This window comes from Ambystoma mexicanum, chromosome 4p (genome assembly GCF_040938575.1).
Source record: "Ambystoma mexicanum isolate Mex_15411 chromosome 4p, UKY_AmexF1_1, whole genome shotgun sequence".
In the NCBI taxonomy this organism is placed as follows: Eukaryota; Metazoa; Chordata; class Amphibia; order Caudata; family Ambystomatidae; genus Ambystoma; species Ambystoma mexicanum.
In genome coordinates, this window is record NC_090927.1 from 820,996,455 (window position 1) to 821,569,801 (window position 573,347).

A 573,347-nucleotide genomic window follows, 5' to 3' on the forward strand; every position below is an offset into this window, starting at 1 on the left:
TCAGCTAAGCAGACTATTTTTAGAAGAGGGCTCCACGAGGATATAAAGGAAGAATTAGCCCGAGTAGCATGACCTCCATCGTTCCAAGATCTTATGACACTTTCCTTACAGATCGAATTTCGTCTATCCGAATGCAGACAAGAGAGACGAAGACCTCGTCCATTCCCTCCATCTCCTAACCCTGCTCCTCCACCATCCAAAGAAGCTCCAACTACGGAGGAACCAATGCAGATAGGAGCCACCCGTGAACCCTTAACACCTGATGAACGACAGAGGCGTAGAGACTCGGGTCTCTGTATGTATTGTGGCTTCTCCACACATCTGCTCAGAAATTGCCCTGAGGTTCCTCCACGATGGAAGGAAAACTACAGCCCCCGGTCCTATGCAAGGGAGTTGTCCGGGGATCAGCCTGCAATCCTTGCTATTCCACAAGACCAATCGAAGTAAAGGAGGACAACACTTTGATGGTGTTTCGTGTCAGACTGTGGAATACAGGTCCTAAACCAATTAAGGTATTGGCTATGTTAGATTGTGGAGCTGCGGGCAACTTCATGGATGTCAATTGGGCCAGAGAAAATCGAGTGCCTGTACAACATAAAGAGAAGCTGATACCAGTAGAAGGAGTTGATGGAACTCCGTTGTCTTCAGGACCCATAAGCATGGAGTCCTTACATTTACGGATGGCATTAGGTGAACACCAAGAACTGATGGTATTTGATTTAATCCGAGGAGCACATTTTCATCTGGTAATCGGAATACCGTGGTTGAGGAAGCATAACCACCACATCGATTGGGCTTTCAACCGAGTAAGTTTTGACTCCTCCTTTTGCAAGGCTCATTGCATGGCTACTCCTCAGAACAAGGAGGAGATCGTGGAGAGCAGATATTCCAACTCCAGGATAATATCCTCCATCCCTCTTCAATACCAAGAGTATGCGGAAGTATTTAAAGACACCATACCCAGACTTTTACCCCCGCACAGAACAGAAGACTGTGCCATCGAACTATTACCAGGGTCAGTCGTTCCTTTTGGAAGAATGCACCCATTATCGCTATCAGAGAGACAGGCGCTAAGGGACCATTTAGATGCTAATCTACAGAATGGACTCATCCAAGAATCAAGGTCTTCCGGTCGGGCTTCATTGTTCTTCATCCCCAAGAAGGATTAATCAGAATTACGGCCCTGTATTGATTACAAAGGACTCAATCAGATCACCACCCAGGACCGTTACCCTATGCCATTGATAAGAGACAATTTGGAAGCTGTTAAAGGGGCCATTTATTTCACCAAACCTGACCTCAGAGGAGCATACCATCTCCTGAGAATAAGAAATGGGGATGAATGGAAGACCGCATTTTGAACCCCGTTTGGGTTGTTCGAATACAAGGTGATGCTGTTTGGTCTAGTAAATTCCCCAGCCATTTTTCAAAGATTTATAGACAAGGGCCCTCATTACGACCCTGGCGGAAATCGAAAAACGATGGCGGAAATGCAATACCGCCATCGAATAGCGCTCGGTGCGATTATGACCCGTCACCGTAAAGTACGATGCCATTAGCGACACCGTAGTGAACGCCAACGCTAACTGCACCAAGTACGCGCACGCGCGCCATGCCAAACCGTAATTACCACCATGGCGCAACGGTACGCGAATTCTGACCCTAGCGGACATGTGCCTAACGCCATCAAGCATGGCGTAAAGTACCATTCCGCCATGGTGAGAAGTACGGCATCGCGAACCAACCGTAAACGGCCCTACTGAGTGCCTGTACACCACTCCCTGGCCACATTGCACAACTCCTCGTAGGTGCAATGAAGTCACACAATGCAACCAGTGAAATGTACAAGTCACCCATGCATGCCAACCAACAAATGAATCTAGGGGCTCCAAGTGCCTTGTGAGTGGCCATCCATATTTGCCATGTCACCATTGCCGTACTGATGCAGCACAGGCATGTGAAGGTCCAAGTACAGCAATATGAACTGAAATATGAGACAAAACAACAACAGGCCCCCATCGCTTGACACCAGTGTAAGGCAACATTCAAAGCAGTATCCTGAGGGAGACTGCACCAGCCCTGTACTCCTGCCAGTAAACAAACCAACCATCAGCATAAGCATGTACCACACAAGTTGGCAGAGTGACTGAGCAGCCAGGCTCATCTCAAGAGGGGCCAATGGGAGCTGCAGGGCACAGATGGCACGAATACAGAAGCTATTCCAATGGACATGACCTCAGTCTCCCTCCAAGAAACGCACGCAAACACAGGCACCTGTGACCAGCCATATTCTGATAATCACATCATTCCACCAATCCACCTGGCTGACCGGCATCTGTTACACAAAAGCTAATCCCCCGCCCCTGAGCATGACATCATTAAAACAGTCATAATGGTAGCCCCTATCCCTGACCACACTGGGCTTCGTAGGCAAACGCGGCCAGTACAGTACCACGCAACTATACTCAGAAGCCGGAACCCAATACAGATCTTCTCACAATACATCGCACCACAAATAGGAATATGCTACATTACTTGCAAAGAAGAACGCTACACGGTTAATATCAGAATAGAAATTTAATGCACAACAAAATCACCAAGCCCATACAGCCATTAGGTCATGAACTCCAAAATATATTCCATTATTGTGGGCTGCATCCGCAATAAATGACCAGCTTCTTCTTGTGTGACGCCCTGTTCCTTCATGGTACACAGGGGCTACATTCACGTTCAAAAAGGCAACATGGAAGCGCCTAGAACCGCAGGGCCGTCCCATTAGGTAGGCACTAGTCCAGCTGAAAGGTCGATATGTTGCTCCTAGCCACTAGTACTGCGTAAGGGCATGTGGCCCATTGGCGATCGTCCCATAAGATCGTAATGGTGCTCCACTGATTAACACGAAGCAGCAGGTGTCGGGAGTAAAAGCCATCTGCAGGAGTGGCATACAGATGGCAGCGGCAAAAGGGGAGGAGATACCTGTCACCCAAATGAAATGAAAAAGAATAGTATGGGCATCAGAACTTCATTTGAATTACTCACTTCAATGATCACACTAAATCCACAGCCATATGCATGCTAGCCCACTCAAAAGGATTATTCCCACCCAAAAATCACTTGCGAATCATAACTATAAAAATCGAGGTGAAAACACTATTACAAACGAGTGTTTGTGTGCATGCGTCTGTCAAAACAGAATCCATTAGATGGGATTAGTAACATGCATAGACACAAGTGTTTGAAGGCGCGTCGAGACAGGGAGGGTTCAACAAGGGCAGATAGACGATGGTCCCACTATGGCAGCTCTGCATCACATAGCGCAGGGGAGGTGGATAGATTCCAAAAAGCCCTGTACATGGCAAACTCTCCATTAAATCATCTGTCCATGCATCCATACATCATTCCCTCATCCCGGAATGAAAACGCCTGATTATTTACTCACATAACATGTGAAATTTCCATTGAGTCTGTGCGTAATGCAGTCTGCAAAATCCACTGTGCTCCAGCCCGGAATTCTAGTGTTGTGAAGTAACATGTATTTGGGAACGTCCTGCCTTATCGTCCACTACGCTATTGTGCATCCCATACTATTCATATCAATCATTGCATTCTCGCCATGGCCCCTGTCCCAAGGACATTAAACAATAGAACGTTATATTTGCAGTCAGACCTGTGGGCGTCTCCTCGCCGCTAGCTGAAAACCGAAAGCGCTGTCCTTCGAATTCCTCATTTGCAACATCACGTCGAAAAGGCATCTGTGACCGCTTGAAATCACAAATTCATCCATGTAGTGCGGCAGTGTGTGAAAATGGCAACTGGCTTCACTCACAAATGGGACGCCCCGCCCGTCGGTGAACCTCGGTACAGTGCTGCATGAGGGTCCACCGTTAATCGAGTACTACATTCCACTGACCCTACACAAGTTTGTTCGCGACTGCAAAGATAGTATGTGAAACAATGGGACCATAGCAGAATGAACATATGAACCAATATTTCACTGCCATCGGGATCAAATACATGATTGTAATAGCAAGATGCCATGCGTCGAATTGCAGCGTTGTGTGCGTGACGTGCTCGCCCAAAGGGGATTGCAGCTTGCACAGGTGGAATGAATCACCACAGGTGGAGGCTATACAGCCTGAAAACACATAAATTGCACACCCAACCCCCTCCCACAACCACACCCACTCCAAAATGCTACCGGCAGGACTAGCGATGTTGGCCCTGGGGGACCTGATAGCACTGCAAGTACTACAACTTCAAGAAGAAGACGAACACCAACTACTACAACAACCGGCCGCACAGAGGAGACGCAGGAGGAGGAGGAGGGCAAGGCAGGGCCAGCAAGGCCCGCCAGCACAGCCACTACCACCACGCAGGCAGCCCGCAATCCCACGCCTCCGAGCACATCCGTTCAACCTCACGGATGAGCAGATCCACACCCTCTACCGTTTGGACCGGGACACCATAACCGCCATTGTGGACATGACACAGGCTGACCTTGTCAGCATGATAGATAGCCCAACCGCCATCCCACCCCTACTGAAGGTGGTGTCTGTACTCCACTTCCTGGCCACAGGCACCTACCAGCACACAGTCGGACAGTTGCATGGCATTTCACAGCCACTGTTCTCACGGACACTATTGCAAGTGCTCCATGCCCTCCTGAAGCACGCAGACGACTACATCTCTCTACCACGCTCGGAGCAGGAAATTACGAACACAAAAGTGGGATTCCATGCACTTGGCGGCATACCGGGTTGCATTGGTGCCATCGACTGCACCCATGTGGAATTGGTCGTCCCACATGCCATGGAGGCCCAGTACCGCAACCGAAAACAATTTCATTCTCTTAATGTACAAATGGTGTGTGACTCCAACAGGATCATTACACATTGTTGTGCCCGATTTCCCGGATCAACCCATGATTCTATGGTCTTGAGGAACTCTACAATACCAGGCTACATGGAGCGACACGCAGGGAACAGATCCTGGCTACTCGGTGAGTCTCATTTCATGCATGATAATGTGGGGTATGTGATGCGGCAATGACCTGGCAGGAAGGGGGGGGGTGCGTACGTAGCAATGTCATTCCACAAACATCCTTTATTGTCCACATACAGGTGATGCCGGGTATCCACTGAAGAGATGGCTCCTTACACCACTCCGGAACCCACAGAACCAGCATGAGGAGGACTACAACCATGCCCACTCACGTACCCGTGTAGTCATAGAACAGGCATTCGGCCTACTGAAGGGTCGTTTCCGCTGCCTCAGCAGGTCTGGCGGGGCACTCCTGTACCGCCATGAGAAGGTTGCAAGAAGGTTGCAAAGATGGTCATGGCATGTGTCATGCTACACAACATGTGCGTACGTAGAAATGTGCCCATGCCCCCTGACGCAGAACTGCAAGCACCTGAAGATGGTCATGATGAGGGTGGGGATGTGGCAGCACCTCAAGGAGTCCGCGAGGCACAGGAGGGCCGTGACATTCGTCAGATTCTCATAGATTCATGCTTCTAGCACTCAGGCCTGGTGGCTGATACATGGACACGGGACTTGTGGCACTGTGTGTGTCTGGAACATGCACAATATGGACTGTACGCCTATAAAGGCCTCGTACACAAAGATCAATGTCCACACATCTCATTGGATGATCGTGCATTGTTTATAGCATATGTGAAATTATGTTACACACCCCATCGACCCGCCACCCAAGTGAGCCCAACACACCCCCTCCACCCTCCTACCTCCCCCCCGAACACCAGTGTCCAAAGATGCTCATTGTCAGTGGGCAGACGCTATTGCAAGCCCCCTCTCCGGGTATCAGGGGCACCCCTGCCTGTGGAGCGCAGGTTCCTCCCAGATCTACGTTGGGGGCTGCCCTGGACGGAACTTGCAACGGATGATGTCTCTGCCTGCTCACGTCCATGCATGTCCCTAAGGGTTTGTGAGAGCTCAGTGAGCACACGGCGCACAGCGGCAAGTTCAGCACATACGTCTTTGGACGTCGCATGCAGTTCCCCCCTCAGGCTCTCGGTGCTTCTCTCCATTTGTACTCTCAGGCTCTCGGTGCTTCTCTCCATTTGTGCCCTTAGTGTCTCTGTACTTCTCTCCATTTCTGCCCTAAGTGTCTCAGTTGATGTTTCTATGGCTGCCTTAGTACCCCCACATTCATCAGCATGGTCCTTGAGGAGCGTGGCCAGTTGCTGCTGTTGCACGATCACCTGGTCGAGGGACTGTTGCCTCTGCTGTGCCATGGCCATTTGCGGTGGTGTCACAGAGGGGCTGGTCACCTCATGTTGCCTTGCCACAGGGCTTGTGGGGGATGGCCAGTCGTCGTCTTGTGGGTGCCCTTGCGTGGTATCCTCATGGTGTATGGGATGAAACAAACAGGGGGATTGAGACAGGTCATGGATGGATCCTACATCGACATCCCCGTTTTCTGTGTCAGAGCATGCTGCCATTAATGCAGTGTCACCTATGGTGCTGCTGCCACCAGAAGCAGTGCCTTCCGTGGCATCCATTGGGGGGACCTGTGGTGGTGCTGTTGTGGGCATGCTGGCTGCTGGGGTGCCTGTTGATGTTCCCTCCTATGTGCTGCCACTTGATTTGTGCTGCTGCCGTGTCTTGATCCGTGCAGCTGAGGTGGAGGGTCTTTGGCCGTTGGTCTTGGCCCTCTTTGCAGGTGTGCTGGTAGGGGTGTCCTGGAGCTCGTCGTTTGAATCGGCCCCTATGGTGGAGTAAAGGAGGGCGAGCGTTATTAATGGGTCTGTGGAAATTGGAATGGCAATGTATCACATGCATTGGGGTGGTACCTGAGGGTGATTTGGGTCAGGGCCTTGGAGGTGGTTTCATTTTTGTGTGGATTGAGGATGCAGTTGTTTTGCAGCCTGCAGTTAGGGTGTGCCTGCTGCACGTGTAGAGGGTGTTTTTAGGATTTTTAATTATTTATGTATTTAATGTGAGTTTTAAAGTGCGCTATCAGGCCAATGTATGTGGACGTTCTCCTGGACATGTGTTACTGTTGCACTATGTGGACACATGGTACTTCACATGATTGGACATTGTGGATTTAGCATTGTTTTATTTGGCCCACCTACCTGATTCTTCGGATGTCTGCACTCCTTTCTCCATCCCTCCGACTCCCTCTATACTCTCCATTCCAATGGTGGAGGCACAGATTTCTTCCCAGGGGGTCAACTTGATGGGTGATTCCGATCCTCCCCCGGTAGCTGTGGCAATGTTACGGTTGGCGGATAGTATGCTCCGTACGCGTATCCGCAAGTCGTCCCATCGCTTTCTGCATTGCTGTGGGTTGCGGGGTGCGGTCCCCACCGCACATACCCGCTGTGCCACCAGGGCCCATATGGCCTTCTTGTTCGCAAGTGCCGTCCTGGTCATTTGCGTCGAGAAGACGACGGCAGCATTCTCCTGGAGGGTCTCTGTGAGCACGGTGAGTTCCTCACGGGAGAAGTGGACCTGCCGCTTGCGGTCGCATGCTTTTTTCGCTACTTTTCCCATTTTTATTGCTTTCACTAGGGTGGATGACGGGTTGGGATGTGTCTCAGGGTAGTATTTTTTATGGTTGTGTGGGAATTCTGATTTTATAGGTGTACGGCGTGCTGTTTCCCGTTCCGGGACCATGTTTTTACTTCCGTTTCCGTATATTTACGGTCACCGTACTTTCCAATTGCCGCTCATTACGGTGACCGCTAAGATGGGTGGCGGAATTGCACCTAGGGCGCCGTACGACGGCGGTGAGGGGCGTTTTGGGGACATTTCCGCCATCGCGGACTTTGCACTTCCGCCATGGCGTAGTGCTCGTGCCCGATGGGTCGGAATTAGCCGCACTTTGCTCCGTCGTGCAATGGCGGAAACGCTATTTACGCTATGGCGGTCAGGTCAGTCACTTTCCGCCAGGGTCGTAATGAGGGCCAAGGTATTCTAAGATATGTTGTTTATATCAGTAGTTGTCTACTTGGACGATATTCTTATATTTTCTCGAGACTTCCAGGATCATCGCCATCAAGTCAAGAAGGTTCTACATCGTCTCCTAACAAACCAACTCCTTGTGAAACCAGAGAAATGCCAATTCGAGTTCACATCAGTCTCGTATTTGGGGTTTATCCTTTCAAAGGATGGAATAGAGATGGACCCCAGTAAGATTAAGGCAATACTGGAATGGAAGGAACCAAAGTGCGTCAAGGACATACAAAGATTTCTGGGTCTGGCAAATTTTTATCGCCAATTTATTCCCAACTTTTCAAGTCTAATGCTACCCATCACAGAGTTGCGCAAAAAGGGGGTAGGGTTCCAATTCGGCCAAGAACAGAAGAAAGCCTTTTCTCGTCTCAAGAATTTGTTTACTTCCGCGCCAATATTGGTGCAACCTGATCAAGATAAACCTTTCATACTTGAAACTGACGCTTCTGGAGGAGCCGTCGATGCTGTTCTATTACAAGAAGCTGATGACGGCCTAACACACCCTGTCGCATACTATTCCAAGATCCTGTCTAAGAGTGAACGCAATTACTCCATTCTAGAAAGAGAACTTTTAGCCATTAAGCTAGCCTGTCAGGAATGGCGACATCTACTTCAGGGGGCGGCACACAGATTCCTTATTCGGACTGATCACAGAAATCTACATGTGTTACAACAGATGGAATGCACTAATGCCCGACATGCCAGATGGGCTTATTTCTTCTCCCAATTTGATTTCCAACATATATACCAGGATCAGAAAACAAGATGGCTGATGCCCTCTCACGCAGTCAAGGAGATGAGACAGGTTTCTACCAAGGCCATGACCTATTGTTTCCAGAGTTAAAGGTGATGGCAAATGTGTTGCCTTTTCTTCACGAACTCATAACTCAGTATGCTCAACAACCCAGCTTTCCGGTTACAGTTACCCAAGGCTGCAATGACCTCTATTACCACCATACGGCTCTGTACCTTCCTTCCGAGAAGCTTCAAGAACAGGTCCTCTCTTGGTGCCATGATTCTCCCCTCTCCGGACACCCGGGTGTCAAGAAGACCTATGATCTGATTAGTCGTCGCTTCTGGTGGCCCGACTTACGCAAGGATGTCGACAAATATGTGTCTTCATGCCCAGTTTGTGCCGCAAATAAATATAGAACAGGCAAACCCCTCAGGCTGCTACAGCAGCCTCAGTTACCCGGTCGCCCATGGAAACACATATCAATGGATTTTATAGTCGACCTGTCCAGCTCTAGCAGTATGACTGTCATGAACCATCGCCTATGTCCCTTTTGGACCTTGTGGTCCCTGACCCATGGAGCACTAAATTCAGTAAACCTCCCACATGGCCCTCGCATTCGAAACGCAGCTTGCCAGCCTTTACGTTCCACCCTCGGAGCACTACTAAACAGACACACCCCTGCAGCTCTGCACGTCTCAACGCTACTGTTCGCCGTAGCTGGACGTGTGCTGTCAGAGTTCGCTCGTGGCTATTTTCCTGATCTCTCTATTCCCGGTTCCTTGATTCCTCCTCCTTTCCTTTAATCCCTCAAACATACCGAACTTTCCTGGATTTTCTCCCGCGCTCGAGTCACGGTTTCCGTGCCTCCGCGCGCGGACATTGTTCCTTCCTGGTTCCGTCCTGGACAATCTGAACGAAGCACGCTGGAATCCGAAGACCCGCGCGCGGGCTTATATAAATCCTGGACCATGTGGAAGAAGTCACAAAAGAAGGTTGCAAGCAAACAGGAAAGACAGGTGAGAAGGGGAGAGACTTGTGACAATGACGGCCACTATGGTCACAAGTGACTCCTACAGCAAATTGGCTCATTTTTCGGCTTTATCTCATCTACCTTCGGCTCCTGAGACTGCTTCCATTTTTCTCCGAGACGTGGTACGTCTCCACGGACTACCCCGTACCATAGTCTCCGACAGAGGCACTCAATTCACTTCAAAATTCTGGTCCACGTTATGTCAACAATTGGGAATTCACAGGTCTCTATCTTCTGGCTATCATCCACAAAGTAACGGACAAACTGAAAGACTCAACGCTAGCCTCAAGCAATATTTGAGATGATTTTGCAGCAGCAAACAAGAAAGATGGGCTTCTTTCCTCCCTCAAGCAGAATTCTCATATAACAACTCATATCATACTTCCATCAAAATGAGTCTATTCTATTGCACTTATGGGTACCATCCGCAACAGACAGGTGTACAATCTACAATACACCAGCCATTGACAACATGTTAACTGAACTCAAGAAGGGCACTAGAGAACAGTCAACAGATCCACAAGAAGTGGGCAGATCGGAAGAGGCTAGCCAATCTGGACAGGAACCCAGGACAATTGGTCAGGCTGTCCACAAAATTTCTACCTCGATGGGTCCATGCTGGCAAGTTTTCCTCCCCGATATTTGGGACCTATTTGGGACCTTTTCCCATTCTAGCCCGAGTCAACCCAGTAGTGTTCAGGCTACGTTTACCCAAGAGTCTTCAAAGGGTACACCCTGTGTTCCATACCTCCTTGCTCAAGGAATATTAGAAGGATCCATATCAACGGGGTACTCAGAAGGTGAGAACACCCGCTATACAGGAGCCACAGCAGTACGAGGTGGAGTATTTGGTGGACTCTCGTTATCATAGAGGCAGAGTCCAGTACTTGGTCCACTGGAAGGGTTACTCAGCGGAAGAAAGAACATGGGAACCCAGACATCACATACACTCTCCTAGATTGTTGAGATGCTTCCCTTTGAGACACCCTGGAAAACCGGGGGGTTTCTGGAGGGGAAGGGGATATACTGTCAGGATTCGACCTTGGAGACTCTGGCATTACTGGAAACGTAGTGCCATTTAGAGTTCCTGGGATCGGTCTAGTCCTCACCTATCATGGCCACCGCGTGTATAATACCAAGCTCCGCCCATCGCCTGGTGTGTTGTATCTGTGCTTCGATACTATCGCTCCGCAGCTAACCTCGTTTAGCAGCCCTCCATTGCCTTCTTTGTTAATTTTCAGCCTCCCTCTCTTCCGCCGTCTCGGCCAGCTCCCTTGCCGTGATCCTTCCTTGAGCTTGTGTTTCTTTTTCTTTTTGACGCTCGGACGCTACCTTTTTCCTCACTTTACTTACCTGTCGGCATTCTCCGCCATTCTAGCTTTCGGGTCCGTTTTTCGGGTCTGCCTCCTTCCACGGTCCTCTGTGCACCATCCTGTTTCCTTTGTGGTATCTATCTATATCTGGTAAGTGGACCCTTTACTCTTTGCTTCCTTGCATATCTATACTTTACCTGCTTTTCATAGACCTCTGTATATCTATCCTACTCTCTTCCTACCTGCAAGACCATACCTCTCCGGCCACTCGACTGCAGCGTTCCGTTGCTTCTTTATCACTTTACAAGACCAGCTCCTTGTATTCACTCAGCAGCAGAATACCTCTTCACCTTCGCCATCTTGTAAGACCTACATCCCAGTGTGTTTTCTCCTAATCTACTTCAAGACTCAACATATTTTCTGCTTGGGACACTATCCTCCAGTGCTGTGAATCCTCTTCGCGAGGCGGACATAAGACACTACATCAGGGTTTTTTGGTGCCTTCCGGCTTTTCCCCTGAATTTTGGGGTTTGGCTCCTCGTGGTCCTCAAAGACAGGTCCCAATACCTGTCAAGGTGGCCTCCGAGGGAACCAGACCCTATTTGCATGATGGGAGATCAAAAGAAAGACCACTAAGAGAAACCCAAAGACCCCGGAAGAAGTCGTCATCCTACTCCAAGGACAACGAACCTGAAGGACTAGGTGAGGAGCAGGGGGAGGGCAGAGCATGTTCTGGCAATAATAAAGATAATTGTGCTTTTTACTATGCCATTCTGTTTTAAAATGAATTGTAAAGAAAGTCAAATATGTGACTGAAGTTACTAGAAAGTGCTGCAGGAGTGTTTTGTGTGCCTTGAACTGCTTGTTAGTTCGTTTGGATTCATCTCAGTGTTTTTTCACTGCCTATGAATCAGAGGCGGAGCTACATTTACTTACACTATTAGTGAGGCGAAGTGCAGCTGAGTGCTGCAGGAGTGTTCCTTTGTGTTCACTTGTGCAAGCAATGCAAGCAGGGAGCCCCTCATCTTTTCAACCACGTTTTGTAACACCAAAAGGAGTTTATGACCCATTTCTTTTCGCTTCTGCTGTTGACATCGCTCTGCGTTTAAGACTCGCTACGTGCATTGAGCCGGTAAATTCGCCATTTGATGTCTGGATTGTAAACCATAGAGTGATTGCCACTAATTGACACTCTGTGTTAGCAGACGCAGATGCGGTAATCTGCAAGTCTGTGCTGCCTCCCATTTCACTCAACCTCCATTGTTTAATGAACTCTGCTTCTGCTATTGCAAATAATCTCTAACTTGGAAACAGTCTGCTTTATTTGTTTTTCTGCAAACTTGACTAAGTGGCCATTACCTGCTTACAGCTGCTCCATCAAATCTGTGTAAGGTATTTGCTATAAAAGCTGCAATAACACTTTGCCTAATTTGAACACCTGATACACTTGGAAGTAGAACTGTGCATGGATCTGTGAACGCCAAGTTATTTCTGATATGGAACACCGTGGGTGACTGTGGAGGAATGAATCTTCTTTGAGCCATGCTGTGTTTCCCAACCTTGTACTGAACAATCCAATTTGGTTCCCTCATTCATTCATTGAATAATGCTTTGTGCCTTGTCAACTCGATATCTCTGCAAACTAGTGCTGGTGTCTGTGGAGGGTTTATACTCTCTTTGAGCCACACTGCGTTCAAGAGTACACAACAAGTCTAAACTACAGAGTTACTTACTGTTTGGGAACTGTACCAAGATACAGCATTCAGTTGCTAGACCAGTGCGGGTGACTGTGGAGGGTAATACCCTCTTTGAACCATGCCTGGTCCCTTTTATGCCCTAGTGTCTCACTTGGATTGTCTCAATTACGGAATTCTTCTACCAAACAAGGTGATTCCCCAGACATGAGAATTTAAGCTAGCACTGTTGGTGTGATTCCCCCTTGAAAGCGCTGCTGACTTTGTAATAGACCACGTGCTTGATAGAGAAAACTTCTGATTGAAACTGTGATCTGTGAAAATAAGTTGCTGTATGCAGTGTGGGTGACTGGTGAGGTTAAATATCTTTTTCCCCACGCAGATTTCCTTGTAACACCATTCCACTTTCTGATGTCGTTGTCCCTACTCTAGTCAGTGTGACTCGTGGGGCTGACCTCTAAGAGCACAATCCTACGAAACCTTGGAGGTCCTGGCTGGTTGGTTTACTTACCCGTTGCTATATTTTCTTCTTGTGCCTGGGGAAGCTCCCGCTAGTTGTCAACTTGCCATGCTGTTGGTCCGAGTATCTCCCGGTCAACTCCCTGTGGTATTTGGTGCTAGCTGATAATCCGTGCTGCAATACCATGTCAATGTAGCCAAGCCCATCCTCAAGTAAACTCGGATGTTAAAAACACTATTGCTGAAATTAAAATATGTGTAAATGAATTGGTTGTAAGTACAGTACCAAATAATGCTGACTTGTGCAATCAGAATGAAGAACAAGTTGTAGCAGCTTTACATCATAATCTTGAAACACCCCACTCACGAATACACCTGACCCCCAATGTAAAGGGCTGTCCTGCTAGATCTTATCTAAAGTTTTGCACAAAGTGAGGGGTGAACAATCCCACAGACGGGTGTGTTGGTACTTTCACTACTTGTTCACCGATATCCGGCCAGTGCATCTTTGATTAGTTCCCACAATTGATAAGGACAAGCACAGAGATTAAATCTACTACCGCTATCAAGAAAATCGCTACTATTGGGATGAACACAAATGCAGAGTCTAAACGACTTGAGGTTGAGTCAATTTGTTGATTACTTGGCGCGCCCATTGCCCTTTGTGAACGTTGAGAACGTAACCTAACAGACCTGTGATGCGTCACGCATCAGTTCTCCGACTGAACATACTAATGACCTCTCTAAAGAAAGGCGATGATGTCTTTCAGTCTTCTCCCCAAATTATTCCACCCAACCCAGTGATGGTGCAATACATCATACACTAGGAGAGGCCGATGACTGTGTGAGGTGCATTTATAGGCCCTAACAGAAGTCCCTGTCATCTGAAAAACGACCTTAAACATTGCCCCAAAAAACGGTTGTGCATTGTTCCCTGGCACATGTGTGGCAAGCATTTGAACCCTGGATTGAAAAACGACTCTGTGTTTGCTTCTCTTTCATCTGCATAACAAGAAGTTATGCACTGCATTGAAGTAGGGCCCTGTGTTTGCTGTATTTCAGCTGAATGTTTGCTTCTCTTTCATCGGAATACTAAGAAGTTATGCACTACATTGAGAAATGACCCTGCATTTACTTTATTTCATCTGCATCACACAAAGGGCCTCATTACACGGAAGGTGGTAAGGGTTAACGGTCACCGGTAAGGGTACCGGTGACCGTTAACCCTTACCGCCTTACTACGAGGTCCCTTTGCGGGACCCGACCTTAACGCCTGGTGTAGATCAGCCGTTAAAGTTGGGTCCCGCAAAGGGATCTTGGTGCTAATTGCGGTACCGCAATTTACTGTACCGTAATTAGCTCCTTCCCAATTCCCATTATGCCCTATGGTGCAAAAATGCGAATGGGGAAGGGCCATGGAGAAAGGGGGAATTACAGCCCGCCAACCTTGGAATGGGGTGGTAATTCCCCTTTTCTCCATGGTGGTGCCGGTATGGTACTGGCGGCAACCATGGTGCTAATGGCACCATGGTTTACCGCCTTCCGTGTAATGAGGCCCAAAGTTATGTACTGCATTGAAGAATGGCCCTCCGTTTGCTTTTCTTGCATCTAAATAACAAAAAGTATGCACTACACCCAAAACACCCTTGTCTGACTGTTAATTCACTTGAGGGGCAAGGATTTCATCAAAATGCAACCCAACACGGCTTTTGTTTTCCCTTTCAACTAAACCGCAGCGCTCAAAACACTGCAAATGGAAAAAAAACTGCTTGGCTTTTCCTTTTTATATCATGGCACATCAAAGAACCCTTTGCCGTACCCCTCGGTGTCCATGAACCAACTGTAATTGCAAACCCACTCAAAAGGACACATTACAAGAAAATCCCATGACCTACAGAACCGCATTTCAAACATTAAATGAAATACGGCTTGCACACATGTGAAAGAAAATAAGGAAAAATTACATTTAAACGCCAATGTGAGACAGTAGCTTTTGCTTTCACAGAAATGTCAGTGTGTGAATGGGGGGTTGGCTACACAATGTACATCATGTTTGTCCCCACAAGATTGCAGTCACCCTGGAAAAAGACCCAGAATAGCGATAAAACCAGTTTTTGGGCTCAGGCATAAAACTGCATTGAAAGCCAGGCCTCCAACTGGAAGTCGCATTAATAAGTGAACCATTCCACAATGACATGTGATGTGGAGGAGGGCGTGATGACCCTCTGCTCTGCCAGACTAGAAGAAGGTACTGAAAGGAAAGACAAAAAAAGCAAGTGTGGCCAGTGCTTCACCAAGAAGTATGAGTTCCTTTTGCCCCCACTCCCAAGGACAAACTGACAAACTTCAAAGGGAGCAATAAAAGCCTTTTGTTGCAAGCTGAACCAGGAGGAGACATTTGGCTGTGGGGGAGGAAGCACCACCCTCCCATGCGTGACAGATCCTCCAGATTGACATTAAAGGAGTTATTCATTTTAAGCATTTTTCCCAGCACTCAGAATAAGGAATACTTTTGTTTTATTATATTTTTCCATGTGATTTCCAGGCTGATTTTTAGAGACTAAGTGAATGTTTCTAGGACTTTGTGAACTGAAATGGCCAGTCAAGACTCGTTTCTGGCTGATTTTAAAATGGGACAAATATGACAGTTGGTAGAAAGATGGAGATGTACATTATGAATATGCTTAAACATTTGCAGAGTGATAACTATTATACATTTCATGAAAAGGACAGAAAGATACCAAGGGGCCATGCTACCTCGCACAGAGTCAGCGATCAGCTTGCCTAATTCCCTATGGCCCCCTGAAACCACCTATCTATTTCTTATGGTGGTGTCTAGTATAGGTTTTAAGTTATGATACATAACTCAGTTTTGCTAAAATGTTGACTGGAGAACAAAGGACTATGATAAATGACAAACAGACCAATGATACTCTCTCCCCTTGAACCAATGACACCAGGGAGCGGAGGGAATAATGGTAGGCTGTCCTATCCCAGGGTAGGAAAAATTTGAGGGTACATCCCCCAGATTGTAAAATAAATGATGTCATTTGGGCTATATAAGGTGGAACTCTACTAGACAGACACACACAAGAATCCAGGGAGACATGAGAAAGAGGACAGAGAGGAGGCAGCTGATCCCATCCAAGAGAGTGCAGAGACCAGACCCTTGACTAGCTATAACGCTTACCTTGTTCCTGTAGGAGCGTGAATGGTCTGGTTCCCTGGTGATCTGGCAATACTGGAAAAAAAGATTTTCCCCTGTCACAAATGAGAGAAAAAATAGGAGGGGTACTGGATTCAATATTATGTGGTTACTATACTATTGCTCACCCCTTTCCCTACCTAGCTGAGTCCCTTATTGTTTCTATGTGCACCGTTCTCCTCCTCACCTGTGTTTTGATATTAGGGAGCTCTCCATCCTGCTTTCATGCAGGGGGGTGCATTGGTGGCGAGGCTCAAGAAGATCTCAGGCTGGAAAAAGTTGAAAAGGCCTCTGAAGAGAAGTGTCTGGATTCTTGGAGGGATCTTTTGTTTTTAGGCAGAGGGGTGTGGAAGTCTTTGAGAGAAAAAAGGTTCTATGGTGAGAGAGCTCTCTCTTGATGTAGATTTAACAACCCTCTCTTTCTTTTGCAGGTTCGCTGAAGAGAATAGTTTCACTTGAAGAGCACGGATGTCGTCGAAGAAAAAACATCAAGTCTTCTCTTGAGGTAAGTATGCACGCGAAGTTTGGGAAGGCGCACAGCATTACGTGCCTTCGTTACCAAGCTATGGTGCCTTCTCAGTGAGGAAAGGTTTTACAATGCTTGGAAATACTTGTCGGAGCTTCAGGTATGTAAGCGCATAGTATTACTTTCACTTGGTTCAATGTCTTAAATGTTCTTTCATTAACTGTTGTGCCTTGTCTTTGCAGGTTTTCGGAGGTCAGAAGATTCCACAAAGAAGCCGCGGCTGTTACGCTCACCTCCACAGGGGCGCCGAACGGAGATGGATGATCTGGTGGTGTCTTGTACTCGCCTCCGATACGAAAGCAGGCTTGCCTAGAAAGGTACATCACAGGTTACCCAACCATGTGGATGAGGGCGACTCTCGCATCCAGTGGCGTCCTCTTGCACCCCCCCGCTATATCTCACCATTGAGTTACGAATATAGGGCTCTCCGTCCTGCCACTGTTCGCAGGGGTGCGTCGTAGTCCTAGGATCTAGTTACTTCACTGATCCTATTGAAAGTTCCAGACAACTGTGACTGTATGGTAAGTCTTATTCCAAAGATATGGATAGCTAAGAGTTCAAGTTGAAAAAGTTCACTCTGTACCTTTCTTTACAGATTCCCTCTTCGTGCATACGATGGAGCGAGGTTCTTGGTAGCTGGCTTCCCAAGGTAAGATTTGCGCCAGTGCTATGCAAAAGTCTTTCCACCCGATACTGTTTTTCTGCACAACTAACCTGCTGCTTTTATGTTCTGCAGGTGCGAAATCTCCTGAACAAAGGCTGCATGATGAAGAACTGTGAGCCCGTGAGGATTGCTGCCTTCAGGTGAGAGCTGCCTCGTGCAGGATTATAAGTCAGAATGAGGCCTTCCCACTGCTTTGCTAACCTGATGTCTTCTTTCTGTTTTACAGATGCGGCAGTCCCGGAGCGGCAATCGGAAGATGAAGCGGAGATCGAGTGATGACGTTCTGATGGTTCGTTGGTAAGTATTAGTGCGGCGCTGAACTGCGATGAAGAGCGTGTGGTCTGCAAGGCTAATCTATGTTCTTTCTTTTTCAGTTCTGAAGAAGCGTGGACTCCCGAGCGGCCGCGATGAAGAGACTGGTAAGTATCTTGTTGTGCTGTTCTTTCTCACTCTTCTTTGCAGGTAACTCAAGACAACTGGACGGGCGTGGCTGATGGCTGGCCTGGAGCTGCAGACACGGTGAGCGTTACGCTGCAGGAGTGCAGAATAACGCGAAGCGTGTTCTGTATGAAGGGTGTGGTTTATATAGTCTTCTGAAAGTCGTTTTCAGGTAAAGTAGTTCCAGCAACCACACCCAAGCAAATAGTCCCACAGCAAATAATCCCTTCACCCTGCCTCATATTGGTTCGCACGTGCCTCTCTGGGTCTGAAACGGGCCATGTTGCTGATGGCAGTATGAGCCTGGCACCAATGGCGCCGGGACCAAGTCCAGGAAGCCCCTGCAATATTCCTTGGGGCCTTCAAGGCCCCCATGGGACCCAACGCCTTGGGCAGGGTGGTCTGTACCTGATGTTTGGGGGTATGGACCGTGACAGCGGCTGTGGAAGAAGATTGCTGACGGAACTGCAGAACTATGGAAAATGAAGTCACCTGTCGGAGGACTGCTGCTGCGGAAACTTCTTGTCAGGTACGTAGAAAACTTAGATCTGTGGTACTTCTGTTAACTTAACAAGTTCATAACATGACTTTCTCTATTGTCTTACAGGTCTGTGAGCTGAGCGCCGGTAGTGTTACACCGCTGTCAGCGAAACTAATACACAGCGTGTGTTACTGCGGGGGCAGGGCTTCTATAGTCCTCCCTGCACTCTCAATGCTTCTTAGTCAGTGACCTGCAGGACGGCCATCTTAAGGGGAATGGTAAACCATTGGATCTCTATGGGAGCCCATTGTAACTTTGGTACTGAGGAATGTGAGAACACAGGGTTTGCCATGCTAATACCCATCTAGCCCCCACAGATCTACACCAATACCCCTTCCTGCCCTGAATACCTGATCCCAACTCTGCAACTCTGAGGTGATCATGACAGTAGCTGATCCCATCCAAGAGAGTGCAGAGACCAGACCCTTGCCTAGCTGTCCAGAGAGTCCTGAGATCCAGCCTGGCTGTCCAGAATCCCATCCAGGGGAGTGCAGAGACCAGACCCCTTGCCTAGCTGTCCAGAGTATCCTGAGTTCCAGCTCACTGTACAGAATCCCAAACCAAGGCTTACTTTGTAAGTAGCAAAGAACCCAGTCCCAAACTGCATAAACCTCTCCTTTTATAACATAAATCCCATAGAAATCCCATAGAAAATCCCATTAAAAATCCCATTGAAAGTCCTAAATTGCCAGTATAATTCATTCACCTTCCCACAGTAGAATCTGTATTAGCCTGTGTATGTTAGCATATTCCTTTGATAAATCTCTTAGTTGTCTGTATAAATCCTAAGCATTATTTTGAAGTAAATCAATCAATTCCCCTATAAGGAAATTCACGGTGTAAGTTGGTTAAAATTCGAATTTAACCACCTTGTGCCGAGTGTCTTTCTTTAATAACTATAGTCATTAAAGTATAGCCTCAACAGAATCAGTCTCTTGTCACTGAAAACCGAATTTGTCCGTGTGTTGTGTGCATTCCGTACGAATTCCTATTTGCATCTGTCCCATTGAAAAAACCCAAACCGTAGCCCCATTGAGAGCAATCCATTGTGCCTAGAATCCTATCTGTTATGTGCCTCTGTCCTTGTCCTTAAAACCAATTTCCGATTTTGACAGCTAATCCCTTTCCTTAGCTACCCGTCATTATAAATCCTGTGTAAAACGAATTTCCATTTGCTGTGTGTCTTTTCTTTTGCATTTGCCTTCTCCCCAAAATTGATTTTCCTACCTTGTTTCCACCTTGCCCTGGTGTGCTGATTAGTAGTCTTTAGGCTTCCTTATCTCCTCAAATGTAGCAACACACATTTCCTTTCTAGCTGTCCCACCGCAGTTTTGAGTTGCTGTGCGAGTAATCATCCAAACCGATTCTGCCGTTTTGCTCTAAAAACAGGTTTTCATTTTCTTTTCTGACTTCCCATCTTGGGCTGGTGGGCTGTGTTCCAAATCCGATTTTTCTCTCTTTATCCTTACTCCTTGCCACTGCCTTCCACCCAAAGGGAATTAAGTTTTCTCATTAAAGATCCATTTGAACTGTGTTAGGATTTTTAACCAATTGTTTTGCAGGAATCATTGCATTTGTGTTGCCACAACATTGGTGGCTGTTGTAAAATTGTATTTTGAATATTTTTCCTTTTCTATTAAATCATAAATTAATAAATATCATATTGATACACACCGGCCTGTTTCTAGTCCATTGTGACATGGGGTGTTTGTAAAGGTGGGTGCGAGACGGGTTGGAGGCCTACTCAAAACAATTCTGTGGTTTATTAAAGATAGAAAGTTTTTTTATTGTTTACCACGTTCATTGTTGGGAAGGAGTCCCTGGCTGCAGTGTGCCGTGTTATAAAACTGTGACAACTGTATTAAACTGTCTATCTGCCTTAAACATGGCACTCAGTTCATTTGATAATCTATACAATAACATCTGGGAGGAGGTCGAAGTACATTCTACAATGTTGTCCACACCAAATATATACACAAAGGTCGAGGACCTTGAGATGTGTGTTGGTATTTTAGCAGCAAAAAATATGCCAGGCATTAAACATCTCTTTACAAGCGTGGCAGGTGATAATTTACCTAATTCAGATAATTTAGAACCAGGTATAGTCGAGGTGCCTATGATTCCTGTTGCCTGTGAGGTCTAAAGGAGCCCTGAAACGTTGATTCAGTCTGCTGTAGCCATAGAAACTGGTATTCGCCCTGAAGGCTCCCCATTGCTCCACGGCAACACAAACTACACCTTCTGACTCACCTGTGGGGAGAGTTGCAAAAAGGAAAAAAACTAAGAACCAAAAAGCAATAAAGAGAAAAAATAATTCTTCCCTAAAATGGTTAAGAAATGGTTCTATCCTTGAGTCTCTGCAATGCCATAATAACCAAACCAAACATGCTGCACCTGTTTTGACACCTTTACAAGAAGAACGCGGTTCTGATATGCCAACCAATACACTTATTCCTTCTTGTCATGTCTCATGTCCGGGTACTCTGAAATCTGGCCACATCCCGCCCCTAAAAATGCATTTGGTTTTTTGTGAAGCCTCCTAACCGCTCATAACAGCTCATGATTAATATACATGTGAGCAAAATGGAGGATGAGGGTTTTGCAATTGAGTGTCCGAAGATATGTGTAGAGAAGTTTGCTCCAATAATGTTTAGCAGGGACGCATGCATCCAGACTACCCCCTCTTTTGAATGCATGAATTCCCTGCCTGCATTTTCTACGTGTCTGCCTACCATTATATAATCTGCACTTGACAAAGGGTCATTACATGCTGTGCTGCGACCCCGATTTTGGACCAACATAAGTGCCTGAGTGGACACAAACAAACACCTCATTCTACCATTTTTGGAATAGATAGACCTAAAGATTTAGGAATCCAAGATACAAAACTCACCATAAGTGCTTTAGATTGTGTCAATAAGGCGCTGCCCGATAGCCTTAGCTGTGTGAAACCTAACTTTACTATGTTGGACCCGCTGACTCAGGGTAACACTGTTAGTGAGATTATGCAAATTTCACACCTACTCACTTGTACGCCTGAAACGAAAGTCACCATTCTGCCGCACCAACCTTGTGTACCATATGTAGAAAGTAGTGTTACTGCAGATGAGGACCATAACAGACATTACAATCTTGGGGCCCTTTAAGGTAAACTTTACATATCTTCTGAGCATCACCATGCGACGGTTGGCAACTATGCAGAAGCCAATTATGATTGCATACAACCTATTTTTTAGCCACCTACTGGTCACCTTTGTGACTGCGCTCACGGTTATTCAAGATCTAGCAATGACACAACTCTAGCTAGAACTGACAAACATAGCCCCCTCCGGCCCAGTGCAACCACTGGATACTGTACCGGGGTTATTATGTCCAAATGAGGTCAACTTAAGGCCAGCACAACAAAGTCGTCAACATCGATACCGATATGCCTAAATCGCATGAATATTTACTAATCTTAGCAGAGGTACCAACATTGAATGCTATGTCCTCTGCAGACATTGAAAGGGTCGCTTTTCCTGAAATAATGGATGTATCAAGTGTACACATCCATCTTCGTTCAAAATTGGTGCTTGATTTAATCTTGGCTGAAAGAACTACACTCCTGAATTTGGGCTTTTCAGTGGCCCAACATAGGGTAGAATATGAAGGAGTTGACCCTATACCCGAGATAACCAACCCTTTCACCAATTACCTTAAATGGTGGAAGGAAGGAAACCAACATTTGGGCACATAACTGGAAAGAGCCAGCTCAATTCGCGGGCCTATTTCAACCAGCAATTCGAGGTTTCAACATTGAAACTGGCAGCTCCCTGCCCATAAAGCAAATAGGAAATTAAGGTTTATCTTGTGGAACACCAGGGGGCACTCATACCTTTTAATAGCACATAAAACCACCAACCTACCCTATGGTATCTTGGCAGTAGAGCTGGAGTGCCCGAGAAATGACTTACGAATCGTACTGTTGAACACCTATTGGCATCCAGGAGTGGACAAACATGATGATTTCCTTTTGTCCATTGTCAAATTCGTATGTGATTGGAGGGCTCGAAATGGGGTCCGCTGTGTTTTGCTTACTGGAGATTTGAATAGCAAATGTTTTACTGTTTCAGCTGAAGACACCTTAGACAACCTTAGATCTGGCATTTGTGCTAAGCAATTAAACAATGACTTGGACTGGAGCACAACCATCTCCTCTTTGAACCTAAATTCCCTACATGACCAATTCTGAGAAAAGGACTCAATTGAATAGACGGTTTAGAGGTTCTAGCCAAAGTATGATTGACTACATCTTTGTTGACCGTGTGCAGATGGAACTGTCCTCAGATTTTCACATAACTCGGACAGATTGGAGTGATCATTGCATGTTACATGCCTCTTTGCATTTCCTCTCCCCAATATACGACAGTGGAGCTTTGGGCCCTACCAATTTAAAAATCTGCTCAGGTGACACTTCGCCCTTTGGCACTGGCTTCATGCTTACGATCTACAGCTGGCACAAACCAAATCCCTAATGAGGAGAACAATACGAGATATAAAGTGTCAATCCATCTCATATGATTCAAAAATCATTCTGGTGAAACTTGTAAATCAAAAATACAGGCAATTCTGTAAACAATGGCATGCTGCGCTGCTACAGCGAGATGCTGAATTGGTTCTCGAATCTTTGGCTAAAAAAGATTGTGGACTCTTCTGGACTCTGATAAATGGCCTTGAATTATCTACATGTAACACACAGATAAATGCTGTCTCTGAAGCAACATGGGCAGAGTATTTTTCAAATACACATGCAGCAGGTTCTGTTAAGCCATTTTCTGAGCCACTTAAGCAACAGAGTACTCCCGTAGATTCTGCGGCCATTGAAATTAGTTGGGGAAAATGTTTACAACCTCATACAAAAAAGTAAACTTTCTAGATCAGCAGCACCTAACGGGTTGTCAAATGCCATTTTTTTTGGGATAAAACATTTTATTGGTTTGAGACAAACAAACAAACAACATAAGCACACTGTCAATACAGGTCATTGATTGTTTCCCACCGTTATTACAGCCAACATTTCAAAATTGAGTTAATTGCCCCTTCACAGGAGCTACATTCGATTTCCCCGCTTTATTGGTACCCTGGATGTCGAGGGGCGCCACATTCTCTTTTCCTATTTGCTCATACAGAGTCACCTTTCAGTGGGCGTCTTCCCATTTTTGCCATACCTTTTGCTCCTTGGCCGGACATCCTCTGGCCTTGTATACCCTGTGCTCCATTGCAACACAGATGTCTACGTCTGTCGTCCATTGTCCATAGCTCGGAGTCACCTCCGATCCCCATTTCTGAGCAATGTTTCTTTTGATAAGTGCGGTAGTGGTGAACACAAACAGTTTTTCATATTTTGACAGGTCGACTTCATCGTCTATTCCCAACAGTAGCAGCTTAGGGTCTCTGGGGATCTCCTTACATAGGACTATAGATAGTTCGTTGCAACATGCGTCCCAGAACTGCTGAATGTGTGTGCATGTCCAGAGTATATGAAAGAAGGTACCTTCCTCTGTCTTGCATCGCAGGCAGGTTGGGTCATTTATCCTTCCCCATTTGTAGAGAGCCACTCTAGGATAGTATACTCTATGTAGTATCTTTAACTGTATCAGCCTGAGCCTCGACGATATGGCTACCTCCCTAGGAAACATCAGAGCTATGACCCATTCTTCCGGCAGTATTGTACCCACATCAGTCTCCCATTTGGTCTGTAGAGCTCGCAATTCTGTCGTGCCAAAGGAGGTTATGGCACTATACAGGACTGACGTCACTTTCTGAGTGATTCGCTCCGGGAATAGGTTCCTTTCTATTGGGGTGAATTCCGGCAATGCGGTCATATCAGGGAGATTGCCTTGTAGTGCGTGTTGCAACTGAGTATAATGATATTGTTCAGTTTGGGGAAGTGTAAGGTTGAGCGCCAGCTCCGAGAATGGAATTACGATGCCCTCTCTCACGACATCACCCATTGTTAGTGTTCCATGTTGGGACCAGAGCGGCCATTTGGGGAGATTGTATACACCCGGGAGATTTCTGTTGTTCCACAGTGGTTGGGCTAGCGACAGCTTGTTGCCCCATCCCACAAATTTGTGTGCGTCCGTCCAGATTTGGGTTAGGTGTGTCCGCATATTGGAGATGTTTGGACGGGCCCTTTTCCTATAAAGATATTGCATGAGAGGGTTTTCAGGAGTGTCAATTTCTAATGCGCGGTCATGCGGCGTGGATTTGTCCCCGTGCAATTGGTCATTTACGATTGTCAGTTGGCTGGCCCAATAGTATATCTGTATCCAGGGAAGCCCTATTCCGCCCTCCCAAATGGATCTTTGGAGCGTGGCAAGTGCTATGCGGGGGGGGGGGCATCATTCCACAGCAACTTTCGGATTGATTGATCTATTTTCCCGAATACGTTCGGGGGGACGTGAAGTGGGGCATTTTGTAATATGTATAGGAGTCGGGGCAGGGACATCATTTTGAAGAGCGCTGCTCTGCCTAGTAGCGTCAGGAGGAGGGATGCCCATTGTTGGGAATCTTCCGCGAGTCTCGACATCACTGGGTGTAAGTTTCTGGGGACATAGTCATTGAGATTATTTGTGACGAGTATACCCAGGTACTTGAATTGTTCCCTTTCAACCTGATAGGGGCATTGTGGGGATATCGCCTGTTCTACATGCCCCAGCGGGAACAGGATGGATTTAGCCCAGTTGACCTGTAGGCTGCTGAAGGTGCCGTATTTTTGTAGCACTCCGGTCACTATGGGACAGGATCTTACTGGATCGTACAGATATACAAGCAAGTCATCAGCATACAGGGACACCCTGTCTTCCCAGCTTTCCGACCAGCGGAAGCCCTTCCATGTCTCATTGCCTCCCAATAGTATCGCGAGTGGCTCGATTGCCATCGCGAATATCATGGCTGACAGAGGGCATCCTTGCCTGGTTCCCTTTCCTATTTCAAAGGGGTTTGATGTATAACCGTTCACCTTTGTGACTGCTGTTGGTGCTTTATACAGTAGTTTGACCCAGCTCATGAATTGGGGCCCAAATCCCATTCTTTGCATTATCTCCCAGATCGCTTCCCAGTGTACCGAATCGAGCGCCTTTTCAAAATCTACCGCCAACAGGGCTAGTGGGCCCTGAATGGTGGGAGCGTTTTCTATCGCCGTATGTAATCAATGTGTGTTCATGCGCGTGGATCTTTGTGGCATGAATCCACATTGATCCGGGTGAATCAAGGAGGATATAATTGGCTGGAGTCGATTAGCTAGTGTTTTCGCTCGGATTTTGGTTTCGGTGTTGATGAGAGAAATCGGTCTGTAAGAACTGCATCTATCCGGGGGGTTGTCTGTTTTGGGTATTACCACTATAGTGGCTTGTCTCAGGTCTCATGAGAGGAATCCCTCGCTGTGGGAAGTTTCATACATTTTTAATAGATGTGGTGTAATTATGTTTGTACCCATTTTTTTCCACACCTCTACCGGGAAGCCGTTGGGCCCCAGGGTTTTCCCAGGTTGGAGGTCCGCTATGGCTGCGGACAATTCGTCCTCCGTGATATTCGTGTCTAGGAGGGCAGTTTGTTCGGGTGTTAGAGAGGGAAGGGTAACTTCCACTAGGATTGTGGTATTAATGGGGGAGGTCGGTGCTTTGTAGAGCTCCCTATAATAGGAGGCGAACCCCTACGCGATGTCCCGGTCTGCTGTTAAGAGTGTGTCCCCCTGTGTCCTAATCGCCCTGACATGTCTGAGCCCTTCATCTCGCTTCTCCAGCCATGCCAGCATTTTGCCCGCTTTATCCCCAGTTTCGTACACTCTAGCCCGCATTGCTGTGTGCGCCTGTTTGGCGTTTGGAGGGTGATGTTCTGTAGTTGTTTTTGTGCTAGTTGCAATGCCCGGAGAGATTCCGGTTGGCCTTGGGATATATGGGTTGCCTCTGCCCTCTGCACTCACAATTCCGCTTCCTGGATTGATTTAGCTTGTTTTTTCTTATGGGCCGCAATCCAGGAGATAAATTCCCCCCTTAATACCAGTTTATATGCTTCCCATACAGTTGTTGGGCTGCCTACAGAGTGTTCGTTCACTTCAAAGTACAATTCTGTAGTTTTTTGTACATGCTCCAACAGTTCTGGGAAACCCAGGTAGTAACTGTTCAGCCGCCAGGTAGTTGGGGTGGTCGGTCTATCGGTGTTGATTTCTATCATGAGTGGGGAGTGGTTTGATATGCCCCTGGGTAGGAATTGCGCTGCACTTACTAGGTGTATTTCAGATGTTGGCAGAAAGAAGTAGTCAAGCCTTGATAATGAGGCATGTGCCCCAGATAGGAACGAGTATTCCCTCGTGTCAGGGTGTAGGTGCCTCCACACATCTTTCAGTCCCATGGCATCCGTAAATGTGGCTAATTTAGTGCACGTGGAGGGGTTTCTCGCGCGGACATGTGTGCGATCAAGCTCCAGGTTCATTACCTCATTGAAGTCTCCCCTCACTATCACCAAGCTCGAGGGATCTGCAGTGATTACAAGTCTATTGTGCTAAGCCGGTGTAAGATTGTCCTCAGTAGGACAGTGTAAGTAACTGGCATATACATAATTTATGTGAGGGGAGGCTAGCTGATGGTAAGAATACCATATAGATTAGTTAAGGAGAGCCAGCAAGGAGTGAGTTGGGCAAGAGGTAACTGAAATCAGAATAGGTGCTCCTGACAAAATTTAGGGTAAGCGTATGATTGATGACAGTACATCACAAGAGCTATAAGGCTAAGCATAAAATAGACAAAGCTGGCACAATGGTCACAAGAATCACAGACTAAGTATATAGCGGGCACTTTGACACAGAGGTCACAGGAGTAGCAGGCTGAGCGTAATATGGGCAATGCTGGCAAAATGGACACAAAATTCACAGGCTGAGCATGATATGGGCAATGCTGGAAAAGTAGAAACAGGAGTCACAGGCTGAGCGTGATATAGGCAGAGCTGACAAAATGGACACAGGAGTCACAGGCTCAGCATGACATGGGCAGAGCTAGCGAAATGGTCAAAAAAGGCAAAGGCTGAGCGTGAATATGGGCAGTGCTGGTGGTCGCAGAGATCACAGCCAGACTTAATGTAAGTATATTAACTACAGCGTGGGCATAGACTAAGATGAGCGTGGGCGCAGATGACTGGGATCGATAATGCAGGCACGTATCTCTAGAACATGCATCAGTCAGCCGGGTCAGAGCAGCAGGGGCGCTATGCAAAAGGGATAGATACCACAAGGAGCTAGATGGTAGTGGACAAGTGCTAGTGCAAATATTGCAGGCAAGTCAAAGTGACCGACACACTAAGGCTAGGCTAATTAACAAAGTGCATTACTGTGAGGCTATTGACTAGGACTTAGATCCCGAGGCGGATACACGTGAAGCAAATTACACATATGGTCAAGTGGTGTTACCGAACGCAATCTGCGTGGTAAAGATTCGAACAGATAGTCTCGGTCATGACCAATAGTTGATTGCAGAGTTGTTCTTACCAGATAGCTGGATACTGGCGCCAACAATCGGGAACCAAATGGATGCGGTGCAAAATGAGCAGAGTTCCTGGCCCTGGCCTCTGTCAACTCTGGACAGGCTCAGGACAGGCACCAGCCTTGATGGGTGTGCCTTTGTTGGTGGGCCGGCTTGTTGCCTGCCGGCAAGGGATTGGCTATAAGAAGAAGCAGGCAGCCAATCTCGTGCCGAGGCAGGTCCAAAGTGTAGATTAGGGTCAGGTTTGCCCAAGAGAAGTGCGGGCGGCCATCTTGAAGCAGCAGCACCTCGTGGGCTGCAATGGAGGCAAATGTAATTATCAGCGAATATTAGCGAAGTTGGCAAAATGAGCAGGCTGTTCCAGCTTGCAGGTGGGACACTGGCTAATAGTGAATATTACCAGCTGATCCTTCGGTGAAAAGCATAGTTGGAGGTACAGGCGCAAATATGATGCGGATTGAGCTCTGGGTCCTACATTGCACCTGAAAGAGCTTTGAAAGGAACGGTCTGAGTGTTTGAAACGGTTGTAATGCACGGAACAGTCAGAGTACATGGAACGGATGAAGTTCATGGGACTATTGGAGTGGACGCGATCTCGAGCACCTACAGTAAACCACCATATTCACTTCTCCACGCTTACTCTCTTCTTTACACCACCACTCAAATAGAACACAGCGATACTATGACACCATTCGGCATAGCTGTTCTCATACCAACATCTGCCTCAAACTCCCCATCACTCTAAACACTGCTGGTTACACACCCCCCAGCCAGGCGTTCTCCTCAGGCCCAACGCAGCCACAATCGGTCTGGATAAATCCTGCCAGAACGAACACATACTATTGACCTCTCAACCACCACACCTACCGCTAAGAAGCAGCTATTTCACGAATGCCACACCAGCTGCACACATATCCGGTGCGCACACGCACCTTTGACTCTCTCTACTCTCTCTACTGACTTGAACTTCGGTTCCCAAGGGCGTTCAACCTACCAGCGCCTTCAGACCATACCAATGGTACATAAGGTGCTATATAAATGCAAATTAACATAACATAACATAACATTACGGGTGTTAAGTCATCGATTAGGTAGGCAAATAAGGTTGGTGGGGCATAAATGGCTAACATGGATATGGAGCGCCCCCCAGAGAGTCCTGGTTATATGTACATATCTGCCTCCCGTGTCCTGTGCAACGGTTAACAGTTTGAAGGGCAATCGCTTGTGTATTAGGATCAGGACTCCCCAGGCCCCCATGGAAAAGCCTGAGTGCAATGCTAGGCGGTAATTTGATTGCTTGAAAAGGTTGCAGTTCGTGCCTGCTAGGTGGGTTTCCGTTAGGAAGGCTGCGTCTGGCGCATGTCGATTTAGTTGTTGTAAAACAAGGCGCCTCTTAATGTTCCTGCCCAGCCCGTTCACATTCCAGGTCATAATCTTAATGGACTTGGTGTTATTCCTGTTGTTGGATTCCATCATATCAGATAGGCATTGGGCGTGGCGGGTTGTGCTGTGTGTGTCGTGTGGTAGTGAACTTTATCTCTCCGGTGGGAGCCAGATCCCGACCTATAGTGTGCTGTAACTTCTGTGCCCGAGTGGAGCCACGGGCCATTTCAAAATAAGGAACTAAAAAATAACTTCTGATGCAATTTCAAACTCCCCTACTGCCTCCCCATACTCCGCCCCAACATGAAGTATCTGTCGCCCGAACATCAGTCCGAACTCGCCAATGGTTTGCTCGGACAACAGTTGACAACCCCTACAACTTCTACAACTGTTCCCACGTAACTAGGGGGGGGAACTATTGTTTCCATCGGATGCCGATTTTCCGTCGTGGGTCCCGCCATTTTGGGTGATCGCTGGTGCTTTGTCTCCCGCCTCAGCCCTCCCCCACAAGTGGTGGCATAATGTTATCACGATTCGGTGGCTGGTCCGGGGGGGTCTCTGGCTGGAGGATTTCCAGGATGCACGGGTCTGCTTCTTCGATTCGGTCTCCAGTCGCCATCTATGTATAGTTCTGCCCACCTCCATGCCTCTTTAGAGTCAGTGAAGTGGACCGTTGTCCCTTTATGGAAAATTTTCAGTTGGGCCGGAAAGATTAGGCCATATTTGACATTTAGAGAGCGCAGCTGTCTTTTGATTTGCTCAAATGATTGCTTCGCCTTTTGCACTTCTCTTGTATAGTCCGGAAATATGGCAATTCTGGAGCCATTATGGGTGATCGAGCCCCTCATGCGTGCCATTTGCAACAATGCGTCCCGATCTCTGTAATTCATGAACCGTGCCACCACCGTGCGTGGCGGGGATCCAGGCGGGGGACGCCCATGCGGGCACTCAGTGAGCTCATTCTATATAGAAGAATTTGGAGAAGCTCTTTTTGTCAAACAGGTCGATGAGCCATTGTTCCAGGAACAGTTCCATGCAGTCACCTTCGGCCTTCTCAGGCAAGCCTAGGATGCGTACATTGTTCCGTCTCGACCTGCACTCTCTTTCGTCTACTCTCGCTTCCAGTACCTTCAGGCGGGCCGTGGTTCTGTGGAGTTGCTGCTCCAGGCTCCTTAGTCCATCCTCCGTCTCAGATATACGCTGCTCGGCCTCACCGGTGTGGGACGTCAATTTCTGGAGATCATTGCGTAACAGCGAGACATCCACTCTTATCCCATCGATTTTCTGTTCCATGGAGGCACGGGAATCGGCGATCGCCGCCATAATGTCCTTCAGAGAGATTGCTCCTGTTTCCTCCACCATTGTTTCACTGCAGTCCTGCTCTACCGGTGCATTCGCTGCAGCAGTGGTGAATTGATCAATTTTGCTTTGAGCACCAGTTTTCCTGGATTTTTCTTTTCCCATGTCAGAGGTCTTTACACGGGAGTTTCTGCGTAACATGTTCTGCCAGTGAGTCCGATGTCCGATGAACACCTTTCGATTTGGGCGGCTGTGTGCTGGGGGCCAGTTAGACAGGTCTTGGTTTGAGGCGCCTCAGGCTCTTCTTTTGCAGGCTTCTCACTTAGACTCATGCGGTGGCGCAACCGTAATCACTGCCCCTTCGACCGGGCCCGTCCTCGTGTGCGTCCTCTTCAGGCATAACACTTTCTGTCGGACGAGCGGGAAGCCTGCCACCCCCCTCAGCGGGATGGGCGTCGGGGTGGAGGCGAGGCGGCCTTCCTCTCACGGGCAACCCCGACGTAGCCCCGCTCCGTGCCTCACCGCCTGTTACTGTCCACCCGCACCCCCTCCGCGTCGGGGGACGCCCCAGGTCCGCTCTCCGCACCTCTCGTCTCCTTTAGCCGGCGTCCGTTCACAATCTCGTATCTTTGCTGCGTAAGCAGGTTTACATCAGCATGTAGCCCAGTGCCATCTTGGAATCGCTCCCTCGGGACACTTCGGGGAGATCTCTGTCCTCCGGACGCCTCGCCGTCGCACTTTTCGCTACGATTTTCTCACGAAAATTCGCAGCAGCCGTTCCCCTCGCCGATGGTGTGATTAATAATTGTCGTTCGACACGGTTAGCAGGCGATTTAAGCAGGATGTATGTAGCGGGGGCGGGAGCTCGCAGGCTCACGTCCCTATCGTTCGGTAGCTGGCCACGCCCTCAAACGCCATTTTTAAATCTGAACCAAGGCATTGGACTAATGTTCTGACAATCCTATTCCAAAGTGTAACATCGTCCAAGACTTTTCCGATCTCTTTGCAAACAGCGCATATTGTACCGATTTTCAAAAGAGGTCTGAGGACCGAACCATCCAACTATAGACCGATCTCGCTACTCGACACTGATAGAAAGATCTTCTCTGCAATACTTCTTCAACACCTGGCGAAATGGGCTGTGCCATCTGCAAGAATATCCAAATACCAGACCGGCTTCTGTAAAGGGTTTTCTACATCTCTGAATGGCCTAATCCTTAGATATATTCAACAGTCAACTTGGGATACCCCCGACTCGTGCACCTTTGTGGCATCAATCGACCTATCTGCCGCCTTAAGGTTGTGCGGTAAGCTTAAGAGTTGGGGATCCCAAATAGCCTTCTGGGACTCATTATTGGCCTCCATACCAACTCCTCTGTAAAGATAAGGTTAAACAAAGATAGGGTCATGTCCTGAAGCATTCCAACTGAGTACGGACTTCACCAAGGGTGTACGCTAGCGGCATGTTTATTTAACCTATACGTGTCTGATGCTGGAGACTACCTAACCCCTGCCGTGTTAATAGCCCCCAAGGTGGATCTCCAACATTTGTCCTGGATCACTTACGCAGATGATTTTCTTCTCTTTCGACAAATCACGCGTCGGATTGAGATGCCTATTAAAAGCATTTTCAACATGTGCTTCTGACAACGGGTTTAAGATTAACTAAAAAGAAAAACACGAATGTTGGTTGTATCAAGAAGCCCAAAAAAGCTATTACAAACATGGCTATGGGACGATACAAGCATTATCCCTTCCTCCCGTATGATATATGATATACCTGGGATATATGATATCTGCAACCCCCGGCATTACCAACGTGAAGAACGTGCTATATCAGAGATCAACAATGTTGATTTTCCAGGCTTTGGCAATAGATAATAAAATATGGCTCCTATTACATTCTACCTGTCTTACAATTTTATTTAGGCAAAGCAGTCCCAAAATTAATCTATGGTCAGGAACTGTTCTACAATTCAACTATGAAATACAAATACCTAGAAGCCTGGAAAGCAAATTTGTGGAGGTCGGTATTAGCAGTTCCAAACTGTGTTCCGCTTCCAGCCATACGATTAGAATTAGGCCTATCCTCCATTGCTGTTAGGGTGGAGTGGAACTTGCTCTCCTTATTTAGGAAATACTCTTGTCGTCCAATGACTGTCTGTATGTGAATTGGTATGAATCCATGCAGACAACTAGTGACAGGACAAAACATAATGTTGTAATGTCAATTGGAACGCATTGTGCAAGAATTCTTGGCCAAATGAATTTGAATATTGACATTTTAGTTTCAAATCCAAATAAAGTAAAATATAAATTACTCGATTTTGGGTCACATACAAGTCATGAACACAAAAAACATGGTGAGATTGCTCCATACCATGGCAAATTCCCTGACAAACATCATAGGCACATTTGTATGCAAGTGCGTTGGAACCTATTGTACACGAAAGAAATTCCTGCACGGTGCAGCATAATTGACCCTAAGTACTTGGTATGTCGATTCTGTAACCAAGATGGATTTGTTCAGTCAACAAGACACTTCCTCTAATTTTGTAAGAAATTTAATACAAAACGGGAATGCTACTTTGCAAAACTGTATCCAAACCATGAATGGGCTAACGAACAACAAATATGGCATTGTTGTTTAAGTAGATGTAATACTTCTGAGACTCTGGCTGTAGCTTCCTTTTTTAAATCTTTAAATCTAAACAAAGGGTACTTCAACACTAGTACTCTGTTGGATATGGTTGCGTTATAGTATGATCTAATAACTCTTTATGTTTTAAAAATACATTTGATTCTCTCTGATGCTCAAAGTTTTTAATACTTGATACATATGTTTTGGTTATTTTAATTTTCTCTTAATTAGTTGTTTTATGTGGTTCACACTGATTTATGAACATTTTGAACTCAGTCAATTTGGTTAAACTTATGTTTGATCCTTTTACTTTATTCCTTTAATTTGTTGTGGAAAAATTGTAAAGGTTTTTTATAAGAAACAATTTAAAAAAGTAATTACGTACTTTACTGTAGCTTAGGATAAATCCACATGGATGTGTTAATATGTGTTCCATGGAAAAGAAGCAAAAAGACACCAAAATTATATGAATGAAAACACTTACGATATACACATACTGTTTTTAAATGTCTGTGTTACCTGCAAAAGTACTTTTAAATCAATGATGTCTTCAATTGTTTAAATCAGATGAAGAAGTGATTCAAGTATATAAAGGGATTAAGCAATAGCCACCTGAGGAATTCCCTACAATAATGGATAGTTTAAAACAAATGAAAGACATTTTAATGAATCCTCAAAATGATATAGAATCAGTGGAAATGGACATAAAAGAACGGAAACAAAAATAAATAGTAAAAATGCAGACAATTGGGCTGATGAAGATCTAATATGCGTAAAAACGAAAAGAAAAAGAAATCCCACACCCACTTCCCCCCAAATAAATGTTTATATGAAATATTGTTTACAGATATTTTATTTTTTTTAAAACACGGCTGTGAGACATAACATTGCATAACATAACATAGCATAACATTCATTGTAGCCGCGGCTATAATAAAAAACATAAACAAATGTGCTTTTTTTTTAAACACATACTGATATTAAAAGGACCAATTAAGGATTATTTATCCATGTATACAGGTTGTGTTTTTTATTGTCTACTTTTATAACTGAAAACCTGGCCCTGAAAAGGACTTTTTGGGGGGAGAGGGAAGGAGGAGGGTGGAACTGGGAAGGGAAGAACATTAGGGTTTGAAACATCTAACAATGTGAAAAGGAAAGGGCCCATATTTCTTTGGGATTGTCCTTGTTTTTGTGTTTATACTTACATTTTTTCATAAAAAAGGCGAAAGGAATTACCACATTAAAAAGATGCCTATTGGTGGCAGTGAACCTGGTATTTAGAAATGATTCTTACACATCCAGGTAGGGTGGCATCTCCTACCACAGCCCAATTATGACATATGCACCACATAACTTTGTACTGCGTCAGATTGTAGTCGGCAGCAGTGAAAAGGTTCAGTAGTAGTTCTTGATGATGGTGTACCAGCTGAGGATGCACTTGTTCCTGGTGGTGATATAGCTAGAAAAACAGAAGATGCTGTAGGGACAGAGGTGGAAGAGCTCATAATATATTGCTGTACCGACTGGTGTCCATGGGCCTTTAGTTTATGTTTAAAATGAGCTAGCCGGTATGGCTCATCAACGTCATTCCAGTGAACTCTCACTAGGTGCTGAATGAGCGCTGAAGTCCCCAGACTTTGAGACAGTGCTGATGCTGGACCCCTCTGTAGTGTTTTTTGGCACATGACATTCTCTATCTCCTTCCAGCTACGGTGTTGTTGCACCATAACATATTTCCAGCTGTCCACTGTTGTCTTCATCCGGCACTGCTTCTTGCAGGGAAGTAAAGCAGTAGAGAGCCAAACCACCTCTTTGTCACTGCTGTGGTCGGACAACATGTCAAACAAGGACCACAAAAAAAAGACTTTGCACCTGAAAATGAAAACACTTTTAAGAAAAAAGAATATAATAAAGTAAAATAATGAACATAGACAAACCACAAAACACAAGACAAAAGAAAGAGGTTTAGGAGCAAGGGTGGGCAAAAAGCGTTGGAAAAATAAGTTTGCAAGTTTGGAAAGTTCTTGGAGAATTACACAGATGTGTCAGGGATAAAGATCCAAAAAGCAATGAGGAAATGTAAAGTGGCTTCCTGAAAATATAGAGGGTATCCGCGGTTACGCCCACAAAGAAATCATTGTTTGCTTTTCGTAGCCGAGGTTATGACAAAATTTGCACTTGCGGCATTGACCAATCAGAAAGCGTGCTGTACTGCACGGGTACACATGGCATATATCCGTGTCAACAACTTCAACCAATGATGGCGTGAGTTGTGTAGACGTGGGTTACGCCCACGCGGTATGACGAAATCCACGTGTGCGGCATTGACCAATCAGAACACGCACTATGGCTGCACAGGTACACATGACATATATCCGCATCAATAACTTCAACCAATGGCAGCACGATCTGCATAGAGGTGCCTACTGGTTGCACATGTGTGGTAGCCACAAAGACGTTCCCTGCTGCCTGATTGGACTGGGATATCCGTAGCTACGGATATTCACCACACCCATAGCAAATCACTTAATACTTTTCATTGCTTTCAGTCTTTGCTAGTGAACATGTGTTCTGAGTTACTGCAATAACTTTTGGCTCCTTATACCTTATTTTTCCATCCTTTTTACCCACATTGTACCTAACTCTCATTTCCCTTGTCTTGTTATTTGTTCTGTTTGACAATTCTTTCTATTAATATATATATTTTTTTTAATTCTTTTTTGTGGCATTGTCCTTTTTGTGTTGTCATTTATTGTTGTTTAACATTTTCTTCCCCTGTCAGACTTTTAGCATCATTTCTGACACAAGTGACAGCAGAAAGGACAATGTGGTTTGGGTTCCAAGTCAGTCCCTGATACAGAAGAGGCCTACTGGAATGAAGACTTGTTTAGATAGTTCGAGATACTTCTGTGTCGAGAAACACTGTTCCGGAAAGGAGGATGAAGACGTGCAATGCAACTTGTGCCAAAAGCAGCCAGGAAGAGACCCTTCAACTGTTCTGTGGAAATCGATATAATATTGTGACCCCAATCGCATTGTTTAAATGTATGTTGGCCTACGCCAAGCTGTCTAAAGAATACCATGTACATAGGTTCCGCGGCAAGGTCTTGACCTTAATGTATTGTGTAAGCCGCCATCTTGGATCTAGCCGCCATTTTAGGTACTCTTGCAGTGTGGAAGTCACCCTGAATCACAAAATGGAGGCCGAACGACATTTTGAGTAAGACTCCGGCCATGGTGACCTCCGCACACGTGAATAAATAATATGTCCGCAGGCCACTTGTTAGGGTCACGAACTAAGACCTTGTCCTCTCTTTAACCTGTGTGTAAATATGTAACTGTATCAGCGGAACTGATCAAATTATGTAAATTGTGTGTTCGACCTGGCTACGAACCCTAGCCACGGTTCCAAGAATGGTTAACTTGCGAGAGGGCTGGCCAATGCAGGACAAAACGTATAAAAACCCAAGCATCCCGATGATCGCTCTCTCCCACTTTCAGTGCGAACCTTACGTTGAAGGTTCGCGTGTTAGTCAGAGGGCCGAATAGCTATCCGTATGTCAATTGACTTTGGTAACTTTGTAACTTTGAAATAAAGCGCTTTGTATGTCCTTTGTAACCTGTGTTGGTGTGTTTCCTTTTGGGCTTCCCGGCCTGATATCAATTTCTCTGTTTCCACAGTTGGCGCCCGAATAGGGACCCTCAAGATTGATGCCGGATCATTGAAGGTTGACGCAGACTATCGAATCGGGATCGGACGGTGTGATTCTGCGTGCCCGACCGATCGAGACGCTATACCTTGGCAGCGCTGCACGATCCGATCCTTGGGCGATAGTCGTGCGGTCTGACACGGCATCTTGACGAGGGTCCAATTCCGAGGCGGGCAGATTTGCCGAAACCACCGAACGCAGGTAAAAATTCGTTAGTTGAAGTCCTTTGTAAACCGTACGGTCCTCCTTAGGTTTGGTCAGGTGCAGTCGTGACCCGGCTCTTAATTTAATCCTGACAATTTGAATTTGGCGTATTGTATCTGCAGACACAATTATTGGACCAGGTAACACCAATTCTTTGAGAAATGCCTGGGAAATTGTCTAGCTGCTTTAGGGCTCTGTTACGCAGCGATCGACAATCTTTGGAATTTAGCCGTCCGGCACCACAGGAGGGGTCGCCGGCGTGTACTATGTACTGTAAGTATGGCATTGGTAGTATTGTATTTAATGACATTTGGCACAGACAGACCAGAAATGCCTCCGAATTTCAGTGGCCAATCAATGGTAGTTTTGAAATCCCCCGTATTGAATACTTAGAATCGATCTTGCTCAAGAAGAAGGCTAGGCCAGCAGCCTTTGATGTGTTACAAAATTGGAAAAAGGAAGCATTGCAGCAGCTTAAAAGTAGGGATAAACATGCACGTCGTCATAAAACAAATGCCGAAAAGGCATTGTTGTATGACAAGGAAAAACGATTAGAAGAAACCCAGAAAATGGATAGAGCTTTCTCGCTCGGGGTCCAGAAAATGTACCCCTCTAAAGATTTCCATGTTTCCGAGGAGTTTATTGAGAAAATATTGAACGAACGGAGGCCTGATTCTTCAGCGCCACCTCCGTATGCTCCTGTTATGGGCACCTTGCCCGTTCCTGCTATTGTTCCCATTGCTATTCCTACTCCTCCTGCGCAGCCTACTGCTCCTAGTTCTTTGGTTGTCGCTCCTCTGTCTATTACACTGCCTCTCTCCCCTGCACCCTTGTTAAGCCCACCTACACTTTCGATTCCAGGGAGTCCCGTGTTCGTTAAAATAGATCCCGGTGCAGGGTCAACAATTGTGACTCGTAGTACTGTTCCTGCGGGCAGGAAACAGGAACTATTTGCTTGGGCTAAGCAATGCATGGAAAAAGGTGATCAAACTGATGTATTTTCAACATTATCTAATTTGCACGATTTTCCCGAGAAAAATGTTTTTATTGAAGGACTGGGGATTCACTTAGGTGTAATGTGGGGTAGATTGCAGACTTCGGATCTCCCACAAGGGGTGAGAGATCTGAATGCTTTGGCACTTTCGAGGGATACAGAGCAGAAAGTATATGGACATGTTGATAGATTGTTTGAGTTTAGGAGGGATTTTGAAAGGTTACAAAACGAGGATGATGAGGACGATAGGATATTTGTACAGAAACGGTTCCTTTCGTGCCGAAGATCAGCACCTGAGGAAGTACGAATTTGTACCAAAGACGTGATTCGATGGATCTCGGATTCATCGATACCGCCAGATGAGGTGTATGACACATATAGTCAATACACGGTAGAGATGCAAAGAAAGGTAATCCAAGTGATGGTACAGCACTTACAGGAGGAATGTATAAGGAAGAAGGTTGGTTGCCCCATAGAGTTATTGGGTATTTGTAAAAGAGCTTTTTCGCCCGACACTTCTACAGCTGCTTTAGCGCTCGATTTGGCCCTATTGCTCAGTAAGCGGTCGGAGGTCCCTATATCTCAGTTGCCTATGAGAGAGGTCCCTCCGACCCTTGTCCCAAAAGTAGAAATCCCCGCCGACGCGGCAGCTGGTACTCCCGCGACGGACATCCCTGCACATTACGTATCGCAGTTTGTTCACGTCCCGTTCTCTCGACAGGAAGTGAACACGATTAGACAATCAGTCCCTGATATTAGGAAAAACCCGACAGGGTTTTATAAAGAAATAGAATCCGTCTTGCAGTCTTCTGTGTTCACCTTAAGTGACATGGACTTATTGTTTCCAGTGCTTTTGCCAGTTGATGTATGGAAGCAGGTACGGACAGTAGATGATGTGCCGGGGCTAGGGGATACATGGGTAAATCTGATTAGAATAGATGGGGAACGACCAGCTGGTGAGAAACCACCCCAGGTAATACTTACCTTACCCGATAGAATAGTTGCTAAACTAAAAACTATAATCCCAGAAAAAAGGATTATTTGGGACAAGTTTACGGCCTGCGTCCAAGGGAAAACTGAAGGTACTACTGAATTCTTTAATAGATTTGAACAGGTGTTCTCTGACTTCAGTGGACAGGATTTGGGCACAGAGTCGGGGAAGAGGTTGTTTGTGGACAAATTTGTACGTGGATTGTTGCCCGACATCCAGTCACAAATTATGTCCTCAGAGAGCGCTTGGCAGGCAAAATCTCAGTCAGAGGTTTTGCATATGGCTCAGTATTATGAGAATCGGGTTAATAATGAAAAAGAGAAAATCGAAAAAAGAAGGGGTGACTTAAAGACTAAGGTATTGTTGCAGCAAATTGTCAGAAACCCCAGAGGAGGTACGACACAGACTAGAGGTCAGTACATTCCAAGAGGAAATACTCCTCCAAATTCTATAAATATTAATCAGTGTGCTTATTGCCGCCAGGAAGGTCACTGGCGAGCACAGTGCCCTGCCCTTTGTCAGAGGTCAGGAGGCACATTTGGAGGTATGGGTAGGCAACCAAGGGGCCGCCCCGGAGCAGGGGGCCCTGATAGGGGTCAGCTTCTACAAGATCCCCAGCAACCTTTTTCACGGGAAAATCAGACTCCGAGTATGGACTCGAGAAATATATTCGATCACCCTTCTGCTGCCTATCTTTCTGAAGAACTTCCCTTTGACGAAGTTCTGCCTTACTAGGATTGCCCGAAGCAGCGTTTGGAACCTTTACCTATTCCCGTTATTCAGAAGGGCCCCTACGTTGAATTATTGGTGGGGAATAGGAAACATCAGTTCTTGATCGACACTGGAGCACAAAAGTGCTCCATTGACCATTCTAGGGTTCCAAACATCCCACTGTCAGGGCAAACAAACGTTTCTATAGGGTTCTCTGGTATACCAACTGTTTGTCCGGTTTCTGCGCCGGTATCTGTTTCTTTGGGTCCTTTCACAAACCAGTGCCCTTTTCTTCTTACTTCAAACTGTGGAGAAAATTTTCTAGGGTTGAATTTGTTAAAGAAACTGAATGCAGTGATTCATTGTTCCCCTGACGGAATAAGATTAACAGTTTCAGCACAGCAACCTTTTAACTCCCAGTACTTGACCCGACCTCTACCTCCCGAGTTTGACATTGTCCCGGAATGTTTGTGGGCAATAGACGACAATGATGTTGGGATATTGCACATCGAGCCTGTTAAGATAGTCTTGAAACATGGGGTTAAGCTACCGCGCATTCCGCAATATAAAATTTCAATTGAAGGTGAGCGTGCTCTGAAATGCATTGTCTCCGATTTTGTACATCGTGGAGTGATCGAAGAGATAACAGGTAGCTTATGTAATAGCCCGATCTTGCCAGTATATAAGAAAGGCGACAATGCAATTCCGTACCGGTTTATAATAGATCTTCGTGCTATTAACCGAGTGGTAGCCCCACAATTTCCAATAGTGCCTGATGTAACTACGATCGTAACAATGATCCCTGCTACGGCTACACACTTTAGTGTCGTAGATTTGAAAAACGCCTTCTTTAGTATCCCGATACATGAGGAGAGCAGGTATTTGTTTGCGTTCACCTTGGGGGGACGCTCGTTTACATTCACAAGGGCACCTCAAGGGTATACTGAAAGTCCTAGTATCTATAGTAGAGCCTTAAAGGAGCAGCTCGACACCCTTGAATTGCCACCTACTTGCACGCTGCTTCAATATGTAGACGATTTGCTCCTGGCTGCAGACTCTGAGAAAGCTTGTAAAGAAGGCACTATATTGTTGCTTGTTCATCTAGCTGAAAATGGTCACAAAGCTTCGCTTAAAAAATTTCAATATTGTTGCCAGGAGGTTGCCTATTTAGGCTACCTCCTGTCAAAGGAGGGGAGAAGATTGACACCTGAACGAATAAAACACATTTCTGGCATGTCTGTCCCAAAAACACAGAAGGAAGTCAGAGCCCTGATAGGGATGGCGTCCTACTGTAGACTGTGGATCCCGAACTTTGCACTAGTGGTAAAACCGATGTTGGCTTTGACGAAGAAGGGCATTTCTCTGCCATTGCCATGGGAATCGGAACATCAACGATCATTTGAGCTTCTCAAAACCGCGCTATGTTCAGCACCGGTTCTGGGTACACCAAATTACGATAAGGCCTTTGTGTTGTTTGTGCATGAATGTGATGGATGTGCTTTGTCTGTGTTAACACAGGAACATGGAGGGAAGAATAGGCCGTGCGGCTATTATTCCTCCGCCCTCGATCCTGTTGCATGCGCTTTGCCGCGATGTCTGCGCGCTGTTGCTTCTGCCGCTGCGTCTGTAAAACAGAATGAGGGGATGGTCCTAGGCCACGATTTAATCTTGATGGTACCTCACTCTGTTGATATTCTATTGAATAAAACTCAAACGCAACACCTTACCTCTGCCCGGTTGACAAGGTACGAATTAGTCCTATTTGCTCCTCATATCCAAATTAAAAAGTGTTGTGTTCTCAATCCGGCTGAACTCCTACCTCTCCCGCAAAATATTGTTTGCGGTGATGAAGGATCACATGACTGCCTATATGCCACCGAACAAGAAACAAAGGGCAGGATAGACCTCTCAGATACTCCTTTGGAGAATGCGGAAGGGGAGCTGTTTTTTGATGGCTCCTGCTTCAAACTTCCGAATGGCACATCTACAGCTGCTTATGCAGTTACTGCTTTGAACAAGATTGTTGAAACTAAAAGGATTCCGCATAACTCCGCGCAAGCCGCGGAGATTATAGCGTTGACTCGCGCTTGTGAGCTCTCCCAAGGGCATAGAGTCAATATTTATACGGATAGCCAGTACGCCTTTGGGGTGGCTCACAACTTCGGAAAACTGTGGTCGGAAAGAGGGTTTCTGACCTCACATGGGACCAAGATTCAGCATGGTCCCTTAATAGTACAACTACTTTCAGCGCTCTTGCTTCCTGAACAATTAGCGATCATGAAATGTGCAGCACATCGCAAGGTCATAGACAATGTGGGCAGAGGAAATGCTTTTGCAGATTTGATAGCTAGACAAACAGCCACAGACCTTAGCACAGACATATACACCTCGAGGGAAGTGAGAGATGTTTGTATAATAGATGAAGGCATTGGGTCTGTGCGAGATATGCAGACTGATGCCTCAGTTGAAGAGTCTAGGAAGTGGGCTGAAGGCATGGGAAAATTGGATGATGAAGGGTGTTGGGTGGACGCATCCGACGGGAAATGGTTGCTTCCTGATTCTTATGTGTTAGCAATGGTTACAATGGCACACGGTCCAACACATGTGTGTGCCCAGCAAATTACGAAGATATTACAGCAGGTTTGGGTGAATGATAAAATTTTGGAAACTGCAAAGAGACATGTTCAGAATTGCATGATTTGCCTGCAGCACAATGTGGGTAAAGGGACAGTGACTCCAAGGGGAAGTTTCGGGCCCCCCTCTGTCCCCTTTGAAACCATTCACCTTGATTTTATTGAAATGGAGCGTTGTAATAACTTGGTGAGAAAAACAGTTTCCCAAAAAACAAGCTACCTATTGGTGTCACACACTTAGGCTCAAGGTCTAGACAAGGATTTGGCACATCTTGGAAACAATCTTGTGTTGAAGCAAATATCACAAGATATAACACATAGGCTAGTATTTTACCACAAATATATTAAATGTTATTAATCATCATAAAATATTGAGCCCAGTGGGTCCAATTATTAAAAGAACACACAGAACAATGGAGATCAATCACAATCCTGTTAAACAGCATGAAATATTCATGTAGAGATGATTATGTGAGTCAACTTGCTTCATCCTGATCCTCTATCAAAAACACTATTGTTTTATCAAGGTGGTGTTAGTAATTCTATAGGTGACTTTATCAACATGAATATTTTCATAGTGAAGCTATTGCCAAAGTCCCCAGTTGGTACAGTATGTGGGCATAAGCCCATCTATATAAAGTGTCGACAGGATGGCTCTGTTTCCAGCCTTATAAGCACAAAAAACGTTTTTTTTAGCATTTATAGATGACTGTTGTCCATTCGGCAAGTATAGGACCAAATAAGGCTTTCATCAGGACACGATAGAGAGGTGTTTTTGACCCAGACCACAAGGTCTTCACAATGGGTTTCGAATGTTGACTGGTATATCTCTTATAGTGTAGCTGAAGTTTGATATTCTTCAAAAAGGTTATTTCGAGGTCTTAAAATCCCTCCTGCATTTCTGTAACAACGGAATGTGTCAAGAACTTGCCTTACGTGGGCAGTGGATACGCTGCCGTCGGCGAAGAGTTAGTTAGTGAACGATCGGCGTGATGCAGAAATGATGACATCTGTTTCAGACGCCGTTAAAGGAACTCCCCGTGTATTGCGAGGAGAACGGGACTGCTACTTCTCTCCCTCAGACGATCGCGTTGTCTGTACGGCTTTTTGGGAAACTGTTTTTCTCACCATGTTCTGACCACATCCCACAAGCCCCTATCAAAAAAGTGGTCTTTTGCTCATTAAATATCCCGCGTTGTAATAACTTGAAATATGTTCTTGTCATCATTTGTGCTTTTAGCAAATGGGTCGAGGCTTTCCCTGTCAAAGATGCTACCGCCATGACTACCGCAAAGATCCTGGTGAAAGAGTACTTCCCTCGATTTGGGCTCCCGAGGATAATTTGGTCGGACAACGGCCCCCATTTCATCGCAGCCGTAATGTTGCAAATATGTGTTGCCCTAGGGATTGAGAAACGTTTTCATTCAGCTAGGCACCCTCAAAGTGCGGGGTTGGTAGAGAGACACAACGGTATTTTGAAAAACAAACTTGCAAAAACATGTGCCGACACTAAACTAAAATGGCCCGACGCTTTACCTATTGTGTTGTTAGCTATGCGCACCACACCCCAGACTAGAACTGGGCTCTCTCCGTTCGAGGTGGTAATGGGAAGGCCTGCTAGTATCTGGGGTCTCCCTAAACCTAAAGCCCTGAGGGATGTGGATAATGTATTGCTCATAGATTACTGTAATCAATTGACTAAAAATCTGTATTTCATTTACCACCAGGTGAATGCTGCCTTACCTGTACGGTTTACGGGCCCAGGACACGATATACTGCCCGGTAGCTGGATCCTGGTGAAGGCCTACGAGAGGTCTTCCTGTCTTGCGCCTCGCTGGCGCGGACCCTACCAGGTATTATTGGTCACCAGGACGGCAGTGCGGGTGGCAGGAAAGAAGAACTGGATACATGCAACGCATGTTAAGAAGATCCCTCACCCGACGCCACACGCTACAGAAGAAACAGAACCCCTCGCTGGTGCTACAATCTCTGATCTCGGAGTAGCAGGCAGCGTTGTGAGTGCGTCGGAGAAGTTCTCTGAGCCTGAGGAGCTCGGGGAGCCGGCCATTTTGTCTCCGCACTCTCTTGATCAATCGCTTCCGGAAAATCTTGTTTCGAGCTCTGCGACTTCCGTCGCCACCGACACGACGCTCCTCTCAGGGAGTGACGATACTTTGCTTTTGGATTCAACAAACTTGGGTACCATCAGGTACAACCTTCGACCACGGAAATAAAATTACCGCACGAGTGTCGTGCATCTGGAAGGAAAAGAGTGATTGAAGTACTGTTCTCTTTCCCTTTTTTTTTTTTTTTTTTTTGAACAAAGAAAAGGAGGGTTCTGTTGGCTAGGGTTGGAAGGACTAAGAAATCGCGCGGCCGAAGTGCCGCCAGCAACGACGAACATTGGGGCCGTCGATCGGGATGACCATGATGCCTGCCGCCTTCACCGCTGCTCCCCGTATTGAACTATTAGACAAGGAGGTGACCAAATCGAACAATGAACAATGTGCCTGGGCCCCGAAAACGTACTGTTGTGTTCTCGTTCTGATTATTGTTATTTTTGCAACTGCTGCCGTGGGACTTTGGTATTTTGAAGAAATTTATCCTTTGAAGCCTCTGTTACCGACCAAAATCGTACCAACTGTTTTGACTCCCTCTGTACACCTTCAAACTCTGTCCCCTAGGGACTCTTGGCATAGACAGAAATATCATAATAACACTTTGATGATAGTGATGAATGCTACACATGCTATTTTTAATAAGAGTAATTGTTGGATCTGCACGCACTTACCACAACATGGGAACAAGGGACTGGGATGGTATATACATCCCTTACCTTTAACAACTTCTTGCGATGCCTCTCTTAGAGCACTCTTCTTTGGCCGATGGAATGATAGCATCTCAGGGAACTTCGATGGGACGAATTTGAATGAATTTGAAAAACGTGAATTGACTCCCCTGGGATGCTCGCTTTTCGCAAATAGAAGTAAACCTAACGTCGCTTCTATTAGGCCGTCTGATAAACTTTCTTTTCCTTTTCAAAATCTAGTTTCTTTTAAGATGGCTCCGATAGGAAAAAAGGATGCCATGCCTCCTTCTTATTCTGTGAATCATAGTCCTGATTCAGTTCCTTTCTGTGTACAAAGAAATGGCACTAGGCCAATGGGAGACTTCGAGCCTTGTGTAAATACTGTAAACTTGACTGGGGAAAATAGGCCTTTGTATGTAGGGGGACCCGTTTATTTTGTTTGTGGTAGTTTAGCTTTTCCCTGGTTGCCCAAGGATTGGCAGGGGACTTGTTATTTAGGGATATTGTTACCAGGTGTATTTATAGCCAGTACCTAAGAGGTATCTAAGGCTCGGCCACGACGGGATAGTAATGGAGACACCCCTGGACAAGTGTTCGGGGATATAGCCAAATCGGTAGTGCCCTTTTGGGGACAAATAGCAAATTCAGAAAACATTAGGGGATTAGCAAGGGTGTTGGAGAAAACGATCAACCAGACCACGGACATACTTTACAATATGACCTTAGAGCAAAAGGCGATAAGATTGGTAGCACTTCAAAATCGAATGGCATTAGATGTCATTTTAGCCGAACGAGGTGGAGTATGTAAATTAGTGGGGTCCGCTTGTTGTGTTTTCGTACCAGATTCTTCACCAACAATTTTTAAAGCAATTCAGAATTTACACACTCTCAGTTCTGAAGTCCATATCCCTGTAGGAGACTGGAACCTTAGTACTTGGTTTTGGGATTCTTTACGATCTTGGGGGTGGAAGGTGCTTTCTGTCATTTTAGGTATTTTAGGGATTCTGTTATTTCTTTGCTGTTGTTTTCAATGCCTCCCGAGTATATGTGGAATGATGGGGGGATGTTGTGCTCAGGTAATGAGCGCAATAGGGCATAAGATATACACCCCGAAGACAGCATCTAAAGAGTTCATGTTGCAAGAAGTTCTTATGAACAACTTTATGGCTATTGACATTTCGGACAATGATGCGGAACCTATGGATGATAATGCCTTCAGTTATTTTCGAAAGTATTAGGAAATAATGTATTAGCACTTGGCATAGGCCAAAAGGAGGGTCTGTGGAAATCGATATAATATTGTGACCCCAATCGCATTGTTTAAATGTATGTTGGCCTACGCCAAGCTGTCTAAAGAATACCATGTACATAGGTTCCGCGGCAAGGTCTTGACCTTAATGTATTGTGTAAGCCGCCATCTTGGATCTAGCCGCCATTTTAGGTACTCTTGCAGTGTGGAAGTCACCCTGAATCACAAAATGGAGGCCGAACGACATTTTGAGTAAGACTCCGGCCATGGTGACCTCCGCACACGTGAATAAATAATATGTCCTCAGGCCACTTGTTAGGGTCACGAACTAAGACCTTGTCCTCTCTTTAACCTGTGTGTAAATATGTAACTGTATCAGCGGAACTGATCAAATTATGTAAATTGTGTGTTCGACCTGGCTACGAACCCTAGCCACGGTTCCAAGAATGGTTAACTTGCGAGAGGGCTGGCCAATGCAGGACAAAACGTATAAAAACCCAAGCATCCCGATGATCGCTCTCTCCCACTTTCAGTGCGAACCTTACGTTGAAGGTTCGCGTGTTAGTCAGAGGGCCGAATAGCTATCCGTATGTCAATTGACTTTGGTAACTTTGTAACTTTGAAATAAAGCGCTTTGTATGTCCTTTGTAACCTGTGTTGGTGTGTTTCCTTTTGGGCTTCCCGGCCTCATATCAATTTCTCTGTTTCCACAGTTCCATCACCAAGCTTGGGCACATCTGTGCTTATCAATCATGCTGATGATGCATACAGAAAGGGCCATGAGCACCACAAAGTCAGGATGCATGTGTAATAATTCAAGACTGACCTGTCTCATGCAGCAATTAGCGAGGCAAGTGGGGAGTCCCCTGAAGCCCCTAACACCTCCCCTCCCTTTCCAAAAGGAGAAGGGGTTGTGCGAGGGGTCCCAGGGAAACCCTCTGTCCTCTGGATGCTGCTCCTCAGGATGAAAGGACTCACAGGTTCTCGTCACGGAATCCCGACGAAGTCCGGATACTAAATAAACAAACCTGGAATGAGCAGTGGAAGGGAAATACAATGAGTGTCAGAAGCAGATGGGTCGGAATGTACCTAGCGTGTCTGGAAGGGAAGCCAAACAGAGCTTGTTGGAGGGTCGTGGATAACAGGTGTAGGTGGCTGAACAGAAACGCAAGGCTGCGGGGAAGAAAAGAAGGAAAAGGGTAAGTACAGGAAAGAATCTGGAATATCATGCACCCTAGCTGCGAACTCACGTTGTGTCTGGGAAGAGAAGTGACGCACAGAGCCTCTGATCTGCTGTGCCATATCTGGATTCCCTGGTACAACGTGATGACGTCAGAGGACGTCCAACATCCAAACAAGAAAACACTGCACCGCGTCTTTGGAGAGAAGGAGCCATTTTGGGAGAAGGCAGAAGGGAAAACACTTGCAACCTCCAGCGTTGCCAGAGAGAATGGCGGCGCCAGAGAGCCGTGACAGTATGCCCCCTCCTGAGGGCAACCCTCCCCGGCTTGCCCGGGTGACACCGGTGAAAACGGCGAACAAGCAAGGGAGCGTGGACTGCGGAGGCCGGTTCCCATGAACGATCATCCACTGAGTAACCCTTCCAATGGATCAGATAATGAAGCCGACGGCGATGATATCGGGAATCACAGATACCAGAGACTTCGAACTCGGGTCCATCCATAGTAGACACCGGAGGAGGACAAGCCACCGAAGAATGACCAAATTGATCTGGAACATGGAGCTTGAGTTGAGAAACATGGAACACCAGGTGGATCCTGGACCACGAGGGTGGAAGTCGCAACTCAAAAGCCAAAGGACCCTTTGCACCCAACACCATAAAAGGCCCAAAAAACTTCAGAGACAGTTTAGCCGGAATCAGGTGCCTGAGAAGAAATCTTGAAGAGAGCCAGACCAAGTCCCCCGGAACAATCACCGGAGTCAGCGAGCGATGCAGATCCGCATAGCATTTAGCACGCTCTTGAGCATCCATCAATGCGGTCCTGGCTAAAAGATGTCCCTGTTGAATGTCGCCCATCAAAGCGTCCACATCGGGAAAGGCTGAAGACTTGAGAAGTGAGGAAGGATAGCAGGAGGGGTCATACCCATAACTACAATGAAATGGACTGGTATTGATAGAGGCATGGGGACGTTATCATAGGCAAACTCAGCCAAAGGCAACGGATCCTTCCAATTGTCCTGCGCAGCAGACACGAAACAGCGCAGGTAACCTTCCAGGGTTTGATTTAAGCATTCGGTCTGCCCGTACGTCTGAGGATGGTATCCCGAACTCAGGGCCCTTTTAATGCCTAAAGCGGAGCAGACTTGTTTCCAATACCGGGACACATATTGGGGACCCCGATCTGACACTATGCTGTCTGGGAGACCGTGATGTGAGAATATGGAATCTATAAAATGTCTTGCCATCTGTGGGACTGTCCGTACTTAGGGTAACGCCAGAAAATGAGCCAATTTGGTGAAATAATCGACTGTTACCATGATGGTGGTATGACCTTTGGACACAGGTAAATCGACGATAAAGTCTGTGGAGATCAGTTGCCTAGAACGGGTAGGTATACAGACTAGTGCCAATTTTCCCAACAGATGTCTGCGAGGGACTATGGTTTGAAGACAGACAACGCAGGAGGAGACATAGTCGGTCACGTCCCTTTTTAGGATTTCCCACCAAAAGTGTCTCAGTATGAGTTCTTGAGTAGAGTACTCGCAATTCCTCGATGTCCGGCCACGACAGAGTCATGGCACATGTGCATAACTTCAGTCCGGAGCTGGAGTGAGGGGATGTACACACGATGATCTCAGTAGAAACATCCATCTTTGAAATATAGGCCAAATTAATCCGCTTGAGGTCTGATGGGGTCCATTAGCATTTGAGTTTGATCTGAAACAGAGTGAAGGAAGTCCTGAACCACTGCTATAAATGTTGCATGAGGAAACAATCTTTTGGTCTGAAAACCAGGCTTGCAACTGGGATCTCTTTGTGATAAAGCGTCAGCCTGCAGATTTGTTTTTCCCGGAATTATAGTGAAAGTAATGTTGTATGGAGAGAAAAGGTGCGCCCATCTTGCTTGCCGGCTGTTGCGTGTTTCGGCGTATTCCAAACTCTTGAGGTTCTGATGATCTGTGCGTACCTCTATGGGATGTTGGGAACCCAAAAGGAGATGCCTCCATTCCTGAAACGCTCGTTTTATAGCCAACAGTTCTTTCTCCAACATAGTGTAGTTGATTTCTGAGGGAGAAAAGGTTTTGGAAAGATAAGCCACAGGATGCTCCGGTCCCTGCAGGAGAGCTTGTTTGAGCACGGCTCCCAAAGCAAAGTGAGAGGCATCTGTTTCGACTATAAAGGGCACACTCTGATCTGGAGTCTGCAAGAGTGGAGCCGAAGTAAAAAGGGCTTTCAAAGTATTAAAGGCTGATTGGGCATTATCTGTCCATTCGAATGTCCTTCCTTTTTTGAGTAAACTTGTCAGTGGCTGTACAATAGAGGAAAACCCTACTATAAATTTCCTATAAAAGTTAAAAAAAACCCCAGAAAACTTTGAAGCTCTTTGATGGAATGAGGAGGGGACCATTCCAGAATAGCTGCAACCTTACGTGGATCCATGGAAATTCCAGTAGAGGACAGGATGAACCCCAAGTACGTCACAGTGGATTGATGGAATTTGCACTTCTCTTGTTTACAGAGTGGTTACTCCCTAATCGGTGTAAAACCTGGCACACGTGTTGGTGATGCTCTTTAGGATTTCTAGAAAATGTCAATATGTCGTCAAGATAGACCACTATCGTATGAAGGAGGTCGGAAAAGATATGGTCAATGAACCTTTGGAAAACTGCGGGGACATTTGAGAGACTAACAGGCATTACCCGGTATTCGAAATGCCCGAATGGTGTACGAAATGCAGTTTTCCATTCATCTCCCTCTTTGATTCTGATGAGGTGATAAGCTCCTCTGAGGTCCAATTTTGTGTATATTGTAGCCCCCTTAACTGCTTCCAGGATATCCGGGATAAGGGGCATTGGATAGCGATCGGGAATGGTGATCTTGTTAAGTCCCCGATAATCCATCCAGGGCCGTAATTCGTCTGTGTCCTTCTTTGCTATGAAAAATAATGACGCCCCTGCGGGGGAGGTTGATTCAGTAATCAGCCCACTCCTAAAATAGGTATCTAAATACTGTCGTAAGGCTAACTTTTCTTTTTCAGAAAGGATGTACATCTTACCGAATGGAATTGGCTGTGAAGACTCAAGACGAATGGAACAATCATCTCTTCGGTGAGGCGGAAGTTCAGAGAACTGAGAAGAGGAGAAGATATCCTGGAATTCCTCATTCTCTGAAGGTATAAGACTGATCAGATCCACTATTTTCCGGGAGGCGTCAGGATCTGAAGGAGGAGTACAGAATCCGACTGCTCTTTCAGCAAGACAGTGTTGAACACAATGTTCTGATCCTAAAAAGATGGAACCGGCTGCCCAGTTTATGAAAGGGTTATGTAGTCTTAACCACGGAAAGCCGGGGATGATGGGATAATGAGCGGCTTTTATGATATCGAAGACTGCTTCTTCCCTGTGGGATCCGATGAACATTTTCAAGGCAAGAGTCTGTTCTCGAATTGGTCCCGAAACTAGTGGTGTACCATCCAGGCCTTCTACGGGTATTGCTATTGCTTAAGGAGAACGAGGAATATTCTGTGATCTCGCCCATAGATCATCTATGAACATGCCAGCCGCCACACAGTCCACCAAGGCTGGTACAGTAACATTAGTCTTGTCTGGTAGAGAAAAAGTGACACGCAGGACTACCATGTCCAGAGATGGAGGCAACATTGTAGGAGAGTGGAAACCTGTACCAGTTACCCCGGCCGTGGTCCCCTCTACAGCTGGGATCTGGGGTTTCCCGAACGGAATGGCCGTCTGGGAGGAGCTACCGGACATTCGTGAAACGTATGAGCAGAAGAGCCGCAATACATGCATAGCCCCTGATTTCTCCTGCAGGTTCGTTCCTCTTGAGTTAGAGGACCCTGTGTAATGCTCACCTGCATGGGTTCATCCGGAGCAGAGGTTTTAGGGGAGGATACTAATTCTGGCCCAGAGCAATGACTTCTCCCCTTCTTCCTTTCTGTGTGTCTTTCTTGCAGCCGATAATCCAACTGCATGGTTAGAGAGACTAATTCAGCTAAGGTAGTTGGCCTAAGAACCCGTGCAAGTTCATCCTTCAAGTCGTCATTAAGGCCTCTTCTGAACAACGTGATTAGTGCATCATTGGCCCAGGCTGTACCTAAGGCCATTTGTTTAAATCGAGTAATGAATTCTAGTACGTCTAAAGACCCTTGCTTGAAATCTAGGAGTTTCTCTTGGGAGGAAACATTGTACTCCCTTCATGCAAACATAGCTTTCAGGCTCACAGTGAAAGCTGGCAAAGAATCTAGAATTGCATTGTTAGAAGTCACAATAGGTGTGGCCCAGGCAAAAGCAGGACCCTTTAGAAGAGAAATCATGTAACCCACTCTATCTCTATAAGATGGGAAAAATGACGTTTTAAATGCAAATTGCACTGTGCACGCGTCCAAGAATTCTCTTAGGGAGTGAGGGTTTCCATCGTATTTCCCACCTGGTAATGGACCAGGAGGAATCTCAGAACTAGTAGGTGACTTCATTAGCATTTGTTGTTTAAGGATTGCATTTTCATGCTTCAAGGCTTGTACCTCATGGGACAATCCATGCACTGCTGTCGCCAATTGCTGCACTTGATCTAAAGCAGCCTGCAAGGTAGTCATGTTGCAATTCCCTCTTATTATTTGGGCGTCGCTTGCTGTAATAATTCAAGACTGACCTGTCTCATGCAGCAATTAGCGAGTCCCCTTAAGCCCCTAACACCTCCCCTCCCTTTCCAAAAGGAGAATGGGTTGTGCGAGGGGTCCCAGGGAAACCCTCTGGGGGAATAAAACCCTGTTGGAACGTAAGAGGAGCCGGATGGAACAAGTCGTCCTCTGGATGCTGCTCCTCAGGATGAAAAGACTCACAGGTTCTCGTCACAGAATCCCGACAAAGTCTGGATACTAAATAAACAAACCTGGAAGGAGCAGTGGAAGGGAAATACGATGAGTGTCAGAAGCAGATGGGTCGGAATGTACCTAGCGTGTCTGGAAGGGAATCCTAACAGAGCTTGTTGGAGGATCGTAGATAACTGGTGTAGGTGGCTGAACAGAAACGCAAGGCTGCGGGGAAGAAAAGAAGGAAAAGGGTAAGTACAGGAAAGAATCTGGGATATCATGCACCCTAGCTGCGAACTCACGTAGCGTCTGGGAAGAGAAGCGACACACAGAGCCTCGGATCTGCTGTGCCATATCCGGATTGCCTGGTACAACGTGATGATGTCAGAGGACGTCTAACATCCAAACAAGAAAACACTGCACCGTGTCTTTGGAGAGGAGGAGCCATGTTGGGAGAAGGGAGAAGGGAAAACACTCGCAACCTCCAATTGTTGCCAGAGAGAACGGCAGCGCCAACGAGCCGTGACAGCATGGGCCTCATTTGTTACATCAGCGAGTATCTGCACCTCCATCATCAGCACCTCAATCCACCATTGCAGCATCTCCAACCAACATCGAAACCACAACTTCTCCTAGTGGTGCCTAAAATCCACCTGTTGCCATTCTACCGGCACCCACTTTTTCAGTGGTGAAAATCCAATGCACTATATGCCACAACTGGGTTGTCCTGGGAAGTGCCACGCTAGAGGAGTGGCAAAAGACTGTCTCTGAACATCAAATTCATTCCCATCTCTAGTTTTTGTTTTAAAGTGCCAATTTCTTTCCCCTTTTTTAGAAAAAAAAGTACCAAACATAAATATATGTTCCTTTTTTAAATCCCTTTGTTACATGTTTGATCCTAATGTGTTTTCCTTCGCTGTTCCACCCCCCTATCTCCATTCCCCAAAATGGCCCTTCCAGGGGCCACACTCTAAATAGATGAAATGAAACACAAACTGCAAAAATAGATCATGTCTTCTGTTATCTATTTTAAGCGGATAGCTGTGGCTAAAATGCATATAGTCCCATTGGTCTGAAGATAGCCATACCTAGAAGTGTGCCAAGAAGATAGCCGCAACTGAGTGTTTTGCGCTGTGATTGGCACTTTCGTAGCTGTGGAAACGACCTCCAGTCTTTGCTGCAATTACTCCACCTCCAAAGCCTGGCATCTCGTTGGCTGCTGCAGTAGCCTCGGTTATGAATGTATGTTTTAAAAAAGATATTTATTTAATCTATAGTTTCAAGTTTAGTGAGGTTTCGTGCAGGGCGGGAAAAGTTATTGGGGGGGTTCCAATTTATTTTTTCTTTTCCATAGACTGAATGGGCAAAACCTTTTTGCACGGCTACAGCCCAAACAGCTGGACGGATTTGCACTAAATTTGCAGCAGGAGCGGGGGCTTGGGTCTGAAAGTGTGCTTTTGTGTGTTTGGTGGGAATCCGATCAGTACTTATGCTGCAAACAACTGAGATGTATGTCTCTAAAAATTAATGATATCTGTGTCTGCTCTGCAGACCCATTTCCCTGTTCGCTCCGCGGACAGAAGTGTCACTGGCTTGCAGTATGGCGTGCTGTCGGAGAACTTTGGACACGGCCGGTGGTTGACTGGAGGGAAGCGTGCTGTGCATCAACATTTTTTGGCTAACGCCGCCATGGTGTATCTGACGACAGTGCGCCGGCGGAAGGGTCTGGAAAATATAGCATACACCGTGGGCCTCATTCCGAGTATGGAGGTAATCATGGCGCTATTTGCGCCATGACTACCTCCCATACCGGTACCGAGTCCGCCCTGGTTCAATGGGGACTTACCGGTCCATTCCGACCTTGGAGGGACCGGTAAGTCCCCATTGAAAAAAACATTCCCCATTCCCATTTCAGCCCTCATAGGGCTCGATGGGAATGGGGAAGTAGCTAATAATGGTACCGCAATTTGCGGTACCGTTATTAGCTCTAAAGTCCCTGAACGGGTCCCGTCCTTAACACCTGGTCAGACCAGGCATTAAGGAAGGGGCCCGCTAAGGGAACTTGGAATAGGGCGCAAAGGGATTACCGGCACCGGTGTCCTTACCGGTGCCGGTAATCCCTTTGCGCCCAACTAGTAATGAGGCCCCGTGTTGGCGGCAAGAAGGGAGGGAAAGTGTGGGGGAGTGAGAAGTGGTTCATGTGACATATGTAAATAGGTGGAAGAAGACGGAGGTGTGCCACCAGTATTCGTGCATATTGCACCATTTTGCGTGTACCTAGACAAGCAACTACTTTGTGTGGTGATTGGAGGCAGCTGTCATAAAGGCCCAATAGCTTGTGCTGCGACCTTTTTGCGGCAACCTCTTTCCGTGGTGAGTGGTGGCAGGTGAATTTCAGAAGGGGAGTGAATTGCACATGACATAGGTTGGGTGGGAGCGCAAGTGTCTGTGGTTTGCGGATGGATTGCGGTAGTTGGGCACATGGTGGCATGCATGGGTGCATGAAGTGGCGGTGGGTCTGATGAAGGATTAGACTATTGGGTCCACTGCAGCAATGCATGTCTGACTCTGCATCCGGTGGAGGGCAGTGCTTGCATAGTGTGGTGTGTGCAGATTGGTGGGAGTAGGGCGAATGTACTGAACAGTACGTGGGTAGGTTGGCAGTGACACAGTACTTTGTGAATGGAAGTGGGTACGTGTGAATGAAAGTGTACAGGGGTGCAGGAGACGGTGTTTATTTTCTACATTATGGTAACTGATGCAATGTTTTGCTGCATAGCTCCATGGCGGTGCGCAGTTTGGGTAGGAGTGCTGGTGGCAGTGGTGTGTATGTGGATTGTCGTAGTTGATGACATGGTGACATGCATGGTAGCATTACATTGCAGTGGGTGTGTTCAAGGCCTAAACTATTGGGTGCATGGCCGAAGGCCGTAGGCCATGCACTCAAGAGCCTAGGGCTTGAGCAAACCCAAGGCAGTAATGCATTTTTGACTTTGCATCAGTTAGAGGGTGGTGACTTGTACGGACTGGTTGTGGAGCACATTTCCGATGCATTACAGCAGCAGAAGTGAGCTGCCATGCGTGTATGGTTGGTTTCGCAGGTGAGGTCACTGTTAGAACATAGTAAAGTTTTTCATGTGTGGTTGGAGATGGTGCAGTGAAAAGTCACGCAGTGTGGGCACTAGGTGCAGTGTTTGCATACTGTCATTATGGAAGAGGGTATGTTTGAAGTGCAGCTTATATGTACTTGGACAGTGTGCTGTGTGCAGGTTGCTTGGAGTAGCGGCAATGTTCTGAACATTTTGTGGTTAGGTTGGCAGTGACACAATACTTTCTGAGTGGAAGTGGGTAAGACCATAGTATGTGAATGAAATGGCGCAGGGGTGCCAGAGACAGTTTAATGTTTGTAGATTATGGTAACTGTTGCATTTTACACTGTATAGCTCCATTGCGGTGCAGAGGTTGAGTAGGAGTGCTGGTGCCAGTGGTGCATATGTGCATAGTGGTAGTTGGTGACATGCTGACATGCATGGTTGCATTATGGTGCGGGGAATGTGTGCAGGGACAACACCCATTGCAGCAATGCAGGTTTGACAGTGCATCAAGCACAGGGTGGTGATCTTTGGAGAATGGGTGTGGAGCACATTGTAGACATGCTACAGCAGCACAAGTGAGTTGAAAAGCGTGCATTGTGTGTTTCATGGTTGTGGTGATAGTTGCAACATGCTACAGTATTTGGTGTATGGCAGGAGATGGTGCAGTGAGAAGTTCTGCAGTGTGGCCACAGGGTGCAGTGTTTATATAATGTGAGTATGGAAGAGGGTATGGTTGAAGTGCAACTTATATGTGCTTGGTTACTCTGCTGTGTGCAGATTTATTGACGTAGCCCCAATGTTGTGAAGATGTTGTGCTTAGGTTGCCAGTGACACAATACTTTATGAATGGCATTGGGTAGGGGTGGTGCAGGCTCTGGTATGTTTGTAGATTCTGCTAATTGTGACACGTTTTCATGAATGGGTGTTTTATGGTGTGGGGGAGTTGGGTAGAAGTGCGGCTACGTATGTTACATTTGTGCATAATGTTAGCTGCCCACATGGTCGCATGCATGTATCCATAGTGTTGTGGTGGGTGTGTGCATGGCCAAAGGTGGGCTGGGTGCGCCTCAGGATCTTTGTGGATGCTGCAATCGTGCATTCTTTAGCAGAAGTTTCTGGTGGAGGGGCTTTGGAATCAAACGGAATGTGCACTAAGAGTGTTTAACGGTAAATATGGAGTGGTGTACAGAAATGATAGTGTGCAATGCAGAGGTTTTGTATGTGATTGCTGCATGTGTGTTTGAAAATTTGACAGCACCCAATGAGGAAGTGCTGCAAAAATGTCAGTGCAAAGGGAAGAAGTATTGTGTCTGCTTTACTGGGCCGTGGCCATCACTGTAGATGGGAAAGTGCACATGCTACATCCTGCCATTATGAGCATGGTGGCCATGGAAATGGAATTGTGGGGAATAGGCAATTAGGTGTTTAGGGTGTGGTTGACAGGAAGGGGCAGTACCATTTCTTCCCAATACTGTGTCGTGAGGTTGGTCGAGATGGAGAGACGCACATTGCTTATCGTCTGTGATACTTTTGTGCGCCATCTACACAGATGTTGTTTGCAAAAAGGCGTTGCTGGTAATTTCAGGTTCGAATGTGTGGATGCTTTCTGGGGCTGTCAGAGTGATTGCAGTTTCGGCAGGATGGTTCACCTTTGCAGTTATGTGGCCTCCGTCACGAACGTTGACTTAGTCGTTGTGCACTATGGAAGTCTACATTTGGGTTACATGTCGTGTGGACATTTAATCCGTCACCCAAACAGGTTGCTGAACGCTGTGATGCAGATTTTTCCTACTGCCAAGGTCGTTTTCTCATGCATAACACCAAGAGGAGTATGGGCCCATGTCGGTGTAATTTATCCCCAGCCAGAGGTCAGAAGGTGTGTTATAAACAGAAGCATGCGTGAATTTATGCAGACTGCTGGCATGTTCTCCACCCACTATGAGATCATGAGGTCTTAAAATATGCAGTGGTTCTGTAGAAATGGCATTTATTTGAGCACCATTGTCAATGCCATTTTCTTTTACACTGTGCAAGAAGCATTGACCAGAATGTGGTAAAAATGTGAGGAGAGGCAAACAGAAACGCATATAAAGAGAAAAACAAAAAAAGTTGCTCGCACGCACATAAAACAAAGAATCTGTATACATCTACGATGGAAGACCCAATCCCCTACCCAGCTCGATATTGCTTCCCCCGCCACCCCGCCCCTCACTATCACGAAAAGGTATCGGATTCTGCTGTACTTTCAGGATTACACGTGCCACATCCTGGGTGGCCATGTGGATGTATGTGGATGGAGAAATCGTGCATACTTTTACTGAACTTTGTAGTGGATGTGCTTTGGAATGGCACGACGCTTGTACTGTAAATGTGTAACAGTACATTTGAAGTGTTGTACAGGAGTGACAATGTTGGATGATGGCGGTTTCAATGCGAATGGTGGATGTCTGTGTGCCTATTTATGCATAACCCAATGAGGTAGTGCTTCAGAGAAGATAGTGCAAAGGGAAGAAGGACTGCTCCAGCTTTACAGGGGTGTGGCCCTCACAGCACTTTGGGAAGGGCACATGCTTCAATCTGCCCTTCGCACCATGTTGCCCAAATGACATGGTACTGTGGGGATTTTCCAATCAGGTACTGTGGGTGTGGTTCACAGGAAGGGGCGGTCAAACTGTTGTACATTATACTCTGCATACTGAGGGTTGCTGACATGGTGAAACGCATTGTGTTGACTGTATGTGATCCCTTTGTCATAGATCTGCACAACTATGCCCTGGAAAGACACTTTGATGGCAATTTCGGTTTGGAAGGAGTTGACGCATTGTGGAACGCTGTGTATGAGTGCAATCTTGCCAATATGCATGCACTTTGCAAAGACCTGGCCACTTTTGCTGCTGTGGATGTTATCATCCACTACGGCGGCATGCATATGGGTTATGTGGCTTGCTTAGATTTGTTCTGTCGACTGAGGAGATTGCTTGATGTCGTGAAGATGCTTTTTCCCACTGCCAAGGTGCTTCTCTCATCCATAATACCACGAAGAGTATGGGCCACTTCTCAGGGATGTTGTTCTGAGTCAGATGCAGGAAGGTGTCTCATCAACAGAAGCATGCATACTTTTTTGTCCACTCGTGGGATGCTCTTCTGCAACAATGACCTCATTAGTTGTGGAAATGCAGAGTTTTTCCAAGAAAATGACATTTTGTTGTCACCCATTGGCAATGCAGTTTTGTTTGCCCATCTACAGGATGTGGTGAAGAGTTTACTGTAATAATGTGAGCACAAGAAAACACAAAAGCAAATAAAAACTGAAAAAAGGTGTTTCTCTAGAAGCATCTAAAAAAAAGGCTCTTTTATGAGTCGCCCCTTACCACGAACTAGCCCCACCCTGGTTGAAAGTTATTCCCCCATGCCCGCACGCAGCACAAAAGCCACGTCCAGGGATGTTCAGGATGGCGGCCATGGAAATGGGACTGGGGGGATAGTCAAATCAGGTGATTAGGGTGTGCAGCAATAGGAAGAAGGATTCCTGCTTCAGTTGGGCCTGGCCCTCGCGATACTCGGGGATGCGCACGTGCCACATTCTGCACTTTTCACCATGCTGGCCTATGGAAATGGGACTGTAGGGATTGTCCTATCAGGTGTTTAGGGTGTGAGTCACAGGAAAGCGAGCCAATACGAAGAAGGAATCCTCCTGCTTTAATGGGGCATGGCCCTCATGGTACTTGGGAAAGCGCACATGTCACAATCTGCGCTTTTCACCATGCTGGCCAATGGAAATGGGACTGTGGGGATTGTCAAATCAGGTGCTCAGGGTGTGCATCACAGGAAAGGGCAGCAATACATTTTCCCATTATTCTTTGAGCTGACGGTAGCAGGCAGAGATGGAGTGACGCACTGTCTTGATAATCTGTGATGCCTTTGTGGAAAATCTGTTCAAGTAGGTTGTCGAAAAAGGCTTTTATGGCAATTTCAATTTAGAGGGAGTGACGGCTTTGTGGTGCTGTGGCGATCTGTGCAGCTTTGACGCTGTGCTTGCAGTATGTCGATGAGTGGCCACTTTAGCTACTGCACATAGTGTGGGCATGCACTTTGGAGCGTTGCATTTGGGTTCCATGCCTTGTTCCCGTCTGTACCGTCAACTGAAGAAGGTGATGAAAGTAGTGCAGCGTATTTTTCCCACTGCCAAGGTGCTTTCTTTGTCATGTATACCACCAAGATTACTATGCAACTATTCCAATGATTGCTGTCGCCAGCTAGAGGTCGGAAGGGGTCTCATCAACAGAAGCATGTACACTTTTTTTGTCCATCCGTGGGATGTTCTTCTGCAACAATGGCCCCATCAGTTATGGAAATGCAGAGTTGTTCCAAGCAAATGGCATTTTGTTATTGTCCATTGGTAATGCAGTTTTCTTTGCTCATGTACAGGATGCGCTGAAGAGTTTACTGTAATAATGTGAGCACAAAAAAACACAAAATAACATACAAACCGAAACAAAAAGGTGTTTCTCTAGAAGCACCTACAAAAAAAAGCTCTTTTCAGAACTGCCCCTTTCAATAAACTCCCCCTACCCTGGTTGCTATTTATTCCCCCACGCCCGCACGCAGCATGAAAGCCACATCCGGGGATTTTCAGGATGGCGGTAATGGAAATGGGACTGCAGGCAGAGGTATTGCACAATAACGTTTCTGGCCGTGGTGTGTATGCAGAGGACTGTTGTACAGAACGGATATTGTTACATGGGGATCTCTTCAATGTTATGGGTGGATGTGTGTGGAAGTTTTTAAGAGTATACAATGACGGTGTGCTGGAAAGAAGACTGTAGAAAGGGAAGAAGGAATGTTTCTGTTTTATTGGGGCACGGCCCTCGCCGTCCTTGTTAAAATGCACGTGCACATACTCCCGGTTTCAGCTTGCTACTAATGACATTGGGACAGTGAGGACTATCACACCTGCGGGTGTGTGTCACAGGAAGGGCCGTTCTTAATTTTCTACATTACTGTGCACTCAGAGCCGGACTGATATGGTTGCAATTACTTGCAAACGCAATGTAGCACAGCCCATTTGGTCCAACATCACTTACACGCCACTTACATGCCAAACCTATGTGGCCTGCTACTGCGTTCTGAAAAGCTGCAAACAGATTGCAGAGCAGCTCTGGGGTGTGGCCTTTTGTAGGGCTGCTGTGGAGAACTTGCACCCGGAAAACAGGCCTACATCGTTCAAAAACCTGCATATATGTACAAGGGCCCATTTTGGCGTGTTTCCAAAAAACACTCCCTACGTTCCTCAACACTGTACTTTGCCGCTGTACAAGGGTCTGGATCGTGTCACCAAAATAATAATAATAACGAAGCATAGGTGCAGTCGCATGGTGATGTTGCCACTGCTCTCCTTTCGAACTGCTGTCTGCAGGACGCATTTTGGGTGGAATATGTTGTGCGCATGTGCACACCGTTGCTAGTTCTATACTGAATATTAGGGCGCCATACGTGTGCTGAGCATTTTGGGAGATGCTGGCTGTTTATAGGGTATAACAGGTGGGATGTTTATCTGTATGGGTACCTGTAGGCCATGGTTGGACGCCGCAACCTAATTAACGTTCGTTCGCATATGCTTCACAGTGGCAGTGTTACCAGGACACAGAGGAACAGATACACATGCGTGTACTTGCACAACAACCAAATGTCCCCTCCCACACATCATCATAGGTGGAGGACAACATGCGGACATGCAGAGCGTGCTGGCGTCATACAGATACCTCCATTGTCATTGTGGATAGGCCGGGCAACTGCGGTGTCCGTAGGACACCTACCTTTTCCTTAATTGTGGCCATTCCAACAAGGACTGTGCGCCGCTGAGTGAGAACGGCATTTCATTAAAAAACCATATCACATATACACTCAACAACCTTTCACTTATTAACGTTTACTTTTACACATTCATACACCCCATTAGAAAAGGGAAGGGGTAGCATAAGTGGATACTTATTGTGGGGAGTTGGGGATTTCCTCAAGTTGGTTGTGAGGGGAGGAAGACATTGAGTTCTCACCTTAACGTCTCCCATTACAAGGATTTTGATGGGATGGCACCCTTTGACATGGGGAAGGGGTACACGTGCAGGTCTGCTATAGCTGTTTCATTTTGTCAATCCTACACCCTTGTACACAACCTTTTAGCCGGCACAATTGTTCACCAATTTTTCCACTTTGTCTTCCAGCCTGTCCTTTTTGCTATGCACAGAGTTTCTTTCCTTTGCTATGGCCATATGCTGTTGTTGAAGGGTTGCCGCTTGTGCTGCCTTGCTTTCCTTTCCAATATGTTCTCTCACAGAAATGAAAAAGTGTTTGGTGTACATATATGCTATAAATACAATAACCATCCCTTGTGGAGGCTTTCCATGAAAACTAAATGCACATGTGATCTCATCAGTGATGTCATCAATGAGATCTATGATGACATCGTTGATGTCATGGGTGTTAGTCCTTGGAGTGCACACTGGTGGTGTGATTTATGGTTGCTTAGCTTACCATAACTGGCGAAGTTTGGTTTTTTTCAGTTTTACCTGTAAACATAACGTCCCTGTAACAATGTTTTTCCATTGAATTTCATAGGTTTTTGCTAGTGCAACTTAACCATAACGTTGCTTTAACAATGTTTTTGTTAGTGAATATATATATATATATATATATATATATATATATATATATATATATATATACACATATATATGTGTGTGTATACAGTAGCCCTTGCAAGTTGTATTTTGAAATATATACAGTGTAAAAGAGGGTGGCAATAGGGAGCAGAAGCATGAATAGGTTTTGTGGTGGTGGGGTGGGTGGGTAGGGGTCAAGAGGATGGGGATATTGTTTATCGATAAGGGAAGAGACGGTGGGGGTACGATGAATGTAGAAAAGGTGTCAGTAGGATGAGTGGGTGGGGGTAGTTGGGGTTAGATAAGCTGGGTGAGGATAAGCAAAGGGGAGTATGGTAGGTTGTTGGGGTAGAGAGGGTAGGGGTAGGTTCGGTGGATGTAGAGAAGGTGGGATACAGTAGATGCGCAAAAGTAGAGATACTAGTCTTGGCCACAGTAATCATGTCATAATTTACAAAATTCCAGTGCATGGGCACATCTGTGCTGATAAATCACCTAGTTCTTGTGCACTAGGACGATGTTGATGATGACTACAGGAAGGCGCATTAACACCTTAAGGTGTGGATGCATGGGTCTTATTACCTTCATCGACACGCACCTGCTGCTCCTCCATCAACACCTCCCATCACCATTGAAAGTACAACCTCTGCCAGTGGAGCACCAAACCCACCTGCTGCCATTTTACCAGCACCTGATTTTTCTGTACTTAAAAAAAATATTTTCACTGCATGCCACACACTGTGTTCTATATGAGCAAAAGTACTTATAGTTGGGAGTACTTCCTTCTGAAGGAGCACCGTTCCCAAAAGGAAGCTTAAGAGGTGAGGAGGTGTCGGTGCAGTGCTGATTGGAAAGTAACCATGTTTCACCATCACAATTACAGAGAAGGTTTAGGACAAGTACAGGCAAATACACCTTTAACCGTCGATGTGATCCCAGAAGAAGCTCTGTGCCATAAAAAAAACTTCATACAGTTAGAAATTCTTTCTTATGAAGGGACACCATACTTCGAAGGAGGTAAAGGAAGTGCGGTGCACCTTTTGCAAAAAGTCTTCTGCAATGTGGACCATCAACCATCGTATTAAAGAGCTTAGGCCCCTCTGTATTAATTAACTATATAGTACACATACATTTGGATGACGTGCATCTCAACTACAGAAAAGCCCATTAACACTACAAAGTGAAAATGCATAGGGCACATTCACTATGTCTGCATCCGCGGCTATCAGAAAGTTGTAAACTCAGTCTTTATACCCCTCCAACTCTCAAATTTCACTTGCTGTCCTCTGCCATCCCCCACCTCTAACTTGATGGCATTTGTATGTTTTTGACCTGCAACTGGCTTTTCTTCTGCATTTCATTTTCCGATACCCTCGGGTAATGCTGCGGCTATCTCTAGCACTGAGAGAAAAACAATATGGCAGCTGTTTCATTTATAAACATCTAATTTCTTGTTAGTTTACCTGAGAGATACATATCTATTTTGGAGAACAGAGCTTCCCCTTCTCCATCAAATATTTAAAAAACTACTAGACAGAATAACCCAAAACCATAAAAAGGACTCAAGTTAACGTTTTGTGCCCAAGTTGTTTCACACCTGGTCTGAATCCATCCAGCGGTCTGGGCTGTGCGGTCCAACACCAACTGACCTCTTTTGTCCATGGGAAAAATAATAGGGACTAGGCCACAACTTTGGTTTTTCTTTTTTCAATAACTTTTTTATTTTATGATGAATCATTCCCAAATGTTGCAGTTTGGGTCGTGGGGGGAGGGTTTTCTTCACAGTTTTGACCAAATCCGTCACACGAGGCAAAGTTATTAGCAATTAATTTGTTCTGGTTTCCTGTGGGAGTCCATCTCACCTTAACCATAGGGCAGCATATATCTTGAGCAAAAACCTTTACTTGAGATAGAGTTAAATAGTCCTGTGGCCCATAACCCCTCACTAATAAATAACCAGATCACATGGACCATGTAGTCACAGTTTATTACACGGCACACGCCAGCCAGGTAACTCCTTCCCCTACACTGAATGTGGCGCGCAACAAAACACATTTATTTTTAGTATACTACGAATTCTTTTTTGAGTAGGCCTCCAATCCATCTCGCACCCAACCTCCACCAGCACCCTGTGTCACAATGGACTAGGAACCAGGCTGGTGTGTATTAATAAGATATTTTATTAATGTATTATTCAATGTAAATGGGGATAATCAAAATACAACAGCCCCCAAAATTGTGGCAACACAAATGCAATATCTTTTCTCTAGCGACCAAGTTGAAACGGACTGTTACACTCAATTTTGGTTTAGTGACAAAACAGGAAAATAGCAATTCCACACAAAGCGATATCACCTACAGTTAAGCACTCCCCCCTGCAACACTCACCCCCAAACATCAATTGGACTTGATTCCTTTGAATGGAAGGCAGTGGCAAGGAGTAGGAATATGGAGGGAAAATGGTTTTGGGGTGAAGCCCACCACCACAATATGTGAAGCCAGGAAAGAAAGGGAAAATCAGTTTTTGGAGCAAAATGGAAGGATGGGGTTTGGATTATTTCTCACAACTGCTAGGGGACAGAATACAAGAACATTCGCACTGCTTACACTTAGGAGACAGGTAAAGTTTTAGAGAATACTAATCAGCACACCAGGGAAAATAGAAATAAAGTAGGAAAATCGGTTTTTGGGAGCTAGCAAATGCAAAGGGAAAATACAGTGGCAAATGGAAATTTGTTAACACTGAGGCTATAATGACAGGTAGGCTCTGGAAAAGGGGTTTAACTCACACAAAAAAATCGGTTTTTGCTTCAGGCTGACAGATGCAAAGAGGAATGACACTGGCAAATTAAAATTCGCTTAGCAGGGCATCATTTAAACACAGTGACAAATTCATTTTTCAGCTCACAAGGGTATTGATTCTTTTGGGCAATGCTTTAATGACTATAACAATTAACAAAAACACTGGGGAAAAGATTGTTGGTTTTCAAACGCCAATCAATCCTGATCCTGTGAAATTCAACGGGGGAATTAATTGATTTACTTACAAAAATACTAAGGATTTACACAGACAAATCAGGGTTTTTTCAAAGGGATATGCTAACATACACAGGCAAACAAGAGATTCTTCTATGGGGAGATGACTGAACTCCACTGGCAAATGGGGTTTTCAATGGGGAAATATTGGATCCACTGCTACAAAATGAAGGGCTCATGCAATTTAGGGCTGGGGTTATTGCTACTTACATAGCAAGCCTTTGTTTAAGTTTCAGGAAAGCCAGCTGCATCTCAGGACACTCTGGAAAGATAGGGCAGGGTGTCTGGTCACTCCACTCTCAAGGATGGTAAGTTTCAGCAGCCTTCTCTCCGTCCTTCTTTTCCTTTCTCCCTGGTTTTTGTGTGTCTGTCTTGAGCCCTAGTACAGTCCCCCTTATATAGCAGAAATGACATTACTAATTTTACAATCTAGAGGACGTACCCTGCAATAATCCCTGCCACTAGGATTGGTCAGTTACCCTCTCTCTCTCGCCCCCAGTCAGGAGTGGTTTAGGGGTTATGAGCACCATCTGTCTTTTTCCATTTGTCACTCTCCTTTGTTCTCTTTCCAAATTTTTGGCAAAAATGAGTTATGTATCACAGCTTCATAATTGTACTAGCAACTGCCATACAAACTATATATTCTGTTTTAGCTGATCATATGGAATTAGATAAGCCGGCCTCAAAATCCGTACGATGTAGCATGGCCATGTCTCCCATTTTTGTCATTTTCATAAAATGTACAATAATTATGAATATGTAAGTTATCAAGCATATTGCTAATTTCACTTTCCACCTGTTCACCCATTCTCACATCTGTAACATGTCCAGATCAGCCAGAAACCTAGTCTAATTGGCCATTACAGTTCCCAGAGTAACAGGTAGATGCATTTTATAACCCCAAAACTGCCTGGAAATTACATGAAAAATGGCATAAAAACAAAATCAAACCTCTGTCTGATTGCTGCGTAAAATGCCTCAAAATGAAAGAGTCTTTTATATTAATGATGAGTGTTTCTGTCAGCAAATGGGAGGGCTGCTTCATCCCCCACAGTCATCGCTTCCCCTCTGTCAGCCCGTGACCAGAGATTTTTATGAGTCTATTTGAAGTTAGTCTGGGCTTTTTGAAATGGGTGCAACAAGGATTCACACCTTTTAGTCATGCTTCAGCCAAGGATGGCATTCTCTTGAAGTCCCTGCTTTCCTGCCAGCCAGTCTGTAGAATAGAGATTTTTGACGCCTTCAGCAGCATCAAATTTTATTGCAGGGTTATTAGATGGGAGGTGTGACATCCAGCTGGAGTGGGGCTTTTCATTGTGAAGTTTTGCACCCAGCCAGAACAGGTTTTTCCTAAAGTAAGTGTCTCTTCAAATGTCATTGGAGTTTTGTGGGTGAACCATAATATACATTGCTTTGGTCAGCCCACACATCATGTTCTGCTTTCCTGATATTTTTCTGTGAGCAGTGATTATACCTAGTTCTCTTAAGAGTTTTCACCATATCCGTCACACGAGTCAAAATTTATTAGCAATTCATGTTTTCTGGTTTCCTGTGGGAGTCCAACTCACCTTAACTATAGGGCAGCATATATCTTGAGCAAAAACCTTTAGCTGAGATAGAGTTAAGATAGTCCTGTGGCCCATAACCCCCTCCCTAATAAATAACCAATTCACACAGACCATGTACTTCAGCCATGACAACTGTCCCTGAATGCATCAATGAGGCAAGGAGAACGTCAACCATTGACAGACGGACTCGCCCATGGGAGTCGAGGCTGAGGTTTCGAGCTGCCAAAGGTATGGTCTAGATTTAGGACCTTAGCGCCCCCCATAATAAAGACCGTTCCTTTTTGAACAGCCAGATACCCACAAACAAGCTCCCTAAATCCTTCAGAATATGGTTGATTTAGTGGGGTCTTCAAGAGGCCAAGTTAGGACTCTCAGGAGGGGCAGCCGATGAGGGGGGAGCAAGAAGTGAAACATCCTGTGATTTGTACTATGAGGGGCACAAGGTATGGCCAACAAATTTAGACCTGCGACGGTGAGGCATGATGGGGGCACCCAGGCCTCTGGGATCAAGAGATGCTCTTATTTATTCTAAAGGGTCAATTTGACCTCAAGAGTATCCACTGAGCTCATGTTAACAACCAGGTTCACGCCATGTGACTATGCCCGCAGGGAGGGTAACATATTGTCATGATGCCTGCCCCCGGAGCACCAGGCCAGGCCCAGCACCCCCGGAAGCAGGCATCATGCCCTCGGGTAAAAGCCCAGCGGCCCCTTATAGGGGCTCTTTGGACTCAGTCCTGGCGCCTTTGGCGCCAGGCTCATGTTGGACATCAGTCCTGGCGCCATAGGCGCCAGGCTCATAAAGGGAGGTGTTTGGTGCACTTACCTGATGCAGACCATGCTGCACACTTCAGGCCTCCCTGAGACCTGAAAGGGACTATTTTTTCATAGGGACTATTTTTTCACTCGGGCGTGGCCAGGGAAGGATACATACCTACTTGGGGAAGGATACATACCTGGGACTTCTTTGGAGGCTATTTAAGCCACGCCCAGACAGCAGCTCATGCTTCGTGTTGTTCTGCATTCCAGCAGCTGAACGCTCACCGTGTCTGCTCCTGCTCCTGGACTCCAGCCACGCCCGCCTCGAACCTGGAACTCCTGTTAGGAAAGAAGAGAAGAGAAAGGTGAAAACCACGAACTATTTCAAACTTCTTACCTGCATCCGGAATCTTCACTCCAGCATCCCTGAAGAAGGACTTCCATTTAAAAGCATCGCGTTGCTCGCTGCAGCGCGCTCTTCACTCACCTGTCCTCGAGACATCTCCTGGCTCCATCGCGGCTGTCAGCACATGTCGCCACATCTCTGCGCCTAGGGAAGAGAAGAAGAGACAAAAGGTGAGCAAAGGGAACACCGGAGGAAAGCCTAATTTACAGCCATAATACTTACCAGCTTTTCTTGGTGTCATCCCATATTTCGGGTCGGCGCCGCTCCGTTGGCAGGTACCGCACCCCGGCCCCTATGGGGAAAGGACTAAAGACATTATTGGGAAATGATAAAGACATTTAGAGGAATCGCCCTCACTAACTCACCTGAGTTTACCATCGGCAATTAACCCCTTCAACGCATCGTCTTCATTCTGCATCTGAAATAAAGGACAGATCACAAGTTAGGAAGACAACATAAAAGGGGGCTCACTCTTGAACTTTTGAATCTTCATACTTACGGCGTTTCATTCAGAAAAGTCAAGAGGATTTTGCCAGCGCCATTCTGAAAACCAGTGAAGTAACTGGACTAACGTGCGCCCCTGCACCAGACGCAGGATGGAGAGTTCATCCTCCCAAACCATAAGGTGAGCTTAAACCGGGGGTTTGGAGGAGGAAGTTAGAGGAGAATGAAGGGGAACAAGGGGGGAATCAAACACACTATTCTGCAGACGGTTAATTCCCTTTCTCATCTGCAGAAGGATATTCCTACGGGCCAGTCAAGCAAGACTTGGGGAACCAGTTCAATCGGTGTTCCGGGCTCTGCGCATCACGCTTGAAGAGGCCACAGCAATCCAGACTAGACCTGCGCCTCTGTGGGAACCAGGTGAGCGTTACACATATCACGTAACCCTCCAATCAAGTAGCAGGGAACCAAGGTGATGAAGAAGAAAACTACATGTTAGAGGGCCGGGGTAGTTTTAGAGGTAGCCAATCTGTCAAGGGACTATAGGAGACAGGTAGTATGTATATAGGTGGTAGCCAATAACGGTGATGGGATAACACTGTGTACTGTTGCATCATGAGTAAGGCTTCTTGTTTTCTGTTTTTACTGATGTTTACACATAAATACAGACGGAAATCAATCTGCTTTTGGTTTGTATTTATGTATAAAAATGAAAAAAAATGAAAAACAGGCCTTTCTGTTTGGTTCTCTGTGATGTCACTCATACATCACAGGCCAATCACATAGCAGATTGGTAGTATGGAGAATGTAAAAGTTGTGTATAAATAGCGTTAAAGTTCTTCAAACTGCTCACAACATATATCTTAAGGCAGCAGGAGTCACAGGAGTAACCGTTTGTTGTTATGGAAAAAATTGAGCTAGAATTTCTGTCCTAAATGGCTGCATGTGTGCTTTAATAAATGCATTTTTTATTAGAATAAATACAGGAAAATACTGGTTGTGAATTATCTTTTATATGACAAAAAATAAATGTGAATAAATGCAGAAAAAAAGCCCCAAAAACAAATATGGATAAATACAGATGGAAATAACAGAAAAATAAATACCATAAAACCAGAAGCCTTAGTCAGGAGTGGAGATTATTTTCTATTTAACTACTTGCATTCAGAGAACTAACCCAGATAGCAAGCTCAGTGGCAGTTGGGTTCTACGGCTAGATATACAGCACCTTTTGAATTTTAATATTCTGTCAGTGAACAAAACCAAGTAGGCCAGATATGTGATGTCATCAGTGATATCATCAATGACCTTTGTGATGTCATGTGTTAGTCTTAGCAGTGCACGGTGATGGCGCGAGTTATGGTTTCTTATACCATAACTGACGAATTTCTGAGGTTTTTTCAGTTTTACTTGTAACCATAACGTCCCTTTGACAACGTTTTTTCATTGAGTTTCATAGGTTTTTATTAGTGCAACTAAACCATAACGTCCCTTTAAGAAAGTGTTTTCATTGAATATATACATAGATAGCCATCAAGTCCATAGATTTAAATCGTAAGCCGCGTATGCCTCATCTACGTCACTGCAGCAATACAAATGGGCATATTACATCTCCAGCAGCGGGTGGAAGCCGAACCTACGTATAAACTCCTGCGCATGCAGAAGGAATCGCCGCCATGTTGCGCTTCCTGGCCCGTGTGAACGCGCCGTGTCAGGGGTGTGCTGCGTGAGGCCAGCAGCAGAGCTGCCTCTGTGGAGAGCGAACCCTGACCAGCTGTGCGGGGCACACAGAACGCGGGTGGGATATTAAGCCGGCCTTTGAATAGTAATTACGCTTCTATGGGAATCCCACCAGATGACATGATGGCAATTTGGCGATGCTATTCTTGCCTGCCAGCCCCGCCCGGGATCAGCCGCCGCCGCCGCCGCCGCTTGTGGGCAGCCAGCGGAGCCTGAAAGAGCGTCCCCTTTGAGGGGGCTGTGAAAGTGCTCGCGAGGCCTCTTCTAAGTGACGCAGCCCTCAGATCTCTCGGTTGACGAGGTGCGCATAAAAGTGGGCCGGCCCTGCGCTGAATGGCAGTGTTTCCGAGCACTTTGTAAATTCATAGCCCTTCTCCTCGCAGAGGGCCCCTTGGCCGGCCCATTCTCCCTGCTCTGCCGCTGAAGTTCATTTCTAGGCAGATGCATTCAGGGGCCAGCGTCGCTGAATGCGACCGTGTGTCAGCCGCCCCTAATTGGCGTTAAAGCACTTGGGAGCATATGCGGGGAGGGACAGAGGTTCCCAAGTCCCATTGTGCCCGGTCCACGCCCGCTGGACCCTCCCCCTAGACTAGAGGGGGGCCGAGAGGGTGGGTGACAGCAGGGACGGGCAGGGAGAGCCAAGCCTCCAAAACAGAACAGAGGGAAGGCGTCACCGACTCCCTCATACTCTCTAAGGGGCAGGCGTTCACCCACCTCTGCAACTCACTGGGGCTCATGCAGAGATAACTCCCGCCTCTGCACCTCACCAGGTCTGGAGAGAGGGTGTCGCCTGCCTCTGCACCTCTGGATAAACCGTGAGGGCCAAAGTGAGGGAGCTACCTGTGTCCAAACCACGGGGTACCTCGTGAGGACCAAAAAGAGGGGTCACCTGCCTCTGCACCTCACCAGGTCAGGCGAGAGGGAGTCACCTGCCTCTGCACCTCACCAGGTCTGGCGAGAGGGAGTCGCCTGCCTCTGCACCTCTGGATAATTTATGAGGACCAAATAGAGTGAGTCACCAGTCTATGCACCTAAGTACCGCATGAGTACCAAAAAGAGGGAGTCACCGGTCTCTGCACCTCTCAGTAACTCCTGAGGGCAAAGAGGGGGAGTCACCTGCCTCTGTACCTCTGAGTACCTCATTAGGACCAAAGAGAGGGAGTCACCTGTCTCTGCACCTCTGAGTACCACATGAGGACCGAAGAGAGTGAGTCACCTGTCTCTACATCTCTGAGTACCCCATGATGACCAAAGAGAGGGCGTCGTCTGCCTCTGCGCCTTTGGAAACCTTGTGAGGACCAAAGGGACGGAGTCACCAGCCTCTACATCTCTGAGTCCCTGCACTGCTTTTTATTCCCACAAAAAGGGGGTGAAGTGTTTTTATTTACACCTAGGGAAGGGCATTGTCAGTGGTTTTGCAAAGGCGTGTGTGTAAGCAGATCGACCTGCTTAGTGTATGCACAGAGCATTGACACAAATGCAGGCGCTTCTCACTAGAGCAGAGAACCTCTTTAGTGTCATTTAGAGGTGCAGAGCGCATGCGCAGATCTTTGTGGATACTGTGCTGTATAATGTGGGGGGAGGGTGGAGGTGTGTGTGAGAGAGAGAGAGAGAGAGAGAGAGAGACTGAGACAGAGAGGCGGGGAAATGCAAGGGAAAGAAAGATGACAGGACAGACACACAATTTCCAATGTATTATTATTATTATTATTATTATTATTGTATTTATTGAGCGCAGGCCTACCTTTGAGAAGCAATGGGGCACTTTACAGAGGTATACAACAATACAGATACATAACAGAGCACTTTACAGAAGTATGCAACAATACAGATACATAATGGAGCACTTTACAGAGGGATGCAACAATACAGATACATAACAGAGCACTTTACAGAAGTATGCAACAATACAGATACATAATGGAGCACTTTACAGAGGGATGCAACAATACAGATACATAACAGAGCACTTTACAGAAGTATGCAACAATACAGATACATAATGGAGCACTTTACAGAGGGATGCAACAATACAGATACATAACAGAGCACTTTACAGAAGTATGCAACAATACAGATACATAATGGAGCACTTTACAGAGGGATGCAACAATACAGATACATAACGGAGCACTTTACAGAAGTATGCAACAATACAGATACATAATGGAGCACTTTACAGAGGGATGCAACAATACAGATACATAACGGAGCACTTTACAGAAGTATGCAACAATACAGATACATAATGGAGCACTTTACAGAGGGATGCAACAATACAGATACATAACGGAGCGCTTTACAGAAGTATGCAACAATACAGATACATAATGGAGCACTTTACAGAGGGATGCAACAATACAGATGCATAACGGAGCGCTATACAGAGGTATGCAACAAAACAGATACATAATGGAGCACTTTACAGCGGGATGCAACAATACAGATACATAACGGAGCACTTTACAGAGGTATGCAACAATACAGATACATAATGGAGCACTTGACAGAGGTATGCAACAATACAGATACACAACGGAATACTTTACAGAGGTATGCAACAACAGAGATACATAATGGAGCGCTTTACAGAGGTATACAACAATACAGATACACAATGGAGAACTTTACAGAGGTATGCAACAATACAGATACATAGTGGAGCACTTTACAGAGGGATGTAACAATACAGATGCATAACGGAGCGCTATACAGAGGTATGCAACAATACAGATACATAACGGAGCACTTTACAGAAGTATGCAACAATACAGATACATAACGGAGCACTTTACAGAGGTATACAACAATACAGATACATAACGGAACACTTTACAGAGGTATGCAACAATACAGATACATAACGGAGCACTTTACAGAGGTATACAACAATACAGATACATAATGGAGCACTTTACAGAGGGATGCAACAGTACAGATACATAACGGAGCGCTATACAGAGGTATGCAACATTACAGATGCATAACAGAGCACTTTACAGAAGTATGCAAGAATACAGATACATACCGGAGCACTTTACAGAGGTATGCAACAATACAGATGCATAACAGAGCACTTTACAGAAGTATGCAACAAAACAGATACATACTGGAGCACTTTACAGAGGTATGCAACAATACAGATGCATGACGGAGCGCTATACAGAGGTATGCAACAAAACAGATACATAATGGAGCACTTTACAGAGGTATGCAACAATACAGATGCATGACGGAGCGCTATACAGAGGTATGCAACATTACAGATGCATAACAGAGCTCTATACAGAGGTATGCAACAATATAGATACATAGCGGAGTGCTTTACAGAGGTACGCAACAACAAAGATACATAACGGAGCCCTTTAGTGGTATGCAACAGTACAGATGCATAACGGAGTGCTTTACAGAGGTACACAAGAATATAGATACATAACGGAGCACTTTACAGAGGTATACAACAATACAGATACATAATGGAGAACTTTACAGAGGTATGCAACAATACAGATACATAATGGAGCGCTTTACAGAGGTATGCAACAATAAAGATACATAATGGAGCGCTTTACAGAGGTATACAACAATACAGATACATAATGGAGCACTTTACAGAGGTATGCAACAATACAGATACATAATGGAGTGCTTTACAGAGGTATGCAACAATACAGATGCATAATGGAGCGCTTTACAGAGGTATGCAACAGTACAGATACATAACTGAGCGCTATACAGAGGTATGCAACATTACAGATGCATAACAGAGCACTTTACAGAAGTATGCAACAATACAGATACATACCGGAGCACTTTACAGAGGTATGCAACAATACAGATGCATGATGGAGCGCTATACAGAGGTATGCAACAAAACAGATACATAATGGAGCACTTTACAGAGGTATGCAACAATACAGATACATAATGGAGCGCTTTACAGAGGTATGCAACAATAAAGATACATAATGGAGCGCTTTACAGAGGTATACAACAATACAGATACATAATGGAGCACTTTACAGAATTATGCAACAATACAGATACATAACGTCGCACTTTACAGAGGGATGCAACAATACAGATGCATAATGGAGCGCTATACAGAGGTATGCAACAAAACAGGTACATAACAGAGCACTTTACAGAGGGATGAAACAGTACAGATGCATAACGGAGCGCTATACAGAGGTATGCAACAATACAGATACATAACAGAGCACTTTACAGAGGGATGCAACAATACAGATGCATAACGGAGTGCTATACAGAGGTATGCAACAAAACAGATACATAATGGAGCACTTTACAGAGGTATGCAACAATTCAGATACATAACAGAGCACTTTACAGAAGTATGCAACAATACAGATACATAGCGGAGCACTTTACAGAGGGATGCAACAATACAGATGCATAACGGAGCGCTATACAGAGGTATGCAACAATACAGATATATAACAGAGCAGTTTACAGACGTATGCAACAATACAGATACATAATGGAGCACTTTACAGAGGGATGCAACAATACAGATGCATAACGGAGCGCTATACAGAGGTATGCAACAAAACAGATACATAATGGAGCACTTTACAGAGGCATGCAACAATTCAGATACATAACAGAGCACTTTACAGAAGTATGCAACAATACAGATACATAACGGAGCACTTTACAGAGGAATGCAACAGTACAGATACATAACGGAGCGCTATACAGAGATATGCAACATTACAGATGCATAACAGAGCACTTTACAGAAGTATGCAACAATACAGATACATACCGGAGCACTTTACAGAGGTATGCAACAATACAGATGCATAACGGAGCGCTATACAGAGGTATGCAACAAAACAGATACATAATGGAGCACTTTAAAGAGGGATGCAACAATACAGATGCATAACAGAGCACTTTACAGAGGTATGCAACAATTCAGATACATAAAAGAGCACTTTACAGAAGTATGCAACAATACAGATACATACCGGAACACTTTATAGAGGGCTGCAGCAATACAGATGCATAACGGAGCGCTATACAGAGGTATGCAACAATACAGATACATACCGGAGCACTTTACAGAGGGATGCAACAATACAGATGCATAACAGAGCACTTTACAGAGGTATGCAACAATTCAGATACATAATGGAGCACTTTACAGAAGTATGCAACAATACAGGTACATACCAGAGCACTTTACAGAGGGATGCAACAATACAGATGCATAACGTAGCACTTTACAGAGGTATGCAACAATTCAGATACATAAAAGAGCACTTTACAGAGGGATGCAACAAAACAGATGCATAACGGAGCATTATACAGAGGTATGCAACAATACAGATACATAACAGAGCACTTTACAGAAGTATGCAACAATACAGATACATAATGGAGCACTTTACAGAGGGATGCAACAATACAGATGCATAACGGAGCGCTATACAGAGGTATGCAACAAAACAGATACATAATAGAGCACTTTACAGAGGTATGCAACAATTCAGATACATAACAGAGCACTTTACAGAAGTATGCAACAATACAGATACATACCGGAGCACTTTACATGGGATGCAACAATACAGATGCATAATGGAGCGCTATACAGAGGTATGCAACAATACAGATACATAATGGAGCGCTTTACAGAGGTATACAACAATACAGATACATAATGGAGCACTTTACAGAGGTATGCAACAATACAGATACATAACGTCGCACTTTACAGAGGGATGCAACAATACAGATGCATAATGGAGCGCTATACAGAGGTATGCAACAAAACAGGTACATAACAGAGCACTTTACAGAGGGATGAAACAATACAGATGCATAACGGAGCGCTATACAGAGGTATGCAACAATACAGATACATAACAGAGCACTTTACAGAAGTATGGAAAAAATACAGATACATAATGGAGCACTTTACAGAGGGATGCAACAATACAGATGCATAACGGAGTGCTATACAGAGGTATACAACAAAACAGATACATAATGGAGCACTTTACAGAGGTATGCAACAATTCAGATACATAACAGAGCACTTTACAGAAGTATGTAACAATACAGATACATAGCGGAGCACTTTACAGAGGGATGCAACAATACAGATGCATAACGGAGTGCTATACAGAGGTATGCAACAATACAGATATATAACAGAGCAGTTTACAGGCGTATGCAACAATACAGATACATAATGGAGCACTTTACAGAGGGATGCAACAATACAGATGCATAACGGAGCGCTATACAGAGGTATGCAACAAAACAGATACATAATGGAGCACTTTACAGAGGCATGCAACAATTCAGATACATAACAGAGCACTTTACAGAAGTATGCAACAATACAGATACATAACGGAGCACTTTACAGAGGGATGCAAAAGTACAGATACATAACGGAGCGCTATACAGAGATATGCAACATTACAGATGCATAACAGAGCACTTTACAGAAGTATGCAACAATACAGATACATACCGGAGCACTTTACAGAGGTATGCAACAATACAGATGCATAACGGAGCGCTATACAGAGGTATGCAACAAAACAGATACATAATGGAGCACTTTAAAGAGGGATGCAACAATACAGATGCATAATGGAGCACTTTACAGAGGTATGCAACAATTCAGATACATAAAAGAGCACTTTACAGAAGTATGCAACAATACAGATACATACCGGAACACTTTATAGAGGGATGCAGCAATACAGATGCATAACGGAGCGCTATACAGAGGTATGCAACAATACAGATACATACCGGAGCACTTTACAGAGGGATGCAACAATACAGATGCATAACAGAGCACTTTACAGAGGTATGCAACAATTCAAATACATAATGGAGCACTTTACAGAAGTATGCAACAATACAGATACAAACCAGAGCACTTTACAGAGGTATGCAACAATACAGATGCATAACGGAGCGCTAGACAGAGGTATGCAACAAAACATATACATAATGGAGCACTTTACAGAGGGATGCAACAATACACATGCATAACGTAGCACTTTACAGAGGTATGCAACAATTCAGATACATAAAAGAGCACTTTACAGAGGGATGCAACAATACAGATGCATAACGGAGCACTATACAGAGGTATGCAATAATACAGATACATAACAGAGCACTTTACAGAAGTATGCAACAATACAGATACATAATGGAGCACTTTACAGAGGGATGCAACAATACAGATGCATAACGGAGCGCTATACAGAGGTATGCAACAAAACAGATACATAATAGAGCACTTTACAGAGGTATGCAACAATTCAGATACATAACAGAGCACTTTACAGAAGTATGCAACAATACAGATACATACCGGAGCACTTTACAGAGGGATGCAACAATACAGATGCATAACGGAGCGCTATACAGAGGTATGCAACAATACAGATACATAACAGAGCACTTTACAGAAGTATGTAACAATACAGATACATAATGGAGCACTTTACAGAGGGATGCAACAATGCAGATGCATAACAGAGCACTTTACAGAGGTATGCAACAATTCAGATACATAACAGAGCACTTTACAGAAGTATGCAACAATACAGATACATACCAGAGCACTTTACAGAGGTATGCAACAATACAGATGCATAACGGAGCGTTAGACAGAGGTATGCAACAAAACATATACATAATGGAGCACTTTACAGAGGGATGCAACAATACAGATGCATAACGAGCACTTTACAGAGGTATGCAACAATTCAGATACATAAAAGAGCACTTTACAGAGGGATGCAACAATACAGATGCATAACGGAGCACTATACAGAGGTATGCAACAATACAGATACATAACAGAGCACTTTACAGAAGTATGCAACAATACAGATACAAAATGGAGTACTTTACAGAGGGATGCAACAATACATATACATAATGGAGCGCTTTACAGAGGTATGCAACAATAAAGATACATAATGGAGCGCTTTACAGAGGTATACAACAATACAGATACATAATGGAGCACTTTAAAGAGGTATGCAACAATACAGATGCATAACAGAGCTTTATACAGAGGTATGCAGCAATACAGATACATAGCGGAGTGCTTTACAGAGGTACACAACAACACAGATACATAACGGAGCCCTTTAGTGGTATGCAACAGTACAGATGCATAATGGAGTGCTTTACAGAGGTACACAACAATATAGATACATAACGAAGCGCTTTACAGAGCTATGCAACAATACAGATACATAATGGAGCACTTTACAGAGGGATGCAACAATACAGATGCATAATAGAGCACTTTACAGAGGTATGCAACAATTCAGATACATAACAGAGCACTTTACAGATGTATGCAAGAATACAGGTACATACCGGAGCACTTTACAGAGGGATGCAACAATACAGATGCATAACGGAGCGCTATACAGAGGTATGCAACAATACAGATACATACCGGAGTACTTTACAGAGGGATGCAACAATACAGATGCATAACGGAGCACTATACAGAGGTATGCAACAATACAGATGCATAACAAAGCGCTTTACAGAGGTATGCAACAATACAGATACATACTGGAGCCCTTTACAGAGGTATGCAACAATACAGATACATAACAGAGCGTTTTACAGAGGTATGCAACAGTACAGATGCATAACAGAGTGCTTTACAGAGGTATGCAGCTATTCAGATACATAACAGAGCACTTTACAGAAGTATGCAACAATACAGATACATACCGGAGCACTTTACAGAGGGATGCAACAATACAAATGCATCACAGAGCGCCATACAGAGGTATACAACAATACAGATGCATAACAGAGCACTTTACAGAGGTATGCAACAATACAGATACATAACGGAGTGCTTTAAAGAGGTACGCAACAGCACAGATACATAAAGGAGCGCTTTAGAGGTATGCAACAGTACAGATGCATAACAGAGTGCTTTACAGAGGTACACAACAATACAGATACATAACGGAGTGCTTTACAGAGCCATGCAACAATACAGATACATAATGAGCACTTTACAGAGGTATGAAACAGTACATATGCATAACAGAGCACTTTACAGAGGTATACAACAGCACAGATGCATAACATAGCGCTTTCCAGAGGTCACAAAATAGGCATTTGCGGGTCCCAATCCCTCAGTTCTTTGGAAGGCAATAGCGATTTGTCTGTTTTCCTTAATTGTTCAATCATTATGAGAGCAGCACTTTAACAGAAGAATCTGTTGCAAAAATCATACAAGGCATTTTCTGTGTTATTTTTACCTTCAGAGTAACCCTAAGGAAAACATGGTTTGACAGAGTGCAGGTTGAAAAAGAATCAAGTTTGGAACGCTTTCAAAAACAGGGTTTATATAGAGAAAGGAGAACTTGGACATGACCTGATTACAAAAATACAATACTGGGGAAAGAATGCTTATACTGGACGGATGTGGGATAACCGACTCGAAACTACACAGAGTAAGGACTCTGCTAAATTCTGGAAATTCATTGCAGACCCCAATAGCAATCCTGATAGATCCCTCCAAGGGAATATCCCTGAAAATTGTTTGTACGCACATTTTTGTGAGATGTACAAATAATCAAGAGTCTTCCCTGTTCTGACAATGATGCCCTACCCCATGATACATTACCGCTAGATCCTTTTGTCTTTACATTTAACGACATATTGGAGTCTATTATGGCCCAGTAATCGAATAAGGCTCCTGCCCCTGATCTGATCCCGTGCGATTCATTCAAATCCGAAAATCTAATTTGGTTTGGTTATCTCCATTGTCTCTTTTATTAAGAGTTAATCAGGCGCAAAAATCATGGTAACCCGCAGAAATCGTCCTTATATAAAACTAAAGGTGGTTGTGATTCACCTGGTAACTCCCGTCCAATCTCACTTTTCGATTTCACCGGCAACATTTTTGCAAGAGTCATTCGTGGACACCTAAAGGAATGTTCTCAAAATGTGCCCCTGATCAATCACTGACAGACAGGATTTAGTGAGAGGGTATGCGCCCTAGATCAGGATTATAGGGTAATCTTAATAATCAACAAGTATTTCACCTTGAGAAACGTAAATGTATTTGTGTTGTTTGTTGGTTTGCGTTCGGCCTTCGATACAGTACCCCTTTATTAAGCTATGGGAAATGTCAAGAGGCCTTGCAATCCTTCTCCCCCTCCTCGCAGCAATACTCTTACTGTACAATGGCAACTATGCTGTCGTGAGGTGGGATTTGGGAGGGGAGACCTCTGCCCCCTTTAAGGTAGAACAATTAGTGAGACAAAGGATGTGTGCTGGACCCGACCTTGTTCTTACTATACATTAATGGTCTCATAGAATGACCCCATTGAACAGATAACTTCCTATGATTACCTGGGAATGAGGTTCTCAAGCTCCTGTAAATGGGACGATTAATTGGCAAGAGCAGGAGCCTCACTTGCTAGATATTGAGGTGCGATCACAAAGTTCTTGCATGAGTATGGGGATGGTGTCATGGGACCCCCCCCGGGGGCTTAAAAAAACCAAGCCAGACGGGCCACCCTCTACGGGCCTGAAATCTGGGGTCATGTAGAATGTGTGAACCTCAGTGTGCTCGAATCGGCGTTCCTCATGAAAAATATAGGTCTCACCAAATAGTGCATCCACTGTGAAGATTCACCAGGTGACAGGCCTGCCACATATGACACATGGTACTGCCCTGAGACCCGTACTTTACTAGATCAGATTGTGGTCCATACCTGAACCGCAAAAGTATGGGGAAGCAACTGCGGATGTCCTTGGCCAAGAGGGCAGGTTGTCTCTCCCTTGGTGGGTGCACATGAAGAATATCCTTATCGGGATAGGACATGGGGAAGTCTAGTCTAACTCAGGGAATATTATGAGCACTGTAAAAGGAACACCATTGAGGCTTATATAGATAAAGGTTGCCGTGACATAGTTGACTTGAGCCCTAGATCAAACTCGTCGAGGACATACCGGGTGCATAAAGATACCCTAGGCTACGAATTATACCTTGATTTTATGAAGCCTAGATTCTTGTGTTCTTTGGTCACACAATTGAGATTTAATGTATTACCATTATCCTGTAGGCTGAATAGGTGGGTTAGCAATGTGTCGAATGAATGCTTGAATTTCACAATCAATCCCGAAACTGATGAGCACCTCTTTCTGTTTTGTCCGCTTTATAAGAACGGTAGGCGAATGTACCTGAGACCAATGCTCCAGTCACATGAGATTACATCCACCATAGAGGCAATGGGCCTGATTCATGGAATGTTTAGCGTGGTGCAAAGTGACTTTGCACTTCAAAAGTACTCTTTGCACCGCTCTGTGAATCAGGGTATTTGTTGGGCATAGAAAGTCACTTTGCACCATGCTAGAAATTCCACGAATCAGGCCCAATATCTAATTGTAGAAATTATGATAATACAGTATGGGCCTGATTCGTGGAATTTTTTGCATGGTGCAAAGTGACTTTTCACTTGTGCAAAGTGTCTTTGCATCGCCAACAAACACACTGATTCATGGAACAGTGCAACGTGTATTTTGGGCGGGGGGATAAGAGCTGGTGGGCTTGGGGGCAGGAAGTGCCAAGGAGAGTCAGAGAGGGGGCCTCCAGCTAAGTGCTAGGGCGGATGAGGAGGGATGTGCAGTCACCGGGAAGGGAGCCCACTGGGGCAGTGCCGTGTGGATGGAGGGTGCAGGGAAGAGGGCCTGGAATCCTGGACGAATAATAAAGAGGTGATTAGCAAGGAAGGGAAGAAGGGAAAGAGGTAGCGAAAAACAGCGTTTTTAGACGTTTTCGTAACTTAACGAGGTCCAGCTCAAGTCTGAGAGGGGCAGGAAGGCTGTTCCAGGGGGAGGCACCAGGCGAAGAGAGAGACCTGCACCCACATTCTCTGATTGAAGAAGCCTTTGACCAGCAGAGAGTTGGAATTAGAGGAGAGGAGAGCTCTAGCAGGGGAAAATTTAGGGAAGGAAAGTTGGAGATAGTGTGGTCTCAAGCCCCAGAAAGCCTTGTGGATGACGCAGAGGGTCTTGACTTTGATCCTTGCGGCCACCAGGAGCCAGTGGAGAGATTTTAGGGCTGGAGAGATATGGTCCCTGGACTTGAGACCAAGGATAAGTCTTGCAGCCCTATTCTGGATTAGCTGAAGGGGGCGTAGAGAGGAAAGGGGGAGACTGAGGAAGAGGCAGTTGCAGTAGTCCAGCCTGGAGAGGACCAGAACTCTGGAGAAATTGAGCTTCTGGGGGAAGGTGAGGAAAGGGAGAATACCTGTAAGCTGGAATGGGCCTTCTTGGCAAGGTCCAAGATGTGAGGAGAGAAGGAGAGAGCAGAGCCGAAGATGTCCCTGAGGTTTTTGGCCTCACAGGATGGAGAAGGAAGAGGGCCAATGGAGGGTGGCCAGAGGGTAGGAAGAAAATAGGGCACAGGTGTCCCAATGAGAAGGATCTTCGGCTTGCTGGCATTGAGACAGAGATCATCAGCCACACACCATGCCTTGATGGCGGTCAGACAATTAGGGATGAGAGAGTAGGAAGAGGAAGTAGTAGAGGTAAGTTTGAAGGAAAGCTGTGTGTCATAAGCATCACAATGGAAATGAGGAGAAAAGGTGATCAGGTGAGCAAGAGGGGTGAGATAGATATTGAAGAGCCATGGCGATAGGATAGAGGGGATGCCACAGGTAGAAAGTGTGGTGGTGGAGCAGAAAGGGCCCAGTTGCTGCTGGGAAGGGCGAATAATAAGGAAGGAAGTCAGCCAATCCAGTGCCCGGTCCGTGATCCCGAGGGTATCACAGGGTAATTTTATGAGGTCAGAATGGTTGACTGTGTCAAAGGCAGAGGGGAGATTGTGGAGAATGAAAACAGCAGGAGAGTTAGAGTCAAGATTTGCGAGCATGTCATCACAGGTGTTCAGGAGAGCATTTTCCATGCCTCTGGATGCGCAGAATCCAGATTGATGGTCATGGAGGCAGGAAACCAACAAGTTCAGTGTGGACGGTCAGTTGGGGAGGGCCAACTTCTCCAGGAGTTTACCCAGGAAGGGGGTAGTAGTGGTCATAGGGTGATAGTTACCCGGGCAGGAGCAGTCAGCAGATGGGTTTTTTAAGAGAGGGTGCACAATGGAGTGCTTGAGGGAGGGAGGGAAAGAGTCGGTGGTGAAGGAGTAGTTACAGAAGTCAGCTAGAGCCACGTTGAGAGAGGAAATGTTGTCCTTAATATTTGTGGAAGAGCAGAGAAGCACCTGTTTGGAGGAGACCTTCATAAAGTGGACAACTTCAGAGACCTCGTCCGATGCTATGGGCAGGAGGGAGGAGAGTGCGGGGGGAGGGTCAAGAGAGGCAAGGGAGTAGAGCAAGAGAGGAGATGGGGTCAGAGAGAGTGAGGACATGATGTCCTGGGTTTTAGGGGTGAAATGGCAGGCCAAAGGATTGCAGAGAGTCTGTGAAGGAAGGGGAGAGGTGGCGACTGCAGTTGGATTGGCCATTTCCTTGTAGATTTTGAAGACTTCAGCCGTGTTGCTATTGGCTCCAGAGATGTGGGCTTGGATGTGGGCCCTCTTCTTGGACGAGACAGAAGAAAGATATTGCCTTTGGAGCAGGCGGCAGGCCAGTTTATCAGAGGATGAACCTGAGGTCTGCCACTTCCTTTCAGCATCTCTGCACTAATGTTTCAGGGATGCTAGATCTTAATCATACCAGCCATTGCGATTGGAGGCAAGTTTTACGCGGATCCTCATGACAGGGCCAAGGATATCGAGTGTGTTAGAGATGGAGAGGTGCATATTAGCAAGTACAGTGTCAGAGGCAGGGGTGGGGGGATGAAAGTGGAAGCGAAGGCAGCGATTGACACTCGCTTCATCGGTCACATGCCGGCGAAGGAGGCTGGCAGTGCTGGGGATGGCTCAGATATAGGGTAAAGGGGCCCCAAGCGGGAGGAGAGGAGAGAGTGGTCAGACCAGGAGAGGGGGGTGGTGAACAGGTTAGAGATAGGGATGTCCCCAGTGTCGAGGGCATCCAGAGTGCGTCCGGCAGAGTGGGTCGGCCCGGAAAGAAGAAAAGTGAGAGAAAGGGAGTCACAGAGGACACAGAACTGTGAAGTGGCTGATCCAAGGGAGTCGATGTGAATGTTGAAAGCACCAAGGAGGAGGGGTTTGGAGGAAGAGGTTGAGAGGAAGAGGTTGAGAGGAAGGAGGCAAGGTGGGCCGTGGGTGAGACCATGAGCATGCAGATGAGGCAGTCAAAAGAAGATTAGGATTGAGTAGATACGATAGTGGCAGGGACCCACTCAGGGAAAATCAGCGCCACTCCACCTCTGGGTCTGTTGGGTCTGGGTTTTGAGAGGATTTTGTAGCCCTCAGGAAGGAGAGTGTGTGACAGAGCTGGCATTGAACCTGGCTGCATGGGTAAGAGGCCAGGAGAGCTCTTTTACATGTTTTTCTACCAGACTTCGAGAGGGAGGCAGGATAGGTGACAGAGTAGCAGTTAGAATAGATAGGGGAGACAGAGAGTGCCATGGGAGTAGTTGAGGAGAGAGAAGACAGAAATGGGGGCTGCACAATGCACAAATAGCTCACCAGGTGGCCTAGCAGCCGGGCAGGTAAAGATGAAGGAGGTGCGCAATTGAACACAATCAAAGCACAGATTTTAAAAGCACACCTACATTCGATTTTCAAGCAAGGCACTGAGATGCTGCAGAAAAACAATTGATGTATGGGTGAAAGCAAAGCAAGAACAACATTTGTGGTGCAGAATTACAGTCGAAAGGCATAAGTAGCCCAAGGCAGGCCGACAGCCACCAGAGCACCAAAAGGCAGAACGTGAGCACTTAAGAGCGGGGCACAAGTAACACATGCTGTGGTCAAGGAGGGCGACCTGAAGTACGCTATCCTGGGGATAAGCAGCCAACTTAGCCAGTCAGGGTTTGCAAATGGAAGGCAGCTGCAGAGGCACCAAAGTGGATAGGTGGAAATTAGGTGCAGTGCATAAAGATCGGATCGTAGCCGGGAGAAGGCGAGGCAGGGTCGGGCGAGCGAGTGCCAGTGAAGCCGTGGACCTGAAATTGAATCAAGGCATCAAGACTGAGAGAAACAGATGCCTGACCGGAACGCGAGTGCGCGAAGACACTAATAGGGGTTCGTGCGTTATGAGGTTGGAATGATGATAGGGGCCCTCGCGGCCCTGCCAGGCCCGGACAGGGCCAGACAGACGTGGACAAGACCCTTTCAGGTGGCCCTTTGAGGGATCGCCTGCCGGCTCCGCTTCCTGAAGGGGCGTGTAGAAGGGGCCAGCCAATAACGGCGAGCCTCCCCCTGGAGCCCCGGAAGCACAATCAGCTGCCGTGGGGGGCGTCCATGTTGAAAGAGGTCCCTCGCCGGCTCAGTGAAAGTGGCTGCACCGCGTGGTGTGAGGTGCAGGAGAGGGGCAGCCTCAGAAAGTAGAGAAAGAAGTTCTCATGTTTCTGATATGAAATGGCACTTAATGGGCATGGGCGTGTTTCTACCCTCTATCCTTAGTGAATGATGTGGTGTTTTTAGACTTATTTAAATCTATACATGGAATGCACATTTAGCATACATGGATGGCATACTTGCAAGAATGTTCTGCATTGTCACTTTACCTTGCGAGCCTGCGTTATTGAACTGAAAATGTAATTTTTTTCTGACCTATGTGTATTAATTGAATATTTTATCGTACGCACTTTTATGGCTTTAAACCGAAAAAACGTTTTTTGACGGATTGACCTTCAGAGTCGAACGCCGAATTGAGAAACCTGATGCTGTGACTAAACAAGGAGAACAGCGGCATCTACAGGACAAGGGCAGTATTGTCACCCGTCAAGTGGTTTTGCGGAAATCAAGTCTGGTCCTAGCTAGCTGGTTAACACATTTTTGACTCTGCCCGCACCCCCACTTAATACCCTGGCGTACATTGGTAATGTGCTCGGAGTACGCGCTCCCCCGCGCCCTCTGGCTGCCGTTTTATTTCTGTTTTTGATCCTGCAGAGGGCGTTCTTCTGGATGCACATAGTCAAGGGATGTGGAATCGCGGCTGCGTGCATTCTTTCTTTAGTCATCTTTGGAAATCGTGCATTCAGCAATTGTGTTCAGTATATGCCCATGTCCCCTTTTTACTTCGTAGTTTATAACTGAATAGTCCTGGAAAACAAAGTCATTTCTTTTTTTCGTGACGTGAGAGTTTGATTCTGTAGCTACGGGTCTTGCTAAAAAAAAAAGAGATCAAGCTTTCCAGGGCGGGAGTTACTAATCCGGGGAGATTTTTTAAAATGTAAAAGTCCCCTGGTTTTCTTGCTTATAAAATCGGCATAGCCACGTTCTTGCAAAACGAGTTCTACTCGCCGTCGATTCTGCCTGGAAGGCTGCTGAGGGGTGGGGCGGTCTCCGCAACAAACATATGCCAGAAGAACAGTGTTGACCTTTTTTTTACGACAAGCCATGGTGATCTCACATGAGCCAGGCGGGCTTTTGCGTGCTGCGTGTAACATGTTAATAAATCGCCCCTCCTTACTAACAGCATGTATTCCCGCACGCGCCGCCTCCCGTTTGAAGATGACCGCCCGCTCCAAGGTCTATCCCCTGTCACCTGTGAGGGGTGTTGCGTCACGCGGTGGCGACGTTCTGTGTTTCACGTTACGCAACGTCACCGCAAGCCGTGATATGGTTCACTGTTCACCTTCAATAATGAAATGAAGGGAGCCAAAGGACTCCCTACAACGAGAACAAAAAGCAGATTAAAAAAAAAAAATCCAGAGAAAAAATCTACACAGAAAAGTGCACCTTACTAGCAGCCACGAGTAGGGACAATGTTGCGCATCTTGAAGCCGTGGGCGGGGCGTGCAAATCTCCAGCCACACTCTGGGAAATTACCCCCCATCCCCCACACTCACTTTAAAGTTGTACACATGCTCGTCGCCATTTTTATAAAGCACCCCCTTTCCTTGTATCAACATTCATTTGAAACACCCTTTATTCCCTAAATCAAGGAGTCCGTAAACTATTACGACACCCTGATGCTTGAAAATGTCTTATCTACATAGCACAACCAGACAGCTGTGTGTATTGCCCCACTTGCCTTTGCACCACAGAATTGTGTCACGCAAGGCTCTTCTGAATAGAAGGTGTGTGTATTGCATGGCTTCGGGCTTATGCGCGCAGGCATTTACTGTGGCGACTACACGCAATGAGGGGCTTTGGCATGGCAGTGGCCCTTTCCAGGTGAGCTGTGACCTGTCAGGAAAAGGGGCCAGTAGCACTCTCCTTTCCACACTTGCGTCTGCTCCAGCCCAACCACAAACAAGACATCAAAGAAACAGGCTTGGGGATTGGCCTGGGGCCTGTGAAGCCCAGCCGTTGCTTTTTACCATCACAGTACTTCAAAGCCCTGGTTAGTGCTGACCTGCAGTATGCAAAAATAAAATGACTCTTTTCTTACGTTTTCAAGGAGGCCGATCTCTGCGTTTACACTTTTAAAAAAAGCACCCTTTTCCACATTTTTGGGGACGAGGATGCGTACCACAGAGTGCCATCACTCAGACATCCCATTTGTGTTGAGTAAAGCGCCTTTCACATAGCGAGCCATATCTACTCGGAGAGCCAGAGGCTGCACATATAGGTTACTGTCACACATGTCTGCACACGCAGTAGCCCAGGTCGCGGTGAGAAACGGTATGGCAGCCTATACGAGGGGTTCTTATAGCACATTAACCTGTTCTCAAAATGACCACTTCAAAAAGGGCTAAACGTCCCACACTCACGTTTGTGGCTTCATCCAGACACCCCGGTATGTATTCACTGACTAATCCCATGCAGGTGTGGGTCTGCTGTCAGCAGCAGCAACGGGCAAATGATTTAACCGGAAGGCATACATATTTGCCACACATATGTGAGTGCAACCGAGCCCTGTGAGGGAGCTAGAGGAGTTCGGGGGGGATTCTCCCAACGAGAAAATGTTTTGAATTATGGGTTAAATGGTACATTGTACAGCACACTTTCTCTGAAAAATTGGGTAAATGCCAGTTTGTAATCGGTTTTGTAGGATTACTCATAAAAAAAACAAGAGATGCCAGTCACCAAAAGTACACAGAAGCATTTTCCAATGCATTTTCATGATGCATGTCCCCAAAATATGTGTCAGTATAAAAAACATGTTCACACTCTCTGTGCCCATACATGTCCATGCTGGCTGCACCAATATATGCCAGTATTCCATATCAAAACATACAAGTTTGCTTTGTGCATAATGCCAGTAATTATAACACAGGAAACCATGTCCAAGCTGCCTCTGCCAATATATGCCAGTATCCCCACATAAGAACACACTCCTGTTGCCTTTGCTATTAAAAATGCAATGGCACAATAAGAAAACATGTCCAAACTGGCTACACCAATGTAGGCCAGTCTAAACACGTAATAACACTTAAGTTTGCTTATCATAGATTCCCAGTAAAACATGGCACAGTTCCTGCACAGTCTCAGCATGTGCAGGAACTGTGCATGGGGACGTGATGGACAGTGGAACCGATGCAGTGGGTGAATGTGGTCTCTAAAAACTTTCCCCTCTCTTCAAGAATTCACACCTTCAGAAACACGCTGGGTCTGAGTCACAAAGCGTTTTGCAATTGGTGCATCCCATTGAAAAACGCATTGTGGAGCAGTCCACTGTGTTCCCACTTGAAGCGGTCATAGTCACTGCTTATAAACAGAGTGCTATCGCTTTCCATTGGGAATTGGAGCCCTCACGAAAGCTGCACCGGAGGAATTGCGGCACCACGGACAGCTACCCGTGTTGTAGCACCCTCCGCGAACATCACGCCCGTGCCATTGGCTGCATTTCCTGCGAGGTGCAACAGCGCCGCGTGACAGCACCCACGGCCAGGCGGCTTTTGTTTTAGCGATATCTGTGTAATAATGGTCCCAATATAACCCACACTACAACGGAGAGTTGAGAGTGCAAAATCAGTCAGTTGGGCATTCGTTCCAGTTCACAATAACAGGAGTATTGTACGCTCATGCCACTCGCCAGAAAGAGAGAGACGGGTTATTTTGACACCTGAACTAGGCGCATTTTGTAAAACGTGCGTGCCTGCCTGCACCGCGCAACGCGACGGTGTCCATTCCTCGCTGGGCCGGCTTTTCACGCTCACATTAACCGAACCACAAGGACATGCGCGCTCCTAGGCACGCGCGTGTATCTCTTTTAATGCGAGCCGAAACGGACCCCGTCCAAATATTTTCATATAAGGAACAGTTAACGATTGAAAAAAAAATGCAATGCACATCTTTCCGTTTATTTCCAAAAACATAACGTTACCTTTTGTAATAATGCTTTTACCGCCTGAAAACGGGTGGTACCATGACAATATTGTGGCCACCAAAAGGCATTAAAAAAAAAGGCGCCGCAGACGTCAAACTGCTGTGTAAATAGCAATATGTCTCTGCAGCACACGGCGCCGTGGGAAGAGCGGGGCTGTAGACAGCTCTCAGTCGAAGGACTGCCTGCCTGCCTGCCACGTGCTAGCAATTCTTTTTCTAATTCAAAATGTACGCAAAAGTATGTACTATCATATATAATATATATATGTATATATATATATACAATAGAATATACCATACGCGCATATGTAAATATACACATTGACACATATTTACACATACATTAGCCATCATTATTGTTTCTGTGTGTTTTCTACATTTGTATGTATATGTGTATATTAACTATTTTACTGTCTCGGCACGTTTATAGAAATGCGTCTTGTTAGTCATTAAACACGTTTCCCGCCCCCCACCGAAGCCTATCGTTGCGACAAACCGTAGATGTTACGTACTTTCAATGTTCTCTATAACTGCTTCGTATTGCATACAGTCAGCGAAGATTTTGCACAATTGCTGATCTGCGTAAACTGCCAAACGTATAACATATGTGTGTCCGTGTTCAGGCAGCGCCAGAAAGACGTGGGTGTTGTTGGAGATTGTCCAGCGTTGTGCTGTTGCACTCGCTGCTATTTCCTGCCCCCTCATGATTCTGGACAGACGCGCGTGCAAACACACGCCCTTTCCACTGGGTGGCGCAGGGGTCGCAGGGCTGAAATGAGAAGCCACTGTAAAACACCCCTCAAAGACGCACTCAAAATAGAAACACGGGCGCGCACCAGGAATATGCAAAAAAGGCAATAATATGAAAGAGGACCAAGAACAGTTTTGCATTTCGCTATGTTCAGAGCATGCACGAAATGAGTGCAAGATATTGAAAAATGTGCAGTTGATTCTATAGTGTTTTCCGAATAAGTTCAACCATGTATACGCACACTTTTTCCATGATTCATTAACGTGTCCCTCCATTTTGTTTTTAGTGGAAAAACCCATCCAGTTAATTGCATTGAAATGGCCGCCATGGTACACACAAATAAGTGCACCCTTAAGATGTGTATGGCAATAGGTGCTGCTACTTCTGGGCAGTGCGGGTCCACCAGGGCAAGCTTATTTCCATACCCATCCCAGACCAAGAGACTACAGCTTGCTGCGTACATCCGACTGCCCAGCATCCACGCCCCTAGTGTCAGCGCGCATTGTGCCCCACAGGAGAGAACACCCCTCCCCACAATTACACCGACGACCATAAAAACGTACACTGTGCCCCCACCGCAGACAACATGTTTTGAATAATAACCCCCGGCTGGCCCGGCTGCGGAGAGTGGGCCTCCACGCACTTTCTCCACTCCCGGTTTGCTGCCAGTGCCGTCACGAATTCTGCCGGGCGCTGCGCATGGCTACTGGCCCGGAGCTCTGGGGCTCGCCTGGAGTGGGGCGATGAGCCCGCGCGGCGGCCGCCGCCGCCCCCTGCACTTGTTGAACGGCAGCGTTCAGGGCCCATTGTGCGCCGCTCGCAGGCACTTGTCTCCATGTGAGCAGCCATCCTCTTCAGCACCACAGACAGCTCCTTCTGCCTTGGTTCTGCTGCGCGGTGCCCGCGCCCTTCACACGCGCCTCTCTTCTGCCAGTGCATTCAGTAGGAAAGAAAACGACCCTGTCTCCAGTGGCGTCGCTCGAGGGTGTTGGGGGCTGGCGGGCCGTGCCCCCCCTCCTGTGAAATCCTGCGCACCCCCTTTTGCCCCCTCCACCTAAAGCGAGCAGTGACCGTGTTCTCTGTTCATGGTGTTATTTGTGACACTAAGGCAAATGTCTGCAGATCACACAGCAAATACTCTCCCTTTGTCTCAAAGCTAGCAGTGATCTTGGTATGCATTCTGGCCTCAGCATGAACATGAGCATGAGCCACTTCTTAGGTGTCCCTGCTAGGCTTCTGCACAGCGACCCACATAGTGTGCAGAGCAGCTTGCAGCCCCTCCCATCAGAATGTAGCCACGAAACTGCTCGGGATGGGCCATTAGTAACTGAATGGTTTCCTGCCTGCATTCTAATGGGGGGGCAGGGGGGGGTGCAGTCAGGTGTGGGTAGTTGGTGTGCACGAAAGCCTCGGCCCTACTTTTGTCTGACCCCCCCACTTTTGACTTTGCCCCCCTCTATGCCCTTCCCAAATTTGATTCCTGGCGACACCACTGCCTTTCTCTACGTAATAACTTTATTGAATAGGAAAGAAAATGACCCTGTCTGTATCGTAATACCACATGTGTTATCGTGTTACAATGCTGGCAGATAAATCATAGCAGGGGGAGCCAGAGTGCAGCCTCTAAGAGCCAAACATGAGCTGCGCTAGAAATGACCTATAGCTGGTCTCTTGTCTACCCACCCCAAAAACACAAAAAGCTATAGTTAGCGTCTTGACAGTGCCGGACCCAGGTCTCCCAGCGCCCTGTGCTGGATTTTTCAATGCGCCCACACCCCCTCCACCCTCCAATGGCCTACCCCACCCTCCCCAACATTCTGATAGGGCCGACCCCAACCTCACTGAACCTTGCCTGAGACTCCCCTTCGAATCATCAGAAGTCAATGGGCCTCATTATGCCGCCACTATAATTTTTTCCCCGGCGGCCGGGAATGGGCAATTACTGGGGCATTACGGCCCCGCCGGACCCAGTAATTGCCCATTCCCAGGCTCTGGAAAAAATGACTCCCCTTTCCCATTTGGGTCCCATTCGACTCAATGGGAGTGGGGAGGCCGGATGCACCGGCACCATTCATGAATGGTGCCGGTGCATCCCACATGGTCTGCTTGCGAGTGCCGATCTGCCCACCAAGTCATACCTGGTGGGCGGAATGGCACCCGCGAGTAGACCTTGTAGTTTGCCGGTACGATAACAACAGTACCAGCAAGCTTACCGGTACCGCTGTTACCTTACCGGCAAACTCATAATGAAGCCCAAAGTGTATGAATGTATAGGCAATTAGAACTGCGATGAGACATTTACAAATGAAAGCCCCGCAGAGCCCCAGTTACCTCCCAAATATGTGCTTAAATTCCTATCAAGAACGAACAAGTATCAGCTGGACAACATAACTGAGCCCCCCTACTGTTCTTGTAAAGCATAGTTAAGGGCGCGGCGTGATTCTTTGGTAGGTGTTGGGCCAGACTGATACTGAAGTTACTGAGCTGGAGGCAACAAAAAAAAGCAAACAATACAAAAATAATACATACTTCTTTACAATAGTGTTGTTAAAATACAGGATGTTAAAATATTTGTCACATATTATCCATTCATCTATATAAATAAAAATGTAAATGTTCGTTTGTTCAAAATCTTAAATCTCTGAAAGTTCTTCACCGATTGCTTTGAAATTTTGACACAACGTTTCATTCGAATAGGCGCATGTTTTTATATACCTACTATACATAGATGTCACACCTGTGACAGGTAAAAACATGTTTTTTCTGAAAAACAGCATCATCTGTTGGACGTAAAAGCAACACACACTATACTAAATATGTTACTGAAAAACAGTGCCATCTGTTGGACGTAAAAGCAACACACGCTATAATAAATAATTTCCTGAAAAACAGCGCCATCTGTTGGACGTAAAAGCAACACACGCTATACTAAATATTTTACGAGAGTGACTCAAATACGTGCCGAGGAAGCAGCAGAGCGACGTGCAGCCAGACTTCAGGATGCACGGTTGCGAGCACGGTGACCGCGTTCTGCAGCTTCAGATCTGTTTAGTTCTCAACAGAATGAACGGGCCAGGCTGAGAGTGACTGAGAGACATCAACGAGAAACAGCTGACTCCGTGCTCAGCAATCACGCAATTACAATCACCTTGCATTCGGTACAAATCTGCAGGGCGTCCCTTACTGTGAGAACGCAATGCCGCTGAAACAAGGGTTTCAAATACCTAGCTCGGAGTACCTTCAAATGCATGGTCGGACTGGGACAAGAAATCGGCATGGACACCCAAATAAAATTGGTCCACCCCTTGCCTCAAAAAAGTGGCCCACCCGTCGCCTCAAAAAAGTGGCCCTCAAACCATCATCCGTGAATCGCGTATATTACCAACCTTACAGAAAATACCTGGGTAAATTGCCCCTTGCAACTGTGAGAGACTATTGTATGCCCCAGCCTGACCCTTGTCAAACATTTGTCAACTCCTTTAATGATGGCTGCCCTATTACAAACATCAGAGATTCTGTCTGCAGCAGCAGGAAGTTCCATTTTCATATTAGACAAAACGCTGCCTCCATTCTGTTTGGAGGCTGATTCACAAAAGTGAATCTGCCATTGCAAAATGGTTTAGTGTGGGCAGATTCGCTTTTCTGAATCTTCCCACCTCTCCAATGTGGAGCCTAAGAGCTGACCATCTGCAACCTACCGGAAACTCACCTGGCTTCCCAGATGCCGCTCTGCACTGATGTTTTTGCTGAACGCACATGGTGATTAAACACTCGCCATAATGAAAAACGCATTGTACCAACCACAACCCCTGCTCCGTGGCACCACGCTGGAAGGTCCAAGTTCCTTCACAGTACCGCAGGTCCCACCCGGCGCTGTCAATGTTCCGTCCCATGCCCTACTGGGAAGATGCGCCCTGGGCATGTGAACATGACCCCCATTACACCACCCAAAAGCTGGGAAATGTCATTAACATTGCCTTAGGAATTTATCAAAACTACAATGGATGCATGTTGCACCATCTCAACCCCCGTTAAGGATATTAAATCACTCGAAACTGCCATGCCACAAAGCATGCAACCCGCAACCGGACCGCGTATTGCACCCATTTTAGGCGCTTGCCATCACAACATTCCCACACTCTCTCGACAAACTACCCTAAACATATGTACATCAATAAAGGCATGGTTTGCCACTAGCACAAATGGAGACCACATCTCCCATAATGCACAGCTAATTACACGCCCCTTACTCACAAGCACTGTTAAAAACATGCCTGTGCCTTCACATCTGCCAATTAAGATAACTCGTGTGATTACAGGAATTAACCCAGCCACTGAAGCAAGAAAAATACTGCGCGCCTCACCCCCCTTTTGTTTTTACATGTAGTTTGTGGAGATCCGGACTCCAGAGGCTGCAGCACCGGGGATATTTTGCCCTAGAGTGGAGAACCATAGTTATGGGTTTCCCCCCTCCCCCTGCTAAGGGTAAGATGTGTGCTCCTGGAGGGGAGTCGTTCCTTGGTCACCTGAATTGAACAAATTATTTCACTATAACTCCCATAATCCTCAGAGACTGCATTAGCAAATTAATTGGATTCACCTAAAAAGAAACTCAACACAGCCTCCCTGAAGAGTGTTGGAACACGAAAGCGCTAGGAGGAGAAGAACAGCAGTACAAATGCAGCAGAACGGATCCAACCCTGTGAACATTTTTTGCAACATTTGAGATCTAACCCAGTGAATTGGACACTTTGGTATTTAACCCAGTTATTTGGGTTACCCAGTTATTTTTTCAGGTAGTATATTGGCCAGGACTTGACGTGCGCGCCTCACCCCCCCTTTTGTTTTTACAAGAAATATACAATCTGGCAAAGTGGGGGTTAAGGAAGGCCTAAGATCACACAATGTCTAGGAAGCAGGGAGGCTTGCTGGCCTCCAAAATCAGCAATACAGCCACTAAAACAGATTTCCACAATCATCCCCTCTCCCGCTGCAGAGCTGTCTTTTCCAATCGCTTCCTCCACTGTCTTCGCCAGGGTCCTCCAGATGGATTTAGGGAACATCAGCATGGATACTACACTACTACAATATGTAGACGACTTACTAGTGTGCAGAACCACAGAAGAACGGTGCAGAAAGGACACAATACAACTCTTGACAATACTAGCAGAAAAAGGATACAAGGTGGACAGAGACAAATTGCAATACTGTCAGAAAAAGAGGCAGATCATATCCACAACAGGAGTAAGGATCAGACCAGACAGAGCCAAAGCAGTGAGAAACACTACACAGCCAAACACAATCTGAGCGATGCAGCAGTTGTTAGGATTGTGCGTCTATTGCCACACATGGGTGTTTGATTATTGTACACATGTAGACCCCTATTGCAGGTACTCAAGGAAGTCCAGAAGATGAAGGGTACAAATGCACGGACAGAGGAAATGCCAGACAGCTATGAAGATCTCAAAGTAGCAAAAAGCAGTGCACCTGTACTAGCAACACCAGATTACAAAAAACAGTTTTTCCTATTTCACATTCCAATGGCCAAGTCATGACAGCAGTACTGACTCAAACATCATTACAGAAAGACAAACCTTTGGCATTTTATAGCGGCCTCCTAGAAACAGTAATGCAAGGCTATTTTCCATGTGAACAAGCATTAGTAGCATACATTCGCAGTATAGAAATCTGACACAATTGTCATGAGATGTCCACTCACTTTGTTCGTCGAGCATGCAGTCTTTTCCATTTATAACAGAAACAAACCCATACTCACTGCACAAAGAGCAAGTGGATATGAAGTCATTCTGAGAAATCCAGCCATCACCACAGTGAGGTGTCACACAGTTAACCCAGCAACTTACATTGTCAAGCCAGTAGGACCAGAAGACACATTTCATGATTGTGCACTATGTGAGGGGGAGCCAGATGAGTTCAGCCGGATCAGTGAAGACCCCCTTGATGCAGGAAAATCACTTTATGTAGATGTTTCATTGAGCATAGGAAAGGAAAAGTGGACAAAGGCACACGGGTGCAGCAGTAGTGAAATATGTGAAGGACCAGGAGGAAGAATTTCAGATAATCATGCAGCAGAGTTTGCCCTCACATTATTCAGCACAAGCAGCAGAACTCATCGAAAACATTAGAAATATCAGTATATGAGGATGTTACCATCTACACTGATTCTGCATACATGACATCTACAGTACACTCAGGTTTATTGGGATGAAAGAGAAGGGGATATAGAATAGGAGATGGATCCCCAGTTCAGCATTCAGTTCTATTAGGAAGATTAATTGACGCACTAAAAGGCCCTGTTCATGTAGCAATTATGAAGTGCACAGCGCACTCCAGATGAACAGACTTAGTGTCACGCTGTCAAAAGGCACAGCCAGATCACCACTCAATAAACAATATGCAAAAAAGGCACCAACCTGGAGCAAGCACAGCAGTCTGGTTGAATAGAGAATCCACCTGGTCACCCTCCTCTTCCGAAGTTGTGAACTGTCGGGAAGAACAGGGCTTCCAGGGAAACCCTGAAGGGGAAGAAAAGCCTTTTCCTGTTTTGCGTTTTCTCAAGATGTAAGAGTTGAAGCCGTCTCTCATGCGATGCGAAGCCGTGAGATATTCTGGGTTACACTGTAATACTAAGGGAAATGTTAAAGGAGGGTTGAGGTGGAAACTGCCTTCCTTGATAATGATTAGTAATATTACCCTTTTTAGGTGGACTGAGGCTGGAGCTGATTGAAGACTGCAAGTGTTTCACTGGAAAGCGAGCAGGGAGTGGTTTGTGAAGGATTCTGCTTACTAGAATGAGAGATGGTATGAGAAACGAGAAAATTGATGTGTCTGAAAAGAATGTGTTGTATGAATTGTCTCCTACCGTGAATAACAAGCTGAGAAGCTGCGCAGGGTGTTACTGCAGCTGCGATAGAAGTAGAGAGAGACTGCACGCTCCTGGGTGGATAACAAATGTGTCTGTTTGCAGCGAACACGAAGGAGTCCTCAGCAGCACCTACTGGTCTAGCGTGGTGACAGAAAGAGGGAGAAAGACACATACTGTCTATCGGAAGAATTCTTGGGAAGGCGCAAGAAGGGTGGAGCTGAAGGTGTGTTTCGGAAAGCCGCAGAGAGCGAGGAGGGGCTGCTGCAAGCAAAAAAAAGAAACATGGGATGGAAAACCTGTAAACTCCTACAAGTAACAAGCTGAACTCTAAGGGATTGATGAACTTACAAAACGGGGCCACTAAAGGAGTATCAACACAATGTTGCACCATCTGGGACCCTATAAGTACACACACAGAAGCCCGGGGTGGAGTCAGCACAGCTGATCCACCAAGGATGCCTGGAATGCTACCTTTCGTATGGAGCGCCATATTGTGAGGACCGCAGTGAACCACAGCAAGGCGCCGCCAACGGCGCCACACAGACCATCTGTGCCTATGGGATGTTACAGTATGCCCCCCCTGAAGGGAAAAGGCACCCAGCTTACCTGGGTGCCAAAGATGAAAGTGTTGTATCAGATGGGGGGCATGAACTGCCAATGCAGGTTCCCAGGTGTGTTCTGCAGAGAAGTACCCCTTCCAGTGAACCAGATACTGTAACATACCCCATCTGTAGTGAGAATCACAAATACCAGCCACTACATATTGAGGACCAGTAGGGGTAAGAACAGATGGTAGCTTTGTGGTTACCTTCCAATAAAACCATATGCGAATGTTTGGCTTGAGTTGAGACACGTGAAAGATTGGATGAATTCTAGCCCATGAGGGGGTTAGTTGGAAATGAAAAGCTGCCATTGTAAAGACGCCGGAGGGGGTGTCTGTACTTCCGCTCTCTATATGGTAGAGGAGAGGCACAGAGGACCCCAGCCAAGATTCTCTATTGTGGTAGCAATGGACGCGCAATCAAGGCCTAGCTTCTCAGGAGGTGATGCAGGCTGGTTCTTAAGTACAGTGTAGTCCCTAGGCACCCACAAAGGAATGTCTGCACACTGTATCGGTTAAAACACAGTCTTTATATAATTAATATTCAAAGGTATATGCAATATAACGATAACGCACTGTGTGCTCAGAAAATCAACAATGGTAAATATATACAGTTCTAAAGTGGTACCACAACGATTATTAGATCTCATTAAATTGCATCAACTATACGGTCAAAATGTCACACAGATCAATAAAGAGGAAACAAGCAGTAGAGAGAGGAAGGAAAGCAAGATGGTTGAACAATTGGCAGAATACTGGTCACTTCCGTTAACACAGCTCTGTGTGGAGATCCCCCCACCTTGGCAAGCTGTAGAATAAAGATACAAGCCCAGTCCATATATTGTTCACACTAGACTTCCCAATAGTTCTGCAACCCCAAGGTACCTGGTGTTGTAGCGTTCCTCGTCGGGGAATCGACAGCCCTTCTTGAGTGCCCTCCCTTTAAGGCACGAGTCACGGGTCATCGAACATCAGACGGAGAACAGGTTGAACTACGACGGTGAAGTGGCAGCTTCGTTCCTAGCAGAGCTCGTTGACGGGGAAGCGTAAACGTCCTGCAAGGAAGAGGCATGCGGGGCACCTCGGTGTTGACAGTTCTGGACCGCAAAGAGTTTGAAGAATTGTGGCCCAGCAAGGGCGTCGTGTCGTTGGCGTCTCTGTGGTCTTTGGGTGGCGGGAAACCCACCGGCGGATGCTCCTCGGTGCATCAACGGTCAGGCCTTCTCCAGCAGAATATAGCGGCTACGATGCGGATGAGAGCGTCCTTGGATCAATGAAGTTCTTAGGCAAACAGGAACACGGTGGCTCCAGTTGGCGATGGCAGTCATCAACCGTGGTGGACAACAGTCCGGGCGATTCTCCTTGTGATTCCGCAGCCGTCCCCTTCTCGGGCCGGCAGCCTGTCGAAGATCTGTCTACCAGGGAGCTTTGGCAAAGATCTGCTGGTGCACGATGGTCCCTCGTAGCTCGGGAAGAGGGCACCTTACCAGGTCCTCTCTGGGTCAGTCCATGGAGGCACAGCAGCTTTCAGATTGTGAAGGAGAGCCACAGCAATTCCTCTCGTCCAGCAGGGCTTCAAGGTCAAGCTTCAGTTACTCCAGTTACTCGTCGTAGTGGACTTTAGCTTCTGAACACGATTCCTAGCAGTGAGAGGTCCCCAGATATACTGTTTATCTCCCATTCATTCCGCTGGGTCATACTAAAGCATCCAATCACGACTAAGGGCATTCATGCCGGCTGGCAGCCAATCAGGTGCACAGTGCATTCAGTCCATTCACTTCTCTCCAGACACTCACAACAAGTTATGTGTATTGGGACAAGTACCAAGCCATTCAACACTCTACACTGCATTCATACCGGTTTCGGGCAGGGCTGTCTCAGTCATTGTGTCAACCACCAGATACTAGACACCCACAACATAGAATGCGTCTTCGTCACACACTCCATTCACCCAGGTCCCACCCACAGGCGTACCAACAACATACGGTCGTTGAGAAGGCTCCAGCCAGTCTGGTCAGCACTTCTCCACACTACCATATATAGAACTCCCACCCAACAGCCAGTCAGGAAGAAGGGACAGAGGAAGGGGTTCCCGGGACTTCAGGAAGATCAAGGTAACAGGCGATGGAAGACAAGAGGCCATGGGGGCCATTTTGTCTCCATCAGGAATCTACTGATTACAATGACAGGGCCTGGGCATCCCAAAATGGAGGACGCTCAGGGCACCAGTCAATTCAGCATGGAGCTGCCACCAGCCCGTACCCTGTTCTGTGGGTGACACGCAGGTGCCCAAAAACATACACTAGGGGCACATGATTGCACCCCTACCCATGGGTGCCATAAGGGTATCCCATGGGTCTGTTCACCAAAACCAAAGGAGAGAGCTGCACCGCCAGGAGTTCCACATGAAGTCCTGTGCAGAAAACACGACAGAACACACGATAAAAAGCAGTAAAGGACAAGGATACAGAGGCTCTGTCCCTCCGATGCATTTCCAGCATCACAGTCACCCCCCCCCGACTGAGGTTAGGGTGCCTAATCTCCCACGAGATAGACACCCTCATCCAGACGGTCAACATACCAGCTGGAAAGGCCATCTGCATTATCGTGACTCTTCCCTGGTCTATGCTCAATGGTGAAGCCTAATGGACCACCTGAGCAGTTTCGGGTTCTCACCCTTCATCTGCATAAGCCACTTCGGGGGCTTATGATCGGTTTGGACCTTGAAGGTAGACCCGGTAAGGTAGGGTCTAAAATGCCTAAGGCTTCAAACTATACTAAAACATTCCTTTTCAACAGTAGCCCACCTAAGTTCCCTACCCTTAAGTTGTCTACTGATGAATATGATCGGATGTTCTCCACCTTTGTCATCTAACTGGGACAAGACAGCTCCAATTCCGGTGTTGCAGGCGTCAGTTTGAACGATAAAGGGCTTGCTGTAATCGGGCGCAAACATAACAGGAGCCCTACACAGACTTCCTTTCAAGCCATCAAAGGCCCTCTGACAGTCTTCAGTCCAATTAACCTCCCTAGGCTGTTTGGGTGAAGTCAGAGCTGTCAGGGGAACAGCTATGGTTCCATAGTCTGCCATGAAATTGCGATAATATCCAGTGAGGCCCAAAAAGGCTCTCCCCTGGGTTTGAGTAGTGGGAGTCTCCCAGTCCTGTACATCCTGTACCTTACTGGGGAGAGGTTGGATTTGACCCTCTCCTACCTCATGATCAAGATACGTGACTTTCCCCTGAGCTATCTGGCACTTGGTGGCCTTGATAGTGAGGTTAGCCCTTTTCAGGGCCTGCAATACTTTATCCAGATTTGTCAGGTGGAACTGTAGATGGCAACGTTATCTAAGTAAGCCACACAAAAGGCTTCCAGCCCACTGAGTGCATGGTTGACCAATCTTTGGAAAGTGGCAGGGGCATTCTTCAACCCAAAAGGCATGACCCTAAACTGGTAGAGTCCCTCTGGTGTTGAGAACGCTGTCTTTTCCTTGGCATGGTCCGTCAGAGCTATTTGCCAATAGCCTGAGGTAAGGTCGAAGGTGATCACAAATTTGGCAGCACCTATGGTGTCCATAAGCTCATCAGCCCTGGGCAAAGGGTGCGCGTCAGTTTTGGTGACGGCATTGACTCCTCTGTAGTCTACACAGAACCTCTAATCCTTGGTACCTGCATGGGAACTTGCCTTTGGGACAAGGACCACAGGACTGGACCAGGGACTGGTTGAGGGTTCAATAACACCCAGATCCAACATCTTGGCGACCTCAGCCTGGATGTGGTTCTTAACTGTATATGACATACGGTAGCACCTGCTTTTGACAGGCACACTGTCACCAGTGTCAATCTTGTGCCTACACCACTGTGTAAGGCCTGGTGTCAGTGAGAACAGAAAGGAGTACTGCCGGAGCAAAGTCCTGCAGGCCTTCTGCTGATCTGTCGTCAGATCGGGAGAGAGATGTACTCCCTCCACGGAGCCATCCTGAGGGTTGCTATGCAGCAAATCAGGAAGGGGCTCACTCTCATCCTCGTCTTGCTCTGAAGCTAGCAAGAGACATGAGACTTTGGCTCGTCTGTGGAAAGGCTTGAGCCTATTAACGTGGAATATCTGAGGGGTGTTATGGAATATACATGCACGAGGTTCTAAAGAGACTCGTGCATGTATTACCATGTAGAACAACCCCACACACCACCACAAACATAGAGCCCTTCACCCTCATGCGAGGTAGGGTTGCAACCAACCGATTTAGACCGGCGTGGATGTTCTTATACACGGGAGAAGCAAGGGTGAACATGGATCTACTTCAAAAGACAGTAAGAGAAAAACAAGCAAAATACAAAAGACAATACGACTCCAGACATGGAGTAAAAGAGATGATGGTTCGTGAAGGAGACTGGGTATGTGTCAAAGAACCGAAGAAAACTCTCAAGGGTGAATCCATCTTCAGACCTCCACAAGGGGCTACCCCAGAGGCTCCCATGTCAACCAGATAATTGACCTCGCCCATCTTGGAGATTATCCTGAAGGGTCCAGTCCATTTATCTGCCAAAGCCCGAGGCTTGGTAGGCTCCATCACAAGGACCTCCTGTCCCGGAATAAAATCCACTTGCGATGCTTTAAGGTCATGCCAGTACTTATTCAATTGATGGCTGGCCTTGAGATTCGCTGTTGCCTGACCCATCATCTGTGCCATCCTCCGTCTGAGGCCTAACACATAGTCCCCCACTTGCTTGGTGGGACCTGGAGGGGCGGCCTCCAAACGTTCTCTGATTAAGGCAAGGGGCCCCCTCATGGGATGTCCAAAGAGTAACTCAAAAGGGCTGAAACCAACACCCTCTTGAGGTACCTCCCTGTAAGCAAACAGCAGGCACGGCAGGAGAAGATCCCACTTCTTCCTGAGGGGCTCTTCTAAAGCCCCTAGCATGCCCTTGAGAGTTTTATTAAATCTCTCGACCAGACTGTTGGTCTGGGGTGGTAAGAGGTGGAGAACTTGTAGGTTACCCCGCACTCCTTCCACATGGTTTTCATGTAACTAAACGTGAAGTTGGATCCTCTGTCAGAGAAAACCTCCTTAGGGAATCCAACATGGGTGAAAATGCTCAGGAGAGCCCTGGCAACCACCTTGGCAGTAATAGTCCGAAGGGGTATAGCCTCAGGGTACCTGGTGGCATGATCGACCAAGACCAGGATGAACCGATGTCCACCTGAAGTGGGAGGGTCAAGGGGACCGACGATGTCGATGCCCACCCTCTCAAATGGTACGCAGACCACTGGCAATGGTTGCAGTGGGGCAATGACACTGCCTCCAGTCTTGCCAGACAACTGACAAGTTGAGCAGGTCCTGCAGTGGGACTCCACTTCTACTCCCATCCGGGGCCAGTGGAAATGGGCAGAGAGCCTCTGCTTAGTCTTCTTGGTACCAAGATGACCAGCCAAGGGCACCTCATGCACCAACTGCAGCAGGAAGGGCCTGTAAACCTGGGGTACCACCAACCTCTTGAGGCCAGCAGGTTCAGGCTTAGTGAGCTCACTAACAAGGAGCTCACCCTCCCAATAGATCTGGAATGTCCTAGGCACTTCTCCTTGAGCCTGGGACAGGGCCTGTTTCCTCAGACCCTCGAGAGAGTGGCACTCTCTCTGTCCCTTACAGAAGTCTGCCTGGGAGGGTCCCCCTTTGGCTAACAAGCATTGAAGGTCAGGATGATCCTCCGGGTTCAGAGCCTCTCCCACACGAAAGTCTTCTGGCTCTTCTCCCACAGGAGTCGAGACGGGATTCACCACTGGACCCAGCCCGTCCGGAGCATGGATCCCAATGGGCGCTGTCGGAACAGCAGGAAGAACAGGGGCTTTCTCCACAGAGGTGGCCTTCTTACTCATCCGTTTCCTTCGTGCCTTGGGTTTCCCCATCAGCAAGGATACCGGGCTCGCAGACGGACCCTTTGTGACCTGCTATTGGGTGACCGCCATAGCAGCCATGGGTAGACCATCCGTGATCATCCCCAACTCGACCAAATCGTTTCCCAACAAAATGTTCGCAGGCACGTTGTCCTGCTGTCTTGTCCCCAATCGTAATGTTCACTAAGGCTACAGGCGATCATTTGGGAGGCCTACCAGCTAACCTGGTGGTTCTCAGAGGAGCACCTACATAGTCCTCTGGCTTGAGCAGGGTCCTGTCCACCACTGTAATGCTTGCCCCAGTGTCTCTCAAACCAGTAGAAGGCTAGCCATTCAAAAGGACACTTCTCAAAACAAGTGTTCTGTGGGATAGTCGCCAGTACTTCTGTGTACTGGTCCCAGGCCCCAAGGGACACTAAGGAAATCTCTACAGGGGCCCCAAAGGTGATCCCAGTAGAGGAGGGGAGGACAGTGGCCTCCCCTCCTCTACTGGGATAGGTCAGGCTCACAGCCTGGACTCCAATTGCCTTACCCTTACACTTGGGGTCACCCCTTTGGTGATCCAGAGCCCCACAATCCCAACAAGTGCCGGGAGTGCGGGGTGCGGTACTGGAACCACTGGGACCCTGCTTTGCAGCAGGTGGACCACTACTCTTACTCCCACCCACAACAGACTTATCCCCACTAGGTTTGTGGGTCTTAGGAGAGGAAGGTTTTGGTTTACCCAACTGTGATTGCTTCTGGGACTCCTCAACTTTCTGAGAGGTTCCCTTTTCTTCGTCCTTGTCCTTCCCACTGGAGTCTTAGAGGACACCCGGTGGGAGACCCACTTGTCAGCCAACTTAGCCAGCTTAAAGGAGTCAAAAATATTCTGGTCAGCAACATGCTGATGCAGCTCCGGTGAACAGGCTTCCGAAAAATGCTCAAAAAACAAGAGGTGGGACAATTCAACAAATGTTTTCACTTTGTAACCATCAATCCACCCCATCATGTTCATGTGCGCAGCACTCACCCAGTCAATCCAAGACACATTCTCTTGTTTCTTAAAATCCCTGAACCGTTTAAGGTATTGGGTAGGCGTCTTGCCAAACTTGGCAATTAAAGCAGACTTCATGCACTCATACTGACCCCTTTCTTCCACACTCAGTTTCAGAATAGTCATATCCAGTTTGAGGCACTCTGCTTAACAAACACCTAGCCCAATCTATCTTATCAACATCGTGAATTGCACAAGCCATTTCAAATGCTTCAATCCATTGGAGGATATCAGAACCCTCCGCATACACACCAACCAAATCTTTCATAAACTTGGTTGCTGGGGACATGACACGCTCAACTGGTTTAGCTGAAGTCTCCACTCGAGCTTTCTCCAACTAGATTCGCTGACATTCAGTGTCCTTGTCTTTGAGTTCAAGATCCCTATTTTTGAGTTCCACTTGCTGTGCCAACTCCTCTTTCTTAAGCTCAGCATCTATTTCCAAGGCCAATTTCATCCTTAATAACTCAAGCTCCAAGGAAGTGCTGGGGTTTGGAACAGAGGTGGCAGGAATGTTGGCGTTCCCAGAATCAGATTCAGCGACAACCCTCAGGGTAGAGTCCTCATTGGTTCCATCACCCCGTTCAAGAGCTTGAAAATCAGTCTGGTAGTCCACCAGGGCAGCTATCAGCTCATCCCTAGACTTATCCACAAAGTCTAACTCCCTGGCCTCACAAGCACTCTGGAGAGCCTCTAAACTCATCCGAGTCAATTTACCATTCGCAATAGATTCCATTGCTTGTAATGCAGTTATCTTGTACACAACTAAGCCTTAATTTAACAAAGTGCAGATATCCTTTGTAAGTGGCACGGTTATACACTGATTCTTAAAACCATAAGCATCCCACCGCTGCCACCAGTGTAAAGACGCCGGAGGGGGGTGTCTGTATGTCCGCTCTCTATATGGTAGAGGAGAGGCCCCCAGCCAAGATTCTCTATTGTGGTAGCAATGGACGAGCAATCAAGGCCTAGCTTCTCAGGAGGTGATGCAGGCTGGTTCTTAAGTACAGTGTAGCGCCCAAACACCCACAAAGGAATGTCCGCACACTGTATCGGTTAAAACACAGTCTTTATATAATTAATATTCAAAGGCATATACAATATCACGATGACGCACTGTGTGCTCGGAAAATCAACAATGGTAAATATATACAGTTCTAAAGTGGTACCACAACGATTATTAAATCTCATTAAAGTGCATCAACTATACGGTCAAAATGTCACACAGATCAATAAAGAGGAAACCAGCAGTAGAGAGAGGAAGGAAAGCAAGATGGTTGAACAATTGGCAGAAAACTGGTCGCTACCGCTAAATACAGCTCTGTGTGGAGATCTAACCACATGGGCAACATGTAGAATAAAGATACAAGCCCAGTCCATATATTTTTCACACTAGACTTCCCAATAGTTCTGCAACCCCAAGGTACCTGGCATTGTAGCGTTCCTCGTCGGGGAATCAACGGCCCTTCTTGAGTGCCCTCCCTTTAAGGCAGGAGTCACGGGTCATCGAACGTCTGACGGAGAACAGGTTGAGCTATAATGGTGAGGTGGCAGCTTCGTTCCTAGCGGTGCTTGTTGACGGGAAAGCGTAAACATCCTGCAAGGAAGAGGTGTGCGGGGCACCTTGGTGTCGATAGTTCTGGGCCGCAAAGAGTTTGAAGAACTGTGGCCCAGCAAGGGCGTTGCGTCGTTGGCGTCTCTGTGGTCTTTGGGTGGCGGGAAACCCACCAGCGGATGCTCCTCGGCGCATCGACGGTCAGGCCTTCTCCAGCAGGATACAGCGGCGACGATGCAGACGAGAGCGTCCTTGGTTCAATGAAGTTCTTAGGCAAACGGGAGCATGGCGGCTCCAGTCAGCGACAGCAGTTGTCGACAGTGACGGACAACAGTCCAGGCACTTCTCCTTGTGATTCCGCGGCGGTCCCCTTCTCGGGTCGGCAGCCTGTCGAAGGTCTGTCTACCAGGGAGCTTTGGCAAAGTTCTGCTGGTGCACAATAGTCCCTCGTAGCTCGGGAAGAGGGTGCCTTACCGGGTCCTCTCTGGGTCAGTCCTTGAAGGGACAGCAGCTTTCAGATTGTGAAGGAGAGCCACAGCAATTCTTCTCGTCCAGCAGGGCTTCAAGGTCAAGCTTCAGTTACTCCAGTTACTTGTCATAGTGGACTTCAGCTTCTGAACACGTTTCCTAGCAGTGAGAGGTCCCCAGATATACTGTTGATCTCCCATTCATTCCGCTGGGTCATACTCAAGCATCCAATCACGACTAATGGCATTCATGCAGACCGGCAGACAATCAGGCACACGGTGCATTCAGGCCAATCACTTCTCTCCAGACACTCACAACAAGTTATGTGTATTGGGACAAGTACCAAGCCATTCAACACTCCACACTGCATTCATACCGGTTTCGGGCAGGGCTATATCAGTCATTGTGTCAACCACCAGATACTAGACACCCACAACATAGAATGTGTATTCGTCACACACTCCATTCACCCAGGTCCCACCCACAGGCATACCCACAACATACGGTAGTTGGGAAGGCTCCAGCCAGTCTGGTCAGCACTTCTCCACACTACCATATATGGAACTCCCACCCAACAGCCAGTCTGGGGGGAAGGGACAGAGGCAGGTCTTCCTGGGACTTCGGGAAGATCAAGGTAACAGGCGATGGAAGGCATAAGGCCATGGGTCCATTTTGTCTCCATCAGGAATCTACCGATTCCAATGACAGGGCCTTGGCATCCCAAAATGGAGGACGCTCAGGGCACGAGTCAATTCAGCACAGAGCTGCCACCAGCCAGTATCCTGCTCTGTGGGTCACACACAGGTGCCCAAAAACATACACTAGGGGCACAGGGTTGCACCCCTACCCATGGGTGCCATAAGGGTATTCCATGGGTCTCTTCACCAAAACCAAAGGAGAGAGCTGCACCGCCAGGAGTTCCACATGAAGTCCTGTGCAGAAAACACAACAGAACACACGATAAAAAGCAGTAAAGGACAAGGATAAGTAGGCCCTGTCCCTCCGATGCGTTTCCAGCATCACAGTCGTCCCTCACCGTCCTAGGATAGGGAAGGGACCGAAGTACCGGGAAGACAATTTGTACAGGACCAAATGACGAGGGAGAAACCGAGAGGCCAACCACACTCTTTCCCCTATTTCGATCTTAGGAGCAGGGGTCCAATGCCCATCCGTAAATCATTTTTTAATCTTTCTTGTGCCTCTTGCAAGGCGATTCGGGCCAATTTATGACCTTGCTGGATGTCTGCTACTAATACGTCTATATCCGGAAAGGATGAGGCAGGTGGTACCAAGGTCAGAAAGACTGCAGAGTGAAACCTGTATGTGCAGTGGAAGGGGCTGGTCTTGAGTGCGGTGTGGGATGCGTTATTCTAAGCGAATTCCCCTAAAGGAAGTAGCTTCATACAGTTATCCTGAGCAGAGGCGATGTAGCACCTAAGGTATCCTTCCAAGGTCTGATTCAAACGTTCCGTCTGCCCTTTGGTCTGTGGGTAAAACCTGGAACCTAATGCCCTTTTGATGTTGAGAATGGAGCAAACCTGCTTCCAATATCTAGAGGTGTATTGTGAACCCATATCAGAGATGATTGTATCTGGGAGACCATGGAGGGAAAATATATATGGTTGATGAAAATGCATGCCATCTGAGCTGCTGATGGCACCCCAGGTAAGAGGATAAAGTGGGCCAGCTTAGTAAAGGAGTCTATTGCGACCATAACAGTGGTGCACCCAAGTGAGGAAGGTAAATCCACTATAAAGTCTGTGTATATTGTTTGCCAAGGTCTGTCTGGTAAAGGCATCTGGTTCCCGCTCTCCTACAGATGGGTTGAAAGGAACTTTAGTCTGCAGACATATTACACAAGACGAAACATATTCTTGTAAATCCGACCATAGAGATGGCCACCAAAAATGTCTCTGGATCAGTTCTGTAGTGTTGATGACCCCTTAGTGTCCTGCAGCGTGTGAGTCATAGCAGGGAGGGAGGACCCAGAGGGCCATTGTTGGAACATATACCTCTTGGTCTTGAAAGAAACATCTGTTCCCCTTGGTGAGCTAGTATCTTGCAATGATTTGGGGACACTCTGATTCTAGGCCCTGAGATTGCTCTTTAATCTTGTTTACAAAATCTGTGACCACATGTACAAAGGCGGCTTTAGGGAAGACAGGTTCTGAATGGAAGTGAGAGAATCGCATTGGTTCTTTCCTGGACAGGGCGTCTGCCAGGAGATTAACTTTCCTTGGAATGAATGTGAAAATTACACTGTATGGGGAAGTGAATTTGCCCATCGCGCTTGGTGGCTGTTTCAGGTCTGGGCGTATTGGAGGGCTCAGAGATTGTGGTGGTCCGTCCAAACCTCCACTGGGAACTTAGCTCCAAGAAGGATATGGCGCCACTCTTCGAAGGATTTTTGTGGCAAGGAGTTATTTTTCCAATATGTTATAATTCAGTTCCGCTGTAGATAGGGTCTTAGATGGATATGCCACTGGACATTCCCTTCCTTGGTTATTGATCTGTAAGAGGACGGCTCCCAAAGCATGATGGGATGCATCTGATTCAACAATGAATTTCTTGTTCTGATCTGGAGTGATTAATATATGGGAGCAGTGGTAAAGAGATTCTTTTAAATGTTCGAAAGCCTGTTTGGCCTCTGTTGACCAGAGGAAAGAAACCCTTTTTTCAGAAGGGCAGTAATGGGACGAGTTATGGCCGAACAGCATGGTATAAAGCCTCTATAGAAGTTAGCAAAGCCAAGAAAATGTTGGATACCTTTCACTGTAGAAGGGGAGGGCCACTCCACCACTGCTGACACCTTCTCCGGATCCATGGCGATTCCTGCACTGACAAGATGTAACCCAAATACGCAAATTTGTGTTGATCAAATTCACACTTTTCTAGCTTGCAGAAGTGGTGGTTTTGGTGTAATCTACGCAGGGCATCCTGAACATGTTGTACGTGTTACGAAGCTGAGGATGAGAAAACCAATATATCGTCTAGGTAGACTATGACATAACGCAGAAGGATATCTGCAAAAATGTGGTCCATAAAGCGCTAGAAGACGGCCAGTGCATTGGATGAACTGAAAGGCATAAAACGATATTGAAAGTGCCCAAATGAAGTATGGAAGGCCATCTTCCATTTGTCACCGTGCCACCATAAGGTGGTACGCCCTTTGCAGATCCAGTTTGGTGTACAATACAGTTCCTTTCACTGCCTCTAGGATGTCCAGAATGAGTGGCATTGGATAGTGATCAGGTATTATGATTTTATTAAGTCCGCAGAAGTCTATAAAGGGGCGGAGTTCTGAGGTGTTTTTCTTAAGAATAAAAAATAAAGAGGCAGCTGCAGGAGAGGTGAATTCTGTTATTAGGCCATTTTTGAGATTGTCTTGGAGATATTCTTCGAGCACTTCTTTCTCCCTGGCTGATAGTTTGTACATTCTGCCAAATGTTAAAGGGCTATTAGGAACAAGGTCAATTGCGCAGTCATCACTTCTAAGGGGAGGTAGCGCTGAATATTCTGACGTGGAAAATACTTCCTGAAACTGTTGGTAAGGCTCGGGAATTCCTTGCACGTGATTCAGTATTGTGGTGTTTGTAGGGCTGATACGGGAGTTGACCGAGGGAAGGAGTCCCATTAACGCTTGAGATAGACAGTGTTATAAACAATATTCAGAGCCCAGGAAGAAAGTGCCCAACGACCAGGTCACAAACAGGTTATGTACCCGTAGCCACTGTAATCCGAGAATATCCAGATAGTGGGCAGCCTTTATGATGTCCAAGACTACTTCTTCTTTGTGCAAAGAGATTTTCATTTGGAGGGGCCTGGTTTGTTCCTTGATGGGGCCAGAGATAAGCGGGCTCCCATCAACACGTTTAACCGGAATGGAGACGGATTTGACTGAATGGGGGATACCATGTTCTCCTGCCTAGCAGTCATCAATAAAGTATCCGGCAGCCCCACTGTCTATTAAGGCCGGGATGTAGCTAACCTACAAAGTACCCCAAGAGAAAGTGATAAATAGGACCAGCATGGGGGATTCTGGGATTTCAGAACAAAGAGAGGGCTGATAAACTACAGGGGAACCATTGAGGCTTTCCCAAACTTTGGTTCCCCCTATGGCCAGGCATTGGCATTTCCCTGCTTTCTTGGGGGTGCAATGGGGCACTCTCTAACAAGGTGATTGTTAGCCCCACAGTACATGCAGAGACCCATTGTTTTTCAGCGATTTCATTCTTCAGCAGATAAAGGGCCCCGGGCCACCCCCAGTTGCATAGGTTCCTCTGAGGACGGGGACTTGCCCGATGAGACAATAAACTCAGGGGGATTCCTAGGACGCCATCCTCTTCTTTTCTCAGAGTGTCTCTCCTGTAAACTGTAGTCTAACTGCATTGTTATTGATATTAATTCTGCCAGATTAGGTGGTCAGAGGATCCGAGAAGCCTCCTCTTTAAGTTCCTCTGATAAGCCTCTGCAAAAAATCGTGATAAGGGCATCATCAGGCCAGGCAGTACCCGCTGCCATCTGCTTGAAACATGTTATATATGTTGATAAATGCTGACTGCCTTGCTTGAAATCGAGGCTATGTTCCTGAGAAGCTATGGTAATCTCTTGTCTGTCAAACATTCTTCTGAGACTGTTACAGAATGCTGGATATGAGTCCAAGATAGGATTATTAGTTCTGACCAAAGGAGTAACCCAGGCCAGAGCTGCCCCAGTTAAATGGGAAATTAAGTGACCAACTTTGTCCCTGTCTGTGGGAAAAAAAGGCAGCTTTGAAAGCAAACTGCACCATGCAGCCTTCCAAAAACTCCTTTATCTTGTGGGGGTTTCCATCGAACCGTCCACCTGGTAAGGGGGCTGGGGGTATTTCGGAACTTTGGGAGGAACGTTCTATTTTCTGCCTTAGTGCAGCATTCTCCTGTTTGAGATGCTGGACTTCGGCAGTCAATGACTGCACAGCAGCCACCAACTGCTGAACCTGATCCATGCTGGTAAACAGGCGTTGCTATCTGTCAAAAGCCACAGCCAGATCACCACTCAAAAAACAATTTTCAAAAAAGGCACCAAACTGGAGCAGCCACAGCAGTCTGGCTGAATAGAGAATCCACCTGGTCACCCTCCTCTTCCCAAGTTGTGAACTATCGGGAAGAACAGGGCTTGCAGGGAAACCCTCAAGGGTAAAAAAAAAACTTTTCTTGTTGCGCATGTTCTCAAGATGTAAAAGTTGAAGCAGTCCCTCATGCGATGTGAATCCGTGGGATAATCTGGGTTACACTGTAATACAAAGGGAAATGTTAAAGGAGGGTTGACGTGGAAACTGCCTTCCTTGATAATGATTAGTAATATTACCCTTTGTAGGTGGACTGAGGCTGGAGCTGCTTGAACACTGCAAGTGTTTCACTCGAAAAAGAGCAGTAGTGGTTTGTGAAGGATTCTGCTTGCTAGAATGAGAGATGGTATGAGAAAAGAGAAAACGGACATGTCTGAAGAGAATGTGATGTACGCATTGTCTCCTACCATGAATGACAAGCTGAGAAGCTGCACAGGGTGTTACCGCAGCTGCGATAGAAGGAGAGAGAGACTGCACACACCTGGACAGATAACAAATGTGTCTGTTTGCAGGTGACACGAAGGAGTCCTTGGCAACGCCTAAGACAGAGGAAAGAGGTGAGTGTGAGTCTACGCTGGTCTAGCGTGGTGACAGAAAGAGGGAAAAAGACACGTATCAGCTGTCGGAACAATTCCTGGGAAGGCGCAAGAAGGGTGGAGCTGAAGGTGTGTTTCGGAAAGCCACAGAGAGCGAGGAGGGGCTGCTACAAGCAGAAAAAAGAAATATGGGATGGTAAGCCTGTAAACTCCTACAAGTAACAAGCTGAACTCTAAAGGATTGATGAACTTACGAAACAAGGCCACGAAAGCAGTAGAAAAGCGATGTTGCACCGTCTGAGACCCAATAAGTTAACACACAGAAGCTGGGGGCGGAGTCAGCACAGCTGATCCATTGATGATGCCTGGAATGCTACCTTTCGTACGCAGCACCATCTTGCGAGGACCGCAATGAACCACAGCAAAGCGCCACCAACAGCGCCACACAGACCATCCATGCCTATGGGATGTTACACATGCAGAAATAGAGCTGCAGACGCAGCTGCAAAAGAGGCAGTTTATATGCCCTTTCTGGAAGAAAGCAAAATACCTCTTACCGCAGCCTAACAGAGAGGGTTACCAGAAGCATACAGTGCATTATCAAAAGAGCATGTAGCATTGAATTTCAGGAAATAGCCCCAGCAGAGGAAAAATTGTTATGGGTAAAACGAGGAATGCATCCTAACATCTACTGACATTGTGTGGAGACAAAGCAGCACAGGTAAAGCAGTCATGCCTTTGGAGTTGTTAAACATTGCAGTAGAGCAGCTCCATTACCCCACGCATGTATCTAAGCAGTGCATTGCTACTGACATAAGTGAGGACTCGTTTTTGCCAAATCTGGCTGAAAGCTGGCTGAACATGTCGACACATTTGTTGCTAACTGTACTACATGTCACACATTGTATGCAGGGCACACACTCAAGACATTGAAGGGAACTCTACCTCACCCTACAGGGCCATTCAAAGAGCTCCACATAGATTTTTACGATATGGTGAATCGTTGCAAAACATGCAGGTATGTACTAGTGGTAGTTTGCCCATACTCCCACTGGATAGAGGCAGGGCCCTGTGTCAATGCAGATGCTAAATATGCTGCAAGGGTTTTAGTTGGGGAAGTGTTCCCAGATGGGGTATCTGTGAGACACTGAGGTCTGATAATGGCCCTCATTTTCTAAATGAATTTCCAGCAGAGGTTACTCAATTATTAGAAATCAGGCACAAGCTGTGTATAGCGTACCACCCACAAGCAAATGGAGCGGTACGGATACTAAATTGTCTCCTGAAATCAAACCTGTCCAAATTATGTGACACTCTCAAAGGGAGCTGACTTCACTTCCTGCAACTAGCCCTTTATAGCTTCAGAAATCAGCCCAGTAAGGGACACCACCTCACACCTCATGAGATGGTGACAGGCAGGAGGATGTTTTCCCCAGCAGTACCCTCACAAACAGTCTCAGATGCTCATTGCAGTGCAGAACTGCTAGGAAGTGAGTTTGATGTGTATCTCAATAACTTGTCAACCTGTGCGAAGTTAATATCTTTACAGATGAACCAAGGTGCCACGACAGTGGTACCTCTTCAACTACAACGAGGTGACAGAGTCTTCAGAAGGCCGCACATTCGCAAGTGGCACGAACCTACATTTGTGGGTCCACATGAAGTGGAACAAGTGACCCCAACCGCAGCTAAGCCCAACAATCATTGTACCTGGAGACATCTCACCAACTTGAGCAAAGATACAAGCACAGCACCTCAACTCTGATGAACAGCAGTCGTCAGCTTCAAAACCAGCCACGAAAGTTGAGTTCACTAAGTAACTTTTAAAACCAACATAAGATGCAAATGAGGCCCTTTGGGCATAGCAGAAGAAGCGCTACAGTTGATATACAAGAAGCTAAAGAAAATTGTCATAGAAATATGAAAAATATGTTTATAGAGATATGTTGTTTATTTTTCTCTCTTCTTTCTATCCTTTTAACAGAGCTATTGAGATTAGAGCATAGAGGTACTAAGAAAAATGATACACAAGTAGAAAATGTATTTGCACTTAAGTATAATGTTATTTTTAGACATAGAAGACTAGTAAACACAGAATCAAGTGAAATGATAGATGCGCAGCACTCAGATGGAGTAAATAATAGTATAATTTGATGAACATTTTTAGCAGGAGTTTAGCAAACGAGTTTAGCAAATGAGTCGTCTTATATTTGTGGATTAATCCCACAAGCGGTTGGCAACCCCAGACTATTCTTATCACAGGAAGCGTCGACTTTGGAGGCGCAGTGCTTAGCACCTTTAGTAACTTTCAAAGTTGCAGGCCAGTTTCAGGGACACACAGGGCCTCATTACGAATCAGGCGTTAAGGGGTTAACGGCGCCGTAAACGGCGCCGACCCTTAACGCCTGATTCCGAGGTCCCTTTGCGCCATGGTGAGTTTAACGCCTGCTTTTTGCAGGCGTTAAAATCCATGGCGCTAAGGGACCATGGTGCTAATTACGCCACCGTAATTTACGGTGGCGTAATTAGCACCTTTCCCACTCCCATTATGCCCTATGGGGCAAAAATGGGAATGGGGAAGGGTAAAATGGGAAATGGGGATTTACCGCCCCACTCACTTTGGAATGGGGCGGTAAATCCTCCATCCACCATGGTGTAAACGTAGTTTACACCATGGTGGTAAGGGTACGACCCAGGCGGTAACTTACCGCCTGGGTCGTAATGAGGCCCACAGTGTATATTAGAATGGAGAACATATCAGCAGAAGAATGTACATAACTGGGAAAGCAAGAAGGTACATAGTGTCCAGGAAAACGATTGGAAGTGATAGAAGGTTCCACATTTTGGAACAAGAGCAAGCAGTATACAATGCTGAGGGACTGATGGGATTTACAGAAGCAGAAATAAAATGAACAGATGAACTTTGTAGAAACATATGGGCATCACATGTGAACAGCATGACAAGTTTGCATCAACATGAACAACCTGTTAAAGTACAGAAATTCACTCGATCTTCTTTCTATTTCAGAGGCAAAGGCAATGTGCCTGTTGGCACCATGCCAGCATTGGATGAAGGCACCACAACACTTATGGACATCCTCGGGCAGTGTGGCAACCAAGCCTATCATTATTTGACACCATCTTGCAGCAGCCTTTGCTCCCTTGTTACCCTGCAAGCACCAGCAATGATAATCCCTGTGAAGCATGTGCTATTGCCCAACAAGGAATTAGAGTCCCCTGAACAGCCACCAACAAAGGTAGGACACCTAGACTCACTGAGGGTGAATAGAAAGAAAATGAGTGGATATTTATCACAGGACACTGATGAGGCACTGAACAAGATACCGCCTCAATTTCCTCTATTTACCAAAACCAAGGTCTTTTTTACCTCATTCCTTGAACTGGGAACATAAGTCATCACCAATTCCAAGTGGCTCCAGCTATTCAGGTGGAACTTGATGGAGCTAACCAATGCAAATGAGCACAGATTGAATGCAGTACATGAGGAGCTCAGAGCACTCTGGCTCGTGGCACTCCAAAATTGCATGGTTTTGGACCTTATTACAACGATGTAGGGAGGAGTCTGCAGAAAAATCGGCAGCTCTTGCTGCACCAACACCCCTCCAAACGACGCAAAGAATGGAAAACGTACTGTAGCCATCAAGCAAATGGCCACATTGACAATGGAAATGAAAAGCAACAGAGGAATTGCCAAAGAAGATGACTGGCTAGCATTGCTTCCATCATGGATGACCCGGTAGCTAAAAGATTTTTGTCAAGTTTTGTTCCCTATTCTTATCCTCTTGATATTGTTTTGTGTACCTGCAAGTTAATTATAACCTGCTGTGTGTCCCATATAATCAAACCCACTTTCTTTGCAATAATGATAGGTAATGCAACTCCTGAGTGGAAAGATGTAAACTGTCAAACAGATTTGCAACCACAGGAAGGAAAATGCAGGAGTAGGTACCCTACAAACACACGCAGTTACCCTGACAATGCCCTTTGGTCCCCACCAATTACCCTACGGATTACCTTGAATGTTACATCAGTACCACTCTAGAAATGCCCCACAGCTACTTGCAATGTACTTCATAGGATTATATCATGTATGGTGGGGATCTAGGAGATGTAGGGAAAATATGGATACCCAGAAGTGTTTATGAGTGGCCAGATGAAGAAGATGAAAGCTATGATGGAGAAGTCAGAGAAACATTCATCCCTTAAGGGATAAAAGAGGGGAATCTAAGAGAATATGTAAATATGGCAACATCTATTCAGCACTCTAAACCTGCACAAAAATACAACCTGCGAAAATCCCTCTAAAACTGACACAGAAGAAAAGTGAAAAAAAATAAACAGCCCATTCAGTGAAAGGCATTACACATAGCAGACTATACACATGAAAAAGCCTTCCGGTATACACAAGAGGGCTACATCCCTAATCAACAATATGATGGAGCCCAAAGAACAGCTAAGAAAAATGTCCATTTTGCCAATACATCCTATAGCTCACATAGCTCAGATGACGACGGCTTTCAACAAGATTCTAATTATAGATCCCAAAGACGCGGTCCAGGTCGAGATAGGGGCATTGGTAATAATAGACGAAGAGCCCAGAACTTCCATTCCACACATCGAGGACGAGGTTCCTCCACTGGTTTTTTAGACCAGGACTTGCCAACATGGGACTACGAGCCCAGGGTGACAAGGAGCAACACAGCTTACTAATCAATCTTTCCACGTATACACCGACCAATGTGGAAACTTCGGTGCTGGAAAAGGGGTTGGGGTTTGTACCCACGGCCACTTATGACAAGTTTAATACACGTCTTGAAGTACACAATCTCTTCAGAAAAATACATCTGAAACAATATTTCAAAGATAACCCGCTTGATTTGGAACAGGTTAATAGTGGACTTCACAACCCTTCTACTTTTCGTGCCCTGAGTTCTAGCCATAGTGCAGAGTCTGTGGTCTTCGAACGGAGAGTCAAGTCAGAATTAGACAAGTTAGATGTCACAGCTATGACACACACTTATCAGAATTGCTCTCATTCACAACGCCAAGCGATTAATGATCTTAAAAATAACAAATCAGTTGTTATTCGCAGTGCTGATAATGGGGGTGCCATTGTTTTACTTGATCGTGTTGGTTATATATCTGAATGCGATAGACAGTTGGCCGATACCAGTTTCTACAAACCATTGAGCATTGAGCATACTACCCGCCTTAAAACCATAATTACAACTAAGGTAGAGAAGGCAAGGGATAGGAAATGGATTACTAACAAGGAGGCGGCATACTTGGTCAAAAGTGACCAGAGAGTACCAGAATTTTATATTCTACCCAAGGTCCATAAGACTTTAGTCAATCCGCCCGGAAGACCAATAGTTTCAGGTACTAACTCCCTTTTAGAACCTCTGGCTAAGTTTGCTGATTCCTTTTTGAAAGGTTATGTGCCAGAGATGCAATCGTTCATACAAGATTCTACAAGTGTTATTAATTTGATTGAACATTTTCCCTTTAACAGCAGTGAAGATATATTGGTGACGTTGGACTATTTCAAATTCAACAATAATTTTTTCCAACAGATCCATGGGACAGCCATGGGCTCGGCTGTGGCTCCGACCCTAGCTAATCTGTATGTGAACTCAGTAGAACTTCAAAGCATCTACAGTGAGACCAACATTTTTCGTCAACATCAGACCTTATGGAAAAGGTATATTGATGACGTGTTGATGATCTGGCATGGAAATTAACACCAACTATTGGCCTTTTTTGACTGGCTCAATGGCATCAATCCTTTCCTGCAGTTCACGATCCATCATGACAGACACAAAATTGACTTTTTAGATCTTACAAATGAAGTAAATACCATCAATAACACGTTACAAGTTAAACCGTTTCACAAACCCACTGACCGTAACTCGTTATTAAGGTATGACAGTTTCCATCCTAAAACACTTCGTCATAACCTTCCTTTTGGTCAATTTCTGAGGTTGAAGAGGAATAGTACCAATCTCGATACATTCTACGAAGAAGCAGCCAATTTGAGTGAGAATCTCATTCAAAGAGGTTACCCTCGTAAAATTGTAAAACGTTCTCTTAAAAGGGCTTCCAATAACCATCGACAAGCCCTTTTAGAGTATAAGAACAAATCTGTCGCACCAGATCCTGATGGTCTGGTGTTTGTCAGTACTTACAGTCCTCTGTCCCACAAGATTGTGAGTATAGCTAGGAAGAACTGGCATCTCTTATCTAAGTGCGAAAACCCCATTTCTGCACCTAGATGTGCGTTTAAACGTGGTCGCAATCTTAAAGAACTTTTAACCAGGAATGATATTAGCAACCAGTCTGAACCACAACTTACCATCACTGAACAATGGGGTCTTACTAGACCTAGTGGCCATACTCCGTGTGGACACTGCAAATGCTGTTAATCAACTAAATGTACCACATCTGTGGATATTGGTTTTAGGACACCCTGGCAACAACATGCCTTCACTAATTGCAACACCAGTGGAGTAATATATGCAATTTGGTGCTCTTGTCGGAAATTGTATATTGGACAAACTGAACGTAAAGTGAAGACTCGCATCACTGAACATAAGAGCTGTATTAGGAACAAAACCATTTCAGCTCCCATGGTCGGTCATTTTTTGATTAACAATCATGACTGCGAAGATCTACAATGGACAATCTTAAAGAAGATACGCACTACAAATGGTTGTATTACCAGCAGAAGTATCTTGATGAAAGAAGAAATGAGGTTAATATTTTTAACCAAAAGCTACTTGATTGGTCTGAACGAACAAGTAGACCTGGTACTGTGATTCTTGTTTTTGGGTTGTGATTATATTACAACATGAACTTTTCATGTTCATCGTCACTCCGTGTTCTGTTGTTTATTTTGGAGGTTTATAATTATGGGCACGGGGAAAGATGTGCCCAATCTCCGCATTTATTTTGAATTTATTTTGAATTTAATTTGGTTCATTTGACTATGCATATAATTGTGTTGGTGCCTTACATCTTTTCACCAGGATACTGTTTGTATACAGTGTTTTGCTTTCCGTGTCCTTTAATTGCCTCTGTTACCACTTAACAGTGCGTCCTACTTCACCTTTTCGTAATGGCCGCCCGTACTTCACTCGGTTTTGTGGTTTCATTCGATCGATACCATGATGCTGTGCGGCTTATATTGAGCCGGCGCATTGTATCTTATCAGTCCCTCTTTTATTTCAGAGAGGTTGTTTTCATTCGTGGAACATACGGGAGTCGGATGCTAGTTTTCGGTAAGGACATGACTTTACAATGATTTTTTATGGTATGTTTCAACTGCTTACGGTGTCACAGTGGCCACGCATTTGTTTCTTGCAGGATTGTTCCATGGGTACTTGGGCATATGTTCCTTTGTTTGTGTTTCGAATTACCGTGTCACATGTTACATGGTCCACCTTTCACATGGGTTTACGACTTCTGTCTCCAACATTACGGTGTAGCAGCTCCTTCAAAGCATGAGTTTTATTATTACTTTCATTTGTCGACATCTGCTGATACGGTAACTACACACAGCCTTGCTGGCGACAGGGATTGCATGATGTCACTTTCTGTTCTTTTGTTGTTTTGTGCTACTGATTGTTCAATCTAGTGATGGCAGTTTTGCCCATGGGTTTATTGATTTATCAGGCATGGTGAACAGTCAGAGGTGACATACGTTTAAAGCAGCGTCTCTCTTCTACATGACATTTCCCTTCAACTATGGGATTGGATATATTACGGTTCAACTTTATACTACGCTTCTGTTGATACCGATTTAGCCAGTAAGTGTTCTTTATCTTCATCATTCTTCATGTGATATTAATGACATTCTGGGCGTCACCATTTTTTGGTCCCATTATGATGCTTGACACTAGTTTGTGGTATTGCACTTGGATACCGCATACATTTAACATCAACATTTCTTTTGTTTGTTGTCGTGCTCTCTTCATTTGTAGGGCAATCCTTTTCAGGTACTGCGCTTGGTTTTACAGGGCATTGTTCATCACTACACGACCGACCCACTGTCTTGTACAGTTGTTCCCGGCCCACAGCATAGTAAGTGCAATTCGGCGGTATCTCCACTCTGCTTTGATGGCCATTTAGATTTATTGCACTCTTTGTAGACGGTTTATATGCCTGCCCCTTCTTAGTTTATAGTATCATTTTGATACTCCTCCTTTTCCTACGGAGGGCTCGGGGTTTGGTTCTATTGATAAACCGATATCCATTTTTATTGTGCCCTCTATGTTTTGACCGGATCAGTATGAATGCAATTTAAGCCATTTATTTCTATTCTACGAGTTTAGGTACTATTACATTGCGTTCGAGTAGTGGTAGATTTGAGCCCGGTGTTATACCAATATTCTCCAGATCACTTATGGGATATTTTTAATTGTTTCTTGCTCTCTTATAATGCACATTGGGCCTGAATTATATTAATTTGATTCCTATGCCCTGAAGGTCTGCTCATTACTTGCATTTGACTGTTTGTAGGTGAATTTTTTCTTATAAAGGTCATTTCTTGCACTTATGCCCATTGATAGAGCATAACACATGCAGTTACTGAACTCATTGAATGGATTGATATGAGATTAGTAATTTTTTGTTCCTTTGTTTGGGTGTTAGGCCAAGACTGGTATACAGAGTTGTGTAACTGCCCAGTACCATTCACCACTGAAGACTTCAGACCTCAATTTACCCTGATGAATTTCCACTGAACTATTTCAACTATGAAGATGGAAAGAAACATGTCGGTTTTATGATTGGTCTTCTTTTGTGTCGATCCTATTGTCAATTAAGATGACATATTAAGGTCTCCTATTTTCGGACACTTGATTTTCTAGTAGTACAGTACTTGTTACTAACTATAATTCATCTATGGTACTAGAATATTTTGTGCAAATAGTTTGCTGATGTTGGTGCACTTTTCGTGCACTTTTGAGATTATTATTGTTTTTTTGAAGTATGCACTCTAGTTTTGTATGAGTTTAGTATGGATGGAGTGATTGGTGATGTGATTGAGTCTGGTTGTGTTGCACATTAATTTGAATGAATACCATTTGATACATATGTAGTAGTATGTTTTGAAATGTATTTTATTATCTTTATGTTTTTGATATATCATGAGATTTTATAACCCTTACGATATATTTTATTCAATTAATAAATCAATTTTTCAATGATGTATAGGATGTGACTTGAATTTTTTCACCTCCCAGCGTGTGATGTGTTTTATGTGGATTTAATTGTATTAGTAACTAAATGTTTGAACTTTATCCAGTCTTGTCCCTTTACCCAAACTAGGTTTCATATCCCGGCCTCTTAGTTGGTCTATTTTCACATGCTTTTTCCAGGCACGGCCATGGGTAATTCTTTTGCTTGGAATCCCTCTGTTGTTTTTTGTGTTCATTACACATGGGGCCAACAGGAAATGACAGCTACATATTTATTAAGCTATAACATATCTTTTATAGGCAAGCAGACATGTGCTTTTAACCCAGCATAGCAGCAGTTTACATCAGTTTGAGAATGTAGAAACAGTATTTGTATTTGATCGCCATTATTTTACATTTAGCTAAATGCAGCACACATAGGCCAGAATTAAGTTAGCTTTTCTTGAAAGCACAAAACCCTACTCTCAGAACAGAATGTTATACTTCACAGAAAATCACATGAATCCCAAGATGTCAGTAGGCCACACAGCCAGCGTTGAAGGCCATGCACTGATCATTTTCCGCAAGGAGAATGGAAGTGGTTCTCAGGAGTTTTAGCCTATGCTAGTGAGTCATACAAAATGCAACATAAATGATGATACAGATTCTGGAGCGTTTAGGAACAAGACAATTGTACACTGATTGATCAAACTACGTAAGGTTTGCTGAAGTTCCCAGAGCCAAGTCCCAGAGAAAATATCAGCTTTAAACTTACTGAATGTTAAACTTGGTAGGAGGCAAGCAGCTAGAGATGGTAAAGCATGTTTAGAGATAGAATGAATGCAGCACAACTCTGCCACTTGTGGACTAAATAGCATATTCAGAGCTCTTTTGCAAGCAAATTCTTATTCAGAAACCATAATTCACAGCTCAGCTCTTTTTAAGAAGTAGTGAAAACACAGACATTTCCACATGAATGCCTCATTAATAAAAGACAACTTGTGAAGCCACACCACACATGAACAATATTACTTATAACGTAGCATTAACCAGGAGCCTGAGGTCAGTACAGTAATTCATATCTGAGTCACACTGCTTGAATGCACTCTGAAAATACATTTATATTTTAATATTTATTTTATTGTTGGATGTTGCAGTTAATTGCTTTGTAATTTGGATATAAATGAAACGTTTGTAATAAAACTATATCATTTAAATAAAAAAATTAAAAAAATTAAACATTGACTTTACTTACCTTTTGTAGGATCAGCACACATCATCTTATGTGGAGTACTGGGGGTTACTTAGTAGCCCCTTATCCTACATTCTCATGTAAAAAAATGTATGTTAAACTCACTACTTTAAATGGCTCGTGGGCACCGGTGGGTGACCATTTTTGTCAAAATGGCCCCGGTCTTCTTTTTTCACCATTTTATGTTTGTGAGGTCTTTCTTGGGTTTTACTGAGCCCTTTGTTCATTGTGCCTTTGGCGGGCTTCAGCCACCCTGCTGTGTGATTGACAGCCTAGGCTGTGTATGAATGGGAGAAACCTGCTTAAAAGGTGAGGGTTTTGGGACTAGAGGCAGGGTCAACCACTGGGAGAAACACCCGATGAAGAAACCGTGAACAAATCTTCAAGCATCCTCCTGGACATTTGAATTGCCCGGTGAAGCCCTGCTGCTTTGCTGAAACTCCTTTTTCTGATTGACAAGAAAGGCTCCGGAAGGGACAACGTCTTCCCTTGAGTTAGAGGGACCAACTGTAGTGCTTACCTGGACTCCTCGGGAGCTTAATACCGCTTCAGCCTGTAGACCTGCTACCTGCAAGCCTTTAGGATTCATTTTCTGTTAGGACAGACAGATAACAACAATGGATATGCTACAAAAGACTATTAACTGTGGTAACTACTAGAAGGGGTGTGTATAAACACCTAATAACTTACTCCCCCCTTCTAACTCTAGTGCTAAATTCCCTTCTCACCTGTGTTTGGTAATTGTGGAGCTCTCCATCCTTTTTTCAACAGGGGCACGTTGAGATGGTGAGACAATTTGTCATGATCTCTGCTTCCAAAAGGTCAGGGTTTTCCCAACTCCCTTGGAAGCAGATCCATAACCCAGGTTCCGAGTGCCAACCAGTCCCAATTGGGACCTTTTGGACCCAGTCCTGGCGCCAGTGGCACCAGGCTCATAAATATGCCCAGTCCCAGCGCTGGAAGCGCCGGGCTCATAATGCTTGGGTGGACTTACCTTCAGCAGACCATGCTGCTTACTTGCCTGCCAGTTGAGCCTCTGATCCTCTTCTGTTTGGAACTACTTTTCCTGTTGGGTGGGGCTGGAGCCACTCCCTAGATTCAGAACACTGGAACTCTTCTGGAAGGCAGGAACTCTTTTCTTACTTAGGCGTGGCTGTGGAAGGAGACACCTAAGCACTACAGGAGGCTATTTAAACCACACCCGGTGGATGAATCTTGCTTTGCGTTATTCTGCAACCTCTGCAGCAGAACGCTCATCGTGTCTTCTGCATCCGGTCCTGGGCCTAAGGAAAAAGGCTTACCATCCTGAATCCAGTCTTCAGCAACACCTATAAAGACAAGAAAGAACAGGTTAGCATTCCGGCATCTGAAAGGCAAAGGCTTACCATCCTGAATCCAGTCTTCAGCAACACCTATAAAGACAAGAAAGAACAGGTTAGCATTCCGGCATCTGAAAGACAAAAGTTTACCAACTCTTTGCACGCTCCGGAGGCCTTCGGCGCTGCATCCCGCATCTGAAAGACAAAACAAGGTGCGTTTAAAGACATTGGGGAACTTTAATACTCACGTGCCATTACTCCTTTCCACATCTAATCCAGTGGGTATTCCGGCACCCTGCAGCCGCTCCGAACTCGTACCTGCAAAATAAAAAGACAGTTAGAGCGCATAGTGAAGCAGGCAACAAGCGCTTACTTACGTGCTTCCAGGCGCTTCTATTCATCACACGGGCTCCATCTTTAACTCACTTCAGCCCGTCATCCGCCATCGCCGGAACCCTGCAAAACAAGAGACATCATTACTAAAGACTTTAAAGACATTTGAATGACTCGAAACTTACCGTTCGTGCAGTAAACGACGGACAGCAGTCCTCTGAAGTCAAGAGGCCTGCGCTACCTATCCAGTGAAGAAACTGGTTACAGCACCCTGCCCCGAGGCAGATGGAGAGCTCGGCATTCACTTACCTAAGGTGAGAGCGTTAACCTTTGGGGGTCTACAGGAGAGGAGAAGAGGAAAGAGATAGGGACACCCCAATAACCCCAGTTCATTAACCCCATATTTTCTATCTGCAGACATCTTACTCTACACGTCAGGCATACAGTGCACAGAGGTCCAGCCCAAAGAGCCAACCGGGTGCTACACATCACCTTTGAAGATACGGTAGTCACCCAGTCAAGACCGGCGCCTCTGCGAGAATCAGGTGAGCGTTACAGAACGCAAAGCCTACCGCAAAACTCTCGCCCAGGCGCTATGGAAACCTCGGATATTAACCCCCTAGCCCGGTTACTTGGGGAACTAAGGGCAGAAGTGCATGCAGCTCGTCAGGAAACGAATGCTCTAAGAAGGGAACTAATTATTTCCAAGGAGAGAACAGACAATCTTGCTAGACAAGTGCTACAGTCACAAGCCGGACAGACCCCGTTACCCGCATCAGGGGTAAATCTTCCTTCAACATCCTCTATGAATCCAGTGCAGATCAACCTACCTGGGAATGTACCTCTGGCTCCGCCCGAACGATTTTCTGGTGACCCAAAGAGGTTTGCAGTATTTATCAATCAGTGCCGGTTGCACTTCTTATGCCGGCCAGCAGCCTTTCCAACTGATCAAGCAAAAGTAGCTTTTGTACTTTCGTACCTTAGTGGCAATGCGGCAGACTGGTCGATCCCTCTAGTTAATCAAGATGATCCGGTTCTCCATGATTTTCAAGCCTTTCAGCTTAGAATGGAAAAACTGTTCGCAAGACATTCACAGGGCAGGCCTTGGACAATGAGCTTCTTTCGTTGCGACAGGGTAATCAAGACCTTTTGGCTTATATTGCATCTTTCAATAGACTAATAGTGGAAACTCAATGGCCTGAGGACAAAAGGATTACGCTGTTTTATAGAGGTCTACGTGGAGAGCTCAAAGACGTTTTAGCCCAAGTAGTGAATCCCCCACAAGACTGTTCGGATTATATAGACTTGGTCGTTCAAATAGATCACAGGCTGCAGAACAGGAAGGCCGATCGTTCCAAGTTTGATGCTCGAGTATTTTCCAAACCGCCAACTCCTTCCAAAGGAGTAGACTCCGGGGAACCCATGCAAATAGGGGGTCTGAAAGGTCCTCTAACACAAAGGGAGCGGGAAAGGAGGAAACAGTTGCAATTATGCCTATATTGCGGAAACTCAGGGCACTTTCTTCGAGACTGTCTGGTGAAACCTGCCAGGAAGGCAGTAGGAGCTGCAGTTACCAAAGTTACAAACTCTGAGCAGGGAAACGACCTCGCCCGACAAGAATAGAGGTCCTCTTGCCGAGCGTGAAAACCAGTTCCGTGACCTCGCATTTCGTGATACCTATGGTCCTCATTAGCCCTGATAATCCGGATCGATTACATGCAATTGAAGCTTACGTCGACAGCGGTGCCATCGGCAATTATGTGGATCATGAAATGGTTTTGAGGATGAATCTAACTCTTTGTCCCAAGGCTGTAAAGGACGTCATTACTACGGTGGATGGTACGGAGATAGCCTCCGGGCCAGTAACGCATACCACTCAAGAGGTGACGCTAGTAAGTCAAGATGGACACCATGAGAAGATCGTGTTCGATGTGATCAAGGCCCCTCAGTTTCAGATTATTCTAGGAATACCTTGGTTAGAGAAACACAATCCTCTGATCGATTGGCGAGCAAGAACGGTCCAGTTTCCAGAATGTGTCTCTACTTGTCACCCTCCACCTGGTGTTGCACTGGCCGCAATTTCTTCAGAGACTCCCCAGTTACCTCCCGAATACCTAGAATACCAAGATGTTTTCCGGAAGGATCAGGCTAACTCTCTACCTCCTCATAGGTCTTATGACTGCCAGATAGACCTGATACCTGGATCTACTCCTCCTTGTAGTAGAATTTATGCCCTCACCGAGCCTGAGAACCTTCACCTTCGACAATACCTGGATCAATACCTGGCAAATGGGTTTATTCGTCCTTCCAAGTCCCCTGCTTCTTCAGCTTTGTTCTTCGTTCCAAAAAAGGAAGGAGACCTTAGAACTTGTATCGATTATCGCTCCCTGAACCAGATCACTGTTAAGAATAGATATCCGTTACCTTTGATCCCTGAACTCCTGGACCAAGTCAGAAAAGCATGCATATATACAAAGCTGGATCTTAGAGGAGCTTACCACTTGGTACGAGTAAAAGAGGGCGATGAATGGAAGACGGCCTTCCGCACCAAGTATGGGCTATTTGAATATCAGGTCATGCCCTTCGGACTTTGCAATGCCCCGGCCGCCTTTCAATATTTTATGAACGATGTCCTCAGAGAGCTCATAGATGTATGTGTTGTTGTTTACATTGACGACATCCTCGTTTATTCTTCATCGGAATCTGAACATCGGAAACACGTGAAAATGGTCCTCGAAAGATTGCGTCAACACAAACTTTTCGCTAAGTTGGAAAAATGTGTTTTCAACGTGACTGAAGTTGAATTCTTGGGATTCATATTATCACCTGGCGGAATGCGTATGGATTCAAAGAAGGTCGATGCAGTTCTCAAATGGCCATCACCATCCTCCGTAAAAGGTGTGCAAAGCATGTTAGGCTTCGCTAACTTTTACCGCAGGTTTATCCCCAAATTCTCTCGAATAGTCCAGCCCATCACTGCCTTGTTAAAGAAAAACAAACGTTTTGAATGGTCTACCGAGGCGGAACAAGCTTTCCAGGATTTGAAGACTAAATTTATCTCTGCACCAATCTTAAAACACCCTCGCCCCGAACTCCCCTACATCGTGGAAACTGATGCTTCAAGCCTTGCCATGGGGGCAGTTCTATCACAAAAGGACCCGGTAACCAATCAGTTGCATCCCGTGGCATTTTGGTCCCACAAATTCTCGCCTCCTGAAATCAATTACACGATTACTGACAAGGAACTTCTGGCTATCAAGTCTGCCTTTAAGGCTTGGCGGCATTATCTGCTGGGGGCCCGACACACCGTTACTGTGATTACGGATCACCGAAACCTGCAATATTTGAAGACCGCAAAAGCCCAATCCTCTAGACAACTCCGTTGGGCATTATTCTTTGCCGAGTTTGACTTCATAATTACCTATCGACCTGGTACAAAGAACGGTAAAGCCGATGCCCTTTCTCGGATGGGAGTGGAAGAACACTTGGTCAACCCTAAACCTGTACCAATCATTCCCGAACAAAGAATTCTGGGTGTAATCGCCACAGAATCCATAGAGGAAGTTAAGGATAAAGCCAGGCAACTTGTAACTCCAGCAGACATACAGAATTGGCATCTGCAGGGAAAGGACTTTGCAGTAAAGGACAACTTATTGTATTTCCAAGAACGATTATACCTACCCAGCACAGATTTACAGAAAAAAATAATCTCTTGTTATCACGACTCTTTAATGGAAGGTCATCCCGGTATAGCCAAGACCTCAGAAAAGATCAAGCGCTACTTCTGGTGGCCGTCTTGGAAAAAAGATATCAGAGACTTTATAATGTCCTGTGGAGTATGCGCCCAAAACAAGAGTCAAAAGGAAAGACCAGCAGGCCTCTTACGCCCTATTTACATCCCACCTCGCCCTTGGCATACGCTTTCTATGGACTTCATCACCGATCTACCTCCATGCTCCGGATACAATACGATTCTAGTAATCGTGGACTTATTCTCCAAGATGGCGCATTTCATTCCGCTCAAAGGCTTGCCAACAGCAGCAACTCTGGCCCGAGAATTTCTCGAAAACATCGTCCGACTGCACGGTTTTCCTTCGGTTCTAATTTCGGATCGAGGTAGTCAATTTATTTCTCATTTTTGGCGAAGTTGCTGTCGGTCGGCTCAAATTGATGTGAGACTATCGACCAGTCACCACCCTCAGACCGACGGACAAACCGAGAGGACCAATCAAACTCTGGAACAGTATTTACGCTGCATGCTGCAACAAACTGAAAAAACTTGGAAAGATATCCTTTGGATAGCCGAGTATGCCTACAATAACTCTGTCCATTCGGGAACTGGGAAAACCCCGTTTTTTCTTTTGTACGGCAGTCACCCTCGAACCTCGGAGTTGGATCCCCTCCAAGATCTTGAAACACCAGCAGTAGACTACCTGCATTCTACAATCACCCAAGCCTTTAAGGAAGCTGTTTCTCACCTTCAAAGGGCTAAAGAACAATACAAGAAAGGAGCAGATCAACATCGGAAGGAAGCCCCTCACTATCAAGTAGGGGATCAAGTCTGGTTATCCACCAAATATCTATCTCTAAAAGGGCCACGCACATTCAACCCAAGATACCTTGGTCCCTATTCCATCACTACCATAGTAAACCCAGTAGCGGTCAAGTTGGACTTGCCCCCGCACATGAAGATACATCCGGTCTTCCACGTCTCTCTATTAAAACCCGTGCAACCTCAAACCCGACTAACCAAATCTCCAAAACCTATCCTAGTGGATGGAGAACTCGAGTTTGAAGTCAAAAGCATTCTGGACTCCAAGATCTCCAAATCTAAACTATTCTACCTAATTGACTGGAAAGGCTACGGCCCCCAAGAGAGATCCTGGGAACCTGCTGAATATGTCCACGCTCCTCGCCTAATCAAAAGATTTCACCGAACATTTCCTGACAAGCCAAAACCCCCGGAGAAGCCCGGTTTGGGAGGGGCCTTGAGGGGGGGTACTGTCATGATCTCTGCTTCCAAAAGGTCAGGGTTTTCCCAACTCCCTTGGAAGCAGATCCATAACCCAGGTTCCGAGTGCCAACCAGTCCCAATTGGGACCTTTTGGACCCAGTCCTGGCGCCAGTGGCACCAGGCTCATAAATATGCCCAGTCCCAGCGCTGGAAGCGCCGGGCTCATAATGCTTGGGTGGACTTACCTTCAGCAGACCATGCTGCTTACTTGCCTGCCAGTTGAGCCTCTGATCCTCTTCTGTTTGGAACTACTTTTCCTGTTGGGTGGGGCTGGAGCCACTCCCTAGATTCAGAACACTGGAACTCTTCTGGAAGGCAGGAACTCTTTTCTTACCAGGAACTCTTTTCTTACTTAGGCGTGGCTGTGGAAGGAGACACCTAAGCACTACAGGAGGCTATTTAAACCACACCCGGTGGATGAATCTTGCTTTGCGTTATTCTGCAACCTCTGCAGCAGAACGCTCATCGTGTCTTCTGCATCCGGTCCTGGGCCTAAGGAAAAAGGCTTACCATCCTGAATCCAGTCTTCAGCAACACCTATAAAGACAAGAAAGAACAGGTTAGCATTCCGGCATCTGAAAGGCAAAGGCTTACCATCCTGAATCCAGTCTTCAGCAACACCTATAAAGACAAGAAAGAACAGGTTAGCATTCCGGCATCTGAAAGACAAAAGTTTACCAACTCTTTGCACGCTCCGGAGGCCTTCGGCGCTGCATCCCGCATCTGAAAGACAAAACAAGGTGCGTTTAAAGACATTGGGGAACTTTAATACTCACGTGCCATTACTCCTTTCCACATCTAATCCAGTGGGTATTCCGGCACCCTGCAGCCGCTCCGAACTCGTACCTGCAAAATAAAAAGACAGTTAGAGCGCATAGTGAAGCAGGCAACAAGCGCTTACTTACGTGCTTCCAGGCGCTTCTATTCATCACACGGGCTCCATCTTTAACTCACTTCAGCCCGTCATCCGCCATCGCCGGAACCCTGCAAAACAAGAGACATCATTACTAAAGACTTTAAAGACATTTGAATGACTCGAAACTTACCGTTCGTGCAGTAAACGACGGACAGCAGTCCTCTGAAGTCAAGAGGCCTGCGCTACCTATCCAGTGAAGAAACTGGTTACAGCACCCTGCCCCGAGGCAGATGGAGAGCTCGGCATTCACTTACCTAAGGTGAGAGCGTTAACCTTTGGGGGTCTACAGGAGAGGAGAAGAGGAAAGAGATAGGGACACCCCAATAACCCCAGTTCATTAACCCCATATTTTCTATCTGCAGACATCTTACTCTACACGTCAGGCATACAGTGCACAGAGGTCCAGCCCAAAGAGCCAACCGGGTGCTACACATCACCTTTGAAGATACGGTAGTCACCCAGTCAAGAAAGGCGCCTCTGCGAGAATCAGGTGAGCGTTACACAATTGCTGAACTTGGCATACTGAAGAACTCAATAATTCTTTGAAGGAGAGTGTCTATCTTTTAAAGAATGAGTCTTTAGGTACGTAAGCAGATGAAGACACTGTAGTCCGTAAGACTTTTAAATGATTCCTACCTTGGAGAGATCTCTCATGCTGATTACTTTGGTCTTTTCCCCTTTTTGCAGGTTCTAGGGATTTGGAGCGATGATTGCAAATGATGCGCACTTTAAAAGATGAGGTTTTCTTTACGAAGAAGGAACTATGGATGTGGGATGGTTGCAAAGTTACTCAGGATGAGAAAGCGTTAAAACGTTGGTTCCAAAATTCAGAGTAACTGCAACCTTCAAAAGTGGAGCGCGGTAACAACTGTGAGGTGATAACTTGACGAAACTTCAGGTACGAAACCACATTAAATAACGTCTTCTCTTTTAGTCTGTTAAGTTCGTTTTTATCATTAAATACCTTTTGTGTTTTCTGCAGGGTTTAGGAACGCTGAGGGAAGACCTTCGGAAGATGCTGCGGCTGCGAGTGAAAACCTCTGACTGAGGAGGCTGAGACTCTGAGTAAAACTTCTGACTGAGGAGATGCTGCGAACAAACAAATATTCTTCAACAAAAATGACTGCGGCGGAGGAAAACGTGTGTCACGTAAGTCTTATCTGTGTTCTGTGATGCTGTGTAATTGTCGCAAGAACTAATATTTCTCTTATCTTTGGTTTCTTTAGATTATCTGAGGAGAAACACTGGTAGCGTTACACCGCTGTCAGCGGAGCAGACAGGAAGTGCGCATTCCAGCGGTGACGGGGGTTAAGTAGCTCCCTAAAACAAATGAATAGTCCTGTGCTGCTGCTTGTGAATGGATCCATACGGCGGCTATTTTAAGAGTATGGAATTACTATTGAAACACATGGAAGTCTATGGGATTGGATTCTGTGAATGGTGTAAATGCCATATGTGCCAGGCTAACACCCACCTTTGACCTGCTGATTGCTGCAATGTGTTCTGCCTAGCCTGAATGACTGAGTGAAGACTACGTTTCCTGATGGGGATCATGAGACAAACTCCATTGGACCATCTCCCGTGATTGGCTGTAAGTCTTTTCTGCTGCAAGAACTGAGTGCCAGGGGTCGAGAAATACGTAGTCGAGTGCAATGTCTGCAAGCCGGCCAGAAGCTCCAGGAGTCTCCTAAGGACCCTCCAGAAGCAGGACAACCAGGGTTTGAAGCCCCACCGGTATCCGAGATCCACTGTGGTGCTGTTTACTGAGCGCTGAAACCGCAAAGTGCTGCTCACCCGAAAAGAGCCGCAGCTGCCGACGAGTTCTAAATTGCTGCCGCAGGAGTCCTCCAGACGTCCTCCCTCTTGTCTCTACGACTGAGGCTCAGGAACCCAGGATCCACATTGCTGCAACAGGACAGAATCCAGCTGGACAATTCTCTGAGACTGGCAGTAGCTTAACCTTACAGTTGATTCCAACTCTGCTTTTTACAGGCTTAACAGCTTGTGACCCTACAAGTGATTTCTACAAAACTCTCTAACTTTGTGCAAGACTTTAATTAACTAAGAAGTGACTCTGCTCCATAGTTTCCACTGAGTGAAGTTACAGTATGTACTGATAACATAGATCTTAATAGTGAAGAATGGTGTTTTGGTGCCAAACCGCAGAGCAGTCCGGACAGAGCATGTCATCACACCACTATGATTTGAATGTCTGTGGATATTTCCCTGCCAAGGCAGTTTGCAATACAGTTTTGATTTTTCTTGTACCCTGTGCATTGCATTTTGTGACTCTTGGAGTACCTTTATTGCCAGAAGAAGGGGCCAGCCATACAGGGGTTCTTCTCATGATTCACAGAGTTACGAAATCAGTTCCTTTTTATTGTTTTATAGACTTTCAGTCTGGGTTTATTGCCCAGTTATCAGTGAATTCATTTAACATCTGGCAAGTTTCTTAGGGTGATTTCTTCCATGTTTTTGATTGGGAGCAGTTGAAGCTGGCCAAGTTATAGGGAAATGTACAACTGCATTTAAAACATTATGTGCATTGCAATGAGTTGTTCTTTGGTTTATGCCACGGCGCCGTGTTTGTTGGGCTGTTAGTAAAGGGTGGGCCCATTTTCTCTTATATGCCTCTCAGTTACAGGGGAAGCCCTCAGTAGATAGTGGCTTCCTGAGTGGTCCAGGCAGTGACTTTAAGGGCATCTTCGGCTCCTGGTTGTTTCCAGCACTGCTAAAGGCACAAGTTGCATTTTTAGAGGTATTAGCACAGTGTATTGGCGTTGCTGTTGTATTTTATGGTAAATTGCCAGGCTCCCAAAACATGACTGTCATAGAATAAAAACAACATGTTTGTCTTTTAGTTACAACCCTGGAAGGATACAAGTACTGGGTTAGGGTATGCTCCTTGAGTAAGGACTGTGATAAGGAAGATGAACAAGTAGATAATGGCTCCAAGTGCAAGTGTTCCTAGTCATAGTCCACCAATCAATCAATCAAAAACACTTTATTTCAGGTGAAAGCCCATAAAGGTATATAATAACTATTTGGAAAATTCAACATCGTACAAATACAAGAACTACAAACAGACAGTTAATCGAAAGATTTAAAAAAATACAAATTGACCATACACAACATCAAATCTCATAAATACACAGTGATATAAAAAGTACTAAACTCCAGAACATTTTAAAATCAATTATCTTTGTTGGGGCTTAAGGCAATTTACATTTTGTCCCAATCCACTATGCTTTAGATAAAAAAAAACGAAAAACTGCAAATATCACAACCTCATTAGATGTCATTTTGCATAGTACATAGGAATCAGTTGCAGAGCAGATCTGATATTTATAAACAATGTGGAATAATATAGCCACCTCATCCTCAGCTGTAGGTACTTTGGGCAGTTTATTAATAGGTGTAGGTCGGACTCTACTTCTGATGGGCAAAACAAACAAAACTTTGAAGAGTCAAGGGACCATCTGCTTATATACCATGCCTAAATTGTATGTAGGGGGCCTCATTTTGAGGTGGAAACATATTGTTAAGGTATGGCTCTTGGGTTAGATTAGCTTTGAACAGTAAGTATTCTGTGAATCTTGCTTGTTTAACATAATCAAAATTAACTTTCCAGGCAAAGAATGTTAAGTTTGTTCTTAACCTCATTTGTTATCTCATTGGTAACCACTGTACCTTCATTCAAGCCATAAATTATGCCTATGTTAAGCAGAAGGGCGGCTATGTGATCAAACCCCTTTGAGGATTGCCCACCTGGAGACGTTGCAATGTCCCAGTACATCTCATTACAAAGTTTCAAATTGGCCAATTTGCTTAATCTTAGCCAGTAAAGTAGCAGCTTTGAAAAAGCTTCAAATTTAACTGACTTGCCTCTGATTTCAATGAGTAGTGAAATTGTTGGGGTACTTTTGGGTAAACTGAAGTTTTGTTTAAGAAATGTGTTTTCAACTACAGTTAAGTAGGCCAAGTCTGCAAAGCCCCAGCGCTCACTAGCATATAATGCAGCTGACAAAGCTTGAGCTTTGTAAACCTCTAAAGCATTTACAGGGAGCTGGTTACCAAGCTAACATTCAGGGAATAAACTACACCTGAGCATCTTTTTAAGATTAATTCACTTATTTAGTTGAGAGATCTGATTACTTGCCGATAATCTTCATTACTCCAAATCCAAGTGTTCTTAGTCACAGTCATTGCAACGCCTGCCTGCTGATATTCAGTGTGGTTTTAAACCACCTGGTAAGTAATCAGGAAGCCTTGGTAAGCCATATGTATTTGTATACCCAGTTGAAGGGAGGGGTTCTGGCTAAAGACAAGAAAATATTGGAGGAGCAAAATGTTTTTGGGGCTTGTGACGCACCAGCCTACCAGTATGGCCCCACCTCAGAGGAAGCACTATGATGAGAAATTCATGGACTAAAGAAGATTAACAGTAAGTAATCAGCCCATTACCTCGCATCCCACCTTCCTCTTCACAGCCTTTACAAATTGAATATGTACCGAACAATAGATATGAGAACATCAGCCTGGACATTAGAACAAGATAAAGCAAAAGAGACCCAGATATCTTTCACACATGCAGAAAATGTTCACATATCAAAGGTATCACACCATTAATTATATTATTGATTATATATGTGTATGTACAATTACATTTTCTAAAGAATTTACAGTATTATCATTACATATTATTGTATTGTAGATATTTGATTTGCACCTGATGAAGGGAGTGATTCCCGAAACCCGTTGTGCATCCTAAATTTGAATATAAAGGAAGATTTGAAAATCCAACATTCTCGTTATCATCATTTTCCAAAGCATTTCCAAGAGTTTCAACGTGCAATTTATATGTAAATGTACTTTACATGTATTTGAATTACTTTCGGCTGATTTTTTCAGCAAAAAGGTGTGCAGGGGACAGGAGTGCCCGTCATTACGGACACCATCTGCTTTGCCATTTTCTTCCAACCTCATGTCAAGGTTGGTTTATCTCCTCTGCACCCAAGTTTCTATAAATGTTTTTCTACATCGATACACATTTTCTTTATTACTTGTTGGTGTGCACTAATACCATTTGTACACAATAGCCTGATGGAGGGTGTTACCCGTGAAAAAAGTTCAAAGAAGAGGCATGCCCATTCAGGTTCCAGTTCCAGATACATCATGTAGGAGATGATGAGCAAAAATCTCAAACGTGATGAGCCTTTTATAGATATTGGGGGTCATTCTGAGTTGGGCGGTAAGGGTTTACGGGCACCGATAGGATGCTGATGCCGGTAAACCCTTACCGCCCTATTCCGAGGTCCCTTAGCGGGTCCCAACAGGAACGGCTGGTCTATTATCAGGGCCCGTTATTAGCTCCAAGGTCCCTTAACGGGGACCCCCAATTTGCGGGCCTGTTATTAGCGCCTTCCCCATTCCCATTTAGCCCTATGGGGGCTCAAATGGGAATGGGGAATGGTTTACTGAATGGGGACTTACTGGGTCCTCCAAGGTCGGAATGACCCGATAAGTCCCCCTTCAGTGAGACCGGAACCGGGTTTGGAGGCAGCCATGGTGCTAATAGCACCATGGCTGCCTCCAAACTCGGAATGACCCCCATTGTCTTTACATCTCTGGATGCTGCGTGGGAAAAATTCACTGATCTTGAATTTATTATATGTGGTGATTTAAATTTACATCTGTTTTATCATAATGAGAAGAATCCCTTTTGAGAAACTACCCACTAGAGTGCAAAGGTGGTCGAAAGAACTATCTAAACAAAATTTGTTACTTCTTGATGGACCACTAAGTGATAAGAACCCGTCCAAACCTACATGAACAAGAGGCACTTCAACTGCTATCCTTGATTACATTTATATTTCCCAGGGAACAAAGGATAACATTCTCCAAACAGACAATAGCCCTTCAGTAAATAGTGACCACCACAACATTTCTGTTACCTGGTCTTCTTTTATTTAATCTCAGAACAAAGTAGACCTTCCCTGTCTGGAGCTTAACACTAGAATGAACAGACTTTGTATAAATAACAACGAGCTTGAAGGTCTAAAAGAAACATTCCTTAATTCGTCTCGCATAGGAACAGAGAAATTGGAGTATGAATGGATGCTGATTCCATTTAAACAGCATAATAGGCACATAATAGGCAGAGAAGAAATTCAAGAAGGAATCATGTGCACAGCTACAATATCCAAATTGTGGGAAAAAAAGAGAATTTATGAACCAACTAAAAACAGCAGCAAAGCTGGGACAAGAGGAGCAATCAAAAATCTCTAAAACATTAAAACAACAGTACAGAAACATGGATAAAAATAACAAAAATGATGATAATCCAGCATGATGCTGAGAATATATTAAAAGTGATGAAAGTGAGGAAACCTACTAAATGACAAATTCTACCAACAAGAATGTCTTATACCTGAGGTTCAAGAGGTAGAGTGGACAGTATATTTCTCAGAGCTATACAAAACAAGAAATGAAACCTGGAATAAATCCCTTGACGAAGATAACTTGAAATGGAAGTTTGACTGGGATTTTGAAGAAGTACTGACACACATTAAAAACTTGAATCCATCTCGGGCCCCCGGCCCTGATGGCTTAAGTAATGCATACTTAAAACCAAACCCGGAAATTTGGGCGAATTCGTGTGTTCAGATTTTTGCAATCATCTCAGAATATAACAGGATACCATTGACATGGAAAACTGCCGTATTAATGTCTATTTTCAAACATGGCAAGAGGAAATTACTGGCCAATTACCGCCCCATAACCTTATTGGACCCTCTCCGAAAGGTCTTTGCGTTGTTACTTTTGCGGAGACTTCTAGATTGGGCAAAAGCTAACCAATGACAAGATCGAAGGCAAACAGGGTTTGTGAAAAATGTCACCACTAACATCAATTTGATCCTCTTGAACATCTGAAAACAGGAATCTATAAAGCATAAAACACCAATCTATGGGGCCTTCATTGATTTTCAACTTGCATTTGATGCAGTAAATAGGTCAAAACTATGGGACAACTTATCGAAATGGAAGTGCCCAAAAGAGATACTAGAACCCATCAAGGAATTGTATACGAACACGTCAATCAAAATAAGATTGTCTCAAGATGTTGCATTGTCTAACCAGATTCAGACTTGGAATGGATTGAAATAGGGCTGCCCCCTAGCGGCGACCCTTTTTAATCTACACACATCAGACATTGCAGAGTGCCAATAACTTATGATAGCCAACCCGCCAGAAATCAATGCAATTACTCTGCCGTACATCATGAATGCCGATGATATTGTAATTTTGGATAAAACAAAAATGAGACCATTTATGATAATCTTTGTTTTAGTACGTGTGGGCATATCTTAAATTCAACCAGCCTCTGTGCTGCAGAGACTTGGCTGTCCCTGATGCTGCAAAATGGGCAACTGGGACCTCTGAACCTGCTCTGTGCCACTGGTAGAGCAGGCATTACAAATCAGGATACCAATGCAGCAAGGCACAAATACACACAATGCTTTTGGCATGGAGTTTAAGAATAGATGCCCGACTGTTTGCTTTCAAAAGTTGAATCTATGACAATCATTGTTTCTCCGTTGGTAACATCAAGATCGATATCTGAGATGTCTTCGCAAGAGAGTTCCACTCCTTGACTATGAGTGGTATGGCCCTCTTGATATTCATCCAGAATAATAAGTGAGGCATCTTCTTCGCTGATATTTTCTTCTATTAGGGAATACTGTTTTTCTTCCATATACACCAATAAGTTCATCAGAATTTCATGCTGGAACTTTTCCTCTATTATTTGATTTCGTCCACGTTCTTTCGGAGAAGGAATATGCTCTACTCGTCTTGATTGGTCTGTTTTTTGTATCGGAATAACATCCAGTTTTTGTTGATGTTTTGCTTGGGTAGAAGCAGGTAAGGTAAGATTTCTCAAAAAGGCCCTAGAGCCATTTTTCCCTTATTTTGTTTTCTTTGTTGCTTTTAGCCTTGGTTTGACAGATTGTTGTTAAGTTTCCCCAGAGAACTGGATACATCTTGTTCATTCCGTACAAAGATGGAAAAAGATTCAGTTCCTTGAACCGGAGGCACAGTGTTTTTAGGCTTGTTTTGGGATATTATTTGTTTAGTTTTATTTATCTGATTAGAGCTCAAAAGAGAAGTTTGAGATGGAAGATGGTTTCTCATGGGTAAGTTTGGTGGTTTCCCTTGATTTCCAACCAGCACGTTTCCATCATCTATAATAACTATCTCCTCAGTGATTGGCTTTGTTAGTTGTTGCACGACACTTTGAGTTATTCTTGTGTTGTGAATATGGTGGGGCAAACTAGGCTCTTCATTCATGTTAATTATTCAATTTTTATCAGGATGGATGGTAGCAAGCATCTTTATCATCGCTGTTGTCATTTGGGCTTTGTCTGCCGGATCACTCCTAGCAATGTCGAATAGTCTAGTTTGCCATTGGTTTGAAGCTTCTGCTTCCACTTCCAAACTACTTTGAATTTTATTTACAAAAGAAGCCTCTAAATACATCTGCTTCGAATGAATCAGTGTCAGCAAGGTTGCCTGATCTTTCATCATGTCTGTAGTTGTTTCTTGTAATTTCAGAATTGGCACGAGGGCTTGTCTTGCTGCTTCCATCAGCAGATTCTGTTAGTCCACCATTGTCATTGGTATGACTTCTTGCTGGTCTCCTCTGAGAGGAGCACAATGGCATTTGTTTAGTAAAATATCCTTTTGTATATTTCTCACCATCCCTTGTGGGTTCCATGTATCTGAGGTATCAGTTTTCAATTTTCCTCTTGGTCTTTCCGCGTGTGTCAGATTTCCAAGTGAGGCAATTTGCGTACTAAAGTTTGGAATGGGGTGAATAGGGGTCGAAGTTGTAGCAGATTCTAGTCTCTTAATTTTATCCGGCTTACCAAAAACTTCTTCCCTCTTTTCACCGTTACTCATTAATAGTTCAATCTCAGTAATGTGTGAAGATAAGCACGCGAGGCGCGGAATATCCTTTGGTGGCATCACTGACATATTAGGTAACAACTTAATTTCTTGTTCAAATTATTTTCTCCACAGGCGCTTAGCCAGAATGGCTCTATTTTTCTGGGACGAGTCTGTAGTTGGCAAAGCTCATAATCAGACTGCCCGCAATCAATGGCCTTCATGGCTCGTTCTTGTTTGCAAGGATTCCACAAGGCCCCTTAAGGAAGAGTCTCCTTATTTGTCTCCACACATGTTATTTCAGTGAGATTTCCGTGGTGGGTAGCAGAGACCCTGTTTCTCAATATCAATTGTGACTCAGTATTATTAATCCTGGGAGGTTTAGCCGTACACAGCAGTGGAGGGGTACAATTTCAGTGCTTATTATCTCTATGTGACAAACTTTCCTCCCACCCCTCATCCTCTATGAACACATCATCACCAGTTACATCGCTAGGGGAGAGGGGAGGAACACTCACCTGCGATAGGACTGGCGCATCTTCATTCCTAGTGGCATTCGAATCCGTTTACATTGTGACAGGAGTGGATCCAATAATGAGAGTTAGACGGGCGGGGGAGGCGAGTCCGCTATCGAGTTTTTGCACAGTGTCTCATTAGAGGACCAGTAGAGGCTACCATGATATTTGGGGGACGCAGTCCAATAGGTCCTAGGGGGAACAACATGGGGGGTAGAACAGGGACTGCCGCCACCTCCTCTCAGCCTCCCTAAGACTCCACAAGACTCAGCTGACTCTGAGCTGCTCCGCGGGTCAGCTGGGTTCTTATGGGTGAAGCTCCTCCTCTCAGCAGCAACGCGATGAGTGGCTGCAAAATCCAAAGGCTCACAGGACACCAGGAAAACAATCAGAGAGCTCGCCTTATCACCCTCTCCACAAGACTCAGCTGACTCCTTACTTTACTATTCTTTGGAACAGTAGTTCACACAAGAAAAGGTACTTAAACCTTACGAGAAATCTAAAATGATTTCTCTGTGACACTGCACTGAAGGTGCTCTGTGTGTCACCATACAAAAAGTAGATGCCTATGGAGTTTGTCAGACTCCAAAAACAGTAGAAACATACAATCCAAATGAGGTCAACACAACACCCATGAGAGAGTGAGAAAAAGGTCTCACCCTCTCCAGGGTTAAAATGAAACAGTCCTTAAGTCCAGCAAAAGAACTAGGGGTCTCTAAGGTTGAAGGGAATTAGCACAGTAATGGGAATTCTCCCTAACACTGTGCGGATAACCAAGTGGGTTACTAAGTGTTCTGGTGTCGTCCGGCGAGATGGCGGAGAGAGAGCGGTCCTACTCTACACGTGGAAGTCTGTGTGCTGTTGAGGTAAGCCCTAGTGCTGAACTCGCTTTTTTCTTGAGTATTGTGAGCATTGTGCTCTGAGTCTACCTAAATCACTGGAAAAGCCACAACAAAGTCGAGAGTTGATAATTTACGTAAATCTAAGCCTTATGGAAAAATCAATGGCTACAAAAGGGCTCCTCCTAATACGTCCGAGTTGGTTGACACAGAGGGTGAGGGAGAAGCTATGATTAAATCCACGCGGCATCCTCCCAGGACAACAACATATTATCGGCCGGACGGGGAAAGAGTCTTAAGGATGCCGAATGTTGCTGTAGCACTTACCCAAAAAGATCCATCAATGCTAATGGAAGCAGCCCGGCAGGAAAATATGAATAATTCTTTGGACGACATAGACAGTAATTCCCTCCTGGAACTGTGCCACTCCCTCTACAATGCCCCTCAGCCATCCATGAGTGCAAGAAGTTTAATGAGGCGGGATCATTTAAATTACAGATCATTTATGACAGTATGACATTGCAATCAAATCATCTAACATTTACACAGCAACGTCTTTCAGCTTCACCGAATTTATGTTTTGATCCATTGCAGCAATTAGACTTAGACCGAGTGGTCAACAACAGTGAGAACCGAAAACGTAATTCTACGGCTGGTTCAATAAATCAGGTGTGCCCGCCAACAATGTAGTATTACACTTTGCGGTTAAAATTATGTTAAAACTGTGTGGGCAAATATATGAGGACCTCATGAGGCAAGAAGACGTTTTAAGCCAGTTGTTCTCTATGTTGCTGCTCAAAAACACAGAGTGCGACGGGCAAAGGGAAGCCCAGCTAACTGACAAGGGGCCTAATCACGAGTTGGGCGGTAACCCGACTGGGAAATTTGCATTACCGCCCACCCGTCTGGCGGTATTACAGCCGGATCACGGGTTGGGCACAAACTGTTACTCCCCATTCCCCATTGGGTCCTTTGGACCCAATGGGCTCCAAAGCTTTGAGCTGGGGGTAAACATGCCAGATTTGAGATTGGGAGGATCAGTAAATTCAGCAGTAATACCATTACCGCCGCATTTAAGGGCTACCGCCCAACTCGTGATGAGGCCCAAAGTGGAAAGAGCTGTAACGTTAACAGACCGCTCAAGTGAGAATGTAGCCAAAATAATTCCTGATTCTATGGAGCTGCCACTTCCTTCTCCATTGTTACCCTACGCGAAGAGTGAGGCGAAGCAAGAAACGTTTACAGCGAGTGGTGTTGGCAGTCACAAGTAAAGCTCCACCTTCACCTCAGGTTGTGAACAGTCCGCCTTTAAACTCCATAATGGTATCAATAGATCAAACAAAAAATGGCCATGGGTAGCTAAGGAAGAAAGCCAATCAGAGGAAAAAACATTTGCAGCAATCTGTAGGAACTGTAACTAGCTGGCTGCGTAAAGTGAAATTGAAGTTGGTGAAGCGTCCGATAATGACAGCATTGTGGCTAATTGTCCGCAGGGGGATGTACAAGTTTCACAAATCTTGCCACAGAACTACCACAGGCACTTGGTAGAAAGAGGGGTAGCGCGATGAGCAAGGAGAATAACGAGCTGAACTGCGTGAGCAGAGTGCCTCTGGACTCCCGTAAATTGACTGTTGCAGTGAAATCAGCGGAAACAAACAGAGCTCATTTGAATCCTTCACTTCTTTTGAAACTCTTTGACAAAATTCAATCTTTGCACATTTTAGATACCAGTGACTTTGATTTTGTCAAACCCTCGGGTGCGAAGTCTGAATACATGACTAGAATACATTGCACATTACCTGAAAGGGCAACAATGATAAGGGGCCTCATTACGAGATGGGCAGTAGCCATGGTGCTAATAGCACCATGGTTGCCTCCCCTACCGTGTCCGAGTCCGGTCTTGTTCAATGGGGACTTAACGGTGCATTCCAACCCTTGCGGGACCGGTAAGTCCCCATTGAACAAACCATTTCCCATTTGAGCCCCCATAGGTCTCAATGGGAACGGGGAGGACGCTAATAACGGGCTCGCGAATGGTAAGCCCGTTATTAGCGCCCTGGTCCCTTAGCGGGACCCGTAAGGGACGTGTGGTCAGACCACACGTTCCTTACGGTTCCCTCCAAGGGACCTCGGAATCGGGTGGTAAGGGATTACCAGCACCGGTCTCCTTACCGGCACCCAGTATCCCTTACTGCCCAACTCGTAATGACCCCCAAAGGGCTCAGCTGGAATCACTTTCCTATTTAGAGTACGAGCTGGAAAGGAAAGTTCATGAACTGATTCTAGCGCTCTGTTTCAATGTAATGGAAACGCAACAAAATCAGTAGCACAGCCCTCTACTAAAGTTGCGTTGAGTAGAATTGCGGGGGTAGGACACTGTGGGGGGTTGAGATGGTTAAAAAGCATTATCCCGAGTTTGGGTCCCCTTCAAGTATGAAAGTGCAGGGTGACCAGCTGAAATACCAGAGGCCACACGCACTTCTGTGCTGACCGGACCTCATTGAGCTTGTTAGTGGGCTTCCAAGTATTGACGTTGCAGGAAACTTGGATGCGGTCCCCATACCACCTAGATGGGTACAACATCTTCCAGCTCCGTGCAAGTAAAGGGCCACGAGGCCGTCCCTCGAGTGGGTTAATGATTGGGATAAGTTTGGACTGGCCCGCTGAACAAATGTTTCCGTTGGACGATAAAGGAAATGTTCTGGCAGCTTAGACTTTTTGTGATAATCCTATAGTAGGCCAGCAAATGTTAGTACTAAATATATACGATGCTCCTGGTGTTAGTAAAACTGCTGAAATGTTTGAATGCATTGATTCAATTATTGACACCTGGGGGCGTCCCCGGCATGCAAAATCATTCTGTTTGGAGGTGACTTTGAGTCCCCACCAATTGCAGTATATCAGCATGTTGCTGCAAGAAGTGCTATCATGCACAAAACACCTGCCTTGAGAGCGGAAGAATCATACTGGATCTTCCGCAAAGCCCTGAAAACTTGGCTGTTCACTTAATCGACTGCTCCTAGCACTTCATTCCTGTTTTGTTTCTACCAATGCACGATGATGCATGATTGTAAGCTCATTATGGCAACACCTGTACCTATGCTTTGGTCGTCACAATTGTTAAAATGAACCTATGCCTCACCATGGGCCCCATGTAACTGATAAAGGTTCCCTGATGCCTACGGGTTTGTGCCAGCTCTACAAATGGAAAATAAATAAAATAAAATAAACCAATTAAGGGGCTTGCAGTGGATTGAATTTATTCAGGAATGGGAACTAACATTCATAAATGGGAGAACTGGACGAGACTTCCTGGGGTAACCTACCTGGCATAGTGGAATTAAGCATGCCACCATTGACTATCTGTGGGTAAATAATGCATTATTGGAATGCGTGTTTGACTTTGAAGTTTTGCCAAACCAGTATAGCGACCATGCTCTACTCAGTTTAGAACTGATTGTGGGTCAAGCAAGGATGCAGGTTCGGGGAATAGGGGAGGCGGAAGTTAGTCATGGGGGTAACCGAATCGAGTGGTCGTACTCTAACATACGAACAGCATGTCTGGCTATGCGGAAGGTGACCCTTGGTGCCTCTACAATTTTAAACAAAGCCACAGCCCCCTTGATATGAAGGTGGATTCATGATATGGCCCATCAAATCAGGATTCTGAAAGGAAGGTTGATTGTGAGCACATAAAAACAGAAATCACAAATAGTTCATCCTGAAATTCGACTTGCAAAATCTTAAATTAAGGGGAAACCTGAGACAAATTAAATTGGCCTCTGGTTCTCCTAAAATAATCCTTGAGGAATCAAAAAAGGTTAAGAACAAATATTGCAGTTGGCTGAAGAGACATAAAGCTATGGGGCATAATAAGGACTGGCAATGGGTGATTGGAGCCATTTTTAGCAGGAATCCACACACGATGTGGCAAGTTTTGACATTGGCTAGGAGCACTAAGGGTGTCGCCACGATAAACCGGATAGTGCAACATGAATGGATGGAGAACATTCAGGGGAAAATGTGCACAAGCGATTCTCAGTCAGCTTATAAACTGGGATCAAGTGAAGCCTGTTGTAAGTGGACTCTGAGGCTGAATAGGAAGAACTTGCACAAGCGTATAGGAAAGCTGAAATGCTCGGGGGCTCCTGGCCCCAATGGCTTAGCAGCGGTAGTCTTAAAGAACGATTCTAAGATTTGGACAGCCCTGTTGATACAACTGTTTAAAAAGGTCTGCATCGAAAGGGCCTTTCCAGATTCTAGAACCAAATCCATCTTGGTCCCTGTGTTTAAATCTGGAGACAGACTGTGGCCTGAGAATTATCAATTATTGTCTATGTTAAACGTCTCAAGCAAGTTCATTGCTTCATACATGTTGGCAGAATTCCAATCCTGGGCCCAAAATAATCACATATTGGGGTCTTTTCAGACTGGATTTTGCCCAGATGCTAGCACAACCCATGATATAAGATTTTTAGATGCTCTTATATCAAGATCCAAATGTAAGCAGAGCACTCCTTCTAACTATCGCCCTATTTCATTGCTTCCATTCTTCATGAAACCTCTTGAATCTTTGGTCTCTCCTTTGCTTTCTGCTTTTATGGAATCCATAGGCCTTTTTGATTCTGCTCAATCTGGGTTCAGGCCGGGACGAGGGACAGAGAGCGTCTTGGTCTCTGTCCATGACATGGCCAGGCTGGTTGATGTTGAAGGGGTTGAGGGCCTGATTTTACTAGATCTTTCAAGGCCATTTGACACCATAGACCACCCTCTCCTGATCACCCGCCTGGCACAAGCTGGTATTTCAGGCCAGTTGCTGACTTGGTTTGCCTCGTTGCTGGCCAACAGAACCCAAAATCTTTCTCTTCCTCCATTTCTTTCTGCTTTATTCTCTCTCTGCCGTGGTGTCCTTCAGGAATCTGCCTTGTCTCCTGTTCTCTTCAACTTTTATATCTGGCCTCTTGTGTGTCTTATCAGCTCCTTCGGCATCAGGTGCTATTCATATGCCGACGACACACAGATCCTGATCCGGTTAGATCGGGATCAGGCTAAGGTGTCGTCCTGCTTGTCACAGTGCCTGACTGCCGCGGGGGCCTGGATGAGCCACAATTGGCTGAAGTTGAATGGAGACAAGACAGAGGTACTGGTGGTGGGTTCTCCCCCTGACCCTTCACTTTGGGTGTCTTCTTTTTGGCCTTCCTCTCTTTGTTCCCTTCCGGTCCCTTCTGAGAAGGTGAATAATCTTGGTGTTGTGATGGCCGGGTCTCTTTCTATGGACTCACAGGTGGCGGCAGTTTGTCAGTCAGGCCACTGCCACCTAAAAATTCTAAAAAAGTCTTGCCATTTATCCTTTCTCACCTTCACCTTCCGGTAGTGGCAGCCTTAGCGTTAAGTCGGCTGGACTACTATAACTCTTTATATCTGGCCCAACCTAAGAGCTTAGTCCAGCAGCTTCAGCAGGTGCAGAACATGGCTGCCTGGGTGGAAATTGGCTCCCCTTATGGAGCTCATATTTCCCCGGTTCTGCGTTCACTCCATTGGCTGCCTGTCAAACAGTGCATTGCATTCGACGCCCCTTGCTTGGTGCATCGCGCATTACATGACCTAGGGGCTGAGTATCTCTGTGACAAGTTCAGTCGTTACTGCCCGACATGACCTTTAAGATCAGCAGCTGCTAGTCTGCTTGTAGTCCTTTCCTTCTGGCGCACTCGCATCAGAGGTCGGGCTTTTTCAGTTGCCTCGGCACCGCTGTGGAACAGTCTCCCGCTGTCCATGAAGACTCTCTCTAATCATCTGGCTTTTAGAAAGGCATTGAAAATATATCTGTTTGGCTAACCTTTGTTTGGGATACTGCCTCTTCCTCCCTTTAGCGCCATGATGTCCTCGAGTGACGCGCTCTCTAAAAGTGCTTTTACCATAACATAACATAACTCCACTTTCTATAACCTTTGTGAACCATAGCTAAGGACAATTAACTATTTGGAGTTAAATAAGGACGTCTTTGGAACTTTGAACTAGACACCTGATCTTAGTCAGAAAATTGGACAGATTGGACTGGAGTAGCAACTACGATCATCTAGTAAAATTAAGGTGTTATGCTCCAGTAGAAATGGTCACTCACACATATAGGAAGTCCCAAACATATCTTATCCAAAGTCCTTACCCAGCAATTCGACAGTTGCGTCTCTTGATGCGTACTAATGTACTCCCATTACAAACTATTTGGGGATCTAGATAGCAACTCGCTCAAGAGGATAGATACTGTCATATTTGTGTCTGTCCTGATAACGCTGAAACAATACGACATGTTTCACTGAATGTCCTAAACTGGGTTCTCTTTACATGACCACACTTGGCAACGTGGTGCACAACTACGAGTCGATAAAAAACAAGTACTTCTGGAGCTACTGTTTGAATACCAATTCAGTCTTTACACACTTGGCACATTTGGTCAGAAATGTTGCAGAATTTGATAGGAAATTAATTTTACGATTGACAATATGTTATTTTAGATTGCTTCATTTGTTATTTGTGTGATTAATATTTATAGATTTTTTTCTTTTTTTTATTTTGATTGTGATTGTGAGAATGTTGTTGATTTGTGAACATTTCATAGTGAACTAAAACACAAATAAGTAAATACCATATAATGTGGTGCAGCGTGCCTTCTGTATCTGCAGTGGTGTTTGTGTCTGGATGCTTTAGATGAAGTACACAAAGAGAAGTGCAATACATTCATACACTTCTCGAAGTGTATTCGCAACAGCAGAGTCCAAATAATTTTAGCTTCATGCTCTCTGACTTCTGAGGGCAAAAACAAATTGAGTGTCAGGCTACTATCATCTTGCCAGCTTGGAATGCTCCTGAAGTGCCTTTGGGGTCCAGTCACCATCTGGTTATGGCCCTGAACTGGTCAAGGGTCCTGGCCCCACTCTAAATGCCTACAATATGAATTCCGGAGTATATTCTATTCCAGAATGCAGTTCCAGATCCTGTAGAGCCAGAATGGTCCATTGTGGTCCTTGCCTTAAGGAAATCTTGAAACATCTGCCCCTCGTAGCATCCCTTTGTACAGAGATGGCCAAAAATAAGGGACAGTCCTGGATGCCTTACAACCTGTTATAAACCAGGAGTAGGGTGCAGGGCCTATTTAGGAGGTTACTGTCAGTTAAAGAGTTGATGTACCATGACTCTTTGCTTTTGCAACGAGGCAGCAACTTGAGAATTCACACCTGTATGAAGTTTCTTTTTGGCACACATAGCAACAGCATTAGAGTTCCCTTTGATTTGAGCAAGTACTACTTCACTAGGCACATTGGCACCTTGCAGATATCTGGTGGTGCGAGTGAGCACCTCCTTGGTATCCACAGCGGCATGTGGAGAAATTGGTGAGGTACTGGTAATGTGGGCCTTTTTTGCAGAGACTGAAGAGCTTTATCTTGTAAACATTAGCAGGACCATCTGTTTTTGAAAGCATTGGTGCAGGCGGGCAAAACATCTTAGTGTCTGCCTCTGGAAGTGCTGACACATGGGTGAAAGGAATACAAGTCTCTTTTGTGACTGCATAACTTTCAACAGCAAGGAATAGACTTCCATTAATTTACTGGTTATCTGAATTGTAAGACTTTTTGTAAAAAAAAACAAGTTCTCTAACTAGAGTTTCACTGGGACTTTTCTTGGCAACAGAACACATATTAGGACTATCCTTAATACTATCAGTATTGTAACTGCGTTGAGATGTTCCATTAAAATCCTCTTTAGGTTTAATTTTCTGATAAGCCGGTGGATGCGCCTAACCTACATTTGTGCTTTTATGTGAGTTGCATGTGGTCCTTGGGGTAGAGTTATATGACTGCCTAGCGGAATCAGCAAATGTGTGGAGTACTATTTATGTACAGTTTTACAATTAGTAAGTGATCTTGCATCAGTGGAACTGTGAGAGCAACAAGCGGACAACACAGAATTCCTTTCTGTTCTTTTGGAACAATTGTGGTCCTTGGGGTAGAGTTATATGACTGCCTAGCGGAATCAGCAAATGGGTGGAGTACTATTTATGTACAGTTTTACAATTAGTAAGTGATCTTGCATCAGTGGAACTGTGAGAGCAACAAGCGGACAACACAGAATTCCTTTCTGTTCTTTTGGAACAATTGTGGTCCTTGGGGTAGAGTTATATGACTGCCTAGCGGAATCAGCAAATGTGTGGAGTACTATTTATGTACAGTTTTACAATTAGTAAATGATCTTGCATCAGTGGAACTGTGAGAGCAACAAGCGGATAACACAGAATTCCTTTCTGTTCTTTTGGAACAATTGTGGTCCTTGGGGTAGAGTTATATGACTGCCTAGTGGAATCAGCAAATGTGTGGAGTACTATTTATGTACAGTTTTACAATTAGTAAGTGATCTTGCATCAGTGGAACTGTGAGAGCAACAAGCGGACAACACAGAATTCCTTTCTCTTCTTTTGGAACAATTGTTGGGAGGTGCGCTCCTGAGGTAATGGTACCTAGAACAGAGAGGTTGAAACAATGGAGTGCATTTTAAAATTCTGATGGAGGTATAAAGCATGTTCCCTTTTGGCTCCTAATAAGATCTCAAGGAATTACTTGTGATCTTGCACTTCGCTGGCTGGCACCAGGTATTCATTAGAATCACACTCTGAATCATAATCTATCCTGGATGGGTCTAAAATCAAATAGGAGTAGAATTTGTCGCCTCAAATGTTCATTTACGCTCCTAAGTGTCTCGGTACTCGACTTTGTAACTGTCAGTACAGAACGATCAGACTTTAGTAATGTGGACATTATTCCCGCTAAATAATTGATTCTATGGTTCCAGTGATCTGTTTTGACCCACAAGGCAAAAACGGGCTAGAGGGCGCTCCGCATCAAACTTTAACACTGGAATTTGGGAGGGGTGATAGCTTAGCATATACAAGAATTAGGTCACTACTAGCAGAGCAATAAGGACGTGGGCAGGGTAGTGTATCAAGACAGGGCAATACCTGTGCAATGGACTGAGATAAGAATAGGACTGGAATACTTGACTAGAACCAGATGAATCAGGAGGGTAAAGAATACAGGAAGAGGAAATATACATACAACTATTACATTTTAATGGCAATGTCAGCGTAGCATAAAGACAGAAATAATGGGCAAAAGCCAACATACAAAGCAGAAGATAAGAGCATAGACAAAAAACAAAAGAACATCTGAAAGGTGGAATTATGAAGAGCAGGTGAGACACACCACCATGAAGAAATGATAGCTTTTCGGCTATATGAATGTGACGTACTGACACTTGCAGAGAGGTAACCAAATCGTATTGCAGCCATAACTCTTACATAGTGAACCAGTATCTCGATGGGGAAAGAGAGCTAAGGTTATTTCCCTGTAGGACAGGCACTTAGAATTGCCCGCTCACTGGCACCTTTGGTAAAAGATAAGCAACACCTTGAAACCAGTGGCGGCCGGAGACTTTGTTAAGTGGAGGGGCGTAAATTTGAGCCAAAGTCAGTGGCGCAACCGAGCGCAGCGAGGAAAGCCAAATAAATGAAGGGGCATCTAAGGGATTCTCCCACCAGAGACATGTTTGTAAAAAAATGGGTTAAAATGGTGCATTTCACATAATTACTTTAATGAAAATTTGTGTAACAAGTAATCCAATACACAATCAGTTCTGTAGGGGAGCACATGAAACGTGCACGTGCCACGCACCAGTCACCCAAAATAAACTATTCAGGAGCAGCTCACAACACATTTTAATGCTGACCGTGGCGGGTGTGCAGAAAGAACATTGTCACTGTAAAGCATGTGCTCATGATGTTTATTCCTTCAGTTTTGTTCCAGGCCATGTGTCTTGCCCCCTGCCCAGTTGTACCCTGTGTGGCTCACCCTGCCCCTGTAACGCCTGGCTTATGTTCGGTGTGTGGGTGAGGCGCAGTCTGGCTTTCAGTGTTTCATTCTGCCCCTATTCGGCTCCCAGAGCCGCACTCGCGCCTTTGCATCCTGCTGCTTGAAACGGATCTCTGTTGCCTCACTGGGCCGGGGCTCAACAGCACTGTGGCAGAGACTAGCATATTGGTAAAAAGAGAGTAAAGATCCTTTTGAAAACAATATTTATTCCAGAAACCAACAAAACACATGTTTTCTGAAAAAAGGTATTCAAGCATCCAGATTTGGCAAATGCCAAGCTATGGTACAGAAATGTTGCCCGCCGATCCTTGCCATGTGGAAACATTTCAATAGCTTTCTTGTCGATGTCAGGAATGTTTTTAATTCGTTTTCTTTCTATTGACAACATGGCCAATGCCCTTAAGCGTTCTTCGGTCATTCTGTTTCGTAAGAACGTCTGTATCCTTTTCGGAGTAGAGCAACATCCCTCTGACCCAGCAGTTGTCCTGGGGGTAGTGATGAGAATCCGCAGTAACTTCACAGTCTCTGAAAATGCACCCTGTAGAGTGGTATCAAGAAACAAGGTAAACAGCGCAACAGCACCTGAAGCACACTGGAATGCTAACATTTTGTACATCGCTGGGAGCTCAGTGCGCAATCTTTTTTTATTTGGCATCACCTAACTTTGTACAGTTTTTGTCGTTGCTTCAGAAGGAAATAATGACTCATGTTTTTTTAAAAGCTCACTTTGTAATAAAGTGGCAATCACCAAATGTCCTGTGAATGCAAAGCGTACTTTTGCATTTACAATGCTGATGTCATATGCCTCTTTCGCAGCTCGTGGCAAGTTCTCCATTTTAGATCAGTGGTTTGCAAACACAATTTCTGGCGGCAACCCTGAATTCAAAGTGTCAATTGTGTCCCTCATCTTTTTGATGCCCCTAACAAAGTCAACAGTAGTCTTTTGTGTGTAGACTGTATCGATCGATGTCTCGCTTCTACAGTTGCATATATAGTATGTCCACATGGGGCATTATGTCATGAAAAACACAAAAAAAGCAAACTACCGGCCTTCCAGTGCTCGCTCATGTCCATCAACCTCGCTTACTGAAGCAGCCAACCCTGTTACTAGTAGCAATGGTGTTCAAGCATTTGGTGATATCTTCTCTAAACTCGTAGATGATATTGGCCCTCATTACAACCCTGGCGGAGTGGGTTTACGCCAGCGTTATTCGCGGCGGACCCGTCCGCCCTACTACGAGTTCCCGTAGCGCCATGGAACGATTTCCGCCTGGTTTTTCCGGGCGGAGAAATCCATGGCGCTACGGGACCTTGATGTTAATTACGCCACCGTATTTTGCGGTGGCGCAATTAACGCCTTCCCCACTCCCATTATACCCTATGGGGCAAAAATGGGAATGGGGAAGGGTAAAATGGGGATTGGGGATTTACCGCCCCGCCAAGGTCGGCATGGGGCGGGAAATCCGCCAACCTCCATGGCGCTATCGGCAGCTTTCCGCCGTGCTCCGCGGTGCATTTAGCACCGCGATTTCCGCCAGGGTCGTAATGAGGGCCATTGACTGTTCTAATATTGAAGTTCCAGTGAGTTGGTGCCCCATGTGATAGCCTCCTAGCCACTAGTTCTTGCAGAACATCAGTCCTTTTGGGAGAAAGGGAAATTCTTGTGGGTAGTCCAGACAACTCAGACAAGAACACTTGCATGTGAGTTATTTTTAATACGGCTTGCTGCAATATTAGATTGAGTTGCTGGGCATAGCAATGGATGTAATATGCATTGGGGTGCACATCCCTGACTTGATTTGGGACCGCGCCAGATTCTACCCTCGTTACACTGGCTTTAAGCTTTAAGAGCTTTAAGCAATGATTATTTTCTTTGTCACAGCAGAATAGAAGGTACATTTCTTCCATTAAAGTTGTGGACATTGTTCCGACAGTTGAGTCTTTCAAATGATTGAAACCATAACATCTTTCAAAACCTTTTCTTTTCCCAGCTATATAACGATTGATGAGCACTGACTGAGCCATAGAGGCCACATCAGTTTCATCAGCCTGGATAGCTACGTAGTCAGTAATTTTTAGCTGCTGTATAATCACATGTCTTGTAACATCCAGCATACAGCCCTGAAGCTCGTTCTGGATTGTTTTTGAGGTGCCCTTAAATACGTTTGCAGTGTGCAAATGCACTTCCATTGCTGTATCAATGCTCGAAACAAAATCAACAAGGCCTCTAAATATTGCTGGATTCGCCGAATCTTCAGTTTCGTCATGGCCACGCAATGCCAATTCAAAGGCACCACAAAAACGCACAGAGTCAATTAATTTTGATAAAATGTACCCGTTTATCATCAACTTGCTCATTGTGCTTCCTTGCTCCTATGCAATACGCCTTCATGCAATTGTGTTGCAATATTCACACCTCAGAGCAAGCCAGTTGTAATTACGTTTCCATATGGGACTAACACATGTCATGTTTTCTGTTTTTTTCAGACAGGTGTTTTAAGTCGTTCTCTCCTGTTTTTGTCTGTGCTACATCACCACAATAAAGCAAACAGGGAAAGTCGAACAATGCATTTTTAGAAGTGCTTCCCGTCAGCCACTCCATCTTACTGTAGCATGTTACTGTAAACTTGCGGGTATAACTCTTACACCTATCTTTTACAGATTGTTACATTTTTAATGCAGGCAGATCACGTCCTAAATATTTCACCTGAAGTTTTTCTTCATTCATTAGTCCCAGGAATGGCGTTAAGAGCAATTGGTCAATGGTGTTCATTTTTCAAACTACGTATAAATTGCACTGCACAACTAAAGTTCTGAAGCTGTGTTCATATTGTGTGAAAATTCAATGAAATGTATATCATTCCCTTTTGCTGTGTTGTGTCACTTGTGTGGCCTGATATTTTGGACTGAGGTGGGCCCTCTCTGATAAGCAAAATAAAATGTAAGTTTAAAAAGTTGTTGATAGCACACACTGAAGTCACAGTGAGTCACTATATAAGAAAATAAATCTAGTTTGTAGCAATAGCACAATGCATCTTTTGACTTTTCCACTAAGTAAAGTACCCTTGTGCTCCTCGGGGCATCTGGCTGGTGCCTCACACCTTCAGGCTGCCCACCCTTCCCTTGCTGGAGTGATACTCCAGTTCCAGACATTGAAAGGCACAAGGGAACTTTCAGTGCTATGGCAGCTTACAGAAGGAGCATCATGATTGCAGCTCCTCTGCTGTCCTGATCCGGAGATCAAACAGGAAACGTGTCTACATATTCCAGGCCCAACCTTCAACTTTACCAGGCACTGCCTGCTGCCTTTCATTTATGGATAGGGAATATAAAGCTACAATCACAGTCCTTTTGCTCAAGATGTTTCTGTAACAATGTATACTTGGCCAGGTTGGTCATTATGTGATTTGGGAACTTTTAAAGGTGTTTCCAAAAAGCTAAATATTATTTTAGCCCCAGATGTTACGCTGACCTGGTTCCCACAGGGGCGTCGATCGGACCCGGACAGCTGCGGTCTCCGAGATGACTGTCTGGACTGGCCCGCATAATCTCATCTGCTTGATCCGTAGAAGTATTCTCCTGCAAGTGGAGAAAGGGATTTAGCCACCCATGGATATGAGTGATAGCCCCCTCCCACTGTTCTCGTTCTCCCTTCTTGTCACCTCCGATATCCCCTTTTAGGAGCCTCACCTTATGTTTTTAAATGATGAGCTCTCCATCCTGCGTGGATTGCAGGGGCACGTTGATGCCTGTTACTTCACTGGTTTGAAGGCGTGGGAGAGTTCCGGAGAGTATTGACTCTGAGGTTCCTGGCAAGGTTCGGTAAGTATCAAGTTCATAGGGTTCAATATGTCCGATGATTCACTCTTGTCCCCCTCTTCCTTCCTTGTCTTGCAACTAAGATCGTGAGAAGATACCCCTCATGGCAGTTGGTGGCACTCAGGTAAGAGTCTGCATTACCCGACGCCGTCTGGTAAATGTTGCTGGTGTTTAACGCGTTGTTTTCTCTCTCTGTGCAGGTGCGGCACATGAAGATGTGGAGAGTTATAGAATAATGCCTGCGGTGGTAATCAGGTAAGTCTATGATGATAAGTGTTTTATTTGTTGATTTTCTCGGCTCACCTTGTTGTTTTCTTTTGTCCCTCAGGTGGCGGAGTTCGGCAAAGAAATGATGGAGGCAGCGCCGAATCGAAAGTTGCTGCGAGGACTGGTGAGTATGGCGCGGCGCTGCAGCTGGAGATGCGACGCGTACTGAAATGATGTTCTTTCCAGGTCCGGAGGCGAGATGGATCCGAAATCAGGTGAGGAATTCGAAATAGTTTGTTTTCTAATCTTGTCCTTTTCTTTCCTCTTGGTTTTAGGAGCTCCAGATTCGAGGCGGGCGTGGCAGAAGACTGGATGCAGACTACAGGCACGGTGAGCGTTACGCTGCTGGATGCAGAATAACGCGAAGCGTGTGCTGTTGTTCGGGCGTGGTTTAAATAGCCTCCAAAGTAGTTCCAGGTAAGAAGTTCCCTAGAACCACGCCCGAGTAAAAAATAGTCCCTGTAGAAAAATAGTCCCATCCAGCGCTCACGTTGGCTTGGACTCACTAGCAGCATGGTCTGCATCAGGTAAGTAAAGTCTATGAGCCTGGTGCCTATGGTGCCAGGACTGATTTCCATGATGAGCCTGGCGCCTAAGGCGCCAGGACTGAACCCAAACAGCCCCCAGCCAGGGCTGTTGGGGTTTTAGTAAGTATCTGGATGCCTGCTTCCGGAGCTGATGGGCTTGGTCCTGGGGTAGGCATCATGACACCAGAAAGCTAACCAGTAGCATATATCAGTACCATTTAAAGCTGGTTAGATATTAGATCAAGTGCCAAAATTTTGGACTGGAATCAAATCCTGACTTCCCCAATTAACCGAAGTGTGTGATCTTGGGCAATCGTTTAATCGCACTGCCTTAAATGAAAAACATTGGAGTCCCTAAAAGTGATTCAGTTCCAAATGCACCCGATAGTATAAACTATGATTTAGAATTGGCACAAAGCCAAAGATTGTGGCTTGTGAAAAGTGAAACTACTTTCTTTGTTGAACCCTATTCAAACTTAGGGAATTCATTCTTGTATTACTTAAAAATTAGAGCAAAATGGTCAAAAATAAAGATAAGACAGTGCAAAGGACACTTTGAGGCTATTAAAAACCTAGAAAAGCAATTACTAATTGATAAAAACCAGCCAAACAGCGGGAAAAGGATGATATATGGGTGTGATGTTTTCATAAATTGAAGCTGTTTATTTTATAGTTTCGGGTTGGGGGTTGCACACTACACTGCCTACAAACAGTAACAGTCAAGGAAATCTTGCCCCTTTCCTTTGGCTAAAACACCCTTAAAAGGTCTTCGCCCCAACAACAACAAAAAAGATGGTGTTTTTGTGTGGCTAAGGTAATTGTACAGAGGTCAAATATAGTCCATCCCCTTGCATAATGCCTGTAAGGTAGCTCAGGCGGTTGATCGCTCTCTGCTGCGAGCTGAGCGTGATCTTCAGATCACAAGTTCGAATCCTGTCAAGACCAACTCAGCCTTTCATTCTCCTGAGTTTGATAAATGAGTACAAACTTTGGTTGGGTGATACTGGTATGTAAATACGTCTTCTGTGCAGTGCTTTGGCAAAAGCGCCATATAAATAACTCATAGCAACATTATACATTCCATTCAAGAGACACTAGTCTAATCCTGGCTTCAATGTTGCATTCTGATGCTTACGGTCCTGGACTTCCTCATTACAGAGTCAGGACGACACGTCCCACCCAGAATGCAAAGTTAAAACTAGGAAAGGACAAAAACCTCCCGAATGAATGTCAGTGTGTATGTTAGAGTGCACTGGTATACTACAGGGGTCTGAAACCTTTGGCTCTCCAGATGTTTTTGACTACAACTCCCATCAACCCTGGTCAGCATAGTCAATGTTGAGGGATCATGGGAGAAGTAGTTCAAAACATCTGGCGAGCCACAGGTTGCAGACCCCTTATTTACATGTTAGAAGTTATTTTACAATGCCGGGAGACACAGTAACTGCAGGATTTACAACACAGACGCACTGGTGTGAATGCAGAGGAGGTTGCAGATTCACAACTCAAGAATTCTCAGTGGGATGGGGGGCACTGTTGCGCGACTAGCTAAGATGGCCGCTGCCTAAGAGGCTCTGTTCGAGGTTTTGATATCCTTTTAATAATCCTCCTCTGAATATGCCCATATACTTTTAACTTGGACTACCTGTTTTGCTGCCACTCCTGGGGCACCGGCTGCACTAATTCTGTGCCCGATTGGGAGACCGGGCGAGGTGAACCACCGAGACCCGTTGCAGTGGCCTCGTTGGATGTCTTGAAGTGGCGGTGGGGGTGCTCACCCGGTGCCTGGTGGCGTTCCGCTGGCGGCCCCTGGTCCAATTGTGCACAGCTGCGAGTGCTCCCTCTCTGGCCCGCACGCTGGTGGACTGTGAGCCGGGGGTGGCACGTGGTCCGCGCCGCTGTGGGCGTTGCGGTTGCCCCGAGCCCGTGCCGGCGATGTCTGTGGCCTTGAGATTCCGCCCTGCTTGTTGCATCCGCTGGGGCCCATCTGCCCTGGGGCATCCTGCACTGACCTGGCCTGCGGGGAGCGGTGGAAGCAGCGGGACCTGGCGAACTGAACTGCAGCCGATTCTGGATGGGCCTGATGCCGGCGCTGTCTCCTTTTAGTGCTGGAAGCCGGGCGGCTTTGCGCTGGTCCCCGGTGTTGTGCTCCACCCCGCTCGGCTGGGACTAGCTGAGGGGCCTCTTCTTGGGACGCCGGCTCTTCCGTGGGGAACAGTGAACAGTGAGGCCGAATGAGTGGGTGTGCCTTGGCGGGAAGCCCCGGAGACATCTGCGGGAGTGTCCGCTCAGATCAGCGCGGGGACACAACTGCCCGTGAGGCTTGAAGGAAGAGTGGCAAAGGTTGGGGTTCCCTCATGTCCCAGACCCCCTGAGGTGAGGCTGTATGTGGTGGTCGTGGGGGGGGGGAACGAGAGCGGGCCCGGCGTTGACTCGTCGCCAGGTGCCTGTCCGCTAGGTGTGCTGCTCAGGAGATCGCCGGAGCTGCTGCTGAGACCGTCTGATTACTGGGCCAGAGAAGTGGTGAGGAGAGAAGATGCAATTTGGGTCCCGCTCCCGGTCGAGGGATAGAGGCACATCTGGGAGGCCGACTGGCGCTGGAGGAGACCCGAAGAACCATATCTTGAAATCCAGGCAAAGAAGCGCAGGTCAACTGAGAGTCAGAGGGGATTTCATATTTACCTACAAGCTGATCAACCTGGACTGGGCCCTGGGACCCCCGTTGCAGGCACCCTCTTCTTCAGTCAACGTCCCTGGTTCCTACGTACATCTGCTCCTACCTGGTGTCTCCGTGCTTTCGCAGTACTGCAGTTCGAGAACGAGTCCAGTGACCCTCCTATGTGTTTTAGTACTGGTGGCCCCTGTTGGAAGGAGTTGCTTAGAACCCGAGGCCTGTTCTCCCATCCTCACCCCCTCCTTTTTTTTTTCAATGAACTGTGCCTGAGCTGATCACTGGTGCAGGGACCTCTGGCCTCCTACCCGTGCCAAGCTAATCTGAAATACAACTGCAGTCCCCCTTGGTGTTTTTTTTTTCTTTCTTTTTCTTCCATACTAGAACTCACGCCACCACTGCAGCTACCAACTTCGGAATGAACTGCAGCGGTGCAGGACCGGGGATTAAGGGGAGACCTCTGCCGCTCCAACTAGAGAATTTACTCGGCTTACTCACTTGATATCCTGAATCGGGAGAACAGAGCTACCAACTTCTACATTTGTGTACCCCTTCTCAGTGTGGTGCATCGCTTCCCTCACTCTGGCTCACGTGCATACTGTGCCTCGCCACAGGCTCAATACCCTCAGCATGGGGAACTAAAAAAAGCAAGTCAAGATGGATCAATTTTCCCGGTCCGACCAGTCTTCCTCGCCCTCCCCCTCAGGCCAGGAGACCATCCAGGTTGATGCTACTGCCCTGAATCAAACGCTGTTAGCCTTAAAGAGCAGTACTGATAGTCTCGGGGTTAAAATAGATGCATTGACATGCAAGGTTGACACCTCAGCTATACACATTGATAAGCAATGCGGTCGCATGGCCGAGGCGGAACAGCGAATCGGGGAGAACGAGGACAAGGTTGACACGCTACAGCGGGAGATGACAGACCTTCAGCAAGCAGTGAAGAAAGTAATGGCCAAAAACGATGATTTGGAGGGGCGGTCCAGGTGGAACAATATTTGCATACTTGGTGTTCCAGAATCGACAGCTATCGAGAACATGGATAAGTTCATGGAGTCCCTCCTGGTGGATATCCTACACCGACCTCCAGTAACAACTATGTTTATGGTAGAAAGGGCTCATCAGGCACTAGGGTTGAGGCCCCCCCCCCCCCCGGTGCCCCTGAGCACCCAATTATAGCTAAGATTTTCAATTACCGGGACTGGAACATTATTCTCCAGGCTGCCAGGGAAAAGGAAGAGCTGCAATGGGGGCCCTCCATTTTTCGCCTGTTCCCCGATTTTCAGCCCAGCGGTTCAGGAACAACGAAAAACATTTCATTCCATCAAAAACACCCTTAGAATGAAGGGGGTTAGATATGCCATGCTCTACCCGGCTAAGCTCCGAGTGCAGTAGAACGGATCCGCTGTTTTCTTCACATCACCAGAGGCTGCGGAGTGCTTTGTCTCAAACCTCCCGGCCCCAGGGGGCTCCCCAAGGTGCTCACCACAACACCCTTAGGGTCTAAGCAGCCTGATGACCCCAGCGGTTACAATCATACAATTCTGTGACGGTATACCCAGTCTTTAGAATCGGCTTCAGAGAGAAAGTATCCTGTGGCCTCGACCATTAGGAGCAGATTGGCCGCCTTTAGCGCTCCAGGTTCCGCAGTCACTGCGGTTTGTTTTATTGAGGTTATGGATCTGGTTGGTTTGGGGGGTGGGTAGAGGGAGCCGGTAGGTTGTAGTTTCTGGCGTGGGTGGGATTGGGTGGGGGGTAACTAAGTTGAGGGTTGCTTTGTTTGATGTCAACAAGTACACAGACGCTCCAAGAGCCCAGGTTAATATGCGCAGTCCATAATGGGCCAACTCCCACAACTGCACCGCAACGTTCGTCCCATGCTGGTATGAACCAGAATATTCTCACTGCCACTAAAGTACCGCCAATACCATGGCTGCACACAAGTTAGGGGATTCATATTGCTAGCAGGGGAACTGCTCGGCGCCAAACTCCTTCTGATAAACGTATATGCTCCCAATGCTGACTCCCCAGAGTTATTTCACCAATGTGCCAGGCATATACACATGTTCCCCGGGTATGGGATTATATGGTCCAGTGATTTCAACATGGCCCTCACACTTGACATGGACAGATCTACTACCTGTCAATTATCCTTACCGGCCGCGGCAAACGCTTGGTCTTCCAAATCCCGGTATCACGATCTGGGCGATGTATGGCGCTCTCAACACCCAGGGGTCAGGGAATATATCTTTTTCTCGGGAGTACACGGCAGCTCGTCTAGGATTGACTACATAATGGCCTCCCCCTCTATAATCTGAGCTGCAACGGAGACAGCCATATTCCCACGCACACTGTCTGACCATTCCCCTGTTCTCCTCCGATTCACTCCCGCGCAGAGCCCACCATCTTGCCTCCGCTGGAGATTCAGGGCAGCTGCCCTAGAGGATGTGGCTTTTAGGTCGGAGATAGGCCAGGACATACAAACTTACTTCACTGCTAATGTTGGCTCAGTCCCAGACCAGGGAACAATATTGGAGGTTTTCAAGACTTATCTCAGGGGGTGCTGTATCTCTAGAGAGGGAGGGGTGCTTAAAACTATCCCTAGATCCATGCGCATACTGGAAGATAAGATCAGGGACAGAGAAAATAAGCAGGGCTCAGCAGATAGCGATGCAGTCCGGCGCGACTTACAATCTCTGCGGGCAGAACTCTATCATATGGCCATGTGTGAGGAACGATATATGGGAGATCCAATCATAGCAGTACGATATGAGGAGGGGGGACCATCCAAGCAGAACCCTAGCATGGGCTATCAAGAAAGAGCAGCAGCCAACGGGCATTGCCGAGATTGAGCGCCCTGACGGGACCCTGGTTAGAAACTTGCAGGTGATTAACGACAAATTCTGAACATATTACAGCAGATTATATATGCGGCGCCCCAGCCCTGACACGACAAATTAATACGGTACCTAGATGAAGTTGCCCTGGGCTGGTTGGACCCGGACCACGGAGGCTCCAAAAATGACCCTATCACTGAAGAGGAAATAAGGGAAGCTATACAATCACTCCCTAATGGGAAAGCACCCGGACCAGACGGGATAACAGCTGAATTCTATAAGGCATATGCGGAAATGGTGGTACCCCACCTTCTGACTATGTATGAGCACGCCTTTTCCAGTGGTTCTCTCCTGGAAACTACCAGATCGGCCCTTGTGTCTGTGCTCCTTAAACCGGGGAAAGACCCTCGGCAATTATCCTCTTAAAGGTCGTTGTGCCTCATCAATACCGACAATAAGATACTAGCCAAAATTTTCACTGCACGTATCCCTCCCACATGCCGGCTCTAGTTTTGCCGGACCAAGCTGGGTTCATCTCTGGTCGCTGTACCCAGCATAATCTGTGGCGTCTCTTCACTCTCATACATAATGTAAACCCAGCTGTGCCAATAGCGGTGGCCGCTCTCGATGCGGAGAAGGCCTTCGATTCGGTTGAATGGCCTTTTCTCTTCAAGGTCCTCAGACGATCCGGGTTTGGCTTAGCATATATACGGTGGGTTAAAATACTGTATACCGCCCCTAGAGCGGCTATATACACCAATGGCGTGACTTCTGAACACATCTATCCCCCCCGCGGCACACATCAGGGTTGTCCTTTCTCCCAGGTCTTATTTGCCCTAGCCATGGAGCCTCTCACCTGTCACATCTGAGACTTACACACACATAGAGGCGTTCTTTTGGGTGCACACCTTGCCATTGTGTCCTTGTACGCAGATGACATACTGCTGTATGTTAAGCATCCGCGAAAGAATCTCACTCCCCTAACACACGAAGTGGTCAGATTTGGGGAGCTGTCGGGGCTCAGAATCAATTGGTCCAAGTCCGAAGTACTTCCCATAACTCCTCGTGTAAAACAGATTGATGTGGGTAATGAGTTCCGATGGTGCCCCCAGAAGATACGATACTTGGGTATTGTAATATCCACCATACAAGAAATCCTGTACAGGGGCAACTATATACATCTATTGGAGACCCTAGAACAGAAGGTGGAGTCATGGTCACTGCTTCCTATATATCAGGCAGCTCGCATCGCACTAGCGAAGATGGTAATTTTCCCTAAACTTCTTTATATATTTAGCAACATGCCCCTGTGGCCCTCTGTACAATGCTGGTCCCGGGTCTGGAAGAGGATGACAAGGTTAGTCTGGGCCGGGAAACAGCCCAGAATAGCTTACACCACCCTTACGAGGCCCTATGATCAAGGTGGCCTTGAGTACCCGGACATGTATCTCTACTATCTAGCCGCCCAGACACAATACATTGCAGGGTGGGCTGCCCCGAGTCCTGAATTGCCTCACTCTCTTTGGACAGAGCTATAAGTGGCCTGGATGACTTGATGGGCCTATTATGGGGTACCCGAGAGAGCACCCCCAGGGGAGAGATTCAACCATTGGCTATAACCTGCAGAGCTTGGGTTGAGATAGGGTGCCTGTTAGACTCCTCCCCTTACTTTCTACCCACATTTCCATTTTACAACATTGTCGGGACCCCGCTGACATATGAAAAATCCTTCAAGACACACTCCTGGGCACTGGGGGTACGATCCCTGGGCGATGTGGTTCGGGACTCCCTTTTTGTGACCTGGGAGGAACTCAGGATGAATGGTGAACACAACGGCCTGACCCTGCCCTGCTGTACTACTATAGGGTAGGGGTATTTTGAAAAATAAGTGGCCTGAGTTCCCGCGCACCCCCACCACTCACCCTGCCCAGTGCTATATTGTGCAGCCTCTGTCCCCCTGGAAGCTAGTATGCACAATTTATAAGCTGATTAGAAACGGTCGGAGCATTGGGGCAAGTAGATACAAAGAAGTTTGGGAAGCAGATCTGGGGGAATCATTGAGTGATGACCAGTGGAAATCCATCTGCATCCAGTCCCGCTACATATCTCTAAACTCCCAATATAGGTTGATCCACTACAAATTCCTTCATCAGATTTACTACTCTCCTGCGGCCCTAAGTAAATTCTTCCCTGATAGTTCCCTGAGCTGCCGGAGGTGTGGGATGCAAGCGGCTAATTTCTTCCATGTTGCCTGGTGCTGCCACGCATTAGGCCTTTTTGGAAAGGGGTGGAAGATGCAATGATAAGTATGCTGTCCTCACCGGGAGAATACTCCCCAAAGCTTTGGCTCTTAGCCCTGATTGAAGGAAACAACCGCACCGAAAAAAGGCTGTTGGGTATGGCTTCAGTGGTGGCCAGATATTTAGTAGCCAGAACTTGGGGGAGATCCAACCCCCCCACACTCCTGAAGTGGCTGGAAATCATGACTCAGTCTGAACAGAAAGAGACTAGATATGCCTCTACCCTCCCCCCCCCCCCGCCAGCCGCCCATTTGACTACTGGCCCCCTTTCAGACAATACCAGATGGATAATGCCTCGACTTCCCAAACCCCTGCATCCACCCCAGAGCATATATAGGAGGGCTTACCTCTATTCTTCTTCACCCCATGGATGTGTATAAAGGTAAATTCAGTGGCCCTTAGCTAGAGTACCTGAAATGGTTTTATTTTGAACTCTCACTTGCTGTGCGAAGCACGGACCAACTGCAGCGGAACGTGTGAACTTGGTTGTAATGATGCGACTTTTGACTAAGGGGGAGGTGGGATGGGCTCTTGTTAGTCTATGTTAATAGGGGTGTTATGTGTACTTATCTGTTGAAATTCAATAAAGAAAGTTTGAAAAAAAAAAGAATTCCCAGGGGGACAGTGATTGGCCTCACAGGCTTCACTCAATTAATCTCAGAAGTGGCAAAGGCAGGCCCTTTTGAAAGGCCTCTGCTTTCTTGGGATAAAGGGCACTAAAGTAATCAGTGTCATCGGAGACACGACTTTAGGAGCAGGACTACGTTAATCCTTTTACATTTAAGTAAGACATTTTAATTACGAAGTCAAATGAATATTAATGTAATGGTGCATAGAAACATAGTATGCTAGCTGTGCTTTTGTGAATCCATACAGAAGAGATGAAACTTTCATCATTTTTTTACGGATTGATGAAGGTACAATGTGTAACTGGAGCACTGTCTAGTGCACAAAGGTTTGAGCCAGAGTCAATCTTGAAACCACTAAAACCATCCCTAGGTAGAAGCACACCCTGTCCCTATCAGGGGATGCTGTGCCAAGGGTGACAGTGATGCGCCGCCTGTCTAGAAAAAAAGAGGGAGGAATCCATCCCTAGTCTCCTAAAAACCCTCACTAGTGGTAACTCATTCAGGAAATAGAACACCACTGCCTCAACTTTTTCATGCAGTAAACATTACTAAGGGGAATTTCCTATATGGCTAATGAAGCCCTTGTTTAATCACCAACAGAGCAATATGTTAATTAAGCATTTGTACTGGTTTCCAGAGGGTATCTAAACATCCTTGCAATGTGCAGGGACAGAGCAGAGTTTATGATGCTCAGGACACCTGTTTACCAAAAAGGTGTTGGTTTTTACAAAACGTGTATCCTATTTGCTTTAGTCGATATCATGCAAAGAAAAGGGCAGCCATCTCATGACCTAGGGAAAGGGGGAAGAAAGATAAGCCGAATCAGCTGTATCTTCTAAGGGGATACGTTCAGTAACTACCAACCAATCAATGTTAATGCAATTTATTACAGAGAGCAATATGCCATAATTTAAGGCTCTAAAAACAACTCCGTCTGGAGGTGTCTACGTGGAACACTCCCATTAATCATGTATCAATTATTGTCATAGTTGTAATACACTACAGAGTGCTACAGCAATCTGTATAACCATTAACTCAGTTCCGTGTGATGGCAGAAAAGGGTGGAATCATGAGGGCAGGACGTTGTGTGCTTGCCGGGCAGAACGTTGTGTGCTTGCCCGGCTGCAAATCACGAGGCATTTGCGTATTCTCTACAAATCCAATGGAGATATCAATAAATAAATATCCGACTGCGGGTCGGTTTTTGATCTTTAGAAGGCAGAGAAAAAACAGGCACAGATGTTAAGTGGCGCAGCGTTTCGCAGAGAGTAGTAACAGCAGTTGCATTGCCTTACTATTTATGAGCAGTTTCGCTTTCTCAGTGTGGATCCTGTGCCGTGTTGTTTGCTGGCCGCGAGGAGAGTCGATTAGCTGTGGTCAACTGGCTCAAACTGTTGTGCACTAGACAGAGCTCCAAACCCCGTTTTTGTGTGTTGCAAGACGTTGGATATATGACGGTGGAATTAAGCTGTTGTAAACTGTAAATCAGTCAATGCCTCCAGGAAGGGGCAGGATTAGAAGGCCGCTGCTCTTGTCCTAATAGGAAGAAGGCTTACATGCAAACTGCATGTTGGCAGCCCAAAAGGGAAGGAGGATTCAAGTCCTACTCAATGGGCCCACTGTTACGGGGGACTGGTGGCTCCAGCCCCTGAAATTGTGGTAGTGTCCCTCCTGGTGGGGTGGCTCAATGGGCCCATGCTTCATGTTGGACACAGTGTGGCAAGGAAACACACCAACACGGCTTTCAGTGTCCAACTGGCGAACGGGAGACCGCTCAGCTCTTTTAGTAGAGTGCGCCACGTGTCTGGACACGTGACCCCAACATGTGAATTGGCACGAGCCACAGTGCTCGTGCGACATCACAACATCCCATGCCAAGGGTAAAGACAAACAAATGATTCAACAATTTACAATGGCATATGTTACAACAACCACTGAACTCACTCCAACCTCATTGGTTGCTTGGAAACATTACTATGCACATATATACATTGGTACATTACTATGCACACGTTCACATTGGACTAGCTAAGCTTTTAATAACTGAGCTCTAAAGATCCTTTAGAGCTCAGTTATTAAAAGCTTAGCTAGTCCAATGTGAACGTGGGGATCGCCCCACTGGCAGTGGGGCCACATCAGCAGATGATCACAGGGAACTCCCTCTTTGTCCATTCGCCCAGGGTGGGGTACGCTCCACTAGCCGGCAAAACCGTGCCCGGAAATACTGGGGGCTACATCGGCTGTTGTCTTGCCAGCAAATCTCTGGCTCGTCTGCTGTAGGGTGGTTCTCCAGCTGGCCTGGGTGGTCTTTGTACCTTGTGGCAGACCATAGTGTGGAGTCTTTTGGGCCCCCTCCCCACATGAGGATATGGGCAAGGCGAGGACACTCTCCTTGCACCCTCATCAGGTGAGGCACCCCTAATCGGCAGCAGGCAGGGTGGGAGTTCTTCCTTGCTACCGCAGTGGAGGCAGCCCCATCCTATTGAGGTTCCCTGCTGCAGGAATTGCCACGTGCTGCAATCGAGGCCACACAGTGCTCAGGTCTTCCCTCTGCTTGTCAGATTGAACTTGCGTTGATACGGCAGCAGCCACGCCATGGCCAGGTTCCCCCAGACAGGAGTTATTTCTGGCTACCCTCTTGTCTGGCCGCACGAACACTCTCTTCGGCGAGAGCTGCGGCTTGGCTAGGCTGTTGCAGCCTTGTTCTCTCCCCCATGTGGGAGGTCACTGTGGTGGGCTCTGGTGTACGGTCACTGCGGGGGCGGATCTTGCTGAACCGCTCTTCTTGTGTTGGTGGTGGCAGAGACATACCCCACTGCGTGACCTGCTCCTGGCCCTTTGGCCGCAAGGATCAGTATAGTCACAGTCGCAATGGTGTCTTTCACGAAAGAATGGCAGGATTGGCTGTTGCCACGCCATTCTTATCTCCCAGGCAGGGGCTGACGGCTGCCTGTTTTGTCTAGGCTTTCTTTCATGCTCAAGATCTTCCTGACTGCACAAGCTCTCTCCCCAGGGAGAACCGCGGTCATGCCACCAGGGATTTATTGTGCTTGGGTGCAGGATGGGCAGCAGTCTGCAAGCTCCCTTCCAGGCGGGAGTGGCTTCATGTAATGAGCTGCAAGATAGGCAGCAATCCAGGTTGCGCCATCTGCAGGCTCCCTTCTAGGCGGGAGGTCACTGTCATGGGCTCCGGGGGAAAAGCAACTGCGGCAGGGGTACTTGCCACGCCGCTCTTCTCCCATTGAGTGTTGGGGTCGTACCCCAATGCATGACCTGCTCCTGGCACTTTGGGTACAAGGATAGGCATAATCACAGTGGTGGCTTCCTTTCGAAAGCCACTGCAGTGCTAGTTCTTCCGGAGCCACACTTCTCCACCAGGATTCTCCCGCAGGCAGGAGTACCCAGTGCTGTAGCGGCAGGGTCCGCTCTTCTGCCACTAGGCCTCTCCCTCAGGCAGGAGCTGCTTTAGGCAGTCCATCTCTCCCCCAGATGGGAGTGCCTCTACTTGAGGCAGTGCACATCTCTCCCAGACAGGAGTACCTGTATGATGTGTCTAAAAGGGCAGGGTGCTACTCTGTCTTCTGCCCCTGGCACTGTACTTCCATTCCAGAACACAGCTATTGTCGCCTTGAGTGGTAGTGTACCACTTCAACTCTTCCCCAGTCAGGAATGCTGAAAGTTATTGTGGCGGCATTGGGCCGCCTGCTCTCCCCCAGGCAGGAGTACAGAAAGTTATTGTGGTGGTATGTGCCGCCTCCTGTCCCCAGGCAGGAGTTAAGCTAGTTATTCTAGCTGTGGCATGTGCCGCCTCTTTCCCTCCAGGTAGGAGCACACCCCATTGGTGGAGCAGCATTGACTGCTCTTCTCCCCCAGGCAGGAGCATTGTTCCATTGTTGGGGCTGCATGAGCTGTTTTTCTTCCCCCAGGCAGGAGCATGCCATTCGTGCAGCAGCTTTGGCTGCTCTTCTCTTTCTCACTGGGCAGGTGCGAAACTTTGTTTTCTTCTTGGCCGCAGTCCAGGCTGGGCTTGCACTCCCTCCCCAAGGCAGGAGACAAACATGTGACCTGTGCGTGCGGCTTCCCTCGCTGCTTCACACTCCCCCAGGTAGGACCACCTGATGCTCCCTTCCCCGGGCAGGAGAATTCTAGAATTGTAGATTTGTTTCCACACAGCGCAAGCCACGCTGCTCACTCCCTGAGGCATGAGCACTGAGCAGTCATTGGACCCGGCCTCGCTGCTTCTCTCTCCCAGGCGGGGGATGGACTGGTGTCCTGTTTGCAGCAACGCATCGCATCTTTGCTCCTCCTCCCGGAGCCCTGGAGGCCGGCATCATCTTCCAGATCTGCCAGTGGCCGCTCCCTCTAACGGGATCCTAGGGGGCCGAGTGCCGCCAGCAGTGGCTCCTGCGTCACGCTGAGCCTAGCACGGCCCCCCCTGCGGGGTGCACAGACACTGCGTCCGGCTTCTGCACTTTTCTTGATATTATTTTTCTCTCTGCAACACGTGGGGCCGGAGACCAAGTCGCCAGTTTTTATGGGGGACTGGGTGTGATGTCACATGCCACGGGAGACCGGGTCACGTGTCAGGGGGCGGTAGCCATAAATAAAGGAATCAATGGAGCCATAATGGTTGAGTGTTTTATTTCCCCTGCACTGCGACCTGTAGGCCCAAGCAGGTCTGTGCACCCATCCGGGCCTCCGCACCAATGGATCCTCCGAAATCACACTGGCGATGAGGATGGCGCTTTTCATCACACGCGCCCGTCATCTCCAACATTCATCGACCAACCAAAAACTGCTCGACGGCACCGGTATACCAGAAACTGAGGCCACAGCAGTGCATTCCAATAAGGATGATCAACGTGGAACGGGGCTGCAAGTGAAAGCAGGTGCAGAGAGTCCAGCGAAGAGCAGACAACTTACCGGCACACGCTACGCGAAGAATCTGGCCTCCATGAACGTTCCGTCAATGCACAGAAGCACGCAAGCCTCGCTTTCAGGCACCCAACATTCTACGGCACAGTCCATCAACATGCAGAAGCACGCAAGCCTCGCTTTCAGGCCCCCAACGTTCTATGGCACAGTCATCGCACGTTCCTGGAAGCACGTGAGCCACAGTCTCAAGCCCCCAACGTTCCATCTGACCTTTAACGACTTCTCATTGCGTGCATGCAATGCCCTAAAACAACAACGTTCCACACACTCTGTGAACGCTTCATCATCTCGCCTTGACACAACAACGTTCCACACGCTCGGTGAAAGTTCCACCATCTCGCTATTCCAGCATCAAGAGCACACAGAAACCCACTAGCTACGTTGCAGAAAAAAACGGGTGAGAGGAGCCTGCTCTCTACATCCCCCACGTGCCACCAAGGGGGTACTCCAACATCTCACCACCCATAAGAGAAGGGAGACCGTACAGCATGTGCTCACATGTGCGCCGGAGGGCGCAAACCTTAATTTCCCGCGCACGGTCATACACCAACCAAGTAGCACCACTGCTCAAGCATGTCCAGCACGAATGCAAGCTCTTCTAGGGCAAGTGCAAGCCATTCAGACAGGAGACGCATTAACCCAGACCACCCAGACCCAGCACTTACCACCCTCATGGTGCCTTTTGACCCATTTGCCACAGGGGCGGCCATTCACTGGGGAATCTGGTTACAACAATTTGAGATGCATATGGATGCCAGAGAGATGCAGACAGGAAAAATTGCACATTCCTCCTGTTCAACATCGGAGCGGTGGCGATACGCCTTTTCAACACTCTCCCAAACAATGGGGATGCAAATTACTACAACACGGCAAAGAATGCACTCACAAACAAGTTTAAACTTGACCTCAATCCGGACTACGAGCAAATCCACTTTTGTATGGCTAGGCAACGTGAGAGTGAGAAAGTGGACAATTTCCATGTCCGCCTATGAGAGATGGCGGTAGGGTACGGGTTTCCTAAAAAGGAATTAGCCATCCGGCTCCAAGTAATCAATGGGATCTTGTTGGAAAAGCTGAGGAGAGCTATCCTGTCAGAAAAGAACATAGCATTATCTCGAATACTTGAGATGGGGCGTTTTCGTGAATTCACAGACAACCAGGTGGCAGTAATCGAGGTCGCAATCCAACGTCTACTGCTGGATAACCCGAAGAAATGCGAGGAAGTTGCGGCCATCCAGAGACGACAGAACAGCCGAGAACAAGGAGGTAGAGGCTCAAACCCGGCCAGATCCTGTATGCCTCCAGGACGAGAGAACTCCTGCAAATGGTGTGGCGGCCAACCGCCAGCCGAGCAGAAGAGGGAGGGCGAGAGCCGTAGACCACGCGCAAAGATCACCAGACAATAGTGAAAGCAAAGAAAGCAAAGATAGCACATCACCCAACAGACGGGACAAAGAACGGGAAAAGAAGTCCAGCAAGAGAGTACACCGTGTACATCTCATATCAGTAGTAGAACCTCAGAGGTCCAAACAACAGAAGAGGCCCTCCTGCACAGTCATCTCAGACAGAAAGCCAATAAAAGTGGTCATTGACACAGGAGCGACCGTCAATGTGATGCCAGTATCTGCTTTTGACAAGCTCAACCCAAGGCCAGTGCTCCAGGACAGAAAGGTACGACTCTTCGCATACGGTTGCAAGAAACCACTACCGGTGCAAGGATCCTTCAAATCTGATATATCACACAACAACACTGCCTGCCAAGCAAGGATCTACGTAGTTCATGCCGGCTGTGAGACTCTCCTAAGCTGCAGAACAGCAGAAAAACTGCGGCTGATCCACTGCCAAGTGTTCCAAGGCATCGGCTGCCTAAAAGGCAGGTCCATCAAGCTACACATAGACCCCACCATTGAACCAAAGGCAGTGCGACATTGCTGGGTACCCTTCCACATGAGGGAGGCCGTGGAGAAAGAACTTGAGAAACTGGAAATGGCAGGCAACATAGAGAAAACCTCGGGGCCAACCCCGTGGGTGTCTCCCATGCTAGTGGCACAGAAGCCCAAACAACCAAATGCAGTGGGAATTTGCATTGACATGAGGCTCCCGAATACAGCCATCGGGAGGGAGCGACATATCACGCCAACTATCAATGAACTCATCGTCGATCTGACGGGTGTGACAATATTTAGCAAACTGAACCTCAGGTCATGATATCACCAACCCAAGCTAGCAAAAGAGTTGAGGTATATCACCACCTTCTCCTCCCACCCCGGCCTGAGGAGATACAAACATCTGAATTTTGGGCTATCTTCAGCCGCTGAAGTGTTTCAGCATGAAATCCGAAAAGTCCTGAACGGCCTAGAAGGGACAACAAACATCAGTGATGATATCATTATATATGGAACAAACAACAAAGAACACCACAAACGCCTGGCAGCAGTAATGCAATGGCTTGAAGACGCAGGACTAACATTGAACGCAGAAAAATGTGAGTTTGGCAAGGAAGAACTCTGTTTCTTTTGGCTACATTTTCAATTCAAGGGAGTATCACTGGACCCAGCGAAGGTGAATGACATCAAAAGCACCAGAGCCCCACAATCCACCACTGAAGTGAGGAGTTTGATGGGCATGGCGACGTACTGCACGAGTTTTATCCCAGACCTTGTTACTCTAGCGTGCCCCCTAAGCGAACTCACGAAGAAGGACCAGAAGTGGGAATGGTCGCCCATTCACCAGCAGGTCTTCCAACAGATCAACGACTCGCTATCTGCATCCACGACCATGGCGTTCTTTGACATTGAAAGAAACACAGAACTCCTTGTCGACACAAGCCCGGTGGGCCTGGGAGCCATGCTTACCCAAATCAACAAAGAAGGCAACGTACACCCCATCTCGTTTGCCAGCCGCGCATTGACCAAACCTATGCACATATTGAAAAAGAGGCCTTAGCAATCCTCTGGGGGTGTAGACATTTCAAAGTTTATCTACTGGGAAAGCAAGCAAGGGTGTTCTCTGACCACAAACCCCTCATCCCCATCTTCAAGCGCTCAGCACCACAACCCCGGGCACGTATCGAGAAGTGGATGCTACAACTTCAGCCCTACAATATCAAGGTAGAGTATCGGGCCGGAGCAGATAACCCGGCGGATTATCTATCCCACCACCCACAGCCCACTACAGACCAAGAAAAGCAACACACTACAGAAACAGATGAACACGTATGTTACGTGGTCGCATGTGCCCGGCTGCGGGCCTTCACCCTGCAAGAAGTAGCTGAAGAGACTAAGGCTAACACCATTTTAACAGAAACCACTCAAGCTATAAAATCAGGGAACTGGAAGAACTTTCTAGCCACAACGGCCCAGCGCATACAGTCGGCCCAGGAGAAGCTGCAAGCCATCTTCGGAATCCGCCACAAACGTATCCTTGCCCCTGAAGGAGTGATACTTAAAGGACACCAAATTGTGCTACCAACTGCACTAGAAGAAAGAGAGTGCTCAAGCTGGCCCACAGTGGGCACCAGGGAATTGTAAAGACAACTTCATACCTGAAAATCGGTAATGGGATGCCCCACATGCAACAGCGAGTGATGGACCTCATGGAATCCTGCGCAGCATGCCAGGCCACAAGGAGAGCGGAAACCCCAGAACCCATCATCAGTGCCCCAAGGAGTATCAAAAGGTGGGAGTCCATCAGCATAAACTACTGCACCATCACAGGAGTTGGCTACTTACTAGTTCTGGCGGACGAACTCAGCTGATACCCGGAGGTCGAATATGTGGCGTCCACCAACGCAGAGACAATGATCCTAGCACTTGAGAAGATATTTGAGATACACGGCATCTCGTCCAAAATCAAAGTCAAGAACTTCGGCAGTTCTTCCAAGACCTCAACATACGGCACAAAAGGATCATCCCAGGCTGGCCACAAGCCAACGGTGACACCGAATGATTTATGGGATCACTCAACAGGATAATCTGCATCGCAAAAGAACAAGACCATTCCTGGCTGACTGCCGTGTACCGATTTCTGAGGACTCACCGACAGACCCCGCACTCTTCAACCGGGATCAGCCCCGCAGCCCTCATGTTCGGGGTGCCGATCCAAGCCGAACTCCCCATACACCGCAACTGGGTAGCACCCACCTGATACAGATATCCCTGTCATAGAGGCAAGACGAGTCAAGTGGAATGAACAAGAGAGCCGCACTCGCCGCGCCAGCCACTGAGAGTTGCAGCCAGGAGACACTGTGATAGTCAAGGACCGGGCTCCGCCGAAGAAGATGTCACTAAACTTCGAGTTTAGACCATGGACAGTCAGCGCCACAAACCATAGCATGATCACGGCCACCAGAGGAAGTGAAACAGTGACCACGAACATATCCCACTTCCGGAAAGTCTCGGCGGCAATGTGGGAAGAACGCCAAGGAGCCCGAGAGAAGACCCTAGATCACCTGATCGACCAGAAACTCCATGACCGTCAGAAGGACACGACACACCCCAAGAATCTCAAGAACTAACACCATGCATAGGTGAGACACGATCGGAGACCCCTCCAGTGGAAGAGGCAGAGAGGACTCACCCCCACTACCATCTGAGAGAGAGAAGCTGCAACCGTCATCCCGCCTCCAAGGGTACGTTATACAAGGTGTCTACCACCGATCGAGCATGGCCAGGCTGCGCTCCTAAGAGATTAGAATAGACTACACAAATGCCAAATGTCACTGTTGCTGACTGGGGGAAAAGCATTCTAAGTTTGTCAGGAATGTGATGTCACGTGTCATGGGAGACCGGGTCACGTGTCAGGGTGCGGGAGCCGGAAATAAAGGAATCACCGGAACTGGCAGTTTGGCGCCAGTCCGGGTTTATGCACCAGCCATAGTGGTTGTGTGTTTTATTTCCCCTGCGCTGCGACCCGTAGGCCTAAGCAGGTCTGCGCACCCCTCTGGGCCTCTGCACCAACGGAGCCCCCGACATCACACTGGGTCTGTGGCCCCCGCCATTGTGGTAGTGCCCCTCCATGCTCTGTGCTTGACATAGTGCAGCAAGGAAACATACAGGCATGACTTTCAGTGTCCAACTGCCGAGCGGGAGACAGCTCAGATCTTTTGTTAGAGCGGGCCGCGTGTAATGCACACATGGCCCCAACATGTTAGTAGGCACGAGCCACAGCACTTGAGCTGATGTCACAACACCCACCAACAATGCTCAGGCCTCTCTAGGCTGGTCGCAGTACAGGCGCCCACCTTAGCTCGGTATCAAGGTAACATCAGCCACCAATTTTCCCATCTTCATTTACACTTGCTTAGCTCTGATTGGCTAATCAGGTGTGTGGGATTTCACAGCACGCACCCTTCCCAGACCTATCCTGCCCTGTCTCAGCTTGGAAAGTTGTGTGTGTCGGTCTGTTGACACATTACAGGCTGCACCTTTCCCCCCACAGCCCACCCCTCCGAGGTCTCCACACGCAGCAGAGCCTTGAACTGACGTGATTGTTTTTATGCTCTGGCTGGCATGATTTTTAAGCACCTCATTTTAATCGCAGGGGGTTTCTTTCCCCCTGTGAGTAGTTGGGGAGTAGGCTGCTGGCAGCTTTAATTTAGTTGAGGCTTTGCCACATGAGCAGTCATTTGTACTGCTTTGGTAGCCCAAAGTAACAGTATTGTAGCCACTGGGATACTAAATCATTTTTTAAGAAATTTTGTTTTGGGGTATGTCTTTGCCTGTGGGAACATTGAGACAGACCTAAATGGGACATCATTTTGCAGATGTGGGTTCACTTCCCAGTACAGATTCAATGAGATTTAGCCTGCAATGCTACAATCTCCAGCACCATTGGGCTTGCACCAATCAGCACTGTTAGAAAATCCAAGATGGGGGGCCAGCTTCCTAAAGCTGAAGGCCTGCTGGCACCCAGAAAACAAAGTGAACGCTAAGGAGACTGAGGACGAGAAGAAGAAGAGACACGAGTGGGTAGCAGGAGGGAACATATCAAGATGTTTGGAGTTATAGCTCTAGAGTTGGTAGAAGTGATACAACATGAGGTGGTTGGCAACACATCAGGAGGAGGTTGCAGGAAGATTTCAAGACGTTTTTGGAGAAAGATATCAGGAGCAGGTTGGGAGCCTGGAGAGAACCTGATGTCTAGTGAGGTGGAAGCTAGCTATTGGGCACATATAGCCCAGGGCAGGGGAAGGGATAGGACCGCAATATGTAGGGTTTAAGCTCATGGAGGGAGGAGGAACTAAAATTTGGCATGGCTTCGAGGATAGTGTGGACCAGGAGTAGAGAGGTGATACGGAGGACAAAAATCAATACCCTACACAAGAAAGATGATAATGTCCTCTTAAGTGCCTCTCTAGATACCAGGGCCTATAAACTCAATTTGCTCTGCCTGCCAGTGGAAGAGAAACTGCAACTGTATATGTGTCTTGTGGCAGACATTCAGCAACATCTACAGAACCAGCAGGGAGATCAGAGGTTCTCATCTTCCACCACCAAGAAGAGACCAGCTGGAGGATTTTTGGAAGAAGAAGCAGAGTGACCGTTAGTGGGAGTGGTGGGAAGGTGCCCCAAAGTCTTGTGAACTGTAGAAGGAATCACTTGAACTGATAGAACTGTTGACAGCAGATTGTCAATGTATTCTTACACATTTCTAAAATAAATGACAACTATACATTACATACATAATCAAGATGCACATTCCATTTATTACAAATATAAAATATTCATTATCATAGTAATAAAGACCAGAAAACTGAACTCAGAGGTTTTTAGACAGATCTGTGTTTACAGCTACAATTCTTAACACTCTTGCCTGTATCAATGTCCATAGAGGTTTCTTCCATTAGGGCCAAACCGACATATGGGCACGTATGTTTCAGTTGTAATCACACCCCAACTCTCATCAGAGCGATAGATTCCTACAGAATCGTATTAAATTGTCCCAAGTTAACTTCTCATCTTGTCTAGCAAAGCAACTATAAATAAAACATGCAAATAATCTATTTTATATATACATATATATATATATGTTTATTTAATAAATAAATACATGCATATAATCAATTTTATCGCAAATCACAAATTATATAAACAATCCATTCTACATTCAGAGGTAGTTGGAAACAATCAAATACCCCACCAAACCACAACAGACATATTTAATATACCACATTGGCTTCCCCATTTTTAGGCTATACAGGTAATGAGCTTCGACCATATACTGCAGAGGAGCCCAGAGGAACTCCTGGCAGCAGCAGGATTCCACTTTTAAAAAAAAATGATATATGACAATGCATTACTTACCGTAAAAGCATTTCTGATGGTTGTATCTGCTTAGATTCACATGCTGTGCATAGGTCCGACATCCAGTGGTCACTGCGGAGTATTGCATTTTGTTTTTCGTAGTCGAAAAGGGGACGTCGACAAGGCGTGTCTGTAACACTATCCCTATAGTGACGTGCGTTGTACCCACAATCCCTCACGCGTCGAGGTCCCTCTGTTTGTATTTTTCTGCCCTGAGGGAGCCTTCTAGACGTGAGTGAGTACAGAAAAGAGAGAAATATAGGAAAGGATGTCTATGTTCCTTCCATCCGAGCGGGGAGGAAGGGCGGGCGCATGTGAATCTAAGCAGATACAACCATCAGAAATGCTTTTACGGTAAGTAATGCATTGTCTTCTGATGTTTGTTAATCTGCTTAGAATCACATGCTGTGCATAGACTAGCGAGCAGTACCCGGAGTTGGCGGTGGGTTATGAGAAGGAACAGTAGAGAAAAGATGTCTTAATACTGCCTGTCCCACCTGGGAGTCAGATCTAGAGTGTGCATCTAGACAGTAGTGTTTTGTAAAGGTGTGCACAGAACTCCAGGTAGCCGCTTTGCAGATGGACTCAAGGGGAACATTTGCAATGAATGCTATGGAAGCCCCAGTGCCTCGAGTGGAATGTGCTTGAAGGGTAGTTCTCTCTTAGCAAGAGTGTAACAGAGAGTGATGCATTGTACAATCCATCTAGATATAGTGGACTTAGAAACTGCATCTCCTTCTCTTCCTGCTGCCACCGAGACAAAGAACTGATTAGTCTTTCTCACTGTTCTGGTTCTTTCCATGTAGAACATGACAGCTCTGCGTACATCTAGTGTATGCAGACTTTTTTCTCCCAAGCTGGAAGGGTTTTGAAAGAACGTTGGTAGTTCTATAGACTGGTTTACATGAAATTTCGAGATGAATTTTGGTGCAAACCTTGGGTGTGTGCGTAGAACCACCTTATCCTTGTGAACTGTTACGAAGGGGTCTAGTACAGAAAGAGCCTGTAGTTCACTTACTCTTCTAATGGAGGTGATAGCTATTAGGAAAGCAGTCTTAAGAGTGAGGTATTTAAGAGTTGCCTTGTGCATGGGTTCAAAAGGAGTGCCCATGAGTCTAGAAAGTACCACGTTTAAGTCCCATCCGGGAGCTGGGTTAGCTATCGGAGGGTGTATTCTCTTTACCCCTCCATGAAGGCCTTGATAACTGGTATCTTCCACCACGACACTTTAAGTTGGGAAGTGGTGTATGCAGAAAGTGCCGCTAGGTGGACTTTAATGGAATTAAACACTAGACCTGAATCCAGTAAATGGGTCAAGTACAGAATAATGTTAGTGGCAGAGCAGTCAACCGGGTTGATGTTCTTACCTCTACACCAGATGACAAATCTTTTCCACTTGCTGGAATAGCAGTGGCGAGTATTAGGTTTTCTGGCTTCCCTGAGGATGTCCATACATCTCTGTGGGAGATGTAAATGTCCAAATTCTATGATCTCAGGAGCCAGGCTGCTAAGTTCATGGTCTGAGGGCATGGATGCAGAGTCCTGCCCTTGTCTTGTGACAGCATGTTGTACGGGCAGGGAAGTTTCATTGGGGGAGATAGGGACATCTCCATCAAGTGAGCGAACCATGGCTGCCGGGCCCACATTGGGGCCACTAGTATCATGGTAACCTGCTCCTGGTGCATCTTGTGCACCACCTTGTTGAGGAGGGGAGTCGGGGGAAAGGCGTAAACAAATTTCCCTGACCATTGAATCGACAGACCGTTCCCCTTGGACTGGTTCTGGGGGTACCTGGAGGCGTAACTTTGGCATTGTGAGTTCTCCAGGGTTGTGAACAGGTCTATTTCCGGGAATCCCCATTGCGTGAAGACGTCTAAGACGATGTCTTCGTGCAATTGCCATTCGTACTCTTTGGGCAGGGGGAAGTCTCTGCTGAGTTTGTCTGCTAGCAGATTGAGTTCCCCTGGTACATGTTGTGATAGTAGGAACATGTTGTGTTTGAGAGCCCACTTCCATATATTCTGGGACAGCTTGGACAGTCCTGGAGAGTGAGTGCCCCCTTGCTTGTTGAGGTAGTACATGGCTGTGGTGCTGTCTGTGAGGACCATCACTGTCTTTCCTTGTAAGTGTTCCTGAAAGGCTTTCAGTGCTTTGAACACCGCTAGTAGTTCCAGCAGGTTTATATGCTTGGATGCTAAGCTCGGAGTCCACACTCCGTGAGCAGTCTGATGGGATAGGTGAGCCCCCCATCCTGTAAGGGATGCGTCTGTGGTTAGAGTGGCTTCCACTGCGGGTGTGGCAAAAGTTTTCCCCAATAACAGGTTTTCCTTTGTCCACCACCGTAGCGAGAGAACCAAGGCCTGCGAGACCACCACTAGATCGTCCCATTGTCCGCTCGCCTGACACCACTGGCTGTAAAGCCACTCTTGCATTGGGCGCATGCGCAGGCGCGCGTGAGGTACCAAATAAATACATGACGCCATCATCCCTAGCAAGCGCATTGCTTTGCGTACCGTCACCTCTCGACCTGCCACATAACTGGGGATCTGAAACAACATGTTTTGGACCCTCTCGTTGGAGGGGAAGACGAGGCCGTCCTTTGTTCGAATTAGAGCCCGTAGGAATTGTTTGATTTGGCTGGGGTCTAAGCTGGACTTCTTTTCGTTGATGGAGAAGCCCAGTTGGGACAAAAGGTCTACGGTCTTTTGGGTATTGGAGAAGCATGTTTCGTAAGAATCCCCTGTTATGAGCCATTCGTCGAGGTAAGGGTATACCGGGATGGATAACCTGCGCAGGTGGGCCGCTGCCACTGCCAGTACTTTCGTGAATACCCTTGGTGCAGATGCTATCCCGAAGGGTAGTACTCTGAACTGGTAGTGTTTGTCCTCTATCTTGAACCTGAGGTATTTTCTGTGCGCTGGCAACATTAAAATATGAAAGTATGCATCTTTCATGTCTAGTGTTGTCATGTAATCCCCCTGTGATAACAGTGGGATTACTTCCTGCAAGGTTACCATACGAAACTTTTGGGGTTTGACAAACTTGTTCGCTGGGCGCAGATCTAATACAGGGCGCATGGTTAAATCCTTTTTGGGTACAAGGAAGTACACTGAATAAATACCTTCTGTTACCTGAGATAGGGGGACAGCCTCTATAGCTTCTTTTTTCAGTAGCCCTTCTACTTCTTGAAGAAGAATAGTGAGGTGTTCCGGTGTCATGCGTCGGTTCCGTGGGGGTCTGTATTTCGGGGAACCGTTGAATTCGATGCAGTATCTGTGGGCTATGGTGGATAATACCCAGCGGTCTGACGTTATTCCCTCCCATGCTGAAAGGAACGATGTTAGCCGGCCCCCGACCGGTGATGCATGGGAGGGGACCCGAATCTTCGGGTCATTTGTTGGTATTGGGCGTGGGGCCTTTGGGACTGGAGCCGCGACCTCTTCCTTTGCCACGACGTTGGCCTCTTTGACTGAACTGGGTGCTTTGGTTAGAGGGCCAGTTGGTAGCAGAGTAAAATTGCTGTTGGCTTTGCTGCTGGCGTTGGCCACGAAAGGAGCGTCTATTGCCATAGCTACGTCTGTTAGGTGGCCTAGAAATTTGGTCAAGAGTCTTGATGGTATCAAACTCTTTCTTCGCATGTTCTAGGGCTTCATCAACTGCTTTCCCAAACAGATGTGTTTGTTCTATGGGCTTATTTATCAGGGAAGCCTGGGTTTCCGGCTTAAATCCCGAATTGCACAACCAGACATGGCGTTTGAGAAGTATTCCCTGAACCAGGGAACGGCCAGCCGTCTCTGCGGCATCTAAGGAGTTCTTTACGATGCCCTGGTTTACAAGAGTTCCCTCTGAGATTATAGCCAGCAGGCGCGAACGCAGGGGTTCTGGTGCGTCCTCTGCTTCGCTGCGCAGCTTGCTCCACTGTGCATCTGCGTAGCTAGCTAGTAGGGAATTGTTATTTGCAATCCTAGTTGAGAAGGCGGCAGAGGTCGTGATTCTCTTCCCAAGTGCATAGAGCTTCTTGCCCTCTTTGTCAGGTGGTGCCTCACTAGTGGATAGTGGTACCCCCGCTCTTTTTCTTGTATTAGTAACTACAAGGGAGTCCGGAATAGAATGTCCCCTGATGTACAAAGGGTCAGAGGACGAAGGGCTGAAGAGCTTTTCTATCCGAGGGTTTACCCCTCTGACTAAGGCCGGATTGGAAAGGGAAGGAGTTATTCTTCTCCTTATAGAAGCCAGGAGCGGAATAGATTGACTAACCGGGGCTTTTTCTTTAATAACTTTTTCTACAAAGTCTATGTCCGGAAGAGTCTCCCCTGTGTCTATTTCAAAATGCGCTGCTGCCTTGCGCAATAGTGCATTAAGTGAAGGTTGGTCATCTATGGGGGATGTGTTTCCAATAGGTGAGTCCTTGGGAGGAGAAGGGTGAAAGACATCAGGGTCTGAGCGCACTGATGGGGATTGCCAAGGCTGCACTGATGGGGATTGCCAGGGCTGTGAGGTAGCTGTATCTTCTTCAAAAGCTCCTGCACTAGTGTAAGGGTCTTCTTCAAACCCCTCTTCCTCATGTACTTCCTCTCCACCCAAACACTCCTCATCTTCCTGGAGGTATTGCTCCTCTTCAGTGAGGTCATATGCGTCTGTAGAAGGGGGAAACAGCTTAGGAATCTTGACCCTAGGGTCATCCTGGGTCCATTCTCTTGGTCTTTTGGGTGTGGGTGGGTTTTGGCTACCCAAAAACCTTTCCATTTTTTCCATACAAGAATGGAGTCTTTCAAGGGTCTCATGGGGAACCCCTGAATAGTTTAGAGGGGGGAAATCAGTGTTTTCACCTTCAAAACGCTTCGAACGCTCCCACAACGTCGACGAAAGGTTTCCGTCGCCCTCGGAAAAGCCCTCCGGTAGTTCAGAAGTGCCCTTAGATGAAGGGGGCAGTTCCTGGCTGCTCTTGTGCTTTTTCGGCATTTCTATATCTTTTGGTGCGGTATTCGACGTCTGTTTCGTCGTCCGCTTACGCTTGTCTTCGGAAACAATTCTCGCCAGGCTCTCGACAACAAGTTTGTCAGTAGAGGGTTCTGGAGTCGACGTTGCCTGCGTTACGCGTTGTTTCTCGACGGCCGCTCTATGGAGCGTTACGTCGGATGTTTTTGAGGTAGCGCCCGTGTTAGATAAAAGCCCAATCGCTGGTCGCGGCTGCATTTGCGGGTGGGGCTTGAGACCCTTACGGTCTGAGGTAGACGCCGGAGTGCCCTGCGTCCCCTTCGGCGCTGATGGATCCTTCGTCCTCGACGAAGAAGAGCCGTGGGTTCTGTGCTTAGGCCTATGGGGTCTGTGTGCGTCCTTGTCGCCGGGGTGTTCATCCCCATAAGCAGGGCGTGAGCCGAGCCCGTCGGGGCCGGGGACGGACGTTGAGGAGCGCGAGCACTCCTTCTGGGGGTTAATGACTTCCGTAACTGACGTCGAGTTATCACCCTCCTCGTCACTTTCTGTAACAGCGGCGGCGGGTGAGGAAACTGACTTCGACATAGCGTAGTCCGCCCACCTCTTAACTTTTCGTTCTTTAAGAGTTCTTGGTTTCAAGAGCTTACAGGCTGCGCAGCTGTTCTCTTTCTGATCGAGGGGCAAGCAACGATTACAGAGCTTGTGTTTGTCCTTCCAGGTGTATTTGCCCCTACAGCGTGGGCAAAACTTAAAAGGTGTCCTCTCCATAGCTGAGGCAATAAAAACTGGTGATAACCCCAAGGGAAAGATAGGGGAGAAAGAAAGACATTCTCGACGAGAAGATAAAAGTTCGAACCCCCACTCTCTCTACTGTATGTTGGCCGGCGAGGCCTGGCCACGTGTTCGGCAGCGCCGAAGGATCTCCTCCGTCTCTTCCCCTCCGTCGAAAACTTGCTCGGCGGAGAAACAGCTTCACAGCTAACGTCGAGGGGAGGGATCTTTAACAATAAGTATAAATTAAGGACCGAGGTCCGTAGTAAGTGTTTTGCAATGTCTCTCTAGGAGCTCCGCGTAAGGCGACCATAAGCTGGGCGGAAAAAAACAATCTGAGGGACCTCGACGCGTGAGGGATTGTGGGTACAACGCACGTCACTATAGGGATAGTGTTACAGACACGCCTTGTCGACGTCCCCTTTTCGACTACGAAAAACAAAATGCAATACTCCGCAGTGACCACTGGATGTCGGACCTATGCACAGCATGTGATTCTAAGCAGATTAACAAACATCAGAAAGTTTGTTACAAACTTTAAAATATTGTACAAAAATCGTTCCATTTTCACCATGAATCATCAAAAAGTTACGTACTAATGCCACAGTGAATCCACAAACAAAAATATGTAGACGATTCATGTAGTATTAACAGTGTCCAGGGTACCGTATATTGCTTTCCATTATGAGCATGGTATCCTCTGCTCAGCTTTCTTGGCCAGTTTATCTATTTTCTAATTGCTCTAAATAAAATCTTAATGCGAAAGTTAGCTTTTTATAATTTCCATCAGCTATCAAACTCCACCATTCTTCTCCTTATAGATGAGGTCTTTTGGCCATCTCACTCCCCAAATATACAGTTCGCAGATCTCATAACTTATTGCAGTATAGCACAAGGTGTTTCAGTGTTTCATTCATCACGTCCCAGAACCTGCAACAGTCGTCCACCTCTGTTCCTCTACTTCTCAAGTTTACAATCTCTTTTGTTTGAAATAGGTTTACACAGAACTTCATAAAGATTTTCCTCTTACTACTACACAGAAATATTTCCAGGTACTTAGGCAGTGTGTTCACAGCTCTTGATTCGGGTGCAGCCTGACTCATACATCTGTGCAGAGTTCTTTGTTCAGATGTTTCACACCAGTCTTGTTCCCACAACTTTTTCCTCACAGCATTTGGATTTTGAATCAGGATCTCTTTATTCACATTTAGTTGGACCAGAAGAAATTCACACGTTTGTTTCCATTTGCCAAGAATTGTGTCACATGCTTCACTTGTAGGTGTATTCAATATCTTGAATTGCGGGAGCTCATCAGTGCCTATCACTTTCCTATATAATGCTAGCATGTTCCACATAACCCTTGCATTTATTGAAATCAGCCCTAACTCATACGAATGCAGGTAATCAGAGTTCCTCTTGGCAATTGTAGGACTTTACACCAATAGGTGTTTTCGCACCAAGACCATGTTGAGTGTGCACAGCCCAGCATTGCTTCACCACCAAATATCAGGGTAGGTATGACCTTGGCTTTGGAGAACTCAATGGTTGGTTTCAAGGTGAATTTTCCAATTGTTTTATTTATTGTCACACCTTGCGCCGCTAAAAGTTTACATTTTCTTTCAAATTTTGCACCATTCGTTCGTCAGTTATGTGTGAATTAATTAACACACCTAGGTATTGTGTCTGGTTTGTGCATTCTATTGCTTCTTGACCAATTGACCATGTGAATTTTTTCCTTTTGATCCTATTCGGTTTTGCATAACTAGGATCTCCGTTTTGGCTGCGTTTATTACCAAACCGTTTCTTTCTGTGTAAAGTTTCAAGGCAGACAACTTCCGTTATAGGCCAATCAGCGTTACGTCTAACAAGATGATATCATCCGCATACAGCATATTCCTGTTGATCTTCGGTGAAAAAGCTCTTAATTCGTCTATTTCTCTTCCCACATCTGCGATGAACAAGTTAAACAAGGTTGCTCCCAATAGGCAACCTTACTTTACCACTCTCGAGGTTCTTATTGCGGCTGAAAGAGATCCCTTTTAATCAAGCCTGATTCTAATTTCAGTGTTGGAATAGAGCCCTTGAATTGCGCACATTAGGCTTGTGGGGCATTTTCGTAGCACCAGTTTTGTCCGCAGTAACTCGCGGTCAACACTGTCGAAGGCATGTGCCAAGTCGACAAAGGCTAAGTATATTTTTGTTCTTTTCTTAATAGCCTCCATTTTTATCAGGTTGATCAGGAGTAGGTTGAGCCCACAGCCGACTCCTTTCATGAAGCCTGTTTGGCGAATGTCTGTGGTTTCTGTTTGTTTGATCCACTTTGTTAGTTGGTTTAACAGTTGTGTCGCAAAGAGCTTCCCAATTTTGTCCAAGAGTGCTATTGGCCTATAGTTTTTTGGATCCGATCTTAATCCCTTTTTGAAAATTGGTACAATTATAGCACTCTTCCACGATGTCGGCAGTCTTTGTTCTATCAGAATATTTTTGAATAAATTATCAAAGAACTCGGCCCACTCTTGTGGATTCTGTTTAAGTATTAAGTTAGTCAAACCATCTGGTCCAGGAGCGCTTAAAGTACTGAGGCTATTAATCTTCTCTAGTATACCCTCTTTAGTAATCTCAATTTTCCAAGGTTCCTAAACTTCTGGGTGAAGAAATTTAGTTTGTCCTTGTTTCTTGAACAGCTCCCTGTAGTGGTAAATCCATTGAGCCTCCGAAACCATGTTTCATTGGATTGCTTCTTGAGGCGCTTCAACGTTGTTTATAATTGCCCAGAACCTTCTCAGATTCTTCTGTGCCATTAGCTTCAGCATTCCTTCCGCGTCTCTCTGCAGCATGATATTTTTGTGAGATTGTAACCAGCACTTATAGTGCGATTTGGCTCTTTTCAGTTTGTTTGTTCGATCGTTTGTTTCGATGTTCTTGATCTCTCTAATGAGTTTTCTTAGCTCATGTTTTTTGGCGACAATATCAGGGTCGCAGACATGTTGGCGTTTGAAGCCTGCCTTGTTACACCAATCTTGTGTTTGAGTGTATTGTTGTAGTAGTACAGGATATTCAATCGAGTCAATTTCTTCAGTGTTCCTTCAACTATTTAATAGCTGGATTCAAGTCAATTTCAAAGCCTACTGCACATGGTAGAGATTGTTGCCAGGTTTCTTTTAGGCAAATTATATCTAGCGTGGTCATGTGGATTGGAATATTACCGAACAGATGGCCAAAGCCTTGCGTATTCCACAAGCCCATCTGTATTGCAGCTTCTTCCTTGTTTTTTTGGCATTAGCTCTCACTTTGCAAATTTAAGGCGCCAGCGAGACAACTCCACTTTCCATGCTCATTCACAGAGCTCACAGCGTAACTCTCCTTCCTGGGCACATTTGCTGCTTTGTCTTTACACTCAACAGTAACTTAAATTTATTTTTTTGGACTCACAATCACTTCAGGCAACCGATCAGTTCCTAGATCATGTTCGTCAATTCTCTCTATTACCATTGATCGTGTTTTTATAGGCTTATCCATGCGTGTTTGTTCTCGTTTTTGTTCGAATTTTGTTGCCAATATGCTCTCCTCCAGGTGTTTAGGATCATGCATGAGTTTAGAAGGAGGATCTTCCAATCGGAGCTCCTTTATATCAAAGCCTAGAGAGTTCAAATCTGTAATGTTGTTTATAATGATGTCTCTGATTATTCTCGAGTAAATGTGTAGTAGAACTCTCTCAATAGTTGTTTCTTTTATAAATTCAACTGTTTTAATATCATCAGATGATATTGATCTCAGTTGGGAAATATGCTTGAATAGTTGCAGAACATTGTAGCTGTTCAGGATTATCTGATCATCGGACTGAAAAAATCTTTCCAACAAAAGGCAATAGTTCGAATCTATTTTTTGCCTTTTGATTGCATTCTTTCGTGAGACCGTTGAAGACTGTCTCCTGTCTTCTCTCCAGTGCTCTTCCAGTTTGGTTTTGTTATCATCATTTCACTTAGTAACTTTACTGACAGTATTAGAGTTTGTAAGCTTCAAATCCTGACTGTTATCAACTGCCAGCAAGGATTGTCCAAATATTTCAGTCAGTGAGTTGCTTTTTGAGGCTGTCTTAGTTATAGTAAATGATCTGCGCTCATCAAGTGTTAGAAATCTGTTATGGTCTACACCCTGTTCATTCTCCTGTGGATTTCATTTTTTTTGTTTATTCTGCGTAATCAAGATAGAGCAGGTTTGTTTAGTACGTTTGGCAGTCAAATCTTTTATTTCCACAAACGGAGCCATCTGTTACTCACATTCTGATTCAGAGTCAAGTATGATGTGATCTTCTGCCTCTCCCGCCTCATCTTCAGCATCCTCTTCTATATCTATCTCATACGTTTATAGATTTGCTAATTCATCTATTAATTTCACATCCTCAGGTTTTAGCTCTTCCGGCACTATAGACCTCACCTCTTTCTCCAGGTTTTTCTTGTTCGATACCTCTTGAAGAGGACAATTACCTCCATTGCACGACATCAACAGATCCTTTGTTGCGTCAGTCTGGATCGTCACGTTTAAGGATTTGATGTTCTGTAAAAATGTGCAAGAATTTTTGGCATGCACGTTCTTACGGTTAGGCATGTTTTTCGTTTTCTTTGTCTGTTTCTCACGGTTTTTTACTTCCTTTTCTTATCGTAAGTCCTCATTTTGTTTTATCGAAGATAGAGAAGTTTTCATTCTCTATTGTGGTGAATATTGACCTCTGTATGCTCAACACTGATGGCATTATAATGAGTCCTTCTGCATTTGCGGATGTAGAGGGGACATAGGCCAGTAGTTCATCTTTTTGGGCCGTTACTACCCAGACTGGGTTTATGGCACATGAACTACCTTCAATCAAGCTATACGGTGTGGCATCCCTCAATGCCATTTCAATAGCTACTGGCCGGGTCTTTGGTGTTCTGTACATTGAGTGGTTCTGCCTCTTTTCGCCCGGCCTCATCCATGCCCAAGCAAACAGCTATTCTTTCCTTTAATACATTATCTTGTTCTTCACGATTGTGCTGTTGTCTCTTTAAAATCATTAAAGCTTCTCTCTACTTCAGCTAGCAGTCGCTTATCATCTGCGTTGTCTTTTAGTTGATCTCTAAATAGATTGTTTAGAATTTCATTTTTTTTATGTCATTGGCCGCTTGTAGCCACATTTCCTGCTGCACTATTTCCATGTTTATCATTTTTGAGTTTGCTAGCGCAATTAAGGTGTTTTGGTCTTTGCAATTCTCATTGAGTTGTTCATATAGTTTTATAAGAGGCGCAACTGTGATGGTCAATGCTGAGATTATATTTGGTCGCAATTCATTTATCACTTGTTCCACCATCTCGAAACAGTCCGGTACGGCCTTTAAAGGTACAGAGTTTTTACTTTTATTTATCATTGGTATCGATCTTCGTACTTTAGGCAACTCCTTTTCGACAAAGAGTCAGACGATGTTTCTTCGTAAGCGTCGGAAGTGTTGCTTGTCTGTGAGATCCTCACTTGATTCCTTTTTACATTATTTCTCGGATTATACTGTCCATTCTTTCCATGGATCTCCAAAAGTGGACCAGTTCTTTTTTGGGAACAGGAGACACTCGATCTGGGGCTCGAGTCAATTCTTCTACATTTATGAGGCTGGTAAGATTGATTTTGTGCAGCTGGAGCTTTTTGTCCTAATTGCTTGTCATTACGTTGTCCTTTATAATTGAGGTTTGTTTTTGAAGAATTATCCCCAGGTTGCAGCTTTCTCCGTTTATTTGGTGTCTCCAAAATTGAATGGTTCCATGCCAATGTGGCATTCATTTTGATCAGATCTTTAATTAATTGATCAGCAACCGCTATGGAGTTGCGTCTTTCGTGTCTCGTCTCCATCTCCAAGTCACGGATTTCTCCTTCTTGTGGGTCGTTTGTCTCGAGCTCTCACCGGATTGCAGATAGAAACACTTCATCTTGGTTTCCTTGAGGTGAAAAGTCAACAAGTGCTAATTTACTTAAGAACATTGGAAACGCACCCATAGACCCGTGCCCCAATCTACACCTTTCATCAACACCACTTTGCAGCGCCAAATACGCCCTATTGTTATTATTTATTTTTGTCCAATTCACAATGTGCCATGCCAATACTCTCAGGGGAGGTACGGCAGTATTCAGCTTACACAGTTCTTTAAGTGACATCCTTGATTAGTCAAGTGGTGATGATTGGCTTGACATCCACACAAAGACATTTTCATCATATGAGAAGTGCGAGCATTTATAGTTACATTGTGAGTTAACAGCTGCTTGCTCTCCCATTCTTTCCAGTTTGAACGAGTCACTACTACAGCCACGGGCTGAGAGCTGCAACTCGTTGTTGCACTTGTTGAACTTGAGGCGGTATCTTGACCACCTGTTTGTGTATTTGTTCAAGGCACAGCTGTGCTGCTGTGACCTCCCAGGTCAGCACACTCAGAGAAATCACCCCAAGTAGATTGTGCATTCTTTGCAAACCAAGTTAATTAATGGATTACACATTACATAAGAGTTCCCGGCTAACTCTTCACTTATGTATACAGTTTCAGCACTGGTTAATATTAGGGCGCCTGGTGGGGTCCTGATATACCCAGGTGGGTATACGTATAAATATCAAAAAATCAGGATGAGCGATCCTACAAGTGGCTGCGTGGTTCTGAACATATACATTTATTTCAAAACACAAAGTTTTTTTTGAAGATGAATTCTCAATTATTTTACAAAACTTTCGATAAGCACGAAAGTGACAACGGACCGATGTGATTATATGCAGTGGACATACAGGTAAGTATCAACCTCTATAATGTTGAGGTAAAAACTCCAAAAGGGCACAGTCACATATGACAGTAGGGTACACCTACAGTTGAACAAAGTGCACCCAGGATGGAAAATGGTCCAAGGCGTGATTAACACAAGGGTGTACACAACAGTATCTACAGAACATACACAAAAGGGGTTTATACAGTTGTGTCACAGGAGATTGACACAGGAGTGTTTCGGCCATAGAGGGCTGGATTGGAGCCTGTCACCAAGGGATCCACAGCATGAACTGGTTTCTCTCTTTAAAAAAAAGTAAAAAGGCATATGAGTTCTGTTAAGGTTGATTCTATGAATGTAGTCTTTACCCTTCCCGCCCAGCCCTGTGCTTTTCACAGGAGGAAATTCCAGGGACACTGAAGGACAAAAGAACTACTTTTTCAATCTGTCACTTCTTTTGGGAGTAAACTTATCTTAGGCACCGGTTCACCAAGCTATGCCTTTTACAAAGAAGGCTTTCATCTATAAATAATGCAGAACTTTACATTATCTTCAAAGAGTGCATCTGGAACTCCTTGCAGAATGATCAAGAAAAGCAGGATGAACATGATTGCCTGACTGTTAAAAAATTTTAAACGAAAGATGGGAAGCGAACAACCTGTTGCATTTCAGTTCCCTGAGTGTGTCAGTCATTAGCTAGAAGTAATTCTACCACTAGTTCATAGTTCTGTTTCTGCTCCCACACGTTTTAGCCAAAACAGCAGTGGATTTTTCTAAATTATTGTAAAAAGTATTATTTTTAACATCTTGTAGAACATATCTACGAAAGATTATGTGCTTGTAAGATCTGAAGAGGAATAACATCTAGTAATAGGCTAACAAACTGCAACTCTCATGAGTTGTGCTGCAATCAACCTTAACAGAACTCATATGCCTTTTTACTTTTTTTTTTTTAAAGAGTGTCTTTCCCTGTGAGACCTCAACAGTGTTCTTATCTCTGTTTTAGTTTTAGGCTGGGATGTTGTTGTTGGGTTGGATGAAAAGAACGTCAGACCAATTGTGTGCCGAGACATTAAACTTACTAACACGTGGTTATCAAATGTCGGTGGTGTTATCTAGAGCTATAATTTTGATGGCAAGCCGCTGAAAACAAATACTGATTGACATACTTTGTGACACAGACATTCAGATGCACTTCTTTTAGCCAATTAATTCCTGGCACAGGAGTTCCAATTAAAACATCCATCTAGAAAATATATTTTATCAGCATGTTCTCTGGTACAATCATTTTGAGAGCCATTATTTCTCATGGCTCATAATTCATGAAGGGTATCATTTTTCCATGGGTTTGGGTTATGATGAGGGAAATATGTTCTTTGGCACAGAGTTTCCTTTGAGCATGGTTGTCCCGGTGGCACAACACATGTACTGTAGTACCTCTGAACACTGTGTCCCACTCTTCAAAAGAATTGGAATCCTTACAATCCTAAACCAATTATTTATATTGAGTACTGAAGGCTTCTGAAAGGGTACATACCGGATTGGTTCTCTGCACAACCGTAATGCTTCAAGGTACTATGGCAGCAACAATGTCATGGTACTAGCACAAGCCCCAGTTACGTCACATAGAGGAGACCTGGATCAGATGTTTGCGGGATTACAACCAACGTTCAGCGGTCCTGAAGATAAGATGGAGTTGAAGCAGCTATCAATAAACACCCAAGAAGCACAGTGCAATGGGAGCATGTCTCCTCTATCTGGTGGGTTCTGGCTCACAGTTGTGGCGGTGCTACCCTGATAAAGCACCATAGCGTACATGCCTAACACTGTGCCAAGTGAAGACACCAGCAAGGTTCGAAACATGCAGAGAGCTGGAGCTGTCAGCAAGGGTCAAAACATTCAGGAAGGCGGAGAGTGTGGGACGTAACATTAGAGACCCAGAAATAAGTGCATACACTTGCTTAGACTGTCAGAACCCCAGATGGGTCGTGAAACCTGGTATCACCATTGCTACTGCCCCTCCCATGTCTAAAATGGATTCATTAGCATCAGCTCTACCCTGGTGACAGAAAGAGTCGTCCTACTGGTGGGAACTAAGAACCACACTTCCCACCCCAGGCGTGGCCTGTCCATAATTGGTCAGAGGGCGCAGACCCACTGAAACCCTTGCCTTCAATGGAGGCACTACGCCAGCCCAGTTCAAAAACAGAGTGCTCCCTCAGCTGCTTGCTGAAGGTGAGGGAGCAATCCTGAGCTGCCTTAAACTATCAAAGAGAAATGTGCAGAAAAAACGTCATGTCCTTGTTTTTAATAGGATGATTTGTGCAATTACATGGCCAAAACAAGCCTGTTAAGTGTTATTATGTGGCTAGACTGGCATTTTGGGGGCAGTCAGTCTAGCCATTTCGTACTGTGGTATGAATTTTATTTTACTGGACATCTATGATAATGCAAGCATGTTAAGTGTTATTACATGGCTGGACTAGCATTCTGGGGCAGGGAGGCTAACCATTACTTACTGTGGCATGACATTTTATTTTGCCGGGGGGAAATTCTGCCGGGGTCGGCCGGGCCGTCCGCAGACCTCCGGGCAGGGAGGCCCCAACTCCTCCCGTATATCCCAGATGAGACAGAGTATGAGACACACGCAAGAAGCAAGGTGACTCTGCTGTTTATTAGACAAAAACGGCAGGGATGGGTCAAGGAGCGTACGCGTCCGTCCTGACACACACACAATCGTAGGGCTCGCAGGCCCTTTTTACCTTGATATGACGCGCTACTTGCGTCACATTAAAAAGTTAGTAAAAAACCTATCGCCACTCTTAATTGGTTACTCGAGTGGTAGGGTTAGTATAGCACACGTATAGAGAATAATATGAGTGGATGAAGGTTAGTCAGGTGATATATCTGGGTTGTCCCTACAATTAGATACATGAGAATTGTTACATGGGGACCCCTGATGATTGGTTAAAGCTAATGGCGTCAGTGATAGGAGCCCCATGTTCTGATTGGTGCGCCCGCGAGCTTCCCAGCCTGGGACCATCGCTGTTCCCAGCTCTCGGTGTACCTGCAATTTGCAACAATGTTTCACTATGGGTACATGCAGACAATGTGAGGATTTATTCATAGCTGGAGGGCTGGCTGCTCCCACTGTCGGAGATGTCCATTGAGCCTTTTTAGTTGTATCTGCTTATGTCTTGTAACGAGAGATCCAGACGCTTTCTTTCTCCTGGGCTTGGCATCATGTCAGGTTCGGCTTGGTCACGTGAGGAGAGACCGTGTTTGAGGCATAATTCTGCACAATTAATATTGTTTTTCCACTGTGTGTCTGGTTTAATTTGTAGGTGTGACTTTAACGTTGGTGCGCGGCGTGCGAGGTTGCAACATCGTGCCCTTGATGATTGGCTTTTGGAATGTGAGTTTGCAACATTGCGACCTTGGCTGGTTGCTTCGCCGGGCTCATTCTGCAGGATCAGCAACCTGACTCTTGTTTTGTTAATGTCCACGGGAGCTCTTGCTTGCGGCCTACTTAGGCCTAGTGTATAAGTGGGTCCGTCTGGTGCACAGGTGCTTTAGGTTACCGTACCATATAGTTTCAAGACCAGTATCATGTCTTCATTATATTTCTTATGGTGGCAACTGGTTTTAAGAGAAGCGTGAGCAAGCTTTTTAGATGAGTTCATGACGCGTCTTGCGTTTCTGCATTTTGAAAGCCTATGTAGAAAATAATAAAGATGCACGTCCGTGAGTATGTCTGTCGCCTACGTCATAGCACTGGGTATATTCTTCGTGTAGATTGGTGCGGGAGTGTCCAGTGTGTAGATTTGCACAGGTGTGCTTAACCGTTGGCTAGGTCATCATGGCATCTCTAACGACGTGTAGATTTTAGTCTAGTTGGTCCGTGCCGCAGGTGTTGGCATGGCTAGTGCGGGCTGCTGGGCAGGCAGATGGACACATCCGTATGTTCCTGTACCAGGGTATCTGGTCGTCTGGTAAATGGACAAACTCTTCTCGTGGCGGGTGTCTGGGTCGTGACCCTTTAGGCCAAGCGCGAGAGGTGAAGGACGGGAGCCTGGTCTTCCATTCTCCCACTTCAGTCCCCCCTCTGGTCGACTTGTCGACCACAAACATATCCTTTTTTTTATCTCCTCTTACTCGCCATATCTTAGTTATTCCTCCTAGATGTCCATAGTGGTTCACATGATCTTCAAATGACCAATACATATATTCACAGGTTCCTCCAGGAGTACAGTATACCCATTTCCCTATGTAGCTCCTGGGGTTTCTTGGGTTCTCGATCTTCACCGATGGTGGGTCTAGATGGTTGGTGATGATCTGGTTGCGCAACTTCTCCCTCTCCTGTATTATTACGCTTGTGTGTTGGCCGTCCTCTGCTGGCAACAAGGGGTGCATACCCACCATTTCAAGCAACTCGTCAGTGGTACGTGCCTTCCGGGCCTTCCAAAATCTTATTATGATCAGTGTAGCTCCAGCCAAAATAGTACAACCCACTATAATTTTCAGTCCATCTGACAGCCAGGATGGCATCCATGACCATAATAGTAAAAACCAGCTCTTATCCTTGTTTACACCGTTACTTTCATCCATCATTTTGGAGTGCATCTGGGCCAATTGTGAAACTGCTTCTGTCAGTGTACCATTGTCAGCATTGTTGGCAGGAATGAACGTGCAGCATGATTGTCCTATCTTTGCACAAACACCTCCTTCCATTGCTGTGAGAAGGTCCAACACATATCTGTTCTGGAGTGCTACCATCCTTATAGCTCGCAGCTCCTCTTTTATTGCGTTGAATCCATTTACTGTAGAATTGATGGTCATCATTAGTTCCCATCTAGTTATCTGGAGCCATTTTGCGTTTGCGTAAGCCTGCAGTCCCGGATGTATTATTGAGGAGAAGAACATTGCTGCTCTGCTGAATAGTCTGTGTTCTGGCGGTATTGAAGTAAGTGCCGTTTCCGACCTTCCCCACAGGTAATTTCCTGTCAGAGGTTCTCCTTGTCTTTTCCTTCTATTTAGGACAGTATCATTGCCGTTGGTCCTGTTCCTTTGCTCCTCCTGAAGTGGTGCAGATCTCTTTTTTCTCTTGTCCCCTTCATCCATTTTGGGAAAGTTCGCCACATTGACATGCTTCTTGGGTACCACTAGTGATGGTACATTGACGTGCACCATTGTGCACACACCATTCCACAGGGGAGGCAGTGTATGGTATGCTTTTTCTCCACAAGCCCAATAATGGTCCATCATTACTGCTGTTTCTGCTCCCCCCTCAGGTAACTCCATCACACTTGCACAGTTGGTGTTATATCCTACGTCCACCTCTCCTTTATGCTGGTAGCATTCCTTGGGCGCAGTCAGCGGCAGTATTGTTATTGGGTCTTCATCCGTCTCCACCCACGTGAGCATTGGTACGTACTTTATCCATGTCGTCCAACATCGGTGATTGTGTGCCTCGATAGTTGAGATAGTTTCTTTTGTTACCATGTTACTGCCAATCACTCCTATCTCCCAGCTGTTGTCCAGGTACACCTTCCCGGTTATCGTCACCAGCGGCCTCTCCCAACATCCTTGTTTACCCGGAACTTCAGTGGCGTACCAATCACATGGTAGATACTGCATTGTTACTTTCTTTGTTTCTCCTTTTGCAGGACCACTTGTTATGTATCTGAATGCTTCAGCATGTAAACTGCTCTTGTGGTAACTCAAATAGGTCTTGAGGAAGTTGTTTTCATATGGGTATGAGTCTCGTGTTTTCCGTGTCATATGCACCACTGTCCCTTGAAATCTTCCTTTCGTTTGGAACAGTGCCAAGTATATTATGCACCGTGCTGTCTTTTCATCTACTTCTGTGGCAACAAATGTTCGAGAAGCACTCATGGCGTATGGTATTAATGAGCAAACGTAGCAGCTATCCTCTGTTGTCTGCTTACCAATGCGGGTCATGTGTTGGTACCATATGTTGTTTGAGACGTGTGCTGAATCTTGTATATAATTATCAATACCTTTATTGTCTGAGTATGTGCTGCGTTTAACTCTAATTTGCTTGGGTGCAATTTTACTACTATCACCTGACGTAACACCTGTTGCAGCAGGGGACGGGGGTGTATTAGGTTTGGGTGCAGCAATAAAATTAATAGCATAGCTGTACTGCCATACAGAGGCAGCCAAGAACCCGGTGATCATCAAAATCCCTATTAGTTTTATTACATATGCTAATTTCACCGGCATTTTGCTCTTACCTTGCTGCAGTCCTGGCAGCGTATTCTTGCGACGTTAAAGTTGCCCGCCTGAAAATTCTCAAAATGCTGGTTATTAAATGTTAGTTGTTATTTTCTTTAAGCTCTCCCTATCAAATAGTCATTCAGTGCCCAGGCGAAGAGCTGTTCCCACGCTACTCTGAGTGATCTATCTCTTAGGACCGGCAAGTATGGGTGGAGGTGGGGCATTGAATATTCTATGGCCAGGAGGAATGCTGTGTAGTAGACACGTACCCTTCTCCTTTTTAGGTGCGTCGGCCTTTTTATTTCGTATACAAATTGGTGTGACAATTCTTCTGGGTAGTTATCGTCTGGGAGTACCATCTACGCCTGGGCAGTGAACTTGTTAGTTATCTATTTTCTTAACAATACAATAATACGCAGTTCCTGTATGTGCGAGAGAAGAGAAAAAGAGAACATTCACGTGTTTACATGTGTATTTGTGCAGGCAATGTCCTTTAGTTCAGTTATTACTATATTTGGGGGTCAATAGGCAGGGGGGTTTATGCTCAGTTGGCAAAAGTATTTTTACTCTTTGAGCGTGTGACCATGGGGTGGGCAGTATGGGGATCACCCCTTTCTTCGTCAGTTATTGTCTCCGGGGAAGCTGGGAAGTGACAGGGTATGGGAACAACTGGGTCGTTGGCTGTGGTAGAACTCTCTTCCGTCGTTGGTGATGTTGTTGCTGTTTTCCCAATGGACCTGTCGGTGGCGCTGGGGCGGGTCTGTAGTTTGTAGATCTTTACATCATGTAGGTGGTTCCAGGCACGCTTGTCCTTTAACTTTACTGCTCTTGTTGATTCTTCCTCTACTAGATGGGGGCCAGTAAATCTTTTATCATTCCATTTCCTGTTGAAATTGTGAAGTAGCACGTGGTCACCTTTAGCAAGTTTACACAGGTTTTCCTTTTCCAATTCTGTATTGGCGCCTTCTTGTTGATTGTTGGTAGACCCGCCCTGTGTGCGCTCGAGCTGTTGAGACACAAACACAACACTAGTAATCAAAGAAGACACATATTGGTACATTTCATCACCTAACACACTCGCTGTGCTTTCGTGATCAGTGAATGCCCTTGACGTTGGCGTTAGGGGAAGGCGCATTTGACGTCTGGTAACCACCTCGTGTGGGGTGAGGTGGTGGTCGGACCCTGGCCTATTCCTCAATTCAAATAGGGCTAATGGAAGGCAATACAACCAGCTTTTCTTTGTTGTTTGTTGTATCTTTGCAATTGCCTCCTTTAATAGTCCATTCAGGCGTTCACATACACCATTGGCCTGTGGGTGGTATGCACATGCGAATTTGTGTTTTATGCTCAGCAAGGATGTGATATGCTGGAACATTTCGTTTGCGAAATGCGGGCCATTGTCTGACCTTAACACTTCGCACACTCCCCACCTGGGGAAGACCTCCCTCACTAGGAATTTGGCTGCTCTAAATGCATCTGGGTGTGAACAGGGCCCTGCTTCAATCCACCTAGAGAATGGGCATACTACTACAATCATATACCTATTACCTTGACATATGTTGATCATATCAACATAGTCAATGTGAAGATGCCGAAAAGGTCCCTCTGGCCGGGGTATAGTACCTCTTATCACTTTTAGGGTATGACCGGCCGTAAACTGTTGACATGTGAGACAATTGCTGATAAAATTCGACACATGAGAATTTAACTCGGGGCAGAACCAATCTTCTCTAATTCGTGCTGCAATTACTTCCTTGCCTGTGTGGGCTGGGTGATGTAATTGGCTCAGGGCGGTGTTCAAAAGTGCTAATGGTATTACAACTTTTCCAGTGCCACTCTGGCGCCATAGTGCGTCGGTTGGTGACATTGTACATCCTCTTTTTACCCATATTTCTTTTTCGGCCATTGGTGCAGCCGCTTGTAGCTCCATAATCTGCGTGGCTGGGAGATGGGTGTACCCTTCTCTTGTCAACATCTCCTTAGCCATTCCCCTCCCTCTCCCTCTCTGTGATTCTGGGGGGTTCCATATCTCACCAAAGTATGCAGCATATTTCGCATGTGCGTCTGCTGCTGCATTCCCTTTTGAGACGTGGTCTTCACCATTGGTGTGTGCGGTGCATTTTACTAGAGCTAATTCTTGGGGGTCATTTATTACTTCAATTAGTTCAGCCAATAAGAGGGCATGTTGCACTGGAGTGCCATCAGCTCTCCTAAACCCTCTTCTTCTCCATTTTGATAGCCCTGAGTGGACAGTGGATGTAACATATGCACTGTCGGAGTATATGGTTACTCGTTTGTCAAAACTTTCCTTCAATGCCAATATTAGTGCAACCAGTTCCGCGGCTTGAGCAGAGTAATGCTGTGGTAGTTGTACACATTTCATAGCCACACACACCGGCGCCTCCATCATTTTTACCACTGCTGCCCCAGTCCTCCGTATCCCATCTCCTTGATCAATAGTTGATGACCCATCAATAAACAAAAGCTCACCTCCCTCTAGTGCGTTTTCTTCAACTTTTCTAGTACATGAGTACATTTCAGTTATTTGGGTACAGTCATGGACATAATCTCCCTCCTCAATTACTTCTGCTAGGAACCTTGCAGGGTTAACCGTGCTACATCTAACAATTGCTAGTTCAGCTCTAGACAAAATGATCTCATAACCTGATGCCCTCTGCGTGGTTAGGGTGGATTTAGGTTTATTCAATATTGCAAATAGTGCATGTTCCACAAACAGTGTAGTTGGACACCCCATGGTTATTGCTGATGCTTTTTCCACTGCAAAAGCAGCTGCAGCGAGACCTTGTTCGCAAGGGAAGTGACCTAACATCACAGGGTCTAAGTGACCGCTGTAAAATGCTACTGGTTTATAGCCCATGCTTGTTTTTAGGGCCAATACTGCTTTCATCACTGCTGAGTCGCAATGTGAGAATATAAAAAATCGTCGCTCATAGTCTGGGGATGCCAGTACTGGAGCAGTTGATATCGCATCTTTCAATTCATCAAAGGCCTCTCTCATTTGCATAGTCCACCCCAACTTTTTCTCCCCCTTATTAGCTTCCCTTAAACCCTCAAGCAGGGGTCCTATGTATGAACTGTAATCAAATACCCATGCTCTACAGTAGTTGCACAGCCCCAGAAATTGCTGCAGTTCCCTCACAGTCTGTGGCATTGGAGTGCTTGAAATGGCCTGTGCTCTTTGTGGTGCAATCTTTCTTCCATGTTGGGATATGAGTTGGCCAATGTAAAGTACCTGTTCTTGACAGTATTGTATCTTTTCCATGTCTACCTTGTACCCTTTTTCAGCCAATATTGTCAACATCTTTAAGGAGTCCTCTCTGAATTTACTTTCGTTTGTACTGCAAATTATTATGTCATCCACATACTGTAACACTGTGCTTTCCACTTCAATGTTACCCAAATCCATCTGTATTACTCTATTGAAAATTGAGGGTGATTCGCAATACCCCTGTGGCAATCTGGTATGTTTCCACTTTGTATTTCGGTAAGTGAAGCTTGTCAAATCTTGTGAGTCTGGGTGTAATGGTATTGAGAAAAAAGCATTTTTAAGGTTGATCACTGTAAATCGTGATGCTTCCGCTGGAATGCCACACAATATTGTGGCCGGGTTTGCTGTTACTGGATATTCTGCTTCTACTATGTTGTTCAAGGGCCTGAGGTCCTGTATGAAGCGCCAAGACCCCCCTTTAGCCTTGCGCACTGGGTACACAGCCGTGTTACATGGTGATTCTGAGGGGACCAATATGCCATTGTTTATAAGGGCCGTTATGGTTTCATATATGCCCTCATCTGCCTCTTTTGACAGTGGGTACTGTTTCACTCTGGGTAGTATGGCACCTTTTTTCAATTTTATCCTTACTCCCCCTATGCTTTTTATGCATCCCACGTCATAAGGGCTAATAGTCCACAATGATTTGGGCACCTTTGACATATCCTCCTTAAAAAAGGTGACTGGGGTGCATGCGGGTGCCTCAAGTGCCATTGCAATTTTCTGTGCTACTTGTTTGTGAGCCACTCTTAGCCATATTTCTACACTCATCATGAACACCATTTCACCTTCCTCCTTTTCTTCTGAGAACAGCTCCTCATCTGACACCTGGGTCAGCCTACATCCTTCTGCTAGTGCTATCACTGCCCTCCATGCTCTCCCTTCTTTATCTTGGGCGTGCACAGCAATATAATCAGCTGTTGCAATAATGCTCTCAATGTCCATTACAACCACCTTTCCTTCTGGTTCATTAACAGGTGTTTCTGGTCGGAAAAGATAGGCTGCTGGCCTCCTCCATATTTTCCCTTCTATCCCTGGCATCCATGCAAATGCCATGTCTGTTCCATACTGGAATAGCTCGCCATCTACTGGCTCCGCCCTAATCGCTGTCTGTCCACAGTATGCTTGCATAATCTGTCGTGCTGCGAGCATGTTAATCCCTGGAGTAGAGCAAATTATGCCGTCCTCTGTAAAGGAGATCGTCATATTCAACCTGTTCATTATGTCCCTCCCCAATATATTTACTGGTGAGGCACTATAATATAAAAGTGGAACTGACAGATCATAATCTCCAATAGATAAGGGAATGTTATCAGTAAAGGGAACCAACCCTTTAGCCCCAGAGAATCCTTGGGTGCTCATGGCTTCGCCTGACATCTTAAATTTACCTTCCCTTATGCAAGACCGGGTTGCCCCGGTGTCAACAAGGAATGATAATTTTTTGTCACCTATCGTTACCTCTATGCGTGGCTCCTCCGCACTATTAGGTCTTACTGACAGGATGGGACATACCAAGGCCGTCTGTGGGCTGTCCTATTGACGGTACAATGATTGGCCATTTCCTGTGTAAGGGTTGTGTCCCAACACCGTCACCCTACCCAATTGTGTTTGTTGGGTTTGGGGTTGTTGTGTTATCGCTACCTGTTGTTGTGGCAGTGAATATGTCTGTGGCTGTTGTTGTGTTATTTGTTGTTGTTGTTCACTTCCCTGTTGCAACGTCTGCTGTTGTTGTATGCCCTGCTGTTCTTGTGAAGTCCTAGGTTGTCCTTGTTCATTCCATGCTGGTGTTCCTGGCCTAACCCTACACGTGCGTGACATGTGTCCTAATAATCCACAACTCCAACACACGGGTGGTTCCCTGCTCTGCCATGGGAAGCTCCCTGTGTTGTCCTGGTATACTGGTTGCCCTGTGGGGTAGGAATTTCTAAGTCCTCCCACCTGCTGTTTGGTGTTATATCCGTATCCTCTCCCTCTCATAAATCCTCCTCTCCCCCTGTTATAATTATAATACCCAGCTCCTTGCATTGGGTACCCTCCTCCCATGTTTAGTGTTTGTAATTGCAGTGGCGGCACTTGTTGTGTTATAGTCTGTGAAGGTGCTATTTGGGCGGGATCTTGTGCAACCACTACTTGTGTGGGGCTTTGGGCCATTGGTGTGGGCGTAGTTATTAGTGCCCCTTCCATTGTGTATTTAGTAAGTTTTTTCTGTACTAGTTTAGCCTCTTCTGTTTTCCTGTCCTCTTCCTTTTGTTTCATTTTTCCTTGCCATGTCCTGCAGTGATGTACTATAGTCAGTTGTATTTCTGGCCATGGTTTTGCTTCCATTCCCACTACTTTCTTTAGTTGTTTCTGAACTCCTTCTGGGAGCCCTTGTACTAGTATATGATAGAATATTGCTGGTGTTTTATCCCATTGCTCTCTAGTTTCCATGCGCCACTTCTCTTGGATATCCTGGATATAATCAACAGGATCCTCATTCTCACGCATCTTACGGGAAGTAATTGCTCCTATGTCTGATGTGTCTGGGTACTGTACTCTCAGTGCCTGCCATAGCGCATGTCTGCAGTTTGCAAATGGTGCCCCATCATGCGATGTGTTTGTTATTGTTACCCCATGGAATCCCACTCTCTTCCAAATGTCATCCGCTCTATCCCCTAATATTGATATTAACAGGCCCTTTACATCTCCTACTGCTAGTTTCTGTCCTGCGGTGTGTTTTTCCATTTCATATATCCACTTACCCGCACCTCCACTTAATGATGGAAGCCTACATTTTATATTTTCTTTATCTGTATGCTTCCAAGGGACATACTGTGGTCTAACCCCTCCTCTCTCCAACAGTGGCATTAAGTTGTGTCTTGTGTCACCCTTTACGTTCCATAATATCGAGTCCTCACACCCGTCCTCCTCTTCCTTTTCTTTTACATCTTCAATTTCGTCCTTATTACCCCTGCTCTTAACTCCTTCTTCTCCATCCTTTCCCCTCCTTCCGTCATTTCCTGTATTTAATGTGGGCATGTTTATTCGTCTGTCCTGACTGCGACTAGGGAGGTCTCTAAGCCGACATGCATAGGGTGTCAGTTCGTCTATGAAGGGCACGAGCTTTATTCTGCGCAGCGAGCGTGAGGTGGTTGAGCATGTAGGGTGCGATGGGGGAGGGCGTGATGGGGATGGGGATGGTGTGGTTTCATGGGTTTGTCTTTCCACTAGTCCTTGCTCTCCCTCCTCACTTCTCTCCAGCTCCTCCTTTCTCCTACTGATCCATGGCGAGTCTATGTTCGTTCGAGTGAGGTATAGCTTATCTAAGCTTTCCCTTTCACTTTTTCTTCCTTCCCTCTCCACTCCTTCTTCCTCCTCACTACAAAAATCATTCATAAATGGCATCCCCCACTCTGTCTTTTTCCCTTTTATTGTTACTGTTTGTAAGTCTATTAGGTCTATTTCTCCTTTTTCTCCGTTACCAACTGCTCCCCCTAGTGCTGATGTTGTCGCTACTTCTCTGCTTCTATATACATCCCCCCATCTTTCACCCTCCCTACTCCTCTCTTCTCTTCCCCCTTCACTTCTCTCCTCCATCTCCCTACTATTTTCCTCCCTTTTCCTTTTCAATTCCTCCATCACTTCATTGCTCATCTGTTCCAATATTCTTTCATCCTCTTTCTTCCTTTCCCATTTCACCCTTTCTCTTTCTACTATACTCTCTATTACCTTCCCCTCTTCATATTTCTTAGCTGTCTCTGATAGTAACCTCCTCTTCCATATTGCCATTTCCTTTTCTTTTTCTTCTTCTTCCCTCTTCTTCTCTCTCAGCACTACTCTTGATACCCTGTCTGCTGCTGCTTTTACCCTTTCAGCTTCTCTGCTTTGCTCCTCATTTAGTTCCCTTAATTTTTCCAATTCGTTCTTACCTTCTTTCCTTTTCCTCACTCTCTCTCTTTCCTCCCTCTCGAGCTGTTTGATCAATTCATTCTGCTCATCCCTTAGCTTTGCTAATCTTTCCTCCAAAATCTCTTCCTTTTGCCGTAATAGCTCCTCCCCCCTCATTTCACTCTCTCTTGCACTATCCTCGTCTCTTCTGTTTACTACCTCCCTCTCTTCTCCAGTTAGTGAACCTCGTAATTTTAATAATATCTGTGCAGCTACCCACTCATCATTTCCTATCTCTACAGTCTGCTCTTCTCCAATCCTCCCCTCCCCCACTGTCATCTTCCTATGAGCCACATATGGTGGCGGGCTGTATGCCGTGTTAGAGTATCCTTCAGCCGCCCTTAACTGTCCTCCTTCTATTTCTCCTAATTCTCTTAAAGGGTACAACCCCCCTCCCTCTGTTTTCACTCCCGGTGTTATGGGTATCTCGTTGCTTGGTTCCTTTTTTATGTCATCTGATTTATCAATCTTTTCTCCTCCCTCTCCTCCGTTCCCCGTATTCTTTGTGCTTTCACTCCCCTTTTTCCCATCCTCTCCTTCTTTCTTAATCTCTTTTTCTTCCGGTGTTTCCCCCATAGTGAACATTCCATTTGGTCCTGGTCGGGACCCCTGGAACATCCTCCATAAGTTAAACACCTCCACATGGTTTGCCAACTTCTTCCCCTTGTATGTATTGTGCAGATGGTTTAGCAGTGAATGTTGGGCATATGGATCGAAACTACCATTAGGCGGCCATGGTGTTAGCATTTTGTTATCCGTCCCCTGGGTCCATTCTATGCTGTACTTAATTAGTTTCTCCCTATGGGGTGGCAGTGTGGTGCATATGTGTTGTAGTGGGGTAGTGAGGGTGTTCCCCCACCCTCCCGACCCTGTCCCGTATGACATAGTAGCGCCCCACTTGCTACCCTTCCCCTATCTGGTAGCAGTGTATCTCACTAGCTGTTTACAATATACAACCTTATATTGTTTACCTGGCCCCGTAAGTTTGGGGACTTACGACAATCCTTTGACAAAATTATGCAATAATAAAAAAAATATATATATATATGGGGTTTTACATTTGTATATTCCCTTCTGTCTTTCTTTCTTTATACGACACCCTTACGGCCCCCTGCGGCCGAAGCGCACGCAGCCCCCTGCGGCTGCGTACCCCTTACGACGCTCTTATGCAGTCGTCCTGTTTCCACGTTCTCCTCCCCCTTTTACACTTGCCGTGGCCGGCGTTCTCCGTGCGCAGCCACGCCCCTCTCCCCTTCTCCTTTCCCCGATCCACTCGTTTACCGTTTATCTCCGTGTCCGCTCCCTTATCATATTTCTCTTCCCCACCACTCTCAAAACCAATGTGCCTTGTGCTCGCGATATCCTATTAAAGCCCTACTGGTGACGTCACCGATTTCTTCGAGCTACTGGTAAGTTCTTCATATGTTCTTTAAGTTCAAAATACACTTGCAATCTACCCCCGTTAACCCTACAGCTGTCTTCCTGTCACTCCTGGAACAAGGTAATCAAATCAATAATATAATCGGACTGCGCACGCTGTGTCGCCTCGCGTGTGATACGCCCCTCAACAGGAGGGCTTAACCAGCCAATTATCTTCCGTATTGGGCAACTAGCTAGCTACCGCCTACAGGGAAACGTCATCTACCTATCGAGTTTCTTGCTCGAACAATAGGGATCCTCATCTACTCATTGATCAATAAATGCCAAATCGTAGGAAACCACACACACCCACCCTTACACGTAGTCGCGACTTAGGCCAATCAGTGTCTACGAGCGGCCGCACGTGATGTTTTCGTGCTCCGCCCCCCTCTTTCGCGTGACGTAGCCGACTGCTCTCGCACTCGTTTCGCTACCATTCATTCCATTGCCAACACTAAGTTGTTAAACCTTCGCGCACCTGTGCAACACCTCCCTCCTCCCTTATTTGCTTCCTCCCCCCTCCCTCACAATTTCGCATTGCTTGTTGTGCGTGTCATGCTCACCAAGTTCTCTCGATGCAGGGCCGCTCGACTGCGTGCACTCCCTCCAAGCGGCTCGCCACCTCCCCTCGTCTGGACCACGTCTGGACACTCGCCAACCGCGGGCGGGATACTTCTCAACCGGCTCCCGAGGGCCAATATCCGGATTGCGCTGTCCGGTCTTCTTGCAGCTCCGCGATGGTCCTGTAGTCCTCAGAAGGGGGCAACGGCAGAGGGGGCCGCGCCGCCGGGCCTCCTCGCAACGGGAGTGCCTGGAAAAAGTAAAAATAAAAAGTCGATCTTAAACAGATCTCAGCAGTGCCTCCAACTTGTCGGGGGGAAATTCTGCCGGGGTCGGCCGGGCCGTTGTCGGGGGGTAAATTCTGCCAGGGTCGGCCGGGCCGTCCGCAGACCTCCAGGCAGGGAGGCCCCAACTCCTCCCGTGTATCCCAAATGAGATAGAGTATGAGACGCACACAAGGAGCAAGGTGACTCTGCTGTTTATTAGACAAAACGGCAGGGATGGGTCAAGGAGCGCACGCGTTCGTCCTGACACACACACAATCGTGGGGCTCGCAGGCCCTTTTTACTGTATTATGACGCGCTACTTGCGTCACTTCAGAAAGTTAACAAAAAACCTATCGCCACTCTTAATTGGTTGCTCGAGTGGTAGGGTTAGTATAGCACACATATAGAGAACGATGTTAGTGGACAAAGGGTAGTCAGGTGGTATATCTGGGTTGTCCCTACAATTAGATACATGAGAATTGTTACATGAAGACTCCTGGGGATTGGTTAACATTAATGGCGTCAGTGATAGGAGCCCCATGTTCTGATTGGTGCGCCCGTGAGCTTCCCAACCTGGGACCACCGCTGTTCCCAGCTCTCGGTGTACCTGCAAGTTGCAACAATGTTTCACTACGGGTACGTGCAGACAATGTGAGGTTTTATTCATAGCTGGAAGGCTGACCGCTCCCACTGTCGCAGATGTCCATTGAGCCTTTCATGTGTATCTGCCTGTGTCCCGTAGCGAGAGATCCAGACGCCTCTTCTCTCCTAGGTTTGGCATCTCGTCAGGTTCGGCTCGGTCACGTGGGGAGGGACCGTGAAAGAGGCAGAATTCTTCACAATTAATATTGTTTTTCCACTGCGCATCTGGTTTAATTTGCCGGTGTGACTTTAACGTTGGTGCGCGGAGTGCGAGGTTGTAACATCGTGCCTTTGATGATTTGTTCTTGGAATGTGGGTTTGTAACATTGCGACCTTGGCTGGTTGCTCCACCGGGCTCTTTCTGCAGGATCAGCAACCTGACTCTTGCTTTGTTAATGTCCACGGGAGCTCTTGTTTGAGGCCTACTCGGGCCTGGTGCATAAGTAGTCCGTTTGGTGCATAGGTTTTTTAGGTTATAGCAGCATATAGTTCCATGACCAGTATCGTGTCTTCATTATACCTCTCATGATGGTAACGGGTTTCAAGAGAAGCGTGAGCAAGCTTTATAGATGAGTTCATGACGCGTCTTGCGTTTCTGCATTCTGAAAGCCTATGTAAAAATAATAAAGATGCACGTCCGTGAATATGCCTGTCGCCTACGTCATAGCACTGAGTATATTCTTCGTGTAGGTTGGTGTGGGAATGTCCAGTGTGTATATTTGTACAGATGTGCTTCCCGTTGTCTAGGTCGTCATGGCATCTCTAACGACGTGTGGATTTTAGTCTAGTTGATCCGTGCCGCAGGTGTCGGCATGGCCAGTGCGGGCTGCTGGGCAGGCAGATGGACACATCCGTATGTTCCTGTACCAGGGTATCTGGTCGTCTGGTAAATGGACAAATTCTTCTCGTGGCGGGTGTCTGGGTCGTGACCCTCTAGGCCAAGCGCGAGAGGCGAAGGACGGGAGCCTGGTCTTCCATTCTCCCACTTCAGTCCCCCCTCTGGTCGACTTGTCGACCACAAACATATCCTTCTCGTTATCTCCTCTTACTCGCCATATCTTAGTTATCCCTCCGAGATGTCCATAATGGTTTACATGATCTTCAAATGACCAATACATATATTCACAGGTTCCTCCAGGAGTACAGTATACCCATCTTCCTATGTAGCTCCTGGGGTTTCTTGGGTTCTCGACCTTCACTGATGGTGGGTCTAGATGGTTGGTGATGATTTGGGTGCGCAACTTCTCCCTCTCCTGTATTATCACACCTGTATGCTGGCCGTCATCTGCTGGCATCAAGGGGTGCATTCCCACCATTTCCAGCAACTCGTCAGTAGTGCGTGCCTTCCGGGCCTTGCAAAATCTAATTATGATCAGAGTAGCTCCAGCCAAAATAGTACAGCCCACTATTATTTTCAGTCCATCTGACAGCCAGGATGGCATCCATGACCATAATAGTGAAAACCAGCTCTTATCCTTGTTTACACCGTTACTTTCATCCATCATTTTGGAGTGCATCTGGGCCAATTGTGAAACTGCTTCTGTCAGTGTACCATTGTCAGCATCGTTGGCAGGTATGAACGTGCAGCATGATTGTCCTATCTTTGCACAAACTCCTCCTTCCATTGCTGTGAGAAGGTCCAATACATATCTGTTCTGGAGTGCTACCATCCTTACAGCTCGCAGCTCCTCTTTTATTGCGTTAAACCCATTTACTGTAGAATTGATGGTCATCATTAGTTCCCATCTAGTTATTTGGAGCCATTTTGCGTTTGCGTAAGCCTGCAGTCCCGGGTGTATTATTGAGGAGAAGAACATTGCTGCTCTGCTGAATAGTCTGTGTTCTGGCGGTATTGATGTTAGTGCCGTTTCCGACCTTCCCCACAGGTAATTTCCAGTCAGTGGCTCTCCTTGTCTTTTTCTTCTATTTAGGACAGTACCATTGCTGTTGGTCCTGTTCCCTTGCTCCTCCTGAAGTGGTGCAGATCTCTTTCTTCTCTTATCCCCTTCATCCATTTTAGGAAATTTCGCCACATTGACGTGCTTCTTAGGTACCACTAGTGATGGTACATTGACGTGTACCATTGTGCACACACCATTCCACAGAGGAGGCAGTGTATGGTATGCCTTTTCTCCACAGGCCCAATAATGGTCCATTATTACTGCTGTTCCCGCTCCCCCCTCAGGTAACTCCATCACACTTGCACAATTGGTGTTATATCCTACGTCCACCTCTCCTTTATGCTGGTATCATACCTTGGGCGCAGTCAACGGTAGTATTGTTATTGGGTCTTCATCTTCTTCTACCCACGTGAGCATTGGTACATACTTGATCCACGTCGTCCAACATCGGTGATTGTGTGTCTCGATTGTTGAGATAGTTTCTTTTGTTACCATGTTGCTGCCAATCACTCCTATTTCCCAGCTGTTGTCCAGATACACCTTTCCTGTTATCGTCACCAGCGGCCTCTCCCAGCATCCTTGTTTACCCGGAACTTCAGTGCGTACCAATCACATGGTAGATACTGCAGCGTTACTTTCTTTGTTTCTCCTTTTGCAGGGCCACTTGTTATGTATTTGAATGCTTCAGCATGTAAACTGGTCTTGTGATAACTCAAATAGGTCTTGAGGAAGTTGTTTTCATATGGGTATGAGTCTCGTGTTTTCCATGTCATGTGCACTACTGTTCCTTGGAATCTTCCTTTCGTTTGGAACAGTGCCAAGTATATTATGCACTGTGCTGTCTTTTCATCTATTTCTGTGGCAACAAATGTTCGTGAAGCACTCATGGCGTATGGTGTTATGAGCAAACGTAGCAGCTATCCTCAGTTGTCTGCTTACCAATGCGGGTCATGTGTTGGTACCATATGTTGTTTGTGACGTGTGCTGAATCTTGTATATAATTATCAATACCTTTATTGTCTGAGTATGTGCTGCGTTTAACTCTATTTTGCTTGTGTGCAATGTTACTATTACCACCTGACGTAACACCTGTTGCAGCAGTGAACGGGGGTATATTAGGTTTGGGTGCAGCAATAAAATTGATAGCATAGCTGTACTGCCAGACAGAGGCAGCCAAGAACCCGGTGATCATAAAAATTCCTATTATTTTTATTACATATGCTAATCTCACCGGCATTTTGCTCTTACCTTGCTGCAGTTCTGGCAGCGTATTCTTGCGACGTTAAAGTTGCCCGCCTACAAAATTCTCAAAATGCTTGTTATTAAATGTTAGTTTTGTTTCCTTTAAGCTCTCCCTATCAAATAGTCATTCAGTGCCCAGGCGAAGAGCTGCTCCCACGCTACTCTAAGTGATCGGTCTCTTAGGACCGGCAAGTATGGGCGGAGGTGGGGCATGGAATATTCTATGGCCAGGAGGAAGGCTGTGTAGTAGACACGTACCCTTCTCCTTTTTAGGTATGTTGGCCTTTTTATTTCGTATACAAATTGGTGTGACAATTCTTCTGGGTAGTTATCGTCTGGGAGTACCATCTACGCCTGGACAGTGAACTTGTTAGTTAGCCTTTTTTTCACAATACAATATTACGCAGTTCCTGTATGTGCGAGAGAAAAAAAAAAAGAGAACATTCACGTGTTTACATGTGTATTTGTGCAGGCAATGTCTTTCAGTTTAAGTTATAACTGTACTTGGGAGTCAATGGGCGGGGGGTTTGGGCTCAGATGGCGGAAGTATTTTTACTCTTTGAACGTGTGACCATGGGGTGGGCAGTATGGGGATCACCCCTTTCTTCGTCAGTTATTGTCTCCGGGGTAGCTGGGTAGTGGCACGGTAAGGGAACAATTGGGTCGTTGTCTGTAGTGGAACTTCCTTCCGCTGTCGGGGATGTTGTTGCTGTTCTTCCAATGGACCTGTCGTTGGCGCTGGGGCGGGTCTGCAGTTTGTAAATCTTTACATCATGTAGGTGGTTCCAGGCACGCTTGTCCTTTAGTTTTACTGCTCTTGTTGATACGTCCTCTACCAGATGGGGGCCAGTGAACCTCTTATCGTTCCATTTTCTATTGAAATTGCGAAGTAGCACGTGGTCACCTTTGGCAAGTTTGCACAAGTTCTCCTTTTCCAATTCTGTACTTGCGCCTTCCTCTTGATTGCTGGTAGACCCGCCCCGTGTGCGCTCGAGTTGTTGAGACACAAACACAACACTAGTAATCAAAGAAGACACATATTGATACATTTCATCACCTAACACACTCGCTGAACTTTCGTGGTCAGTGAATGCCCTTGACGTTGGCGTTAGGGGAAGGCGCATTTGACGTCCAGTAACCACCTCGTGAGGGGTGAGGTGGTGGTCGGACCCTGGCCTATTCCTTAATTCAAATAGGGCTAACGGGAGGCAATACAACCAACTTTTCTTTGTTGTTTGTTGTATCTTTGCAATTGCTTCCTTCAATAAGCCATTCAGGCGTTCACATACACCGTTAGCCTGTGGGTAGTATGCACATGCAAATTTGTGTTTTATGCTCAGTAGGGATGTGATATGCTGGAACATTTTGTTTGCGAAATGCGGGCCATTGTCTGATCTTAACACCTCGCACACTCCCCACCTGGGGAAGACCTCCCTTACTATGAATTTGGCTGCTCTAAATGCATCTGGGTGTGAACAGGGCCCTGCTTCAATCCACCTAGAAAATGGGCATACTACTACAATCATATACCTATTACCTTGACATATGTTGATCATATCAACATAGACAATGTGAAGGTGCCGAAAAGGTCCTTCTGGCCGGGGTATGGTACCTCTTATCACTTTTAGGGTATGACCGGCCGTAAACTGTTGACATGTGAGACAATTGCTGATAAAATTTGACACATGACAATTTAACTCAGGACAGAACCAATCTTCTCTAATTCGTGCTGCAATTATTTCCTTGCCTGTATGGGCTGGGTGATGTAATTGGCTCAGGGCGGTATTTAAAAGTGCCAACGGTATTACAACTTTCCCAGTGCCACCCTGGCGCCATAGTGCGTCGGTTGGTGACATTGTACATCCTCTTTTTACCCATATTTCTTTTTCGGGCCATTGGTGCAGCCGCTTGTAGCTCCATAATCTGTGTAGTTGGGAGATGGGTGTACCCTTCTCTTATTAACATCTCCCTAGCCATTCCCCTCCCTCTCCCTCTCTGTGAGTCTGTGGGGTTCCATATCTCACCACAGTATGCAGCATATTTCGCATGTGCGTCTGCTGCTGCATTCCCTTTTGAGACGTGGTCTTCACCATTGGTGTGTGCGGTGCATTTGACTAGGGCTGGTTCTTGGGGGTCGTTTATTACTTCAATTAGTTCAGCCAACAAGAGGGCATGTTGCACTGGAGTGCCATCAGCTCTCCTAAACCCTCTTCTTCTCCATTTTGATAGCCCTGAGTGGACAGTGGATGTAACATATGCACTGTCGGAATATATGGTCACTCGTTTGTCAAAACTTTCCTTCAATGCCAATATTAGTGCAACCAGTTCCGCGGCTTGAGCAGAGTAATGTCGTGGTAATTGTACACACTTCATAGCCACACACACCGGCGCCTCCATCATTTTTACTACTGCTGCCCCAGTCCTCCGTATCCCATCTCCTTGATCAATAGTTGATGACCCATCAATAAACAAAAGCTCACCTCCCTCTAGTGCGTTTTCTTCAACTTTTCTAGTACACGAGTACATTTCAGTTATTTGGGTGCAGTCGTGGGCGTAATCTCCCTCCTCAATTACTTCTGCTAGGAACCTTGCAGGGTTAACTGTACTACATCTAACAATTGCTAGTTCAGCTCTAGACAAAATGATCTCATACCCTGATGCCCTCTGTGTCGTTAGTGTGGACTTGGGTTTATTCAATATTGCAAATAGTGCATGTTCCACAAACAGTGTAGTTGGACACCCCATGGTTATTGCTGATGCTTTTTCCACTGCAAAAGCAGCAGCAGCGAGACCTTGTTCGCAAGGGAAGTGGCCTAATATCACAGGGTCTATACTGCTTTCATCACTGCTGAGTCGCAATGTGAAAATATAAAAAAGCGTCGCTCATAGTCTGGGGATGCCAGTACTGGAGCAGTTGATATCGCGTCTTTCAATTCGTCAAACGCCTCCCTCATTTCCATAGTCCACCCCAACTTTTTCTCCCCTTTATTGGCTTCCCTCAAACCCTCAAGCAGGGGTCCTATGTATGAACTGTAATCAAATACCCATGCTCTACAGTAGTTGCACAACCCCAGAAATTGCTGTAGTTCTCTCACAGTCTGTGGCACGGGAGTACTTGAAATGGCCTGTGCTCTTTGTGGTGCAATCTTTCTTCCATGTTGGGATATCAGTTGGCCAATGTAAAGTACCTGTTCCTGACAGTATTGTATCTTTTCCATGTCTACCTTGTACCCCTTTTCAGCCAATATTGTCAACATTTTTAAGGAGTCCTCTCTACATTTACTTTCGTTTTTACTGCAAGTTATTATGTCATCCACATATTGTAACACTGTGCTTTCCACCTCAACGTTACCCAAATCCATTTGTATTACTCTATTGAAAATCGAGGGTGATTCACAATATCCCTGTGGTAATCTGGTATGTTTCCACTTTGTATTTCGGTAAGTGAAGCTTGTCAAATCTTGTGAGTCCGGGTGTAATGGTATTGAGAAAAAAGCATTTTTAAGGTCAATCACTGTAAATCGTGATGCTTCTGCTGGAATGCCACACAATATTGTGGCCGGGTTTGCTGTTACTGGATACTCTGCTTCTACTATGTTGTTCAAGGGCCTGAGGTCCTGTATGAAGCGCCAAGACCCCCCTTTAGCCTTGCGCACCGGGTACACAGCCGTGTTACATGGTGATTCTGAGGGGACCAATATGCCATTGTTTATAAGGGCCGTTATGGTTTCATATATGCCCTCATCTGCCTCTTTTGACAATGGGTACTGTTTCACTCTTGGTAGTATGGCACCTTTTTTCAATTTTATCCTTACACCCCCTATGCTTTTTATGCATCCCACGTCATAAGGGCTAATAGTCCATAATGATTTGGGCACCTTTGACATATCCTCCTTAAAGAATGGGACTGGGGTGCATGCTGGTGCCTCAAGTGCCATTGCAATTTTCTGTGCTACTTGTTTGTGAGCCACTCTTAGCCATATTTCTACACTCATCATGAACACCATTTCGCCTTCCTCCTTTTCTTCTGAGAACAGCTCCTCATCTGACACCTGGGTCAGCCTACATCCTTCTGCTAGTGCTATCACTGCCCTCCATGCTCTCCCTTCTTTATCTTGGGCGTGCACAGCAACATAATCAGCTGTTGCAATAATGCTCTTGATGTCCATTACAAACACCTTTCCTTCTGGTTCATTTACGGGTGTTTCTGGTCGGAACAGATAGGCTGCTGGCCTCCTCCATATTTTCCCTTCTATCCCTGGCATCCATGCAAATGCCATGTCTGTTCCATACTGGAATAGCTCGCCATCTACTGGCTCCGCCCTAATCGCTGTCTGCCCACAGTATGCTTGCATAATCTGTCGTGCTGCGAGCATGTTAATCCCTGGAGTAGAGCAAATTATGCCATCCTCTGTAAAGGAGATCGTCATATTCAACCTGTTCATTATGTCCCTTCCCAGTATATTTACTGGTGAGGCACTATAATACAAAAGTGGAACCGACAGATCATAATCTCCAATAGATAAGGGAACGTTATCAGTAAATTGAACCAACCCTTTAGCCCCAGAAAATCCTTGGGTGTTCATGGCTTCGCCTGACATCTTAAATTTACCTTCCCTTATGCAAGACCGGGTTGCCCCGGTGTCAACAAGGAATGATAATTTTTTGTCACCTATCGTTACCTCTATGCGTGGCTCCTCCGCACTATTAGGTGTTACTGACAGGATGGGACACACCAAGGCCGTCTGTGGGCTGTCCTATTGAGGGTACAATGATTGGCCATTCCCTGTGTAAGGGTTGTGTCCCAACACCGTCACCCTACCCAATTGCGTTTGTTGAGTTTGGGGTGGTTGTATTAGCGCTACTTGTTGTTGTGGCAGTGGCTGTTGTTGTGTTATTTGTTGTTGTGGTAGTGAATATGTTTGTGGCTGCTGTTGTGTTGTTTGTTGTTGTTGGTCACTTCCTTGTTGTAACATCTGCTGTTGTTGTATGCCCTGCTGTTCTTGTGAGGTCCTAGGTTGTGCTTGTTCATTCCATGCTGGTGTTCCTGGCCTGACCCTACACGTACGTGACATGTGTCCTAATAGTCCGCAACTCCAACACACGGGTGGTTCCCTGCTTTGCCATGGGAAGCTCCCTGTGTTGTCCTGATATACCGGTTGCCCTGTGGGGTAGGAATTTCTAAGTCCCCCCGCCTGCTGTTGGGTATTATATCCGTATCCTCTCCCTCTCATAAATCCTCCTCTCCCCCTGTTATAACTATAATACCCAGCTCCTTGCATTGGGTACCCTCCTCCCATGTTTGGTGCGTGTAATTGCAGAGGCGGCACTTGCTGTATTACACTTTGTGGAGGTGCTATTTGAGCGGGATCTTGTGCAGCCACTACTTGTGTGGGGCTTTGGGTCATTGGTGTGGGCGTAGTTATTAGTGCCCCTTCCATTGTGTATTTAGTAAGTTTTTTCTGTACTAGTTTGGCCTCTTCTGTTTTCCTGTCCTCTTCTTTTTGTTTCATTTTTCCTTGCCATGTCCTGCAGTGATGTACTATAGTCAGTTGTATTTCTGGCCATGGTTTTGCTTCCATTCCCACTACTTTCTTTAGTTGTTTCTGAACTCCTTCTGGGAGCCCTTGTACTAGTATATGATAAAATATGGCTGGTGTTTTGTCCCATTGTTCTCTAGTTTCCATGCGCCACTTCTCTTGAATATCCTGGATATAATCAACAGGATCCTCATTCTCACGCATCTTACGGGAAGTAATTGCTCCTATGTCTGATGTGTCTGGGTACTGCACTCTCAGTGCCTGCCATAGCGCATGTCTGCAGTTTGCAAATGGTGCCCCATCATGCGATGTGTTCGTTATTGTTACCCCATGGAATCCCGCTCTCTTCCAAATGTCATCCGCTCTATCCCCTAATATTGATATTAACAGGCCCTTCACATCTCCTACTGCTAGTTTCTGTCCTGCGGTGTGTTTTTCCATTTCATATATCCACTTACCCGCACCTCCGCTTAGTGATGGGAGCCTACATTTTATATTTTCTTTATCCGTATGCTTCCAAGGTACATACTGTGGTCTAACCCCTCCTCTCTCCAACAGTGGCATTAAATTGTGTCTTGTGTCCCCCTTTACGTTCCATAATATCGAGTCCTCACACCCCTCCTCTTCTCCCGTTTCCTTTACCTCTTCAAGTTCATCCTTATTACCCCTGCTCCCAACTCCTTCTCCGTCCTTTCCCCTTTTTTCGTCATTTCCTGTGTTTAATGTGGGCATGTTTATTTGTCTGTCTTGCCTGCGACTAGGGAGGTCTCTAAGCCGACATGCATAGGGAGTCAGTTCGTCCATAAAGGGCGCGAGCTTTATTGTGCGCAGCGAGCGTGCGGCGGTTGAGCATGTAGGGTGCGATGGGGGAGGGCGTGATGGAGATGGGGATGGTGTGGCTTCATGGGTTTGTTTTTCCACTAATTCTTTCACCCCCTCCTCACTTCTCTCCAGCTCCTCCCTTCTCCTACTGATCCATGGCGAGTCTATGTTTATTCGAGTGAAGTATAGCTTATCTAAGCTTTCCCTTTCACTCTTTCTTCCTCCCCTCTCTACTCCTTCTTCCTCCTCACTGCAAAAATCAGTCATAAATGGTATCCCCCACTCTGCCTTTTTCCCTTTTACTGTTACTGTTTCTAAGTCTATTAGGTCCATTTCTCCTCTCCCTCTGTTACCGACTGCTCCCCCTAGTGCTGATGTTGTTGCTACTTCTCTACTTCTATATACATCCCCCCATTTTTCACTCTCCCTACTCCTCCCTTCTCTTTCCCCTTCACTCCTCTCCTCCATCTCCCTACTATTTTCCTCCCTTTTCCTTTTTAATTCCTCCATCACTTCGTTGCTCATCTGTTCCAATATTCTTTCATCCTCTTTCTTCCTTTCCCATTTCACCCTTTCTCTTTCTATTATTTTCCCCCTTCATATTTCTTAGCTGTCTCTGATAGTACCCTCTTCCTCCATATTGCCATTTCCTTTTCCTTTTCTTCTTCCTCCTTCTTCTTTTCTCTCAGCACTACTCTTGACACCCTGTCTGCTGCTGCTTTTACCCTTTCAGCTTCTCTCCTTTGCTCCTCATTTCGTTCCCTTAATGTTTCCAATTCATCCTTACCTTCTTTCCTTTTCCTCACTCTCTCTCTTTCCTCCCTCTCAAGCTGTTTGATCAATTCATTCTGCTCATCCCTTAGCTTTGCTAATCTTTCCTCCAAAATCTCTTCCTTTTGTCGTAATAGCTCCTCCCCCCTCATCTCACTCTCTCTTGTACTATCCTCGTCTGTTCTCTTTACTACCTCCCTCTCTTCTCCAGTTAGTGAACCTCGTAATTTTAATAATATCTGTGCAGCTACCCACTCATCATTTCCTATCTCTACAATCTGCTCTTCTCCAATCCTCCCCTCCCTCACTGTCATCTTCCTATGAGCAACATATGGTGGAGGGCTGTATGCCGGGTTCGAGTATCCTTCAGCCGCCCTTAACTGTCCTTCTATTTCTCCTAATTCTCTTAAAGGGTACAACCCTCCTCCCTCTGTTTTCACTCCCGGTGTTATGGGTATCTCATTGCTTGGTTCCTTTTTTATGTCGTCTGATTTATCAATCTTTTCTCCTCCCTGTCCTCCGTTCCCCGTATTCTTTGTGCTTTCACACCCCTTTTCCCCATCCGTTCCTTCTTTCTTAATCTCCTTTTCTTCCGGTGTTTCCCCAATAGTGAACATTCCATTTGGTCCTGGTCGGGACCCCTGGAACATCCTCCATAAGTTAAACACCTCCACATGGCTTGCCAACTTCTTCCCCTTGTATGTATTGTGCAGATGGTTTAGCAGTGAATGTTGGGCATATGGATCAAAACTACCATTAGGCGGCCATGGTGTCAACATTTTGTTATCCGTCCCCTGTGTCCACTCTATGCTGTACTTAATTAATTTCTCCCTATGGGGTGGCAGTGTGGTGCATATGTGTTGTAGTGGGGTAGTGAGGGTGTTCCCCCACCCTCCCGACCCTGCCCCGTATGACATAGTGGTGCTCCACTTGTTACCCTTCCCTTCACTAGCAGTTTATAATATACAACCTTATATTGTTTACCTGGCCCCGTAAGTGTGGGGACTTACGACAATCCTTTGACAAATTATGCAATAATAATAAAAAAAAATAATAATAAAAACAAATATATATGTATATATGTATGATGTTATATTGTATATTCCTTCCCCTACGGCCCCCTGCGGCCGAAGCGCACGCAGCCCCTTGCGGCTGCGTACCCCTTACGACGATCTTATACAGTTGTCCTGTTTCCCCGTTCTCCTCCCCCTTTTACACTTGCCGTGGCCGGCGTTCTCCGTGCGCAGCCACGCCCCTTTCCCCTTCTCCTCTTTCGATCCACTCGTTTATCGTTTATCTCCGTATCCGCTCCTCTATCATGTTTCTCTTCCCCACCACTCTCAAACCCAAAGTTCCTTGTGCTCGCGATATCCTATTAAATCCCTACTGGTGACGTCACCGATTTCTTCGAGCTACTGGTACATTCTTATTATGTTCTTTAAGTTCAAAATACACTTGCAATCTACCCCGCTAACCCTACAGCTGTCTTCCTGTCTCTCCTGGAACAAGGTAATCAAATCAATAATATAATCGGACTGCGCACGCTGCGTCGCCTCGCGTGTGATACGCCCCTCAACAGGAGGGCTTAACCAGCCAATTATCTTCTGTATTGGGCAACTAGGCAACTAGCTACCGTCTACAGGGAAACGTCATCTACCTATCGAGTTTCTTGCTCGAACAATAGGGATCCTCATCTACTCATTGATCAATAAATGCCAAATCGTAGGAAACCACACACACCCACCCTCACACGTAGTCGCGACTTAGGCCAATCAGTGTCTTACGAGCAGCCGCACGTGATGTTTTCGTGCTCCGCCCCCCTCTTTCCCGTGACGTAGCCGATTGCTCTCGCACTCGTTTCGCTACCATTCATTCCATTAGCAACACTAAGTTGTTAGACCTTCGCCGCGCATCTGTACAACACCTCCCTCCTCCCTTATTTACTTCCTCCCCCTCCCTCACAATTTCGCATTGCTCGTTGTGCGTGTCATGCTCACCAAGTTCTCTCGATGCAGGGCCACTCGACTGCGTGCACCCCTCCAAGCGGCTCGCCACCTCCCCTCGTCTGGACCACGTCTGGACACTCGCCAACCGCGGGCGGGATACTTCTCAACCGGCTCCCGAGGGCCAATATCAGGATTGCGCTGTCCGGTCTTCTCGCAGCTCCGCGATGGTCCTGTAGTCCTCAGAAGGGGGCAACGGCAGAGGGGGCCGCGCCGCCGGGCCTCCTCGCAACGGGAGTGCCTGGAAAAAGTAAAAAATAAAAAGTCGATCTTAAACAGATCTCAGCAGTGCCTCCAACTTGTCGGGGGGGAAATTCTGCCAGAGTCGGCCGGGCCGTCCGCAGACCTCCAGGCAGGGAGGCCCCAACTCCTCCCGTGTATCCCAAATGAGATAGAGTATGAGACGCACACAAGGAGCAAGGTGACTCTGCTGTTTATTAGACAAAACGGCAGGGATGGGTCAAGGAGCGCACGCGTTCGTCCTGACACACACACAATCGTGGGGCTCGCAGGCCCTTTTTACTGTATTATGACGCGCTACTTGCGTCACTTCAGAAAGTTAACAAAAAACCTATCGCCACTCTTAATTGGTTGCTCGAGTGGTAGGGTTAGTATAGCACACATATAGAGAACGATGTTAGTGGACAAAGGGTAGTCAGGTGGTATATCTGGGTTGTCCCTACAATTAGATACATGAGAATTGTTACATGAAGACTCCTGGGGATTGGTTAACATTAATGGCGTCAGTGATAGGAGCCCCATGTTCTGATTGGTGCGCCCGTGAGCTTCCCAGCCTGGGACCACCGCTGTTCCCAGCTCTCGGTGTACCTGCAAGTTGCAACAATGTTTCACTACGGGTACGTGCAGACAATGTGAGGTTTTATTCATAGCTGGAAGGCTGACCGCTCCCACTGTCGCAGATGTCCATTGAGCCTTTCATGTGTATCTGCCTGTGTCCCGTAGCGAGAGATCCAGACGCCTCTTCTCTCCTAGGTTTGGCATCTCGTCAGGTTCGGCTCGGTCACGTGGGGAGGGACCGTGAAAGAGGCAGAATTCTTCACAATTAATATTGTTTTTCCACTGCGCGTCTGGTTTAATTTGCCGGTGTGACTTTAACGTTGGTGCGCGGAGTGCGAGGTTGTAACATCGTGCCTTTGATGATTTGTTCTTGGAATGTGGGTTTGCAACATTGCGACCTTGGCTGGTTGCTCCACCGGGCTCTTTCTGCAGGATCAGCAACCTGACTCTTGCTTTGTTAATGTCCACGGGAGCTCTTGTTTGAGGCCTACTCGGGCCTGGTGCATAAGTAGTCCGTTTGGTGCATAGGTTTTTTAGGTTATAGTAGCATATAGTTCCATGACCAGTATCGTGTCTTCATTATACCTCTCATGATGGTAACGGGTTTCAAGAGAAGCGTGAGCAAGCTTTATAGATGAGTTCATGACGCGTCTTGCGTTTCTGCATTCTGAAAGCCTATGTAAAAATAATAAAGATGCACGTCCGTGAATATGCCTGTCGCCTACGTCATAGCACTGAGTATATTCTTCGTGTAGGTTGGTGTGGGAATGTCCAGTGTGTATATTTGTACAGATGTGCTTCCCGTTGTCTAGGTCGTCATGGCATCTCTAACGACGTGTGGATTTTAGTCTAGTTGATCCGTGCCGCAGGTGTCGGCATGGCCAGTGCGGGCTGCTGGGCAGGCAGATGGACACATCCGTATGTTCCTGTACCAGGGTATCTGGTCGTCTGGTAAATGGACAAATTCTTCTCGTGGCGGGTGTCTGGGTCGTGACCCTCTAGGCCAAGCGCGAGAGGCGAAGGACGGGAGCCTGGTCTTCCATTCTCCCACTTCACCGTCCGCAGACCTCCGGGCAGGGAGGCCCCAACTCCTCCCGTATATCCCAGATGAGACAGAGTATGAGACACACGCAAGAAGCAAGGTGACTCTGCTGTTTATTAGACAAAAACGGCAGGGATGGGTCAAGGAGCGTACGCGTCCGTCCTGACACACACACAATCGTAGGGCTCGCAGGCCCTTTTTACCTTGATATGACGCGCTACTTGCGTCACATTAAAAAGTTAGTAAAAAACCTATCGCCACTCTTAATTGGTTACTCGAGTGGTAGGGTTAGTATAGCACACGTATAGAGAATAATATGAGTGGATGAAGGTTAGTCAGGTGATATATCTGGGTTGTCCCTACAATTAGATACATGAGAATTGTTACATGGGGACCCCTGATGATTGGTTAAAGCTAATGGCGTCAGTGATAGGAGCCCCATGTTCTGATTGGTGCGCCCGCGAGCTTCCCAGCCTGGGACCATCGCTGTTCCCAGCTCTCGGTGTACCTGCAATTTGCAACAATGTTTCACTATGGGTACGTGCAGACAATGTGAGGATTTATTCATAGCTGGAGGGCTGGCTGCTCCCACTGTCGCAGATGTCCATTGAGCCTTTTTAGTTGTATCTGCTTATGTCTTGTAACGAGAGATCCAGACGCTTTCTTTCTCCTGGGCTTGGCATCATGTCAGGTTCGGCTTGGTCACGTGAGGAGAGACCGTGTTTGAGGCATAATTCTGCACAATTAATATTGTTTTTCCACTGTGTGTCTGGTTTAATTTGTAGGTGTGACTTTAACGTTGGTGCGCGGCGTGCGAGGTTGCAACATCGTGCCCTTGATGATTGGCTTTTGGAATGTGAGTTTGCAACATTGCGACCTTGGCTGGTTGCTTCGCCGGGCTCATTCTGCAGGATCAGCAACCTGACTCTTGTTTTGTTAATGTCCACGGGAGCTCTTGCTTGCGGCCTACTTAGGCCTAGTGTATAAGTGGGTCCGTCTGGTGCACAGGTGCTTTAGGTTACCGTACCATATAGTTTCAAGACCAGTATCATGTCTTCATTATATTTCTTATGGTGGCAACTGGTTTTAAGAGAAGCGTGAGCAAGCTTTTTAGATGAGTTCATGACGCGTCTTGCGTTTCTGCATTTTGAAAGCCTATGTAGAAAATAATAAAGATGCACGTCCGTGAGTATGTCTGTCGCCTACGTCATAGCACTGGGTATATTCTTCGTGTAGATTGGTGCTGGAGTGTCCAGTGTGTAGATTTGCACAGGTGTGCTTAACCGTTGGCTAGGTCGTCATGGCATCTCTAACGACGTGTAGATTTTAGTCTAGTTGGTCCGTGCCGCAGGTGTCGGCATGGCTAGTGCGGGCTGCTGGGCAGGCAGATGGACACATCCGTATGTTCCTGTACCAGGGTATCTGGTCGTCTGGTAAATGGACAAACTCTTCTCGTGGCGGGTGTCTGGGTCGTGACCCTTTAGGCCAAGCGCGAGAGGTGAAGGACGGGAGCCTGGTCTTCCATTCTCCCACTTCAATTTACTGGGCAACTATGGTAAAGCAAGCCTGTTAAGTGTTACTAAGTGAAAATGAAACACTGTTCAAGTGCACACCAACATATGAAAATCTTAATAAAGCCCAGACAAAAATGTCAAGTTATTTGGGTGCAGGGGAGATGGCCTCTTTTATATTGGTCAAACATCAAGAAAAGCACAGGAAAGATGGGCAGAGCATACATTAAATATACGTGTGCACAATCTTAAATCACCAGTGCCAAACACTTCATTGATAAATGCCACAATATCTCTCAGACCAGAACAATTATCCTGGAAGTTCTACAAACTCACACAAGAGGGGCAGATATGTTACAGGGGTTAATGCGTAGGGAAATGCATCTGATTGATTTTTTGGACACATTGTTTCCCAAAGCTATCAATGATGATTTTAGTCTACACTGCTATGTTTAAAGCATGCACATATGGTGTATTATCTTTCCAGAATATGAAGATTATTTGTCTTTAGACACAAGAACATATATGATTTGCATTGTTTGTTGTACACAGGCTTTTACTGTTATTGTAGTTTTTGTATGATTTGTTATGTTTTATGTGATGTAAATTGCATCTTTGGAGGATTCACATAATTTGTCTTACATCCATACGCAATAGATACTAGGATGTTGTTTAAGGACTTCTATTTTTGTTCTTTATTTTCTACTTCAGGTACCTATATTCAGAATTATATTTTAGGAACACTTATTATATTTTGACAAAGGATGTATATTGGATGGGCAAGCCATTTTTATTTTCTCTCTGAAAAAGATAACTGATTATTTTACAATTGTCTGCAAAAAAAATAAATTTTGGGAATACTTAAAATATATAGTTACGATAACTAATCTATTTTACATTTTTCTCACAAATTTAGATTTTCAATTACATGTACCGATCAAGAAATTGTGAATTTGACATGATCATCTAATTTGCCACGTTCTGATGATCTTCATAATGAATTAATCCCATTATTGTCAGAAGCGTTACCTGTTTTATTATGTTATGCTCATTAAGAATAATTATGTAGTGTATGGAAATAGATTCATTTGCTAATGTGAATTTTAGAAGTTTTGCGCTTACAAAATGTCTCTATTATCTTTTCATATCTGAAATTATTTTTGAGAATCATTTATTTGGTTGTTAGTTATATGGATTGATTTTGGATCACAAACTGGGACCATATGCTGTAAAGTTATTAGTCACTTTCACATATATTTGAATACTTATTTCTAGTTGGCAATTAAGTTTTCGTTGCACTGTATGTTAATATAAATGACCTGTTTTCTACATCATGGAAGTGTTCACAAATTTTTCTTAGTATGCCAGATTTAATACCTCATAATGTCTTAAAGGGCTTGATGCGACGGCGTCATCGCAGCCTCATATGGTGACGTGGTTGAGCCAGAGCGGGTTCGAGCGGTCGCCCGTAGCCCCCTGTGGCCTGCTGCTGAGGCTGCCTTCCTACCCCCGTTGGGCTCCAGTAAGCCTCCTTCTTTTTCATTGTTTGGCCTTTGCCTACGCTCCGTGCGTGTTTGTGCTGCCCCCTACCCCCTCCCTCCTCCTCACTTTCTGGTCCTCCTTCCCCTCTCCCTTCCCGCCTCCCTGGCCGCCCACCCCCCCCCTCTGATTGGTTGTCCTCGCAGCCGCTCTGGGACTACGGAACGACCGCTCACCACGCTCGCTTCTTTGTTGAGCCAGAGCGGGTTCGAGCGGTCGCCCGTAGCCCCGTGTGGCCTGCTGCTGAGGCTGCCTTCCTAGCCCCGTAGGGCTCCAGTAAGCCTCCTTCTTTTTCATTGTTTGGCCTTTGCCTGCGCTCTGTGCGCGTTTGTGCTGCCCCCTGGCCCCTCCCTCCTCCTCACTTCCTGGTCCTCCTTCCCCTCTCCCTTCCCGCCTTCCTGCCCGCCCACCCCCCCCCTCTGATTGGTTGTCCTCGCAGCCGCTCTGGGACTACAGAACGACCGCTCACCACGCTCGCTTCTTTGTTGAGCCAGAGTGGGTTTGAGCGGTCGCCCGTAGCCCCGTGTGGCCTGCTGCTGAGGCTGCCTTCCTAGCCCCGTTGGGCTCCAGTAAGCCTCCTTCTTTTTCATTGTTTGGCCTTTGCCTGCGCTCCGTGCATGTTTGTGCTGCCACCTGCCCCCTCCCTCCTCCTCACTTTCTGGTCCTCCTTCCCCTCTCCCTTCCCGCCTCCATGCCCACCCACACCCCCCTCCCCTTCCTCTCCTCCTGCCTTTATCCCACCCCCCCCCTGGGCAGCCCCCCTGCCCGGCAGCCCCCTCGGCTAAGGGCCCCTTAGGCAAAGGGCAGCTCCTACGGCTGCGGCTCCCTGTGTGTCTGCAGGTGTCCGCAGGGGACGCCAGGCGCCAGTGTCCCCTTCTATCTCCAGCTTCTGCCGGCCCACCCCCACCTACTCCTGTTCACCTCATGCGCATGGTGCCTTCACCTCACTGTCTTCCACAGCTGTGGCTACTTGGGTTTTTTTTTTTTTTCTCCCCTCGCAGGTCTCTCAAACTTAGGTGGCCTCTCCACTGGGTGTACCTAATACGCATTACTGCTGTTCTCTAAAATGTGGTAAAACTAGGGTTTTTCTCCCCTCGCAGGTTTCTCAAACTTAGGTGGCCTCTCCACTGGGTGTACCTAATACGCATTTACTGTTGTTCTCTAAAATGTGGTAAAACTAGAGTTTTTCTCCCCTCGCAGGTTTCTCAAACTTAGGTGGCCTCTCCACTGGGTGTACCTAATACGCATTTACTGTTGTTCTCTAAAATGTGGTAAAACTAGGGTTTTTCTCCCCTCGCAGGTTTCTCAGACTTAGGTGGCATCTCCACTGGGTGTACCTAATATGCATTTACTGTTGTTTTTCTGAAAAGTGGTAAACTTGGGCTTGCCGCTCACTTCCTGTCTTCGTGCTTTCGTATCGTCTGTCTTCCCCCCCACTTCCTCCTACTCCATGGTGCTCTCTATCTCGCCTATCTTCTCTAACTGCTTCTCTATTGACTATCCTGCTCTCCTCACTAAATCTGGTAGGAAAAAGTTTAAAAAGGACATCCTGGTCTCCAACCCAGGCCTCCCTATCGCTGACACCTACACTAGTGGGTGCTCCAAGGAAACTCTTACTGACATCCTCTTTTTTGTGCCTTTCGCCTGACCTATGGACCCTTCATATGGTCTCTGTGCTCTCTCCTTTCTCCTCTTCTCCCATTAATGGTGGCACCCGTTGGGATGTCCTCTTGGCCCCCTTCCGCTCCTCTAAGGCCATCATTAATGTCTACGCTAATGGGACCGTCTTGGTCCAAGGCCCTCAGGCCAACCTTCACCTCTTTGATAGATGCTTCCCATGCCTCATCAACTTCCTTTCCTCTCCTGCTGTCCCCCCTCCTCTGTCCTCGTCTACCTTGCCTCTACCCTCCCTCCCTGCCCCCTCTCTTGCTCCTTCTTCACCTCCTTCTTCTACACCTCCGCAGGGCATACCTCTGATCTGTACCCCTCCCCGGAAGTCCTTCAAGGATGGCAACCTTCTCCACATTGCCACTCTTAACTCTCGCTCTGCCATCAAACATTCCTCTGATATCTGTCACCTTCTTGAGGAACTGGACCTGGATGTCCTCGGTCTCACTGAGACATGGTTCACGGCCAGCTCTGTCACCAGCTTTGACACTCTCCTACCTGACGGATACAAGATCCTCTCCGTGCCCAGGCCCAACCGTGCAGGGGGAGGGGTGGCCCTTATCTTCCCTGAGTGGATTCCTGCCACTGTCACTCCTACGGAGACCTACTCCTCTTTTGAGTGTCTTGTCTGCCAACTCTCTCTCTCTCCTAGCCATTCCCTTACAGTGGCTACTATCTATCGGCCACCTGGCCAAATTTCCTCCTTCCTCTCTGAGTGGGCTGACCTCTCCTCCTCACTCCTGGCCTCAACCACTCAACTCCTCTTCCTTGGTGACTTCAACATCCACCTGGATGCCTCCTGTCCCCCCTCTGGACTCTTTCGAGACCTATGCGACTCTCTCTCACTCTCTATTCTCCCATCTGGGCCTAACCATTCTGCAGGGCACACTCTTGATGCTCTGATCTCTTCTGACCTTCCCCTCTCCGTCCCTCTCTCCACTCCTCTCTCCTGGAGTGATCACTTTCTCCTGTCCTCCCACCTCACCCTCCCTACCCCACAGGCAAAGCCACTCTCATCACTGCCACCCACCTTCTCGGTCATCCGACCCATGAAGCACGTGTCAATTGAGGCTTTCGCTGCCACCTTCTCGCCTCCCCTCCCCCTTCGGCTGACTCCCACCCTGATACAGCCCTCTCCACGTTCCACTCTGCTATATCTGATAGTCTTGATATCCTTGCCCCTGTCATGAGAATCCGCCTGAAGCCCAAAGCCAAATGCAACTCCTGGTATGACTCGGATCTCGTCACCCTAAAACGCAAGTGCAGGGTGGCAGAGAGGAAATGGCGTGCTTCATGTACATCCTCTGACAAACTGGCCTGCCGCCTGCTCCAAAGGCAATACCGTCTCTCCGTTCTCACCAAGAAGAGAGCCCTTATCCAAGCCCGCATCTCTGCTGCATCTAACAACTCGGCCGAACTCTTTAAAATCTGCAAGGAGCTTGCCAACCCTGCTGCAGTCTCTACCTCTCCTGTCCCCTCCCAGGCCCTCTGCCCTGCACTGGCCTCTCACTCCATCTCTAAAACTCAGGACATCCTGTCCACACTCTCCTCTTATCACCTCCCTCCATCTCTTCCTGGCTCTTCCTCTGGCCCTTCTGCAGCCACACCTCCTCCCTCCTTCTCTGCCTTTCCCCTTTTTTCTGCTGACGAGGTTTCCAGACAAGTCCGATCTATGAAAGTCTCGTCTAAACAGGTTCACCCCTGCTCCTCCAAAACTATCAAGGACCACATCGACTCCCTGGCTCCTGCCCTGGCTGACTTTTGTAACCACTCCTTCACCTCTGGAGTCTTCCCATCCCCCCTTAAGTACTCCCTTGTGCACCCTCTTCTTAAGAAACCCTCTTCCGACCCAGCCTGCCCGGCTAACTATCGCCCAATCTCCATCACTCCCTTCCTGGGCAAGCTCCTGGAGAAACTGGCCATCTCCCAGCTCAACCTCCATGCTGAATCTGTTGGAAGTCTTCATGACCATCAATCTGGCTTCAGAGCTGCCAGAAGCACGGAAACTGCTCTCCTGAATATCCGTGAGGATCTGCTCTCGAACCTCGACTCCAACACTCCGTGTGTTCTCATTCTGCTCGATCTCTCTTCTGCCTTTGACACTGTCAACCATGCCATCCTGCTCAACCGTCTCCGTGATAACCTGGGTATCACTGGTCAGGCTCTGGCTTGGCTGACCTCTTTCCTTTCCAATCGACCCTCCCAGGTCCAACTGGGGCCCTTCCTCTCTGACATCTTCTTCTCTACCTGTGGTGTCCCCCAGGGATCTAATCTCTCTCCCTGGCTTTTCAACCAGTATCTGGCACTCCTTGCCCACCGCATCGCCACTCTCTGCCCCAACTTTCAGTGCTATGCGGACGATACCCAGCTCATTTTCAGGCTACCCTCGGCCTCCTCCTCTCCTTCCCTCATCTCCGACTGTCTGTCTGCTATCCAGGAATGGTGTGCCGCCAATGACCTCTGCCTTAATGCCAGTAAGAATGAGATTCTACTCCTCGACACACCCACTCCCTCCTTCCCTGCAGCGCTCTGGCCAGCCTCTCTTGGCCCGCTTCCTGCTCCTACTTGCAAGGCAAAAAACCTCAGGGTCATCTTTGACTCCACACTCTCCTTCTCTCCTCATATGTCTGACGTCTCTAAGAAGTCACACTACCAGCTGCACCTCCTCAGAGGTATTCTTCCCTTCCTCTCCTTCCCCCAGAAGCTCACGGTCTCCAGAGCCCTGGTTCTCTCGAAGCTGGACTACTGTAACAGCCTCAATCTTAATCTGCCTGCCTCCACTCTCCGCCCTCTGCAACTCATCCAGAACAGGACTGCGAGACTTGTTCTTGGCCTCAAGCCCAGGGACTGTATCTCTCCAGGACTGTAATCTCTACACTGGCTCCCTGTGGCCGCGAGGATTAAGTTCAAAACCCTCTGCATTGTCCACAAGGCCTTCTGGGGCCTGGGGCCTAAATACCTTCAACTCTCTCTTCCTAAATATCTTCCTTCCCGAGCCCTTCGCTCATCTGTCTCCAACTCCCTCAGGGTCAGCCGCTTCTCGAAGCAACGAGCTGGGGGTAGATCTCTCTCTGCGGCAGGGGCCTCCCTCTGGAACAGCCTTCCTGCCTCCCTGAAACTTGAGGAGAACCATCTTCGGTTCCGGAAGCACCTCAAAACCTTTCTCTTTGCTTCTGCTTTCTCTCTCCCTCTCCCCAGCTAAATTCTTCACTGAATCTGCACTGAACCTGCACCTGGGCCACTCTCACCGACCTCGGTCCTTGGCCCAGCCACTCTCCTTGCACTGCCTCCCTGGCAACCCCTGCACTGCGGGACTGCTTCTGCATCCCTACAGCCCCCCCCTCCCAGCACTTGTCTGCACTTACCTTGCACTTGTCACCAGCTGGCCCTATTTATTTATTTATTTATTTTTTATTCTACTTACCCTGTTCAGCACTTCCCCCTCTCCCCTTCCCCTTGCACTTTTTCCTTTCCCCCTACCCCTGCACTTGCGCGATCTGAATGACACCTGGCCTAGTAGGATCGTTGTCTGTCTTCCCCCCTGCTCCCCCCTCCCTGCCTCGTCGCGCCTTGAAACACTTGTGTATAGGCGCGTTATAAATGCCATATCATATCATATCATATCATTGCACTCCCCTAAGGTTGGACAGCCATCTTGTTTATTTATTTTCTGTGTCCCATGCAGTAAGATACCTATTGCTGGGATCTCACTGTGTGGAACGTGATTTTTTTCTGCTGGGTGAGTGCAATTTCTCACATCTCATGGACCAATAGTTCTCCTTTTACTTTTCTATAGGTTTGGTTCATATTATGAGACAGATGAATTATATTTGTCCACATATTTTTCTCAGTGTTGGAAGGTTGGTTGCACTTCTATGCTTCCCTCTTTGGGATAGACTCAACTATTTTACAAGTATTCAACTTTTTTAGAGATAATACCATAAGACATTTACAGAGCATATGTGCTTTCTTTTTCTGACTTTGTTTTATCTATCTTCTACTTTCTATAGATCTATCCCACTAGTGCCCCATTCACAGGTAACTCAGAAATGTGTTCAGTTTGTGAACATAGATTGTTTTTAGTTTAACTTCTAGAATTGGCATTGACTACATTTTTTATGACTTCTAATATTCAGTTGGTCATAATTGATAGTATATGCAGGCAAGTATGTCAGATGAGGAGAATGCACTTAATACTACATAGTTTACTTCATGGAAATTGCAATTGATATTACGTGGGTTTACATTTATCATGTGTTTATTAATTATGATGTATGGATATCTCTCAAGCTATCCAATCATTGTTGAGAATATAATTAATTCTATGTAATAAATATTATTTAACAGATATTGAAAGTTTCTCCTGATGAAGGGATTACTATCGCGATAAGCATTGGACCAATATTATAGTATAAAAGAAGAACTAAAGAAAAACAAGGTCTCATTGAAGGATTTTTTCATTTGAAGTTTTTTCTGAAATGTGGGTCTGTAGGGGAACCTACAAAACACAAGATAAATTCAGGCGGGTTGATTTTTTCCTATTCTAAAGATGTGCACGGAACAGGGGTATCCTACCTTCTGGATTCTGATTCTTTTCTTTGTTAAGTATTAGTGAGCAGCCAGACTGACATTTTGGTGTATCCAGTCTAGCCATTACGTACTGTGGCATGACATTTGTTTTTCGGCAGCTATGATAATGTAAGCATGGTCATTGTTATTATGTGGCTAGACTGGGATTATGGGGTAGCCAGTACAGCCATTTCTTACTGTGGCATGACTTTTTTTCTGGCCATATTTGATAGAGCAAGCATGATAAGTGTTATCACGTGTCTAGACTGGCCTACACTGTGCAGCCAGTTTGGACATGTTTTCTTACTGTGGCATGGCATTTTTTACTGGCAAAGGCAACAGGAGTTTGTTCTTACTTAGGGATGCTGCCCTATATTGTCAGAGCAAGATGCAAATATTTTAGAGGAAGAACCCTTTACACACAAGACTTAACCTAATGAATCCAGAGTATACCTAACCACATCAGTGATGTGGGCTTTCCTCTATGGTACCTCTTTTTCATCTCTCTTCCTGTTCCTCATAGCAAAGAAAGCACCCAGAATTAGTCACCAAACAGCTTTTCGGGTATGCAAAAACAATAATTAAATTAACTGAGTTAGATCAATTGTATAACCCCGAAACACTAACCACTTGCCAACATAAAAACGGTTTTCTAGTGCTGTCTAAAAGGGGACAAAGTCCATACGAAATGTAGTAAATACCCTTTGACCCCTTGAGTCATTATATATCGATCAAAACTCAATGTTTGGCCCTCTGTTCTGCAGGCACATTGATAGAGTTCATTACCAATATGGAGGGTTGTTTTGTTCTCGCGCTTTTTTTATGACAGAAATTCGTTTGGACTGAACGCCATCAAACGCAGCCTCTGCGTGTAGGCTGGACCAAAGGAAGGAAAGAGCTGTGTCAAAAACGGAGCCTTTTGTATTGTCAACGCATTGTGTGCCAGGTGAACTGGCGCAGCTACATTTGAGAGAAACCAAGTGATGAATTCCACCAGTTTTGTTCCCCCCTTTCCCGATCTGAAGCCTCCTTCAGAAATGGTGACATACCAAGGTCAGGGAGTTGCAATGAATATAACGTGCCATTGAGGCGGGCGAACTCCCGCGCACACAATGAATGGGGCCGCGCGTTTTATACAGAGCACACTTAAAGCAACGCGGAATCATTTTAAAGCAATATTGAAAGATTAATCTTCGCTCTGGCACGCTGACCTTGGTAGGCTAGTACAATGGCAGCTTTTTTAATCCATTTTCAGTATGTTTTCTTTTCATTTCAAGACAGGTTACATTGTGTGAAACACCAATTAAGATGAGAGCTGAGCGCACGGCGCAGAAATAATGCTGTTGTCCCGGGAGAACATTGACATGACAAAGGTTTATGCAGTTTGCAGTTCAAGAGGAAGACGTTTGCCTGATAGACCATATTTTTATTTTTATTTATGTAAGCATATGTGTATATTAACGTATGAAATGCGGATGGCAGCTGCCAAAGAGCGTTGAAAGATTTCACGAGTCATATTATGTTCATACAGAAATGTTCTCAAAAGTTTCTCCTGTTTAGCTGGTTCTGTTATTTTTGGTATTATATTTCTGAAGATACCGTGACAGCTTGTAGTCTGTTTACAGGTGACATATTGGCATTTTATGGTTCCACCAATCAGGAGGGTGTTTGGTTCTGTTGCGAGTTCCAGGGGAGGAAAAATAGAGTTTGCCCTTAGTTTGCTAAGTGGGCACTAATGAGATAGGAGCCCCCTTTAAGTTAGCGTAATTGCGTGCACCGTTGTTTCGAAGGCAGACATTACTGAGTGGTGAATTACTTTGCAGCAGTTAATTCATGGCGGCAAATAGGTGTACGAGGCGTGGTGGTGTGTGGGTATGACCCCCAATTAAAAGAAAAAATGCCAAGAAGTAACTTCCACAAAGTAAATGGCCTCTAGTGACAGGAGCAGCACAGTGCAAAGCACAGGAAATTGTGAAAATGTGTGAATTTTTCTGTTTTCAGCAATTGCACCCATATAGCACAGTACACCATGACGGTCTAGACACCCGTGCGTGTGTCTGGGAGCGTGTATGCGCACGTGCTTGTGTGCGTGTTTGCCTCTGTGCTGTATTTCACTGTAAAAAGTTACAATCTGCAAAAGTTGGGATTGGCAACATTGTGGTTTAACTTATTATTAAACACCAAACATATCATATATGTGTACCTGTGGACGAGGAGCTTGTCAACTTTCTTTGTAATCATAAGTGCTTCCCCCCCCCCACATCCCTTTTCATGTATTGGTATTCTTATCACGCTCTCCTTGCACATCCTGTGTTTTAGTGTACACGTATCTTGCTTCCTGAGTGCATGTTGTTTGACTCAAAGCTATTCACTGTGTGATCTTGTGCACATTTCCTTTGCCATATCCACTGCCTATGTCTCCACATGACATTTTCCACGATAGAAGCATCTGTAAATGAAGGTTAATATTTGATGTAAGATATGGTTTTGTGTATATCATGTATTGTTTGTAATCTTCACATTAGTATTCAATACATTGCAGGATATGACTCACGGGCTTTGTGTGAAAGTTTTTGGTTGGAAATCAGTGAGTTGCATGATTTGTGGGGGCAGTTTGTTGGGTACTGTAGTTTTAGGGTACGTTTTGTTGATTTTCTAGCATCGTATGGTACCCTGGAGGAGTAGGGAATCTATAGGGGGTTGTATTTACCTTGCGTAGCCTTATTCTATGCTGCAAGATTGTTATGTACGCTGTTTATGGGGATGCTGAGCGCTTTTCAAATTAAATATTCCTCGGCATGTGAGGAGGCTACAGTGTGGATTCCCAGTTACTGGGTTCACTGCATTGGATGTGTCGGCGAGTTTCAACTGTGCAACTTAGGAATGAGACACCGTGAGCCAGTGAAGGCTTTGTAGGGCAGGAGAGATGCAGTCCCTGTGCCTGACGCCAAGGATAAGTCTTGCTGCCCTAGTCTGGGCAAGCTGGAGGGGTCGCAGGGTTAACCAAGGAAGATTAAAGAGGAGGCTATTGCAGTAGTGTAGCCTGGAGAAAACCAGAGCATGAGTAACATTGAGTCTCCGGGGAAAGGTGTGGAAGGGTACAGTCACTTTGAGAAGGAAGAGTTGAACGTGGGACTTCTTGACAATGTCCAGAATATGAGGGATGAAGGAAAGGGTCAAAGATGACTCCAAGATTCCTGGTTTCAGAGGAGTGGCAGGGGCTGAGCCCCAGTGGTCGAAGTTCACAAAAAGAAGTAGTGGAACTATGTTCCCTACTGGCCTTCACCGCTCCCCACAAGCCCCATCGCCACGCACAATACAAACCCCAAAAAACATTCTCCAACTCTTTAGGGGAACGCTCAGTGCAGTGCACTGAAAGTGACATTTTTAAGTTCTTCCTACACTTTTGTTTTAAAACGAAACTGTTCCGGAATGGTTTCTTTTTAAAATAAAAGTATAGGAACAGAAAAACTTAAATACAAGAAGTAGAGGAGCACTGCTCCCTACCACTCCCGCCCACTTCGATCACTGCTAAGCCCATGGAGGAAAGCCAGAGTGTAGGGAAGAAGTTGGCTGCAGGGGATCCAATTGAGAGACTCGGATTTGCTGGCATACGAGCTAAGGTCATTTCCAGAGCACCAGGCCAGGATGGCGGAGAGGCATTCAGGGATGAAGAAAGGTGCAAGTGTGTCAGTAGGAACTTTGCTGAAGAGTTGTGTGTCGTCAGCATAGTACTGGAATTTGTGTGAGAATGAGGCAATGAAGTGTTGCAGCAGAGAAATGTATATGTTAAAGACGCAGGACAAAAGAACGGAGCTCTGGGGGACACCACAGATGGATGAGGAAGTAGGGGAGGAGAAAGGGCGCAAAATGTTTTTGGAGGAATGGTTGTTTAGGAATGAGGTAAGCCAGTCCACTGCCGCTTCGAGATAAAAAGTGTATCATGGAGCATTTTAATGAGGATGGAATGGTTCACTGTGTCAAATGCAGATGAGATATCAAGGAGGATGAGGACAGCCGCGGATTATGAATTGAGGTATGCAAGCAGTTCTTCATGGGTGTTCATGAGAGCAGTGTCCGTGGCTCAGGAAGCTTGGAATCCACATGGGTGTTCATGTAAACCGCCAACAAGTATGTTATGGCCGTTGATTTGGGGGTGGGCCGACTTCTCAAGCTGTTTCCCCAGGAAGGGGGTGATTTAAATGGGGTGGGTGTTGGCTGGGCAGGAGGGGTCTGCAGATGGTATTGTAAGGATGAGGCGCACAAGGGAGTGTTTGAGCGAGTAAGGAAAAGAACCATGAATAAAGGAGTGCTTGCAGAGATCAGCTAGAGCAGGGGCGAGAGAGAGGATGTTGCCCTTGATTGTACTGGATGAGCAAGGGCCCACCTATTTGGAAGAGACCTTCATGGAGTTGACAACTCTGGTGACTTCTTCAGGGGAGACAGGAGCAAAGCAGGAGAAGGAGGAATGAGGAGGGTGAGTGGTAGGAGGGGCAGAAGGGGAGGGTTCTGTTGGAAGACAGTGTCACATGGATGTTCAGTATGTCCAGGCTTTTTGAAAACAAGTGGGAGGCGAGTGCATTACAAAGGGACTTTGAAGGAGTAGGGGCAGAAGATACTGTGGATGGGTTAGCAAGTTGCCTGCACATTTTCTAGAGTGCAGCCATGATGCAAACCACAAGAATGCAAGTACACAAATACTCACCTCTTGCACTCCCAGCAGGATCATGCTTGACGCATCAATCCACAGAGGCTGATGTTAGAACGGAAGGCTGGCCACCGAGGCAACTGCCATGGAAGACATGAGCAGACAACACAAAGCAATGTCATACAGCAAGCAAGGATAAATGCATGCTAAATGTAGGATGCAAACAAAAAGTGCATGGTCAATGCAGACTTCATTGCCAGTCAGCATACAATTGGTCAAATACTGCATTCAATTGAATGCAGCAGTACCACGCTGCGGTCAACTTGAAGCTGCAAACACTATGGTGCTGCATGCATGGTACATGCATCTGAAAGCACCAACACCACTAAACCTCAGGGTGCTGTTGAGCAGCCTAAGTAATGGCTAACTAGCTCTTGGGCTCCATGGACTGCCAGCCTTCACCCAAAATTATCAGCGGCCATCCTATGAATCCCCAGCCATCACTTCACCAGCCGATAGCTGACACCCTGCTGTGTGCCCACGTGTTATTTGGAGAAGAATCGGAGTTGGAGGCCCACGCTGCGGCCACCAGCAATTTGGCTCGGTGTGCGGCTGGGGTCGTGTGGCCTTGTGGTGCGGCCAGCCACTGCCGTGTCTGGCAGGCCCTGCAGGCGATCTCCCACCGGGCTGCAACCGAATATGCAGCATTCGACTATCCGATCCTGCGGCCCCATGGAACTCACCCTTGACCCGCGTTGTCCGGTGGGGCTGCCTGCTTGTGCCGTCTGCGCCGGCAGGAGCTGTGCCAGGGGGACCCCGGAGCCCAGAAACATCCTGCTCCTGGCCGCGCTTCGGAGCGGGAGGAGCCGCTCCGCACTGCCTTCCTGTCTTTCTCACTGTTGGACTGGGCGGACTCGGCAGGCCATGGCACCTCGTGGGAGACATCGGAGCCTCCCACCTACATTGCAATGGCAGCGGCCCCCCTGGGGGCACCGCTGCTAAAATCTGACCCAGAGGTCGTGCGGCTGCCTGCCCTGCACTCCACTGCCACAGGAGTGGTGCCGGGGACTTCCACGTGCCTGCGGGTGGCCAGTGGCTGGCGCTGCCTGGATGAGGGGTGAGCCAGTGCTGGGCGGCTCCATTCCTCCTCTCCCCCCGCGCTCCTCAACACTAAATGCATCCACCCGTGGGGGACGAGAGAGTGGACTTGACGGGCCGCGGTGTAGAGCGTCTGCCCCTCCGGGACGCCATCACCGGGGGCCTTCATCATGGCCGGGCTGCTCCGTTGGCCTCCTGCTGGATAATGCATGCCGTGTGGGTGCTGGGGCCCATTCATGAGCTGATGCCTGTGTCCTTCCTCTCTGTGCCCCTGGGCCCCCCGGTAACCCTGACACCTCTCCATATAGCTCCCACCATCAGGCCCAAGGCACCTCATCACCCATCGAACCCGGGGCGGCAGCTTTCGTGCCCCGGCGGCCTGACCCAGGCTAATGGGTTGCAGTCTGGGTGGGCACGCTGAGCTCTGGAACCCCTAACCGTCGTAGGCTCTGAGCCCTGGTGGAACTACTCATCCCACCTCACTTCTATACATGCAGCTCCCTATTGAGACATTACCAACTGCAGGGCACCTTGCTGGGCAGGTAGTGGGAACGAGATCACCCATACTTCTCCTCTGCCTGTTTCCATCTGTGTCATCATCGCTCGAACTGTGACCCACGGCCCAGCCTGCAACACCACACTGAAATATCCATTCCTTTGACGGGAAAGTACATAATCAGCGTGCCAACCCTGCTTGCCTACCGCAGTGCATCCGAACCTCCACAGTGGTACGCTCTCCACTATTACCACGGCTTCACAATACTGCTGGGCCCCCACCCGACTGGCTGCCCTACCACTACACCTGAATACCAACCATTGGTGGATACCGTACATCTAACTACATTGTCATGTCTAACAGATCCCGGGGCGTCAGTAAAACGGAAGCTATGTATAAGTTTGCTAAAGCGACGCTTAGATCGGATCAGGGCCACACATCATCCAATCAAGATGAATCTACTTCGCCCCCACCGGCCCCGCCACCTGACCTTATGGCAATACTGGAATCCATGACCAAGAATGTTGCTTCCTTTCATGAGAAACTAGATTTATTTATTTATTTATTCAGATTTATATAGCGCGCAACAGCTCGTGAGCATCGGGGCGCTTGTTACAGTGAACGGTGACAACTTAGTTTCATAGTTAGCATGGAAAAGAAGTCAGTCTTAGTTACAAGGTAGCAGTACAGAAGGTATATCAGTGCAGTTACAGAGATAGCAGAATAGTTACATAGATAACAGTACATGGAAGGTCACATCTTAGTTGCATAGTTAGAAAAACAGTCAACATAGAGTGCTCATGGTGGAGTAGTTGGTAGTAAGCACAAGGAAGTAGGGAGGTTAGAAGGAAGTCAGTTTTTTTTCGAAATGCAAGGAGAGAAGTTTCTGCTCTAAGTGCAGTGGGGAGCGCATTCCAGAGCTTGGGGGCTAGGTATGGGAAGCCAATTCCTCCCGCTTTGGTTCTGAAGATGCATGGGATGGAGAGTTGATTGGTGTAAAAAGTTCTGATATTGATGATAATGGATAATGATGTAAAAAGTTCTGATATAGATGATATTAATGCCAACGTCGCGTCGCTCAAATCCCAAATAGACCACACAGGCACCAGGATCACGCAGGCAGAAGCACGAATCAGTGCCAATGCAGATAGTATACACACCCTCCAAGACACGGTTGGTTCCCTTAGCCGGGCTATGAAAATGGTTAAGGCCAAATGTGACGACCTGGAATTGAGATCATGCAGGAACAACATACGTATAATTGGTGTTCCCGAAAATTCGCTCAAGGGCCGCATGGAATTGTCAGTGGAAGATCTGTTAAAAGAGCTGCTTGACAACCCTGCCCTGTCCCCCTGCTTCACAGTTGAGCGGGCTCACCGAGCCTTGTCATCACACCCTGTACCCGGAGATTTTCCCAGGCCTGTTATCGCTAAAATACTCAATTATAGAGATGGAGACCTTATCCTCCATCCATCTCAAGAGAAAGGGGAACTGTGCTTGGGTTCCCAGACAATCAGAATCTTCCCTGACTTTTCGGTGGGGGTACAGCAGTTCCTTGGGGTCAAGAAGATGCTGCGAGAACAGAGCATCCCCTACGCAATACTGTTCCCGGCACAGCTGAAGTTCACATTTAAGGGGAAACTCTACTTTTTCACGGTTCCCGACAAGGTGGTGAAGTTCATAGAATCACAAATACCGCTCAGTATCCCTCCTGGGGACCACATGGACATGGATAATGACTGAGACGCCCCCCAACTGCCCCTAATTCTCCAATAATCTAGCAATTAATATTCTTCAGCATTTGGTATGCTAGCTTTTCCCTATGGGCGTACGCAGCGCCTTGACACTTGTCTAGCCATGCTGCATGGGCCAACTTTGAAGCCGCCTCATGGCACCCATCTCAGTCATGAAGCGACACTGGCTCAAACTCCTACACATCTCGTCATTCTCTAGCTGGGTTCATCGAAGCTACTGGGCCAGGGCCACTGATGTAACGACTCCATCCGCTGGCCCACATATCCGTTGAAGGGATAACCACGCTTTAAGGACCTACAGAGCCGAACTTACACACCCCTGCAGTGCTCGACTACTCTTCTTTGCTTTGTTTTTGGTTGGCAACATGGTAACAGCGCACCCCACTGCAGTTGCAAAACTATGTTGGAAGTTTTGTTTGGTGTGAGCCCCTGTTGGGCCAGAAGCACGGTCGGTCCATGTTGGGATCGGCCCGCTGACACCCATTTCTGGGTGGTTGTTAAAGGTGGGCGGGAGAGGGAGGGAAAGGGTGCTACTGGCTATAGCTAGATGGCAAGGGAGGGGGGAGGTAGGGTTCAGGGAAGTTATATTGGAAAAGGCAGAGTCAGACCAGCAGATCACGCAATGTTGGAGCGTCTTAAGAGTAAATACACAAACTGCAAATGCATGCCACGACAGGTGAGCTGGGATGTGTCCTAGACAAGTGAAATGCCCACTACCATAATCTCCTGGAATGTCCGGGGATTGAGTAACCACACCAAGGCCCATAAAATGATGGCCTATGCCAATAGACACGATAGCAAAATACTGCTGCTGCAGGAAACGCACTCTACGGGCCGCCTGGCAGTGAGCATGGCACCACCATCATGGGGACGTAACAGATACTACACTTCCTACTCCACACAGGCCAGAGGCATGCTGACACTGATCCACAAATCCATTAAATTCATACTACATAAGAGCTACATAGATCCTGATGGCAGATATGTCGTATTAAATTGTACGACAGTAAACAGGGAGTACCTTCCTGTGACCACCTACGGTCCCAACGTAGATACCCCTGAGTTTGTGGACACTGTGGCTGCTATACTGCTGGGCTATGTGGGAATCCAGATCATATGGGGGGGGACATGAACCTTATACTGGACACTAACCTGGACAGGACCACGACCGCCTGCAGGTCTTTGTCCGGCACCGCACGCAGACTACATAGTCACAGCGCAGCACTTAACATTCAAGACGCTTGGAGGACACTGCACCCTCAAAGGCGTGAATATACATATTACTCCTCTGCCCATGATAGTTCCTCCAGAGTGTCAAGTGAAGTGATGGGCAGGGTGGAGGGAGCGCAGATACTGACTGGCACATTATCTGACCATGTCCCAATTACCCTATCGGTAGAACTGGGAACACCCGTCCTGACATACAGCACATGGCGCTTCAAATCTGCGGCCCTCTGGGACATTGTGTTCAGGGCTCACATATTAGCAGATATTGAGTCCTTTTTTTAGTACAACACCCCCAGGCTAGTCCATTGGCGTCCGGTGGGATACCTTCAAAGCATATATCAGGGGGATGTCCATATCCAGAGAATCGGGAGTGCTAAAAACGATAAGAGCCGCCCTCAGTCGTTCTGAAACCAGACTGCGTGAGTTGGAACAGGAATGCTCGACAGCGGCTGACCCCGCCAAACTTGCTCTAATTAGCCAGGAGCTCCAGACATTTAACACACATGCCACCAGAGAAGTCCAATACTTTAGCCGCCCACAGGCTTCTCGAAAATATGGGAAGGGTGATAGGCCCGGGAAAACATTAGCAACTCTAACAAGGGGGGAATTGGGCCATACCCAGATTGCCTCTATTAAGGATAAACAAGGTATCTCACAGTGGTCAGACCAACAGATATTGGATATATTCACCGAATTCTACACAACCCTATATTCCCAACCCCCCGAACACACTGAACAGCATATGAGGGACCTCCTTGATCAGATACCCACAACATGTGTCTCCTCCTAAACCAGAGACCAGCTGGACACCCCGATCACTCTGGACGAGATAGTCAGGGCCATCTCAGACCTGCCTAAAGGTAAGGCACCAGGTCCCGACGGACTCACGGCTGAATTCTACCAGGAACACACAGCCATACTAGCCCCCAAATTATTGGAAGTCTGGGACCAATCGCTCCACGTGTCTGTCCTCCCTCCTTCTTTGCATGAAGCTGTTATAACGGTGCTGCTTAAGCCTGGCAAGCCCGGTGATGAATGTGGTTCATACAGGCCCCTTTCCCTTATGAACTTAGACACTAAGCTCTTCGCCAAGGTGATAGCGAACCGCTTCCTCCCAATTATGACGCATCTGGTCCATGAAGATCAAGCAGGCTTTGTACAGGGAGATCCACTTCCCATAGCATTAGGCGGCTGTTTAATGTGAGGCCCGAATTGACCAGGACGCGCACGCAATTGCGGTCACACTCAACGCTCAGAAAACGTTCGAAGTATATGTGGCTGGTGTTGGAGACAATGGGCATCGGCCCCAATATGATTGGATACATTAAACTACTATACACTTCCAGGGTTCGGGCTAACTCCTTGACATCCACTCTGTTCACACTCTTCAGAGGCACCCGACAGGATTGCTCATTCTCCCTGATCATCTTTGCACTGGCGATAGAGCCTATGGTGGACCCCATCAGAGCATGCCATTCCCACAGGGGGATACAACTACAAAACACCCCGGAAATTAAATCCCTGTGTGCAGATGATGTATTATTATACATTAGGGACCCTGCCACCCATCTTGACCCCATACTACCAGATTCACAATCAATTACTCCAACTCTGAGGTCTTTCCACTTACTAACTCTACCCAACAACCAGTCACCGAATATCCCCTCCGTTAGTCCCCTGACGGAATCAGATATTTGGGAGTCCAGGTATCCCTAACCAAGACCACCCTGCTTGCAGACAACTGCCTGGCCGCAGCACAGCTAGCCAAGATGAAAATGGCACGGAGGCTCTCTCTCCCACTGTCATTTGCCGGGAGGCTCTCGCTCATCAAGATGGTCCTACTTTCCAAGTTGTTATACACCTTCAGTAACATACCCATATGGCCCGGGGGAAATACTTCACGAGATTACACAAATCATGTGTACAGTACCTATGGCACTTCGGTGCGGTGCGCAAGAAATGGTCTGATATGACGCCCCCATATGAGAAAGGGGGGTTTACTGCCCCCGACCTAATAGCTTATTGGACAGCTGCACAGGCCCAGTAGGCCACTCTCTGATACCCTGGCTCCTCAACCTGCCCTCATGTCAAGCTGGAAATGCTGGCAGCAGCTGGAGTTAACATAATGATCCTCATACTAAATCAGCACTATGTACCCAACTCTCCCATCGACCCAATTGGAACCACCTTACGTGCCTGTAATCGACTGCTATATCAACAGCGGAATCCCCTCCCTATTATGAATGGCTTCCCGTGCGGGCCTTCCCCGGGCTGGAGCCTACACATGATACTGCGTTGGTTCGACACTGGGGGACTCTAGGCTACCAGGCACTGACAGACTTCTACCCCGATGGCAGGTTTATTGACCCACAGACATGGAAGCCAGGCCACTCTGGGTCTGCGTTGGAGATCCTGCAATATTATAGGCTCCGGGGCTGCATTCCGCACCACATGGCTCACTTTCCCTAATGAACCCCTTGACACTCCAGTGATTGCACACATTGCTAACTCGAGCGGCGCCCGCGTCGTCGTCTCCTCTTTATATCAGATGTTACTGGATGGCGCCCCGATCCAGGTTTCCAGGGCTCGCAGCGAATGGGCAGAGGAACTGGGCTTTGAGATCTCCCACGAGTTATGGGGGGAAATGTGCTCACATACCAATAAAGTTTCCCTCAACTTCCACTACCGAGCTATGCAGTATAAACTACTGAACAGGTTGTACTACTTTCTAAGTTTGCCCACACCACCACACATTCCTTTTCTCGTTGCAAAGCGGAGAAAGCTGACCATTTGCATATGTTTTGGACTTGCCATAAACTGGAGGAATTTTGGGGAAGAATCCAAGAGACACTTGCCGAGGTAATTGACACTACCATCGACCCTGACCCACTCGGAATCTTGTTTGGGGTGTGGAAAACCGATGATATTAGACGCATGGCTAAATTCTTAAGTATAAACTGCATAGTGGCCAAGAAATGTGTACTTCAAAGCTGGAAGAGCCCCTCTCCCCCGACATTTCAGAAGTGGTTAAGCTTGCTCACATGGTCTCGAACTGTGAAGAAGAGTACCTTACTATGCTCCCTACTCATTCCCACCCCAAGAACATATGGTTGGCATTCAACAGCTACCATAACAATCAAGAGGAGAGTACATCTGAGAGGGGCTTGTCTTCGGCCCCACTGGAAAGTACTTGAACAACCATGCAACATCATACTTTGTTACTCCCCCACGTGTTATACTATTGCCTTTGCAGTTGCTGCACTACTGTTCATGTGTATATTGAATGCATCATTCCCTTTAACGTGTGCATTTGTTGTAAACCTCTGCCAACAAAAATAAAACGATAAAAAAATAAATAAATAAAAACACCACTAAACCTAATGTGCTGGAACACAAAATAACATCCCAAAAAAGTGCTGAAATCTTCACATGTCTGTGGTTTTTAACTGGTGCTGCACACTGTAATTGTTGATCCATATTCAAGAGAGCCCAAATGTGCTGTTGATCCATAACCCCACAAACATTGCAATGGATGTGAAGTGTCACTCATTGCACATGCTCCAAGTGCTCTAAGGCACATAACAGCACAGCCATCAACACCTGTCACAGGACACAAACAGCCGGGCATGCAACCCACTCCCAAACACCCAGGAAATGCCCACACCATTTGAACGCCGACAATTTAGAATATATCAGTGGCCGCAGCAATCCATCAAAACAACACCATGCACAACACCATGCCCAGACCCAACACCAGAAGAACACCCTGTGAAACATGCACCCATGAAGAAGTACTGGTGCCCAACAAGACAAGTCACTTCCAAGTGATCACACACAGTGCAAGACTCCTATGCAAACAACACACAAGAGTCTGCTAATGCCCTTCACTGACCTGCACAGGGTACCCACCTGCCTTGCATACGATGCACACCATCGGGAGATGCTTCCCCTAAATGCAATCACATACATTGTAACAACAGAAACAACATGCACATACATGACAACACATGATTTGATACAGAAAATATGCAGAGAGCACCCACTGCAGAAGCACCACAGGGTGCAAGAGGGTGACATGTCATAGATTGTGATCTGCCCAGGAGTGCAGCGTACCACAACAGAGAGAGGGGGAGAGAGTGACACTAAGAGGGAAGACCAAGGAAATGCCACATCAAGGTGTACACGGCTGGGATTGGAGATGGCCAATGACGTGCACGACCCCACAGTAGGTGTGGCCATAGATGAATTGACCAAGGTAGGTAACACAGTGACATGAGTATGACTTAAATAACCACACCGGCATGGTAACATGCAAAGCACATAGAAGTTAAGTTACACATGCAGCAAACACGGAGACCAATCACACATGCTCAACATGCAAGACAGTGCTCATGCTTACCCGCTGAATGCGTCAGCATGGTGTGAACCCCCCCATCACCTTCACCTGGAACTGTGTCTCCAAATTAGGTACAGGAGGAACAGTGCCTGGTGGAGGGCATGGGGCGCATGGACGTCAAAGGGTGAAGGGTGTCTCCCCCTGGACAGCAGTCACCACCAGATCACGGATTACTGAAACAACATGGGAGAAGACATTACAACAGGCATAGAGAAGTACCATTGACACAGCACACATGTGCGCGGGAACACCAAACCCATAGTTACCTGCACATGCCATCCTGTGCACCACCATGCAAACATGCAAGTTGACCTCATTATGCATGCCTGCATGTCCACCACTACAAACATCATGGCCTTGAGATGTTAACAGCACACCCCAAGGAAAAAATAAGTAAAATAATAAAAATGAAAGCATGAAAGGAAAACTCAAAAATAAAATGCCAACATCTGGGCCTGGGGTGAACAAAAGTATCAACAACAAAAAAAAATCACAAAGGTCCATCATGGACTGGGGGTAGGGGGGTGCTCCATCCCGGAGGGGGAGGGGCAGTGTGCATGTCAACCTCCACATGGGTGGATGTTAAAAAAATGAAAAAAAACAAAAAACCCTCAATGGGCTCATGGACCACATGGCTAAGGTGGACCGGGAGGCATGTCTCTGCTGGCACCACCATCCTGGGTTGAATCAGAAAGTGGTAGTGGTGCTTGAGGCTGACCACGCAGTGCCCTGGCCTGGTCCTCAGTGGCAGCGGCCATGTGTGACACTGATGAATGCACCAGCACACTGAGGGCTTGGAGGTCACCATGCACAACCTCACGGGATTGAACCCATAGACCTGGACCCTTTAAGAAGAGGTAGCAATACTTAGAGATGGATGGGGATACAGAAATTACTCATACATCAATAATCAAAGCGACTCAGGAGGTTGGCAAACCGCTGTTCTGTTTTATTTGCATTGTCTAAAACAGGGAGGTTACAACGGACATCACCCGACGTTCGCTTGAGCTCTCAATACATTTCATAAAAAACAAAACTTTTATAGTGAATATTCATTATCATTGACGTCACACTACGTGGCAAACTACAAAAACCTACTTGGGGATGTGATAGGCTTACAGGGAACATCTAAGTATACATTCCATACTAACAGGGGTGATTCGGGTTCTAACATCAGGTGGACAACTAAGCCCTCCTCTAGTGCAAGTCATCTTCATCGTCATAACCTACACAACGATTCATTGGTTACACAAACTATAGGGCTCTTTGATACGTGGCCCTCTAAAATTAATTGGCATGCTTGTACCCTTCTGGAATATTCCACACGCTAGCAGCACGCAGCCTACTAACCCAGGTGCTGGGAGGGTCGACCTGGTCATGCCCCCCACCCAATTAGACCAACATCTATCATCACACTTGCGGTCTGCCATTCAATTAAGGCTTTGAACTTTGTATTTCAGAAGCTCTCTCTGCCTGAGAATAAAAAGGAGTGTGGCATGGTCTTAACTTCTGGTTTTGGTCTAGCTCGACCCCAAGCTATTCTCATGAGGACCACATTTTCGAGCACTTTGCTGCATATAATATTATTTAAAGATGAACTCTTGGCACATTCAGTGTTTTTCCATTTCACCTCAAACAGAAGTTGTTTCTTTCTCACGTTCATGTAACTACTTGATGGACAACCAGGCTCACGGTGGCCTTGACTCTTGGTGCTGGGCCGGCCAAGCCTTTCTTGAATTTCTCCTTCGCCATTAGCTATTTTCCAACTGCGCCACACTGAAAACCTTTCCATACACTGGGTTTCAAGCTTTGCTAAAGTGCATCGTGGAACATCCAGTTTCTATACACTCCTATGTATATACATTGATGTATCTCCGCAATCTATTCACTACATAGCCAGCCTCAAGATCGCTTCGTCTACTTGCGTTACTGCATCTGTACAAATGTGAATTTACTTTGCATTTTCTTCAGCGTTTCTTTACATGAGCATCTTCATCTCGAGCACGAAATGTTGCTCATCCTCGACACCTTCTCTTCAGATCTTATAGAATGTCTATGTTCTCTCATCTTATATCTTTTTTCAGGGTGTGTCAGTTGTACTTCACATGACCAGTCTTTTTTGTTGTTCATTTTCACACTTCTTCCAGGACTCCAGCCAGAATAACAGTTTCTTCGTGAATGCATATAGGGTTTTCTCAGTGGATACCTTGTTTCAATTCTCTGCGGTAGAGCCATACTCACTAGTACTGCATGTGTCGCAATTTCCGGTTTCCCAACATATAGGCAACATGGGGGCGAAGCTCTTGACATGGGGCATTTGGCTCCTCCTCTACACTCCCCCCTTTGGGTGCTTCATCGACCACTCTCTCATCAATCTTCACACATAGACATCCTCATCTGAAGAAGTGCTTCTTTGGGACACATATCTTTATAACTCCTTTCAGGCATCCTGCGGATTTCACATGCTCATCAACACTCCAGGTCATGAGTATGCATTGTCCATTGGGACTGCAGTAGATTCATCTTGCCACATACCACTTGTGGTTCTTCGGGTACAGGAACTTTTTCCCTCAGGTGCATAAATACTGGCTTTCACGTAGTCTCTGATTTCTTCATCTGTCAACTCCTTAGGTTGGAATCCATATTCAACATCAATCACAATCTTCATTCCTACTGCTTTCTTCGCAGTCTTCTTGCATTGTGGGATTATTATCCTGATCACACAGAACCCAAACATGATCATCACCAACAGGGCTCCAAGAAACTTGAAAATGTTTGCCATCCATTGTGGTACCCATGAGAAGATCGACGCAAACCAGCTGTCATCAGCAATGTCTTCCACTTCATCTTCCATCTTGACGTGTAGGTTTGTCAACATCATTAAGGCCTCCATCAAAGTGCCATTCTCGTCATTGTGAGAAGGTATGAATGTGCAACATGATTCTCTGATTTTGGCACAAACATCTCCATCCATAGCTGTAACCATAACCAAGACATATCTATTCTGAAGAGTCATCCGTTGTATGGCTTTCAGCTCCTCCTTGATAGCATTGAATCCCTTTATGGTGGTTTTGATCATCTGCAGAAGCTCCCATCTGGTTATCTGTAACCACTTGGTATTTGCCATTGTCAGGATCCCAGGCATAAAGATAACAGTAACACTGGAGAAGTCTTGCTGAACAGTCTATGTTCATATGGAATAGCATCAAAGGCTTCTATCGAATTAGCTGAGAAATAGTTTTCTCTCTTCATTCGATTCAAGAGCTCAGCAGATCACTTCTTGCTCAGGTTATCATCTGCTTTTGGAAACTCGCCAATGTTCAGGTCATTCTTTGGAATCACCAATGCTGGAACATGAACGATCACTATAGAACATAGTGCTCCCCAATCTCTGGGCAGCTTCATGTAAGCTCTGGATCCATAGGCCCAGTAGTGATCCATTATCAACACTGTCCCTTCCTTCATTCCTGGTACATCAAAAAGTAGTCTGCATTTTTGATTCTCTCCAACTTTTCTCATGCCATTGTTTCTGAAACATAGTTCTGCACCAGCCAAGGGCACTATCTGTAGTGGACCTCCTCTTTCTTCGTCCCATGTCAGAAGCTTCACAAGCCTTGGCCATAGAGATTTGCATTCATTTTCCACTTGTTCATAACTGGCTTGTGATGACAAGGTACTGCCACAGCTCTCCATATGACTATGCCTTCTTCCCAGCCATCTGGAGAAAGTACTGTTCCCCAGATTCACATCTGGCCTCTTTTCGTGCAGCTTCGAACTTCTTCACCAGTCGTCCCTTGGCAGTTGAGTTTCCTGTTTATCTCCCATTTGATTCCAGCTCCTTTCATGGCGGGTTGTTCATATCTGATCACATGATGTCTGGTGTCTGCTCTTTCTCTTGTCTTTCAATCTTGAACATAATCATCTTCATCTGGAGATGTCCATTTTGTCACCCATACCAAGGATGCTGTCCAGCCCTGGAACTGACCTCTTGTATGGCAGAGTGCAAGTGGGTAAGGTAATGAGCTGTTTGAACATCTATTTCAATAGCTATGCATATCTTAGACTTTCCCATAGCATAAGGCAGGAGTGCACATACATAGCAATCCCCCTCAGAGGTTCTTTTCCCCACATCTTTCATGTGCTGATACCACATGTTGTTCCCCAAATATGCTGTACTGTTTAAATAATCATTCAATTCATAATCATCCTCCCTTGCACTTCTCTGAGGCCTCTTTCTCTGTTTTTCTCTAAGAACCTATATCTGGCGCTCAGTAAGGATATCCAAAAGAGTCCTTCCTACAAAAGCAATCCTAGAAACACTTGTGACAGAACTAGGTGCTTTCACGTGAGCTACTGGAGAAAGGACAATTACATAAGGCCTTGGCCTTCTCACAATGTCTAGTTCTGCCAAGGTAACTGTAATGGGAAGGAGTAACGGAACTCCTTCCCCTTTGAACCAATTAAAGTAAACATCATGGATCAATAGAAACAGAAAAACAATAATAGATGCTGAACAGGCATAGATTATACACCAATACATTAGGCTCCACTGTCAGGAGTAAGGGGTGGTGTAAGAGGGGAGGGTGCAAAACCCTGTAAAATGGACTGGAAACACAAAAATCAAGGAAGAAGCTACAATTCCCATCATCCCTCGGGAATTATGTAGTTTCAAACCACACGCGTGTGTGCCCAGCTGTCGGTGATTAGGAACAGCTTATTACGGCCCAACGGCACGCGGCAGGTGTGGCTTATTTTGGTTGCTGCAGGACGCGGACATGGAGGCTAATCAATGAGCACCGCTGCGGATCGTTCCACCGTTCTGAAACAAGGCAGAATTCTGCAGACATGGGTGGCGGGCGGATAGAACGTTGCTGGCAGTGTGTGGGCGTTCAAGACTTTGTCCGGGTAGGCTCGTGGGCCTCCCGGACCTCAGATAAGTGCAGGAGGGGCTGGCGGGAGTAATCAATGTCTGATGCTTAAAACGCTGCGCTCTTGCGAACTGTGTAACATGTGCAGGGGCAGCATGTTTACTCCTCACTGTCGATAGTGATGCATGGACTCAGCATATCTGCTTACAAATAGGAGGCAGAATGCAAGCACGTTGTTAGTTGAATCAGGAGAGTGCTCAAGAGCGTAGAGTCCGCTATTTCTCGATGAATCACTGCTGTAACTGGTTGCCTTGGGGTATTGTCTCAAAGAACAAACACAAAATCCATGTTTTATATTAATGTCAGTTATGTTATATATGGAGTCTTCTGTGCTCATGCTCGCCATGAGGGCCATGTGTATTGTTTTCTCATAGCAGGCATAGTCCCCAACTGTATGTGTTCAGACTGCTTGCTCCATGTATTGTTGTATGTGTTCAGAAACAGTCAGTACACATATTAAGGTGTGCTTATCATGTGTTTGACAAACAGGTATTAGGTATGCTCTTCGGGTGTGGAACAAGAGAGGAACTTCATGGTTATTTCTGAGCAGGTGGTATTAGGTTAATTTAGACAGGATAGGGCTCTACCCTGTTACTTCCCCTGCCCTATCCAATTTAGGTGTTCCCTTATCCTCTATCTGGTGTTCCTAAACTTCCCTTCCCGATCCACAACCTCTCCCTAATTCCTCTTCCCCCCATTGGCTGCCACGTGGTGTCCTATATTATAAATACCAGGTACCTGTGCCAACCACGGTGGGAGGGTCGAATTCATTCGGCTTCTGTGGTTCGGGGGAGCGTGTCGAAAACTCTCTCCTCATTAGTGTGCCTATTGACAAAATAAGCCACCACCATATTGGGATACTTACGACCACCAAAGCCAAATGGAAGCGACTCCTCCGCCTTTGGCCGATGTGCTAAAGGCTCTTCAAGATATTCAATTGGAATTAGCACAGGCAAGACAAGAATCAGATGCCTTAAAGACACAAGTCCAGAGTTTGGTAGCCCAAAGCACCCCGTTGGAGGCTGCCAGTGCAAGGGGAGCGGCGACAAGTCAAAATCCCACAGTGGTTGTCCAACCTCCCAGCAGTGTACCTTTAGCTGCACCAGAATGCTTTTCAGGGGACCCCCGGAAATATATGATATTTCCTTACCCAATGTAGGCTTCATTTCTTGTGTAAACCCACAGCATTCGAGACCATCCAGGCCAGAACGGCCTTTGTAATCTCATATTTAACAGGTGATGCGGGAGCATGGGCCATGCCTTTGGTGCAAAAAGATGATCCTTTGTTATAGAACTGGGATGGGTTTTTAGGTGAATTTGGTAGGTTATTTGACCAACGGGAGGTGTCTTTAGCCCAGGACAAGGAGTTGTTGGGATTGAAACAGGGGGCCACGGATTAAGTCACATATGTAACTCAGTTTAACAGATTGGTGATTGAAACTGAGTGGCCTGTGGCCAAAAAAACAGTCTTGTTTCATCAGGGCTTGAGAGAGGAGCTTAAGGATGCTATTGCGCAAGTAGAGCCGCAGCCACAGACTTGTACTGCAATGATAGATTTAGCATTGAGGTTGGATCATCGGATGAATGATCGGAAAGGGGACAAAAAGAGAACGGAAGCAGTCCCATTTGTAAGATTGGATAGGAGTAGGGGAGGAACGATAAGTGAAGCGGGACCTATGCAGATCGGTAGTGTAAGGGGACCATTATCAGCAGCAGAAAAAGAACAACGTAAGATTAATAAATTGTGTCTCTATTGCGGGCAGGCTGGACATTTTATACGTACATGTCTCAATACCCCTCAGAAAAATGTTGGCGGAGAGAGAACTACTGAGGAAGCGGGAAAAGACATGGGCCGGCCTTAGGGGGAACACAGTTGACTGGCCCAAATGAATCAAGGTTTCCCAAATGGGTGGCAAATACGGTGGGGAGTAAGACGTCACATTTATACATTTTGGTGACGTTGTGTTTTGCGGTAACTAGGAGAGAGGTCATGGCAATGGTAGATTCAGGGGCTACAGGTAACTTTATGGATATTACTCTTGCAGAACAGTTGGGGTTACCAGTGGTGGACAAACAGAAGGTGGAAGGAGTGCAATCAGTGGAGGGTTCACCATTAATATCAGGGCAATAAAGAAACAGACAAAGAAACTGGAAATGATTTGCGCATCTGGTCATAGAGAGGAAATCACGTTGGATTCAATAGCAGCACCACAGTTCGGGTTGATTTTGGGAATGCCTTGGTTGGTACTTCATAATCCCAGAATTGATTGGGTAAGGCAGACAGTGTGGTTGGAGGGACAGGAGTGTCAGGAACATATAACATCAGTAGAAGCACCAGTGACATTGCTAATAGAGAGAGGCTTTGAAGAGCTGATTGAGGGAGGAGTGGGAGAAGGTATTCCCCCGCAGTATATGGAGTTTGCTACAGTTTTTGACAAAAGAGGAGCAGAGCAATTACCTCCTCATATACCCTATGATTGTGTCATTGATTTGGAAGAAGGAGCAAAGCTGCCTTGCAGTAGAATTTATGCCCTTACTGAAAAGAAAAATAAGTATTTACGAGAATACCTAGATGACATGTTGGCTAAGGGGTTTATCAGACACTCTACTTGTCCAGTTTCCTCTCCTTTATTTTTCGTTCCTAAGAAGGAAGGGACGTTACGAACATGCATTGATTATCGGGCACTAAATAAGGTGACTATAAAGAACCGATTCCCTTTACCTCTGATTTCAGTGCTACTCGACCAGGTGAGAACAGCTAAGGTCTATACCAAGCTGGATTAAGGGGCGCTTATCACTTGATACGAGAAAAACAAGGAGATGAGTGGAAGATGGCATTCAGGACAAAGTTTGGGTTGTTTGAGTACCTAGTAATGCCTTTTGGTTTATGTAATGCCCCTGCGGCTTTTCAGTTCTTTATGCAAGAGGTATTGCACAAGTTTATTGATGTTTTTGTTATTGTCTATATTGACAACATTTTGATTTATTCAGAATCCCCAGAGCAGCATGTAAAACATGTGAGGGCTGTATTGCAGCAGTTACAGGAGTATCAATTGTGTGTTAAATCTGAGAAGTGTGCATTTCATGTGTCGCAAGTGGAGTTTTTGGGATTTATGTTGACTGCTACAGGGATTGTGAAGGATCTTAAAAAGGTACAGGCAGTTATGGACTGGCCCTCCCCACAGTGCATAAAAGACATCCAGTCTTTTCTAGGGTTTGCTAACTTTTATAGGCGTTTCATCAGCAATTTCTCTAAAATTGTCACTCCAATCACGCAGTTACTAAGAAAGGCGGTGTGGTTTACTTGGAGTTCAGAGGCAGAGAAAGCCTTTCAGGAATTGAAGATAGCTTTCACTACAGCACCCGTGTTGAGACATCCTGGCACGGGAAGGGCTTTCCAGGTGGAGGCGGATGCTAGTAATGTGGCAGTAGGAGCAATTCTATCACAAAAAAATGAGAAGGGAGCATGGCATCCGGTAGCATTCTATTCCAGGAAATTGTCTGGTTGTGAGCAAAACTACTCTATTACGGATAAAGAATTGTTGGCCATTCAGTCAGCATTTTTGGAGTGGAGACATTATTTGTTGGGAGCAAGGCATCAGGTGGTGGTGGTCACGGATCATAAGAATTTACAGTACTTCAAAACTGCCCAAACCCTTAGTCCTAGACAACTACGATGGTCACAGTACTTCAATGAATTTGATTTTGTGGTGACATTTAGGCCGGGAAGTAAGAATGGAAAAGCGGATGCTTTATCTCAGCAACAAAATCTGGATAATGTAGTTGGGGAAGTGAAAGCAATCATCCCTGCAGAAAAAATTATTGGGGCTATTACTACGAAATTCATTGAGCAAGTCAAGAAAGCCTTACCATCCAGGCAATTGCAGCAGTGGCAGAATAGTCATCCGACACGAACGGTATGGGAAGGGTTACCTTATCATCAGGGCAGATTGTATTTGTCAACTAAAGAGTTGCAGGACAAAGCTTTATACTGGTGTCATAAATCGCCTTTGGCGGGGCATGCTGGTCAGATAAAGATGCAAAAGATGTTGGAAAAGTACTTCTGGTGGCCTAAACTAAGGCAGGATATGGTAACCTACCTGGGACAATGTGAGAATTGTGTACGTAATAAAGCAGATCATGCTAAAAAGAGAGGGTTGTTACAACCATTACCTACACCTGAAAGACCATGGACTCATTTTTCAATGGATTTCATCACAAATTTGCCTTCTGATCAGCAATTTGATACCATTTTGGTAGTGGTGGATTTTCTGTCTAAACAGGCCCACTTCATTCCTTGTGTGGGAATACCGGGGGCAGGCAAGTTGGCTGAGTTGTTTTTATAACATGTTGTAAGGCTGCATCGTTTGCCTAAGAGTATTGTGTCAGACAGAGGTTTGCAGTTTACCTCCCGGTTTTTGGCGTGCTTTCTGTCGACTGTTGGGAATCAACTTCTATCCACCAGTTATCATCCCCAAACTGACGGCCAGACGGAAAGAGTGAATCAAACACTTGAGCAATATTTGCGAGGTTATTTGGGAGATGGCAGAGACTATTGGGTGCAAGCCTTATGGATAGCAGAATTTACATACAATAACACCTTCCACACTTCCTTGGGAATGGCCCCTAATGAGTGTTTATATGTACATGAACAAAATAGGATTCCGGAACAGCTGCCGGAGGTGGAGAGTTTGCTAGTGTTACAAGAGCATAAACAGTTGCTTCTGGAAGTCAGACAGAAAGCACTAGCAAATTTGGAGCAAGCCAAAAGACAATACAAGATAATAGCTGATAAGCACAGACAGGAATGTCCTAAATATCAAGTGGGAGATAGGGTGTGGCTGTCAACCAGGAATATATCCTTGGTAGGATCACGAAAATGCAAGCCTCGATTTATTGGGCCATATGACATTATTAAATGTGTGTCTACAACTACTATGAGATTGTTTTTGCCTAAGACTTTATCTATACACCCTGTGTTCCATGTCTCTTTACTTTAACCCGTAGATCCCGGTATGACTACTAAACAGCCTCCTGCAGTCATGAAACAGGTCAATTGGAGTATGAAGTAGAACGCATATTGGACATCAAGAGAAGAAACCAGAAGTTATGGTATTTGATCCAATGGAAAGGTTATGGTCCTGAGGATTGTTCTTGGGAACCAGCGGGAGCTGTGCATGCTCCCAGGTTGATTGCACAATTTCATCTACGGCACCCATCTAAGCCCGGCCTTATGAAGGGCCCTGGGAGAGGAGGTAATGTCAGGAGTAAGGGGTGGTGTAAGAGGGGAAAGTGCAAAACCCTGTAAAATGGACTGGAAACACGAAAATCAGGGAAGAAACTACAAATCCCATCAGCCCTTGGGAATTATGTAGTTTCAAGCTGCACGCGCGTGTGCCTAGCTGTCAGTGATTAAAAACAGCTTATTACGGGCCAACGGCACGCGGCAGGTGTGGCTTATTTTGGTTGCTGCAGGACGCGGACATGGAGGCTAATCAATGAGCACCGCTGCAGATCGTTCCACCGTTCTGAAACAAGGAAGAATTCTGCAGACATGGGCGGCGGGCGGAGAGAACATTGCTGGCAGTGTGTGGGCGTTCAAGACTTTGTCCGGGTAGGCTCGTGGGCCTCCCGGACCTCAGATAAGTGCAGGAGGGGCTGGAGGGAGTAATCAATGTCTGATACTTAAAACGCTGTGCTCTTACGAACTGTGTAACATGTGCAGGGGCAGCATGTTTGCTCCTCACTGTCGATAGTGATGCATGGACTCAGCATATCTGCTTAGAAATAGGAGGCAGAATGCAAGCACATTGTTAGTTGAATCAGGAGAGTGCTCAAGAGCGGAGAGTCCGCTATTTCTCAATGAATCAGTGATGTAACTGGTTGTCTGGGGGTATTGTCTCAAAGAACAAACACAAAATCCATGTTTTATGTTAATGTCAGTTATGTTATATGTGGAGTCTCCTGTGCTCATGCTCGCCCTGAGGGCCATGTGTATTGTTTTCTCATAGTAGGCAAGGTCCCCAAATGTATGTGTTCATACTGCTTGCTCCATGTATTGTTGTATGTGTTCAGAAACAGTCTGTACACGTATTAAGGTGTGCTTATCATGTGTTTGATAAACAGGTATTAGGTATGCTCTTCAGGTGTGGAACAAGAGAGTAACTGCATGGTGTTTTCTTAGCAGGTGGTATTAGGTTAAGTTAGACAGGATAGGGCTTTACCCTGTTACTTCCCCTGTCCTATCCAACTTAGGTGTTCCCTTATCCTCTAACCGGTGTTCCTAAACTTCCCTTCCATATCCACAACCTCTCCCTAACTCCTCTTCCCCCCATTGGCTGCCACGTGGTGTCCTGTATTATACATACCAGGTACCTGTGCCAACCACGGTGGGAGGGTCGAATTAATTCGGCTTCTGTGGTGCGGGGGAGAGTGTCAAAAACTCTCTCCTCATTATTGTGCCTATTGACATCCACGATCAATGTCTTTCCACAAGTCATTGACTCTGCTCACTTTCTGGAACTGCAATATTCTCAATAGACCACACTTGTCACAGAACTAGGTGCTTTCACGTGAGCTACTGGAGAAAGGACAATTACATAAGGCCATGGCCTTCTCACAATGTCTAGTTCTGCCAAGGTAACTGTAATGGGAAGGAGTAACGGAACTCCTTCCCCTTTGAACCAATTAAAGTAAACATCATGGATCAATAGAAACAGAAAAACAATAATAGATGCTGAACAGGCATAGATTATACACCAATACATTAGGCTCCACTGTCAGGAGTAAGGGGTGGTGTAAGAGGGGAGGGTGCAAAACCCTGTAAAATGGACTGGAAACACGAAAATCAAGGAAGAAGCTACAATTCCCATCATCCCTCGGGAATTATGTAGTTTCAAACCACACGCGTGTGTGCCCAGCTGTCGGTGATTAGGAACAGCTTATTACGGCCCAACGGCACGCGGCAGGTGTGGCTTATTTTGGTTGCTGCAGGACGCGGACATGGAGGCTAATCAATGAGCACCGCTGCGGATCGTTCCACCGTTCTGAAACAAGGCAGAATTCTGCAGACATGGGTGGCGGGCGGATAGAACGTTGCTGGCAGTGTGTGGGCGTTCAAGACTTTGTCCGGGTAGGCTCGTGGGCCTCCCGGACCTCAGATAAGTGCAGGAGGGGCTGGCGGGAGTAATCAATGTCTGATGCTTAAAACGCTGCGCTCTTGCGAACTGTGTAACATGTGCAGGGGCAGCATGTTTACTCCTCACTGTCGATAGTGATGCATGGACTCAGCATATCTGCTTACAAATAGGAGGCAGAATGCAAGCACGTTGTTAGTTGAATCAGGAGAGTGCTCAAGAGCGTAGAGTCCGCTATTTCTCGATGAATCACTGCTGTAACTGGTTGCCTTGGGGTATTGTCTCAAAGAACAAACACAAAATCCATGTTTTATGTTAATGTCAGTTATGTTATATGTGGAGTCTCCTGTGCTCATGCTCGCCCTGAGGGCCATGTGTATTGTTTTCTCATAGTAGGCAAGGTCCCCAAATGTATGTGTTCATACTGCTTGCTCCATGTATTGTTGTATGTGTTCAGAAACAGTCTGTACACGTATTAAGGTGTGCTTATCATGTGTTTGATAAACAGGTATTAGGTATGCTCTTCAGGTGTGGAACAAGAGAGTAACTGCATGGTGTTTTCTTAGCAGGTGGTATTAGGTTAAGTTAGACAGGATAGGGCTTTACCCTGTTACTTCCCCTGTCCTATCCAACTTAGGTGTTCCCTTATCCTCTAACCGGTGTTCCTAAACTTCCCTTCCATATCCACAACCTCTCCCTAACTCCTCTTCCCCCCATTGGCTGCCACGTGGTGTCCTGTATTATACATGCCAGGTACCTGTGCCAACCACGGTGGGAGGGTCGAATTAATTCGGTTTCTGTGGTTCGGGGGAGAGTGTCAAAAACTCTCTCCTCATTATTGTGCCTATTGACATCCACGATCGATGTCTTTCCACAAGTCATTGACTCTGCTCACTTTCTGGAACTGCAATATTCTCAATAGACCACACGATTGCCTGTAACTACTTTTAAGGAAGGGCAAACAAGTAATCAGCTGATTGCAGGACAGTTTATAGGATCTCGCATAAGCACATAAGTGTTGGTGTTTCTCCAAACAAGATAAGGGTGTACTTGAAGCAAATAATAAATTATCATGACAAGTAGTTTGTGGGCATCATTGTTAGATATGACCATCTGTACCTCCGGAAAGATCTTCAAGTAACAGTCTAATTGGCTCTAAAATTGCTGCCAATAGTCGTCTAATCGTTGGGCCATTTTTAGGCTCCTGAACAAAAGCATGTATATCAGTGCTCCTCCCAACAAGAGCAGGGTAAACTCTGAGTATAAATATGAAGACAGCAAGAAGTAGTCTGTGTATGTCAACAGCAGACAGCACCATGGGCACCTGCAAAAAGAAACTCAGTGAGAAAAGAATCAGGGAACCGCTCCCTCTTCCAGTCGTCGAACAGAAAGTCTAGATCAGGCATTTTTCCATTTACTTAAGCACTCCACAGTCCAATGTTAGCAAACACCTGTAGCTCAAGAATAGTAGCTTCCTCACCCTTAGCTATAGCAACTACAAAGAGTGTCTCAACGGAGCCACAGTCCGAATGTTGACATTCGCCTATTTACTGGATAGTCTTTGCGTCCTTCTTCCTCGTCGTCATAGATCTAGTCTGCACGTGCTGAACTTTTTCTCCTTGACTTGCTTACGGATGGGTTGGGGTTGCGGCGGCCTCTCCAGCATAGACTTTTACATTTCCTAGCTCATCTCCCTTGGACCTTGACTGCTGATGGAGTAATATCCTCTACAATGAAAGGGCCGCTATATCGGGGCTAAATCGGGGCTTAAGCCACTTACTTGTAAAGTTCCTTATTAGAACCTGACCTCCAGCAAAATGTTTAGCAACACATAGTCCTTCAGGTCCGGTTGCTGTATGGTCTTCATCTGTGTTCTGACATCGACACCCGATCTGAAATGACAGAGATACTAGTGGTCATACATGTTAAGTAGTCGCGTAACTCATCTCCTAACAATTCTGCAGTTGTCTGGGCATCACTCCTAGTCCTCGATGCAGGAGTCAGAGGCGTTCTCATTTGCCTCCCTGTAACTAACTCATGGGGTGTGAGGTGGTGGTCAGAGCGAGGCTTATTTATCAATGCATATTATGCAAGGGGCAGGCAATGCAGCCACCCCTTTTTCAGTGTCAGTTTTAACTTGTCTATTCTCTCTTTGAGCAGACCGTTAAGTCTCTCACATATCCCGTTCGCTTGCCGGTGATAAGCAGAAGAAAACTTGTGTTCAATGCTAAGCAATAAGCTAATCTGTTCAAAAACCTCATTCACAAACTGGGGGCCATTACCTGATCTCAACACCACACATACTCCCCATCTAGGAAATACTTATCAGACTGAAAACTTTGCAGCTCATGTGGCATCAGGATGTGTGCATGGAGCAGCTTCAAACAATCTTGAAAACGGGTACACTACCACTATCATATACCTATATCCATTACAAAAAGCCGCAGCATGTCAACATAATCGACATGTAAATGCTGAAAAGGACCATTTGGTCGAGGAATTACTCCTCTAACTGTTCACAGTGTATGCCCAGCAGTAAACCTTTGACATACGATGCAATTTACTACATAAAAAGCAACATGCTCTAACAGGTTCGGTATGAACCAGTCGTCCGCAATGGTTCCTGCAAGGCTCTCCCTAGTAACATGCTCAGGGTAGTATAGCTGTTCTAACGCCACCCTTAATAAGGCTACAGGCATCACCGATTTACCAGTGCTGTCTTGTCGCCACAGTGCTTCGGAAGGGGATAAAGAGCACCCCCTCCACGTCCACAGTTCTTTCTCTTCCTGTGGAGCTCCACCTTGAACTTCTATTAACTGAATTTGTGATAAGTGATTAAAACTTTCATTCACAACCATTATCTCAAGCATTTTCTCTTTCACATCAGGAGTATCAAAACTAAAAATATCAGAGGAAAATGCAACCCTTTTAGCCTCTTCGTCCGCGGCTTGGTTTCTGCGTGAAATAAAGTCAGTTTTCTTAGTATGTGCTGCGCATTTAACTATCGCAATGGCTAACAGGAGTTGTAGTGTTTTAATAAGCCTATCCCATAATGTGGCATGCTGCACTGGAGTGCCGCCCAATCGAAGGTAGCCCCTCCTTTTCCATCATGCTAACCCTGCGCACACGGTTGACGTCACGTAGGCAGAATCACTGTACACTGTTACTTCCTGCCCTGCGTGATTCTCGAGCACAACATTACGTGCCACCAATTCTGCAGCTTGTGCTGAAAAATGAGGCGGTAGTCTCGCACTTGCTACCACTTGAAATTCCTCATTGGTTCTGTGTTTTACCACAGCTCAGCCTGAATGGTTTTCTCCATCAGTTTGATCGATCCTTGAAGAACCATCAATAAAGAGAGCCTCTCCAGCTGCTAGAGCATTTTCCTTCACTCTCAGGATCTCGTCATAGAACTCCTCATAGTTTGAGCAATCATGCACTTGTTCATCCTCTGCCAGTGGTTCGGCTACAAACGTGGCAGGGTTCACCATTTTACACCTGACTATTTTATTTGCTGGATTCAATATGACCACCTCATAAGCAGAGGCTCTTTGATATGTCAGTGTACCCTTGGGTTTCTCCAAAACAGAAAACAAAGCATGCTCAACAAATAAAGTCGTAGAACACCCCATCACAATGTTTGCAGATTTCTCGATAGCGAACGCGGCTGCTACCAGCGATTGTTTGCAAGGGAAGTGACCCCTCATAACTGGGTCCAAAACCCCACTGTAATATGCTAAGGGTTTGTACCTCAATGTAGTTCTCTGTGTGAGTACTGCTGTCATGACAGTTCCATTTGTGTGCGAGAATAAAAATAACTCCTCAGAATAATTGGGAATTCCTAAAACTGGAGCTGTGCAAATTGCCTTTTTTAGTTCATCAAACCCGTCCTCCATTTCCTCAGTCCATTCAATTTTTTCCTGATTCACCTGAGCTTTCTTCAGAGCTTCCAACAAGGGTCTTGTGTATGAACTATAATCAAATGCCCATGCTCTTACATAATTACATAGTACTAAAAACTGCCTTATCGTGTGCGGTTTTGATGTTTTCAAGATCGCCTCAGCTCTTTCAGGTGTAACTTTCTTTCCTTCATGCAAGATTAACTGTCCTATGTACAACATCTCTTCCTGACAATATTGCAATTTCTCTTTATCCTCTTTATATGCTAAAATAATCATTAGCTCAATCGAGTCTCGTCTACACTCTTCTTCTGTTGTGCTACAGACCAAAATATCATCTACGTATTGCAGCACAACACTTGGCAAATCAATATTGCTTAGGTCCATCTGCAGGACCCTATTAAAGATCAATGGCGACTCACAGTACACCTGGGGAAAATGTGTACTTTTCAACTTAGTCTGACGGAATGTAAATGACGTAAGATCCTGGAACTCTTTATGCAACGGGATTGAGAAAAGCACATTTTTCAAGTCAATCACCGTGAAATATTGTGCTTCCATGGGAATACTGCATAAAATCGTCACAGGATTCGAAACTATAGGAATCTCTGCCTCCACAATCTGGTTTATCGGTCTCACCCTGAATTAAACGCCATGACCCATCATTAAATTTTTGAATCTGATACACTGCAGTATTATACAGTGACTCGTCACTAAGATGCCTAGTTCCATCATAGCTGATATAGTCTTGAAAATACCCTCATCTGGCTCTCGAGACATGGGATACTGTCTTTCTCAAGGTAAAATTGCTCCTGGTTTCAACTTGATCTTAACTTCTCCCACCCCTTTTAACAGGCCTATGTCATAAAGGCCCGTAGTCCATAAAGAAATTGGTAGTTTCTCTATATCTTCATAAAATAATGTGGGACGCTTCCACACTATCATCATCCTCTGTGGAATCTCTCGTCTTTCTGTCCTGATCCAATATGTAATGCTCATCGTGAACACCACTTCGTCATCTGACCGGTCGTCTTTAACCATATCCCCGTCAGTGACATCAGTCCATCTATATCCTTCCCCAATAACAATCACTGTTCTACATGGCCTGCCCTCATCATCAAATGCTTCGAGCATGGCCAATTCCCCTCGCACTATGGCTGCCTGTAATTCCAAGGGAAAACCCCATCCCCCCCTTTTCATCCATAGGTATCTGTGGCCTGAACAGAAATTCATCAGGTATTCTCATAATTCTGCCCACTAAACCAGGTAGCCACGTTAACAAAATGCGTACCCTATAGTGAAAAACATCTGGCTCTAATGGCGTTCCGTGCATGGATATTTGCCCTGTAAATGCCATGATAAATTCGCCCACATTTAAATAATGTATTGCTGGTGATGAACACACTATACCTTCATCAGTGAAGGAAATCATCATATTTAGCTTTGTCATTAAATCTCGGCCCAGTATATTAACTGGTGTCTTCCTCAAATACAACAATGGGACAGACATATCGCACTCTTCTATAGAGACTGACCATATCTCAGTAAAAGGAACTCTACTTGTAGCTCCAGAGAACCCTTGAGCATTCATGGCATTTCCTGTCAATTAAAATGTTCCCTCTCGTATACATGAGCGCGTTGCCCCAGTGTTTACTAAAAAAGAAAAGAATTTGCCTCCTATGGTAAAGTCAACCCTTGGTTCCTCTTGAGGATTTGGAATCGCTGATAGTACTGAACACATCATGTCACCCTGTGAGCGGTCCTATTGTGGGTACATACTTATTCCCGTACCTGTGAAAGGATTCCCACTCTCGATAGTGACACCCCCTACTCTAGGAGTCAATATCAGTCCTGTATTTGCGCTCTGCTGTTTCTGCATGGGTGCGTGCTGTAACTACCCTTGTGGTGGATTCAATGGTGCTCGCTGTGATTGCAAAGCCTGTTGTGTTTGCGGTGCTTGTGGTTGATACACTGTCTGATCTTGGGCAAACCCATACCTACTTTGTGGGCTGTAAACTGGAGGATAAGCTGTCCCCCTCTTGAGAATTGCCCATTCTGCACATACCCTTGGCTCCCACATGTTCGTGCAATATGATCTGTCATTCCACATGTCCAACACACAGGAGGGGTTAATCTAATTTGCCACCCCTGCATGCCTTTATTATCATTTTGCATATTCCGAAAAGCCATCCTGGTTATTCTGAAAGTTTCCCTGACTATTGTGAAAGCTTCCTCTTTCGCGGATGACTCCCCTGCCTCTCAGCATAAATCAGTTCCCTCCTTGATCCAACTGCCGTTGGTTATTCACCTGCCGCATACCTTCTGTCTGTTGTGATCCTAGCCCTTCTCCGCTAGTGAACATCGCCCCTTCTATAGCATATTTCAACAGCTTCTTCTGCACTAATTTAGCTTCCTCAAGCTTCCTGGCATCTTCTCTCTTTTCATATTTCTCTTGACAAAGTCGGCAATGGTGAGCTGTATTTCTGGTCATGGCTTTACCTCAATACTCACCACCTTCTTAAGCTATCTCTGTACCTGTTCTGGCAATCCCTGACTTAAAATATGATAGAATACAGGTATCGATTGCCCCCAAGGCTCTCGAGTTTCCAAAGACCACTGTTCCTGAACATTTTTAATGTAAGCAAGCGGATCTTCGCCTTCTTGAATTTTCAGTGCCATAATTGCACCCATATCTGATGTATCGGAATATCTTACTCTAAGCGCTTTCAAGACTGCCGCTCTACAATTGTTAAACAGCGCTCCATCATGCACTGTGTTCTGTGCTGTGACACTTGAGTATCCTGCTCTCGTCCAAATGTCATCAGCCCTTTCCCCGAGGATAGCTACTAGAAGACCCTTAAAAGTGTTTCCTCCTGTCATTTTTTCTAATTCATAGATCCATTTCATGGTGCCCGAAGTCAAACTGTGGAGCTTACATCTTAGATTATCCTTATCCATCTGGGGCCACAGAATATATTCATAGTAGGGACAATGGTTCCTTATCGCCTTCTTCCTGGTAATGACCTCAGTCTGTTCACGTATGGTGGCGAGTCCCCCTCTCACTAAGAAGTCACCTTTTGGGTCGCTCTGAACGCGACATGGGCTCTGGCGTTCTTTCTTTAGGCTGGTCTAAATCCGACCATCTTATTTCTCTATCAGTATGAAAACATCCCTCAGGACCACATGCACCAACACCCTCTTCCCCACAGAATGTTTCCCTGTCTTCATCTGACACATCTTGTCCCCAACTAGTATGGCTGTCATCCTTCTTGTCCCTGTTTTAAGTTAGCCTGTCCAAAGACAAAGCTCTATTCTCAAGATTAAACAAACTTCCCTCCTTGCCCTGTGACTGGGCAATTTCAGATCAATCGTCTTTTCCTTTATTTCTAGATTCACTTTTTTTCTGTATCTCCTGATAGGCCTTCTGGATTCTGTCTCTGAAACTTCCTCTCTCAGAATTCTCCTCTAGATTTACTCTAGAGGGTCCTGGCATTGGTTCTTGTGATGGGAGGAACTCCTCTATGTCCTCCCATAATACTACTGAGCTAGGTCCCATTAACTTTTTCTCAATGTGATTGATGTCGCGTACCCACTACCTTCTCTTTCATTCCATTTCCTCATCAAATTCTCTTTTTTTCTTTGCTAACTCCCTAACCCTTTCCTCTTCCTGTCTTTTCGCTTCTCTTCTTTCATTTGCCCTACTCACTTTGTCATCTCTGCGTCTTTGCATTCTTTTATCTCTTTATTTCTGTTCATCCTCTTCTCTATTCTTTTCTAGCCTGTCCCGTTCTTTCGATTGCTCTCTGCCTATTGTCATATTTTCTTTGCTCATCTGCTCTTTCTTCTTTTCTTAACTGTTCTTTCTGATGCATTTGTTCTCGTCTTTGTCTATTCTTCCTTTTATACTTGTCTTCCTTCAATCGTTTCTCTCGTTCCCTGTCTTTTTTATCTTGCTCATCTTGATCTTCCCCTTGCTGTACTTCCTCGATGCTCTTCCCATCAAGTTTGAGCAATATCGGACCTACCATCCATTCGTTCTGTATGAGTGCTATCTCATCAGCTTTGTCTTTTTCTTCCTTCCATCTCTTCAATCAGCCGTTCACTCTTCTCTTTGTCCCATGGGACTTTAGAGATCACATCTCTTTCTGGGGTTCTCTCTGGGCTCTCATCACTGATATAAGCAGGCGGCTCATGTGTCAGATTACTATATCCTGCTGCTGCTTTAAGCTCTCTTAATGGATACAATCCTTCATCTTTTGCACTATCGTCAATTACTTCAGGTGCGGTAGGGGGAGCAGAAAGCTCAATACCCCCCTCTTTACACTGGTTAAGCATCCAGTCTTCAGGAGGCAGGTGTTCCCTTTCCACCTGATGCATTTTCCAAAGCTTGAGACTAGCTAACCTTTTTTTCAATTTCTTTCCTGTGTACGCAGCGTGCAAGTATGTGGTCATGTTTTGCAAAACTGCTTTTGACAGTGATCCCCCTTGTGGCCATGGCATGAACATTTTATCTGCCATGCCCTTAACCCATTCTGAACTATATTGCTTAAGCTTGGGTGCATGTTTCGGCAGCTGTTTGTACAGGTGCATGAGTGGAGTAACATCCTCCATCATGACAAGTCACAATCGACGGTCAATACTTACTGTTATTTTACACAAAAGACACTTTAGAAACAAACAATACAATATGAGTGTGCACCAATCGTCGCCGCTCCAAACCTCTATGTCTCACTTTACTTCACTCTACCTAGTCAATCAACACCATTACCAGCTAAATAAAATAATTTACTCTCAGCTTTTTACCACAATCAATTATTCGTCGCACTTCAACATCTCATTATCTCTTTAATACATGCAACAAATACAATATACAAACAGACAGACTGGCCAGCCCCAACATATATCTTATCTTAGCGCTCCTCGCTACTCATTCTTGCCCCTAAAAATACCCTGATTGGAGTGTAAATTATCTCCCTTAGCAAACCTTGTTTGCTTGTAGCCTAGGTATATCCACTTGGATTTTGAGATAACTTCTTCTAGACGTCCTTGACGTAGGATTCTAGGCTTCACCTATGACGCTCTTCATCTTTACATATACTTCTAAATAACACTCCTCGTCGTTAACTAAGTACCCCACCAAGCCTCTGTTACTTTCTACCCATTATCACTTTCCCCACTTATTATGCATACATCATTTGTTCCACCTTTCTCAATATACTCACCATTCGCTTTCCAGCTCCTGACCCTCTGGTCCGTCTCCTCCTCAACCGGCCACCTTAGCCTTCGGTCCGCTCAGCTGCCTGTAGAAACTGGGAGTGGAATTCCATTAAAAAAAGGGGGGGACCCGTCCCACCTGTCTCGTTGTGTCTTTCAAGATCTTAGTTCCGGCCGCTATCCACAGGGAGCCTTGCGGTCCTCCAGCTAAATGGCAGAGGACATCCGATATTTCCGAGACCCTTAAAAGCTTACTGGGTCAATGGATTTTTAACCATCCTACCTCTGCTACCACGTGAACCCATAGACCTGGGCCCTTTAAGACGAGGTAGCAATTCTTAGAGATGGATGGGGATGCAGAAATTACTCATATGTCAATAATAAAACTGACTCAGGAAGCTGGCAAAACTCTGTTCTGTTTTATTTGCAATTGTCTAAAACAGAGAGGTTACAACGGACATCATCCGACGTTCGCTCGAGCCCTCAATACATGTCATAAAAAACATAACTTTTATAGTCAATATTTGTGATTCACGTCACACTACGTGGCAAACTACAAATACCTACTTGGGGATGTGATAGGCATTCAGGGAACATCTAAGTATACATTCCATTCTAACGGGTGTAGTGATTGGGTCTCTCACATCAGGTGACACCTAAACCCCCCTCTAGTACAAGTCATCTTCATCGTCATAAACTGCACGATGATTCATTGGTTACACAAACTATAGGGCTCTTTGATACGTGGCCCTCTACAATTGGTTGGTACGCTTGTACCCTTCTGGAATATTCCACACGCTAGCAGCACGCAGTCTACTAACCCAGGTGCTGGGAGGGTCAGCCTGGTCATGCCTCCCCACCCAATTAGCCCAACATCTATCATCAATCTTGCGGTCTGCCATTCAATTAAGGCTAAGGCTTTGAACTTGGCCTTGCAGAAGCTCTCGGTGCCTGAGAATAAAAGGGAGTGTGGCATGGTGTTATCTTCTGGTTTTGGTCTAGCTCGACCCAAAGCTATTCTCATTAGACCATGTGATTGGAGACCATGTTTTTGAGCTCTTCGCTGCATAAATACTATTAAATGATGAACTCTTGGCACCCTCAGTGTTTTTCCATTTGACCTCAAACAGAAATTTGTTTCTTTCGCACATTCACGTAACTACTTGATGGACAACCAGGCTCACTGTGACCTCGACTCTTGGTGCTGGGCCAGCCAAGTCTTTCTTGAATTTCTCCTTCGCCATTAGCCATTTTCCAACTACGCCACACTGAAAACCTTTCCATTCACTGGGTTTCAAGCCTTGCCAAACTGCATTGTGGAACATCTAGATTCTATACACTCCTATGTATATACATTGGCACATCGATGCAATCTATTCATTACATAGCCAGCCTCAAGATCACTTTGTCTACTTGTGTTACTGCATCTGTACAAATGTGAATTTACTCTCATTTCCTTCAGCATTTCTTTACATGAGGATCTTGATCTCGAGCCCGAAATGTTTCTCATACTCAACACCTTAGCTTCATATCTTATAGAATGTCTATGTCCTCTTGTTTTGTATCTCTTTTCAGGGTGCGTCAGTTCTATTTCGCATGACGTCACCAGTCTTCTTTGTCATTCATTTTCACATTTCTTCTGGGAATCCGTCCAGAAGAACACTGTTTCTTCGTGAATGCATATAGGGTTTTCTCAGTGGATGCCTTGTTTCAAGAATTCTCTGCAGTACAGGTATCCTCACTGGTATTGCAAGTGTTGCAATTTCCGGTTCTCAACATATAGGCAACATGGAGGCAGAGCTCTTGGCAGGGGCATTTGGCTCCTCCTCCTCTACAGTATGCATGGAGTTCCTCTGAGATAGTCTCCCACAATGATAGCATCTCCTTCTGGAACAGTCTCCTGGTGGCTGCCTCTTCCTCACGTATTGCAGCTCTGTGGGCCAACAACTCTTACCTCAGGGATTTCCTGTGTGCCCGACCCTCTGTAAGTAGGGATGCCTGCAGAGACCTCAGATCTGCCCGTTGGCTCCTTATGTTGGCCTCCATGCGCAGCCTGTGGGAGCGGCATGTGGACTGCATGACCTGCAGCTGTTGCTCCACCTTTGTTGCTGGTGGGATCATGGAACTGGCCACCCAATCCATGCCTTCAGCCAAACTCTCATAGACATCACCCTGTCAGTGTGCGGAGCGTAACATCTGCTGCTCCTACTTGGTTTGCCGAGGCTGTACACATCCCTCACGTGTGCAGGTCCCACGCCTTCCTGACCCAAGGGAGCATGGCCCTTGCTGTGATGCCACTGTCTCTTACTGCAAGACTACAACCCTCCCTTGGACATCTCCCTCAGGATCAAAAACCAATACAAGGGAGCGTGGCCTTGCATCCATAACTACCACAGACGGCCCTGACACCACTGACTGACCTTGTGAAGGCACCTGACCCCCTGCAGACTCACATACCCCAACTGCTCCAACAATTGGTACACTCAGCTCCGCCTGCATTGAGGACCGCACATCCGGATCAGCATCAGAGCTACTGGAATCCAAAAAGTCAGAATTGTATGCAGCAAGGCCCAGGATGGTCTGTAGCACCAGTGGATTCTCGTGGCCTGCCACGCCACTTCCTCCACTAGTGGTCTGAACCACCACAGACTCTTCTTCCTGCTCTTTCTCCTCCTCTGCATCTAGTGCCTCTTCACTTGCACATGCACAGAAAAAGGCATGAGGAGTCATGTGCAACGTGTCTACAGTAAATGTGTGTATCACATTGCAATCATGCAACAAAATGCAGGGCATGTCCCCATGAGAGAAACTGCATCCACACACTGTGTACAAGTAGTTATCTGATCATGGCATATGCAGACTGGCAACATAATTTCCTGCTTAGGGCCATGCTGCCAGTGGACACATTGCAAACGAACAGGGTTATTAGCAAGCACACTACGGCAGAGCAAACTGTTGACTAATACCAATTAAATGGGCATGGTCATGTGGCTCAGTGACATGCAATTACACGACATGGCAACAGTCAGACACACATATTCACATCCAAGCCTGCACCCATAACATGCCACACCAGTGTTGACCTGGGACAGGGACTGTACACAATGGGAAGATGCCTTAACTGTGGAAAAAAGGAAACAGTCCTAGTTGTTGTATGACTGTAAGAGTAACACTTAGCCGAGGTCTGTGAAGTAAATGGAGTTGGAGATAGGCGCAAGATACAGTGACCCACAAGAGGGACTGGGCCACGGACCCATGGAGTGTGTGCTGAGTGTGGGAGTGTAACAGGGATCAGGCTTCACAACGATTTGATTCAGGAGTCATTGCCATAGCGACAGCAGGGATGTGCATAGTCTACACATATGCACACTCTCTCAGGGCACGCTGTAAGGCGTGTTGGTTGTCATCTTGCGGAGTGTGATGGCAGAGTGTGCTTCAGTCAGTGCAGCAAGTGGAGTGAAGTCTTTTTGCCGTTTCTTTCAGCAGAAGGGAGGAGTATACCGGCCTGAAGCCCAGCATTCCTTTCATAAACCCATTGTGGCCACAGAGCGGGCTGCGGAGCGTGGCAGCAGGTTATGCTGCAGTTAGTGCAGCAAGTGCAGTGCAGTCTTTCTGCCATTTCTATCAGCAGAAGGGAGGAGTATACCGGCCTGAAGCCCATCATAAACCCATTGCAGCCGCGGAGTGTGGCAGCAGAGTGTGCTGCAGTCAGTTTAGTCCGTGCGAGTATGGCAGAGTCAGCGGCTGCATGCTGTGTGAATAAATGGTTTTATAAACCCAATGCATCAAGGTAATCGTCCACAAGCTGTTTCCCTATTAACTGTGACTTCGACTTTTGAATTTGAAACTTGCCTTCTCGTACGTACGACTGCTTCATTATAGAGCAGTGAAAATCAACAGCTCTAACAGGCAGACAAACTGCAAGCCATATATATCTAAAGATTGATCCATGGGTGGGAGGGGGTATTCTTCTGTGCTCTCCTAGCCCAAGATATGACCTGGGGCTCAGGGGTTATAAAAAAACGTAAACATTGTCAATATATAAAAGCTACAACCGAGCGGGGACTGTGGGCTGCTGAGCCTTTGACACGCTCATTTATCTGAGCCTTCACAGATCTAAACTATTTAACAGCGGTTATACATTCAGTTTCGCTGGTACTTTGTATCCAAACTGTGTGAGGACTGCGGGATCTGAGCATTTGACTCACACGGGTCGGAAGGACAGCAAATCTCTTAAGTCAATATCGGTGGAAATTAACTTGGAAGAGTCACTGCGTTTACAGTGTTTACGTTTAAAGCAGCCGTCTTTTTGCCAGTCTTTTGTACTTTGGCTTAGAAAAGGCAGGTTGGGGCAAAATAAGCACACACTAGTAATACAGTTAAGGACTCTAATTCCAGACTGCTTGGAGGATAGGTTCTAACCCTCATATATCATCGAAGAAAGCTCCAGTGAAAAACTGCTTCTACGATAAAAACAGTAAAAATAAGCAAAAAGATGACAAAATCTTACTATCTGAGAAGTACAGCATCAGGAGAGGATTTTAGATGCGATGATCTCGATCATCTAACTGCAACTAATAAAAGCTCTGCAATGGCAGAGAGAGTGATCTCAGGGGGAGGCAGGTTCTATCCCCCATTAAGTGTTTTTCTGGCAGATAATAAAAACCTACCGGGTCAGGGGTGGGATGTGCCTCTTTTGCAAATCTAAAAGAAAATGGGGCGTCAGCTCATCAGCCCCTAAGAGACATTTTAACACCAAACTTAAACTATACATTAACCACTACTACAATGAAGAATACCATTGTGAATCATTTCCCACTGGGATTAATAGACCAACCCGAAGAAATTTCGAATGTGGTTGAAATTGATGATCAATCAAGACTGCAAATTGTGGAGGCCCATGCAGATTACGAGGAACACATTGATATTCTTGATGAAGATATCTTGGAGGTGGAGAACTGCCTCCCTGTAAATTCATCGTATGAACTTAATGCCATTTCAGCACTACTGGAGAACTCAAATGGCGCCAAAAGCATGCAAACCAAATCCCCACAGAGAATGGCTGAAGTACCATCAAGAGATACCACATTAGGACAACATCGAGGGTAATAACTAGGGACTCCAACAATAGTAGTGCTTAGTTGTGGCCTAAATTCTGTGATGAAAGTATTCAAAAATCTGAAACTAGAGGTGCAACAACACTCTGGAATTCTCCAGAGATCACTAAGGACTTGCAGATAAACAAGTTGACTATGGAGGCATTATAATCAGCAGTTAATGACTTGGTGGAGGAAACATTGTCTGAATATCGAGCAATTGCTAAGTCTCAAATGGATAAAATGGATACTCTCACGGAACAGTCTCACAGAATTTGTTTCACACACAGATTTGCACATAAATTTGCATTTGCAAAGTCCCTTTTCCCTGTATGTGATAATAACAAAATTGATTTTGTTATTATCACATACAGGGAAAAGGGACTTTGCAAATGCAAATTTATGTGCAAATCTATGTGTGAAACAAAACACTTACAAATTGTGAATGTACTAAAACAAATTCTGTGAGACAAACCAACTATGGTGGGACTTTGATTATTTTCACTAAAAAAGGTTTTCTGACTCCCTATGGTGTAAATTATTGTATGATGGAATTGTTAGTTACATTTTGTGAACTGAATTAAGTGCATGACAAACAATTAGTTGTCAAACTATAAGTTAACTAGAGGTTATACACCTATCTTAACTTCATTGAACATTTGTATTTTGAAATCCTAATATAAGCCTTTATAATAATATGCTAAACTTTGAACAGCAAGTAGTGGACCTGTATTAGACCCCACATGCCGGCAACATTAATGTTTTTGGGATTGAACTCTGCACTAAGGGTTGGCATGTGGCAATACATGCCTTCTTCCCTAATCTTGATGATCATGCCATGCTGGAAACCATCTTTAGCTTTGGCTATGACCATCGGATATCTATCTACACCCAGGAATTGTCCGTAAATAAAGCTGGGAATCAAATAGTAAGATTTGATAGAGGGGGCCAAACTCTCGTGAGCAAATTAGATAATGTAACTTAGATCTTGACTGACCAACAATTGGTTAAATATTGTGAACCCAGCTGTTTTGTTGATTTTCTGTGGGTTATTAATCCCCCAGGCAATCAATCCATGAAGCAGCGTGTGATCCATAAACACTCCTTTGATATGCAAATTTGAGAAGAAAAGAGATATAAAAGATGTCAAAAGGCCCTATTAAAAAAAAAACTATAAAATATGTGAAAGAGTATGAAGATGAAATTCGAAGAGTGAATAAAAGCTATAGAAATTGGATTAGGTCTAACAGATCTATGATGTTACAAAGAGACAGGAGGAAATGTTGACAGCAATTTGCTTGAAATACTCCCAAAATCATTGGACCATTGTGGGTTCTGTGAAGACCTCAACCAATAATACCCAAAATACAACTATTCAGGAGCAGACCTCGATTGACCATTTATTGAGGGTCTATGGGGCTGTAGACATTCTTGAACCAAAAATAAAGATCAATGCAATTTGGGCAGTGAATTATACAAGTGAAGATAAACCCAACCTGTGGGCAAGGGTCTTAAAAATCTTGTTCGATAATATAATCATCACCAAAAAAATCCCTGAGTCTTGGAGAAACTCCATTATTATCCCGATCTATAAAGAAAGAGATCAATTGGCAGCATCCAACTATCACCCAATCTCACTATTAGATGCAGATGGAAATATCTTTGCAGGACTTTGTATTAAGTGACTTGGCAAAATCTAAAAGTATTATCCCGAAACAACAGACAGGGTTTAGGAGGGGATTATCCACTTCATTTAATGGTTGTAACGCTCACCTGGTTCCCACGGAGGCGCAGATCCTGGCTGGACAGTTACCGTGTCTTCAATTGAGAAGCGCAGGACTCGGATGGTTCTCTGGACCGGACCTTCTCTTATGGAATGTCTGACTTGTAGAGTAAGGTGTCTGCAGGCGGAAGAAAAAGGGATTTATGGCTGGTTGTTGGTTGGGCTTCTCCTCCTTATTCGTTTTTTCCCTGAGGCCGCCCAAAGTCTGAATGAGCTCTCACCTTAGATATGTAAATGCTGGGCTCTCCATCCTGCGACTGATGCAGGGGCGCTGGGTTCCAGTTACTTCACTGGGATTGCTTTAAGTCTCTTGTAGCCTCAGAGGGTTTAAAGCTGCTGAAGAAGCGATGCCGTCGTTTTCTGCACGAGCGGATGCTGGTCGGTTTGTAAAGTTCGAGAGCACCTTTTTAATGAAGTCCTTGCCTTTGTTTCTTAGGTGCCGAAATGCTATATGCTGAGCATACGGATGCACGTAAGTATGAAGGTCCGTGCACGTGGAGGAGCACGTAAGTAATATGCTTGCTGACAGGTTTATTCGCACCTCTTAATGTCTTTTTCTTGATTTGCAGGTGCGGAGATGCAGCGGAAAAGGAGATGGCGAGGAGCACACAGCTCCGGTAAGTGAAAATATAATTGCGTCCAATTTTCCCCTTTTTGCACTAACCGGAGTTCTTTGTCTTGCAGGTAGAGGCCGCGGGATTCGGAAAATGCCGTGGGTTCAGGTAAGTAAGCGCGGCTGCTAAAACGTTGACCGGAGTTCTTTGTCTTGCAGGTAAAGGCCGCGGGATTCGGAAAATGCAGTGGTTTCAGGTAAGTAAGCGCGGCTGCTAAAGCGTTGCCTTTTGCTAACCTGATGTTCCTTTGCTGGCAGGTGCAGCCGGAGGCTGGATCCCTGGATGGTAAGTGAAGATCTGACTTGTTTTCACAGGCTGGAGCAGAAGATATCACTAGAAGACTGGAGCTGACTCGGTGAGCGTCCTGCTGCAGATGCAGAATAACGCGAAGCACATTCTTCCAATCGGGTGTGGTTTAAATAGTGTTGAGGTGATTAGGTGTCTTCCTCCTCAGCCTCGCCCAAGAGAAAAAGAGTTCCTGTGTTCCAGAGTCAAGGAGTGATGCCAGCCCCACCCAGGTAAGACAGTAGTTCCAGATTCGGAAAAATAGTCCCACCCAGCAGAAGGCTGGGGCTTCATTTTGCCAGGACTTGTGAAGGTGAGTATGCAGCATGGTCTGCTACAGGTAAGTCCACCCAAGCACCTTTATCCAAAGTATGAGCCCGGCACCTCTGGCGCCGGGACTGGTGATTCTTATGAGCCTGGCGCCAACGGCGCCAGGACATGGTCCAGAGGGCCCCGATAGGGGTCGGTTGGGACCAGGGGCGGGGGTTGTGAGCCTGCTTCCGGGGATGTTGGGCTTGTCCTGACTCCTTGGAAACAGTGCTCATGACAGCACCCCCCCTCAAGGCCCCTCCCAAAATTGTCTCCCCCGGGGGTTTTGGTTTGTCGGGAAAAGTTCGGTGGAATCTTTTGATTAGGCGAGGTGCGTGGACGTATTCAGAGGGTTCCCATGATCGTTCTTGAGGCCCGTAGCCCTTCCAGTCAATCAGATAGTATAGCTTGGACTTAATGATCTTGGAGTCCAGGATGTTTTTAACCTCAAATTCGAGTTCTCCATTAACTTGAATAGGTTCTGGAGCTTTAGTCAATTGGGTTCCAGGCTGCATTGGTTTTAGTAGAGATACGTGGAAAACTGGATGTATTTTCATGTGGGACGGCAAGCCCAATTTGACAGCCACTGGATTTATTATGGCGGTGACAGGATATGGTCCCAGATATTTTGGATTGAAGGTGCGAGGCCCTTTAAGAGTTAAATGTTTAGTGGATAACCAAACTAGGTCTCCAACCCGGTATTGGGGGGCCTCTCTTCGATGTCGGTCTGCTCCCTTTTTATACTGTTCTTTGGCTAGTTGAAGATGGGTCGTGGCTTCCTTGAAAGCTTGAGTGATAGCAGTGTTTAGATGATCTACGGCAGGTGTTCCGAGATCCTGAGGTGGATCAAGATTGGAGGTTCGAGGGTGAATCCCGTATAAGAGGTAAAAGGAACTTTTTCCGGTTCCTGAATGGATCGAATTGTTGTAGGCGTATTCGGCGATCCAAAGGATGTCTTTCCAATTACTTTCTGACTGTTGCAGCATGCAACCTAAATATTGTTCTAGAGTTTGATTTGTCCTCTCGGTTTGCCCATCGGTCTGGGGGTGATGGCTGGTTGAAAGTCTCACATCGATTTGAGCTAGACGACAGCAATTTCGCCAAAAGTGCGATATAAACTGGCTTCCTCTATCTGAGATCAAAATTGAAGGGAAACCATGTAACCGAACAATGTTTTCGAGGAATTCTCGGGCCAGGGCTGAAGCTGAGGGTAAGCCCTTCAGTGGGATGAAGTGGGTCATTTTAGAAAACAAATCCACGATTACTAAAATGGTGTTGTATCCGGAGCATGAGGGTAAATCAGTAATGAAGTCCATGGAAAGGGTATGCCAGGGGTGTGGCGGGATGTCTAGTGGGTGTAATAGGCCGGCTGGTTTTTCTTTCTGACTTTTGTTTTGGGCGCACACCCCACAAGACATTACAAAGTCCTTGATATCCTTTCTCCATGATGGCCACCAGAAGTGTCTCTTGATCTTTTCTGAGGTTTTGGCAATGCCAGGATGTCCTTCCATTAAAGAATCATGGTAGCAAGAGATTACTTGTCTTGGTAAATCAGTACCAGGTAAGTATAGTCGTCCTTGAAAATAAAGCAAATCCTTAGACACGGTGAAGTCCTTTCCTTTCTGTTGCCAGTTCTGTAGATCTGAAGGAGTCACACGTTGTTTGGCCTTTGCTTCGATATCTTCGATGGATTGCGAGGAGACCAGGCCCAGGATTCTTTGTTCGGGAATTATAGGCACGGGTTCAGGATTGACCATGTGTTCCTCCATTCCAATCCGGGAAAGGGCATCTGCTTTGCCATTCTTGATGCCTGGACGATAAGTGATTATAAAGTCAAATTCGGCAAAAAACAGAGCCAAGCGAAGTTGTCTGGAGGATTGAGCTTTAGCAGTCTTCAAATACTGTAAGTTGCGATGATCGGTGATTACTGCGACTGTGTGTTTGGCTCCAAGGAGGTAGTGCCGCCAGGCCTTGAAGGCGGATTTAATAGCTAGAAGTTCTTTATCAGTGATGGTGTAGTTGATTTCGGGCGCCGAGAACTTGCGGGACCAGAATGCCACAGGGTGTAACTGGTTAGTTTCTGGATCCCTCTGTGATAAAACCGCCCCCATTGCCAAGCTGGAGGCGTCGGTCTCAACGATATAAGGAAGGTCCGGGCGCGGGTGTTTTAATATAGGTGCTGAGATAAACTTGGCTTTTAACTCCTGAAAGGCCTGTTCTGCCTCTGCTGTCCACTTGAAACGTTTATTCTTTTTTAAAAGAGCCGTAATGGGCTGAACTATTCGTGAAAATTCCGGGATAAACCGGCGGTAAAAGTTGGCGAAACCTAACATGCTTTGTACTCCCTTCACGGAAGTTGGTGATGGCCACTTGATGATAGCGTCAACTTTCCTCGAGTCCATGTGGACCCCGTTGGGGGTCAAAATGAAACCTAAAAATTCGACCTCGGTGACATGAAAAACACACTTTTCAAGCTTGGCAAAAAGTTTATGTTGGCGAAGCCTTTCAAGAACAGCTCTGACGTGTTTCTGATGCTCTGCTTCAGAAGATGAGTACACAAGGATGTCATCAATGTAGACGACTACACAAGCGTCTATAAGTTCTCTAAGGACGTCATTCATGAAGTACTGGAAGGCGGCCAGAGCATTGCAAAGACCAAAGGGCATCACTTGGTATTCAAATAGTCCATACTTGGTGCGAAAGGCCGTCTTCCATTCGTCGCCTTCTTTGATCCGTACCAAGTGGTACGCTCCCCGAAGATCTAGCTTGGTGTATATACAGGCGCTTTTAACTTGGTCAAGAAGTTCCGGAATTAGAGGTAAGGGATACCTATTCTTTACCATGATTTGGTTCAGGGCACGATAATCTATACAGGTCCTAAGGTCACCTTCTTTTTTCGGCACGAAGAACAAAGCTGAGGATACTGGAGACTTTGAAGGACGTATGAATCCGTTGGCTAGGTACTGGTCCAGATACTGTCGCAAATGAAGATTCTCAGGCTCGGTAAGGGCATAAATTCTACTACAGGGGGGAGTGGATCCGGGTATCAGGTCTATTTGACAGTCGTACGACCTGTGGGGAGGTAGAGTATTCGCCTGCTCCTTCTGAAAAACGTCTTGGAATTCCTGATACTCTATAGGCAGTTGCGGACTTTCGGATGTTGTCGCTGCTAGTCCAATACTGAGTCGAGGATAACAAGTGGGGGCACACTCTGGAAACCGTATTGTCTTTGCTCGCCAATCAATTTGAGGATTGTGTTTCTCCAACCAGGGAATCCCCAATATTACTTGGAATTGAGGAGCCTTGATCACATCGAACATGATCACCTCACAATGTCCATCTTGACTTAATAACGTCACTTCCGTGGTGGTATGGGTCACTGGTCCAGAAGCTATTTCCGTACCATCCACTGTGGTAATAACGTCTTTAATTGCCTTAGGACAGAGGGGTAGGTTCATCCTGGAAGCCATTTCGTGGTCTACATAATTACCAATTGCTCCGCTATCAATGTATGCTTTAATAGCATGCAAACGATCCGGTTGCTCTGGATTCATGAGGACCATTGAAACTATGAAATGCGAGGTCAAAGAACTGGTTTTAACGCTCGGCAAGCGGACCTCTACACTTGTCGGGCGAGGTCGTTTCCCGGCTTCGGCCTTTCGGTATTTTTATCAGAAGCTCCCACTGTCTTCTTTGAAGGTTTCACTGGGCATTCTCGAAGGAAATGTCCTGAATTTCCACAATAGAGGCATAACTGCAACTGTCTTCTCCTGTCGCGTTCTTTCTGGGTTAAAGGGCCCTTCATGACCCCTATTTGCATAGGTTCTACGGCTTCAGCTCCCTTGGTGGAATTCTGTGGTTTGGAGAACACTCGAGTTTCGAACCTGGAGTGGTCTGCCTTCCTGTTTTGCAATCTGTGATCCAATTGGACCACTAAATCGATGTATTCAGAACAATCCTGAGGAGGATTTACTACCTGAGCTAGAACATCTTTGAGTTCTCCCCGCAGACCTCTGTGGAACAGCATGATCCTCTTGTCCTCGGGGCATCTGGTTTCAACTACTAGCCTATTAAATGACGCAATATAAGCCAGGAGATCCTGATTGCCTTGCCGTAAGGAAAGGAGTTCGTTATCTAAGGCCTGGCCCTGGGAATGTCTTGCAAACAGTCTTTCCATGCTGGTCTGGAATGCTTGGAAATCGTGAAGAATCGGATCATCCTGTGCAACTAGAGGAACCTACCAATCAGCAGCACTGCCGCTAAGATATGAAAGCACAAAGGCTACCTTAGTCTGGTCCGTCGGAAAAGCAGCTGGTCTACACAGAAAGTGCAATCGGCACTGGTTGATGAAAACCGCAAACCTTTTAGGATCACCGGAGAAGCGTTCGGGCGGAGCCAAAGGCACATTTCCGGGTAGGTTGATTTGTACCGGACTGGCCGAGGCTGCAGGAATGTAGCTCCCTCCCGTAGGCAAAGGGGTTTGCCCCGCTTGTGATTGTAACAACTGTCTTGCAAGATCATCAGTTCGTTCTTTTGATACAATCAATTCTCTCCTCAGGGCATTCGTTTCCTGGCGGGCTGCATGTACCTCTGCTCTTAATTCCCCTAACAACTGGGCTAGTTGGTCAGTGTCTGAGGTTTCCATTGCGCCTGGGTAGGAAGTTATTGGAGGGCTCCGCGTTCTGTAACGCTCACCTGGTTCCCACGGAGGCGCAGATCCTGGCTGGACAGTTACCGTGTCTTCAATTGAGAAGCGCAGGACTCGGATGGTTCTCTGGACCGGACCTCCTCTTATGGAATGTCTGACTTGTAGAGTAAGGTGTCTGCAGGCGGAAGAAAAAGGGATTAATGGCTGGTTGTTGGTTGGGCTTCTCCTCCTTATTCGTTTTTTCCCTGAGGCCGCCCAAAGTCTGAATGAGCTCTCACCTTAGATATGTAAATGCTGGGCTCTCCATCCTGCGACTGATGCAGGGGCGCTGGGTTCCAGTTACTTCACTGGGATTGCTTTAAGTCTCTTGTAGCCTCAGAGGGTTTAAAGCTGCTGAAGAAGCGATGCCGTCGTTTTCTGCACGAGCGGATGCTGGTCGGTTTGTAAAGTTCGAGAGCACCTTTTTAATGAAGTCTTTGCCTTTGTTTCTTAGGTGCCGAAATGCTATATGGTGAGCATACGGATGCACGTAAGTATGAAGGTCCGTGCACGTGGAGGAGCACGTAAGTAATATGCTTGCTGACAGGTTTATTCGCACCTCTTAATGTCTTTTTCTTGATTTGCAGGTGCGGAGATGCAGCGGAAAAGGAGATGGCGAGGAGCGCACAGCTCCGGTAAGTGAAAATATAATTGCGTCCAATTTTCCCCTTTTTGCACTAACCGGAGTTCTTTGTCTTGCAGGTAGAGGCCGCGGGATTCGGAAAATACCGTGGGTTCAGGTAAGTAAGCGCGGCTGCTAAAACGTTGACCGGAGTTCTTTGTCCTGCAGGTAAAGGCCGCAGGATTCGGAAAATGCTGTGGTTTCAGGTAAGTAAGCGCGGCTGCTAAAGCGTTGCCTTTTGCTAACCTGATGTTCCTTTGCTGGCAGGTGCAGCCGGAGGCTGGATCCCTGAATGGTAAGTGAAGATCTGACTTGTTTTCACAGGCTGGAGCAGAAGATATCACTAGAAGACTGGAGCTGACTCGGTGAGCGTCCTGCTGCAGATGCAGAATAACGCGAAGCACATTCTTCCAATCGGGTGTGGTTTAAATAGTGTTGAGGTGATTAGGTGTCTTCCTCCTCAGCCTCGCCCAAGAGAAAAAGAGTTCCTGTGTTCCAGAGTCAAGGAGTGATGCCAGCCCCACCCAGGTAAGAAAGTAGTTCCAGATTCGGAAAAATAGTCCCACCCAGCAGAAGGCTGGGGCTTCATTTTGCCAGGACTTGTGAAGGTGAGTATGCAGCATGGTCTGCTACAGGTAAGTCCACCCAAGCACCTTTATCCAAAGTATGAGCCCGGCACCTCTGGCGCCGGGACTGGTGATTCTTATGAGCCTGGCGCCAACGGCGCCAGGACATGGTCCAGAGGGCCCCGATAGGGGTCGGTTGGGACCAGGGGCGGGGGTTGTGAGCCTGCTTCCGGGGATGTTGGGCTTGTCCTGACTCCTTGGAAACAGTGCTCATGACAATGGTCTTATTCTGAGCTGTGTTAGCTCTGGGTCCTCTATAAAGGGAGATACACCTTGATTCAGAGCCTGGGTAGACTTATCCCAGGTTTTTGATACTATTAATAGACAAAAACTATGGAGGAAATTAAAAAGTTGGGGCCTGCCAGAGAATCTATTATCCATCCTAATAGAATTAGATCATAATTCATCATTAAGAGTAAGAACTAATAGATCGGGCAATTTGACTCAGTCGATCTGCATTAAAAGAGGAGTTCAGCAAGGCTACTTGATTGCACCATTTCTTTTTATCTTATATATGTCAGAACTATCTCAATGGGTTGAAGAGATTGGCTTGGTAAGCCTGAAAGTTGGCAATACAAAAATCAATTGGTTGGCGTATGCCGACGACATTGTAGTTCTAGATTACACTCAAGTTGGACTACAGTGCCTATTGTCTTTCCTAACTGATTATGCATAACAAAACGACTTAGAAATAAACCCAAACAAATCCAAAATAGTTGTATTTAAGCATCCAAAGAGGATCTTGAAATCATTTAACTGGCGCATGCGCAATCAATCAATTCCAGTGGCTGATGAGGTCATACATCTGGGATCACAGATTAAAGCCTTTCCTACTAAAAATCAGCTACTTCTGAGTTTAGATCTAAAGTTATTAAATTTGGGCTTAGAAATGAAGAATATATACCTAAAATACTGTACATTTTCTATCCTAACGGTAATAATATTGTATATCGGAAAAAAGTAGTGCCGGTTATACTATTTGGCTTAGATTCTAATCTTCAAGCCTTTGATATAGATTGGGATAAAATCGAGGCTAAAATTTGGAAAAGAACACTGGCACTCCCAAATAGTGTACCAATAACATGTATTAGATATGAATTGGGCCTTACCTCTCTTCTGGCATGGATGGAATAGAAATGGCTCTATGTGTATAGACTAATCCTTGATCCTCCTATCTCGTCTCTAAATGAAGATGTAGCAATACTAATGAATAAAACAGATAATATATTTCTGAGTAAATTAAAATCAAAGTGTAACAAAATACTAATTAGATCAGACAGTACGATTAATACACTGATTCAAAATCTGGTAAAAGTAAAAGAGTCCACAAATACAATGGACTGGATAAGGGCCATAGAAAAGATGAGGTCAGCAAAAATATCATCCTCATTTACCCCAACTGACAAATCTAGGTCCTTTTTGCCCATCTACTTAAAGAAATCACTGGATTCGGGTATTAGAATGGAATTTCTGAGATTTAGACTAAATATTCTGTCTACCTTCGAGATCCTGCATATTAGAGATAAGGAGAAATTCCCCACAGACATTTGTGAAAAATGTGATGAAACAAAAAGACAATCAATTCGTCACTTATTATCGGAATGTACAGGGACCTGGGATCGAAGAGTCCAAAGATTCCAAAAACTCGCACATGACATTCGATTTATAGACATTGTTACCTTCTGGGAAAGACTGGCGTCAGGAAATGAAATTCTTCTTACGGCTGAAGTGGTTAATCTGGTGAATGAGTTGAATCTTACTGGAAAGAAAGTAGATTAAGAGTGGGAAGTTACAAACAACTGCTTAGTTTCCTCTTATGAATTTGTATCTATGTTAGTTGTTATTTTCTGGATCTTTTATCTTGATTTTATCTCTGTCATCTCTTATTTGCTCTTATTCTGTGATGCTCTTTTTATTTCCACTGTTGGATGAAACTTTATTGTTTAAAAGATTTGTTTGATTGAAATTAGAGATTGTTTTATATTAAGTGATGGTGTAACTTGTTCATTGTATGTTTTAATATCTTCTTTTAATGTGATGTTTTGTATAATGTGGAAAAAGTCTTTGTAGCATGGAAGCACCCACGTACATGTGTGAATAGAGAACCTATACCCTACAGTACATGAAGTGTAAGTTGTTTTTCAAACACAAGCACATGTCTAGCAGAGCAGAATCACTGACATCAAGGATGCAACTAGCAAGACGGCAAGTTGTGGTATCATGTTGCAGATGTTGGGTGGATATGCTAGTGGGGATGAGTACTGTCACACGGCCATGTTCAACTGATGTACAACACATGTACAACACATGGGTTGTATCCACTCTTGAGTACACTAGACAGGAGTCAGTACACAGCGACATGGTTCACCCAGGGCAGTCATTCAAATGCAGCCAAATGCACAACACAAACATACATCTTGGTAATGCTTTGCTACAGGTACTCAGGATGCACAATCTTGGTCACTCACCAGACATGCCCTCGTAATTTGGCAGACTTCCCACGCCTTGCACCTGCTCCATTAGAATGAATTGGCTCATAGTCTCTTCATGCTGGGTGAGCTCCTCCTCCTCTGGTGACCCCCCTCCAGTTGCCATAGCAGAGGCGAGGTTGGCACCCAGCTTGGACTTAGTGCGACAGGTGAGGTCATTTCAGCGCTTCACTACCTGAGCAGCAGTGCACTTCTCAAACCCTAAGGCATTGATCTCATCCGTGACATGCTGCTAATGCACCATACGATGAGCAGGTGGATGTGTGCTCCCCGGTTTTGGCACATGCAGGCACATGTCATGGTGTCGCTCGGTCACGTAGTCCATGAGGATCTGGAGTTAATCATCATGGAAGTTCCTCTTCCTCAACGTGCCAGTGCCCTGTGCCGTGCCATGGGGTTGAGCCTGTTCCTGCTGTGCAGGCTTTGCATTCTTGCCACGTGATGTTGGTGGTGACCCTGTGAGGCAGGGACCACTCTGGGCTCCAGATGCCAGACCAGTAGTGGCCTGGGGCATGGCATTAACCCCTGGGGCTGGGACAGCTGCTTCAGCTGACGTCACTTAACTTTCAGGGATGGGACAGCTGTTTCAGCTGCACGTACCTTACCCTTCAGGGTTTGGACAGCTGCTTGAGCTGTGCGTCCCTTACCCTTCGGGGCTGAGACAGCTGCTTCAGCTGCACATCCCTTACCCTTCAGGCTGAGACAGCTGCTTTAGTTGCACGTCCTTTACCCTTTGGGGCTGGGACAGCTGCTTCCGCAGGAGGTCCCTGAACCCTTGGGCCTGGGACAGCTGCTTCCACAGGAGGTCTCTGGACTCTTGGGCCTGGGACAGCTGCTTCCACAGGACGTTCCTGGACCCTTTGGGCTGGGACAGCTGTTTCCGCAGGAGGTCCCTGACCCCGGCTACCTCTGCCCCCTTTCCCTCTTGGGACCTTTCCACTCATGTTCCAGGTGTAAGTGAACAATGGAAGGCACACCAAGCAATTGTCCTGGGCAATTAGAGTGAGGGAGCAGTGTACTTGATGGAAGGCATTCTTCTGTGGTCCAGCATGGCTCAAAAGTTCCCCAGGTGACAAAAATACAGGATGTGTAACACACAGGGACCCAGCAACACATAAAATGTGTATGCGAACCCCGGAAAGCTACACTAAAGATAAGAATAGAAGTATGCGATACACAGGGGCACCCAGAGTAGGAAAAATGCATACGTGTCTCACCATTAGACTCAAAAAATACAAAAGTAGATGTGCGTATGTGCAGAGGCAACTCCCCCACCAAAATAAGAAGTTTGTACGGTCCCTGAAGTGAATGGATTGCATGACACCCCAACATTCGGAGTACCCTACTCATCCGTCTCCTCCCCTTCATAGCCACGGTCAGAGTTGTTTCTACGCATACCTATGTATCCCCGATTCTGGCATGCTCAATGTCAGCGCACAGCATATGTCACGTAAGTTATGCGCCAAGGGCCTTTCCTCGGATTTCACATGTCCACGCTAATTTTTTTCACACAAAGTCCCATCACTCGGTTTCCAGCTGCCATCTGAATAGTACATGGAAGACCCACGTTCCTGCCTCTGTGCCTTTTTACCTGCCTCCTCCTGCCCTGTGCTGCCTCCTACCTAGCCATCTGCTGCTGCCTGTTCAGTGTGTGTGCCTGCTGCCCACCTGCACTTTGCTTGGAGTGCCTGCTGTCCAGCCATTGCCAGTGCTCCTGTCCTTGGCCCTGTGACCACCTCAGCAGCTTCATCAGACTCCCACCATGCAATACCACCACCACCACTCCACAGCCCAGCTGCAGGAGCACCTTGCCCACCCACACCTGCCTCAGGGGTTTCCATGTCTGCACCGTCATCTTCAGACCAGAGCAGCAACTCCATGGCAGTGAGGCAGAGGGCTGTCAACTTCACCACCTGGGAAGTTGACATCCTTGTGGAGAAGGTTCTGGAGCATTATGATGCCTTCTTCAACCCAGTGATGCAACACGGCAAGGAAGGACATCTGCAGATCTGGGACGGGATAACGGATGCCATCAATGCAGAGGGGGTTGCATCATGCACCTTCAAGACCATGCACAAGCACTGGGAGGACCTGAAATCCAGTACCCACAGCGTGGCCCTGCGCTACATCCAGGCCGGTGCCACCGTGGAGGTGCACCGTGCATGCAGGTACTCAACGTCTAATACCAACATGCGGGTCCTGTAGAAGTTTTACCCGGCGCTGCACTCCCAGGTCTGCGAGTTACGTGAACAACTGCGGTCGACTGGTGAGTATCCATGTAGTGCAATGCTGTACGGTGGATGTGCATGTTTCTGCATGTTTGCAGTGAGCGCATTAGGCTTGCAGCAAGTATTCCTCTGAGACGGATGTCTGCGTGCATGCCCCAGACAGTGTTCTAGATGTGTGCATTCAGAAGATATGTATTCTGAATGAGATATCACTTGCATTGTGTATTGTAGTGCTGCCTTTGGATGCGTGACATAGTCATGTAGAGGGATTACAGTTCACAGGACTCTGAAGTGATTGGTCATCACACTGCTTGGGGCCTCTTAGTCAATGTGTGTGCATGAGATGTGTATGTGCTTGTTTCTGTGACATGCTGACATGTGCATGGGCAAATGATGCATGTGTGTGGATCATACGCAATAGATTGGTTGTGACAGTGGCAAGTAGCCTGATGTGAAAGTCTGGAGTGATGGCCAGGCATGAATCTGCATGGACGTGGATTGCATTTCCATGGATGTGGTTGTGGAGGTTTATGGTTGTTCCCTTCACGAGTCATGTTCATGCCACGCACAAATTGGTGCAGTACACTGATGTTTCTGTTCTGTGTCTCCTTTTCCCCAGTTGCATCTGATGAAGAGGGCGGAATCAGTGCTGTTGAGCATGGCAGCAGGGATGCCTCCAGGAGGCAGAGGCGCAGGGCCCAGCCATGCCCCCATGAAAGCACATCTTCGGGGAGCGATGTGGCTGTGGCGTGCTGGTGAAATCGAGCATGGCTGCTGGGTGTAAGTTCAGGAAGGCGAAGGTGGGAGTGGACTTCTCAGCAGTGGTGGGGACAGTTGATACCACGCAGGGGCCATGCATGGCGGAAGATGCCCCAGAGTCATCCAGGTTGGTGGAGGGGGAAGAGGAGGAGGTGGCCATTGCAGGCCAGCCCATGGGTCAGGTGGGGGTATTGCAGTGGGTGTGCCTACTGCAGTCCTGTCCCAGGGGCATGAGGCAGTGCAGGCCACCCTGGAGTTGCCTGTGCATAATCTAGTCCCTGGGCCATCAGATGCAGCTGTATGCGCCTGCCGGGATGCCTCCACCCAGAACCACCAACCAGTGCCGGCTGATGTGTCCACCCAGGCCGACACCCCCTTACCATCTGGTGTTGCCATCTGGGACTATGTGCTACCCCTGCAGGCTGGGGTGGGGAGGTGTGCAGCCTTCATTCGTGATTATTTGCAGGCTACACACAGGGCCTCATTACGTGGTTGTAGGTAATGGAAAAACGATTCCGGTAAGGGATTACCGGCACCGCATACCGCTCCGGGCTATTACGACACAAGAACCCGGTATTAGCGGCACCGCTGATACCGTGCTCCTGCCTACTGGCATGCGTGTGGGCACACGGCCCTTGGGTCAGGTAATACTGGGATGCTGCTAACAGGAGGACATCACAAGTCAGGCGGACATGCAAATACCGGCATCATGAAGGCAGTAATAAGGGATACCGGGATGATGGCAATACTGGCATCGTGAACCACCCGCAAACAGCTATGTGCAGTGTTCCCAACTGCCACAGGTGCACACAATGGGGTCTGGCCCAGCACAAAAGTAGTACCCTGTCCACACCAAAATGATTCCACTTGTAGTAGCAATACTGGGGCTGGAGGACATGCTTGCAGTGCAACACCAGCCACAACAACAACAACAACAACAGGCACCACAGAGGAGACACAGGAGGAGAAGGAGTATGAGACAGGCCCAGCAAGCCCCACCAGTGCAGCCAGTGGTACCACGCAGGCAGCCCCCAATCCCTCGCATCAGAGCCAGTCCATTCAACCTAACCCCTGAGCAGATCCACACCCTGTACCGTCTGGACCGGGACACCATCACCACCATTGTGGACATGATACACAAAGACATTGTCAGCCTGATTGAAATATGCACCACCATCCCACCTCTACTGAAGGTAGTGTCTGTTCTCCACTTCATGGCCACAGGCACCTACCAGCACACAGTGGGGCAGATGCATGGCATATCACAGCCCTTATTTTCTCAAATTCTGAACCAAGTGCTGGATGCCCTCCTGAAGCACTCAAGGAACTACATATCCCTACCACGGACTGCCCAGGAGATATTTGACACGAAGTTGGCTTCCATGCACTGGCAGGCATGCCAAATTGTATTGGTGCACTTGACTACACCCATGTGGAATTGGTGGTCCCGCATGCAACGGAGGCGGTGTACCTCAACCGTAAGCTATATCACTCCATCAATGTACAGATGGTATGTGACTCCAGCAATATCATCACACATTGTTGTGCTCGATTTCCCGGATCAACTCATGGCTTAATGGTCGTGCGCAACTGCACCCTACCACGCTACATGGAGCGACATGCAGGACGACGTGCCTGGCTACTTGGTAAGTTGCATGACAGGCACATGGCAGTGTAATGGGGGGAGAGATGCACAAACCACCATTGTGTCATTGTTGTGGTGACTGCACAATGTCCACATCCCAATACACTGTGCCTCAAAGCATCCCAAACTGAACATGACAACCAATCCCCATAGCAGTGATGGAAGCTGCACACCAAGCACATCATGCCAAACTTCCTACCATCCCAGATCCCACAACACGTCCACCACCCATCATCAGTCCTCACCCTCCGTAACACAATCCAGCAACATGCTTTGAGTATGCACAATGTAAATGTCTGCATCAAATCACTACACAGGACAAGCATCCATGAGAGTGCACAAATCATAACCACCAAGGGAATCCACTGCTTGTCACAGGGCCACCACCACAGTAGCGCAGAATGTCACCATGGAAATAATGAGCGCTGTATGTCAAATAATGCAGAGACTACTGCGAACGCTGCCAGTAAGTAAATCATACTGAACACTACACATCACATATTTAAAACAAACACAGCGGAATGCGTCCACAGTGCATGGGCAACATCAAAGCAGTGTACACTGTGTATCATCTTGAAGACGCAATCCACAACATAAGGCCATGGCACAGCACACATTGTGGCAAGGTAAAATGTGTGCATACAACCAGGGACATGTGCATGTGTACCACACATATCTGCAGGCATGTGTGATAAGTACAGCTGTCCATCATGATTTGACTGACACATACCATATTTTGCACCCATGCAGGTGATAGTGGCTATCTCTGGAAGACGTGGCTCCTCACCCCTGTCCAGAACCCACAGGCACGAAGAGGACTACAATCATGCCCATACCCTCACCCGTGTGGGCATTAAGCAGACCTTTGGTCTGTTGAAGGCACGTTTTTCACTGTCTCAGCCAGTCGGGTGGGGCACTCCTCTACAGGCATGAGAAGGTGGCCAAGATCATCATGGCATGTGTCATGCTGCACAACATGTGCATCCGACGGAATGTGCCCCTGCCCCCTGACATTGAACAGCAACCACCAGGTGATGATGAAGAAGATGAAGAAGATGTAGGCGCACATCATCACGGTGGCAATGCACAGGAGGGACGTGCCGTGTGCCAGTCTGTGATTGACCAATATTTTGAGACACATGGGTGCAGAGGGTGCCATGAAAGTGGGACTGAGGACACTGGGTGTGGGAGTACATGGACACTATGCACTGTAAACCAATAAATGACACAGACACAATAAGGAATGTCCACTGAAGTTTTTTCTTCAGGTACACAATGGGTGTATTAAACTGGAAAATGTAAAAAGTGCTCATACCCTCCACCTCTCCCCCCACAACTCCCCCACAAACCCTCTCACCCTCCCCCCACAACTCCCCCACACACCCTCTCCCCCTCCCCCACAATGGCCCACACACTCTCTCCCCCTCCCCCTTCTCCAACAACCCCCCACACACCCTCTCCCCCTTCCTGCTCCCCCATAACTCCCCCACACATGGTGTTCTATCGAATGCTGTAGGTTGCAGCATCAATTGCCATGATCAGGCTGCCCCTGCTACTTTTTTCCACTTCCCGCATCTGGTGCCGGCATGTCTGAGCGCTGCAAGGTGCACACAGACCCGCGAAGGGGGCTGGTCTGAGTGGAGCTCGAGGAGGAGGCTGTGCCCGCTTGCTCCAGTCTTGGGGCAGGACGCTCTGCCTCCAAGGCATCCGCTATTCGGGAAAGGACCTGCTTTACTAATGACAACTCCTCGCATATGTTAGTCGTGCTCGCCTCAATGGCCTGTCTCAAAGATGCTGTGTTGTCCCGGGCCTCCTGCCTTGCCTAGGCACCGTCTGAAACAAACTGTCTGAAAAGCCCTGTCAGCTCCTCCTGGCGTTGCTCCGTGTGTGCCATATGCTGAACCCCACCCCGGACACCTGTGGAGGTGGATGCTGCATGTGGCAAGTGTCCCAGATTATGTGGCTCCATGTGTGGCTCAAGCTCCCTTGCCCTGGCTCTCCTCCAGACTGCTCCTGTGTGCTGTCATTGGTGGTGCTGAATGGGGTGATCTGGAGTGATGGCGGGGGGGGCTGGGTGTGCCAGGTAAGTCTGATGACATCCTCCACAGGGTCAAACACCTGGCCTTGGCTATGTACATCCTCATCACTCTGAGGTGCCGTGGCTGCCACCTCCCCGACAGAGCTGTTGGTAGCTGAAAGGACACCATCGGCCACTGGCTCCTGTGCAGTGGGCACAGCAGTTGTGGGCACAGTTGCTGTGGCAGTGGCCCTTAGCCGCAACAGTGACGTAGCATCCTGTGATACATTCCCCTTCTGTGGCAGTTGCAGTTTGCTTGGGCCTTTTAATGTAGAAGGCCTGTTGCCTTCATCCCTGACCCTGGCCTTCTTCCTAGGAGTTGTTGCCTGCACCGTTGAGTCCTGGGCCTCTCTGTCAGGATCTATGCCTGTGGGGGACCGAGAGAGGGACGCCATCAGTGATGGTTCTACATGCATCATGCATACATTGGTATTATTGCTGTTCTACGCATTAGAGAGGATTAGGTATTTCAGTTTTGACATACAGGTTGCTTGCTATATAGGGGGGAGCACGCAGGCATACGTCAGGTTAACACATGTTTGAGGTGGTGTATGCTGTGTGACATGCTTTTTTGTTGTGGACTGCGGGCAGTGTGACAAATGCTGTTTCCATGTTTGTGTGATGTTTCTCCGGTATGGCATTGGCATGCTGCATGCATGTGGATGTGCCAGTGCTGAGGACGGCATATATGCAGGGATGTGTCCATGTGTCTGTAATGGGCCATGCATTGCCTCATGGCACGGTCAGATTGTTGGACTATCATCATACTTTGCATTACAATGTTTCCTTAGGACACTCACCTCCATCTGTTGATGATGTGGCGCCATGTTCCATCTCGCCCACTCCTTCAATCGACTCAATGCCGATAGTGCTGGCACAGGTCTCCTCCCAGCGGCTCAGTTTAATAGGAGAGCTAGGGCCATCGCCAGTAGCCAGGCCCTGGCTCTGGTTGGCCAACATGATGTTACGCACTCTGAGGCGCAGGTTGTCCCACCGCTTAGCACGTCCTTCACTGTCCTTTGATGCCGGGCCCGTTGTTTAGAGGTGGACGGCAGCGGTAGTGCTGTCTGCGCTTCCCATGAAGCCGCTAAGCAGCTTTTTTGGGACTTTAGCGGCATGCCGGTAATGTTGTTACCGGCATGCCGCTTTGCACGTGCACGTGATCTCGTAATATGCCACTGTTAGCGGCCTCTTTCCTACACGGACACGGTATTTACTCCATGCTGGTAAAAACTATTTTTTAGATCCAACCTCATAATGAGGCCCATGGTCTGCTTACACATCATCACAGTGAGGTATACCGCCTCATCACCTTGCTTGCAACATGCCTGTTCCGTGTTGTGCTCCATGGGCTGTTCACTGATGCAACCCCCTCCTTGTCTTCCTCCTCTGTGTGCCAGTTGTCTTCCAGGGTGCCTTTCAGCCCAGATACCACCAGGGCCCCCTGTACACCAGTCTCACCCACATTGCCTAGTCTGGTGGAGCCAACATGCCTGCACAAGTTGGAAGTCCAAGGTCAATCAGCTGAGGTGGTCACCGTGCCTACCCAGGCACTGACAGGTTCACCAGCAATGGAGGGACAACAGGCACCCAGAAGCAGTGCATGGGCCATACACCCCCAGGTAGCGTCATGAGCTCGGAGGGCATACACACATCACAGGTACCTGGCACTGTGGCAGCAGGTGACAGCTACATTTCTCAGGGCAGAACATCCAAAGGCAGGTGCGTAGTGTGAGGCGGGAGGCACAAGTGGACCTGAGGGACAGGATATCTTCCGTGTTCTGGAGATATGGGCAGCAGATCGGAGCAGAGAGGCAGCGGGCTTGCAAAGCGAGGATTGTGTTGCCCAGGACTGGGATTGTGCTGCGTCGGGTGAGGAGGCGGGCAGCCAACCTGGAAGCCACTTGCAGGGAGGCCAAGGTGATAGAGACACAGACGCTGGAGACCATGCAAGCCCTACAGGCAAGAACAGAGGCCCACATGAGGAGTGAGGATGTGCTGCTGGACTCAGCCCAGGTCGAAAGCCTCAGTGAGATTGGCGAGGAGGAGTTGGACTAGCCTCCTGCATGTGTATAAAGTTCTCTAGGTGTAGGTTTCCTTTCTTCCTTTATTATTTTTCCCAAGAGTTTCCAGACATTTCTTCCATGTTTTTACTGTACATAGTTGTTTAGGCATAAGGTAATGATTTTTGTACATATTTATCATGGACTACTTTTAGGTTCATTAGAAGTTTATTTTTGTACATATTTCTTTAATATAGATCATTCTGTTTATTAAATTCCACACTTCATGCAGTTCATTTGTGTGTCATCCTCTTTGCTAGTTCTATTTTCAGCCAGTGCATCTCTCCATTGCAAGTCATGTGTCTTGCGGCATGTATACCTATGTATTGTTGTTGCTGCGATGTTTGCAGATGGCAGGATGCACATGTGCCTGACATTTGGTGGTGGGTCCATCAGACGACTGGGCCTACACTGTATTTTTAGATTAGCATTTACCTGTGCTGCATCACTGTGTGTTTGCCATCAGTCTGGTTAGGGTGGAGGGAGGTGGGGGTGTTCCAGGTGCATGTTTCTAGCACATTAGTTTGTCATTGCTGTGTAAAACACAATGCCTTCTCTCGTGTGTTGCTCAAGCTCTACCGCTGGAATGCAGTAGTGGGGCATATTTGCTCTTTCAGAGTGCCTGCCCAATTCACCATTCTCTGTGAGTCATACTCTCTCTGACTGCCCTACCATCGCCCATGCATGGCCCGAAATGTGATTATTCCTTGACAGGTATTAAGCCTCCCAGCTCACTCATGCTCAGGCTGTGACATGCATGACCATTGTTTGTGGATCTTGCAACAACTTTTGGTATGTTTGCTTCTGTCGTGGGCACACATTCTGTCACTATGCTTGATGCCTTGGCAATGCACCATGTGCAGCATGCACATGTTTTTGCAATCACCTGTCGCATGTGTATGGTGGGGGATGACTAAGGCCTGGAAGGGTGTGTGAGCAGATGCTCTACTCATGTATGGACCTCCGGTGATTCCAGTTGGTCAGGTGTTGCAATTCATGTTCAGAACACAGAGGTTCAGGTGAGCAGCAGACATGCATTGCACTGGTAATGTGTCAGACTGTCAGGGTACTGCCTGTGGGGGGTGTCACAGGTGAGAGGGGCTGGGGATGGTGTCCAGTCTGGAGGGGGCTGGCAGTGGGGGGTGACACAGGTGAGGAGATCTGGGGAGTGCCCAGTCTGGAGGGGGCTGCCTGTAGGGGGTGTCACAGGTGGGGGGGACTGGGGGTGGTGTCCAGACTGGAGGGGGCTCACTGTGGGTGGTGTCACAGGTGAGGGGGGCTGGGGGTGGTGTCCAGTCTGGAGGGGACTGCCTGTGGGTGGTGTCATGGGTGCGGTGGACTGGGGTGGTGGACTGGGGTGGTGTCCAGTCTGGAGGGGCTGCCTGGGGGGGGGGGGGTGTCACAGGTGAGGGGGCTGGGGGTGGTATCCAGTCTGGAGGGGTCTGCCTGTGGGTTGTGTCCAGTCTGGAGGGGGCTGCATGTGGGGGGTGTCCAGTGTGGAGGGGGTTGTCTGTGGGGGGTGCCACAGGTGAGGAGGCCTGGGGGGTTCTGTCCAGTCGGGAGGGGGCTGACTGTGGGTGGTGTCCAGTCTGGGGGTGGCTACCTTTGTGGGGTGTCCAGTCTGGAGGGGGTTGCGTGTAGGGGGTGTCATAAGTGAGGGGGGTTGGGGGGTCACGTCCAGTCTGGAGGGCAGCTGCCTGTGGGTGGTGTCACTTGTGAGGGGCAGTGGGGGTTGGGGTCCAGTCTGGGGGGGCTGCCTGTGGGGGGTGTCACAGGTGAGGTGGACTGGAGGGTGGTGTCCAGTTTGGAGGGGACTACCTGTGGGGGAGTGTCACGGGTGAGGGGTGGCTGGGGTGCTGTCCAGTCTGAAGGGGGCTGCCTGTGGGGGGTATTCAGTCTAGAGGGGGCTGCCTGTGGGGGGTGTCACAGGTGAGGGGGGCTGGAGGGTGGTGTCCAGTCTGGAGAGGGTGACCTGTGGGGGGTGTCACAGGTGAGGGGGTTGGGGTGGTGTCCCGTCTGGAGGGGGCTGCATGTGGGGGGTGTCACAGGTGAGGGGGTTGGGGTGGTGTCCAGTCTGGAGGGGGCTGCATGTGGGGGGTGTCACAGGTGAGGGGGACTGGAGGGTGGTCTCCAGTCTGGAGAGGCTGACCTGTAGGGGGTGTCACAGATGAAGGGGACTGGGGGTGGTGTCCAGTCAGGATGGTGCTGCCTGTGGGTGGTGTCACAGGTGAGGGGGGCTGGGGGTGTCCAGTCTGGAAAGGGCTGCATGTGGGGAGTGTCACAGGTGAGGGGGACTGAGGGTGGTGTCCAGTCTGGAGGGGGCTGCCTGTGGGGGGTGTCACAGGTGAGGGGGTCTGGGTGGTGGTGTCCTATGTGGAGGGGGGGTGCATGTGGGGGTGTCACAGATGAGGGGGACTGGGGGTGGTGTCCAGTCTGGAGGGGGCTGCCTGTGTGGGATGTCACAGGTGAAGGGGACTGGGGTATGGTGTCCAGTATGGAGGGGGCTGCCTGTGGGGATGTCACAGTTGAGGGGGGCTGGGGGTGGTGTCCAGTCTGGAGGTGGCTACCTGTGGGGGGTGTCCAGTCTGGAGGGGGCTGCCTGTGGGGGTGTCACATGTGAGGGAGACTGGGGCGTGGTGCGCAATCTGGAGCGGGCTGCCTGGGGTGGGGGTCACAGGTGAGGGGGACTGGAGGTGCTGTCCAGTCTGGTGGGGGCTGCCTGTGGGGGTGTCACAGGTGAGGTGGACTGGGGGGTGGTGTCCAGTCTAGAGTGGGCTGCTTGTGGGGGGTGTCACAGGAGAGGAAGGCAGGAGGTTGTGTCCAGTCTAGAGAGGGCTGCCTGTCGGGGGGGGGGGTGCCCTGTCTGGAAGGGGGCAAGGGGGCTGCCTGTGGGGGGTGTCACAGGTGAGGGGGGCTGGTGGGTGGTGTCCAGTCTGGAGGGGGCTGCTTGGGGGGGGTGTCCAATCAATCTGGAGGGGACTGCCTGTGGGTGGTGTCACAGTTGAAGGGGGTTGGGGGGTAGTGTCCAGTCTGGAGAGGGTTGCCTGTGGGGAGTGTCACAGGTGAGGGGGACTGGGTGGTGTCCTGTCTGGAGGGGGCTGCCTGTGGGTGGTGTCACAGGTGAGGAGGGCTGGGGGATGGTGTCCAGTCTGGAGGGGCTGCCTGGGGTCTGGAGGGGGCCTTATAACTGGGGTGCAGCCTGAGTTTGCGAGGGAGGACATGCATCTTCTCTGGGGTGCGGCCTGGGATTGTGAGGTAAAACGCCCAATTTCGCTTGGTGCGGCCTGGGCTTGCGAGTGAGGGCAAATGTTTTATCTGGTGGTGTCCAGTCTGGAGGGTGCTGCCTGTGGGTGGTGTCACAGGTGGGGAGAGCTGGGGGGTGTCCAGCCTGGAGAGGGATGCCTGTGGGGAATGTCACAGGTGAGGGGGTTGGTATCCAGTCTGGAGGGGGCTGCCTGTGGGTGGTGTCACAGATGAGGGGGACTGGGGGGTGGTGTCCAGTCTGGAAGGGGATGTCTGTGGGGGGTGTCACAGGTGAGGGGGGCTACAGGTGGTGTTCAGTCTGGAGGGGGCTGCCTGTGGGGTGTGTCCAGTCTGGAGCGGGCTGCCTGTGGGTGGTGTCACAGGTGAGTGGGGTCTGGGGGTGGTGTCCAGTCTGGAGGGGGCTGCTTGTGGGGGTGTCACAGATGAGGGGAGCTGGGGGGAGGTGTTCAGTCTGGAGGGGGCTGCCGGTGGGCGAGTGTCCAGTCTGGAGGGGGCTGCATGTGGGGGGTGTCCAGTCTGGGTGGGGCTGCCTGGAGGGGTGTCACAGTTGAAGGGGTCTGGGGGTAGTGTCCAGTCTGGAGGGGGCTGCCTGTGGGGGGTGTCCAGTCTGGAGGAGGCTGCTTGTGGGTGGTGTCACAGGTGAGGGGGGCTGGGGGATGATGTCCAGTCTGGAGTGGGCTGCCTGTGGGGGGTGTCACAGGTGAGGGGAGCTGGATGGTGGTGTCCAGTGTGGAGGGGGCTGCTTGGGGGGGGTGTCACCGATGAGGGGGGCTGGGTGGTGTCCAGCTGGAGGGGTTGCCTGTGGGGGGGTGCCAGTCTGGATGGAGCTGCCTGCAGGGGGTGTCACATGTGTGGTGGAATGGGGGGGTGATGTCCAGTCTGGAGGGAGCTGTCTGTGGGTGTGTCACAGGTGAGGGGGACTGGGGGTGGTGTCCAGTCTGGAAGGGGCTGTCTGTGGGGGGTGTCACAAGTGAGGGAGGCTGCGGGTGGCGTTCAGTCTGGAGGGGGCTGCCTGTGGGGGGTGTCCAGTCTGGAGGGGGCTGCTTGTGGGGGGGTGTCCAATCAATCTGGAGGGGACTGCCTGTGGGTGGTGTCACAGTTGAAGGGGGCTGGGGGGTGGTGTCCAGTCTGGAGAGGGTTGCCTGTGGGGAGTGTCACAGGTGAGGGGGAAAGGGAGGTGTCCTGTCTGGAGGGGGCTGCCTGTGGGTGGTGTCACAGGTGAGGAGGGCTGGGGGATGGTGTCCAGTCTGGAGGGGCTGCCTGGGGTCTGGAGGGGGCCTTATAACTGGGGTGCAGCCTGAGTTTGCGAGGGAGGACATGCATCTTCTCTGGGGTGCAGCCTGGGCTGCCTGTGGGTGGAGTCACAGATGATGGGGACTACAGGTGGTGTTCAGTCTTGAGGGGGCTGCCTTTGGGGTGTGTCCAGTCTGGAGGGGGCTGCCTGTGGGTGGTATCACAGGTGAGGGGAGCTGGGGGAAGGTGTTCAGTCTGGAGTGGGCTGCCTGTGGGGGGTGTCACAGGTGGGGGGAGCTGGATGGTGGTGTCCAGTGTGGAGGGGGCTGCCTGGGGGGGGGTGTCACCGGTGAGGGGGGCTGGGTGGTGTCCAGCTGGAGGGGGTTGCCTGTGGGGGGGTGCCAGTCTGGATGGAGCTGCCTGCAGGGGGTGTCACATGTGTGGTGGAATGGGGGGTGATGTACAGTCTGGAGGGAGCTGCCTGTGGGTGTGTCACAGGTGAGGGGGACTGAGGGTGGTGTCCAGTCTGGAGGGGGCTGCCTGTGGGGGGTGTCACAGTTGAGGGGGTCTGGGTGGTGGTGTCCTATGTGGAAGGGGCTGCATGTGGGGGTGTCACAGTTGAGGGGGACTGGGGGTGGTGTCCAGTCTGGAGGGGGCTGGATGTGGGGGATGTCACAGGTGAAGGGGACTGGGGTATGGTGTCCAGTTTGGAGGGGGCTGCCTGTGGGGATGTCACAGTTGAGGGGGGCTGGGGGTGGTGTCCAGTCTGGAGGTGGCTACCTGTGGGGGGTGTCCAGTCTGGAGGGGGCTGCCTGTGGGGGTGGCACATGTGAGGGAGACTGGGGCGTGGTGCACAGTCTGGAGCGGGCTGCCTGGGGTGGGGGTCACAGGTGAGGGTGACTGGAGGTGTTGTCCAGTCTGGTGGGGGCTGCCTGTGGGGGTGTCACAGGTGAGGTGGACTGGGGGTGGTGTCCAGTCTAGAGTGGGCTGCTTGTGGGGAGTGTCACAGGAGAGGAAGGCAGGAGGTTGTGTCCAGTCTGGAGAGGGCTGCCTGTCGGGGGGCGGGGGAGGGTGCCCTGTCTGGAAGGGGGCAAGGGGGCTGCCTGTGGGGGGTGTCACAGGTGAGGGGGGATGGTGGGTGGTGTCCAGTCTGGAGGGGGCTGCTTGGGGGGGGTGTCCAATCAATCTGGAGGGGACTGTCTGTGGGTGGTGTCACAGTTGAAGGGGGTTGGGGGGTAGTGTCCAGTCTGGAGAGGGTTGCCTGTGGGGAGTGTCACAGGTGAGGGGGACTGGGTGGTGTCCTGTCTGGAGGGGGCTGCCTGTGGGTGGTGTCACAGGTGAGGAGGGCTGGGGGATGGTGTCCAATCTGGAGGGGCTGCCTGGGGTCTGGAGGGGGCCTTATAACTGGGGTGCAGCCTGAGTTTGCGGGGGAGGACATGCATCTTCTCTGGGGTGCGGCCTGGGATTGTGAGGTAAAACGCCCAATTTCGCTTGGTGTGGCCTGGGCTTGCGAGGGAGGGCAAATGTTTTCTCTGGTGGTGTCCAGTCTGGAGAGGGATGCCTGTGGGGAGTGTCACAGGTGAGGGGGTTGGGGGTGGTATCCAGTCTGGAGGGGGCTGCCTGTGGGTGGTGTCACAGATGAGGGGGACTGGGGGGTGGTGTCCAGTCTGGAGGGGGATGTCTGTGGGGGGTGTCACAGGTGAGGGGGGCTACAGGTGGTGTTCAGTCTGGAGGGGGCTGCCTGTGGGGTGTGTCCAGTCTGGAGGGGGCTGCCTGTGGCTGGTGTCACAGGTGAGTGGGGTCTGGGGGTGGTGTCCAGTCTGGAGGGGGCTGCTTTTGGGGGTGTCACAGGTGAGGGGAGCTGGGGGGAGGTGTTCAGTCTGGAGGGGGCTGCCTGTGGGCGAGTGTCCAGTCTGGAGGGGGCTGCATGTGGGGGGTGTCCAGTCTGGGTGGGGCTGCCTGGAGGGTGTCACAGGTGAGGTGGTCTGGGGGGTAGTGTCCAGTCTGGAGGGGGCTGCCTGTGGGGGGTGTCCAGTCTGGAGGAGGCTGCTTGTCGGTGGTGTCACAGGTGAGGGGCGCTGGGGGATGCTGTCCAGTCTGGAGTGGGCTGCCTGTGGGGGGTGTCACAGGTGAGGGGAGCTGGATGGTGGTGTCCAGTGTGGAGGGGTCTGCCTGGGGGGTTTCACCGATGAGGGGGGCTGGGTGGTGTCCAGCTGGAGGGGTTGCCTGTGGGGGGGTGCCAGTCTGGATGGAGCTGCCTGCAGGGGGTGTCACATGTGTGGTGGAATGGGGGGGTGATGTCCAGTCTGGAGGGAGCTGTCTTGGGGTGTGTCACAGGTGAGGGGGACTGGGGGTGGTGTCCAGTCTGGAAGGGGCTGTCTGTGGGGGGTGTCACAGGTGAGGGAGGCTGCGGGTGGCATTCAGTCTGGAGGGGGCTCCCTGTGGGGGGTGTCCAGTCTGGAGGGGGCTGCTTGTGGGGGGGTGTCCAATCAATCTGGAGGGGACTGCCTGTGGGTGGTGTCACAGTTGAAGGGGGCTGGGGGGTGGTGTCCAGTCTGGAGAGGGTTGCCTGTGGGGAGTGTCACAAGTGAGGGGGAAAGGGAGGTGTCCTGTCTGGAGGGGGCTGCCTGTGGGTGGTGTCACAGGTGAGGAGGGCTAGGGGATGGTGTCCAGTCTGGAGGGGCTGCCTGGGGTCTGGAGGGTGCCTTATAACTGGGGTGCAGCCTGAGTTTGCGAGGGAGGTCATGCATCTTCTCTGGGGTGCGGCCTGGGATTGTGAGGTAAAACGCCCAATTTCGCTTGGTGTGGCCTGGGCTTGCGAGGGAGGGCAAATGTTTTCTCTGGTGGTGTCCAGTCTGGAGGGTGCTGCCTGTGGGTGTTGTCACAGGTGACAAGAGCTGGGGGGTGTCCAGTCTGGAGAGAGATGCCTGTGGGGAGTGTCACAGGTGAGGGGGTTGGGGTTGGTATCCAGTCTCGAGGGGGCTGCCTGTGGGTGGTGTCACAGATGAGGGGGACTGGGGGGTGGTGTCCCGTCTGGAGGGGGATGTCGGTGTGGGGTGTCACAGGTGAGGGGGGCTACAGGTGGTGTTCAATCTGGAGGGGCCTGCCTGTGGGATGTGTCCAGTCTGGAGGGGGCTGCCTGTGGGTGGTGTCACAGGTGAGTGGGGTCTGGGGGTGGTATCCAGTCTGGAGGGGGCTGCTTGTGGGGGTGTCACAGGTGAGGGGAGCTGGGGGGAGGTGTTCAGTCTGGAGGGGGCTGCCTGTGGGTGAGTGTCCAGTCTGGAGGGGGCTGCATGTGGGGGTGTCCAGTCTGGGTGGGGCTGCCTGGAGGGGTGTCACAGGCGAGGGGGACTGGGGGGTAGTGTCCAGTCTGAAGGAGGCTGCCTGTGGGGGGTGTCCAGTCTGGAGGAGGCTGCTTGTGAGTGGTGTCACAGGTGAGGGGGGCTGGGGGATGCTGTCCAGTCTGGAGTGGGCTGCCTGTGGGGGGTGTCACAGGTAAGGGGAGCTGGATGGTGGTGTCCAGTGTGGAGCGGGCTGCCTGGGGGGGGTGTCACCGATGAGGGGGGCTGGGTGGTGTCCAGCTGGAGGGGTTGCCTGTGGGGGGGGGGTGCCAGTCTGGATGGAGCTGCCTGCAGGGGGTTTCACATGTGTGGTGGAATGGGGGGGTGATGTCCAGTCTGGAGGGATCTGTCTGTGGGTGTGTCACAGGGGAGGGGGACTGGGGGTGGTGTCCAGTCTGGAAGGGGCTGTCTGTGGGGGGTGTCACAGGTGAGGGAGGCTGCGGGTGGCGTTCAGTCTGGAGGGGGCTGCCTGTGGGGGGTGTCCAGTCTGGAGGGGGCTGCTTGTGGGGGGGTGTCCAATCAATCTGGAGGGGACTGCCTGTGGGTGGTGTCAGTTGAAGGGGGCTGGGGGGTGGTGTCCAGTCTGGAGAGGGTTGCCTGTGGGGAGTGTCACAGGTGAGGGGGAAAGGGTCGTGTCCTGTCTGGAGGGGGCTGCCTGTGGGTGGTGTCACAGGTGAGGAGGGCTGGGGTATGGTGTCCAGTCTGGAGGGGCTGCCTGGGGTCTGGATGGGGCCTTATAACTGGGGTGCAGCCTGAGTTTGCAAGAGAGGACATGCATCTTCTCTGGGGTGCGTCCTGGGATTGTGAGGTAAAACGCGCAATTTCGCTTGGTGTGGCCTGGGCTTGCGAGGGAGGGCAAATGTTTTCTCTGGTGGTGTCCAGTCTGGAGGGTGCTGCCTGTGGGTGGTGTCACAGATGGGGGGACCTGGGGGGTGTCCAGTCTGGAGAGGGATGCCTGTGGGGAGTGTCACAGGTGAGGGGGCTGGGGGTGGTATCCAGTCTGGAGGGGGCTGCCTGTGGGTGGTGTCACAGATGAGGGGGACTACAGTTGGTGTTCAGTCTTGAGGGGGCTGCCTTTGGGGTGGGTCCAGTCTGGAGGGGGCTGCCTGTGGGTGGTATCACAGGTGAGTGGGGTCTGGGGGTGGTGTCCAGTCTGGAGGGGGCTGCTTGTGGGGGTGTCACAGGTGAGGGGAGCTGGGGGAAGGTGTTCAGTCTGGAGTGGGCTGCCTGTGGGGGGTGTCACAGGTGGGGGGAGCTGGATGGTGGTGTGTGGTGTCCAGTGTGGAGGGGGCTGCCTGGGGGGGGGGTCACCGGTGAGGGGGGCTGGGTGGTGTCCAGCTGGAGGGGGTTGCCTGTGGGGGGGTGCCAGTCTGGATGGAGCTGCCTGCAGGGGGTGTCACGTGTGGTGGAATGGGGGGGTGATGTACAGTCTGGAGGGAGCTGCCTGTGGGTGTGTCACAGATGAGGGGGACTGAGGGTGGTGTCCAGTCTGGAGGGGGCTGCCTGTGGGGGGTGTCACAGGTGAGGGGGTCTGGGTGGTGGTGTCCTATGTGGAAGGGGCTGCATGTGGGGGTGTCACAGTTGAGGGGGACTGGAGGTAGTGTCCAGTCTGGAGGAGGCTGCCTGTGGGGGATGTCACAGGTGAAGGGGACTGGGGTATGGTGTCCAGTTTGGAGGGGGCTGCCTGTGGGGATGTCACAGTTGAGGGGGGCTGGGGGTGGTGTCCAGTCTGGAGGTGGCTACCTGTGGGGGGTGTCCAGTCTGGAGGGGGCTGCCTGTGGGGGTGTCACATGTGAGGGAGACTGGGGCGTGGTGCGCAGTCTGGTCCCGGCTGCCTGGGGTGGGGGTCACAGGTGAGGGGGACTGGAGGTGTTGTCCAGTCTGGTGGGGGCGGCCTGTGGGGGTGTCACAGGTGAGGTGGACTGGGGGTGGTGTCCAGTCTAGAGTGGGCTGCTTGTGGGGAGTGTCACAGGAGAGGAAGGCAGGAGGTTGTGTCCAGTCTGGAGAGGGCTGCCTGTCGGGGGGTGGGGGGGGGGGGTGCCCTGTCTGGAAGGGGGCAAGGGGGCTGCCTGTGGGGGGTGTCACAGGTGAGGGGGCTGGTGGGTGGTGTCCAGTCTGTAGGGGGCTGCTTGAGGGGGATGTCCAATCAATCTGGAGGGACTGCCTGTGGGTGGTGTCACAGTTGAAGGGGGCTGGGGGGTAGTGTCCAGTCTGGAGAGGGTTGCCTCTGGGGAGTGTCACAGGTGGGGGGGACTGGGTGGTGTCCTGTCTGGAGGGGGCTGCCTGTGGGTGGTGTCACAGGTGAGGAGGGCTGGTGGATGGTGTCCAGTCTGGAGGGGCTGCCTAGGGTCTGGAGGGGGCCTTATAACTGGGGTGCAGCCTGAGTTTGCGAGGGAGGACATGCATCTTCTCTGGGGTGCGGCCTGGGATTGTGAGGTAAAACGCCCAATTTCGCTTGGTGTGGCCTGGGCTTGCGAGGGAGGGTAAATGTTTTCTCTGGTGGTGTCCAGTCTGGAGGGTGCTGCCTGTGGGTGGTGTCACAGGTGGGGAGAGCTGGGGGGTGTCCAGTCTGGAGAGGGATGCCTGTGGGGAGTGTCACAGGTGAGAGGGTTGGGGGCGGTATCCAGTCTGGAGGGGGCTGCCTGTGGGTGGTGTCACAGATGAGGTTGACTGGGGGTGGTGTCCAGTCTGGAGGGGGATGTCTGTGGGGGGTGTCACAGGTGAGGGGGGCTACAGGTGGTGTTCAGTCTGGAGGGGGCTGCCTGTGGGGTGTGTCCAGTCTGGAGGGGGCTGCCTGTGGGTGGTGTCACAGGTGAGTGGGGTCTGGGGGTGGTGTCCAGTCTGGAGGGGGCTGCTTGTGGGGGTGTCACAGGTGAGGGGAGCTGGGGGGAGGTGTTCAGTCTGGAGGGGGCTGCCTGTGGGTGAGTGTCCAGTCTGGAGGGGGCTGCATGTGGGGGGTGTCCAGTCTGGGTGGGGCTTCCTGGAGGGGTGTCACAGGCAAGGGGGACTGGGGGGTAGTGTCCAGCCTGGAGGGGGCTGCCTGTGGGGGGTGTCCAGTCTGGAGGAGGCTGCTTGTGGGTGGTGTCGCAGGTGAGGGGGGCTGGGGGATGCTGTCCAGTCTGGAGTGGGCTGCCTGTGGGGGGTGTCACAGGTGAGGGGAGCTGGATGGCGGTGTCCAGTGTGGAGGGGGCTGCCTGGGGGGGGCGTCACCGATGACGGGGGCTGGGTGGTGTCCAGCTGGAGGGGTTGCCTGTGGGGGGTGCCAGTCTGGTTGGAGCTGCCTGCAGGGGGTGTCACATGTGTGGTGGAATGGGGGGGTGATGTCCAGTCTGGAGGGAGCTGTCTGTGGGTGTGTCACAGGTGAGGGGGACTGGGGGTGGTGTCCAGTGTGGAAGGGGCTGTCTGTGGGGGGTGTCACAGGTGAGGGAGGCTGCGGGTGGCGTTCAGTCTGGAGGGGGCTGCCTGTGGGGGGTGTCCAGTCTGAAGGGGGCTGCTTGTGGGGGGGTGTCCAATCAATCTGGAGGGGACTGCCTGTGGGTGGTGTCACAGTTGAAGGGGCCTGGGGGGTGGTGTCCAGTCTGGAGAGGGTTGCCTGTGGGGAGTGTCACGGGTGAGGGGGAAAGGGTGGTGTCCTGTCTAGAGGGGGCTGCCTGTGGGTGGTGTCACAGGTGAGGAGGGCTGGGGGATGGTGTCCAGTCTGGAGGGGCTGCCTGAGGTCTGGGGGGGGGGGCTTATAACTGGGGTGCAGCCTGAGTTTGCAAGAGAGGACATGCATCTTCTATGGGGTGCGGCCTGGGATTGTGAGGTAAAACGCGCAATTTCGCTTGGTGTGGCCTGGGCTTGCGAGGGAGGGCAAATGTTTTCTCTGGTGGTGTCCAGTCTGGAGGGTGCTGCCTGTGGGTGGTGTCACAGATGGGGGGACCTGAGGGGTGTCCAGTCTGAAGAGGGATGCCTGTGGGGAGTGTCACAGGTGAGGGGGCTGGGGGTGGTATCCAGTCTGGAGGGGGCTGCCTGTGGGTGGTGTCACAGATGAGGGGGGCTGGGGGGTGGTGTCCTGTCCGGAGGGGGCTGTCTGTGGGGGGTGTCACAGGTGAGGGGGGCTACAAGTGGTGTTCAGTCTGGAGGGGGCTGCCTTTGAGGTGTGTCCAGTCTGGAGGGGGCTGCCTGTGGGTGGTATCACAGGTGAGTGGGGTCTGGGGGTGGTGTCCAGTCTGTAGGGGGCTGCTTGTGGGAGTGTCACAGATGAAGGGAACTGGGGGAAGGTGTTCAGTCTGGAGTGGGCTGCCTGTGGGGGGTGTCACAGGTGGGGGGAGCTGGATGGTGGTGTCCAGTGTGGAGGGGGCTGCCTGGGGGGGGGTGTCACCGGTGAGGGGTCTGGGTGGTGTCCAGCTGGAGGGGGTTGCCTGTGGGGGGATGCCAGTCTGGATGGAGCTGCCTGCAGGGGGTGTCACATGTGTGGCGGAATGGGGGGGTGATGTCCAGTCTGGAGTGAGCTGCCTGTGGGTGTGTCACAGGTGAGGGGGACTGGGGGGTGGTGTCCAGTCTGGAGGGGGCTGTCTGTGGGGGGTGTCACAGGTGAGGGAGGCTGCGGGTGGCGTTCAGTCTGGAGGGGGCTGCCTGTGGGGGGTGTCCAGTCTGGAGGGGGCTGCCTGTGGGTGGTGTCACAGGTGAGTGGGGTCTGGGGTGTGGGGTCCAGTCTGGAGGGGGCTGCCTTTGAGGGTGTCACAGGTGAGGGGAGCTGAGGGAGGTGTCCATTCTGGAGGGGGCTGCCTGTTGGTGAGTGTCCAGTCTGGAGGGGACTGCATGTGGGGTGTGTCCATTCTGGATGGGGCTGCCTGGAGGGGGTATCCAGTCTGGAGGAGGCTGCTTGTGGGTGGTGTCACAGGTGAGGGGGGCTGGAGGATGCTGTCCAGTCTGGAGGGGGCTGTCTGTGGGGGGGGCACAGGTGAGGGGAGCTGGGTGGTGGTGTCTAGTGTAGAGGGGGCTGCATGTGGGGGGTGTCACAGGTGAGGGGGGCTGGGTGGTGTCCAGCAGGAGGGGGCTGCCTGTGGGGGGTGGGGGGTGCCAATCTGGATGGAGCTGACTGTGGGGAGTGTCACATGTGTGGTGGACTGGGGGGTGGTGTCCAGTCTGGAGGGAGCTGCCTGTGGGGGTTGTCACAGGTGAGGGGGACTGGGGAGTGGTGTTCAGTCTGGAGGGGGGCTGCCTATGGGTGGTTTCTAGTCTGGAGGGGCTTCCTGTGGGGGGTGTCAGTCTGGAGGGGGCAGCCTGTGGGGGTGTCACAGGTGAAGAGGACTGGGTGGTGGTGTCCAGTCTGGAAGGGCTGCCTGTGGGTGGTGTCACAGGTGAGAGGGACTGGGGGGTGGTGTCCAGTCTGAAGGGGGCTGCCTGTGGGGGGTGACACGGGTGAGAGGGGTTGGGGGGGCAGTGTCCAGTCTGGAGGGGTTGCCCATGGGGAGTGTCCAGGTGCAGAGGCCTGGGGGGTGATGTCCAGTCTGGAGCGGGCTGCCTGTGGGGGGTGTCACAGGTGAGGGGGGCTGGAGGGTGGTGTCCAGTCTGGAGAGGGTGACCTGTACGGGGTATCACAGGTGAGGAGGACTGGGGGTAGTGTGCAGTCTGGAAGGTTCTGCCTGTGAGTTATGTCACAGATGAGGGGGGCTAGGTGGTGATGTCCAGTCTGGAGGGGGCTGCCTGTGGGGGTATTCACAGGTGAGGGGGACTGGGGGTGGTGTCCAGTCAGGAGGGTGCTGCCTGTGGGTGGTGTCACAGGTGAGGGGGGCAGGGGCTGTCCAGTCTGGAGAGGGCTGCATGTGGGGAGTGTCACAGGTGAGGGGGACTGAGGGTGGTGTCCAGTCTGGGGGGGGCTGCTTGTGGGGGGTGTCCAGTCTGGAGGGGGCTGCCTGTGGATGGCGTCACAGGCGAGGGGGGCTAGGGGGTGCTGTCCAGTCTGGAGGGGGCTGCCTGTGGGGGGTGTCACAGGTGAGGGGGGCTGGGTGGTGGTATCCTGTGTGGAGTGGGCTGCATGTGGGGGTGTCACAGTTGAGGGGGACTGGGGGTGGTGTCCAGTCTGGAGGGGGCTGCCTGTGGGGGATGACACAGGTGAAGGGGACTGGGGGATGGTTTCCAGTATGGAGGGAGCTGCCTGTGGGGATATCACAGTTGAGGGGGACTGGGGTGGTGCCCAGTCAGGAGGGTGCTGCCTGTGGCTGATGTCACAGGTCAGGGTGACTGAGGGGTGGTGTCCAGTCTGCAGGGGGCTGTCTGTGGGTGAGTGTCCAGTCTGGAGGGGGCTGCCTGTGTGTGGCGTCACAGATGAGGGGGGCTGGGGGGTGGTGTCCAGTCTGGAGGGGGATGTCTGTGGGGGGTGTCACAGGTGAGGGGGGCTACAGGTGGTGTTCAGTCTGGAGGGGGCTGCCTGTGGAGTGTGTCCAGTCTGGAGGGGGCTGCCTGTGGCTGGTGTCACAGGTGAGTGGGGTCTGGGGGTGGTATCCAGTCTGGAGGGGGCTGCTTGTGGGGGTGTCACAGGTGAGGGGAGCTGGGGGGAGGTGTTCAGTCTGGAGGGGGCTGCCTGTGGGTGAGTGTCCAGTCTGGAGGGGGCTGCATGTGGGGGGTGTCCAGTCTGGGTGGGGCTGCCTGGAGGGGTGTCACAGGCGAGGGGGACTGGGGGTAGTGTCCAGTCTGGAGGAGGCTGCCTGTGGGGGGTGTCCAGTCTGGAGGAGGCTGCTTGTGGGTGGTGTCACAGGTGAGGGGGGCTGGGGGATGCTGTCCAGTCTGGAGTGGGCTGCCTGTGGGGGGTGTCACAGGTGAGGGGAGCTGGATGGTGGTGTCCAGTGTGGAGGGGGCTGCCTGGGGGGTGTCACCGATGAGGGGGGCTGGGTGGTGTCCAGCTGGAGGCGTTGCCTGTGGGGGGGTGCCAGTCTGGATGGAGCTGCCTGCAGGGGGTGTCACATTTGTGGTGGAATGGGGGGGTGATGTCCAGTCTGGAGGGAGCTGTCTGTGGGTGTGTCACAGGTGAGGGGGACTGGGGGGTGGTGTCCAGTCTGGAGGGGGCTGTCTGTGGGGGGTGTCACAGGTGAGGGAGGCTGCGGGTGGCGTTCAGTCTGGAGGAGGTTGCATGTGGGGGGTGTCCAGTCTGGAGGGGGCTTCCTGTGGGTGGTGTCACAGGTGAGTGGGGTCTGGGGTGTGGGGTCCAGTCTAGAGGGGGCTGCCTTTGAGGGTGTCACAGGTGAGGGGAGCTGAGGGAGGTGTCCATTCTGGAGGGGGCTGCCTGTGGGTGAGTGTCCAGTCTGGAGTGGACTTCATGTGGGGTGTGTCCAGTCTGGATGGGGCTGCCTTTGAGGGTGTCACAGGTGAGGGGAGCTGAGGGAGGTGTCCATTCTGGAGGGGGCTGCCTGTGGCTGAGTGTCCAGTCTGGAGGGGACTGCATGTGGGGTGTGTCCAGCCTGGATGGGGCTGCCTGAAGGGGTGTCACAGGTGAGGGGGACTGGGGCGTGGTGTCCAGTCTGGAGGGGGCTGCCTGTGGGGGGTGTCCAGTCTGGAGGAGGCTGCTTGTGGGTGGTGTCACAGGTGAGGGGGGCTGGAGGATGCTGTCCAGTCTGGAGGGGGCTGCCTGTGGGGGGTGTCACAGGTGAGGGGGGCTCGGTGGTGTCCAGCAGGAGGGGGCTGCATGTGGGGGGTGGGGGGTGCCAATCTGGATGGAGCTGACTGTGGGGAGTGTCACATGTGTGGTGGACTGGGGGGTGGTGTCCAGTCTGGAGGGAGCTGCCTGTGGGGGTTGTCACAGGTGAGGGGGACTGGGGAGTGGTGTTCAGTCTGGAGGGGGGCTGCCTATGGGTGGTGTCTAGTCTGGAGGGGCTTCCTGTGGGGGGGTCAGTCTGGAGGGGGCAGCCTGTGGGGGTGTCACAGGTGAAGAGGACTGGGTGGTGGTGTACAGTCTGGAAGGGCTGCCTGTGGGTGGTGTCACAGGTGAGAGGGACTGGGGGGTGGTGTCCAGTCTGGAGGGGGCTGCCTGTGTGGGGTGACACGGGTGAGGGAAGTTGGGGGGGCAGTGTCCAGTCTGGAGAGGGTGACCTGTACCGGGTATCACAGGTGAGGGGGACTGGGGGTAGTGTGCAGTCTGGAAGGGACTGCCTGTGAGTTATGTCACAGATGTGGGGGGCTAGGTGGTGATGTCCAGTCTGGAGGGGGCTGCCTGTGGGGGTAGTCACAGGTGAAGGGGACTGGGGGTGGTGTCCAGTCAGGAGGGTGCTGCCTGTGGGTGGTGTCACAGGTGAGGGGGGCTGGGGCTGTCCAGTCTGGAGAGGGCTGCATGTGGGGAGTGTCGCAGGTGAGGGGGACTGAGGGTGGTGTCCAGTATGGGGGGCTGCTTGTGGGGGGTGTCCAGTCTGGAGGGGGCTGCCTGTGGATGGCGTCACAGGCGAGGGGGGCTGGGGGGTGCTGTCCAGTCTGGAGGGGGCTGCCTGTGGGCGGTGTCACAGGTGAGGGGGGCTGGGTGGTGGTATCCAGTGCGGAGGGGGCTGCATGTGGGGGTGTCACAGTTGAAGGGTCTGGGGGTGGTGTCCAGTCTGGAGGGGGCTGCCTGTGGGGGATGTCACAGGTGAAGGGGACTGGGGGATGGTGTCCAGTATGGAGGGGGCTGCCTGTGGGGATGTCACAGTTGAGGGGGACTGGGGGTGGTGCCCAGTCAGGAGGGTGCTGCCTGTGGCTGATGTCACAGGTGAGGGTGACTGGGGGGTGGTGTCCAGTCTGGAGGGGGCTGTCTGTGGGGGGTGTCACAGGTGAAGGGGGGTGCAGGTGTTGTTCAGTCTGGAGTGGGCTGCCTGTGGGGGTTGTTCAGTCTGGAGGGAGCTGCCTGTGGGTGGTGTCACAGGTGAGTGGGGTCTGGGGGGTGGTGTCCAGTCTGGAGGGGGCTGCTTGTGGGGGTGTCACAGGTGAGGGGAGCTGGGGAGAGGTGTTCAGTCTGGAGGGGGCTGCCTGTGGGTGAGTGTCCAGTCTGGAGGGGGCTGCATGTGGGGGGTGTCCAGTCTGGATGGGGCTGCCTGGAGGGGTGTCACAGGTGAGGGATACTGGGGGTAGTGTCCAGTCTGGAGGGGGCTGCCTGTGGGGGGTGTCGAGTCTAGAGGAGGCTGCTTGTGGGGTAGTGTCACAGGTGAGGGGGGCTGGGGGATGCTGTCCAGTCTGGAGGGGGCTGCCTGTGGGTGGTGTCACAGGTGAGGAGGGCTGGGGGATGGTGTCCAGTCTGGAGGGGCTGCCTAGGGTCTGGAGGGGGCCTTATAACTGGGGTGCAGCCTGAGTTTGCGAGGGAGGACATGCATCTTCTCTGGGGTGCGGCCTGGGATTGTGAGGTAAAACGCCCAATTTCGCTTGGTGTGGCCTGGGCTTGCGAGGGAGGGTAAATGTTTTCTCTGGTGGTGTCCAGTCTGGAGGGTGCTGCCTGTGGGTGGTGTCACAGGTGGGGAGAGCTGGGGGGTGTCCAGTCTGGAGAGGGATGCCTGTGGGGAGTGTCACAGGTGAGAGGGTTGGGGGCGGTATCCAGTCTGGAGGGGGCTGCCTGTGGGTGGTGTCACAGATGAGGTTGACTGGGGGTGGTGTCCAGTCTGGAGGGGGATGTCTGTGGGGGGTGTCACAGGTGAGGGGGGCTACAGGTGGTGTTCAGTCTGGAGGGGGCTGCCTGTGGGGTGTGTCCAGTCTGGAGGGGGCTGCCTGTGGGTGGTGTCACAGGTGAGTGGGGTCTGGGGGTGGTGTCCAGTCTGGAGGGGGCTGCTTGTGGGGGTGTCACAGGTGAGGGGAGCTGGGGGGAGGTGTTCAGTCTGGAGGGGGCTGCCTGTGGGTGAGTGTCCAGTCTGGAGGGGGCTGCATGTGGGGGGTGTCCAGTCTGGGTGGGGCTTCCTGGAGGGGTGTCACAGGCAAGGGGGACTGGGGGGTAGTGTCCAGCCTGGAGGGGGCTGCCTGTGGGGGGTGTCCAGTCTGGAGGAGGCTGCTTGTGGGTGGTGTCGCAGGTGAGGGGGGCTGGGGGATGCTGTCCAGTCTGGAGTGGGCTGCCTGTGGGGGGTGTCACAGGTGAGGGGAGCTGGATGGCGGTGTCCAGTGTGGAGGGGGCTGCCTGGGGGGGGCGTCACCGATGACGGGGGCTGGGTGGTGTCCAGCTGGAGGGGTTGCCTGTGGGGGGTGCCAGTCTGGTTGGAGCTGCCTGCAGGGGGTGTCACATGTGTGGTGGAATGGGGGGGTGATGTCCAGTCTGGAGGGAGCTGTCTGTGGGTGTGTCACAGGTGAGGGGGACTGGGGGTGGTGTCCAGTGTGGAAGGGGCTGTCTGTGGGGGGTGTCACAGGTGAGGGAGGCTGCGGGTGGCGTTCAGTCTGGAGGGGGCTGCCTGTGGGGGGTGTCCAGTCTGAAGGGGGCTGCTTGTGGGGGGGTGTCCAATCAATCTGGAGGGGACTGCCTGTGGGTGGTGTCACAGTTGAAGGGGCCTGGGGGGTGGTGTCCAGTCTGGAGAGGGTTGCCTGTGGGGAGTGTCACGGGTGAGGGGGAAAGGGTGGTGTCCTGTCTAGAGGGGGCTGCCTGTGGGTGGTGTCACAGGTGAGGAGGGCTGGGGGATGGTGTCCAGTCTGGAGGGGCTGCCTGAGGTCTGGGGGGGGGGGCTTATAACTGGGGTGCAGCCTGAGTTTGCAAGAGAGGACATGCATCTTCTATGGGGTGCGGCCTGGGATTGTGAGGTAAAACGCGCAATTTCGCTTGGTGTGGCCTGGGCTTGCGAGGGAGGGCAAATGTTTTCTCTGGTGGTGTCCAGTCTGGAGGGTGCTGCCTGTGGGTGGTGTCGCAGATGGGGGGACCTGAGGGGTGTCCAGTCTGAAGAGGGATGCCTGTGGGGAGTGTCACAGGTGAGGGGGCTGGGGGTGGTATCCAGTCTGGAGGGGGCTGCCTGTGGGTGGTGTCACAGATGAGGGGGGCTGGGGGGTGGTGTCCTGTCTGGAGGGGGCTGTCTGTGGGGGGTGTCACAGGTGAGGGGGGCTACAAGTGGTGTTCAGTCTGGAGGGGGCTGCCTTTGAGGTGTGTCCAGTCTGGAGGGGGCTGCCTGTGGGTGGTATCACAGGTGAGTGGGGTCTGGGGGTGGTGTCCAGTCTGTAGGGGGCTGCTTGTGGGAGTGTCACAGATGAAGGGAACTGGGGGAAGGTGTTCAGTCTGGAGTGGGCTGCCTGTGGGGGGTGTCACAGGTGGGGGGAGCTGGATGGTGGTGTCCAGTGTGGAGGGGGCTGCCTGGGGGGGGGGTGTCACCGGTGAGGGGTCTGGGTGGTGTCCAGCTGGAGGGGGTTGCCTGTGGGGGGATGCCAGTCTGGATGGAGCTGCCTGCAGGGGGTGTCACATGTGTGGCGGAATGGGGGGGTGATGTCCAGTCTGGAGTGAGCTGCCTGTGGGTGTGTCACAGGTGAGGGGGACTGGGGGGTGGTGTCCAGTCTGGAGGGGGCTGTCTGTGGGGGGTGTCACAGGTGAGGGAGGCTGCGGGTGGCGTTCAGTCTGGAGGGGGCTGCCTGTGGGGGGTGTCCAGTCTGGAGGGGGCTGCCTGTGGGTGGTGTCACAGGTGAGTGGGGTCTGGGGTGTGGGGTCCAGTCTGGAGGGGGCTGCCTTTGAGGGTGTCACAGGTGAGGGGAGCTGAGGGAGGTGTCCATTCTGGAGGGGGCTGCCTGTTGGTGAGTGTCCAGTCTGGAGGGGACTGCATGTGGGGTGTGTCCATTCTGGATGGGGCTGCCTGGAGGGGGTATCCAGTCTGGAGGAGGCTGCTTGTGGGTGGTGTCACAGGTGAGGGGGGCTGGAGGATGCTGTCCAGTCTGGAGGGGGCTGTCTGTGGGGGGGGGGCACAGGTGAGGGGAGCTGGGTGGTGGTGTCTAGTGTAGAGGGGGCTGCATGTGGGGGGTGTCACAGGTGAGGGGGGCTGGGTGGTGTCCAGCAGGAGGGGGCTGCCTGTGGGGGGTGGGGGGTGCCAATCTGGATGGAGCTGACTGTGGGGAGTGTCACATGTGTGGTGGACTGGGGGGTGGTGTCCAGTCTGGAGGGAGCTGCCTTTGGGGGTTGTCACAGGTGAGGGGGACTGGGGAGTGGTGTTCAGTCTGGAGGGGGGCTGCCTATGGGTGGTGTCTAGTCTGGAGGGGCTTCCTGTGGGGGGTGTCAGTCTGGAGGGGGCAGCCTGTGGGGGTGTCACAGGTGAAGAGGACTGGGTGGTGGTGTCCAGTCTGGAAGGGCTGCCTGTGGGTGGTGTCACAGGTGAGAGGGACTGGGGGGTGGTGTCCAGTCTGAAGGGGGCTGCCTGTGGGGGGTGACACGGGTGAGAGGGGTTGGGGGGGCAGTGTCCAGTCTGGAGGGGTTGCCCATGGGGAGTGTCCAGGTGCAGAGGCCTGGGGGGTGATGTCCAGTCTGGAGCGGGCTGCCTGTGGGGGGTGTCACAGGTGAGGGGGGCTGGAGGGTGGTGTCCAGTCTGGAGAGGGTGACCTGTACGGGGTATCACAGGTGAGGAGGACTGGGGGTAGTGTGCAGTCTGGAAGGTTCTGCCTGTGAGTTATGTCACAGATGAGGGGGGCTAGGTGGTGATGTCCAGTCTGGAGGGGGCTGCCTGTGGGGGTATTCACAGGTGAAGGGGACTGGGGGTGGTGTCCAGTCAGGAGGGTGCTGCCTGTGGGTGGTGTCACAGGTGAGGGGGGCAGGGGCTGTCCAGTCTGGAGAGGGCTGCATGTGGGGAGTGTCACAGGTGAGGGGGACTGAGGGTGGTGTCAAGTCTGGGGGGGGCTGCTTGTGGGGGGTGTCCAGTCTGGAGGGGGCTGCCTGTGGATGGCGTCACAGGCGAGGGGGGCTAGGGGGTGCTGTCCAGTCTGGAGGGGGCTGCCTGTGGGGGGTGCCACAGGTGAGGGGGGCTGGGTGGTGGTATCCTGTGTGGAGGGGGCTGCATGTGGGGGTGTCACAGTTGAGGGGGACTGGGGGTGGTGTCCAGTCTGGAGGGGGCTGCCTGTGGGGGATGACACAGGTGAAGGGGACTGGGGGATGGTGTCCAGTATGGAGGGAGCTGCCTGTGGGGATATCACAGTTGAGGGGGACTGGGGTGGTGCCCAGTCAGGAGGGTGCTGCCTGTGGCTGATGTCACAGGTCAGGGTGACTGAGGGGTGGTGTCCAGTCTGCAGGGGGCTGTCTGTGGGTGAGTGTCCAGTCTGGAGGGGGCTGCCTGTGGGTGGCGTCACAGATGAGGGGGGCTGGGGGGTGGTGTCCAGTCTGGAGGGGGATGTCTGTGGGGGGTGTCACAGGTGAGGGGGGCTACAGGTGGTGTTCAGTCTGGAGGGGGCTGCCTGTGGAGTGTGTCCAGTCTGGAGGGGGCTGCCTGTGGCTGGTGTCACAGGTGAGTGGGGTCTGGGGGTGGTATCCAGTCTGGAGGGGGCTGCTTGTGGGGGTGTCACAGGTGAGGGGAGCTGGGGGGAGGTGTTCAGTCTGGAGGGGGCTGCCTGTGGGTGAGTGTCCAGTCTGGAGGAGGCTGCATGTGGGGGGTGTCCAGTCTGGGTGGGGCTGCCTGGAGGGGTGTCACAGGCGAGGGGGACTGGGGGTAGTGTCCAGTCTGGAGGAGGCTGCCTGTGGGGGGTGTCCAGTCTGGAGGAGGCTGCTTGTGGGTGGTGTCACAGGTGAGGGGGGCTGGGGGATGCTGTCCAGTCTGGAGTGGGCTGCCTGTGGGGGGTGTCACAGGTGAGGGGAGCTGGATGGTGGTGTCCAGTGTGGAGGGGGCTGCCTGGGGGGTGTCACCGATGAGGGGGGCTGGGTGGTGTCTAGCTGGAGGCGTTGCCTGTGGGGGGGTGCCAGTCTGGATGGAGCTGCCTGCAGGGGGTGTCACATTTGTGGTGGAATGGGGGGGTGATGTCCAGTCTGGAGGGAGCTGTCTGTGGGTGTGTCACAGGTGAGGGGGACTGGGGGGTGGTGTCCAGTCTGGAGGGGGCTGTCTGTGGGGGGTGTCACAGGTGAGGGAGGCTGCGGGTGGCGTTCAGTCTGGAGGAGGTTGCCTGTGGGGGGTGTCCAGTCTGGAGGGGGCTTCCTGTGGGTGGTGTCACAGGTGAGTGGGGTCTGGGGTGTGGGGTCCAGTCTAGAGGGGGCTGCCTTTGAGGGTGTCACAGGTGAGGGGAGCTGAGGGAGGTGTCCATTCTGGAGGGGGCTGCCTGTGGGTGAGTGTCCAGTCTGGAGGGGACTGCATGTGGGGTGTGTCCAGTCTGGATGGGGCTGCCTTTGAGGGTGTCACAGGTGAGGGGAGCTGAGGGAGGTGTCCATTCTGGAGGGGGCTGCCTGTGGCTGAGTGTCCAGTCTGGAGGGGACTGCATGTGGGGTGTGTCCAGCCTGGATGGGGCTGCCTGAAGGGGTGTCACAGGTGAGGGGGACTGGGGCGTGGTGTCCAGTCTGGAGGGGGCTGCCTGTGGGGGGTGTCCAGTCTGGAGGAGGCTGCTTGTGGGTGGTGTCACAGGTGAGGGGGGCTGGAGGATGCTGTCCAGTCTGGAGGGGGCTGCCTGTGGGGGGTGTCACAGGTGAGGGGGGCTCGGTGGTGTCCAGCAGGAGGGGGCTGCATGTGGGGGGTGGGGGGTGCCAATCTGGATGGAGCTGACTGTGGGGAGTGTCACATGTGTGGTGGACTGGGGGGTGGTGTCCAGTCTGGAGGGAGCTGCCTGTGGGGGTTGTCACAGGTGAGGGGGACTGGGGAGTGGTGTTCAGTCTGGAGGGGGGCTGCCTATGGGTGGTGTCTAGTCTGGAGGGGCTTCCTGTGGGGGGGTCAGTCTGGAGGGGGCAGCCTGTGGGGGTGTCACAGGTGAAGAGGACTGGGTGGTGGTGTACAGTCTGGAAGGGCTGCCTGTGGGTGGTGTCACAGGTGAGAGGGACTGGGGGGTGGTGTCCAGTCTGGAGGGGGCTGCCTGTGTGGGGTGACACGGGTGAGGGAAGTTGGGGGGGCAGTGTCCAGTCTGGAGAGGGTGACCTGTACCGGGTATCACAGGTGACGGGGACTGGGGGTAGTGTGCAGTCTGGAAGGGACTGCCTGTGAGTTATGTCACAGATGTGGGGGGCTAGGTGGTGATGTCCAGTCTGGAGGGGGCTGCCTGTGGGGGTAGTCACAGGTGAAGGGGACTGGGGGTGGTGTCCAGTCAGGAGGGTGCTGCCTGTGGGTGGTGTCACAGGTGAGGGGGGCTGGGGCTGTCCAGTCTGGAGAGGGCTGCATGTGGGGAGTGTCACAGGTGAGGGGGACTGAGGGTGGTGTCCAGTATGGGGGGCTGCTTGTGGGGGGTGTCCAGTCTGGAGGGGGCTGCCTGTGGATGGCGTCACAGGCGAGGGGGGCTGGGGGGTGCTGTCCAGTCTGGAGGGGGCTGCCTGTGGGCGGTGTCACAGGTGAGGGGGGCTGGGTGGTGGTATCCAGTGCGGAGGGGGCTGCATGTGGGGGTGTCACAGTTGAAGGGTCTGGGGGTGGTGTCCAGTCTGGAGGGGGCTGCCTGTGGGGGATGTCACAGGTGAAGGGGACTGGGGGATGGTGTCCAGTATGGAGGGGGCTGCCTGTGGGGATGTCACAGTTGAGGGGGACTGGGGGTGGTGCCCAGTCAGGAGGGTGCTGCCTGTGGCTGATGTCACAGGTGAGGGTGACTGGGGGGTGGTGTCCAGTCTGGAGGGGGCTGTCTGTGGGGGGTGTCACAGGTGAAGGGGGGTGCAGGTGTTGTTCAGTCTGGAGTGGGCTGCCTGTGGGGGTTGTTCAGTCTGGAGGGAGCTGCCTGTGGGTGGTGTCACAGGTGAGTGGGGTCTGGGGGGTGGTGTCCAGTCTGGAGGGGGCTGCTTGTGGGGTTGTCACAGGTGAGGGGAGCTGGGGAGAGGTGTTCAGTCTGGAGGGGGCTGCCTGTGGGTGAGTGTCCAGTCTGGAGGGGGCTGCATGTGGGGGGTGTCCAGTCTGGATGGGGCTGCCTGGAGGGGTGTCACAGGTGAGGGATACTGGGGGTAGTGTCCAGTCTGGAGGGGGCTGCCTGTGGGGGGTGTCGAGTCTAGAGGGGGCTGCTTGTGGGGTAGTGTCACAGGTGAGGGGGGCTGGGGGATGCTGTCCAGTCTGGAGGGGGCTGCCTGTGGGTGGTGTCACAGGTGAGGAGGGCTGGGGGATGGTGTCCATACTGGAGGGGCTGCCTAGGGTCTGGAGGGGGCCTTATAACTGGGGTGCAGCCTGAGTTTGCGAGGGAGGACTTGCATCTTCTCTGGGGTGCGGCCTGGGATTGTGAGGTAAAACGCCCAATTTCGCTTGGTGTGGCCTGGGCTTGCGAGGGAGGGCAAATGTTTTCTCTGGTGGTGTCCAGTCTGGAGGGTGCTGCCTGTGGGTGGTGTCACAGGTGGGGAGAGCTGGGGGGTGTCCAGTCTGGAGAGGGATGCCTGTGGGGAGTGTCACAGGTGAGGGGGTTGGGGGCGGTATCCAGTCTGGAGGGGGCTGCCTGTGGGTGGTGTCACAGATGAGGTTGACTGGGGGTGGTGTCCAGTCTGGAGGGGGATGTCTGTGGGGGGTGTCACAGGTGAGGGGGGCTACAGGTGGTGTTCAGTCTGGAGGGGGCTGCCTGTGGGGTGTGTCCAGTCTGGAGGGGGCTGCCTGTGGGTGGTGTCACAGGTGAGTGGGGTCTGGGGGTGGTGTCCAGTCTGGAGGGGGCTGCTTGTGGGGGTGTCACAGGTGAGGGGAGCTGGGGGGAGGTGTTCAGTCTGGAGGGGGCTTACTGTGGGTGAGTGTCCAGTCTGGAGGGGGCTGCATGTGGGGGTGTCCAGTCAGGAGGGTGCTGCCTGTGGGTGGTGTCACAGGTGAGGGGGGCTGGGGCTGTCCAGTCTGGAGAGGGCTGCATGTGGGGAGTGTCACAGGTGAGGGGGACTGAGGGTGGTGTCCAGTATGGGGGGCTGCTTGTGGGGGGTGTCCAGTCTGGAGGGGGCTGCCTGTGGATGGCGTCACAGGCGAGGGGGGCTGGGGGGTGCTGTCCAGTCTGGAGGGGGCTGCCTGTGACAGGTGTCACAGGTGAGGGGGGCTGGGTGGTGGTATCCAGTGCGGAGGGGGCTGCATGTGGGGGTGTCACAGTTGAAGGGTCTGGGGGTGGTGTCCAGTCTGGAGGGGGCTGCCTGTGGGGGATGTCACAGGAGAAGGGGACTGGGGGATGGTGTCCAGTATGGAGGGGGCTGCCTGTGGGGATGTCACAGTTGAGGGGGACTGGGGGTGGTGCCCAGTCAGGAGGGTGCTGCCTGTGGCTGATGTCACAGGTGAGGGTGACTGGGGGGTGGTGTCCAGTCTGGAGAGGGCTGTCTGTGGGGGGTGTCACAGGTGAAGGGGGGTGCAGGTGTTGTTCAGTCTGGAGTGGGCTGCCTGTGGGGGTTGTTCAGTCTGGAGGGAGCTGCCTGTGGGTGGTGTCACAGGTGAGTGGGGTCTGGGGGGTGGTGTCCAGTCTGGAGGGGGCTGCCTGTGGGTGAGTGTCCAGTCTGGAGGGGGCTGCATGTGGGGGGTGTCCAGTCTGGATGGGGCTGCCTGGAGGGGTGTCACAGGTGAGGGATACTGGGGGTAGTGTCCAGTCTGGAGGGGGCTGCCTGTGGGGGGTGTCCAGTCTAGAGGAGGCTGCTTGTGGGGTAGTGTCACAGGTGAGGGGGGCTGGGGGATGCTGTCCAGTCTGGAGGGGGCTGCCTGTGGGTGGTGTCACAGGTGAGGAGGGCTGGGGGATGGTGTCCATACTGGAGGGGCTGCCTAGGGTCTGGAGGGGGCCTTATAACTGGGGTGCAGCCTGAGTTTGCGAGGGAGGACATGCATCTTCTCTGGGGTGCGGCCTGGGATTGTGAGGTAAAACGCCCAATTTCGCTTGGTGTGGCCTGGGCTTGCGAGGGAGGGCAAATGTTTTCTCTGGTGGTGTCCAGTCTGGAGGGTGCTGCCTGTGGGTGGTGTCACAGGTGGGGAGAGCTGGGGGGTGTCCAGTCTGGAGAGGGATGCCTGTGGGGAGTGTCACAGGTGAGGGGGTTGGGGGCGGTATCCAGTCTGGAGGGGGCTGCCTGTGGGTGGTGTCACAGATGAGGTTGACTGGGGGTGGTGTCCAGTCTGGAGGGGGATGTCTGTGGGGGGTGTCACAGGTGAGGGGGGCTACAGGTGGTGTTCAGTCTGGAGGGGGCTGCCTGTGGGGTGTGTCCAGTCTGGAGGGGGCTGCCTGTGGGTGGTGTCACAGGTGAGTGGGGTCTGGGGGTGGTGTCCAGTCTGGAGGGGGCTGCTTGTGGGGGTGTCACAGGTGAGGGGAGCTGGGGGGAGGTGTTCAGTCTGGAGGGGGCTGCCTGTGGGTGAGTGTCCAGTCTGGAGGGGGCTGCATGTGGGGGTGTCCAGTCTGGGTGGGGCTTCCTGGAGGGGTGTCACAGGCGAGGGGGACTGGGGGGTAGTGTCCAGCCTGGAGGGGGCTGCCTGTGGGGGGTGTCCAGTCTGGAGGAGGCTGCTTGTGGGTGGTGTCACAGGTGAGGGGGGCTGGGGGATGCTGTCCAGTCTGGAGTGGGCTGCCTGTGGGGGGTGTCACAGGTGAGGGGAGCTGGATGACGGTGTCCAGTGTGGAGGGGGCTGCCTGGGGGGGGCCGTCACCGATGAGGGGGGCTGGGTGGTGTCCAGCTGGAGGGGTTGCCTGTGGGGGGTGCCAGTCTGGTTGGAGCTGCCTGCAGGGGGTGTCACATGTGTGGTGGAATGGGGGGGGTGATGTCCAGTCTGGAGGGAGCTGTCTGTGGGTGTGTCACAGGTGAGGGGGACTGGGGGTGGTGTCCAGTGTGGAAGGGGCTGTCTGTGGGGGGTGTCACAGGTGAGGGAGGCTGCGGGTGGCGTTCAGTCTGGAGGGGGCTGCCTGTGGGGGGTGTCCAGTCTGGAGGGGGCTGCTTGTGGGGGGGTGTCCAATCAATCTGGAGGGGACTGCCTGTGGGTGGTGTTACAGTTGAAGGGGGCTGGGGGGTGGTGTCCAGTCTGGAGAGGGTTGCCTGTGGGGAGTGTCACAGGTGAGGGGGAAAGGGTGGTGTCCTGTCTGGAGGGGGCTGCCTGTGGGTGGTGTCACAGGTGAGGAGGGCTGGGGGATGGTGTCCAGTCTGGAGGGGCTGCCTGAGGTCTGGAGGGGGCCTTATAACTGGGGTGCAGCCTGAGTTTGCAAGAGAGGACATGCATCTTCTATGGGGTGCGGCCTGGGATTGTGAGGTAAAACGCGCAATTTCGCTTTGTGTGGCCTGGGCTTGCGAGGGAGGGCAAATGTTTTCTCTGGTGGTGTCCAGTCTGGAAGGTGCTGCCTGTGGGTGGTGTCACAGATGGGGGGACCTGAGGGGTGTCCAGTCTGGAGAGGGATGCCTGTGGGGAGTGTCACAGGTGAGGGGGCTGGGGGTGGTATCCAGTCTGGAGGGGGCTGCCTGTGGGTGGTGTCACAGATGAGGGGGGCTGGGGAGTGGTGTCCTGTCTGGAGGTGGCTGTCTGTGGGGGGTGTCACAGGTGAGGGGGGCTACAAGTGGTGTTCAGTCTGGAGGGGGCTGCCTTTGAGGTGTGTCCAGTCTGGAGGGGGCTGCCTGTGGGTGGTATCACAGGTGAGTGGGGTCTGGGGGTGGTGTCCAGTCTGTAGGGGGCTGCTTGTGGGAGTGTCACAGATGAAGGGAACTGGGGGAAGGTGTTCAGTCTGGAGTGGGCTGCCTGTGGGGGGTGTCACAGGTGGGGGGAGCTGGATGGTGGTGTCCGGTGTGGAGGGGGCTGCCTGGGGGGGGGGTGTCACCGGTGAGGGGTCTGGGTGGTGTCCAGCTGGAGGGGGTTGCCTGTGGGGGGGTGCCAGTCTGGATGGAGCTGCCTGCAGGGGGTGTCACATGTGTGGTGGAATGGGGGGGTGATGTCCAGTCTGGAGGGAGCTGCCTGTGGGTGTGTCACAGGTGAGGGGGACTGGGGGGTGGTGTCCAGTCTGGAGGGGGCTGTCTGTGGGGGGTGTCACAGCTGAGGGAGTCTGCGGGTGGCGTTCAGTCTGGAGGGGGCTGCCTGTGGGGGGTGTCCAGTCTGGAGGGGGCTGCCTGTGGGTGGTGTCACAGGTGAGTGGGGTCTGGGGTGTGGGGTCCAGTCTGGAGGGGGCTGCCTTTGAGGGTGTCACAGGTGAGGGGAGCTGAGGGAGGTGTCCATTCTGGAGGGGGCTGCCTGTTGCTGAGTGTCCAGTCTGGAGGGGACTGCATGTGGGGTGTGTCCAGTCTGGAATGGGCTGCCTGGAGGGGGTATCCAGTCTGGAGGAGGCTGCTTGTGGGTGGTGTCACAGGTGAGGGGGGCTGGAGGATGCTGTCCAGTCTGGAGGGGGCTGTCTGTGCGGGGGGCACAGGTGAGGGGAGCTGGGTGGTGGTGTCTAGTGTAGAGGGGGCTGCATGTGGGGGGTGTCACAGGTGAGGGGGGCTGGGTGGTGTCCAGCAGGAGGGGGCTGCCTGTGGGGGGTGGGGGGTGCCAATCTGGATGGAGCTGACTGTGGGGAGTGTCACATGTGTGGTGGACTGGGGGGTGGTGCCCAGTCTGGAGGGAGCTGCCTGTGGGGGTTGTCACAGGTGAGGGGGACTGGGGAGTGGTGTTCAGTCTGTAGGGGGGCTGCCTATGTGTGGTGTCTAGTCTGGAGGGGCTTCCTGTGGGGGGTGTCAGTCTGGAGGGGGCAGCCTGTGGGGGTGTCACAGATGAAGAGGACTGGGTGGTGGTGTCCAGTCTGGAAGGGCTGCCTGTGGGTGGTGTCACAGGTGAGAGGGACTGGGGGGTGGTGTCCAGTCTGGAGGGGGCTGCCTGTGGGGGGTGACACGGGTTAGGGGGGTGGGGGGGGCAGTGTCCAGTCTGGAGGGGTTGCCTGTGGGGAGTGTCCAGGTGCAGGGGCCTGGGGGGTGATGTCCAGTCTGGAGCGGGCTGCCTGTGGGGGGTGTCACAGGTGAGGGGGGCTGGAGGGTGGTGTCCAGTCTGGAGAGGGTGACCTGTACGGGGTATCACAGGTAAGGGGGACTGGGGGTAGTGTGCAGTCTGGAAGGGGCTGCCTGTGAGTTATGTCACAGATGAGGGGGGCTAGGTGGTGATGTCCAGTCTGGAGGGGGCTGCCTGTGGGGGTATTCACAGGTGAAGGGGACTGGGGGTGGTGTCCAGTCAGGAGGGTGCTGCCTGTGGGTGGTGTCACAGGTGAGGGGGGCTGGGGCTGTCCAGTCTGGAGAGGGCTGCATGTGGGGAGTGTCACAGGTGAGGGGGACTGAGGGTGGTGTCCAGTCTGGGGGGGGCTGCTTGTGGGGGGTGTCCAGTCTGGAGGGGGCTGCCTGTGGATGGCGTCACAGGCGAGGGGGGCTGGGGGGTGCTGTCCAGTCTGGAGGGGGCTGCCTGTGGGGGGTGTCACAGGTGAGGGGGGCTGGGTGGTGGTATCCTGTGTGGAGGGGGCTGCATGTGGGGGTGTCACAGTTGAGGGGGACTGGGGGTGGTGTCCAGTCTGGAGGGGGCTGCCTGTGGGGGATGACACAGGTGAAGGGGACTGGGGGATGGTGTCCAGTATGGAGGGAGCTGCCTGTAGGGATGTCACAGTTGAGGGGGACTGGGGTGGTGCCCAGTCAGGAGGGTGCTGCCTGTGGCTGATGTCACAGGTCAGGGTGACTGGGGGGTGGTGTCCAGTCTGGAGTGGGCTGCCTGTGGGTGAGTGTCCAGTCAGGAGGGGGCTGCCTGTGGGTGGCATCACAGATGAGGGGGACTGGGGGGTGGTGTCCAGTTTTGATTGGGATGTCTGTGGGGTGTGTCCAGTCTGGAGGGGGCTGCCTGTGGCTGGTGACACAGGTGAGTGGGGTCTGGGGGTGGTATCCAGTCTGGAGGGGGCTGCTTGTTGGGGTGTCACAGGTGAGGGGGGCTACAGGTGGTGTTCAGTCTGGAGGGGGCTGCCTGTGGGGTGTGTCCAGTCTGGAGGGGGCTGCCTGTGGCTGGTGACACAGGTGAGTGGGGTCTGGGGGTGGTATCCAGTCTGGAGGGGGCTGCTTGTGGGGGTGTCACAGGTGAGGGGAGCTGGGGGGAGGTGTTCAGTCTGGAGGGGGCTGCCTGTGGGTGAGTGTCCAGTCTGGAGGGGGCTGCATGTGGGGGGTGTCCAGTCTGGGTGGGGATGCCTGGAGGGGTGTCAGAGGCGAGGGGGACTGGGGGGTAGTGTCTAGTCTGGAGGAGGCTGCCTGTGGGGGGTGTCCAGTCTGGAGGAGGCTGCTTGTGGGTGGTGTCACAGGTGAGGGGGGCTGGGGGATGCTGTCCAGTCTGGAGTGGGCTGCCTGTGGGGGGTGTCACAGGTGAGGGGAGCTGGATGGTGGTGTCCAGTGTGGAGGGGGCTGCCTGGGGGGGTGTCACCGATGAGGGGGGCTGGGTGGTGTCCAGCTGGAGGTGTTGCCTGTGGGGGGGGTGCCAGTCTGGATGGAGCTGCCTGCAGGGGGTGTCACATGTGTGGTGGAATGGGGGGGGTGATGTCCAGTCTGGAGGGAGCTGTCTGTGGGTGTGCCACAGGTGAGGGGGACTGGGGGGTGGTGTCCAGTCTGGAGGGGGTTGTCTGTGGGGGGTGTCACAGGTGAGGGAGGCTGCGGGTGGCGTTCAGTCTGGAGGGGGTTGCCTGTGGGGGGTGTCCAGTCTGGAGGGGGCTGCCTGTGGGTGGTGTCACAGGTGAGTGGGGTCTGGGGTGTGGGGTCCAGTCTGGAGGGGGCTGCCTTTGAGGGTGTCACAGGTGAGGGGAGCTGAGGGAGGTGTCCATTCTGGAGGGGGCTGCCTGTGGGTGAGTGTCCAGTCTGGAGGGGACTGCATGTGGGGTGTGTCCAGTCTGGATGGGGCTGCCTGGAGGGGTGTCACAGGTGAGGGGGACTGGGGCGTGGTGTCCAGTCTGGAGGGGGCTGCCTGTGGGGGGTGTCCAGTCTGGAGGAGGCTGCTTGTGGGTGGTGGATCAGGTGAGGGGGGCTGGAGGATGCTGTCCAGTCTGGAGGGGGCTGCCTGTGGGGGGTGTCACAGGTGAGGGGGGCTCGGTGGTGTCCAGCAGGAGGGGGCTGCATGTGGGGGGTGGGGGGTGCCAATCTGGATGGAGCTGACTGTGGGGAGTGTCACATGTGTGGTGGACTGGGGGCTGGTGTCCAGTCTGGAGGGGGCTGCCTGTGGGTGGCATCACAGATGAGGGGCACTGGGGGGTGGTGTCCAGTCTGGAGGGGGATGTCTGTGGGGGGTGTCACAGGTGAGGGGGGCTACAGGTGGTGTTCAGTCTGGAGGGGGCTGCCTGTGGGGTGTGTCCAGTCTGGAGGGGGCTGCCTGTGGCTGGTGTCACAGGTGAGTGGGGTCTGGGGGTGGTATCTAGTCTGGAGGGGGCTGCTTGTGGGGGTGTCACAGGTGAGGGGAGCTGGGGGGAGGTGTTCAGTCTGAAGGGGGCTGCCTGTGGGTGAGTGTCCAGTCTGGAGGGGGCTGCATGTGGGGGGTGTCCAGTCTGGGTGGGGCTGCCTGGAGGGGTGTCACAGGCGAGGGGAACTGGGGGGTAGTGTCCAGTCTGGAGGAGGCTGCCTGTGGGGGGTGTCCAGTCTGGAGGAGGCTGCTTGTGGGTGGTGTCACAGGTGAGGGGGGCTGGGGGATGCTGTCCAGTCTGGAGTGGGCTGCCTGTGGGGGGTGTCACAGGTGAGGGGAGCTGGATGGTGGTGTCCAGTGTGGAGGGGGCTGCCTGGGGGGGTGTCACCGATGAGGGGGGCTGGGTGGTGTCCAGCTGGAGGCGTTGCCTGTGGGGGGTGCCAGTCTGGATGGAGCTGCCTGCAGGGGGTGTCACATGTGTGGTGGAATGGGGGGGTGATGTCCAGTCTGGAGGGAGCTGTCTGTGGGTGTGTCACAGGTGAGGGGGACTGGGGGGTGGTGTCCAGTCTGGAGGGGGTTGTCTGTGGGGGGTGTCACAGGTGAGGGAGGCTGCGGGTGGCGTTCAGTCTGGAGGGGGTTGCCTGTGGGGGGTGTCCTGTCTGGAGGGGGCTGCCTGTGGGTGGTGTCACAGGTGAGTGGGGTCTGGGGTGTGGGGTCCAGTCTGGAGGGGGCTGCCTTTGAGGGTGTCACAGGTGAGGGGAGCTGAGGGAGGTGTCCATTCTGGAGGGGGCTGCCTGTGGGTGAGTGTCCAGTCTGGAGGGGACTGCATGTGGGGTGTGTCCAGTCTGGATGGGGCTGCCTGGAGGGGTGTCACAGGTGAGGGGGACTGGGGCGTGGTGTCCAGTCTGGAGGGGGCTGCCTGTGGGGGGTGTCCAGTCTGGAGGAGGCTGCTTGTGGGTGCTGTCACAGGTGAGGGGGGCTGGAGGATGCTGTTCAGTCTGGAGGGGGCTGCCTGTGGGGGGTGTCACAGGTGAGGGGGGCTCGGTGGTGTCCAGCAGGAGGGGGCTGCATGTGGGCGGTGGGGGGTGCCAATCTGGATGGAGCTGACTGTGGGGAGTGTCACATGTGTGGTGGACTGGGGGGTGGTGTCCAGTCTGGAGGGAGCTGCCTGTGGGGGTTGTCACAGGTGAGGGGGACTGGGGAGTGGTGTTCAGTCTGGAGGGGGGCTGCCTATGGGTGGTGTCTAGTCTGGAGGGGCTTCCTGTGGGGGGTGTCAGTCTGGAGGGGGCAGCCTGTGGGGGTGTCACAGGTGAAGAGGACTGGGTGGTGGTGTACAGTCTGGAAGGGCTGCCTGTGGGTGGTGTCACAGGTGAGAGGGACTGGGGGGGCAGTGTCCAGTCTGGAGAGGGTGACCTGTACGGGGTATCACAGGTGAGGGGGACGGGGGGTAGTGTGCAGTCTGGAAGGGACTGCCTGTGAGTTATGTCACAGATGTGGGGGGCTAGGTGGTGATGTCCAGTCTGGAGGGGGCTGCTTGTGGGGGTAGTCACAGGTGAAGGGGACTGGGGGTGGTGTCCAGTCAGGAGGGTGCTGCCTGTGGGTGGTGTCACAGGTGAGGGGGGCTGAGGGTGGTGTCCAGTATGGGGGGCTGCTTGTGGGGGGTGTCCAGTCTGGAGGGGGCTGCCTGTGGATGGCGTCACAGGCGAGGAGGGCTGGGGGGTGCTGTCCAGTCTGGAGGGGGCTGCCTGTGGGGGGTGTCACGGATGAGGGGGGCTGGGTGGTGGTATCCAGTGCTGAGGGGGCTGTATGTGGGGGTGTCACAGTTGAGGGGGACTGGGGGTGGTGTCCAGTCTCGAGGGGGCTGCCTGTGGGGGATGTCACAGGTGAAGGGGACTGGGGGATGGTGTCCAGTATGGAGGGGGCTGCCTGTGGGGATGTCACAGTTGAGGGGGACTGGGGGTGGTGCCCAGTCAGGAGGGTGCTGCCTGTGGCTGATGTCACAGGTGAGGGTGACTGGGGGGTGGTGTCCAGTCTGGAGGGGGCTGTCTGTGGGGGGTGTCACAGGTGAAGGGGGGGTGCAGGTGTTGTTCAGTCTGGAGTGGGCTGCCTGTGGGGGGTGTTCATTCTGGAGGGAGCTGCCTGTGGGTGGTGTCACAGGTGAGTGGGTTCTGGGGGGTGGTGTCCAGTCTGGAGGGGGCTGCTTGTGGGGGTGTCACAGGTGAGGGGAGCTGGGGAGAGGTGTTCAGTCTGGAGGGGGCTGCCTGTGGGTGAGTGTCCAGTCTGGAGGGGGCTGCATGTGGGGGGTGTCCAGTCTGGAGGGGGCTGCCTGTGGGTGGTGTCACAGGTGAGGAGGGCTGGGGGATAGTGTCCAGTCTGGAGGGGCTGCCTAGGGTCTGGAGGGGGCCTTATAACTGGGGGGCAGCCTGAGTTTGCGAGGGAGGGCATGCATCTTCTCTGGGGTGAGGTCTGGGATTGTGAGGTAAAACGCCCAATTTCGCTCGGTGTGGCCTGGGCTTGCGAGGGAGGGCAAATGTTTTCTCTGGTGGTGTCCAGTCTGGAGGGTGCTGCCTGTGGGTGGTGTCCAGTCTGGAGGGGGCTGCCGGTGGGGGGTGTCAAAAGGGTAAAGGGGGCTGGGGGTGGTTTGTAATTTGAATGGGGCTGCCTGTGGGTGGTGTCACCAGTGAGGGGCTCTGGGGATGGTGTCCAGTCTGGAGGGTAGCTGCCTGTGGGGGGTTTCACAGGTGAGCGGGGCTGGGGGTGCTCTCCAGTCTGGAAGGGGCTGCCTGTGGGGGGTATCCAGTCTGGAGGGGGCTGCATGTGGGGGGTGTCACAAGTGATGGGGACTTGGGGGTGGTGTCTGGTATGGAGGTGGCTGCCTCTGGGGGTGTCACAGTTGAGGGGGACTGGGGGCGGTGTCCAATCTGAAGGCGGCGGCCTGTGGGGGGTGTCCAGTCTGGAGGGGGCTGCATGTGGGGGCTGTCCAGTCTGGATGGGCGTGCCTGGAGGGGTGTCACAGGTGAGGGGCCTGGGGGGTCGTGTCCAGTCTGGAGGGGGCTGCCTGTGGGGGGTGTCCAGTCTGGAGGGGGCTGCATATGGGGGGTGTCCAGTCTGGATGGGGCTGCCTGGAGGGTTGTCACAGGTGAGGGGGACTGGGGGGTAGTGTCCAGTCTGGAGGGGGCTGCCTGTGGGGGGTGTCCAGTCTGGATGGGGCTGCCTGCAGGGGTGTCACAGGTGAGGGGGGCTGGGGGGTGGTATCCAGTCTGGAGGGGGCTGCCTGTGGGGGGTGTCACAGGTGAGCGGGGCTGTGGGTGCTCTCCAGTCTGGAAGGGGCTGCCTGTGGGGGGTATCCAGTCTGGAGGGGACTGCATGTGGGGGGTGTCACAGGCGAAGGGGACTTGGGGGTGGTGTCTGGTATGGAGGTGGCTGCCTCTGGGGGTGTCACAGTTGAGGGGGACTGGGGGCGGTGTCCAATCTGAAGGGCGCGGCCTGTGGGGGGTGTCCAGTCTGGAGGAGGCTGCATGTGGGGGCTGTCCAGTCTGGATGGGGGTGCCTGGAGGGGTGTCACAGGTGAGGGGCCTGGGGGGTAGTGTCCAGTCTGGAGGGGGCTGCCTGTGGGGGGTGTCCAGTCTGGAGGGGGCTGCATATGGGGGGTGTCCAGTCTGGATGGGGCTGCCTGGAGGGGTGTCACAGGTGAGGGGGACTTGGGGGTAGTGTCCAGTCTGGAGGGGGCTGCCTGTGGCGGGTGTCCAGTCTGGATGGGGCTGCCTGGAGGGGTGTCACAGGTGAGGGGGACTGGGGGGTGGTGTCCAGTCTGGAGGAGGCTGCTTGTGGGTGGCGTCACTGGTGAGGGGGGCTGGGGGATGCTGTCCAGTCTGGAGGGGGCTGCCTGTGGGGGGTGTCACAGGTGAGGGGAGCTGGATGGTGGTGTCCAGTGCGGAGGGGGGTGCCTGGGGGGGTGGCACCGGTGAGGGGGGCTGAGTGGTGTCCAGCTGGAGGAGGTTGCCTGTGGGGGGTGCCAGTCTGGATGGAGCTGCCTGCAGCGGGTGTCACATGTGTAGTGGAAGGGGGGGTGATGTCCAGTCTGGAGGGAGCTGCCTGTGGGGGGTGTCACAGGTGAGGGAGGCTGCGGGTGGCGTTCAGTCTGGAGGGGGCTGCCTGTGGGGGGTGTCCAGTCTGGAGAGGGCTGCCTGTGGGTGAGTGTCCAGTCTGGAGGGGGGTTCATGTGGGGGGTGTCCAGTCTGGACGGGGCTGCCTGGAGGGGTATCACAGGTGAGGGGGACTGGTGTGTGCTGTCCAGTTTGGAGGGGGCTGCCTTTGGGGGGTGTCCAGTCCGGAGGAGGCTGCTTGTGGGTGGTGTCACAGGTGAGGGGGGCTGGAGGAGGCTGTCCAGTCTGGAGGGGGCTGCCTGTGGGGGGGGGTCACAGGTGAGGGGAGCTGGGTGGTGGTGTCTAGTGTGGAGGGGGCTGCCTGTGAGGGGTGTCACAGGTGAGGGGGCTGGGTGGTGTCCAGCTGGAGGGGGCTGCCTGTGGGGGGTGGGGGGTGCCAATCTGGATGGAGCTGACTGTGGGGGGTGTCACATGTGTGGTGGACTGGGGGTGATGTCCAGTCTGGAGGGAGCTGCCTGTGGGGGTTGTCACAGGTGCGGGGGACTGGGGAGTGGTGTTCAGTCTGGAGGGGGGCTGCCTATGGGTGGTGTCCAGTCTGGAGGGGCTTCCTGTGGGGAGTGTCAGTCTGGAGGGGGCAGCCTTTGGGGGTGTCACAGATGAAGAGGACTGGGCGGTGGTGTCCAGTCTGGAGGGGCTGCCTGTGGGTGGTGTCACAGGTGAGGGGGACTGGGGGGTGGTGTCCAGTCTGGAGGGGGCTAACTGTGGGGGGTGACACGGGTGAAGGGGGATTGGGGGGGCGGTGTCCAGTCTGGAGGGGTTGCCTGTGGGGGGTGTCCAGGTGCAGGGGCCTGGGGGGTGATGTCCAGTCTGGAGCTGGCTGCCTGTGGGGGGTGTCACAGGTGAGGGGGGCTGGAGGGTGGTGTCCAGTCTGGAAAGGGTGACCTGTAGGGGGTGTCACAGATGAGGGGGGCTAGGTGGCGATGTCCAGTCTGGAGGGGGCTGCCTGTGGGGGGCGTCACAGGTGAAGGGGACTGTGGGTGGTGTCCAGTCTGGAGGGGGTTGTCTGTGGGGGGTGTCACAGGTGAGGGAGGCTGCGGGTGGCGTTCAGTCTGGAGGGGGTTGCCTGTGGGGGGTGTCCAGTCTGGAGGGGGCTGCCTGTGGGTGGTGTCACAGGTGAGTGGGGTCTGGGGTGTGGGGTCCAGTCTGGAGGGGGCTGCCTTTGAGGGTGTCACAGGTGAGGGGAGCTGAGGGAGGTGTCCATTCTGGAGGGGGCTGCCTGTGGGTGAGTGTCCAGTCTGGAGGGGACTGCATGTGGGGTGTGTCCAGTCTGGATGGGGCTGCCTGGAGGGGTGTCACAGGTGAGGGGGACTGGGGCGTGGTGTCCAGTCTGGAGGGGGCTGCCTGTGGGGGGTGTCCAGTCTGGAGGAGGCTGCTTGTGGGTGGTGGATCAGGTGAGGGGGGCTGGAGGATGCTGTCCAGTCTGGAGGGGGCTGCCTGTGGGGGGTGTCACAGGTGAGGGGGGCTCGGTGGTGTCCAGCAGGAGGGGGCTGCATGTGGGGGGTGGGGGGTGCCAATCTGGATGGAGCTGACTGTGGGGAGTGTCACATGTGTGGTGGACTGGGGGCTGGTGTCCAGTCTGGAGGGGGCTGCCTGTGGGTGGCATCACAGATGAGGGGCACTGGGGGGTGGTGTCCAGTCTGGAGGGGGATGTCTGTGGGGGGTGTCACAGGTGAGGGGGGCTACAGGTGGTGTTCAGTCTGGAGGGGGCTGCCTGTGGGGTGTGTCCAGTCTGGAGGGGGCTGCCTGTGGCTGGTGTCACAGGTGAGTGGGGTCTGGGGGTGGTATCTAGTCTGGAGGGGGCTGCTTGTGGGGGTGTCACAGGTGAGGGGAGCTGGGGGGAGGTGTTCAGTCTGAAGGGGGCTGCCTGTGGGTGAGTGTCCAGTCTGGAGGGGGCTGCATGTGGGGGGTGTCCAGTCTGGGTGGGGCTGCCTGGAGGGGTGTCACAGGCGAGGGGAACTGGGGGGTAGTGTCCAGTCTGGAGGAGGCTGCCTGTGGGGGGTGTCCAGTCTGGAGGAGGCTGCTTGTGGGTGGTGTCACAGGTGAGGGGGGCTGGGGGATGCTGTCCAGTCTGGAGTGGGCTGCCTGTGGGGGGTGTCACAGGTGAGGGGAGCTGGATGGTGGTGTCCAGTGTGGAGGGGGCTGCCTGGGGGGGTGTCACCGATGAGGGGGGCTGGGTGGTGTCCAGCTGGAGGCGTTGCCTGTGGGGGGTGCCAGTCTGGATGGAGCTGCCTGCAGGGGGTGTCACATGTGTGGTGGAATGGGGGGGTGATGTCCAGTCTGGAGGGAGCTGTCTGTGGGTGTGTCACAGGTGAGGGGGACTGGGGGGTGGTGTCCAGTCTGGAGGGGGTTGTCTGTGGGGGGTGTCACAGGTGAGGGAGGCTGCGGGTGGCGTTCAGTCTGGAGGGGGTTGCCTGTGGGGGGTGTCCTGTCTGGAGGGGGCTGCCTGTGGGTGGTGTCACAGGTGAGTGGGGTCTGGGGTGTGGGGTCCAGTCTGGAGGGGGCTGCCTTTGAGGGTGTCACAGGTGAGGGGAGCTGAGGGAGGTGTCCATTCTGGAGGGGGCTGCCTGTGGGTGAGTGTCCAGTCTGGAGGGGACTGCATGTGGGGTGTGTCCAGTCTGGATGGGGCTGCCTGGAGGGGTGTCACAGGTGAGGGGGACTGGGGCGTGGTGTCCAGTCTGGAGGGGGCTGCCTGTGGGGGGTGTCCAGTCTGGAGGAGGCTGCTTGTGGGTGCTGTCACAGGTGAGGGGGGCTGGAGGATGCTGTTCAGTCTGGAGGGGGCTGCCTGTGGGGGGTGTCACAGGTGAGGGGGGCTCGGTGGTGTCCAGCAGGAGGGGGCTGCATGTGGGCGGTGGGGGGTGCCAATCTGGATGGAGCTGACTGTGGGGAGTGTCACATGTGTGGTGGACTGGGGGGTGGTGTCCAGTCTGGAGGGAGCTGCCTGTGGGGGTTGTCACAGGTGAGGGGGACTGGGGAGTGGTGTTCAGTCTGGAGGGGGGCTGCCTATGGGTGGTGTCTAGTCTGGAGGGGCTTCCTGTGGGGGGTGTCAGTCTGGAGGGGGCAGCCTGTGGGGGTGTCACAGGTGAAGAGGACTGGGTGGTGGTGTACAGTCTGGAAGGGCTGCCTGTGGGTGGTGTCACAGGTGAGAGGGACTGGGGGGGCAGTGTCCAGTCTGGAGAGGGTGACCTGTACGGGGTATCACAGGTGAGGGGGACGGGGGGTAGTGTGCAGTCTGGAAGGGACTGCCTGTGAGTTATGTCACAGATGTGGGGGGCTAGGTGGTGATGTCCAGTCTGGAGGGGGCTGCTTGTGGGGGTAGTCACAGGTGAAGGGGACTGGGGGTGGTGTCCAGTCAGGAGGGTGCTGCCTGTGGGTGGTGTCACAGGTGAGGGGGGCTGAGGGTGGTGTCCAGTATGGGGGGCTGCTTGTGGGGGGTGTCCAGTCTGGAGGGGGCTGCCTGTGGATGGCGTCACAGGCGAGGAGGGCTGGGGGGTGCTGTCCAGTCTGGAGGGGGCTGCCTGTGGGGGGTGTCACGGATGAGGGGGGCTGGGTGGTGGTATCCAGTGCTGAGGGGGCTGTATGTGGGGGTGTCACAGTTGAGGGGGACTGGGGGTGGTGTCCAGTCTCGAGGGGGCTGCCTGTGGGGGATGTCACAGGTGAAGGGGACTGGGGGATGGTGTCCAGTATGGAGGGGGCTGCCTGTGGGGATGTCACAGTTGAGGGGGACTGGGGGTGGTGCCCAGTCAGGAGGGTGCTGCCTGTGGCTGATGTCACAGGTGAGGGTGACTGGGGGGTGGTGTCCAGTCTGGAGGGGGCTGTCTGTGGGGGGTGTCACAGGTGAAGGGGGGGTGCAGGTGTTGTTCAGTCTGGAGTGGGCTGCCTGTGGGGGGTGTTCATTCTGGAGGGAGCTGCCTGTGGGTGGTGTCACAGGTGAGTGGGTTCTGGGGGGTGGTGTCCAGTCTGGAGGGGGCTGCTTGTGGGGGTGTCACAGGTGAGGGGAGCTGGGGAGAGGTGTTCAGTCTGGAGGGGGCTGCCTGTGGGTGAGTGTCCAGTCTGGAGGGGGCTGCATGTGGGGGGTGTCCAGTCTGGAGGGGGCTGCCTGTGGGTGGTGTCACAGGTGAGGAGGGCTGGGGGATAGTGTCCAGTCTGGAGGGGCTGCCTAGGGTCTGGAGGGGGCCTTATAACTGGGGGGCAGCCTGAGTTTGCGAGGGAGGGCATGCATCTTCTCTGGGGTGAGGTCTGGGATTGTGAGGTAAAACGCCCAATTTCGCTCGGTGTGGCCTGGGCTTGCGAGGGAGGGCAAATGTTTTCTCTGGTGGTGTCCAGTCTGGAGGGTGCTGCCTGTGGGTGGTGTCCAGTCTGGAGGGGGCTGCCGGTGGGGGGTGTCAAAAGGGTAAAGGGGGCTGGGGGTGGTTTGTAATTTGAATGGGGCTGCCTGTGGGTGGTGTCACCAGTGAGGGGCTCTGGGGATGGTGTCCAGTCTGGAGGGTAGCTGCCTGTGGGGGGTTTCACAGGTGAGCGGGGCTGGGGGTGCTCTCCAGTCTGGAAGGGGCTGCCTGTGGGGGGTATCCAGTCTGGAGGGGGCTGCATGTGGGGGGTGTCACAAGTGATGGGGACTTGGGGGTGGTGTCTGGTATGGAGGTGGCTGCCTCTGGGGGTGTCACAGTTGAGGGGGACTGGGGGCGGTGTCCAATCTGAAGGCGGCGGCCTGTGGGGGGTGTCCAGTCTGGAGGGGGCTGCATGTGGGGGCTGTCCAGTCTGGATGGGCGTGCCTGGAGGGGTGTCACAGGTGAGGGGCCTGGGGGGTCGTGTCCAGTCTGGAGGGGGCTGCCTGTGGGGGGTGTCCAGTCTGGAGGGGGCTGCATATGGGGGGTGTCCAGTCTGGATGGGGCTGCCTGGAGGGTTGTCACAGGTGAGGGGGACTGGGGGGTAGTGTCCAGTCTGGAGGGGGCTGCCTGTGGGGGGTGTCCAGTCTGGATGGGGCTGCCTGCAGGGGTGTCACAGGTGAGGGGGGCTGGGGGGTGGTATCCAGTCTGGAGGGGGCTGCCTGTGGGGGGTGTCACAGGTGAGCGGGGCTGTGGGTGCTCTCCAGTCTGGAAGGGGCTGCCTGTGGGGGGTATCCAGTCTGGAGGGGACTGCATGTGGGGGGTGTCACAGGCGAAGGGGACTTGGGGGTGGTGTCTGGTATGGAGGTGGCTGCCTCTGGGGGTGTCACAGTTGAGGGGGACTGGGGGCGGTGTCCAATCTGAAGGGCGCGGCCTGTGGGGGGTGTCCAGTCTGGAGGAGGCTGCATGTGGGGGCTGTCCAGTCTGGATGGGGGTGCCTGGAGGGGTGTCACAGGTGAGGGGCCTGGGGGGTAGTGTCCAGTCTGGAGGGGGCTGCCTGTGGGGGGTGTCCAGTCTGGAGGGGGCTGCATATGGGGGGTGTCCAGTCTGGATGGGGCTGCCTGGAGGGGTGTCACAGGTGAGGGGGACTTGGGGGTAGTGTCCAGTCTGGAGGGGGCTGCCTGTGGCGGGTGTCCAGTCTGGATGGGGCTGCCTGGAGGGGTGTCACAGGTGAGGGGGACTGGGGGGTGGTGTCCAGTCTGGAGGAGGCTGCTTGTGGGTGGCGTCACTGGTGAGGGGGGCTGGGGGATGCTGTCCAGTCTGGAGGGGGCTGCCTGTGGGGGGTGTCACAGGTGAGGGGAGCTGGATGGTGGTGTCCAGTGCGGAGGGGGGTGCCTGGGGGGGTGGCACCGGTGAGGGGGGCTGAGTGGTGTCCAGCTGGAGGAGGTTGCCTGTGGGGGGTGCCAGTCTGGATGGAGCTGCCTGCAGCGGGTGTCACATGTGTAGTGGAAGGGGGGGTGATGTCCAGTCTGGAGGGAGCTGCCTGTGGGGGGTGTCACAGGTGAGGGAGGCTGCGGGTGGCGTTCAGTCTGGAGGGGGCTGCCTGTGGGGGGTGTCCAGTCTGGAGAGGGCTGCCTGTGGGTGAGTGTCCAGTCTGGAGGGGGGTTCATGTGGGGGGTGTCCAGTCTGGACGGGGCTGCCTGGAGGGGTATCACAGGTGAGGGGGACTGGTGTGTGCTGTCCAGTTTGGAGGGGGCTGCCTTTGGGGGGTGTCCAGTCCGGAGGAGGCTGCTTGTGGGTGGTGTCACAGGTGAGGGGGGCTGGAGGAGGCTGTCCAGTCTGGAGGGGGCTGCCTGTGGGGGGGGGTCACAGGTGAGGGGAGCTGGGTGGTGGTGTCTAGTGTGGAGGGGGCTGCCTGTGAGGGGTGTCACAGGTGAGGGGGCTGGGTGGTGTCCAGCTGGAGGGGGCTGCCTGTGGGGGGTGGGGGGTGCCAATCTGGATGGAGCTGACTGTGGGGGGTGTCACATGTGTGGTGGACTGGGGGTGATGTCCAGTCTGGAGGGAGCTGCCTGTGGGGGTTGTCACAGGTGCGGGGGACTGGGGAGTGGTGTTCAGTCTGGAGGGGGGCTGCCTATGGGTGGTGTCCAGTCTGGAGGGGCTTCCTGTGGGGAGTGTCAGTCTGGAGGGGGCAGCCTTTGGGGGTGTCACAGATGAAGAGGACTGGGCGGTGGTGTCCAGTCTGGAGGGGCTGCCTGTGGGTGGTGTCACAGGTGAGGGGGACTGGGGGGTGGTGTCCAGTCTGGAGGGGGCTAACTGTGGGGGGTGACACGGGTGAAGGGGGATTGGGGGGGCGGTGTCCAGTCTGGAGGGGTTGCCTGTGGGGGGTGTCCAGGTGCAGGGGCCTGGGGGGTGATGTCCAGTCTGGAGCTGGCTGCCTGTGGGGGGTGTCACAGGTGAGGGGGGCTGGAGGGTGGTGTCCAGTCTGGAAAGGGTGACCTGTAGGGGGTGTCACAGATGAGGGGGGCTAGGTGGCGATGTCCAGTCTGGAGGGGGCTGCCTGTGGGGGGCGTCACAGGTGAAGGGGACTGTGGGTGGTGTCTAGTCAGGAGGGTGCTGCCTGTGGGTGGTGTCACAGGTGAGGGGGGCTGTGGGTGTCCAGTCTGAAGAGGGCTGCATGTGGGGAGTGTCACAGGTGTGGGGGACTGAGGGTGGTGTCCAGTCTGGAGGGGGCTGCCTGTGGGGGGTGTCCAGTCTGGAGGGGGCTGCCTGTGGGGGGTGTCACAGGTGAGGGGGGCGGGGTGGTGGTGTCCAGTGGGGAGGGGGCTGCATGTGGGGGTGTCACAGTTGAGGGGGGCTGGGGGTGGTGTCCAGTCTGGAGCAGGCTGCCTGTGGGGGGTGTCACAGGTGAGGTGGCTGTGGGTGGTGTCCAGTCTGGAGGGGACGGCCTGTGGGATTGTCCAGTCTGGAGGGGGCTGCCTATTGGGGGTGTCACAGGTGATGGGGCTGGACGGTGGTGTCCAGTCTGATGGGGGCTGCCTGTGGGTGGCATCTAATCTGGAGGGGGCAGCCTATTGGGGATGTCATGGGTGAGGGGGACTAGGGTGGTGTCCAGTCTGGAGGGGGCTGCCTATGGGGGGGGGTGTAACAGGCGAGGGGAGGATGGGGGGTGGTGTCCAGTCTGGAGGGGACTGCCTATGGGTGGTGTCCAGTCTGGAGGGGGCTGCCTGTGGGGGGTGTCAAAAGGGTAAAGGGGGCTGGGGGTGGTTTGTAATTTGAATAGGGCTGCCTGTGGGTGGTGTCACCAGTGAGGGGGTCTGGGGATGGTGTCCAGTCTGGAGGGTAGCTGCCTGTGGGGGGTGTCACAGGTGGGGGGAGCTGGATGGTGGTGTCCAGTGTGGAGGGGGCTGCCTGGGGGGGTGTCACCGGTGAGGGGGGCTGGGTGGTGTCCAGCTGGAGGGGGTTGCCTGTGGGGGGGTGCCAGTCTGGATTGAGCTGCCTGCAGGGGGTGTCACATGTGTGGTGGAATGGGGGGGTGATGTCCAGTCTGGAGGGAGCTGCCTGTGGGTGTGTCACAGGTGAGGGGGACTGGGGGGTGGTGTCCAGTCTGGAGGGGGCTGTCTGTGGGGGGTGTCACAGGTGAGGGAGGCTGCGGGTGGCGTTCAGTCTGGAGGGGGCTGCCTGTGGGGGGTGTCCAGTCTGGAGGGGGCTGCCTGTGGGTGGTGTCACAGGTGAGTGGGGTCTGGGGTGTGGGGTCCAGTCTGGAGGGGGCTGCCTTTGAGGGTGTCACAGGTGAGGGGAGCTGAGGGAGGTGTCCATTCTGGAGGGGGCTGCCTGTGGGTGAGTGTCCAGTCTGGAGGGGACTGCATGTGGGGTGTGTCCAGTCTGGATGGGGCTGCCTGGAGGGGTGTCACAGGTGAGAGGGACTGGGGCGTGGTGTCCAGTCTGGAGGGGGCTGCCTGTGGGGGTGTCCAGTCTGGAGGAGGCTGCTTGTGGGTGGTGTCACAGGTGAGGGGGGCTGGAGGATGCTGTCCAGTCTGGAGGGGGCTGTCTGTGGGGGGGCACAGGTGAGGGGAGCTGGGTGGTGGTGTCTAGTGTGGAGGGGGCTGCCTGTGGAGGGTGTCACAGGTGAGGGGGGCTGGGTGGTGTCCAGCAGGAGGGGGCTGCCTGTGGGGGTGGGGGTGCCAATCTGGATGGAGCTGACTGTGGGGAGTGTCACATGTGTGGTGGACTGGGGGGTGGTGTCCAGTCTGGAGGGAGCTGCCTGTGGGGGTTGTCACAGGTGAGGGGGACTGGGGAGTGGTGTTCAGTCTGGAGGGGGGCTGCCTGTGGGGGGGGGTCACAGGTGAGGGGAGCAGGGTGGTGGTGTCTAATGTGGAGGGGGCTGCCTGTGGGGGCTGTCACAGGTGATGAGGACTGGGGAGTGGTGTTCAGTCTGGAGGGGGGCTGCCTATGGGTGGTGTCCAGTCTGGAGGGGCTTTCTGTGGGGGGTGTCATTCTGGAGGGGGCAGCCTGTGGGGGTGTCGAAGGTGAAGAGGACTGGGCGGTGCTGTCCAGTCTGGAGGGGGCTGTCTGTGGGGGGGCACAGGTGAAGGGAGCTGGGTGGTGGTGTCTAGTGTGGAGAGGGCTGCCTGTGGGGGGTGTCACAGGTGAGAGGGGCTGGGTGGTGTCCAGCAGGAGGGGGCTGCCTGTGGGGGTGGGGGGTGCCAATCTGGATGGAGCTGACTGTGGGGAGTGTCACATGTGTGGTGGACTGGGGGGTGGTGTCCAGTCTGGAGGGAGCTGCCTGTGGGGGTTGTCACAGGTGAGGGGGACTGGGGAGTGGTGTTCAGTCTGGAGGGGGGCTGCCTATGGGTGGTGTCTAGTCTGGAGGAGGCTGCTTGTGGGTGGTGTCACAGGTGAGGGGGGCTGGAGGATGCTGTCCAGTCTGGAGGGGACTGCCTGTGGGGGGGGTCACAGGTGAGGGGAGCAGGGTGGTGGTGTCTAGTGTGGAGGGGGCTGCCTGTGGGGGCTGTCACAGGTGAGGAGGACTGGGGAGTGGTGTTCAGTCTGGAGGGGGGCTGCCTATGGGTGGTGTCCAGTCTGGAGGGGCTTCCTGTGGGGGGTGTCAGTCTGGAGGGGGCAGCCTGTGGGGGTGTCGAAGGTGAAGAGGACTGGGCGGTGGTGTCCAGTCTGGAGTGGCTGCCTGTGGGGGTGTAACAGGCGAGGGGAGGATGGGGGGTGGTGTCCAGTCTGGAGGGGGCTGCTGGTGGGGGGTGTCAAAAGGGTAAAGGGGGCTGGGGGTGGTTTGTAATTTGAATGGGGCTGCCTGTGGGTGGTGTCACAGGTGAGGGGGTCTGGGGGTGCTGTCCAGTCTGGAGGGTAGCTGCCTGTGGGGGGTGTCACAGGCGAAGGGAACTTGGGGGTGGTGTCTGGTATGGAGTGGGCTGCCTGTGGGGGTGTCACAGTTGAGGAGGACTGGGGGGTGGTGTCCAGTCTGGAGGGGCTGCCTGTGGTCTGGAGGGGGCCTTATAACTGGGGGGCAGCCTGAGTTTGCGAGGGAGGGCATGCATCTTCACTGGGGTGTGGCCTGGGCTTGCGAGGGAGGGCACATGTTTTCTCTGGTGGTGTCCAGTCTGGAGGGTAGCTGCCTGTGGGGGGTTTCACAGGTGAGCGGGGCTGGGGGTGCTCTCCAGTCTGGAAGGGGCTGCCTGTGGGGGGTATCCAGTCTGGAGGGGGCTGCATGTGGGGGGTGTCACAGGTGAAGGGGACTTGGGGGTGGTGTCTGGTATGGAGGTGGCTGCCTCTGGGGGTGTCACAGTTGAGGGGGACTGGGGGCGGTGTCCAATCTGAAGGGTACGGCCTGTGGGGGGTGTCCAGTCTGGAGGGGGCTGCATGTGGGGGCTGTCCAGTCTGGATGGGGGTGCCTGGAGGGGTGTCACAAGTGAGGGGCCTGGGGGGTAGTGTCCAGTCTGGAGGGGGCTGCCTGTGGGGGGTGTACAGTCTGGAGGGGGCTGCATATGGGGGGTGTCCAGTCTGGATGGGGCTGCCGGGAGGGGTGTCACAGGTGAGGGGCACTGGGGGGTAGTGTCCAGTCTGGAGGGGCCTGCCTGTGGGGGGTGTCCAGTCTGGATGGGGCTGCCTGGAGGGGTGTCAGAGGTGAGGGGGACTGGGGGGTGGTGTCCAGTCTGGAGGAGGCTGCTTGTGGGTGGTGTCACTGGTGAGGGGGGCCAGGGGATGCTGTCCAGTCTGGAGGGGACTGCCTGTGGGGGGTGTCACAGGTAAGCGGGGCTGGGGGTGCTCTCCAGTCTGGAAGGGGCTGCCTGTGGGGGGTATCCAGTCTGGAGGGGGCTGCATGTGGGGGGTGTCACAGGTGAAGGGGACTTGGGGGTGGTGTCTGGTATGGAGGTGGCTGCCTCTGGGGGTGTCACAGTTGAGGGGGACTGGGGGTGGTGTCCAATCTGAAGGGCGCGGCCTGTGGGGGGTGTCCAGTCTGGAGGGGGCTGCACGTGGGGGCTGTCCAGTCTGGATGGGGGTGCCTGGAGGGGTGTCACAGGTGAGGGCCCTGGGGGTAGTGTCCAGTCTGGAGGGGGCTGCCTGTGGGGGGTGTCCAGTCTGGAGGGGGCTGCATATGGGGGGTGTCCAGTCTGGATGGGGCTGCCTGGAGGGGTGTCACAGGTGAGGGGGACTTGGGGGTAGTGTCCAGTCTGGAGGGGGCTGCCTGTGGGGGGTGTCCAGTCTGGATGGGGCTGCCTGGAGGAGTGTCACAGGTGAGGGGGACTGGGGGGTGGTGTCAAGTCTGGAGGAGGCTGCTTGTGGGTGGTATCACTGGTGAGGGGGGCTGGGGGATGCTGTCCAGTCTGGAGGGGGCTGCCTGTGGGGGGTGTCACAGGTGAGGGGAGCTGGATGGTGGTGTCCAGTGTGGAGGGGGCTGCCTGGGGGGGTGGCACCGGTGAGGGGGGCTGGGTGGTGTCCAGCTGGAGGACGTTGCCTGTGGGGGGTGCCAATCTGGATGGAGCTGCCTGCAGCGGGTGTCACATGTGTGGTGGAATGGGGGGGTGATGTCCAGTCTGGAGGGAGCTGCCTGTGGGGGGTGTCACAGGTGAGGGAGGCTGCGGGTGGCGTTCAGTCTGGAGGGGGCTGCCTGTGGGGGGTGTCCAGTCTGGAGGGGGCTGCCTGTGGGTGGTGTCACAGGTGAGTGGGGTCTGGGGGGTGGGATCCAGTCTGGAGGGGGCTGCCTGTGAGGGTGTCACAGGTGAGGGGAGCTGAGGGAGGTGTCCATTCTGGAGAGGGCTGCCTGTGGGTGAGTGTCCAGTCTGGAGGGGGGTTCATGTGGGGGGTGTCCAGTCTGGACGGGGCTGTCTGGAGGGGTATCACAGGTGAGGGGGACTGGTGTGTGCTGTCCAGTTTGGAGGGGGCTGCCTGTGGGGGTTGTCCAGTCCGGAGGAGGCTGCTTGTGGGTGGTGTCACAGGTGAGGGGGGCTGGAGGAGGCTGTCCAGTCTGGAGGGGGCTGCCTGTGGGGGGTGTCACAGGTGAGGGGAGCTGGATGGTTGTGTCCAGTGTGGAGGGGGGTGTCACCGGTGAGGGGGGCTGGTGGTGTCCAGCTGGAGGGGGTTGCCTGTGGGGGATGCCAGTCTGGATGGAGCTGCCTGCAGGGGCTGTCACATGTGTGGTGGAATGGGGGGGTGATGTCCAGTCTGGAGGGAGCTGCCTGTGGGGGGTGTCACATGTGTGGTGGACTGGGGGGTGGTGTCCAGTGGGGAGGGGGCTGTCTGTGGGGAGTGTCACAGTTGAGTGGGGTTTGGGGGGTGGGGTCCAGTCTGGAGGGGGCTGCCTGTGAGGGTGTCACAGGTGAGGGGAGCTGAGGGAGGTGTCCAATCTGGAGGGGGCTGCCTGTGGGTGAGTGTCCAGTCCGGAGGGGGCTGCATGTGGGGGTGTCCAGTCTGGAGGGGGCTGCCTGGAGGGGTGTCACAGGTGATGGGGACTGGGCGTGGTGTCCAGTCTGGAGGGGGCTGCCTGTGGGGGTGTCCAGTCTGGAGGAGGCTGCTTGTGGGTGGTGTCACAGGTGAGGGGGGCTGGAGGATGCTGTCCAGTCTGGAGGGGACTGCCTGTGGGGGGGGGGTCACAGGTGAGGGGAGCAGGGTGGTGGTGTCTAGTGTGGAGGGGCTGCCTGTGGGGGCTGTCACAGGTGAGGAGGACTGGGGAGTGGTGTTCAGTCTGGAGGGGGGCTGCCTATGGGTGGTGTCCTGTCTGGAGGGGCTTCCTGTGGGGGGTGTCAGTCTGGAGGGGGCAGCCTGTGGGGGTGTCGAAGGTGAAGAGGACTGGGCGGTGGTGTCCAGTCTGGAGGGGCTGCCTGTGGGGGTGTAACAGGCGAGGGGAGGATGGGGTGTGGTGTCCAGTCTGGAGGGGGCTGCCGGTGGGGGGTGTCAAAAGGGTAAAGGGGGCTGGGGGTGGTTTGTAATTTGAATGGGGCTGCCTGTGGGTGGTGTCACAGGTAAGGGGCTCTGGGGGTGCTGTCCAGTCTGGAGGGTAGCTGCCTGTGGGTGGTGTCACAGGTGAGGAGGGCTGGGGGATGGTGTCCAGTCTGGAGGGGCTGCCTAGGGTCTGGAGGGGGCCTTATAACTGGGGGGCAGCCTGAGTTTGCGAGGGAGGGCATGCATCTTCTCTGGGGTGAGGCCTGGGCTTGCGAGGGAGGGCACATGTTTTCTCTGGTGGTGCCCAGTCTGGAGGGTGCTGCCTGTGGGTGGTGTCACAGGTGAGGGGGTCTGGCGGTGGTGTCCAGTCTGGAGGGTAGCTGCCTGTGGGGGGGTTTCACAGGTGAGCGGGGCTGGGGGTGCTCTCCAGTCTGGAAGGGGCTGCCTGTGGGGGGTATCCAGTCTGGAGGGGGCTGCATGTGGGGGGTGTCACAAGTGATGGGGACTTGGGGGTGGTGTCTGGTATGGAGGTGGCTGCCTCTGGGGGTGTCACAGTTGAGGGGGACTGGGGGCGGTGTCCAATCTGAAAGCGGCAGCCTGTGGGGGGTGTCCAGTCTGGAGGGGGCTGCATGTGGGGGCTGTCCAGTCTGGATGGGCGTGCCTGGAGGGGTGTCACTGGTCAGGGGCCTGGGGGGTAGTGTCCAGTCTGGAGGGGGCTGCCTGTGGGGGGTGTCCAGTCTGGAGGGGGCTGCATATGGGGGGTGTCCAGTCTGGATGGGGCTGCCTGGAGGGTTGTCACAGGTGAGGGGGACTGGGGGGTAGTGTCCAGTCTGGAGGGGGCTGCCTGTGGGGGGTGTCCAGTCTGGATGGGGCTGCCTGCAGGGGTGTCACAGGTGAGGGGGACTGGGGGGTGGTGTCCAGTCTGGAGGAGGCTGCTTGTGGGTGGTGTCACTGGTGAGGGGGGCCGGGGGATGCTGTCCAGTCTGGAGGGGGCTGCCTGTGGGGGGTGTCACAGGTGAGCGGGGCTGTGGGTGCTCTCCAGTCTGGAAGGGGCTGCCTGTGGGGGGTATCCAGTCTGGAGGGGACTGCATGTGGGGGGTGTCACAGGTGAAGGGGACTTGGGGGTGGTGTCTGGTATGGAGGTGGCTGCCTCTGGGGGTGTCACAGTTGAGGGGGACTGGGGGCGGTGTCCAATCTGAAGGGCGCGGCCTGTGGGGGGTGTCCAGTCTGGAGGAGGGTGCCTGGAGGGGTGTCACAGGTGAGGGGCCTGGGGGGTAGTGTCCAGTCTGGAGGGGGCTGCCTGTGGGGGGTGTCCAGTCTGGAGGGGGCTGCATATGGGGGGTGTCCAGTCTGGATGGGGCTGCCTGGAGGGGTGTCACAGGTGAGGGGGACTTGGGGGTAGTGTCCAGTCTGGAGGGGGCTGCCTGTGGTGGGTGTCCAGTCTGGATGGGGCTGCCTGGAGGGGTGTCACAGGTGAGGGGGACTGGGGGGTGGTGTCCAGTCTGGAGGAGGCTGCTTGTGGGTGGCGTCACTGGTGAGGGGGGCTGGGGGATGCTGTCCAGTCTGGAGGGGGCTGCCTGTGGGGGGTGTCACAGGTGAGGGGAGCTGGATGGTGGTGTCCAGTGCGGAGGGGGGTGCCCGGGGGGGTGGCACCGGTGAGGGGGGCTGGGTGGTGTCCAGCTGGAGGAGGTTGCCTGTGGGGGGTGCCAGTCTGGATGGAGCTGCCTGCAGCGGGTGTCACATGTGTGGTGGAATGGGGGGGTGATGTCCAGTCTGGAGGGAGCTGCCTGTGGGGGGTGTCACAGGTGAGGGAGGCTGCGGGTGGCGTTCAGTCTGGAGGGAGCTGCCTGTGGGGTGTGTCCAGTCTGGAGAGGGCTGCCTGTGCGTGAGTGTCCAGTCTGGAGGGGGGTTCATGTGGGGGGTGTCCAGTCTGGACGGGGCTGCCTGGAGGGGTATCACGGGTGAGGGGGACTGGTGTGTGCTGTCCAGTTTGGAGGGGGCTGCCTTTGGGGGGTGTCCAGTCCGGAGGAGGCTGCTTGTGGGTGGTGTCACAGGTGAGGGGGGCTGGAGGAGGCTGTCCAGTCTGGAGGGGGCTGCCTGTGGGGGGGAGGGGTCACAGGTGAGGGGAGCTGGGTGGTGGTGTCTAGTGTGGAGGGGGCTGCCTGTGAGGGGTGTCGCAGGTGAGGGGGGCTGGGTGGTGTCCAGCTGGAGGGGGCTGCCTCTGGGGGGTGGGGGGTGCCAATCTGGATGGAGCTGACTGTGGGGGGTGTCACATGTGTGGTGGACTGGGGGTGATGTCCAGTCTGGAGGGAGCTGCCTGTGGGGGTTGTCACAGGTGCGGGGGACTGGGGAGTGGTGTTCAGTCTGGAGGGGGGCTGCCTATGGGTGGTGTCCAGTCTGGAGGGGCTTCCTGTGGGGAGTGTCAGTCTGGAGGGGGCAGCCTTTGGGGGTGTCAGAGGTGAAGAGGACTGGGCGGTGGTGTCCAGTCTGGAGGGGCTGCCTGTGGGTGGTGTCACAGGTGAGGGGGACTGGGGGGTGGTGTCCAGTCTGGAGGGGGCTGACTGTGGGGGGTGACACGGGTGAAGGGGGATTGGGGGGGCGGTGTCCAGTCTGGAGGGGTTGCCTGTGGGGGGTGTCCAGGTGCAGGGGCCTGGGGGGTGATGTCCAGTCTGGAGCTGGCTGCCTGTGGGGGGTGTCACAGGTGAGGGGGGCTGGAGGGTGGTGTCCAGTCTGGAGAGGGTGACCTGTAGGGGGTGTCACAGGTGAGGGGGCCTGGGGGTGGTGTCCAGTCTTGAAGGGGCTGCCTGTGAGTTGTGTCACAGATGAGGGGGGCTAGGTGGCGATGTCCAGTCTGGAGAGGGCTGCCTGTGGGGGGCGTCACAGGTGAAGGGGACTGTGGGTGGTGTCTAGTCAGGAGGCTGCTGCCTGTGGGTGGTGTCACAGGTGAGGGGGGCTGTGGGTGTCCAGTCTGGAGAGGGCTGCATGTGGGGAGTGTCACAGGTGTGGGGGACTGAGGGTGGTGTCCAGTCTGGAGGGGGCTGCCTGTGGGGGGTGTGCAGTCTGGAGGGGGCTGCCTGTGGGGGGTGTCACAGGTGAGGGGGGCGGGGTGGTGGTGTCCAGTGGGGAGGGGGCTGCATGTGGGGGTGTCACAGTTGAGGGTGGCTGGGGGTGGTGTCCTGTCTGGAGCAGGCTGCCTGTGGGGGGTGTCACAGGTGAGGTGGCTGTGGGTGGTGTCCAGTCTGGAGGGGAAGGCCTGTGGGATTGTCCAGTCTGGAGGGGGCTGCCTATTGGGGGTGTCACAGATGATGGGGCTGGACGGTGGTGTCCAGTCTGAAGGGGGCTGCCTGTGGGTGGCATCTAATCTGGAGGGGGCAGCCTATGGGGGATGTCATGGGTGAGGGGGACTAGGGTGGTGTCCAGTCTGGAGGGGGCTGCCTATGGGGGGGGGTGTAACAGGCGAGGGGAGGATGGGGGGTGGTGTCCAGTCTGGAGGGGACTGCCTATGGGTGGTGTCCAGTCTGGAGGGGGCTGCCGGTGGGTGGTGTCACAGGTGAGGGGGTCTGGCGGTGGTGTCCAGTCTGGAGGGTAGCTGCCTGTGGGGGGTTTCACAGGTGAGCGGGGCTGGGGGTGCTCTCCAGTCTGGAAGGGGCTGCCTGTGGGGGGTATACAGTCTGGAGGGGGCTGCATGTGGGGGGTGACACAGGTGAAGGGGACTTGGGGGTGGTGTCTGGTATGGAGGTGGCTGCCTCTGGGGGTGTCACAGTTGAGGGGGACTGGGAGCGGTGTCCAATCTGAAGGGGGCGGCCTGTGGGGGGTGTCCAGTCTGGAGGGGGCTGCATGTGGGGGCTGTCCAGTCTGGATGGGGGTGCCTGGAGGGGTGTCACAGGTGAGGGGCCTGGGGGGTAGTGTCCAGTCTGGAGGGGGCTGCCTGTGGGGGGTATCCAGTCTGGAGGGGGCTGCATATGGGGGGTGTCCAGTCTGGACGGGGCTGCCTGGAGGGGTGTCACAGGTGAGGGGGACTGGGGGGTAGTGTCCAGTCTGGAGGGGGCTGCCTGTGGGGGGTGTGCAGTCTGGATGGGGCTGCCTGGAGGGGTGTCACAGGTGAGGGGGACTGGGGGGTGGTGTCCAGTCTGGAGGAGGCTGCTTGTGGGTGGGGTCACTGGTGAGGGGGGCCGAGGGATGCTGTCCAATCTGGAGGGGACTGCCTGTGGGGGGTGTCACAGGTAAGCGGGGCTGGGGGTGCTCTCCAGTCTGGAAGGGGCTGCCTGTGGGGGGTATCCAGTCTGGAGGGGGCTGCATGTGGGGGGTGTCACAGGTGAAGGGGACTTGGGGGTGGTGTCTGGTATGGAGGTGGCTGCCTCTGGGGGTGTCACAGTTGAGGGGGACTGGGGGTGGTGTCCAATCTGAAGGGCGCGGCCTGTCGGGGGTGTCCAGTCTGGAGGGGGCTGCCTGCAGGGGGTGTCACATGTGTGGTGGAATGGGGGGGGTGATGTCCAGTCTGGAGGGAGCTGTCTGTGGGTGTGCCACAGGTGAGGGGGACTGGGGGGTGGTGTCCAGTCTGGAGGGGGTTGTCTGTGGGGGGTGTCACAGGTGAGGGAGGCTGCGGGTGGCGTTCAGTCTGGAGGGGGTTGCCTGTGGGGGGTGTCCAGTCTGGAGGGGGCTGCCTGTGGGTGGTGTCACAGGTGAGTGGGGTCTGGGGTGTGGGGTCCAGTCTGGAGGGGGCTGCCTTTGAGGGTGTCACAGGTGAGGGGAGCTGAGGGAGGTGTCCATTCTGGAGGGGGCTGCCTGTGGGTGAGTGTCCAGTCTGGAGGGGACTGCATGTGGGGTGTGTCCAGTCTGGATGGGGCTGCCTGGAGGGGTGTCACAGGTGAGGGGGACTGGGGCGTGGTGTCCAGTCTGGAGGGGGCTGCCTGTGGGGGGTGTCCAGTCTGGAGGAGGCTGCTTGTGGGTGGTGGATCAGGTGAGGGGGGCTGGAGGATGCTGTCCAGTCTGGAGGGGGCTGCCTGTGGGGGGTGTCACAGGTGAGGGGGGCTCGGTGGTGTCCAGCAGGAGGGGGCTGCATGTGGGGGGTGGGGGGTGCCAATCTGGATGGAGCTGACTGTGGGGAGTGTCACATGTGTGGTGGACTGGGGGCTGGTGTCCAGTCTGGAGGGGGCTGCCTGTGGGTGGCATCACAGATGAGGGGCACTGGGGGGTGGTGTCCAGTCTGGAGGGGGATGTCTGTGGGGGGTGTCACAGGTGAGGGGGGCTACAGGTGGTGTTCAGTCTGGAGGGGGCTGCCTGTGGGGTGTGTCCAGTCTGGAGGGGGCTGCCTGTGGCTGGTGTCACAGGTGAGTGGGGTCTGGGGGTGGTATCTAGTCTGGAGGGGGCTGCTTGTGGGGGTGTCACAGGTGAGGGGAGCTGGGGGGAGGTGTTCAGTCTGAAGGGGGCTGCCTGTGGGTGAGTGTCCAGTCTGGAGGGGGCTGCATGTGGGGGGTGTCCAGTCTGGGTGGGGCTGCCTGGAGGGGTGTCACAGGCGAGGGGAACTGGGGGGTAGTGTCCAGTCTGGAGGAGGCTGCCTGTGGGGGGTGTCCAGTCTGGAGGAGGCTGCTTGTGGGTGGTGTCACAGGTGAGGGGGGCTGGGGGATGCTGTCCAGTCTGGAGTGGGCTGCCTGTGGGGGGTGTCACAGGTGAGGGGAGCTGGATGGTGGTGTCCAGTGTGGAGGGGGCTGCCTGGGGGGGTGTCACCGATGAGGGGGGCTGGGTGGTGTCCAGCTGGAGGCGTTGCCTGTGGGGGGTGCCAGTCTGGATGGAGCTGCCTGCAGGGGGTGTCACATGTGTGGTGGAATGGGGGGGTGATGTCCAGTCTGGAGGGAGCTGTCTGTGGGTGTGTCACAGGTGAGGGGGACTGGGGGGTGGTGTCCAGTCTGGAGGGGGTTGTCTGTGGGGGGTGTCACAGGTGAGGGAGGCTGCGGGTGGCGTTCAGTCTGGAGGGGGTTGCCTGTGGGGGGTGTCCTGTCTGGAGGGGGCTGCCTGTGGGTGGTGTCACAGGTGAGTGGGGTCTGGGGTGTGGGGTCCAGTCTGGAGGGGGCTGCCTTTGAGGGTGTCACAGGTGAGGGGAGCTGAGGGAGGTGTCCATTCTGGAGGGGGCTGCCTGTGGGTGAGTGTCCAGTCTGGAGGGGACTGCATGTGGGGTGTGTCCAGTCTGGATGGGGCTGCCTGGAGGGGTGTCACAGGTGAGGGGGACTGGGGCGTGGTGTCCAGTCTGGAGGGGGCTGCCTGTGGGGGGTGTCCAGTCTGGAGGAGGCTGCTTGTGGGTGCTGTCACAGGTGAGGGGGGCTGGAGGATGCTGTTCAGTCTGGAGGGGGCTGCCTGTGGGGGGTGTCACAGGTGAGGGGGGCTCGGTGGTGTCCAGCAGGAGGGGGCTGCATGTGGGCGGTGGGGGGTGCCAATCTGGATGGAGCTGACTGTGGGGAGTGTCACATGTGTGGTGGACTGGGGGGTGGTGTCCAGTCTGGAGGGAGCTGCCTGTGGGGGTTGTCACAGGTGAGGGGGACTGGGGAGTGGTGTTCAGTCTGGAGGGGGGCTGCCTATGGGTGGTGTCTAGTCTGGAGGGGCTTCCTGTGGGGGGTGTCAGTCTGGAGGGGGCAGCCTGTGGGGGTGTCACAGGTGAAGAGGACTGGGTGGTGGTGTACAGTCTGGAAGGGCTGCCTGTGGGTGGTGTCACAGGTGAGAGGGACTGGGGGGGCAGTGTCCAGTCTGGAGAGGGTGACCTGTACGGGGTATCACAGGTGAGGGGGACGGGGGGTAGTGTGCAGTCTGGAAGGGACTGCCTGTGAGTTATGTCACAGATGTGGGGGGCTAGGTGGTGATGTCCAGTCTGGAGGGGGCTGCTTGTGGGGGTAGTCACAGGTGAAGGGGACTGGGGGTGGTGTCCAGTCAGGAGGGTGCTGCCTGTGGGTGGTGTCACAGGTGAGGGGGGCTGAGGGTGGTGTCCAGTATGGGGGGCTGCTTGTGGGGGGTGTCCAGTCTGGAGGGGGCTGCCTGTGGATGGCGTCACAGGCGAGGAGGGCTGGGGGGTGCTGTCCAGTCTGGAGGGGGCTGCCTGTGGGGGGTGTCACGGATGAGGGGGGCTGGGTGGTGGTATCCAGTGCTGAGGGGGCTGTATGTGGGGGTGTCACAGTTGAGGGGGACTGGGGGTGGTGTCCAGTCTCGAGGGGGCTGCCTGTGGGGGATGTCACAGGTGAAGGGGACTGGGGGATGGTGTCCAGTATGGAGGGGGCTGCCTGTGGGGATGTCACAGTTGAGGGGGACTGGGGGTGGTGCCCACTCAGGAGGGTGCTGCCTGTGGCTGATGTCACAGGTGAGGGTGACTGGGGGGTGGTGTCCAGTCTGGAGGGGGCTGTCTGTGGGGGGTGTCACAGGTGAAGGGGGGTGCAGGTGTTGTTCAGTCTGGAGTGGGCTGCCTGTGGGGGGTGTTCATTCTGGAGGGAGCTGCCTGTGGGTGGTGTCACAGGTGAGTGGGTTCTGGGGGGTGGTGTCCAGTCTGGAGGGGGCTGCTTGTGGGGGTGTCACAGGTGAGGGGAGCTGGGGAGAGGTGTTCAGTCTGGAGGGGGCTGCCTGTGGGTGAGTGTCCAGTCTGGAGGGGGCTGCATGTGGGGGGTGTCCAGTCTGGAGGGGGCTGCCTGTGGGTGGTGTCACAGGTGAGGAGGGCTGGGGGATAGTGTCCAGTCTGGAGGGGCTGCCTAGGGTCTGGAGGGGGCCTTATAACAGGGGGGCAGCCTGAGTTTGCGAGGGAGGGCATGCATCTTCTCTGGGGTGAGGTCTGGGATTGTGAGGTAAAACGCCCAATTTCGCTCGGTGTGGCCTGGGCTTGCGAGGGAGGGCAAATGTTTTCTCTGGTGGTGTCCAGTCTGGAGGGTGCTGCCTGTGGGTGGTGTCCAGTCTGGAGGGGGCTGCCGGTGGGGGGTGTCAAAAGGGTAAAGGGGGCTGGGGGTGGTTTGTAATTTGAATGGGGCTGCCTGTGGGTGGTGTCACCAGTGAGGGGCTCTGGGGATGGTGTCCAGTCTGGAGGGTAGCTGCCTGTGGGGGGTTTCACAGGTGAGCGGGGCTGGGGGTGCTCTCCAGTCTGGAAGGGGCTGCCTGTGGGGGGTATCCAGTCTGGAGGGGGCTGCATGTGGGGGGTGTCACAAGTGATGGGGACTTGGGGGTGGTGTCTGGTATGGAGGTGGCTGCCTCTGGGGGTGTCACAGTTGAGGGGGACTGGGGGCGGTGTCCAATCTGAAGGCGGCGGCCTGTGGGGGGTGTCCAGTCTGGAGGGGGCTGCATGTGGGGGCTGTCCAGTCTGGATGGGCGTGCCTGGAGGGGTGTCACAGGTGAGGGGCCTGGGGGGTAGTGTCCAGTCTGGAGGGGGCTGCCTGTGGGGGGTGTCCAGTCTGGAGGGGGCTGCATATGGGGGGTGTCCAGTCTGGATGGGGCTGCCTGGAGGGTTGTCACAGGTGAGGGGGACTGGGGGGTAGTGTCCAGTCTGGAGGGGGCTGCCTGTGGGGGGTGTCCAGTCTGGATGGGGCTGCCTGCAGGGGTGTCACAGGTGAGTGGGGCTGGGGGGTGGTATCCAGTCTGGAGGGGGCTGCCTGTGGGGGGTGTCACAGGTGAGCGGGGCTGTGGGTGCTCTCCAGTCTGGAAGGGGCTGCCTGTGGGGGGTATCCAGTCTGGAGGGGACTGCATGTGGGGGGTGTCACAGGCGAAGGGGACTTGGGGGTGGTGTCTGGTATGGAGGTGGCTGCCTCTGGGGGTGTCACAGTTGAGGGGGACTGGGGGCGGTGTCCAATCTGAAGGGCGCGGCCTGTGGGGGGTGTCCAGTCTGGAGGAGGCTGCATGTGGGGGCTGTCCAGTCTGGATGGGGGTGCCTGGAGGGGTGTCACAGGTGAGGGGCCTGGGGGGTAGTGTCCAGTCTGGAGGGGGCTGCCTGTGGGGGGTGTCCAGTCTGGAGGGGGCTGCATATGGGGGGTGTCCAGTCTGGATGGGGCTGCCTGGAGGGGTGTCACAGGTGAGGGGGACTTGGGGGTAGTGTCCAGTCTGGAGGGGGCTGCCTGTGGCGGGTGTCCAGTCTGGATGGGGCTGCCTGGAGGGGTGTCACAGGTGAGGGGGACTGGGGGGTGGTGTCCAGTCTGGAGGAGGCTGCTTGTGGGTGGCGTCACTGGTGAGGGGGGCTGGGGGATGCTGTCCAGTCTGGAGGGGGCTGCCTGTGGGGGGTGTCACAGGTGAGGGGAGCTGGATGGTGGTGTCCAGTGCGGAGGGGGGTGCCTGGGGGGGTGGCACCGGTGAGGGGGGCTGAGTGGTGTCCAGCTGGAGGAGGTTGCCTGTGGGGGGTGCCAGTCTGGATGGAGCTGCCTGCAGCGGGTGTCACATGTGTAGTGGAATGGGGGGGTGATGTCCAGTCTGGAGGGAGCTGCCTGTGGGGAGTGTCACAGGTGAGGGAGGCTGCGGGTGGCGTTCAGTCTGGAGGGGGCTGCCTGTGGGGGGTGTCCAGTCTGGAGAGGGCTGCCTGTGGGTGAGTGTCCAGTCTGGAGGGGGGTTCATGTGGGGGGTGTCCAGTCTGGACGGGGCTGCCTGGAGGGGTATCACAGGTGAGGGGGACTGGTGTGTGCTGTCCAGTTTGGAGGGGGCTGCCTTTGGGGGGTGTCCAGTCCGGAGGAGGCTGCTTGTGGGTGGTGTCACAGGTGAGGGGGGCTGGAGGAGGCTGTCCAGTCTGGAGGGGGCTGCCTGTGGGGGGGGGTCACAGGTGAGGGGAGCTGGGTGGTGGTGTCTAGTGTGGAGGGGGCTGCCTGTGAGGGGTGTCACAGGTGAGGGGGCTGGGTGGTGTCCAGCTGGAGGGGGCTGCCTGTGGGGGGTGGGGGGTGCCAATCTGGATGGAGCTGACTGTGGGGGGTGTCACATGTGTGGTGGACTGGGGGTGATGTCCAGTCTGGAGGGAGCTGCCTGTGGGGGTTGTCACAGGTGCGGGGGACTGGGGAGTGGTGTTCAGTCTGGAGGGGGGCTGCCTATGGGTGGTGTCCAGTCTGGAGGGGCTTCCTGTGGGGAGTGTCAGTCAGGAGGGGGCAGCCTTTGGGGGTGTCACAGATGAAGAGGACTGGGCGGTGGTGTCCAGTCTGGAGGGGCTGCCTGTGGGTGGTGTCACAGGTGAGGGGGACTGGGGGGTGGTGTCCAGTCTGGAGGGGGCTAACTGTGGGGGGTGACACGGGTGAAGGGGGATTGGGGGGGGCGGTGTCCAGTCTGGAGGGGTTGCCTGTGGGGGGTGTCCAGGTGCAGGGGCCTGGGGGGTGATGTCCAGTCTGGAGCTGGCTGCCTGTGGGGGGTGTCACAGGTGAGGGGGGCTGGAGGGTGGTGTCCAGTCTGGAAAGGGTGACCTGTAGGGGGTGTCACAGATGAGGGGGGCTAGGTGGCGATGTCCAGTCTGGAGGGGGCTGCCTGTGGGGGGCGTCACAGGTGAAGGGGACTGTGGGTGGTGTCTAGTCAGGAGGGTGCTGCCTGTGGGTGGTGTCACAGGTGAGGGGGGCTGTGGGTGTCCAGTCTGAAGAGGGCTGCATGTGGGGAGTGTCACAGGTGTGGGGGACTGAGGGTGGTGTCCAGTCTGGAGGGGGCTGCCTGTGGGGGGTGTCCAGTCTGGAGGGGGCTGCCTGTGGGGGGTGTCACAGGTGAGGGGGGCGGGGTGGTGGTGTCCAGTGGGGAGGGGGCTGCATGTGGGGGTGTCACAGTTGAGGGGGGCTGGGGGTGGTGTCCAGTCTGGAGCAGGCTGCCTGTGGGGGGTGTCACAGGTGAGGTGGCTGTGGGTGGTGTCCAGTCTGGAGGGGACGGCCTGTGGGATTGTCCAGTCTGGAGGGGGCTGCCTATTGGGGGTGTCACAGGTGATGGGGCTGGACGGTGGTGTCCAGTCTGATGGGGGCTGCCTGTGGGTGGCATCTAATCTGGAGGGGGCAGCCTATGGGGGATGTCATGGGTGAGGGGGACTAGGGTGGTGTCCAGTCTGGAGGGGGCTGCCTATGGGGGGGGGGGGTGTAACAGGCGAGGGGAGGATGGGGGGTGGTGTCCAGTCTGGAGGGGACTGCCTATGGGTGGTGTCCAGTCTGGAGGGGGCTGCCTGTGGGGGGTGTCAAAAGGGTAAAGGGGGCTGGGGGTGGTTTGTAATTTGAATAGGGCTGCCTGTGGGTGGTGTCACCAGTGAGGGGGTCTGGGGATGGTGTCCAGTCTGGAGGGTAGCTGCCTGTGGGGGGTGTCACAGGTGGGGGGAGCTGGATGGTGGTGTCCAGTGTGGAGGGGGCTGCCTGGGGGGGTGTCACCGGTGAGGGGGGCTGGGTGGTGTCCAGCTGGAGGGGGTTGCCTGTGGGGGGGTGCCAGTCTGGATTGAGCTGCCTGCAGGGGGTGTCACATGTGTGGTGGAATGGGGGGGTGATGTCCAGTCTGGAGGGAGCTGCCTGTGGGTGTGTCACAGGTGAGGGGGACTGGGGGGTGGTGTCCAGTCTGGAGGGGGCTGTCTGTGGGGGGTGTCACAGGTGAGGGAGGCTGCAGGTGGCGTTCAGTCTGGAGGGGGCTGCCTGTGGGGGGTGTCCAGTCTGGAGGGGGCTGCCTGTGGGTGGTGTCACAGGTGAGTGGGGTCTGGGGTGTGGGGTCCAGTCTGGAGGGGGCTGCCTTTGAGGGTGTCACAGGTGAGGGGAGCTGAGGGAGGTGTCCATTCTGGAGGGGGCTGCCTGTGGGTGAGTGTCCAGTCTGGAGGGGACTGCATGTGGGGTGTGTCCAGTCTGGATGGGGCTGCCTGGAGGGGTGTCACAGGTGAGAGGGACTGGGGCGTGGTGTCCAGTCTGGAGGGGGCTGCCTGTGGGGGTGTCCAGTCTGGAGGAGGCTGCTTGTGGGTGGTGTCACAGGTGAGGGGGGCTGGAGGATGCTGTCCAGTCTGGAGGGGGCTGTCTGTGGGGGGGCACAGGTGAGGGGAGCTGGGTGGTGGTGTCTAGTGTGGAGGGGGCTGCCTGTGGAGGGTGTCACAGGTGAGGGGGGCTGGGTGGTGTCCAGCAGGAGGGGGCTGCCTGTGGGGGTGGGGGTGCCAATCTGGATGGAGCTGACTGTGGGGAGTGTCACATGTGTGGTGGACTGGGGGGTGGTGTCCAGTCTGGAGGGAGCTGCCTGTGGGGGTTGTCACAGGTGAGGGGGACTGGGGAGTGGTGTTCAGTCTGGAGGGGGGCTGCCTGTGGGGGGGGGGTCACAGGTGAGGGGAGCAGGGTGGTGGTGTCTAATGTGGAGGGGGCTGCCTGTGGGGGCTGTCACAGGTGATGAGGACTGGGGAGTGGTGTTCAGTCTGGAGGGGGGCTGCCTATGGGTGGTGTCCAGTCTGGAGGGGCTTTCTGTGGGGGGTGTCATTCTGGAGGGGGCAGCCTGTGGGGGTGTCGAAGGTGAAGAGGACTGGGCGGTGCTGTCCAATCTGGAGGGGGCTGTCTGTGGGGGGGCACAGGTGAAGGGAGCTGGGTGGTGGTGTCTAGTGTGGAGAGGGCTGCCTGTGGGGGGTGTCACAGGTGAGAGGGGCTGGGTGGTGTCCAGCAGGAGGGGGCTGCCTGTGGGGGTGGGGGGTGCCAATCTGGATGGAGCTGACTGTGGGGAGTGTCACATGTGTGGTGGACTGGGGGGTGGTGTCCAGTCTGGAGGGAGCTGCCTGTGGGGGTTGTCACAGGTGAGGGGGACTGGGGAGTGGTGTTCAGTCTGGAGGGGGGCTGCCTATGGGTGGTGTCTAGTCTGGAGGAGGCTGCTTGTGGGTGGTGTCACAGGTGAGGGGGGCTGGAGGATGCTGTCCAGTCTGGAGGGGACTGCCTGTGGGGGGGGTCACAGGTGAGGGGAGCAGGGTGGTGGTGTCTAGTGTGGAGGGGGCTGCCTGTGGGGGCTGTCACAGGTGAGGAGGACTGGGGAGTGGTGTTCAGTCTGGAGGGGGGCTGCCTATGGGTGGTGTCCAGTCTGGAGGGGCTTCCTGTGGGGGGTGTCAGTCTGGAGGGGGCAGCCTGTGGGGGTGTCGAAGGTGAAGAGGACTGGGCGGTGGTGTCCAGTCTGGAGTGGCTGCCTGTGGGGGTGTAACAGGCGAGGGGAGGATGGGGGGTGGTGTCCAGTCTGGAGGGGGCTGCTGGTGGGGGGTGTCAAAAGGGTAAAGGGGGCTGGGGGTGGTTTGTAATTTGAATGGGGCTGCCTGTGGGTGGTGTCACAGGTGAGGGGGTCTGGGGGTGCTGTCCAGTCTGGAGGGTAGCTGCCTGTGGGGGGTGTCACAGGCGAAGGGAACTTGGGGGTGGTGTCTGGTATGGAGTGGGCTGCCTGTGGGGGTGTCACAGTTGAGGAGGACTGGGGGGTGGTGTCCAGTCTGGAGGGGCTGCCTGTGGTCTGGAGGGGGCCTTATAACTGGGGGGCAGCCTGAGTTTGCGAGGGAGGGCATGCATCTTCACTGGGGTGTGGCCTGGGCTTGCGAGGGAGGGCACATGTTTTCTCTGGTGGTGTCCAGTCTGGAGGGTAGCTGCCTGTGGGGGGTTTCACAGGTGAGCGGGGCTGGGGGTGCTCTCCAGTCTGGAAGGGGCTGCCTGTGGGGGGTATCCAGTCTGGAGGGGGCTGCATGTGGGGGGTGTCACAGGTGAAGGGGACTTGGGGGTGGTGTCTGGTATGGAGGTGGCTGCCTCTGGGGGTGTCACAGTTGAGGGGGACTGGGGGCGGTGTCCAATCTGAAGGGCGCGGCCTGTGGGGGGTGTCCAGTCTGGAGGAGGCTGCATGTGGGGGCTGTCCAGTCTGGATGGGGGTGCCTGGAGGGGTGTCACAGGTGAGGGGCCTGGGGGGTAGTGTCCAGTCTGGAGGGGGCTGCCTGTGGGGGGTGTCCAGTCTGGAGGGGGCTGCATATGGGGGGTGTCCAGTCTGGATGGGGCTGCCTGGAGGGGTGTCACAGGTGAGGGGGACTTGGGGGTAGTGTCCAGTCTGGAGGGGGCTGCCTGTGGCGGGTGTCCAGTCTGGATGGGGCTGCCTGGAGGGGTGTCACAGGTGAGGGGGACTGGGGGGTGGTGTCCAGTCTGGAGGAGGCTGCTTGTGGGTGGCGTCACTGGTGAGGGGGGCTGGGGGATGCTGTCCAGTCTGGAGGGGGCTGCCTGTGGGGGGTGTCACAGGTGAGGGGAGCTGGATGGTGGTGTCCAGTGCGGAGGGGGGTGCCTGGGGGGGTGGCACCGGTGAGGGGGGCTGAGTGGTGTCCAGCTGGAGGAGGTTGCCTGTGGGGGGTGCCAGTCTGGATGGAGCTGCCTGCAGCGGGTGTCACATGTGTAGTGGAATGGGGGGGTGATGTCCAGTCTGGAGGGAGCTGCCTGTGGGGGGTGTCACAGGTGAGGGAGGCTGCGGGTGGCGTTCAGTCTGGAGGGGGCTGCCTGTGGGGGGTGTCCAGTCTGGAGAGGGCTGCCTGTGGGTGAGTGTCCAGTCTGGAGGGGGGTTCATGTGGGGGGTGTCCAGTCTGGACGGGGCTGCCTGGAGGGGTATCACAGGTGAGGGGGACTGGTGTGTGCTGTCCAGTTTGGAGGGGGCTGCCTTTGGGGGGTGTCCAGTCCGGAGGAGGCTGCTTGTGGGTGGTGTCACAGGTGAGGGGGGCTGGAGGAGGCTGTCCGTCTGGAGGGGGCTGCCTGTGGGGGGGGGTCACAGGTGAGGGGAGCTGGGTGGTGGTGTCTAGTGTGGAGGGGGCTGCCTGTGAGGGGTGTCACAGGTGAGGGGGCTGGGTGGTGTCCAGCTGGAGGGGGCTGCCTGTGGGGGGTGGGGGGTGCCAATCTGGATGGAGCTGACTGTGGGGGGTGTCACATGTGTGGTGGACTGGGGGTGATGTCCAGTCTGGAGGGAGCTGCCTGTGGGGGTTGTCACAGGTGCGGGGGACTGGGGAGTGGTGTTCAGTCTGGAGGGGGGCTGCCTATGGGTGGTGTCCAGTCTGGAGGGGCTTCCTGTGGGGAGTGTCAGTCTGGAGGGGGCAGCCTTTGGGGGTGTCACAGATGAAGAGGACTGGGCGGTGGTGTCCAGTCTGGAGGGGCTGCCTGTGGGTGGTGTCACAGGTGAGGTGGACTGGGGGGTGGTGTCCAGTCTGGAGGGGGCTAACTGTGGGGGGTGACACGGGTGAAGGGGGATTGGGGGGGGCGGTGTCCAGTCTGGAGGGGTTGCCTGTGGGGGGTGTCCAGGTGCAGGGGCCTGGGGGGTGATGTCCAGTCTGGAGCTGGCTGCCTGTGGGGGGTGTCACAGGTGAGGGGGGCTGGAGGGTGGTGTCCAGTCTGGAAAGGGTGACCTGTAGGGGGTGTCACAGATGAGGGGGGCTAGGTGGCGATGTCCAGTCTGGAGGGGGCTGCCTGTGGGGGGCGTCACAGGTGAAGGGGACTGTGGGTGGTGTCTAGTCAGGAGGGTGCTGCCTGTGGGTGGTGTCACAGGTGAGGGGGGCTGTGGGTGTCCAGTCTGAAGAGGGCTGCATGTGGGGAGTGTCACAGGTGTGGGGGACTGAGGGTGGTGTCCAGTCTGGAGGGGGCTGCCTGTGGGGGGTGTCCAGTCTGGAGGGGGCTGCCTGTGGGGGGTGTCACAGGTGAGGGGGGCGGGGTGGTGGTGTCCAGTGGGGAGGGGGCTGCATGTGGGGGTGTCACAGTTGAGGGGGGCTGGGGGTGGTGTCCAGTCTGGAGCAGGCTGCCTGTGGGGGGTGTCACAGGTGAGGTGGCTGTGGGTGGTGTCCAGTCTGGAGGGGACGGCCTGTGGGATTGTCCAGTCTGGAGGGGGCTGCCTATTGGGGGTGTCACAGGTGATGGGGCTGGACGGTGGTGTCCAGTCTGATGGGGGCTGCCTGTGGGTGGCATCTAATCTGGAGGGGGCAGCCTATGGGGGATGTCATGGGTGAGGGGGACTAGGGTGGTGTCCAGTCTGGAGGGGGCTGCCTATGGGGGGGGGGTGTAACAGGCGAGGGGAGGATGGGGGGTGGTGTCCAGTCTGGAGGGGACTGCCTATGGGTGGTGTCCAGTCTGGAGGGGGCTGCCTGTGGGGGGTGTCAAAAGGGTAAAGGGGGCTGGGGGTGGTTTGTAATTTGAATAGGGCTGCCTGTGGGTGGTGTCACCAGTGAGGGGGTCTGGGGATGGTGTCCAGTCTGGAGGGTAGCTGCCTGTGGGGGGTGTCACAGGTGGGGGGAGCTGGATGGTGGTGTCCAGTGTGGAGGGGGCTGCCTGGGGGGGTGTCACCGGTGAGGGGGGCTGGGTGGTGTCCAGCTGGAGGGGGTTGCCTGTGGGGCGGTGCCAGTCTGGATTGAGCTGCCTGCAGGGGGTGTCACATGTGTGGTGGAATGGGGGGGTGATGTCCAGTCTGGTGGGAGCTGCCTGTGGGTGTGTCACAGGTGAGGGGGACTGGGGGGTGGTGTCCAGTCTGGAGGGGGCTGTCTGTGGGGGGTGTCACAGGTGAGGGAGGCTGCAGGTGGCGTTCAGTCTGGAGGGGGCTGCCTGTGGGGGGTGTCCAGTCTGGAGGGGGCTGCCTGTGGGTGGTGTCACAGGTGAGTGGGGTCTGGGGTGTGGGGTCCAGTCTGGAGGGGGCTGCCTTTGAGGGTGTCACAGGTGAGGGGAGCTGAGGGAGGTGTCCATTCTGGAGGGGGCTGCCTGTGGGTGAGTGTCCAGTCTGGAGGGGACTGCATGTGGGGTGTGTCCAGTCTGGATGGGGCTGCCTGGAGGGGTGTCACAGGTGAGAGGGACTGGGGCGTGGTGTCCAGTCTGGAGGGGGCTGCCTGTGGGGGTGTCCAGTCTGGAGGAGGCTGCTTGTGGGTGGTGTCACAGGTGAGGGGGGCTGGAGGATGCTGTCCAGTCTGGAGGGGGCTGTCTGTGGGGGGGCACAGGTGAGGGGAGCTGGGTGGTGGTGTCTAGTGTGGAGGGGGCTGCCTGTGGAGGGTGTCACAGGTGAGGGGGGCTGGGTGGTGTCCAGCAGGAGGGGGCTGCCTGTGGGGGTGGGGGTGCCAATCTGGATGGAGCTGACTGTGGGGAGTGTCACATGTGTGGTGGACTGGGGGGTGGTGTCCAGTCTGGAGGGAGCTGCCTGTGGGGGTTGTCACAGGTGAGGGGGACTGGGGAGTGGTGTTCAGTCTGGAGGGGGGCTGCCTGTGGGGGGGGGTCACAGGTGAGGGGAGCAGGGTGGTGGTGTCTAATGTGGAGGGGGCTGCCTGTGGGGGCTGTCACAGGTGATGAGGACTGGGGAGTGGTGTTCAGTCTGGAGGGGGGCTGCCTATGGGTGGTGTCCAGTCTGGAGGGGCTTTCTGTGGGGGGTGTCATTCTGGAGGGGGCAGCCTATGGGGGGGGGGGGGTGTAACAGGCGAGGGGAGGATGGGGGGTGGTGTCCAGTCTGGAGGGGACTGCCTATGGGTGGTGTCCAGTCTGGAGGGTAGCTGCCTGTGGGGGGTGTCACAGGTGGGGGGAGCTGGATGGTGGTGTCCAGTGTGGAGGGGGCTGCCTGGGGGGGTGTCACCGGTGAGGGGGGCTGGGTGGTGTCCAGCTGGAGGGGGTTGCCTGTGGGGGGGTGCCAGTCTGGATTGAGCTGCCTGCAGGGGGTGTCACATGTGTGGTGGAATGGGGGGGTGATGTCCAGTCTGGAGGGAGCTGCCTGTGGGTGTGTCACAGGTGAGGGGGACTGGGGGGTGGTGTCCAGTCTGGAGGGGGCTGTCTGTGGGGGGTGTCACAGGTGAGGGAGGCTGCGGGTGGCGTTCAGTCTGGAGGGGGCTGCCTGTGGGGGGTGTCCAGTCTGGAGGGGGCTGCCTGTGGGTGGTGTCACAGGTGAGTGGGGTCTGGGGTGTGGGGTCCAGTCTGGAGGGGGCTGCCTTTGAGGGTGTCACAGGTGAGGGGAGCTGAGGGAGGTGTCCATTCTGGAGGGGGCTGCCTGTGGGTGAGTGTCCAGTCTGGAGGGGACTGCATGTGGGGTGTGTCCAGTCTGGATGGGGCTGCCTGGAGGGGTGTCACAGGTGAGAGGGACTGGGGCGTGGTGTCCAGTCTGGAGGGGGCTGCCTGTGGGGGTGTCCAGTCTGGAGGAGGCTGCTTGTGGGTGGTGTCACAGGTGAGGGGGGCTGGAGGATGCTGTCCAGTCTGGAGGGGGCTGTCTGTGGGGGGTCACAGGTGAGGGGAGCTGGGTGGTGGTGTCTAGTGTGGAGGGGGCTGCCTGTGGAGGGTGTCACAGGTGAGGGGGGCTGGGTGGTGTCCAGCAGGAGGGGGCTGCCTGTGGGGGTGGGGGTGCCAATCTGGATGGAGCTGACTGTGGGGAGTGTCACATGTGTGGTGGACTGGGGGGTGGTGTCCAGTCTGGAGGGAGCTGCCTGTGGGGGTTGTCACAGGTGAGGGGGACTGGGGAGTGGTGTTCAGTCTGGAGGGGGGCTGCCTGTGGGGGGGGGTCACAGGTGAGGGGAGCAGGGTGGTGGTGTCTAATGTGGAGGGGGCTGCCTGTGGGGGCTGTCACAGGTGATGAGGACTGGGGAGTGGTGTTCAGTCTGGAGGGGGGCTGCCTATGGGTGGTGTCCAGTCTGGAGGGGCTTTCTGTGGGGGGTGTCATTCTGGAGGGGGCAGCCTGTGGGGGTGTCGAAGGTGAAGAGGACTGGGCGGTGCTGTCCAGTCTGGAGGGGGCTGTCTGTGGGGGGGCACAGGTGAAGGGAGCTGGGTGGTGGTGTCTAGTGTGGAGAGGGCTGCCTGTGGGGGGTGTCACAGGTGAGAGGGGCTGGGTGGTGTCCAGCAGGAGGGGGCTGCCTGTGGGGGTGGGGGGTGCCAATCTGGATGGAGCTGACTGTGGGGAGTGTCACATGTGTGGTGGACTGGGGGGTGGTGTCCAGTCTGGAGGGAGCTGCCTGTGGGGGTTGTCACAGGTGAGGGGGACTGGGGAGTGGTGTTCAGTCTGGAGGGGGGCTGCCTATGGGTGGTGTCTAGTCTGGAGGAGGCTGCTTGTGGGTGGTGTCACAGGTGAGGGGGGCTGGAGGATGCTGTCCAGTCTGGAGGGGACTGCCTGTGGGGGGGGTCACAGGTGAGGGGAGCAGGGTGGTGGTGTCTAGTGTGGAGGGGGCTGCCTGTGGGGGCTGTCACAGGTGAGGAGGACTGGGGAGTGGTGTTCAGTCTGGAGGGGGGCTGCCTATGGGTGGTGTCCAGTCTGGAGGGGCTTCCTGTGGGGGGTGTCAGTCTGGAGGGGGCAGCCTGTGGGGGTGTCGAAGGTGAAGAGGACTGGGCGGTGGTGTCCAGTCTGGAGTGGCTGCCTGTGGGGGTGTAACAGGCGAGGGGAGGATGGGGGGTGGTGTCCAGTCTGGAGGGGGCTGCTGGTGGGGGGTGTCAAAAGGGTAAAGGGGGCTGGGGGTGGTTTGTAATTTGAATGGGGCTGCCTGTGGGTGGTGTCACAGGTGAGGGGGTCTGGGGGTGCTGTCCAGTCTGGAGGGTAGCTGCCTGTGGGGGGTGTCACAGGCGAAGGGAACTTGGGGGTGGTGTCTGGTATGGAGTGGGCTGCCTGTGGGGGTGTCACAGTTGAGGAGGACTGGGGGGTGGTGTCCAGTCTGGAGGGGCTGCCTGTGGTCTGGAGGGGGCCTTATAACTGGGGGGCAGCCTGAGTTTGCGAGGGAGGGCATGCATCTTCACTGGGGTGTGGCCTGGGCTTGCGAGGGAGGGCACATGTTTTCTCTGGTGGTGTCCAGTCTGGAGGGTAGCTGCCTGTGGGGGGTTTCACAGGTGAGCGGGGCTGGGGGTGCTCTCCAGTCTGGAAGGGGCTGCCTGTGGGGGGTATCCAGTCTGGAGGGGGCTGCATGTGGGGGGTGTCACAGGTGAAGGGGACTTGGGGGTGGTGTCTGGTATGGAGGTGGCTGCCTCTGGTGGTGTCACAGTTGAGGGGGACTGGGGGCGGTGTCCAATCTGAAGGGTACGGCCTGTGGGGGGTGTCCAGTCTGGAGGGGGCTGCATGTGGGGGCTGTCCAGTCTGGATGGGGGTGCCTGGAGGGGTGTCACAAGTGAGGGGCCTGGGGGGTAGTGTCCAGTCTGGAGGGGGCTGCCTGTGGGGGGTGTACAGTCTGGAGGGGGCTGCATATGGGGGGTGTCCAGTCTGGATGGGGCTGCCGGGAGGGGTGTCACAGGTGAGGGGGACTGGGGGGTAGTGTCCAGTCTGGAGGGGCCTGCCTGTGGGGGGTGTCCAGTCTGGATGGGGCTGCCTGGAGGGGTGTCAGAGGTGAGGGGGACTGGGGGGTGGTGTCCAGTCTGGAGGAGGCTGCTTGTGGGTGGTGTCACTGGTGAGGGGGGCCAGGGGATGCTGTCCAGTCTGGAGGGGACTGCCTGTGGGGGGTGTCACAGGTAAGCGGGGCTGGGGGTGCTCTCCAGTCTGGAAGGGGCTGCCTGTGGGGGGTATCCAGTCTGGAGGGGGCTGCATGTGGGGGGTGTCACAGGTGAAGGGGACTTGGGGGTGGTGTCTGGTATGGAGGTGGCTGCCTCTGGGGGTGTCACAGTTGAGGGGGACTGGGGGTGGTGTCCAATCTGAAGGGCGCGGCCTGTGGGGGGTGTCCAGTCTGGAGGGGGCTGCACGTGGGGGCTGTCCAGTCTGGATGGGGGTGCCTGGTGGGGTGTCACAGGTGAGGGCCCTGGGGGTAGTGTCCAGTCTGGAGGGGGCTGCCTGTGGGGGGTGTCCAGTCTGGAGGGGGCTGCATATGGGGGGTGTCCAGTCTGGATGGGGCTGCCTGGAGGGGTGTCACAGGTGAGGGGGACTTGGGGGTAGTGTCCAGTCTGGAGGGGGCTGCCTGTGGGGGGTGTCCAGTCTGGATGGGGCTGCCTGGAGGAGTGTCACAGGTGAGGGGGACTGGGGGGTGGTGTCAAGTCTGGAGGAGGCTGCTTGTGGGTGGTATCACTGGTGAGGGGGGCTGGGGGATGCTGTCCAGTCTGGAGGGGGCTGCCTGTGGGGGGTGTCACAGGTGAGGGGAGCTGGATGGTGGTGTCCAGTGTGGAGGGGGCTGCCTGGGGGGGTGGCACCGGTGAGGGGGGCTGGGTGGTGTCCAGCTGGAGGACGTTGCCTGTGGGGGGTGCCAATCTGGATGGAGCTGCCTGCAGCGGGTGTCACATGTGTGGTGGAATGGGGGGGTGATGTCCAGTCTGGAGGGAGCTGCCTGTGGGGGGTGTCACAGGTGAGGGAGGCTGCGGGTGGCGTTCAGTCTGGAGGGGGCTGCCTGTGGGGGGTGTCCAGTCTGGAGGGGGCTGCCTGTGGGTGGTGTCACAGGTGAGTGGGGTCTGGGGGGTGGGATCCAGTCTGGAGGGGGCTGCCTGTGAGGGTGTCACAGGTGAGGGGAGCTGAGGGAGGTGTCCATTCTGGAGAGGGCTGCCTGTGGGTGAGTGTCCAGTCTGGAGGGGGGTTCATGTGGGGGGTGTCCAGTCTGGACGGGGCTGTCTGGAGGGGTATCACAGGTGAGGGGGACTGGTGTGTGCTGTCCAGTTTGGAGGGGGCTGCCTGTGGGGGTTGTCCAGTCCGGAGGAGGCTGCTTGTGGGTGGTGTCACAGGTGAGGGGGGCTGGAGGAGGCTGTCCAGTCTGGAGGGGGCTGCCTGTGGGGGGTGTCACAGGTGAAGGGAGCTGGATGGTTGTGTCCAGTGTGGAGGGGGGTGTCACCGGTGAGGGGGGCTGGTGGTGTCCAGCTGGAGGGGGTTGCCTGTGGGGGATGCCAGTCTGGATGGAGCTGCCTGCAGGGGCTGTCACATGTGTGGTTGAATGGGGGGGTGATGTCCAGTCTGGAGGGAGCTGCCTGTGGGGGGTGTCATATGTGTGGTGGACTGGGGGGTGGTGTCCAGTGGGGAGGGGGCTGTCTGTGGGGAGTGTCACAGTTGAGTGGGGTTTGGGGGGTGGGGTCCAGTCTGGAGGGGGCTGCCTGTGAGGGTGTCACAGGTGAGGGGAGCTGAGGGAGGTGTCCAATCTGGAGGGGGCTGCCTGTGGGTGAGTGTCCAGTCCGGAGGGGGCTGCATGTGGGGGTGTCCAGTCTGGAGGGGGCTGCCTGGAGGGGTGTCACAGGTGATGGGGACTGGGCGTGGTGTCCAGTCTGGAGGGGGCTGCCTGTGGGGGTGTCCAGTCTGGAGGAGGCTGCTTGTGGGTGGTGTCACAGGTGAGGGGGGCTGGAGGATGCTGTCCAGTCTGGAGGGGACTGCCTGTGGGGGGGGGGTCACAGGTGAGGGGAGCAGGGTGGTGGTGTCTAGTGTGGAGGGGCTGCCTGTGGGGGCTGTCACAGGTGAGGAGGACTGGGGAGTGGTGTTCAGTCTGGAGGGGGGCTGCCTATGGGTGGTGTCCTGTCTGGAGGGGCTTCCTGTGGGGGGTGTCAGTCTGGAGGGGGCAGCCTGTGGGGGTGTCGAAGGTGAAGAGGACTGGGCGGTGGTGTCCAGTCTGGAGGGGCTGCCTGTGGGGGTGTAACAGGCGAGGGGAGGATGGGGTGTGGTGTCCAGTCTGGAGGGGGCTGCCGGTGGGGGGTGTCAAAAGGGTAAAGGGGGCTGGGGGTGGTTTGTAATTTGAATGGGGCTGCCTGTGGGTGGTGTCACAGGTAAGGGGCTCTGGGGGTGCTGTCCAGTCTGGAGGGTAGCTGCCTGTGGGTGGTGTCACAGGTGAGGAGGGCTGGGGGATGGTGTCCAGTCTGGAGGGGCTGCCTAGGGTCTGGAGGGGGCCTTATAACTGGGGGGCAGCCTGAGTTTGCGAGGGAGGGCATGCATCTTCTCTGGGGTGAGGCCTGGGCTTGCGAGGGAGGGCACATGTTTTCTCTGGTGGTGCCCAGTCTGGAGGGTGCTGCCTGTGGGTGGTGTCACAGGTGAGGGGGTCTGGCGGTGGTGTCCAGTCTGGAGGGTAGCTGCCTGTGGGGGGGTTTCACAGGTGAGCGGGGCTGGGGGTGCTCTCCAGTCTGGAAGGGGCTGCCTGTGGGGGGTATCCAGTCTGGAGGGGGCTGCATGTGGGGGGTGTCACAAGTGATGGGGACTTGGGGGTGGTGTCTGGTATGGAGGTGGCTGCCTCTGGGGGTGTCACAGTTGAGGGGGACTGGGGGCGGTGTCCAATCTGAAAGCGGCAGCCTGTGGGGGGTGTCCAGTCTGGAGGGGGCTGCATGTGGGGGCTGTCCAGTCTGGATGGGCGTGCCTGGAGGGGTGTCACTGGTCAGGGGCCTGGGGGGTAGTGTCCAGTCTGGAGGGGGCTGCCTGTGGGGGGTGTCCAGTCTGGAGGGGGCTGCATATGGGGGGTGTCCAGTCTGGATGGGGCTGCCTGGAGGGTTGTCACAGGTGAGGGGGACTGGGGGGTAGTGTCCAGTCTGGAGGGGGCTGCCTGTGGGGGGTGTCCAGTCTGGATGGGACTGCCTGCAGGGGTGTCACAGGTGAGGGGGACTGGGGGGTGGTGTCCAGTCTGGAGGAGGCTGCTTGTGGGTGGTGTCACTGGTGAGGGGGGCCGGGGGATGCTGTCCAGTCTGGAGGGGGCTGCCTGTGGGGGGTGTCACAGGTGAGCGGGGCTGTGGGTGCTCTCCAGTCTGGAAGGGGCTGCCTGTGGGGGGTATCCAGTCTGGAGGGGACTGCATGTGGGGGGTGTCACAGGTGAAGGGGACTTGGGGGTGGTGTCTGGTATGGAGGTGGCTGCCTCTGGGGGTGTCACAGTTGAGGGGGACTGGGGGCGGTGTCCAATCTGAAGGGCGCGGCCTGTGGGGGGTGTCCAGTCTGGAGGAGGGTGCCTGGAGGGGTGTCACAGGTGAGGGGCCTGGGGGGTAGTGTCCAGTCTGGAGGGGGCTGCCTGTGGGGGGTGCCAGTCTGGAGGGGGCTGCATATGGGGGGTGTCCACTCTGGATGGGGCTGCCTGGAGGGGTGTCACAGGTGAGGGGGACTTGGGGGTAGTGTCCAGTCTGGAGGGGGCTGCCTGTGGTGGGTGTCCAGTCTGGATGGGGCTGCCTGGAGGGGTGTCACAGGTGAGGGGGACTGGGGGGTGGTGTCCAGTCTGGAGGAGGCTGCTTGTGGGTGGCGTCACTGGTGAGGGGGGCTGGGGGATGCTGTCCAGTCTGGAGGGGGCTGCCTGTGGGGGGTGTCACAGGTGAGGGGAGCTGGATGGTGGTGTCCAGTGCGGAGGGGGGTGCCCGGGGGGGTGGCACCGGTGAGGGGGGCTGGGTGGTGTCCAGCTGGAGGAGGTTGCCTGTGGGGGGTGCCAGTCTGGATGGAGCTGCCTGCAGCGGGTGTCACATGTGTGGTGGAATGGGGGGGTGATGTCCAGTCTGGAGGGAGCTGCCTGTGGGGGGTGTCACAGGTGAGGGAGGCTGCGGGTGGCGTTCAGTCTGGAGGGAGCTGCCTGTGGGGTGTGTCCAGTCTGGAGAGGGCTGCCTGTGCGTGAGTGTCCAGTCTGGAGGGGGGTTCATGTGGGGGGTGTCCAGTCTGGACGGGGCTGCCTGGAGGGGTATCACAGGTGAGGGGGACTGGTGTGTGCTGTCCAGTTTGGAGGGGGCTGCCTTTGGGGGGTGTCCAGTCCGGAGGAGGCTGCTTGTGGGTGGTGTCACAGGTGAGGGGGGCTGGAGGAGGCTGTCCAGTCTGGAGGGGGCTGCCTGTGGGGGGGAGGGGTCACAGGTGAGGGGAGCTGGGTGGTGGTGTCTAGTGTGGAGGGGGCTGCCTGTGAGGGGTGTCGCAGGTGAGGGGGGCTGGGTGGTGTCCAGCTGGAGGGGGCTGCCTCTGGGGGGTGGGGGGTGCCAATCTGGATGGAGCTGACTGTGGGGGGTGTCACATGTGTGGTGGACTGTGGGTGATGTCCAGTCTGGAGGGAGCTGCCTGTGGGGGTTGTCACAGGTGCGGGGGACTGGGGAGTGGTGTTCAGTCTGGAGGGGGGCTGCCTATGGGTGGTGTCCAGTCTGGAGGGGCTTCCTGTGGGGAGTGTCAGTCTGGAGGGGGCAGCCTTTGGGGGTGTCAGAGGTGAAGAGGACTGGGCGGTGGTGTCCAGTCTGGAGGGGCTGCCTGTGGGTGGTGTCACAGGTGAGGGGGACTGGGGGGTGGTGTCCAGTCTGGAGGGGGCTGACTGTGGGGGGTGACACGGGTGAAGGGGGATTGGGGGGGCGGTGTCCAGTCTGGAGGGGTTGCCTGTGGGGGGTGTCCAGGTGCAGGGGCCTGGGGGGTGATGTCCAGTCTGGAGCTGGCTGCCTGTGGGGGGTGTCACAGGTGAGGGGGGCTGGAGGGTGGTGTCCAGTCTGGAGAGGGTGACCTGTAGGGGGTGTCACAGGTGAGGGGGCCTGGGGGTGGTGTCCAGTCTTGAAGGGGCTGCCTGTGAGTTGTGTCACAGATGAGGGGGGCTAGGTGGCGATGTCCAGTCTGGAGAGGGCTGCCTGTGGGGGGCGTCACAGGTGAAGGGGACTGTGGGTGGTGTCTAGTCAGGAGGCTGCTGCCTGTGGGTGGTGTCACAGGTGAGGGGGGCTGTGGGTGTCCAGTCTGGAGAGGGCTGCATGTGGGGAGTGTCACAGGTGTGGGGGACTGAGGGTGGTGTCCAGTCTGGAGGGGGCTGCCTGTGGGGGGTGTGCAGTCTGGAGGGGGCTGCCTGTGGGGGGTGTCACAGGTGAGGGGGGCGGGGTGGTGGTGTCCAGTGGGGAGGGGGCTGCATGTGGGGGTGTCACAGTTGAGGGTGGCTGGGGGTGGTGTCCTGTCTGGAGCAGGCTGCCTGTGGGGGGTGTCACAGGTGAGGTGGCTGTGGGTGGTGTCCAGTCTGGAGGGGAAGGCCTGTGGGATTGTCCAGTCTGGAGGGGGCTGCCTATTGGGGGTGTCACAGATGATGGGGCTGGACGGTGGTGTCCAGTCTGAAGGGGGCTGCCTGTGGGTGGCATCTAATCTGGAGGGGGCAGCCTATGGGGGATGTCATGGGTGAGGGGGACTAGGGTGGTGTCCAGTCTGGAGGGGGCTGCCTATGGGGGGGGGTGTAACAGGCGAGGGGAGGATGGGGGGTGGTGTCCAGTCTGGAGGGGACTGCCTATGGGTGGTGTCCAGTCTGGAGGGGGCTGCCGGTGGGTGGTGTCACAGGTGAGGGGGTCTGGCGGTGGTGTCCAGTCTGGAGGGTAGCTGCCTGTGGGGGGTTTCACAGGTGAGCGGGGCTGGGGGTGCTCTCCAGTCTGGAAGGGGCTGCCTGTGGGGGGTATACAGTCTGGAGGGGGCTGCATGTGGGGGGTGACACAGGTGAAGGGGACTTGGGGGTGGTGTCTGGTATGGAGGTGGCTGCCTCTGGGGGTGTCACAGTTGAGGGGGACTGGGAGCGGTGTCCAATCTGAAGGGGGCGGCCTGTGGGGGGTGTCCAGTCTGGAGGGGGCTGCATGTGGGGGCTGTCCAGTCTGGATGGGGGTGCCTGGAGGGGTGTCACAGGTGAGGGGCCTGGGGGGTAGTGTCCAGTCTGGAGGGGGCTGCCTGTGGGGGGTATCCAGTCTGGAGGGGGCTGCATATGGGGGGTGTCCAGTCTGGACGGGGCTGCCTGGAGGGGTGTCACAGGTGAGGGGGACTGGGGGGTAGTGTCCAGTCTGGAGGGGGCTGCCTGTGGGGGGTGTGCAGTCTGGATGGGGCTGCCTGGAGGGGTGTCACAGGTGAGGGGGACTGGGGGGTGGTGTCCAGTCTGGAGGAGGCTGCTTGTGGGTGGGGTCACTGGTGAGGGGGGCCGAGGGATGCTGTCCAGTCTGGAGGGGACTGCCTGTGGGGGGTGTCACAGGTAAGCGGGGCTGGGGGTGCTCTCCAGTCTGGAAGGAGCTGCCTGTGGGGGGTATCCAGTCTGGAGGGGGCTGCATGTGGGGGGTGTCACAGGTGAAGGGGACTTGGGGGTGGTGTCTGGTATGGAGGTGGCTGCCTCTGGGGGTGTCACAGTTGAGGGGGACTGGGGGTGGTGTCCAATCTGAAGGGCGCGGCCTGTCGGGGGTGTCCAGTCTGGAGGGGGCTGCATGTGGGGGCTGTCCAGTCTGGATGGGGGTGCCTGGAGGGGTGTCACAGGTGAGGGGCCTGGGGGTAGTGTCCAGTCTGGAGGGGGCTGCCTGTGAGTGGTGTCCAGTCTGGAGGGGGCTGCATATGGGGGGTGTCCAGTCTGGATGGGGCTGCCTGGAGGGGTGTCACAGGTGAGGGGGATTTGGGGTAGTGTCCAGTCTGGAGGGGGCGGCCTGTGGGGGGTGTCCAGTCTGGATGGGGCTGCCTGGAGGGGTGTCACAGGTGAGGGGGACTGGGGGGTGGTGTCCAGTCTGGAGGAGGCTGCTTGTGGGTGGTGTCACTGGTGAGGGGGGCTGGGGGATGCTGTCCAGTCTGGAGGGGGCTGCCTATGGGGGGGGTGTAACAGGCGAGGGGAGGATGGGGGGTGGTGTCGAGTCTGGAGGGGACTGCCTATGGGTGGTGTCCAGTCTGGAGGGGGCTGCCGGTGGGGGGTGTCAAAAGGGTAAAGGGGGCTGGGGGTGGTTTGTAATTTGAATAGGGCTGCCTGTGGGTGGTGTCACCAGTGAGGGGGTCTGGGGATGGTGTCCAGTCTGGAGGGTAGCTGCCTGTGGGGGGTGTCACAGGTGGGGGGAGCTGGATGGTGGTGTCCAGTGTGGAGGGGGCTGCCTGGGGGGGGGGGGTGTCACCGGTGAGGGGGGCTGGGTGGTGTCCAGCTGGAGGGGGTTGCCTGAGGGGGGGTGCCAGTCTGGATTGAGCTGCCTGCAGGGGGTGTCACATGTGTGGTGGAATGGGGGGGTGATGTCCAGTCTGGAGGGAGCTGCCTGTGGGTGTGTCACAGGTGAGGGGGACTGGGGGGTGGTGTCCAGTCTGGAGGGGGCTGTCTGTGGGGGGTGTCACAGGTGAGGGAGGCTGCGGGTGGCGTTCAGTCTGGAGGGGGCTGCCTGTGGGGGGTGTCCAGTCTGGAGGGGGCTGCCTGTGGGTGGTGTCACAGGTGAGTGGGGTCTGGGGTGTGGGGTCCAGTCTGGAGGGGGCTGCCTTTGAGGGTGTCACAGGTGAGGGGAGCTGAGGGAGGTGTCCATTCTGAGGGGGCTGCCTGTGGGTGAGTGTCCAGTCTGGAGGGGACTGCATGTGGGGTGTGTCCAGTCTGGATGGGGCTGCCTGGAGGGGTGTCACAGGTGAGAGGGACTGGGGCGTGGTGTCCAGTCTGGAGGGGGCTGCCTGTGGGGGTGAACAGTCTGGAGGAGGCTGCTTGTGGGTGGTGTCACAGGTGAGGGGGGTTGGAGGATGCTGTCCAGTCTGGAGGGGGCTGTCTGTGGGGGGGGGGCACAGGTGAGGGGAGCTGGGTGGTGGTGTCTAGTGTGGAGGGGGCTGCCTGTGGAGGGTGTCACAGGTGAGGGGGGCTGGGTGGTGTCCAGCAGGAGGGGGCTGCCTGTGGGGGTGGGGGTGCCAATCTGGATGGAGCTGACTGTGGGGAGTGTCACATGTGTGGTGGACTGGGGGGTGGTGTCCAGTCTGGAGGGAGCTGCCTGTGGGGGTTGTCACAGGTGAGGGGGACTGGGGAGTGGTGTTCAGTCTGGAGGGGGGCTGCCTGTGGGGGGGGTCACAGGTGAGGGGAGCAGGGTGGTGGTGTCTAATGTGGAGGGGGCTGCCTGTGGGGGCTGTCACAGGTGAGGAGGACTGGGGAGTGGTGTTCAGTCTGGAGGGGGGCTGCCTATGGGTGGTGTCCAGTCTGGAGGGGCTTCCTGTGGGGGGTGTCAGTCTGGAGGGGGCAGCCTGTGGGGGTGTCGAAGGTGAAGAGGACTGGGCGGTGCTGTCCAGTCTGGAGGGGGCTGTATGTGGGGGGGGGGGCACAGGTGAAGGGAGCTGGGTGGTGGTGTCTAGTGTGGAGGGGGCTGCCTGTGGGGGGTGTCACAGGTGAGAGGGGCTGGGTGGTGTCCAGCAGGAGGGGGCTGCTTGTGGGGGTGGGGGGTGCCAATCTGGATGGAGCTGACTGTGGGGAGTGTCACATGTGTGGTGGACTGGGGGGTGGTGTCCAGTCTGCAGGGAGCTGCCTGTGGGGGTTGTCACAGGTGAGGGGGACTGGGGAGTGGTGTTCAGTCTGGAGGGGGGCTGCCTATGGGTGGTGTCTAGTCTGGAGGAGGCTGCTTGTGGGTGGTGTCACAGGTGAGGGGGGCTGGAGGATGCTGTCCAGTCTGGAGGGGACTGCCTGTGGGGGGGGGGGGTCACAGGTGAGGGGAGCAGGGTGGTGGTGTCTAGTGTGTAGGGGGCTGCCTGTGGGGGCTGTCACAGGTGAGGAGGACTGGGGAGTGGTGTTCAGTCTGGAGGGGGGCTGCCTATGGGTGGTGTCCAGTCTGGAGGGGCTTCCTGTGGGGGGTGTCAGTCTGGAGGGGGCAGCCTGTGGGGGTGTCGAAGGTGAAGAGGACTGGGCGGTGGTGTCCAGTCTGGAGGGGCTGCCTGTGGGGGTGTAACAGGCGAGGGGAGGATGGGGGGTGGTGTCCAGTCTGGAGGGGGCTGCCGATGGGGGGTGTCAAAAGGGTAAAGGGGGCTGGGGGTGGTTTGTAATTTGAATGGGGCTGCCTGTGGGTGGTGTCACAGGTGAGGGGGTCTGGGGGTGCTGTCCAGTCTGGAGGGTAGCTGCCTGTGGGGGGTTTCACAGGTGAGCGGGGCTGGGGGTGCTCTCCAGTCTGGAAGGGGCTGCCTGTGGGGGGTATCCAGTCTGGAGGGGGCTGCATGTGGGGGGTGTCACAGGTGAAGGGGACTTGGGGGTGGTGTCTGGTATGGAGGTGGCTGCCTCTGGGGGTGTCACAGTTGAGGGGGACTGGGAGCGGTGTCCAATCTGAAGGGGGCGGCCTGTGGGGGGTGTCCAGTCTGGAGGGGGCTGCATGTGGGGGCTGTCCAGTCTGGATGGGGGTGCCTGGAGGGGTGTCACAGGTGAGGGGCCTGGGGGGTAGTGTCCAGTCTGGAGGGGGCTGCCTGTGGGGGGTGTCCAGTCTGGAGGGGGCTGCATATGGGGGGTGTCCAGTCTGGATGGGGCTGCCTGGAGGGGTGTCACAGGTGAGGGGGACTGGGGGGTAGTGTCCAGTCTGGAGGGGGCTGCCTGTGGGGGGTGTCCAGTCTGGATGGGGCTGCCTGGAGGGGTGTCACAGGTGAGGGGGACTGGGGGTGGTGTCCAGTCTGGAGGAGGCTGCTTGTGGGTGGTGTCACTGGTGAGGGGGGCCGGGGGATGCTGTCCAGTCTGGAGGGGACTGCCTATGGGGGGTGTCACAGGTAAGCGGGGCTGGAGGTGCTCTCCAGTCTGGAAGGGGCTGCCTGTGGGGGGTATCCAGTCTGGAGGGGGCTGCATGTGGGGGGTGTCACAGGTGAAGGGGACTTGGGGGTGGTGTCTGGTATGGAGGTGGCTGCCTCTGGGGGTGTCACAGTTGAGGGGGACTGGGGGTGGTGTCCAATCTGAAGGGCGCGGCCTGTGGGGGGTGTCCAGTCTGGAGGGGGCTGCATGTGGGGGCTGTCCAGTCTGGATGGGGGTGCCTGGAGGGGTGTCACAGGTGAGGGGCCTGGGGGTAGTGTCCAGTCTGGAGGGGGCTGCCTGTGGGGGGTGTCCAGTCTGGAGGGGGCTGCATATGGGGGGTGTCCAGTCTGGATGGGGCTGCCTGGAGGGGTGTCACAGGTGAGGGGGATTTGGGGGTAGTGTCCAGTCTGGAGGGGGCTGCCTGTGGCGGGTGTCCAGTCTGGATGGGGCTGCCTGGAGGGGTGTCACAGGTGAGGGGGACTGGGGGGTGGTGTCCAGTCTGGAGGAGGCTGCTTGTGGGTGGTGTCACTGGTGAGGGGGGCTGGGGGATGCTGTCCAGTCTGGAGGGGGCTGCCTGTGGGGGGTGTCACAGGTGAGGGGAGCTGGATGGTGGTGTCCAGTGTGGAGGGGGCTGCCTGGGGGGGTGGCACCGGTGAGGGGGGCTGGGTGGTGTCCAGCTGGAGGAGGTTGCCTGTGGGGGGTGCCAGTCTGGATGGAGCTGCCTGCAGCGGGTGTCACATGTGTGGTGGAATGGGGGGGTGATGTCCAGTCTGGAGGGAGCTGCCTGTGGGGGGTGTCACAAGTGCGGGGGACTGGGGAGTGGTGTTCAGTCTGGAGGGGGGCTGCCTATGGGTGGTGTCCAGTCTGGAGGGGCTTCCTGTGGGGAGTGTCAGTCTGGAGGGGGCAGCCTTTGGGGGTGTCAGAGGTGAAGAGGACTGGGCGGTGGTGTCCAGTCTGGAGGGGCTGCCTGTGGGTGGTGTCACAGGTGAGGGGGACTGGGGGGTGGTGTCCAGTCTGGAGGGGGCTGACTGTGGGGGGTGACACGGGTGAAGGGGGATTGGGGGGGGCGGTGTCCAGTCTGGAGGGGTTGCCTGTGGGGGGTGTCCAGGTGCAGGGGCCTGGGGGGTGATGTCCAGTCTGGAGCTGGCTGCCTGTGGGGGGTGTCACAGGTGAGGGGGGCTGGAGGGTGGTGTCCAGTCTGGAGAGGGTGACCTGTAGGGGGTGTCACAGGTGAGGGGGCCTGGGCGTGGTGTCCAGTCTTGAAGGGGCTGCCTGTGAGTTGTGTCACAGATGAGGGGGGCTAGGTGGCGATGTCCAGTCTGGAGAGGGCTGCCTGTGGGGGGCGTCACAGGTGAAGGGGACTGTGGGTGGTGTCTAGTCAGGAGGGTGCTGCCTGTGGGTGGTGTCACAGGTGAGGGGGGCTGTGGGTGTCCAGTCTGGAGAGGGCTGCATGTGGGGAGTGTCACAGGTGTGGGGGACTGAGGGTGGTGTCCAGTCTGGAGGGGGCTGCCTGTGGGGGGTGTCCAGTCTGGAGGGGGCTGCCTGTGGGGGGTGTCACAGGTGAGGGGGGCGGGGTGGTGGTGTCCAGTGGGGAGGGGGCTGCATGTGGGGGTGTCACAGTTGAGGGTGGCTGGGGGTGGTGTCCTGTCTGGAGCAGGCTGCCTGTGGGGGGTGTCACAGGTGAGGTGGCTGTCGGTGGTGTGCAGTCTGGAGGGGAAGGCCTGTGGGATTGTCCAGTCTGGAGGGGGCTGCCTATTGGGGGTGTCACAGATGATGGGGCTGGACGGTGGTGTCCAGTCTGAAGGGGGCTGCCTGTGGGTGGCATCTAATCTGGAGGGGGCAGCCTATGGGGGATGTCATGGGTGAGGGCGACTAGGGTGGTGTCCAGTCTGGAGGGGGCTGCCTATGGGGGGGGGGTGTAACAGGCAAGGGGAGGATGGGGGGTGGTGTCCAGTCTGGAGGGGACTGCCTATGGGTGGTGTCCAGTCTGGAGGGGGCTGCCGGTGGGGGGTGTCAAAAGGGTAAAGGGGGCTGGGGGTGGTTTGTAATTTGAATAGGGCTGCCTGGGGGTGGTGTCACCAGTGAGGGGGTCTGGGGATGGTGTCCAGTCTGGAGGGTAACTGCCTGTGGGGGGTGTCACAGGTGGGGGGAGCTGGATGATGGTGTCCAGTGTGGAGGGGGCTGCCTGGGGGGGGAGGGGTGTCACCGGTGGGGGGGGGCTTGGTGGTGTCCAGCTGAAGGGGGTTGCCTGTGGGGGGGTGCCAGTCTGGATTGAGCTGCCTGCAGGGGGTGTCACATGTGTGGTGGAATGGGGGGGTGAGGTCCAGTCTGGAGGGAGCTGCCTGTGGGTGTGTCACAGGTGAGGGGGACTGGGGGGTGGTGTCCAGTCTGGAGGGGGCTGTCTGTGGGGGGTGTCACAGGTGAGGGAGGCTGCGGGTGGCGTTCAGTCTGGAGGGGGCTGCCTGTGGGGGGTGTCCAGTCTGGAGGGGGCTGCCTGTGGGTGGTGTCACAGGTGAGTGGGGTCTGGGGTGTGGGGTCCAGTCTGGAGGGGGCTGCCTTTGAGGGTGTCACAGGTGAGGGGAGCTGAGGGAGGTGTCCATTCTGAGGGGGCTGCCTGTGGGTGAGTGTCCAGTCTGGAGGGGACTGCATGTGGGGTGTGTCCAGTCTGGATGGGGCTGCCTGGAGGGGTGTCACAGGTGAGAGGGACTGGGGCGTGGTGTCCAGTCTGGAGGGGGCTGCCTGTGGGGGTGTCCAGTCTGGAGGAGGCTGCTTGTGGGTGGTGTCACAGGTGAGGGGGGCTGGAGGATGCTGTCCAGTCTGGAGGGGGCTGTCTGTGGGGGGGCACAGGTGAGGGGAGCTGGGTGGTGGTGTCTAGTGTGGAGGGGGCTGCCTGTGGAGGGTGTCACAGGTAAGGGGGGCTGGGTGGTGTCCAGCAGGAGGGGGCTGCCTGTGGGGTTGGGGGTGCCAATCTGGATGGAGCTGACTGTGGGGAGTGTCACATGTGTGGTGGACTGGGGGGTGGTGTCCAGTCTGGAGGGAGCTGCCTGTGGGGGTTGTCACAGGTGAGGGGGACTGGGGAGTGGTGTTCAGTCTGGAGGGGGGCTGCCTGTGGGGGGGGTCACAGGTGAGGGGAGCAGGGTGGTGGTGTCTAATGTGGAGGGGGCTGCCTGTGGGGGCTGTCACAGGTGAGGAGGACTGGGGAGTGGTGTTCAGTCTGGAGGGGGGCTGCCTATGGGTGGTGTCCAGTCTGGAGGGGCTTCCTGTGGGGGGTGTCAGTCTGGAGGGGGCAGCCTGTGGGGGTGTCGAAGGTGAAGAGGACTGGGCGGTGCTGTCCAGTCTGGAGGGGGCTGTCTGTGGGGGGGGCACAGGTGAAGGGAGCTGGGTGGTGGTGTCTAGTGTGGAGGGGGCTGCCTGTGGGGGTGTCACAGGTGAGAGGGGCTGGGTGGTGTCCAGCAGGAGGGGGCTGCCTGTGGGGGTAGGGGGTGCCAATCTGGATGGAGCTGACTGTGGGGAGTGTCACATGTGTGGTGGACTGGGGGTGGTGTCCAGTCTGGAGGGAGCTGCCTGTGGGGGTTGTCACAGGTGAGGGGGACTGGGGAGTGGTGTTCAGTCTGGAGGGGGGCTGCCTATGGGTGGTGTCTAGTCTGGAGGAGGCTGCTTGTGGGTGGTGTCACAGGTGAGGGGGGCTGGAGGATGCTGTCCAGTCTGGAGGGGACTGCCTGTGGGGGGGGGTCACAGGTGAGGGGAGCAGGGTGGTGGTGTCTAGTGTGTAGGGGGCTGCCTGTGGGGGCTGTCACAGGTGAGGAGGACTGGGGAGTGGTGTTCAGTCTGGAGGGGGGCTGCCTATGGGTGGTGTCCAGTCTGGAGGGGCTTCCTGTGGGGGGTGTCAGTCTGGAGGGGGCAGCCTGTGGGGGTGTCGAAGGTGAAGAGGACTGGGCGGTGGTGTCCAGTCTGGAGGGGCTGCCTGTGGGGGTGTAACAGGCGAGGGGAGGATGGGGGGTGGTGTCCAGTCTGGAGGGGGCTGCCGGTGGGGGGTGTCAAAAGGGTAAAGGGGGCTGGGGGTGGTTTGTAAATTGAATGGGGCTGCCTGTGGGTGGTGTCACAGGTGAGGGGGTCTGGGGGTGCTGTCCAGTCTGGAGGGTAGTTGCCTGTGGGGGGTGTCACAGGTGAAGGGAACTTGGGGGTGGTGTCTGGTATGGAGGGGGCTGCCTGTGGGGGTGTCGCAGTTGAGGGGGACTCGGGGTGGTGTCCAGTCTGGAGGGGCTGCCTAGGGTCTGGAGGGGGCCTTATAACTGGGGTGCAGCCTGAGTTTGCGAGGGAGGGCATGCATCTTCACTGGGGTGTGGCCTGGGCTTGCGAGGGAGGGCACATGTTTTCTCTGGTGGTGTCCAGTCTGGAGGGTGCTGCCTGTGGGTGGTGTCACAGGTGAGGGGGTCTGGCGGTGGTGTCCAGTCTGGAGGGTAGCTGCCTGTGGGGGGTTTCACAGGTGAGCGGGGCTGGGGGTGCTCTCCAGTCTGGAAGGGGCTGCCTGTGGGGGGTATCCAGTCTGGAGGGGGCTGCATGTGGGGGGTGTCACAGGTGAAGGGGACTTGGGGGTGGTGTCTGGTATGGAGGTGGCTGCCTCTGGGGGTGTCACAGTTGAGGGGGACTGGGAGCGGTGTCCAATCTGAAGGGGGCGGCCTGTGGGGGGTGTCCAGTCTGGAGGGGGCTGCATGTGGGGGCTGTCCAGTCTGGATGGGGGTGCCTGGAGGGGTGTCACAGGTGAGGGGCCTGGGGGGTAGTGTCCAGTCTGGAGGGGGCTGCCTGTGGGGGGTGTCCAGTCGGGAGGGGGCTGCATATGGGGGGTGTCCAGTCTGGACGGGGCTGCCTGGAGGGGTGTCACAGGTGAGGGGGACTGGGGGGTAGTGTCCAGTCTGGAGGGGGCTGCCTGTGGGGGGTGTCCAGTCTGGATGGGGCTGCCTGGAGGGGTGTCACAGGTGAGGGGGACTGGGGGTGGTGTCCAGTCTGGAGGAGGCTGCTTGTGGGTGGTGTCACTGGTGAGGGGGGCCGGGGGATGCTGTCCAGTCTGGAGGGGACTGCCTGTGGGGGGTGTCACAGGTAAGCGGGGCTGGAGGTGCTCTCCAGTCTGGAAGGGGCTGCCTGTGGGGGGTATCTGTTAGGCCCGGGGGGGGGGCCTGCGCAATGAAGACAGGCACACCGAGTGTAGGAAACACGTCTTTCTTTATTCGTGTACAATTCCTTTCTGCCCGCAGGCACTCCTCCCCCCAACGTCACGCGTCACGTGGCTAGACCCCGTGACTCGACTCACGTCTCTTAAAGAGACAACTCAGTGTAACATCACCCCCGGACGAATGTCCTTACAACAACAGTATTAACATTCTTCAACTAGGCGCGACGGTTTCTTTACGACCCGATGGGGCCGACCGTTGGCGGCTTCACCTAGATCATCTTCTGGCTCTTGTACTCTCCTCACTCCTGGGCGAGCTGAAAATCTCGGTGGTGACCACAGTGAGTCTCTAGGGTCCATAGGCATTGGTTCCGGATCCGGGGGGTCTCGCTCCTGCTGGCCCTGAACGGTGGTGAGTTTGAACTGTGAGCAGTTCCGAGTTACTTCCCGTTCTTCATTTTCAGCTGTTACCATGGTTCCTTTCATGGCTGTCACGAGAAGCGGCTGTGGGGAGAACCTTGAGTCAGTCTTTTTGACCATCGTCTGTTGGACCAGTACTTCGTCTCCTACCTAGATCTCTTTCGGGCGAGCACCTCTTTTCTCATCTGTTCGGATGCGGGCCCGTTCCTTCCGTTCCGCATCTCTCGCTAAGACTTCCGGATCTGCTTCCGGTCTGTTGTTGGGATGTCTTATGATGCGAGTGCGAACTTGGTATTTTACCATCATCTCAGCCGGCGTCCTGTTTGTGGCCTCGTGCGGCGTGTTTCGATAGTCCCGAAGCATCCTGCACAGAGCCTGGTGAGGGTCAACATTTTCTAGTCTGGCTCTTTGTAAGGTCTTCTTGATCGATGACATGAATCTCTCGGCCATCCCGTTGGCTTGTGGCCATCTTGGTGTTATCTTCTGGTGTCTGAAACCCAGATGCTTGGCGAAAGTTGCGAAGTCGTGACCACAGAACGGCGGGCCGTTATCCGACTTGATAACTTCTGGTATGCCCCACTCGCTCACGACCTCGTCGAAGACAGCTGCTATGTGGGCGAAGGCTGTTGACGGCGACTTTTTCACAATTGGGAAGCGAGAGTGCTCGTCAATGAACAGTAGTAGGTACTCGCCAGACTCTAGGGGCCCGTAAAAGTCTATTGCCACTCTTTCCCATGGGTGATCGGGGATCTGCAGTGACTGTAGTGGTGCGGGGGCTTCAGCCCTAGCTGTGCATTGACATGCCATGCAGTTTCAGACCCATCGATCTACTAGCGCGTCCAGGAATGGGAACCATACGTGGCACCGAAGTTGCCGTTTGGTGTTGTCTGCCCCGCGATGGCCTTCATGGGCTGTCTTTATAATGTCCGATCGTAGGGCTGCTGGGATTATTATTCTGCACCCTCGAAGAAGTATGGACTTGTCCTTGACGGCTAGTTCTGTATGAACTTTTGCCAACCTTTCCAGTTCATCTCGATTCGCGTCCGGATGTTCCGTCAAAAGTTTCCTGTATGACTTCCATCTGTTGTGTTCTGTGAGGTTGATCGCCAGTGCTATGGATGGATCAGCAGCTGACGCCTCCGCGATTGTCTCGAGTGAAATTGCCGGGGGAAGTGCGTTTGTGGTGACATAGCTGATGTATTCTGCATCTCCCTTTCGCTGTGTGGCTTTTCCCGTGGGGTGTCTCGACAAGTAGTCCGCTGGGTTGTGTTCTCCCCCCGGACGATGAATTATGTGATAGTCATATTCCTGCAGGCGGATGCCCCACCGTTCAATTCGTGGCGGCATCTTGGTTCGAGGGTTGCCGAACAGTGAGAGGAGGGCTTGATGGTCCGTTATTAGAGTAAATTTGTTTCCTATAACAAAGTTGTGGAAATGTTCGCATGCCCAGACTGCTGCTAGGCTTTCCTTTTCCGCCTGCGAATACGCGGACTCAGGTTTCGAGAGAGCTCTGCTGGCATAGGCCACCACATGTCTCGGGTGGGTGTCTGTACCGTTTGTTTGGGCGAGGATGGCACCCAGCCCGACTGGACTTGCATCGACCACGATTTCAGTGTGCCAGCTGGGGTCAAAGTAGGCAAGTTTTCTGGCTTCCGCTAGGTATTGCTTTATGGAGTCGAACGCATCTTGGCAATCAGCCGTCCAGGCGAAGAGCATCTCTTTTTGAAGGAGTTTCCTGAGGGGTTCCGTGATTGTGGCATAGTGGGGTATGTATCTCGCGCAGTAACCTGCCATCCCCAGAAACGATCGCACGTCCGCTATTTGCCTTGGTTCTTGTAGGCTGAAGATCGTCGCCACCTTGTCGGGATCCGGTGTCATTCCATCCGCGGAGAATATGTGGCCAAAGAACTTCAGCTTGGTCTTGCTGAATCGACATTTGTCGACATTAAGGGTGAGTCCAGCATCTTGAATGGCTATGCAGGTGGCGCGGAGAGCTACATCGTGTTCCTCCTTTGACCTGCCAAATACTAGGATGTCGTCGCTGTAGTTCAGTGCTCCTCTGATTGGGCGAATGATTTGCCTGATGGTTTCGTGGAAGATCTCTGCGGCCGACGAAATGCCAAAGTTAAGGCGCTTGTACCGGAATAAGCCATCGTGCGTGGCGAATGTGGTTATGCCTCTGGATTCTGGATGAAGTACCAGTTGGTGGTAACCCTGATTAAGGTCCAGTTTTGAGAAAAGGGTGGACTTGTTTATCTGGACGATCATGTCCTCGATTCGGGGGCCGGGGTGTCGCTCCCGCTGGATCGCGGTGTTGGCGACGCGCATGTCGACGCAGAGCCTGAGCTGTCCCCCCTCTTTTGGCACGATGACTAGTGGGGAGACCCACGGGGTCGGGCCCACTGCTGGTTCAATTATGTCATTATCTAGGAGCTGTTTGAGTTCAGCTGACACGGCAGCTTGGAGGTGGAACCCGACTCTCCTCGGGTGCTGGGGAACCGGGCGAACTGCGGGGTCAATATGCAGTTTAACTGAGGGTCCTTTCAGCTTTCCTAGGCCCTTGCAGATGAGGGGGAATTCTTTCACGATGGCGTCTTTTGATATCACGTCCATCTCCTTGGGTTCCGCTTGGACGTTTGACACGCTCTCTTTCGCCACCTGAGTCGGTTCTGATGAGTAGATCATGTCACCATCTCGGACGTGTATGTCTATGAGTCCCAGGGAGGAGGCCGTCCTGTAGCTAAGGAGGCACCTTCCTTTCGTTGGGCTGCGAATTACGTGTATGCTTGTCATTATGGCACGGTTGCCGTGAACGAGTTGGCGGGCGAAGAAGCCAATTGATTGTAGTGGAGTGTCGGCGCCCCATTGATATATCTTGGACTCAGAGGGCACCAAGGTCGGTTTCTTGGGAATTTGGTGGAACTCCTTTTCTCCCATTATGTTGACCGTTGCTCCTGAGTCAACCAGGAAACAGAATTGGTGGCCTCCAATTTCCATTGGTATCTTGGGTGCCTCACGTGCTTGTCCTTCGTCCATTATGAGGTTGACATATTCATCTTGCCGATAGTGGTCAAACTGATACCCTTCCTCTTCGGGGTGCTGTTGGTGTTGGTCCGCCTCGTAGTGAGAGATGGGTGCTGGGGGCCCGTCGTATTCATCTCTAATGCGGGATATCTGTTCATATTCTCCGTCGCCTTGGGGTTCTTCCGAAGGGTAGACATCTTCGACTACCCTGACATACCTTCTCGGGTTTTGTTGAAACGGGCGCGACGGATAGCCTTGGCTTTGTGGATTCCTGTAGGGTATCTTGAATTGTGGGGCGACTGGCGGTCTTTGGGTTGGGAACGGTTTGCCCTCTCTGCAAACTGATTGGAAGTGTCCCTCTCTCCCGCAGTTGCCGCATTTCTGGGACAATGCGGGGCATGTCCCTGCATGGGGATACGGCATTCCACAGCGGTAACACTGGCGTTGCGTTCTCGGAATTGTTGAGTAGGTGAGGTTGGGTCCCTCTCTCTGATGCCCTGGCATTACTGGCCTGCATGGCTGCGATCACCTCGTTGTTATCATGCTTGGAGGAGGCGGTGCCAGTTATCTGCGTCACTTGCTTTTCGACTCTCTCGAGGATCCTTGCCATCTGGCTAACTTCATCAATCGTGACGGGTGATTTTAACAGTTGCTTCTTTAGCGTCTGAGATACGCACCCTTCAATCACTCGTAACCTAATGGCTTCGTCTAGGGAGAACGAGTGGAACTGGCAGTTCGCACCATTTATTCGTAAGCGGGTGATGAACTCGTCGACCGTTTCATCTGCCCTCTGTTTGCACTGATTGAAGATGTATCTTTCGTAATCCCTGTTGGGTTCAATCACCAGTCTTTTGTTCAGTGCTGCAATAAGGGCTGGGAAGTCTGCTTGCTCTGCTTGTGGGATGGTTTTCAGTAGTATTTTAATGTCATTCCCCGCTAGGTTCAGAAACATGCTGCGTAGTCTTGGGGATTTCTCTTCACCCGCGGCGTCAATGAAGGTGTTGAAGTCTTCCAACCACTCAACCCACCTTGGGCCTTTATCTGCCTGTGGCATCATGGAGAAGGGGGGTGGCATGCGCCACGCCGTGGTTGCTGTGTTCCCCGCTGGGGCAGGGGGGCCCGGGGCCTGCTGATCTTGGGGTGCGCTCATTGTAGCAGTGAGCGGTGCCGTTCACTTGCGTGTGTCCGTCCCTGGGGGCCGTTTCCCTGGTGGCAGGAGCTGTGGGCTGGTGGGCAGCGCGGGGTGACACCCACCTTTCACCGGGGTCCTGGTGGCGGTCTCCGGAGCCTGTATGGCTTGGCGGGCGGGTGGTCGTACCCTCAGCGTCAGTCTCTTGTTGTGGGTGGCCGGGCCTAGGTCAGGCGTGCTGGTGGGTGCCTGGGCCTGGGCCTGCTGCTGGGTTGGGCCTGGGATCAGGCTTGATGCTGGAGCCCCCGCGGGGCTGGGCCTGGGATCAGGCTTGTCGCTGTAACGTGCGTGGAGGGTTCGTTTTAGTATTGATGTTTTTTTTTTTTTTTTTTTTTTTTTTTTGGGGATCGTGCACGCGCCCTTCCTGCGTGACGTGGAAGCCTCGGAGGAGTGGGTTGCTGGTGGGCCGGGATCGGCGTGTCGTAGGAGCTGGAGTGGAGGAGGAGGCGAGCGCTCGCAGGTCAAGCCGTCAGCACCCGACGTGCGCTGTGGAGCTGGGTTGGCGCCGTGGGCGAGGAGGAGGAGGAGGAGGACTCGGCGGCCCTGGAAGACACCTCGTCGCCAGTTGTTAGGCCCGGGGGGGGGGCCTGCGCAATGAAGACAGGCACACCGAGTGTAGGAAACACGTCTTTCTTTATTCGTGTACAATTCCTTTCTGCCCGCAGGCACTCCTCCCCCCAACGTCACGCGTCACGTGGCTAGACCCCGTGACTCGACTCACGTCTCTTAAAGAGACAACTCAGTGTAACAGTATCCAGTCTGGAGGGGGCTGCATGTGGGGGGTGTCACAGGTGAAGGGGACTTGGGGGGTGGTGTCTGGTATGGAGGTGGCTGCCTCTGGGGGTGTCACAGTTGAGGGGGACTGGGGGTGGTGTCCAATCTGAAGGGCGCGGCCTGTGGGGGGTGTCCAGTCTGGAGGGGGCTGCATGTGGGGGCTGTCCAGTCTGGATGGGGGTGCCTGGAGGGGTGTCACAGGTGAGGGGCCTGGGGGTAGTGTCCAGTCTGGAGGGGGCTGCCTGTGGGGGGTGTCCAGTCTGGAGGGGGCTGCATATGGGGGTGTCCAGTCTGGATGGGGCTGCCTGGAGGGGTGTCACAGGTGAGGGGGATTTGGGGGTAGTGTCCAGTCTGGAGGGGGCTGCCTGTGGCGGGTGTCCAGTCTGGATGGGGCTGCCTGGAGGGGTGTCACAGGTGAGGGGGACTGGGGGGTGGTGTCCAGTCTGGAGGAGGCTGCTTGTGGGTGGTGTCACTGGTGAGGGGGGCTGGGGGATGCTGTCCAGTCTGGAGGGGGCTGCCTGTGGGGGGTGTCACAGGTAAGCGGGGCTGGAGGTGCTCTCCAGTCTGGAAGGGGCTGCCTGTGGGGGGTATCCAGTCTGGAGGGGGCTGCATGTGGGGGGTGTCACAGGTGAAGGGGACTTGGGGGTGGTGTCTGGTATGGAGGTGGCTGCCTCTGGGGGTGTCACAGTTGAGGGGGACTGGGGGTGGTGTCCAATCTGAAGGGCGCGGCCTGTGGGGGGTGTCCAGTCTGGAGGGGGCTGCATGTGGGGGCTGTCCAGTCTGGATGGGGGTGCCTGGAGGGGTGTCACAGGTGAGGGGCCTGGGGGTAGTGTCCAGTCTGGAGGGGGCTGCCTGTGGGGGGTGTCCAGTCTGGAGGGGGCTGCATATGGGGGGTGTCCAGTCTGGATGGGGCTGCCTGGAGGGGTGTCACAGGTGAGGGGGATTTGGGGGTAGTGTCCAGTCTGGAGGGGGCTGCCTGTGGCGGGTGTCCAGTCTGGATGGGGCTGACTGGAGGGGTGTCACAGGTGAGGGGGACTGGGGGGTGGTGTCCAGTCTGGAGGAGGCTGCTTGTGGGTGGTGTCACTGGTGAGGGGGGCTGGGGGATGCTGTCCAGTCTGGAGGGGGCTGCCTGTGGGGGGTGTCACAGGTGAGGGGAGCTGGATGGTGGTGTCCAGTGTGGAGGGGGCTGCCTGGGGGGTGCCACCGGTGAGGGGGGCTGGGTGGTGTCCAGCTGGAGGAGGTTGCCTGTGGGGGGTGCCAGTCTGGATGGAGCTGCCTGCAGCGGGTGTCACATGTGTGGTGGAATGGGGGGGTGATGTCCAGTCTGGAGGGAGCTGCCTGTGGGGGGTGTCACAGGTGCGGGGGACTGGGGAGTGGTGTTCAGTCTGGAGGGGGGCTGCCTATGGGTGGTGTCCAGTCTGGAGGGGCTTCCTGTGGGGAGTGTCAGTCTGGAGGGGGCAGCCTTTGGGGGTGTCAGAGGTGAAGAGGACTGGGCGGTGGTGTCCAGTCTGGAGGGGCTGCCTGTGGGTGGTGTCACAGGTGAGGGGGACTGGGGGGTGGTGTCCAGTCTGGAGGGGGCTGACTGTGGGGGGTGACACGGGTGAAGGGGGATTGGGGGGGGCGGTGTCCAGTCTGGAGGGGTTGCCTGTGGGGGGTGTCCAGGTGCAGGGGCCTGGGGGGTGATGTCCAGTCTGGAGCTGGCTGCCTGTGGGGGGTGTCACAGGTGAGGGGGGCTGGAGGGTGGTGTCCAGTCTGGAGAGGGTGACCTGTAGGGGGTGTCACAGGTGAGGGGGCCTGGGGGTGGTGTCCAGTCTTGAAGGGGCTGCCTGTGAGTTGTGTCACAGATGAGGGGGGCTAGGTGGCGATGTCCAGTCTGGAGAGGGCTGCCTGTGGGGGGCGTCACAGGTGAAGGGGACTGTGGTTGATGTCTAGTCAGGAGGGTGCTGCCTGTGGGTGGTGTCACAGGTGAGGGGGGCTGTGGGTGTCCAGTCTGGAGAGGGCTGCATGTGGGGAGTGTCACAGGTGTGGGGGACTGAGGGTGGTGTCCAGTCTGGAGGGGGCTGCCTGTGGGGGGTGTCCAGTCTGGAGGGGGCTGCCTGTGGGGGGTGTCACAGGTGAGGGGGGGCGGGGTGGTGGTGTCCAGTGGGGAGGGGCTGCATGTGGGGGTGTCACAGTTGAGGGTGGCTGGGGGTGGTGTCCTGTCTGGAGCAGGCTGCCTGTGGGGGGTGTCACAGGTGAGGTGGCTGTGGGTGGTGTCCAGTCTGGAGTGGAAGGCCTGTGGGATTGTCCAGTCTGAAGGGGGCTGCCTATTGGGGGTGTCACAGATGATGGGGCTGGACGGTGGTGTCCAGTCTGAAGGGGGCTGCCTGTGGGTGGCATCTAATCTGGAGGGGGCAGCCTATGGGGGATGTCATGGGTGAGGGGGACTAGGGTGGTGTCCAGTCTGGAGGGGGCTGCCTATGGGGGGGGTGTAACAGGCGAGGGGAGGATGGGGGGTGGTGTCCAGTCTGGAGGGGACTGCCTATGGGTGGTGTCCAGTCTGGAGGGGGCTGCCGGTGGGGGGTGTCAAAAGGGTAAAGGGGGCTGGGGGTGGTTTGTAATTTGAATAGGGCTGCCTGGGGGTGGTGTCACCAGTGAGGGGGTCTGGGGATGGTGTCCAGTCTGGAGGGTAGCTGCCTGTGGGGGGTGTCACAGGTGGGGGGAGCTGGATGGTGGTGTCCAGTGTGGAGGGGGCTGCCTGGGGGGTGAGGGGTGTCACTGGTGGGGGGGGGCTGGGTGGTGTCCAGCCGAAGGGGGTTGCCTGTGGGGGGGTGCCAGTCTGGATTGAGCTGCCTGCAGGGGGTGTCACATGTGTGGTGGAATGGGGGGGTGATGTCCAGTCTGGAGGGAGCTGCCTGTGGGTGTGTCACAGGTGAGGGGGACTGGGGGTGGTGTCCAGTCTGGAGGGGGCTGTCTGTGGGGGGTGTCACAGGTGAGGGAGGCTGCGGGTGGCGTTCAGTCTGGAGGGGGCTGCCTGTGGGGGGTGTCCAGTCTGGAGGGGGCTGCCTGTGGGTGGTGTCACAGGTGAGTGGGGTCTGGGGTGTGGGGTCCAGTCTGGAGGGGGCTGCCTTTGAGGGTGTCACAGGTGAGGGGAGCTGAGGGAGGTGTCCCTTCTGAGGGGGCTGCCTGTGGGTGAGTGTCCAGTCTGGAGGGGACTGCATGTGGGGTGTGTCCAGTCTGGATGGGGCTGCCTGGAGGGGTGTCACAGGTGAGAGGGACTGGGGCGTGGTGTCCAGTCTGGAGGGGGCTGCCTGTGGGGGTGTCCAGTCTGGAGGAGGCTGCTTGTGGGTGGTGTCACAGGTGAGGGGGGCTGGAGGATGCTGTCCAGTCTGGAGGGGGCTGTCTGTGGGGGGGGCACAGGTGAGGGGAGCTGGGTGGTGGTGTCTAGTGTGGAGGGGGCTGCCTGTGGAGGGTGTCACAGGTGAGGGGGGCTGGGTGGTGTCCAGCAGGAGGGGGCTGCCTGTGGGGGTGGGGGTGCCAATCTGGATGGAGCTGACTGTGGGGAGTGTCACATGTGTGGTGGACTGGGGGGTGGTGTCCAGTCTGGAGGGAGCTGCCTGTGGGGGTTGTCACAGGTGAGGGGGACTGGGGAGTGGTGTTCAGTCTGGAGGGGGGCTGCCTGTGGGGGGGGGGTCACAGGTGAGGGGAGCAGGGTGGTGGTGTCTAATGTGGAGGGGGCTGCCTGTGGGGGCTGTCACAGGTGAGGAGGACTGGGGAGTGGTGTTCAGTCTGGAGGGGGGCTGCCTATGGGTGGTGTCCAGTCTGGAGGGGCTTCCTGTGGGGGGTGTCAGTCTGGAGGGGGCAGCCTGTGGGGGTGTCGAAGGTGAAGAGGACTGGGCGGTGCTGTCCAGTCTGGAGGGGGCTGTCTGTGGGGGGGGGCACAGGTGAAGGGAGCTGGGTGGTGGTGTCTAGTGTGGAGGGGGCTGCCTGTGGGGGGTGTCACAGGTGAGAGGGGCTGGGTGGTGTCCAGCAGGAGGGGGCTGCCTGTGGGGGTGGGGGGTGCCAATCTGGATGGAGCTGACTGTGGGGAGTGTCACATGTGTGGTGGACTGGGGGTGGTGCCCAGTCTGGAGGGAGCTGCCTGTGGGGGTTGTCACAGGTGAGGGGGACTGGGGAGTGGTGTTCAGTCTGGAGGGGGGCTGCCTATGGGTGGTGTCTAGTCTGGAGGAGGCTGCTTGTGGGTGGTGTCACAGGTGAGGGGGGCTGGAGGATGCTGTCCAGTCTGGAGGGGACTGCCTGTGGGGGGGGGGGTCACAGGTGAGGGGAGCAGGGTGGTGGTGTCTAGTGTGTAGGGGGCTGCCTGTGGGGGCTGTCACAGGTGAGGAGGACTAGGGAGTGGTGTTCAGTCTGGAGGGGGGCTGCCTATGGGTGGTGTCCAGTCTGGAGGGGCTTCCTGTGGGGGGTGTCAGTCTGGAGGGGGCAGCCTGTGGGGGTGTCGAAGGTGAAGAGGACTGGGCGGTGGTGTCCAGTCTGGAGGGGCTGCCTGTGGGGGTGTAACAGGCGAGGGGAGGATGGGGGGTGGTGTCCAGTCTGGAGGGGGCTGCCGGTGGGGGGTGTCAAAAGGGTAAAGGGGGCTGGGGGTGGTTTGTAATTTGAATGGGGCTGCCTGTGGGTGGTGTGACAGGTGAGGGGGTCTGGGGGTGCTGTCCAGTCTGGAGGGTAGTTGCCTGTGGGGGGTGTCACAGGTGAAGGGAACTTGGGGGTGGTGTCTGGTATGGAGTGGGCTGCCTGTGGGGGTGTCACAGTTGAGGAGGACTGGGGGATGGTGTCCAGTCTGGAGGGGCTGCCTAGGGTCTGGAGGGGGCCTTATAACTGGGGGGCAGCCTGACTTTGCGAGGGAGGGCATGCATCTTCTCTGGGGTGAGGCCTGGGATTGTGAGGTAAGACACGCGATTTCGCTGGGGTGTGGCCTGGGCTTGCGAGGGAGGGCACATGTTTTCTCTGGTGGTGCCCAGTCTGGAGGGTGCTGCCTGTGGGTGGTGTCACAGGTGAGGGGGTCTGGCGGTGGTGTCCAGTCTGGAGGGTAGCTGCCTGTGGGGGGTTTCACAGGTGAGCGGGGCTGGGGGTGCTCTCCAGTCTGGAAGGGGCTGCCTGTGGGGGGTATCCAGTCTGGAGGGGGCTGCATGTGGGGGGTGTCACAGGTGAAGGGGACTTGGGGGTGGTGTCTGGTATGGAGGTGGCTGCCTCTGGGGGTGTCACAGTTGAGGGGGACTGGGAGCGGTGTCCAATCTGAAGGGGGCGGCCTGTGGGGGGTGTCCAGTCTGGAGGGGGCTGCATGTGGGGGCTGTCCAGTCTGGATGGGGGTGCCTGGAGGGGTGTCACAGGTGAGGGGCCTGGGGGGTAGTGTCCAGTCTGGAGGGGGCTGCCTGTGGGGGGTGTCCAGTCTGGAGGGGGCTGCATATGGGGGGTGTCCAGTCTGGACGGGGCTGCCTGGAGGGGTGTCACAGGTGAGGGGGACTGGGGGGTAGTGTCCAGTCTGGAGGGGGCTGCCTGTGGGGGGTGTCCAGTCTGGATGGGGCTGCCTGGAGGGGTGTCACAGGTGAGGGGGACTGGGGGTGGTGTCCAGTCTGGAGGAGGCTGCTTGTGGGTGGTGTCACTGGTGAGGGGGGCCGGGGGATGCTGTCCAGTCTGGAGGGGACTGCCTGTGGGGGGTGTCACAGGTAAGCTGGGCTGGAGGTGCTCTCCAGTCTGGAAGGGGCTGCCTGTGGGGGGTATCCAGTCTGGAGGGGGCTACATGTGGGGGGTGTCACAGGTGAAGGGGACTTGGGGGTGGTGTCTGGTATGGAGGTGGCTGCCTCTGGGGGTGTCACAGTTGAGGGGGACTGGGGGTGGTGTCCAATCTGAAGGGCGCGGCCTGTGGGGGGTGTCCAGTCTGGAGGGGGCTGCATGTGGGGGCTGTCCAGTCTGGATGGGGGTGCCTGGAGGGGTGTCACAGGTGAGGGGCCTGGGGGTAGTGTCCAGTCTGGAGGGGGCTGCCTGTGGGGGGTGTCCAGTCTGGAGGGGGCTGCATATGGGGGGTGTCCAGTCTGGATGGGGCTGCCTGGAGGGGTGTCACAGGTGAGGGGGATTTGGGGGTAGTGTCCAGTCTGGAGGGGGCTGCCTGTGGCGGGTGTCCAGTCTGGATGGGGCTGCCTGGAGGGGTGTCACAGGTGAGGGGGACTGGGGGGTGGTGTCCAGTCCGTAGGAGGCTGCTTGTGGGTGGTGTCACTGGTGAGGGGGGCTGGGGGATGCTGTCCAGTCTGGAGGGGGCTGCCTGTGGGGGGTGTCACAGGTGAGGGGAGCTGGATGGTGGTGTCCAGTGTGGAGGGGGCTGCCTGGGGGGGTGGCACCGGTGAGGGGGGCTGGGTGGTGTCCAGCTGGAGGAGGTTGCCTGTGGGGGGTGCCAGTCTGGATGGAGCTGCCTGCAGCGGGTGTCACATGTGTGGTGGAATGGGGGGGTGATGTCCAGTCTGGAGGGAGCTGCCTGTGGGGGGTGTCACAGGTGAGGGAGGCTGCGGGTGGCGTTCAGTCTGGAGGGGGCTGCCTGTGGGGGGTGTCCAGTCTGGAGGGGGCTGCCTGTGGGTGGTGTCACAGGTGAGTGGGGTCTGGGGGGTGGGGTCCAGTCTGGAGGGGGCTGCCTGTGAGGGTGTCACAGGTGAGGGGAGCTGAGGGAGGTGTCCATTCTGGAGAGGGCTGCCTGTGGGTGAGTGTCCAATCTGGAGGGGGGGTTCATGTGGGGGGTGTCCAGTCTGGACGGGGCTGCCTGGAGGGGTATCACAGGTGAGGGGGACTGGTGTGTGCTGTCCAGTTTGGAGGGGGCTGCCTGTGGGGGGTGTCCAGTCCGGAGGAGGCTGCTTGTGGGTGGTGTCACAGGTGAGGGGGGCTGGAGGAGGCTGTCCAGTCTGGAGGGGGCTGCCTGTGGGGGGGGGGTCACAGGTGAGGGGAGCTGGGTGGTGGTGTCTAGTGTGGAGGGGGCTGCCTGTGAGGGGTGTCGCAGGTGAGGGGGGCTGGGTGGTGTCCAGCTGGAGGGGGCTGCCTCTGGGGGGTGGGGGGTGCCAATCTGGATGGAGCTGACTGTGGGGGGTGTCACATGTGTGGTGGACTGGGGGTGATGTCCAGTCTGGAGGGAGCTGCCTGTGGGGGTTGTCACAGGTGCGGGGGACTGGGGAGTGGTGTTCAGTCTGGAGGGGGGCTGCCTATGGGTGGTGTCCAGTCTGGATGGGGCTGCCTGGAGGGGTGTCACAGGTGAGAGGGACTGGGGGGTGGTGTCCAGTCTGGAGGAGGCTGCTTGTGGGTGGTGTCACTGGTGAGGGGGGCCGGGGGATGCTGTCCAGTCTGGAGGGGGCTGCCTGTGGGGGGTGTCACAGGTAAGCGGGGCTGGGGGTGCTCTCCAGTCTGGAAGGGGCTGCCTGTGGGGGGTATCCAGTCTGGAGGGGGCTGCATGTGGGGGGTGTCACAGGTGAAGGGGACTTGGGGGTGGTGTCTGGTATGGAGGTGGCTGCCTCTGGGGGTGTCACAGTTGAGGGGGACGGGGGGCGGTGTCCAATCTGAAGGGCGCGGCCTGTGGGGGGTGTCCAGTCTGGAGGGGGCTGCATGTGGGGGCTGTCCAGTCTGGATGGGGGTGCCTGGAGGGGTGTCACAGGTGAGGGGCCTGGGGGTAGTGTCCAGTCTGGAGGGGGCTGCCTGTGGGGGGTGTCCAGTCTGGAGGGGGCTGTGTGTGGGGGTGTCACAGGTGAAGGGGACTTTGGGGTGGTGTCTGGTATGGAGGTGGCTGCCTCTGGGGGTGTCACAGTTGAGGGGAACTGGGGGCGGTGTCCAATCTGAAGGGCGCGGCCTGTGGGGGGTGTCCAGTCTGGAGGGGGCTGCATGTGGGGGCTGTCCAGTCTGGATGGGGGTGCCTGGAGGGGTGTCACAGGTGAGGGGCCTGGGGGTAGTGTCCAGTCTGGCTGGGGCTGCCTGTGGGTGGTGTCCAGTCTGGAGGGGGCTGCATATGGGGGGTGTCCAGTCTGGATGGGGCTGCCTGGAGGGGTGTCACAGGTGAGGGGGACTTGGGGGTAGTGTCCAGTCTGGAGGGGGCTGCCTGTGGGGGGTGTCCAGTCTGGATGGGGCTTCCTGGAGGGGTGTCACAGGTGAGGGGGGCTGGGGGGTGGTGTCCAGTCTGGAGGAGGCTGCTTGTGGGTGGTGTCACTGGTGAGGGGGGCTGGGGGATGCTGTCCAGTCTAGAGGGGGCTGCCTGTGGGGGGTGTCACAGGTGAGGGGAGCTGGATGGTGGTGTCCAGTGTGGAGGGGGCTGCCTGGGGGGTGGCACCGGTGAGGGGGGCTGGGTGGTGTCCAGCTGGAAGAGGTTGCCTGTGGGGGGTGCCAGTCTGGATGGAGCTGCCTGCAGCGGGTGTCACATGTGTGGTGGAATGGGGGGGTGATGTCCAGTCTGGAGGGAGCTGCCTGTGGGGGGTGTCACAGGTGAGGGAGGCTGCGGGTGGCGTTCAGTCTGGAGGGGGCTGCCTGTGGGGGGTGTCCAGTCTGGAGGGGGCTGCCTGTGGGTGGTGTCACAGGTGAGTGGGGTCTGGGGGGTGGGGTCCAGTCTGGAGGGGGCTGCCTGTGAGGGTGTCACAGGTGAGGGGAGCTGAGGGAGGTGTCCATTCTGGAGAGGGCTGCCTGTGGGTGAGTGTCCAGTCTGGAGGGGGGTTCATGTGTGGGGTGTCCAGTCTGGACGGGGCTGCCTGGAGGGGTATCAAAGGTGAGGGGGACTGGTGTGTGCTGTCCAGTTTGGAGGGGGCTGCCTGTGGGGGGTGTCAAAGGTGAGGGGGACTGGTGTGTGCTGTCCAGTTTGGAGGGGGCTGCCTGTGGGGGGTGTCCAGTCCGGAGGAGGCTGCTTGTGGGTGGTGTCACAGGTGACGGGGGCTGGAGGAGGCTGTCCAGTCTGGAGGGGGCTGCCTGTGGGGGGGGGGGTCACAGGTGAGGGGAGCTGGGTGGTGGTGTCTAGTGTGGAGGGGGCTGCCTGTGGGGGGTGTCCAGTCCGGAGGAGGCTGCTTGTGGGTGGTGTCACAGGTGACGGGGGCTGGAGGAGGCTGTCCAGTCTGGAGGGGGGTTCATGTGTGGGGTGTCCAGTCTGGACGGGGCTGCCTGGAGGGGTATCAAAGGTGAGGGGGACTGGTGTGTGCTGTCCAGTTTGGAGGGGGCTGCCTGTGGGGGGTGTCCAGTCCGGAGGAGGCTGCTTGTGGGTGGTGTCACAGGTGACGGGGGCTGGAGGAGGCTGTCCAGTCTGGAGGGGGCTGCCTGTGGGGGGGGGGTCACAGGTGAGGGGAGCTGGGTGGTGGTGTCTAGTGTGGAGGGGGCTGCCTATGAGGGGTGTCGCAGGTGAGGGGGGCTGGGTGGTGTCCAGCTGGAGGGGGCTGCCTCTGGGGGGTGGGGGGTGCCAATCTGGATGGAGCTGACTGTGGGGGGTGTCACATGTGTGGTGGACTGGGGGTGATGTCCAGTCTGGAGGGAGCTGTCTGTGGGGGTTGTCACAGGTCTGGCGGACTGGGGAGTGGTGTTCAGTCTGGAGGGGGGCTGCCTATGGATGGTGTCCAGTCTGGAGGGGCTTCCTGTGGGGGGTGTCATTCTGGAGGGGGCAGCCTTTGGGGGTGTCACAGGTGAAGAGGACTGGGCGGTGGTGTCCAGTCTGGAGGGGCTGCCTGTGGGTGGTGTCACAGGTGAGGGGGACTGGGGGGTGGTGTCCAGTCTGGAGGGGGCTGACTGTGGGGGGTGACACGGGTGAAGGGAGATTGGGGGGGCGGTGTCCAGTCTGGAGGGGTTGCCTGTGGGGGGTGTCCAGGTGAGGGGGGCTGGAGGGTGGTGTCCATTCTGGAGAGGGTGACCTGTAGTGGGTGTCACAGGTGAGGGGGACTGGGGGTGGTGCCCAGTCTGGAAGGGGCTGCCTGTGAGTTGTGTCACAGATGAGGGGTCTAGGTGGTGATGTCCAGTCTGGAGGGGGCCGCCTGTGGGGGGAGTCACAGGTGAAGGGGACTGTGGGTGGTGTCTAGTCAGGAGGGTGCTGCCTGTGGGTGGTGTCACAGGTGAGGGGGGCTGTGGGTGTCCAGTCTGGATAGGGCTGCATGTGGGGAGTGTCACAGGTGTGGGGGACTGAGGGTGGTGTCCAGTCTGGAGGGGGCTGCCTGTGGGGGGTGTCCAGTCTGGAGGGGGCTGCCTGTGGGGGGTGTCACAGGTGAGGGGGGCGGGGTGGTGGTGTCCAGTGGGGAGGGGGCTGCATGTGGGGGTGTCACAGTTGAGGGGGACTGGGGGTGGTGTCCAGTCTGGAGCAGGCTGCCTGTGGGGGGTGTCACAGGTGAGGGGGCTGTGGGTGGTGTCCAGTCTGGAGGGGAATGCCTGTGGGATTGTCCAGTCTGGAGGGGGCTGCCTATTGGGGGTGTCACAGGTGATGGGGCTGGACGGTGGTGTCCAGTCTGGAGGGGGCTGCCTATGGGGGGGGTGTAACAGGCGAGGGGAGGATGGGGGGTGGTGTCCAGTCTGGAGGGGACTGCCTATGGGTGGTGTCCAGTCTGGAGGGGGCTGCCGGTGGGGGTGTCAAAAGGGTAAAGGGGGCTAGGGGTGGTTTGTAATTTGAATGGGGCTGCCTGTGGGTGGTGTCACCAGTGAGGGGGTCTGGGGATGGTGTCCAGTCTGGAGGGTAGCTGCCTGTGGGGGGTGTCACAGGTGGGGGGAGCTGGATGGTGGTGTCCAGTGTGGAGGGGGCTGCCTGGGGGGGGTGTCACCGGTGAGGGGGGCTGGGTGGTGTCCAGCTGGAGGGGGTTGTCTATGGGGGGTGCCAGTCTGGATGGAGCTGCCTGCAGGGGGTGTCACATGTGTGGTGAAATGGGGGGGGGGGTGATGTCTAGTCTGGAGGGAGCTGCCTGTGGGTGTGTCACAGGTGAGGGGGACTGGGGGGTGGTGTCCAGTCTGGAGGGGGCTGTCTGTGGGGGGTGTCACAGGTGAGGGAGGCTGCGGGTGGCGTTCAGTCTGGAGGGGGCTGCCTGTGGGGGGTGTCCAGTCTGGAGGGGGCTGCCTGTGGGTGGTGTCACAGGTGAGTGGGGTCTGGGGTGTGGGGTCCAGTCTGGAGGGGGCTGTCTTTGAGGGTGTCACAGGTGAGGGGCGCTGAGGGAGGTGTCCATTCTGGAGGGGGCTGCCTGTGGGTGAGTGTCCAGTCTGGAGGGGACTGCATGTGGGGTGTGTCCAGTCTGGATGGGGCTGCCTGGAGGGGTGTCACAGGTGAGGGGGACTGGGGCGTGGTGTCCAGTCTGGAGGGGGCTGCCTGTGGGGGGTGTCCAGTCTGGAGGAGGCTGCTTGTGGGTGGTGTCACAGGTGAGGGGGGCTGGAGGAGGCTGTCCAGTCTGGAGGGGGCTGTCTGTGGGGGGGCACAGGTGAGGGGAGCTGGGTGGTGGTGTCTAGTGTGGAGGGGGCTGCCTGTGGGGGGTGTCACAGGTGAGGGGGGCTGGGTGGTGTCCAGCAGGAGGGGGCTGCCTGTGGGGGGTGGGGGGTGCCAATCTGGATGGAGCTGACTGTGGGGAGTGTCACATGTGTGGTGGACTGGGGGGTGGTGTCCAGTCTGGAGGGAGCTGCCTGTGGGGGTTGTCACAGGTGAGGGGGACTGGGGAGTGGTGTTCAGTCTGGAGGGGGGCTGCCTATGGGTGGTGTCTAGTCTGGAGGGGCTTCCTGTGGGGGGTGTCAGTCTGGAGGGGGCCGCCTGTGGGGGTGTCACAGGTGAAGAGGACTGGGTGGTGGTGTCCAGTCTGGAAGGGCTGCCTGTGGGTGGTGTCACAGGTGAGAGGGACTGGGGGGTGGTGTCCAGTCTGGAGGGGGGTGCCTGTGGGGGGTGACACGGGTGAGGGGAGTTGGGGGGGCAGTGTCCAGTCTGGAGGGGTTGCCTGTGGGGAGTGTCCAGGTGCAGGGGCCTGGAGGGTGGTGTCCAGTCTGGAGAGGGTGACCTGTACGGGGTATCACAGGTGAGGGGGACTGGGGGTAGTGTGCAGTCTGGAAGGGGCTGCCTGTGAGTTATGTCACAGATGAGGGGGGCTAGGTGGTGATGTCCAGTCTGTAGGGGGCTGCCTGTGGGGGTAGTCACAGGTGAAGGGGACTGTGGGGGGTGTCCAGTCCGGAGGAGGCTGCTTGTGGGTGGTGTCACAGGTGACGGGGGCTGGAGGAGGCTGTCCAGTCTGGAGGGGGGTTCATGTGTGGGGTGTCCAGTCTGGACGGGGCTGCCTGGAGGGGTATCAAAGGTGAGGGGGACTGGTGTGTGCTGTCCAGTTTGGAGGGGGCTGCCTGTGGGGGGTGTCCAGTCCGGAGGAGGCTGCTTGTGGGTGGTGTCACAGGTGACGGGGGCTGGAGGAGGCTGTCCAGTCTGGAGGGGGCTGCCTGTGGGGGGGGGGGTCACAGGTGAGGGGAGCTGGGTGGTGGTGTCTAGTGTGGAGGGGGCTGCCTATGAGGGGTGTCGCAGGTGAGGGGGGCTGGGTGGTGTCCAGCTGGAGGGGGCTGCCTCTGGGGGGTGGGGGGTGCCAATCTGGATGGAGCTGACTGTGGGGGGTGTCACATGTGTGGTGGACTGGGGGTGATGTCCAGTCTGGAGGGAGCTGTCTGTGGGGGTTGTCACAGGTCTGGCGGACTGGGGAGTGGTGTTCAGTCTGGAGGGGGGCTGCCTATGGATGGTGTCCAGTCTGGAGGGGCTTCCTGTGGGGGGTGTCATTCTGGAGGGGGCAGCCTTTGGGGGTGTCACAGGTGAAGAGGACTGGGCGGTGGTGTCCAGTCTGGAGGGGCTGCCTGTGGGTGGTGTCACAGGTGAGGGGGACTGGGGGGTGGTGTCCAGTCTGGAGGGGGCTGACTGTGGGGGGTGACACGGGTGAAGGGAGATTGGGGGGGCGGTGTCCAGTCTGGAGGGGTTGCCTGTGGGGGGTGTCCAGGTGCAGGGGCCTGAGGGGTGATGTCCAGTCTGGAGCTGGCTGCCTGTGGGGGGTGTCACAGGTGAGGGGGGCTGGAGGGTGGTGTCCATTCTGGAGAGGGTGACCTGTAGTGGGTGTCACAGGTGAGGGGGACTGGGGGTGGTGCCCAGTCTGGAAGGGGCTGCCTGTGAGTTGTGTCACAGATGAGGGGTCTAGGTGGTGATGTCCAGTCTGGAGGGGGCCGCCTGTGGGGGGAGTCACAGGTGAAGGGGACTGTGGGTGGTGTCTAGTCAGGAGGGTGCTGCCTGTGGGTGGTGTCACAGGTGAGGGGGGCTGTGGGTGTCCAGTCTGGATAGGGCTGCATGTGGGGAGTGTCACAGGTGTGGGGGACTGAGGGTGGTGTCCAGTCTGGAGGGGGCTGCCTGTGGGGTGTGTCCAGTCTGGAGGGGGCTGCCTGTGGGGGGTGTCACAGGTGAGGGGGGCGGGGTGGTGGTGTCCAGTGGGGAGGGGGCTGCATGTGGGGGTGTCACAGTTGAGGGGGACTGGGGGTGGTGTCCAGTCTGGAGCAGGCTGCCTGTGGGGGGTGTCACAGGTGAGGGGGCTGTGGGTGGTGTCCAGTCTGGAGGGGAATGCCTGTGGGATTGTCCAGTCTGGAGGGGGCTGCCTATTGGGGGTGTCACAGGTGATGGGGCTGGACGGTGGTGTCCAGTCTGGAGGGGGCTGCCTATGGGGGGGGTGTAACAGGCGAGGGGAGGATGGGGGGTGGTGTCCAGTCTGGAGGGGACTGCCTATGGGTGGTGTCCAGTCTGGAGGGGGCTGCTGGTGGGGGTGTCAAAAGGGTAAAGGGGGCTAGGGGTGGTTTGTAATTTGAATGGGGCTGCCTGTGGGTGGTGTCACCAGTGAGGGGGTCTGGGTGTCACAGGTGGGGGGAGCTGGATGGTGGTGTCCAGTGTGGAGGGGGCTGCCTGGGGGGGGTGTCACCGGTGAGGGGGGCTGGGTGGTGTCCAGCTGGAGGGGGTTGTCTATGGGGGGTGCCAGTCTGGATGGAGCTGCCTGCAGGGGGTGTCACATGTGTGGTGAAATGGGGGGGGGGGGTGATGTCCAGTCTGGAGGGAGCTGCCTGTGGGTGTGTCACAGGTGAGGGGGACTGGGGGGTGGTGTCCAGTCTGGAGGGGGCTGTCTGTGGGGGGTGTCACAGGTGAGGGAGGCTGCGGGTGGCGTTCAGTCTGGAGGGGGCTGCCTGTGGGGGGTGTCCAGTCTGGAGGGGGCTGCCTGTGGGTGGTGTCACAGGTGAGTGGGGTCTGGGGTGTGGGGTCCAGTCTGGAGGGGGCTGTCTTTGAGGGTGTCACAGGTGAGGGGCGCTGAGGGAGGTGTCCATTCTGGAGGGGGCTGCCTGTGGGTGAGTGTCCAGTCTGGAGGGGACTGCATGTGGGGTGTGTCCAGTCTGGATGGGGCTGCCTGGAGGGGTGTCACAGGTGAGGGGGACTGGGGCGTGGTGTCCAGTCTGGAGGGGGCTGCCTGTGGGGGGTGTCCAGTCTGGAGGAGGCTGCTTGTGGGTGGTGTCACAGGTGAGGGGGGCTGGAGGAGGCTGTCCAGTCTGGAGGGGGCTGTCTGTGGGGGGGCACAGGTGAGGGGAGCTGGGTGGTGGTGTCTAGTGTGGAGGGGGCTGCCTGTGGGGGGTGTCACAGGTGAGGGGGGCTGGGTGGTGTCCAGCAGGAGGGGGCTGCCTGTGGGGGGTGGGGGGTGCCAATCTGGATGGAGCTGACTGTGGGGAGTGTCACATGTGTGGTGGACTGGGGGGTGGTGTCCAGTCTGGAGGGAGCTGCCTGTGGGGGTTGTCACAGGTGAGGGGGACTGGGGAGTGGTGTTCAGTCTGGAGGGGGGCTGCCTATGGGTGGTGTCTAGTCTGGAGGGGCTTCCTGTGGGGGGTGTCAGTCTGGAGGGGATCGCCTGTGGGGGTGTCACAGGTGAAGAGGACTGGGTGGTGGTGTCCAGTCTGGAAGGGCTGCCTGTGGGTGGTGTCACAGGTGAGAGGGACTGGGGGGTGGTGTCCAGTCTGGAGGGGGGTGCCTGTGGGGGGTGACACGGGTGAGGGGAGTTGGGGGGGCAGTGTCCAGTCTGGAGGGGTTGCCTGTGGGGAGTGTCCAGGTGCAGGGGCCTGGAGGGTGGTGTCCAGTCTGGAGAGGGTGACCTGTACGGGGTATCACAGGTGAGGGGGACTGGGGGTAGTGTGCAGTCTGGAAGGGGCTGCCTGTGAGTTATGTCACAGATGAGGGGGGCTAGGTGGTGATGTCCAGTCTGTAGGGGGCTGCCTGTGGGGGTAGTCACAGGTGAAGGGGACTGGGGGTGGTGTCCAGTCAGGAGGGTGCTGCCTGTGGGTGGTGTCACAGGTGAGGGGTGCTGGGGCTGTCCAGTCTGGAGAGGGTTGCATGTGGGGAGTGTCACAGGTGAGGGGGACTGAGGGTGGTGTCCAGTCTGGGGGGGGCTGCTTGTGGGGGGTGTCCAGTCTGGAGGGGGCTGCCTGTGGATGGCGTCACAGGCGAGGGGGGCTGGGGGGTGCTGTCCAGTCTGGAGGGGGCTGCCTGTGGGGGGTGTCACAGGTGAGGGGGGCTGGGTGGTGGTATCCAGTGCGGAGGGGGCTGCATGTGGGGGTGTCACAGTTGAGGGGGACTGGGGGTGGTGTCCAGTCTGGAGGGGGCTGCCTGTGGGGGATGTCACAGGTGAAGGGGACTGGGGGATGGTTTCCAGTATGGAGGGGGCTGTCTGTGGGGATGTCACAGTTGAGGGGGACTGGGGGTGGTGCCCAGTCAGGAGGGTGCTGCGTGTGGCTGATGTCACAGGTGAGGGTGACTGGGGGGTGGTGTCCAGTCTGGAGGGGGCTGTATATGGGGGGTGTCAGAGGTGAAGGGGGTGCAGGTGTTGTTCAGTCTGGAGTGGGCTGCCTGTGGGGGGTGTTCAGTCTGGAGGGAGCTGCCTGTGGGTGGTGTCACAGGTGAGTGGGGTCTGGGGGGTGGTGTCCAGTCTGGATGGAGCTGCCTGCAGCGGGTGTCACATGTGTGGTGGAATGGGGGGGTGATGTCTAGTCTGGAGGGAGCTGCCTGTGGGGGGTGTCACAGGTGAGGGAGGCTGCGGGTGGCGTTCAGTCTGGAGGGGGCTGCCTGTGGGGGGTGTCCAGTCTGGAGGGGGCTGCCTGTGGGTGGTGTCACAGGTGAGTGGGGTCTGGGGGGTGGGGTTCAGTCTGGAGGGGGCTGCCTGTGAGGGTGTCACAGGTGAGGGGAGCTGGGGGAGGTGTCCATTCTGGAGAGGGCTGCCTGTGGGTGAGTGTCCAGTCTGGAGGGGGGTTCATGTGGGGGGTGTCCAGTCTGGACGGGGCTGCCTGGAGGGGTATCACAGGTGAGGGGGACTGGTGTGTGCTGTCCAGTTTGGAGGGGGCTGCCTGTGGGGGGTGTCCAGTCCAGAGGAGGCTGCTTGTGGGTGGTGTCACAGGTGAGGGGGGCTGGAGGAGGCTGTCCAGTCTGGAGGGGGCTGCCTGTGGGGGGGGGCACAGGTGAGGGGAGCTGGGTGGTGGTGTCTAGTGTGGAGGGGGCTGCCTGTGAGGGGTGTCACAGGTGAGGGGGGCTGGGTGGTGTCCAGCTGGAGGGGGTTGCCTGTGGGGAGTGGGGGGTGCCAATCTGGATGGAGCTGACTGTGGGGGGTGTTACATGTGTGGTGGACTGGGGGTGATGTCCAGTCTGGAGGGAGCTGCCTGTGGGGGTTGTCACAGGTGCGGGGGACTGGGGAGTGGTGTTCAGTCTGGAGGGGGTCTGCCTATGGGTGGTGTCCAGTCTGGAGGGGCTTCCTGTGGGGAGTGTCAGTCTGGAGGGGGCAGCCTTTGGGGGTGTCACAGGTGAAGAGGACTGGGCAGTGGTGTCCAGTCTGGAGGGGCTGCCTGTGGGTGGTGTCACAGGTGAGGGGGACTGGGGGGTGGTGTCCAGTCTGGAGGGGGCTGACTGTGGGGGGTGACACGGGTGAAGGGGGATTGGGGGGGGCCGTGTCCAGTCTGGAGGGGTTGCCTGTGGGGGGTGTCCAGGTGCAGGGGCCTGAGGGGTGATGTCCAGTCTGGAGCTGGCTGCCTGTGGGGGGTGTCGCAGGTGAGGGGGGCTGGAGGGTGGTGTCCAGTCTGGAGAGGGTGACCTGTAGGGGGTGTCACAGGTGAGGGGGACTGGGGGTGGTGTCCAGTCTGGAAGGGGCTGCCTGTGAGTTGTGTCACAGATGAGGGGGGCTAGGTGGTGATGTCCAGTCTGGAGGGGGCTGCCTGTGGGGCGAGTCACAGGTGAAGGGTACTGTGGGTGGTGTCTATTCAGGAGGGTGCTGCCTGTGGGTGGTGTCACAGGTGAGGGGGGCTGTGGGTGTCCAGTCTGGAGAGGGCTGCATGTGGGGAGTGTCACAGGTGTGGGGGACTGAGGGTGGTGTCCAGTCTGGAGGGGGCTGCCTGTGGGGGGTGTCCAGCTTGGGGGGCTGCCTGTGAGGGGTGTCACAGGTGAGGGGGGCGGGGTGGTGGTGTCCAGTGGGGAGGGGGCTGCCTGTGGGGGGTGTCCAGTCCAGAGGAGGCTGCTTGTGGGTGGTGTCACAGGTGAGGGGGGCTGGAGGAGGCTGTCCAGTCTGGAGGGGGCTGCCTGTGGGGGGGGGGGCTCAGGTGAGGGGAGCTGGGTGGTGGTGTCTAGTGTGGAGGGGGCTGCCTGTGAGGGGTGTCACAGGTGAGGGGGGCTGGGTGGTGTCCAGCTGGAGGGGGTTGCCTATGGGGAGTGGGGGTGCCAATCTGGATGGAGCTGACTGTGGGGGGTGTTACATATGTGGTGGACTGGGGGTGATGTCCAGTCTGGAGGGAGCTGCCTGTGGGGGTTGTCACAGGTGCGGGGGACTTGGGAGTGGTGTTCAGTCTGGAGGGGGTCTGCCTATGGGTGGTGTCCAGTCTGGAGGGGCTTCCTGTGGGGAGTGTCAGTCTGGAGGGGGCAGCCTTTGGGGGTGTCACAGGTGAAGAGGACTGGGCAGTGGTGTCCAGTCTGGAGGGGCTGCCTGTGGGTGGTGTCACAGGTGAGGGGGACTGGGGGGTGGTGTCCAGTCTGGAGGGGGCTGACTGTGGGGGGTGACACGGGTGAAGGGGGATTGGGGGGGCCGTGTCCAGTCTGGAGGGGTTGCCTGTGGGGGGTGTCCAGGTGCAGGGGCCTGAGGGGTGATGTCCAGTCTGGAGCTGGCTGCCTGTGGGGGGTGTCGCAGGTGAGGGGGGCTGGAGGGTGGTGTCCAGTCTGGAGAGGGTGACCTGTAGGGGGTGTCACAGGTGAGGGGGACTGGGGGTGGTGTCCAGTCTGGAGGGGAATGCCTGTGGGATTGTCCAGTCTGGAGGGGGCTGCCTATTGGGGGTGTCACAGGTGATGGGGCTGGACGGTGGTGTCCAGTCTGGAGGGGGCTGCCTATGGGGGGGGTGTAACAGGCGAGGGGAGGATGGGGGGTGGTGTCCAGTCTGGAGGGGACTGCCTATGGGTGGTGTCCAGTCTGGAGGGGGCTGCCGGTGGGGGGTGTCAAAAGGGTAAAGGGGGCTGGGGGTGGTTTGTAATTTGAATGGGGCTGCCTGTGGGGGGTGTCACAGGTGGGGGGAGCTGGATGGTGGTGTCTAGTGTGGAGGGGGCTGCCTGGGGGGGGGGTGTCACCGGTGAGGGGGGCTGGGTGGTGTCCAGCTGGAGGGGGGTGCCTGTGGGGGGTGCCAGTCTGGATGGAGCTGCCTGCAGGGGGTGTCACATGTGTGGTGGAATGGGGGGGGGGGTCCAGTCTGGAGGGAGCTGCCTGTGGGTGTGTCACAGGTGAGGGGGACTGGGGGGTGGTGTCCAGTCTGGAGGGGGCTGTCTGTGGGGGGGTGTCACAGGTGAGGGAGGCTGCGGGTGGCGTTCAATCTGGAGGGGGCTGCCTGTGGGGGGTTTCCAGTCTGGAGGGGGCTGCCTGTGGGTGGTGTCACAGGTGAGTGGGGTCTGGGGTCCAGTCTGGAGAGGGCTGCCTTTGAGGGTGTCACAGGTGAGGGGAGCTGAGGGAGGTGTCCATTCTGGAGGGGGCTGCATGTGGGTGAGTGTCCAGTCTGGAGGGGACTGCATGTGGGGTGTGTCCAGTCTGGATGGGGCTGCCTGGAGGGGTGTCACAGGTGAGGGGGACTGGGGCGTGGTGTCCAGTCTGGAGGGGGCTGCCTGTGGGGGTGTCCAGTCTGGAGGAGGCTGCTTGTGGGTGGTGTCACAGGTGAGGGGGGCTGGAGGATGCTGTCCAGTCTGGAGGGGGCTGTCTGTGGGGGGGGGCACAGGTGAGGGGAGCTGGGTGGTGGTGTCTAGTGTGGAGGGGGCTGCCTGTGGGAGGTGTCACAGGTGAGGGGGGCTGGGTGGTGTCCAGCAGGAGGGGGCTGCCTGTGGGGGTTGGGGGGTGCCAATCTGGATGGAGCTGAATGTGGGGAGTGTCACATGTGTGGTGGACTGGGGGGTGGTGTCCAGTCTGGAGGGAGCTGCCTGTGGGGGTTGTCACAGGTGAGGGGGACTGGGGAGTGGTGTTCAGTATGGAGGGGGGCTGCCTATGGGTGGTGTCTAGTCTGGAGGGGCTTCCTGTGGGGGGTGTCAGTCTGGAGGGGGCAGCCTGTGGGGGTGTCACAGGTGAAGAGGACTGGGTGGTGGTGTCCAGTCTGGAAGGGCTGCCTGTGGGTGGTGTCACATGTGAGAGGGACTGGGGGGTGGTGTCCAGTCTGGAGGGGGCTGCCTGTGGGGGGTGACACGGGTGAGGGGAGTTGGGGGGGGCAGTGTCCAGTCTGGAGGGGTTGCCTGTGGGGAGTGTCCAGGTGCAGGGGCCTGGGGGATGATGTCCAGTCTAGAGCGGGCTGCCTGTGGGGGGTGTCACAGGTGAGGGGGGCTGGAGGGTGGTGTCCAGTCTGGAGAGGGTGACCTGTACGGGGTATCACAGGTGAGGGGGACTGTGGGTAGTGTGCAGTCCGGAAGGGGCTGCCTGTGAGTTATGTCACAGATGAGGGGGGCTAGGTGGTGATGTCCAGTCTGGAGGGGGCTGCCTGTGGGGGTAGTCACAGGTGAAGGGGACTGGGGGTGGTGTCCAGTCAGGAGGGTGCTGCCTGTGGGTGGTGTCACAGGTGAGGGGGGCTGGGGCTGTCCAGTCTGGAGAGGGCTGCATGTGGGGAGTGTCACAGGTGAGGGAGACTGAGGGTGGTGTCCAGTCTGAGGGGGGCTGCTTGTGGGGGGTGTCCAGTCTGGAGGGGGCTGCCTGTGGATGGCGTCACAGGCGAGGGGTGCTGTGGGGTGCTGCCCAGTCTGGAGGGGGCTGCCTGTGGGGGGTGTCACAGGTGAGGGGGGCTGGGTGGTGGTATCCAGTGCGGAGGGGGCTGCATGTGGGGGTGTCACAGTTGAGGGGGACTGGGGGTGGTGTCCAGTCTGGAGGGGGCTGCCTGTGGGGGATGTCACAGGTGAAGGGGACTGGGGGATGGTGTCCACTATGGAGGGGGCTGCCTGTGGGGATGTCACAGTTGAGGGGGACTGGGGGTGGTGCCCAGTCAGGAGGGTGCTGCCTGTGGCTGATGTCACAGGTGAGGGTGACTGGGGGGTGGTGTCCAGTCTGGAGGGGGCTGTCTGTGGGGGGTGTCACAGGTGAAGGGGGATGCAGGTGTTGTTCAGTCTGGAGGGGGCTGCCTGTGGGGGGTGTTCAGTCTGGAGGGAGCTGCCTGTGGGTGGTGTCACAGGTGAGTGGGGTCTGCGGGGTGGTGTCCAGTCTGGAGGGGGCTGCTTGTGGGGGTGTCAAGGGTGAGGGGAGCTGGGGAGAGGTGTTCAGTCTGGAGGGGGCTGCCTGTGGGTGAGTGTCCAGTCTGGAGGGGGCTGCATGTGGGGGGTGTCCAGTCTGGATGGGGCTGCCTGGAGGGGTGTCACAGGTGAGGGGGGCTGGGGGTAGTGTCCAGTCTGGAGGGGGCTGCCTGTGGGGAGTGTCCAGGTGCAGGGGCCTGGGGGATGATGTCCAGTCTAGAGCGGGCTGCCTGTGGGGGGTGACACAGGTGAGGGGGGCTGGAGGGTGGTGTCCAGTCTGGAGAGGGTGACCTGTACGGGGTATCACAGGTGAGGTGGACTGTGGGTAGTGTGCAGTCCGGAAGGGGCTGCCTGTGAGTTATGTCACAGATGAGGGGGGCTAGGTGGTGATGTCCAGTCTGGAGGGGGCTGCCTGTGGGGGTAGTCACAGGTGAAGGGGACTGGGGGTGGTGTCCAGTCAGGAGGGTGCTGCCTGTGGGTGGTGTCACAGGTGAGGGGGGCTGGGGCTGTCCAGTCTGGAGAGGGCTGCATGTGGGGAGTGTCACAGGTGAGGGAGACTGAGGGTGGTGTCCAGTCTGGGGGGGGCTGCTTGTGGGGGGTGTCCAGTCTGGAGGGGGCTGCCTGTGGATGGCGTCACAGGCGAGGGGTGCTGGGGGGTGCTGCCCAGTCTGGAGGGGGCTGCCTGTGGGGGGTGTCACAGGTGAGGGGGGCTGGGTGGTGATATCCAGTGCGGAGGGGGCTGCATGTGGGGGTGTCACAGTTGAGGGGGACTGGGGGTGGTGTCCAGTCTGGAGGGGGCTGCCTGTGGGGGATGTCACAGGTGAAGGGGACTGGGGGATGGTGTCCAGTATGGAGGGGGCTGCCTGTGGGGATGTCACAGTTGAGGGGGACTGGGGGTGGTGCCCAGTCAGGAGGGTGCTGCCTGTGGCTGATGTCACAGGTGAGGGTGACTGGGGGGTGGTGTCCAGTCTGGAGGGGGCTGTCTGTGGGGGGTGTCACAGGTGAAGGGGGATGCAGGTGTTGTTCAGTCTGGAGGGGGCTGCCTGTGGGGGGTGTTCAGTCTGGAGGGAGCTGCCTGTGGGTGGTGTCACAGGTGAGTGGGGTCTGCGGGGTGGTGTCCAGACTGGAGGGGGCTGCTTGTGGGGGTGTCACAGGTGAGGGGAGCTGGGGAGAGGTGTTCAGTCTGGAGGGGGCTGCCTGTGGGTGAGTGTCCAGTCTGGAGGGGGCTGCATGTGGGGGGTGTCCAGTCTGGATGGGGCTGCCTGGAGGGGTGTCACAGGTGAGGGGGGCTGGGGGTAGTGTCCAGTCTGGAGGGGGCTGCCTTTGGGGGGTGTCCAGTCTAGAGGAGGCTGCCTGTGGGGGTTGTCACAGGTGAGGGGGACTGGGGAGTGGTGTTCAGTCTGGAGGGGGGCTGCCTATGGGTGGTGTCTAGTCTGGAGGGGCTTCCTGTGGGGGGTGTCAGTCTGGAGGGGGCCGCCTGTGGGGGTGTCACAGGTGAAGAGGACTGGGTGTCCAGTCTGGAAGGGCTGCCTGTGGGTGGTGTCACAGGTGAGAGGGACTGGGGGGTGGTGTCCAGTCTGGAGGGGGGTGCCTGTGGGGGGTGACACGGGTGAGGGGAGTTGGGGGGGCAGTGTCCAGTCTGGAGGGGTTGCCTGTGGGGAATGTCCAGGTGCAGGGGCCTGGAGGGTGGTGTCCAGTCTGGAGAGGGTGACCTGTACGGGGTATCACAGGTGAGGGGGACTGGGGGTAGTGTGCAGTCTGGAAGGGGCTGCCTGTGAGTTATGTCACAGATGAGGGGGGCTAGGTGGTGATGTCCAGTCTGTAGGGGGCTGCCTGTGGGGGTAGTCACAGGTGAAGGGGCCTGGGGGTGGTGTCCAGTCAGGAGGGTGCTGCCTGTGGGTGGTGTCACAGGTGAGGGGTGCTGGGGCTGTCCAGTCTGGAGAGGGCTGCATGTGGGGAGTGTCACAGGTGAGGGGGACTGAGGGTGGTGTCCAGTCTGGGGGGGGCTGCTTGTGGGGGGTGTCCAGTCTGGAGGGGGCTGCCTGTGGATGGCGTCACAGGCGAGGGGGGCTGGGGGGTGCTGTCCAGTCTGGAGGGGGCTGCCTGTGGGGGGTGTCACAGGTGAGGGGGGCTGGGTGGTGGTATCCAGTGCGGAGGGGGCTGCATGTGGGGGTGTCACAGTTGAGGGGGACTGGGGGTGGTGTCCAGTCTGGAGGGGGCTGCCTGTGGGGGATGTCACAGGTGAAGGGGACTGGGGGATGGTGTCCAGTATGGAGGGGGCTGCCTGTGGGGATGTCACAGTTGAGGGGGACTGGGGGTGGTGCCCAGTCAGGAGGGTGCTGCGTGTGGCTGATGTCACAGGTGAGGGTGACTGGGGGGTGGTGTCCAGTCTGGAGGGGGCTGTATGTGGGGGGTGTCACAGGTGAAGGGGGGTGCATGTGTTGTTCAGTCTGGAGTGGGCTGCCTGTGGGGGGTGTTCAGTCTGGAGGGAGCTGCCTGTGGGTGGTGTCACAGGTGAGTGGGGTCTGGGGGGTGGTGTCCAGTCTGGATGGAGCTGCCTGCAGCGGGTGTCACATGTGTGGTGGAATGGGGGGGTCATGTCTAGTCTGGAGGGAGCTGCCTGTGGGGGGTGTCACAGGTGAGGGAGGCTGCGGGTGGCGTTCAGTCTGGAGGGGGCTGCCTGTGGGGGGTGTCCAGTCTGGTGGGGGCTGCCTGTGGGTGGTGTCACAGGTGAGTGGGGTCTGGGGGGTGGGGTTCAGTCTGGAGGGGGCTGCCTGTGAGGGTGTCACAGGTGAGGGGAGCTGAGGGAGGTGTCCATTCTGGAGAGGGCTGCCTGTGGGTGAGTGTCCAGTCTGGAGGGGGGCTCATGTGGGGGGTGTCCAGTCTGGACGGGGCTGCCTGGAGGGGTATCACAGGTGAGGGGGACTGGTGTGTGCTGTCCAGTTTGGAGGGGGCTGCCTGTGGGGGGTGTCCAGTCCAGAGGAGGCTGCTTGTGGGTGGTGTCACAGGTGAGGGGGGCTGGAGGAGGCTGTCCAGTCTGGAGGGGGCTGCCTGTGGGGGGGGGGCACAGGTGAGGGGAGCTGGGTGGTGGTGTCTAGTGTGGAGGGGGCTGCCTGTGAGGGGTGTCACAGGTGAGGGGGGCGGGGTGGTGGCGTCCAGTGGGGAGGGGGCTGCATGTGGGGGTGTCACAGTTGAGGGGGACTGGGGGTGGTGTCCAGTCTGGAGCAGGCTGCCTGTGGGGGGTGTCACAGGTGAGGGGGCTGTGGGTGGTGTCCAGTCTGGAGGGGAATGCCTGTGGGATTGTCCAGTCTGGAGGGGGCTGCCTATTGGGGGTGTCACAGGTGATGGGGCTGGACGGTGGTGTCCAGTCTGGAGGGGGCTGCCTATGGGGGGGGTGTAACAGGCGAGGGGAGGATGGGGGGTGGTGTCCAGTCTGGAGGGGACTGCCTATGGGTGGTGTCCAGTCTGGAGGGGGCTGCCGGTGGGGGGTGTCAAAAGGGTAAAGGGGGCTGGGGGTGGTTTGTAATTTGAATGGGGCTGCCTGTGGGTGGTGTCACCAGTGAGCGGGTCTGGGGATGGTGTCCAGTCTGGAGGGTAGCTGCCTGTGGGGGGTGTCACAGGTGGGGGGAGCTGGATGGTGGTGTCTAGTGTGGAGGGGGCTGCCTGGGGGGGGGTGTCACCGGTGAGGGGGGCTGGGTGGTGTCCAGCTGGAGGGGGGTGCCAGTCTGGATGGAGCTGCCTGCAGGGGGTGTCACATGTGTGGTGGAATGGGGGGGGTCCAGTCTGGAGGGAGCTGCCTGTGGGTGTGTCACAGGTGAGGGGGACTGGCGGGTGGTGTCCAGTCTGGAGGGGGCTGTCTGTGGGGGGTGTCACAGGTGAGGGAGGCTGCGGGTGGCGTTCAGTCTGGAGGGGGCTGCCTGTGGGTGGTGTCACAGGTGAGTGGGGTCTGGGGTGTGGGGTCCAGTCTGGAGGGGGCTGCCTTTGAGGGTGTCACAGGTGAGGGGAGCTGAGGGAGGTGTCCATTCTGGAGGGGGCTGCCTGTGGGTGAGTGTCCAGTCTGGAGGGGACTGCATGTGGGGTGTGTCCAGTCTGGATGGGGCTGCCTGGAGGGGTGTCACAGGTGAGGGGGACTGGGGCGTGGTGTCCAGTCTGGAGGGGGCTGCCTGTGGGGGTGTCCAGTCTGGAGGAGGCTGCTTGTGGGTGGTGTCACAGGTGAGGGGGGCTGGAGGATGCTGTCCAGTCTGGAGGGGGCTGTCTGTGGGGGGGGGCACAGGTGAGGGGAGCTGGGTGGTGGTGTCTAGTGTGGAGGGGGCTGCCTGTGGGGGTTGGGGGGTGCCAATCTGGATGGAGCTGAATGTGGGGAGTGTCACATGTGTGGTGGACTGGTGGGTGGTGTCCAGTCTGGAGGGAGCTGCCTGTGGGGGTTGTCACAGGTGAGGGGGACTGGGGAGTGGTGTTCAGTATGGAGGGGGGCTGCCTATGGGTGGTGTCTAGTCTGGAGGGGCTTCCTGTGGGGGGTGTCAGCCTGGAGGGGGCAGCCTGTGGGGGTGTCACAGGTGAAGAGGACTGGGTGGTGGTGTCCAGTCTGGAAGGGCTGCCTGTGGGTGGTGTCACATGTGAGAGGGACTGGGGGGTGGTGTCCAGTCTGGAGGGGGCTGCCTGTGGGGGGTGACACGGGTGAGGGGAGTTGGGGGGGCAGTGTCCAGTCTGGAGGGGTTGCCTGTGGGGAGTGTCCAGGTGCAGGGGCATGGGGGATGATGTCCAGTCTAGAGCGGGCAGCCTGTGGGGGGTGTCACAGGTGAGGGGGGCTGGAGGGTGGTGTCCAGTCTGGAGAGGGTGACCTGTACGGGGTATCACAGGTGAGGGGGACTGTGGGTAGTGTGCAGTCTGGAAGGGGCTGCCTGTGAGTTATGTCACAGATGAGGGGGGCTAGGTGGTGATGTCCAGTCTGGAGGGGGCTGCCTGTGGGGGTAGTCACAGGTGAAGGGGACTGGGGGTGGTGTCCAGTCAGGAGGGTGCTGCCTGTGGGTGGTGTCACAGGTGAGGGGGGCTGGGGCTGTCCAGTCTGGAGGGAGCTGCCTGTGGGTGGTGTCACAGGTGAGTGGGGTCTGCGGGGTGGTGTCCAGTCTGGGGGGGGGCTGCTTGTGGGGGGTGTCCAGTCTGGAGGGGGCTGCCTGTGGATGGCGTCACAGGCGAGGGGTGCTGGGGGGTGCTGCCCAGTCTGGAGGGGGCTGCCTGTGGGGGGTGTCACAGGTGAGGGGGGCTGGGTGGTGGTATCCAGTGCGGAGGGGGCTGCATGTGGGGGTGTCACAGTTGAGGGGGACTGGGGGTGGTGTCCAGTCTGGAGGGGGCTGCCTGTGGGGGATGTCACAGGTGAAGGGGACTGGGGGATGGTGTCCAGTATGGAGGGGGCTGCCTGTGGGGATGTCACAGTTGAGGGGTACTGGGGGTGGTGTCCAGTCAGGAGGGTGCTGCCTGTGGCTGATGTCACAGGTGAGGGTGACTGGGGGGTGGTGTCCAGTCTGGAGGGGGCTGTCTGTGGGGGGTGTCACAGGTGAAGGGGGATGCAGGTGTTGTTCAGTCTGGAGGGAGCTGCCTGTGGGTGGTGTCACAGGTGAGTGGGGTCTGCGGGGTGGTGTCCAGTCTGGAGGGGGCTGCTTGTGGGGGTGTCACAGGTGAGGGGAGCTGGGGAGAGGTGTTCAGTCTGGAGGGGGCTGCCTGTGGGTGAGTGTCCAGTCTGGAGGGGGCTGCATGTGGGGGGTGTCCAGTCTGGATGGGGCTGCCTGGAGGGGTGTCACAGGTGAGGGGGCTGGGGGTAGTGTCCAGTCTGGAGGGGGCTGCCTGTGGGGGGTGTCCAGTCTAGAGGAGGCTGCTTGTGGGGTAGTGTCACAGGTGTTGGGGGTGGCTGCGGGATGCTGTCCAGTCTGGAGGGGGCTGCCTGTGGGGGGTGTCACAGGTGAGGGGAGCTGGATGGTGGTGTCCAGTGTGGAGGGGGGTGTCACCGGTGAGGGGGGCTGGTGGTGTCCAGCTGGAGGGGGTTGCCTGTGGGGGGCTGCCAGTCTGGATGGAGCTGCCTGCAGGGGCTGTCACATGCGTGGTGGAATGGGGGGGGTGATGTCCAGTCTGGAGGGAGCTGCCTGTGGGGGGGGTCACATGTGTGGTGGACTGGGGGGTGGTGTCCAGTGGGGAGGGGGCTGTCTGTGGGGGGTGTCACAGGTGAGGGAGGCTGCGGGTGGCGTTCAGTCTGGAGGGGGCTGCCTGTGGGGGGTGTCCAGTCTGGAGGGGGCTGCCTGTGGGTGGTGTCACAGGTGAGTGGGGTCTGGGGGGTGGGGTCCAGTCTGGAGGGCGCTGCCTGTGAGGGTGTCACAGGTGAGGGGAGCTGAGGGACGTGTCCAATCTGGAGGGGGCTGCCTGTGGGTGAGTGTCCAGTCCGGAGGGGGCTGCATGTGGGGAGTATCCAGTCTGGACGGGGCTGCCTGGAGGGGTGTCACAGGTGACGGGGACTGGGTGTGGTGTCCAGTCTGGAGGGGGCTGCCTGTGGGGGGTGTCCAGTCTGGAGGAGGCTGCTTGTGGGTGGTGTCACAGGTGAGGGGGGCTGGAGAATGCTGTCCAGTCTGGAGGGGACTGCCTGTGGGGGGGGGGGTCAAAGGTGAGGGGAGCAGGGTGGTGGTGTCTAGTGTGGAGGGGGCTGCCTGTGGGGGCTGTCACTGGTGAGGAGGACTGGGGAGTGGTGTTCAGTCTGGAGGGGGGCTGCCTATGGGTGGTGTCCAGTCTGGAGGGGCTTCCTGTGGGGGGTGTCAGTCTGGAGGGGGCAGCCTGTGGGGGTGTCGAAGGTGAAGAGGACTGGGCGGTGGTGTCCAGTCTGGAGGGGCTGCCTGTGGGGGTGTAACAGGCGAGGGGAGGATGGGGGGTGGTGTCCAGTCTGGAGGGGGCTGCCGGTGGGGTGTGTCAAAAGGGTAAAGGGGGCTGGGGGTGGTTTGGAATTTGAATGGGGCTGCCTGTGGGTGGTGTCACAGGTGAGGGGGCCTGGGGGTGCTTTCCAGTCTGGAGGGTAGCTGCCTGTGGGGGTGTCACAGATGAAGGGGACTTGGGGGTGGTGTCTGGTATGGAGTGGGCTGCCTGTGGGGGTGTCACAGTTGAGGAGGACTGGGGGGTGGTGTCCAGTCTGGAGGGGCTGCCTGTGGTCTGGAGGGGGCCTTATAACTGGGGGGCAGCCTGAGTTTGCGAGGGAGGGCATGCATCTTCTCTGGGGTGCGGCCTGGGATTGTGATGTAAGACGCGCAATTTCGCTGGGGTGTTGTCATGATCTCTGCTTCCAAAAGATCAGGACTTGCCCGACTCCCTTGGAAGCAGACCCATAACCCCGGTTCCGAGTGCCAGCCAGTCCCAATTGGGACCTTTTGGACCCTGTCCTGGCGCCAGTGGCACCAGGCTCATAAAGATGCCCAGTCCCAGCGCTGGAAGCGCCGGGCTCATAATGCTTGGGTGGACCTACCTGCAGCAGACCATGCTGCTTACTTACCTGCCAGTTGAACCCCTGATCCTCTTCTGTTTGGGACTACTTTTCCTGTTGGGTGGGGCAGGAGCAACTCCCTAGGTTCAGAACACTGGAACTCTTCTGGAAAGCAGGAACTCTTTTCTTACCTAGGCGTGGCTGTGGAAGGAGATACCTAAGCACTACAGGAGGCTATTTAAACCACACCCGATGGATGAATCTTGCTTTGCGTTATTCTGCATTCTCTGCAGCAGAACGCTCATCGTGTCTTCTGCTTCTGATCCTGGGCCTAAGGGAACAAAGGCTTACCATCCTGGAATCCAGTCTTCAGCAGCACCTGTAAAGACAAAGAAAGAACAGGTTAGCACTACGGTCTTCAGTGGCAGCGCATCTCTTACCTGGTCCATCGGCTGTCACCAACGCCTCGCGCTGCATTCCGGCATCTGAAAGACAAAGGCTTACCTACTCTTCGCATGCTCCGGAGGTCTTCGCACTGCATTCCGGCATCTGAAAGACAAAAGCTTACCAGCTCTTCGCACGCTCCGGAGGCCTTCGGCGCTGCATCCCGCATCTGAAAGACAAAAGAAGGTGCGTTTAAAGACATTGGGCAACTTTATTACTCACGTGCCATTACTCCTTCCCACGCCGAATCCAGTGGGTATTCCAGCACCCTTCAGCTTCTCTAAAGCTCCGAACTTTTACCTGCAAGATAAAAGGGACAGTTTGTGCGCATCGTGAAGCAGGCTACAAGCGCTTACTTACGTGCTTTCAGGCGCTTCTATTCCTCATGCGGGTTCGATCCTCAACTCTCATCAGCCCGCCATCCGCCTTCGCCGGAACCCTGCAAAACAAGAGATATCATTACAAAAGACTTTTAAGACATTTGAAGTGCCCAGAACTTACCGTTCGTGCAGTTAACGACGGACAGCAGTCCTCTGAGGTCAAGAGGCCTGCACCCTTACCCAGTGAAGAAACTGGTTACGGCACCCTGCCCCGAGGCAGATGGAGAGCTCGGCGTTCACTTACCTAAGACATCTTACTCTTCGAGTCAGACATACAGTGCACAGAGGTCCAGCCCAAAGAGCCAACCGTGTGTTACACATCACCTTTGAAGATACAGCATTCACCCAGTCAAGACCGGCGCCTCTGCGGGAATCAGGTGAGCGTTACAGAACGCAAAGCCTATCACAAAACTCCCACCCAGGCGCTATGGAAACCTCAGATACCGACCAGCTAGCCCAGTTACTTGGGGAACTAAGAGCAGAAGTGCATGCAGCCCGTCAGGAAACGAATGCTCTAAGAAGGGAACTGATTATTTCCAAGGAGCGAACAGACGATCTCGCTAGACAATTGCTACAGTCACAAGCCGGACAAACTCCGTTACCCGCATCAGGGGAAAATCTTCCTTCAACATCCTCTACGAACCCAGTGCAGATCAACCTACCTGGGAATGTACCTCTGGCTCCGCCCAAACGATTTTCTGGTGACCCAAAGAGGTTTGCAGTATTTATTAACCAGTGCCGGTTGCACTTCTTATGCCGGCCAGCAGCCTTTCCAAATGATCAAGCTAAGGTAGCTTTCGTGCTTTCGTACCTTAGTGGCAATGCGGCAGACTGGTCGATCCCTCTAGTTAATCAAGATGATCCGGTTCTCCATGATTTTCAAGCTTTTCAACTCAGTATGGAAAAACTGTTTGCAAGACATTCACAGAGGCAGGCCTTGGACAATGAGCTCCTTTCATTGCGACAGGGTAATCAAGACCTTTTGGCTTATATTGCGTCTTTCAACAGACTGATAGTGGAAACTCGATGGCCTGAGGACAAAAGGATTATGCTGTTTTATAGAGGTCTACGTGGAGAGCTCAAAGATGTGTTAGCCCAAGTAGTGAATCCCCCACAAGACTGTTCGGACTATATTGACTTAGTCGTTCAAATTGACCACAGACTGCAGAACAGGAAGGCCGATCGTTCCAAGTTTGATGCTCGAGTATTTTCCAAACCACCAACTCCTACCAAAGGAGTAGACTCCGGGGAACCCATGCAAATAGGGGGCCTGAAAGGACCACTAACACAAAAGGAGTGGAAAAGGAGAAAACAGCTGCAATTATGCCTCTATTGCGGAAACTCGGGGCACTTTCTTCGAGACTGTCCGGTGAAACCAGCCAAGAAGGCAGTAGGAGCTGCAGTTACCAGGGTCACAAACTCTGAGCAGGGAAACGACCTCGCCCGACAAGAATAGAGGTCCTCTTGCCGAGCGTTAAAACCAGTTCCGTGACCTCGCATTTCGTGATACCTATGGTCCTCATTAGCCCTGAACATCCGGATCGATTACATGCGATTGAAGCTTACGTCGACAGCGGTGCCATCGGCAATTATGTGGATCATGAAATGGTTTTGAGGATGAATCTGACTCTTTGTCCAAAGGCTGTAAAGGACGTCATTACTACGGTGGATGGTACGGAGATAGCCTCCGGACCAGTAACGCATACCACCCAAGAAGTGACGCTAGTAAGTCAAGATGGACACCATGAGAAGATCGTGTTCGATGTGATCAAGGCCCCTCAGTTCCAGATTATTCTAGGAATTCCTTGGTTAGAGAAGCACAATCCTCAGATCGATTGGCGAGCAAGAACGGTTCAGTTTCCAGAAGGTGTCTCTACTTGTCACCCTCGACCTGGTGTTGCACTGGCAGCAATTTCCTCGGAGGCTCCTCAGGTCTCGTGGTGCGCAATGAGCCCCGTTTATTCCTGGATAATAAGAACTTTGTACTCCAATGGAGTTATGTTGCCACGAAATGTGGACGGGATTGGATGATCCTCATTATTGACACGGCTAATGAAATGTCTGAGAAGATTCTGATAGAATTAACAGCACTAGAGGAAGAAATAAAGAAAGCTATTCCTTTGGATCTGTATAAAAAACAAGCCGACTCCCTCCTTGCAGAGATGTCAGCCTTTAAGGACGACACTCTAAAGGACCGAGTCAGAAGATTGAATAAGGACATCCATAATTTTACCCACGAAAAAGCGTTTCGGTATACTGGAGACGATTACAAACCCAATGATCCATCTAATTTTGGTGTCTCTAGTAGTAAGAAACGAGTGACTTTCCGTGATACTTCCTACAGCTCGAGTGATGGGAGTAACTATGGAGATACCAACAATAGCCGCGGTGGTCCCAAACGTGGTCAAGGTAATAGACGTAATAGCCACCGTGGCAGAAACGTAGGTAATCGAGGTGCACGTGGGAATAGAGGTGCAATGGCACCACAACCTACTTTTTTAGACCAGGACCAAATGGAATGGGAACCCGAGGCTCGAATAACAAGGAGTATGCAAGCCTTGTGGTGAACCTGTCCTCTCATGTTCTAACCCAAGATGAGACTAAGGTTTTAGAGAAGGGGATGGGCTTTGTTTCCACTAATCTACACAACGATTTCTTGTTTCGACAAGAATTTCATGCCTTTATGAGGAAGGTACATCTCAAACAGTTCTTTCAAGACAGAGAGTCGGGAGTGGATGAAGTTGATACGGGGCTACACAATAAATCGACTTTTTGTGTACCGGCCAGCGAAAGAACAGCAGAGGCACTAGTATTCGAGAGAAGAGTACTTTCTGACCTCAAGAAATTGGAATTACATAGTACCAACGAGTCTGTCTTTCATAACACTAGTAAGTGTGAAAAGGCAGCAATTAAAGGCCTTCTTGACAACAAGTTGATTGTTATTCGCAAAGCCGATAAGGGTGGTGCGATCGTAATTCAGGATCGTGAGGCGTATGTTCTCGAATGCAATCGACAACTTTTAGATCTTAGTTGTTATATACCCCTTTCAGCAGATCCCACTCTATCTTTACAACAACGAATCACTATCAAAGTAACTAAAGCGAAAGAACGCGGCTGGATATCAGCTAAAGAAGCCGATTTTCTGTGTGCCTCAAAACCTCGGATTCCCCAGTTCTATACTTTACCCAAAATCCACAAGGACATGGCACATCCACCAGGCAGACCCATTGTGTCTGGTGTAAATTCTGTGCTGGAACCTCTGTCTCGTTTTGCAGACTTTTTTCTTCAGCCTTTGGTGCATAAAATGGAATCATATGTACAAGACACCATCCAGATGATTAATCAAATTGAAGGTTTATTTTTTGACCCTAATACAGAACTGTTGGTGGGATTGGATGTAGTTGCCCTATATACTAGTATACCCCAAAGAGCCTCCCTTGAAATGCTCGAAGAGCGACTTCTATCTGAACATCCAGACTCTTCGACCCCGATGTCTTTTGTACTCTGGTGTGCCGAAATGGCACTTACAGAAAGTTATTTCCATTTTAATGGTGAGTACTTTAGACAAATACAGGGCACCGCAATGGGTGCTACTTTCGCACCCAGCGTAGCTAATTTATATATGGAGAACTTTGAAGTTAATAAGATCTTATCGACAAATAATCCATTCAAGTCAAATATCCGTACATGGAAACGGTATATTGATGATATATTGGTTATATGGTCAGGCAGCCTACATGAACTAAATGAATTTTTTGATTGGCTGAACTTACAAGACCGGTTCCTTAAATTCACCCTTACCCAGAGTAACTGTGAACTGAATTTTCTAGACATTACGATCATGTCCAATCCCACCGACAATCAGCTTAGTGTGAGGCCATTTCATAAAAACACAGATAGGGATTCCCTATTACATTACGAGAGTTTTCATCCTCGTCACGTTCGGGACAATTTACCTCTGGGGCAGTTTTTACGCCTGAAACGCAACAGTACTAAAACACAGGACTTCAAGAAGGAAGCCGAGACCCTGAGTACAAAATTGCTTGAGAGGGGGTACCCCAAAAAATTAACTCTCTCTGCGAAGAAACGTGCCCAGAATAACAATAGACAGGCTCTTTTAGAGTATTCTACTGACTCAAAGAAGGATGGAGACGATAATCTTGTATTCGTCAACACCTTTAGCCATTTGTCCAATAAAATCAAAACCATGATGCTTAAAAATTGGAACATCCTACAACAAGGCCTCAAACCACTACCCAAACCGATCGTTGCCTTTAAAAGGAGCCGCAATTTGAAAGAACTGATCTCACGAAATGACGTGAGCTTAAGACCTAGCAGACAGACCACGTTGCCCGAAAGATGGGGTATTCCAAAACTAACTGGCCACTCTGCGTGTGGACATTGTTCTTGCTGTAACTCCACTTTTAGGAGCACAGAATTGAACCTGGGACTCCCGACACCATGGCAACAGCAACACTTTAGTAATTGCAATTCTAACATGCTTATTTACGTGATTTGGTGCCCGTGCAATCGTATGTATATTGGCAAAACCGAACGTAAGATTAAAATCAGGATTGGGGAACACAAAAGTTGTATTCGGAATAGGATTCTGAATGCCCCCCTAGTTGAGCACTGGATAGAATACATTCACAAAGTGGAAGACCTACAATGGAGCGTGATTTTGAGAATTAACCCCACTGGCGATAGTAATGGAGATAAAATTAAGCTACTTCAGAAGGAACAACATCTTATATTTCTGACCCGCAGTGCTGAGATTGGGCTTAATGAAAAAATCGAGTGGGATGTGTGAATATGTGATGCCGCTCGAGCTGTGGTTTGACAAACTCTATGATGAGTCGAGTGAGGAAACCCTTTATTCATGCACAGTCCACAAGCGTCAAAATGACTGTGCCTTTAGGTACCCTTCGATTCGTTATTTACAACACTTTATTGTAAGAGGACATTTACACTATTTGTGACTTTGTTCTTCGTGGACGAGCCTTGTCTTTGCTCGGTAACCGTCGTTGTTACGGTTATTGTCTCCTATTTTTGCCCATGGCCATCAGCTTGCCGTTAGAGCTGGCGAGCCTGGGATTCCACCTACCAGCAGGCCTAGCGGCAATACCACACACCTGGCGATAGTAATGGAGATAAAATTAAGCTACTTCAGAAGGAACAACATCTTATATTTCTGACCCGCAGTGCTGAGATTGGGCTTAATGAAAAAATCGAGTGGGATGTGTGAATATGTGATGCCGCTCGAGCTGTGGTTTGACAAACTCTATGATGAGTCGAGTGAGGCAACCCTTTACTCATGCACAGTCCACAAGCGTCAAAATGACTGTGCCTTTAGGTACCCTTCGATTCGTTATTTATAACACTTTATTGTAAGAGGACATTTACACTATTTGTGACTTTGTTCTTCGTGGACGAGCCTTGTCTTTGCTCGGTAACCGTCGTTGCTACGGTTATTGTCTTCGATTTTTGCCCATGGCCATCAGCTTGCCGTTAGAGCTGGTGAGCCTGGGACTCCACCTACCAGCAGGCCTAGCGGCAATACCACACACCTGCAATGTATTAACTCGCCGTCGTTTCTGATAGGCGAGTGGGCTCATACCCATGCTGCCGTTTGGGTAGTTTCTATTTATAAGCACCTCCTCCGGGAAGCACTCTAGAGGACATCCTGTTTCTGTCAGGATTCGAGTGCCGACACAGCGCAACGAGGGGAGCATAATTATCCGTCAGAAGGACTTTTTCAAACTCCCAATAACAGGTAATTGCTGGACGGGGTTGTTTGAGGATAGGGTCGTTTTTTGTAATTATATTTTTTTGTAACGCAACATTGTAATTCACTTACACAGATTTTACTTTATCCAGCACTGTGCTGGGTCGATGAAGTATGAGACATCTACTTAGACTTTCGCTTTTTTGTTTTTGCTCTTTACAGGACCCGTTGTTCCAACCGTTCTTAGATTTGCTTTCGGGGTCGTTAACCGCCATTGAATGCCGGTTGGATGTCGAAGCGTCTTGATCTAACCCAGCAAAAATCTGGGTGCAATTTTTTCAACTAACCTACTTAACATCGCACAGGTACGATTTGTCAGTATTTTCTGCACACTATATCGATATGGGCAGGACACTGACATCTATGCATTTCCTCCCCTTTAGATTTTATTAATAGTCCCTCCTATTTGAAGGGTAGCGGTTCTGACTGGCCTGTCTACACTCAACAATGTGATACACGTCGAAATGAGCCCAACCGAGAGCTAACCCAACCTTGAGAGGTGAGAACTCGCACAGCAGTTTGGTTTGCTCTTGGTCTGAGGGGGACCCTGTCGACATCTGAAGACTGTATTACTCCCCCCTGATCATAGGAGTGGGTGCCTATAAATATATTTTCATGATCTTTTCCAATACCCCACAAACATGATGCTGTGGGAACCTAAGATATAGCACTGCCCCCAGTGGGATGTCATGTTGTTGTTACTTGACCCTGAGCTAGAGGGTATATGTGTATGTGGGAGGCGAGTTAGATCGAGTGAGTTGTGAAGGTTTTTTTTATATATGACTAACCTAACTCCAACAATGTGGAATAGTATCTGCTCCTCTTTTTCTCCCTTTTCCTACCCATCCTTATGGTAGTTTCTCTCTGTCTCGTTGTATTTTTCCACAACTATGGGTAGAAGACTTTTAAATTTTAGATTCAACTATGACAATGGCATTAGGCTCACATAGTGTTTAGGGATTGGAGTACTTTCATTGACGTTAATTTTACTCCACAGATTTATAGTTGTTAAAGATTCTGGTGGGACTAGAGTCCATAAATTGAGATCTCTACTTACCCACACCCTAACTTTTGATCGTTTACAGGTGCCAAGCATCTCCCTTTGGCCTGTTCGGTAATTGAGGAGCTGGTGACAAGAGCAACTACACTACAATTGCCATCCCAGCTCGCCCTTGAACCGTGGCAGCACAACAACAGTGCATATTGGCGGCTAGCCCTGGACTATGCCAGAAGGCTTTGCTTAGCCTTTTCTTCATAAATATAACGGCCGTTGAGCCGTCTTGCTTTAATTTTTAAAGCTATACACATTATTGTTTTCTTGTGAATAGTGTTTGTCCTTGAATACGAGCCCCTGATGAATTTCCCTTGACTTTGGTTGATGAATGTGAATGTGTATGAGGAATGAAACATGTTGGGTTGATTGGGTATGATGCAGTGTGAGTACCTTGGTGCAACTTAGCGTGGAGCATAGTGTGGGCGAATTAATTGACCCTAAACTGTGCAGTTTATATAATCTAATACCTCTCTGTAACTATAGATTCCTTTTTGTATTCTGTAGGGTGGAACCCGAATACGCCGGTTCCTTTTTTATGCCACTGTAACTCATATAGTATCTGTTTGAGGTTGTTTGATGCACTGTTTACACTTTTTCATTGTATTGTGTTTATGAAATACTAATTGTGGTTGAGAATAATTCTCTGCTTTTAAGTATCGATAATTTATTGAATTAAAACTTTTTATACTGTGACACGATTTTCTCTTTTAAAGCCTAAAGAGTAGCACTAACGAGGCTAGGTGTTCTTACACTCCGCTTTGGAGAACAATACGCTCTTGATGCGTAGTGTATAAAGCCCGTTCTGGCCTTAGATAGATGCAACACCTGTATAACACACTGCTCACCGAACCTTTTGTATGTTTGTAAAGGGTCGTTCCCCTAGTTTGGAGGGATGTTTGGTGTAGCAGTATAAATATCCTCCTACCTCTTTTTGTGTCAGTGGCTCCTCAGTTACCTCCTGAATACCTAGAATTCCAAGATGTTTTCCGGAAGGATCAGGCTAACTCTCTACCTCCTCATAGGTCTTATGACTGCCAGATAGACCTGATACCTGGATCTACTCCTCCTTGTAGTAGAATTTATGCCCTCACCGAGCCTGAGAATCTTCACCTCCGACAATGCCTGGATCAATACCTAGCGAATGGGTTTATTCGTCCTTCCAAGTCCACTGCTTCCTCAGCTTTGTTCTTCGTTCCAAAAAAAGAAGGGGACCTTAGAACTTGTATAGATTATCGCGCCCTGAACCAGATCACCGTTAAGAATAGATATCCGTTACCTTTGATCCCTGAACTCCTGGACCAAGTCAGAAAAGCATGTATATATACAAAGCTGGATCTTAGAGGAGCCTACCACTTGGTACGAGTAAAAGAGGGCGATGAATGGAAGACGGCCTTCCGCACCAAGTATGGGCTATTTGAATATCAGGTCATGCCCTTCGGACTTTGCAATGCCCCGGCCGCCTTTCAATATTTTATGAACGATGTCCTCAGAGAGCTCATAGATGTGTGTGTTGTTGTTTACATTGACGACATCCTCGTTTATTCTTCATCGGAAACTGAACATCGGAAACACGTGAAAATGGTCCTCGAGAGATTGCGTCAACACAAACTTTTCGCTAAGTTGGAAAAATGTGTTTTCAACGTGACTGAAGTTGAATTCTTGGGATTCATATTATCACCTAGCGGAGTGCGTATGGATTCAAAGAAGGTCGATGCAATTCTCAAATGGCCATCGCCATCCTCCGTAAAAGGTGTTCAAAGCATGTTAGGCTTCGCTAACTTTTACCGCAGGTTTATCCCCGAATTCTCTCGAACAGTCCAGCCCATCACCGCCTTGTTAAAGAAAAACAAACGTTTTGAATGGTCTACCGAGGCGGAACAAGCTTTCCAGAATTTGAAGACTATATTTATCTCTGCACCGATCTTAAAACATCCTCGCCCAGAACTCCCCTACATCGTTGAAACTGATGCTTCGAGCCTTGCCATGGGGGCAGTTCTATCACAAAAGGACCCAGTAACCAATCAGTTGCATCCCGTGGCATTTTGGTCCCGCAAATTCTCACCTCCTGAAATCAATTACACTATTACTGATAAGGAACTTCTAGCTATCAAGTCCTCCTTTAAGGCTTGGCGGCATTATCTTCTGGGGGCCCGACACACCGTTACTGTGATTACAGATCACCAAAACCTGCAATATTTGAAAACCGCAAAAGCTCAATCCTCTAGGCAACTCCGTTGGGCACTATTCTTTGCCGAGTTTGACTTCATAATTACCTATCGACCTGGTACAAAAAATGGTAAAGCTGATGCCCTTTCTCGGATGGGAGTGGAAGAACATTTGATCAATCCTAAACCTGTACCTATCATTCCCGAACAAAGAATTCTAGGTGTAATCGCCACACAATCCATAGAGGAAGTTAAGGATAAAGCCAGGCTACTGGTAACTCCAGCAGACATACAGAATTGGCATCTGCAGGGAAAGGACTTTACGGTGAAGGACAACCTATTATATTTCCAAGAACGGTTATACCTGCCCAGCACAGATTTACAGAAAAAGGTAATCTCTTGTTATCACGATTCTTTAATGGAACGACATCCCGGTATGACCAAAACCTCGGAAAAGATCAAGCGCTATTTCTGGTGGCCGTCTTGGAAAAAAGATATCGGAGACTTTATAATGTCCTGTGGAGTATGTGCCCAAAACAAGAGTCAAAAGGAAAAACCAGCCGGCCTCTTACGCCCTATTGACATCCCGCCTCGCCCTTGGCATACGCTTTCTATGGACTTCATCACCGATCTACCTCCATGCTCCGGATACAATACGATCCTAGTAATCGTGGACCTATTCTCCAAGATGGCGCATTTCATTCCACTCAAAGGCTTACCAACAGAAGCAACTCTGGCCCGAGAATTTCTCGAAAACATTGTCCGACTGCACGGTTTTCCTTCAGTTCTAATTTCGGATCGAGGTAGTCAATTTATTTCTCATTTTTGGCGAAGTTGCTGTCGGTCGGCTCATATTGATGTGAGACTTTCGACCAGCCACCACCCTCAAACCGACGGACAAACCGAGAGGACCAATCAAACTCTGGAACAGTATTTGCACTGCATGCTACAACAAACTGAAAAAACTTGGAAAGATATCCTTTGGATAGCCGAATATGCCTACAATAACTCTGTCCACTCGGGAACTGGGAAGACCCCGTTTTTTCTTTTATACGGTAGTCACCCTCGAACCTCGGAGTTGGATCCACTCCAAGATCTTGGAACACCAGCAGTAGACCACCTGCATTCTACAATCACCCAAGCGTTTAAGGAAGCCGTTTCTCACCTTCAAAGGGCTAAAGAACAATACAAGAAAGGAGCAGACCAACATCGGAAGGAAGCCCCCCAATATCAAGTAGGAGATCAAGTCTGGTTATCCACCAAATATCTACCTCTAAAAGGACCACGCACATTCAACCCAAGATACCTTGGTCCCTATTCCATCGCTACCATAGTAAATCCAGTAGCGGTCAAGTTGGACTTGCCCCCTCACATGAAGATACATCCGGTCTTCCACGTCTCTCTATTAAAACCCGTGCAACCTCAAACCCGACCATTTTACCTGATTGACTGGAAAGGCTACGGTCCCCAAGAAAGATCCTGGGAACCTGCAGAATATGTCCATGCGCCTCGTCTAATCAAAAGATTTCATCGAACATTTCCTAACAAGCCCAAACCCCCGGAGAAGCCCGGTTTGGGAGGGGCCTTGAGGGGGGGTGCTGTCATGATCTCTGCTTCCAAAAGATCAGGACTTGCCCGACTCCCTTGGAAGCAGACCCATAACCCCGGTTCTGAGTGCCAGCCAGTCCCAATTGGGACCTTTTGGACCCTGTCCTGGCGCCAGTGGCACCAGGCTCATAAAGATGCCCAGTCCCAGCGCTGGAAGCGCCGGGCTCATAATGCTTGGGTGGACTTACCTGCAGCAGACCATGCTGCTTACTTACCTGCCAGTTGAACCCCTGATCCTCTTCTGTTTGGGACTACTTTTCCTGTTGGGTGGGGCAGGAGCCACTCCCTAGGTTCAGAACACTGGAACTCTTCTGGAAAGCAGGAACTCTTTTCTTACCTAGGCGTGGCTGTGGAAGGAGACACCTAAGCACTACAGGAGGCTATTTAAACCACACCCGATGGATGAATCTTGCTTTGCGTTATTCTGCATTCTCTGCAGCAGAACGCTCATCGTGTCTTCTGCTTCTGATCCTGGGCCTAAGGGAACAAAGGCTTACCATCCTGGAATCCAGTCTTCAGCAGCACCTGTAAAGACAAAGAAAGAACAGGTTAGCACTACGGTCTTCAGTGGCAGCGCATCTCTTACCTGGTCCATCGGCTGTCACCAACGCCTTGCGCTGCATTCCGGCATCTGAAAGACAAAGGCTTACCTACTCTTAGCATGCTCCGGAGGTCTTCGCACTGCATTCCGGCATCTGAAAGACAAAAGCTTACCAGCTCTTCGCACGCTCCGGAGGCCTTCGGCGCTGCATCCCGCATCTGAAAGACAAAAGAAGGTGCGTTTAAAGACATTGGGCAACTTTATTACTCACGTGCCATTACTCCTTCCCACGCCGAATCCAGTGGGTATTCCAGCACCCTTCAGCTTCTCTAAAGCTCCGAACTTGCACCTGCAAGATAAAAGGGACAGTTTGTGCGCATCGTGAAGCAGGCTACAAGCGCTTACTTACGTGCTTCCAGGCGCTTCTATTCCTCACACGGGTTCGATCCTCAACTCTCATCAGCCCGCCATCCGCCTTCGCCGGAACCCTGCAAAACAAGAGATATCATTACAAAAGACTTTTAAGACATTTGAAGTGCCCAGAACTTACCGTTCGTGCAGTTAACGACGGACAGAAGTCCTCTGAGGTCAAGAGGCCTGCACCCTTACCCAGTGAAGAAACTGGTTACGGCACCCTGCCCCGAGGCAGATGGAGAGCTCGGCGTTCACTTACCTAAGACATCTTACTCTTCGAGTCAGACATACAGTGCACAGAGGTCCAGCCCAAAGAGTCAACCGTGTGTTACACATCACCTTTGAAGATACGGCATTCACCCAGTCAAGACCGGCGCCTCTGCGGGAATCAGGTGAGCGTTACAGGTGTGGCCTGGGCTTGCGAGGGAGGGCACATGTTTTCTCTGGTGGTGTCCAGTCTGGAGGGTGCTGCCTGTGGGTGGTGTCACAGGTGAGGGGGTCTGGCGGTGGTGTCCAGTCTGGAGGGTAGCTGCCTGTGGGGGGTTTCACAGGCGAGCGGGGCTGGGGGTGCTCTCCAGTCTGGAAGGGGCTGCCTGTGGGGGGTATCCAGTCTGGAGGGGGCTGCATGTGGGGGGTGTCACAGGTGAAGGGGACTTGGGGGTGGTGTCTGGTATGGAGGTGGCTGCCTCTGGGGGTGTCACAGTTGAGGGGGACTGGGGGCGGTGTCCAGTCTGGAGGGGGCTGCATGTGGGGGCTGTCCAGTCTGGATGGGGGTGCCTGGAGGGGTGTCACAGGTGAGGGGCCTGGGGGGTAGTGTCCAGTCTGGAGGGGGCTGCCTGTGGGGGGTGTCCAGTCTGGAGGAGGCTGCTTGTGGGTGGTGTCACTGGTGAGGGGGGCTGGGGGATGCTGTCCAGTCTGGAGGGGGCTGCCTGTGGGGGGTGTCACAGGTGAAGGGGACTTGGGGGTGGTGTCTGGTATGGAGGTGGCTGCCTCTGGGGGTGTCACAGTTGAGGGGTACTGGGGGCGGTGTCCAATCTGAAGGGCGCGGCCTGTGGGGGGTGTCCAGTCTGGAGGGGGCTGCATGTGGGGGCTGTCCAGTCTGGATGGGGGTGCCTGGAGGGGTGTCAGAGGTGAGGGGCCTGGGGGTAGTGTCCAGTCTGGAGGGGGCTGCCTGTGGGGGGTGTCCAGTCTGGAGGGGGCTGCATATGGGGGGTGTCCAGTCTGGATGGGGCTGCCTGGAGGGGTGTCACAGGTGAGGGGGACTTGGGGGTAGTGTCCAGTCTGGAGGGGGCTGCCTGTGGGGGGTGTCCAGTCTGGATGGGGCTGCATGGAGGGGTGTCACAGGTGAGGGGGACTGGGGGGTGGTGTCCAGTCTGGAGGAGGCTGCTTGTGGTGGTGTCACTGGTGAGGGGGGCTGGGGGATGCTGTCCAGTCTGGAGGGGGCTGCCTGTGGGGGGTGTCCCAGGTGAGGGGAGCTGGATGGTGGTGTCCAGTGTGGAGGGGGCTGCCTGGGGGGTGGTACCGGTGAGGGGGGCTGGGTGGTGTCCAGCTGGAGGAGGTTGACTGTGGGGGATGCCAGTCTGGATGGAGCTGCCTGCAGCGGGTGTCACATGTGTGGTGGAATGGGGGGGTGATGTCCAGTCTGGAGGGAGCTGCCTGTGGGGGGTGTCACGGGTGAGGGAGGCTGCGGGTGGCGTTCAGTCTGGAGGGGGCTGCCTGTGGGGGGTGTCCAGTCTGGAGGGGGCTGCCTGTGGGTGGTGTCACAGGTGAGTGGGGTCTGGGGGGTGGGGTCCAGTCTGGAGGGGGCTGCCTGTGAGGGTGTCACAGGTGAGGGGAGCTGAGGGAGGTGTCCATTCTGGAGAGGGCTGCCTGTGGGTGAGTGTCCAGTCTGGAGGGGGGTTCATGTGGGGGGTGTCCAGTCTGGACGGGGCTGCCTGGAGGGGTATCACAGGTGAGGGGGACTGGTGTGTGCTGTCCAGTTTGGAGGGGGCTGCCTGTGGGGGGTGTCCAGTCCGGAGGAGGCTGCTTGTGGGTGGTGTCACAGGTGAGGGGGGCTGGAGGGGGCTGCCCAGTCTGGAGGGGGCTGCCTGTGGGGGGGGTCACAGGTGAGGGGAGCTGGGTGGTGGTGTCTAGTGTGGAGGGGGCTGCCTGTAAGGGGTGTCACAGGTGAGGGGGGCTGGGTGGTGTCCAGCTGGAGGGGGCTGCCTGTGGGGGGTGGGGGGTGCCAATCTGGATGGAGCTGACTGTGGGGGGTGTCACATGTGTGGTGGACTGGGGGGTGATGTCCAGTCTGGAGGGAGCTGCCTGTGGGGGTTGTCACACGTGCGGGGGACTGGGGAGTGGTGTTCAGTCTGGAGGGGGGCTGCCTATGGGTGGTGTCCAGTCTGGAGGGGCTTCCTGTGGGGAGTGTCAGTCTGGAGGGGGCAGCCTTTGGGGGTGTCACAGGTGAAGAGGACAGGGCGGTGGTGTCCAGTCTGGAGGGGCTGCCTGTGGGTGGTCACAGGTGAGGGGGACTGGGGGGTGGTGTCCAGTCTGGAGGGGGCTGACTGTGGGGGGTGACACGGGTGAAGGTGGATTGGGAGGGGCGGTGTCCAGTCTGGAGGGGTTGCCTGTGGGGGGTGTCCAGGTGCAGGGGCCTGGGGGGTGATGTCCAGTCTGGAGCTGGCTGCCTGTGGGGGGTGTCACAGGTGAGGGGGGCTGGAGGGTGGTGTCCAGTCTGGAGAGGGTGACCTGTAGGGGGTGTCACAGGTGAGGGGGACTGGGGGTGGTGTCCAGTCTGGAAGGGGCTGCCTGTGAGTTGTGTCAAAGATGAGGGGGGCTAGGTGGTGATGTCCAGTCTGGAGGGGGCTGCCTGTGGGGGGAATCACAGGTGAAGGGGACTGTGGGTGGTGTCTAGTCAGGAGGGTGCTGCCTGTGGGTGGTGTCACAGGCGAGGGGGGCTGTGGGTGTCCAGTCTGGAGAGGGCTGCATGTGGGGAGTGTCACAGGTGTGGGGGACTGAGGGTGGTGTCCAGTCTGGAGGGGGCTGCCTGTGGGGGGTGTCCAGTCTGGAGGGGGCTGCCTGTGGGGGGTGTCACAGGTGAGGGGCGCGGGCTGGTGGTGTCCAGTGGGGAGGGGGCTGCATGTGGGGGTGTCACAGTTGAGGGGGACTGGGGGTGGTGTCCAGTCTGGAGCAGGCTGCCTGTGGGGGGTGTCACAGGTGATGGGGCTGGACGGTGGTGTCCAGTCTGAAGGGGGCTGCCTGTGGGTGGCATCTAGTCTGGAGGGGGCAGCCTATGGGGGATGTCATGGGTGAGGGGGACTAGGGTGGTGTCCAGTCTGGAGGGGGCTGCCTATGGGGGGGTGTAACAGGCGAGGGGAGGATGGGGGGTGGTGTCCAGTCTGGAGGGGGCTGCCAGTGGGGGGTGTCAAAAGGGTAAAGGGGGCTGGGGGTGGTTTGTAATTTGAATGGGGCTGCCTGTGGGTGGTGTCACCAGTGAGGGGGTCTGGGGATGGTGTCCAGTCTGGAGGGTAGCTGCCTGTATGGGGTTTCACAGGTGAGGGGGGCTGGGGTGCTGTCCAGACTGGAGGGTAGCTGCCTGTGGGGGGTGTCCAGTCTGGAGTGGACTGCCTGTGGATGGCGTCACAGGTGAGGGGGGCTGGGGGGTGCTGTCCAGTCTGGAGGGGGCTGTCTGTGGGGGATGTCACAGGTGAGGGGGGCTGGGTGGTGGTGTCCAGTGCGGAGGGGGCTGCATGTGGGGGTGTCACAGTTGAGGGGGACTGGGGGTGGTGTCCAGTCTGGAGGGGGCTGCCTGTGGGGGATGTTACAGGTGAAGGGGACTGGAGGATGGTGTCCAGTATGGAGGGGGCTGCCTGTGGGGATGTCACAGTTGAGGGGGACTGGGGGTGGTGTCCAGTCTGGAGGTGGCTACCTGTGGGGGGTGTCCAGTCTGGAGGGGTGTTAGGCAGAAACCTGTGCAATTCCCTCTGGGACCACTGCAAAAGATTTAGGACTACAGGTGTTTGGCAGTAAATCCACTTGGTAGCAGTCTGTACCACACAGATTCACTTGCTAGCTGTGGCTGAGCAGTCAGACTTCCCTCAAGAAGAGTTAAGCAGTATGTGGAGTATACAATATAAGGCAATTCTTCACTGTAAAACAAGTAAACACGTACAAGGCTTCAGTGTAAAGATATACAGGTATTTATTTATAACAGAACATCTATAGAAAACACTCTGGCACTATCACGGCAAACAATTCAATTACAATTACTCTACGAAGCAAAAGATCAATCCCCCTAACAATAGATCGACAAGTCTAGGTTTTACCAGCATCACTTATTTGCAGACAGAGGTGTATGCTGCCACCTAGATGGCACTCTAGTATTCGTTAGGACGGGAGAGAAAAATAGGTTACGAAATCAACACAGTTCAATACTTCACGGGAAAAATGCAAGGCAAGGAGACAAGAATCACAATAGATCATAAAGTTTCAGAGGCCAGGCCCACTCGGAGAGAGGCAAGGCGATATGTCCCAAAAAGTCTCTTTGTGGAAATGCTTTCGAGTCTGTGTAGCAAATTGTTATTGGAAGATTGAACCAGTTCAGAACAATACGCTAGAGAAAGCTTGTAGGCGACCCTATGGAGAGGCGAGGATTAAGACACCTCACTCTATCCGGCAACAAGGGAAGCCAGGCGGACACAGTACCTTGATTGTGGAGAGACAGCTCCGGCGGGGGCAGTTGTTCCTGGTGGTGGATGCACGTCGGGTCTTTGCCAAGAGTAGAGATGATCTCGTCGTCGAACAAAAGTGAAGTCCGGTGCACCACCAGTGAAGAGACCAGCCGCAGAGTGCTCCGTCAGAAGGTACCACCTTTTGGTCGCGGTACAGGGGTAGTGGCTATCCGGTTGCCGAGGTGCTCTGCACGGGCAATTCGACCACTGCGTCCTGAGGCGAAGAAAAAGCAAAGCGGACTGGTTGTTGCCACCAGTCAGGGGAAGAGACTCTCCGGCAGGGAGATCTCCTCTGTCGTTGGGAAGTGGTGAGTCGGTTCAGCAGGGCTCCACCGGAGGTGTCGTCGTTGCAGGTCGGCTCAGCTTTACCCTCGTCAGATTTTTAGGTCCTGTGGTGACTTCTGAATATCCAGTCCCAAAAGCCCTGCTTTTATGCAGAAAACCCCCATTCATTCAGCCTAGCTGTCAATCAACACACGCTAAGTGGTGAGCGGGGAGGCTCACCACTTTGGCCAATCACACCAGAGTGCGACCGGAGTTGGCAAGGCAACTCGGTCCAGGGTGCCTAAACCCCCTCCCACACCCCTGTGGTAACCCAGACAGAATGGCACCACTTTGGAGGGTCTCTGTAGAGAGGCCTGCCAAAAGTGGAACAAAGGGCTCAACCTTTGGTTTAGGAGTCACAGAGACGAACACAGACGCCCTTGTAAAAACCGAGTTCTGGCAGAAAATACCATCCGATAGACTTATTTAAGATAAGTAGACCGGTGGTATGTTAGAGACTAACGAGAAAAAGTATTAATCTCCAACAATGGGAAGAATACCATAGAGTTATATTCAGGGTTGAAAATAACAAGTAGTTTCCACTGCCACCAGCCAAAACTCGACGAGGGGGGACGGGACAGTGCCCCCTCAAATAACAGACCCAGGAGTAATCGAATTACCCTTACTAGTACGTCCACAATAGGATGGTTTGTACTAGTTCTGTTAGTAAATTTAGGTGTAGTAAAGCCAATGGTGACTTTACATGCCCGGGGAGACAGTAGTCAGTCCCCAGGTATGGAGTCTATGACGGAGGTCCGCTAGGACGCCCCAGTGTTACGGCACGTAGGGTGCGGTGTAACACACATAGAAAAACATATGAGACCCTATGGAGTAAAAGACCCCATGGCCCATAGAACACATTGACAGTCAAAGGAATTACACAAATTCATGTCCAAGAGTGGGAGAAAAAGAGTCTCACTCTTGGCAGGATGGAAAAAACTAACTCCAGAAATCCAGCAAAACTGCTGGGGGACTCACTAGGTTAGGAAATTCAGCCTAAACAGAGAATTCTCCCTAACAAGGGGGCTGCCTGTGCGGGTGTCACATGTGAGGGAGACTGGGGCGTGGTGCGCAGTCTGGAGCTGGCTGCTTGGGGGGGTGGGGGTCACAGGTGAGGGGGACTGGGGGGTGGTGTCCAGTCTAGAGTGGGCTGCCTGTGGGGGGTGTCACAGGTGAGAGGGACTAGGGTGGTGTCCAGTGTGGAGGGAGCTGCCTGTGGGGTGTCACAGGAGAGGGAGGCAGGAGGTTGTGTACAGTCTGGAGGGGGCTACCTGTGGGGGTGCCCAGTCTGGAGGGAGGCTGCCTGTGGGGGGTGTCACAGGTGAGGGGGGCTGGTGGGGGGTGTCCAGTCTGGAGGGAGCTGCTTGTGGGAGGTGTCCAATCAATCTGGAGACGACTGCCTGTGGGTGGTGTCACAGTTGAAGGGGGCTGGGGGGTGGTGTCCAGTCTGGAGAGGGTTGCCTGTGGGGAGTGTCACAGGTGAGGGGGACTGGGTGGTGTCCTATCTGGAGGAGCTGCCTGTGGGTGGTGTCACAGGTGAGGAGGGCTGGGGGATGGTGTCCAGTCTGGAGGGGCTGCCTGGGTTCTGGAGGGGGCCTTATAACTGGGGTGCAGCCTGAGTTTGCGAGGGAGGACATGCATCTTCTCTGGGGTGCGGCCTGGGAATGTGAGGTAAGACGCGCAATTTCGCTCGGTGTGGCCTGGGCTTGCGAGGGAGGGAACATGTTTTCTCTGGTGGTGTCCAGATTGGAGGGTGCGGCCTGTGGGTGGTGTCACAGGTGGGGGGAGCTGGGGGGTGTCCAGTTTGGAGAGGGATGCCTGCAGGGAGTGTCACAGGTGAGGGGGACTGGGGGTGGTATCCAGTCTGGAGGGGGATGCCTGTGGGTGGAGTCACAGATGAGGGTGACTGGGGGGTGGTGTCCAGTCTGGAGGGGGCTGCCTGGAGGGGTGTCACAGGTGAGGGGGGCTGGGGGTAGTGTCCAGTCTGGAGGGGACTGCCTTTGGGGGGTGTCCAGTCTAGAGGAGGCTACCTGTGGGGGTTGTCACAGGTGAGGGGGACTGGGGAGTGGTGTTCAGTCTGGAGGGGGGCTGCCTATGGGTGGTGTCTAGTCTGGAGGGGCTTCCTGTGGGGGGTGTCAGTCTGGAGGGGGCCGCCTGTGGGGGTGTCACAGGTGAAGAGGACTGGGTGGTGGTGTCCAGTCTGGAAGGGCTGCCTGTGGGTGGTGTCACAGGTGAGAGGGACTGGGGGGTGGTGTCCAGTCTGGAGGGGGGTGCCTGTGGGGGGTGACACGGGTGAGGGGAGTTGGGGGGGGCAGTGTCCAGTCTGGAGGGGTTGCCTGTGGGGAGTGTCCAGGTGCAGGGGCCTGGAGGGTGGTGTCCAGTCTGGAGAGGGTGACCTGTACGGGGTATCACAGGTGAGGGGGACTGGGGGTAGTGTGCAGTCTGGAAGGGGCTGCCTGTGAGTTATGTCACAGATGAGGGGGGCTAGGTGGTGATGTCCAGTCTGTAGGGGGCTGCCTGTGGGGGTAGTCACAGGTGAAGGGGCCTGGGGGTGGTGTCCAGTCAGGAGGGTGCTGCCTGTGGGTGGTGTCACAGGTGAGGGGTGCTGGGGCTGTCCAGTCTGGAGAGGGCTGCATGTGGGGAGTGTCACAGGTGAGGGGGACTGAGGGTGGTGTCCAGTCTGGGGGGGGCTGCTTGTGGGGGGTGTCCAGTCTGGAGGGGGCTGCCTGTGGATGGCGTCACAGGCGAGGGGGGCTGGGGGGTGCTGTCCAGTCTGGAGGGGGCTGCCTGTGGGGGGTGTCACAGGTGAGGGGGGCTGGGTGGTGGTATCCAGTGCGGAGGGGGCTGCATGTGGGGGTGTCACAGTTGAGGGGGACTGGGGGTGGTGTCCAGTCAGGAGGGTGCTGCGTGTGGCTGATGTCACAGGTGAGGGTGACTGGGGGGTGGTATCCAGTCTGGAGGGGGCTGCCTGTGGGGGGTGTCCAGTCTGGAGGGGGCTGCATATGGGGGGTGTCCAGTCTGGATGGGGCTGCCTGGAGGGGTGTCACAGGTGAGGGGGACTTGGGGGTAGTGTCCAGTCTGGAGGGGGCTGCCTGTGGGGGGTGTCCAGTCTGGATGGGGCTGCATGGAGGGGTGTCACAGGTGAGGGGGACTGGGGGGTGGTGTCCAGTCTGGAGGAGGCTGCTTGTGGTGGTGTCACTGGTGAGGGGGGCTGGGGGATGCTGTCCAGTCTGGAGGGGGCTGCCTGTGGGGGGTGTCCCAGGTGAGGGGAGCTGGATGGTGGTGTCCAGTGTGGAGGGGGCTGCCTGGGGGGTGGTACCGGTGAGGGGGGCTGGGTGGTGTCCAGCTGGAGGAGGTTGACTGTGGGGGATGCCAGTCTGGATGGAGCTGCCTGCAGCGGGTGTCACATGTGTGGTGGAATGGGGGGGTGATGTCCAGTCTGGAGGGAGCTGCCTGTGGGGGGTGTCACGGGTGAGGGAGGCTGCGGGTGGCGTTCAGTCTGGAGGGGGCTGCCTGTGGGGGGTGTCCAGTCTGGAGGGGGCTGCCTGTGGGTGGTGTCACAGGTGAGTGGGGTCTGGGGGGTGGGGTCCAGTCTGGAGGGGGCTGCCTGTGAGGGTGTCACAGGTGAGGGGAGCTGAGGGAGGTGTCCATTCTGGAGAGGGCTGCCTGTGGGTGAGTGTCCAGTCTGGAGGGGGGTTCATGTGGGGGGTGTCCAGTCTGGACGGGGCTGCCTGGAGGGGTATCACAGGTGAGGGGGACTGGTGTGTGCTGTCCAGTTTGGAGGGGGCTGCCTGTGGGGGGTGTCCAGTCCGGAGGAGGCTGCTTGTGGGTGGTGTCACAGGTGAGGGGGGCTGGAGGGGGCTGCCCAGTCTGGAGGGGGCTGCCTGTGGGGGGGGTCACAGGTGAGGGGAGCTGGGTGGTGGTGTCTAGTGTGGAGGGGGCTGCCTGTAAGGGGTGTCACAGGTGAGGGGGGCTGGGTGGTGTCCAGCTGGAGGGGGCTGCCTGTGGGGGGTGGGGGGTGCCAATCTGGATGGAGCTGACTGTGGGGGGTGTCACATGTGTGGTGGACTGGGGGGTGATGTCCAGTCTGGAGGGAGCTGCCTGTGGGGGTTGTCACACGTGCGGGGGACTGGGGAGTGGTGTTCAGTCTGGAGGGGGGCTGCCTATGGGTGGTGTCCAGTCTGGAGGGGCTTCCTGTGGGGAGTGTCAGTCTGGAGGGGGCAGCCTTTGGGGGTGTCACAGGTGAAGAGGACAGGGCGGTGGTGTCCAGTCTGGAGGGGCTGCCTGTGGGTGGTCACAGGTGAGGGGGACTGGGGGGTGGTGTCCAGTCTGGAGGGGGCTGACTGTGGGGGGTGACACGGGTGAAGGTGGATTGGGAGGGGCGGTGTCCAGTCTGGAGGGGTTGCCTGTGGGGGGTGTCCAGGTGCAGGGGCCTGGGGGGTGATGTCCAGTCTGGAGCTGGCTGCCTGTGGGGGGTGTCACAGGTGAGGGGGGCTGGAGGGTGGTGTCCAGTCTGGAGAGGGTGACCTGTAGGGGGTGTCACAGGTGAGGGGGACTGGGGGTGGTGTCCAGTCTGGAAGGGGCTGCCTGTGAGTTGTGTCAAAGATGAGGGGGGCTAGGTGGTGATGTCCAGTCTGGAGGGGGCTGCCTGTGGGGGGAATCACAGGTGAAGGGGACTGTGGGTGGTGTCTAGTCAGGAGGGTGCTGCCTGTGGGTGGTGTCACAGGCGAGGGGGGCTGTGGGTGTCCAGTCTGGAGAGGGCTGCATGTGGGGAGTGTCACAGGTGTGGGGGACTGAGGGTGGTGTCCAGTCTGGAGGGGGCTGCCTGTGGGGGGTGTCCAGTCTGGAGGGGGCTGCCTGTGGGGGGTGTCACAGGTGAGGGGCGCGGGCTGGTGGTGTCCAGTGGGGAGGGGGCTGCATGTGGGGGTGTCACAGTTGAGGGGGACTGGGGGTGGTGTCCAGTCTGGAGCAGGCTGCCTGTGGGGGGTGTCACAGGTGATGGGGCTGGACGGTGGTGTCCAGTCTGAAGGGGGCTGCCTGTGGGTGGCATCTAGTCTGGAGGGGGCAGCCTATGGGGGATGTCATGGGTGAGGGGGACTAGGGTGGTGTCCAGTCTGGAGGGGGCTGCCTATGGGGGGGTGTAACAGGCGAGGGGAGGATGGGGGGTGGTGTCCAGTCTGGAGGGGGCTGCCAGTGGGGGGTGTCAAAAGGGTAAAGGGGGCTGGGGGTGGTTTGTAATTTGAATGGGGCTGCCTGTGGGTGGTGTCACCAGTGAGGGGGTCTGGGGATGGTGTCCAGTCTGGAGGGTAGCTGCCTGTATGGGGTTTCACAGGTGAGGGGGGCTGGGGTGCTGTCCAGACTGGAGGGTAGCTGCCTGTGGGGGGTGTCCAGTCTGGAGTGGACTGCCTGTGGATGGCGTCACAGGTGAGGGGGGCTGGGGGGTGCTGTCCAGTCTGGAGGGGGCTGTCTGTGGGGGATGTCACAGGTGAGGGGGGCTGGGTGGTGGTGTCCAGTGCGGAGGGGGCTGCATGTGGGGGTGTCACAGTTGAGGGGGACTGGGGGTGGTGTCCAGTCTGGAGGGGGCTGCCTGTGGGGGATGTTACAGGTGAAGGGGACTGGAGGATGGTGTCCAGTATGGAGGGGGCTGCCTGTGGGGATGTCACAGTTGAGGGGGACTGGGGGTGGTGTCCAGTCTGGAGGTGGCTACCTGTGGGGGGTGTCCAGTCTGGAGGGGTGTTAGGCAGAAACCTGTGCAATTCCCTCTGGGACCACTGCAAAAGATTTAGGACTACAGGTGTTTGGCAGTAAATCCACTTGGTAGCAGTCTGTACCACACAGATTCACTTGCTAGCTGTGGCTGAGCAGTCAGACTTCCCTCAAGAAGAGTTAAGCAGTATGTGGAGTATACAATATAAGGCAATTCTTCACTGTAAAACAAGTAAACACGTACAAGGCTTCAGTGTAAAGATATACAGGTATTTATTTATAACAGAACATCTATAGAAAACACTCTGGCACTATCACGGCAAACAATTCAATTACAATTACTCTACGAAGCAAAAGATCAATCCCCCTAACAATAGATCGACAAGTCTAGGTTTTACCAGCATCACTTATTTGCAGACAGAGGTGTATGCTGCCACCTAGATGGCACTCTAGTATTCGTTAGGACGGGAGAGAAAAATAGGTTACGAAATCAACACAGTTCAATACTTCACGGGAAAAATGCAAGGCAAGGAGACAAGAATCACAATAGATCATAAAGTTTCAGAGGCCAGGCCCACTCGGAGAGAGGCAAGGCGATATGTCCCAAAAAGTCTCTTTGTGGAAATGCTTTCGAGTCTGTGTAGCAAATTGTTATTGGAAGATTGAACCAGTTCAGAACAATACGCTAGAGAAAGCTTGTAGGCGACCCTATGGAGAGGCGAGGATTAAGACACCTCACTCTATCCGGCAACAAGGGAAGCCAGGCGGACACAGTACCTTGATTGTGGAGAGACAGCTCCGGCGGGGGCAGTTGTTCCTGGTGGTGGATGCACGTCGGGTCTTTGCCAAGAGTAGAGATGATCTCGTCGTCGAACAAAAGTGAAGTCCGGTGCACCACCAGTGAAGAGACCAGCCGCAGAGTGCTCCGTCAGAAGGTACCACCTTTTGGTCGCGGTACAGGGGTAGTGGCTATCCGGTTGCCGAGGTGCTCTGCACGGGCAATTCGACCACTGCGTCCTGAGGCGAAGAAAAAGCAAAGCGGACTGGTTGTTGCCACCAGTCAGGGGAAGAGACTCTCCGGCAGGGAGATCTCCTCTGTCGTTGGGAAGTGGTGAGTCGGTTCAGCAGGGCTCCACCGGAGGTGTCGTCGTTGCAGGTCGGCTCAGCTTTACCCTCGTCAGATTTTTAGGTCCTGTGGTGACTTCTGAATATCCAGTCCCAAAAGCCCTGCTTTTATGCAGAAAACCCCCATTCATTCAGCCTAGCTGTCAATCAACACACGCTAAGTGGTGAGCGGGGAGGCTCACCACTTTGGCCAATCACACCAGAGTGCGACCGGAGTTGGCAAGGCAACTCGGTCCAGGGTGCCTAAACCCCCTCCCACACCCCTGTGGTAACCCAGACAGAATGGCACCACTTTGGAGGGTCTCTGTAGAGAGGCCTGCCAAAAGTGGAACAAAGGGCTCAACCTTTGGTTTAGGAGTCACAGAGACGAACACAGACGCCCTTGTAAAAACCGAGTTCTGGCAGAAAATACCATCCGATAGACTTATTTAAGATAAGTAGACCGGTGGTATGTTAGAGACTAACGAGAAAAAGTATTAATCTCCAACAATGGGAAGAATACCATAGAGTTATATTCAGGGTTGAAAATAACAAGTAGTTTCCACTGCCACCAGCCAAAACTCGACGAGGGGGGACGGGACAGTGCCCCCTCAAATAACAGACCCAGGAGTAATCGAATTACCCTTACTAGTACGTCCACAATAGGATGGTTTGTACTAGTTCTGTTAGTAAATTTAGGTGTAGTAAAGCCAATGGTGACTTTACATGCCCGGGGAGACAGTAGTCAGTCCCCAGGTATGGAGTCTATGACGGAGGTCCGCTAGGACGCCCCAGTGTTACGGCACGTAGGGTGCGGTGTAACACACATAGAAAAACATATGAGACCCTATGGAGTAAAAGACCCCATGGCCCATAGAACACATTGACAGTCAAAGGAATTACACAAATTCATGTCCAAGAGTGGGAGAAAAAGAGTCTCACTCTTGGCAGGATGGAAAAAACTAACTCCAGAAATCCAGCAAAACTGCTGGGGGACTCACTAGGTTAGGAAATTCAGCCTAAACAGAGAATTCTCCCTAACAAGGGGGCTGCCTGTGCGGGTGTCACATGTGAGGGAGACTGGGGCGTGGTGCGCAGTCTGGAGCTGGCTGCTTGGGGGGGTGGGGGTCACAGGTGAGGGGGACTGGGGGGTGGTGTCCAGTCTAGAGTGGGCTGCCTGTGGGGGGTGTCACAGGTGAGAGGGACTAGGGTGGTGTCCAGTGTGGAGGGAGCTGCCTGTGGGGTGTCACAGGAGAGGGAGGCAGGAGGTTGTGTACAGTCTGGAGGGGGCTACCTGTGGGGGTGCCCAGTCTGGAGGGAGGCTGCCTGTGGGGGGTGTCACAGGTGAGGGGGGCTGGTGGGGGGTGTCCAGTCTGGAGGGGGCTGCTTGTGGGAGGTGTCCAATCAATCTGGAGACGACTGCCTGTGGGTGGTGTCACAGTTGAAGGGGGCTGGGGGGTGGTGTCCAGTCTGGAGAGGGTTGCCTGTGGGGAGTGTCACAGGTGAGGGGGACTGGGTGGTGTCCTATCTGGAGGAGCTGCCTGTGGGTGGTGTCACAGGTGAGGAGGGCTGGGGGATGGTGTCCAGTCTGGAGGGGCTGCCTGGGTTCTGGAGGGGGCCTTATAACTGGGGTGCAGCCTGAGTTTGCGAGGGAGGACATGCATCTTCTCTGGGGTGCGGCCTGGGAATGTGAGGTAAGACGCGCAATTTCGCTCGGTGTGGCCTGGGCTTGCGAGGGAGGGAACATGTTTTCTCTGGTGGTGTCCAGATTGGAGGGTGCGGCCTGTGGGTGGTGTCACAGGTGGGGGGAGCTGGGGGGTGTCCAGTTTGGAGAGGGATGCCTGCAGGGAGTGTCACAGGTGAGGGGGACTGGGGGTGGTATCCAGTCTGGAGGGGGATGCCTGTGGGTGGTGTCACAGATGAGGGTGACTGGGGGGTGGTGTCCAGTCTGGAGGGGGCTGCCTGGAGGGGTGTCACAGGTGAGGGGGGCTGGGGGTAGTGTCCAGTCTGGAGGGGACTGCCTTTGGGGGGTGTCCAGTCTAGAGGAGGCTACCTGTGGGGGTTGTCACAGGTGAGGGGGACTGGGGAGTGGTGTTCAGTCTGGAGGGGGGCTGCCTATGGGTGGTGTCTAGTCTGGAGGGGCTTCCTGTGGGGGGTGTCAGTCTGGAGGGGGCCGCCTGTGGGGGTGTCACAGGTGAAGAGGACTGGGTGGTGGTGTCCAGTCTGGAAGGGCTGCCTGTGGGTGGTGTCACAGGTGAGAGGGACTGGGGGGTGGTGTCCAGTCTGGAGGGGGGTGCCTGTGGGGGGTGACACGGGTGAGGGGAGTTGGGGGGGGCAGTGTCCAGTCTGGAGGGGTTGCCTGTGGGGAGTGTCCAGGTGCAGGGGCCTGGAGGGTGGTGTCCAGTCTGGAGAGGGTGACCTGTACGGGGTATCACAGGTGAGGGGGACTGGGGGTAGTGTGCAGTCTGGAAGGGGCTGCCTGTGAGTTATGTCACAGATGAGGGGGGCTAGGTGGTGATGTCCAGTCTGTAGGGGGCTGCCTGTGGGGGTAGTCACAGGTGAAGGGGCCTGGGGGTGGTGTCCAGTCAGGAGGGTGCTGCCTGTGGGTGGTGTCACAGGTGAGGGGTGCTGGGGCTGTCCAGTCTGGAGAGGGCTGCATGTGGGGAGTGTCACAGGTGAGGGGGACTGAGGGTGGTGTCCAGTCTGGGGGGGGCTGCTTGTGGGGGGTGTCCAGTCTGGAGGGGGCTGCCTGTGGATGGCGTCACAGGCGAGGGGGGCTGGGGGGTGCTGTCCAGTCTGGAGGGGGCTGCCTGTGGGGGGTGTCACAGGTGAGGGGGGCTGGGTGGTGGTATCCAGTGCGGAGGGGGCTGCATGTGGGGGTGTCACAGTTGAGGGGGACTGGGGGTGGTGTCCAGTCAGGAGGGTGCTGCGTGTGGCTGATGTCACAGGTGAGGGTGACTGGGGGGTGGTATCCAGTCTGGAGGGGGCTGTATGTGGGGGGTGTCACAGGTGAAGGGGGTGCAGGTGTTGTTCAGTCTGGAGTGGGCTGCCTGTGGGGGGTGTTCAGTCTGGAGGGAGCTGCCTGTGGGTGGTGTCACAGGTGAGTGGGGTCTGGGGGGTGGTGTCCAGTCTGGATGGAGCTGCCTGCAGCGGGTGTCACATGTGTGGTGGAATGGGGGGGTGATGTCTAGTCTGGAGGGAGCTGCCTGTGGGGGGTGTCACAGGTGAGGGAGGCTGCGGGTGGCGTTCAGTCTGGAGGGGGCTGCCTGTGGGGGGTGTCCAGTCTGGTGGGGGCTGCCTGTGGGTGGTGTCACAGGTGAGTGGGGTCTGGGGGGTGGGGTTCAGTCTGGAGGGGGCTGCCTGTGAGGGTGTCACAGGTGAGGGGAGCTGAGGGAGGTGTCCATTCTGGAGAGGGCTGCCTGTGGGTGAGTGTCCAGTCTGGAGGGGGGCTCATGTGGGGGGTGTCCAGTCTGGACGGGGCTGCCTGGAGGGGTATCACAGGTGAGGGGGACTGGTGTGTGCTGTCCAGTTTGGAGGGGGCTGCCTGTGGGGGGTGTCCAGTCCAGAGGAGGCTGCTTGTGGGTGGTGTCACAGGTGAGGGGGGCTGGAGGAGGCTGTCCAGTCTGGAGGGGGCTGCCTGTGGGGGGGGCACAGGTGAGGGGAGCTGGGTGGTGGTGTCTAATGTGGAGGGGGCTGCCTGTGAGGGGTGTCACAGGTGAGGGGGGCTGGGTGGTGTCCAGCTGGAGGGGGTTGCCTGTGGGGAGTGGGGGGTGCCAATCTGGATGGAGCTGACTGTGGGGGGTTTTACATGTGTGGTGGACTGGGGGTGATGTCCAGTCTGGAGGGAGCTGCCTGTGGGGGTTGTCACAGGTGCGGGGGACTGGGGAGTGGTGTTCAGTCTGGAGGGGGTCTGCCTATGGGTGGTGTCCAGTCTGGAGGGGCTTCCTGTGGGGAGTGTCAGTCTGGAGGGGGCAGCCTTTGGGGGTGTCACAGGTGAAGAGGACTGGGCAGTGGTGTCCAGTCTGGAGGGGCTGCCTGTGGGTGGTGTCACAGGTGAGGGGGACTGGGGGGTGGTGTCCAGTCTGGAGGGGGCTGACTGTGGGGGGTGACACGGGTGAAGGGGGATTGGGGGGGCCGTGTCCAGTCTGGAGGGGTTGCCTGTGGGGGGTGTCCAGGTGCAGGGGCCTGAGGGGTGATGTCCAGTCTGGAGCTGGCTGCCTGTGGGGGGTGTCGCAGGTGAGGGGGGCTGGAGGGTGGTGTCCAGTCTGGAGAGGGTGACCTGTAGGGGGTGTTACAGGTGAGGGGGACTGGGGGTGGTGTCCAGTCTGGAAGGGGCTGCCTGTGAGTTGTGTCACAGATGAGGGGGGCTAGGTGGTGATGTCCAGTCTGGAGGGGGCTGCCTGTGGGGCGAGTCACAGGTGAAGGGGACTGTGGGTGGTGTCTATTCAGGAGGGTGCTGCCTGTGGGTGGTGTCACAGGTGAGGGGGGCTGTGGGTGTCCAGTCTGCAGAGGGCTGCATGTGGGGAGTGTCACAGGTGTGGGGGACTGAGGGTGGTGTCCAGTCTGGAGGGGGCTGCCTGTGGGGGGTGTCCAGCTTGGGGGGGCTGCCTGTGAGGGGTGTCACAGGTGAGGGGGGCGGGGTGGTGGTGTCCAGTGGGGAGGGGGCTGCATGTGGGGGTGTCACAGTTGAGGGGGACTGGGGGTGGTGTCCAGTCTGGAGCAGGCTGCCTGTGGGGGGTGTCACAGGTGAGGGGGCTGTGGGTGGTGTCCAGTCTGGAGGGGAATGCCTGTGGGATTGTCCAGTCTGGAGGGGGCTGCCTATTGGGGGTGTCACAGGTGATGGGGCTGGACGGTGGTGTCCAGTCTGGAGGGGGCTGCCTATTGGGGGGTGTAACAGGCGAGGGGAGGATGGGGGGTGGTGTCCAGTCTGGAGGGGACTGCCTATGGGTGGTGTCCAGTCTGGAGGGGGCTGCCGGTGGGGGGTGTCAAAAGGGTAAAGGGGGCTGGGGGTGGTTTGTAATTTGAATGGGGCTGCCTGTGGGTGGTGTCACCAGTGAGGGGGTCTGGGGATGGTGTCCAGTCTGGAGGGTAGCTGCCTGTGGGGGGTGTCACAGGTGGGGGGAGCTGGATGGTGGTGTCTAGTGTGGAGGGGGCTGCCTGGGGGGGGTGTCACCGGTGAGGGGGGCTGGGTGGTGTCCAGCTGGAGGGGGGTGCCAGTCTGGATGGAGCTGCCTGCAGGGGGTGTCACATGTGTGGTGGAATGGGGGGGGTCCAGTCTGGAGGGAGCTGCCTGTGGGTGTGTCACAGGTGAGGGGGACTGGCGGGTGGTGTCCAGTCTGGAGGGGGCTGTCTGTGGGGGGTGTCACAGGTGAGGGAGGCTGCGGGTGGCGTTCAGTCTGGAGGGGGCTGCCTGTGGGTGGTGTCACAGGTGAGTGGGGTCTGGGGTGTGGGGTCCAGTCTGGAGGGGGCTGCCTTTGAGGGTGTCACAGGTGAGGGGAGCTGAGGGAGGTGTCCATTCTGGAGGGGGCTGCCTGTGGGTGAGTGTCCAGTCTGGAGGGGACTGCATGTGGGGTGTGTCCAGTCTGGATGGGGCTGCCTGGAGGGGTGTCACAGGTGAGGGGGACTGGGGCGTGGTGTCCAGTCTGGAGGGGGCTGCCTGTGGGGGTGTCCAGTCTGGAGGAGGCTGCTTGTGGGTGGTGTCACAGGTGAGGGGGGCTGGAGGATGCTGTCCAGTCTGGAGGGGGCTGTCTGTGGGGGGGGCTCAGGTGAGGGGAGCTGGGTGGTGGTGTCTAGTGTGGAGGGGGCTGCCTGTGAGGGTTGGGGGGTGCCAATCTGGATGGAGCTGAATGTGGGGAGTGTCACATGTGTGGTGGACTGGGGGGTGGTGTCCAGTCTGGAGGGAGCTGCCTGTGGGGGTTGTCACAGGTGAGGGGGACTGGGGAGTGGTGTTCAGTATGGAGGGGGGCTGCCTATGGGTGGTGTCTAGTCTGGAGGGGCTTCCTGTGGGGGGTGTCAGTCTGGAGGGGGCAGCCTGTGGGGGTGTCACAGGTGAAGAGGACTGGGTGGTGGTGTCCAGTCTGGAAGGGCTGCCTGTGGGTGGTGTCACATGTGAGAGGGACTGGGGGGTGGTGTCCAGTCTGGAGGGGGCTGCCTGTGGGGGGTGACACGGGTGAGGGGAGTTGGGGGGGCAGTGTCCAGTCTGGAGGGGTTGCCTGTGGGGAGTGTCCAGGTGCAGGGGCCTGGGGGATGATGTCCAGTCTAGAGCGGGCTGCCTGTGGGGGGTGTCACAGGTGAGGGGGGCTGGAGGGTGGTGTCCAGTCTGGAGAGGGTGACCTGTACGGGGTATCACAGGTGAGGGGGACTGTGGGTAGTGTGCAGTCTGGAAGGGGCTGCCTGTGAGTTATGTCACAGATGAGGGGGGCTAGGTGGTGATGTCCAGTCTGGAGGGGGCTGCCTGTGGGGGTGTCCAGTCTGGAGGAGGCTGCTTGTGGGTGGTGTCACAGGTGAGGGGGGCTGGAGGATGCTGTCCAGTCTGGAGGGGGCTGTCTGTGGGGGGGGGCACAGGTGAGGGGAGCTGGGTGGTGGTGTCTAGTGTGGAGGGGGCTGCCTGTGGGGGTTGGGGGGTGCCAATCTGGATGGAGCTGAATGTGGGGAGTGTCACATGTGTGGTGGACTGGGGGGTGGTGTCCAGTCTGGAGGGAGCTGCCTGTGGGGGTTGTCACAGGTGAGGGGGACTGGGGAGTGGTGTTCAGTATGGAGGGGGGCTGCCTATGGGTGGTGTCTAGTCTGGAGGGGCTTCCTGTGGGGGGTGTCAGTCTGGAGGGGGCAGCCTGTGGGGGTGTCACAGGTGAAGAGGACTGGGTGGTGGTGTCCAGTCTGGAAGGGCTGCCTGTGGGTGGTGTCACATGTGAGAGGGACTGGGGGGTGGTGTCCAGTCTGGAGGGGGCTGCCTGTGGGGGGTGACACGGGTGAGGGGAGTTGGGGGGGCAGTGTCCAGTCTGGAGGGGTTGCCTGTGGGGAGTGTCCAGGTGCAGGGGCCTGGGGGATGATGTCCAGTCTAGAGCGGGCTGCCTGTGGGGGGTGTCACAGGTGAGGGGGGCTGGAGGGTGGTGTCCAGTCTGGAGAGGGTGACCTGTACGGGGTATCACAGGTGAGGGGGACTGTGGGTAGTGTGCAGTCTGGAAGGGGCTGCCTGTGAGTTATGTCACAGATGAGGGGGGCTAGGTGGTGATGTCCAGTCTGGAGGGGGCTGCCTGTGGGGGTAGTCACAGGTGAAGGGGACTGGGGGTGGTGTCCAGTCAGGAGGGTGCTGCCTGTGGGTGGTGTCACAGGTGAGGGGGGCTGGGGCTGTCCAGTCTGGAGAGGGCTGCATGTGGGGAGTGTCACAGGTGAGGGAGACTGAGGGTGGTGTCCAGTCTGGGGGGGGCTGCTTGTGGGGGGTGTCCAGTCTGGAGGGGGCTGCCTGTGGATGGCGTCACAGGCGAGGGGTGCTGGGGGGTGCTGCCCAGTCTGGAGGGGGCTGCCTGTGGGGGGTGTCACAGGTGAGGGGGGCTGGGTGGTGGTATCCAGTGCGGAGGGGGCTGCATGTGGGGGTGTCACAGTTGAGGGGGACTGGGGGTGGTGTCCAGTCTGGAGGGGGCTGCCTGTGGGGGATGTCACAGGTGAAGGGGACTGGGGGATGGTGTCCAGTATGGAGGGGGCTGCCTGTGGGGATGTCACAGTTGAGGGGGACTGGGGGTGGTGCCCAGTCAGGAGGGTGCTGCCTGTGGCTGATGTCACAGGTGAGGGTGACTGGGGGGTGGTGTCCAGTCTGGAGGGGGCTGTCTGTGGGGGGTGTCACAGGTGAAGGGGGATGCAGGTGTTGTTCAGTCTGGAGGGGGCTGCCTGTGGGGGGTGTTCAGTCTGGAGGGAGCTGCCTGTGGGTGGTGTCACAGGTGAGTGGGGTCTGCGGGGTGGTGTCCAGTCTGGAGGGGGCTGCTTGTGGGGGTGTCACAGGTGAGGGGAGCTGGGGAGAGGTGTTCAGTCTGGAGGGGGCTGCCTGTGGGTGAGTGTCCAGTCTGGAGGGGGCTGCATGTGGGGGGTGTCCAGTCTGGATGGGGCTGCCTGGAGGGGTGTCACAGGTGAGGGGGGCTGGGGGTAGTGTCCAGTCTGGAGGGGGCTGCCTGTGGGGGGTGTCCAGTCTAGAGGAGGCTGCTTGTGGGGTAGTGTCACAGGTGTTTGGGGTGGCTGGGGGATGCTGTCCAGTCTGGAGGGGGCTGCCTGTGGGGGGTGTCACAGGTGAGGGGAGCTGGATGGTGGTGTCCAGTGTGGAGGGGGGTGTCACCGGTGAGGGGGGCTGGTGGTGTCCAGCTGGAGGGGGTTGCCTGTGGGGGGCTGCCAGTCTGGATGGAGCTGCCTGCAGGGGCTGTCACATGAGTGGTGGAATGGGGGGGGGGTGATGTCCAGTCTGGAGGGAGCTGCCTGTGGGGGGGGTCACATGTGTGGTGGACTGGGGGGTGGTGTCCAGTGGGGAGGGGGCTGTCTGTGGGGGGTGTCACAGGTGAGGGAGGCTGCGGGTGGCGTTCAGTCTGGAGGGGGCTGCCTGTGGGGGGTGTCCAGTCTGGAGGGGGCTGCCTGTGGGTGGTGTCACAGGTGAGTGGGGTCTGGGGGACGGGGTCCTGTCTGGAGGGCGCTGCCTGTGAGGGTGTCACAGGTGAAGGGAGCTGAGGGACGTGTCCAATCTGGAGGGGGCTGCCTGTGGGTGAGTGTCCAGTCCGGAGGGGGCTGCATGTGGGGAGTATCCAGTCTGGACGGGGCTGCCTGGAGGGGTGTCACAGGTGACGGGGACTGGGCGTGGTGTCCAGTCTGGAGGGGGCTGCCTGTGGGGGGTGTCCAGTCTGGAGGAGGCTGCTTGTGGGTGGTGTCACAGGTGAGGGGGGCTGGAGGATGCTGTCCAGTCTGGAGGGGACTGCCTGTGGGGGGGGGTCACAGGTGAGGGGAGCAGGGTGGTGGTGTCTAGTGTGGAGGGGGCTGCCTGTGGGGGCTGTCACAGGTGAGGAGGACTGGGGAGTGGTGTTCAGTCTGGAGGGGGGCTGCCTATGGGTGGTGTCCAGTCTGGAGGGGCTTCCTGTGGGGGTTGTCAGTCTGGAGGGGGCAACCTGTGGGGGTGTCGAAGGTGAAGAGGACTGGGCAGTGGTGTCCAGTCTGGAGGGGCTGCCTGTGGGGGTGTAACAGGCGAGGGGAGGATGGGGGGTGGTGTCCAGTCTGGAGGGGGCTGCCGGTGGGGTGTGTCAAAAGGGTAAAGGGGGCTGGGGGTGGTTTGGAATTTGAATGGGGCTGCCTGTGGGTGGTGTCACAGGTGAGGGGGCCTGGGGGTGCTGTCCAGTCTGGAGGGTAGCTGCCTGTGGGGGTGTCACAGATGAAGGGAACTTGGGGGTGGTGTCTGGTATGGAGTGGGCTGCCTGTGGGGGTGTCACAGTTGAGGAGGACTGGGGGGTGGTGTCCAGTCTGGAGGGGCTGCCTGTGGTCTGGAGGGGGCCTTATAACTGGGGGGCAGCCTGAGTTTGCGAGGGAGGGCATGCATCTTCTCTGGGGTGCGGCCTGGGATTGTGATGTAAGACGCGCAATTTCGCTGGGGTGTTGTCATGATCTCTGCTTCCAAAAGATCAGGACTTGCCCGACTCCCTTGGAAGCAGACCCATAACCCCGGTTCCGAGTGCCAGCCAGTCCCAATTGGGACCTTTTGGACCCTGTCCTGGCGCCAGTGGCACCAGGCTCATAAAGATGCCCAGTCCCAGCGCTGGAAGCGCCGGGCTCATAATGCTTGGGTGGACTTACCTGCAGCAGACCATGCTGCTTACTTACCTGCCAGTTGAACCCCTGATCCTCTTCTGTTTGGGACTACTTTTCCTGTTGGGTGGGGCAGGAGCAACTCCCTAGGTTCAGAACACTGGAACTCTTCTGGAAAGCAGGAACTCTTTTCTTACCTAGGCGTGGCTGTGGAAGGAGATACCTAAGCACTACAGGAGGCTATTTAAACCACACCCGATGGATGAATCTTGCTTTGCGTTATTCTGCATTCTCTGCAGCAGAACGCTCATCGTGTCTTCTGCTTCTGATCCTGGGCCTAAGGGAACAAAGGCTTACCATCCTGGAATCCAGTCTTCAGCAGCACCTGTAAAGACAAAGAAAGAACAGGTTAGCACTACGGTCTTCAGTGGCAGCGCATCTCTTACCTGGTCCATCGGCTGTCACCAACGCCTCGCGCTGCATTCCGGCATCTGAAAGACAAAGGCTTACCTACTCTTCGCATGCTCCGGAGGTCTTCGCACTGCATTCCGGCATCTGAAAGACAAAAGCTTACCAGCTCTTCGCACGCTCCGGAGGCCTTCGGCGCTGCATCCCGCATCTGAAAGACAAAAGAAGGTGCGTTTAAAGACATTGGGCAACTTTATTACTCACGTGCCATTACTCCTTCCCACGCCGAATCCAGTGGGTATTCCAGCACCCTTCAGCTTCTCTAAAGCTCCGAACTTTTACCTGCAAGATAAAAGGGACAGTTTGTGCACATCGTGAAGCAGGCTACAAGCGCTTACTTACGTGCTTCCAGGCGCTTCTATTCCTCATGCGGGTTCGATCCTCAACTCTCATCAGCCCGCCATCCGCCTTCGCCGGAACCCTGCAAAACAAGAGATATCATTACAAAAGACTTTTAAGACATTTGAAGTGCCCAGAACTTACCGTTCGTGCAGTTAACGACGGACAGCAGTCCTCTGAGGTCAAGAGGCCTGCACCCTTACCCAGTGAAGAAACTGGTTACGGCACCCTGCCCCGAGGCAGATGGAGAGCTCGGCGTTCACTTACCTAAGACATCTTACTCTTCGAGTCAGACATACAGTGCACAGAGGTCCAGCCCAAAGAGCCAACCGTGTGTTACACATCACCTTTGAAGATACAGCATTCACCCAGTCAAGACCGGCGCCTCTGCGGGAATCAGGTGAGCGTTTCAGAACGCAAAGCCTATCACAAAACTCCCACCCAGGCGCTATGGAAACCTCAGATACCGACCAGCTAGCCCAGTTACTTGGGGAACTAAGAGCAGAAGTGCATGCAGCCCGTCAGGAAACGAATGCTCTAAGAAGGGAACTGATTATTTCCAAGGAGCGAACAGACGATCTCGCTAGACAATTGCTACAGTCACAAGCCGGACAAACTCCGTTACCCGCATCAGGGGCAAATCTTCCTTCAACATCCTCTACGAACCCAGTGCAGATCAACCTACCTGGGAATGTACCTCTGGCTCCGCCCAAACGATTTTCTGGTGACCCAAAGAGGTTTGCAGTATTTATTAATCAGTGCCGGTTGCACTTCTTATGCCGGCCAGCAGCCTTTCCAAATGATCAAGCTAAGGTAGCTTTCGTGCTTTCGTACCTTAGTGGCAATGCGGCAGACTGGTCGATCCCTCTAGTTAATCAAGATGATCCGGTTCTCCATGATTTTCAAGCTTTTCAACTCAGTATGGAAAAACTGTTTGCAAGACATTCACAGAGGCAGGCCTTGGACAATGAGCTCCTTTCATTGCGACAGGGTAATCAAGACCTTTTGGCTTATATTGCGTCTTTCAACAGACTGATAGTGGAAACTCGATGGCCTGGGGACAAAAGGATTACGCTGTTTTATAGAGGTCTACGTGGAGAGCTCAAAGATGTGTTAGCCCAAGTAGTGAATCCCCCGCAAGACTGTTCGGACTATATTGACTTAGTCGTTAAAATTGACCACAGACTGCAGAACAGGAAGGCCGATCGTTCCAAGTTTGATGCTCGAGTATTTTCCAAACCACCAACTCCTACCAAAGGAGTAGACTCCGGGGAACCCATGCAAATAGGGGGCCTGAAAGGACCACTAACACAAAAGGAGTGGAAAAGGAGAAAACAGCTGCAATTATGCCTCTATTGCGGAAACTCGGGGCACTTTCTTCGAGACTGTCCGGTGAAACCAGCCAAGAAGGCAGTAGGAGCTGCAGTTACCAGGGTCACAAACTCTGAGCAGGGAAACGACCTCGCCCGACAAGAATAGAGGTCCTCTTGCCGAGCGTTAAAACCAGTTCCGTGACCTCGCATTTCGTGATACCTATGGTCGTCATTAGCCCTGAACATCCGGATCGATTACATGCGATTGAAGCTTACGTCGACAGCGGTGCCATCGGCAATTATGTGGATCATGAAATGGTTTTGAGGATGAATCTGACTCTTTGTCCAAAGGCTGTAAAGGACGTCATTACTACGGTGGATGGTACGGAGATAGCCTCCGGACCAGTAACGCATACCACCCAAGAAGTGACGCTAGTAAGTCAAGATGGACACCATGAGAAGATCGTGTTCGATGTGATCTAGGCCCCTCAGTTCCAGATTATTCTAGGAATTCCTTGGTTAGAGAAGCACAATCCTCAGATCGATTGGCGAGCAAGAACGGTTCAGTTTCCAGAAGGTGTCTCTACTTGTCACCCTCGACCTGGTGTTGCACTGGCAGCAATTTCCTCGGAGGCTCCTCAGTTACCTCCTGAATACCTAGAATTCCAAGATGTTTTCCGGAAGGATCAGGCTAACTCTCTACCTCCTCATAGGTCTTATGACTGCCAGATAGACCTGATACCTGGATCTACTCCTCCTTGTAGTAGAATTTATGCCCTCACCGAGCCTGAGAATCTTCACCTCCGACAATACCTGGATCAATACCTAGCGAATGGGTTTATTCGTCCTTCCAAGTCCCCTGCTTCCTCAGCTTTGTTCTTCGTTCCAAAAAAAGAAGGGGACCTTAGAACTTGTATAGATTATCGCGCCCTGAACCAGATCACCGTTAAGAATAGATATCCGTTACCTTTGATCCCTGAACTCCTGGACCAAGTCAGAAAAGCATGTATATATACAAAGCTGGATCTTAGAGGAGCCTACCACTTGGTACGAGTAAAAGAGGGCGATGAATGGAAGACGGCCTTCCGCACCAAGTATGGGCTATTTGAATATCAGGTCATGCCCTTCGGACTTTGCAATGCCCCGGCCGCCTTTCAATATTTTATGAACGATGTCCTCAGAGAGCTCATAGATGTGTGTGTTGTTGTTTACATTGACGACATCCTCGTTTATTCTTCATCGGAAACTGAACATCGGAAACACGTGAAAATGGTCCTCGAGAGATTGCGTCAACACAAACTTTTCGCTAAGTTGGAAAAATGTGTTTTCAACGTGACTGAAGTTGAATTCTTGGGATTCATATTATCACCTAGCGGAGTGCGTATGGATTCAAAGAAGGTCGATGCAATTCTCAAATGGCCATCGCCATCCTCCGTAAAAGGTGTTCAAAGCATGTTAGGCTTCGCTAACTTTTACTGCAGGTTTATCCCCGGATTCTCTCGAACAGTCCAGCCCATCACCGCCTTGTTAAAGAAAAACAAACGTTTTGAATGGTCTACCGAGGCGGAACAAGCTTTCCAGAATTTGAAGACTATATTTATCTCTGCACCGATCTTAAAACATCCTCGCCCAGAACTCCCCTACATCGTTGAAACTGATGCTTCGAGCCTTGCCATGGGGGCAGTTCTATCACAAAAGGACCCAGTAACCAATCAGTTGCATCCCGTGGCATTTTGGTCCCGCAAATTCTCACCTCCTGAAATCAATTACACTATTACTGATAAGGAACTTCTAGCTATCAAGTCCTCCTTTAAGGCTTGGCGGCATTATCTTCTGGGGGCCCGACACACCGTTACTGTGATTACAGATCACCAAAACCTGCAATATTTGAAAACCGCAAAAGCTCAATCCTCTAGGCAACTCCGTTGGGCACTATTCTTTGCCGAGTTTGACTTCATAATTACCTATCGACCTGGTACAAAAAACGGTAAAGCTGATGCCCTTTCTCGGATGGGAGTGGAAGAACATTTGATCAATCCTAAACCTGTACCTATCATTCCCGAACAAAGAATTCTAGGTGTAATCGCCACACAATCCATAGAGGAAGTTAAGGATAAAGCCAGGCTACTGGTAACTCCAGCAGACATACAGAATTGGCATCTGCAGGGAAAGGACTTTACGGTGAAGGACAACCTATTATATTTCCAAGAACGGTTATACCTGCCCAGCACAGATTTACAGAAAAAGGTAATCTCTTGTTATCACGATTCTTTAATGGAACGACATCCCGGTATGACCAAAACCTCGGAAAAGATCAAGCGCTATTTCTGGTGGCCGTCTTGGAAAAAAGATATCAGAGACTTTATAATGTCCTGTGGAGTATGCGCCCAAAACAAGAGTCAAAAGGAAAAACCAGCCGGCCTCTTACGCCCTATTGACATCCCGCCTCGCCCTTGGCATACGCTTTCTATGGACTTCATCACCGATCTACCTCCATGCTCCGGATACAATACGATCCTAGTAATCGTGGACCTATTCTCCAAGATGGCGCATTTCATTCCACTCAAAGGCTTACCAACAGCAGCAACTCTGGCCCGAGAATTTCTCGAAAACATTGTCCGACTGCACGGTTTTCCTTCAGTTCTAATTTCGGATCGAGGTAGTCAATTTATTTCTCATTTTTGGCGAAGTTGCTGTCGGTCGGCTCATATTGATGTGAGACTTTCGACCAGCCACCACCCTCAAACCGACGGACAAACCGAGAGGACCAATCAAACTCTGGAACAGTATTTGCACTGCATGCTACAACAAACTGAAAAAACTTGGAAAGATATCCTTTGGATAGCCGAATATGCCTACAATAACTCTGTCCACTCGGGAACTGGGAAGACCCCGTTTTTTCTTTTATACGGTAGTCACCCTCGAACCTCGGAGTTGGATCCACTCCAAGATCTTGGAACACCAGCAGTAGACCACCTGCATTCTACAATCACCCAAGCGTTTAAGGAAGCCGTTTCTCACCTTCAAAGGGCTAAAGAACAATACAAGAAAGGAGCAGACCAACATCGGAAGGAAGCCCCCCAATATCAAGTAGGAGATCAAGTCTGGTTATCCACCAAATATCTACCTCTAAAAGGACCACGCACATTCAACCCAAGATACCTTGGTCCCTATTCCATCGCTACCATAGTAAATCCAGTAGCGGTCAAGTTGGACTTGCCCCCTCACATGAAGATACATCCGGTCTTCCACGTCTCTCTATTAAAACCCGTGCAACCTCAAACCCGACTAACTGCATCTCCAAAACCTATTCTAATTGATGGAGAACTCGAGTTTGAAGTCAAAAGCATCCTGGATTCCAAGATCTCCAAATCTAAACTATTTTACCTGATTGACTGGAAAGGCTACGGTCCCCAAGAAAGATCCTGGGAACCTGCAGAATATGTCCACGCGCCTCGTCTAATCAAAAGATTTCATCGAACATTTCCTAACAAGCCCAAACCCCCGGAGAAGCCCGGTTTGGGAGGGGCCTTGAGGGGGGGTGCTGTCATGATCTCTACTTCCAAAAGATCAGGACTTGCCCGACTCCCTTGGAAGCAGACCCATAACCCCGGTTCTGAGTGCCAGCCAGTCCCAATTGCGACCTTTTGGACCCTGTCCTGGCGCCAGTGGCACCAGGCTCATAAAGATGCCCAGTCCCAGCGCTGGAAGCGCCGGGCTCATAATGCCTGGGTGGACTTACCTGCAGCAGACCATGCTGCTTACTTACCTGCCAGTTGAACCCCTGATCCTCTTCTGTTTGGGACTACTTTTCCTGTTGGGTGGGGCAGGAGCCACTCCCTAGGTTCAGAACACTGGAACTCTTCTGGAAAGCAGGAACTCTTTTCTTACCTAGGCGTGGCTGTGGAAGGAGAAACCTAAGCACTACAGGAGGCTATTTAAACCACACCCGATGGATGAATCTTGCTTTGCGTTATTCTGCATTCTCTGCAGCAGAACGCTCATCGTGTCTTCTGCTTCTGATCCTGGGCCTAAGGGAACAAAGGCTTACCATCCTGGAATCCAGTCTTCAGCAGCACCTGTAAAGACAAAGAAAGAACAGGTTAGCACTACGGTCTTCAGTGGCAGCGCATCTCTTACCTGGTCCATCGGCTGTCACCAACGCCTCGCGCTGCATTCCGGCATCTGATAGACAAAGGCTTACCTACTCTTCGCATGCTCCGGAGGTCTTCGCACTGCATTCCGGCATCTGAAAGACAAAAGCTTACCAGCTCTTCGCACGCTCCGGAGGCCTTCGGCGCTGCATCCCGCATCTGAAAGACAAAAGAAGGTGCGTTTAAAGACATTGGGCAACTTTATTACTCACGTGCCATTACTCCTTCCCACGCCGAATCCAGTGGGTATTCCAGCACCCTTCAGCTTCTCTAAAGCTCCGAACTTGTACCTGCAAGATAAAAGGGACAGTTTGTGCGCATCGTGAAGCAGGCTACAAGCGCTTACTTACGTGCTTCCAGGCGCTTCTATTCCTCACGCGGGTTCGATCCTCAACTCTCATCAGCCCGCCATCCGCCTTCGCCGGAACCCTGCAAAACAAGAGATATCATTACAAAAGACTTTTAAGACATTTGAAGTGCCCAGAACTTACCGTTCGTGCAGTTAACGACGGACAGAAGTCCTCTGAGGTCAAGAGACCTGCACCCTTATCCAGTGAAGAAACTGGTTACGGCACCCTGCCCCGAGGCAGATGGAGAGCTCGGCGTTCACTTACCTAAGACATCTTACTCTTCGAGTCAGACATACAGTGCACAGAGGTCCAGCCCAAAGAGCCAACCGTGTGTTACACATCACCTTTGAAGATACGGCATTCACCCAGTCAAGACCGGCGCCTCTGCGGGAATCAGGTGAGCGTTACAGGTGTGGCCTGGGCTTGCGAGGGAGGGCACATGTTTTCTCTGGTGGTGTCCAGTCTGGAGGGTGCTGCCTGTGGGTGGTGTCACAGGTGAGGGGGTCTGGCGGTGGTGTCCAGTCTGGAGGGTAGCTGCCTGTGGGGGGTTTCACAGGCGAGCGGGGCTGGGGGTGCTCTCCAGTCTGGAAGGGGCTGCCTGTGGGGGGTATCCAGTCTGGAGGGGGCTGCATGTGGGGGGTGTCACAGGTGAAGGGGACTTGGGGGTGGTGTCTGGTATGGAGGTGGCTGCCTCTGGGGGTGTCACAGTTGAGGGGGACTGGGGGCGGTGTCCAGTCTGGAGGGGGCTGCATGTGGGGGCTGTCCAGTCTGGATGGGGTGCCTGGAGGGGTGTCACAGGTGAGGGGCCTGGGGGGTAGTGTCCAGTCTGGAGGGGGCTGCCTGTGGGGGGTGTCCAGTCTGAAGGGGGCTGCATATGGGGGGTGTCCAGTCTGGATGGGGCTGCCTGGAGGGGTGTCACAGGTGAGGGGGACTGGGGGGTAGTGTCCAGTCTGGAGGGGGCTGCCTGTGGGGGGTGTCCAGTCTGGATGGGGCTGCCTGGAGGGGTGTCACAGGTGAGGGGGACTGGGGGGTGGTGTCCAGTCTGGAGGAGGCTGCTTGTGGGTGGTGTCACTGGTGAGGGGGGCTGGGGGATGCTGTCCAGTCTGGAGGGGGCTGCCTGTGGGGGGTGTCACAGGTGAAGGGGACTTGGGGGTGGTGTCTGGTATGGAGGTGGCTGCCTCTGGGGGTGTCACAGTTGAGGGGTACTGGGGGCGGTGTCCAATCTGAAGGGCGCGGCCTGTGGGGGGTGTCCAGTCTGGAGGGGGCTGCATGTGGGGGCTGTCCAGTCTGGATGGGGGTGCCTGGAGGGGTGTCAGAGGTGAGGGGCCTGGGGGTAGTGTCCAGTCTGGAGGGGGCTGCCTGTGGGGGGTGTCCAGTCTGGAGGGGGCTGCATATGGGGGGTGTCCAGTCTGGATGGGGCTGCCTGGAGGGGTGTCACAGGTGAGGGGGACTTGGGGGTAGTGTCCAGTCTGGAGGGGGCTGCCTGTGGGGGGTGTCCAGTCTGGATGGGGCTGCATGGAGGGGTGTCACAGGTGAGGGGGACTGGGGGGTGGTGTCCAGTCTGGAGGAGGCTGCTTGGGGTGGTGTCACTGGTGAGGGGGGCTGGGGGATGCTGTCCAGTCTGGAGGGGGCTGCCTGTGGGGGGTGTCCCAGGTGAGGGGAGCTGGATGGTGGTGTCCAGTGTGGAGGGGGCTGCCTGGGGGGTGGTACCGGTGAGGGGGGCTGGGTGGTGTCCAGCTGGAGGAGGTTGACTTTGGGGGATGCCAGTCTGGATGGAGCTGCCTGCAGCGGGTGTCACATGTGTGGTGGAATGGGGGGGTGATGTCCAGTCTGGAGGGAGCTGCCTGTGGGGGGTGTCACAGGTGAGGGAGGCTGCGGGTGGCGTTCAGTCTGGAGGGGGCTGCCTGTGGGGGGTGTCCAGTCTGGAGGGGGCTGCCTGTGGGTGGTGTCACAGGTGAGTGGGGTCTGGGGGGTGGGGTCCAGTCTGGAGGGGGCTGCCTGTGAGGGTGTCACAGGTGAGGGGAGCTGAGGGAGGTGCCCATTCTGGAGAGGGCTGCCTGTGGGTGAGTGTCCAGTCTGGAGGGGGGTTCATGTGGGGGGTGTCCAGTCTGGACGGGGCTGCCTGGAGGGGTATCACAGGTGAGGGGGACTGGTGTGTGCTGTCCAGTTTGGAGGGGGCTGCCTGTGGGGGGTGTCCAGTCCGGAGGAGGCTGCTTGTGGGTGGTGTCACAGGTGAGGGGGGCTGGAGGGGGCTGTCCAGTCTGGAGGGGGCTGCCTGTGGGGGGGGTCACAGGTGAGGGGAGCTGGGTGGTGGTGTCTAGTGTGGAGGAGGATGCCTGTAAGGGGTGTCACAGGTGAGGGGGGCTGGGTGGTGTCCAGCTGGAGGGGGCTGCCTGTGGGGGGTGGGGGGTGCCAATCTGGATGGAGCTGACTGTGGGGGGTGTCACATGTGTGGTGGACTGGGGGGTGATGTCCAGTCTGGAGGGAGCTGCCTGTGGGGGTTGTCACACGTGCGGGGGACTGGGGAGTGGTGTTCAGTCTGGAGGGGGGCTGCCTATGGGTGGTGTCCAGTCTGGAGGGGCTTCCTGTGGGGAGGGACAGTCTGGAGGGGGCAGCCTTTGGGGGTGTCACAGGTGAAGAGGACAGGGCGGTGGTGTCCAGTCTGGAGGGGCTGCCTGTGGGTGGTCACAGGTGAGGGGGACTGGGGGTGGTGTCCAGTCTGGAGGGGGCTGACTGTGGGGGGTGACACGGGTGAAGGTGGATTGGGAGGGGCGGTGTCCAGTCTGGAGGGGTTGCCTGTGGGGGGTGTCCAGGTGCAGGGGCCTGGGGGGTGATGTCCAGTCTGGAGCTGGCTGCCTGTGGGGGGTGTCACAGGTGAGGGGGGCTGGAGGGTGGTGTCCAGTCTGGAGAGGGTGACCTGTAGGGGGTGTCACAGGTGAGGGGGACTGGGGGTGGTGTCCAGTCTGGAAGGGGCTGCCTGTGAGTTGTGTCACAGATGAGGGGGGTTAGGTGGTGATGTCCAGTCTGGAGGGGGCTGCCTGTGGGGGGAATCACAGGTGAAGGGGACTGTGGGTGGTGTCTAGTCAGGAGGGTGCTGCCTGTGGGTGGTGTCACAGGTGAGGGGGGCTGTGGGTGTCCAGTCTGGAGAGGGCTGCATGTGGGGAGTGTCACAGGTGTGGGGGACTGAGGGTGGTGTCCAGTCTGGAGGGGGCTGCCTGTGGGGGGTGTCCAGTCTGGAGGGGGCTGCCTGTGGGGGGTGTCACAGGTGAGGGGGCGGGCTGGTGCTGTCCAGTGGGGAGGGGGCTGCATGTGGGGGTGTCACAGTTGAGGGGGACTGGGGGTGGTGTCCAGTCTGGAGCAGGCTGCCTGTGGGGGGTGTCACAGGTGATGGGGCTGGACGGTGGTGTCCAGTCTGAAGGGGGCTGCCTGTGGGTGGCATCTAGTCTGGAGGGGGCAGCCTATGGGGGATGTCATGGGTGAGGGGGACTAGGGTGGTGTCCAGTCTGGAGGGGGCTGCCTATGGGGGGGTGTAACAGGCGAGGGGAGGATGGGGGGTGGTGTCCAGTCTGGAGGGGACTGCCTATGGGTGGTGTCCAATCTGGAGGGGGCTGCCAGTGGGGGGTGTCAAAAGGGTAAAGGGGGCTGGGGGTGGTTTGTAATTTGAATGGGGCTGCCTGTGGGTGGTGTCACCAGTGAGGGGGTCTGGGGATGGTGTCCAGTCTGGAGGGTAGCTGCCTGTATGGGGTTTCACAGGTGAGGGGGGCTGGGGTGCTGTCCAGACTGGAGGGTAGCTGCCTGTGGGGGTGTCCAGTCTGGAGTGGACTGCCTGTGGATGGCGTCACAGGTGAGGGGGGCTGGGGGGTGCTGTCCAGTCTGGAGGGGGCTGTCTGTGGGGGATGTCACAGGTGAGGGGGGCTGGGTGGTGGTGTCCAGTGCGGAGGGGGCTGCATGTGGGGGTGTCACAGTTGAGGGGGACTGGGGGTGGTGTCCAGTCTGGAGGGGGCTGCCTGTGGGGGATGTTACAGGTGAAGGGGACTGGAGGATGGTGTCCAGTATGGAGGGGGCTGCCTGTGGGGATGTCACAGTTGAGGGGGACTGGGGGTGGTGTCCAGTCTGGAGGTGGCTACCTGTGGGGGGTGTCCAGTCTGGAGGGGTGTTAGGCAGAAACCTGTGTAATTCCCTCTGGGACCACTGCAAAAGATTTAGGACTACAGGTGTTTGGCAGTAAACCCACTTGGTAGCAGTCTGTACCACACAGATTCACTTGCTAGCTGTGGCTGAGCAGTCAGACTTCCCTCAAGAAGAGTTAAGCAGTATGTGGAGTATACAATATAAGGCAATTCTTCACTGTAAAACAAGTAAACACGTACAAGGCTTCAGTGTAAAGATATACAGGTATTTATTTATAACAGAACATCTATAGAAAACACTCTGGCACTATCACGGCAAACAATTCAATTACAATTACTCTACGAAGCAAAAGATCAATCCCCCTAACAATAGATCGACAAGTCTAGGTTTTACCAGCATCACTTATTTGCAGACAGAGGTGTATGCTGCCACCTAGATGGCACTCTAGTATTCGTTAGGACGGGAGAGAAAAATAGGTTACGAAATCAACACAGTTCAATACTTCACGGGAAAAATGCAAGGCAAGAAGACAAGAATCACAATAGATCATAAAGGTTCAGAGGCCAGGCCCACTCGGAGAGAGGCAAGGCGATATGTCCCAAAAAGTCTCTTTGTGGAAATGCTTTCGAGTCTGTGTAGCAAATTGTTATTGGAAGATTGAACCAGTTCAGAACAATACGCTAGAGAAAGCTTGTAGGCGACCCTATGGAGAGGCGAGGGTTAAGACACCTCACTCTATCCGGCAACAAGGGAAGCCAGGCGGACACAGTACCTTGATTGTGGAGAGACAGCTCCGGCGGGGGCAGTTGTTCCTGGTGGTGGATGCACGTCGGGTCTTTGCCAAGAGTAGAGATGATCTCGTCGTCGAACAAAAGTGAAGTCCGGTGCACCACCAGTGAAGAGACCAGCCGCGGAGTGCTCCGTCAGAAGGTACCACCTTTTGGTCGCGGTACAGGGGTAGTGGCTATCCGGTTGCCGAGGTGCTCTGCACGGGCAATTCGACCACTGCGTCCTGAGGCGAAGAAAAAGCAAAGCGGACTGGTTGTTGCCACCAGTCAGGGGAAGAGACTCTCCGGCAGGGAGATCTCATCTCCTCTGTCGTTGGGAAGTGGTGAGTCGGTTCAGCAGGGCTCCACCGGAGGTGTCGTCGTTGCAGGTCGGCTCAGCTTTACCCTCGTCAGATTTTTAGGTCCTGTGGTGACTTCTGAATATCCAGTCCCAAAAGCCCTGCTTTTATGCAGAAAACCCCCATTCATTCAGCCTAGCTGTCAATCAACACACGCTAAGTGGTGAGCGGGGAGGCTCACCACTTGGGCCAATCACACCAGAGTGCGACCGGAGTTGGCAAGGAAACTCGGTCCAGGGTGCCTAAACCCCCTCCCACACCCCTGTGGTAACCCAGACAGAATGGCACCACTTTGGAGGGTCTCTGTAGAGAGGCCTGCCAAAAGTGGAACAAAGGGCTCAACCTTTGGTTTAGGAGTCACAGAGACGAACACAGACGCCCTTGTAAAAACCGAGTTCTGGCAGAAAATACCATCCGATAGACTTATTTAAGATAAGTAGACCGGTGGTATGTTAGAGACTAACGAGAAAAAGTATCAATCTCCAACAATGGGAAGAATACCATAGAGTTATATTCAGGGTCGAAAATAACAAGTAGTTTCCACTGCCACCAGCCAAAACTCGACGAGGGGGGACGGGATAGTGCCCCCTCAAATAACAGACCCAGGAGTAATCGAATTACCCTTACTAGTACGTCCACAATAGGATGGTTTGTACTAGTTCTGTTAGTAAATTTAGGTCTAGTAAAGCCAATGGTGACTTTACATGCCCGGGGAGACAGTAGTCAGTCCCGAGGTATGGAGTCTATGACGGAGGTCCGCTAGGACGCCCCAGTGTTACGGCACGTAGGGTGCGGTGTAACACACATAGAAAAACATATGAGACCCTATGGAGTAAAAGACCCCATGGCCCATAGAACACATTGACAGTCAAAGGAATTACACAAATTCATGTCCAAGAGTGGGAGAAAAAGAGTCTCACTCTTGGCAGGATGGAAAAAACTAACTCCAGAAATCCAGCAAAACTGCTGGGGGACTCACTAGGTTAGGAAATTCAGCCTAAACAGAGAATTCTCCCTAACAAGGGGGCTGCCTGTGCGGGTGTCACATGTGAGGGAGACAGGGGCGTGGTGCGCAGTCTGGAGCGGGCTGCTTGGGGGGGGGTCACAGGTGAGGGGGACTGGGGGGTGGTGTCCAGTCTAGAGTGGGCTGCCTGTGGGGGGTGTCACAGGTGAGAGGGACTAGGGTGGTGTCCAGTGTGGAGGGAGCTGCCTGTGGGGTGTCACAGGAGAGGGAGGCAGGAGGTTGTGTACAGTCTGGAGGGGGCTACCTGTGGGGGGTGCCCAGTCTGGAGGGAGGCTGCCTGTGGGGGGTGTCACAGGTGAGGGGGGCTGGTGGGGGGTGTCCAGTCTGGAGGGGGCTGCTTGTGGGAGGTGTCCAATCAATCTGGAGACGACTGCCTGTGGGTGGTGTCACAGTTGAAGGGGGCTGGGGGGTGGTGTCCAGTCTGGAGAGGGTTGCCTGTGGGGAGTGTCACAGGTGAGGGGGACTGGGTGGTGTCCTATCTGGAGGAGCTGCCTGTGGGTGGTGTCACAGGTGAGGAGGGCTGGGGGATGGTGTCCAGTCTGGAGGGGCTGCCTGGGTTCTGGAGGGGGCCTTATAACTGGGGTGCAGCCTGAGTTTGCGAGGGAGGACATGCATCTTCTCTGGGGTGCGGCCTGGGAATGTGAGGTAAGACGCGCAATTTCGCTCGGTGTGGCCTGGGCTTGCGAGGGAGGGAACATGTTTTCTCTGGTGGTGTCCAGATTGGAGGGTGCGGCCTGTGGGTGGTGTCACAGGTGGGGGGAGCTGGGGGGTGTCCAGTTTGGAGAGGGATGCCTGCAGGGAGTGTCACAGGTGAGGGGGACTGGGGGTGGTATCCAGTCTGGAGTGGGGATGCCTGTGGGTGGTGTCACAGATGAGGCTGACTGGGGGGTGGTGTCCAGTCTGGAGGGGGCTGTCTGTGGGGGGTGTCACAGGTGAGGGGGGCTGCAGGTGGTGTTCAGTCTGGAGGGGGCTGCCTGTGGGTGGCGTCACAGGTGAGTGGGGTCTGGGGGGTGGTGTCCAGTCTGGAGGGGGCTGCTTGTGGGGGTGTCACAGGTGAGGGGAGCTGAGGGGAGGTGTCCAGTTGGAGGGGGCTTCCTGGGGGTGAGTGTCCAGTCTGGAGGGGGCTACCTGTGGGGGGTGTCCAGTCTGGAGGAGGCTGCTTGTGGGTGGTGTCACAGGTGAGGGGGGCTGGGAATGCTGTCCAGTCTGGAGGGGGCTGCCTTTGGGGGGTGTCACTGGTGAGGGGAGCTGGATGGTGGTGTCCAGTCTGGAGGTGGCTGCTTGTGGGGGTGTCCAATCAATCTGGAGACGACTGCCTGTGGGTGGTGTCACAGTTGAAGGGGGTTGGGGGGTGGTGTCCAGTCTGGAGAGGGTTGCCTGTGCGGAGTGTCACAGGTGAGGGGGACTGGGTGGTGTCCTATCTGGAGGGGCTGCCTGTGGGTGGTGTCACAGGTGAGGAGGGCTGGGGGATGGTGTCCAGTCTGGAAGGGCTGCCTGGGGTCTGGAGGGGGCCTTATAACTGGGGTGCAGCCTGAGTTTGCGAGGGAGGACATGCATCTTCTCTGGGGTGCGGCCTGGGACTGTGAGGTAAGACGCGCAATTTCGCTCGGTGTGGCCTGGGCTTGCGAGGGAGGGCACATGTTTTCTCTGGTGGTGTCCAGATTGGAGGGTGCTGCCTGTGGGTGGTGTCACAGGTGGGGGGAGCTGGGGGGTATCCAGTCTGGAGAGGGATGCCTGTGGGGAGTGTCACAGGTGAGGGGGACTGGGGGTGGTATCCAGTCTGGAGGGGGCTGCCTGTGGGTGGTGTCACAGAGTAGGGTGACTGGGGGTGGTGTCTAGTCTGGAGGGGGCTGTCTGTGGGGGGTGTCACAGGTGAGGGGGGCTGCAGGTGGTGTTCAGTCTGGAGGGGGCTGCCTGTGGGGGGTGTCCAGTCTGGAGGGGGCTGCTTGTGGGGGTGTCACAGGTGAGGGGAGCTGGGGGGAGGTGTCCAGTCTGGAGGGGGCTTCCTGTGGGTGAGTGTCCAGTCTGGAGGGGGCTGCATGTGGGGAGTGTCCAGTCTGGATGGGGCTGCCTGGAGGGGTGTCACAGGTGAGGGGGACTGGGGGGTAGTGTCCAGTCTGGAGGGGGCTGCCTGTGGGGGGTGTCCAGTCTGGAGGAGGCTGCTTGTGGGTGGTGTCACAGGTGAGGGGGGCTGGGGATGCTGTCCAGTCTGGAGGGGGCTGCCTTTGGGGGGTGTCACCGGTGAGGGGAGCTGGATGGTGGTGTCCAGTGTGGAGGGGGCTGCCTGGGGGGGTGTCACCGGTGAGGGGGGCTGGGTGGTGTCCAGCTGGAGGGGGTTGCCTGTGGGGGGGTGCCAGTCTGGATGGAGCTGCCTGCAGGGGGTGTCACATGTGTGGTGGAATGGAGGGAGGGTGATGTCCATTCTGGAGGGAACTGCCTGTGGGGGTGTCACAGGTGAGGGGGACTGGGGGTGGTGTCCAGTCTGGAGGGGACTGTCTGTGGGGGGTGTCACAGGTGAGGGAGGCTGCGAGTGGTGTTCAGTCTGGAGGGTGCTGCCTGTGGGGAGTGTCCAGTCTGGAGGTGGCTGCCTGTAGCTGGTGTCACAGGTGAGTGGGGTCTGGGGGTGGGGTCCAGTCTGGAGGGGGCTGCCTGTGAGGGTGTCACAGGTGGGGGGAGCTGAGGGAGGTGTCCATTCTGGAGGGGGCTGCCTGTGGGTGAGTGTCCAGTCTGGAGGGGGCTGCATGTGGGGAGTGTCCAGTCTGGATGGGGCTGCCTGGAGGGGTGTCACAGGTGAGGGGGACTGGGGGGTAGTGTCCAGTCTGGAGGGGGCTGCCTGTGGGGGGTGTCCAGTCTGGAGGAGGCTGCTTGTGGGTGGTGTCACAGGTGAGGGGGGCTGGGGATGCTGTCCAGTCTGGAGGGGGCTGCCTTTGGGGGGTGTCACCGGTGAGGGGAGCTGGATGGTGGTGTCCAGTGTGGAGGGGGCTGCCTGGGGGGGTGTCACCGGTGAGGGGGGCTGGGTGGTGTCCAGCTGGAGGGGGTTGCCTGTGGGGGGGTGCCAGTCTGGATGGAGCTGCCTGCAGGGGGTGTCACATGTGTGGTGGAATGGAGGGAGGGTGATGTCCATTCTGGAGGGAACTGCCTGTGGGGGTGTCACAGGTGAGGGGGACTGGGGTGGTGTCCAGTCTGGAGGGGACTGTCTGTGGGGGGTGTCACAGGTGAGGGAGGCTGCGGGTGGTGTTCAGTCTGGAGGGTTCTACCTGTGGGGAGTGTCCAGTCTGGAGGTGGCTGCCTGTAGCTGGTGTCACAGGTGAGTGGGGTCTGGGGGTGGGGTCCAGTCTGGAGGGGGCTGCCTGTGAGGGTGTCACAGGTGGGGGGAGCTGAGGGAGGTGTCCATTCTGGAGGGGGCTGCCTGTGGGTGAGTGTCCAGTCTGGAGGGGGCTGCATGTGGGGGGTGTCCAGTCTGGAAGGGGCTGCCTGGAGGGGTGTCACAGGTGAGGGGGACTGGGGCGTGGTGTCCAGTCTGGAGGGGGTTGCCTGTGGGGGTGTCAAGTCTGGAAGAGGCTGCTTGTGGGTGGTGTCACAGGTGAGGGGAGCTGGGTGGTGGTGTCTAGTGTGGAGGGGGCTGCCTGTGGGAGGTGTCACAGGTAAGGGGGCTGGGTGGTGTCCAGCTGGAGGGGGCTGCCTGTGGGGGGTGGGGGGTGCCAATCTGGACGGAGCTGACTGTGGGGGGTGTCACATGTGTGGTGGACTGCGGGGTGATGTCCAGTCTGGAGGGAGCTGCCTGTGGGGGTTGGCACAGGTGAGGGGGACTGGGGAGTGGTGTCCAGTCTGGAGAGGGGCTGCCTATGGGTGGTGTCCAGTCTGGAGGGGCTTCCTGTGGGGGGTGTCAGTCTGGAGGGGGCAGCCTGTGGGGGTGTCACAGGTGAAGAGGACTGGGCGGTGGTGTCCAGTCTGGAGGGGCTGCCTGTGGGTGGTGTCACAGGTGAGGGGGCTGGGGGGTGGTGTCCAGTCTGGAGGGGGCGGCTTGTGGGGGGGTGACACGGGTGAGGGGATTTGGGGGGGCGGTGTCCAGTCTGGAGAGGGTTGCTGTGGGGAGTGTCACAGGTGAGGGGGACTGGGTGGTGTCCTATCTGGAGGAGCTGCCTGTGGGCGGTGTCACAGGTGAGGAGGGCTGGGGGATGGTGTCCAGTCTGGAGGGGCTGCCTGGGTTCTGGAGGGGGCCTTATAACTGGGGTGCAGCCTGAGTTTGCGAGGGAGGACATGCATCTTCTCTGGGGTGCGGCCTGAGATTGTGAGGTAAGACGCGCAATTTCGCTCGGTGTGGCCTGGGCTTGCGAGGGAGGGAACATGTTTTCTCTGGTGGTGTCCAGATTGGAGGGTGCTGCCTGTGGGTGGTGTCACAGGTGGGGGGAGCTGGGGGGTGTCCAGTCTGGAGAGGGATGCCTGCAGGGAGTGACACAGGTGAGGGGGACTGGGGGTGGTATCCAGTCTGGAGGGGGATGCCTGTGGGTGGTGTCACAGATGAGGGTGACTGGGGGGTGGTGTCCAGTCTGGAGGGGGCTGTCTGTGGAGGGTGTCACAGGTGAGGGGGGCTGCAGGTGGTGTTCAGTCTGGAGGGGGCTGCCTGTGGGTGGCGTCACAGGTGAGTGGGGTCTGGGGGGTGGTGTCCAGTCTGGAGGGGGCTGCTTGTGGGGGTGTCACAGGTGAGGGGAGCTGGGGGGAGGTGTCCAGTTGGAGGGGGCTTCCTGGGGGCGAGTGTCCAGTCTGGAGGGGGCTGCATGTGGGAGGTGTCCAGTCAGGATGGGGCTGCCTGGAGGGGTGTCACAGGTGAGGGGGACTGGGGGTAGTGTCCAGTCTGGAGGGGGGCTACCTGTGGGGGGTGTCCAGTCTGGAGGAGGCTGCTTGTGGGTGGTGTCACAGGTGAGGGGGGCTGGGAATGCTGTCCAGTCTGGAGGGGGCTGCCTTTGGGGGGTGTCACCGGTGAGGGGAGCTGGATGGTGGTGTCCAGTCTGGAGGGGGCTGCTTGTGGGGGTGTCCAATCAATCTGGAGACGACTGCCTGTGGGTGGTGTCACAGTTGAAGGGGGTTGGGGGGTTGTGTCCAGTCTGGAGAGGGTTGCCTGTGCGGAGTGTCACAGGTGAGGGGGACTGGGTGGTGTCCTATCTGGAGGGGCTGCCTGTGGGTGGTGTCACAGGTGAGGAGGGCTGGGGGATGGTGTCCAGTCTGGAGGGGCTGCCTGGGGTCTGGAGGGGGCCTTATAACTGGGGTGCAGCCTGAGTTTGCGAGGGAGGACATGCATCTTCTCTGGGGTGCGGCCTGGGACTGTGAGGTAAGACGCGCAATTTCGCTCGGTGTGGCCTGGGCTTGCGAGGGAGGGCACATGTTTTCTCTGGTGGTGTCCAGATTGGAGGGTGCTGCCTGTGGGTGGTGTCACAGGTGGGGGAGCTGGGGGGTATCCAGTCTGGAGAGGGATGCCTGTGGGGAGTGTCACAGGTGAGGGGGACTGGGGGTGGTATCCAGTCTGGAGGGGGCTGTCTGTGGGGGGTGTCACAGGTGAGGGGGGCTGCAGGTGGTGTTCAGTCTGGAGGGGGCTACCTGTGGGGGGTGTCCAGTCTGGAGGAGGCTGCTTGTGGGTGGTGTCACAGGTGAGGGGGGCTGGGGATTCTGTCCAGTCTGGAGGGGGCTGTCTGTGGGGGGTGTCACAGGTGAGGGGGGCTGCAGGTGGTGTTCAATCTGGAGGGGGCTGCCTGTGGGGGGTGTCCAGTCTGGAGGGGGCTGCTTGTGGGGGTGTCACAGGTGAGGGGAGCTGGGGGGAGGTGTCCAGTCTGGAGGGAGCTTCCTGTGGGTGAGTGTCCAGTCTGGAGGGGGCTGCATGTGGGGAGTGTCCAGTCTGGATGGGGCTGCCTGGAGGGGTGTCACAGGTGAGGGGGGCTGGGGGGTAGTGTCCAGTCTGGAGGGGGCTGCCTGTGGGGGGTGTCCAGTCTGGAGGAGGCTGCTTGTGGGTGGTGTCACAGGTGAGGGGGGCTGGGGATGCTGTCCAGTCTGGAGGGGGCTGCCTTTGGGGGGTGTCACCGGTGAGGGGAGCTGGATGGTGGTGTCCAGTGTGGAGGGGGCTACCTGGGGGGTGTCACCGGTGAGGGGGGCTGGGTGGTGTCCAGCTGGAGGGGGTTGCCTGTGGGGGGGTGCCAGTCTGGATGGAGCTGCCTGCAGGGGGTGTCACATGTGTGGTGGAATGGAGGGAGGGTGATGTCCAGTCTGGAGGGAACTGCCTGTGGGGGTGTCACAGGTGAGGGGGACTGGGGGTGGTGTCCAGTCTGGAGGGGACTGTCTGTGGGGGGTGTCACAGGTGAGGGAGGCTGCGGGTGGTGTTCAGTCTGGAGGGTGCTGCCTGTGGGGAGTGTCCAGTCTGGAGGTGGCTGCCTGTAGCTGGTGTCACAGGTGAGTGGGGTCTGGGGGTGGGGTCCAGTCTGGAGGGGGCTGCCTGTGAGGGTGTCACAGGTGGGGGGAGCTGAGGGAGGTGTCCATTCTGGAGGGGGCTGCCTGTGGGTGAGTGTCCAGTCTGGAGGGGGCTGCATGTGGGGGGTGTCCAGTCTGGAAGGGGCTGCCTGGAGGGGTGTCACAGGTGAGGGGGACTGGGGTGTGGTGTCCAGTCTGGAGGGGGCTGCCTGTGGGGGGTGTCCAGTCTGGAGGAGGCTGCTTGTGGGTGGTGTCACAGGTGAGGGGAGCTGGGTGGTGGTGTCTAGTGTGGAGGGGGCTGCCTGTGGGGGGTGTCACAGGTAAGGGGGCTGGGTGGTGTCCAGCTGGAGGGGGCTGCCTGTGGGGGGTGCCAATCTGGACGGAGCTGACTGTGGGGGGTGTCACATGTGTGGTGGACTGGGGGGTGATGTCCAGTCTGGAGGGAGCTGCCTGTGGGGGTTGGCACAGGTGAGGGGGACTGGGGAGTGGTATTCAGTCTGGAGAGGGGCTGCCTATGGGTGGTGTCCAGTCTGGAGGGGCTTCCTGTGGGGGGTGTCAGTCTGGAGGGGGCAGCCTGTGGGGGTGTCACAGGTGAAGAGGACTGGGCGGTGGTGTCCAGTCTGGAGGGGCTGCCTGTGGGTGGTGTCACAGGTGAGGGGGCTGGGGGGTGGTGTCCAGTCTGGAGGGGGCGGCTTGTGGGGGGGTGACATGGGTGAGGGGATTTGGGGGGGCAGTGTCCAGTCTGGAGGGGTTGCCTGTGGGGGGTGTCCAGGTGCAGGGGGCTGAGGGGTGATGTCCAGTCTGGAGCGGGTTGCCTGGGGGGGTGTCACAGGTGAGAGGGCTGTGGGTGGTGTCCAATCTGGAGGGGACTGCCTGTGGGATTGTCCAGTCCTGAGGGGGCTGCCTATTGGGGGTGTCACAGGTGATGGGGCTGGAGGGTCGTGTCCAGTCTGAAGGGGGCTGCCTGTGGATGGCATCTAGTCTGGAGGGGGCAGCTTGTGGGGGATGTTATGGGTGAGGGGGACTAGGGTAGTGTCCAGTCTGCAGGGGGCTGCCTATGGGGGGGTGTAACAGGCGAGGGGAGGATGGGGGGTGGTGTCCAGTCTGGAGGGGACTGCCTATGGGTGGTGTCCAGTCTGAAGGGGGCTGCCGGTGGGGGGTGTCAAAAGGGTAAAGGGGGCAGGGGGTGGTTTGTAATTTGAATCGGGCTGCCTTTGGGTGGTGTCACAGGTGAGGGGGTCTGGGGATGGTGTCCAGTCCGGAGGGTAGCTGCCTGTGGGGGGTTTCACAGGTGAGGGTGGCTGGAGGTGATGTCCAGTCTGGAGGGCAGGTGCCTGTGGGAGGTGTCACAGGTGAGGGGGTCTGGCGATGGTGTCCAGTCTGCAGGGTAGCTGCTTGTGGTGGGTTTCACAGGTGAGGGGGGCTGGGGGCGCTGTCCAGTCTGGAAGGGGCTGCCTGTGGGGGGTATCCAGTCTGGAGGGGGCTGCCTGTGGGGGGTGTCACAGGTGAAGGGGACTTGGGGGTGGTGTCTGGTATGGAGGGGGCTGCCTGTGGGGGTGTCACAGTTGAGGGGGCCTGGTGGTGGTGTCCAGTCTGAAGGGGGTGGGCTGTGGGGGGTGTCCGGTCTGGAGGGGGCTACCTGGGGGGATCACAGGTGAGGGGACTGGAGGTGGTGTCCAGTCTGGTGGGGCGTGCCTCTGGGGGTGTCACAGTTGAGGTGGACTGGGGGTGGTGTCCAGTCTAGAGGGGCTGCCTGTGGGGGGTGTCACAGGGGAGAGAGGCTGGAGGTTGTGTCCAGTCTGGAGGGGGCTTTCTGTTGGGGGTGTCACAGGTGAGGGGGCGGCCTGTGGGGGTTGTCACAGGTGAGGGGGGGCTGGTGGGTGGTGCCCAGTCTGGAGGGGGCATTCTGTTGGGGGTGTCACAGGTGAGGGGGGCTAGGGTGTGGTGTCCAGTCTGGAAGGGGCTGCTTGTGGGGGGTGTCACAGGTGAGGGGGGGCTGGTGGGTGGTGCCCAGTCTGGAGGGGGCATTCTGTTGGGGGTGTCACAGGTGAGGGGGGCTAGGGTGTGGTGTCCAGTCTGGAAGGGGCTGCTTGTGGGGGGTGTCATAGGTGAGGGGGCTGTGGATGATGTCCAGTCTGGAGGGGGCTGCCTGTGGGGTGTCACAGGAGAGGGAGGCTGGAGGTTGTGTCCAGTCTGGAGGGGGCTTTCTGTTGGGGGTGTCACAGGTGAGGGGGCTGCCTGTGGGGGTTGTCACAGGTGAGGGGGGCTGGTGGGTGGTGCCCAGTCTGGAGGGGGCATTCTGTTGGGGGTGTCACAGGTGAGGGGGGCTAGGGTGTGGTGTCCAGTCTGGAAGGGGCTGCTTGTGGGGGGTGTCACAGGTGAGGGGGGGCTGGTGGGTGGTGCCCAGTCTGGAGGGGGCATTCTGTTGGGGGTGTCACAGGTGAGGGGGGCTAGGGTGTGGTGTCCAGTCTGGAAGGGGCTGCTTGTGGGGGGTGTCATAGGTGAGGGGGCTGTGGATGATGTCCAGTCTGGAGGGGGCTGCCTGTGGGGTGTCACAGGAGAGGGAGGCTGGAGGTTGTGTCCAGTCTGGAGGGGGCTTTCTGTTGGGGGTGTCACAGGTGAGGGGGCTGCCTGTGGGGGTTGTCACAGGTGAGGGGGGGCTGGTGGGTGGTGCCCAGTCTGGAGGGGGCATTCTGTTGGGGGTGTCACAGGTGAGGGGGGCTAGGGTGTGGTGTCCAGCTGGAGGGGGTTGCCTGTGGGGGGGTGCCAGTCTGGATGGAGCTGCCTGCAGGGGGTGTCACATGTGTGGTGGAATGGAGGGAGGGTGATGTCCAGTCTGGAGGGAACTGCCTGTGGGGGTGTCACAGGTGAGGGGGACTGGGGGTGGTGTCCAGTCTGGAGGGGACTGTCTGTGGGGGGTGTCACAGGTGAGGGAGGCTGCGGGTGGTGTTCAGTCTGGAGGGTGCTGCCTGTGGGGAGTGTCCAGTCTGGAGGTGGCTGCCTGTAGCTGGTGTCACAGGTGAGTGGGGTCTGGGGGTGGGGTCCAGTCTGGAGGGGGCTGCCTGTGAGGGTGTCACAGGTGGGGGGAGCTGAGGGAGGTGTCCATTCTGGAGGGGGCTGCCTGTGGGTGAGTGTCCAGTCTGGAGGGGGCTGCATGTGGGGGGTGTCCAGTCTGGAAGGGGCTGCCTGGAGGGGTGTCACAGGTGAGGGGGACTGGGGTGTGGTGTCCAGTCTGGAGGGGGCTGCCTGTGGGGGGTGTCCAGTCTGGAGGAGGCTGCTTGTGGGTGGTGTCACAGGTGAGGGGAGCTGGGTGGTGGTGTCTAGTGTGGAGGGGGCTGCCTGTGGGGGGTGTCACAGGTAAGGGGGCTGGGTGGTGTCCAGCTGGAGGGGGCTGCCTGTGGGGGGTGGGGGGTGCCAATCTGGACGGAGCTGACTGTGGGGGGTGTCACATGTGTGGTGGACTGGGGGGTGATGTCCAGTCTGGAGGGAGCTGCCTGTGGGGGTTGGCACAGGTGAGGGGGACTGGGGAGTGGTATTCAGTCTGGAGAGGGGCTGCCTATGGGTGGTGTCCAGTCTGGAGGGGCTTCCTGTGGGGGGTGTCAGTCTGGAGGGGGCAGCCTGTGGGGGTGTCACAGGTGAAGAGAACTGGGCGGTGGTGTCCAGTCTGGAGGGGCTGCCTGTGGGTGGTGTCACAGGTGAGGGGGCTGGGGGGTGGTGTCCAGTCTGGAGGGGGCGGCTTGTGGGGGGGTGACATGGGTGAGGGGATTTGGGGGGGCGGTGTCCAGTCTGGAGGGGTTGCCTGTGGGGGGTGTCCAGGTGCAGGGGGCTGGGGGGTGATGTCCAGTCTGGAGCGGGTTGCCTGGGGGGGTGTCACAGGTGAGAGGGCTGTGGGTGGTGTCCAATCTGGAGGGGACTGCCTGTGGGATTGTCCAGTCCTGAGGGGGCTGCCTATTGGGGGTGTCACAGGTGATGGGGCTGGAGGGTCGTGTCCAGTCTGAAGGGGGCTGCCTGTGGATGGCATCTAGTCTGGAGGGGGCAGCTTGTGGGGGATGTTATGGGTGAGGGGGACTAGGGTGGTGTCCAGTCTGCAGGGGGCTGCCTATGGGGGGGTGTAACAGGCGAGGGGAGGATGGGGGGTGGTGTCCAGTCTGGAGGGGACTGCCTATGGGTGGTGTCCAGTCTGAAGGGGGCTGCCGGTGGGGGGTGTCAAAAGGGTAAAGGGGGCAGGGGGTGGTTTGTAATTTGAATCGGGCTGCCTTTGGGTGGTGTCACAGGTGAGGGGGTCTGGGGATGGTGTCCAGTCCGGAGGGTAGCTGCCTGTGGGGGGTTTCACAGGTGAGGGTGGCTGGAGGTGATGTCCAGTCTGGAGGGCAGGTGCCTGTGGGAGGTGTCACAGGTGAGGGGGTCTGGCGATGGTGTCCAGTCTGCAGGGTAGCTGCTTGTGGTGGGTTTCACAGGTGAGGGGGGCTGGGGGCGCTGTCCAGTCTGGAAGGGGCTGCCTGTGGGGGGTATCCAGTCTGGAGGGGGCTGCCTGTGGGGGGTGTCACAGGTGAAGGGGACTTGGGGGTGGTGTCTGGTATGGAGGGGGCTGCCTGTGGGGGTGTCACAGTTGAGGGGGCCTGGTGGTGGTGTCCAGTCTGAAGGGGGTGGGCTGTGGGGGGTGTCCGGTCTGGAGGGGGCTACCTGGGGGGATCACAGGTGAGGGGACTGGAGGTGGTGTCCAGTCTGGTGGGGCGTGCCTCTGGGGGTGTCACAGTTGAGGTGGACTGGGGGTGGTGTCCAGTCTAGAGGGGCTGCCTGTGGGGGGTGTCACAGGGGAGAGAGGCTGGGGTGGTGTCCAGTGTGGAGGGGGCTGCCTGTGGGGTGTCACAGGAGAGGGAGGCTGGAGGTTGTGTCCAGTCTGGAGGGGGCTTTCTGTTGGGGGTGTCACAGGTGAGGGGGCTGCCTGTGGGGGTTGTCACAGGTGAGGGGGGGCTGGTGGGTGGTGCCCAGTCTGGAGGGGGCATTCTGTTGGGGGTGTCACAGGTGAGGGGGGCTAGGGTGTGGTGTCCAGTCTGGAAGGGGCTGCTTGTGGGGGGTGTCACAGGTGAGGGGGGGCTGGTGGGTGGTGCCCAGTCTGGAGGGGGCATTCTGTTGGGGGTGTCACAGGTGAGGGGGGCTAGGGTGTGGTGTCCAGTCTGGAAGGGGCTGCTTGTGGGGGGTGTCATAGGTGAGGGGGCTGTGGATGATGTCCAGTCTGGAGGGGGCTGCCTGTGGGGTGTCACAGGAGAGGGAGGCTGGAGGTTGTGTCCAGTCTGGAGGGGGCTTTCTGTTGGGGGTGTCACAGGTGAGGGGGCTGCCTGTGGGGGTTGTCACAGGTGAGGGGGGGCTGGTGGGTGGTGCCCAGTCTGGAGGGGGCATTCTGTTGGGGGTGTCACAGGTGAGGGGGGCTAGGGTGTGGTGTCCAGTCTGGAAGGGGCTGCTTGTGGGGGGTGTCACAGGTGAGGGGGCTGTGGATGATGTCCAGTCTGGAGGGGGCTGCCTGTGGGGAGTGTCACAGGTGAGGGGGACTGGAGGTGGTATCCAGTCTGGAGGGGGCTGCCTGTGGGTGGCATCTAGTCTGGAGGGGGCAGCTTGTGGGGGATGTTATGGGTGAGGGGGACTAGGGTGGTGTCCAGTCTGGAGGGGGCTGCCTATGGGGGGGTGTAACAGGCGAGGGAAGGATGGGGGGTGGTGTCCAGTCTGGAGGGGACTGCCTATGGGTGGTGTCCTGTCAAGGGGGCTGCCGGTGGGGGGTGTCAAAAGCGTAAAGGGGGCAGGGGGTGGTTTGTAATTTGAATCGGGCTGCCTTTGGGTGGTGTCACAGGTGAGGGGGTCTGGGGATGGTGTCCAGTCCGGAGGGTAGCTGCCTGTGGGGGGTTTCACAGGTGAGGGTGGCTGGAGGTGATGTCCAGTCTGGAGGGCAGGTGCCTTTGGGAGGTGTCACAGGTGAGGGGGTCTGGCGATGGTGTCCAGTCTGCAGGGTAGCTGCTTGTTTTGGGTTTCACAGGTGAGGGGGGCTGGGGGCGCTGTCCAGTCTGGAAGGGGCTGCCTGTGGGGGGTATCCAGTCTGGAGGGGGCTGCCTGTGGGGGGTGGCACACGTGAAGGGGACTTGGGGGTGGTGTCTGGTATGGAGGGGGCTGCCTGTGGGGGTGTCACAGTTGAGGGGGCCTGGTGGTGGTGTCCAGTCTGAAGGGGGTGGGCTGTGGGGGGTATCCGGTCTGGAGGGGGCTACCTGGAGGGATCACAGGTGAGGGGACTGGAGGTGGTGTCCAGTCTGGTGGGGCGTGCCTCTGGGGGTGTCACAGTTGAGGTGGACTGGGGGTGGTGTCCAGTCTAGAGGGGCTGCCTGTGGGGGGTGTCACAGGTGAGAGAGGCTGGGGTGGTGTCCAGTGTGGAGGGGGCTGCCTGTGGGGTGTCACAGGAGAGGGAGGCTGGAGGGTGTGTCCAGTCTGGAGGGGGCTTTCTGTTGGGGGTGTCACAGGTGAGGGGGCTGCCTGTGGGGGTTGTCACAGGTGAGGGGGGGCTGGTGGGTGGTGCCCAGTCTGGAGGGGGCATTCTGTTGGGGGTGTCACAGGTGAGGGGGGCTAGGGTGTGGTGTCCAGTCTGGAAGGGGCTGCTTGTGGGGGGTGTCACAGGTGAGGGGGGGCTGGTGGGTGGTGCCCAGTGTGGAGGGGGCATTCTGTTGGGGGTGTCACAGGTGAGGGGGGCTAGGGTGTGGTGTCCAGTCTGGAAGGGGCTGCTTGTGGGGGGTGTCACAGGTGAGGGGGCTGTGGATGATGTCCAGTCTGGAGGGGGCTGCCTGTGGGGTGTCACAGGAGAGGGAGGCTGGAGGTTGTGTCCAGTCTGGAGGGGGCTTTCTGTTGGGGGTGTCACAGGTGAGGGGGCTGCCTGTGGGGGTTGTCACAGGTGAGGGGGGGCTGGTGGGTGGTGCCCAGTCTGGAGGGGGCATTCTGTTGGGGGTGTCACAGGTGAGGGGGGCTAGGGTGTGGTGTCCAGTCTGGAAGGGGCTGCTTGTGGGGGGTGTCACAGGTGAGGGGGCTGTGGATGATGTCCAGTCTGGAGGGGGCTGCCTGTGGGGAGTGTCACAGGTGAGGGGGACTGGAGGTGGTATCCAGTCTGGAGGGGGCTGCCTGTGGGTAGTGTCACAGGTGAGGGGGGCTGTGGGATGGTGTCCAGTCTGGAGGGGCTGACTGGGGTCTGGAGAGGGCCTTAAAACTGGGGTGTAGCCTGAGTTTGCGAGGGAGGGCATGCATCTTCTCTTGGGTGCGGCCTGGGATTGTGAGGTAAGACACGTGATTTCGCTGGGGTGTGGCCTGGGCTTGGAGGGAGGGCACATGTTTTCTGTGGTGGTGTCCAGTCTGGAGGGTGCTGCCTATGGGTGGTGTCACAGGTGAGGGGGGTTGGGGGGTATCCAGTCTGGAGAGGGCTCCCTGTGGGGAGTGTCACAGGTGAGCGGGACTGGGGGTGATATCCAGTCTGGAGGAGGCTGCGTGTGGGTGTTGTCACAGATGAGGGGGACAGGGGTGGTGTCCAGTCTGGGGGGGGCTGTCTGTGGGGTGTGTCACTGGTGAGGGAGGCTGGGGTGGCATTCAGTCTGGAGAGGGCTGCCTGTGGGGGGTGTCCAGTCTGGAGGGGGCTGCCTGTGGGTATTGTCACAGGTGAGGGGGGCTGGGGGGTGCTGCCCAGTCTGGAGGGGGCTACCTGTGGGGGGGGTCACAGGTGAAGGGGCTGGGTGGTGGTGTCCAGTGTGGAGGGGGCTGCCTGTGGGGGGGTGCCAGTCTGGATGGAGCAGCCTGTGAGGGGTGTCACAGGTGTGGGGGACTGGGGGGTAATGTCCAGTCTGGAGGGAGCTGTCTGTGGGGGGTGTCACAGGTGAGGAGGACTGGGGGGTGGTGTTCAGTCTGAGGGGGCTGCCTGTGGGTGGTGTCCAGTCTGGAGGGGCTTCCTGGGGGGGCTGTCCAGTCTGGAGGGGGCTGCCTGTGGGGGTGTCACAGGTGAGGAGGACTGGGCGGTGGTGTAGTCTGAAGGGGGCTGACTGTGGGGGGGGGGTATCCAGTCTGGAGGGGGCTGCCTGTGGAGGGTATCCAGTCTGGAGGGGGCTGCCTGGGGGGGTCCCAGGTGAGGGGGACTGGAGGTGGTGTCCAGTCTGGTGGGGGCTACCTGTGGGGGTGTCACAGGTGAGGTGGACTGGGGGGTAGTGTCCAGTCTAGAGGGGGCTGCCTGTGGGGGGTGTCACAGGTGAGAGCGACTGGGGTGGTGTCCAGTGTGGAGGGGCTGCCTGTGGGGTGTCACAGGAGAGGGAGGCTGGAGGTTGGGTCCAGTCTGGAGGGGGATGTCTGTGGGGGGTGTCACAGGTGAGGGGGGCTAGGGTGTGGTGTCCAGTCTGGAAGGAGCTGCTTGTGGGGGGTGTCCAGTCTGGTGGGGGCTGCCTGTGGGGTTGTCCACAGTTGAGGGGACTGGGGGTGGTGTCCAGTCTGGAGGGGGCTGCCTGTGGGGGTTATCCAGTCTGGAAGGGGCTGCCTGGGGGGTCACAGGTAAGGGGACTGGAGGTGGTGTCTAGTCTGGTGGGGGCTGCCAGTGGTGCGTGTTACAGGTGAGGGGACTGGGGTGGTGTCCTGTATGGAAGGGGCTGCTGTGGGTGGTGTCACAGGGGAGGGCGGCTGTAGGATGGTGTTCAGTCTGGAGCGGGCTGCCTGTGGGGGTTTCACAGGTGAGGGGGCTGTGGGTGGTGTCCCAGTCTGGTGGGGCCTGCCAGTGGGGGTGTCACAGGTGAGGTGGACTGGGGGGTGGTGTCAGTCTAGAGGGGGCTGCCTGTGGGGGGTGTCACAGGTTAGAGCGACTGGGGTGGTGTCCCGTGTGGAGGGGCTGCCTGTGGTGTGTCACAGGAGAGGGGAGACTGGAGGTTGTGTCCAGTCTGGAGGGGACTGCCTGTGGGTGGTGTCACAGTTGAAGGGGGCTGGGGGTGGTGTCCAGTCAGGAGGGGGCTGCCTGTGGGTGGCCACACAGGTGAGGGGGCTGGAGGTTGTGTCCAGACTGGAGGTGGCTGCCTATTGGGGGTGTCACAGGTGATAGGGCTGGGGGTTGGTGTCCAGTCTGGAGTGGGCTGCCTGTGGGTGGCGTCTAGGGTAGAGGGGGCAGCCTGTGGGGGATGTCATGGGTGAGGGGGACTAGGGTGGTGTCCAGTCTGGAGGGGGCTGCCTGTGGGGGGTGTCACAGGTGAGGGGGTCTGGGGGTGGTGGTCCAGTGTGGAGGGGGCTGCCTGTGGGGGGTTTCACAGGTAAGGGGGGCTGGGTTTGTGTCCAGTCTGGAGGGGGCTGCCTGTGGGGGGGTATCGAGTCTGGAGGGGGCTGCCTGTGGGGGGGTGTCACAGATGAAGGGGACTGGGGCTGGTGTCCAGTATGGAGGGGACTGCCTGTGGAGGTGTCACAGTTGAGGGGGACTGGGGGTGGTGTCCAGTCTGGAGGGGGCTGTCTGTGGGGGGTGTCCAGTCTGGAGGGGGCTGCCTGGGGGGTCACAGGTGAGGGAGACTGAAGGTGGTGTCCAGTCTGGTGGGGGCTGCCTGTGGGGGTGTCACAGGTGAGGTGGACTGGGGGTGGTATCCAGTCTAGAGGGGGCTGCCTGCGGTGGTGTCACAGGTGAGAGGATCTGGGGTGGTGTCCACTCTGGAGGGGGCTGCCTGTGGTGGGTATCCAGTGTGGAAGGGGCTGCCTGGGGGGGGGGATTCACAGTGAGGGGGACTTGAGGTGGTGTCCAGTCTGATGGGGGCTGCCTTTGGGGGTGTCACATGTGAGGTGGACTGGGGGGTGGTGGCCAGTCTAGAGGGGGCTGCCTGTGGGGGGTGTCACAGGTGAGAGCGACTGGGGTGGTGTCCAGTGTGGAGGGGCTGCCTGTGGGGTGTCACAGGAGAGGGAGACTGGAGGTTGTTTCCAGTCTGGAGGGGGCTGCATGTGGGGGGTGTCACAGGTGAGGGGGGCTGGAGGGTGCTGTCCAGTCTGGAGAGGGTGACCTGTGGGGGGTGTCACAGGTGAGAGGGAGTGGGGGTGGTGTCCAGTCTGGAAAGGGCTGCCTGTGAGTTGTGTCACATATGAGGGGGGCTAGTTGGTGATGTCCAGTCTGGAGGGGGCTGCCTGTGGGGGGAGTCACAAGTGAAGGGGGCTGGGGGTGGTGTCCAGTCAGGAGGGGGCTGCCTGTGGGTGGCCACACAGGTGAGGGGGGCTGGGGGTGGTGTCCAGTCTCGAGGGGGCTGCTTGTGGGGGGTGTCCAATCTGGAGGGGACTGCCTGTGTGTGGTGTCACAGTTGAAGGGGGCTGGGGGGTGGTGTCCAGTCTGGAGAGGGCTGCCTGTGGGTGTTGTCACAGGTGAGGAGGGCTGGGGGATGGTGTCCAGTCTGGAGGGGTATCCTGGGGTCTGGAGGGGGCTGTATAAATGGGGTGCAGCCTGAGTTTGGGAGGGAGGGCATGCATCTTCTCTGGGGTGCGGCTTGGGTTTGTGATGTAAGACGCGCAATTTCGGTCGGGTGCGGCCTGGGCTTGCGAGGGAGGGCACATGTTTTCTGTGGTGGTGTCCAGTCTGGAGGGTGCTGCCTGTGGGTGGTGTCACAGGTGGGGGGGCTGGGGGGTATCCAGTCTGGAGAGGGATGCCTGTGGGCAGTGTCACAGGTGAGGGGGACTGGGGGTGGTATCCAGTCTGGAGGGGGCTGCCGGTGGGTGGTGTCACAGATGAGGGGGACTGGGGGTGGTGTCCAGTCTGGAGGGGGCTGTCTGTGGGGGGTGTCACAGGTGAGGGGGCTGTGGGTGGTCTTCAGTCTGGAGGGGGCTGCCTGTGGGTGGTGTCACAGGTGAGTGGGGTCTGGGGGGTGGCGTCCAGTCTGGAGGGGGCTGTCTGTAGGGGTGTCACAGGTGAGGGGAGCTGGGAGAGGTGTCCAGTCTGGAGGGGGCTGCCTGTTGGTGAGAGTCAAGTCTGGAGTGGGCTGCATGTGGGGGGTGTCCAGTCTGGATGGGGCTGCCTGGAGGGGTGTCACAGGTGAGGTGGACTGGGGGGTGGTGGCCAGTCTGGAGGGGGCTGCCTGTGGGGGGTGTCTAGTCTGGAGGTGGATGCTTGTGGGTGGTGTCACAGGTGAGGGGGGCTGGGGGAAGCTGTCCAGTCTGGAGGGGGCTGCCTGTGGGAGGTGTCACAGGTGAGGGGAGCTGGGTGGTGTCCAGCTGGAGGGGTCTGCCTGTGTGGGGGGGGTGCCAGTCTGGATGGAGCTGCCTGTAGGGGGTGTCACATGTGTGGTGGAATGGGGGGGTGATGTCCAGTCTGGAGGGAGCAGCTTGTGGGGGATGTCATAGGTGAGGGGGACTGGGGGGTGGTGTCCAGTCTGGAGGGGGCTGTCTGTGGGGGGTGTCACAGGTGAGGGAAGCTGCGGGTGGCGTTCAGTCTGGAGGGGGCTGCCTGTGGGGGGTGTCCAGTCTGGAGGGGGCTGCCTGTGGGTGGTGTCACAGGTGAGTGGGGTCTGGGGGGTGGCGTCCAGTCTGGAGGGGGCTGTCTGTAGGGGTGTCACAGGTGAGGGGAGCTGGGAGAGGTGTCCAGTCTGGAGGGGGCTGCCTGTGGGTGGTGTCACAGGTGAGTGGGGTCTGGGGGGTGGCGTCCAGTCTGGAGGGGGCTGTCTGTAGGGGTGTCACAGGTGAGGGGAGCTGGGAGAGGTGTCCAGTCTGGAGGGGGCTGCCTGTTGGTGAGAGTCAAGTCTGGAGTGGGCTGCATGTGGGGGGTGTCCAGTCTGGATGGGGCTGCCTGGAGGGGTGTCACAGGTGAGGTGGACTGGGGGGTGGTGGCCAGTCTGGAGGGGGCTGCCTGTGGGGGGTGTCTAGTCTGGAGGTGGATGCTTGTGGGTGGTGTCACAGGTGAGGGGGGCTGGGGGATGCTGTCCAGTCTGGAGGTAACTGCCTGCGGGGGGGTCACAGGTGAGGGGAGCTGGGTGGTGGTATCCTGTGGGGCTTCCTGTGGGGGTGTCAGTCTGGAGGGGGCTGCCTGTGGGGGTGTCACAGGTGAAGAGGAATGGGGGGTGGTGTCCAGTCTGGAGGGGCTGCCTGCGGGTGGTGTCACAGGTGAGGGGGACAGGGGGGTAGTGTCCAGTGTGGAGCAGGCTGCCTGTGGGGGGTGTCACAGGTGATGGGGCTGGAGGGTGGTGTCCAGTCTGGAGGGGACTGCCTGTGGGATTGTCCAGTCTGGAGGGGGCTGCCTATTGGGGGTGTCACAGGTGAAGGGGCTGGAGGGTGGTGTCCAGTCTGGAGGAGGCTGCCTATGGGTGGTGTCCAGTGTGGAGGGGGCTGCCTGTGGGGTATGTCACAGGTGAGGGGGCTGTGGGTGGTGTCCAGTCTGTAGGGGACTGCCTGTGGGGGGTGTCACAAGTGAGAGCGACTGGGGTGGTGTCCAGTGTGGAGGGGGCTGCCTGTGGGGTGTCACAGGAGAGGGAGACTGGAGGTTGTGTCCAGTCTGAAGGGGGCTGCCTATTGGGGGTGTCACAGGTGAGGGGGGCTGAGGGATGCTGTCCAGTCTGGAGGTAACTGCCTGTGGGGGTGTCACAGGTGAGGGGGGCTGGGTGGTGTCCAGCTGGAGGGGGCTGCCTGTGGGGGGGTGCCCGTCTGGATGGAGCTGCCTGTGGGGGGTGTCACATGTGTGGTGGACTGGGGGGTGATGTCCAGTCTGGAGGGAGCTGCCTGTGGGGGTTGTCGCAGGTGAGGGGGACTAGGGAGTGGTGTTCAGTCTAGAGGGGGGCTGCCTATGGGTGGTGTCCAGTCTGAAGGGGCTTCCTGTGGGGGTGTCAGTCTGGAGGGGGCTGCCTGTGGGGGTGTCACAGGTGAAGAGGACTGGGTGGTGGTGTCCAGTTTGGAGGGGCTGCCTGTGGGTGGTGTCACAGGTGAGGGGGACTGGGGGGTGGTGTCCAGTGTGGAGTGGGCTGCCTGTGGGGGTCTGTCACAGGTGATGGGGTTGGAGGGTGGTGTCCAGTCTGGAGGGGACTGCCTGTGGGATTGTCCAGTCTGGAGGGGGCTGCCTATTGGGGGTGTCACAGGTGACGGGGCTGGTGGGTGGTGTCCAGTCTGAAGGGGGCTGCCTGTGGGTGGCATCTAGTCTGGAGGGGGCAGCCTGTGAGGGATGTCATGGGTGAGGGGGACTAGTGTGGTGTCCAGTCTGGAGGAGGCTGCCTTTGGGGGGGGGGGGTGTAACAGGCGAGGGGAGGATGGGGGGTGGTGTCCATTCTGGAGGGGACTGACTATGGGTGGTGTCCAGTCTGGAGGGGGCTTCCGGTGGGGGGTGTCAAAAGGGGAAAGGGGGCTGGGTGTGGTTTGTAATTTGAATGGGGCTGCCTGTGGGTGGTGTCACAGGTGAGGGGGTCTGGGGATGGTGTCCCGTCTGGAGGGTAGCTGCCTGTGGGGGGGTTTCACAGGTGAGGGGGGCTGGCGGTGCTGTCCACTCTGGAGGGTAGCTGCCTGTGGGGGGTGTCACAGGTGAAGGGGACTTGGGGGTGGTGTCTGGTATGGAGGGGGCTGCCTGTGGGGGTGTCACAGTTGAGGGGGACTGGGGGTGGTGTCCAGTCTGAGGGGCTGCCTGGGGTCTGGAGGGGGCTTATAACTGGGGTGCAGCCTGAGTTTGCAAGGGAGGGCATGCATCTTCTCTAGTGTGCGGCCTGGGATTGTGAGGTAAGACGCGCAATTCCGCTGGGGTGTGGCCTGGGCTTGCGAGGGAGGGCACATGTTTTCTCTGGTGGTGTCCAGTCTGGAGGGTGCTGCCTGTGGGTGGTGTCACAGGTGAGGGGAACTGGGGGTGGTGTCCAGTCTGGAGGGTAGCTGCCTGTGGGGAGTTTCACAGGTGAGGGGGCTGGGGGTGCTGTCCAGTCTGGAAGGGGCTGCCTGTGGGGGGTATCCAGTCTGGAGGGGCTGCCTGTGGGGGGTGTCACAGGTGAAGGGGACTTGTGGGTGGTGTCTGGTATGTAGGGGGATGCCTGTGGGGGTGTCACAGTTGAGGGGGACTGGCGGTGGTGTCCAGTCTGAAGGGGGCTGCCTGTGGGGTGTGTTTAGTCTGGAGGGGGATACCTGGGGGGTCACAGGTGAGGGGGACTGGAGGTGGTGCCCAGTCTGGTGGGGCCTGCCAGTGGGGGTGTCACAGGTGAGGTGGACTGGGGGTGGTGTCCAGTCTAGAGGGGGATGCCTGTGGGGGGTGTCACAGGTGAGAGGGACTGGGGTGGAGTCCAGTCTGGAGGGGGCTGCCTGTGGGGTGTCACAGGAGAGGGAGGCTGGAGGTTGTGTCCAGTCTGGAGGGGGCTTTCTGTGGGGGGTGTCACAGATGAGGGGGGCTTCCTGTGGGGGCTGTCACAGGGAGGGGGGCTGGTGGGTGGTGCCCAGTCTGGAGGGGGATTTCTGTTGGGGGTGTCACAGGTGAGGGGGGCTAGGGTGTGGTGTCCAGTCTGGAAGGGGCTTCTTGTGGGGGGTGTCACAGGTGAAGGGGCTGTGGATGGTGTCCAGTCTGGAGGGGCTGCCTGTGGGGGGTGTCACAGGTGAGGGGGGCTGGAGGGTGGTGTCAAGTCTGGAGCGGGCTTTCTGTTGGGGGTGTCACAGGTGAGGGGGCTAGGGTATGGTGTCCAGTCTGGAAGGGGCTGCTTGTGGGCGGTGTCCAGTCTGGAGGGGCTTGTCTGTGAGTGGTGTCACAGTTGAAGGGGGCTGGTGGGTGGTGTCCGGTCTGGAGAGGCTGCCTGGGGTCTGGAGAGGGCCTTTTAACTGGGGTGCAGCCTGAGTTTGCGAGGGAGGGCATGCATCTTCTCTTGGGTGCAGCCTGGGATTGTGAGGTAAGACGCGCAATTTCGGTCGGGTGTGGCCTGGGCTTGCGAGGGAGGGCACATGTTTTCTCTGGTGGTGTCCAGTCTGGAGGGTGCTGCCTGTGGGTGGTGTCACAGGTGGGGGGGCTGGGGGTATCCAGTCTGGAGAGGGATGCCTGTGCGGAATGTCACAGGTGAGGGAGACTGGGGGTGGTATCCAGTCTGGAGGGGGCTGCCTGTGAGGATGTCATAGGTGAGGCGAGCTGGGGGGAGGTTTCACAGGTGAGGGTACTGGGGGGTGGTGTCCAGTCTGGAGGGGGCTGCCTGTGGGGGGTGTCCAGTCTGGAGGAGGCTGCTTGTGGGTGGTGTCACAGCTGAGGGGGGCTGGGGGATGCTGTCCAGTCTGGAGGTAACTGCCTGCGGGGGGGTCACAGGTGAGGGGAGCTGGGTGGTGGTGTCCAGTGTGGAGGGGGCTGCCTGTGGGGTATGTCACAGGTGAGGGAGGCTGGGGTGGCGTTCAGTCTGGAGGGGGCTGCCTGTGGTGGGTGTCCAGTCTGGAGGGGGCTCCCTGTGGAGGGGGGTCACAGGTGAGGGGGGCTGGGTGGCGGTGTCCAGTGTGGAGGGGGGTGCCTGTGGGGGGGTGCCAGTCTGGATGGAGCAGCGTGTGAGGGGTGTCACAGGAGTGGGGGACTGGGGGGTAATGTCCAGTCTGGAGGGAGCTGTCTGTGGGGGGTGTCACAGGTGAGGAGGACTGGGGGGTGGTGTTTAGTCTGAGGGGGCTGCCTGTGGGTGGTGTCCCGTCTGAAGGGGCTTCCAGTGGGGGCTGTCCAGTCTGGAGGGGGCTGCATGTGGGGGTGTCACAGGTGAAGGGGACTGGGGGTGGTGTCTGGTATGGAGGGGGCTGCCTGTAGGGTTGTCACAGTTGAGGTGGACTGGGGGTGGTGACCAGTCTGGAGGGGGCTGCCTGTGGGGGGTATCCAGTCTGGAAGGGGCTGCCTGGGGGGGTCACAGGTGAGGGGGACTGGAGGTGGTGTCCAGTCTGGTGGGGGCTGCCTGTGGGGGTGTCACAGGTGAGGTGGACTGGGGGGTGGTGTCCAGTCTAGAGGGGGCTGCCTGTGGGGGGTGTCACAGGAGAGGGAGACTGGAGGTTGGGTCCAGTCTGGAGGGGGCTTCCTGTGGGGGGTGTCACAGGTGAGGGGGGCTGATGGGTGGTGTCCAGACTGGAGGGGGCTTTCTGTTGGGGGTGTCACAGGTAAGGGGAACTAGGGTTTGGTGTCCAATCTGGAAGGGGCTGCTTGTGGGGGGTGTCCAGTCTGGAGGGGGCTGCCTGTGGGGTTGTCACAGTTGAGGGGGACTGGGGGTGGTGTCCACACTGGAGGGGGCTGCCTGTGGGGGGTATCCAGTCTGGAAGGGGCTGCCTGGGGGGGTCACAGGTGAGGGGGGCTGGAGGTGGTGTCTAGTCTGGTGGGGGCTGCCAATGGGGCGTGTTACAGGTGAGGGGACTGGGGTGGTGTCCTGTCTGGAAGGGGCTGCTGTGTGTGGTGTCACAGGTGAGGGGGGCTGTAGGATGGTGTTCAGTCTGGAGCGGGCTGCCTGTGGGGGGTTTCACAGGTGAGGGGGCTGTGGGTGGCCTCCAGTCTGGAGAGGACTGCCTGTGGGGGGTGTCACAGGTGAGAGCGACTGGGGTGGTGTCCAGTGTGGAGGGGGCTGCCTGTGGGGGGTGTCACAGGTGATGGGGTTGGAGGGTGGTGTCTTGTCTGGAGGGGACTGCCTGTGGGATTATCCAGTCTGGAGGGGGCTGCCTATTGGGGGTGTCACAGATGACGGGGCTGGAGGGTGGTGTCCAGTCTGAAGGGGGCTGCCTGTGGGTGGCATCTAGTCTGGAGGGTGCAGCCTGTGAGGGATGTCATGGGTGAGGGGGACTAGTGTGGTGTCCAGTCTGGAGGAGGCTGCCTATGGGGGGGGGGGGGTAACAGGCGAGGGGAGGATGGGGGGTGGTGTCCATTCTGGAGGGGACTGCCTATGGGTGGTGTCCAGTCTGGAGGGGGCTGCCGTTGGGGGGTGACAAAAGGGTAAAGGGGGCTGGGTGTGGTTTGTAATTTGAATGGGGCTGCCTGTGGGTGGTGTCACAGGTGCGGGGATCTGGGGATGGTGTCCCCTCTGGAGGGTAGCTGCCTGTGGGGGGGTTTCACAGGTGAGGGGGGCTGACAGTGCTGTCCACTCTGGAGGGTAGCTGCCTGTGGGGGGTGTCACAGGTGAAGGGGACTTGGGGGTGGTGTCTGGTATGGAGGGGGCTGCATGTGGGGGTGTCACAGTTGAGGGGGACTGGGGGTGGTGTCCAGTCTGAGGGGCTGCCTGGGGTCTGGAGGGGGCTTATAACTGGGGTGCAGCCTGAGTTTGCGAGGGAGGGAGGTAAGACGCGCAATTTCGCTGGGGTTTGGCCTGGGCTTGCGAGGGAGGGCACGTTTTCTCTGGTGGTGTCCAGTCTGGAGGGTGCTGTCTGTGGGTGGTGTCACAGGTGAGGGGAACTGGGGGTGGTGTCCAGTCTGGAGGGTAGCTGCCTGTGGGGGGTTTCACAGGTGAGGGGGCTGGGGGTGCTGTCCAGTCTGGAAGGGGCTGCCTGTGGGGGGTATCCAGTCTGGAGGGGGCTGCCTGTGGGGGGTGTCACAGGTGAAGGGGACTTGGGGGTGGTGTCTGGTATGGAGGGGGCTGCCTGTGGGGGTGTCACAGTTGAGGGGGACTGGGGGTGGTGTCCAGTCTGAAGGGGGCTGCCTGTGGGGAGTGTTCAGTCTGGAGGGGGATACCTGGGGGGTCACAGGTGAGGGGGACTGGAGGTGGTGCCCATTCTGATGGGGCCTGCCAGTGGGGGTGTCAGAGGTGAGGTGGACTGGGGGTGGTGTCCAGTCTAGAGGGGGATGCCTGTGGGGGGTGTCACAGGTGAGAGGGACTGGGGTGGTGTCCAGTCTGGAGGGGGCTGCCTGTGGGGTGTCACAGGAGAGGGAGGCTGGAGGTTGTGTCCAGTCTGGAGGGGGCTTTCTGTTGGGGGTGTCACAGGTGAGGGGGGCTAGGGTATGGTGTCCAGTCTGGAAGGGGCTGCTTGTGGGGGGTGTCACAGGTGAAGGGGCTGTGGATGGTGTCCAGTCTGGAGGGGGCTGCCTGTGGGGGGTGTCACAGGTGAGGGGGGCTGGTGGGTGGTGTCCAGTCTGGAGCAGGCTTTCTGTTGGGGGTGTCACAGGTGAGGGGGGCTAGGGTGTGGTGTCCAGTCTGGAAGGGGCTGCTTGTGGGCGGTGTCCGGTCTGGAGAGGCTGCCTGGGGTCTGGAGAGGGCCTTTTAACTGGGGTGCAGCCTGAGTTTGCGAGGGAGGGCATGCATCTTCTCTGGGGTGAGGCCTGGGATTGTGAGGTAAGACCTGCAATTTCGGTCCGGTGTGGCCTGGGCTTGCGAGGGAGGGCACATGTTTTCTCTGGTGGTGTCCAGTCTGGGGGTGCTGCCTGTGGGTGGTGTCACAGGTGGGGGGCTGGGGGTATCCAGTCTGGAGAGGGATGCCTGTGGGTGGTGTCACAGATGAGGGGGACCAGGGGGTGGTATCCAGTCTGGAGGGGACTGTCTGTGGGGGGTGTCAAAGGTGAGGGGGGCTGTGGGTGGTGTTCAGTCTGGAGGGGGCTGCCTGTGGGGGGGTGTCCAGTCTGGAGGGGGCTGCCTGTGGGTGGTGTCACAGGTGAGTGGGGTCTGGAGGGTGGTGTCCAGTCTGAAGGGGGCTGTCTGTGGGTGAGTGTCAAGTCTGGAGGGGGCTGCATGTGGGGGGTGTCCAGTCTGGATGGGGCTGCTTGGAGGGGTGTCACGGGTGAGGGGGACTGGGGGGTGGTGTCCAGTCTGGAGGGGGCTGCCTGTGGGGGGCGTCCAGTCTGGAGGAGGCTGCTTGTGGGTGGTGTCACAGGTCAGGGGGGCTGGGGGATGCTGTCCAGTCTGGAGGGGGCTGCTTGTGGGGGTGTCACAGGTGAGGGGAGCTGGGGGGAGGTGTCCAGTCTAGAGGGGGCTTCCTGTGGGTGAGTGTCCAGTCTGGAGGGGGCTGCATGTGGGGGGTGTCCAGTCTGGATGGGGCTGCCTGGAGGGGTGTCACAGGTGAGGGGGACTGGGGGGTAGTATCCAGTCTGGAGGGGGCTGCCCTGTGGGGGGTGTCCAGTCTGGAGGAGGCTGCTTTTGGGTGGTGTCACAGGTGAGGGGGGCTGGGGATGCTGTCCAGTCTGGAGTGGGCTGCCTTTGGGGGGTGTTACCGGTGAGGGGAGCTGGATAGTGGTGTCCAGTGTGGAGGGGGCTGCCTGGGGGGGTGTCACCGGTGAGGGGTCTGGGTGGTGTCCAGCTGGAGGGGGTTGCCTGTGGGGGGGTGCCAGTCTGGATGGAGCTGCCTGCAGGGGGTGTCACATGTGTGGTGGAATGGGGGGGTGATGTCCAGTCTGGAGGGGACTGTCTGTGGGGGGTGTCACAGGTGAGGGAGGCTGCGGGTGGCGTTCAGTCTGGAGGGTGCTGCCTGTGGGGAGTGTCCAGTCTGGAGGTGGCTGCCTGTAGCTGGTGTCACAGGTGAGTGGGGTCTGGGGTGGGGTCCAGTCTGGAGGGGGCTGCCTGTGAGGGTGTCACAGGTGAGGGGAGCTGAGGGAAGTGTCCATTCTGGAGGGGGCTGCCTGTGGGTGAGTGTCCAGTCTGGAGGGGGCTGCATGTGGGGGGTGTCCAGTCTGGACGGGGTTGCCTGGAGGGGTGTCACAGGTGAGGGGGACGGGGCGTGGTGTCCAGTCTGGAGGGGGCTGCCTGTGGGGGGTGTCGAGTCTGGAGGAGGCTGCTTGTGGGTGGTGTCACAGGTGAGGGGAGCTGGGTGGTGGTGTCTAGTGTGGAGGGGGCTGCCTGTGGGGGGTGTCACAGGTAAGGGGGCTGGGTGGTGTCCAGCTGGAGGGGGCTGCCTGTGCGGGGTGGGGGGTGCCAATCTGGACGGAGCTGACTGTGGGGGGTGTCACATGTGTGGTGGACTGGGGGGTGATGTCCAGTCTGGAGGGAGCTGCCTGTGGGGGTTGGCACAGGTGAGGGGGGACTGGGGAGTGGTGTTCAATCTGGAGGGGGGCTGCCTATGGGTGGGTCCAGTCTGGAGGGGCTTCCTGTGGGGGGTGTCAGTCTGGAGGGGGCTGCCTGTGGGGGTGTCACAGGTGAAGAGGACTGGGTGGTGGTGTCCAGTCTGGAGGGGCTGCCTGTGGGAGGTGTCACAGGTGAGGGGGACTGGGGGGTGGTGTCCAGTCTGGAGGGGGCAGCCTGTGGGTGGTGACACGGGTGAGGGGGACTGGGGGGCGGTGTCCAGTCTGGAGGGAGTTGCCTGTGGTGGGTGTCCAGGTGCAGGGGTCTGGGGGGTGATGTCCAGTCTGGTGCGGGCTGCCTGTGGGAGGTGTCACAGGTGAGGGGGCTGTGGGTGGTGTCCAGTCTGGAGGGGACTGCCTGTGGGTTTGTCCAGTCTGGAGGGGGCTGCCTATTGGGGGTGTCAAAGGTGATGGGGCTGGATGGTGGTGTCCACTCTGAAGGGGGCTGCTGTGGGTGGCATCTAGTCTGGAGGGGGCAGCCTGTGTGGGATGTCATGGGTGAGGGGTACTAGGGTGGTGTCCAGTCTGGAGGGGCTGCCTATGCGGGGGTGTAACAGGCGAGGGGAGGATGGGGGGTGGTGTCTAGTCTGGAGGGGACTGCCTATGGGTGGTGTCCAGTCTGGAGGGGGCTGCCGGTGGGGGGTGTCAAAGGGGGGCTGGGGGTGGTTTGTAATTTGAATGGGGATGCCTGTGGGTGGTGTCACAGGTGAGGGGGTCTGGGGATGGTGTCCCAGTCTGGATGGTAGCTGCCTGTGGGGGGTTTCACAGGTGAGGGGGCTGGGGGTGCTGTCCAGTCTGGAGGGCAGCTGCCTGTGGGGGATGTCACAGGTGAAGGGGACTTGGGGGTGGTGTCTGATATGGAGGGGGCTGCCTGTGGGGGTGTCGCAGTTTAGGGGGAGTCGGGGTGGTGTCCAGTCTGGAAGGGCTGCCTATGGTCTGGAGGGGGCCTTATAACTGGGGTGCAGCCTGAGTTTGCGAGGGAGGGCATGCATCTTCTCTGGGTTGTGGCCTGGGATTGTCAGGTAAGAAGCGCAATTTTAGCTGGGGTTTTGGCCTGGGCTTGCGAGGAGGAGGGCACATGTTTTCTCTGGTGGTGTCCAGTCTGGAGGGTGCTGCCTGTGGGTGGTGTCACAGGTGAGAGAGTCTGGGGTGGTGTCCAGTCTGGAGGGTAGCTGCCTGTGGGGGGTTTCACAAGTGAGGGGGACTGGGGGTGCTGTCCAGGCTGGAAGGGGCTGCCTGTGGGGAGTATCCAGTCTGGAGGGGGCTGCCTGTGGGGGGTGTCACAGGGGAAGGGGACGTGAGGGTGGTGTCTGGTATGGAGGGGGCTGCCTGTGGTGGTGTCACAGTTGAGGGGGACTGGGGGTGGTGTCCAGTCTGAATGGGGCTACCTGGGGGGTCACAGGTGAGGGGGACTGGAGGTGGTGTCCAGTCTGGTGGGACCTACCTGTGGGGGTGTCACAGGTGAGGTGGACTGTGGGTGGTGTCCAGTCTAGAGGGGGCTGCCTGTGGGGGGTGTCACAGGTGAGAGGGACTGGGGTGGTGTCCAGTGTGGAGGGGCTGCCTGTGGGGTTTAGTTTAGTTTAGTTTATTATTTGATAATGCGCTCCAAAACCCAGGGATAGCCGGGCGCAGCAGTTACAAGAATGCTTAGGCTTAAGGTTGCGTACATACAAAAGGATACATACAGAATATGCATTATGTGAGTTATTAACATATATACAATAACAATATACAAATATACAAGAAATACAGGAATGTGAATCCCTCTCATAGGTCTGGTATCGGGGGAGTCAAAGGTGGTTATGCGCAATGATAGGGCCAGGTTCAATGGGTTAGTTGTCGTTACTCCAGAGCCAACTTTTCACCTTACTCCTGAAACTAAAGTAGGGTAGATTAGCTCTCAATGCCATAGGGAGTGAATTCCAAGCAGAGGCCGCTCTAACAGGGAAGCTAGCTCTGCCTACTTTAGTTAGTCTAAATCTGGGAGTTTCAAGTAGGGAGTGAATAGAGGCTCTGGTATGGTGAGTAGAGGATTTTCTAGTCAGTCTAGCCGAAATGTAAGGGGGTGCAGTGTTGTTCAGTCCTTTATGTGTGAGAGATAGTGTTTTAAGGAGAACTCCGTCGTTGATTTTTAGCCAGTGGTTGTCTTTCCTAATATTAGATATATGTGCTCTGCCGGGTATGTCAAGGGCGGTGTCCGGACATTTTGTCGAAAGACATTTGGTCGAAAGACATTTGGTCGACGGAATTTGGTCGAAAACTAAATGGTCGAATTTTTTATTTTATTTATATATATATTTTTTAGGTTTTAGTTTAGGGAAAAAAAAGTTTTTTTAGAAAAAAAAGGGGTTGGGGGGGGGGGGACCCCCCAAAATTTTTTTTAAAAAAAGGTGAAAATAAAAAATGAAACAAAATTCGACCATTTGGTTTTCGACCAAATGGTTTTGACCAAATGTCCTGTCGACCATTTTTTTTCGACGAAATGTCTGGTAACCGTCAAGGGCTGCTCTAAGAGCATTATTCTGCAATATTTGCAATTTGTTAGTGACAGTTTTATTGGCGCCCGCATAAAGGGCATTACAGTAATCCAGTTTGGACATTACTAGGGCATTGGCTAGTGTGATGCAATTGGTTTTGGACAGGTAAGGGCTGCAGGCCCTGATTAATTTGCAGGTGTAGGCTGTGGAAGAAGCCAAGGCGTTGACTTGTTTTTTGAGAGATAAAGTGGAGTCAAGGTAAAAACCTAGTGTTTTTACCTCCGTTGCCACTTTGATTATATTACCGTCTATATTGAAGGCACTATAGTTAGGGCTAAGTTTTTTAAGGTTGGAGTCGGTACCCAGTATCAGTATCTCTGTTTTATCGTCATTCAGGCAGAGGCCATGAGAAGCCATCCATGCCTGAATGATGAGGTAAATCTTATTTACTAGAGCTGTGTCTTCAACAAAGTTGCCAGATAGTGGTATGAGGATCTGCGTATCGTCCGCGTAGTTGGTGTAAGTTACCCCCAATCTGTCAAATTTGTCAAAGAGTGGCTTAGTGAATATATTGTACATTATGGGGGAGACACATGAACCTTGTGGGACGCTACAGGTGATATGTATTGGGTCCGCTGAGGCTAATGGGGAGAACACTCTCATCGTACGGTTGGCTAGGACGGATTGTACCCATGCTATAGCTTCACTTGAGAAATGGGCGGCAGACACTAGATGGTTGCATAACACTGCGTGGTCCACTAGGTCGAAGGCCGCCGATAAGTCAAGGAGGAGGAGCATAGCTGTTTTACCTTTATCCTTCAACTCGTCGATTTGTGTCTTAAGGTCGATTAGGGCCGTTTCAGTACCATGTAGTGGTCTGAAGCCAGATTGGCGTGATCCTAGTAGTTGGTTTGTCTCCAGATAGTTTTGGATCTGGAGGTAAGCTACTCTGTCAATGATTTTAAGGAGAAATGGGACCATAGTAATGGGCCTATAATTAGTTGGGATGGCTGGGTCAAGGGTCTGTTTTTTTAGGAGTGGCAGAACCCAGGATTCTTTAAGGTTAGCGGTACAGGAGGAATTTATTAATTTAGAGATGAAAGGCGCTAGATCTCTGGCTGCATCCTTAATGACTTGTGCTGGACAGCTGTCACCTTGGCAGTTGGATGGTTTCAAGGATAATATCACCTTTTCGGTTTCCAATATGGATATGTTGGAAAATCTGAATGGTTTGCAGTTACTTTGAGTTACTATTCTAGGTATATCTGCCATGTGGGATGTATGGGTCCCAGTGGAATTTAGGGAAGCTTTCTTCTTAGCAATTTTCGTTTGAAGAGTTGTGATTTTATTAGCTAAAGCATTTTGGATGCTAGTGCACCATTGTTTGTCCTTGGGGGCATTATCTATGGGTGTGATTGGGTTTTCCATTTCTCGGAGGATGGAGAAGAGTTCTTTGGAATTAGAGTTGGCTTTGCTAATTCTCTCATTAAATGTATTCTTTTTAGTTTGGATTATTTCCTTCTTATATTTTTTGGCCAAATTGTCAAGTGAGGTTTTATTCTCAACTGAAGGTGTATGCCTCCAAATGGCTTGGAGTTTGCGTTTTTGGATCCGTAATTCCTTGAGGTAGGGGGTGAACCAAGAGTTAAGATGAGATTCTCGTTTGCTTTTGCGCAGTTTAATCGGGGCAATGGTATCCAGGGCTTTGGACATAGTATTGTTGAATGTCTCAACTAGCATGTTAGGGTCAGAAATGATGGCGCTAGTGGAGAGGGCAGGTAGGAGGAGAGGAAGTAGTTTTTCAGCTGTGATTTCTTTTTTGCTTCTAGTAGGCATAGGCGGAGCTGTAGTAAGCTTGCCGAGTTTGGGAGGCTCTATGGTGGATGAGAAGCAAATAAGGTGGTGGTCAGTCCACGTTTGTGGTAAAATGTTGGAGATGGTCATGGCGCAGTTTCAGTTAGCTATCCAATCTAATGTCCGTCCTTTTGTGTGTGTAGGGGCTAAGACTTTTTGGGTAAGGCCATGATCGACTAGGATTGATTGGATGGGGTGGGCCTGTTTGTCTGTGTCGTCATTGAATCCCACGTTGAAGTCACCTAGTAACAGGAGCTGAGTGGAATCTTTGATGATATTCGAGAGGAGGCTAGATAGGTCTTCCTCAAAGTTACCTAATGGGCCTGGTGGTCTATGCACCAGAAGGACAGTTAATGTACTGTTGTTAGAGATAGGTATTTTAGCAGAAAGAAGTTCACAGGATGTGATGGCTGGGTGTGGGGTGGGCCTTACAGCTAGTTTCGTTTTGGCAATGATGGCCAGGCCACCTCCCCTAGAGTTAGGCCGATCGACTCTTAGTATATTATAGCCGCCTGGTATGGCAATCATGAGTGCGGGGCCCGCAGCATCATGGAGCCAGGTCTCAGCAATGGCTAGTAGATCTAAATTGTCCATGGCTAGTATATCGGCAATTTCCGTATTGTGGACTATGAGGGACCTTGCATAATGAGGGCTCCTGATAAGGTAGGAGTTGTGATTATTTTTTGGGTAGGTCTGGGACTAGGGAGATTGGGTCTCTTCTGGTTGTGGAAGAAGTTAGTATGTGTTTTTGGGTGTCTTTCTGCAGCTAGGGAAGGAGGGGTTGGAGTCAGAGGCAGTTGGAGTTAGTCTGGACCCAGGTGGTCTAGTTCTTTTGTTTTTGAGGTCGTACAACCGTGGTAATCTCGCTCTAAGTCGCATATTTCTCTCTTGAGGGTTACAAGGTATGGCGTTGGTGTAGGCCATTGTTATGGTGGTAATGAGAATGGTCCACAGTAGGGAACAGAGTATGATTGTACGGTAAATCTTAGTAGAGCACATGTTAAGAGACAGGTAGTAGTAGTGCCAAGGTACGGCAGTCCCAGCAGTGACTAAAATGCAATGAACAGGGAGGCATCTAAGTGCAGTAATCCCAGCATTGACTAAAATACAATGAACAGGGGAGGCACCTAAGTGCAGTAATCCCAGCAATGACTAAAATGCAATGAACAGGGGAGGCACCTAAATGCAGTAATCCCAACAATGACTAAAATGCAATGAACAAGGGAGGCACCTAAGTGCAGCAGTCCCAGCAATGACTAAAACGCAATGAACAAGGGAGGCACCTAAATGCAGCAATCCCAGCAATGACTAAAATGCAATGAACAGGGGAGGCACCTAAGTGCAGTAATCCCAGCAATGACTAAAAATGCAATGAACAGGGGAGGCACCTAAATGCAGTAATCCCAGCAATGACTAAAATGCAACGAACAGGGGAGGCACCTAAGTGCAGTAATCCCAGCAATGACTAAAATGCAACGAACAAGGGAGGCACCTAAGTGCAGCAGTCCCAGCAAAGACTAAAATGCATAATAAGATTACATTGCGGCAGGGCATGTGCATATATAGGCCGGGAAGTAAATAGGCGTCTGGTCAGCAGACCAAGCAAAACGCTGAGTATCATATGAAATTAGTTCATACAACCCGGTAGGCCCTCGGTACTCAACACAAACTGTGCCTAATCAGGGAGAGGGTGCAAAAGTTTGAGTGCAGTGATCGGTAGGGGGTTTAGGTCATAGCCCGTGTCTGATGAGGGGATCAAAGTACTCACATGGATCCATGTTCGAATGATGCAGCGGCAGAGATTTAGGCTGACGGCATGTACGGCCGCGGACAGGCGCAGACAGGCCCTTTATAGGGGTGTCACAGGAGAGGAAGGTTGGAGGTTGTGTCCAGTCTGGAGGGGGCTTTCTGTTGGGGGTGTCACAGGTGAGGGGGGCTGCCTGTGGTGGGTGTCACAGGTGAGGGGGGCTGGTGGGTGATGCCCAGTCTGGAGGGGGCTTTCTTTTGGGGGTGTCACAGGTGAGGGGGGCTAGGGTGTGGTGTCCAGTCTGGAAGGGGCTGCTTGTGGGGGGTGTCACAGGTGAGGGGGCTGTGGATTGTGTCGAGTCTGGAGGGGGCTGCCTGTGGTGGTTGTCACAGATGAGGGGGCTGATTGGTGGTGTCCAGTCTGGAGGGGGCTTTCTGTTGGGGGTGTCACAGGTGAGGGGGCTAGAGTGTGGTGTCCAGTCTGGAAGGGGCTCCTTGTGGGGGGTGTCCAGTCTGGAGGGGACAGCCTGTGGGTGGTGTCACAGTTGAAGGGGGCTGGTGGGTGGTGTCCGGTCTGGAGAGGCTGCCTGGGGTCTGGAGAGGGACTTATAACTGGGGTGCAGCCTAAGTTTGCGAGGGAGGGCATGCATCTTCTCTGGGCTGTGGCCTGGGATTGTGAGGTAAGACGCGCAATTTCACTGGGGTGTGGCCTGAGCTTCCGAGGGAGGGCACATGTTTTCTCTGGTGGTGTCCAGTCTGGAGGATACTGCATGTGGGTGGTGTCACAGGTGAATGGGGTCTGGGGGTTGGTGTCCAGTCTGGAGGGGGCTGCCTGTGGGGGTGTCACAGGTGAGGGGAACTGGGGGGTGGTGCCACACCCCAGCGAAATCGCGTGTCTTACCTCACAATCCCAGGCCGCACCCAAGAGAAGATGCATGCCCTCCCTCGCAAACTCAGGCTGCACCCCAGTTATATGGCCCTCTCCAGACCCCAGGCAGCCCCTCCAGACTGGACACCATCCCACAGCCCCCTCACCTGTGACACCACCCACACGCAGCCCCCTCCAGACTGGACACCCCCCACAGGCAGCTGCCTGTGGGGGTGTCCAGTCTGGAGGAGGCTGCCTGTGGGTGGTGTCACAGGTGAGGGGGGCTGGGGGGCTGCCCAGTCTGGAGGGGGCTGCCTGTGCGGGGGTGCCAGTCTGGATGGAGCAGCCTGTGAGGGGTGGCACATGTGTGGGGGGACTGAGGGGTAATGTCCAGTCTGGAGGGAGCTGTCTGTGGGGGGTGTCACAGGTGAGGAGGACTGGGGGGTGGTGTTCAGTCTGATGGGGCTGCCTGTGGGGGTGTCCAGTCTGGAGGGGCTTCCTGTGGGGGCTGTCCAGTCTGGAGGGGGCTGCCTGTGGGGGTGTCACAGGTGAGGAGGACTGGGCGGTGGTGTCCAGTCTGAAGGGGGCTGCCTGTGGGGGGGGGGTATCCAGTCTAGAGGGGACTGCCTGTGGGGGGTGTCACAGGTGAACGGGACTGGGGGGTGGTATCCGTATGGAGGGGACTGCCTGTGGGGTTGTCACAGTTGAAGGGGACTGGGGGTGGTGTCCAGTCTGGAGGGGGCTGCCTGTGGGGGGGTATCCAGTCTGGAAGGGGCTGCCTGGGGGGGGGGGGGGTCACAGGTGAGGACGACTGGAGGTGGTGTCCAGTCTGGTGGGGGCTGCCTGTGGGGGTGTCACAGGTGAGGTGGACTGGGGGTGGTGTCCAGTCTGGAGGGGGCTGCCTGTGGGGGGGTATCCAGTCTGGAAGGGGCTGCCTGGGGGGGGGGAGGTTCACAGGTGAGGGGGCTGGGGGGCTGCCCAGTCTGGAGGGGGCTGCCTGTGGGGGGGTGCCAGTCTGGATGGAGCAGCCTGTGAGGGGTGGCACAGGTGTGGGGGACTGAGGGGTAATGTCCAGTCTGCAGGGGCTGTCTGTGGGGTGTGCCACAGGTGAGGGAGGCTGGGGGTGGCGTTCAGTCTGGAGGGGGCTGCCTGTGGGGGGTGTCCCAGTCTGGAGGGGGCTGCCTGTGGGTGGTGTCACAGGTGAGTGGGGTCTGGGGGTTGGTGTCCAGTCTGGAGGGGGCTGCCTGTGAGGGTGTCACAGGTGAGGGGAGCTGGGGGGTGGTGTCCAGTCTGGAGGGGGCTGCCTGTAGGGGGTGTCCAGTCTGGAGGAGGCTGCCTGTGGGTGGTGTCACAGGTGAGGGGGGCTGGGGGGGCTGCCAGTCTGGAGGGGGCTGCTGTGGGGGGTGCCAGTCTGGATGGAGCAGCCTGTGAGGGGTGGCACTGGTGTGGGGGACTGAGGGGTAATGTCCAGTCTGGGAGGGGGCTGCCTGTGGGGGTGTCACAGGTGAGGAGGACTGGGCGGTGGTGTCCAGTCTGAAGGGGGGCTGCCTGTGGGGGGTATCCAGTCTAGAGGGGGCTGCCTGTGGGGGGTGTCACAGGTGAACGGGACTGGGGGGTGGTGTCCGGTATGGAGGGGAACTGCCTGTGGGGTTGTCACAGTTGAAGGGGACTGGGGGTGGTGTCCAGTCTGGAGGGGGCTGCCTGTGGAGGGGTATCCAGTCTGGAAGGGGCTGCCTGGGGGGGGGTCACAGGTGAGGGGGACTGGAGGTGGTGTCCAGTCTGGTGGGGCTGCTGTGGGGTGTCACAGGTGAGGTGGACTGGGGGGTGGTGTCCAGTCTAGAGGGGGCTTCCTGTGAGGGTGTCACAGGTGAGAGCGACTGGGGTGGTGTCCAGTGTGGAGGTGGCTGCCTGTGGGGGGTGTCACAGGTGAGGGGGGTGGTGGGTGGTGTCCAGTCTGGAGGGGGCTTTCTGTTGGGGGTGTCACAGGTGAGGGGGGCTAGTGTGTGGTGTCCAGTCTGGAAGGGGTTGCTTGTGGGGGGTGTCCAGTCTGGAGGGGACTGCCTGTGAGTGGTGTCACAGTTGAAGGGGCCTGGGGGGTGGTGTCCAGTCTGGAGAGGGCTGCCAGTGGGGAGTGTTACAGGTGAGGGGGACTGGGGTGGTGTCCTGTCTGGAAGGGGCTTCTGTGGGTGGTGTTACAGGTGAAGGGGGCTGTAGGATGGTGTTCAGTCTGGAGCGGGCTGCCTCTGGGGGGTGTCACAGGTGAGGAGGCTGTGCGTGGTGTCCAGTCTGGAGGGGACTGCCTGTGGGATTTTCCAGTCTGGAGGGGGCTGCCTATTGGGGGTGTCACAGGTGATGGGGCTGGGTGGTTATGTCCAGTCTGGAGCGGGCTGCCTGTGGGTGGTGACTAGTGTGGAGGGGGCAGCCTGTGGGGGACGTCATGGGTGAGGGGGACTAGGGTGGTGTCCAGTCTGGATGGGGCTTTCTATGGGGGGGTGTAAGAGGCGAGGGGAGGCTGGGGGGTGGTGTCCAGTCAGGAGAGGGCTGCTTATGGGTGGTGTCCAGTCTGGAGGGGGCTGCCGGTAAGTGATGTCACAAGGGGAAAAGGGGCTGGGGGTGGTTTGTAATTTGAATGCGGCAGACTGTGGGAAGTGTCCAGTCTCAAGGGCGCTGCCTGTGGGTGGTGTCACAGGTGAGGGGGTCTGGGGGTGGTGTCCAGTGTGGAGGGGGCTGTCTTTGGGGGGGTTCACAGGTGAAGGGGGCTGGGGGTTGTGTCCAGTCGGAGGGGGCTGCCTGTGGGGGGGGTATCCAGTCTAGAGGGGGCTGCCTGTGGGGGGTGTCACAGGTGAAGGGGACTGGGGGGTGGTGTCTGGTATGGAGGGGGCTGCCTGTGGGGTTGTCGCAGTTGAAGGGGACTGGGGGTGGTGTCCAGTCTGGAGGGGGCTGCCTGTGGGGGGGTATCCAGTCTGGAAGGGGCTGCCTGGGGTGGGGGTCACAGGTGAGGGGGACTGGAGGTGGTGTCCAGTCTGGTGGGGGCTGCCTGTGGGGGTGTCACAGGTGAGGTGGACTGGGGGGTGGTGTCCAGTCTAGAGGGGGCTTCCTGTGGGGGGTGTCACAGGTGAGAGCGACTGGGGTGGTGTTCAGTGTGGAGGTGGCTGCCTGTGGGGTGTCACAGGAGAGGAAGGCTGGAGGTTGTGTCCAGTCTGGAGGGGGCTTTCTGTTGGGGGTGTCACAGGTGAGGGGGGCTAGGGTGTGGTGTCCAGTCTGGAGCGGGCTGCCTGTGGGTGGCGACTAGTGTGGAGGGGGCAGCCTGTGGGGGATGTCATGGGTGAGGGGGACTAGGGTGGTGTTCAGCCTGGAGGGGGCTTTCTATGGGGGGTGTAAGAGGCGAGGGGAGGCTGGGGGGTGGTGTCCAGTCAGGAGAGGGCTGCCGGTGGGTGGTGTCACAAGGGGAAAAGGGGCTGGGGGTGGTTTGTAATTTGAATGCGGCAGACTGTGGGAAGTGTCCAGTCTGAAGGGAGCTGCCTCCGGGTGGTGTCACAGGTGAGGAGGTCTGGGGGTTGTGTCCAGTGTGGAGGGGGCTGTCTTTGGGGGGTTTCACAGGTGACGGGGGCTGGGGGTTGTGTCCAGTCTGGAGGGGGCTACCTGTAGGGGGGGTATCTAGTCTGGAGGGGGCTGCCTGTGGGGGGTGTCACAGGTGAAGGGGACTGGGGGGTGGTGTCCAGTATGGAGGAGGCTGCATGTGGGGGTGTCAAAGTTGAGGGGGACTGGGGGTGGTGTCCAGTCTGGAGGGGGCTGCCTGTGGGGGGTGTCACAGGTGAGGTGGACTGGGGGGTGGTATCCAGTCTAGAGGGGGCTGCCTGCGAGGGTGTCACAGGTGAGATGGACTGGGGTGGTGTCCACTCTGGAGGGGGCTGCCTGCGGGGGGTATCTAGTCTAGAAGGGGCTGCCTGGGGGGTGGGGTCACAGGTGAGGGGGACTGGAGGTGGTGTCCAGTCTGGTGGGGTCTGCCAGTGGGGGTGTCACAGGTGAGTTGGAATGGGGGGTGGTGTCCAGTCTAGAGGGGGATGCCTGTGGGGGGTGACGCAGGTGAGAGCGATTGGGGTGGTGTCCAGTGTGGAGGGGGCTACCTGTGGGGTGTCACAGGAGAGGGAGGCTGGAGGTTGTGTCCAGTCTGGAGGGGGCTGCATGTGGGGGGTGTCACAGGTGAGGAGGGCTGGAGTGTGGTGTCCAGTCAGGAGAGGGCTGCTTATGGGTGGTGTCCAGTCTGGAGGGGGCTGCCGGTGGGCAGTGTCACAAGGGGAAAAGGGGCTGGGGGTGGTTTGCAATTTGAATGCGGCAGACTGCGGGAAGTTTCCAGTCTGAAGGGAGCTGCCTGCAGGTGGTGTCACAGGTGAGGGGGTCTGGGGGTGGTGTCCAGTGTGGAGGGGGCTGTCTTTGGGGGGTTTCACATGTGAGGGGGGCTGGGGGTGGTGTCCAGTCTAGAAGGGGCTGCCTGAGGGGGGTCACAGGTGAGGGGGACTGGAGGCGGTGTCCAGTCTGGTGGGGGCTGCCTGTGGGGTGTCACAGGAGAGGGAGGCTGGAGGTTGTGTCCAGTCTGGAGGGGGCTGCATGTGGGGGGTGTCACAGGTGAGGGGGGCTGAGGGGTGGTGTCCAGTCAGGAGAGGGCTGCTTATGGGTGGTGTCCAGTCTGGAGGGGGCTGCCGGTGGGTGGTGTCACAAGGGGAAAAGGGGCTGGGGTGGTTTGTAATTTGAATGCGACAGACTGCGGGAAGTGTCCAGTCTGAAGGGAGCTGCCTGCAGGTGGTGTAACAGGTGAGGGAGTCTGGGGGTGGTGTCCAGTGTGGAGGGGGCTGTCTTTGGGGGGTTTCACATGGAAGGGGGGCTGGGGGTTGTGTCCAGTCTGGAGGGGGCTGCCTGTGGGGGGGTATCTAGTCAGGAGGGAGTTGGGGGTGTCACAGGTGAAGGGGACTGGGGGGTGGTGTCCAGTATGGAGGAGGCTGCATGTGGGGGTGTCACAGTTGAGGGGGACTGTGGGTGGTGTCCAGTCTGGAAGGGGCTGCCTGTGGAGGGTGTCCAGTCTGGAGGGGGCTGTCTGGGGGGGTCACAGGTGAGGGAGACTGAAGGTGGTGTCCAGTCTTTTGGGGGCTGCCTGTGGGGTGTCACAGGAGAGGGAGGCTGGAGGTTGTGTCCAGTCTGGAGGGGGCTGCATGTGGGGGGGTGTCACAGGTGAGGGGGGCTGGAGGGTGGTGTCCAGTCTGGGGAGGGTGACCTGTGGGGGGTGTCACAGGTGAGGGGGACTGGAGGTGGTGTCTGGTCTGGAAGGGGCTGCCTGTGAGTTGTGTCACAAATGAGGGGGGCTAGTTGGTGATGTCCAGTCTGGAGGGGGCTGCCTGTGGGGGGAGTCACAAGTGAAGGGGAATGGGGGTGGTGTCCAGTGTGGAGGGGGCTGTCTTTGGGGGGTTTCACAGGTCACGGGGGCTGGGGGTTGTGTCCAGTCTGGAGGGGGCTGCCTGTGGGGGGGTATCTAGTCTGGAGGGGGCTGCCTGTGGGGGGTGTCACAGGTGAAGGGGACTGGGGGGTGGTGTCCAGTATGGAGGAGGCTGCATGTGGGGGTGTCACAGTTGAGGGGGACTGGAGGTGGTGTCCAGTCTGGAGGGGGCTGCCTGTGGGGGGTGTCACAGGTGAGGTGGACTGGGGGGTGGTATCCAGTCTAGAGGGGGCTGCCTGTGAGGGTGTCACAGGTGAGATGGACTGGGGTGGTGTCCACTCTGGAGGGGGCTGCCTGCGGGGGCTATCTAGCCTAGAAGGGGCTGCCTGGGGGCTGGGGTCACAGGTGAGGGGGACTGGAGGTGGTGTCCAGTCTGGTGGGGGCTGCCAGTGGGGGTGTCAAAGGTGAGTTGGAATGGGGGGTGGTGTCCAGTCTAGAGGGGGTTGCCTGTGGGGGGTGACACAGGTGAGAGCCATTGGGGTGGTGTCCAGTGTGGTGGGGGCTGCCTGTGGGGTGTCACAGGAGAGGAAGGCTGGAGGTTGTGTCCAGTCTTGAGGGGGCTGCATGTGGGGGGTGTCACAGGTGAGGAGGGCTGGAGGGTGGTGTACAGTCTGGAGAGGGTGACCTGTGGGGGATGTCACAGGTGAGGAGGACTGGGGGTGGTGTCCAGTCTGGAGCAGGCTGCCTGTGGGTGGCGACTAGTGTGGAAGGGGCAGCCTGTGGGGGATGTCATGGGTGAGGGGGACTAGGGTGGTGTCCAGTCTGGAAAGGGCTTTCTATGGGGGGGTATAAGAGGCGAGGGGAGGCTGGGGGGTGGTGTCCAGTCAGGAGAGGGCTGCTTATGGGTGGTGTCCAGTCTGGGGGGGGCTGCCGGTGGGTGGTGTCACAAGGGGAAAAGGGGCTGGGGGTGGTTTGTAATTTGAATGCGGCAGACTGCGGGAAGTGTCCAGTCTGAAGGGAGCTGCCTGCAGGTGGTGTCACAGGTGAGGGGTTCTGGGGGTGGTGTCCAGTGTGGAGGGGGCTGTCTTTGGGGGGGTTTCACATGGGAGGGGGGCTGGGGGTTGTGTCCAGTCTGGAGGGGGCTGCCTGTGGGGGGGTATCTAGTCAGGAGGGTGTGGGGGGTGTCACAGGTGAAGGGGACTGGGGGGTGGTGTCCAGTATGGAGGAGGCTGCATGTGGGGGTGTCACAGTTGAGGGGGACTGGGGGTGGTGTCCAGTCTGGAGGGGGCTGCCTGTGGAGGGTGTCCAGTCTGGAGGGGGCTGTCTGGGGGGGTCACAGGTGAGGGAGACTGAAGGTGGTGTCCAGTCTGGTGGGGGCTGCCTGTGGGGGTGTCACAGGTGAGGTGGACTGGGGGGGTGGTATCCAGTCTAGAGGGGGCTGCCTGTGGGGGTGTCACAGGTGAGAGGGACTGGGGTGGTGTCCACTCTGGAGGGGCTACCTGTGGGGGGTATCCAGTCTAGAAGGGGCTGCCTGGGGGGGGTCACAGGTGAGGGGGACTGGAGGTGGTGTCCAGTCTGGTGGGGGCTGCCTGTGGGGGTGTCACAGGTGAGGTAGACTGGAGGGTGGTGTCCAGTCTAGAGGGGGCTGCCTGTGGGGGTGTCACAGGTGAGATGGACTGGGGTGGTGTCCACTATGGAGGGGGCTGCCTGTGGGGGGTATCCAGTCTAAAAGGGGCTGCCTGGGGGGGTCACAGGTGAGGGGGACTGGAGGCGGTGTCCAGTCTGGTGGGGGCTGCCAGTGGGGGTGTCACAGGTGAGGTGGAATGGGTGGTGGTGTCCAGTCTAGAGGCGGAGGCCTGTGGGGTGTCACAGGAGAGGGAGGCTGGAGGTTGTGTCCAGTCTGGAGGGGGCTGCATGTGGGGGGGTGTCACAGGTGAGGGGGGCTGGAGGGTGGTGTCCAGTCTGGAGAGGGTGACCTGTGGGGGGTGTAACAGGTGAGGGGGGCTAGTTGGTGATGTCCAGTCTGGAGGGGGCTGCCTGTGGGGGGAGTCACAAGTGAAGGGGGCTGGGGGTGGTGTCCAGTCTCGAGGGGGCAACCTGTGGGGGGTGTCCAGTCTGGAGGGGGTTGCCTGTGGGGAGTGTCACAGGAGAGGGGGACTGGGGGTGGTGTCCAGTCTCGAGGGGGCTGCTTGTGGGGGGTGTCCAGTCTGGAGGGGGCTGCCTGTGGGGGTGTCACAGTTGAGGGGGGCTGGTGTCCAGTGAGGAGGGGACTGCATGTGGGGGTGTCACAGTTGAGGGGGGCTGGGGATGGTGTCCAGTCTGGAGGGGGCTGCCTGTGGAGGCTGTCCAGTCTGGAGGGGGCTGTCTGGGGGGGGGTCACAGGTGAGGGAGACGGAAGGTGGTACCCGGTCTGGTGGGGGCTGCCTGTGGGGGTGTCACAGGTGAGGTGGACTGGGGGGTGGTATCCAGTCTAGAGGGGGCTGCCTGTGGGGGTGTCACAGGTGAGAGGGACTGGGGTGGTGTCCACTCTGGAGGGGGCTGCCTGTGGAGGGTATCCAGTCTAGATGGGGCTGCCTGGGGGGGTCACAGGTGAGGGGGCCTGGAGGTGGTGTCCAGTCTGTTGGGGGCTGCCTGTGGGGGTGTCACAGGTGAGGTGGACTGGGGGGTGGTGTCCAGTCTAGAGGGGGCTGCCTGTGGGGGTGTCACAGGTGAGATGGACTGGGGTGGTGTCCACTCTGGAGGGGGCTGCCTGTAGGGGGTATCCAGTCTAGAAGGGGCTGCCTGAGGCAGGTCACAGGTGAGGGGGACTGGAGGCGGTGTCCAGTCTGATGGGGGCTGCCAGTGGGGGGTCACAGGTGAGGTGGAATGGGGGGTGGTGTCCAGTCTAGAGGGGGATGCCTGTGGGGGGTATCACAGGTGAGAGCAACTGGGGTGGGGTCCAGTGTGAGGGGGCTGCCTGTGGGGTGTCACAGGAGAGGGAGGCTGGAGGTTGTGTCCAGTCTGGAGGGGGCTGCATGTGGGGGTTGTCACAGGTGAGGGGGGCTGGAGGGTGGTGTCCAGTCTGGAGAGGGTGACCTGTGGGGGGTGTCACAGGTGAGGGGAGCTGGGTGGTGACAGCTGGAGGGGGCTGCCTGTGGGGGGGGGGGTGCCAGTCTGGATGGAGCTGCCTTTAGGGGGTGTCACATGTGTGGTATAATGGGGGGTTGATGTCCAGTCTGGAGGGGGCTGCTTGTGGGGGATGTCACAGGTGAGGAGGACTGGGGGGTGGTGTCCAGTCTGGAGGGGGCTGTCTGTGGGGGGTGTTACAGGTGAAGGAAGCTGTGGGTGGCGTTCAGTCTGGAGGGGGCTGCCTGTGAGGGGTGTCCAGTCTGGAGGGGGCTGCCTGTGGGTGGTGTCACAGGTGAGTGGGGTCTGGGGGGGGTGGTGTCCAGTCTGGAGGGGGAGGCCTGTGGGGTGTCACAGGAGAGGGAGGCTGGAGGTTGTGTCCAGTCTGGAGGGGGCTGCATGTGGGGGGGTGTCACAGGTGAGGGGGGCTGGAGGGTGGTGTCCAGTCTCGAGGGGGCTGCTTGTGGGGGGTGTCCAGTCTGGAGGGGGCTGCCTGTGGGGGTGTCACAGTTGAGGGGGGCTGGTGTCCAGTGAGGAGGGGACTGCATGTGGGGGTGTCACAGTTGAGGGGGGCTGGGGATGGTGTCCAGTCTGGAGGGGGCTGCCTGTGGAGGCTGTCCAGTCTGGAGGGGGCTGTCTGGGGGGGGGTCACAGGTGAGGGAGACGGAAGGTGGTACCCGGTCTGGTGGGGGCTGCCTGTGGGGGTGTCACAGGTGAGGTGGACTGGGGGGTGGTATCCAGTCTAGAGGGGGCTGCCTGTGGGGGTGTCACAGGTGAGAGGGACTGGGGTGGTGTCCACTCTGGAGGGGGCTGCCTGTGGAGGGTATCCAGTCTAGATGGGGCTGCCTGGGGGGGTCACAGGTGAGGGGGCCTGGAGGTGGTGTCCAGTCTGTTGGGGGCTGCCTGTGGGGGTGTCACAGGTGAGGTGGACTGGGTGTGGTGTCCAGTCTAGAGGGGGCTGCCTGTGGGGGTGTCACAGGTGAGATGGACTGGGGTGGTGTCCACTCTGGAGGGGGCTGCCTGTAGGGGGTATCCAGTCTAGAAGGGGCTGCCTGAGGCAGGTCACAGGTGAGGGGGACTGGAGGCGGTGTCCAGTCTGATGGGGGCTGCCAGTGGGGGGTCACAGGTGAGGTGGAATGGGGGGTGGTGTCCAGTCTAGAGGGGGATGCCTGTGGGGGGTATCACAGGTGAGAGCAACTGGGGTGGGGTCCAGTGTGAGGGGGCTGCCTGTGGGGTGTCACAGGAGAGGGAGGCTGGAGGTTGTGTCCAGTCTGGAGGGGGCTGCATGTGGGGGTTGTCACAGGTGAGGGGGGCTGGAGGGTGGGTCCAGTCTGGAGAGGGTGACCTGTGGGGGGTGTCACAGGTGAGGGGAGCTGGGTGGTGACAGCTGGAGGGGGCTGCCTGTGGGGGGGGGGTGCCAGTCTGGATGGAGCTGCCTTTAGGGGGTGTCACATGTGTGGTATAATGGGGGGTTGATGTCCAGTCTGGAGGGGGCTGCTTGTGGGGGATGTCACAGGTGAGGAGGACTGGGGGGTGGTGTCCAGTCTGGAGGGGGCTGTCTGTGGGGGGTGTCACAGGTGAAGGAAGCTGTGGGTGGCGTTCAGTCTGGAGGGGGCTGCCTGTGAGGGGTGTCCAGTCTGGAGGGGGCTGCCTGTGGGTGGTGTCACAGGTGAGTGGGGTCTGGGGGGGGGTGGTGTCCAGTCTGGAGGGGGAGGCCTGTGGGGTGTCACAGGAGAGGGAGGCTGGAGGTTGTGTCCAGTCTGGAGGGGGCTGCATGTGGGGGGGTGTCACAGGTGAGGGGGGCTGGAGGGTGGTGTCCAGTCTGGAGAGGGTGACCTGTGGGGGGTGTCACAGGTGAGGGGGGCTAGTTGGTGATGTCCAGTCTGGAGGGGGCTGCCTGTGGGGGGAGTCACAAGTGAAGGGGGCTGGGGGTGGTGTCCAGTCTCGAGGGGGCAACCTGTGGGGGGTGTCCAGTCTGGAGGGGGTTGCCTGTGGGGAGTGTCACAGGAGAGGGGGACTGGGGGTGGTGTCCAGTCTCGAGGGGGCTGCTTGTGGGGGGTGTCCAGTCTGGAGGGGGCTGCCTGTGGGGGTGTCACAGTTGAGGGGGGCTGGGTGTTGGTGTCCAGTGAGGAGGGGACTGCATGTGGGGGTGTCACAGTTGAGGGGGGATGGGGATGGTGTCCAGTCTGGAGGGGGCTGCCTGTGGAGGGTGTCCAGTCTGGAGGGGGCTGTCTGGGGGGGGTCACAGGTGAGGGAGACGGAAGTAGGTAACCCGGTCTGGTGGGGGCTGCCTGTGGGGGTGTCACAGGTGAGGTGGACTGGGGGGTGGTATCCAGTCTAGAGGGGGCTGCCTGTGGGGGTGTCACAGGTGAGAGGGACTGGGGTGGTGTCCACTCTGGAGGGGGCTGCTTGTGGGGGGTATCCAGTCTAGATGGGGCTGCCTGGGGGGTCACAGGTGAGGGGGACTGGAGGTGGTGTCCAGTCTGGTGGGGGCTGCCTGTGGGGGTGTCACAGGTGAGGTGGACTGGGGGATGGTGTCCAGTCTAGAGGGGGCTGCCTGTCGGGGTGTCACAGGTGAGATGGACTGGGGTGGTGTCCACTCTGGAGGGGGCTGCCTGTGGGGGGTATCCAGTCTAGAAGGGGCTACCTGAGGCAGGTCACAGGTGAGGGGGACTGGAGGCGGTGTCCAGTCTGATGGGGGCTACCAGTGGGGGAGTCACAGGTGAGGTGGAATGGGGGGTGGTGTCCAGTCTAGAGGGGGATGCCTGTGGGGGGTGTCACAGGTGAGAGCAACTGGGGTGGGGTCCAGTGTGAGGGGGCTGCCTTTGGGGTGTCACAGGAGAGGGAGGCTGGAGGTTGTGTCCAGTCTGGAGGGGGCTGCATGTGGGGGTTGTCACAGGTGAGGGGGGCTGGAGGGTGGTGTCCAGTCTGGAGAGGGTGACCTGTGTGGGTGTCACAGGTGAGGGGAGCTGGGTGGTGACAGCTGGAGGGGGCTGCCTGTGGGGGGGGGGGGTGCCAGTCTGGATGGAGCTGCCTGTAGGGGGTGTCACATGTGTGGTATAATGGGGGGTTGATGTCCAGTCTGGAGGGGGCTGCTTGTGGGGGATGTCACAGGTGAGGAGGACTGGGGGGTGGTGTCCAGTCTGGAGGGGGCTGTCTGTGGGGGGTGTCACAGGTGAAGGAAGCTGTGGGTGGCGTTCAGTCTGGAGGGGGCTGCCTGTGAGGGGTGTCCAGTCTGGAGGGGGCTGCCTGTCGGTGGTGTCACAGGTGAGTGGGGTCTGGGGGGGGTGGTGTCCAGTCTGGAGGGGGCTGCCTGTGAGGGTGTCACAGGTGAGGGGAGCTGGGGGGAGGTGTCACAGGTGAGGGGGACTGGGGGGTGATGTCCAGTCTGGAGGGGGCTGTCTGTGGGGGGTGTCCATTCTGGAGGATGCTGCTTGTGGGTGGTTTCACAGGTGAGGGGGGCTGGGGGATGCTGTCCAGTCTGAAGGGGGCTGCCTGTGCGGGTGTCACAGGTGAGGGGGGCTGGGTGGTGTCCAGCTTGAGGGGGCTGCCTGTGGGGGGGGTGCTCGTCTGGATGGAGCTGCCTGTGGGGGGTGTCACATGTGTGGTGGACTGGGGGGTGATGTCCAGTCTTGAGGGAGCTGCCTGTGGGGTTGTCACAGGTGAGGGGGACTAGGAAGTGGTGTTCAGTCTAGAGGGGGGCTGCCTATGGGTGGTGTCCAGTCTGGAGGGGCTTCCTGTGGGGGGTGTCAGTCTGGAGGGGGCTGCCTGTGGGGGTGTCACAGGTGAAGAAGACTGGGTGGTGGTGTCCAGTCTGGAGGGGCTGCCTGTCGGTGGTGTCACAGGTGAGGCGGACTGGGGGGTGGTGTCCAGTCTGGAGCGGGCTGCCTGTGGGGGGTGTCACAGGTGATGGGGCTGGAGGGTGGTGTCCAGTCTGGAGGGGACTGCCTGTGGGATTGTCCAGTCTGGAGGGGGCTGCCTATTGGGGGTGTCAAAGGTGATGGGGCTGGAGGGTGGTGTCCAGTCTGAAGGGGGCTGCCTGTGGGTGGCATCTAGTCTGGAGGGGGCAGCCTGTGGGGGATGTCATGGGTGAGGGGGACTAGGGTGGTGTCCAGTCTGGAGGGGGGTGACTATGGGGGGGTGTAACAGGCGAGGGGAGGATGGGGCGTTGGGTCCAGTCTGGAGGGCACTGCCTATGGGTGGTGTCCAGTCTGGAGGGGCTTCCTGTGGGGGTGTCAGTCTGGAGGGGGCTGCCTGTGGGGGTGTCACAGGTGAAGAGGACTGGGTAGTGGTGTCCAGTTTGGAGGGGCTGCCTGTGGGTGGTGTCACAGGTGAGGGGAACTGGGGGGTGGTGTCCAGTGTGGAGCGGGCTGCCTGTGGGGGGTGTCACAGGTGATGGGGCTGGAGGGTGGTGTCCAGTCTGGAGGGGACTGCCTGTGGGATTGTCCGGTCTGGAGGGGGCTGCCTATTGTGGGTGTCACAGGTGACGGGGCTGGAGGGAGGTGTCCAGTCTGAAGGGGGCTGCCTGTGGGTGGCATCTAGTCTGGAGGGGGCAGCCTGTGAGGGATGTCATGGGTGAGGGGGACTAGGGTGGTGTCCAGTCTGGAGGGGGCTGCCTATGGGGGGTTGTAACAGGCGAGGGGAGGATGGGGAGTGGTGTCTAGTCTGGAGGGGACTGCCTATGGGTGGTGTCCAGTCTGGAGGGGGCTTCTGGTGGGAGGTGTCAAAAGGGGAAAGGGGGCTGGGGGTGGTTTGTAATTTGAATGGGGCTGCCTGTGGGTGGTGTCACAGGTGAGGGGGTCTGGGGATGGTGTCCCGTCTGGAGGGTAGCTGCCTGTGGGGGGGTTTCACAGGTGAGGGGGTCTGGGGTGCTGTCCAGTCTGGAGGGCAGCTGCCTGTGGGGGATGTCACAGGTGAAGGGGACTTGGGGGTGGTGTCTGGTATGGAGGGGGCTGCCTGTGGGGGTGTCGCAGTTGAGGGGGTCTCAGGGTGGTGTCCAGTCTGGAGGGGCTGCCTATGGTCTGTAGGGGGCCTTATAACTGGGGTGCAGCCTGAGTTTGCGAGGGAGGGCATGCATCTTCTCTTGGGTGCGGCCTGGGATTGTGAGGTAAGACACGTGATTTTGCTGGGGTGTGGCCTGGGCTTGCGATGGAGGGCACATGTTTTCTCTGGTGGTGTCCAGTCTGGAGGGTGCTGCCTGTGGGTGGTGTCACAGGTGAGAGGGTCTGGGGTGGTGTCCAGTCTGGAAGGGGCTGCCTGTGGGGGGTATCCAGTCTGGAGGGGCCTGCCTGTGGGGGGTGTCACAGGGGAAGGGGACTTGGGGGTGGTGTCTGGTATGGAGGGGGCTGCCTGTGGGGGGTGTCCAGTCTGGAGGGGACTACCTGGGGGGTCACAGGTGAGGGGGACTGGAGGTGGTGTCCAGTCTGGTGGGACCTACCTGTGGGGGTGTCACAGGTGAGGTGACTGGGGGTGGTGTCCAGTCTAGAGGGGGGCGCCTGAGGGGGGTGTCACAGGTGAGAGGGACTGGGATGGTGTCCAGTGTGGAGGGGGCTGCCTGTGGGGTGTCACAGGAGAGGAAGGTTGGAGGTTGTGTCCAGTCTGGAGGGGGCTTTTTGTTGGGGGTGTCACATGTGAGGGGGCCACCTCTAGGGGGTGTCACAGGTGAGGGGGGGGGCTGCTGGGTGATGCCCAGTCTGGAGGGGGCTTTCTGTTGGGGGTGTCACAGGTAAGGGGGGCTAGGGTGTGGTGTCCAGTCTGGAAGGGGCTGCTTGTGGGGGGTGTCACAGGTGAGGGGGCTGTGGATTGTGTCCAGTCTGGAGGGGGCTGCCTGTGGGGGGTGTCACAGGTGAGGGGGGCTGGTGAATGGTGTCCTATCTGGAGGGGGCTTTCTGTTTGGGGTGTCACAGGTGAGGGGGCTAGGGTGTGGTGTCCAGTCTGGAAGGGGCTCCTTGTAGGGGGTGCGCAGTCTGGAGGGGACTGCCTGTGGGTGGTGTCACAGTTGAAGGGGGCTGGTGGGTGGTGTCCGGTCTGGAGAGGCTGCCTATGGTCTGGAGGGGGCCTTATAACTGGGGTGCAGCCTGAGTTTCAGAGGGAGGGCATGCATCTTCTCTGGGGTGGAGCCTGGGATTGTGAGGTAAGACGCGCAATTTCACTGGGGTGTGGCCTGAGCTTGCAAGGGAGGGCACATGTTTTCTCTGGTGGTGTCCAGTCTGGCGGATACTGCCTTTGGGTGGTGACACAGGTGAGGGGGTCTGGGGGGTATCCAGCCTGGAGAGAGCTCCCTGTGGGGAGTGTCACAGGTGAGTGGGACTGGGGGTGGTATCCAGTCTGGAAGGGGCTGCGTGTGGGTGGTGTCACAGATGAGGGGTACTGGGGGTGGTGTCCAGTCTGGAGGGGGCTGTCTGTGGGGTGTGTCACAGGTGAGGGAGACTGGGGGTGGCGTTCAGTCTGGAGGGGGCTACCTGTGGGGGTGTCCAGTCTGGTGTGGGCTGTCTGTGGGTGGTGTCACAGGTGAGTGGGGTCTGGGGGTTGGTGTCCAGTCTGGAGGGGGCTGCCTGTGGGGGGTGTCACAGGAGAGGGGGGCTGGGGGGTGCTGCCCAGTCTGGAGGGGGCTGTCTGTGGGGGGGTGCCAGTCTGGATGGAGCAGCCTGTGAGGGGTGGCACAGGTGTGGGGGACTGAGGGGTAATGTCCAATCTGGAGGGAGCTGTCTGTGGGGGGTGTCACAGGTGAGGAGGACTGGGGGGTAGTGTCCAGTCTGGAGGGGGCTGTCTGTGGGGGGTGTCACAGGTGAGGGAGGCTGCGGGTGGCGTTCAGTCTGGAGGGGGCTGCCTGTGGGGGCTGTCCAGTCTGGAGGGGGCTGCCTGTGAGGATGTCACAGGTGAGGGGAGCTGGGGGGAGGGGTCCAGTCTGGAGGGAGCTGCCTGTGAGGGGTGTCCAGTCTGGAGGGGGCTGCGTGTGGGTGGTGTCACTGGTGAGGGGGGCTGTGGGATGGTGTCCAGTCTGGAGGGGCTGCCTGGGGTCTGGAGAGGGCCCTATAACTGGGGTGCAGCCTGAGTTTGCGAGGGAGGGCACATGTTTTCTCTGGTGTTGTCCAGTCTGGAGGATACTGCATGTGGGTGGTGTCACAGGTGAGTGGGGTCTGGGGGTTGGTGTCCAGTCTGGAGAGGGCTCCCTGTGTGGAGTGTCACAGGTGAGTGGGACTGGGGGTGGGATCCAGTCTGGAGGGGGCTGCGTGTGGGTGGTGTCACAGATGAGGGGGACTGGGGGTGGTGTCCAGTCTGGAGGGGGCTGTCTGTGGGGTGTGTCACAGGTGAGGGAGGCTGGGGGTGGCGTTCAGTCTGGAGGGGGCTACCTGTGGGGGTGTCCAGTCTGGAGGGGGCTGCCTGTGGGTGGTGTCACAGGTGAGTGGGGTCTGGGGGTTGGTGTCCAGTCTGGAGGGGGCTGCCTGTGGGGGTGTCACAGGTGAGGGGAGCTGGGGTGTGGTGTCCAGTCTGGAGGGGGCTGTCTGTGGGGGGTGTCCAGTCTGGAGGAGGCTGCCTGTGGGGGGTGTCACAGGTGAGGGGGGCTGGGGGGTGCTGCCCAGTCTGGAGGGGGCTGCCTGTGGGGAGGTGCCAGTCTGGATGGAGCAGCCTGTGAGGGGTGGCACAGGTGTGGGGGACTGAGGGGTAATGTCCAGTCTGGAGGGAGCTGTCTGTGGGGGGTGTCACAGGTGAGGAGGACTGGGGGGTGGTGTTCAGTCTGAGGGGGCTGCGTGTGGGGGGTGTCCAGTCTGGAGGGGCTTCCTGTGGGGGCTGTCCAGTCTGGAGGGGGCTGTCTGTGGGGGGTGTCACAGGTGAGGGAGGCTGCGGGTGGCGTTCAGTCTGGAGGGGGCTGCCTGTGGGGGCTGTCCAGTCTGGAGGGGGCTGCCTGTGGGTGGTGTCACAGGTGAGTGGTGTCTGGGGGTGGTGTCCAGTCTGGAGGGGGCTGCCTGTGAGGGTGTCACAGGTGAGGGGAGCTGGGGGGAGGGGTCGAGTCTGGAGGGGGCTGCCTGTGGGTGAGTGTCCAGTCTGGAGAGGGCTGCATGTGGGGGTGTCCAGTCTGGACGGGGCTGCCTGGAGGGGTGTCACGGGTGAGGGGGACTGGGGGTTTGTGTCCAGCCTGGAGGGGGTTGCCTGTGGGGGGTGTCCAGTCTGGAGGAGGCTGCTTGTGGGTGGTGTCACAGGTGAGGGGGGCTGGGGGATGCTGTCCAGTCTGCAGGGGGCTGCCTGTGGGGGGGTCACAGGTGAGCGGAGCTGGGTGGTGGTGTCCAGTGTGGAGGGGGCTGCCTGTGGGGGTGTCACAGATGAGGGGGACTGGATGGTGTCCAGCTGGCGGGGGCTGCCTGTGGGGGGGGGGTGCCAGTCTGGATGGAGCTGCCTGTGGGGGGTGTCACATGTGTGGTGGACTGGGGGGTGATGTCCAGTCTGGAGGGAGCTGCCTCTGGGGGTTGTCACAGGTGAGGGGGACTGGTGAGTGGTGTTCAGTCTGGAGGGGGGCTGCCTATGGTGGGTCCAGTCTGGAGGGGCTTCCTGTGGGGCGTGTCAGTCTGGAGGGGGCTGCCTGTGGGGGTGTCACAGGTGAAGAGGACTGGGTGGTGGTGTCCAGTCTGGAGGGGCTGCCTGTGGGTGGTGTCACAGGTGAGGGGGACTGGTGGGTGGTGTCCAGTCTGGAGGGGGCTGCCTGTGGGGGGTGACATGGGTGAGGGGGACTGGGAGGCGGTGTCCAGTCTGGAGGGGGTTGCCTGTGGGGGGTGTCCAGGTGCAGGGGCCTGGGGGGTGATGTCCAATCTGGAGCGGGCTGCCTGTGGGGGGTGTCACAGGTGAGGGGGCTGTGGGTGGTGTCCAGTCTGGAGGGGACTGCCTGTGGGATTGTCCAGTCTGGAGGGGGCTGCCTATTGGGGGTGTCACAGGTGATGAGGCTGAAGGGTGGTTTCCAGTCTGAAGGGGGCTGCCTGAGGGTGGCATCTAGTCTGGAGGGGGCAGCCTGTGGGGGGTGTCATGGGTGAGGGGGACTAGGGTGGTGTCCAGTCTGAGGGGGCTGCCTATGGGGGGTGTAACAAGCAAGGGGAGTATGGGGGGTGGTGTCCAGTCTGGAGGGGGCTGCCGGTGGGGGGTGTCAAAAGGGGAAAGGGGGCTGGGCGTGGTTTGTAATTTGAATGGGGCTGCCTGTGGGTGGTGTCACAAGTGAGGGGGTCTGGGGGTGCTGTCCAGTCTGGAGGGCAGCTGCCTGTGGGGGATGTCACAGGTGAAGGGGACTTGGGAGTGGTGTCTGGTATGGAGGGGGCTGCCTGTGGGGGTGTCGCAGTTGAGGGGGACTCGGGGTGATGTCTAGTCTGGAGGGGCTGCCTATGGTCTGGAGGGGGCCTTATAACTGGGGTGCAGCCTGAGTTTGCGAGGGAGGGCATGCATCTTCACTGGGGTGCGGCCTGGGCTTGCGAGGGAGGGCACATGTTTTCTCTGGTGGTGTCCAGTCTGGAGGGTGCTGCCTGTGGGTGGTGTCACAGGTGAGAGGGTCTGGGGTGGTGTCCAGTCTGGAGGGTAGCTGCTTGTGGGGGGTTTCACAGGTGAGGGGGGCTGTGGGTGCTGTCCAGTCTGGAAGGGGCTGCCTGTGGGGGGTATCCAGTCTGGAGGGAGCTGCCTGTGGGGGGTGTCACAGGGGAACGGGACTTGGGGGTGGTGTCTGGTATGGAGGGGGCTGCCTGTGGGGGTGTCACAGTTGAGGGGACTGGGGGTGGTGTCGAGTCTGAAGGGGGCTGCCTGTGGGGGGTGTCCAGTCTGGAGAGGGCACCTGGGGGGTCACAGGTGAGGGGGACTGGAGATGGTGTCCAGTCTGGTGGTACCTACCTGTGGGGGTGTCACAGGTGAGATGGACTGGGGGTGGTGTCCAGTCTAGAGGGGGCTGCCTGTGGGGGGTGTCACAGGTGAGAGAGACTGGGGTGGAGTCCAGTGTGGAGGGGGCTGCCTGTGGGGTGTCACAGGAGAGGAAGGTTGGAGGTTGTGTCCAGTCTGTAGGGGGCTTTCTGTTGGGGGTGTCACAGGTGAGGGGGGCTAGGGTGTGGTGTCCAGTCTGGCAGGGGCTGCTTGTGAGGGGTGTCACAGGTGAGGGGGCTCTGGATTGTGTCCAGTCTGGAGGGGGCTGCCTGTGGGGGGTGTCACAGGTGAGGGGGGCTGGTTGGTGGTGTCCAGTCTGGAGGGGGCTTTCTGTTGGGGGTGTCACAGGTGAGGGGGCTAGGGTGTGGTGTCCAGTCTGGAAGGGGCTCCTTGTGGGGGGTGTCCAGTCTGGAGGGGACTGTCTGTAGGTGGTGTCACAGTTGAAGGGGGCTGGCCGGTGGTGTCCGGTCTGGAGAGGCTGCCTGGGGTCTGGAGAGGGCCTTATAACTGGGGTGCAGCCTGAGTTTGCGAGGGAGGGCATGCATCTTCTCTGGGGTGCGGCCTGGGATTGTGAGGTAAAACGTGCAATTTCACTGGGGTGTGGCCTGAGCTTGCGAGGGAGGGCACGTTTTCTCTGGTGGTGTCCAGTCTGGAGGATACTGCATGTGGGTGGTGTCACAGGTGAGTGGGGTCTGGGGGTTGGTGTCCAGTCTGGAGGGGGCTGCCTGTGAAGGTGTCACAGGTGAGGGGAGGTGTGGGACGGTGTCCAGTCTGGAGGGAGCTGCCTGTGGGGGGTGTCCAGTCTGGAGGGGGCTGCGTGTGGGTGGTGTCACAGGTGAGGGGGGCTGTGGGATGGTGTCCAGTCTGGAGGGGCTGCCTGGGGTCTGGAGAGGGCCATATAACTGGGGTGCAGCCTGAGTTTGCGAGGGAGGGCATGCATCTTCTCTTGGGTGCGGCCTGGGATTGTGAGGTAAGACACGCAATTTCGCTGGGGTGTGGCCTGGGCTTGCGAGGGAGGGCACATGTTTTCTCTGGTGGTTATCCAGTCTGGAAGGGGCTGCCTGGGGGGGTCACAGGTGAGGGGGACTGGAAGTGGTGTCCAGTCTGGTGGGGGCTGCCTGTGGGGGTGTCACAGGTGAGGTAGACTGGGGGGGTGGTGTCCAGTCTAGAGGGGGCTTCCTGTGGGGGGTGTCACAGGTGAGAGCGACTGGAGTGGTGTCCAGTGGGGAGGGGGCTGCCTGTGGGGTGTCACAGGAGAGGGAGGCTGGAGGTTGTGTCCAGTCTGGAGGGGGCTGCCTGTGGGGGGTGTCACAGGTGAGGGGGGCTGGTGGGTGGTGTCCAGTCTGGAGGGGGCTTTCTGTTGGGGGTGTCACAGGTGAGGGGTGTTAGGGTGTGGTTTCCAGTCTGGAAGGGGTTGCTTGTGGGGGGTGTCCAGTCTGGAGGGGACTGCCTGTGGGTGGTGTCACAGTTGAAGAGGCCTGGGGGGTGGTGTCCAGTCTGGAGAGGGCTGCCAGTGGGGAGTGTTACAGGTGAGGGGGGCTGGGTGGTGTCCTGTCTGGAAGGGGCTGCTGTGGGTGGTGTCACAGGTGAAGGGGGCTGTAGGATGGTGTTCAGTCTGGAGCGGGCTGCCTCTGGGGGGTGTCACAGGTGAGGAGGCTGTGCGTGGTGTCCAGTCTGGAGGGGACTGCCTGTGGGATTTTCCAGTCTGGAGGGGGCTGCCTATTGGGGGTGTCACAGGTGAGGGGGACTGGTGGGTGGTGTTCAGTGTGGAGGGGGCTGTCTTTGGGGGTTTTCACATGTAAGGGGGGCTGGGGGTTGTGTCCAGTATGGAGGAGGCTGCATATGGGGGTGTCACAGTTGAGGGGGACTGGGGGTGGTGTCCAGTCTGGAGGGGGTTGCCTGTGGGGGGTGTCACAGGTGAAGGGGACTGGGGGGTGGTGTCCAGTATGGAGGAGGCTGCCTGTGGGGGTGTCACAGGTGAGAGGCACTGGGGTGGTGTCCACTCTGGAGGGGGCTGCCTGTGGGGGGTATCCAGTCTAGAAGGGGCTGCCTGGGGGGGGGGTCACAGGTGAGGGGGACTGGAGGTGGTGTCCTGTCTGGTGGGGGCTTCCTGTGGGGGTGTCACAAGTTAGGTGGACTGGGGGGTGGTGTCCAGTCTAGAGGGGGCTGCCTGTGTGGGGTATCCAGTCTAGAAGGGGCTGCCTGTGGGGGGGTCACAGGTGAGGGGGACTGGAGGTGGTGTCCTGTCTGGTGGGGGCTGCCTGTGGAGGGTGTCCAGTCTGGAGGAGGCTGTCTGGGGGGGTCACAGGTGAGGGAGACTGAAGGTGGTGTCCAGTCTGGAGGGGGCTGCCTGTGTGGGGTATCCAGTCAAGAAGGGGCTGCCTGGGGGGGGGGGGGTCACAGGTGAGGGGGACTGGAGGTGGTGTCCTGTCTGGTGGGGGCTGCCTGTGGGGGGGTCACAGGTGAGGGGGACTGAATGTGGTGTCCAGTCTGGTGGGGGCTGCCAGTGGGGGTGTCACAGGTGAGGTGGAATGGGGGGTGGTGTCCAGTCTAGAGGCAGATGCCTGTGGGGGGTATCACAGGTGAGAGCGACTGGGGTGGTGTCCAATCTGGAGGGGGCTGCATGTGGGGGGTGTCACAGGTGAGGGGGGCTGGAGGGTGGTGTCCAGTCTGGAGAGGGTGACCTGTGGGGGGGTGTCACAGGTGAGGGGGACTGGGGGTGGTGTCCAGTCATGAGGGTGCTGCCTGTGGGTGGTGTCACAGGTGAGGGCGGCTCGGGGTGTCCAGTCTGGAAAGGGCTGCATGTGGGGAGTGTCACAGGTGCGGGGGACTGGGGGTGGTGTTCAGTCTGGAGGGGGCTGCCTGTGGGGGGTGTCTAGTCTGGAGGAGGCTGCCTTTGGGTGGCTTCACAGGTGAGGCGGAAGGGGTGCTGCCCAGTCTAGAGGGGGCTGCCTGTGGGGGGTGTCACAGGTGAGGGGGGCTGGGTGGTGGTGTCCAGTGCGGAGGGGGCTGCATGTGGGGGTGTCACAGTTGAGGGGGACTGGGGATGGTGTCCAGTCTGGAGGGGGCTGCCTGTGGGGGATGTCACAGGTGAAGTGGACTGGGGGATGGTATCCAGTATGGAGGGGGCTGCCTGTGGGGATGTCACAGTTGAGGGGGCCTGGGGGTGGTGTCCAGTCTGGAGGGGGCTGCATGTGGGGGGTGTCCAGTCTGGACGGGGCTGCCTGGAGGAGTGTCACAGGTGAGGGGGACTGGGGGGTGGTGTCCAGTCTGGAGGGTGCTGCCTTTGGGGAGTGTCCAGTCTGGAGGAGGCTGCTTGTGGGTGGTGTCACAGGTGAGGGGGGCTGGGGGATGCTGTCCAGTCTGGAGGGCGCTGCCTGAGGGGGGGTCACAGGTGAGGGGAGCTGGGTGGTGGTGTCCAGTGTGGAGGGGGCTGCCTGTGGGGGTGTCACAGGTGAGGGGGGCTGGGTGGTGTCCAGCTGGAGGGGGCTGCCTGTGGGGGTGGGGGCAGTCTGGATGGAGCTGCCTGTGGGGGGTGTCACATGTGTGGTGGACTGGGGGGGGGGGTGATGTCCATTCTGGACGGAGCTGACTGTGGGGGGTGTCACATGTGTGGTGGACTGGGGGGTGATGTCCAGTCTGGAGGGAGCTGCCTGTGGGGGTTGTCACAGGTGAGGGGGACAGGGGAGTGGTGTTCAGTCTAGAGGGGGGCTGCCTATGGGTGGTTTCCCGCCTGGAGGGGCTTCCTGTGGGGGTGTCAGTCTGGAGGGGCTGTCTGTGGGGGTGTCACAGGTGAAGAGGCCTGGGTAGTGGTGTCCAGTCTGGAGGGGCTGCCTGTGGGGGGTGTCTAGTCTGGAGGGTGCTGCCTGTGGGTGGTGTCACAGGTGAGGGGGACTGGGGGTGGTATCCAGTCTGGAGGGGGCTGTGTGTGGGTGGTGTCACAGATGAGGGGGACTGGGGGTGGTGTCCAGTCAAGAGGGGGTTGTCTGTGGGAGGTGTCACAGGTGAGGGAGGCTGGGGGGTGGTGTCCAGTCTGGAGGGGGCTGCCTGTGGGGGTGTCCAGTCTGAAGGGGGCTGCCTGTGGGTGGTGTCACAGTTGAGTGGGGTCTGAGGAGTGGTGTCCAGTCTGGAGGGGGCTGCCTGTGGGGGTGTCACAGGGGATGGGGGTTTGGGGGGAGATGTCCAGTCTGGAGGGGCTGCATGTGGGGGAGTGTCCAGTCTGGAGGGGGCTGCATTTGGGGAGTGTCCAGTCTGGACGTGGCTGCCTGTGAGGGTGGTCACAGGTGAGGGGGACTGGGGGGGTGGTGTCCAGTCTGGAGGGGGCTGCCTGTGGGGGGGTGTCACAGGTGAGGGGGGCTGGGTGGTGGTTTCCAGTGTGGAGGGGGCTGCCTGTGGCGGGGTGCCAGTCTGGATGGAGCTGTCTGGGAGGGGTGTCACAGGTGTGGGGGACTGGGGGGTAATGTCCAGTCTGGAGGGAGCTGTCTGTGGGGGCTGTCACAGGTGAGGGGGACTGGAGGGTGGTGTTCAGTCTGGAGGGGGGCTGCCTGTGGGTGGTGTCCAGTCTGGAGGGGCTTTCTGTGGGGGGTGTCCGGTGTGGAGGGACAGCCTGTGGGTGGTGTCACAGGTGAGGAGGGCTGAGGGGTTGTGTCCAGTCTGGACGGGCCTGCCTGTGCGGGCTGACACGGGTGAGGGGGCTGGGAGGCGGTGTGCAGTCTGGAAGGGGTTGCCTGTGGGTGGGTGTCACAGGTGCAGGGGCCTGGGGGGTGATGTCCAGTCTGGAGCAGGCTGCCTGTGGGTGATGTCTAGTCTGGAGGGGGCAGCCTGTGGGGGATGTCATGGGTGAGGGGGACTAGGTTGGTGTCCAGTCTGGAGGGGGCTGCCTATGCGGGGGGTGTAACAGGCGAGGGGAGGCTGGGGGGTGGTGTCCAGTCTGGAGGGGCTGCCTGTGGGTGGTGCCACAGGTGAGTGGGGTCTGGGGGGGTGGTGTCCAGTCTGGAGGGGGCTGCCTGTGAGGGTGTAACAGGTGAGGGGAGCTGGGGGGAGGTGTCCAGTCTGGAGGGGGCTGTCTGTGGGTGAGTGTCCAGTCTGGAGGGGGCTGCATGTGGGGGGTGTCCAGTCTGGACGGGGCTGCCTGGAGGAGTGTCACAGGTGAGGGGGACTGGGGGGTGGTGTCCAGTCTGGAGGGGGCTGCCTGTGGGGAGTGTCCAGTCTGGAGGAGGCTGCTTGTGGGTGGTGTCACAGGTGAGGGGGGCTGGGGGATGCTGTCCAGTCTGGAGGGCGCTGCCTGAGGGGGGTCACAGGTGAGGGGAGCTGGGTGGTGGTGTCCAGTGTGGAGGGGGCTGCCTGTGGGGGTGTCACAGGTGAGGGGGGCTGGGTGGTGTCCAGCTGGAGGGGGCTGCCTGTGGGGGTGGGGGCAGTCTGGATGGAGCTGCCTGTGGGGGGTGTCACATGTGTGGTGGACTGGGGGGGGGGTGATGTCCATTCTGGACGGAGCTGACTGTGGGGGGTGTCACATGTGTGGTGGACTGGGGGGTGATGTCCAGTCTGGAGGGAGCTGCCTGTGGGGGTTGTCACAGGTGAGGGGGACAGGGGAGTGGTGTTCAGTCTAGAGGGGGGCTGCCTATGGGTGGTTTCCCGCCTGGAGGGGCTTCCTGTGGGGGTGTCAGTCTGGAGGGGCTGTCTGTGGGGGTGTCACAGGTGAAGAGGACTGGGTAGTGGTGTCCAGTCTGGAGGGGCTGCCTGTGGGGGGTGTCTAGTCTGGAGGGTGCTGCCTGTGGGTGGTGTCACAGGTGAGGGGGACTGGGGGTGGTATCCAGTCTGGAGGGGGCTGTGTGTGGGTGGTGTCACAGATGAGGGGGACTGGGGGTGGTGTCCAGTCAAGAGGGGGTTGTCTGTGGGAGGTGTCACAGGTGAGGGAGGCTGGGGGGCGGTGTCCAGTCTGGAGGGGGCTGCCTGTGGGGGTGTCCAGTCTGAAGGGGGCTGCCTGTGGGTGGTGTCACAGTTGAGTGGGGTCTGAGGAGTGGTGTCCAGTCTGGAGGGGGCTGCCTGTGGGGGTGTCACAGGGGATGGGGGTTTGGGGGGAGATGTCCAGTCTGGAGGGGCTGCATGTGGGGGAGTGTCCAGTCTGGAGGGGGCTGCATTTGGGGAGTGTCCAGTCTGGACGTGGCTGCCTGTGAGGGTGGTCACAGGTGAGGGGGACTGGGGGGGTGGTGTCCAGTCTGGAGGGGGCTGCCTGTGGGGGGGTGTCACAGGTGAGGGGGGCTGGGTGGTGGTTTCCAGTGTGGAGGGGGCTGCCTGTGGCGGGGTGCCAGTCTGGATGGAGCTGTCTGGGAGGGGTGTCACAGGTGTGGGGGACTGGGGGGTAATGTCCAGTCTGGAGGGAGCTGTCTGTGGGGGCTGTCACAGGTGAGGGGGACTGGAGGGTGGTGTTCAGTCTGGAGGGGGGCTGCCTGTGGGTGGTGTCCAGTCTGGAGGGGCTTTCTGTGGGGGGTGTCCGGTGTGGAGGGACAGCCTGTGGGTGGTGTCACAGGTGAGGAGGGCTGAGGGGTTGTGTCCAGTCTGGACGGGCCTGCCTGTGCGGGCTGACACGGGTGAGGGGGCTGGGAGGCGGTGTGCAGTCTGGAAGGGGTTGCCTGTGGGTGGGTGTCACAGGTGCAGGGGCCTGGGGGGTGATGTCCAGTCTGGAGCAGGCTGCCTGTGGGTGATGTCTAGTCTGGAGGGGGCAGCCTGTGGGGGATGTCATGGGTGAGGGGGACTAGGTTGGTGTCCAGTCTGGAGGGGGCTGCCTATGCGGGGGGTGTAACAGGCGAGGGGAGGCTGGGGGGTGGTGTCCAGTCTGGAGGGGCTGCCTATGGGTGGTGTCCAGTCTGGAGGGGGCTGCCGGTGGGGGTGTCAAAAGGGGGAAGGGGGCTGGGAGTGGTTTGTAGTTTGAATGGGGCTGCCTGTGGATAGTGTCACAGGTGATAGGGTCTGGGGTGGTGTCCAGTCTGGAGGGGGCTGCCTGTGGGGGGTTTCATAGGTGAGGGGGGCTGGGGGTGGTGTCCAGTCTGGAGGGGGCTGCCTGTGCGGGGGTTTCCAGTCTGGAGGGGGCTGCCTGTGGGGGTGTCACATGTGAGGGAGACTGGGGCGTGGTGCCCCGTCTGGGGCGGGCTGCTTGGGGGGGTCACAGGTGAGGGGGACTGGAGGTGGTGTCCAGTCTGGTGCGGGCTGCCTGTGGGGGGTTTCACAGGTGAGTCGGACTGGGGGGTGGTGTCCAATCGGGAGGGGACTACCAGTGGGGGGTGTCCAGTCTGGAGGGGGCTGCCTGTGGGGGTTTCACAGGTGAGTGGGCTGGGGGATGATATCCAGTCTGCAGGGGGCTGCCTGTGGGGGGGTGTCCAGTCTGGAGGGGGTTGCCCGTGCGGGGTGTCCAGTCTAGAGGAGGTTGCCTGTGGGGGGTGTCACAGGTGAGGGGGCTGGGGGTGTCCCGTCTGGAGGGGGCTGCCTGGGAGGGGAGTCACAGGTGAGGGGGATGGGGGGTGTCCAGTCTGGAGGGGCTGCCTGTGGGGGGTTTCACAGGTGAGGTGGACTGGGGGTGATGTCCAGTCTGGAGGGGGATGCCATGGGGGGTCTCCAACCTGGAGGGGGCTGCTTGTGTGGGGTTTCACAGGTGAGGGGTTCTGGGGGGTGGTGTCCAGTCTGGAGGGGGCTGCCTGTCGGGATGTCACAGGTGAGGAGGTCTAGTGTGGTGTCCAGTGTGGAGGGGGCTGCCTGTGGGGGTGTCCAGTCTGGAGGGGGGCTGCCTGTGCGTGGTTTCAAAGGTGAGGGGGGCTGGTGGGTGGTGTCCAATCTGGAGGGGGCTTTCTGTTGGGGGTGTCACAGGTTTGGGGGGCTAGGGTCTGGTGTCCATTCTGAAGGGGGCGGCTTGTGGGGGGTGTTCAGTCTGGAGAGGACTGCCTGTGTGTGGTGCCACAGTTGAGGGGGGCTGGGTTGTGGTGTCCAGTCTGGAGGGGGCTGCCTGTGGGGGGTCCAGTCTGGACGGGGCCACCTGTGGGGGGTGTCCAGTCTGGAGGGGGTTGCCCGTGCGGGGTGTCCAGTCTGGAGGGGGCTTCCTGGGAGGGGAGTCACAGGTGAGGGGGATGGGGGGTGTCCAGTCTGGAAGGGGCTGCCTGTTGGGGTGTCACAGGTGAGGCGGACTAGAGGGTGGTATCCAGTCTAGAGGGGGCGGCCTGTCGGGGTGTCACAGGTGAGGGGGACTGGTGTGGTGTCCAGTGTGGAGGGGGCTGCCTGTGGGGGTGTCACAGGAGAGGGAGGCTGGAGGGGGCTGCCTATGGGGAGTGTCCAGTCTGGAGGGGGCTTCCTGGGAGGGGAGTCACAGGTGAGGGGGATGGGGGGTGTCCAGTCTGGAAGGGGCTGCCTGTTGGGGTGTCACAGGTGAGGCGGACTGGAGGGTGGTATCCAGTCTAGAGGGGGCGGCCTGTCGGGGTGTCACAGGTGAGGGGGACTGGGGTGGTGTCCAGTGTGGAGGGGGCTGCCTGTGGGGGTGTCACAGGAGAGGGAGGCTGGAGGGGGCTGCCTATGGGGAGTGTCCAGTTTGGAGGGGGGCTGCCTCTGGGGGGTTTCACAGGTGAGGGGGGCTGGTGGGTGGTGTCCAGTCTGGAGAGGGCTTTCTGTTGGGGGTGTCACAGGTGAGGGGGGTTAGGGTCTGGTGTCCAGTCTGAAGGGGGCGGCTTGAGGTTGGTGTTCAGTCTGGCGAGGACTGCCTGTGTGTGGTGCCACAGTTGAGGGGGGCTGGGGGGTGGTGTGCAGTCTGGAGAGGGCTGTCTGTGGGGGGTGTTACAGGTGAGGGGGACTGGTGGCGGTGTCCTGTGTGGACGGGGCTGCCTGTGGGTGGTGTCACAGGTGAGGGTGTGTGGGGGATGGTGTCCAGTCTGGAGGGGCTGCCTGTGGTCTGTAGGGGGCCTTATAACTGGGGTACAGCCTGAAGTTGCGAGGGAGGGCATGCATCTTCTCTGGGGTGCGGCCTGGGATTGTGTGGTAAGACACGCGATTTCGCTGGGGTGTGGCCTGGGCTTGCGAGGGAGGGCACATGTTTTCTCTGGTGCTGCGGCCTGGGATTACGAGGCGCGTGATTTCCCTGTGGTGCATCATGGGCTTGTGAGGTGAGGCGGGCATTTTCGCTGGGGTACTGGATGCTGGGCCAGGGGTGGCATGGAGGATTGCGCCGTGTTGATCCTTTGGTTTGCTTTTTGGTGTGCGTGGGGGGTGTTGTGGGCGCTCCTCGCACAGCTTGTTGTGACTTGCGTAAGGGCTAGTAATGCGTTTTGAAATCAATGAATATGTATGCTGCGTAATATTTTTTCTGCGCCATGGCTTGCGCTGGGTCCTTCTCGCTGCATGGCCCTTGCGCCATTTCTGCGTTAGAGCTCATGAATCGGGCCCTAAGGGGCTGGCACTTGTTTCTTGCTACTTGTGTCTTGATTATTGCCACAAGGTAAGTGCTTACTCTGATCATATATTCACAAGTGCATACTCAAAACGGTATCTGGTCTTTCCATCTAATCCCTTTCCATCAAATACCTTTCCATCGAAAATTATTCATCAAATTGCCTTTCCATCGAAAAGCATATTCATTGAATAATTTTCGATGGTTAATTTTAATGGATAGGGTTAGGGTTAGAGTTGGGGCTAGGGTTAGGGTTGGGACTAGGGTTAGATTAAGGGTTAGATTAAGGGTTAGATAATGGTTAGGGTTAGGGTTGGGGCTAGGGTTAGATTAAGGGTTATATTAGGGTTAGGGGTTAGGCATGGGGTTAGGGTTAGATTTAAAATAAGATTAAGGATTAGATTATGGGTTAGATTAGGGTTAGGGTTGAGGGGAAGTGGGCGTGGGGGTAGTGGGGGGAGAACCCCCCCCAATATACACAAAAAACATTAAAACGTTACAAGGAGCTGGCATTTGCCGAAATTTCAGCACTGGACAGCTCCATGTAACGTTTTAATGTTGAAAATAAACGCATCAAAATGCTATCTTTTACATTTAAAAGTCATATCCATTCGATGGAAAAGTTTCCATGGATATGTATTTTTAATGTAAAACATAGAATTTCGATGCTTTTATTTTCGATGCATCTTTTTCGATGCATTGTCATTTGGATGCATCTTTTTCGATGCAATGACTAGAAACCCTCAAAACGAGTGCTATTTTGGTATTATAACACAGTTTAAGGAGAAAGAAACAAAGGAAAAATAGAAAGCCGAAATTTTCCATAAATATTATTGCTAAATGAAAGGCTAGGCGTATTGTTATTTTACATAGAAGTATTCTGCCTATATGCATTGTGCTGGTGCTTAAGAGTAGTATCTTATGTTACCCTTTGGAAGCAATGTATTCACAGTGCCGTGATTCTTCTTTTCTTGGCATGATTTTTAATTTCAAGTGGTTAAGTTCAGTGAATATTAACAATTAGATTTCATGAAGTTTCTTTGTACCACCGTTGGTGAAGTACTGGCTATGGCCATAAGATTTCTTTTTTTCAATATATTTTCCTAAAAGTGACAAAGGCAAGAGACAAAGTGGAGAAAGAAAATTAAAGTAACTATTAGTCACCCACGTATTCCCTTAATATTCTTTTCAAATTAAATGTGTATTTGATTTAAGTGTGCTCACCTTACAAACAGAGGTCGAAGAGGGCAGGAGCGGACGGGAGCGGTGCTCCTATACCTTTTATTTTTGAGTTTCACTGTTCCTATACTTTTGTTTTAAAAAGAAACCGTTTTGGAATGGTTTGGTTTTAGAATAAAAGTGTAGGAAGAAGTTGAAGCTTGCACTTCCGTGCACTGCACTGAACATTCCCTTAAATAGCAGGTGTGTTTGTTTGGGAGTTTGGATTGTGTGTGGGAGGGGGCGCAACGATGGAGTGTGTGCAGAGCTGGGCAGGCCAGCAGGGAACATAGTTCCACTACTTCTTTTCGTGCACTTCGACTACTGCTTGCAAAGCCTAAAGAAGACAGAGGTAGAAGACGTTGTATTGTGAGCCCCACTCCTGACAGTGCTCCAGCAGAGCCTGCAGACATGTGAGAGATTTGGTATTGTAAACCGCGCATTTGATGGCCTTCTGACACGTTTGTTTGTTTGTTTATTTATTTATAGCGCGCACCAAACCCGAGGGTAACCGGGCGCGTTGTTCAAGGATACTTTAAACTTTACAGGTTACGCATGCTTACAAATGGTGGTTATACATAGTAGAAATTACATAATGCAGGACAATAGGGAGAGTATACATTGTGCATAATATAAACATATAACATAATATATACAGGAAATATGCAGTAGGAAGATAGAGAGTATTTAGTTATGTGCATAGTACGACTGTAGGACAGTAGTTATATTAGTGTAGGGCGGGACTATCGGTCATTTTCTTTGATCCAGTTGATACAGTTGGATCTGAAAAGGGCGTAGGATTGGGTAGATCTCAGGCCGGGCGGGAGGGAGTTCCAAAGCTGGGCAGCTTTGACCGGGAAGCTATTTCCTCCGGCCGTACTTAGTTTGAATGTGGGGATCACTAACTGGTTAGAGTATGCTTCTCTAGTGGGTCTAGTGGAGAATTTTCTGTTGAATCTGGCGGCTAGGTATTTGGGTGCTAGATGGTTAATACTTTTGAAAGTTAGAGAAGCTGTCTTGAGTTTGATTTTGTCCACTGTGGAGAGCCAGTTGGATTGTCTTCTAGCTTCTGAAATATGCTCCCTTCTTGGAATTCCTAAGGCTGCTCTAAGAGCATTGTTCTGTAGTGTTTGAATTTTTTGCAACGTATGTTTATTGGCTCCTAAGTATAGTGCGTTGCAATAGTCCAATTTCGACAGCACTAATGCTCGAGCAAGGGTTAGGCAGTTGGCAGTGGATAGGTATGGTTTTGCGGCTCTAATCAGCTTGCAGGTATATGCGGTGCTGGATGCCATTGCGTTCACCTGTTTGGTTAGGGAGAGGTGGGAATCAAGGTAAAACCCTAATGTTTTTACTTCTTTTGCCACCTTGATAATATTGCCGTCTATGATGAAGGAGGAGTATTCTTCTTTTAATCTATTGATGTTTTGTTTGTTCCCCAGTATGATAAGTTCCGTTTTGTCATCATTCAGGCATAGCCCGTGGGTGGCCATCCATGCCTGAATGATGAGATAAATCTTGTTCACCAAGGCCAAATCTTGTTCATAATCCCCTGAAAGTGGTATGAGAATCTGAGTGTCATCCGCATAGTTAGTGTAGGTAACACCCAGATCATCTAGATCATCGAACAATGGCTTCGTGAAGATGTTGTACATAGTGGGGGAGACACAAGAACCTTGTGGGACTCCACATGTGATGGATACAGGGTCGGCAGCAGCAGAAGTAGAGAAGACTCTCATAGTTCTACCGGTTAGGAATGATTTGATCCATGCGATGGCATGTGTGGAGAAATGGGCAGCTGTTTCTAGGTGGGTGCAGAGCACATCATGATCCACCAGGTCGAAGGCTGCAGAGAGGTCCAGTAAGAGGAGTAGGGCCATCTTTCCAGAGTCTCTCAGCTCATCAACCTGAGTTTTAAGATCGATGAGCGCGGTTTCAGTTCCGTGCTGGGGTCTGAAGCCTGATTGTCTTGTGCCTAAAAGGTGGTGCAGCTCCAGATGTTTTTGGATCTGTAGGTATGCTACCCTGTCTAGGATTTTTAATAGGAAGGGTACCGTTGTGATAGGCCTGTAGTTAGTCGGGATGGATGGGTCCAGTGTTTGTTTTTTTAGGAGGGGGAGGATCCAGGATTGCTTGAGGTTATCTGGTATTGTGCCTGAAGCAAAGGAGGCATTAATAAGCTTAGAAATGAATGGGGAGAGGTCTCTGGCCGCTTCCTTTATTAGTTGGGCTGGGCATAGGTCGCCTCGGCAATTGGATGGCTTGAGTGAGAGTATTATCTTTTCAGTCTCGAGTATAGTTACTTTCGAGAAGTTAAATTTATAGTCTAGTTTAGTGCTGGTTGGAGGTTTGCCTCTTGGGTTAGTTGAGGGTGGGATATTCTGTTTCTTTATCTCAATTTTTGTTTGGAGTGTGGCAATTTTGTCATTTAGCGCTTGTTGGATGTTCGAGCACCATATTTTATTTTTGTCGCAATTATCTTGGACAGGAGTGGGGTTTTCTAATTCCTTTAGTATAAGGAATAGTTCTTTCGTTCCAGATTTGGCCTGCAGTATTCTGTTGTTGAAGTTTTCTCTTTTTGCTTTCTTTATTTCATTTTTGTAGATCTTAGAGGCATTGATGAGTGTAATTTTGTTTGTCTCTGTTGGGGTTAGTCGCCAAGCAGATTCGCATTTACGTTTTTCAAGTCTTAGAGATTTAAGGTGAGGAGTAAACCAGGTGTTTAGGTGAGCTCTAGGCTTGCTCTTTCTCAGTTTCAGTGGGGCAATAGTATCTAGAGCTGTAGCCATAGAAGAGTTGAATTCATTTACTAGTGATGAGGTGTCCAATGAGTCAGGTTGAGAGTTTAATCTAGGGAGGATGAGTGGTAGCAGTTTTTCTGTAGTTATAAGTTTTTTGTTTCTAGTTGGCAAGGGGGGAGCCAGAGCATTTTCAATAGGTAGGGCCAAGTTAACATTTAGGAGGAAAGTTATCAGTGCGTGATCAGTCCAGATTTGTGGGGTGATATTGACAATCGTTGTATTGCAGTTATAGTCAGCAACCCAGTCAAGTATACGGCCTTTTTCGTGTGTGGGTTGTAGGATTTTTTGGGAGAAGCCTAGTTCTGAGATGACATTAGTGATATTAGTTGCTTGCAGGTCTTTAGGGTCATTGTAGCCTAGGTTTAGGTCTCCCAGAAGGATAGCTTGGGATGAAGTTTTTAGGTTGTTTGAGAGGATTGTGGAAATGTCCTCCTCGAACGTGCCAATAGGGCCAGGTGGTCTATAGATAAGGTGAATAGTAATAGTTTGAGAGGGAGATGCGAGGAGTTTAGCAGTTAATGATTCGCAGGAGTTAGTTGTTGAGCTTGAGTCGATTTTTAGGGTGAGATTATTTTTAGCAATAATAGCTAGGCCACCTCCTCGAGAGTTGACTCTGTCTTCTCTAAGTATGGTGTAATTATGGGGTAAGGCAAGCATTAGGGCAGGTCCTGCAGCTTTGTGCAGCCAAGTTTCTGTTATGGCGAAGATGTCATAGTCTCCTATTTGAATGAGATCCGCAATTTCAGTAGCGTGTGCTATTAGTGACCTGGCATTAATAAGGGCGCACTTCAGTTGGATGTTCGGCTTTACTGTGGCCTGGGTAGCATTACTTTTCTTTTTTGGTATGCTATTGTTAGTGTTGGGCTGCTTATTTAGGCGGTTGTTGCGATGGAGGTCAATTTTTACAGGGGGAGTGTTTCGGATGTTAGCGTTACTTCTATTGCAGGAGGTATTGAGTCTGGCTAATGGTTCGTAAATTTTAGGTAGTCTCGAGCGTAGTTTTGCGTTTCTATTTGCGATGTCACAGGGAAGGTGTGTTAGTGATTGGTGGGTAATAAGTGAGTGTGAAAGTTGATGGCTGGGCTCTAGGGGGGGAGTTAAGAGTCCTTCATCTACAGGCGGTATGCCCTGTAGTGTGGGCCTCGGATAGTGGTTTACTTTAGGCATTGTGGTCCAAAGGGCTGACAGGTAAATAAAAGTTAGTATCATTGTGGCCTGGTTTTAGGCTGTTGGTTTGCAAGAGTCAGGTATTTCTAGGCTAGGATGGAGCAATCATATGTAGGCTAAATACAGTCAGGGATAGGCAATGTAGTCTGGGGCGACCATAGGGCACAACATAGTTCAATGTGGTCAGGGGCGACCATAGGGCACAACACGGTTCAAAAGTAGTCTGGGGCGACCATAAGGCACAACATAGTTCAATGTGGTCAGGGGCGACCATAGGGCACAACACGGTTCAAATGTGGTCAGGGGCGACCATAAGGCACAACACGGTTCAAATGTGGTCAGGGGCGATCATAAGGCACAACATAGTTCAATGTGGTCAGGGGCGACCATAAGGCACAACACAGTTCAAATGTGGTCAGGGGCGACCATAAGGCACAACACAGTTCAAATGTGGTCAGGGGCGACCATAAGGCACAACACAGTTCAAATGTGGTCAGGGGCGACCATAAGGCACAACACAGTTCAAATGTGGTCAGGGGCGACCATAAGGCACAACACAGTTCAAATGTGGTCAGGGGCGACCATAAGGCACAACACAGTTCAAATGTGGTCAGGGGCGACCATAAGGCACAACGTAGTTCAAATGTGGTCAGGGGCGACCATAAGGCACAACACAGTTCAAATGTGGTCAGGGGCGACCATAAGGCACAACACAGTTCAAATGTGGTCTGGGGCGACCATAAGGCACAACACAGTTCAAATGTGGTCTGGGGCGACCATAAGGCACAACACAGTTCAAATGTGGTCAGGGGCGACCATAAGGCACAACACAGTTCAAATGTGGTCTGGGGCGACCATAAGGCACAACACACCTCATATACGATACGGTTGTGTGTTGGCTGGAGTGCGTCAAAGTATTTGAGTACGTGGCTATATGTGGAAGGTAAGAGGGTGGCAAGGTGGGTGCAGAGTAAGGCAATAAGCATGAGAGTGATACAGAGGCTGAGGGGCATGCATGTGTACGTTGCCTAGGCCTTTATGGGGCAACTCGGAGCACTTGTGTGCCTTTATACCAAATGAAGCAAAATTGAGTCTGGCAGACCAACACAAAAACAGAGTTAGAAAGTAGCGCAATGTGGCCGCGCTTACCAGGTATTTGTTCCCGGACGGTTTCCAGGCTAGGTCCGCTGCTTCTGCCGTGTCGTGAGCACCTACTTAGCCGCTGCGTTCCCCAGTGTAAGCCAATGTATTGACATGGGGCATTGACACGGACACCATCTTTGAATCTTTTATGTCATGAACTCGAGTGAATAAATAAAACACAGGTTGGACTAAACTTCCTCTTTGTAAAACGGTTATTAATATGTTGCCTGCTTTCTATTCTCCCTTTTTCTTTTGTTTACACACTACTGTTTAAACAAGCATATTTTAAACAGTGCACTTAGGGTCCCTGTATACACTGATCATTACTGTTTAATGTAAACCCTCCAAGGTGGCTCAGACAAGTGCAATTTACCCTTATTGAGAATGTATTCTCTGTTGGAGTACGCCATAATTGATATAATACCACAAAATGAGCGCAATAATATATCAGAATCACATATGCACGGCAGCGAATCCAGCACTTTTCCTGTGGTTTTTGGAGGTGAGTGAGGCCAGCTAGTGCCTTTGAATTTGAGGAAATCTTTTTTGGTCCTTTCTGCATCCACTAGCGCTTTGTGCGCAGCCAATTCACTGCTTCTCTCTCTTCCTGTTTCCCAACCTTTCTCCTCCTCCCTCCCGCCCCTTCCCCTGATTGGCTCCCGGCGAGCCAAACCGAGCGTGGCTGTAGGCCCTGCACAGTGGCAAATCTAGCACTTTTGCTGTGGTTTTTGGAGGTGAGTGAGTCCAGCTAGTGCATTTGAATTTGTGGAAATCTTGTTTGGGCCTTTCTGCATTTACCAGCGCTTTATGCGCAACCAATTCCCTGCTTCTTCCTGTTTCCCGGCCTTTCCCCTCCTCCCTCCCGCTCCCTCCCCTGATTGGCTCCTAGGGGCTCTTTAAGACACCCTCCCAGGGCAGCCCTCTGCCTGTGGAGCTCCTGCGGCTAAGGGCCCCAAGGCAAAGGGCGGCTCCAACAGAGGCGGCTCTAGGTTGTGTCTTCAGGTGTGGGGAAGACAGCGGCCAGCCGTCGACCAGCAGAGACTACCAAGGTTGGTGTGGCCGAGGTGGGGACTAGAGCAATCACTTTACCCCAGAAGCCCTACCACTCTACCTACCCTCAATACATATCTGGCTAGTAATACAGATCGTCCTCACAATTTGTGATATTTGTTACTATTACCTGAGCCAATTTGAGATAGTACTGTAAACAAGCCTGCGCCGCACTCTTAGGGAATTGTCAATATTGCATTGAGTCACATCTAGAAAGTGCCATACTAAGTGAGTACTGTAAATCGTAGCCTGCGTCACACTATTAGACAATTGTTAATACTGTATTGAGTCACTTCTAGAAAGTGCCATACTGATAGAGTATTGTAAATGGTAGCCTGCGTTGCACTCTTAGAGAAATGTTAATATTGCTTTGAGTCACATCTAGAAAGTGCAATACTGAGATAGTACTGTACATAATAGCCTCCATCGCACTCTTAGAGAATGGTTAATACTGTATTGAGTCACATCTAGAAAATACCACATTGAGAGAGTACTGTGAGCAATAGCCTGCGTCGCACTCTTAGAGAATTGTTAATATTGCATTAAGTCACATCTAGAAAGTGCCACATTGAGAGAGTTCTGTGAACAATAGCCTGCTCTGCACTCTTAGGGAATTATTAAAATTGCATTGAGTCACATCTAGAAAGTGCCATACTGAGAGCGTACTGTAAATGGTAGCCTGCGTCGTAATCTTAGAGAACTGTTAATGCTGTATTGAGTCACATCTAGAAAGTGCCACATTGAGATAGGTCTGTTAACAATAGCCTGCCCTGCACTCTTAGAGAATTGTTGATATTGCATTGATTCACATCTAGAAAGTCCCACATTGATATAGTACTGTGAATATAAGCCTCCGTCTCACCCTTGGAGAATTGTTCATATTGCACTGAGTCAAATCTAGAAAGCCCTATATGAGATAGTACTGTGAATGCTGTCTTGCGTTGGATGCCTTAAAACTGTTAATATTGCATTGTGTCACGCCTAGACATTGTCATTTTAAGATAGCATTGTTAACACCAGCCTGCGCCACATTGGGACAGTATTTTGAATGTCGGCCTGAGTCGCGCGTTGCCTAGGTGTCTCAAGTCTAGCTGCTGTAATTACTGCCTGCTACTCTCTGAAACCTAGGCATCTTTTGAATTGTTTATGTGTTACAATTACTGCCTGTCTGAAACTTAGGCCTCCCTTATGTTACCCAGGCATCTCGAAGCGGGCTGCTCTCACTACTGCCGGCCACCCTTTGAAACCTAGGCCTCTCTCCTGTTCCTAGGTATCGCAAAATCTAATTGTTCTCATTATTGTCTGCTACTGTCTGAAGCTCAGGCCTTCTCACACTGTCTAGGTGTCTCGAATCTAGATGTTCTAACCTCCCATTGTCCAGGTGGCTCAAATCTAGGTGTTCCAACTACCACCTACCATTCTTTGAAACTCAGGCCTTTCTCCTGTTATCTGGGTTTTTCAAACAGAGGTGCTATAACCACTGCCAACCACTCTTTGAAACCAGTTCCTACCACTCAGGGAAGCCTGACCCCCCCATGCATTCTAGATCTCAGGAATCAATTGGTTAACCTATTGCTTGACCCCACCTAAACCTCGGAGACCCTAAATCTAAGAGTATCTTTTTCAACCACCATTGGAACCTTGGCTCCGATTATCTTGTCATCTCAAACCTCTGGGCACCCTATCAGCACCTACCGTAACTGAGTCCTATGCCGCCCGACACCCAATAACACCCAGCAAACTCCAAAGGTAGTAACACCCTGTGAACACTCTACCCGGCTACCCTTCTCTCACTAACCCCTAGCAACCGAAATCACACGCCCAATGCCTGGTAGCCCCTTACTCCCTTGGACAGCACTCCCATAGGAAAAGGAACACCTTAACCCAACCCACGGACAGACTCCCCTTGATATCACCTAAGTATCGCTACGTAAGAGGAACACCTCAATATTGTCCAGCACAAGAAATGTTAGGTGGGAAATTACCCTGTAAAATCTACACCCAGACCAACTCCTACCACTGAGCACCCGAAATGCTCCGACGCAGAAATGGATGCAGACAAAGATAGCAGGAACATGGAACATTTAATACGGATAAATGCCTCCAGTAGAAGCCGCCTTGAACACAGAACACACCCCGCCAAATACTACTATCAATAGAACAAGCATGGTAAGAGAAAAATCCTTATACCTTACACCAACCCTGGCAACAACCGCAGCCTCGATACTTCAATGACACTGACATCTCGAGACAAGAACCCCCCCCAAACAACAGGAAAAAAGATGGGAGTACCCAAGAAGAGATTGGAATGATACCAAACCCCTCACTCCATACATCACAAGAACAGAAGGTCATTATCGATATCCACATCATACAACACGTGACAACAAGGCACTAGAAGTCAACAACCCTACTATCAATCTAACAGACCAATTCAATGAAGAAGCAGCCTTCGCTGTTCTTCATCCAACCGTCAGCACAGAAGCACCCCGATTGAACACCCACAAACCAAAACAAGGAACAACAAACAATCAAAACGACACCACAAAGATCCATTGCAATCTAATCTATGCAAGGTCAATGTCCAAACATGCCACCAAAATCTACGACCTCCTATGTGACGGATATGATATGATTGGTTATTTATAATGCGCTTAATACCAAGAGGTTTCTAAGCGCGGACCTGGGGATTGAACCTGTGTTGCTGCGTGTCGTCTTGCTTGTAAGGCGAGCACGTCACCCCTGAGCTATGCTCCCAAGTACTGAAGTATCGACATCCTATTTGTAACTGAAACCTGGCTATATGACAACTACAAGATCACTCTCAACAACTGCATACCTGATAACTTCAAGTGCATCCACGCAAATAGGAAAACCAAAAGAGGTGGTGGATTGGCAATCATCCACACGGAACACCTGGAAATTAAAATGAAAGACCCATTAAACATTGATAAATGCGAATCTTTAATCCTACGCCTATCAGCAAACCCCAGAACAAACCTGAGATTCATACTGATATACAGACCGCCAATTTACGACTCAACTTTCGTAGATGCCTTCATGGAAGCAATCACTAACCTAGTCATCGAGCACAATTACCTGATCATCCTCGGAGACTTCAACATCTGGTTCGATGAAGAAACCGCAGCCAGACAAAAATCTCTAGCCAGCTAACTAGCAACAAAGAATCTACACCAACTAGTTAAAGGAGCAACCCACACAGCAGCAGGGCATACGCTTGACACAATCTCTGCCAACAAAAAACTGATGATAACCATGGCGCCACCAATCCAAATACTCTGGAGCAACCACCTCATCATTCCCTTCATAATCACACTGACCATCCCAATAAACAAGCAACATGACAAGCCACTGATCATCATGAAAAGAAATTGGAGAACCATCAAACACTCCAACCTAACTGAACGTCTGGAACTCAGCAAACCGCAAGCATCAACTATGGGTGGAGCTGACATTGACAAAAAAATAGTTCTACTCCATAACTAGATCGCAACAACCATCGACTAGAACGCCAAAGAAAAACTTTTTACCCCTTCACGCAAAAGAGCAACGGCAAAATGGTTCACCCCACTACTCAGCGCCTTGGAAAGAACAAAACGAAAACTGGAACTAGAATGAAGGATCAATAACAACTGCTGAAAAAAATTCAGATTTCAACAACATATCTGCTCATGAAAAAAGGAAATACAAAAAGCAAAAAGGAAATACTATGACAACTGAATCTTCAAAGCACCAAACACCCAAAAATAACTCTTTAAAATCATAAATGAAATAAAAAATCCAACAGGCTGCATCAACGTACCAATACAATCGAGGAAACTATGCACCGATCTAGCAGACCATTGCAAAAACAAAATCATTGCCATCCAACAAACCATACAAAACAGTCCATGCCGAACAGACTATGGAACCCACCTACACCAACGAGAAACACTCGGACAAACACCCGATGCTTCCCCCAAATATCAGCGGGCACATTCATCAAACTGGTAAATCGAAGCAACAAAACAGGTTTCCCGTGGATCCCTGCCCCCCGGACATCTACAAATCAATCCTCACACAAGGAACACCCATGGAATACCACAGGGATGTCTTCAACCAATCAATCTCAACAGGGAAAGTGCCACAATCCTTTTAATCTGCATACATCAGGCTGCTACTCACAGATATAGCAGAAAACGTAGAGGACCTCTTCAATCATAGACCCATCTCCAACATCCCATACCCAGCTAAACTGCTCGAAACATACATATTCAGAACAACCCAATATTTAATAGAATAACACTGCCTACTAGACCAGACACAAGTAGGCTTTATACCTATGAGAGGAATGGAATCAGCACTCCTCTCAATATGATAATGATAATGATAATGATGTGTTTATTTATATAGCGCCTTAATCCAAAGCGCTATGGGATGACCTAAAGGCTAACGCAGATTCAGACAACAGTACCGCTTTATTACTTCTAGACCTCTCTGTGGCAGTCGACACAGTTAACCACGACATCCTCATCACGACACTGGAAGAATTCGGAATCACCGACCACGCCCTACTATGGATCAAATCCTTCCTAACAAACAGAACAGAGACCATATGGATCAAACCTTTCAAATCCAACCCAAGAGAATCCTCATGCGGAGTACCACAAGGATCATCCTTCTCCTCGTTATTATTCAACATCGACCTCTCTCAACTAATCAAGATCATCAAAAGACACAGCCTCACCTGCTACAACTATGCTGACGATACACAAATAGTCTGCAAAATACAAGACACTCAAGAAGAAAACACAACATGAAATATACAACTGGATGAACCCAAACTACCTCAAGCAAAACAGAAATAATGATCATCACAAAAAATGGAGGAGACAACCACTACATCCCCTGGCCAAGGGAACTCGGTACAACCCCAGCCCCATTGTCAATTGTAAAAAACCTGCGAGTCCTCTACTGTAGAGCCACAAGTAAACGTTCTAATCAAGAAATGTTTCTTCATCCTGCAAGCGGTAAAAAGGATCCTACCATTCCTATTATTCACCAACAAAACACTCACTGTCATCACCCTCGTCATGTCAAGAGAAGACTACACCAATAGCCTATACCTGTGCCTGCCTGAACGACTTCTAAAAAAACTACAATGCATACAAAATATGGTGAGCAGACTGCTCCTCAAACTACCCCGAAGAGAACACATCACACTAGCACTGAAAACACTACACTGGTTACAAATAAAATAGTGAATCAAGTTCAAATCAATTAGCATTACCCACAGAGCAATCCACAACCTAGGCGCAGAATTCCTAAGAGACAAATTCAGCCTACACCGCCCAACAAGTACGCTCAGGTCAAGCAGCGACAACCGCCTGGACCCAAAACCCTACAACAAAAGAAAATTCGGAGGATCCACTTTCTCTCACCTAGCCCCAAAAAATTGGAACGAGCTACCAAAGAACATAAGTAACACAAGAAATCACCTACTATTCAGAAAACTCCTCAAATCCTGGCTCTCCACCCCATAACTAGAAAAACGCCCATGAGGGCATATACACAGCTGAATCAATGCTAAGTGAAGAAAACAACCTTCCCGATCCCCCGAATGCTATCGTCCATAAACAGAAGTTAAGAAAGAATGATCTAAACGAGAGATAGATAGGACAGGATGATACCATAGAATGAACACAGATAGATTGGAAAGGAAGGGCAAGGACGACATATCAATAATACCTTGGCCTACCAACTACACACAGGCAACAAGGCACCGAGGGGAAATAGATAGCAAGGGAGTGGGGGACTGCTAATCGACAGTACCAATACCAGAGTGGGGGACAAGACATGCCCCTTCCCATTGTAATCATTTCAAAACAACACAACTGGGAACGGGTCACTCTATCACTCATAAAACTAGCCAGACAGCAAAGAAAAGTGGAAATGTGCCTAGCTATAGGAGAACCAGATACATAGAAAAAGATTTATAAGGACTAAGATACATAACCCACCCAACTAACCCTACTCTCGAATCTCTGCATATGTAACTCACACGAAAACCCACACAACCATCTTCTGGCACAGGAAACTGCACACACTTCACCACATCGCAACAACAAACAAACACATAAACCGCATCAACAGCACACGAGGTCTTGCATCCATCCGATACTCACGCCAAAGCTCAGCGCACAGTGAAAAATGAACTGAAGCTGCCAAGAGCACACCACTTCTCTCACTTTCCTACTCCCTCTTTACCCGACTAACCCACCCCGCCTCTTGTTTTCAGATCCGCCTGAGCGGCTGGGGACCAATTCCGTTGGTGACGGTGCACGTTACAAATACCTTTAACATTTAACATCACCTCTGGTGGATATGTATTTAGTTATATACCTGTTTAAAGTTGCATAGTAGCTAATAACATTTTGTTATTAAATGATATGTTAGAGTGGAGTATGAGTGATTGCTGGAAGGGCCCGGTTTGAGGATTCAGTGTTATTGTGTAATATGTGTTTTCAAATGTTGGTGTCGGATGGGTTTGGGTGCAGTGCAAAAGAGAGCTGGGGGTGGCTATCAGGATTTCCTGTCATCAGGTAGACAGTGATGGAATGTTTTTGTGCGTCTGTGTCTATGTACCTGCAACATGTGAGTTTCTTTAAAACGGTACAGTTGCAAATGCAATGTGGTTATGCAATCCTCTGTTGAAATATGTCTTTTGTAAGTGCAAATGAGATAAAAGTGCTTGATATATCTTGGTGTGTTGTTAAATACTCTGTACAGCTGTTGTACACAACTCCAATTTCATTACAAGATGCTTACGCGCTAGGCGGTAAGGGATTACCGGCACCGGTAAGGGCACCGGTAATCCCTTACCACCCTATTCCGAGGTCCCTTAGCGGGTCCCTTCCTTAATGCCTGGTTTTACTAGGCGTTATGGAAGGGACCCGTTAAGGGACTTCAGAGCTAATAATTGTACCACAAATTGCGGTACAGTTATTAGCTCCATCCCCATTCCCATTGAGCCCTATGGGAGCTTGAATGGGAATGGGGAATGGTTCCAGGAATGGGGATTTACCGGGTTCTCCAAGGTTGGAATGACCCGTTTAGTCCCTATTTCGGGTACCCGGAACCAGAATGCGGTAAGGGGGTAGCCATGGCGCTAATAGCACCATGGCTACCGCCTACCGCGTAATGAGGCCCAATGGGTTTGATCAGGGTGTGAGGGGGTGGTTGCTGGGAAGGCTTGCTTTGAGCATTCACTGTTATTTGGTCATATATATTTTGATGTGTTTTCCAATGGGATGGTTTTAAGTGAGGTGTGGACGAGAGCAGTGTAAATGAGGATTCACTGTCGTCGGGTATCGAGTGTTGGGATGTTTTGGTGTGTGTTTCTCTATGCTTTGCAACTGTGACATATGTTTTTTTTTTAAACGGTGCTTCCTGTTTAGCTATTGTCTTTTGCTAGCTTGCTTCCAATTTGTAAGAAGGTTGCGTACATTGCAAGCTGACTTATATTAAGCTTGCTGTGTTTTGTGGAGTGCTTGTCTGATGTGATGTGTTATTAATATTTGTAATACATGTTTCATCCATGTGCTAGAGTTGGGGAGTAGCTGTGATGACTTGGCCTTGCCTAAGGGATTTGGGACTTTCTGGTTTATTTTCGACTGTGCTGGTCTGTTTTGGTGTGGTTTAGCGTCCGCTGTTCATGTGCAGCGGCTGTTTTTCAAATTCTTCCTCGGCTTTTTATTGTTATGCATTGATCGACTCACACGCCTTCTTTAACGCTAGTTATGTCTTGGCGAAGGCGGGAAGGCCGGCTTTGAGAATTCACTGTTATTTTGTATTCTTTATTACTGATCTGGAAATCAACAGATGCACCCTGATTACCGTGTTGTGTGCAGAGGCGGTGCAGTGTCTTTTGGATTATGCCAGCCGCCTGCAACCTAAGTTTATTAAAACATGCCTAGTTCGGTGGGTTGTTCAATAAGCAGTCCAACTGTGAAGCATGTGTTTTGCTTATTACATTACCAACCTAATTTTCCTAAAAGTGTTTGCTGCATGCAAGAGACCTCCAACAACAGCACTTAAGTGCTGTGTAGTCCCATGTCTGCAATGTTATGCATTCACAAGGCAGAGGGGGGCAGAAAGAGTAAAAGCGAGGTCAATGCTCTTTAATTTTCCCAGTTTGTCTCATGAAAAAGGTTAACACCACCAGCAAATACGCTTCCAACAGTGGATTCCTATGGCATCTGCCTGACCTTGACCAGGTGCAAAACCGAGGTGGATTCCTTAAAGCTGAGGAGCACGCAAAACTAAGCAGAAATGGGTAGGGAATGTATATAGCTCCTCTTTCACCTCATCAGTTGTAGGCGGTCCTTATATGAATACGCAATACTGTCCCCTGGCAGATGGAAACGTTAGCACAAGATGAAGCTGGGAGATATGCTGTGGTGGCAAGAAAGCTAGGCGGGGTGGTTTTAATGCTGCTGTGCACCTGGATCTATGTCACTTTACTAATGTTTGTTTTTTCGAGGGATTTTTTGGTGACAAAAACCATCAAAAAAACTCATCAAAATGTCTTTTTTTAAATGTGGGGGGTCGCCCCAAACTCTCTAATTCCCTATGGTGTTACCCCAGCTGCCTTCCCGCCACTTTTATACCCTTACCCACCCACCATATACATTTCAATTAGTTTTTCCCGATGGATTTATTTGAGCAAAAAATCAATCGAAAAACGACCATCGGCAAAAGGACAGTGTATGGTGCACTTACTCCCCATATATAGACAGCCTAGACTTTTTTCTTCAAGTCTCACCCTGGATGTTGAGATATACTGCACACAAAATGATCTAGATGGGGGATTGCAATGGTATCCTAGAGAATGTGCTAGACTCATCATGGATTGTGGGGGTCCTGGGACTTGCCAATAGAATATTAGTGGACACCATAGCGGAACATAAGCTAATTGAAGCTTGTCGTTTCCTGCAACATGTTGATAAGGGCCACTTCTTTTACTCAGCCGTGTATGGGTCATATAGTAGGATTGATTTTGCCTTCATACAGGAAGGGGCGTAGTCACTGGAGGCAGCTGAATACTTAGACAGATTGTTGTCACATCACAAACCCCCTGATGATCTTGATGGGCTGGACGCAGGAGAAGGCCACAATACTAACATGGACAATGGGAGGATCCCTATCCGGAATGGGAACTCATAGACCTGTTTCAGCCAGGGCACCACAACCTACCCATATGTTTTATAAAATGTGGCCGTTCAGCCATCATTGCCTGGGGTCTTACCCCATTTCGAAGATTCTATAGTTACTCATATTTCCATTCCAGTTCCTCTTGCACCGATTCTGTCAGTCTAGGGAGCCTAGCCTGGTCTAGAACATCTTGAACATCTGTCTCAGATCCAGTGATACTCTTAGCATGCTACAAAGAGAAGTATGCATGAAAGGTTTCATTAATACCCTGCTATGTAACCACCAAGCACCCATGGATTCTCTCTATATGGGTAATCATTTTCTGTTCTGGAATTAGGCTAATAATCATCCAGCAATATCTCCCTCGCTGTGTATTGTACCTGTATATAGAGTGGTCATGGAGTCCCAAAGACTAAAGAGTCTGCTTATGACTCCACAATTCCTGAGGAATACACCCCGCCAGACCGATCGGAGGGAAGGAGACACTGAAGACTCAAACCTGGGTCACTGCAGGATCAGGTGTTCGCCGCCGAACTCCGCACAGAAATCACAACATTCCTCGAAATCAATCAAGGATCGGTGGCGTCTGCTGGGACCCTGTGGGAGTCCTTAAAATGCTACATCAGAGGAGTCTGTTTATCCAAAGAGCAAGGAATTCTGAAACTCATTAGACGAGAACTGTCACAGAGCGAGACTCGCCTGAAAGAGCTTGAACAACTACAATCGACCAAACACGACCCTCAGATGCTGGGGTCACTGAAGATAGAGCTGGATAAGTTCAGAGCAGCCGCAGATCGAGAACTGAAATTCCTCTCCCACGGCCACCGCGTCCGCCAATATGGAGAGGGGCAGAAACCAGGCACCCTTCTTGCGAGACTGATAGCAGCAGACCGAAAACCCACACAAATTGAGCAAATCCGAAACCTCCAAGGAACCCTGGTGTACAACGACAAGGAAATAGCAGAAACTTTTTGCATCTTTTATCAAACCTTATACACAACTAACTTTCACGCCACCCAAAGGGAACTGTCCCAATATCTAGCAGACATAGAATTATACTGGGTAGACACCATGTTAAGGGAACCCCTAAAAGCACCTATCACTATTAAAGAAATCCTCCAGGCCATCAAAGACCTACCAGGCACCAAAGCCCCAGGCCAGGACGGGCTGATTGGTGAGTTCTATAAAACATTTGCGCCCATCCTTGCCCCATTATTATTACAAGTCTATGAGGAGGCACTAGAAACCGGATCGCTCCCCCGACCCTCCGTGAGGCGAACATGATACTACTTCACAAAACCGACAAACCCCCAGATGAATGTGGATCATACAGGTCAATATCACTGACCAATTTAGATAACAAGATACTGGCCAAGATTCTAGCCTCCAGACTCATTCCTCTGATGCCCGCGATGGTTCTGGCAGACCAAGCCGGATTTATACCAGGCCGCAATACCACATTCGGCATTAGACGCATGTTCGGAGTTTTAGAGGCGACAGACCCTGCACACCAGGCAGTGGCAGTCCTCCTCGATGCTAAAAAGGCCTTTGATTCTATCGAGTGGCCTTTTCTTTGTAAAATCCTTCAGAGAATGGGCCTAGGTAAGAGATTCCTCCAACTGACAGCCCTACTATATAACCAGCCCCGATCCCACATCATTCTAGGGAAAACCAGATCAAAGGCGATCAACCTTCAAAGAGGAACAAGGCAGGGATGCCTGTTGTCCGCCCTGCTCTTTGCATTGGTGATGGAGCCCCTCGCCTCAGACCTTCGAGCTAAACACATACAAAGAGGCCTATCCTTCGGTCCCCATAAATTAATAATCTCCCTATACGCGGATGATATTGCCCTGTATATATGCGACCCGATAACAAACCTAAACCCAGTCATCCATGACATATTAAGATTCGACAACTTCTCCAGCTTAAAAATTAACCATAGTAAGTCAGTCATATTCCCACTCACCCCCGAGACCTATAGCTTCCAAGACGATCATGGTTTTAAATGGGAACACACAAATGTACGCTACCTAGGCATTCAATTGGCCAGAGACCACCAAACACTTTTCCAAGATAACTACGGTAAAGTAATCCAAGCATTACAAGGGAAAGTCGACAGATGGAAATCACTTCCGCTCACCCTATGGGGCCGAGTGTCATTAGTAAAAATGGTGATACTCCCAAAACTCCTCTACCTGTTCGGAAATCTCCCCCTGCTAGTGCCCCAAAAACAGCTCCACCATTTAAAAAGCATAATCCTGGAACTTCTTTGGGCGGGCAAGCCAGCCAGAATAGCTTACCAATCACTAATACAACCTGTTAAAAAAGGTGGAATGGCTCTCCCCGACTTAGAACGCTACTATTGGGCATCACAAGCCCAATTCCTCGGCACTGGTACGCTAGGCAATTAATTCGCCCTCATGTCCAACTAGAACGCGCCTTGGCTTCCCCCAACCTGCTCAGAGCAACCATCCTCGGCCTGACCCACACCCCACATAAAACCCTAAATACGGTCCTTTCTACCATACCAATATGGAAGAAAATAGCATTGAAGTGTGGGATCCAGACCAGATTCTCCCCTTTACTCCCGGTAAAATTCATTCCCGGAGTCCCATTAACCACAGAAAAAGTCTTCCTAAACTGGGTTGTCAAGCTAAAACTTAAAACCATAGGTGACCTCTTTGTCGATGGACACTTCCGCACACCCGAACAGGCCAGATCCCGCGGAGCCTCTACTGCCCTAGACTCGTTTATCTATTTCCACCTCAGAGGCGCCCTACATACTATACTACCCTCATTCCCATGACAGCCCGAGACATGGCAATTGCTCCACGGGGTTATCCAGTCGCAGGGTGAGGGCAAGCTAGTCTCGATGCTTTACAGATCCTTACTGGCAGACACAGCTCCAAGCCCGGTAACACCTAAAGTGAGGTGGGAAAAAACCCTCCAGACCACATTCCAGGACGAAGATTGGGAATACATTCTGGCACAAACCCAGAAGATATCCCTAAACACCAGGCACAAACTGATCCACCTAAAATATATACATCAAGCATACCTCACCCCAGCCAGAATTCACCGCTACCATCCCTCAACCCCCCACAGTGCGGCCGATGTAGCGCCCCAACGGCAGACTTCCTCCACCTAGCTTGGGCCTGGCCGAGGTTACAACACTTCTGGGAATCGGTTCTGGAAAAGACAGCTGCAATAATGGACGTACCCATAGAACCCAACCCCAAAATCACTCTTTTGGGACTCACCAAACACTTTCCCCCCACAACACGCAAACTTGGAGGGTTGCTGTTACTGTTGGCGCGCAGAAGAATTGCGATGTCCTGGGGGAAGGGTCCCGCACCGACCACACAGCAATGGCTAAACGATATATCATACTGCCAAGACACGGAAACAAACTTCACCAAACTGTTACCCTTACACGCCCGGCCACCTGACATCTGGGGCCCCTATATAGCTTATCTAATGTCCAACGGAGACAGTGAGGCTTCCCGAGACGCATCACCTGAACCTCATCGGAATCCACGGACGCAAGTCCCACCGTGAACAATACAACTAACCACAAACTGCTACAGACCAAGGCTTGGTTATAAGGCGAAGAGGGGCAGAGGGCAATGGAGGGGGGAGTGCACGTGAAGCATAAGTAATTCCATGTATGTTATGTTATAGTTTGATTTTTGAAAATTCAAAAATAAAGTTAAAAAAAAAAATGACTCCACAATTCCTTAATCAAGTCCACTTCCCGTTGGTTCCCACAGGCTAGCTGCCCCTCCAAAGTGTTGATGGATTCTCCAATGAGTGCCTTCTGGAGCACTGACCTGACCCACCTCCCTCCTCCCGGAAGGGGCTATGCATTTCCCCTGATCATGACCTTAAATTCTCCCAAATCCTCCACCACGTCTTCCACCGACCTGCATTAAAGGCGCGCACTCGTGAAGTACTTAAAGTACTGTTCACTGGCGAGCCTGGCTGCTGCATTTAAGTGTGTGACTGCCTCTCCACGTCTGAGCCGTCGCCAACAGGAGGACGTCTTATTGTGTTACACCTCCCTGCCTGACCTACTAAAACAAAAAAGGACCTTCCTCTGGTTGTTCCCTCCCCTCTGCTGTTCACGCCCCTTCTAGCCAAGATTTATTTCAACTCCTACAGCGCACCCGTGCGCGCACTCCTGAAGTACTTAAAGTACTATTGACTGGCGAGCCCGGCTGCTGCATTTAAGCGTGTGACGGCCTCCCCACTTCTGAGCCGTCGCCAACAGGAGGACGCCTTATCGTGTTACACCTCCCTGCCTGACCTACTAAAACAAAAAAGGTGACTGTTTGGTGGCCACATTGTGCTCGTGTGCACGTTGTGCATTGCATTGGAACAGTAAAGCACAGGATGCTTAACTGTTGTATATTGATGTTAACATAGTCCTTTTTCTAATCTATTGTAGGACCTTCCTCTGGTTGTTCCCTCCCCTCTGCTGTTCACGCCCCCTCTAGCCAAGATTTATTCAACTCCTACAGCGCTCCCGCACGCGCACTCGTGAAGTACTTAGTACTGTTGACTGTTCATGGTGCGCGGTGCGTGGCGCTGAGGTGGGGGATTTAAGCCACAGCTTACCTGAGTAGCGACCTGGGTCCATATTTCCATCTCAGAGATCGGTTCTTCCAGTTCCTCTTGCACCGATTCTGTCAGTCTAGGGAGCCTAACCAAACAGGGGCCCTGCCTTTATTTCTGTTACGCAGGTAAGATCAATCCTTTTTTGGAAAGGGTTTAGTATTTTATGTTCTGTGTTAATTAAATCTCAGGACAGTCCATTGTAGGCAAACTTTAATTCTTCCTGCCAATTTCTTGCATTTGCCATTTTCAAGTGAGCTACATGGAGTCCCTTATCAGGAATGGAAAAAAAGAAATGCCTGTTCCTCCAAATCACAACCCACACTTGAATCCCCAAAAAACGTTAATAAAAAAAAAAGAATAGCCCTTCTCTTTCACTTAATGGGAAGCCACCCTTTCTATCTATGTCAGAGGAGATTGTACCTGTTAATGAGAAGAGCTTAGTCCCAGAATTACAGGATCTTAATCCATCCACAAAAGAAATATGTTCCCTAAAGAAAGCAAATGAGGCTATAACTAACGACCCATTTGCGGCAGATGAAATTCCACATAGGGAACAGAAATTAACAGTAGAAATCCATGAAAAAAAAACATCTCCAGAAACAGATATCTCCATGCTTGCCCCCGTATCATGGCAGATCTGGACAAGAGAGTACGCTTATCTCTTGGTCCTTCAACTCCTGTTTCAACATTTGGAATGTGCAGAGAACATGTGCATTTTCATAAATCCAATATAAAGGAACTGACACGTCCGTTATTTGATCATGAGCAAAAAGAATTTCAATTTGCCCAAGAACTGCAATTTCCTTCCACCAGCTCGCCCACAGTGAAATTCGCTAGTGAATCAAAACAGCAGAAGCCAACTCATGCCCAAACGAACTTGAATACTTCTGTCCCAATCTTCAACTTCTCAAATCTTCCGGACGTGCCGCTGTCCCAAGAACATCTTGAGGAAGAACATCTCGAGCATAATGTCACAGACTTACCCATATTCACAAGAATCCTTAACCTTTTGGATCGTGGCCACGAATACTCACATCTTCTATTAAAGGAGATAAAAAAGGACTTGACAACGAACAACTCACAATTAGCAAAAATTGAAGGTTATATTCTAGCGCAGGAAGTGTATCAAAAATATCACCAAGATTGTCACGTAAGAGCAGCCACAATTGTAAAAAAAAGATGTTACACTCCAATACCCATGTAGAAAAAATTCATGTGGGTTCCCAAACAACTGATGAGCCCCTTCTACTAAAGGAAATACCAGTGACCTTTGCTCAAATAATTCAACGTAAAGAAGAAACAACACTGGAAAATAAGAGCAATCCCCTGATCGAGACAATCGACTATTTGGAGGTTGCTAAAACCCAACACGACAGACTGTTACAAGTTGAACAAATTATCGTACAAATGAATTAAAGAGACAAAATCTTAGAGATGCTCGCGACCGCAGAAACAGTGGTCCCGATTGCGAATACGGCAATGGAGACACCAGACAGTCCGACGATCCTCATAAATCTCATTGAAAAAAACAAATGTCAAGCAACTCAACAAGAGGAAGTGATCCCCAAAGAGAATTTCTATTTTACATCAAGAAGGGCGGAAAAAAAACATCTGATACCTTAAAAAGAAGGCATAAAAATAAAATCGCCTTCTCCCACCTTGATAAAGTAGTAAAAGTGAACACTTTTGAAATTGCCACTGCCACTTCTCTTCAACTAAAAACTGGTAAAGGATCACAAAATGTGATCCCGGCCGAACAAATCCTGAATTTTAGCGAGCTGAATGAAGAAAGAAAAAAGCCTTACAGATCAACTCAGCCATTGATCAGGGAAAAACGATAAAAAAAAGGAAAAATTAAAGCCGGAATCTCATTCTATAAATCTGGTTTTGGCCTCTCCTAAGAAGAAAGCAAATCCTTTATCACACGCAGACTCAACAAGTAGTGTTCCCATGACGGCGCAATGGCAACTAATAGCTTTCTTCACAGATCTCACCCAGAAGAAAACTGATTGTTTCTTGAAGAATGAAAAAATCACAAAAAAACAAGGAATTGTGGAATCCCTGGCTTCTACACAGACCGCTGATGAAAACCCTCAGACCCCGAAAGTAGGGCCTGAAACGACCAAAAAGTGCTCTTCTACTTTGGAACAACGTTCCAATTGAATTGCTGTTGGAGCTGATCATAACATCAAACAGACAGAGCTGCTGGAACATGGAAGCAATCAGATCGTTCCTGTACAACAAGTGTCGCTCCTACCGAAAACATCGCCAGAGGAGGTTATGTGCACCGCCTCGCATTCGTTGTCTTCAAATAAGTCTCAAGAAGAGCTCGAATTAGGAAATTTATCACACAAACCTCCTACGAGCTTGATAGAACTGAATCAGGTCCAAAGCAAAGGCGAAAAGGACCCAGAGCCTTCTCCGCTGGATACTGTCCAAAAAGTGATTCCAAACTTTCAATCTATTCCAAATTATATGAAAAACATCATTGGATGGAAGAGCGATGTTAATATCAATGGTGCTGTTCACATTAACCGCTCTTTCTTAATGAATGCTCTCTTTAAGATTCCATCCCTGCAAAGTCTTGTGACAAACGATATTGAGTGGATTAGGCTGCCAAATGAGAACAATAAGCGTATGTTGTCCAAAATGTTTTCACCAATAATTGCGAAAATGATATGGGACATCAAAGTGACCTAACAATACTTGGGCTCGAAATGCTTGCCTTCACGAAGATCAATGACGCAATGGACTTTTTAGAATTTCAGCCTCCTCCTGTCACCAAGGCAATTAATAACACCAAAAATGTAATTGGCCTCAATGATCCTACTAAAAACATGATGCAACAACTATCAGCGCTCACAAATGCGCTAAATGGTCTCAAATGGCTTGAACCGTTAATCAAAACAGCCGCCAACACAACATTCCCTCAAGCCTCTTCATAAATTCATGACCTCAAGATCGCTTTGTGGAATTGTTATGGTTTTGCTAACTTAATAAAATGGAGAAATAAGTCAAATCTTGAATCCCTTCCACACATCTTGCTGGTTCAGGAAACGATGGGCGTAGTTAGCATTGAACTAGACGGTTTTGTTTCCTTTGTACATCCTGCGTCAAGAGGTTTGGAAGGTAGACCTAAAGGTGGCTTGGCTATTTTGATTGACACTAAACTAGAGTTCACAATCAAGAATGTTTACGAATCTGATCTCTTACTATTGGTTGACATCACATTCAAATCCCTCCACAAGGGAAATCTATTTATAATTTCCCTGTATTGGAATCCGCACCAATATCCAATAGAAAGAGCCTGTGAAATATTTAACGATACGCTTAATGAGGCTTACATTAACTCACCTTGTGCTGAAATGGTGATAGGAGGGGATTTTAATGCAGTTCTTTGGTACAATAGAAGAAGTTTGGCCCACAGCTCAACATATTCCCAGATGTCTCTTGAAAAGGGCAATGTATGGAGGGAGTTCTTAAAATGTTGGGATGTTCATTTGTTACAACCAGCATGCAACCACATGACTTTTACATGGAAACGTGGGAATCTGCATTCATGGATTGATCATTTGTTTGCTTCTAGGCCTCTATCAGGGATGTGCATGGAAGTAGGCACCATTGATACCCACTTCGATTGTTAATTATCTAAAAACGCGTTCCCCTGAGACTCTCTTAGCATTAATTCAGAGTGATAGACCCAGATTGTCAATCAACTGGGCTCCTTCGACATGTAGGAAATTTAATGCACTAGTAAATAGAGATCTCTGGAAGAGCAATGGGATAAACTGTAATGATAGGGACATAATCTTAAAATGGAACTTACAGATGATTGCCTGTCATCTCCTAAAAATGACCCAGAGGGGTGGAGCTCAAAATATAACCAAAAATGAGGTTGCACGATACTCACATGAAATTGCCTCTCTCAAAATGAAGAAAAATGTTGATCTTAGAGATGCGAAGAAATCCAGGCTGAGCTTCTCCAACTCTGAGTATATAACGATGAAAAAAAAAATCATATTTAACTATAAAAGTGCTTTGAGCCAGATACGGGCTTTGAATAAAATAAAGCAAAATCAAAGAATAGTTAATTTGTTATGTAATCATAAGACAAAAGATACATGGAGAATTATTCGCTCAATAGATAAGGATGAAATTTGTGAATTTGACTCTGGAATTGGTAGCTCAACGTGGACTTCGTTCTTTCTCTGTAAATTTGCTCTTCCTGTAGAATTCAGTGCGTTTGAACATCCCCCTGAATGTCACTTACTACTAAATTGCTGTCCCTGGGGCACTATAGATATACTTCATGCAATCTATAAATTGAAGGGATCCAAATGTACTGGCCCTGATGGCCTTCCCCCATAATTGATTAAAGATGACCCTTTGTTTTGGTCTGCAATTTTCAACAACATGTTTAAGGAAATCTTCAGTTCAAAAATGATTCCTAATTCTTGGTTTACGTCAATTATTATTCCTATACACAAAAAGTGGTCTATTGCTGTCCCGAATAACTACAGCCCTGTAGCCATCATTGACGTAGCAGCAAAAGATGTTACTTCTCTAATTTTACATGAATTGGAATCGTTCTCTCGCAATAATGCCTGTCTTAGCCCATCGCAAGTAGGGTTTAGAAAAGGCATGGGCACCCCCGTGAACGCTTGCACCTTGGCACACATCATTTCATATGCTACCTGTCCTTCCAACAGTCCAATCTTTGTCGCATCATTAGATCTAAAGTCAGCCTTCGATTGTGTTATAAGAGGTAAATTATGGCAGAAAATGCACGACGCCAACTTCCCCCAGTATCTGATTACTTTAATAGAAATGCTACATTTCCATACAAACTTTAAAGTACAAATTAACCTTGCAGGATCACTTACTGAGGCTATCCCTAGTTGGATTGGCGTTAAACAAGGTTGTAACCTTGCCGCCATCCTCTTTAACCTCTACTTGGCTGACATAGACAAAATATGGAACTCTGACAAATCTTTTGCAGTGCGCATAGGCTCATTCACCATCTTGTGGTTAGCTTATGCAGATGACATCCTGTTGTTCGACCGAACTCAAGCAGGGCTTCAAATGAAGTTGGAAAGTTTTTTTACCATATTGTAACATCAACAATTTAAATTTAAATCCTCAAAAATCAAACATCATTGTAGTTCGGCATTTTCAGTGGACAATTGAGGCTTCGTCTATAGCAGTCTCCCTAAATCTACCGTACCTAGGACTAATTTTGACGAACGCCATATCTTACAAAAGAATGAAAGAACTTCTTATGGTAAAACTATTGCTGTTAAAGAGTCAAATGAAAATCTTACATTATAAAATGTGTAACTTCTCGTTAATCCCATTACTGGAATTTTATCAGACAAAAGTTGAAGCAACATTATTGTACGTTGTAGAATTATTTTTACATGATTTAGGCCCTTTATTAGATCAACTTCAAGGGTCTTTGTGGAAATATACTCTGGGACTTCCAATGTCGCTGCCAAATGTCATTCTCAGGCATGAACTAGGCCTAAACGCTCTTTCAGCGCGATATAATGGCGTCTTCTCTCCAACTTTGTCAAAATGATGTTTCCCCCTAAAAATGTATTGTACATCAGATTAAATCATATGCTAGTTAGCAACAACCCCCCGTCTATGGTTCAATATAAAGAGTGCATGTTATCTATTTTGGAAAAAATTAACATGACTGTTGAGGATCTAGAGTTGTTCCAAGGAAAAGTCAAGAACAAGATTGGGCGGATGGTTGTTCACAGATGCAAAAGTATTCTTCATTTTCAGAATATGCTAAATTTTGCCATAAGCAATCTCCATGCCTTGCGTATATATCATTGTGACCCTGTGCACAAGTAAGCAGATCCTATGTGTTGTTTCGCTTAGATTTGCTACACACAAGAGTCAGAATGAAATATTGGAATAGAGAAAATTCAGACTGTTGCACGGAGGTATGTAGATTCTGCAATTTAACTCAAGAACCGTTAAAACATCTCTTTGTTTTTTGTGCATATTTTGAAAATGATCAGTGTAAAGTAATGAACTCATTTCTAAAAGCAAATACCATCTTAGCTAGAAATTGGATTTGGTTAAAATGTATGTGGGGAGCCACTGAAACTTCTATAATTAAAACAAGGTTGGTAAATTTGATCGTAAAGGAACTTGACAGAGTCAGCTAATATGTATTTACACGATTTTTAGGTGAGGTTATGTGATTTATGTTGTTAATATTATTGATGCAAACTTTATTTGGATAAAAACCAGGATAGGATATATGTACTTTGTTTGATGTTCTCATTATATTTTATTTCTGAATTAGCATTCTTTTTAGATCGTTTTTTTTTTCTTTTGTTCTTTTCTTTTTATATATTTGTAAAGGTCTTTGTACTAAAAACAAATAAAGTTTAAAAAAAAAAAAGGCACTCAAGTCCATTCAAGTCCACTATACTTTCCCTGATTGTGGTGGTATATGCCCCATCCATCAGCGATTTCACCCTCCATTTCCAGGTGGGGACCCCCGCAACCATTCTTCCCCAACTAAATCTAGCGGTAAATTGTGAGTGATTTGTGCCCCTCCCAAATACTTTATGTCCTGGAAGCAATGGAATAAATCACGGGTAACACATATATAATCAATCCCATAGTATGTACTGTGCAAGTGCAAGTAGAAGGAAAACCCTTAAGAAACCCTGTTTCATTCTCTCCACAGTTCTACCATGTTCAAATCTGAAAATAATCTGTTTAAGGATCTCAATGCCAGTTTCTTATGTGCAGCACCAGTAACAGACCTGTCGAGATTTGGGTCTAACAGACAGTTGGAGTCCCCCTGTCCCCAAATCAGAGCCCAATATTCGCTGCCCCCTAATTATTCTAGAACATGAGGAAAAAAGCAACATTATCTGCATTTGGGGCGTAAGTGTTTATCAGACATACCTCCTTCCCGTCTAGCGTACCCTCCACAATCAACGTCCTGCCCTGTCATCTTTAAAAGTTTCAGATATGCAGAGTGGCACACACCTGGCCACTCAAGTGAGAACCCCCTAGCATAAGAAGATTAGGTAGTACCAAATACCTCCACACCTCGGCATGTCTTTATTTTATCCAACCCAGTTTCCAGCAGGTGCAACTTGTTTGAGTGCAATTTGTATGCCTCACAGATTAATGTATGTCCCAACCTTCTATCTCATTGCTTGAAGGATCAGGCACCTGACGTTCCATGACATCAATTTAATACTCCCCATTTAGAGGCCTCTGAGGAAATGGGCCTTCTCGTCCAGGCTATTTGGTGCACATGCCTTACGACATAATCCGTGAGGGGAAACACTGTACTCACGTGTCGAAACCCCAAACCTCCCCCTCAGTCCCAACCATACCCTTCCCCCCAACTCCCCTGTCACACCCCACTCCCATTACAATAGCTCGTAGAAGTAGAAGGTGTCCAGTCAAAGTAATGAATACATAGGGCCTCATTACGCGTTTGGCGGTAGCCATGGAGCTATTAGCTCCATGGCTGCCACCAAACCGGGCCCATTTACCGGGTACCTGCAATGAGGAATAACCGGGTCATTCCAACATTGGAGGACCCAGTAATTCCTCCTTTCAGGCACCATTCCCCATTTGAGCCCCTATACGGCTCAATGGGAATGGGGATGGAGGTAACAACAGGCAGATTACAACTGGCCCGTTCGCTACCTCCTTCTTCCCCTCGCGGGACCCGGAAAGCACATCTGGTTTTACCAGGCGTCCGATCCGGGACCCGCGATGGGAACCTCGTAATAGTGTGGAGTGGGTTTTACGGCGCCGGCACCATTACCGGCGCCATTAAACCCATTCCGCAATAGTTGTAATGAGGGCCATAGTTTTGAAATGCAATATTTTTTAAACAAAAGGATCGGGAAAAAAAGTTCGAATGCTTTTTTAAATGTATTTTTTTTGTTTTGTTTTCGTATAGAAAAAAATAGTGGTATTTCTCCAAAAAATAGGGATTTGGGGGGACTCCCCCCCCCCCCAAAAAAAACGTGCATTTTTTTTTTTAGATCCTTTTGGTTCGAAAGTATTGCATTCGATCCTTTTGTATTCAACCGTTTGACTATAAACCGAAGTAGAACTATCAGAATGAAACATATGACCAACCCGGTCCATTACCGTACCGTATGCAGAAGGCAATCCGTGACCTCGACCACTTTGGTGGGAAATGAAAAGCCATTCTTCACAGAGGGGGTGCACCCACAACCAGCAATCAAGGAGCAACAAGAAAAACATTCCTTTCCACAACAACACCCTCCACCCCCTGGTTTCCATGTCAATCGGATCATCAGCACGGCATATAGAAGGCATGATAATGAGCAGATCAATCCTCAGTGTCACTCAAGGGTGGATGCAGAGACTTCATAAGATCACCACTCTTAGGAGCCAAAGCAGTATGGTCCAATGTTGATAGGACCGCCTGACTATCCCCAGCCATCTGTAAAGTGCCATCTTCAGCTACAAGGATTTTGCTGGACTTTGGCTGACGGTCCAATGTTGTCTCCACAGCAACCCTTGAACAGTTCCTTTCCTGTTGTTGTCCACCTCTCATCTCTCTCGTTGATCTTATTTACACACTGGAGCTCCAGCTCCCCACAGACATCGACATCTACCATTCCCACACTTTTTGTGTCGAAGCACAGAACTATTGTCGGCCCTCATGACGAATTTTGAGTTTGACAGAGTATACTAGCATGTACCAAATGTCATGGTTCCGTAAAGTATCATTCACTTCATCAAAGCTCTGTCACAGCTGTTGAATGCATTTCACATAGTCGGGGGAACACCAGCACCCAGTTATTCTTCATGGAGATCGGACCTAGAAGTATAGCATCACAGTTCCTGAAATTGAAAATCCTGGCAACCTTTGGCCTGGGTCTTGAACCAGGAGGCGGGTTCTGCGCTTTCACCTTATGGGCACTGTGATGAATCTGATGATGTCATCACTTCTTTCTCTGAGGTAACCTCTCCCAATGTGACCAGGGAATGGCATCAACTACCTGATCCTCACCCTGGGAGCGCCTATATGAAGGAGGAGAACCTGGGGGTGGGCGGCCCTCGGGGGGATGACACAACATCATTAGGACAAGTCAAATACCCTCTTCACTTTTAGGGATGTTCCCTTGCTTCATTATGCCTTAATGGCATATTGCAACACTCTTCCTCAACCATGTGCCAGTTCTACTTTAAGTAATCCCGAACATGGCACAAAGAACAATATATCAACCACTGAGACAAGGAAGAGGCAGGGAGCAATAATTATCCCTCCCAAAAGGTTCCCATACCAGTTTCCTCTACCTCACATAAGGAACGACTTGATAATAACTGAGACGAGAAAAAGGGATAGAACAATGAAGATCACTAAAATCGGTAAGCCCACACAGCTGTCTAGTCTTTGGAAACTATTCAGTCGTGCCAGGAAGTTTAAAACCAGCACAGCTGACAGCAAGCAGAGAGAACTGCAGATGCTGAGCTGCACTGCGACCGGCACGGACACTGATCAGTACGCTGAGGGAGAGGACACAGCGGGAAACAGTGTTGAGGCTGACCCAGACGGCAGAAGAGGAAACGGAGTGCAGATGGCTCGCTGCCCGAGAGCGCAAGGCAGCAGGAACCATATATAGACACAGCTAGGTGCAACGGCTAATGGGGCACATGTCGAGCCAGCAACCCAAAGGAAACCGAAACGTGAGTGACACTAAAAGCACCCAGTAAGCCTGTGGAAAACAGAAGGGTTACTGGCAGGGCTCAAGTCGAGGGTACACGCGGGGGACGGAGTCCACCCACTTTTTTCAGAGGCTGGACTCAGTCCCCACCAGCTAAAATGAGAAACATTGAATGTATTCTTTGAATGTATGCATTAAAGCCAACCACAGGGATTCAAGAACAGTCGTCAGGTTTGTAGGCGGGACACTTCACCACTATGTAAGCTGACGAAAAATAACCAACAACTTAAGGTCAAATGTCCCATTTCTATACTGTAAGTCCCAGGGAAAACATTTGTATTGGTTCTTGGAGTTTAAAAAATGCGCACCTTTTAACGTTTTCAAAAACACTATTAGAAGAAAATATCCTCTCTTGGGTGTGGGTGGGTGTAGGTGGGTGTGTGTGGGTGTGTGTGTGGTTTTTTTGATTTTATGAAAGGAAAATGCCATTCATCTTGGGCAATTTCATGTGGTTATGCAAAGCCGATGGGCCTCATTACACGGTAGGCGGTGAGCCATGGCGCTATTAGCGCCATGGCTCATGCCGGTAAAATACCGGCACCGCCTTGGCGGAAAGGGGATTTACCGCCCCATTCCAAGGTTGGAGGGGCGGTAAATCCCCTTTCCGCCATTGCCCTTCCCCATTCCCATTTTTGCCCCATAGGGCTCTATGGGAATGGGGAAGGCGCTAATTACGCCACCGCAATTTTGCGGTGCCGTAATTAGCTCCGAGGTCCCTTAGCGGGTTGGATTTTAACGCCTGCAAGAAGCAGGCGTTAAATCCTCCAACCCGCAAAGGGACCTCGTAGTACGGCGGTAAGGGTTAACGGTCACCGTTGCCATTAACGGTGACCGTTAACCCTTACCGCCGTCCGTGTAATGAGGCCCAATGTAATGAAATGTGCACATTTCACCTTGATATGCTAATTTCTGGCGACATCACATCCCATTGCAGTTTTTTATGAGTCCCCCCACTTTAATTTTTAGGACTTGACCCCTGGTTACCGGGTTGCCTGAGCGTGTACGCTGCTTCATAGAAGAAAAATACGAGCAAAGTGAAATCTGTGAAGAAGCTAACATACTATAAGGTATGCCACAAAGGCGTTGTTGAACCTGTACCTTAAGAGGGAAAGCAAAGTAATTGTGAAAGAAAGCCAAATAAAAGTGAATGCATTGGGAAAAAGGTCAGAGGCCCATTGTATGAAAGGGAGGTGCATTATTGATTTTGATATTGATATTGATATTTTATTTCTATCCCGCTCATACACAAGTGTTCCGGAGCACGACAAGGCAAGAGAGGGGGACAGGGGAGAACAAAACAACGATTTTACTAGGCCCAGTGACAATGAGAACGCGCAAGTGCATGAGAGAGGGGGAGGGGAAAAGTGCATGGAAGTGGGGAGAAGTGTAAAGTGCAGAGCAAAGGAGAAACAGATAATTAATAATAAATAAATAATAAAGGCAACAAACAGTGGTAGTGCAGCCAGCAATTGGCAAGTGCTGGTGTTAAGGCAGCAGACAGAGTAGGTCTGATAAGTGCAGGAAGAAAAGGAGGGGACTGTATGGGTACAAATACAGACCCCAGTGCAAGCGGTGGCCTGGAGGCGGTGCGGGAAGGGGGTGGCAGGGTGAGCAGGTATCTGGGCCCGGAGGACAGAGGGTGGCCAGGTGCATGGTGCCAAGAGAGAATAGATCAGCAGGGGAGAGGGGAGCAAAGGCAGAAGCAAAGAGGAAGGTCTTGAGGTGCTTCCGGAACCGGAGATGGTTCTCCTCAAGTTGTAAATGAACATTATTGAAATGAACACTGTTAAACAAGGAAAAATATGCAAACAGTGGGAAAACATCGTTTCATGGATAAAAGGAAAACCCGTTGTGTGAAAGCTCTGGCAGGAGAGTATGCCAGGCAAAGCTAAGTGTGTGTAATATGTTACAGAAGGAAGTGTATCTCAAGGAAGATCCATGCCCTTGAAATTGTTAAGTGTCATAAACGCAATGTGTGAAGTTCCTGGCAGGAGAGCACACCAGGTGAAGGTAAGTGTTTAAAGATTGTATGAAAGCCCTGGCAGGAGAGTGTACCAGGTGAAGATAAGTGTTTGAAAGTCTCCAAAGAAGTCCTGGCAGGAGAGTATACCAGGCAAAGTCAAGAGTGTGTAATAAATTACAGGAGAGAAATGTCTGAAGGAAGACCCATGCCCCTGGGAATCTGAACTGCTATAAGAGTGAAGACGGTAAACAGAGAATTCCTAGGAAGTCACATGCCCTTAGTATTCAAACCTATTTGAAATGTGAAGAGAAACCTGGGGAATAGAGCTATTTCCCTGAGAATGGGGAATGCACCAGGAGGAGGGAACAATCCTCTTGGGATTCTAAAGAACGTAGTTATTTTTTGTTTTAACCTTTCATATTGGTAAAGGCAACCAGGAGAAGGGACCCAATCCCTGGAACAGTGAATATTATCCACTTGGGAGGTTTTCATTGGATTCACATCTTTGTGTCGAAGGTGAACATGTTTGCACCTTGAGATCTAGATTCAGAGTGTGAGGGCCAGAAAAGGATTCCTGACACAGGACATATTTTTACTTTGGACATCTTGACAAAGGATAGACCCCTTAATTTTTGGTTGAGGTAGGGAAATACCTCCTAGTTTCTGGATAGTGAAGCATTTTCTAAACCCTTATCATTTTGAATTAAAGTATATAACCAAGAGACCACCAGGGGGCACAGACAGAATAGAAGCGTATTTCACTGTCTCCCTCGCCGAGTGGCAGATGACTGATGTAAAACAACTGTTGTAATTGAGTAATTGTGATATTTCATTGGAATCGGAGTGGGGGACCCGAAGTAATCAATCACGGCATGTTGTGTCTTGCTATGCCTTGACGGAAATGGCACACAGCAAACTCCAAAGACCTGACATTAGACCGTAGTGGACCCCGCCAGCCCAACAGGCACCGAAGGCAGCGGCCGGGCAGGTGTGCAGCCTCATGGAAAAGACTGGAACCCAGGGACTGGGAGGTGAAAAGAAGAAAAGAAAAGAAAGTGGAAGAAATAGCTAATAAAATAAATAAAAAGTGAGTCTGCCCAAAACGCACCCCCAGGCAGCCCGGGGCACGTTGAGCCCGGAGTGGAACCCGTAGGCCCCGTCCACATTATACACACTGCGGCACAGGAACTGCAGGCAACAGCAAGAGGCAGAGGAGGCTGCCCGCTTGTTAGAGTCTGAGGGTGTGCTCCAGTTAGTTTGTACAGGGCCTAATAAAGGACCGATAGCTTCCCCCAAACCCTCCCCCCTTATGGGGGCTAAATGGAGCCTTAGCGCTCACCAGCAGCAGGGAGTTGTGCCCTCTTTTAGACTTGAGGGCAGCTGGCAAACAGACCCATATGCCCAAAGAACTCTTTGAGAACAACAGAGCAAGCAGCTGACCTACCTCACCATTGGGCACAGTGAGAGAGGTGGTCGCCCTCAACCTCGGCGGGCCCTGGCCCTTTAAACCCGCAGTGTCATCGGAAAGAGGGTGACCGCCCTCTACCAATGACAGAAGGCCCACGAGAAGCAAAGGGCCCAGGAGACTCTATACAGCCCCAAGAGCACTGGTACCATACTAGGGACACCAGAAATCAGGCAGTGGCTATACTTGAACGTGCCACTGGCGAGGGGAGTGTCTACAACACATCGGAAAAGAACCCTGACAGTTGGGGACCACCACATCTGAACAGGATCCTGCTAGGCCCAAGCCAGGGACCCCTAGAAGTACCAAGCTGGACCCCAACACAGCTTAGACATTGCACAGCTTTTGCAGGGACGCCACCACTGCAGCAATGGCTCAAACAGAAATGATCCAGTCTATAATGGGAGATGACACTGAAGGCTCAACAAAGGCAGACATATGCATGCTCCTGGAGTAAATCCGGTCCATAAAATGCAGCCTCAGTGGGGCAATCACAGAATTGAAACGGAAGGTTGATAAGGTTGAGGAGAAACTCAAAGCTATCAAAAACAACCAACTGTCAGTGGACCTCCTGAAAATCCACACAGAAGGCTGAATGCAGAACCTGGAATAGAGGGAAAGAGACCTCACCCTCAAGGATGATGACCTCGACAACCGCAAAAGGCGTGACACCAGAATCATGGACATGAGAGAACCACAGGCTGAATCCGTGGGCGCCCTTGAGCAATAGCTGACATTACTCATCAATGGCCTCTTTGATGAACCCCCCAACCCGGGAATCACATTAGATAGAGTCCATCGTGGAGGAAGCCCACCCAATGGCCTACGATCAGTTTTAGCGAAAAGTCACTATTTCAAGCAGAAAATGGAGATACTACAAAGAGCCAGAGCAAAAGGAGACATTACCTTCGAGGGGTTGCAGATCCACATTTAATAAGATCTCTCCTCCATGACCCTGAGCAGGAGATAGGACTGTCACCCACTGACACAGTGGCTCAGAGAATAGGGACATTTACTATTGCTGGTGTTTCCTGTTTACCCTCATCTTCAAACACCAAGGTGAAGAATACAGGATCACTATGCTTTTAAAAAAAAAATGTTATTGTTGTATGTGATTAACATTAACCGTTTACAACTATTTCATCATGTGTCCAAATCTTTCATGATATCATACTAAAAAAACATTATTTAAAACAAAGTCAAATATACATACATTCCAAATTCAAAGTTAAACAGAATACTATCCCACACAGAACAGGAGAAGGCGATACCCTGATAACATATCATCTCCTTTTGCTATCGGTCAGGCAAACACTTGCAGTGATTTTAAGCAAAGTTCTTAGTCATTTTACAATGCAGATTCAGCTGTCCAGTATATAATAGTAAATTTCAAACTTGATCCTGATTTTCAGGCTATAACTCAATTTTGCAGCTCTCCAACATATGTATCACTGCGATTATAATTACCTGTGATTTACAACCAATAAGTCTTTCCCACCAGGATTCTTGTGAAGAGTATAGTGCAGAATGAGCGAATTTACTAAAGAAGTGTTGTCTGGCTTCTACTGTACCTTCACAGAACAACAGTAGATATTTAATGGACTGCCATTCTGGGTTTTCACAGATGTTACAGAGTTTTACTACCTGATCACCCATTCCTCTTTTTGCTAGGACTTCTCCTGTTTTGGTAACATTCACCCTTAACCTTAAGAATTTGCTCCTAGTTCTCCAGTCAGGGAATCTTACTAAGTATTTATTCAAAACACCCAGTTTCCGATCTGTCATCTGGAGAGGATTCGGGCGTGTGCCTGTTCTTATTTTCTCAATAGTATGGATCCAGTCCATTTCATCCTTTTTCTTTTTCGCTTTCATCAGGTCTTCTAGAAGAAACTTAATTTAAATGTCAGTATGTGACTTTTCCACCAACAGCTTTAGACTGTCCAAGATGAGTGATTTTCCTGACTTCATGTGGTCATTTATGACAGAATTTAATGAGTCTTCTTGAGCAGTGGTGATCTTTTGCCAGAGTGATATTAATTTCCTATGCAGAATGAGGTCGAAGGGGTCCTGAATCATCTGAAAATGCAGAGTAACGCATCAGGAGCCAGAAAAACTACCAGGGATCTCAGCACTAGTCAATGGCCATGTGAATAGCGCTCCAAAGGGGCCGGCTGGCAGGTTCACGTAAATACTGTAGATTTAACACCCCATGAGGCGCGGACCGTGCACAAACTGCACCTGTCAGGCTAACCACAACCCCCGGCATGGGACCACGCTATCATCACCACATGCCCCACCAGGGGCCCTCTCCAGCTGCAGATTATGTTGTTCTCACACTGTTAAGGTTGCTTATAGTTGTAATTAAAACCTCATCCCGGCAGTTCACGTGGGCCGAGGGGCCACCTCTGATTGGCCCTCTTTTTCTTGGGTGTCTCCAGCAAAGGAGATTGGCTTCTTTTCCCATGAACTAGACAAGAAGCAATCGGGCAAGGAATAACCAGGGGTTTAATTGGAAGCGGGATACTATCGGTTTGTATAGGAAGCACGATAATACGGTACAATTGGGATGGGTTGGGCACTTCTGGTCACAAGCTTGACGACGGGAAGTGGGGTCACAAGCAGGATGGTGCAGTGGTTAGTTTGACAGGAAATGTAATTTCACCAGGTCATGCATGGCGAAAGCATTAGAGTTGGGTCCCTGAATGCAAAAGGGCTGAACTTGCCCCAGAAACGCTTGAAGGTGATACAGGAATGTAACTCTTGAGGACTAGGGTTTTGCAGGAAACCAAATTTAGGGAGGGGGAAGAATACACCTAATTGGGTAGGGAACTGGACTCTGCCCTATGGGCGTTTGGCACATCCAAGAAAGCTGCAGTGGGAATTCTTGTTAGAAAGACCCTGGGTTTTGAAATACAACATGTGAAAAGATATTCAGAAGGAGAATGCCCCACACCCGTTACACTTTGCTCGCTATACGCCCCCAACCAACAGCAGATCACATTCCTCTCCATAGCATTTGCTATCCTTGACTCCTGGAAGACAGGCCGCCTCATCTGTGGGGGCAACCTGAAATCAATATCTAACCCCCTATTTGACTGGTCATCCCAAAGACAGGGCGCGGTCCCTCCGGCTGCCCAAGATGGCGATGCACTACAAGCCCTCTTGTTTTAGAATACTTCCTGATTGACTCATGGAGGACATTGCACCGTCACACAGAAGCATTTACCTTCTTCTCCCCACCACATTTGATGGCCACAAGAATTAACTACATACTACTAGATGCTTTGCAGACACAACACGATGGTTGAGGCAGGTATACAAATAGTGGGATGGTCAGACTACGATATGTGCAAACTCACTCTTGAGATCGGTCCTCGTGCCCCACTAGGCAAGCGCTGAGTTTGCAATGACACTCTGTTTAGGGACCTGGTCTTTCGGGAAGCCCTTACAAAGGAGATCTGGGAATTCTTTCAGAGCAATGTTGTGAACACGTGTCATTTGGGAAGCTGCCAAAGCCACCTTTCGCAGACTCCTGATCTCAGAAGGGTCGACCAAAAAACAAGAGAAAACACTATTAGAGGTGAAGTTGAAACAAAGGATCATGAGGAAAGATAAGGCACTTCATGAAACTGGGATCATTTCTGAGGAAGGCCTTGCAGAGATCAGGGGGCTCCAAAGGAGCTAAGAGACATCTGGAAGGGGAAGGCCATTGGTACATAAAGCAAAGATATTATGAAAAGGGAGATAAAGCCCACACCATCTTGTCGGCACGCCTCAGGGGCCAAAGAACGGAACGGGCAGTACATACAATAAGGGATGATGGAGGTAATACGCAAAGCCAACCCGAAACCAACAAACAACACTTTAGGGAGTTCTATGCCCGGCTATATACAGCAGAAGGTACGGGGTCGGTAACCGAAACCTGAGATTCTCTCAAGAGACTGGTGCTCTCAACACTCAGCTTGAAGGATAGAGCACCCCTTGAAGCCCCCATTAGCGACAAAGAAATTCTCAAAGCAATTTCCAATTTGAGGGCTGGCCTGGTCCCGGGACAAGATGGGTATATCCCTGCCTTCTATATACAGTAAAGACCCTTGCTGGTCCTGTTCCTGGCGAAACTATTCAACAATATGTTAGGGCAACAGACTCATTCACACAAGCGTGAATCATAGTCCTCCCCAAGGAGGGAATGGACAAGCTAAATGGTGGATCATATAGGCACATTTCATTGATAAATGTGGATGCCAAGATATATGGGAATGACATGGCAGAAAGACTGAACTCTGTCCTCCCTAAACGTATTGAGAACGACCAGGTAAACCTGCCTGCCCTGGGTTTATCCAGGGCAGGCGGGGAGCTGACAATATATGCAAAACCCTGAACATGTTAGCAGGGATTTCAGACGAGGCTGAGGATCCCATCTTGCTGTCAGTCGATGCGGAAAAAGGCTTTGACAGAGTCGAGTGGCAGTTCATGGAGCAAGCCCTATGAAGGGCTGGCCTATGCCCCAGATGGCTTGCTGGTGCCCGGGCACTGTATCAAAACACTTGGGATAAGGTCATAGAGAATGGGGTGGAATCCCCAGAGTTTCGCCTGACTGCCCATTATCATCATTGATTTTTGCCCTAACACTGGAGCCCCAAGTGGCATCCATACGCGGGAATGAACAGATACATGGAATGAGAATAGGGACCACAGAATTTAAACAAGCTCTGTACGCCGATGACATACATTACAAACCTGAGCTCTTCAGTTGCTGCCTTCCTCAAGGCCCTTATGGAATACGGCAAAATGGTGGACGCAGGTGATGAGGTTAGACAGACATAATTCACAATCATATTCAATACAAAACCATCAATTTATTCCACACAGTATCAAAATAGTTAAAAAACATACCTATTTTACATCCGTAAATTATATTTTTGACATCTAATTATTACCACCTTTCATACCCATACATTCTCATACTGTCGGGAATCGGGTCCCACGATGTCCCCTGGTGTCCAAAGACGCTTGGGATCTCCTTCAGGGAGAGCGCGGTCTGCAGGGAATAAAACCAACCTGTCAGACCAGGGGCTCAAGTGAAAAGGCCGCACAGCAATGGAGCTATAATGGGAAAAAACACATAGGTACACTGGTCACAATGTATGTAAACAAAGTATCACAGCAAAATACCACACTCCGCAACTCTTACCTGTGATCCAATGGTATCAGGCCCAATACCTGTGAGTACAGATCCAAACGCCAGGTGCAGTGTAAGTGTTTTCTTCTGTGATGAAGGGAGAACAAAGGCCTAACCCGGGCAGAACGAGGGTGCAACTAAAACAAAACAATGTCACTGCAGATCCCCAAATATGATGAAAAGGAGGCAAACCCAAGGCAATCCTGAAGAAAGAGTCACAAGTTACAAAAAAGTTCCCCAAAAGAAAGTCTCAGTGTCCACAATCCAATCCCACACCGAGAAGTGTCCAGGAAGAGCAGGTAAGGGTTCTGGTAGGTAGTGTCTGTGTAGGACACCTTTAAGGAGTATGTGACCAATAGGTAGAGAGAAATTAAGCTATGCAAACGTACAAAGTGGAACCCAGGTGGGCGAGTGTACGTAGAAGTCAGCCGCCGGTGAATGTGGAGAACAACCAGAACATCATACATTTCTAACCCCCCCCCCCCAGGGCGAGGAGGAAAATTGATGTGCAAACATCAACAGTGTCAGGGATAATCTGCGGTGATCACAACAACAGGGAACCGCAGGAACCAAACGCCAGAAATAGACACGCTAAGTTTGCAGGCAATCCGTGAGTGAGTAACCAAGGTCAGATCAAGCCGGGAAGACAATTTGGAGGGAAAGGAACTGGGTCTTCATAACAGGAATGCGGAGTAACGGGAAGCAATCCAGGAAACTTACAATAGTTCAATTAAACACCAGGAAATCAGGATTAGAAGTCTGTCAAAACAGGAGGCAAAGACTAGCAACAGCAACATTGCCGTGTGAACGCGACTGTTAAGGAGCGTCACCCAGCAATCAAGAGGAAGCTTTAACCATCAGCTTCCTTGTTGCACGGGAAAAGGAATGACGTATCCCCGCTCTGGTATGGCTGGGTAGTGTAGTTCTCCACCGGCGTTTCCTCCATGAGGGACGCCAAGGTAGCTGCCATGGTTTGAGGGTGGAACGTAGAGTTAGCCATCCACTGGGGTCTATGCGGTTCCTGACACATACACACCAAATGCCAATATTCAACTAACAAACACAACAGGGTTCACCTATAACTGGTGCCCTCCTTGTATTCCTATACAAATTTCGTTATTTACATTACACACATATCTCCTGTAGGCATGTATATATGTACGATAGAATTACTTATTGACACGGTCTACACATGTTTCGGTCGGCTAAACAGAGGCTTGTAATTGTAGCCAAACATGATTCTGACCTTCTTTAGGAGAAAACAAATGAGGTGTCAATCTTCCCTCGCACTCGCAACATACCCCAGTGGCAGATGCCTTCCAAGAATTCTCTCTCCAATCCTTGTTAGAGTGGGTGGCGCAAACTCTGGAATAAATACCCAGTACTCCAAGATGAAACCTATCACAAAGCTTGTAGTATTATATACTGCAACTGCTTGCAGATGTAAGGGGCCAGCATCTCACTGAACACTTGGTCCCGCGACCCTCTCCAAAGTTTAAATCACCACCCAAGTGGTAACCTCACGGGGCTTGTTAATGTTATTATATGGCGCACATCACTGCCTCCAACGAAGGGAACGCGTGTGTACACAGATATAGAGCTCGTCAGCAATCTGCTCAAGATCTTCAAATTAATTGTCTAGTCGTATCTGTGATTAGCGACTAGACGTACTCCTCTCGCATCTTGCATAAATTGATGGTTTTGAATTGAATACGATTGTGAATTCTGTCTGTCTAACCTCATCACCTTGGTCCACCATTTTGTATACCATTACCAATAGCAAGCCTGACCTCCCACACAACTGAAGCACTAGCCACCCACGGCATTCAGGTTGACACTACTAATATAAACTACCTCAGGTTCTTTCTCACCCCTAAACATAACGATATGTTCATGGCCAACTACCCTCCCCCTTATGGGATAAAATCAAACATGATCTCCAGAAATGGTCGAAACTGATGCTCTCCTGGGTGGCCTGGCTCACCACAATAAAAATGATTGTTCTTCATAGACTATTATCCCTGTTTCAGGCGCTGCCCCTGACTTTACAGGCCCCCTTTCACGAGGAGGTCAAACAAACCCTCCTCACCTTGCTCTGGGCGGGAAAGAGACAGAGTGAATTGCGTACATCATGATGATCTTGCCCCAGGGGTGCGGGAGTCCTGGTTTTCCCAGACTTTTATTAGTACTTCCGGGCGGCCCAGCTCTGGGACCTAGTGGACCACTTGAGGGGGAACAGTGAAAAGCAATGGGTCTCGCTGGAAAAAAACCTTCTTTGCACCATTGACTATAGGTGAATGGCTCTGCGTCCCGTACAGGAGACTACCACTCAGAATCTTAAACCATCCAGTGCTTTCGGTGCTTTGGCACTTCTGTAAACCTTCTGGTGACTTAAAGGGTATCACATCGTGACCATCACCCCTTAGCTACATCGGGCCCCTCTGATCAGAGATAAGATTGCAGATCTCCAGAGGTTCCAATCCCACAATGAAGCAGACCTAACCAGAGCAGGCCGTCTGTGGAAAGATGGTAATTTCCTGCACAAATCCAAACTGGAAAATGCCCTGGGAATAGCCGATATCTCCCCCTTGACATTCCTCCAATTAAAGGGAGCCCTTATGGACAGCTGCTAGGTGCAAAAATAATCCCGTCCGTTAACCCCATTTGAGCAGGTCCTTAATTCATTCTCTACTCAAAGAGTCTCATTTCCGCATTGTACAAAGACCTCCTAGCTAGGAGTCACATTCCTTTACCGAGCACCTGAAGAAGGATGGGCAAAATCACCCCTCTTATGAAGTATATAATGCGGAAGAAGAACAGAAGATACTGTGATCGCCCATACTATTTCGGACCGATTCCCAGCCATCCAATGATTGACCAGTAAGTCAAGAGGTAGCCACTCAGCCAGCCCTACAGAGTAGGAGCAGTACAGACCTTTTCTAGAGTGGACAAAGAGCCTCAGGCGGTCACTAAGGAGACCTCAATTGATGATATAGATTAAAGCACCAAGAAACCATGTGCAGACGTCGTTAGAGACACCACAACATATCAGCGTTAGACAGGAAGCACATGTGCCATCCGCACATTGGGACACAAACACACACCCGAAAACATGGAGAACACATGCGTAACAGTTCTATAAGCTAGTGGACAGATACATATACATACTGCCATTGCATTTATTATTTTGTCACTAGCTTCGACGCGGCGACGCAGAAACCCCAAGAAGCAAAGATCCCGAGCAAGCTTGCAGATGTTTATACGCAATTAACCTTATGGGACTGGAGCACATATGGGACCTGACAGAGCCATGTGTGAATAATATATAGACACTAGAGAATAGCATGAACATGTAGAGGCCTGTTATGACTTAGGCAGTGGCGGCTGGTAACTTTGAAAGGTGGTGGGGCGTAAATGTTTCGGGGCGAATTTGTTAGCGAGCGAGGGCAGCGAGCAAGACCAACCCACATCGAGGGGTGTGCAGGTGGGTTCTTCCCCATGAAATTTATTGAAAAATGGCTTCCAAAATGTGCAATTTACTTTCCCAACCCACACAAATATGACATAAAAAGCATTAGGTTTGTCTTTCTGGAGAATGGTCACTGCAATTAACTCCTTCTCAGGCTCTGGGAAAACCAAATCCCAGACGGTGCACTATGGAGGGTGAAATCCGATGTTCTTAGTTTTACAATTAACCTGGACTGGTTGAATTTCCCATGAAAGGTGTTTTGGATGGTCTGTGAAGAGAACGCGAGAGACTGATCTGAGAATGGACAAGAGGCTCAGAGCAGTATGAATCTTCAAACCCCATGCAGCACAGATAAATGTTATTTATCAGAATCTTCACACCTCACATAATTTATCAGAACAAGATTACATTGTTCTGGTCTGCATGAGGTGGGAAGATACATCAGCAAATCAACAAGCCCCAAGGGAACGGCTCCCCTGTGCACCTCATGAATATAGCTCTGCCTTTAATTCTTCTACATTAGTCTCTCCAGATTAATCAGGTACTTCAAATTTCACTGCATTGAACACAGAGGAAAATCAACCCTATGGGGTGCACTGGCTCCAGGCTGGATGAACATGCATAGCTTCTCAGTTTTTAAAATACACCTGAAAATGACTTTTTCATTGATCTGCTGTGCTGGCCAAACGTATTCCTCGAATCTCTTATATTGAGAATACAGATTTTTCATCATGGCCATACTAAGTCCGAGACATACTAATGTAGTGGTGTAATGACCATTGGGCAGATTAGGCTTTAGCCCCCCCCCCTTCAAAATGTTGGGACAATTCATTCACAGCAGTCCTTAAATGCCTGGTTTCAGACATGAATGAGAGAGTTAACTGCTTGTAATATCGAAGCTGCACCAGAACAGTCTAATTAGAAGGTGTAAAGAAGTTAGTTCCACTAGAATGGTATTTTTTTATAAAAGGAAGCACACACTCAGGGTATATATCCTTTAAGACCCCAATTATTTTAAACATTTAAAAAGGAAGAATCTATTCTAAACTGCATAGTTTGCACAAAAGACGCCAGTGCAGCATGTGCCTTGACCTGGCGCCTGGAAATGAAATCATGGCTGCCTTGTCCTGCAGGGGATGAGTTCCTGCGTGCACACGGCAGGTAACAACCTTTCTTTCGGAAGTGTACACAAGCGTGCAATCAGCACGTTCGGGTGGGTGGATAGTAGCTGTGCCCTCTTCCACCTTCATGTGTGGGAAAAGGCAGTGTGTCTTGTTCATGAGGAAGGGGGGTGAGGAAGCAGGCATGAGGCATCAGGAGCAGGTAGATCATTTTTTTCGAGGTGTGGGTGCAGGGTGGGTGGGCTGTGGGAAGGGGTAAAGAGGAGGCAAAGGCAGTAGGGCTTTGGAGCAACGCTGACATAAGGAGGATCAGGACGGGAGCAGCAAATGCAGGCTCGCTGTCGGCTGAGGCCTATTCGTAAGTGGTAACCGAGCCTGACCTGTGGGTGTGCGCAACTTTACCCAGGCAGTGCCCCTGCCCGTAGGGCCAGTAATCAATACTTGTGGATTTTGTGCGCTGCAGACATTGCATGCCATTCCCTCAATGAAGTACATCCTGTTCCCAGAGAGCATGGCCTGCAACAGTACCTCTGCCTGTTGTGTCTGCACATTTGCGCCTTCAGTCAGGGATGGACTGGCTTATAGAGAACTCTGGAGATTTCCCGGCAGGCCTCTGCACCCTGGGCCTCTTTTGTCTGCTGTTTCCAAATGTCCCCATAGGGAAATGGTGGAGCTTGCTGAAAATGTTTAATATGGGGCCACTTTGTAAATTATTTCCAGGGCCTCTTTTTGTTTCCCAGCCCACCCCTGCCTTCAGTTGGACTGGTTCAATTACAGTTAGGAATAGAGCCGGGGGCGAACATTTCCCAACTGCAAAGAACATTATTTCAATGTAGTGCAACCAATGTTTGCTCATGTCCTGGAGGTACGTCCAGCCAGCTTAAAAAAATACATTGGAAGAATGTTTTGCCCTATTACCATTTTTTATACTAGTCCTAATTGCATGTGTATCTGTGCAAAGTTGTTGCGATGCCCTGTTATTGTACAGTGCATAGATGCCAACGGAATGTGGCATAGAGAAGCAATAGTATTTTCCAAAATTCCCTGGAGGAAATGGCATCTACACAGCTATTAAATATATTCATGGTGCCTCTCACTTGTATAACTCATAATGTATTCTTTTCAATTTCCCCTGGGCTGTGCTGCCAAGATTTCAAGTGCAGAATTAGGTGTTCGCTTCATGACTTTTATGTTAAGCGCTGTTTTCTGTCGCAAAACTCGCACTTTATGAAGTCCCAGGAAAGAGGCATTTTTTCTGTGTCATGCCGTTAAGAATTTTGCAGATTGCATGAGTTATTTGAATGTTAAAGGCAAATACGTCAAGCTAAGCTGTGAAGGGGGTCGGTGGCAGGTAGGGCAGAAAACCTGTTATCGATTGAAAATGAGGGTCCTGTTACTCAACTCAATGCATCGATGACTAGATATGGGTGGGTGGTGTGTGTGTTTGGTTGGAGGGTGGGTGGGAGAGGGTGGGTGGTTTGAAGGCTGCAGCATCAGCAGGCCTGAAAATAGTCTGAGTATTTATGCTGTGAAAAAAAGGTATTTTATTTTTACCCCGTCAAAGGAGGCCTTTGGGTATGTCAGGGTGATCCCATCGCAACCATGTTTAACAGCATCCTTTAATTTCCGGGCTAAGAATAGAACCCCCTACAGCAGATTGTGTGTCGGTCACCCACACAGCATTGACATGCTGTGTGGTAAGGTCAGCACACTCACTGTGCTCCACTTGCCCCCATTCATTAGGCCGGTTAACAGGTACAGTCCAAAGGTGGCTGCATTCTGGACACCCCTGGCACAGGTTGTCTCAGCCCGACCCGCCTCTCATAGCAACAGGATGATTTTCGCTTGGCAGTAAACTGGAAGCCACATGCTGCTGTTGTCTTGTAGATGCAGGAACTGTGCCTCGCAAGCCTCTCTTCAGAGCTGTGCTGGAATGCACTGGAATGAACTGTGAGTACGTTCGCTGGTCTGCGATATCCTGCAAGATCAGATTGCTTCATGCAATATTCTTTCCAGCAGCCACCTTTCATTTCCATGCTTACTGGGCCATTTTAAATGCGTGCACTGTCTGCTGCTGTTTTAAAGATGCATGCTCCCAACTTCCAGCCAATGTGCCTGGCTTGCCCGTCAGGGTAGCTCTCTTAGACACTCTTTGATCCTCTCAGTCACCCTGCAGGTGAGGGAAAATTAGCGTACTCTCTGTCCTAGGGTACGTTCGTGTCGACTCTTGCACTCGTTGATTTCCAGTAAAATATAAAAGCAATACCCCAAACGTGTATTCTAGGCTCCGACACCATGCACCTCTCCAGGCAACATTTACATCCACACAGGCCTCACATCACATCTATCTGGGCTGAATACAATTTCCAAACACACAACAATGCTGGAAGCTCAAGGCATTCTTAACCTTAGCCCAACACAGTACTATGCCGCCCGCGTAAAATAACAAATGACATTCATCAGAACGTGCTTAAAACAGCACGCTCAGTTGGCACCACAACAGTACCTCCAGGGCGTGGGCCATAGTTCTCTGTGCTACACCGCTAGGCCCGGGCTCTTCATAACTGCAAATGCCAAAACCCAATTCTGAACACAAAATACCCAAAATGTCCACACTCCATGCCGGTTCCATAGCAATCCAAACGCCTCACTGCTAACGACGATTTTCTGGGCTCTTGTGGACAATGGGCTGCCCACCACCATCACATCTTGTGACATCCTCTGAACAAAGGAAAACTGTACCCTGCAACATGGGCATGCATCCGCCTGCCTCGGCCGTTGCCTCACAAGACTGCAAGTCGTGACCTCCTAAATGTCATCATTTGTTCTCCCTACTCCGAACAGGGTCCACAGCTCAGTCAGACACAGAGCTCTCCCCTGTGCTCCTGCCTCATATCCATGTGAGGCTCCCTTCGGGGAATATCACCCCCAGATGCTCAAACTGAAAGAAGCCACCAGGGCCAATTCCTCATCGCCAGGTGGGCCACAAGCAGCACATGCAACAGTGCTCTTGTGCTTGAACCAAAACTGCTCCGACAGCACAGAGCTCTTGTGCCCCTCCCGATCAGCAGGCCAAAATCTGATCCAAAGTCTGCTCTCCTAGCATGGGAATAAATGAGACATGAACCTTGTCTCGTGTATTCCCCACTCTGCTCTTTATCTGCTGTGTTTTTTCCGACCATCACGGTAATTTCACTGTAAACGGCCCTGCAGCCCTGCCCTGGTAAATGCAGGGCCTAGCTAGTAGTTGTCGACAACTGGGCCCTGCATGCCCCGGGCAGGGCCGCAGGGCTTCAGGATGGTCCGAGATTACTGTGCGGGCATAAAAAGTAATACATAGTAGTAGACTGCTGTACTTACCGGAGTTGGCGAGGGTTAGGCCCAGGTGTGTGCAGCGCGTGACGAGAAGTGGGTCTGCTATTCACAGCTACCTCCGAGTCCTGCAGTCATTGACAACTGGCCACAAAGTGAGAGAACTTGGAAGGCACACGCACACATGCGCCCATGACCTGAACCCCACCCACAGTCATGAATGTCATTGGCTGGCAAACAGCCAATGACATTCTTCATTAACTGTTGCTAGCCTAAGGTCAGATCCTGGTGTACTCTTTGCGCACAGATAATAATACTGGCGGGGCCACCCTTCAAGCGCCCCGCCAGTGTCTGGATTGGGATGTTTACGTAGAGTGCATGGAGCTATCAGCTCCACGCAGTTTATAGTAGAGGAAAAGCTCTGTAAAATGGGACGCTCCCATTTGTTCAAGGGTAGCAGGCCCAGACACTCAACATTGCAGAGCGGCAGATAAATTATTTATTTAAAATAAATAATCTGCCGCTCTGCAACATTGATTTTCCACAAGCTGCACAATTCAATAGAGAGAACCCAAGTTGTGTGAAAAGTGTAAAATGTGCACGGTCTTCTCTGCACACTGAGTCGTGGGGGCGTGGCTGGGGGGTGGCGCCCCCCACCCAATGTAAGCAGCCACCACTGGACTTAGGAAAATTACAGCAGGCCACAGACCGTCAGCAAGAGCTGAGCTGAGTTGAATTCAGGCTGCACAGAAGAACAAACATGTGAGACAGGGCCTGCTGCCAAGGCCACCAGATACGAGTGACATTCCATTCCCTGAACGGCAGTAACACCAGCTGTAATAAAGACAAAAAATTGCTCAGAATTCAGAGTAATTCAGAGCTACAGAAGGCCAAATCACGGTCTCTGAACACATGATCGCCGACCCAAGTAATGAATCGAAACCGACATTGGAAAAGAGGAGCAATGTCATGCCGCCAGACAGAAGCTTGCAACAAAGAAGTTACATCTAAAGACAAGTGTTGTAGGATGTGAATGGGCACTCTCATAGACTATGATGGTACACACAAGTTACAATGCAGACACATACTTGTTCTTATTACCTTCAGAACGTACACCAAGAGCTGGGAATCAATTTGGGTCCCAGGCCTGGAGACGTCAGCTCTAGCCAACCACAGTTCAGTATCCTAGGGGTGGGTAACAACGGGCAAGAACCAATGGTAAGACCCTCATACTGCAACATTGTACAAAGCTAGATAATTGGGGATGGACCAGGCCACCCACCTGACATACGAGAGCCAGTGGGCTGACACGTGTAGTGTCTGCTATAGGTAGACTATCACTCAGTACTCAATCCAGTTGTATGATTGGTTTGCTGGAGAGGGGCCCAGGTTGTGACATCATTGTGATGCAACTTTAGGACAAAACTGGCCTGCGAGCCAGGAGACATTGAGTAGTTCTTGGATTTCTGTGATCCTCGTACTGATCCCTGTTGGCTTTAGCTGTAATAAACAGCAGTTGAACTTGCTGTCTGGCTGGGTCTGCGTTCCTTTTGGGGGAAGGTGTTGGGCCTTCAGTGAGTTTGCGAACTCGTAGTAGCCCTCGAACCTACATGGAAGTTTTTCCCAACAAGTTGGTAGCAAGAGGATGGTTTGCTGCGCCAGCCCGGCACTAAACTGACTCCTTCGCCGCCGAACCTGAGAGGCTGTGGGACTCTGCATATTTCAAGAGAGACGAGAATATGCGTGCCTGTTTAAAGGTTGTCGTGATCTGTTTGGAAATCATCCAGCCCGAGATCAGGGAGTTGTCCAGGAAGACCAGGATGGGGAGGCAAGTGCCTTAATGGGGAGCCAGCAGCTGAGCAGCGCCAGTGCAACACGGAACGTAAGTATTGGCCCAGACTGACAGCAATTGTGGGTGTGGGGGAGGGTATGGGTATTGCTTAGTATTGTCGAGTATTGTTAAAGTATTGTCTAGTAGTGTAATAGTATTGTCCAGCACTGTCGTAGTGAGTAGGGACTGGAGTGGAGGTAGGAGTCTTTTTTCTCTGTTTAGGGCATATTCGGTTCTTGGGGTGAAAACGTTCTGGGGAACAGCCTATGCTAGTAGCCGAGAGGACTCGGATGACAAGAGTTTTGTGACAGAAGTGTTCCTGTGGGTTGGGCATTTTAGCCTGGGTCATAGATGATGGTATTCCATGAGGGTTAGCTGGAGCTATCCTAGATTGCAGAAGGTGAATTGACTGGTTAAGTCTCCTGTAGAGAGGTGTTTCACACGTTAGACGACGTAACAGGTGCAGTTCGATCACAAGAGAATATTGGTATACTCTGCCTGTAGAGCAGGAAGACAGCTGTGGGGGTTTGTGTGGAGTTGAAGTAACGGGCTATTATTGTGTGTGCGCAGTATTTAATTCATATATATTGTGGAGTACTTTGGTGATGTCACCCTTAGGGTTCGTATATAGGATAATGGGAGTTTCAGACAGTGAGGAGCTAGTGTTGAGACTTGAAATTGGCAGACGAGGTGAACCAGTGGCAGTGCGCGCAAGGTGCTTGCGCAGGATTGTGGTTGTGTGCCTGAGGAGGCAGCGATTGTAAAGGAGGGGCGGTGCTAGCAGCATGCCTGGTAAGGTGCAGAGTCAGAAAGGCTTGTAGAAAATGGAACATATTGTCAGTGTATTGTGCCTTTTCATCCTTGAACAGCGGATTATGGAAAGCCTCAATTTAAGGTCAGGTAAAAGAGTTATGGAAATGTATCAAGGGAACAGTGGGAGGGTTACCCAACTTCAGTATTTATATAAGACACTGCAACCTTATAAGGAGAAAATCTGTAAATATAGTATGGAATGGTCCAAAGGTACAGAAGGTAAATTAGGCAAACTATGGCCACCTTGTGGTAGTTTCTCCAAAGACGTGCAGCAATCGCTATTGACACACATACAGGGTGCTTACAAAGGGAAGAAATTGACAAAACGCATGGCCATATTCGAGTTATGGCACATGTTTCAAGAGGGCGAGGGGGAAACCGCAAGGCATCAGTAGATGCTGATCTAGCAGGAGGTGAAGGGCGAAGACACCCATCCCTCTGAACCTCCCCCTTCCCCTCCAAGTGTAGTATCTGATGGCACAGACGAGGAACAGGGAATGTACCAAATGAGGAAACTAAGGGAAGCAGAGGGGTATTCAAATCCGACATATAAGCCACCACCATACACTAAAGAGGATAAGCCGAAGGGTACAGGACAGGCTGTTGGGGACACGGGGACGAGCAGCGAGGCAGAGCAGTGCACGAGGGAAGAGTTCAGGAACATAAGCCCTAACGAATGGATAGCAGCTGAGATACTGTTAAAGCTCAAGGGGAAGAAAGATGGGGAGGCACAAGGGGCGAATGAGGCCATACAGAACATGAAGAGGGACAGCGACACAGCAGATTGGGCAGAACTAATGGAAGAAGAGGACAGAAGGGAGAAGGACAGGGAAGTGAGATTAGAGCGCAAGGATATAGAAAGGAGAGAGGATAAACTGGAGTGAGATGACAGGGAACGGAGAAGGGAAGAAGAGCGGGAGCATTTGGATAGGGAACGGGAAGAAAGGATAGAAAGGGACCTGAAGGGACGAAAGAGAGCAGCGCGGGAGATGAGGGAGAAAAAGGAGAGGGAGCTAGAGAAGGCAGAGAGATGTAGAGAGATAGCAGAGCAAGAAAAACACAAGTTAGCAGAAAGGGAACATAGGAAGTCACAGTTGGATAGGTTGGCAAGCGAACGAGAGCGCAGGGAGGAGGACGAGCAAGCTATAAGGGCATTAAAGACACAGGTAGCATTGGAGTGGTAAAGAAATAAACGTGAGGAGGAAAGACTGGCAGAGCCAGACAGTACAAACTCATGGGGCAGGAGCACCACAAAAGGGAGTGGGACAGGCATGGGGGCATTGACGGGAGGCAGCAAGCATGATTTGGTAGATATCGATCTTAGCATGAAACCTAACATGGACTTGACATCAAGAAGATTAACTTTGCTGATGATTTTTGCAGTAACATGGACACAGGATATGACAAGGACGACAAATATAGCAGGGACAAGAAGGGGGAACAACACAAGTCACAATCCACTGGGACAGACAAGTGGGTGTCATGGGAGTGTAGGATGGACAGACCAGGGGATGAAGGGGCTGATTTAGAAAAGTAAGCATAGCAAAATACCTGAATTTCAAACGGCAGATATATTCACCGACATTGAGGATGAGAGAGGGCCTCGACAGATTAGACTATACCGGAGGACACCAGAAGAAAGGGCGTCATATTCACACATGCCTTTATTAGAACAGGGAGGGATGAGACCTCAATATGTGCCATGGAATCACACAGACAAGGAGAATGTGAAATGTAGGTTACCATCATTAAATGCGGGAGCTGGGAAATGGATTCATGAGATTGAAAAACTGACAGCAGGTCACAGATTAGCAGTGGGTGATGTAAAACGACTATTAGTGTTGATATTAGGAGACGCAGATGATGACGGGGTTCCCAGGGATGACGACACAGAACACGGTGCATGACGGGGCACCATTTGCAAACTACAGGGCCGCATTATGGCAAGCTTTACGAACACAGTACCCAGACACATCAGATATTGGGGCGATTATGTCACGCAAAATGAGGGAAGACGGAGACCCTGTTCAGTACATTCAGGAGATTCAAGAGCTTTGGTGTCTCGAGAGAGCCTTGGGACAAAACCATAGCCACATTTGATCACATTTTGGTTCAGTGATTACCAGAGCCGGTAAAAAAGAGTTTGAAGAAATTGGTGGGGATGAAAGCAAAGGTGTGGCCAGAAGCTCACAATAGTGCACCATTGTAGATTGTGGCAGGAAAAGGTCAAGCAGAAGGCGGAAGAAAGGAAGGCACATGAGGGCAAGCTAGTACAGAAGAAGCTATCAAAATATGCAATGGAGGGGACAGTCATAACCAGTCCCACTACACAGGCACAGCAGTAGCACCAACAGCCACAGCAATTTGCACCGCCCATGGGAGGAGGGTACATGGGGCTAAGTGGGCCGCAGCAGGGATTCAGAGGAAGGGGGGGTTTCAAATGGGGGAAAGGCTTTGGGCCACAAATGCATCACAACCAAGGGGGATTTTGGGGCTACGGGCAGCAGATGCTACCAAACACAGGGGACTTTCAGGGAGCCACCACAGTGCTGGACTTGCGGACAGCTACAACACATCTCACGAGCCTGTACATATAGAGGTACCCAACAGAATTGGGGAGGGCAGGGCCAGCAGAACTACCAAAGGGGCCAGGAAGATTATTATGCACCAAACCAACAGCCACAAGGGCAGATGCAAGACATATATCAGCAAATGCCAGAAGCACAATCACACGCACCAGCACAGGTACAGGTACAGACACAAGTACCACAGATGGCAGCACCAGTACCACAGTATTTACAATCACCACAGGTGAGGGGGACCACACAACAGCTAGCACAAATACACAACGATGACACAGCAGACAACATGGACGCACTGGCGACAATACCAGTTTGGCGACTGGGAGGGGTCACCATGGTAGGGAATAACCCCTTTGCAGGAAACGGGTAATCTATGTACCCCCAACAGGACAGCCCACAGACAAACTTGATGTGTCCCATTCTGTCGATCACACCCAACCCTGCAGAGGAACCTCACATAGGGGTGGCGATAGGTGACAACACTTTTTCCTTTCTCGTTGACACTGGGGAGACTAGGTCATGCATTAGGGAAGGCACATTTGCATTGTTAGGTGATGCCATGAACACTTAAGTATTCTCTGGGGCTCGAGAAGTGGTTCCTTGTACTGATAACATCTCCTTATCTCTAGGAGATCATGACTTATCACTTTACTTTGCTCTCGACAGACACCTGTAAATATCTTGGGTCGAGACACCACGAGCAGACTAAACATGGCTATTCCATTCACTGACAAGGGCATACTGTGCTCAACACTGGGTATACACATGTTGAATGTAAAACAGATCGTCCAGGCATATTGTGGATGCACAGTGCACAGGGGGATGCCAGTTGACCCAGAGATGTTTCAATATGGAACAAACATTGCAATTGCATGGATGCCAGGCATTGCAGGAAAGGTGTGGCAGTACCAAACAAATATTTGTTCAGGCCAGATACACCACTGGATAAGCCAGAGGGAACAATAGTGTCCATAGAAATGGAGGCAGTTTTGGCAAGAGAGGATTGGATTGCAGTACATGCAAGGGATGGCACTGAGAGGGCATGGAGAACAATAATTGCAGTTACAGAAGGGTGCAGACTAACGACAGTGACAGATGATGAACTATTTGGAGAAGAGAAACTGGAATTGGAGATTGTGTTCAAAATGAGTATAACATTTTGGTTACAGATTCATTGCAGAGATGTACCACAGCAAATGGTAATGGCGCTAGAAGTGCCACCCTCATTCTGGGAGGAGGACATGGCCAAAGTACCAGACAACTTATGGATCACAAGTCCTTGTGACGTGGGGTACATAAAGAGCATAGGGGAAGTGAGGATTACACTAAAAACAAGAGCAATTTTGCCAAGAGTAAAGCAGTATCCCTTATCCAAGAAAGCAGACGAGGGCATTTATGAGACAATTAACGCCCATATTGAATGAGGCATTCTCATACCATCAGAATCTCTATGCAACACAGCAGTGCCCTGTTCACAAGGCCAATGGGAGGTTATGGGGTTTTATTTAGGATTTAAGACCTCTTCACCACATTGTAGAAGCAGAGTATCCAGTAGCAGCAAACCAGGCAACAATTTTGTGTGGCATTCCAGTGGAAGCCACCTTTTTCACGGCCATTGATCTAAAGAATGCATTCTTTTGAGTGCCATTACACCCAGACTCACAAGACTTAACCAGCTTTATGCATCGAAACCAGAAGTGGAAACATACGTCTTTGCTACAGGCGAACTGTGAGTCCCCATCTATCTTTAATAGAGTGATCCAATTGGATCTAAGCAACATACAGACAGAAATCCCAGTTTTGCAGTATGTACCCAATATTTTGATTTGCAGCGAGACAGAAGATCAGTGCAGGAAAGACTCAGTACACATGCTGACAGTATTGGCTGACAAGGGGTACACAGTGGACAAGGCCAAGCTCCAGTGCTGTCAGAAGGAGGTACTATACATAAGACAGATGATATCAAAGGACGGCCGACACTTCATTGGCTGCAGCAGCCTCCACCATGGAAAGATTGCCAGGTGTGACAATGGGGTGCACCACTACCCTTTAAGTAGAGTACACCCTGTTTGCGATACTGCTTAAGTCAAAGAGAACACTGACTACACAGAGAGTATCAGGGTATAAAGTGATACTATCAAATGTAGGACTGAAGATAGTGAGATGCAGGACTGTAAACCCAGCACTATTTTTGGCCGTTCCCCTCAAGGCAGGAGAGTATGCGCATGACTGAACAAAGACCATAGAGATGTTCAATGAGACACGCAAGGTGGAGGAAGATGCACTTGAATGGGGAGACGTGTTGTACATTGACGGTTCATCGACAATTGATCAAACTGATGGGATCCGACGGACTGGGACTGCAGTGGTAAGACTGAAGGAGGACAGGACAAGTGAGGTAGTTGTGAGTGCACGGCTACCATCCCATTATCTAGCACAAGCAGCTTATCTAGCACAAGCAGCAGAACTAGTGGCTCTCATATTAGCACTAGAACACAGTGCAGAAAAGCATGTCACAATATATTTTGATTCAGCTTATATCACATCAACAGTACATTAAGGACTGCTACCCCAGGCGTTTAAACCTCAGGTATGGGTTATCCTAATTTGAGTAATTTACTATCCCAGGCAATCAAACTACAACACCAAGAACTAGTTCAAGACTATATTAATGCCAGACCTGACCCGCCTACAACAAACACCATAGGAAATGAAAACACAGCACCAACAACAGTCCATCACACGAAAAAGCCACCGAAGAGCCATAATGTAACTGAACCAGATCTCCCGAAACTCAAAATTGCTTTGCTTAACACAAGGTCACTGCCAAAACATGCACAAGAGATCCATGACTACGTCATATCTTATGCCTAACAGAGACATGGCTCCAAGAACCAATGGGCCCCATCATTGATACAGCAGTACCATCCGACTATAACATTTATTTCACAAACAGAGAAAATAGTAAAGGAGGAGGAGTGGCGATAATCGCTAAACAAACCCTCAAATTCTTTGCTGCCCCTATAAAGGGCACAGGCTGTGAGGTTAGTCACCTCAAATTAACACCTACTCACAATAACTGCACAAACATAATAGTCATCTAAATACCACCGTCCCTGTTATCGGAATTCAATGATGAACTAATCACCATCCTTAATAATCTCAAATCCATCAATACAGAGACTATACTCCTGGGGGATATTAATAGATGGAGGGGCAATCACAATGACCCACAGGCCATCGCTCTAGAGGAAGACCTAGTTAATTGTGCCTTTACTGTAATCAACAATGGTCCCACCGCTACCACTGGGAATCAATAACGCAGAAGTGACGATGCTAGGAACCTACCCATGTATATGGACAGACCACTATAAGATCGAAATCCTCCTCACTCTAAAACAAAAAATGGTGAAAATAGAAAACTCACCCAAAATAGTACTCGACAGGAATCTGAAAAAAATCACCAGTTTATTGCTGGCAGAAGAAATGGACAAAATCATGACTGAAATCAAAGATGATGACTCATGCGAAAATATCATATCGATATATAATTGAGGCATGAAAGAATTACTCGACCGCCAAGCCCCATTGAAAAATAAACAGGTCAGGTCAAATATAAATCACCAAAAATGGTTCATCAACGAAGCTATTGAACTCAAAAAAGAAAAACGGAACCTAGAAAGGAAATGGTTAAAAGAACCAACAGAAACAAATAAAATGAAATGGAAGAATGCTGATCACAGATACAAGACAAAACTCATAGACCTCAACAAAAATCACTACAATGAACTTATTGACACCGCCTCCAACTCCACTGGCAAACTCTTCCAAATCCTCAAATCCATTGATAAACCTAAGGCACTCACCCCGCCCTTTCAGCCGACAGAATTAGATTGTGAGAAGGTTCAAACGGCCTTCCAAAACAAAATCATTAAGGCCAGAGAGTATATCCTTAACTGCCAGAGTCATAGCCCACCGACCCAAGACAAACTTAACGAAAGCAAGGCCGAAACTGAAACTACTAAATTTCAGTTTAGACCTATAACAATCGAAGAGATGAAGAAAACGCTCTCTAACATCAGAAGCACTACATGCTCAGAAAATGTACTGTCACCTAAACTAATATCAGAAAACCCAGACATTTTCGCTCCCTTCCTTAGAAAAATGGTAAACGCATCTTTCCGGGATCAATCATACCTACTATAATTAAAACAGTCACGGTTACCCCATTGCCAAAGAAACCTGAACTAAACCAACAAGACCCTACAAATCTAAGACCTATTACAAATTGCAATTTCCTGTTGAAAATATTAGATAAAGTAGCCACTGAGCAGCTCCAGAACTATGTAGACGAGAACAACCTGCTGCACCCCCAACAGTCGGGCTTTAGGACAGGCCATAGCACCGAATCAGCCTTACTAGATCTGCAGACCGAGATGCTAGGTATATTGGGCAAGGGCAAATCAGCTCTCCTGATATTACTGGACCTCTCGGCAGCCTTTGATCTGCTCGATCACAAGAGGCTCCGAGAGGCCCCAGAACTCTCAGGAAACTGCTCACTAGAGGCAACAGAATGGATATCATCATTTCTACAAGGCAGACAATCCAGGATTGTCTGGGGAAATAAGGCCTCCGGAACCAAACCAGTGGACTGTGGAGTCCTGCAGGGAGCTAGTTTCTCCCCCCTACTGTTTAACCTGTATATGCAATGCCTATGTACCATGCTAACTCAACTGGGAATATTCTTCACTAATTTTGCCGACGATACTCAATTGGTCTTCGAGCTTAGTGGAGACTATAATCAAGACAGTGAAAAACTTACGACTATATACAACATCGTCGAGGGCTGGATGAAAGACAACTGGATGTGTTTGAATGGGACCAAAACGGAACTAATGATCTTTGGATCCACACACGCCAGGAAAAAACGAACTCCTTCATACTCCGCATTCAGTATAAAAAATGCCCTAATTCCTATATCCGAGAAAGTAAAGACACTGGGAGTCTTCTTACAAGCCTCACTAGGAGCAGAGGCCCATACAGCATACTTAAAAAGGAACTGTCAATACCATCAAAAACTCCTGAGAAAAATTAGACCCTTGCTCAACCAAAAAAACAGCATTACCATAGCCAGATCAACTATACTGTCAAGACTGGACTACGGCAACTCCTTGCTTCTGGGAGCTAATATGAAATGCCTGAAGCAATGGCAGGTAATTCAGAATAATGCTGTTAGGACAATCACGGGAAGGCCAAGGAGGGAACACATCACAGGCGATAGGAAAGATCTACACTGGCTGGCCATGGAGGAGAGAATTACTTTTAAATCCCTCACAATGGTCCACCGATGCTTGTATGGCAAAGCCCCAGCGTACTTGAAAAAACACTTCAAGTGGCATGAACCATCTAGAAATTTAAGATCCTCCAACAAAGGTCTTCTCCAGACAACCCCAGCTAAAAAGCAAAACGGCCTGGGCAAGGCCTTTCCAAACAGAAGCATCCAAAAATGGAATGAACTGCCCGTATCCTTGAAATTAGAAACCAACTACATACTCTTCAGAAAGAAGTTAAAGACCCTACTCTTTAAATAAACTGGATTAGCGACCTCTCTCAGCTCCCCATGATATGAACTTCTGTGTGTCTATTCTTGTCCCGTTTTTGTAATCACTGTCCTGTCTTTTTGGAATGCGCTCTGATGCCTGCGGGCTTTAGCGCTACATAAATAAATAAATAAATAAAATGCAGGGAGCTGCACCACAGGAGGAGAAGGATCTATAGGTAAAAAAAGGATTCTCCATGTGTCCAACAGATGCCTGATGGTGGCAGAACAACACAGGGAAAGTGGTCATGTCACTAACATTATTGAAAGCTGCACTAGCACAGCACACTTGCATTACCCAACACACACAGGGAAAGAGGTCATTGCTACGCACATTGGAGAAACGTGGTTTTGCCCAAATTTGAATGAACATGTAGCTGATTTTATTAGCAGGTGCTTGACATGCCAACAGTTTACAGCAGGACATACGTTGAGAGTTGTGAGAGGAGCCATACCAAGACCACTAGGTCCATTTCTGCATCTCCACATGGACTACATGGACATGATCCAAATTTGCGAAGGTTACTGCTGAATGATAGTGGTTGTTTGCCCATTCTCCTGATGGATAGAGGCTGGGCAATGTTCCCACGCTGACGCGCTCAGGGCAGCTACATTTGTAGTCAAAGAAGTATTCCCAAGATGGGGCGTGTGTTAAGTCCTGCGGTCTGACAATGGCCCTTACTTCGCCAATGAACTGTTACAGCACATCACACCCCTGCCAGGCATCAAACACAAATTCGCCTGTGCGTATCACCCGCAAGCAAATGGGATGTGTGGATGCCTCAATGGACTCCTAAGGGAGTGCATTGCCAAAACTCAGCAGAGCACCAAGAAAAACTGCCTTCACTGTTGGCCGCTGGCACTGTTTGAATTGCGCAACAAGCCAGGTGGCGCATGTATGCATCTGCCCCTGGCTCCTCCCACAAGGGCATTGAAGGATTGTGAGAACAGTACAGAAGTGTTAGGACAGGAAATGTTTAAGTATACTACTTTTTTCGTTTGTAGCGCTTCTTTTAACTCTCACCAGATCCAGCGGACCAAGGGCAGGCCTGAAAACAACAAAGAGACTGACTATGATGACACAGGCTCAGATAACGAACCAAAACATTTAGTGAAGGTGGGGGACATAGTGCTTCTACAGAATTTTGTAAGACGCTGGAATGCGCATAAATTCTCTGGTCCCCATGTGGTTGAAACAGTAGCAGACAAAGCAGTAAGACTCGCAGGGAAAACAGTTTGGAATCCTCTCCAGGGCGTCAAGCCCTACAAAGCAGTGGCCTCACCTGGCAACAGAACTGCAGTGATTGACAGGGCCAATGTTCAAGACTTTGAGGAGCTACAAGTGCAAGCGGATATTACAGAGTTAGGGAGACAAGGACACCCCATGGTTCGACGATCCCAAATAGCAGATGTAGCAGAAATTCCTGTACACCTTGATGATTGAAACACTATCTGTTTGTTATTTTTCTTTCCACACATGCAGGGCTGCGTGAATGAAGTGAGG